General features: G+C 46.2%; 1 protein-coding gene across 1 annotated transcript; it reads right to left on the reverse strand.

Annotated features, from left to right (window-relative positions):
- Positions 1-22240: 22240 nt before the first annotated feature.
- On the reverse strand, positions 22241-480382 carry ADCY9 (adenylate cyclase 9). The gene is made up of 11 exons (XM_086941385.1): positions 480251-480382; positions 477462-479293; positions 224125-224315; positions 196146-196253; positions 139726-139946; positions 114174-114276; positions 113090-113298; positions 88616-88775; positions 81503-81651; positions 58930-58971; positions 22241-32048 (listed from the first exon to the last, which is right to left on the reverse strand). Exons 2-11 carry the CDS (start codon positions 479131-479133, stop codon positions 30875-30877), a joined length of 4029 nt encoding a protein of 1342 aa, XP_086797511.1. The 5' UTR covers positions 479134-479293; positions 480251-480382; the 3' UTR covers positions 22241-30874.
- Positions 480383-576716: the final 96334 nt, after the last annotated feature.

Raw genomic sequence — 576716 nt, forward strand, 5'->3', positions numbered from 1 at the left:
TTCGACCTTGGAAGACATTCCGAAAGAGGAGAGGGGGGGGGGGGGAAGAAAGAAAGAAAGAAAGAAAGAAAGAAAGAAAGAAAAAGAAAGAGAGAGAGAGAGAGAGATAGAGAGAGAGAGATAGATAGAGAGAGAGAGAGAGAGAGATGCTTTGCTTATTATTTTTGGCAAAAGACCAGGGAGGTTCTATGAAGCCACAAGAGAGGAGGGGCAGCAGCGTCTGTGCAGAGAGAAGCTCTGTCATGCATACTGAAATAATGGTTTCAACTTAAGGTTGCTGTGCCAGGGCTAAGATAAGGAGGCAATAAAATTAAGCGTGCATTCAGGCGCCATCATGTTAAAACAGTACAATAACTAAAGGAATTGGTAGTTGATCATTGGATTAATGTTTTCTAGTTAGCTCAATGTGCTTGTACACCAACATTTACAAAGTGGTACAGTCCAATAGTATTGGACAAGGCCTCCTTGGTATGGATTCCCTTAGCTATTTACCTCCTACAAGTCTGTCTGTACCGAACTGCCAAAAAGGGGTACATTTTGTCGACAGGAGGTCATCTGCTTGGGTTACCTGTCGAAGAGGGTAGCTCCTGGGCAAATTAAGGGTAAGCAAAATTAAGTAACACTGAATGTTTTTTGTTTGTTGTTGTGTGCTCTCTGTCTTTTTTGAGCCTGTCTAAGCGGTGTAGGAATGGCCATGAGACAATTGGTTGGGCTCGCTTTAGTCATTCATTTCACAGGATGCTGTGAATTCTTAAATAGGCAAGGCACCTCACCAGTGCACGTCTAATTGGCTATTAAGTAATACTGTTTGAACAAATTGTTAGAATTAACAAAATGAATAAATAAATACGCCATGTTACTACCCATCCTGTCTGTAAACTGATGAAATTGGAATTGGATAAGGATGAAAGGATGGATAGAATAGACTGATGGTCCCTTATTTGACCTTTAAGGGGAACTATATGTTATTGGTTTTTGTTCCAAATCCCCAGGTGGCAACACCATTATTGTAGATGTTATTACAGCACTACATAAGTCGCAGAGGCATCACGAGTCCCTCATTAGTTAGTCTATATAATCGAGCAGACAACCCTTGCTAGGTTCCTCCCCTGAATATGATATTACATGGCCCAGATTGTAAAAAGTATAATGCATATGGTTCACAATACTAGGAAAGATGCCCAATTGTCCTTAGCACACATTTTTTTGTTTCAGATCTATTTTATTTTTCAGATGTAAACACAGAAAACAGGTCCGGTTATACACAGCGTTAAGCCCACAACCCTATATAGGGCCGGACGCGTAGGTGGGTGTTTCACTGGGGACACAAAGATCCACCACAAGGAGCAAGTTTGAACACAACGTTTCGCCTACAACCCCAGAGGAGCCAGCCGCGTAACATGGTGCATAGGATAATACCATCTGGGCGTGGGATGAACCAAGACCTCTGAAAGTCCACAACTGTATCGGACAGGCAACAGGCCCAAAGACAACAGGCAGACCTAGCCAGACATTAGAACCTTAAGAGTGGAAAGGATAAGGAAAAAGATAAGACAGAACAGCAAAGATAAGAGTGGTGTGTGCGGGCGGGAGGAGAACGTATGTCGCCACATATGCAGGCAAGGATCTGTTTCAAGGGGGTGACTTTAGCAAGCAAGCAATGTGACTACGGAAGCAATCTACCAGGTTCAGGTGGAACAACAGCATCCTCAAAGAGGCGCAGAGTCCTAAGTTTGGTAGGCATGTGGCGCGCACGCGCAACTGCACAGAGATATTTAATCAGAGGTTGCCAGACAGACTTAAAACGAGTATTGCGTGCTTGCAGCCGCGCTGTGAAGAGTTCCATAGCGATGACATGCCATAAACGCACAAACCAGGCAGCGGCTGGGGGGGGGGCTCAGTTTTTTTCCAGTATAGGGCTATAAGCTGTTTAGACGCCCCTAGCATGTGAAGTGCCAGAATCCAGTCTCTCTGGGTGAGTGCCTTCAGACTAGCAGGTTTGATGCCCAATAGAATCGTGCTCGTGGCCTCAGGCAGAGGGAACCCCAATACCCCCTCTTTCCAGAACAGGGTTAACGATGAACACACCTACCAAACATGAATGAAGTCACCAGAAGCAGTCAGACACCTCCAACACAGGGGAGAAGACGCAGGAAACATCTTATGCAAATGCAGGGGTGTATAATACCATGGAGTCATAATTCTATATGCATTCTCCTGCTGCGGGATACTGCGATAGGTTTTGGGGATATCCTGCCATAGCCGGCACCACTGCGCGGGCATAATTTCCGCCATTGCCGTTTATACAGGTGGGAGGGAGTTGCAGGTGGGTGCTGCAGGATCTGACAGATCCGAGATATTAGCCACTTGGATTCATCGAAAGAACGGACCAGCCGCTCGAAGGGGTGAAGGCGCGAGTAGCCGCCTGCTGCATCTCCCTCCCCGATACCCAGTGCCACAGCTGGGCGTATTGTAATCCTGCCTCCCGTGGGACGCGAGACTCCTCTCTACATTGGGCAAAAGACTTGAGCGCACCCCCCTCATACAGGTCACAGATCACCTTGCAACCCCCTTGCGCCCAGTTAGCAAAGGTGCGCGTGCGATGGGCCGGCGGGAATAGCGGATTCCCCTCCAGAGGGGTATGCGGCGAGGGAAACGTTGTGAGAGCGCTCGGCCACCCTATCCCATATATCCAGAACCGTTCTAGTGGGCACCGCTATATATGCACTCCTAGAGCTTGCCGCCCGATGAAGCCATGTAAGATCCCAGATGGTTCGCCCAGTCACCACCCGGTCTATATGCAACCACCTCTTCTCACTCCCCGTCGTGGTCCATTCCACCACGAAATGAAGGTGCAAGGCCCAATAGTAATGCACGAGGTTGGGACAGGCCAGCCTCCCCCTACTGCGCGGTGACATAAGAAGCTTTTGAGAAAAGCGTGGCCGATTCCCACCCCATATGAAGGCCGTAAGTTCGCGTTGGAGGCCTTGTATATGATGCAACGGAATAGGTGTGGGGAGGCATTGAAAAAAGTATAACATTTTAGGGAGGATCGACATCTTATTGGCATTGATTCTGCCCACCATGACATTGTCAAGGGCTTCCACCTCCGTAGCTCCTCTAGGACTGCCTTCCGACACTCCCGCCAGTTTACTTGTGTCCATGTTTCTAGAGAGGGAGTCAACTGGAGGCCGAGGTAGCGAATGTGATTGGAGGCCCATTGATATGGCGCAAGCTTCTCCAGGAGGGGAATCTCCTCATTCGGAATGGTGAGATTAAGGGTCCAGGATTTGTCATGGTTAATCTTAAGGCCAGAGGCCCGCTAAAAAGGTTCAGTAGAGAATGTAGAGCTGGGAGGGACACTTGGGGGCGCGTTAAAGTAAGGATAACATCGTCCGCAAAGAGCACCACCTTGTTCTCACGTCCTCCAAGGGGGATACCATGTATATCTGCCGCCTGCCGGATCAACTCCGCTAGGGGCTCTACTACAAGGGTAAACAACAAGGGTGAAAGGGGACACCCCTGCCTAGTACCCCTATGGATGGAGAAGGGTGCTGTGAGCTGCCAATTTATCCTAATCCTGGCTTGCGAGGCAAGGTATGGTGCCATGACCCTAGTAACCATGTTCTGACCGAGCCTGATCTTTTGCAAAACCGCCTGAAGAAAAGCCCAGTCCACCCAGTCAAATGCCTTCTCTGCATCTAGCGACAGAAGGCAGGCTGGTATATTCCAATGGTGTGCTTTCACCACCAAGTGCACAATTCTACGCACATTATCCGCCACCTGCCGATTGCGGATGAAGCCAACTTGATCCGGCTCTACTAGTCCCAGCATGTGGGGATCCAGGCGTTTCGCAAGCACCTTAGTTTACATTTTAAGATCAGTATTTAACAGGGCTATGGGTCGGTAGGACGCACAAAGCGTGGGGTCCTTCCCCGGTTTAGGAATGAGCACTATCTCCGCCATACCCATGGCGGATGACGGCCCTTCAGTGTCAGTGAAGGAGTTGTACAGCCGCAATAGATGGGGCCTAAGTTGAGTTTGGAACATGCGGTAGAAGGACAGGGGCAGGCCGTCCGGGCCCGACGTCTTCCCAAGAGGGAGATCCCTTATGGCCACTGTTAACTCCTCCTCAGTCATAGGACCCTCCGAGGTCTTTGCAATGATGGGGGGTCTATCAGCGTCCACGTATATCGATTCAGGATGTCCGTCTCCAGATCCGGAGACGGTGTCTCCGCCTTGTATAATGCAGTATAATAGGCTTGGAATGGCTCACATTTGTCCCTCTCCGAGGTAAGACTCATCACATCCGGCAGCTGGACATTGGCTATATGGTCCTTGCACGCTTGCGCCCTTAGTCGCCTCACCAGTAGCCTCCCCACCTTATCTCCCCCCTCGAAATACCGCTGCTTCAGTGCCAACAAAGATGTTACAGCCCTGTTAGTACGTAGGAGTCTAAGCTGTCCCCGAAGGTTAGAAAGCCGCCACCTAGACGCCAGTGAGGAACGATCCTGATACCGTTTTTCGGCCTGCTTTATGTCCTTTGAGAGGCTATCTTCCAGAAGCCGAGCCTCTCACGCCCGCGCAATCGAGAGAGAGGTAATGTGGCCCGAATCGTAGCCTTGAAGGAATCCCACACCACAAGGAAGGGCGTCTCTGGGAGATCGTTATTTGCGAAGTAAGAGTCAATGGCTTTCCACGTCGGCTGAGTCTCGGAGAATACTCGGTGGCAGACGCCACCGCACATCACGGGTGGAGCAAGCGGCCGGGTCCTGCAAGAGCAGCTCAACATGGGCATGATTAGAGAGCGATATATCAGATATGGATGCCCCCAGCATGTCTCGTATCAGAGCATGGGAGATAAATAAACAGTTGATACGGGGACATGGGAGCTCCGGGGTGTGATATCTCCACGTGTCCAACAGACCCAAGTGCGTTAACTGATTGCGTAGTGCTGATGACATAGTCCCCACCTCACTAAACGAGGTTTCGTTGTGATCCATTCCATGGTCCCATACTAGATTAAAATCCCCCCCCCCCCCCAAGTATCAGTGAGGGATCTCCCTGCGGCATGTGTTCCCTGAAGAGAGTTCGGAGGTATCCGTTCTGCATCTGGTTGGGCACATATACATTACACAGTGTAAAGAGGCACCTCCCAATCCCCACACTTACTCTAAGAAAGCACCCATCTCCACTCCTAAAGGGTTTAGTTTCCCCCCGCCTGATGCCATTCCTACACAGAATCGCCACACCTGCCGTTTTGGTATCCACTGCAGCCCAAAACTGGAGTGAGTATTTAGGGTGTGCCACGCGCCGCACATCAGCTTGCAGGAGGTGAATTTCTTGGAGAAATATGATGTCAGGGCTATACTGGAGAAGATAACGCCACGTTTGCCTCAGTTTGTTGGTAGAATTTAGGCCCTTGACGTTAAGCGTCAAGACTTTCAAGGGACTAGGTAGAGTCACAGTCATGATTGAGCCCAAGCTAGGCCGCTCCACAGCCCCCCACTCCGCCTCAAGAAGAACACACAGGTGCTGAGGAGCCCATCCATCCCCACCAGCACAACGCGCCGCAGCCGCAGGATACCCCACCGACACACTCAGGAGACAAGATGAAACAGGAAAAAGAAGTCAGCAAGATGCGGAAAGACAGAGAGAGAAGAGAAAACCCCAAATGTGGTCAACAGGGCCATACAATCCTGTTCCAGGATCAGCACATCCTACACCCAAGGTTCAGATAGTCCCCGAGATGTCACTCCCACAGGAACAGCAAAAGGAGGGTAGTACCCCTTAATCAGCGCATCTAGAACAGGAGCTACGCCCCCCACCAACAGTGCAACCAGGTGGCCAACACAATGACTGGATGGGTAACTCATAAATCGCTCCCAACAGGGGGAAGAAATAGCCCCCGACGCCGAAAGTGAACATAATGCGGCTATATGAGATTCGATCAAGGGGTCTTCGGTTGCTGCGTAGGCCCAGCTGCGTCTCCCTCTAGAGACCGGATATGTTCAATAATGTCCTCCTTGGCCTGTGATGCTAATTGCTCATCAATAGGCGGGGATCTTCTGCACAGTGGACCAAGCCTGCAGAGCAGGAATCCTCGTCGCAGCCGGGGGTCGCGTGGGGCTGGTCGCGGTGAGGACGGGAGGCGGAGCAGCTGAGCCGCCTCCCTGTAGGATCGTATCACCCTGCGTTTGGACTCCCATGCAAAGATGAAAGCGAATGGGTGCCCCCATTGATAAGGAATGTTCAGGCTTCATAACTTGTCGGTGACTGGTTTAAAGGCACGCCGTCGCCACAGAGTATTGGGCGCCAAATCCTGAAAGTTTTGGATCCTGTGGCCATCATATGCGAGGTCCTGCTTGGCATGCGCCGCCTTGAGGAAGGCTTCCTTCTCCACAAAAAAGTGGACTCTGGTGAGGATGTCCGGCAGAACTCCTGGTCTCCCAGCAGGCCCCGACACCCGATGGGCCCGATCCAGGGTCAGTGGCGAGGCGTCTTCATCTCCCCAAACCTCATGCAGAAGCTGAGCCACATAGGTCAGGGCGTGATTCCCCTCCGCTCCGAGAGGAACCCCCGGATGCGGAGGTTATTGCGACAACTCCGATTCTCCAGGTCTTCTTGCTTTCATTGTAATTGGATATGCTGCTCTTCTAGGGTGGCCAGGCGCTGCCATATCTGCTCCTGGTCTTCCGTGCGGGTATCAACAGTCTTTTCTAAGCTATAGGCTCGGTCACCTAGATCCATGACTTCTTTTCTCAGCTCCTTGACGCAAGAGTGCACTTCAGTGCGCAGGGAAGCAATTTCCATTTTTAACTCCGACATGAAAGAAGTCATAAACGCTTGCGTGACGAGTCCCCCCCTCCCCCCCCCCCCCGGCAGAGGGCCTGACTCGATCGGAGCAGGTGTACTCATCTTGCCCCACATGGCTACCACGGAGTTGTCCTTAGGAATCGCCCCTGGGGCGTCCTTGCTCCCCTTAGAGCGTGTCATCATTATGCGGGAAAGTCTCCACAACGGGCCAACCGTCCGGAGCAGCAAAGGTCCACCGCAGCGGTCACAAGGTCAGGCGGCAAAAAAAAGGGCTTATGCCTTCAACCAGAGGGTCCCCGACAGGTCAAACCTTCATCAGCCGAAGGCTGCAATTGCTAAATAGAAACAGGTAGGGGACACCACCAGTCCAGCAGCCTCCAGCTTTGGAGAGGCGCAAGCGGGTATTCAGGGAGCCCTCGCTTCCCTCCGCTGGCTCAACTCCAGCTCCGGCCCCTACGCACTCAGAGGGCCTCTTTCTAGGACCGCAACAGCAGGGTATGTATCCAGCCAGGACCGAAGTTTGAGCTCACCAAGGGCCCTGCAGCGCACTTCAAGCTGAGGGGCCCTGAGAGTAAGGATCCTGCTCCCGGCTACAGCGCCCCCGCCAATGCAGTGTCCAAAGGGAAGCTATGTAGGCCCCAAATGGCAGGTGTGCAGCAAAGCAACGCGGCCAGCCCCTCTCCAAGCGCAGCAACAGTCACAGGGGGCCCCAGCTCCTCACCTACCGCACCAACCAAGGGTTATCCTTCAATCCACTCACTAGCAGTACCGCCTTGCGCATCCGCAGATAGGAGTCACCGCTGTGCAGCAACCTCAACACAGGTTGCAAAGATGGTGGGTCACCGCCCCCGCTCGGCAAGAAATGGCGGGCGCGCCTACAGGCAGCCAAGGCTCTCCAGCTCGCCTGGCACCCGCAGGCTGATCACAGGCACTCAGCTGCAATTGTTGCTCCTCCCGACCTCAGATGAGCCAGCCGCTGAAGCTAGCTTACAATTTGGCTGCTCGTGGTAGCAGCTGGGCACCCCAGCGCTCAGCCCGGCAGCACTGATCACCAGGTATGTAGACCTCAGGGGACGGCAGCCCCAGCTTCAACTGTGCAGCAGCCCCCTCACCGCAGCGCACTCCGTGCTATGGGGCTATGCAGGCAAGGATCCCGCTCCCATCTCTAGTGCCCCCTCCAAGGCAATGTCTAAAGACCCCTGTTCCTTTGAACTTTTTAACCTGAATGCTTATGTGTTGTTTTTAAAAAAAAACTTTTTTAATAAATGTTATAATATGCAATATGTATGTTTTTTAATGATTTGTCATAATTGTGTTTGATAATGTACCCTTTTGAATGATTTGATAAATATATATATATTTTTCTAAAACATTATTCTCTGATTTGTTTTTCACATTTGACGCTTTGTGTGCCTGAATGCAATTACATTTATAGTTTTTGGTGGGATAAGAAGCATAAGATTGAGCGTATATTTTGTATTCTATGTCCTGACAACCAATAGAAGTATACTACTGGTATTGCTAGGTATTGCAAAACGCATTACAGTTTATTATTCCATTTCCTACCGATTTTGCGGTAAACTTGTGGGACGCTCTCCAGTTTCCTACGCTATCTCCCCTGTCCCAAATTTGACAGTTAAGGGGGCCTCCTTTATTTCTTTAATGTCTAAAGAGGGCCTATGCAGGCCCCAGATGACAGGCCCCAGATGACAGATGGGCGGCGAAGCAGCGCAGGCAGCACAATAGTGAAGGTTCACAAAGAAGAAGCTGTATTGTGATTTTTATGACTTGTTAAATACAAGTTTGTTAAAAAGAGTAGTTTTGAAATTCCTTTTTTTAGGTTCTTCATAAGAATAATATAGGGGCGTTTCTGAAATAGAATATTCTCTTTTGATTGATTATTTGTATGTTTTGTCTAAATATTTCTGTTCTGTTCACTAACAGATGTCTGCTGCCCTACAACCATTGCCAGAGGGGCCCGGACATCAGATTCAGCCTGGGGATTCAGCGCAAGTCCAGCTTGGAGCCGAGGTGAAGGGAACCCGCACAGGTGTTTCTGGCAACTAGGACTGCAGTGAAGGTAGCCGGAAGCACTGGGTCCATGAAAGTGAATTCTTGGGAGAAAGACAGGGTCACAAATCAGGACGGAGAGCTGATTCTTCACTTTGTTCCTGTTTTTTGATGCCCAGCTGAGAGGCAAAGACCGATAACAGGAGCAAGGATGTTTTGCCTGAGGTGCCCCCCTCTAAAACAAGGGTTGCTTCAGATATACCGGGTTCTGTGCATCAGGCCCCCAAGTGAATGCAAGTCTGCACCTTTGTTTGTTGATAAAGAGGTGCCTGGGCACACTAGGTACAATCTGCGGTCCCGACGAAAGAGCAGTGCGCCAGCGGAGCAACACAGGAGTTAGGGAAGGACTTGAGTGCAGGGTACAGTTGCTGTGCCTCTCGTGCCTGTTAGTTTAGAGTGAATAATACTGGTGCACTGCCTGAGACACTGGACAGGATGATCGTTGAACGTATTTGCCCTGGAGGGTAATTGCCCTATCCTAAAAGAAAAACTTTTTCCTGAGCCTGGGCCTTGATTGTTTTACTGGGTTGCAAGTTGTGAAGCTCCACTGGGGGAGAAGTGAACACTTGATGAATGATAAGAGCCTGCCTGTGAGGCTCGAACGGACACAGGCAGAAGACTCCCCTCTGGCTGGCTGTACAGTGGCTTCAATTCCCCACATACTTTTTTTGTCAGCAATGTACCCTTTTGGTCGTCCCATTATTGAGGAGCAGCCCTTTGCGGCTCCTTGTCCTAAATCCCATGGCCCCGTTTGGTCCTCCACAAAGATTGTTTTTGATACAATATGTGTATTTGCTTTAATATTTGTATTTGGTATACGTTTTTTTCTGCAAGAAAAATATTTTGTGCACACTTTGATAAATACTACTCCGCCCGAGCATATCATTAGTACTCTAGCCCTCATAAAGAACACTAGAAGGTTTATCAAGATAATGTTTTTATTTGGACATTGCATCAGACATGTGCTTTTGGCCGTTTCCAAGCCGAATGGAATAGCCACTGAAATACATCAGAGCCCTGGAACTTGGAATTGAACTGGGTGGTTTTTGGGATTTGCTTTATGCATGGAGTTGGAAAATATTGGCAGTTCTGTTTGTGATAATAGCCATTATTTTCTCCCTTTGTGCTTCTACCTGTACTTCATGTATACCAGCTAAACAAAATGTTCAGAATGTAAATGCCTGACTAGTAACTGACCAAGCAATAAGAGAACTTGACATAGGTGATAACTTTCATGTTTCTTCTATTGCATAGCGGATATCTTCAGCTAATGCTAAAAGGCGGTCTGTGGAAATCGCAGAAATTGCTGTTCGCATAAGCTGAAGCCATTTTTGTTGTGGCATCCATTTTGTTGAGCCTTGTGATTCTGCTATCTTCACTGTTGCCTGCCTTTCTATTCTGCTCGAGTCATCAAGTGTGGTTAACTCCTTCAGTACTGAGCCAAAGCAATGTATGAGCTCAGAAAAGCTTGTAGCTGCTAGAATACACCTGTTTTAGAATGTAACGGTCAGGCTATTCCAACTGATGTAAGCAGTTTTGTCTCCACCTCCCACTTTGCCGACCAAGTGATATCTGTCTGTTCATTTTAGTTGATAGCTATTCCTGTGTATGCCTGTACCTTCTATTTGAGTGGCCATGCTTACTGTGCAACAAACTGGGTATAAAAGACCCTTGGTTTCTGCATTCCTTGTACTACCACATACAGTGCCCGGGGGTGTTATATTGATGTAGTCCCAATCATGAGTGATTAATTAACTTGTTATTTGATATTCCAGTTTCAGTGCCAATCTCTATTTTGTTGGTTTAAGGACCAGTGGACATATAAGGGTGAACCCCTGCACCGGTGGGCCCCCAAAAAGGCTCATTTCCACAGTTGGAGCAGCGACACCTCTTTGTAGGCCTCCCCAATCTTCCCTACCAAGGCTTCTCTGGAGCTTTGTATGTCTTGAAGGAGCAGTGCTGTATCTGTTGGCGGTTGCGCTGCCTCCGCCGCCTCGGCTTGTCGGGAGCACCTTGGTGTATTCATCCATCTTTCCTTGCTTGGAAGCTTCGGATCTTTATACTTAGGGGTATTCTTATAGGGTCTATGATTGCAGTTTGTTGTACTAGTTGAAAATCAATAATCGGTACCAGTTGGGGAGTCAAGTTCGCATGCACCTATAGCCATTTGGAATTCAAAGGTTTCTTCCCGTCTTCATTTTCTCTCTGCTCTTTTTAAAAATATATTTTTGTTAGTGTATACCCACTACAACAAAAAACATATCTGAACACCCTTTTGGTAACATAAAAAATGGCTTTTCCCAGTGTAGTACATGACATGTTATAGTATGTCACGTTGCTTCATGCTTACAGGGTAGGCTGAGTATCATCATCTTGCTCAACAGTCCCTACCTCCCCCGACAACAGACATGAGTCCTGATATATGTAAGACATGTAAAGTAGGAACATATGCTGATTGAAGCTTTGGTTATTGTATCTTGTTTTCTTCCAAACTGCAATAAAAAGATTTTTTTAAACAGTCCCTATCCTCTCCTAATTCTCCCTCTCCCTGTCTGTATGGTTGTGTCCATTCTAGGGTCGGTTTGCCCCAGCCCCCAATTTTCCCCCATTTTCTAGCGCACCCTCGACTTTCGTGAATTTTCCTTTTGGCCAACATGCACCAATCTATGTCCTCCTTACAAGCTTTTAGAATGGCATGCTTCTTGCACCCCAGTGTTTAGCAATGTTTCTTTTTGCTACTAATAGGTCAAGGGCCAACCACAGTTTCTGGTATCTAGGCATTTTCTCCTTTTCCCAACTATTCAACACAGTTTAAATACAATTAGTTATTTGGGATCCCATCACTAATCTCATACAATTCTCCCCCACACTCCAGTACTGTTGCACTGCAAGGCATGGCCATAGGATGTGGAACAAGCATTTACAATGCAATGGTCTCGTCTTTGTTAAAGGTAGAGCTATTGGCATTGCTCATGACATTTTTTTTGTTTTTAAAACATATAAATGACATTGTCATTTACAATGCCAATAGCTTAATCTCTCGCAAATGCGAAACCTATTGCATTTGCACCCACACACAAAGCCACACGCACACACAGAGCCAAACGCACCCACATACACAGTCCCACACGCACCCACACATAGAGCACACACACACACACACACACACACACACACACACACACACACACAGAGACACACACACACACACAAGGAGGGAACGGAGGCACTAAAAACGATCACAAGCAGGGAACGGAGGCACTAAAAACGATCACAAGCAGGGAAAAGAGGCACTAAAAACAATCACATAAAGCACATGTTACTTACCTTCGGTAACAACATATCTGTTAGTAACAGTAGTTAGTATTAGATTCCTTACCTTAGAATATCCCCAGGCGTCAGACTGGATCCGGAAAATTTTGCATAGCAGTACCCCTGCGCGTCGGTAGGCGTTGTCTGCGGCTCCGCGTCCGTCGTCGGCGCCGGGATGACGTCGGAGTACTTAGACGCCATCCTCGCACGCTGACGTCTGTTCTTATACATAGCTTTTCCACGCCAGAAACGCAGAGCCATGATAACAACCAACACTGGTGCTATGAAACTAGTGCCCTGAAAGGGGATGACCTTAACCCTACATATCGGTTCGAAGAACGGGGAGGATGGATGGGGCAGTAAGGAATCTAATACGAACTACTGTTTCTTACATCTTTACCGAAGGTAAGTAACTTGTGCATCTGAAAGAAACAGGTTAGTATTAGATTCCTTACCTTAGAATAGATACCCCAGCAATACCAACCCCGGTGGTGTGTCTGCGAACCAATGATCACACCAGAAAGTCCTGGAGAACGGAACGGCCGAAAAAGCCATCTCTCCGGACTTGGCTGTCCATGCAGTAGTGTCTTGCAAACGTGTGCAGAGAGGCCCACGTAGCTGCCTGACAGATGTCCAGCAAGGGGACTCCCTGGCCAAGGGAAGTAGTATCTGCCGTGGCGCGAGTGGAATGGGCTCTCAGCCCAACAGGAGGCTCCTTTTTAGCCAAAGAGTAGCATACCTTGATGCACAACATGACCCACCGAGAGATGGTCCGCTTGTGCACCGCCCACGTAGCCAACAAAGAGTTGGTCATCCACCCGGAACTGGCTTGTGCGATCCAAATAGAATGAGAGCGCACGTTTTGGGTCCAGACAGTGGAGCCTCTCTTCCTCTTTCGAGGGATGCGAAGGCGGAAAGAAGGTGGGCAAGGTGATGGACTACCGGATGTGGAAGGCTGTGACTACCTTGGGCAGGAAAGAGGGTCGCATCCGCAACACAACTTTGTCCGGATGGACAGAAAGGAAAGGAGGTTTAGAGGAAAGAGCCTGGAGCTCACTCACCCTCCTGGCAGAGGAGAACCAGGAATGCAGTCTTGGGAGTAAGGAGATGATGAGGAAAGTGGATCGAAAAAAGCGCACATCTGATAAGTCAGAACAAGGTTCAAGTCCCACTGAGGCATCACGAAAGAAACAGGAGGAAACATACGAGTGATGCCCTTCAAAAACCTATTTATAACTGGGGACTTGAACAAAGAGGGCTGATCAGGGAGCCTTAAGAAGGCGGAAAAAGCAGAGAGGTATCCCTTGATAGAGCCCAGAGCAGAGTCCTGCTGGGCAAGAGAGAAGAAAGAGGAGAACCTCTGAAAGAGGGGCAGAAAGGGGATCCACAGCCGTTGCTGTGCACCATGCCATAAATTTGTTCCACCTGCAGGCGTATACCGATTTTGTGGAGGGACGCCTGGCTGCCAGAATCACATTACAGACTTCAGAAGGCAAGTCAAATGGCCTCAACTGCTGCCGCTCAATCTCCATGCATGTAAGTGGAGACTGGACAGGTTCGGGTGGAGGAAGTCCCCTGCTGCTGCGACAGATGGTCCTCCTGAAGAGGCAGACGAATCGGGGGATCGACAGACATGCTGAGTAGCTCGGGATACCAGTATCTTCGTGCCCAGTTCGGCGCCATAAGGATAACTTGGGCCCGGTCGCATCTGATCTTCTTGAGCACTCTGGGCAGAAGTGGTATAGGCGTAAAGGCGTACAACAGACCGCAGCTCCACTCGCGACGAAAAGCGTCTCAGAGCGAGTGCCGCCTTGGAAATTCCAACGCGCAGAACTGATGACATTGCGCGTTCTCTTCTGTGGTGAATAGATCTAACCAAGCCTCTCCCCACTGCTGAAAGAGGCCTTGCGCCACGCCAGATTTCAGACGCCATCCGTGATCCATCATGCACCGACGGCTGAGTTCTTCCGCCCTGGCGTTCAGGGAACCTGCCAGGTGTTGAACCACCAGGGTCACGCCCTGATGTTACAGCCACTCCCAGAGGCGCAGAGCCTCCTGGCATAGGGTCCACGACCCCACCCCGCCCTGTTTGTTGCAGTACCACATGGCGGTGGTGTTGTCCGTGAACACCTGCACTTCACTCCCCCGGATAGAGGGGAGGATTGCCTTCAGTGCAAGCCGGATCGCCCGCAGCTCCAGAAGATTGATGTGAAGCCGGGATTCCGCCGGAGGCCAGAGGCCTCTGATCTCCGCCTCTCCCATGTGGCCCTCTGAGCCCTGGAGGGACGCATCCGTCACAACTACGTGGGGTAGGGAGAGGGATCTGCCGCTGACCCAATCGTGGTCCGTAAGCCACCACTGCAACTATCTTGCAGTGCCCTCCGAGATGAAGACATGGTCGGACAAGTTGCCCAGATGCTGGGCCCACTGAAACTTCAGGTCCCACTGCAGAGCCCGCATCCGCCGCCTGGCGTGATGCACCAGAAGGATGCAGGAGTCCATCAGCCCCAGAAGCCGCAGCGTCAACCTGACCGAGACTCGGGATAACGGCTGAAAGGTCGGAATCAGAGCCTGAATATCCCGAACCCGCTGTTCGGGAGGATAAACCCGAAACTGCGCCGAGTCTAGAACCGCTCCGATGAAAAGGAGCTTCTGAGAGGAACACAGGTGTGACTTCGGCACGTTGATGGAGAACCCCAGCAGGTGCAGGAGGTCAGCCGTAGTCTGGAGGTGGCTGATGACTGTCAGGGGCGAGCCCGCCTTCAACAACCAATTTCAAAAGGACAGTGGTCCAAAGCAGTTTACAAATATAGCATAATGATAATAAGACAAGCCGTGATGAGCCGCTTATATATTTATTCAAGTCCAGCCGGACATGGAATTTATTTTATAACAATAGTAAAAATGCTTAGTGCATAAGCAACATTACAAGAAATAAAGAGCACAATCCTGTGCTTAACCGTAGAACAGAAAAGGTGAAGAATAAGGGGTAGTTATGAGAAAGGAGAAATTGCAGGCAAAGGAGAAAAAGAGCAACCTGGACACTTTTAAATCAGCATTACAGGTGTTTTGCCAGAGTAGTACATACAGCAATTGGTACACATTGGTTGTACTGTATAACTACTATAAAAGGTCGACGTTTCGATCCCGCGCTCAAAGATACAGTGGGATCATCATCAGGACCTTACAAAATTACTATGCCTGGTAAAAACATTGATGCGCCTGTGGGAGAAATAACAGGGAAAGAAAGAGGTTTTCAGATTTAGAATCTGATTGGGACTATTTTTACAAGAAAAGAGTCAGCAACGCGCAACAGTTACAAGAAAACATTTCCTCGGATTCGCAGTGAGGTTGAAGTTACAGGAATACATTTCCTCGGATTCGCAGTGAGGTTGAAGTTATATGAAGAAAGTGACAAGATGAGATTTCAATTGAACATTACCTCGGAATCGCAGTGCGGTTCAGACGGTGCAAACGGGGAATCGGGTGGTAGGGTGCGGTGATTTTAAGGTGGGGAAATTGCCTGATTTGAGTTGCCGTAATTAGGTGACTAGTGGAGCGTTAAAAAGATAGTGGCGGTCCATGCGAGTCTGTGCGGTGACTCTGAGCATCGGATTGCGTTTTGAACGGAGATTAAGTGAGGGGAGTGAAGTAAAATGACATAGTGTGAAAGTGCCCATTTACCTCCTAATTAAGGGGCGGCGTGCTTATCGAAGCTTTGCTATGCCAGATGTGGTGACATCATGAGTACACTCTGTAAATTATGTGAAGAAAAATCAGAGTTGAGCTAGCGTTGTGCCGGGAGGGGCTGGGCAGTAGGAGAGATTACAAGAGATTACCTTGTTCGGAGGAGTTCCGCCCAAATTCGAAACGGAATTTCCAAGTTTAAGTTTGTCGTTAATTAATGCCGTCGTCCACGGTCGGAGACAGTAGTACTGAGGGAAAAAGAGCTAGGGGTCAGGGGTGCTACAGTACGGGTTAAGTGGTGAGAGACACGGCTGGCGTGTGTTATACATACCACGAAGGCTGCCCGGTCAGCAAATCGTGATAGGGAGCTGGCGGTCCCGGATGGAGTTTGGATCCGCTGCGGGAGGAGTTAAGAGCAGTTTAGTGGAGCTAGGCAAGTGGTAACTCAGGGAAAAGCGGCAGTGGCAGAATGAGGCTTACCGGCAGGCAGGAACCTGATCCGCCGCCTGATCCGGCGCTCATACAACAAGACCCCTTGATTCGGGGATGGCAGTGGGATCAAAGCCAGGTGGACAAAATTGCTTTATACGCGGATGACGTGCTGCTCTACTTGGCTGACCCCGAGCGCTCTGGCCCCAGGTCCCTGAGAGCACTTGCGGCCTTTGAGCGGGCCTCTGGTCTCCGCCTTAACCCGGCAAAGTCCACCCTGGTCCCCCTCCACACCTCCCGGGCCTGCTTTGACTGGCAGGCTGTGATCCCCCTTTGGAAACTGTCATTTAAGTACCCGGGTGTGTGGATAACTCTCCTGCCTGAGCTGGAGTGGACCCTCAACATCGCCCCCCTAGTCACCCGGATGAAAAATTATCTCCGTAATTGGCAGTCCCTCCCCCTTAACCCGCTGGGACGAAGTGCCCTTTTTAAAATGATGATCCTCCCACGCTTCCTCTATATCCTATAAAATACCTCGATCCCCCTCACAAGCGGCTGGTTCCGACAATTGGATAGTGTGTTGATTCGATTCTTATTGGGAAGGGGATGCTCCCGCTTATCACTCTCTCATTCCCGCATTCCACCCTTTGATGGTGGTATGGGCGTTACCAACCTTTACGCCTACTACCTGGTCACCAAACTCCTCGTGATCCATGACTGGTTTGTGGGTGGATGGTCTGAACCCGCCTACCGGGTGGAACTCACCGTTCTGGAGTGTACGCACCTGCAGGGCTTCCTATACGGCTCCCGGTGCCCCGAGACTTACCCTCCGTCACCAGGTCGGTCCTTATGGCTTGGCGCGCCGCACTTCGCCTGGTGCGCTGGGACCGGAAACTGACTAGGCAGACGCCCCTTTGGTGCGGCACCTGGTTGGGTGAGGCTGCAGCCCTGGAGGGGTTCCGTCAGTGGGATCTGGTGGGGATAACCCTAATCGGTGACATGTGGGTGGGAGACCACATACGCCCCTTCTCTGACCTACAGCAGCAACACTCACTCCTACACTCCCAGTTCTACAAATACCTACAACTCTGCCACGCCCTCCACATTCACCTCCCACCACCCACTTCCCTTCCAGAGTTTAGTCCCCTGGAGGCCCAGGTCATGATGGGGGATCTGGGGAAAGGAGGGGTCTTCTGGATATACTGTGCCCTAATTAATAATTCCCCTGCATCCCTGGACCGCCTTAGAGAGCGAAGGGAGGAATGGGTGGGCCCCTTGGACGATGTTGACTGGCGTAACGCCCTTATGGCGCCCAGAACCCTAACCACATCTTCAAAACTATGCCTAGTCCAGCTCTACTTCCTCCATATGGCCTACTTGACGCCGGTCCGTCTCTTTCATGCGGGCGCACGACCCTCCCCGGCCTGTTCCCCATGCGCTGGTACTCCGGCTGACTTCTTCCATATGGTGTGGCTTTGCCCGGCCTTGGAGTCATTCTGGAGGGGGGTGGAGGGGGAACTGACGGTGTGCTGGGCTGGGTGGTTCCACATGACCCGAGGCATTTGCTTCTTGGAGTGTTTGATGGTCTGGACGGCTCTCGGGCCGATAAGACCCTCTTGGGAACGGCGGTGGCTAAACGAGACATCGCAGCCAAATGGTCTCGGAGGGCGGCACCAACCTTGTCGAAATGGAGGAGAGGGGTGGATTGGTGTGGGACTCAGGAAGAATCCGTTTTTGAGTCACGGGGCTGCCCAGAACGTTTTAACAAGATATGGGGCAAATGGTTTGGTGTACTACCGCCGTGATGATTTTGTTAATACAAGGTGCTCGATGGGAACCAACGACTCATTCTATCCATGCTACTCTGCTTTGTGCTGTCATGGGGGGGATTCAGGGGTGTTTCAAGGGATTATGTGACTTGTTGCGAATGAATTTCTTTGCGTTCCAAACTTTAATAAAAATTGATTATCAAAAAAAGACCATCAGTGGGATATGGGTTGAATTACCCTACAATTCACGAATCTGTACTCTTTATTAAGATGAGCTACAGGAACTCAGTCAATGTTTTTTATGTCCATTGTTCAATTACACTACTGTATTTTTATATTTTTCACTATAGTTTAAGTTTATATTGATTTGAAGTTGAATGGAAACAAAATATTCTCTTTAATATGATTTGCTGATCTCTGCAGAGGTCTTAGCATTACGAATCTGAAACTTTTGGCGCAAACACTCATATCAGCCAGGAATTTAAAAGTAAACAGTTGTTAATCTTTGCTGGTATCTGTGAGTTGCCCTTGATGGAACATTGCATGGACCATGGTGGCCACTAACTATGAGGGTCCTTTCCATGATGACTAGTTTGGCTTAAATAAAAGCGACTGCTTAGTCCCATTATCAGAATAAAGAAAGGGCTACTAACTTTTTGCTTTTGAGCAATAAAATCCCAAACCTCCTGAGCAAAAGAAATCTCCAAGTGATCTTTTCAATAAAACTATTGAATTTTCAGAGCCTTTTTGAAAAGTAATTGTACATCAGACAGAAGTTCATGAGATGATTAGTTCCCTGGGTCACCAGTTGCAACTTGTGATAAGCCCTCTTTAAAACAAGCATTTACAATGCAACGGTCTCACCTTTGCAAAAATTAGAACTATTGGCATTTTAAATGACAAACTATGTATGTGTTGGTTTTGAAAACAGAGAAATAAATGGCATTGTCATTTACAATGGCAATAGCCTGATCTCTCGCAAATGCGAGACCTATTGCATTTGCACACACACACAGAGCCACACACACACACAGAGCCACACCCACACAGTCACACAGAGCCACACACACACAGAGCCACCCACACACACACACACACACACAGCCACGCACACACACACACACACACACACACACACACACACACAGAGCCACACAGCCACACACACACACAGCCACACACACACACACAGAGCAACACACACAGAGCCACAGACCATGCAGCTCTTGGTGTGTCCTATCTGCATTGGCAATTATCAACCCGCTCTCGGTATTCTTCCCCGGGTGTTGTTTACTTTGCAGCAAGTTCGGAAGTAGACGCAGGATGTGACTGTAGCCCTCATACTCCTCTTCACTTCCCTCGTACATATGTGCAGCTACATTTACCACGTCTGGAACACCCCTCTAAACCTCTCATAACACCAAAAGTCTTCCCTCATAGGCCACTGCCTACCAATCACTCCCAACGAATAAAGTGGCCTCCTACTCGTTCTACCAAAAGAGCTTTGAGGTCATGCTGGCGTATGAGGCGCTATGCAAATGCTACAATTCAATACATCATACCAAACGAGAAGGGTTACACAGAAGTAAATATAATGAAGAGGGGATGAACAGAGAAGGATAAAAGCGAGAAAGTACAAAATGGAGCGAGATAAGTTCTGTGCTGACAGGAATAGATTTTGGTTAGAGACAAAAGGAACGAATAACTCAAAAGATAAACTAAGAAAAAGGGAGAGAGACAGAAAAACGACAAAGCCAAAACCAAGTGACATGTCCGAAATTGTATCTGTCCAAGTGAGTCACCTTATGCAAAGTGAATGTATAGTCAACCATACCACAATTTTATAAACACAAAGCCACAGATTTCACCTCTAAGGACAATTTTAGATGAATAATGAGTCCACGTTCAAAGTCACAGAGATTTCTCAATATGAATAAATAAACTTCGTCCACATTCCTACAATGGAAAATTGTGTAGAATTAATCAAATATCTGAATTCAGATGTGATATCATTAGAAATATTGCAAAAGAGTCACAAAAACATTTACATCGAGCTGATAATGGAAAAAATCTTACCTGAGATAAGTCACGAAAGGATGTCTATTTTTAAAGTAGCGTCCTTTCTAGAAGACACCCTACAATAAGGGTAGAGGATATAACATTCAGTATCCTAGCAAAGGGACACATAACCAAATTGCTCATTTAGTGTCCAAAATGTTTAAAAACATGCACTATCATCACACGTAACTTGCAGAAATGACCAAGACCTTCAATAACTAAAATTGCAATTAATGGCCAGTTTATGTATATAAATCTTAAAGTCCAAAAGGGTAACAGTTATAGATGCTAGCCATTACATAGAGCCATATAATAACGTTGAAGTCTCGTAATCCCAAAGCACATGTTGCCAAATGATGACCTCTTAAAAAATGTCTTCATGCACGGGCATATATGTTGCTAGATAAATAAGCACTGCTCAATTTATCTCATCTCATCTCCTCACATGTGGCCAAACAAGTCGACCCGATAAAAATACATTCCTAGTCCTACACACCAGAACATGTACTCCATGGGTGTTGGAGAAAGACAAACAAACACCTCTAATACTTAGCGCCGGAAGCTATGTTGAAGAAGGAATAACCACCCAATAACTTTACCCGAGTGATGATCCAACCATAGTGGGGTAGTCCGATGTTAAAACCCCAAAAGTCATACCAACATAATGAAAAATCCAAAAACGCCTGGCACATCCCCGGACTATTTTGCCACCTTTAAACGCACAACAGTCTTACCTTGCTAAGATACGTCCACGAGTAATTAACAGAGAGTCCAGAGCAATAATTCAAACCCGGCGCCATCTCCAAACCTGTTCTATAATGGGAGCAGCGTTGTAATTCAAGACGTCATCGACTAATACAAACTGCAGGATAGTCTTGGCACTTAGTAATACAGTCGCCATCTTCGAGTGTATAGCAAACCAAGTGGCCAGGTCCTATAATATATCCATGGACATGCCAATCATCATAAAATGAGCAATATTCATAAACAATAAACGTGATTATCAAAGCAAAAAAATGGCGAACAAAAGGAAAGATGACAAAGAAATCCAATGAAAGACGGCCAAATGGGGTCATATATCATCACAAGATGAAAAATATACTCCACCCTTGTTTTTTCAACTATGAGCTTGTTTGGTCAGCACAAACACCTATCCCTGATATAATTAATAAACCCTAACTTCACCCATATATGTGTGGGAGCATGACTTATCGCAATGAAAAATACTACAAAACTGACCGCCATATTGAACAAGCGCTCGGGAGGACGTAAACTTTATGCTTTTAGCCCCGTCTTTTTCAGATTGACATCCCGGACTTCCTGCTGGTGTAAAAGGTTCCTCATTCTCTTTATGGGGCCATCTGGACCCATAAAGAAGATAAGAAACCTTTTACGCCAGCAGTAAGTCGGGGAAGTCAATCTGAAAATGACGGGGCTTAAAGAGAAAGAAGAACGTCACTAGGACCTCTTCTCCAATGGCTGGCCACCGTTTAGGAGGCCAGCCAATGGAGAATAGGGGCGGGGCTTAACCTCGCTAGTGATGTTCTCTCTATCTCATTAAGTCTCCCCAGCGAGACTGCGCAAGCTCAGCCATCGCAGGCTGAGACCTAAAAAAATGGGAGAAACCGGAATCAACTGATCTGGTGACTGGCGGCGGCACACTCAGGAGGTAGGAAGATTACGAAAAAAATATGGTTCGCAAGAGAAAACAATTAAGTGGAAAAAGTACAAAGATTCAGCAGAAAACCACACAAGCAAGATTCATTTGAGTTCTTTAATTTCTGTCTGACACCGTTGAAAAGAAAGAGGATTGAACTCTGGAAAGGCTGACAGGTACATAGGGGAGCAGTCCCCAAGGAATAAGCATTGCCAAGCGCCGGCCTGGGCACCCAACTGAACTTCATCGTATTGGTGTGCATAAGACCTCATGCCCATTCCTTGCTTGGTGGTTTCTCCAGCAGTCTTCAGCCTAGGCCTTGCTTGGCAGTTGCTCCATCAGTTGAGAGGAAGTACACTGGAAGGAAGGAGTTTACTACTTGCATAAGTACAATCTTGCAATTAAATCAACATCAAAACAAAAAACACAGGCACGATGGAGGTTGAGATATATTTAGATTTTATTAACTTTAAGTTTCCAATAGCAAATAAAACCTGTGCAGAGGGCATGACTCATTTAGTCACTGTAGGCAAGAATTGCCCTCTCATAAAGATGCCGTCTATTCAACATTCTTCTGGAACAAGGGAGCTGGGAATGAACAAGGAACTACTTGTAAGGAGTACAGAAGAGGGCATCAGATATGACCTAAAGTTAGAGGCCACGGAGCAGGATATAAGGTATGGGCAAAGACTGCCAATGAAGGGTAAACAACAAGCAGTATCAAGTATCGAACAAAAGCCGCAAATGAACGATATGAGAAGGCCAAAACGGTGGGTGTAATCTGGGTTTTGCAATATGGAGCACAGAAATGGAGTGGCGGGTTGATGACAAGTCATGGAAAGAGAAAATGGGATCTAGAGTAGGGACAAGATACAAAAAAAAGGCAATTGCCAAAACATGATTTTCAGTACAGGCAATGTATGTCATCAGTCTTGGATCATGTGTGGAAATGTATTGTTCACAAAGGCCTGTAAGGGATGGCAGATAAATAATACTGTACATAGTGTACTGGTTACCAGGGAGAGAAAAGATTATGCCACATGTGGATTGTGAGTCATAGAGGGCAGACTGGTAAGGCTGAAATACACAACATGAAATCAGATTTGGGTCAAGGTGATCACAGAGGCATGGAGCATGACATTATTTGCCGACTTATTTGCACACAAAGCTGACCATCAAATGCTTAACGTGCAAAAGGAGCTTGAAAACCCCTTTCAGTATAAGTTACGCTTGTAACTCTGGTACTTTTCGTCCAACGTGTCCTATTTAGTTACCAACTATTTGGCATAAGTCTACCATCTAATACCAGAAGCTTTGGCCAAGTTTAAAAACTGTAAAGGGAGGCACAATAGCTTTACCTGCCCCAACCACTGTACAACTCTGGTGTGTCTGAAACATCAATGCTGAATCATTCAGGTACATGCACAATAACAAATTGCTGCAGTTGTACAGAGGATGGTGAGTGGGTGTCAGTACAAGAGAGATCCCAAAGGAGCAAGCGGTGAGAGTTACCATAGAGGTACTGTTGAGTATAACATTCTTTGTCTTAGCACTCTTCCATTCCCAAATCTTTCAGAATAAACTACCAAGAAAAGAATGGTGGACTGTGATAACATTGGTCAGAGCATGTTGGTGCAAAAGCAATTTCACTGGTGCACAAGCTTGAAAGCATCACCAATTTAAGTTGCATTAAAACTTGTGTTAGCCTAAGTGATAGCCAGACCTCAAAGAACAGGGTTAGATCTGTGAATGATCATACAAGATGCAGTGTTCTAAGATCTTTGCAGAGCGGGTATGTCAGAAATAAGAAGCAAAGTCACTGTAATGAATTCAACAATATTCTTTGCCATGCCTTTCTCCAAAAGGCACACAAGGCTCTTTGGCTTTGTCCAGATGACTTCACTACCAACTGTATAATGACCAACTGAGACAATTATTTTTAACCTGAGCCCCCAGAGAAAGTACCTAGGAAATATTAGTGTTTTTGTAACCAACACCTTGGCCATGGGGCTCAGAAACAAAGGCACAAGGACTTGAAGCCATGCAAGTTCTGCAGACACCATGCAGCTTGAGGAGTTCAATGTAGGCCGACAGAGGTTCTCCTAAAGAGAAAATTGGTCTTTCAATTGGAAAGCATGTAGTAACATTAGCTGTATGTCAGAGACATGGAGAGAAAAGGATTGGAAGGGTTATGAGGGAACAGAACGAGGCCAACAAAAGACAAATTGTACAAGATATATCCAGGTTCCAAGACCACAGTGACAGTTCATAATTGTCAAGTGAGAAAAACTAGATGTAACATAGGAACAACCACAGCACTGCACCCATTAATAAGTTGGATAGCTAAAAAGAGGAGTACTTTTTTGTTAAGCAGAAGTTGGTTTGGCCGTAAGGCTATCACAATAACTAGAGCTATTTCTATTCACTTAGAAGGGAGTTGACCCTCCCATATCGGCTTTCTTGGCATCCATAGGATTGGTCAGTTTTGCTATAGACTGCAATGTTATCTGTCAATAAACGGAATAGTCTTCGAAAGCTCTGAAAGGAGCTTTGGCTTGTGTGGGAGAAAGAAGGGGGAAGCTGGAAGATTTGCAGTCAAGAACATGTTATAGGTTACTGTATAGCTAACTCAGTTGTCTTTGGTCTACAACAGTAATATTACGCTGTAAGAGAACAATGGCTATATGAGCTGGTAAAACACTATTGGAACACAATGCTTAACAATTGTATTTGCTATGCCCAAGTACATAAATAAAAAACAGTAAAGTTGCTTAATAAATCAATCACTTGGAAGAGAGAAGGCCAAAGTGGGATCTCTGTGATAAAACCTAATTGGAAATTCAGCACTAGGACACATACCTAGATGTATCCTTCCAAAGAGGATGGAGAGTTTCTAGTAGAGAAACCAAGATGTTTAGCTCCCCATTATGTGTAACTCACACAAGTAGCAAAAATCAGTGAACTTTACCCGTGAAAGACATCTCCTGTTTGCAGAGGATTTGGTCGACTTGCGGCAGCAGAATAAGAAAATGGTGGCCATGATAAAACACATACCACATGAATACCTACATTTCCAAAGTAATCACTTTCGAAGGTTAAATGGAGGAGCTTCCAAATTATCTTGAAATGCAGAGCACGCTTCGAAGAGTGGAATCTGTGGTCATTCACATGTACCTTGATGGTAGAAAGCAGTCATCTGAAATGTGGCCACAAAGCTTTTTAAACATTCAAGGGAAAGGCCATCTAAAACCCAGACAACTCCCTGATGCACTGCACAATTTTCCAGTAGGAGGAGCTTAGATCTCCTTGATGAAGGACCCAGTGGATATGTTCAATGCCAAACTTGACTAATGCTGCAATCCCCAGCCCCCTGTAGTCCAGGTCAGAGGTAATCAATGGTCCATGACGACAGCGATCATGGCAGGATTCAAGATAGCCACACAAAAGACTAATAATGGCTATACATGTAAATTATGTGCACAGTACGTGATATGCCTAATACCTCACATACCCGTGGTCCCCACTGACCAACTTTCAATGTTATCTACACATGATAACTGCAGGTATTAAGAATCTAAATGGCATTATTTCGTTATTCTGTGGTTATTCTCATATCTTCGAGTGTCTACAGTCACTGAGGGACTTAGTTGTACACTTCTCTTTATGGCTTCTCATGAAATCGTAATACAAGTGTAAGGGAAGCGCTGAAGGCAAAGGTAACAGCAAATTCTTACCTTCTTCTTACCAAGGAATTGCATGGGCAATCCTGAGAAATAGAACAAAACTTAAAAATACTGACTCATACCACCTTAGTCTGTCTCAGAGGTGAAACACTAAGAGAAGGACACAATACCCACCATAAAAATTTCACTACTTTCTAGAACATGAGGGTCAGAAGTGAAAAATCTGTTCTACTCACCCCATGGCTAACTTTGTTTTCTTTTTACATTTATTTGAATACTTGCGACCTTTTAAATCTGTGGCCTGGGGTCATGCTGGGGTCATGCTGCTGAGAACAAAGCTTCATATGATAATATCATAATTGACTCATCCAGGACAGCAGCTTACTGAAGATCACCCACAAGAACATAAAGTAGAAAATGAATGTGCCACTTAAAGAGTTACCTATAGGTTTGCCATGGCTAGGGTTACTAAGGCTTATGATCAACGCTAGGGCCTCCTAATGAAGTGCCCTGAACATTTCTCTAGCGTCTGAATTTGCGGTTACATACAATCTGATCAATGTAGACTGTTTGCTTTAGGCACATAAGGCACAGGTGTTTCTTTCACTCAGCCAATCGGAAAGAAGATACAGAGTGAACTATTTATTTCCATACAGTTATGCTACATCTGTATATTACAATGGTAAAGCTAATTGAATGTTGAAGTAGACACAAACTGCTTCAAGAGACTTGGTCTCCTTAAAAAAAGGTTTGTTTTCCTCAACTCTGAACATGATGAATTATGTTAGCAATACCCATGGGTGAGGGTTAACTGATTATCTCACTATCCAGGGACTGGACCGAGAACCAAGTCAGTGTTGAAGGGGTACTCAAACAATGGGAGAAAAGTAGGGGTTTCACATTACTCCCTACCAGAGATCTGGTCTGTATGGCAGTGTCCCCTTAAGTCTGCTCAGTGATCCTACCCTCTAAACACAAGATGAGACTAGAAATCTTGTGAGGAGAATGTAGGTCAAAAGGGGCCTCGATTTCAGGCATGCTGCTCTCCTGCCATCCTTATGCCAGAAGTGGAGATATGGGGGGTGGGAGGGGTATTCAAAAGGTGGTAGTGTGCACATGATTAAGTGTTCCCACATGACAAAAAAAGATATGCAAATTGAGGTCTGTTTGGGGGCACTTGGGCATGCTGGGAGTGAGGGGAATTAAGTAGGCACAATTATTTCTTTTACCTTTCTATTGAATTCGAAGTGAGAGTAGTTGCATGCATTACATGAAAAAACAGTTTTTTGTCAAATAAACTCATCCATCTACAAATCACAAGGAAAGATATTCCCTATGGCACAGAATAATTTGTCAAAGACAAAGAGCAAACAGGACGATGGGTGTCATTAACAGTCTCTGCCTAAAACAAATAAAATGTAGGAGCAGGCCTACATCCATCAGTATGGGCTACGATAGCAAAAGTTGATAATAAATACTTCATGTCTAACACCTTTCAGTAGTTGGTACAGGGATAAAAATCAGACTGAAGTTAACCCTGTCAGCCCTACAAGTTACTTGAGTATCGCAAAAAACAAACATCTTCTTACCCTTGCCTGAAACAGGATTCCAGAATTCAACTTTTGAATGATGCTGTTATTACCTTCCTCTATAATTAGCTGTAGAAGCTGGGAAACGAGTCAAACACATCCCCCTCCCTACAAGAATAAAATGCAAGAAGTCTTAAAACGATCTACAGGGCTAGGCTGAAAGTAAATCACCTTAATCACCTTAAAACAAAAGCATCAGAAGGAAAGTCATCCCTAGAGCGACTCATGAAGCAGATTTGAAGGCACTCCCTACAACAGAGAACCTGAATCCAGATTCATTGTGATAAGGAAGAGAATTTAAGAAAAAAACAAGGGTCAACAGCTGGTAACAATTTACTTGTCTGTAGAATGCTCTTAGAAGGTAAACCTGTGAGTGTTCTAAATACAATCTAGATTCCAGGTGGAAGGAGAAACCCAAAAGCAGCCTGGATGCAGCATTGAGCTTGGAGGATCAAGTGAGAAGAAAAGAGAAAGGATTGGATCAAACACCTTCAATAAAAGCTGCTCATCAGAAAATGAGGAACACAAAAGCTCCAGTCCTTCCCCTTCACTGGGAAGATGAACCTGTCCATAAAGTAAAAATTAACATAAGAAATGGATGAGTTTCAAAGTCGCACATTTAAACTGCTGTGGCCGAGTTTCTAGTTCTACCAATAATTTTAAAGATAATCCAAAGAGTTGAGAATGGAAAAGGGGTTGTGCAGGAGTGTTCCATACATTGGGCTGATCCCAAATACATGCTACTTTTATCGAATTCAAGCCTTTATTAATGACAACTGTGGGTCAATATTTTGGAATAGGATTTAGTGCATTATCATATTGACAAATCTGCCAGAGGCTCATCTAGGCCCTTGATCTCCATCCAAGAGCAGCTCTACAAAAATGTTACTAGGTAAAGGAAAGTTTGTAAAATAAAACTTTGCTATAAGTTTCTGGCAATGTCAAGCAATGTCCATGATTTTCTTAGAGAGACTGATACAAAGTTAATGGGTTTATACAACATTTGTGGTCAGCAGTATTACCAGTCTATAAAAAAAGGCATGGATGATGGCACCTGGTTTCCCTCTTTCTTCCGTCTCTTGGACTGGAGGACAAAACTGAATGGGAAGCTGAGCAAAAATTTGGAATTGCGCTTTTACATTGTTGGAGCAGCAGCCATGTAAGATTAAGAATAAAACCTCCCATAGACCCCTTATTGCATTCTTGGACCTTCTGCCCAAAGCTCACTGAGCTAAAAAAACAAGCTACATTAAAAGCATGGAAAGAGATGGCAGGAGGCTGAAGCCAATACACCACACTTGCCATCTGCTACGAATGCTTAGTGCTGCTCAACGTCTTGATTATCTGGGACAGGATGTCCAATCTTAAATGACTTGGAGCTGCAGCTCGCTTTAATCAATGGTGCACGTAGAATTGGTATGTACAAGGCCCTGCAACACATCTCTGAAGAGCCACTACTAATAATAGGGCAACAGCTCCACCCTCCAAAAGAACATATTTCCCTCCCCAGAGATCCCCGCACAATCACACTTATAGCTCTTTTACTCCATGCACATGCGCCATGCACACACCAGTGGACTTCACCGGACTCCTATTCACTTGAAATCTTCCAATTCCCAGTACAAATCATTTTGGAACCTACAGTGCTAACACAAAGTCACTTTGCATTATCCAACATCCAACAGAGAGGGAACCTCAGGCGCTCTTGGATCTCAGACCCAAATCATGTTTATCAGGCACATTTTAGAACAATGAATTGATAAACATGTTCTACAACCTTAAAACTGAGAGGATCTGAAGGATTCTATGACCCAGCACCTAACACATTCCATTCAATAGTGGAGAGTATGACAGCAATCCGTATGTCTCACTCCTAGAATGCATGTTTCATAGTGTTGGTTTTTTATTCTTGATCAATGAGCATCACAAGAGTAATAACATGCTCCCCTAATTAATGGCAGGAGTCACCGCGATCCCAAGCTCCAACTCGAAAATAGAGAATTGGTGGAATTTTGACCTGAAGCCATTTTGTACTGGAGCCTTCACCAACATAGTGTAAGTGATTAGATTCTGTTACTGGCCAGGTGAAGACAGGGAAATAAACTTCCAGACTAACGCCGGCAACTAGGCATTATCCTACCGTTTGCCCCACAAATGATCAAATATTAACACAAAGAAAGGGTGGAAACACCAGTGTGGACTAAGGAGGCCTATGGCCAAGGTGGTTATATTGTGAATGGCACACAGTAGGCACTAATACATATCATCAGCTGATAAATGGCACCCCCAGCCATAGCATGCCCAAGTAATACAATCAGTTAATATTCCATGTTGCCATCCTCCATCTGGCACCGTCTGAAAAGCCTGCATAAGAGCCTCCAAGAGAGGACACAAATGAGACTTGGATGAACCAATACAGAAACATTGGTAGTGATAGTGTGCTAATTCAAACTAATGTTGCCCATCTCTTCCAGGAACCCCAATTTAAATTTCACCAAAGGTAATACCTTAAACTCACGAAAGTAATCCCCTTTAAATTTCTGGTTGACTCACCAAAGGTCAACAGATGGGTCTTTCAAAGGCGGGCCAGTGAAATTAATTTCTATGCCTAATCTGATCTGTCTTGAGACCAGAGAGACTTTGGAATGCCTTCAACAGCAAACTGTAGGGCCTGCAAACGCAGATAGGAATAAATAACACACAGATCAAAGATCTTTCAGAAAGCGTAAAGGACAAGTGAGTGGCACTCTTTAAATACAAAGAAAACAAAAAGTACATTAGTCTTTCTCTCTTAATACATTAGTCTTTCTCTCCTAATATGTACGTCATTAGGCACATGCCTGCGTGCCTCTGTAAATATAGGATCCCTCAGCGTATGCAGGAGTGTGTCAATAAATGTGAGGATCACTACTTAATACAATATTATGCCCCCTAATAATAGCAAGGTTGCACCAACGGCCATGGCTGTAATACTATAGTAAGAAAAGTAGCAGGCTGGCAGGCAAGCACCATAGAGTGGGTCCAGGTATGCCCTATGAACTGTCAATGTAAGTGACAGGATATAGTGTTTCATGGCGAAGTGATGTATTCCAGCCTTCTGCTTTTCTTTCTATCGGCAGGAGCAAACAAGTCTGGTATGCATCTGCTATGGTGGTTCATAGACAATTGAAACAGACTTCATATACCTATTTTAGAAAAACTGCAGGTCAAATATTGTACCATGGCACAAATTATGGCATCAGCTGTCCACAAGTAGAATGCAAGAAAAATGGTCTATCATCGACCAAAGTAAAGGTCTACTCCGCCATCCATTGTCACTCAAACTTCTATACGTGGATAAATATACACAAATATGTATGTACATACACACGCGCACTCACATGGAAAATATAACAAATACAAAAATATGCATCAGCAACAAATGAAAATAAAGTATTCTGTAAGCAGTAATAAAAATCATATTGGAACGCAACCTTTTCTTCAATCAAGACAGAGACCCTGAGCCGTGATCTCAACAGTGGCTTCTGACCCATGCCACACAAGGCCGGTGGGTACATCCCAAGGCACTTTATTCCTCCTTCACCTTGAGGGGTTGCACAGGAAGGATGAGGTTGGCAAATGAGGAGTGGGTGTGAATGGGGAAATTGTAAACCACACTGTATTTCGGAGGATATCTGCAAAGCAGAACACGGAATCCAAGTTATTCCCCTCCCTATGTCCCTCCACCCAAAATAAAAGATGCCCACTGCAAAGGTCTCTTAGTGTTTCTATGGCGAGGAGAATATGTTTTAGCTGCCGTCAAAATCATAGCCTCTCTGGACAATTTAGCTTTGTCAGTTCATCTGCTTCTGCTGTCTCTTTGTCCTCTTTCCCTATGGCTTTGCTCATCCTGCCCCTATCGTTGCCCTTTGCAGGATCCCTGCGGTGCTTCTGAGGGGCAGGGGGTGTATCTCTGGCCTCTAGCGAGTCAGAGCAGTGGGAAGATTTATCAGAACTATGCACAGAAGTCACCAAACTAGCAATCTCATCTGTCGGGGACCTGCCGATGCTGCCATCCACCTGAACCCGGATGTCCGGTGAGATTGACAGCTGGTGATGGGGAACAATCCCATTGTCTGTACACTTTGGGTAGAGAAAGGTTTTCATCTGACCTTTCCCCTTGACATTGACTGTTCCCCGGTAATCAAAATCATATGCCATTTTGGAGAGAACTCTGTAGCTCTCCTCGCTCACTTGGATTCGACACTCCACCCCAGTGGTGTCCATGCGACTGGCTATGTTCACTGTGTCACCCCAAATGTCATATAGGAGTTTTGTGGTGCCAATCACTCCGGCTGTTAGAGGACCATGGTTAAAGCCAATGCGTAGTTTAAAGTTAAACCAAAGCATATTGTTGTTGAAGTCGTCAACCACTCTCATGGTCTCTTTGGCAAATTCGAACAGGGTTTGGAGGTGCCCATGAGGGTGGCTGCTCTCCTGGCACTGCGAAGGATTTAGGCCAGAGGCTGCCATGTAGGTGGCACCAATGGTCTTGATCTTCTCAATACTACTGTAGTCTGGTTTACTGAGCAGCTCATCAAAGTCTCCAATCAATTCATTCAGGACGCGGTAACACTCCTTGCCTCCCTCGTAATTCTCCTCATAGAACTCACTGAAGTTGACGATGCTAGCAAAGATGACTCCTGCATTGTCATGGTTCTTGGAGTAGCTCTGGGAGACCTTCAGCTGTTCTGCCACGTGATATGGAATGATATTTCTCAGTAACCAGTCCGCCTGGTCTCTCATGCTCTGGATTTTTGTACGGTGGAGATCCGCTTCCACATCCCCGTGGTAATGGAGTCGGTAGCTGACCTCAAATTCCCGATTCAGGAACCAGACTAATAGAAGGAGTAGGAAGAAAGCAAGGATCACCTCTGGACCAATCCGAGATGCCGGCTTATTGTAAGACGTTGAAAGAAGACACGGGGGAATCTCAGAACTGCAAGAGATAAATAAACAGCTATTACCCATGTGCCGGAGTTTCCAACTGAAAAAATACAGAACAGAACATTAGTAAGAGGTATTGAATCCCCACGAAAATTATTCTGGATTTACAAAAAGCTAATAATTTGAGATACCTCAAACCCACTGGAGAAAGGGGCTTTGTATGGAACATAAAAATATATCCAGCAATTTTTTAAGTCTTGGCGACAGATAATTGTGATACTTTCTTACAATTTGTGACATTATCCATCCTGATGTTTTGTCATAATGCAATAATACATGTGATGATTTGTCTGCACAGAGTTTCAAACATTCATCCAGAGAATCATCCATACAGCATTACAGGACATATCAAGACTTTATTTAGAGAGTACCACAAAAGGAAGGACTGTAGCCACAGGTTACTACAGTAGCCAACTTAACCACATCCATGTCCTGGAAATTTTGTTTTCAACTGTTGCCAAGATACCTCACTCAAGGTATTTGTCTTGGAATGTTATACCTTAGTTCATTTTTTTTATAGAAGATATCTTTTCATTGAGTTTCAAGAAACAACAAAAACTTGTCTACATCCTCATGCCAGAGACAAGAAAAATGTAAAACACCAATAAACAACTGATCTCATTGTATCAGCATAAATATCATAACTGCCCTAGTGACCCTCAGCACCGGAATCTATCCCGCCCCCCCCAACACCCGTAGTGCCATGATAGACGGGCATGCTGCACATAATGCTTAAGACATTTGTTTAATGCTCATGGAGTGTGATCGGTACATTTGTATGTTGGCTAGGTCTATGAATGGATAAACTGGAACTTGTGTGAAACATAATGTCAATTTTGAAAGGCACCTCATTGCAATACCTCTTGAACTTCAGGGAGGAACAGAGGAGCTGTACCAATGACCCTACCTCCCCACAGCCAAATCTGAATGTTTCTGCTTTCCGTGCATACACATGTGTAATTTGACCAGGGTTTAAAGTTAATATATAGTCATTTTGGCTAGCTCTTCTTTTCCGCTGTGGAGTGTATCCTAAGAAATATCACTCCGGATTCATTCTTTGAAATTGAACGTCCTATATCCACCACCCACTGTTACTTGTCTGAGGATTTCTCTGCTGCTTTGAATCCTACAAGAAGTCCCAGACTACTTGTTTTGTGATCCCAGTTCATCGGTAGCCGTTTTGCTAATTTTTTAAGAGTGAAACCAACATTAGGCTTGAAAGAATGGTGCCACGCCCAGTAGCATATTTAGAAATAATTGAATCTCTATGCCTTTGGTAGACCAGACTTCTTCCTAATTTTCCTCAAACAATGTAATGCCATCCATATCAAAGAGCTCCCCTGCTCTAGAGCAACTCCATATGATCTATGCCTTTTCTTGCTTGATTATAGCTTGGGTAATATCTGGATTTCCCAGCAGAGCTGCAGGTCACAACGGAAAAGTGCAGAGTCCTAATGGGGTTTCTACCCGGTGCCACATCTCTAATATGACCACTTTTAAAGTTAGGGTTACAGCGCCAAGAATGGTGACTTCTCTCCAGGCATGTCATCTTTCAGATATCACTTAGCTATTATTTGATGCATAAAGCACCACTGCTTCTGTGTTTTGGATGTCCACTCTACAATATAATGTAATTGGGCCGCCTGGCAATACCTCAAGATACTAGGCAACCCAGTACTCTGCCCTCCTAATGGAAGAATCAATATATACCTAGGAATAACCCTGGATTTCTTTCCTGCCCAGAATAAAGCTGACACTCTTTCCTTGCTCAGTTCTTAACATTGTGAATAGGGTAATGTCTAGAACAAGAAGAGGAAGCTGGTGGGTATTGTCATTTTAATTTCAGTTAGTCGCTCAAATAAGGCCAAGCCTCCCACATACTAGGATTGTAGATCCTTGCATATGGTCTGTGTAAGGGAGGTATAGTTGGCCAATATTATTTGCTCAATAGAGTGACTGTGTCCCCACGTAGATTATAACCTTAACAGTCCACTGGAACAAGGAATGCATCTGCAGGTTTAAAACCAGGTCCTGTCGCTTTGAGATGTTTAGCACCTGTGATGAACCTACGACTTCTGCCGACTAACCTTAAACCATGAAACTTTCCCACATGCCTCAATTCGTCCATCGGTTGGGATGATTGTGATCAGACACAAATACCAGAACGTTATCTGCATACATAGTTTACATGAACTATTCCATTCCTACACAGACTTTAAAAATGTTGCCTGGTCTACATGTTGAGAGATGTTTATAGCCACTTAACACTCACTCCTAGAACCTGGGCCAAAGGTTATAAATAATGACATTTTTCCCGAAATACGCACCAATTTATTCAATCGAACCCCATCTGCATGCCCAGCTAGATCAATACATCATTCTTTAATGTTCAAAGGATGTTCTTCAGTATATGCACATTTGTTTGTGTTAGTTCCACAGATTATCCCAGTGATGAAAGCAGACTGAGCTGTGTCCACAAAGCATGGAAAGAATGGCCGTCTCGCGTAAAGAGATTTGCATCCACGTTTACTGTGGAAATTAGCATATAGGAGTGTGCTGTTGGTCTGGTTTGAGAAGAACTGTGGCTAATGCTTAGAATATAGAAGGTGCTAAAGTCTCAGCACATCACCTGCCTGGCAAAGAAGGCCACCATCTTCCATGCGGCTGCACAGCAACATTTAAGAGTTGACAAAAACAAACTCCTAAAGTGGGACTTTGTGTTTGTAGAACAAAACAAAATGACCCCGACACTTTTCTTCCAGGGTGTGGCGGTCATTTTTCAATTTGTCTGTTCAAGACCGTCAGGCATTCCCTAGCAGTCTTGAATAGAAAAAAAGCCTTAAAGCCTTTCTGCTCTAAATAAGGTAGGTAGCCTGAAGTACCTGGACCAAACTCCCACCTGGTCACGGGTTTAAGGTTTCCACCAACAGAACCATGACTGTTTGCCTGACTGTAAATATAGTGAGTGGACTGCCAGTTCTAAATGAGGGCCATAATATAGTGTATTCAGCATTGCATGTGGCCTTACATGGGTTTTAATTGTTATGAGTTTTTGCCAACATTTTGTAGAAGGAGTAGTTTCTTACCTGTAACTCCAGTTCTGTAGTAGGGGTATCTCTGTTATAGTCATAATCTTGTGAATAGTCCCACCCATGTGCGTGGACCCCGGAGCAATCAAAATAGTCTCATAGACACTTAAGAGAAAATCAAAGACAAATAATGCAGCCTAAAACTACAAGGCTACATTGGCCAGCACTTCATCTTGAAGTGAAAAGGATAGCCAAATAATATTAAATTTAACACACTTTGTAAAGTTTCACACTCAGAGAAACTCCCCTTCACAAAAATCCTTTGTAATGATAGAGAGGAAGGGTTGGACAGACAAGCCCCATAGGCTGCCATTATGTGTCTGGAAAAGGGATACCATGCCTTTAAGGAACTCTCCAGAGACCCTTGGTATCCCATGATGCACAGCCAAAGGCCTTTTACTTTCAGTTCTTTTTGAAGGTGTATAAAGCCAGGCGTGTATCATACAGTACATTATCTCTTCATCCACTGGGGATGAGGGCGGGCGCTTAGGACTATAAAAGAGATATCCCTACTACAGAACTGGAGTTACAGGTAAGAAACTACTTCTTCTGTAGTAGGGGATCTTTGTGTATAGTCATAATCTTGTGAATAGAATGGCAAGCCCATCCCAACAAACCAAACCAGCGGTGGAGGAAACAGACAACATCACTACTGTGCAAACAGATTTCTCAACTAAGCCTGCCCAACCTGAGTGTCTGCTCTTGCATCAGAGTCCAGACAGTAGTGCTTAGCAAAGGTATGGACCGACTTCCAAGTGGCAGCCCTACAGATATCTGCAATGGGAACATTACGTAGCAAAGCCGTTGTAGACGCTTTGCCTCTAGTGGAATGAGCCTTAGGCTTACCCCCTAATGTTTTGTTAGCCTTTTGGTGACATAACTGGATACAGGATGCAATCCACCTATAGATGGACTGTTTTGAGGCAGCAAGACCAGTCCTGACCGATCCATAATTGACAAACAATTGGTCAGACCTATGTATGTCTTTGGTCTTATCAAAGTAGAATTTCAACACTCTTCGTACATCCAGGGAATGAAGAGACCTCTCCGCTGGAGTGGAAGGATGTTGAAAAAACGTAGGTAAAGTTATTGACTGATTAACATGGAAATCAGAAATCACTTTAGGGAGGAACTTAGGGTGAGTTCGCATCACTACCTTAGAAGCATGAAATACAGTGTAAGGTTCTTGGCAACACAAGGCCTGGATTTCACTCACCCTGCGGGCCGATGTAATAGCCACAAGGAAGGCCGCCTTCCAGGACAGATGCTGTAGAGAAGCCTTATGAATAGGTTCAAAAGGTTCCTTCATCAAGCGAGACAGCACCACATTCAGCTCCCAGGAAGGCGAAGGACACCTAACAGGGGAACACTATCTTCAATCCCTCCAAAAAATCTATAATTACAGGAATCTGGAAGAAGGGTGTTTGTGAAGGGCATTTCCTATACGCAGTTAACGCTGCAAGGTGAACCTTAATAGAATTGGAAATTAAGGCCAGATTGAGCCAAATGCAAGAGGTATGGAAGGACGACATCTTTCTTGCAGGTGGTAGGATCATAGTCCTTGGACGTGCACCAAATGCAGAACCTCTTCCACTTGTAGGCATAGGAAGTCCTTGTGGAAGGCCTCTTAGCCTCCATGAGTATTTCCATGCAATTGTCAGGCAAATTCAGGTGTCCATATTGCACTTTCTCAGAAGCCATGCTGCCAAACTCAACGATGAGAGGTTGGGGTGCACCATCTGCCTCCCGATCTTCGTGAGAAGGTCCGGCTGACACAGCAGCCGCAGGTGAGGTTGTAGAGACCGGTGGAGCAGGTCTGTGAACCACCACTGTCGAGGCCACTCCGGAGCAAAGAGGAGCATTCGCGCTCTGGACTGAGACAGTTTGATCAGTACTGCCGGAAACAGGGGAATGGGTGGAAAAGCGTACAGAAAGCTGTTCGACCAGCTGATCCATAGCGCATTCCCCAGAGTCCCCGGTTGTTAACCTCTTGGCTGCTAATGACAAGGGTAACTCGTCATGGACTTTCCATTGATTTCAATGGAAAACAAAGGGGCACTCAAATATTGCCTTAGCAGTAAAGGGGTTAAAACCTGGAGGCGAACAGATCTATTTCTGGAGTGCCCCATCTGTCGAAGATGTTTCCTAGCACCTCGTCGTTTAGAACCCACTCGTGGTTTTCTTTGACCAGCCTGCTGAGTGCGTCCGCCTGACCATTCTGCACACCCGGCAGATGGGTAGCTGTGATCGTCAGTCCTCTGGCTAGCAGCCAGTGCCAGATCGCCTGCGTTTCTTGTGACAGTGTGCGCGATCTCGAGCCCCCTTGCTTGTTGAGGTAATACATTGTGGTCGTATTGTCCGTCTGTACAAGCAAGGAGTTGGCCTGGAAGAACGGATGAAAGGCCTCCAGCGCCAAGTGAACAGCTCTGAGTTCCAGAAAATTGATGCGATACGTGGATTCCGCCAGGGACCACGTTCCTTGGATCTGTAGATGGTCCAAATGCTTTCCCCAGCCGTGGAGAGAAGCATCCGTCACGATAGCCTGAATAGGAATGTCCTTGTTGAATGGAACCCCCTTGAGGAGATTCTCTGCTGAGAACCACCATCTCAGGGACTGTTGAGCGTGTAGAGACAGGTGGATCCTGTCGTCCCAGCTCCCATTGATCCTCCAGACATTCCTTCAGTGGCCTCATGTATAGGCGGGCATGTGGCATGAGGAAGATGCAAGAGGCCATCGACCCCAGAAGAGAAGACACCGTCCTCACTGTCGTAGATGGAACGGACATGAGAGCCTGAGCCTTCCGAAGTTTCGATAAGCGTCGCTCCTCCGAAGGAGACACGCTTGCCGAGAGAGTATTGATGGAGGCTCCCACGTACTGCAGGCACTGGACAGGAGTCGGAACTGACTTTGACATGTTGATGTGCAAACCCAACTGGTTCAACAAAACGGCCATCCTGTTGAAGTGCAAATGCGCTTCATGGAAGGTGGAGGCTTTGATCAACCAGTAGTCCAGGTACGGGTAGACAAACACTTTGTTCTTTCTCAGGTGAGCTGCCACCACTGCCATGCATTTTGAAAAAGTCCTGGGTGCAGACTTCAGTCCAAACGGTAATGCGGTGTACTGATAGTAATTGGTGCTGACTAGAAAGCGAACGAACTTCCGGTGTTTCCGTGCAATAGGCACATGGAAGTACGCATCCTGCAGATCTATTGCGCAAAGCCAGTCTTCTCTTTGCAGCGGAGGATAAATCTGGTGCTAAGACAGCAGGCGAAATTTCTCCCTGCAAATCCATTTGTTTGATTGTCGCAAATCCAAAATGGGCCTGAACTGTTTTTTTTCCTTTTTGCGTACCAGAAAGAAACTTGAGTACAGACCCTTTCCCCTTTGAGACAGAGGGACGTCTTCTATCGCCCTTTTTTAGGGCTCGCTGCGAAAAGCGCACGAAAGCGTGCTCTCGCAGAGAGCACTATAGCTGTCTGCTCAGCCGACAACGAGTGGAATGTGGATACAAGACCTGGCCGCGCGCAGCGTTGTCCCATAGGATAACGTTGGTGTAACGGGGTCGGGGCGGGTGGCCGGGTCGACTGGTGGACACATGATGATGCCTCCCCTTCTACCCTACAGTCGGAGTCGCCGCAAGATACATGGACAACAAGTCACGAACAGTACGAGGAAACAACTGCAGGGCCCTTTAACGGGGCGTACTACGAAGGAGACGAGGCCACGCCTACCAATGACGTGGGCGCATCGGAATGGTTGAAAACAGGGGAAGCCCTGTATGCGGCGTGTGACGTCACCGACAGCTCGAGTGGAGGAGGCGAGGAGAACCCTACGAAGAAGAACGAAGAGGACGAAAAGGACGAAAGGACGGGCTTACCGAAGTGCGGAGGAGAGCCAGGAGGCCAACGACCCTGTGTTCCGCCGTGCCGCACTCCCGAGGGAGGAGTGTGGCTTGCTCAGGTACGGCGGCGTTGGGCGGCTTGGGTGGGGAGAAAGAGTGCTCCCAGTACTTAGTTTAAGTTCCCCGTTCGTGCCTCTCCCTGCTGTATTTCCCCATACCTATTACCCTTCTCCCTCCCTCCTACCTTCCTTCCTTCCCTTCTTCCTCACCACGCTCCTGTGCACCGAAACACTAGTCACGAGTGTGCCTGTTCAACTGCACGTACGCACCGGTGTCCCATCACCTTCACTGGGGTCCCCTGGGAAAACGCTGTATCGGATTGGTGACTAACGGCCTCCTTCTTGTCCGTTTTCTTCCCCATCTTGGCCCCACCAACGCTACGCCGGGGAAGACGGTCCCCAGAGAACAGCACGGGTACAGAACCCTGGAGAAAGACGGCCTCACCACGGATAACCGGGAATTCGCCAAAGAAAGACTCACTTACAGGACAAGACGAACTATAAAAATAAAGCCCAGTTTAATCCGATATACTGGTCAGCCTCTTCCTGTTGCGGCGCCTGTTCCACCTATAGCCAGTGTCCCCAGCCCCTCGCCCCAGGTTACAGTGGTGTCAGAAGTGGGATCCATCCCCTCCGTACCAGACCCTGCTATGGAACAAGTGGTGCAGCAGTTAATAGAGGGACAGCAAAAACTTGAATGGGCCATAGGCCAACAGATGTCGACTGCAGACGCAGACCGCGACCTGTTCAAGAATACGATCTCAGCACAAATTGAGGGCTTGCAAAAAGTAGTACAAAGCTCTAACATACCTGTACCAACGGAGAGACGGGCATTTGGACCACATCCCTCGGGGATGCAACTGCAGAAGTATGTACAAGGGGAAGATCCCGACGCTTTTCTCCTGAACTTTGAGCGTGCAGCAAGAGCGTGTGGCTGGCCAGAAGACAAATGGCCCTTCTTTCTTGCACCCTTGTTGTCTGGTGAGGCACAAGCCGCCTACCAAGTAGCAAATCATGCTGGGATAACGCCATATGTAACAATTAAAGCGGTAATCCTGGACCACTTGGGCTTAGACACAGAAGCCTACAGACTACGATTCCGGAAAGAAAAAGGGGTCGCTGGGGAACACCCAAAGACATTATTCCTACGACTGAAGATGGCAGCCGATAAATGGCTGAAACCTGAGAGTAGGAGTAAAGAGGAGATACTGACCAGCATTTATTTGGAACAGTTTATGGAGGCCTTGCCATATGGCACACAGCGCTGGCTTAGACAGCATTCAGGCCTTACTGCTGAACAGGCAATTGAGATGGCTTCCAATTACAACCGGGCAATGCCCCGTACCTTTCCTTGGGAAACAGACAAGGGACCCAAAGGATCGACCGGAACAATAAAGCAGGACAGAAAACCCAAGCAGACCCTCGAAATGATAAAACCCAGACCTATTCGCCCTGACATGTCGAACACAAGGGGTCCACAATGCTTTGAATGCGGAGAGTGGGGACACATCGCCAGAATGTGTCCACGGAAAAGACCAACCGAAGAACCCATGGAGGTTGGATACATTCCAAGAGCAGTGATGTACACCGCAGAGATGGGTCCGTCTTTTTATGTAAGGGTACAAGTGAACAGCAAGTGTGTGAAAGCCCTGTTAGATTCCGGTTGTAGACAATCTGTAATAAAGAAGCAGTTGGTCTTACCCTCCCAGCTCGGTCGTAACATGGTGGTACACATCAGATGTGTACATGGAGACGTGAAACCGTATCCTGTGGCTCACCTGACCCTTAGGCCTTTAGGGGGAGACCCTTGTGAAGTAAAGGTAGGAGTGGTGGAAACGCTACCTGAGGACCTAATCTTAGGGGTAGACAACCCTGGCTTCCTGAGTCTCTTCCGGAAAAATATAGAACAGACACCTGCAACTTACTTAACCACCGACCCCTGGGAGTTGGATCGGGGTTTTAAGTTCGCGCAGATAAACGATCCGTCCCTTCTGAATGCATGGGAGGCGGCTCATGTAGCAGAGACAACACCGTCACCAGTATATCCCAGGTTTAGAATCATCAACGACCTCTTGTACAGAGAAGGGAAGGCAGGTGACTCTCCACAATTAGTGGTTCCGCAGGACTTTAGAGACCAGATCTTGTTTTATGCCCATACACATTTAACGGCAGGGCATAGTGGGGCTGAGAAGACATTACAAAACATCACCAGACTCTTCTTCTGGCCTGGCATTTACAAAACAGCTGAAGTGTATTGCCGACAGTGCGAGGTATGCCAGAAAAAGAATATGACCAGACCTCCTGCGGTACCGCTCCAACCCTTGCCGGTCATAGGTAATCCTTTCGAGAGGGTTGGAATGGACCTGATTGGTCCCTTACCTCGCACCACCAGGGGACACACTTATGCACTAGTCATTGTGGACTACAATACTCGGTTCCCTGAGGCCTTTGCCCTCAGTGCTCCTACAACAAGAAACGTAGCAGACAAGTTAATTGAGTTGTTTTCAAGAGTAGGGTTCCCCAGGGAAATCCTAACAGACCAGGGAACCCCTTTCGTGTCCAAGCTTATGAAGGAGGTTTGTCAAACATTGGAACTACGACATATCCGTACCTCAGCGTATCACCCCCAAACGGATGGCTTGGTTGAGCGGTACAACCGCACCCTCAAGACCACATTAAAGAAAATGTTGACAGCTGAGAATAAAGACTGGGACAAGCTGTTGCCTCTAGCACTCTACGTATTAAGAGCCCAAGTACAGAGCAGCCTAGGGTACTCCCCGTTCGAACTGCTATACGGACGTCAGCCCAGATCTCTCCTAGAAATCACAAAGGAAGCATGGGAGAAAGAAGAGGCGGCCGAACAAAGGTCTCTCTTAGAGTATACCAGACAGCTGAAGTCGAGGCTGGGCAAATTGAGAGACCTGGCGTACTCCAACTTAGAGAAGTCACAGGAAAAACAGAGACACCAGTATGATAAGGGCAAGAAGTGGAGAACACTAAACCAAGGGGATTGGGCTTTGGTGCTTCTTCCGTCGTCCACTCAAAAATTCAGGAGTGAATGGAAGGGGCCCTATAAAGTAGTAGAGACCATAGGCAAAACAACCTATCGAGTACAGGTCGCCCCAGGACGACAACAAACCTTCCATATCAATATGTTAAAAAAATGGATAGGGTCCCCACCCAAATCAGCTAACTTTACATTACCATCACAAGAGGAAGGTAACACTCTGGACGAGTTGCCAGTTAACCCCGATCTGACAGAGTCTGAGAAGAAGGAACTCCGACAAAAACTACAACGGTTCTCCCCAATGTTCTCAGACGTGCCAGGATGCACACATCTTGCAGAGCATTGCATAGAGACCGAACCCGGTAAAGTGGTCAAACAAAGGGCCTACCGTATACCAGCTGCCAGGAGAGCTGACGTGAAAAGAGAAGTTAAGGACATGCTTAAGCTAGGGGTTATCCGTCCATCAAAAAGTAACTGGGCATCGCCCATAGTGATGGTCCCTAAACCGGACGGATCCACCCGGTTTTGTATGGACTTTCAGACTTTAAATGCGATTTCCTCATTCGATGCATTCCCGATACCCAGGGTAGACGAACTGATCGAGAGGATAGGAGAGGCCAAATATATTACCACCTTAGACCTGACCAAAGGCTATTGGCAGGTACCATTGCGTGAAAGAGATAGACACAAAACAGCGTTTGCCACCGATGATGGGCTGTTTGAATTCACAGTCCTACCTTTTGGGCTCCATGGAGCCCCTGCTACGTTTCAGAGACTAATGAATACGGTGTTGGCCCCTCATAACGGATATAGCTCGGTGTACTTGGATGACATCGTTATCTTTAGTAACACTTGGGTAGAACACCTAGAACATATAGTTCTCATACTACAGGCCCTACAAAAAGCTGGCCTGCACATCAATTCAAAAAAATCAAGGGCGGCTTTCCCCAAGGTGAAGTATCTGGGGTTCATGTTAGGGGAAGGGGTTATCGCTCCGCAAGAAGAGAAGATAAAAGCAATCACTAGCACCCCGTTTCCATCCACAAAGAGAGAACTTCGGGCTTTTTTAGGACTGATAGGGTATTATAGGAGGTTCATCATGAATTTTGCAGAGGTGGCCGCTCCTTTGACGGATCTCCTTAAAAACAACAACAAAAACAGTATAGGGAAATGCCCATCCCCGGAAGCCTGCAAGGCTTTCGAAGCCCTCAAAAGAGCCATAACCTCAAGCCCAGTGCTGATTCCTCCGGACTTTAGAAAACCCTTCTCTCTAGCAACAGATGCCTCAGATACCGGAATCGGAGCCGTTTTGTCCCAGGCAGGCGAGGATGGGTTGGAACACCCCATCCTCTTTATCAGTCGCATACTGCATCAAAGGGAATTTAAATACCCTACCGTAGAGAAGGAATGCTTGGCGATCCGCTGGGCTGTGGACAAGTTGAGATATTACCTTGAAGGAAAAGCGTTCACTCTATACTCAGACCATGCTCCACTGCAGTGGATGCAGAGAAATATGACTCAGAACTCCAGAGTACTCAGGTGGTTTCTGTTCCTTCAGCCTTTTGCATTCCAGATAGTGCACAGAAAGGGATCCGAGAACGGCAACGCAGATTACCTGTCGAGGGTGCCCATTCTCCCCGATCGGGAGAATCCAAGGGGGGAGGAGTGTAACGGGGTCGGGGCGGGTGGCCGGGTCGACTGGTGGACACATGATGATGCCTCCCCTTCTACCCTACAGTCGGAGTCGCCGCAAGATACATGGACAACAAGTCACGAACAGTACGAGGAAACAACTGCAGGGCCCTTTAACGGGGCGTACTACGAAGGAGACGAGGCCACGCCTACCAATGACGTGGGCGCATCGGAATGGTTGAAAACAGGGGAAGCCCTGTATGCGGCGTGTGACGTCACCGACAGCTCGAGTGGAGGAGGCGAGGAGAACCCTACGAAGAAGAACGAAGAGGACGAAAGGACGGGCTTACCGAAGTGCGGAGGAGAGCCAGGAGGCCAACGACCCTGTGTTCCGCCGTGCCGCACTCCCGAGGGAGGAGTGTGGCTTGCTCAGGTACGGCGGCGTTGGGCGGCTTGGGTGGGGAGAAAGAGTGCTCCCAGTACTTAGTTTAAGTTCCCCGTTCGTGCCTCTCCCTGCTGTATTTCCCCATACCTATTACCCTTCTCCCTCCCTCCTACCTTCCTTCCTTCCCTTCTTCCTCACCACGCTCCTGTGCACCGAAACACTAGTCACGAGTGTGCCTGTTCAACTGCACGTACGCACCGGTGTCCCATCACCTTCACTGGGGTCCCCTGGGAAAACGCTGTATCGGATTGGTGACTAACGGCCTCCTTCTTGTCCGTTTTCTTCCCCATCTTGGCCCCACCAACGCTACGCCGGGGAAGACGGTCCCCAGAGAACAGCACGGGTACAGAACCCTGGAGAAAGACGGCCTCACCACGGATAACCGGGAATTCGCCAAAGAAAGACTCACTTACAGGACAAGACGAACTATAAAAATAAAGCCCAGTTTAATCCGATATACTGGTCAGCCTCTTCCTGTTGCGGCGCCTGTTCCACCTATAGCCAGTGTCCCCAGCCCCTCGCCCCAGGTTACAGTTGGGCATGTGCGCTTTTGCATGGCAGACACAGCCGCATCGCGATGCGCGCCTCGTGGGCAGGGGGAGACTATAGAGGGGCGCGCGGCGCTGTTCACGAGGCACGCGGCGCTGATAAACAGGCTGCTGTATGTCATTCAGAACACTGGCGGAAGAGGAGGAAAATCAGTCCTCCATACTGCTACTGCCTAGCGTTATTGTCAAAATACTGTGCGTCACTTCACTACGGGTTTCCTTTTTCAAAAGACTTTAATTAACATTCCAGCTTCATTAGACGCGTATCAGCTTTAAAACCCAGCCTGCAGTGGAAGACACCATCCCCCAGTGCCCAGGGATTTCCCAGAAGCGTCACATGCGTGATGAATAGACTGACGCCCACATCGTTAGAGAATCCTTGTGGGCGGGACAGCAGGATTAGTTTTATTTTTAGCAGTTTCACATTACAGAACCATTTTGAAATAAATAAAAATAAGTGGCAAGTGGCATCTAAAACCCCCACTAACGTTTTGCCAGCAATAATAACCAAAACGCCTGACCTGTGACTTGAAAACAGCATGTTTTCCCGATACTGTATACAAATTACCAGGACTAGAACTCCGGCTACGTAAACCAGCTTCGAAGAGGCCCCGGATTAAAAATGCACGCAATTCTTTCTCCGGCCTGCAGAAACAGAGAGGATTACGTGCAGGATGCAATTCCCACCACAACCCTTTCGAAAACTACGCTGATCTTGTAACGTGATGTGGTGAGCATGATGGGAGACATGCGCCTGACATACCGATATTGCACTTAATTGTGAATATTTCAGTGACTAAAATTGCGCTATGTATACTGCACAGCTGTCACTATAAATCCCTTTTAAATTGAGTTTTAGTCGAAATTGTCGTAGTTACTCAAATGCAAGTATACATTTCTATCGATTAATCATTGTGGAGAACGTGAACAACATAAACGTTCAAATATGGCATGAGTATATGTAATAAGAAAGCTGTGTGATGGTTAGTCTGCTTTTTACTTGAAATTCACTCGTTCATCGGGCAGAGAGAGACTTAATAATAGAGATCCAGCTTCAAGCCCCGTATTTTGTAGTTGCGCACTAGGGTTGGCGCGTAGGAAACACCCTCTTCGCTTTCTCCCCGAGTTATAAACATCTACTCCTTATAATATCACACTCTATACGAAACCGATTTTTAACTGCATTAGGCGCTTCCAGGTTGTACGGCGAAGAGCTTTCTGAGTCATCGCCACCCCCTCAGTTAACTATTTGAGCTTTCAACTCGGAGTTGAGTCCAAGGAAGTTGGAGGCGATGCCATTTGTGTATCAATAGCCCTTTTTATTATCCAGAATGTCATGTGGCCGTTCATTTCAAAAGACCGCTACGTTATTTATCTTAGTGTGTTTCACCCACAGCTCTTTTTTATCACATCAGTATTGCTGGTGCCATTAGTAGAAGTTGGGTCTTCAATTGTTTAGGTCTCGACCTGTTTTCATGTTTTACCCGCACTGCCCCAAACCTGTGCCCTTCGCTGCCCCGTGCCTGCTCCTCTCAGTGCTCCATGCTTGTGTCCCTCAATGTCCAATATCTGTCCCTCACCCTCCCTAACCCCCTCACCCTTACACACCCTCACCCTCACACCCCCTCACAACCCTCTCCTCACACCCCCTCACCCTCCCTCACACACCCTCACCCTCACAACCCTCTCACCACCCTCACCCTCACACCCCTCACCCTCCCTCTCACCCTCACACACCCTCCCTCACACACCCTCCCTCACACACCCACCCTCACACACCCACCCTCACTCACCCTCACAACCCCTCACCCTCACACCCTCCCTCACCCTCACACCCTCTCACCCTCCCTCACCCTCAAACCCCCACCCTCACACCCTCTCACCCTCACACCCTCTCACCCTCACCCTCCCTCACCCTCACACACCCTCACCCTCACAACCCTCTCACCCTCACAACCCTCTCACCCTCACTCACCATCACACCCCCTTACCATCACACCCCCTCACCCTCACCCTCACGCTCACACACCCTCACATCCTCCCACCTCCTCACCCTCAACCTCACACCCCTCTCACCAGCAAATCATAACAAAACATAGCATAACAAAACAGCATAGCATAACAAAAAAAAGCATAGGATAGCAAAACATAGCATAACAAAACATAGCATAGGATAGCAAAACAAAACATAGCAAAACAAAACATAGTATAGCAAAACACCACAAAGCATAGCATAGCATAACAAAACAGAGCATAACAAAACAAACAAAGCATAACAAAAAAAGCATAGGATAGCAAAACAAAGCATAACAAAACAAAGCACAGGATAGCAAAACAAAACATAGCAAAACAAAAGATAGTATAGCAAAACACAACATAGCATAGTATAACAAAACATAGCATAACAAAACAAACAAAGCATAGCATAACAAAGCAAAACAAAACATAGCATAGTATAACAAAACATAGCATATCAAAACACAACAAAACATAGCAGAACAAAACATAGCATAAGATAACAAAACATAGCATAACAAAACATAGCATAAGATAACAAAACATAGCATAACAAAACAAAGCATAGCATAACAAAACATAGCATGACAAAACATAGCATGACAAAACATAGCATGACAAAACATAGCATGACAAAACATAGCATGACAAAACATAGCATGACAAAACATAGCATGACAAAACATAGCATGACAAAACATAGCATGACAAAACATAGCATGACAAAACATACCCAAACATAGCATAGCATAACAAAACACAACAAAACATAGCATACATAACAAAACATAGCATAGCAAAGCATAGCGAAACATAGCGCAGCATAACAAAACACAACAAAACATTGCATAGCATAACAAAACACAACATAGTATAGCATAAGCTTAGCATAGCATAACAAAACAAAGCATAGCATAACAAAAAATAGCAAAGCATAGCATAACAAAACACAAAAAACATAGCATAACAAAACAAAACATAGGATAGCAAAACAAAACATAACATAGCATAACAAAACATAGCATAACATAACAAAACATAGCATAACAAAACAACACATAGCATAACAAAACATAGCAAAACACAACAAAACATAGCATAGTTTAACAAAACAAAACATAGCAAAACAAAACATATAATAGCATAGCAAAACATAGCATACCAAACACAAAAAAGCATAGCATAGCATAAAAATATCAATGCAAAACAAAGCATAGCATAATAAAACACAACAAAACATAGCATATCATAACAAAACATAGCATAACGAAGCATAGCATAGCAAAACATGGCATAGCATAACAAAACATAGCACAACAAAACACAGCATAGCATAGCATAACAAATCAAAGCATAGGATAGCAACACAAAACATAGCATAAAGCATCACTCAGCATCACTCAGGGGCACCACAACATCACTATACGCTACCACAGCATCACTGAATGCCACAGCATCATTTGTTCGCCATCACATCACTCAGCGCCACCACATCATCAATCTGTGCAACCATTTAACAACAACTGGTTCAAATATGTTCTCTCAATGTTTCAAGCTTTATTACAAATGTAACAAAAAGATGTTAATATTTCACTTCTGTTCTTGGATTTTCGTCACAATAAAATACACTGAACATAATCTTCACAAAAGTTATTTACAAAAGTTTAAGCTATTGCCATTATAAATTACAATAACTTATTTAAGTATTCATTATTAAAAAAATGTAAAGCCATTGTTATTTGTAATATCAATACATGTAAGTCACGTAAATACAACACATATTGCATTACAAATGCTATAGGTGTCACATTTGCGAAAGTTAGAACTATTGGCTTTGTAAATGACAAAGCTATTAATTTCGCTATATTCAAAAACAAAACAAATAAAAAAATGTGTCATTTACAAAACCAATAGCTCAAACTTTCCTAATGCAAGACCTATTCCATTGCAAATGCTTGTCTTAACAGGGTATCGGCCTCCGCTTGAAGTTCGCGCAGCTGGTATTGTGAACGAACCGGTGGAATAACTGGAGGAGGGCTGACAAAACGAAGACTATATGCATTGAAAACAATATTCAGCATCTACTTGTTCGGAGTACATTTTCTCCACTCTGCCAAGTAATTTTGTATGCTTACCCTCACCGGAGCGGGTAACGGACGAGGGGGAAGTAACTCCTCAGGGCTTAGAACCGGCCCAGCCCTTATTAGCCGAGGAGGACTGCTGGCCGCCTCTGCCCCTCTGACGCTTATGGAAGGGCTGTCGCTGGTATTGCTGCTGTTGTTGCTGCAGCTGACCAGCTTGACGACCTTGCCCTCGCCTCTGGAAAGAGTACCGCCTCTGGAAAGGACGGAAGGACTTCCTCTGCTCCTTTGGTTTCTCCAAACCAACATCCTTCAGCGTCTCTACTTTAGCCTTCATGCGGGCCATTTCCTCATCCACATGCATACCGAAGAGGGTAGATCCCGAGAATGGCAAATTTGCGATCCTCTGTTGTGCCTCTAGCTTAAGAGAGGTAAGGCGTAACCATGAATGACGCCTCAAATGAATGCCATGGCTGTACCCATGAGAAGCCAGGAGATAGGCGTCCACCGCCGAGCTGATGACTTGATTGGAGATCATCATGCCCTCGTTCAGTATCTCCTGGAAGTCTTCTCGCCTATCCCTCGGGGGTAGCTCAATGAACTGTTGCAGGGACTCCCACAAGGAGCAGTCATAGCGACCCAAGAGCGCCGAGGCACTCGCCGCTTTCATAGAGGTAGCAGCCGTACTGCAGACTTTCCGTCTAGCCGAGTCCATTTGACGGCTCTCCTTGTCCGGAGGGACCGTAGATGAAGGGGCAGTCGAATCCTGCTTCTTGGCCGCTGTTACAATGACAGAATCCGGGACAGGATCTGACCTCAAGAACGCCGGATCAGAATCCGGGGGCCTGTACTTCTTTTGAAGTCGAGATGGCGCTAACTTCACGGATGCCGGCGTCAGAAACAGCTCCATGGCCGGTTCCTCTAGTCCTGGCACCAAAGGCAGCAAAGGACGAGAGAGATGTCTGCGTTACAATATTTCAAAGATCAATGTAATTCCTAACTTTGCTGCCCCCCTCAATAGCACATCCTGGAATGTCACAATGTCATCCACAGGTGACACTCTCGTAGGGGGAAAGTCAGATAAATTGGGAGAATACCTCCTGTCACTGGATGAGCCCGTATATAAGAACCGTGACCTTTCCCTCCGACGACGATGCCGTGACCTCTTCGAGGAGCTGCGCTCACTGCGAGAGCGATGCCTCCCTCTGGATCTTGACCTTGGCTTTCTGGGCCTCGCAGGAACCGCCGACCCAGGAGGCTGCGGAAGCGGAGGAGGCTGAGCCGGAACCCCAGGCTGTGGCTGTGGTAGCCGGGGAGGCGGCGGATGAGGAGGAGGTTTCGGAGGAGGAAGTGGCGGAAGAGTAGGAGGCGTAGGTGCCCTTGGCCTCGAGGGCGAATAGGTCCAGGAATAATCAGATTCCGGTGAACCAAGCACTCTCCTCTTCTTATGAGCAGGCCTCTGGGAGGATGCTCTGGAGGCAGCCTCTCTGCAGACGAGTGCTGGCGCCGCCGCGACCGGGGACTCGCAGAAGAAGACGAGACACTAACCACAGAGGCGCTAGACACCATCCTGGGCCATGACTTCCTCTTAGACGTTGATTTTTCCTTCCTCGACCTCTTAGAGTTCTCTTCCCTTGACGTCGATCTTCTAGACGTCGACGAACTCCTCGACACCGATTATCTACGCCTCGACGTCAATTTACCTTTCCTTGACGTCAATCTTCGCGTCGACGGCGAACTGCGGTGTCGCCTCGACGGCGAGCGCCTCAGTCTTCAGGACACATCACGTCGTCGATGGTGTGTCGACGCCGGTGAAGTCCTCGACATCTACCTCGTCCGAGGTCTCGACGTCCTACCCCTCGAAGTTGAGTATCATCGTCGCTTCGAACTTTCGAGCCCTGGGTCGACGGGGAACATATGGTGGTCCGGTGCTTTTTCAGGGCCTTTTCTTGACTGGGGAGCCCCCCAGAGGCCGACACACGGGCAGAGGACAATGACAGAGTCCCTCCATGCCCAGAAGTCCCACCTGTCTCTCGATATCTCCTCTGCTCCAGGCCTTGGAGACGAATCTTCTCCCTGTCACGCAGGGTCCTCCTGGAGAAAGAGTGACAGATATCACAGGAGTCAGGGACATGGGTGGAAGGGAGGCAGAGTATGCATACTCTGTGGAGGTCAGATTTAGCCTTCTTCCTACCACAGTCAGGGCACTTGTCGAATAAAGCTGGCATTTCGACAAGAAAGAGGTGGCAAAACTTGTTAAAAACACAGCAACTGGAAGAGGAAGACCCCAGACGTCGACTGAAACACTCAAAACACTGGAAAAGTGCCAAAAAATTGAAGTTATACCCAAAGGGTAGAGCACAATGCTCAAAAGGGTAGAGTTCAATGCTCCAGGGTCCTGCTAGCAGGAGCTGGAAAAAAGAACTGAAAGTAAAAGGCCGACACCTTCAAAGTGTCTTGGTTAAATGGGATGCTCTGAATTCCCCATGTTCCCGTATTTTCTGCATGACTGTTTCTAAATAAAGCACAAAAAAGCATCAGGGATAGGTGGCATTCTTGCCTGGTGCCTTTAAGGATCACTATTTTTATGGAGGGACTACTATTTACTCACACTCTGATCCACAGCGAGGTATACCTCTAAATCTTTCTCCAAAACCAGCTCTAGTTAATGTCGCCTTTACCATACCCCAATCCACCTTGTTGAATGCTTTCTCCACATTCCAAGAAAACACGGTTGCCTCTCTATGATATTTCTGGGCCGGATCTATTAAACTGAGGGCTCTTTTGGTGTTTTTAGTGGATATGGACAGGATAAACGTAGTTTGAACAGCATGGAACTTGAAAATATCTTTGTGTCTATACTGAATTAGTCTATATGACGGGCATAAAGTGAAGTCTTTATGAAGTTTTAGATTAACATGATCATTGCTTCAGCCATGGTCAGAGCACTGGGAGCGGGTCAGACCATTGAAAACCTCAGCAATGATGGGTGCTAACCGTGGGGCAAAGCATTTTTAAAAGTGTGCAGTGTAGCTGCCTGGGTGGGTGATATAACCACCTTCACTTTTTTATTAACTGTAAGTATCTCTGCTACTGGGGTAGGTTCCTGTAAGTATGCAACTTCAGAAGCCAGGAGGGTTGAGAGGGAGACCGACCGAAGGTACACAAAACTAGCCTCAAGTTGGCACAAAGGGTCATGGATTGTTGGAGGAAATTTTTGATAGATTGATCTTTATTTATTCAGCAGCCTGTCATGATTGGAATAAGTCAGAGGCACTGTTTATTTGCCAGAGGTGACGCATGTTTGGTTTGTCCGGACCAAACTTATAGCCAGTAGTGTCATGCAGGCCCTGTACCCTGTGGAGGTCCTCAGATGCTGATGCCCTCAGATGTTCGTAGTTAGGTAAAATACCTCATTTAGCCTTAGTTCAAATCGTTACATTGTTTGTAGCATGTGCAGAGGTCTCAACTAGGGCCAGCTTATCCAATCTGAAATTTTGCTGGATGAACAATGGTTTGCTGCATGAGATATTCTTGAAGCAGCAAATTATATGTTTGGTGTTATTTCGGATAATGTAGACTCTGCTTGTGCACTATTCTCTAAAATGCTGCTCCTACTATAAGCTTGTATGATGGGTTAAAAGGGCATTAAACAAATGAGTTTCCCACCAGATCCGGCACATATGGTTTAAAACAATGCTATCTTCACATTACATTCTACACCCAGGCTGGTGTGTGGAACCATAAACAGTCCGCCCTCAATCACTCCATCGATTGCACTCTTGGCAAAAGTCTCCTTTCTATTTCTGGGACCTTCATGAGGCCCAGGCCTCACCAGGTCAGGACTCGAGTCTGCTTCCAGGACACCGCATCAATCTAACACAGAGGAGTGCTGAACTGCTGTAGCTGAGTTGGAGAGATGTCCCACAGCTTCCTGGTATTCAACTTCAGGGACCTGGGTAAGCGCAAGTTCCAGGCAACGCCAGTGGGGTCTTCACTGGCCCTTCTCTACCCGTGAAGTAGGCCATGTATGCTGCCATATTAATCCTCGGACAGTGGTGAGTGTCGCGGGTTTCCTGAGGCATGGGGCCTGCATCTTTGTAATCAGAGTGGCTGTGTGAGCCATAGTTTTCACCCCTGTCCACCAGATTAGGCTGGGGATTCCAGGCCACTGTCAGAAGATCAGGGATCAGACCGCCGTTAAGTTTGGCATCTGGCCAAGCCCCGAGACTACTGCCGTTAGTGTCCCCCACAATATGTCTTCGATCACACCTCCCTTGTCATTTAAGGTTAGATATGCAGCTATTCACTCCTGAGCTTCTTAGTTGAACTATTGCATAGAAGTATGTCACTCAGGCTCTATCATCTGAGTGTGAACTCCTGTAATAGATATGGATAATGAGATGGAAATATAAAGACTTTCTAATCTACCTCTGTGTTGGAGTTCTGGGTAGCACGGCAATTGAGTATTATTAGATGATCAAGCCTTCTTTATGTACAGTATGCAGTCGAGGAGAAAGGGACATCTAAAACCTAAAGATGCTGAACGCGTCATGCACCTTCGATGTACCAGAGGCTCCGACAAGAAACACCCAGGTAAACCCTGGTCTCATCAATTTCTTGACCTCTATGGTATGCATAAAAAAGCAAATAACTTCCCCAATAATCATACCCCCTGGAGAATTTCCTTTTTAGTATCCTTAAGGAATTGTTTTCTGTCCTAAGTTGGGTTTGTAAAAATTGAACACTGATTATAAAGTCGAAGTACTGCTGTGAAAACCAGTGAAACCTATGACGACGAAAACAGTCTTTCCTCAAGAAAATTTTATTCCTGAATAAAGTAGACATCTTTTTTGTTCTCATGCAACAAAATCAGGACAACTAAGCTTTTTGCTGGAGTATTTCATGCTTGTATTAAAATGACTACTGTTTTTCTTTCTAGTGTGAGCGACACAAAAGATCTGAATGCCTATGAAAGTGAGCATAAACACAGCAGTAAGAGGACGCTTATTTGAATCCCCATTATAGCTATGTAAACTAACTCGACAAAGAAGATTTCCACAACACTATCCCCCACAAAATTAGGACCGATGCCAATCCCATTGAAAATATCCTATACCGACTTTAACATGTACAAATTAACAGACTACTCCCCCTGAAAAACTCAGGTGTTTCAAGCAGCCCTATCTCTTTTACACCAGTTTTTGGGTCTCACGGCTGCTCTGACGACCTCAGGGTGATACCTTTCTCTTCACAAACATTTCACAGATGCTGCAACACTCCGACTTTTGTTAGCTGTAACTTATTTTGCTGATTACATTCTCCCCACTTCCACTGAGACTTCACCATTTGAGATAACTTCGATACAACTCTTTGCGCACCTGTAGAGCCTTTATCTAGTCAATTTGTTCATGTTGTCCAATCCCAGGATTTTCTCTGCTTCCCATAGGTATCTTTTCTTCTCCTTCCATTGGAAGAGTATGCAGAAAGGTGCACTCAGTTATAGGGCATTTCCTTTATCTCTTCAATGTACTGTTAGCCAACGCATTGAAAAATGTACTTTGAGGCCCAAAAAAGTAAAGTTACTCTTCACCTGAGCCAGCACCACAGGATCCTCCATCTGCTTGTGGAAATGGACCTGGGTCAGTATGTTGGGGCAAGGTCTTTCTTGGCCCGCCAAGACCAACTCTGTGTGGGCAATTGAGCCTTCGGATGAGAATTCCCAGGTCTATCCTTTGATAGAGTGCAGGGTATCTGGTAGAATTACTTGAATATTTTGCCCTTCCACACCTCTTGAGAAGCCCCTTTTTAAAATATTATTTCTTTTAGAGACCTATTTTCAAGATCTTCCTGCTTGAATTGGAGTCCTTATTCTGTTTATGTAGCAAAAACATCATTCCCCACATCTGATGTTCCTCCAATCTCTTAGCAATTGTTTTCTCCATGTTCTCTGTGGGAAAGAATAGACAAGCTGGGTCTTCCATCATTTCTATAAAACATACCGTAAAATAAGTTGTGATGTTGCTCACTTTTGATTAGATTTCTCAAGGAAATGGAGATAGTCTTGATTAATGCCAACATAGGCTGGAACTGCGTCAGACTGTCTGGTAATTGGCTCTGTGTAGATGATTTATGAAGTTCCTTATACTTTTTCATTACTTTGGATAAAAGGGTGTACTTATCACATATATCCCTACTTTTTCTGCTGGATACAATTGCTGGCTGCACACTACTAGCCACATGGCTCTACCTATGAGCATGTTAATCTTGCCATCACGTTACTGCCTTTGCCAATGCAGTCGCTTTGGAGAACAATCCCAATAGGAAACAAACCTGAACAGGCCCACACCAGCTGGACCTTCTAGGTTACATGCAAGCATATTCAAGTTTGATAAGACTTCCATAACCTTCCAAATTGGGTCTCGCCTCTAGATACTCTTGTTCAATTAATCGTGCCTCCTCAATGTGGATGTAGACTCATTTGCCTTTCTTCCAGAGTGCTGCCAAGGTAACATGACCCATCCACTGCTGCCTTCAATCGCCTTTTGTGCTGTAGTTGTGGCTCCTTAGTATGTCATTTTCCCATAAGGGCTTATCTGCTTCCAAGGGTGTGAAGGCCAGAGACGCCACTTCTTCCCCCTGCAGCTTTATTCACTGTTATATGGGTGCAATAATTCTCCACTCCTCCAGCCCTTTCTCTATTCAGCCTGTGTGATTCAGGACTGATGCCAATGTCACTGCAGGAACTTTACAGGCGTACTGCTCCAGCACTGGTCAGCTCTTCCTTTTGTATTCACTGTGTGTGGTGCCCGTGCTGGGAACTGGCTATCGCAATGTGTCCTATGTGGATAGCCACACCCACTTCTCTAGAAGCCAGAATCTGAAGAGCACCACTATCTCCAGTTACTCTGGGTCGGTTGCAGTACCAGGGCACCCTCTCTGCCAGTTGTCACGTTACGTGTCGTACAGCTTGCACTCTACATCCTGGTCTTGCAGCCTAATCTCTGGCGCTGTTGGGAGTCCACACAGAAAGATGGAGTCTATCCCGTCCATACCAGTGTAGCCACTGAGATCTCCCATTCTACAGGTCAGGGTATGGGGTCATGGCCCATGATGTTAGTGGCTAAAACATAGGTTAGGTGGTAGGCCCAGACTAGTGTGCCTACTCCATCCGTAGCTAGCCATGCCTCACAATGCAGTTTTTTTTTAATGTGCCCTCAATGGTTTATGCTTGCTTTATAAACTTTTGAACTGGATGTACACTTTATATATCTCAAGTTTTGACATTGTTTCTGTAGTGGTATTTAAGAACTGCGCACCAGCACTGCCTTTCATTTTCTATCTATAGCTTCAGAGGGAAACGGGAAAACACACGGAAACACACACTCACACACACACACACACACGGAAACACACACACACACACGGAAACACACACACACACACGGAAACACACACACGGAAACACACACACGGAAACACACACACACACACACACACACACACGCAAGTTGACTGAAAGATCTACTCAGAACAAGATGCACAGAAAATAGTTTAAAGTGGAAGGGGACAAGTAGGTCATAGAGGGCGCTGGATAAGGAATTTGCCCTCACATTTCAAGTGTAGCTAAATACAAATGATTCTTTCTTTCTACCAGACTGTGAACCTGATTGCAAAGATGGCATAAAGCAGTATCTAGTGAGTTTTCAAGTAAAATGTAACTAGAGGTATATATTTGTGGGAAAGCATCTTCTTTCCCACAATTCTTCGCAGTACCTAAAGACTACCGTCTTGAAGTGCTCGGTCTCTAACTTGGCAGGCCACTGATTCTGGCAGGATTCAGTGGGTGAATTCAAAGATCACTTAGCTCCAAATCCATGACACGAGTAGATAATCTTGGTCTCAAAATTTTCAAATTCCTACTTTGAATGCACACACGCTATACAATAGATATAGTTGTGGTTTTGCAGAAGGCACAAGTAATATGAAGTCTAAAAATGGGAATGTTTTACAGCACTACAAACCAACTTAGGTGTTTTGTTCAAGATGAGAAATTAAATGCCACACATTCTCTATGCGACCTGGTGCACAGCAAATGTAACATCCGTTGGTGGAGTCTTTACAACCCTTAATGTTTTGGATTTAGGTGATGTAATTTTTGCTTTTCTTAGAGTGCCATGTGAGCCTCTGAACACCTTTGGCTGAAAAACACAATCTGATGATGGTATCCAAGTGGGGACAACGTGGGTTTAACACTGATCAGCCATTTGACTTGCCATTGTTTGACACCCACACTTTCTATTTGAAGAAAAGAACGTGCTTTTCAAGCCCTAACACTGGATATAGGAATTAAGCACAGAATGCACACACATAAGAATCATACTTCCAAACCAGATGCACACCAACAGATTTCAAGATATTACTACCTTTTTCATTGGCATCAAAGTCAAGGAGGGATGTTAACAGAAATGAAAACGTGTTTCATGATGTAGAATGCGTGTCTCTCATCAACGACAACAACTGCATCGGAAACCTCCTAATGGTTCGAACCTCCATGGCTTTAACCTGAACCTCATCAATAATAAAAATGATTGCTTCTATGAAAAAGTATGATGGTTGTTTTGCAATGGGGACTTCTCTCTTCCCAATAACCATGTCTTGAAAATAGGTGAGAGCATTACTTCCGAACACAAGATCTGCATGGATGACAAAAGTCCTTGATGATGGTTGAATAGCTGATGAAATAGGTTTCAGCATCAGATCTGAACTGTGAGCCTTTCCTTCTCTGGTTTGACTAGTAATATCCTTAACCCTCTTGATAGAACCTTTTTTCAGCTAAATCCCTATCGAGAGTGGTTTTAAGCTTCTTTGATTGTGGGGACCTTAAGGGACAAGCACCAATGCAGATTCTTTCCCATACAGAACTTTCTCTTCCAACGAATGATACTTGCGTGTGCAGCTTGCCTGGTGAAAGGCTGCTCTCTCCATGCTCTATAATACTTATTCTTGATGAAAATCCAGCCCCGAAGTCACATTTAGGAATATCATTGCCTGGATTCAGACAGTATAGAATTTAATTTGGGTCTCTTTGAGACAACTACTTTTTTGGCCAACATTTTATACTTTTCTTAAAACATACCCCCATTTTTCTCAAGTTTCTTTGAGCATCTGATACTCTATACTGCCTGGACACTGATCAGGAGTGCGGCAGGGGGCCTCAGATCTTGTCACTTCATGAACAATGTACTATAAAATGCTAACTCATTTTCACTGATTGCTTCCTCTTACATCCGCCTCTGATGCTTCTTGCATGTCAGAGCAGTTTACTGTAGCTTTCATCCACGTTTAGACTGCATCATTCATCGTTTTTGCTTTGTTTGCCCACTCTTTCTCTTTTGTAGCCCTCCCTATAAAGCTAAATCCTCCAATATTTTATGTCTCTAATGACCATTCGTCTTCAATTTAAAGTCTAAAATGTACTTATTTTCTTTATTAGCTTTTCTTGACCTGCTGTTCCTGCTCCTTATCTCTAGACTTCAGTAATGCAACAGCCTTTCTTCCAACCTTTCTTAACAATTAGCACAATTGATAATTGTACTATAAATTAGTACAAAATCATGTAAAAGATGCTTTATTACCAGTTTCTTCAAGACTTCTCTATATGTTTTTTCCTACCTCAGGATCTCTCCTCACTATGTATCTCATCTGCATCAGCTGCCACAGCTTGCCATGTGATGCCTCTTCTCTTCTGTGACTAATATTCTGTCTCATTTGATAGGTCTTTCATAGCTCTATCACCTCACCACCTCTAGAAGCTAACGTTTCATGTATTTGATATTTTTCTAGTTCACTCCCCTAGTGTTAATTGCCTCAATCTCTGAAATAAATGTGTCAAGTTCACTTTCATATCTCGCTTCCTACTTTCCCTACACTGTACTGTGGGAAGTGATAGCTCTTTTTCTTTAGACCATATTATATCCTCAGATGCTGCTGCCACCTCTAACCTCTATTGTCCTCCAACCGTGAAACCATTCGAGCATCAGTTTTGTCATTAGTTTTGCCCAGTGCACCCACCTTATTTCAGTTTTAACTTTGCCTATTATCAAGGAACATCATTTTTAAAATATTACTAGAAACCTTTTAACAGGCTTACCTAAGATTTTGTGGCGAATCCATTTCTGGAATTTTGAGTGATCTGTAACAGAAATGTAATAAAATAGGATATTAGGGGGCACTATTTGCAATCAGCTTACACAACAATCAATTCAATGGGGCTGCACTCCCTGAGTAACTCAAACAGATCAATAGTGTCTGCAAGTACAACAAAAAGCGGACAGAAGACATATTTGATGTTAGTTGTCACAGTGTAGTGGGGAGCACAAGAAGATCTATACAATGTTTCCTTAGGGGGAAACAGATGTACCAAAGCACTCAACAAATTAGTAAATCAATGGTGTTGTCACCATATACATTTTTGTCCAAAAAACCTAGTCGGAGAACAGGAGTCAAAGAATCTTTTTTTTAAAAAGCTTCTATTGCAATTTAGAAAACAGCCGACGTGTTTCGTCACACAAGTGACTTTTTCAAGGCTAAGTGGATTGATAAAGTTTTCACGTTCTTGTGGCTTAACAGGTATGAGGCAAGAAAGTATTCTTATGGGTCAGGGCCTAGACTGTATATGTCATCCGTAGGTCGTTAAAGGAGTCCAACTCTCCCACATCGTAAAAGGTTTTTCAATAGGTCAGTATTGAAAGGAACACGGACACTGAAATATGTAGAGTATTTCCAATGTAGTCAAAGTCGATTATTTATACGATCAAAGGTGTCAAAAATTATGTATAGAAGAACAGGTCTTCAACCAATCTTACAAAGACAATCAGTGCGGTCCTGAGACTATTGAGTAGAATATCTGGTTGAATTGTATGTTGAATTGAGCCGCTGAGGAGTGCCTTGTCAAGCCTCCCCTGTGCCGCGTCCTAATACCGCTCTTCTCGTAACAAAACAAAGTAGAAAAGAATGTTTCTTTAGGATTTATATCTCCCACAGAACTAGAGGATGCAATTGACTTTTCTATCCAGCATCTCTGTGGATCTTTTAACCATTGGTAGTATTTTAGCATCATTATAACCCACACTTCTAGCCATCTTATTCATGGTATCCTATCAAAGTCAACAATGGCAGTGCCACCTTAAATTCCTTTTAAGTAGAATTACAGGAAAGTGGCAATATAGCTACTGGGGATACAATGGATGAATGAATATTGAATTATAGAACGCAAACTTAGCCCCAAGGCATCAAGGCGCTACAAGGACTGACAATGAATCTATGGAAAATATTAATTCTGGATAAGACTTGTTAGTAAATATTTCTTCACTAGCAATAGAACTTCAGTATGAGAATGAATCTTGGAAGAAGGTTTTAAAACATTAAATCACTATAAGATATGATATGGCTGCAGGACTAAAAGTCATTCACTGACTCATGTCTGTAGGCTTGCTGAGTGTATGAACTGTTCTCTTTTTTTTTAGTTGACCAGCAGTGCAGCACAGACGCAGAGACCATTGTTGAGACCATCGCTGCTGTAGCTGCCTCAGATCTGCTGAAGCCATCCTTTTGAGTACTGTTCCAAAAAGCAGATGAGAGCAGGTGTACTACTGCCGATGACTACAATCCTGAGCGATAAAAAATAAGCAACAAAAATGGGACAATGCACTACACCTTTAGGGGCCACGAGGAAAGGGTTCAGACTTCAGTGGACAGCAATAGCTCAATCATTGAACAACTGTTACACACGCATAACATCTCGACCCCAAATCCCCAAGTACACACTTTAGAGTACATGGTATGTCTGCCCCCATTGGGTGTGTATGATGCTGGATTAAAAAATAATCATAGTCGCAAAAGCCTCATCAAGGAACTTCTGCCAGACCAAATTGCGGAACTAAACCAGGCTCTGCAGGACGTCTGCTTAGAAAAATCAACCAGCGAGCAGTGTCTGGTAGTTAATCAGGTGTTTGTAAAGCGCGCTACTCACCCGTGAAGGTCTCACGGCGCTTTGCGGGGTGACCAACTCCGGATCACTCGAAGAGCCAGGTCTTGAGGTACTTCCTAAACGTGTGCAGGGTAGGCGAGTGTTTGATATTCACAGGGAGATCGTTCCAGGTCTTGGCCGCAATGTAGGAGAAGGCTCTTCCGCCAGTTCTGTTTCTGCAGATGCATGGGACCTCTGCCAGGGCGAGTTCCGCAGAGCGGAGGTTCCTCTTGGGTATGTGGAAGGATAGTCTCTCATAGAGGTATTTGGGCCCAATGTTGTTGAGGGATTTGTAGGCGTGGGTGAGGAGTTTGGAGGTGACCTGCTTCTCCACAGAGAGCCGTTGGATGACTTGTAGGTGTTGGGTCATGTGTTTGTGGCGCGGAGTCCTGAGGATGAGTCTGGCTGCGGCGTTCTGGGTGGTTTGGAGTCTGTGTAGAAGGGTTCTGTTGATTCTGGCATAGAGGGCGTTGCCATAGTCGAGTCTGCTGGTAATGACTGCGTGGGGGACGGTCCTTCTGGAGCCGGGGGGATCCATTTGAAGGTCTTGCAGAGGATATGTAGGCAAATGAAACTGGTGGAGGGGACGGTGTTGATCTGACGGTTCATGGAGAGGGTGGAGTCGAGGATGATGCAGAGGTTTTGTGCGTGGTCTGTAGGAGTGGGTGGGTTGCTGAGGGCGGAGGGCCACCAGGTGTTGTCCCAGGTAGAGGTTCAGAATCAGAGAATGAGGACTTCGGTCTTCTCTGAGTTGAGCTTCAAACAGCGGTCTTTCATCCAGGTTGCACGTTCTTCATTCCTTCCTGGAAACGGAGTCTGGTGTCTTTGGCTTTGTTATGAGTGAGAGAATGAGCTGGGTGTCGTCGGCGTAGGATACAATGCTGAGCCCATGCTGTATGATGATGGCGGCGAGGGGGGCCACGTAGATGTTGGAGAGTGTGGGGCTGAGCAATGATCCTTGGGGTACTCCGCAGTTGATATCGGTGGGTTCGGAGAGGAAGGTAGGGAGTTGTGATGTGAGACAGTGTCGAAGGCTGCGGGGGGGTCTAGCAGGATGAGGGCTGGAGTGTGTTCCTTGTCGAGTAGCATGCAGATGTCGTTGGTGGAGGGCAGTCTCAGTGCTGTGGTTGATGCGGAATCAAGACTGTGAGGCGTCAAGGATGGAGTTCTCTTCGAAGAAGGCAGTCAGTTGGGCGTTTACGAGTCTCTCAGTGACTTTGATGGCGGATGTTGAAGACAGTGAATCTGTTTTTTTCACGATCTCAGCATCAAAGAATCACATTCTCAAGGGACTACTGGTATACAGACCACAAGGACCTGGGGCGCGTTTCCTTTTGTTGGGAAACCTAAACCTCCATTTTGATAAGATTACCAACATGGAGGCGCAAGAAATCCGGCAGGAACTGGCTGCACTTCGACTCACTTTGAAATCTGAGCAGCCCACCCACTGCCATGGCCATCTTCTGGACCAGATATTTGCAAACTGGGAGATGCTGCATATTGAGCCCCCTTTACCTGTGGTATGGTCCGACCACTTTTTGATCTCATTTAGGGCAGGGACACCCGCAATTCTAATCCAGGGCAAGCAGGGAACAAAGAATAGACGCAGGAAATGGGCAAACTTCTCTACAGAGGCAATAAATAAGGCCCTTAACCAGGGTGGGCCACCAGGAGGTCGGGGGATTGAGGCAGCCTGCGAGGCGCTGGACACACGCATCACGGAGGCACTGGACAGTACGGCGCCTCGGTCGAATAATGCACCGAGGGGGCAGACTAAGTCTGCCCCATGGTTTGGGATGGAACTCCGGGGCAAGAAAGCGGATTGTAAACGCCTAGAGAGGTAATGCAGGAGAGGGTTCTTCGAGGAAGTAAGGGCGGCCATTAAAAAATTATGTTGAAAGAATACCACGCCTTAATTAGGAAAACACAGAAATCCTATTACTGCAATAGGATAGAGGGAGCAGATAATTCAGCAAAGGAGTTGTTCTCCGTTTATAAAGCGATCTCCAATCTCTTCAGCATTTCGGTTCCTATGACCGGGTCAGAGAAGTCCTGCAATCGGATGGCAGAGTTTTTCTCACAAAAGGTAGAGAAGATCTACTCCTCATTTCCGGCAACAGCCAGATATGGCCATCCGGGAGGAGACATCTCTACCAATGTGGTAAGCACGGACTGCCTCAAAATCTTCACTGTTCCTTCTCAGGAGATCATTTGTACCATAGCAGGCAGTATCAATTCAGGCTCCCCGAAAGATCCTGCCTCACCTAAAACACAGAGGGAGTGTGGAGACTCTGGAGCCTTATGTTAGATACCTACTAGAGCTCTCCTTTGAGGAAGGCAGGGTTCCTAAAACTTAGAAGGAGGCTGTGGTGCTCCCCCTGGAAAAAAAAACTAATAGCAGTATGGAGCAAATGGAGAATTTGCGCCCCATTTCATTCCTGCCATACTTCGTTAAGATCGCGGAGAAGGCCTTCAATAATCAGCTGACAACCCACATTGAGGCCAATAGACTGCTCCATCCCACTCAATCGGGTTTCCGTGCACTCCACTCGACCGAGTCAGCACTGCTGTTAGCCACAGAAACTTTACGGAAACATATTGATGAAGGCCACACAGCAGCACTGATCCTGTTGGATCTCAGTGCCGCATTTGACACGGTGGCCCATCACACGCTGTTACATTGCTTGAAGAGGGGAGGAGTGGTGGATAGGGCATGGAAATGGTTGAAGTCCTTCTTGTCTGACCGTAGTTTCCAGGTGGCACAGGGCACTTTCCGATCCAACCCCATTTGCCTGAAGCAGGGGGGGCCTCAAGGGTCCAGCTTAAGCCCTACCCTCTTCAATCTATATGTGACACCAGTGGGCGAGATCATAGAAAAATTTGGGCTGGAAGTCGTGTCATATGCAGATGACACACAACTAGTGATGGCCTTGACCCAGCCGAAGGAGAAGGTAGCCGCTAATTTTAAGTCATGACTGCAGGAATTGGTGGCATGGATGGCCAACAACTGTCTTAAATTGAAAGGAAATAAGACAGAGGTCCTGAATGGCGGTAAGGCACCGTCAGTGTTGAATTCGGCATGGTGGCCTCCAGCACTGGGTCCTTTACCCAATTCCAGCAAACAAGTGAGGAACCTAGGGGTGTGGATCGATAAGATCTCATTCGAGTACCACACCAAACAAGTGGCAGGCACATACTTTGGCACGATGAGGGTCCTTAGGAAGACATTGGATTATCTGCCGGTGACAGCGAGGAAGACCATGGTCCACGCACTAATAACATCAAGGCTGGACTATGGAAACGTCCTATATTTGGGAGCCAATGCTAAATGCTTTCAGAGGCTGCAGCGCATGCAAAACGTGGTGGCCCGGTTGGTTCTGATGCTGCCCAAAAGAGCCGCCTCCAAGAGAGCACCGAGAACACTGCACTGGCTTCCAATCGGGGAATGTGTGGTATTTAAAGCACTCTGTGTTGGTCACCGTATCCTACAAAGGAAAGGACCTACTTACCTGCACAACCTGCTTACGCCATACCACCCAACCCGTCAACTGAGATCTAGCGGGACAGGAATGGTGTTGGCGCCTAAGTTCAGGAGAGTAAGAATGGGAGGACATTACTTTCGTGTCTTGGCTGCTCAGAAATGGAGCAAACTCCCTCTGGAGCTTCGGCTAGAGAAATCAGAGCTCAAATTCCGTAAAGTGCTGAAAACATTCCTGTTCCCTTAAGAGTAGGGCCAGGCTCTGCTTGGGTCGGTTCGAGTGGGCAGTATTAGCAGTTGATTGGCGGCAGTCCATAGCGCGGGGACACACTAGTACAGTGTAACCAGGAGCTTTACAAGCGTAAATAATAATGAATGAATGAATGAAGCAGGACTTGTATCGCGCAACTTAGCCCCAGAGGGCATCAAGGCGCCTAACCAAATGAACTCGTATGGTCAGAGAGCATGATTAGTGGTAGGCCTTGATGAAACACCACGTCTTTAAAGCCTTCTTGAAACGAACCATGTTGGGTTGGGATTTAATCTCAGAGGGGAGGGCATTCCATAAATTAGGGGCCACGGATGAAAAAGCTCTTCCGCCCCATCTGACCTTGTTTGTCCGAGGGACGGTAAGAAGGTTTTTGTTGGCAGATCGAAGATTTCTGCTAGGGGTGTAAGGACTCAAAAGGGAGCTTATGGCCTCAGAGCTGCTGCCGGATAGGGCACTGAAAACTAGGCATAGGATTTTAAAAGAGACTCTAGACTGGATAGGGAGCCAGTGGAGACTCTTCCTTGCAAGAGAGACAGAAGCGGTGTTAGGGACGCCCAGAACGAATCTGGCAGCCGCATTCTGAATGGTCTGGAGGCGTTGGATGAGGCCTTTATTGATGCCTGCATAAAGGGCGTTACAATAGTCCAGCCGTGATGTAACTAAGGCTACCACAGTCTGTTTGCGAGCTTGAGGAGAAAGATAGTGGGCGATTTTTCTAAGTATATTGATCACTCCCCAACAGGTGGAAACAGTTCTATTAACCTGTAGTGACATGTCTAAAGAGGTGTCAAAAATCACACCAAGATTCCGGGCGGAATTTGACGGTACAGGACAGGCTCCAAGAGAAGGAGGCCACCATTCATTGGACCAGCTGTTTTGATCCTTTCCGAAGATCAGGACCTCTGTTTTCTCTCCGTTCAGCTTCAGGGCGTTTTGAATCATCCAATCGGAGACAGCTTGCATGCAATTCCTGAAGCTGAACGCGGAGGTACTCAACGAGTGGGAGAGGGACACCATGATCTGGGTGTCATCGGCGTATGACACCACCTCCATCCCCTGAGCTCTTACTAGTCTAGCAAGTGGGGCCACATAAATGTTAAAGAGGGTCGGGCTCAGGGCCGACCCCTGTGGAACCCCACATTGCACAGGCTTAACAGGGGAGAGGAACTCTCCTAGCTTGACCCTTTGTTCTCTCTGATCGAGGAAAGAGGACAGCAAGCTCAATGCAGGACCCTCCACCCCTATCTCCCTCAGACGAGCAGTTAAAGTCGAGGGAGATAGGGTATCAAAGGCGGCAGTCAGGTCTAAAAGGACCAAGAAGGTGGTCTGGCCTTGGTCGACCTTTGATCGTATATTGTCTGTCACTACTGTAAGGGCCGACTCAGTACTGTGAAATTTTCGAAAGCCATGTTGAGACTGGCCCAGGAACCCAGAGGCATCCAGGAAAGTAGTCAGATGGTGATTGAGATGTGATTCCAACATTTTGGCTGGAGCTGGCAGTAAGGAGATCGGCCGGAAGTTCTTAAGGGTGTCCGGATCCAGGGTGGGTTTTTTAAGCAGTGGCTTGACTATGGCTTGTTTCCAGGAAGCAGGAAAAAGGCCCTGGGCCATAGCCTGATTCATTACCTCAAGAAGCGGGGGTAACAGAGTCTCCCTGCAGTCTTTCAGAACCTTCAAAGGGCAGGGGTCCATAGGAGAACCTGACTTTGTCTTGTTTAGCAGGGAGTCTAGCTGGTTGAGAGTAAGGGGCGGGAAGTTGGTAAGAATCTTAGAGGGGTCCTTGGCCCAAGACTCTTGAATAGGTTGATACGGAGAAGGGCGGGAAGACATAAGGTCTCTCTGTGCTTCCAGAGTGAGAGAGATGTCAGTGATTTTAGCCTGAAAGAAGTGAGCAATCTTGTCGCACAGCTCTTGAGAACCTATGATGGGATCCGGCGTTTGTAGCGAACACAAGGAATCTACTATCTTGAATAGTTCCCTAGGGGACGTGAGGGACGATGTAAGCCTAGAGAAGTAGTCCTGCTTTTCTATGATAACCTTGGTCTTATATTCTCCAAGTAACAACTTGTGTTTTTCTCTATCTATGGGGTTCCAGGTTTTTCTCCATTGCCTTTCCTGCCTCCTGCATCTCTGCCTCAGCAGTCTAAGATGTTCCGTGAACCAGGGAGCAGAAGGTTTCCGTCTGGCTGAATAACGTAAAGAGGCAGGGGCTAATAAATCAACTGCTCTGGAAATAGAGTTAGCAAGGTCCAGTGCAGCATTACTGGCATCCTTCGAGGGGAAAGTAGGAGCCTGCGCTATAAAGGGGGCAAGAGAGTCATTAGTAATGTCCTTATAGTTCCGCTTAAGTATTTTATTGGTAGAACTTCGTTGTTGTAGAGAAGGGGACAAGGTTTTTAGTTCTAAGGGGACCGCTAAGTGATCTGACCAGACCAGAGGAATAGGGGGGCCCACAGATAGTCTAGTATCATTGGAGAACACCCCATCAAGGATGTGGCCAGCCAGGTGGGTAGGGCTATCAACCAGCTGATACATTCCACATGCGGCCAAGGGGTCCACCAGGGAGAGGGTGTCTTTTGAGAGCAGATCATCTAGATGAAAATTGAGGTCTCCCAAAATCGTAAGATGGGGTTTGCCAAAGTAGGGTTCCAAGATTTTGAAAAGATTAGAGCTAAAGCACGATCTGGGGCCAGGTGGTCTGTAGATGAGAAGACCTGTGAAGGACACAGAGGGGGAGGAAGAGATGACGAAATGAATGGCCTGGAAGAGGTCTGAGGGCACAGAGAGAGTTTTAATACGACAGATAGACGAGACTTTGAACAGAATTGCTAGCCCACCACCCCTGCGTCCTAGTCTGTCCAGTCTCTGTAGAGCATATCCCTCAGGAATAGCTAACAAAAGCTGGGGGCCAGAAGAGTCAGACGCCCAAGTTTCGGTGATGAACACCCAGGAGGGGTTTCTATCAGAAACAAACTCATGAAAGGCGATATTATTTTTTATCAATGACCTGGCATTGATAAGGAAACCCATTTCCGAACTGTAGGCTGGCACAAAGGGGGTGCTAGCCAATGGGTGCATTGTGGGGGAATCAGGGGAACAAACCTCAGTAGTACCGGAAGAGCAACAGCATACCGGTGAGCAATAAAACGTTTCTGGGGGAAAGGAATAGTGACAGGGAAGGGAATGAGGCCTCAGAGCAAGCAGTTCCGAATGGGCATAGTAACGAGTTACCTGGCTGCCCAACGAAGTCCCATTGCAGCGTGGCCCGTCCTGCAGCCCGTCCTCAGCGCGCAGACGGGCTTGACTTAGGCGAGTCAAGCCAGTCTGTAGTAATAATTACACCTTCCTAATTTTATAAATCCGTGGAAAAAGGTCCCAAGAAATGCTCCGTATCCTACAATTTTTGTTGATCTGTTGGTGGAGGATATTGATTAACAACCCCCCCCCCCCCCCCCCAAATAGCTTCCCTTGGCAAGGAATTACACCTACCATATTAACTCTTTAAAATGTTTCCCCAAACCCCAATACTGTTTGTTTGGTATGCCCAGTATGTTTACTGAGGATATTTGGCCTCTAAAATTCATTTTCTCACCTCCCTGCATGGGTTTAGATTGGTATTGCTAAATCACCTTCCCCACTGCATGGATCCTGGTTGTGTAAGGGTGAATCAAACAAGATACTGTACAGAAAAAGATATTAAGTACATCAGAAGTATTTATATCCAACTAACTGAATAGAGGAACAAGACTGATATTAATCTTAGTCTGCCGTGGAACTACAAACATTTTTATACAGAAGATATACTGTACAAGGAATATTCTTGATCAAACAAAAAGTCCTCAGAAATCTTTCAGCTGTCTAAATATAGTTTAGTATTCCCAAATACAAAAAGTGACTGTAAACAGTAATTGTCTTTGATATTTGTTACCAGCTCATTATAGCTTCAGGACTTGGCAACCGGTAGCTTAAGTGTACCAAACTTATGGAATCTTGATTATTTATTGGTCTCCTACACAGAGGCTCTTTCTTTTTCTATAGACAGCTCTACATTGTGGAATTAGCCAACTCGTTGAACAGCAGCTTTGTTCACACTGTAAATTAGTTTTCTACAATACAAGAACGTCTTTACACTGACAGGGCTTTCACTTGCTTAGCAAAGAAAAAAGACTACATTATTGTCTAAGGGATGTGTCCCCCTGGGCTATTTATAAAATCAAGCTCAGATTGTAGCCAACTTTCACAGGAAAAACTTGAACAATATGTACTTGTTAGATTTTCTTTGTGTAGATTTTTAAAGAGGACTTTTAAAGAAGTGCTGTGTGTGATGTTCCATATTTGAAACCATTCACCTGGTTTTGGAGGAAACACAACAAAGTGTTTATAATCTCTTACGATATTAATTTGGAGAATGAGATTGGTATGAAGAAAGGTAGAAACACAATCCACTACAAGAAACCAGCCAGAACATTTATTGTTTGATTAAATACTAAGAAAACACTTTGCTTTACATCAAATCCACTTGAGTCCCCAAATTTACAGCCATCCTTAGTGATATAGCGATCAATCGCTTGCTGACATATGGCTATAGAGCCTAGAATCCTAAACAGCTGTGACACACTGTTGAAACAGCTTTTCATAGGTTTGTAAAATAAAAACTAGCTAAAAATGTACTTTATTTCTTTGAAGCATAAATGTATTATATTTTAATAACAGTAAGGTATAATACAACATGGATTACATACAGAAAGGAAAACAAAGGCTGGCTCGATTATCCAACATTGTCTACATTATATAACACGCCCAATTATGTCAAACAATATGCTTTTACTAAATTTGAAATTCCATCAATATTGTTATGATAATCTCAGGCATACTTTGTCAACCACCACTACTACTACTATATATGAACCTTTCCTATACCTGAATATGCCTCAAACAGCAACTTTGACATTATTCTAAACTGTCAAATGTCCATAACAGTTTCCTTTCACATCCATCTATAATGTAATTTGTTATAGCATTTTCCATATATTTGCTCAAGTAACCGCTGTTCAGAAAGTGCTCCCTGTAGAAAGGCCCCTATGTTGAAACAGTATATAGTAACAGCCACCGGAAAACAAACAGGTGAGTGGAAAAAAAAAACTGACTGATACTTACCATGTGCATAAAATATTGAGGCACCACAGAAAGGCATTCTGGGAAGAATTAATTATTCAAATAGCATAAAAATGCTTTGAATGCCTGAGAATGAGTTCAATAATGTGCATGACCTACTCGGTGTTCATTGCTTGTTATCTCACTAAGATGAATTTTATCTCACTAAGTTGAATGCGTGTGTGGATGGGGGGGGGGGCGGGGTAGGTGTTAACATACATTTACCATCAGCTTTAAGCAGGGGGTAAATTTTTGTAAGGACTCGTGTACGCGAGGAAGGTACAGAGAACTGGGAAGGAAGATGCCAGGCAGAAGCATTTTACATGCTCCTCCATGCCTCTGCAAAGGGTCGAGTGGGAGCCAGGGAAAGTGTCCAGGTTCAAATGCAGCCCTTTCCTAAATCTTACTATGAGATTTTCCAGCTCTATAACTGGATCCAGTGTTACGACACCTGGAAAAAAAGGGCGTGGGAACACCAGCCAACTGATGATTGTGCAGAGCGATATTTCACACCTTGTAATTGAGGCGGGCTACATGGGCTATAACATTTGATTGTTTAACTCACTGCCAAAAATATATAAAAACATTTTTCTCCACCTAGAAACTCAACAAAAAAAATGTTTACTGCCTTATCATGTCTGTCTCAAAAACATATAGTTTCATTAATTACTTAGATTTTGCCCTACAAAGAAAAAATAAACACTTAGGCTTCTTTACTGAGAAGACTGCAATGAGATCTAGAAATAATTTTAGGATGAAATATTCTTGGTGGACCTATGAAAAATGATAATGATTTGATTGCAATGTGCATCCACTTGTCAGATGTCCTGCTTCTGTACACAGAGAAAGTCCCGTCCCCCCAGCATTTTATTAGAGTGAAAATAGATCACAATAAGGTGTCAACAATTAGTTGCTTCCAATGCAGAACAGTACTCTCCGGCATTTCGGCCTAACACCCCATTTTTAGTCTTCCAACACATCTCTCTCGCCCACCATCCAACATCAGGTTGGTTTATGAGAACAGAAATTATTAGTAATATTGCTGTAAGCATGGCAAATAGGTATAGATTATGTGTTAACGAGTACTAGATCGAGGCACTTTAAATGTCATCTGGCTCCCAGACCGCAGAGTGCCAGAGAACTAGTCAGTGGACGTGTGTTGTGACTTAATAAATGTTCTCTTTTTATAAATGTTCATTTGTTTTATTATGTGCATGCGCTCATGTCCTCATGTTTGTTAGATCATAGATGATGCCTGGAATGTTGGTGTCATTGATGGTCAGTTGAGGAGCCTGGCATCAGCTGTAAAGACGTGTTGTTCTTCAATGAAGTAACTTGAATAAAGCACTCTGCTTCAACTCATCTCTGCCACGTCATTCCTACTTAACAGTTTTTGCGACGACTAGGAGTTCCTTTGTGTGCAGATTTTACAAGATTTTGTACTTTGATTCAAGTCACCTCAGACTCTTGGATTCTACTGGAATTTTGTGAGTACTGATTTGTGCTTATTCGTTTCCGGAGACCAACACATTACTAAACTATTTCGTAGCTGGGAGGTTTTTAAGTTGTATGTCAGCATTTTATTATTTTCTTACCTTCCAAACGCCAGATTTAAAACTGCTGCAGTGTTGCATTCCATAGATGTTGCCTCGTGCATGTCCAACTACACCCTACGTCACAGTCTGCATTCCTATGTTAACTTGAGACGACGCCTGACGTTGTACATCTCCAGCTACACCTATTCGAGACGACGCGTGACATCCCACGTTTTCAGCCATTTTACTCTGGGCATTCTTCAAGAGACCATGTCATCCCGCAGCGGCCATTTTGATTATCATCTTCGTTATCGGGAATTTGTTTTTTGATCATTTGCCTATTGCCTTCGGTGATAGGCACACCACAGCATCTGAACTACTGAATCTTATGATCATTTCAATTTCAACAACATCGTTTATAAGGTATTTCCTTTTATTTTCGGGGGATTCCTTGATCATCCAGCACAAGGATACACATGTTTACTTTGTCACTACACGCTGTGTTTGCTTCACCCGTTGTGTACTTTTGTGTGTCAGCCTTCGTGATAAGGACATCTTCTCAGAATTTTCAAGCTACTGTACGCCCTGCTTGCTTGTTATTCACGGTGAGAGGCAGAACATATATTTACCAGTTGGATTTCTTTTCTTTTCTTTTCTCACCATAACAAGCACACCCATGGTTGTTTTAAAGCTCCATTCCCACCATGTGTGCTGCGCAAACATTTTCCTTGACTCCACTGCAACCATTTTTATCAACAAAAGGTGAACCCCCTATCAAATGGTTAGAATGGAGAGAGTACTTTTTCAATTACATTGATACATTAGAAGATGGTGAAGATGAATTATCTCAAGTCAAGAAAAAAAAGATTTTACTTCATTCTCTTGGTCCTCAAAGATTAAAAGTATATAATGTAATGAAGAAGAAAACACGTGCTGTTGATGACACTAATGTTTTTCTTCATGTTTTAGAAGATTTAGATGTGTATTATTCTACTTCTGTTTGTATAGCCATTGATCGCCATAAAATCTTTGGTAGGACGCAAGAAAAACAAGAAACTATTGAAGAATTTGTGTCAGATCTTAAAAAACTTGCTGTGACTTGCAGATTTGACGTTTTGGAAGAACTAAGTTGCGACCAAATCATTATGTATGTCAACAATGAACATGTTCAAGAAAGCTTATGGATATATGGTGATGCACCATTATCTGATGTTGTTGCTCTTGTTAAGAAAGCTGAAGTTACAAATAAATGTGCCAAAGCCATTTCTATAACACCAAAAGAGATTGACAAAGCTATTGTCAGTAAAGTAAGCAGCAAGAGTAAAAATAAGTTTGTCAATATACCAATGGTCAACAGTAAGGATAATTTTACTAAAGAACTAAAGTGTTACAGATGTGGTAGCAAAAATCACTTGGCAAATTTTAAAAAGTGTCCAGCGAAAAAACAAGTGTCTTGCTTGTGGTTTAGTTGCTCATTTTACTAAAGCTTGTGGACAAGAGAAAAAAGAAAAAAAATGCACTTGTTACAGACGACAATGATGATTCTTGTTCTGATTCATCACATGGTGAAGATCTGTTAAGAATGTTGACTGTGGTTTAGGTGTCTCAGAGTCTGTTAACCATTTAAGCTTACAGTGCAAGTCGAAACCTGTATGTTGCATAAATCTGGGTGGTATAGATATACTCAATGTGGCAGATTCAGGATTCCCCCACACTATCATTGATAAAGATCAGTGGGATAGTAAGTTTGCAAGTGCTCTTGGACCGTCATTATCTCCTCCTGATGTAACTCCAGAAAGTTTTACAAGAGAAAATGTCCTTCACTGGTTTCAGAGAACTCAAATTTGAGTTTAAAGGGAAATCATCCTTTGGGAAGTTGTATGTTGCTCATAATGGTCCCTCAGTTTTAGGGTGGATTCATCAGAGGAACTTTAACATCATCTTGAATCCTAATGAGGTTGTACAAGTCATGTGGTTAGATCAAACTGAAGGTTATCATCAAAAATTCAATGAAGAATTTCCAGACTTTTTTTTTTTAAGTTGGCAAATTGAATGGTTATGTCGATAAAATTGTCCTTAAGGATAATGCTGAATCTATTGTTCATAAATCCAGACATATTCCTTGAGTTGTCTGGGAGAAAGTCAATAAGGAATTAAAACGGTTATTGAATGAGGGCATTATAGAGGAGTTTGAGGCTTCTGATTGGGTCGCACCTTAGGGTGTACTGCGCAAGGCCAATGGAAAAATTTGCCTTTGCATTGATTTGAGGTCTCTCAATAATATTATTGTTGTTGAGAGATTTCCCTTACCCAAAATTAATGAGTTATTATCCCTCACCAATGGTGTGAAATGGTTTTCGGTGGTAGATTTAACCTCAGCTTACCATCAAGTGTTGCTACACGAGGATAGTAAGAATCTCACTACTTTCATGATCCCCAAGTTTGTTATCGTTTTCTTCGCATGCTGTTCGGACTTGCGTCAGCGGGTGCTGTATTTTAAAAACCCATGTTCAAATTATTTAAAGACATGCCGGGAGTCCTCTTCTTCCAAGATGATATACTTATCATGGGTGAGATTAAATATGTACATGATGATAGAGTTTAAGTTTTCAAGATACTGCGTGAAAGAGGGTTAACTACAGAGTTATCCAAATGCAAATTTCGGGTTCAATCACAAGACTATTTAGGGCATGAAATTTCTGCTAATGGTATCAGACCAAAAATTAATTTAATGAATGCTATCAAGTTTGCTCCTTCTCCTTCCAACAAAGATGAATTGAGATAATTTTGGGGTCTTATTGAGTTTTACAGCAAATTTATCGATCATTTTTCAGAAGAAACATACAACATGCGTCGTGTGGTCTGATAGTTTACAGAATGACTTTAACCAAATGAAAGAAGAACTATGTAGTGTTAAAGCGCTAGCTGGTTTTGATCCCTCTTTACCTTGCATCATTACTACCGATGCCAGAAATAAAGGCCTTGGTGCTGCTTTGTCACAAAGGGAGGTTAATGGTAAGCGTATGCTTCAAGAGCACTCTCTTCGGCTGAGGAGAGATATTCTGTCATCGTAAGGGAGACTTTAGCTGTGGTTTGGGGTCTTGAACATTTCAGGAATTTTATTTGATGTTTCCATGTTGAAATTAAGTGTGACACAAGCCCTTAATCAAGATTCTCTCACCTGACCGGTTACTTAAGGCAACTCCAAGATTCGCAAGAATGTCTGTTTGCCTTCTGGATTATCGATATACTTTATGTTACATTCCTGGAGTGAAGAACCAAGTGGCTGACTGTCTTAGCAGATTACCTTTGCCTTTAGAGTCTTCAATGGATGAGTGCAATGATTTTCAAGTAGCATGGTTGGAGATGGGCTACGAAAATCCTACTTTAAACTTTCCAAGTGGAAAGATTCTGTAGCCAAAGATGACATTTTAAGCAGAGTTAAGTGTTTTGTTACTCAAGGTTGGTCTGACAAAAATTCTTGTGTAATGAGTTGAAACAATTTTGGGAAGTACGTGATGAGTTGTCCTTGGTAGATGATAATCATTTACGTAGAGGAAGGATAATTCCACTGAAGGTACTTAGAGTAAAGGTTATTCAATTGTGTCAAGAAGGACATCTAGGTATTTTCAAAACAAAAAAACATGTGAGGGATTTGTAATGGTGGCCCGGAGTAGACACAGAAGTGGAAAGAGTGATGAGAGAATGTTCCTTATGCTTGAACCCCGACAAATCTCAAAAGTTAGTCTCTCCACCTTTATGTCCTGTTCCATGTCCAGAAATGGCTTGGGAAACAGTGTAAAGAAAATTATATGGATGCATTGCATTACCCCCACTGCACTGGTTTCAGTCCTTTCACCCTTATGAGATGCCGTGTACCTTTTACAAAAGATAAGCAATTTTTTAAAAATAGATTTTATTAAAATTTTTCATAACGTGTTCATATGCCTCATACATGTAATCGTACAGTATACAGTAAACTTGCAAGACCCAGCCGACAATTGTGATCACAGCATGACGTTGCCTCGCCTCGCATTAGGTGGTCTAGCACGCCTGCCTTTTCAGCGCGAGGAGTGCGGCCTGTCCTGGATCAAGAGTCATATCTCAGCTGTCATGTGGCACAGCCCTGTGGGGCTCAATCGAATTGCTCCTCGCTTAAGCAAGCACTGTCTGCATCTATTCATCAGATAACAAAGAACACAACCCCCCCCCCCCCCAACTCGATCCCCCATCCCTGCCCCCCCCTCGGTCCCACCGCCCCCTCCCCTCAGACATGCCGCTTCCCTAACATCGCGCTTATTACTCATTATGCATTCCGCACATTCCATTCGATTCCTATGGCAGTAGCCCATGTCCCATCCGGGAGGATGGGCCCACTTTAGTGATCTCTCCACCCACCTTCTCACCCCACTGCCTGCGGCTGAGGTCTCATGTAGCATAGGGAGCGCTCATAGCTGGAAGGATCAGTCATCATCGTCAGTCGGGGTTTTAAGCAGATCTGCCATCGCCACCAAGGCTCTCGCCGTGTCCCACAATATGTCATTGTCAGTTCTCTGAACGAGTTGGAGCCGAAGGGTCCCTTCGCAGTCCGCCCACTTTATAAAGTCTCGGAGCAAGCACGCAGCACTGGGGGCCGAGACCGCCTTCCAATAGCTAGTGATTTCGCGCTTGGCTAGGACTAACCCCAAATCCAGGAACCTACTGGTGGTTTCGTTGCGGGCTGTGTGGGGGAACGAATGCAACAGGCACACCCCTGGAGTATGCTGCAGGTCCCTTTCCGTCACCTCTGTCAATTTGGCCAGTACCTCTCCCCAGTACCCCTGGAGCAATGGACAATCCCAGAACATGTGCATAAACGCTGCGCTTTCCAGTCTGCATCGCGGGCAGGCAGTGTGGGAGCCAAATAATTAATTCATTTTGTAAGGAGTGAGGTACGCCCGATGAAACACGTAGAATTGGATGAGCTGGAATCTCGCATTTCGGGAACACTTCCATGCCCGTTCCATTAGCATTTCCCAGGGTTTAGGCTCTATAGGCGATCCCAGGTCAGCCTTCCATTTAGTGCGCAATTCCTCTAGAGGAGTCCTCAAGCCCTGCGTCAGTCTTCGATACAAACACGTAACCGCCTTACAAAAGATAATCAATGTTGGTTGGTTGAAACATTCAAGGTTATCTGAATGGTCTCCCGATCAAGTAATATACAACATCAAGTTGCATCAAGAGAAGTATAAGAATTATTCTGATTTAAAACATAAGCCTAAGTAGGTGTTTCTTAAAAAAGGAGATTTGGTACGTGTCAAATTGCCTTTCAGAGTAAAAAAGGATGAAAGTAGATTGTCTAAGCTCTTGCAGCAGTTGAAATCTTTACCTATTTAGTCAAGTTGTCTGATGGAAGAGTTTGGCATCTCAGCAGATTGGTTAAATTTAATGCTGAACTTGAGAACTGGGTAAATGTTCAAAGAGATAGAAGCTTTCATTGGTTGGATTCTCAGGGAGATTTGACTTGTGTGTCTGCCGAGAGGATGTTGAAACCTCCTGGTTATCTCAAGGATTACATTACTATGCATTAGTTTCCATAGCATGCTTCTTTTAACAAATTTGAGAGGATGTTAAAATCTTCTGGTTATCTCGAGAATTACATTACTATGGATTAGTTTTCAAAATTGTTTATGCTTTAACCCCTTAACTGCTTCGAAAGTACCGTGCCATTGCGGAATGTTCTGAGCGGGCGGGGCCGCGACGGCCAACGGACGTGCGCAGCACTACAAAGGTAGTGCCCGCGACGGCCGTGGGCCGTCAAAAGCAGCCATTTGGGCCGTCAGAAGCAGCGATAAGGTTAAGGAGGAAGGTGTATTGTGTCTCTTAATAAATGTTCTCTTTTTATAAATGTTCATTTGTTTTATTGTGTGCATGCGCTCATGTCCTCGTTCATGTCCTCGTGTTTGTTAGATCATCGATGACGCCTGGAATGTTGGTGTTATCGATGGTCAGTTGAGGAGCCTGGCATCAGCTGTAAAGACGTGATGGTCTCCAATGCAGTAACTTGAATAAAGCACTCTGCTTCAACTCATCTCTGCAGCCCATTCTTACTTAACGAGTTAAGCAAATTGGCCTAAATGCAGAGTGGTAAGTTAGTTTTCACCTGCCACATTGGCGAGTAGGGAAAGACACACTAGTAAAATCTTAGCACCACTCAGATTAAGCTTGATAATATGTCCTTCTAAAGGACTCTATATTTGAAAGTATGAAGGGAAAAGTGAACTTTGTGTGCAAAAACCAAGGCTAAGACCATGACAAAATTTTTGAATGTCTCTGTGTAGTGATCAAATATGACTGCACACACTTCTCAAAAAGACACTGCCCAATTCTGCATGGAACACTATGAAGAAACCATCAAAGATTGAAGAGGTCAAATATGTTTTGGATATCTCATAAGGTATTTTAATGATGCCATCTTAGTCACAAAGTGTTGAATGCTGAGGTTGAGGGCATTGTTAAAGTTTTGAATTGTGAAGTAAAATTAAGGATTCTCATCTGAAGCATTGCTCTGGAGCCAACTACTTACAAAGAATTGGATAAGCAGAGACAGAGATAAGGGCTGGTCAACCTTCAATTGGATATTTTATTTTGGTGTTGGAATGAGCAGAATTACATTAGTGTCCTACTATAAGTATCTATTTGCTTCAAAATTACTGTTCTCAGAGGCACAGGCTTACGCACTGGCCACACAACGCCGGCTATATGATGTGGGAGATAAATCCCTAAAGTTGCTGGCCTGGCTAGAGCAGCGAGATAGGGAGCGCTCATGGGTAACGCAGGTGATGGACGAGTCTGGGTCCCCAATATCCAACAGTATGGCCATAGCGGAAGCGTTTGTGTCTCATTTTGAACAGGTGTATTCACCAGTGTGTGCTAGAACTTAGGTGGACTGTGCTGAATTCCTGCAGGATTTCCGGTTGCCGCAACTGTCCCGTGAGTGACCGCCTCGACACAGACCTCATGGTAGAGGAAATGAGTAAAGCCCTTAATTCACTACAATCCGGAAAAGCACCTGTGCCCAACGGGCTTCCGATAGAAATCTATGAGAGACGAGCAAATGTTATCATCACACCCCTTAGTCAGATGTTCCCGGAAGCTAGAGAAATGGATACTACGATAGTGGTTATTCACAAATCCGGGAAGCCACTGGACCACTGCTCCTCGTACCGCCCCATCTCGCTTATCAATGTGGAGGCCAAGGTTCTGGCCAAGGCCTTGGTGGACAGACTGCTGTCGGTCCTTCCAGACTTGGTGCATGTGGACCAATCTTGGTTCATGCCCCGTAGGAGCACCCGTCACAACCTGTGACGTCTCTACGGAGTGCTATATATGACAGAGGATGTCAGAGACAGGCAGGCGGCATTGATGTCATTGGATGCATCAATGGCATTCGATAGTATAGAATGGCCTTACTTTTTTATGGTGCTTCAGAAATTTGGCTTTGGCCCAACCTTCTGTGCATGGGTGCTTCTCCTATACGAACAACCGATGGCTCGGGTTAGAGTGAATGGGACGGTGTCCAGGGTGTTCCCCCTTAAGAGAGGTACCCAGCAGGGCTGCCCCTTGTCTCCACTCTTGTTTGCTTTGGCCTTGGAGCCACTGGCACACTGTATCAGGAAGGACGGGTCTTTTTGGGGCCTGGCTCGGACGGATGACTAGGAGGAGCGTATTTCTCTATATGCTGATATCAAACTGTACATGGCGTGGCCATACCACATCTTTTTTAACTGTTCGGCAGCTATTCCGGATACACAATCTATTGGGGTAAGTAGGTGATCTTTCCTCTGTCACGCCCCCCACCCCCACGGGTTCCTACTAGATGCCCAGCTACCATCGCTACGTAGGGCTTTAAATATTTAGGGGTTTACATAACTAGGGATGTGGGGCAGTTTTTTCATAAAAAACTTCAACCCCAGTTGGATCGCCTTGGGGCAGATGCCAGTCATTGGAGATCCTTCCCGCTTTCTCTTATGGGCAGAGCAGCACTATTTAAGATTCTCGCCCTTCCGAGGCTGCTGTATATACTACAAAATACACTGTACCCTGTCCCCCACAGAGTATTCAGACGTATCTTGCAGGCAGTGCAGGCACTGCTTTGGAATGGTGGGACCCCCAGAATAGATCTAAACAAACTTACTAGGGGGGTATATGATGGGGGCCTGGCACTCCCCGACGTGCGACTGTACTACTGGGCCTCCCAGCTTCAAGTAGTAAACGAGTGGGTGTATGCAGATAGCTCCTAACCAGCCTACAGAGTGGACAAACTGGCAATGCCTAAGGGAAACTGTGAGCACTAGCTTTATGCTCTGAGAGTAGGGAAAGAGTGGCCTGCGCATACTAGGGTGGTGGTTCAGTGTTGGAGGGAGGTGAACAGGTTCCTGAAGTGGACGGACAGATTGACTGGCAGAACCCCCTGTGGCTGGGAGATAAAATACGAGAGGTGTCACGACTGACTGGTTTTGGGGTGTGGAAATGAATCGGGTTAGATTATTTGGGTGACGTTTGGAAGGGTTCTGCTCCCCGCTCTTTTGCCTACCTCAGGAAGGCATACGACCTCCACTTGTCACAACATAACCACTACCTACGCCTTATACACGCCATTCGCTCACACACGAGCAAAGACTTCCATTCCAGAGTATTCTCCCATGGAGGATAGGCTACGGTTAGATCCCATTTTAGGGAAGCTCATGTCCACCATCTACTGAAAACTCAAACAATATGCCTGACCCACTGGTGAAACTCAGAGAGACATGGACCTGTTACTTAGGTGCCATTGAAAACAACGATTGGCAAGACGCCATACAGAGCCCGGGGGAGATAGAAATCCGTTCTAGGGTCATACTGGTCCAATTGAAAATACTTCACCGCATATACTACCCTCGCACACACCTGTACATATGGGGAGGGAGCCCATCGGCCCTTTGCGTGAGGGGTTGCCAAGGGGAGGACACCTTCTACCACATACTATGGGAGTGCCCAGCTATAGTCCCTTTTTGGACCAAAGTGGCAGACACAATGTCGGTGGTTGTGGGCACATCTGTTCCGCTGGAGCTGAGGTGGTTGTTATTGATGACAACTGGAGACACAGATTGGTCGAGGCACGAGGAACTCTGGTTGGCACTAGCAGCGGCGATAGCAAAGAGAAACATTGCCAGGGGATGGGGCTCCCAGACGCCCCCGTCATGGGAGCAGTGGAGGAGGGACCTAGATTGGTGCCAGCATGCCGAGGAAACCATATATAAGAGTAGGGGTTGTACGAAGAAATGGAGAACTATTTGGGGACCATGGCGAGTACAGGGAGGGGAGAGGATGGTTGGAAGGGTAAACATGCAACTGTTCATTCAAATTGTGTACTGCTATACTATTTCTGCTGATCACCACAATGTTATCTTCTAGTCTAATTGTTGCTCACTGATCATTGTGACGGTACTACGAGCTGTGTTAAATAAACAGAATTAAAAAAGAAATTAATGTTCTCATCGGAAGAAGAAATACTTTAAAGACTCCTACTGCTTATAGCCTAGACACCCTTTCCCTCCCCTATAAAGCCTAGTGTATTCTATTTGAGAACTTCATTGGCATTGCACTCCGAGACATGAGTTGATACTATACAACACATGCATGAATCACAAACGATATTACAGATATGTTCCTCCCACAGTTACCACACATGAATTGTGGTCCTCCTTTGTTTAAATGGAGAAGACCAAAAGACATAAGCAGGACAACGCCACAGAATGTTAAACAATCAACCACAAGTGAGCTTTAAGGATACAAAGGGAAAAATAAAAATAAATAGTTGAGTAGCAATTTGGAATAAACTACATTAAGTGAAGTGGATTGCAATTGAAACAGGATTCTCCGTAGAAAGGTATAAATAAAACACAAGAACTAAAAAAATTATACATTTTTTTAAAAAGGAACAGAAGACTCATAAAAAAAAAGACAGCATTATTTATTGTGGTATCCTGAAAAAAGCAACATTTGGGGGCTAAAAGACATCTAAATGAACTTTTAAAAATTATCATCAGGCTATGGAAGAGTTAGTGCTGCAGAACCCTGGTATTATTCCCAGAAACCCTAGAGCCGCAGTGTAAAAAATAAAGGAATTGAGAATATAGGCTAAGGGTTGTTGATTTGAGGGCCTATCTGAGTGAGAGAGTAAACAAAGACTTAAAAAACTAGTAGGCAAGTGCTGTGTTCGGTTTGACAGCTCACCTTTCGGAACACAACGGGACGTAGAGCAGGACGAGTAGCACCACTCCCACAATTGTGGCTAGAGAGGACCGCATCCAGGAGCTGAGCTGGCAGAAGTTACAGTACTGTATGATGGTGATGAGGATTGCAGAGCACAGAAACATAGCATACTATAGAGAAAGCAAAGACAGTGTTAGTCAGAAGTGGGCGGCGGGAATCCATAAGTACTGTCCTAACAGCAATTATAAGCAAGACAGTCAATACACAACATATTCTGTTGATTTTATCTCTCCATGATGGTAGATTTCATTGGCCTCTGTGATAAGAAAGGTTAAGCAGGACCTGTCTTCAAAATAAAACACTTACCTTTGTTAACAATGGTCCTTTATGAATATTATGCAATGATCCTGTTGGACGCTGAGAAAGCGTTTGACAGAGTCTCCTGGTGGTTCTGGTGGTCCGTCCACTGTTGGAAGGGGATGGCTAAGGAATTTATTCAGGCAATCCAGGCTTTATATGTGTTACCGGTGGCGGGGGTTCGTATTTTAGGTCAGGAGTCCAATGTGATAAATATCACCAGGGGCACCAAGCAGGGTTACCCCTGCTCTCCCCTTCTGTTCTCGCTGTATATCGACCCTTTTTTGCAGAAACTCGAACAATGTGTCGATATCCAGCCTATAAGAGCTAATGGTTTTGAACAGAAGACATTGGCTTATGCTGATGATGTTGCGATATTTACATCTGACATACTGTCGGCATACTCTGCAGTTATAGATCAGGCTGAGTACTATGGTTTCCATGCAGGGTACAAGTTAAATACCGATAAGACTCAGATTCTGTATTCTGGTAGGGAGTCTTTTCCGGTTCTGCCAATTATGCCAGCAGTGACTTATTTGAGGCTCAAGCTTACTGTAGAGGTGGACCAAATTCCAGACATAAATATCGGTCCTATAATTGACACAACTAATCAGAAGCTGGAAAGGTTAGACCACTTACATCTGTCACTGCATGGGTGAAGCAACGTCATCAAAATGATGGTATTGCCAAAAATATTATACCTCTTCGGGTTTAAAAAGATCGAAAGGATGTGTTCTAGATTCATGTGGAGCTATCACAGATCAAGGAGAGTGCGGCCAAGTGGCTGACCCTACCTAGAATGCGTGGGGGCTGGGCCATCCCTAACTTCTTGTTTTATTACTGGGCATGTATGCTGCAACATATGGGGATACTTCTGGGTGGAGATAGGAGCCGGTGCTCAGAGGCGTTTAGCCCAGCTATTTACGAAATTGAGCTGGGGGAGGAGGTTAAACACTGCCTGGTCAAGATCCTAGAACCTAGTTATTATAAAAAAAAAAATACAGATTCAAGACTATGCAGGCCGCTTATATGGTTTGGAGGAAGGTGCGTAACAAGTTTAAAATATACAATATCAATAGCTATACACCCTTCTCGGCTTCTGGGGTTTTACCTTCAATTTTCCAAGAACAAATCACACAAAGATGGAGCAACCTTGGGATCAGTACGGTGGGGGATCTGGGCCAGGAAAACCAATTAGCTTCCTTTTCTTTTCTGCAAGAGAAGTATGGTCTTGACAAGCGGGATTTTTTTTTAAATACTTACAGATTCGTAGTTTCTTGGATAGTAAAAAACAATGTATTGGCGGAGAATATGGGAAGATAATATTAGTTTAATTAATTTGTAGGAAATCTCGGATAAGGGGGATCCATCAGATTTTGCTGTAATCCCTCCCTGATGATTTAGCCAATCAGAACGATAAATTGGAACGGAATTTTGGGAAGACGGGAGTCACTCTAAGTAGCTAGTCAGACTTTATTATCGGGTAGTCTCCGGAGCCAACATTTTATGTCCATTTTTTATTTGTATTATACACCGGCAAAAATAGCCAAATGGTGTGGGGATCTGTTGGCGGCTCCTGTAATAGGTGGGGGACGGCATTAGCAGATACAGTGCACATGTTTTTTTCTTGCCCTAAGTTAACGTTATTTTATGAGGATTTGGAATTCTTCTTGGCCAAAGTTTTAGGGCTCCCCACATCTATTTCTCTAGACATGGTCATCATGGGTGTGGGGGCGAACAGGAGCTGGCCATGTGCGGTTACTGGGTTTGTCTTTATGGCAATGGATGTAGCTAAATTGTGCATCACTTCTAATTGGATCAGGCCTGACCCCCCCTACTTTTTGTAATTGGCACTTACGGTACTTAGCTGTATATAATCTAGAAAGTTCAGTGTATCGGTTAAAAGGAGGACTCAGACGAGAAAAGGGACAAAAATTGTGGGCGCCTATAACAGACTGGCTTCGGTAATATGGGTACTTATGGACACCAAATGTTGGAAACCCCCTGGGTGTCAATATGTAAATATGTGAATATATTATAATTCCTCTTCTTTTTGCTGATTGCTGCCGTTGGATTAGGATTATAACTTGGGGACTTTAGATAATTAAGGTGTTATCAACTGTATTTTTCTGTGATAATGTGAGGTCAGAATATTTATTTTGTGTATATATTAAGGAATCAGGCGCAACCTGCCAAAATGAGATGTAATAGTGATTTGTTAACTGTTTTTTTTGGGCATATTTAGAAAATCGGCATAATAACGTGTCAATCGGTAATATATTTTTGCTCGGTATTTCTTTTTCCTATGTGTGTAAACGACAACAACAACAATAAATAAATAACAAAATATATGAATATTATGCACCTTTTTAAACAGATTAATGTTTATTTGTGTACGTTGGAGAATAATACAGCATGATCTTAGCTAAAAGCTACAGAGCACTGTACAAGAAAAGGTTTGCCATAATAGGAGGCACGAATAGGGGAAGAGTGGTAACGAGTAGAGAAACAGAGGCTTACAAAGGGAAGAAAGGATTGAGAGAAGAGTACATTTGTGTAAAAAAGGAATGGAAAAGGGTTACAGAAGATAATCAAGGGGGTTCCTGCTGCTTGAAGTGTGGGATGGAGAGGTACAGGAGATTTAGAGAGCGTGAAATTCAAGAGTCAAGGGAAAACGTTGGCAGGCATGTAAAGGGTTAAGTAGATGTCTATTTTCAGATGGATCAGATGACTAGATGTTTTCATGAGATAAAATTATACTAGAAGGCATGATGAGGGAGGGTGATCACTGCCTAAGGCGAAGGTATGGAACTCCTTACAGGTTGGTCTAGTAATTCGCCTCTACCATGCCAACATGCTACTTGAGGAATAGGAGTAGGTCTGGGGAAAGGGCTATTGTCAGAGCAGTCCAAGCAATTAAGTGATGACATATCAAGAGAGGTCGCTAGACGATCATGATAAGGGAGTGGGATTGGTGGCGGGATCACAAGGAACCCTCTGCTAATGGATTCAGAAAGTGTTTTTACCTTCCAATAAGAAGTTATTTGAATCACGGTTTGCTGGTGAGCTGAAGTGAACTATCTTTCTAGTAGTTTGGTAACAAAGTGGTCAAAGTGCAGAGTGATTGATGCCAATTGAAGAGGAGGTCTTTAACTCTTTTGTGAAGTGGAGGAAGGACAGAACAAGGAAGATCTGGACTGGGTTAAGTTACCTATCCTTGGGGCACATAGATATAGGCTAGTGTTGCAACTCATGGTTAGTGATGCAGCTCAGTGTATCTCCCCATCAAGATCTTGATCTTAGATGCACGGTATAATGTGGTATAGAGTGCATTGCCTTTCTTATCATGCAGTAAGGCTTGAAATCATTGATAAATATAGACAGTTGCACAGCTTTAACTTAGGAATCCTTAAATATGTGACAGAGAAATCCAGGAAGGTAAATCTCAGCAAATTCCAGAAATGACAACATTGCAGGATACATCTGGCACTAGCATCATCAGTTAATTCCCATTTATAGAGATGTAGGAAGCATTCTGAAGTAATAAGATGAAGGCAAGGCTGTGAAGAATAAGGTCCAGACGAACTAAAGTATCAATTAAAACTATTAATTCTGAAGATCTTTAACCTATACTTATAATGTACACTTTTGCTCTGCCTATCATTCATCCGTGAAAGAATCTCCAAAGAATATAATTGGTTAGTTATGGGGAGGGTCACTGTGATAACACAGAAAAAGAAGATGATACTAACCAATGTGGGCTCTACCTCTGAATGTATGAAATGTGTTTGTGACCAAGCTTTTTCTTTCTTTTTTTTTTTAGATCAAGGCAGTAAAGTACAGAACATCTATACATTGATGACTAAGTGGCTGCCTTACATATCTTCTTTGAGGAGTTAACTCTCACACATTTGCTGTACAATCTCTGCCTCTAAACAAATAAGCACCTTTTCATCAATTGCCAATTTATTACACTGATAACAAAGAAACACAAACCAGATCTTGAACGCCCCCCCCCCTCAAATCACAAAGGGTAGCATTTTCATCCAGAATTTTTGTAGAACGCATGACTAAATACTGTCCTACATTCTAGACTGAGGACTCCCTTCTCCACTGTCCAATGGTAAGAAAGCACATTACTGAATTCGGATGGAAAGGTTGAAGAAAAAAGTATTTGGCAAACGCAAACAGATACAGTTCCGGAACTCCCACATTCATCTTTAAACATTTGCTCAGTGCCAATATGGGATATCTTGAATAAATCAACACAAAAGACATAACCACACATTTTTAGGGGAAGGAGTATGGGAAGGTGTGACCTGTAGATTTACAGTCATGGGAACAAAAGTTAAAAGTCACATGACCGGTGAAGTACATTTTGATGCTATTGTTGATTCACTGGTACTACATGCATTAATTATGGGTGTATCTCAATGACATTCAGTGTAATCCAAAATCACTGCATTCTTAATTCTTTAAAATATTTGACGCAATTCTTTTAGGATCCCTTCAGATCTCCCTGGTACAGTAAGTTACTATATAAATAATTGTTCCACAGAAAAACATATTTAGCAGCAATGAGTGTACTCAGTAAGGACAGATCTTGCAATACTTTTAGTCAACATCAATTGAGTTATATTTTCCAATTCTCAACATTTCCAATGTTATTCAACATAGTCTGTTATCTCTGGAAATTTTGGGGTTCACATCTTATTTTCAACAGTAGCACATCCGCTATCTGAACCTGAGCACTTAATGCATCAAATACCCATATGTGGCGGCAGAGAACCAGGCCAGACCTCGACAAAGAGGTGAATGTTCTATTCAGATATTACTGTTCTTTGGTGGATGTAATGCCCAAAATGTGCATATAAAACAATTAGAAACATACCTGAAATGACATTGGAATCCTGGGAATATATTATATATATATATATATATATATATATATATATATATATATATATATATATTCAACAAAATGCCTTTTTCTAGAAAAAGATTGTTAATTACTTACAACTCTTGATTGGACATGACTGTACCCATGATTAAAAAAAATGGATGGAATGCTTGAATTAATCTCAAACACTGGAAATTACTCAGTCCTTTGATTGTTTTCATCTGGTTCTGGTCTGGGGTTGCTTTTGTTCCTTTTTAGAAGGAACCTGGCCTGGCAGTTCAGGTTGGACTGTTCCAAATGGAGCAGGGCCAAGACTGATTTCCATGTGACTGGTTTCAGTTTGCAGTGGCATGGTGGGCAAACGAACAATCAACTGGAATGCAGCATGGGGTAATCACCAGCGGCTTATATTAATTAAAGCCCTCCACCCATCATTATACTATTATTATCTGTACTCATAAATGGTACAGCATTTCAAGACAGAAGTCCGATTACTCGTGGTCAGGAAAAACCCTGATGATCAATCCGTTCTTAAATATTTTCGAAACCAAATTGCTTTATGGATTTTAAGTCTGCATGGCAATGGGAAAAGGATGAATCAGAGCAGCTTCACCAAATATGTCCTGCAGTACCATCCAATAGAGACTGTGTGGTGTTGAATTAGTTATCTTTAGCCATCAGCAGCCATTGAAGGCTTGCAGAAGAGTAAAGCTAAAAGGAAGAGATATTACACAAATTGAAAATCTGATAATGAAATACTGGAAAATAACTCAAAATACGCCAGTCATTTAAAGATTGGGAGGGTCTAAATGTAATTATTTCTATCTCTAAAAGCAGACACCTTTTAGGAAAAAACAGTCACAGCAAGTCTGTTAGTCACAACTTGCAGAAATTTTTTATTTTTCCCCTAAAAGACAGATCCCCAGAGCAGTCATCTACCACCAGAAAAAATCCCACAAAACATAAGCTGCCCCCTTCATCAGGAGTTATCTTCCACTGCGAGGGAACACTAACGGACCTGCTCTGTTCCAGACGCTGTGGTGGACATGGCAGTCAAAGCACAAAGGATTCTGGTCTTAATGCATTTGGAGGAGTTTTTTTACCTTTCTTGCTGACACTTGACATTGGGAATTTTGACAATGGTAATAAAGATTGGCAAGGAACACAAAAGTCTAAATTCAACAAACATTTTGTGATTTGACATTACTGCCTTCTGAGTCATGAGTTTCTCTGAAGCTTCACTTTGTTTGCTTTAGTGTATTCAACAATCAAGAAGCATCTTACACACAAGATTCTTCATTCATCAACTCATACCGCAAAGTTCTTAAACGAACCATCTCGGTCTTACTAAAGCACAACCATAGTGGGAGGAGCCTCCATTAAAAGTCACTGATGTGTCATATGTTGGTAGGTGAAGAATCCTCGGTTTGCTCACTTGGTTACCTGCTCAATCTCAGAGGAATATGCAGTCAATATTACAAAAAGAAAATGTTAACATTTGCATCTCAAAGCAAGGCAAGTCTAAGAAATTATGTAAGGTGTTTCCAGCAGTTTCAAACTAAGAGCATCAAATGTGACGTTATTATAACGGTAAAGGAGAACATAAAAGCTTGACTGCTCATACAGTGGCAAAAATTGTTGCATGCGCCCTGAAACGTCCAATGTGTACAATCGGCATTGTCCAAAAAGATGGTTGGAACCTTTTTTCTTTACGTATCTGTTTGCTTTACGTCATTAAACTTTCATTGACAGAAGGAGGTGGGCAACAGAAGTACAATAGGCTCTATCCAACTATCATTTTTCACATATTTTAGAACAAGGTGAGCTGGAAAAGTGATTTAGTTGTGGCCATAGATACAAATATGGAGGCTACTCACATTAATGTTAGTTTCAAACTCGTATGTGAAGTGCGAGAAGACGGCCAAAGCTGGGAGGGATACAAGTAATGTCCCAATGAAATGTCGAGGTAACCAGCCAGAGATCACCTCAAGAAGGCGCTTTGTACAAACCATTACGTCTTCTAAGTAAAATGCCATCCTGCAATGATCACAAAAAGAAAAAGATTTGTCAAACAAAAATGTGGAAATTCTCACCATGATTTCAAGAGAAGAGATTTAAAAAATAGTTGTTCACTACTCACTAATGCCAACAACATGCACATGTCTGAGTTTAGTAAGCTGTAAAAGTTTCAGGCAGCACATTCGCCACAGTGAATGCTCGATAGGACTGACTATCTCTATACAGTCGATAAGCACTTCCCTGCGTTTAGTGCATTGGGGTTACGATTAAGGAGGGCAGGTGTCAAGATGGGGAAAACAGATACTACAAGCGCGTTTTTTTAAACAAATGATTATCAAACATAGATTCTCAATGAATTAATGCACATAAAATTAAAGCAATAAACCAACCATATCTAATATATTATCAAACAAAACGTTACATTTTGAGAGAAAGGTAATACAAAAAAGTCGCTCATGCTCTCACATGGTATGGGGAATTTCTACAAGATGTGTCAGACGAATCACCACTAGAGTTCCTAATATTAGCGGCTCCACTGCATAAGCATGTCATCTCACAAATCTATGGGGCACTCTTAAACAACAGTCTTCCATCTATTGATATATTAACGGGCAAATAGGAATGCAATTTGGGGTTTTGGCAGATGAAGACTAGGGGAGGCGTGCAGTTATGCAAGAGAGATTGCCATTAAGGCAGGGATTAGAGTGGTGCAGCTTAAAATACTACATTGAGCATACTATACTAGAACCGGGATATTATGCATGGGGAAGGCAGACAATGATAGGAGTCTGTGGGGATGTTGATGCCAGGGGATGTTATTACCAAACCCTTTGGGACTGCCCGTTGCTACGGACATTTTGGGCACAACTGGGCCAAATGGTGATAGATCGGAAATTTACCATGATGGATTTATTGGGAACGGGGTGGTGGGGGGAGGGGAAGGGGGAGGGAGGGAGGAGGCTGCCTATGTATACATCATTGTTCTGTAATGTGCCTGTCATGGTTGATAGGAAAAATATTGTATGGCTGTGGGAGGACTGGGGAGCCTCTGACCGTATCACTTTGGAAGGCGGGTGTGAACTGGTGTATGCAGGCCAAACAAACAGTGTATGCGGTCACAGATTGTCACAGAAAGTTTGATAAAATATGGGGTCAAAGGAGAGACTTCAGAAACCTGGGCTAATGTCAGGGGTTGTCATGATGTCTGCCATGCTTCAATACTCTGATTAGACCGGACATCAACGTGTGCCACTAAATTGTCAAATTGTTTTGCTCTTCTTGTGTTATTTGTATAAAATACAAATTAAACGATTAAAAACAGTTAAAAAAATAAAAAGAAAATACTAAAAGCCCATCAGGGGCAGGCAGAGGTCTCCAACGGGCTGCCCAGGTGCTACCAGTAGTTCATCAGCACCCAAGAAGGAGTTCCTTGAAGTGGTGCCCGGCACAATACTTAATTCAGTGGATCTACTGTAGCCATATTGAAGAAACGGAAAGTGCATATTTGATCGGAAACCACGTATTTTGAGAAACAAACATGTTGATATTGAAAATCAAAATGATTGAAAATGTAAAACCTATTTATGCTGTTTTAGGTCATACTTAAGGCTAGCAGTTGTTCATTTCCACAGATAAATACTGACATAAAAGCATCTATTTTTCTTTAAGTATTTTTTTTAAAAATATGGATAAATACAGAAACTAGTTTTGTTTTTATGACTCTCACTACTGTCATTCATGAGTGCTAGATCAATCGCTGGGCAGGTTGAAAGGAAGGGGAGTAAAAAATAAAAGTAAAACAATTCCCTAATGGAACTTATTCAACTGCAGCTGTACAGCTGGTTAAGATGTTCTACAAAGCAAATTGTTTCAAATGACTATATTGTTCTGTAAATGGCTACAATCAACTGCACATTCAAACAGGAGTAAACATTTGTCGGTTTAATAAATCTTGAAACATGCCCATCAGCACTTCATTTTTTCCACAAAGCACATAATAAATATGCATGAATACAGATGGAAATCTGAGCCCTAGTCATACCGAATTGTGGAGATTTGTAGCCTGTAGTATTTCCGTTGTGCCAGTAGGCGCTTATGCGAAAGTTGTTCTTTATTTAGTCATATGGAGGCATTTTATTATGACAAGGCTTTTCCTGACACTGCTGTTAGTAACTCTGCCTCATGCGTGGGGATGGGTGATGCTCTACTATAATATCAAACTTTAAATATCGCCTAGCCAATATATTGTATCCAGTATATAGACTACCACAATATGATGAAGGTACGTATAGTTTTTTAATGCTCCTAACTCCACACATATGTATCTTCAAAATATCCATATTTTCAAAATACAAAGATGTGGAGTTTAGATTAGTAAATCTTTACTTACCTATATATGTTCCTTCATGATATTGTATTAGTCAATATTCTGGCTATATTTAGGCATCACTCGGTATTGCAACATTCATCTGGTTAGCCAGTAACAGTAAATATAAATCCAGTATTTGTAAAGCGCACAGCTACCCGTAGGCCTCCCGGCGCTGGGGGCCATTGGGAAGATTAAGCGAGCTATTGTCCAGAGTCACATGGTGCCTGGCAGACCCCTGCCGCCAGAGCTGGGGATCGAAACGTGATCCCCAGCGTCCGGCGTCAGTCGCACTGGCCGCTGCGTCACACCTCTTCCCTTCAAACAGTAAACTTGCAAACTGCGGCCACTACTGTAATCTGTTGTGGTCACTACTGCAACATTTGTCAAAGTGATTAGCTCGTGACAATTTTTAGCAATTAGAAGTAGCCCCTGTTACAGAAAAGGTTGGAGACCCCCAATGTGGATGACCTCTTTCTATAGAAACGATTTGCCCGCTGTAGGTCCTATGCTGTCACCATACTGGTAGTGTTCGGCTCTCAGTATTCTGGTTGCAAGATTTGAGAAGTGTATACATTGTAAAAGTAAAAAGAAGATATTCACCCTTAACCAGTTCCTGAAATCTTGGTTCAATATAGGTATTTTCTATAATTGATGGAATCTTGCAAAAAGCAGCTAAGCTAAAGTTAAACTTCTACACACTATTCATTTTAGTTATCCAGTAGGTGTAGGGGAAACAACCAGGAAATATTAAAGTGATTTAATCTATAAATTTTTTTTTATAAACTTCCAGTCCTATCAGATGGCAAAGCAATGACATCAAGTGTCGGTAAAGAGGATGAACATACATTAAACAGGTTGCTTGAAGTTGTAGGTTTCAGATTTTTTTAATTATTTTTATTTATTTATTTATTTATTAAGGACCCTTATTGTACAGTTCCGCACTTACACAGTGTATGGCCTACAACCCCTTGGGCCCGCTTCAGCACAAACCAATTCTATTCATTGCCTTTGAATTAACACAGCCCTTCAGCCGACATCTCGGGGGTCCGGCAGCCCTGCATTTTATTTAGCATACATATCTTACACAATTACACCGAAAATCACATAGGTCCATATTTCTATTTTGATGAATTCACAAAAGTAAATAAACAAACTAACAGAATGCAAACCATAAGGCAGACACATTGGTTAGAGCACATCACCCTTCATGTCTTACTTGTAATGAGAAGTTTCTGTGGGCAGACAAAGGACATTGAGTTACCTCTATCACACCCATTGGTTGGCTTCCCCTTTCGAGTACATTCGGAGTCTAAGAGACAGGCCTCGCAACCTCTCCCCAACTGTGGAGCAAGTCTGTGGTAGCCGGCAATCACTCATGGACCGCCCACCCCACCCACTCAAGTCTCACTCTTCCTCCCACTCATCTCCCGATGATAATGATTCGTCCTCCTGCAAGGGTTCGCAGATCTCCCCCCTAAACACATTCCATGGAGTCCATATTTTGTTCCAATTGTGGGGGCAGGCCCTTGCTATGTAGACCGCCCTCTCAGTGATCATCACTCTATCCATGTTCGAACACCAGTGTGCCAGCGTGGGTGCTTCCGCCGCACCCCATCTCTGAGCTATATCTCTTTTCGCTATTATCATACCTATTGTGGCCCACGTTTGCCCAGGTCTAGTTAGGTCGATCGGTTCCCACACATTCAACAGACATTTACGTGGCTCAGGGACGAGGGACTGCCCCAGTATCTGTGAAATGGTGCGCATTATTCGTCTCCAAAATTCCACTATGTGAGGACACTCCCAAATGGTATGCAGAAATATTCCCTCCTCCCCACATCCACGCAAACAGTAGGGATGTTGAGCCCGCTGTATGGTGTGTAAATGTAATGTAAATGTAAATGTAAATGTATTTGAGCTTATATAGCGCACAGCTACCCACAAAGGGTTTCCCGGCGCTTGCTTAGGGAACACGTCCTGGTATTCCCCTGTGAGATAACCCCGGCAGGGTATCCACAAGGTGAAATCCAGGCATCCCGCCGCGAGGGGCCGTTGTGGAGATTAAGCAAGCTATTGCCCAGAGTCGCAGAGTGTGAACCCGTGAGTTGAGAAGGCACCGGAGTCGAGTCCGTGGAATTTTTTGAGCCCAAGACCCGCCGAGGCGGGGAATTGAACCCTGGCCCAGGGCCGATCTCAGCTTCCGGGTCTGCCGCCTCTAACCCCTGAGCCACACTTCTCCACTAGTGTCATTCTCGTGTAGTATACCCTCTGGAGGATTATAAGCTGCACTAGACGGAACCTAGCCGATATGCCCACCTCCTACGGCGATGCCAATGCCTCATTCCATTCGGACTTATCCATTTCCCCCACCTCCGCCACCCATTTTCCTTTGAGTGTTGATGTAGGGTCCGGTAGGTTGTTAAGCAATTTACGATAAGTGAATGATGTGGCCCGTTGTTACATGTATTCTGTGAGGAGGCGGTCTTCAAGGGGGCATGCCTCCGGGACTTCGGAATCTGGTGGTATGGCTGTAAGTAGTGCGTGTCGAATTTGCACATATCTATAGGATTCTGTCACCCCTAACTCATACTGCCGTCGCAACTGAGTGAAGGGTATCACTTTGCCTTTGTCCCAGAGATCTCCCACCGTTGATATCCCGCTGTCGTCCCATCGCGTGAAGCCCTTACACTGTCTCAGGCTCCCCAATGCCTTGGTGTCCCAAAGTGGGGTGAGCTTAGTGATTTTCCCTTTCCACCCTAGTTTACTCTGTGCTGTGTGCCACAGTGTGGTCGTCAGCCTGGTGTGTCCTGTCATCTTGTTTATGAGGCTTTTGTCGTAAAGGGGTGCTAACATACTGCTGGTACCCAATTGCATCCTGTGGGCCTTATAGGCCGGGTCGTCCTGGGGAGCGTGCAGCCATTGGTTGATGGTCCATTATAGCACCGCACCTCCGAGACGTCATCAACTGCTCCCTCAACTCCGCAACCTTCCCGGAAATCTGGAAACATGCCGAACTCAGCGCCCTCCTGAAGAAACCCACAGCTGACCCCACCGAACTCAAAAACTACCGCCCTATCTCACTCCTTCCATTCCCGGCCAAAGTCATCGAGAAAGCGGTCAACAACCAGCTCGCCGCCTTCCTCGAAACCAACAAATCCCTCGACTCCTCACAGTCCGGCTTCCGAGCCAAGCACAGCACTAAAACCGCCCTCATCGCAGCAACAGACGACATTCGAACTCTACTGGACAATGGAGACACAGTCGCCCTCATCCTCCTCGACCTCTCCGCAGCCTTTGACACAGTCTGTCATAGCACCCTTTTACAACGCCTCAGAAACGTCGGAATCCAAGGAAAAGCACTGGAATGGATCACCTCGTTCTTCACCGGAAGAACCCAGAGAGTCCGCCTTCCACCATTCAAGTCAGAGGCCACTGAAGTCATCTGCGGCGTACCAAAAGGATCTTCACTCAGCCCCACCCTCTTCAACGTATACATGAGCCCCCTCGCAGTCATCGCACGCCAACACAACCTCAACATCATCTCCTACGCCGATGACACTCAACTGATCCTATCACTCACCAGAGACCCTAACACTGCCAAAACCAACCTGCATGAAGGAATGAAAGAAGTAGCCGAATGGATGAAGCACAGCCGTCTGAAACTGAACTTAGACAAAACAGAAATCCTCATCCTAGGCACCTCCCCCTCCCCCTGGGATGACTCTTGGTGGCCAGAGGCCCTTGGAAAAGCACCCATCCCGACGGACCACGCACGCAACCTTGGCGTCATCCTGGATTCCTCACTCTCGATGAACAGACAAGTCAACGCCGTTTCTTCATCTTGCTTCAACATTCTTCGCATGCTCAAAAAAACATTTCGCTGGATCCCCACCGAAACTAGAAAAAAGGTCACCCACGCACTGGTCACGAGCCGCCTGGACTACGGAAACACCCTCTACGCCGGTACTACCGCAAAACTCCAGAAAAAACTCCAACGCATCCAGAACGCTTCAGCCAGGCTCATATTAGACATCCCGCGTAAAGAACACATCTCTGGTCACCTGAAAAACCTCCACTGGCTCCCCGTCAATAAGAGGATTACTTTCCGCCTCCTAACCCACGCACACAAAGCACTCTACGAAATCGGACCCGAATGCCTCAACACACGACTGTCCTTCTACACCCCCTCCCGCCAGCTACGATCCTCCAACCAAGCCCTTGCCACTGTACCTCGCATCAACAAAACCACCATGGGAGGTAGATCCTTCTCCTACCTGGCAGCTAAAACCTGGAACTCACTTCCCACTCACCTTCGCCTTACTCAAAACCACCTAGCATTCAGAAAGCAACTTAAAACGTGGATATTCGACAAGTAATTCCCCACCCTTCTGCAAGCGCCTTGAGACCCTCTGGGTATGTAGCGCGCTATATAAATCTATTGACTTGACTTGACATGGGTCTCAATTGGGCTGCCCAGTAGTATAACTGCAGGTTCGGCAGCGCTATCCCCCCACCGTACCAACTCCTATTCAATTTGGCCTGTGCTATGCGTGCTGGGAGATTACCCCATAGCAGGTTGGAAACCAGTGCCGATACCCGCCGAAAGTATCCGGGTGGCACTGGATACGGCGTGTTATCCAGGACATAGAGAAATCGTGGCAGCGACATCATTTTGTAGAGCGCCGCCCTGCCCAGTAGTGTCAATGGCAGAGTCGCCCAATATTTAACATCATGTTTCAGTCGCTCCAGTTTTTATCAAAGAATTCCGCTGGATCGCCCGAGACGTGTATGTCTAGGTATTTGAAGGAGGACCCCGCGATTCGTAGGGGACATCCGGCCGCAAGCACGGGGGTGGTCCTTTTAGCACATACAGTTCGGACTTTGCCCAATTTATAGTGTAGCCTGAGACCTCCCCATGTGCGTCACACAGTGCCAGAAGTTCCGGAATACTGCGGTCCGGATCCCAAGGTAGACGAGCAAGTCATCCGCGTAGAGTGAGAGCCGGTCCTCCCACCCCTTCACCCAGGTGATCCCTCTCAGCAGTGGGGTCGAGCGTATTAGTGTCGCCAGAGGTTCCAGCGCTATCGCGAAGAGTAGCGGAGACAGGGGGCATCCCTGCCTGGTGCCCCGTGCTAAGGGGAATGTAGGAGAAAGATAACCGTTCGCCACGACCTGTGCCACGGGGTTAAAATACAGTAGCCGTACCCATGCTATGAAGTTGGGACCAAACCCATTATGTGACAGGACCTCAAAGAGGTATTGCCATTCAACCAAGTCAAAGGCCATCTTTGCGTCGAGTGCCAATATGACCGCTGGGTCAGTGTGTGACGGTGCTTTGGCCAACACCCCCATGCACCAGTCTCAAATTAAGGGCCGTATTTCTTTGGGGCATAAAGCCCGACTGGTCAGGGTGTACCAGTTGTGGAAGGTGGGGGAGAAGCCTGGCGGCCAGGAGTTTCGCCAGAATTTTTATCTCCGCGTTGAGAAGGGAGATGGGGGGGTATGACTCACATTCCGCCGGTGGTTTTCCTGGCTTGGGGATTGCTACAATAGTGGCGGTCTGTTGATCTATCGGGAGTTCCGCCGTTTTCAGACTCTCAGTAAACATCGCAAATAAGGGCCTACTAAGATGGTCAGACATAAATTGGTACCATTCTATTGGGATACCATTAGGTCCTGGTGTTTTCGCTGCCTTCACCGCGTGTATGGCTTGTCTGATTTCCTCGATCGTAATATCGGCCTCCAACTCCGTAACTGCCTCCGGCGTCAGTGTCTGCGAGACGACGTGGCTGAGCGATGCTCTCGCTGCATCCGCCGACACCGTTCTATCTGGTGTGTATAACGCTTCGAAATGCTCCGCCAGGGCCCTCACTATCCCTTCTGGGCGTGTTTGCACCAATCCCTCCTTATTATATATCTGTTGTATCCCTTTAGCGCTTCCTCCTCTCTTGTCCAACCAGGCCAGCATCTTCCCTGCCTTATCCCCTATGTCATATATTCTATGCGCGTAGCAGTAATTTGCTCAGCTGCCTGATGTTGCAAGTGTTCCTTATACTGTTGCTGACGTAGTAGTAATGTGTGCAACGTTGCTGGCGCCGGGTCTACAATATGGGCCTCGTTTGCTTGTTGCACTGCTATTTCTAACTGGGACAGTTCTAGTTGCCTCTCACGCCTATATCTTGTGATAGACGCTATCGCCTGTCCCCGTAACACCGCCTTGTACGCCTCCCATACAACAGCAGAGGACTCTACTGATGCCGCATTTTCTTCAAAGTAGTGTTTTGTCGCTTTTCTAAGTGCTTTTTTAACCTTTGGGACCCTGAGATAGGATGCGTGTATGGGATAGATCCGTTTACGTGATTTCTCCTGAGTGGATAGGGTCAAAACCACAGGGGAATGGTCTGATATTCCCCGAGGTTGGATCTCAATAGTGTCTACTCGTTGTAAGCCGTTTCCCATTGTCAGAAAGTAATCAATCCTTGACAAACTGTTATGTGCCATGGAGTGATAGGTATATTGTTTTGCAGTGGGATGTGTGTGCCTCCATATGTCTACTAACCCCAGAACCTCCAAAAAGTTGTGGAAGCGAGAGTGTCCGGGGGCTGGAGTCCTGACCGAGAATCTATCTGCCAAGGTGTCTACTGTTGTGTTAAAGTCCCCTCCAATAATTATATCTCCCTCAGGTAAGGAAAGCAGAAAGTCCCACAACGCTGATAGCTTAACTGAGTGTAGTGCCGGAGGGACATACACCAATACGACATTCAGGAGCCTCCCCTCCCACTGTCCCTGTATCGCTGCAAAACAGCCCTGTTCGTCGACTTTGGTACTTAGTATTAAGAAGGGGAATGATTTCTTAACCAAAATGCCCGTTCCTCTAGAGCCTGAGGTGAAGTCTGAGTGCACCGCCATCGCGTAGCCTCTCCTATCTAGTGCTTTGGACGCCCCTCCGGTGAGGTGTGTTTCCTGCAAGAGTACCAGAGCGGGGCCCTGCCTCTTCACTGCATGCATTACTAATCCTCGCTTAATTTTGTCCCCCAGCCCTCTTACATTCCAAGTCATAATCCGAAGGGGGACTACTATTGTCCTAGGCATCTCCCCCTCAGAGGCATTGTAGTGTGTGTTGAGTAAGTTGGCAATCCTAGCCATCTAGTAGCCAAACCTGTCCCTCCGCCCGCGTGTGTCGCCCGGCCCAGAAACCTGAATTGAGTGAGTGTCGCACCATGTGTCTATTCCCTGCCTGCATAACATGAATAACAACAAAACGGCCCCCCCATACTGCCCCCCCATACCGCCCTTCTCCCTGCCTCCCTGCTTAGCGGACCTAGAACCGCCCGCCCCCCCAACTTAGCAGAGTGCTTCCCCCATCCCATTAACAGTATACTTGCTTGCTGGGGTGAAGTGTTCTCCGGAGAAGGCGTCTTCCCTGCCCTCTTCGAAGTCCCCTAGGTCAGTGTCCAGGCGTGTCTCCACCATTCTTGTTGTTATAACGTAACACCCTGGGGTGTGCCGGGAGCTCACGAGTCCTCGCCATCACCTGCTTCAAATTGGTCCTGGGTTGGCGACCGCGCCATCCCTGCCTGACTCCTGCGATCCCGCTCGGCTGTCTCCTCGTTGGCTCCGGTTACTCCTGTCGGTGCGGCGGGGCAGTCCAACTTGTCTCCAGCCCTCCAGCCAGTCGCGGGCCGCCCCAGGGGTGTCAAAGATCCACACTTTGTTATCTGCTACAACTCTCAACCCGGCCGGAAACAGCATTGAGTAAGATAGTTCCATTGCTCTCAAGTCTTTCTTGACCTCAAGGAAGGTCCTCCTCCGTCGAGCGACCTCAGCAGTGTAGTCTGGGAAAAGGGCGAGTGTGGAATTCTGGATCTGGATCGGTGGCGACACCCTCGCCGCCTGTAAGATGGCGTCTTGGTCGCGAAAGTTGAAGAGCTGCGCAAGGATCAGTCTCATGAGTGCCCCCGGTTTTGGCTTTCCACCAGGCACTCTGTGTGCCCGCTACACCGAGAAGAAGTGTGAGAGCCCCTTGGGCTGAAGTTTCGACTTGATCAGCTCTTCTACATAGAGGTCTGTAGCGCGAGTGCCCTCTAATTCTGGAACCCCATGAATCCGGACGTTGTTCCTTCTTGAGCGCCCTTCCTGATCGTCCAGCTTCTCCTTGAGCATTTTGTTTTCTGCCTCCACTCGCCCCATCGCTATTTGGAGTTCCGAGACATCCTCTACCAAGGATTTTGTGACCACCTCGACCTGCTTCACTCTCTCGCTCATCTTATGAAAATCCGCGCATAGTAAGGCGATCTCTGTAGCAGTAGACCCCACCGTTGCTTGCACCTGCGCCAGCGCTTTCATTACATCTTCGAGCGTCGCTTTCTTGGGGCCTTCTCCGTTGGGCGTTTTCCCTGTGGAAGTACGAGGCTCCGTTTGGGGAGGTTTGTTTTTGTCGTAGGCAAATTTGTCATATCTGGCTTGCGTTGAGCTGCCTTTCGTGCCTCTGCCTTCGAGTCCTGGCGCCCGTCTCCTCCCTGGCTTGTGTTAATCCGGACGCCTCGTGAACGGCGCAGTGCTGCGGGACGCCAGCGCCACAGCTCCTGCCCCTCCGTTGGTGCGTGCTGTGTCCGTGATCTTTGCCGCTTAAGAGGTCTCTATAGTCGCCCCCCGCATTTACAAAGCCGGTGGTGAACGGTATCTTCTCTCTGCTGTCGCACAACGGCTGTTGGGAGGGAACGTGGGCTCTCACACTGCGTCCGATCACTATTGGCCCTCTCCGCGCCGTAGAGGGGACTCGCACTTCACCTCTGTTGCGATCTCCTCGTATGCCAGTACGAGTCCGTCAATCAGACATCAGTCCAACTCACGCTTCACCCTGGTCTGCTTGGGTTCCTGTGTGCTAATTCCCATCAGCAGCGGGTCGAGAATATGAGTGGGGCCGGAGAGTCCAGTTCATCCCCGCAGCCCACTGCTATCGCGGCCTAGATGTGCGCTCTGCCTCTGGCCACTGGCAGCACTGTGACGCGACCCGGCAAACTCATTCAGATACAACTCAGTCTGTACTCCTTAACCGCCGGGAGCTCTCACTCACATCGTGTGCACCGTTAGTATATTTTATTCAGCCTGAGGAGGTGTGGCCGGCTTTATCCTCCGGGTCGGAGGATCTTTACTCCCTCTCCGCGCTACTGTTCTGCGCGTTGGACGGGCGCTCCCAATTTCCCCCGACCGGCGCTGTTCCGATAGTGTCGCCGCTTTGCTCTCCTCCGCTAAAGCTCTCACGGCGTTCACAATCCGATGAGGCCGCACGGGAGGGTAGGGAGTCTTTATCGTTACCTCTGCCGTTGTAGTGCGGGTGTTTTCTCTTGGCCCGGACTTCCGGCGTGTCCCACTCGCGCCTCCTCCACTTCCGCCCGGCCGTAGGGACCACCACCGCTCGGTGTTTCTCGCGACAGTTAGGCCCTCATGCGTCGGAGCTTTGTATGCTTTGTCCCGGCTTACAGGATGGACCGAATTTTCTCTGGTCGGACGCCGCTCGGACCTGGACCCAGGTTCCTCCCTTCCGAGGCTTCAGAATACCGGATAGGAATGCAGATTGTAGTGGGAAGGCCGCCTCACACCCGGAGCCTCTCGACTATGCTGCCGCCATGTTCGTTTCAGATTTTTTAAAATCATTTCTAATCTATGACTGACATCAGATCCCATCCAGATAATCAGGTAAAGACATATGAAGAATATAATCAAACAAATGTACTCCCTCACCATTCACACTGCAACTGCCACAAACGGAATATGCTACTTACCAGTATGCATCTGTTCTTGGCATGTAGGGCTGCTGACATTCATATCTGTGCATAGATCGCCGCCTAGTGTTGGGTCCGGATGATTGCACCTTGTTGTCCTGGAAGAGTCTTCGAAGTATCACGAGATAGGTGGCTCCTCCCCTGGGCTACAGTGCGCATGGGCATCCTCTCCATCCTCAGATAGTTTTTTTCCGCCATTGTGGCAGAGATGGAGTATAGTACAGTAAGAAATGTCCATGCAAAAAGAGAATGCTTCAGCTGTAACAGGCACCGGGGAGGAGGGTGGGCGATATGAATGTCAGCAGCCCTACATGCCAAGAACAGATACATACTGGTAAGTAGCATATTCCGTTCGAGGCATGTGGGCTGCTGAATTCATATCTGAACAACCAGAAGAAGTTGCCAATACTGCTGTTTGATTAGAAATGAATCTGGAAAAAATGTGCGGGTATACCATCAAACCATTTCAAGCTTCTTAATGGCTTTTATTATTTTTGAAAAATTATTAAATGCTTTTAAACAAATACATGATACAATTTTGTATCTCAATGCACAAGATATGGTGCCCAGCCTTACTGCTCAGGGCCACACCCTTTGTTGTTATACAGAATTCATATCTGTGCATAGACTGTATAGCAGTATCTCCTCTAGCGGTGGTCACCTGTGCCAGCTGCAGCAGTTTGAAAAAGAGTTTTAAGAACAGCCTTGTGAGAAGTTGGCCTGATATGTAGTGCTCACTATTCTAGTGATCACTGTGTATCATTCCAAACGACCCTTATTGATGATTGGTTGTAAGTCAACCTTATAGACCAGCTATCCTAGTAGCATGGACAAGAGCAGTCTTTAGGCTAAACTCTAGAGGGCGTGTTAAGCCAGCTGTTATACCATCACATATACCCCTTGAACACCAAGTGAAAGGACACCACACAAGTTGTTATGAAAATAAAAGGATATTTATTTATAACAAGTCTACCTTGAACTTTTTATGAGTCAGGGAGCTAAGCACACAACAAAACTCTTAAGAAAATACTTTAAGTTGCACAATTTACACAAATGCCCGAGGGGGACGAAAAACCATATACTACAAAAGTGGAATGCGAAATACTAGCAGGTAAGTAACAAGATCCAGAGGCTTTAGGATCGCTAGGACTACACTACTGAACCTTCAGGTTAGGAGCAGGAGGCCTATGGAGATCGGGTGCAGAGTGTGCACTCTCACGCGGGATGCGGGACAAAGTCTATGGATGCTAGATTTCATAAAGTTAGTGTTATCGGACGAATCCGACTAGCTAGGCTGAAAACGAAAAAGGATCTGGACACTTGGATAGTTAACCTATGTTGGAGCACCGAAATACTCAAGTTACCTAGCCCAGGGGCTGCGGCTGCATAGGGTTCAAAAGACGTCGGGAATCCTTGTTACAGTCTATGGAGCCTGACAGAAGAAGTTGCTGGCAGGCGACCAGTGATGAAGTTCGATGTGATCCAAGCCTGGATCGAAGATGGAGGCGACCTGAAAGCAGAGGGGACTCAGTTCTTAATCACTAGCCAGTGATCAGATGGGCACCTGTATGGCACCGGATGAAGTCACCTCGACCAGGTGAGTGGGCGACGCTGGGCTCTGCAGTCTCTCGGACCAGGAGGCGTTGTTGGCGACCAGGATGGAGGTGCGAGCTATCCCACGAAGGTATCTGCTGTCGGCGATGCTGGACCCAGGATTGGGACAACAACCCTTGGCAAATGCAAGCCCACGCGGTGGACTCAAGATGGCGTCTGGAGTGGACCAGGAGGGTCCGGGGAGCTCCTCTGTTGGAGGGGAGCAAGGGCCAGTCTGGAGCAACCAGACCAGCGATGGAAGTGTCGTGGTTCGTCGTCAGGAGGGCCACAAGCCAGCAGGCAAGTAGCCGGACAACGCGGTGAGCAGCAAAGAGCAGAAGGGCCCCACGCAGATCTCGTGGATGCTGGGAGGCTGGACTTCGGTGCTGGAGCTGCTCAGGGTCAGGGCTTCTCAAACCCCAAAGCACTCACTCGAGGATCCCTCCGCGGTCGTGCTGGATAAGCGTCGTGCAGTTCTGAAGATGGCCAGTCCCTCGAGGTCTCGTCACACCCACGAATCTCAGCTGGGCTGATGATGTAGGTAGAGGTCAGAGGTGCCAGGGAATCCGGGTCTCGTCGAGCTGGGCAGTCTTGATACGGAGGATGGACGTGCAGCAAACCGCATGCGCTTAGATGGTGCCCGCTGGAGCAGGGTGGCTACTCCTTAGCCACAAGGGAGAGTCTTCAGAAGGTTCAAGAGTTCTTTCGTGGAAAGTCATCAAGATTCAGAGTTATCTAATTTGGGAAGGGGGCCTGCTCCTACCTTTATTCAGAAAAAAGGGGCAGGCACGCGACTAGGTCCTGCCCATGGGTGGGACCAGGAGGGGGGTGGTTACACCCCTCTCCCTTGTCCGGACTTTCCCCAGCTCAGGAGCTGGTGTGCCCCTGGAACTGGTTCAAACCGGAAGATGCATAGTGAGCACCGGGGTGCCACTTGCAGTCACCTTCCATTCAGCCCTGCCTCCCTGGGATACACAAAGCCCTGTCTGGGATGGTGCTAGCACCGCCCCTGACAGGAAACCCTTTGTCCAAGCTCTCCTCGCTGGAAGGACTCCCAGCAGCAGGAGGTCAGACTTGTGTCTGTGGTGGCAGCATCTATTTTGTGATGCTGAGGCTCGAGTTAACTTTAACCGGGGTTCACAGTTACATACATGTCGTGTCCCTCTAGAAGGGTGGAATGCTAACCCCGTCGCCAGAATTGGCGAGGGGCTAGTATTCCAATTTGTATGACACCTTACTCGACATGTTTTGATAAAGCGATACCAAAGATGGCAAATAACCGCGAGGATTATAATGCACTTAAGAGTATATGGTACGCGTTATCATAGAACAGCTATTAGGACTTGGTTCCGCAAGCTGCAGACGGGCTCAGCTCATGCCAGAGCACCATCTCACATAATTCCAAGCACTCTGCCTTCAGGATTGTTAAGGCCTGCCATAGGAGTGACTGATAGGAATACATGTGTCCATTTTAGGGTTAGATATAGGAGTACTATATCTACAGCAAAGGGTGATTACACCACCTTGCCCCAGCTGTCGTGCAGCCAGTTGTGTCAGATTTAGATGGCCAGCCAGGGGTGGCATAATACATGCTGCAGCCCCTGGTAGGCCCTGGGTACACCTATGCCCTGGGTACAGGGACTGATAAGGTGGCCCAGTACCAATTGGTAAATGCACCTAAGGTACACGTGTCAATTTAGAGAGAGAACAGCTAGGCTGTGGGTCTGATTAGCAGCCCCACAGCCAGGGAAAGTCGTAAACCAGTGAAGCAAAAAGCAAAAAGCAAAAATCTGGGGTGATCATAGGATTGCAGACCCTACTCTCCTACAAGCCTGTCCTACAGCAGCTTGCTGTTTGGAATGTACGTCTACACAATAATGTTTTGTGAAAGTGTGTATGGTAGACCATGTGGCTGTTCTACAGATATCCTCAAGAGGAATATTCCCTAGGAAAGCCATGGATGCGCCCATTTTGCGCGTGGAGTGTGCTCTTGGGGGGACTGTTAAAGTGCGTTTAGCTTTTTGATAACATATTTGAATGCATTTAACTATCCATCTGGCTATTCCGGACTTTGATAAGGGATTTACTTTATGTTGTGGTGTGAAAGCAACAAACAACTGTTTTGTTTTTCTGAATGCCTTTGTCCTGTCAACATAATATAGCAGAGCTCTCTTTACATCTAGGGTGTGCAGTGCTCTTTCAGCTACTGATTGTGGAATTTGGAAGAACACTGGCAGTTCTATAGATTGGTTGATATGGAAATTGGATATGACTTTTGGCATAAACTTAGGGTTTGTTCTAAGTGCTACCCTGTTTACAGGTACTTGCATAAAGGGTTCTTGGATAGTTGTGTCCAGTCCTAAGGGGGACGAGACAGGGGTGCTCATTATCCCCGCTATTGTTCGCCCTGGCGATGGAGCCCCTCACGGTGCAAGCTAGGTCAGGACGAGTTTATCAGGGTCTGTGGTTGCAGGACGTACCCCATTACATATCACTGTATGCAGATGATCTGCTTCTGTTTTTGGACAACACTGAAGACTCGTTGCAGAGTGCGGTATCCGTGCTCTCGCGGTTTGGTGAACTTTTTTTGGCTTGAAAGTGAACTGGCGTAAGACATGCCTCTTCCCATTGAAACCGTGTGCACAACCGCCGCAGTTGCTTGGGGTGATGACGTGGGAACCGACCTGTCTGACATACTTGGGGGTCCGAATCTATCATGCCGCCACAGACATGCTGGAGGGGAATGTGGGGCGCTGTATCAGTGCCTTGAAGGGAAGCATAGCGTTCTGGTCCACACTCCCTCTTTTGGTTGTGGGAAGAGTAGCCCTTCTTAAAAGGGTGGCCTTACCTCGATTACTTTATTATTTCCGGACTTTGCCAGCTTGGATCCCTCCGAGCATGTTTAGAGAATTGCGTTCCATGATTATTGGCTTTCTGTGGGGGAATGGTCGACGGAGGGTAGCATTGACAACATTGATGAGGCCCAAGGCCGAGGGCGGGATGGCGGTTCCTGACTTCGAGCTTTACTACTTAGCTCCCCAGCTGCAGGTACTTGCACAAAGCGTTGCAGCGGAATTTCGGGGTCCTGAAGGATTGCGAGGTACAGGGATACAGAGGCATATCCTTTCGTACATAGTATTGCAACAAAAACTTAATTTAAAGGATTTGACGACGGAAGAGAAAACCCTTAGGCTCTGTTGGAATAGGAGTCAGTGTAAAGCTAGGGTGGCTCACCCGTATGCACCGGAAATCCCATTGGGGATGCTAACAGCACTGCCACACGGTGGAGACTGGTCCCCCCTCATGGAGTGGGAACAGTTGGGACTCCAAATGGTAGGCGATTTATATGAAGATGGGGTGCTGCTGACATTCCAGGCCCTACAGGAAAGATATGGTCTCACAGATGGTAGCTTCCTGATTCATGCAGCGGTAACAACGGCAATTCAGAAACATTGGAAGGGGGGACGTAGAACCAGTGACCACCATGGCTTGCCAGTATGTAGTAATGGCTGCGTGAACCCTTAAGGCAGTCACATGCACTCAGTCTCGGATGTTGCGCGAGGGACTCCGGCCACTAGATGACCTGAAACTGAACTGGGAGGCGACCATAGACAGACCAATACCAGACGCAGCGTGGGGCCACATTCTGGGGAGAACGTGGAAGGGGAGCAGAAATGCGCATTTCCAGCAGGTACAATTTTTTATTTTGCACCGTGCTTACCGGACCCCAGGGAAGATCCAGAAATACTTTCGGGTTCATGACGCAGCGTGTCCTAGGTGCTTAGAACAAGGCGTGGAATTGGAGCACATGCTCTGGAACTGCCCAGCTTTGGGAAGATATTGGGTGGAAGTAGGGGAGCTCCTAAATGAGGTCACAGATAGACATTTAAACTTTGACATTGCAGTGTGCCTGCTACACTGGTTCCCGCACACGACCAAAACTAAAGTAACCAGTAAATTCATTGATTTAGGCCTAATCTTAGCAAAGCGGGAAATTACTTGGCACTGGAAATCGAAAGAAGGGCCATCGAGCAAGAGGTGGAGAGCAGAGCTACATAAATGGGCTAGTAGTGAGATCTCCGTTAGGTTTCAACAGGCCAAACGAACGACCAATGAAAAAGCTCTAGAAATGGCCAAGGCTTGGGACACGGTGGTGCAGGCTCTGCTGAATTTACAGAGGGAGGGGGAAGATTAAAACGTGAGGAACATACATGTGACACTTAACAAAGCGTACTGTGTTATAAATATTCTCCTTATAGCTGGTGCTATGTTATGATATGTGTATTTTGGAATGTATCCACACCAATTGCCACATGGGGGGGGGGGGTCCTGAGGGGTTTGGTTGGGGATAAACTTGAGGATATATTTGATGGCTCTAAGTGAAGTGGATGCTATTTTTGATTTGTATGATGATTAAAAATCAATAAAATATGTTTAAAAAAAAAAGGGTTCTTGGATAGTTAGTGCTTGTAGCTCGCTAACTCTTCTAAGTGAGGTAATAGCAATAAGGAAAGCCACCTTCCATGTGAGAAATTGTAGTTCACATGAATGTAGGGGTTCAAAAGGAGGCCCCATAAGTCTGGTGAGTACAACGTTTAGATTCCAGACTGGTGAAGGTGGGTTTTTTGGAGGAATTACCCTTTTAAGGCCCTCCATGAACGCTTTGATTGCTGGTACTCTAAACAGTGAAAGGTGTTGTCTGTTTTGGAGGTATGCTGCTATAGCAGCTAAGTGTAGTCTTATAGAAGAATAAGCTAGGTTGCAACTTTGAAGGTGCAATAGGTAGCATATGATGTTTTGTATAGAAGCATCTAATGGATTGATTTGGTTATTGTTACAGTAAATAACAAATCTCTTCCATTTAGCTGCATAACATGCCCTAGTAGTTGGCCTTCTTGCCTGCTTAATGATGTTCATGCAGTCTGGAGGTAAGTTAAGGTATCCGAACTCAAAGACCTCAGGAGCCAGATCGCTAGGTTCAATTGATTGGGATCTGGGTGTTTGATTTCTCCATGGCTCTGAGTCAGAAGACTGGGTGTGAGTTTTAGTCTTTGATGAGGCACTAGGAACGTTCTAGGAACGTTGTGCACAATGGCTGCCTTGCCCATGTTGGAGCAACTAGGATCATTGTGACTGACTGTTGCCGTAGTTTGCGTGCCACCAGCGGAATCAGTGGGGCTGGGGGAAAAGCGTACGCAAATCTGCCTGACCAGTTCATCCATATCGCATTGCCCTGTGACAATGGATGTGGGAACCTGGCGGCAAAGTACTGGCATTTTGAGTTTTCTTTTGTGGCAAACAGGTCTATTTCTGTGTGCCCCCATTTTTGAAAGAATGGTTGGAGGACTTGAGGGTGAATCTCCCATTCGTGTAGCTGCTCGCTGTGTCTGCTGAGCACATCCGCTATATGATTGTCCTTCCCTGGGATGTGTTCTGCCAGGAGAAAGATGTTTTTTGGAATTTCCCACTTCCATATGCTTTGCGCTAAGTGAGACAGTTGTAGAGAGTGCGTTCCTCCCTGTTTCAGTATGTAGTACATGGCTGTCATGTTGTCCGTCCGGATCAACACAGTCTTGTTGTACAGGTGTTTCTGGAATGCCTTTAGAGCTAGAAATATTGCTAGCAACTCCAAATGGTTGATATGCAATTTTTTCTGTTGGGTTGTCCATAGCCCTTGCACTGTGTATTGGAGTACGTGGGCTCCCCAACCTAACAGTGATGCGTCCGCTGTTATCACTTTTTCTGGAACCTGCTTTTGGAACAGTCGTCCCTTGGAAAGGTTTTGTGGGTTCCACCACTGCAGAGAGTTGTATGCACGACTGTTTACCAACACTAGGTCCTTCACTAGTCCCTGAGCTTTGTTCCACTGTTTTGCAAAGCATTCCTGCAGTGGACGCATGTGAAGTCGGGCATGAGGGACAATGAAAATGCAGGAGGCCATCATGCCTATGAGCTGCATGAACCCTCGAGCTGACAGGGAGTGTTGTGGTTGGAATTTGCGAATGAGCATTTGCATACTGGCTATCCTTGCTGCGTTTGGATATGCCTTAGCCACAGAGGTATTTATGGTAGCTCCCAGATATTGTTGTATGTGGGATGGCTGTAGGTGGGATTTTGGGTAGTTTATTGAAAAGCCTAAGCTGTGTGGCAGCTAAAGTGTTTGAGACATATACCTTCTGCACTGTTCGTACGATTTTGCTTGTATCAGCCAATCGTCCAGGTATGGATACACGTGAATGTGTTGTCACCTTAGATGTGCAGCTACTGTCGCTAGGCATTTTGTGAACACTCTCGGAGCTGTGGTCACCCCAAAGGGGAGAACTTTGAATTGATGGTGCTGGTTTTGTATTGTGAACCTGAGATACTTTCTGTGAGAAGGATGTATAGGTATGTGGAAGTATGCATCCTTGAGGTCTAAGGTCGCTAGGAAGTCTCCTTGCTTTAGCAACGGGAGGATTTGCTGTAGAAAGATCATGTGGAAGTGCTCCGAAAGTATATACTGGTTTAGGGGTCTGAGGTCCAGTATTGGTCTGAGGGACCTGTCCTGCTTGGGAATGAGGACGTATAGTGAGTATACTCCTGCTCCTTGGCGCTGGAAAGGGACTAGCTCTATGGCCCCCTTTTCCAGCATGCTTTTCACCTCTTGTTGTAACAGGGCGATGTGTTCTGTGGACATTGGACGGTGTCTGGGTGGCATGTTGGGTGGAGTAGAAGTCAGTTCCAGACAGTAGCCATACTGGATAATTTGTCTTACCCACCTGTCTGTTGTAATGTTGTTCCAGACTGGTAGGAACTCTTGTATTCTTCCTCCGACCGGTGTTATGTGGTCTGGAGGTAGTGTATTGAAGTCACTGTTTTGTTTCAGTGGAAGCTCTCTTGTTATTGCCTCCACGTCCTCTACCCTTATTGCTATTTCCTCTGTAGCCATCTCGATTGGAACCTTTATTGAAGGTGGACTGGGTATTGGCTTTATATGTCGAGGCACCTTGTGACGTGTTGCCTCGTGCAGGTCCTCTGTATGACGGTCGCTGAAAGGAACTTTTATGCTGTTGGAACTGCAGTGCACCCATTGATTTTGCAGTTTGTGTCTTTTTTCATTTTATCAAGATTATTATCTACTGCTGGGCCAAAGAGGAAGTCTGGATTGACCGGCTGATTAAGAATAGTAGATTGCATCTCGCTTTTAAAGCCTGAGATGCGTAGCCATGCGTGCCGTCTTACCAAGACACAAGTATTAATAGATCTTGCTGCGGTATCTGCTGCGTCTAATGCACATTTAATGGAAGCATTTGTAATGAGCTTCCCCTCCTGAATAAGAGCATCAGCTTTTTCTTTGAATGGCTCAGGTAAATGTTGCAGTATGCTCTCAGTCTATCATAGTGTGCCCTATCATAGCGAGCTAGTAGAGCCTCTGTGTTCGCTATTCGCCATGAATTGGCTGCCTGTGCAGCTACTCTTTTTCCTGAGGCTTCAAGAATTTTGAATTCTTAATCAGGAGTTGGTGCTTCTCCAGTTGTTTGAGAGTTAGCCCTCTTTCGTGCATTAGCTACAACTAGTGAATCAAGTGGTAGTTGTATATGTATGTATGTATAAATTATTTTATAGCGCGCTCCGTTACTGGAGAGTATCCTGGCGCGGAAAAAGGAGAGGTAGACAGTCAGACATACAAGAAAAACTTAACTTACACTCTTGAACAGATGAGTTTTCAAATGCTTTTTAAAAACAGCCACTGAGGACATAGATCGTAGCTGGAGAGGGAGAGCATTCCAGGCCCGGGCCCCGATCACTGAGATCGATTGGCCACCAAGTCTTGCTCGTTTGAAGCGGGGGAGATACAATTTGTACAGGGTGGAGGATCTGAGGGGACGTGCAGGAACATAGCTGGTAAATCTCTTCCTCAGATACAGGGGGCCTTGATCATGGGAAGCACGAAACGCAAGCACCAGTGATTTGAATAGAATGCGTTGAGCAACCGGAAGCCAGTGGAGCGTGCGCATCTCAGAACGAACGCTCTTCCATCTCGGGATGTTAAACAAGAGTCGGACTGCCGCATTCTGGATGATTTGAAGGCGTTTTACCAAATAGGCCGGGATGCCACTGAACAATGCATTCGCATAATCCAGCCTAGCCAGTATAAGTGCTCTAGCAACCGTCTCCTTAGCATCCCTAGGGAGCAGAGGGAAGAATTTGCGGAGCATTTTTAGGGTAGCGAAACAGGTGCCTGTAGGTTTTTTAATGTGGACCTCAAATTTGAGATCCTCTGTGAACCAGATGCCGAGGTTTTTTGCTGGTCTCCCCATCTCTTTTGGGCAAGGAATGACCTCTAATGTATGTAGGGTCTGTAGGGGCAGGCCTATATTTCTTCTCAACCCTAGGGTTGATAACACGTGCTCTAGCCGTATCCTTAAATATATCAGTGGCGAGTTTAAGTACACCCTTCAACATAGGGAGTGTTCTAACTGTTCTATCAGAAGAGGCAAATGTATCAAATAGAAGATCCTCCTGTATTGGGTCACTATGCATATCAACATTGTGGTATAGTGCGGCCCTATCCACTAGTAGGTTAAATGCCACTGTATCATCTGTGGGTGATGGCTTAACTGGGTAGGAGGTGTCAGGGATGGGATGTGTATCATATGGGTCTTGTTGATTGTCCCATGTGTTATCTTGTGTGTCTGGGTCCTGTGGATAGTTATAATCCTGTTGAGGATCATCTTCTGCATAATCTACATTATACTCAGAGTGTGTAGGAGAGTAAGGGGCAAAAGGCGTGGTAGGCATAGTAGGAGAGACAGGTTCGAAAGGTCTAAGTGGAGAAGTGGCAGAGTCTCTATTTTTCTTTAGAGGAATTGGTGAAGAAGGTTCAGTGTCCACTGGTCTCTTCTTTTTGCGGTAAACTGTTACTTTGCCAGTCTCAGGGTCTATGTACAGTTTTGTTTGTTCCTCTTTGATAGGATCAGGGTGAAGGAGTTCTTCTTGCACTGTCCTTGGTTTTGGAGTCGAATCCTTGGGTTTTGTCTTTTTTGGATCGACTTTTGTTTTTGGATCGACAGTTTTTGTCGGTTTGATAGGCTTAGGTATCTTTTCAGCATTCTTCAGGTCGAGGCTTGTTTTCGGATCGACCAGACTTTTTGGTCGGACCGTTTTTTTCGGAGGTTCAACCTTTTTTGGTTGTTTGTCCATTGTCGAATCGATTGGTTTCTTCGGTTCAACTGGGTTTTTCGGAGCAGTTGTGCTCGGGTCGATTGGCTTTGGCGCAATCTTCTTCGGTTGGACTGCTTTCGGTTCGTCGACTTTCGGTTTCGGTTCGACCGCCTTTTTAGGTGAGACGTTCGAGTCGACACCCCTTTTAGGTGTCGACGGCCTATGGTTGAATAGGCTTACGTGGTGCGTCGAGCTTCGGCTCGGCGGCCTTTAGGTCTGCGACTTTCGGTACGATGACCTTCGGTCCGACAGCATTCGAATCGACAACCTTTGGTTTTTTGAGAACGTGAATTGGGCCTGGTGTGTCAGAAGGCTTTTTCTTGGTATTCGTAGCCGAGCTTGAATGCGGGGCTATCGAATCAGTGTCTTGATCTTGGCTAAGGCCTGTTGGCGATGCCTCGACCGGAGCCTTTGTTCTCTGTAGAGTGGGTTTCAGGGGCAGTGTACTCACAGTTCGCCCCTGCGGGATCTGTTAGTCTTCCGAATCGTCCTCGGCGGCCATGATCTCTAGATTCGAGTCTTCTACGTCGACGAGGTCTTGGTCGTCATCGAAAATGTTTTCCGGTTCTGGTGCTGGTCTCTGCATCTCTTGCCTAGCGGCCCGTCGATTCCGGATTGTCTTTTTGGAACGGAATTGGGCACAGGCCAGGCAATCTTCTTCTCTATGGTCCGGTGACAAGCACTTGTTGCATACTGGATGTCTGTCAGTATGCGGGTACTTGGAATGGCATTGTGGGCAGAATTTAAATGGACTTCGTTCCATCGACGATAGGCCCACGTGGCGTCGAAAGGCCCAACGGCGTCGACGACAGGAGAGAAATAGGAAGTTTAATCGAGGCAATAGGCACAGAGCAAAAAAAATACAGTCGAGGCCGAAGGCCTTTAAAAAAAGTTTTGTTTCGATTCCGAACTTGGAGTGTAGGAAAAACATCTGAACCCAATGGCGGAAAAAAACAATCTGAAGATGGAGAGGATGCCCATGCGCACTGTAGTCCAAGGGAGGAGCCACCTATCTCGTGATACTTCGAAGACTCTTCCAGGACAACAAGGTGCAATCATCCGGACCCAACACTAAGCGGAGATCTATGCACAGATATGAATTCAGCAGCCCACATGCCTCGAACACTGCATTTTAGTTCCATAACACTTATGACACAAAGAGGTGCTAACAGAGTAGCTGTAGTACCTGATGATGTGAACAGTGATGAAAAAACCCAGATGTTCAACTGATAGGCAAGAGGACCTGTATGCTTATTGGTGACTAGTGGTTGGCCATTTGGCCTATCTGAAGCTGGCCACTCTGAACTTCACCACAGAAAAGAACCATCTGACTTGATTTTGCTAATGAGATAAAAATCAATTTGTCCCTCCTGCTATTTTACCTGACAGAGACGATGAGTGACAACACCGACAGTAGACCAGCAAGTACGAAGACCACAATGCTGCCTAGTGATGGGGCTGACGTAGATGTGCCTTGCTTTAAGAAGCAAGTGATCGACAGGATCAAGAAGACCACAGTTGACAGCAGCACATCCAGGAGAGAACTAAAGGTGGCACTGCCAAAAGTCTTTACAGGAGCCGTCCTTATTACCTGTTTAAAAAAAATAGGAAGTTAACAGAACAACAAATAGGAATTAAAGAATTAATTTTATAATTGGTTTTTAAAAGGTTACAGCAGGGTAGGATTGTTTGGTAGACAGGTTACTGAAAAAAGAACAAAAGTTGATAGGGAGAAGCAGAAATTAATTAATGATATTTTACTGAAGTGAGTGACAGCTGCCCTCAACTAGAGTCCCGTCACTGTGGACTGCAGGCAAATGAAATAAAGATGTTAACTTGAATTCAAAAGCCATGTGTTTATCTTCTTACAGGTTCATACGACTAGGGACCAAAGACATCTAGAACAGTTGCTACTCTGATGCTCTATGACTAGTAGGGTCCCTGCTCTAACTGGGTAAAATCAATCTTGACGAGTCTCCACAACAGAAACAGTCAACCTAAAGAAAATAAGGAATCCATTGAAACTGGGATCATATGGTCATAATCGCCTCCATTTCAGATGCCAAGAGTGTACGTACATTGTTCTATCTGCAGGGTAGGTATCCTTGACCAACATGCCTTACCAGTGCTACCTCATCCACAGTGATTCTCAAGACTCTTCAAGGTGAGATGCTAATTTACCCAAATCGGCAACCACCAGGAGTGAAGTATTTGCCCTTTAAGGAAATTCAACTGCACGTTCAACCAACTTGAAGGGTTTTGGTAGTATGCTCAAAGGCAAGCAAATGAAAACATTAAAAAGGCCAGAACTAAATCATAGCCCCTTTTATTAAAGTATCATCGGGGACATATGAATAATTTCTTTCCACCTTCATAGCCAACGGACACCCTCAGACCCAACAGGTATCAGATGCATAAAGCTATTCTTAAAAGCACACCAGGTCATACATGGAAAATAAATATTACCTCTTCTTGATAGCTGGCTCTATATGCTCTCTCCAAGTCCTGATCCAGGAAGTTCAGGCTGAATCGGTTGATTGGAGGCTTGAAGAAGTAATCATTCATCAGGCTGTAGACAAAGAAGTGTACAAAAGATTAGAGAGCACCAAGAAAGGAGAAAGCACTGTGCCCGGCTCTAGTTCTCCAACTGGAAATTCAGACCTCAAAAGCTTTCACCACCCCAGGCAGCCACATATTCTTTAAAGATATACTATCTGCATTGTCCCGGAGAGACATCTGACAGGCAGTCAGTTGACTCAGACAGCTTGAGGGAGATATGCCCTATTGTAAAGAAAACAAAGGATGATCTAGAAATCTTGCTCTGAGATACCTCTATTAAAACCCGTCAGGGACGACAATTTCCTTTCCGAAACATAATCTATTGTCAGAATTCTGTCAACAGAAAACAAATAAGCAGGTTTCCTACATTCCATCTTTGTTGCACCAGTAAAATCCTCCTCATTGTGTACCTGATGAAATTTAATACATGACTAAATATCTACACCATCGAGTCAACTGACCTCCTTGGACTTGTTTCTCATCAGTAATAAACCTACTTTAAACAACTGTCTTTAAAGGGTGTCAATTCGATTTTTACTTTTCTCATAAAGTGGTGTTTGTGTTATGAGATGCTAATGCCATTTACTTAGCTCATGGATAATGGATGGTTAGGAAAAGGGCACACAGGATGCATATTGGTGGGATGTGTGTGACAATGAGCCTACAGATATTCTGATGTTTGTGTGAGAAGCCTTAGGGTAGGACGAGAAGACAGACCTAGTTGGTGAAATGTGTAAGTGGTGGCAAGAGAACACATTGCAGTACAATGGTCGTTGGCACTGTGGTGGATCTATAGGCATGAGTGTGGAAAAATGGGACCTGGGAGGGGAAAGGAGTACAGGGGAGTTGGAAAAATAGAGGGTAAGGTTTTGTGATAACCACAACATACTCCCAGTGGGTTGGCACTGCACATTAGAGTGAATATGGACAAGCAAACTTAGAATTCTAGAAAGGATTAATGCATGTGTTATGGTGTGGTATGTGAACATTACTCATGAGGCAAATGGAGTAGGCAAAAGGAACCACTGAGAACAAAATGCTGACAGCAGGATGGCCTTTGTAGGAGTAAGCTAGGATGAAGCAGCTATAACACTAGTAAAAGTAGGGAGGGTAAATGCTGCCTGTGTGTTGATCTTTGGCGGTACGGTAGATGAGAGGGTAGCGCCGCAAGATGAGGGAAAGATGGGTGGGTGTATTTAGAAGCAGGTGGTGTAAGTAACATGCATTTTGTTGCATATTTTGAGGATGAAGGGTAATTGCCAGGACGCTGTTGCTTGTGAAGAGGATTGTTTAAGCAGTCCTGATGGATACAGGGGTAGTGCATAGATGGAGAGGGCCTAGTGCCTTGTTTTTTTCATTTTTTTCTCTCCAGTCTGATAGTATCTGGGCTGAGGGTGTACTGAAAGTCAATAGAGATTGGGAGCTCGTAAAGCAGATAGACAGGGAGTTATGGCTTTGTAGACCTAGTTAAGGGTTTGCAGATGATGCAGCTGGTTTTGAAGACCACATTGGCTGTCAGGTGAGGATAGTAGTGTTCCATTATGGAAGGGGTAATGTGGTCATACTTCTACAGGCCTTGGATTGTTGATGCATGTGGAATACCCTTAAATGGGGGCAGGCCGGAGGCTATGGAGGAGAGCAATGCCACTATCCAGATGTGAGAACTGGGACTTAAACATCAGCTTTCTGAGAAGAACAGTTTAACATTCTTCAGTAGACAGAGCTGGTACCAGGCAGTCTTTGTTTTCTTGGTGGTGTGCCCTTAAGGTGAGATCGGAGTTCAAGGTGAATCCACAGTTTAGCATTTGTTGTCCTATTGTGATTGCAACTTAAAAGTACCATTTCCTTAACCCCTTCCACGCTCATGACGAGCTGGGCTCGTCATGGCGTAGCCTCCTCGCACGCGGATGACGAGCCCAGCTTGTCACGTAAAGTGCGGTTTTAAAAAACTCAGCACAGGAGCGGAATTGGTCTAGCGCGCATGCGGTTAACATCTATCAACTTATATTGGCATCAAACACGGCAAACTGTTTATTGACACTCCACGGGACTCCAATTACATCTACTAGGATGGCCAGTATAACCTCAGATATTTGCAAAGATGAAACGTACGACCTCCGCAGTGAGAGTGAGAGACTGAGAGAGAGAGGGAGAGTGAGAAAGTGAGAGTGAGAGAGAGTGAGAGAGAGTGTGTGAGAGTGTGTGAGTGAGAGAGAGAACACACTATATATATATATATATATATATATATATATATATATATATATATATATATATATATATATATATATATATATATATATATAATGAACAATTAGAACTAAGTGAACACAATGTATGTTCCAGGGAATGTTTGTTGGTTCTTCCCACTTGGGCTAATATTGCGATGCTCAAAACTGAGTGATTAAGAATAGTAACGCTATGTTTATATTGTGACTGTGTTGTAGCGTGAATGCCCACTTGGACTTATACAACAGACCGCGCTATCGACTGTGCCGTAATGAAACAATGTTGGAAAAATGGCTTGAGCATTTAATAAACGAAAGACCTTTTATCATAAATCATTAGGGTATTTGCGGATTTAACCAATGAACTTTTCGTTAAAAACAAAAAATGTATTTACGTGCATGACAATGTAGTTCTATAATCTGAAAAGGACAACGGGTCTGTTGTTTTAGTCTATACACGTGTAGTTTGAAAGTGGTGCCGATATATGTATGCTGGTAATACTGCCTCGCTATTGGTGAACAAAGCTGGGATCAGCCCAAACGCGTCCAATGGCGGCTTGGCGAAAATAAACAAGTTTAAACGCACATGGTGTCGTCTCCCTTTCGCAAAAAAAAAAATATATATATATATATATATATATATATATATATATATATATATAATTGTGTGTCTGCATATATGTGTATATGTACCAACTTAAATGGCTAACAGAGAATCAGAGTTTCCCTTTTAGGAAATGTGGAAGAGTGTGTGAGTGTTCTATTAATAATACAAGTATATACCAACACATTTTTCCCGGTGTGTAAAAACAAACAGAGCAACAAGTTACACTGTCCTACATTGCACTTTTTTTTATATGTATTGTTAAACCTGCTCTGTAGTGTCAAAGCACTACAAAAGTAAACCACATTTTAAAGTGCATGTTTTTTAATTTCCTTACAATTCGCTTTGCATCTTAAAATTGATTCATATTACAATTGCTGCATAAAGTAAGTTTTAAATATTAGCACCTTATCTTTAGGTACCAATTAGATTAAAAACTGAAGAACTGAACTAAATCTTGGCTCAGCATGAGTTAGATACAAATTTAAGCATAGAGAATTGTGCAAAATGTTTGTGCTTTTGTCTGCTTTTCTATTATGCTATTTTCTGGGTGTTTTCACAGTTTAAAAAAAGTTTTTTAACAGATTGTGCCTGGGCAAGTACTGAAGTGCCCACTAATGTTAATCAATCGTACCTAGGATGTACCCATGGGTGTCCTACATTTACCAAAACCTATACAGTCTGAGTTTGTCCGCTTGGGCGGTACAATATATTTATAATACACATAGAGTGGGATCTATATAAGACTTTGTTGTTGTAAGAACTTTGAAGGGATTGCATATGTAGTACATTTCTGAACCAACTCTTTATTCAGTATTGGGAGACCTGTGTGTTAGATACACACTGATTTGCACACCTTGACACGTTTTAATTAGTTGTTTAATGGCCACATATATAACCTAGTGGTGGTTGCTTCTAGGTAATTATAGTTAAGTATGAGTTTCCATTAAAAGAGTGTTTTTGGTTTGCTAATAACTGACCCCATTTGAAAATCTTCACAAAACTTAAAAAAAAAAAAAAGTTGTCATCTCAACTCCTTCCTGGTAGATTTTGGGGTGATCCGTCAAACGGGGCCGAGAAAAACAGGGGGGGGGGGGTCCCAAAAACACAAAATCACCATGCATTTTCCATAGACTTCTTTAAACAAGGCTACAGCAAAACCTGCTGAACACAATTACACCAAATGTTGCGGGAAGCTAGATCTTGGTCCGCAGGTTGTGCTTTTTGGGATTTGGTGTAAGTCGGTTCCGTAGTTTTTGAGAAGTTAAGGGTAAACAATAGTTGTATATTTAGGCAGTTGGTGTTCAGATATGCTGTGATTGGCCAAGGGCACTAGTCAGCAACAGCCCCACCCCACCCCCGAATACAGCTAGGAGCAGTGAGAAATAAATTGGTAATTCATTTTATTATCATTTCATTTTTCACTTTTGCTGCACTGGCAGCAAGGGGGGCAACGCTCCTCTGCCCTAGTGGGGGGCTGTCACTGGCCATTGGTCCCTCTGTCCTGTAAATGGATTAAAAATATATAAAATATATAAAAGGGGCAAAGTGAGCACACCCGACTGCAAAGGGCATGTGGGTGGGGGGGCATAGGACCCAGCCTTTGCTGGCTGGCCACAACATGGGCAGCAGTCGTTACAGTACTCTGGGACATGGTCCTAATTGAAGTGCATTGTAGTGAATGGCAGGTTTTGAAGGTCACAAAAAACAGAATGTTTTAAGATTGACAACGGATTTTATTTGCAATATAAATCATTTGCTTGTGGTACCATACTAGTTTTAGGAATTGTGTTGAGTTCTAAGGTGATTTTACCCAGTGAAAAATGCTAACCTTCTGCTGGGATTTCATAAATCATGTTTGAGAGAAAACTGTTTTCGCATGATTTTCTCGGAGGTAATGGAAGTTGCTCCAGAAGCTTAAATGAGAGCATATTTTCTATAAATTTACACTATATTGCTCAGCCATGTGAGAGTAAAGTCTGACATTCTATGGTAGGACTGGAGGCTTCGGATTATGCTTCTCTTTCTTTATCTACTGAAATACAGCAGCCAATGAAACAATATACAGAAAAATAAATTTCCCATGAGCCATTTAGCTCATCTTCCTTCTTGCTTTACCAATCATAACCCTCCAGTCCAAACACTGTCATGGAACCATAGTCCTTACTCTTTCGTTGCTGCGGACACAGCATCATAAGCATAAGTGTTTCCCTTCTAACGTTTATCCTTGTTCTAGGATTGGTGGGCCTATTGGGTGGTCCCTTACTTCTCGCCACATCCGAGTTGTCATTTACGGCATTCTACCCTCAAGGCTTTAGCTGGGATCCTGATAAAAGTCTTTACTTCGGTCAGCGTGGAGCAGCACGCTTCTCGACTTCAGAAGAGAGAGTCTTTTGAAGTGCGTGTTGTGGACACACAAGTTTTTTCCTTTGCACACTCTGTTTTCTTTCCCCCTACTCTGCCAACACAACTAAAGTGCGCCGCTGTTCTCCCTATGCCTGACGGCCGCAAAAACACACAAGGGCTCTGCCCGAAGGGTTAGGTGCCTCCCCCACTCTGATTTAGCTAGCCCTTCTGGTGTTATTGCCTTTTGCACCTATTGGGGCTGCCTCCCCATCCACGTCCATGATGAAGTTCCTCTGGGGCTATTTTTTGGTGCTCTGCATCATTATGGCACACTGCTATCAGAAGGAGGATTTCTTTTTGGAAGCTCCCTACAAGCAACGCATGGAAGAGAGACTTGTTGAGGCACTGGATGTCAATGTGCAGGACTCTGTTGATAAGGTCCTGCTTAGGACACTCTGCTCAACCTCCACTCAATTCTGACAGCAGGGAATATGGCACTGGCACAAGCACAGGGAATTCACGCCCCCCCCCCAGGTCAAATCAGCTGAGCTTGGCCAACTTCGGAATGAGGCTTTAGACAGGGTGATTAACAGCCCTACTGGACCATGGATCCGGCGTGTCTGCTGCGAAGGGCCCTTCGGGGCTTTTACAGGGGGCCGGCAAAGCCTTGGAAGATTCGGTTTCCCAGAACTCAGATACACACCACTCCCAAGTGGGACTGTGATATTTATCCAAAAGCAAGCAAGGTACCATAATATCAGTGAGTCCTGTACTGCGCCCCAGAGAAGAAAATCAGCAGTTCAATCCTGATGAGATATTACATCCACATTTAACAGAATGGGTTCCCTGAGGTGGCGGATTTTGGGCAGGCTCCTTAGAGCAAGGGGTTCGAAAGGGAAGTGCACAATACCTTGCGTTCCGAGTGACCTTGTCCTATACTACGCCCCAAGGGGTTCATCAGTACTATTTTTCTGGTGGAGAAGAAGGGGTTTTAATCTGGTACTCAATCTGCGTCAGTTCAATTCTTGGATAGTCTATTTACATTTCAAGATGGAGGCCATCCATCTCCTGTGCCATCTTCTGCAGGAAGGGGATTGGATGGTGCGTCTCCATTTAAAAGACGCATATTTGACGATCCCGATTTTTTCCCCTCATTGTAGATTTCTTCCGTATTTATTGGCGCAACCAGTGGTACGAGTTTACCGCTCTTCCCTTTGGTCTTTCCTTAGCCCCTTGGTGTTTCAACAAACATTTTGAGCCCGACTGTTCAATGCCTCCGAGAGAAAGGTGTGTGATTGGTCGTCTATCTGGATGACATCCTCATTATGGCTCAACAGTTCTCCCCCATCTCTCCTGGGTGACAACTCCTGCAGGACTTGGGGTTCCTAATCAACAGCAAGAAATCTCTCCTGACCCCATCCCAGAATCTAAAGTTCTTGGGGTTCTAAGTGGCTCAATATCTGCCCAGCTCAAACTTCCGCTTCGAAAGATGCTTTCAATAAAGAAGGTATTGAGGTGAGCTCTGGCATCTCAGACAATACCATTGAGGATTTTGGCAAAGTTGGTGGGACTTCTTGCGCCCTCCATTCAGGCCATTTATGCGGGGCCTTTCTATTACTAGGCTCTCAAATGACTCAAAATTATGCATCTCTGCAGGGAGCTGCCCTACGCGGAACACTTAGCCATGTCGGTGGAAGTCAGAATAAAGATCTCCTGGTGGCCCGCTCATATGGATGCTTGAAAAGGAAAGGCAATTTCTGCATCAGTTCCAGAAGTGATCATAGAGTTGGATGCCAGCAGATGGGGCTGAGGAGCAAATGTGGCTCAGTGGAGACTAGATGCAGACGGTCTCCAGAGGAGCTTTGGCTTCATATCAACTGTCTCGAACTCCTTGCAGGATCCTTTGCAGTAAAGTATCTCTCTCCTCACAACGCGAAATGTTGCATCCTTTTTCAGGTGCACAACATTTCAGCTGTACGAATTGCAGCGAATTGGAACTCTTGGTTCCTACGCGACTCCAGTGATTAGAGACTTCACTCTCTCACCTTCAAGGCTCTAGATCGTTTATGGGGTCCATGTGCAGTTGACCGGTTTGTGTCTCGCCTCAACTCTCGCCTTACATTTTTTAGCAGCTGGAGGACAGACGCTTTGGCAGAGAGTTTGGATGCCTTACTACAGTCTTGGTCAAGGGGCTTGATGTATGCCTTTCCCCTGTTCGCAATGATCCAGAGAGTTCTCTTCCAGATCATGTTGGAAAGCACAGTCATGGTTCCAGGTGGCCATGTGATGTCATGTGCTCAACTGGTATAGATTTGCCCCTTTCTGAACCTGCTCTTGGATCCAATGGGGCTTCCCCATCAGTTGATGGTCGATGTGAATGATTGTCTCTGATGGCATGGAGACTTTCGGGAGACAATGGCAAGTGCAGGGCATTTCAGAGCAAGCTATGTTCTATTTATCTCAATCATGGGCTCAAATTACCAACAAGAGATATTCTGCGGCATGCAAATGTTGGGTTTCTTGGTTCAGTGAATGGAGTATGGATCCCTTGGAGACCACAGTGCAAATGACAGTTAATAATTACTTGTCTCACCTGGCTGCTCAGGGTTTGGCTTACAGGACAATCAACAATTTTCATGCAGCCATTTTGGTGGGTTACCCTCATGTGGGTGGTAAGCCCATGAGGGAGAATCCTCTCACCTGTAAACTCCTTTGGGTGTTTGGATGGTTCATCCCCATGCACCAAAATACTCGGTCTTATGGGATGTGGATGTGATCCTTCGGTTCTTGCTGGCATGGCCCGCAAATGAGAATCGAGGAAGCAGATATCAGCTAAGTTGGCCTTCTTATTGTGACTGGTCTCATGAAGACAGGTATCAGATGTCAATGCCCTCGACATAACAGGTAGAATATTTACACCTGTGGGGATATCTTTCTGCATTTCTAAATGCTCCAAGACTAATTCTCGTATCAGTTATCCAGCCTTTCCCAACAATCCAAAATTGTGTGTGGTCAAATGCATTAAAGCCTATGAGGACTGTACCCGCAAATTCTGCAGGGATCAAGCGGGTCAATTGCTGATCTCTCTGCAAAAACCTTTTGGCCTGGTTTCTTCAGAGACTCTGCTTCGTTTGGTCAAGTGGCTTTTAGAGGAGGCTGGTATTCATGTGTCTAAACTTAGAGCAAAATCAGTCTGCGGTGCCATTGCTACAGAAGCCTTCACCTGGGGTCTATATTGGAGGACATTATGGAGGTTGCCGATTGATCTTCCGAGTCCCCCTTCAAAGTGGTTTATCACAAACCAATTGTTGATGTTGCATCTGTTGTAGTGGCACAGCTTTGGACAATCATAATCTGAAACCTCCAGTCCTGTAAAAGAATAAAAACAAATTCTAGCTAATCTGTCAAGAATTTTCATTTCTCTAAGGACACAGAGGCGGGGAAAAGCCCACCACAAACATCGTGATATGTATTTTGTGATTATGATATATAAATATTTTGTGTTAACCCACCCGTCGAATGCATATTTCCTGTTAGAGATGGGATGTTACGATAAAAACATTCTGTCTCGTAGGCACTGATTCCAAACCGGCATAGAAGGTGTCTTGGTTTGGCTGTCTGAATCCGTTGGCATTACAGGGTGGATCTCAGATTCCCGTTTTCCCCTGACCTACGGGTGCAGAGTGCTTGGATTGGTCATCGGATCATGATGAAACAAGTTGGCTCACGTTTGAATCTGATCATTTGGTTTATGGCTGAAGCTAATAATTTTGCAAAGAAAAAGAAAGGACTGTATTTTCATGGCATTATCTGGACTGGGGGTTTCTGATTGGAGGAACAGGATTGAAGAAAGATTAAAGGGCTCATGAGAAAGTAGTATGTTTCTGTATATTGTTTCATTGGCTGCTGTTTTTCAGTAGACAAAGAAAGTGAAGCATAATCCTCACCTCCGTGTCCTTAATAGAATTGAAAATTCTTGATACAATAGAATTTTTTGTTTTTTATTAAGAGCAACACATGTTCTTATAGCAGCAGCAGCAGCAGCCTGTCAGTTGATTCCTCTGCGTTCTACTGCAGGCTTCCAGTGTGTTCTAAAGAACAACTAGAGCTCTAACAATCTAATTTATGAAAAATGTGTGGTACTCCTGAAGCCATCTTGCTTGAATCAAATTGGTAAAACTTAAAAACATTTAATTAAGAAAGGAACACAATGAGGAGTTTTATTTTGGCATAGAAATTAGTTAGTGCTACAGAAAGCAAAATTAGGACACATTTTAAATGAGTTCTCAAATATCTTCCTCTTCGATATCATTAAAACATTCTGACATGCAGACTGAAACATTCACTTTCAACACCAGCAGCCAACTGCTAGAGTGCCAGTTAACTCCCTAGTGATCACCTGCAGCTTTATTATAGTGTTCTAATGAGCAACTAGAATGTTAACATTCTGAAATTATGCCAAAAATGTGGCACATCTGAACACCATCTTGATGGAATTGAAGTGGAAAATTCAAAGCATTTTTTACTGAGAATACCGCAGTAAATAAGTGTAGGAGAGTAGGGTCTGCAATCCTATGATCACCCAGATTTTTTGCTTTTGCTTCACTGGTTTACGACTTCTCTGGCTGTGGGCCTGCCAATCAGACCCACAGCCTTGCTGTTCTCTCACTAAATTGACATGTGTACCTTAGGTGCATTATCCAATTGGGACTGGGCCACCTTATCAGACCCTGTAACTCAGGGCATAGGTGTACCCAGGGCCTACCAGGGGCTGAAGCATGTATTATGACACCCCTGGCTGGCCATCTAAAACTGACACAACTGGCTGCACGACAGCTGGGGCAAGGTGGTGTAATCACCCTTTGCTTTAGATATAGTATACCTATATCTAACCCTAAAATGGACACACAGATTCCTATCAGTCACTCCTATGGCAGGCCTTGACAATCCTGAAGGCAGAGTGCTTGGAATCGTGTGAGATGGTGCTCTGGCATGAGCTGAGCCCATTTGCAGCTTGCGGAACCAAGTCCTAATAGCTGTTCCATGATAACGCATACCAGATACTCTTAAGTGCATTATAATCCTCGCGGTTAAATGCTATCTTTGGTATCGCTTTATCAAAACATGTCGAGTAAGGTGTCATACGAATTGGAATACTAACCCCTCGCCAATTCTGGCGACGGGGTTAGCATTCCACCCTTCTAGAGGGACACGACATGTATGTAACTGTGAACCCCGGTTAAAGTTAACTCAAGCCTCAGCATCACAAAATGGATGCTCCCACCACAGACACGAGTCTGACCCCCTGCAGCTGGGAGTCCTTCCAGCGAGGGGAGCCTGAACAAAGGGTTTCCTGTCAGGGGCGGTGCTAGCACCATCCCAGACAGGGTTTTGTGTATCCTGGGTAGGCAGGGCTTTACAGGAAGGTGACTGCAAGTGGCACCCCGGTGCTCACTACGCATCTGCCGGCTAGAACCAGTTCCAGGGGCACACCAGCCCCTGGCCTGGGGAAAGTCCGGCATGTGAGAGGGGTGTAACCACCCCCCTTCCTGGTCCCACCCCTAGGGCAGGACCTAGTCGCGTACCCACCCCTTTCTTTAGGATAAAGGCAGGAGCGGGGACCCTTCCAAATTAGATCATCTTTGAATCAAGAAACTACTTTCTACGAAAGGAACTCTCGACTTTTTCTCAAGATTTCTCCCTTGTGGCTAAGGAGTAGTCACCCTGCATCCGCAGGCACCATCCAAGAACTCTGCGGTTTGCTGCACGTCCTTCCTCCGGAATCCGACTGACCAGCTCGACGAGACCCGGCTTCCCTGGCACCTCTACCTACCTCTACAGCTAACCTGAGAACCGTAGGTGCGACGAGACCGAGGGACCGGCCATCATCAGAACTGCACGACTTCTATCCAGCACGACCGCCGAGGGATCCTCTGGTGAGTGCTTTGGGGTCCGAGAAGCCCCGACCCTGAGCAGCTCCAGCACCGAAGTCCAGCCCCCCAGCATCTCCACGATCTGCGTGGGGCCCTTCTGCTTTTTGCTGCTCACCGCGTTGTCTGGCTACTAGCCCGCTGGCTTGTGGCCTTTCCGACGACGATCAATGACGACAACACTGCTGGTCTGGTTGCCCCAGACTGGCCCTTGCTCCCTTCCAAAAGAGGAGCACCCCGGACCCTCCTGGTCCACTCCAGACGCCATTTTGAGTCCACCGCGTGGGCTTGAATTTGCCAAGACTTGTTGCCCCAATCCTGGGTCCAGCGACGTCGACAGCATCAACCATCGTGGGACAGCTCGCACCTCCATCCTGGTCGCCGACAACGCCTCCTGGTCCGTGAGACTGCAGAGCCCAGCGTCGCCCACTCACCTGGTCGAGGTGACTTCGCCCGGTGCCATCCTGGTGCCCACACAATCACTGGCTAGTGATTAAAGAACTTGGTCCCCTCTGCTTTCAGGTGTCATCCATCTTCGATCCAGGCTTGGATCCATCGAACAATCTTCACTGGTCGCCTGCCAGCAACTTCTTTCTTCAAGCTCCATAGACTGCAACGAGGATTCCCGACGTCTTTTCAGACCTATGCAGCTACAGCCCCTGGGCTAGGTAACTTCGGCATTTCGGTGCCCCAGCATAGCCTCACTATCCAAGGGTCCAGATCCTTTTAGTTTTTCAGCCTATCTAGTCTGGTTCGCCCGATAACACTAACTTTGTGAAATCTAGCTACCATAGACTTTGTCCCGCATCCCGCGTGAGAGTGCACACTCTGCACCCGAGTCCCCTAGGCCTCCTACTAGTAATCTGAAGGTTCAGTAACGTAGTCCTAGCGATTCCAAAGCCTATTAGTACAGTACTTACCTGCTAGTAATTTCGCATTCCACTTTTAGAGTATATGGTTTTTCGTGCCCCTCGGGCATTTGTGTAAATTGTGCAACTTAAAGTATTTTCGTAAGAGTTTTGTTGTGTGCTTAGTACCCTGTCCTCATAAAGAGTACAGGGCTGTTGTGATCCAAATAAATACACTGTTTATTTTCATAACACTTGTGTGGTGTCCTTTCACTTGGTGTTCAAGGGGTATATGTGATGGTATAACAGCTGGCTTAACACGCCCTCTAGAGTTTAGCCCGAAGACTGCTCGTATCCGCGCTACTAGGATAGCTGGTCTATAAGGTTGACTTACAACCAATCATCAATAAGGGTTGTTTGGACTGATACAGAGTGATCACTAGAATAGTGAGCACTGCATATTAGGCCAACTTCTCACAATAAGGACATTAGGATGCTTCATAATTAAAAGGTTTCCTAAGATGGCCACCAGAAACAAAAGAGCCCAACTGTAACACAAATGACACCTAAATGTAGCCCAAGTATAGCCCAATGAAAGAAGTGTTCAAAACGAGTATTTATCTTTTTTTTGCAGTTTTATATAGTGCAGATTTGACTTGAAGGTATTGGGACTGCTTTACATGAATTTACATTACACAGGGACACATTCATTTTGGTTTTAGTCATGGGGAGAGTACGTGATTAGCAAAGAATCACACAATGTTGTGCAGACACACGGGCACACACACACATATATCAAATTTTTTTTTTTAACAGATTTATTATGCAAGGTATCACTGATATACACAGCAGTTGGCCTACAACCCTGAGGCCGGCGGTGTATACACATAAAGCACATCACACAGCTTATTAGCCCACATCCCAGAGGCCAGGCAGCGTTATTCTTAAAGGATGCAATTCTTGACGGTATACAAAGTGTGTCTGCTGCGCTACAGTAAACCAAGACGGATCTCAAATTTTTATATAAAACAAACAAAAAGGTGTCAGCCCAATCTGCCGCCAACAGGACTCATACTACTTGCGTGTAAGCTCGACAGTCTCTGTCGTATGGAACGAAGAACCCCAGTGTGTTTAGTCATGGTCACCCCCCTAATGTACAGTTTGCCTCTCAAACTGTCTGAAAACTGTCCACTGATCCTATATTAGCAGCAAAAAACATTTCAATAGCTTCTGCCAACACCTCTTTGAAGAGCGGGTCTAACAACGAATATGGTGGGAAGCGCCATGTTTTCTTAGGGGTGGACAAGACCAGCAAGAGTGGTGAGTGATCCGACAGCGTGCGCGGCAGAGTCTGACAAGCACTAATCTGAGACAAGAGGGGCGTTGACGCAAGCCAGTAATCAATGCGTGTGCGTAGGTTATAAGCAGAATAGTGTGTGTAACCTCCATCCAGTGGGTGCAGCTCGCTCCACATATCTAAGAGGCCCTTGCTAATCATGACTCTCTCTATAGCTCTGACCGCCGTCGCCGGCCTCCTGAACGGGCCTCCCGATCTGTCCAGTTCCGGGTTCCTAACCAGGTTGAAGTCACCCCCTAAAGTATTTGTGTCACCCCGCACCCACTCACTGTGTTAGCTAACGTGGCAAAGAACTCCGGGCAGTCATAATTGGGGCCATAGACATTAACTATAAGCAAATCCATCCCTCTATCCTGGCATTTAGAGATCACAAACCATCTGCCCAAGTCCGCTTTAACTGTCTCAACGTGTATTTAGATCAGGGGTTAACCCATGTCAATACCCCTCTTGCCTGGGTTGTAAACCCTGCGGTATTGACATTTCCCACCAGGCCCCTGGAACGCATTAATGGGCTGTGCAGTGGGAGAGGCGTCTCCTGTAATAAGGCAACGTCAATCTTATGCCTAGTCCAGTTCAACACTTTACGAAGTTTACAATAGTCATTTAGGCCTCTCACATTCCACGTCAGCGCCCTGAGGGAATCCACAGGCCCCGGGGCACCAGTCCAGCTAGTCATAGCCATCACGTCTTTCTAGCTCCCCAATACATCCTGAGCCCTGTAGCTGATATTTATAGCAAGCATCAAACAACAGTTTGACTGACCTCTCAAACCTCAACAACAACATTGCCCCTTATCTGCCCTCCCCTCCCCACACCCATAGCAGAACAACCACAACACGGTTGCGCAGCATCCCCTATAGGGACCACCCACTCCTCCCCCCTCCCACCCAAACCTCAATTAACAGTGGTAGTGTTTGTCACTTGTGGGCAGAGATCGCTCTGTATACAGCTATAAGCCTCACACTGGCTGCCTCCTGCTCAACTCCCCCACACCGACTTTTAGCGTCACCACCCCTACTCTAACCTTTCACAGCAATGCGCCCAGAACACCACACCGTGACCATGCGCTCTTCCCCTGCTAGTGTCTTACATCCCAATGGGCGGTTTTTATGGCTGAGTCTGTGGCTAAAATAGGGTCCCCATGCTGTTCTTTGACACCAGTATACTAGACATGTAGAGGTTAGTCACAGCTCAGATTTATATATGGAAATCTCTATAACTTTCCGACCCCATAGAGCAAAAATGCACAATCCAAACATTTTCCCCCTTCCCCCTCCTTCCCCCTCTCAACCCCCATAATACTTAACAGCCATGTGCAACCAAGCGAGTCTCAGTCCTGTTCATCCAGCGATCCTCCCGCCGCCTCGTCCAGTAGCTGCCGTTCTGAGCTCTTTCATTGTTCCCTGGTCCAGTCCTTGAGCGCCTTCTGCAGAGCCTTCGGGTCTATGAAGATGTGAGAGCGACCTTGTTTATTTACCCTTAGCTTGGCCGGGTATAGCATTGCATAGTCCAGACCCATCTCGCGCAGCTGCTTTTTCATAGGTGCGAATTGTCGACGAGCTTCCTGTACGCTGGCGGTGAAATCCGGATAGAGCGAAATGGTCGACCCTTCATCTGTCAGCGTTTGTTTGTCCCTCAATGTGCGCAAAGCTGCGTCTCTGTCCCGGTAGTTTAACAGTTTTGTTATAATTGGACGTGGCGAGGCACCTGGCTGGGGTCGGGGCCCTAAAGTCCCATGTGCTCTCTCCACTACAAATATGCTTGAGAACACCTCAGCTCCCAGAAGTGCCACCAATAGCTTCTCTACAAAGTGTTCCATGTTGCCAGTTTGTGTCGTTTCCGGCAGGCCCGTGATGCGGAGATTACAGCGTCTCGAGCGGGCTTCCAAGTCCTCCGCTTTGCCCTGCAGGGCCCGCATAAACTTCCCCAATTGTTTATGTTATGAGTCCAGAACAACGCCCACACCAGCACAGTAGTTGCTGAACTGCGCACCACCTGAGCTTCCTTCAGCTCAGACGGCTTCATGGCAGGCCAGTGCAGGTCACAGTATGAGCCAGGCTTCAGAGTCTCGAAGATCCGGCACAAGTCAGCCGTCTCTCGCCGCACACAGGACGCAGCCCTGTCCCGCTCTCAACTACAGCGCGGGATCAGTGGCCCAGTCTTCCGCCCGCAGTGCGTCGTCTCAACTCCAGATGTAGGGGGCTTAGAGAGGTTGAGGTTGGGTCCTTATGGTGCGGTAGCGGTCAGCTTCGCAGATAACGATCCGTTAATCATTTTGAGGTGGCAGTATCACTTATCAGTGCCGAGGAGCTCGAGACTCAGGCAGCCATCTCGGTTTCGAGCAAGCTCCTCCCCCCCCCCACACACATATATCTATACATACACATATTTATACACCCGCAATCTTAATAAAAATGAAAGTAGCTATGAATTAATGGCTGGTGATTTAAAAATATTGTAAATGTAAAGACTACCGATATAATGATTGTGAAGTAATGAGTCTCCATATAACTGTTCATGTAATGTAGCATACCCCTTGACTATTCGACTGAAGCGAGCCACTGACAAACTAATTGAAAAGAACTAGAAGAGCATCATTGGGGGTAGAAAGAGAACAAATAGTATCAGGAAACTAACTGATTTGATCTGCCTGACTCATTAAAAGGTAGAAAGGTGCAATATTACTGTAGATCAATGTGATGAAGGGCAATACCCAGAAACAGGTCTCAGGTTGCTTGTTTCTGGTCCAGGGAGGACCTGGCTTGGCAGTTTGGTCTAGACTGTTCCCATGAGGCACAGGGTCAAGACTGATTTGCATATGGCTGGGTCTAAACTGGGGTGGCATGGGGAGTAAAAGAACAATGGATTTAACTCAATTGTCTTGACTGGGAGTGAGTGTATGATTAATTCAGCATTCCGTCCATCATTTGTTTGCGCAGCACTTTTCACCCTAAGTCAGATGGGTGTGCCCAGACATGGGTCCCTTGCTCCCTGTGCCACTGGATTTAAGCTAGCCTGGCTGATGAAGGGTATTACCCAGAAACCAGTCCCAGGATGCTTGTTTCCGGTCCAGGGAGGACCAGGCTAGGCAGTTCGGTCTGGACTGTCCCCATGTGACACAGGGTCGACTAATTTGCATATGGCCGAGTATAAACTGAGGTAGCATGGTGTGCAAAAGAACGATGGATTTAACCCAGATCTCTTGACTGGGGGTGAATGTATGAATAATTCACCATTCCGTCCATCATTTGTTTGCGTAGCACAGATCAATGTGAAGACAGCATTAGAGCTCAATAGAACTATTTGGGATGAATGTTAACTTCTTGAAGTGCAAATCCAGATATAGAATAAACCTAGCAACAGTATACAATAAGTTCATCTGGGTGTGTTTCCATTCACAACATCCGAGGATAGTTTTGTTCATGTTACAATATTATTTGTTTGCCTTTCTACCACTGTAACCTGGAGGGGTTCTCCAGCCTGCAGGTGTGGTGAAGGCCTCAAATAAATTTAATGTGGGGAAATAACACAGTGGCCTGCTCAGTGTAGTGTATTGTGAGTTAACAATGACAGAACAAGGGGGAGGAGCTTAGCGCGCATCCAAGATGGTCGCATGAGCACAGGGCTCCCGAGACCCTCGCGCCTCCCGCATATATCCTGTCACGGATCCTGATATAGACAACGGGTTCTTATGGATATTACCCTGCTGACACAGAAGCTCTTTTCAGAAATCGATTTGGCTGCCGGGATCCGGACTTACTCCACCTCGAACTTTTGCGGCCTACACCGATGAACAGCCCGGGATTTGGGTCCCCGAGATACCCAGGTCGCAATTGAACAACAACCGCCGGTGGAAGTCAAATGGTGCCCTTGAAGTACTTTCAGTTTCTTTTTTGGTCTTTGTCTGTCGTCACCAGCGGCCATTTGACTCTGCTGGCCCATGGTCTAACTTTAGTTGAGCGCTTGCCCTCTGCCCCTAGTCTCTAGACTTAACAAGTCAGATTTGTGAGGAGCCATTCAAACCAGGTCCCAAAGGCCCCTTCGGGGCGCGTCGCTCAATATGGCAAGCAAGCCAGACAGCGAGAAGCGGACCACCAAAGTCACGCACCGGGGGGTGCCATCCAATCCAATATTATGGACCGCTACACCCGTCCAAAAGGAACCCCCAGTGGTGTTGGTAAAGCTCTGGACGAGACCTGGGATGGCTCCTCAGCGACGGAAGAATTGACCCTACGAGACATCATGGGCGCCATTGCAAGCATGAAGACGTCTATGGGCCAGCAATACGAAACATTGCCTTCAAAGCTTGACACTGTGGCTATCAATGTCAACTTGATCAGGACTGATCTGGCGAAGACCAACGAGCGGGTCAAGTCTTTGGATATCAAGACCGCAAGTCTCACGACCGACATGTCCGATCTTCAAACAGAAGTTCGTAATCTGCGGTCCTCGAATGATTTGTTTGCCCGTCGGCTGGATGACTTCGAAAGTCGAGCTAGGCGCAACAATGTGCGTATCATCGGGGTTCCAGAGAAGTCCACTGAATTAACAACGGATCTCCTTGTTGAGGACCTGATATTGAACCATCTGGCCCCTAAGGGCCTCAGTAACTTTTTTGCAGTGGAGCGTGCTCACAGAGTTCCAGGTGGGAAACATAAACCTGGCGCCCCTCCACGGCCCATAATAGCCAGGATTTTTAACTTCAGGGACAGGGACGCTATCCTGCAGGCGTCGCGGGCCAATGGCCCCACGAAATTTGAGAATGTGTCTATTGGTTTCTACCCGGACTTCACACAGTCTGTACAAAAGCAACGGATGGGATTCATGGGGGTGAAACGGAGACTCAGAGACATGGGCTTGAAATACGCTATGCCCTTCCCTGCCCGACTACGCATTGAATACAATGAACGGGCGCTCTTCTTTGACCGGCCCGAGGTCGTCAGCGACTGGCTTGATACTCTACCAACACATCGAGACCGCTCGGAGCAATCGGGGGGCGCTGACGGTGGCCCATTGGTGCAGGAGGAGTGAGTGCGGACCGGCATGCGTGCTGTATGGACTTTGCAGCAGTGGTTTGATGACTTTTTGAGTTTGTATATATATTCGCAAATACCCAGGGGTGGTAGGGGAACCGGGACTCTTCCTCCTTCAGGGGGTATTTTCTCTTTTTGTAGATCAGTTTCATATTGGGGCGACAGGCACACTGCAAGTTGGGGTGGCTTTTTGGCCTAACGCAGGGGTGCAGGGTGGGGGGGGTGTTCAGAGAATTTCTTTGGGGGTGGTGGGGGGAACTTTGTTTTACATTTGTTTGTTTCGAGGCTACGTATTACTGCATATTTTGACTTTGGTGTCCGTTTCGTTATGGGAGGGAATCTGTCTTCATCTCTGGGATGGGGGGTAGGGGGCTGAGGGTGCTAAGTTGGAATGGTAACGGTCTGGGAGACAGGATAAAGCGGGGGATAGGATTGCAATACTTGAAACGTCTTTCCCCTGATGTAGTGTTGTTACAGGAAACACATTTGATAGGGAACACATGCCATGCAATGAATAGGCGAGGTTATCGTCTGGTAGCGCACTCGGGTTTCACTACTGGGTCGAAGGGGTCTGGCGTTCTTGTCAGGAACTTCCTCCCCCTGGAAATAGACGATACCATACTTGACGATAAGGGACAATATGCTGCTATCATGGGCAGGTGGGAGGGGACGACTATCTCCATACTCTGTGTATGTCCCGCCAGGTTTACAAACTACGATGTTTTCCGATTTGGGAGAAGTGGTGTTGGGGCTCCCCGAAGGTATTTTGGTTATGGGTGGTGATTTAAATTCTGTTGTCTGTGGTAGGGAGGACCGCAACCCCCCCAGGGATCTTGCGAGATCACAATCATGGCTGGGTACCTTCCTGGAAACACTGGGTCTGGTGGATTGTTGGAGGCTGCTGCACCCCGGACAGGCACAGTACACCTTTCACTCGGGCGCGCATGGGAGCCTTGCTAGGCTCGATTATGTCCTTGTTCCTGCGGTGCAGGCCGTCTCGGTGAGAGAAGTTAGACACCTAGCCAGGGGTATCTCGGACCACTCCCCACTTTGGCTCTCTATTGATATACAGCTGGGAGCGGAGGGTCGAGTGGCTCCGATCAATCCCTGGCACCTTCGAAATCCTAGAACCAGGGCTGCTGTGGTCAAGTCCATGGATCATTATTTCGCTGAAAATGTAGGGTCGGTGTCTTCCTCCATTTCACTATGGGAGGCTTTCAAGACGGTAATCCGTGGCCAAACTTTGTCGTTGATTGCTTGTGCAAAGAAAAGTAAGAATGAGGAGGTTGTACGACTGGAGACTGAAATCACTGACTTGGAAGAAGAGCTGCAATCTGGAGCCACACAGGATAAATTACACGCTTTATCCCTCAAACAGTGTGATTATAGAGCTCTGGTGACGGATGCGGCTAAGGCTATGAGTCGTGAGCAACAGGGGCGACTGTATGATGTCAGAGATAAAGCAGGGAAACTGATTGCCTGGTTGGATAAAAGGGAAAGACTGAATCGTGTTGTGCCTGTTAATGAGAGAGCGGATGGAGTACGAGTTGTGGATCCTGTTGAGATAGTGGAGGTTTTGCACACCATTTTCAAAAGGTGTATGCACCGTCTCAGACAGACCGGAGGAGGACTCACACTTGTTGCTCAGAGATATCGAATTGCCTAGCTTGTCTGATTCGGACAAAGAGCTTATGGAGGCGGAATTTTCCAACGATGAAATAGCGCTCTCTTTCCGCTCCATCTGCTCGGGGAAAGCTACTGGCCCGAATGGCATCCCCATCGAACTGTACAAGTTGTGTCCCGACAAAATGGCGTCGCACCTCCGTCAGATGTTTCTAGAATCGCAAGATGTCGGGTCCCTTCCCCGAGATCAGAGACTAGCGTCCATTGTTGTTATTCATAAAGAAGGGAAACCCCAGGACCTATGTGCGTCGTACAGACCGATATCGCGCTTGAATGCCGAATCTAAGATCTTAGCAAAACTCCTGGCAAACCGGCTGATAAAGGTGATCGGCGTCCTGATTCACCCGGATCAGTCCGGGTTTATTCCCCACGTAACACCACACTTAACCTGCGTCGTCTCCATGGCGTCCTGGCGAGAGCGGAGTCGTTGCGCGAGCCGGCCATCTTGGTCTCCTTGGATGCCACGATGGCCTTTGATACTGTGGAATGGCCGTATTTGTGGGCGGCCCTCGCGAAATTCGGTTTTGGCCCCGGGGTTTATCGGTTGGGTTAAACTCCTGTATGAGGAACCGCTGGCCCAGGTGGTGGTTAACGGCAGAGTCTCGGAATCCTTTGTTCTTGGGAGGGGTACGCGACAGGGGTGCCCTCTATCTCCATTGCTCTTCGCGCTTGCCTTAGAACCCCTTGCAGCTTGGCTGCGGTGGAAACCGTCGCTTAAAGGCATTAGGTTGTCCCCCAACTTCGAAGACCGCATATCGCTAAACGCAGACGACATTCTGCTATATCTCACTTCCCCTCGAAAGTCACTGGGGGTACTGTTTGACGTACTTAGTTTGTTTGGGAAGAACTCCGGACTAGTTATCAATTGGGCTAAATCTAGTACTTATTCACTCACCGGGGAAGAACCCCCTTGCCACCTGTCTGCCCTATACCGATCTCACATGCCGGTTTTAAATATCTGGGGATCTTTATATCACTAGACCCCGCGGTTCGGTATGAACGGAATCTGCTTCCCCCACTTTCCCGGCTTAAATCCGACGTGACGGCTTAGTGCGGCCTGCCGCTGTCCCCAGTCGGAAAGGCAGCTCTTTTCAAGATGATGTCCCTACCCCAATTCCTGTATGCCCTCCAAAGTACGCTTGATTTTGTACCGGCCAGTTACTTTTGCGAGATTGAGAGCTTACAGAGGAAGTTGATATGGGGCGGGCGTCCCCGTATTGCCCTAGTAAAGTTGACTTTGCCCTGGTACGATGGGGGCATCGCGCTGCCAGACATTAAACGTTACTACTGGGCATCCCAATTAAGTGCAATTAATCATGCAATGTACGGCCCCGTTTCAAATCCTGCATTCGAAATGGACAAATGGCAGCTGCTGGTAGGGAACTATAACAGGGCGCTATACTCCAAATCGACTGGAAAGAAACTGACTGGGCCCACCGGGGTCGCGGTGCGGGTGTGGCGTAGCGCAAACGCAGCTCTAGGGTCGTCGGACAGATTGACTAGAGCGTCCCCGCTTGACGCTGCGGAGAGATTGGGTAGTCTTTGGACTACGAAGGGCTTCGAGAAGTGGGATCTCATTGGTAGTAGTATTAGGATGAGGAACAGCCGCCTCAAGCTGAACTCGGACAAGACGGAAGTCCTCATCCTGGGATCATCACTCTCCGCCTGGGACGACTCCTGGTGGTCCCCGGCCCTGCGCACCGCTCCCAAACCGACGAACCATGCACGCAACCTGGGCTTCATCCTGGACTCCTCCCTGTCAATGACCAGACAAGTCAACGCCGTCTCATCCTCGTGCTACAACACCCTGCGCATGCTCCGCAAGATCTTTAGATGGATCCCCACGGAAACCAGGAAGACCGTCACCCAGGCACTCGTCACCAGCCGACTGGACTAGGGGAACACCCTCTACGCCGGAACCACAGCGAAACTTCAAAAAAGACTCCAACGCATCCAGAACGCCTCCGCCCGACTCATCCTTGACATCCCCCGACACAGCCACATCACTCGACACCTGAGAGACCTGCACTGGCTCCCCATCAGCAAGAGAATCACGTTCAGACTCCTCACCCACGCACACAAGGCTCTCCATGAGCTGGGCCCCAAGTACCTCAACGACCGCATGACCTTCTACACGCCCACCCGCCAGCTACGATCGACAGGCCACGCTCTCGCCACCGTAGCACGCATCCGCAGAGCCACCGCCGGAGGAAGATCCTTCTCCTACCTGGCAGCCAAGACGTGGAACTCCCTCCCCATCCACCTTCGGCGAACCCAAGACCATCTTGCCTTCAGGAAGCAGCTCAAGACCTGGCTGTTCGAGCAGTAACTTTCCCCTCCCCCAGCGCCTTGAGACCCTTCTGGGTGAGTAGTGCGCTATACAAATGACATGATTGATTGATTGATTGATTGATTGATTATTAGTAGGGTCGGGGATCTATGGGTCAAAAACAGGGTCAAGACTTTTGACGAGCTTAAATCGGAATATGCGCTTAGTGATGAGGAGCATTTCTGTTATATGCAGATCCGTCACGCGCTTGGTTTGGTTTTCCCGGCCGGGACCGTTATTCCGGAATCTTCTCCTCTTGAAGACAGAGTGCTTGACGGGCACGTCCCGGATAGCACCATTTCCCTAATATACAAAAAACTTATGAACGATCGATCGGATTTGCTTATACAGCTTCGGGGTGCTTGGACCGGCAATGGACTGGAGTTGGACAATGAAGATTGGCAGGCTGCAATATCTTCTCCTAAAGAGGTTGCGATTCCGGCCCGACTCGGCTAGTGCAATTAAAAATCCTACATTGTATCTATATCACAGGTCCCCGGCTGTTGCGTATGGGTTATTCTGTGGACGGGTTGTGCAAGCGCAGGTGTGGTTTGATTGCTACCTTCCTTCATATTATATGGGAGTGCCCGGATGTAGTAGTGTTTTGAAATCGTGTGAATGCTGTCATGGAAGAGGTTACGGGAGTTTCGTTGTTGCCGGAGGCCCGACGCGGTTTACTGTGTGGGAACCAAACGATTAAAATGTGGCACAGATGCAATGGGCTACCCTTGGAAATATGGTAGCTAAGAGGGACATAGCACAACTATGGGGATCCCAAAGAGCACCTACGATTTCAGCTTGGAAAGAAAACATGGATTGGTGCATGTTTAGGGAAAAAAACGTATATGTTGCACGTGGTAGACCTAAGAAGTGGGGGAGAATATGGAACCAATGCAACCTATACCGCACGGAGATCTGTACCCCTCCTCTTGTGGATGTCCCTGAAATACTTCTGTCCCCGTGACCGCACATTTCTGCTGATAATGTGATCACTCGCTCCCGGCCCCCCCTCCCAAGATCTCATCTATCTTCACTGTACATATCATTTTCCGATACGGCTTTCCCCACCTCTGGGACGGACACTCTCCGTATAGTCTGATTTGCCTCGCTAGTTTTTTCAGTTTCTTTTTATTGTTTATTTATATATATGTAAAATGTGAAACCTTGAATTTATCCTGCTTACCACCACAGGGCTTTTCAGAATAATATGCGGAATCGCTGCTGGGCCCCCGGGCTGTCGGCTGAAGAGCTGTGTAACGATGCAACTTTGTGTTTCCGTTTAGTTTTAGCAACGGCCGGCCCCTGTGGTTGTAGGCCTGGAACTGTATTGCTTTTATCGAAATAAAGGTTTTAAAAAAAAAACAAAAAAACAGCAGAACCCTTTTGGTTCCTGATGGCCTCCATAGAATTGTAACATACGCATTAGAGTGTAGTGAAGTTAATGCAGGTTTAGAATGCTGAGTTTGCGGTTACACACAAAAGAATAAAGACATGCTATACTAAGCCCCTGTGTGGCATGGTCATTAGCGAGTACCCAGAATGGGGGAGGAAGCTACACTCAACATCATATACTTCTGAAAAACAAACCGCCTTAGCTGTGATTTCTATCAGAGAATCAATTTAAATCAATGATCTTGATGTAAATTGAGTCTTTTTCCTGCAAATGGGGCCTGAGATTGTTTGTGGTTAGATCAATTGCAGACAAGACAAATATGTACTGAAGAAGGTGGACAGTCTGATGTAGGGAGGCGGCAGATGAGTAACTGGACCATAGACTTCAGGCGATGGAAGCGCATCTGAAAACTTAGGGGTTCCTCCACATCTAAATGAGACTGGGAACCAGAGGTTGAGCCAGTGGAAACCCTAGTAATATATGGCTGTCTTTTAATCCGCCATACATACTATGTCCTCCAATATGTTGTTTTGTCTAGATCATTTGCATGTTAGATATTATTTAGGAGTGATAAATCAAAAAGAAACAGTACAGAATTTGAAAACTACACAAGCTTATCAGGAATATTAAGCTATCCTTGTTCATTTCAATAGCCACTGAAGTGTTGCGAGATTCTTACATAATTCTATGTTCTGTAGAAGACACTGTATTAATATGAAAGAATGTTTCAAAGTGGAGTTGTATTTCAATATGACAAGATATTTGGATGAATTGAGACATTCATGAAAACTTACTGGGAATGTCATATATGAAAGTTTATTTATTTTACTTTCGGTTTTATGATTATTGGGGTGTTTATAATATGTTTTAAACTGGAAACAGACTATATTTAAAGTAAAACAAAAATAAAAATCGTAGTTGGGTAAGCCGTACAGGGAAGTCCCAGCTCAGATGACCTTCATAATAACATCCCAGTTATAGCTCAATTCTACGAAAAAGCTGAAAAATGCACGGAAAATACCTTTATTGGGCTAGCTCGGATTTCTAGGGCTTAGCTTTCATAACCATACAGTTAAATTCCTGAGATAGTCATATAGTAACTCTTAATGCCAAAGGAAGGTATCAATTTAGTCTTGAAAACAGGCAACCAACAATTCTATACTCACAAAACAAATACTGATTCACGGTAAGCCTTTGTAGGAAGATTTTCTTTTAGTCCAACACTGCTAACTCATTGTCAATGCTTCCTTTCAGCAACACTGATATTATTCGCACAGAATCTTATCCACCACTTTTATGATGCCTGTGAAGATTGATCTGATCTATTCTTGCAATTAAAAATGATATCTAAATCATAAGAAAGTAGGTAAATGTAAAAGAGCCTAGATGTAGACAGGTTGATGAGAAATAAATGGCTCCAAAATAGAAAATCATTTCATGGAGTGTCTGTTCAAAATAAAGCAAGACCAACTCCTGAATACTTTTGATCTTTAATGAAACTTAGTGTTTAGAACCTCATATCTGCCCTGGCACTAGGAATGCTTTAATACCCCGTTACAAAATTAAGTTCGCAACTGCCCTTTTGTACTTATCTACCCACCATTAATGACACTTGGAGGAACAAACTATAGACCCAACTATTTTGATTTAGTTCAGGGGCAGGAAAAATATTTATGCTCAGGCACTCAATTGCTTCTTCTTTTTTTACCTGTCTTCTTTAATCACGTCCACAAAGTGTGCATCTGTTTTCTCGCGGATATTTTTGAAACGCAGCGGTAGCAGTGCTGACTGGTCCATGCTAACTCCGCCCCATCTGCTTTTCTCCTGCAACATCTCATAGAGGGAGGCCTGGCTGTTAGTCAACTTCTCATCCTGTGGAGGACCCAGTAGTCCATTGTGGGCCTTTGGGTATCTGCCAACAAGTAGATGCTGTGTCATGAGGAAAGAAATGACATTGAACAGGTCACGAGGGGAAGTAAATAATACCATTAAACACGTTCTTATACTTATTTTGAACATTTGTAAAACTAGACTTAAAACCCACCTAGAGAGAACTTAAAAAATAATGACATTTCCGTTTTAAAAGTTTAACTTTGTGCAATCGAGATTCCTTCATTGAATTTACAAACAGTTCATAGTTATTTTAAAAGCATGTATGTAAACCGTGCTCTTCTATTACTAATGTAGTCTCTTCATTCTCCTCGGCCAGAAGAAAACTACTGGGACAGACCTCTTGGGGGTAGCAGCAGGGTCTTTGTGCATTTCCTGAAGCGACGTCAGGTTCAAATGCTCGTACAACAAGGACCATCAACTGCAGCTTTACTCTTACTGCAAAAGTCTGGCTATCTTTTTAGTGTCAAAATCCATAGCCAGACAAAATAAAAAATTGCTGATTCCTTAGTCAGAGGAGAGGGACTCACTCAGTTGGGTTGTCCAAGTGTGGGAGAAAAGGAAGGGAAAGAAGAAAAAAAAAGTCTAAAAGGTCCTATCATACATGACCGTAGAAATGGGGATAGTGGGGGATTTGGAGGCAGGAAGAAAACTTGATTTTCATGTGGTTTAAAAATGAAGGAAAAAGAAGTCAGAAAACCATGTTCTAAAACAGGAACTCTGAAAAGTGAATTACCAGTAACAGTTTCCAGTGAGAGTGTCTACCTTCGGTTCATATATTTATAACTGTTACTTACATTCAAAGGGAGGTGTCATACTTTTTAATAAATACTTTTTTTTCAAATTAGTTAAAAAATCATATATTTGTCAATTTATACAGCATTTGAGGTTATTAACGCCATCTTGAGCAAGGCATCCTCACCAAATGTATACGGTTATGATAGTTTACAGTGCACTGAGGAGGAGGCTAAACTTGAGGCAGTCAATAATGTAAAACGATTTTGTGCAGGATGCGTGTCGCACTATACAATACTTTTGAACAACCAAATGTAAGCAAAAGTGTTGTCAAAAAATATAACCAGCATATTTCTCCTGGCTTTTTTGGCATATCAGGTCAAGTCAGCTCTGAAGGGTTTAGTTGACTGAGAACCATGCTACACAAGTAGAATCCACGTAGAGATTGCTTCTTTGTAAACAAATTGTTCTTTACGGACAATTCAAGTTGAGCAGTTGTAACAATTTAGACTTGTGTGATGTCGTCAACAGCTCCTCAAATAAATGAGCTAGTAGTTCAAGAAACCAACTAGTGGATATAATGACCATCAGAAACGCTGCCTTACTGCAAGGAACTTAATGTCACATTTGTACATTGATTGATGCTACCGTAGGTGTAGGGAGCACCAATTTTAATTCCAAACATGGAGCCGGTCTATGAACTGAAGGAAACTTTAATTGTACATGTTCCAGAAAATCAGACAACTGAGATGTTAAACAAATGCACATATGAGATATGGAAAAACTTTAGTTCCGATTTCACCACATGCATTCCTGGCTCTCAAGCACCAAAAGCAAAACATTTTTTCTGTCTGGGAGTAGCATATTCCTGTAGAACTCTCTCTGAACTTTAAACGATTTCACATACAGACATAGGTAACATGAGAATCACATTCTGTAAGACCTCAAGAGCTAAAGGGACAAGATGAGATACACTGGGTTGTGACAGTCACAATGTTCTGTGTGACAACAGTGGCAACCAATGTACATCTGGGTTAAAGGTTGACGAAATAAACGCAAGAAAGAATACCAAGTAGGCAAGTCGCTTGCTTGTAATCCCCATTCAGCCGATGACTCCATTACCGGCTGACTCTGCATTATTTACCAACCAGGAACGCAGCTGCATGCCTGTGAAATGTGGTTCAGTTTTCTTGAGAGATGGCTGCTAGTAGGGACTTTCTTGTATTCAAAATTAAAATTTGACTTAAAACTAGAGTGTTGTTGCAAGATTAAACCCAGAGAGTAATGGGAAGCTAGAACAAGCTGCCAATTCTTCAATTAATAGTCTCTGGCTGTTTACGTGATTTTTGGCAGAAACGTGTACCATTGTTCTCAATCATATCAAACACTACAACATGTTCCTTAGTTTGTCATGGTTTATTATAACTTGAGAGAAGCATTCAAGAGACTCTTTTCACACCCACTTGGCTGCAATCAGGATGGATTCAGAAGAACGAGACAGTAACCACACTTCTGAGCACACAATGATCAGGCAATGCGTTTACGCAATACACGTCCTGCTTAAAAAGTAACGTTGACTTTGCTGTGATGCCGTTACAAATACGTCAGATATCAAATCGGCGCACGAGGGTCTCTGCTCTCTGTTGAGGATCTCTGACAATATCAAAGTACGCCACAAGGAGAAGGAAGACGAAAGGGACTACTTTCAGTAAGTGTAGAGCAAAGTATGTCAGCCTCACACTTAAATCAGTTTTAAGAGTAAGACAAATTATTGGTAAGAGACTTAAAAACGCCTGCTCTTGCATCCATAGATATTCTAAATGTTAATGGATATCGTAGGTGTCGCTAATGAATAGTCCAAAATGAAAACCCCCTACCACACTTCTGGCTGCAAATACTAGTGTAGCTCGGCAGAGTGGAAGCAGTGTTTTAGGTGTCGCAGACCTAGCGCTGGAGAGCGCATGCGCTCCTCGCTCTGCGAGGCTTATTGTCATTAGTACAGTTTTCGAAGGGGACTTTAAGCCCTGCCCATCTTTGTGATTGGGTACCATCATCCTCCATGCTAAACGCTGGCTTCTGATTGCAAAGGAGGCGTTTTAGTCCCTCCTTGTTGCCGCTCTGTCTCCTTTCGGCACCCCCCACCCGGACTGGATCTCTTACTTGCAGCGTAACATGGTGTCTTTTAAGTAGACGCTAAGCACTTTTTTCTTGTTTCTTTACATTTTCGCGGCATCCACTTCAGGGACACCACACTCTGTTTGTTTTTTACTTTAACCCTTTCACTGCGGCGGCTATTCCGCGGCAGTGCTAAGGTGGGGGGGGGGCGTGCGGCGCTCCCGCGTTGGTGACGGAACCGCTCCGTCACGCCCCTCGGGTGAGCTGTGCTTGTGACGGAACGGTTCCGTCACGGCCGCGCCCGCTCAATAGAACGCGCCGCTCAGGTGCAAAATCAGCGCCGCGCAGGCGCGGCGAGCGGGCCATGACAGAACCGTTCCGTCACCAGCACAGCCCATCCGAGGGGCGTGACGGAATGGTTCCGTCACAAGCGTGGGAGGTGTTAAAACTGAGCGCGGCGGGGATGTGGCTAAGGCGGCTGACATGGCGGACGCAGCTTAGAAGAGCTCCGGCCCGCCGGTTAATTCTTCGAGAGTTATCCTGCCACCCCCCCCTTGCCAGTGCCCATCCCGCGGCAGTGAGGGGTAGCGGAAGGTGTCCGACAGGTGTGGCGTGATTCTTGGCCGCATTGGTGCTGCAGATCGGGCGCAGTCGGCCCCGGTGGCGGAGCGGCCTGTACCGGCGGTTGGCGCCGGGACCTCGATTTTGAAGACGCCCGAGTGAACGGGCAGACGGCGGACGGTGAAGCGAAACTGCGCAGCGGCCCGGCCCCATCCGACACACTGATACCGGCGAGTGGCCGCTGGTGGAATACATCGTCGGGCCTGGCGCTGCACCTGGGGGACCGGACAGCTGCAGAGTGGCTGCGGCCGACGCGGCTTTGACCGACTGGCCGAGGGTGGCAGCGGAGACCCCGAGAGAGGCCTGGGCCCGGAGACGCGACCCCGGTGGTGAGTGTGCACTGGGGGCGCGCGGCAGCGGATGTGAGGAGTGGAGGGGAGGACGTGGAGAACCCGGCGGTCAGGTCAGACCACGGTGGGCCAAGTCCCTGAGGCGCGAGTAGCCGTCTCTGAACCGGGGTGCGCTGGTTGGCGCCCAATTTGGCGTTACAGTGGCCTGCAACTCGGCGGTTGAGTTGAGCCGCGGCGTGCCCCCCCCCTTGGGAGCCCCCTAACAGTAAAGCAGTAATCCTGGGCTTTGGTTGCACAGGGCGCCACCCACGACATCGGCCATAACTGACTGCGCGGAGGCGGCGCGGGGTCTGGTGATTGCGCTGCCGTGCCCCGACCACGAGCTGGTGGAGCTGCATGGAGGCTTGGGGTGAGCCGTATAGATCTCCGGGGCCCACAAAAACGCAGCGAAGGACGGCTGCTTGATCCGGCGCATCGTGCCGTGGATTGCCTGGCCGTTTAGGCCCGGGGACCCACCGGGGGAATAACAGGTGGGCCTGCCGGCGGGCAGCTGACGGAGGGTCCCTCAGGCCAAGACAGCGCTAATCTAGTGGGTGCGAGAAGTACTTTCCTACCAGGCTGATCCCACTGGCTGTGGACCATGACCAGAGGTGGGGGAGGCAGCGGAACCTCGAAACAAGGCACCCTCGACAAATTTACCGGTGCGGGTGGAGCGGCCGGGGCCACCGGAGACCCTCCGCCCCAGGGGCCGGACAATGCTGCGCTCCTGGCGGCGATCACCCAATCTAGAGACACTCTAGACGCCAAGATAGGGGCAGTTGCGCCAGGACCTACGAAACGCGGTAGCCCGCATCACCAAGGCTGAAACAAGGATCACCGGAGTGGAGGACGACGTGGCAATACTGAAGAAGAAAGTCGCCGCCATGGAAGGGATCCTGAAAGGCCTGGCGCTCCGGGCAGAGGATGCCGATGGGCGCGCTCGGCGCAACAAACTGCGGTTCGTTGGCTTTCCAGAGGATTGTGAAAAGGGGAACATGGAGGCCTTTCTTACTCAATGGCTGGAGGGGTGGTTGCCGCCGGAGTCCCTTTCTCGCTGCTTTGTCATAGAGCGGGCGCACAGGGCGCTTGCTCCGAAGCCGCCGGTTGGAGAGCGCCCACGGCCTGTAATTGCCAAACTGCTTAACTATCATGATCGAGACACTATCCTGAGGCAAGCTCGGTTGAAGGAACCCCTTATGTGCGACAACCATCGGATTCTTATACTCCCAGATTACACCAAGCTAGTACAGCGACAACGGCAATCCTTCACAGAGGCCAAGGCTCGCCTAAGGGGACTCAAAATCCAGTATGCCCTGCTTTACCCAGCCCGCCCGCCTGCGAGTGATTTATCAATCCCGGACCATGTTCTTCAATTCTCCGGAAGAAGTATTGCATGGACTGACGAGACGGTTCGGGTTCGGCCGCACACTCCACCGGCTCGAGATTCTGATTCTTCCTCCTCGACGGCGCTGCGGCAGACCCACCGACGCTCTCGTAGTAGGAGCAACTGGCGGTCCCGCTGAACCAAGAGGTCCCCCACCAAGAAGAGCGCTGCGGAGGAGACGGCTCCTCCGGACTCTCAGAAGGCAGATCCTTGAAAGGAGAAAGGACATGTGGTACCTAATTGCGTTGTGTTGCGGAGTGGGCTCTGCAGGCGACAGAGTGGCCCAGCCTGAGATGCCGGACGATTGCTAGAAACACCGCCAACCTGTGATACAGACTTGACTAGCAGTTATGGGATGCGGGGTGGGAAAGGGTGGGTGACGGCAAGGCGGACCATTGCCCCAGGGTAGCGGTAGTCCAGTCTTCCGCAGACGTTAATTCCCCCCTGGTGGGGCTAGTTGGGGGTTGAGGGGGTGGTTGATGGGGATCCATTGGAGTGGGTGGCCGCTGACCTCCCGTTGGGGGTTGGGGCACTCCTACACCGCAACAGATACTTCAATGTTGTTGAAGTATAGGGGAGGGGGGAGGCCAGTATTCCGGGAGTTGGGTTGGGGTTGGGGGTGGGGGGAAGGGTAAAGTTGGGGTCCACAGGGGTAGCTCGTTCACGCACGATGGTCCTCCAGGTTCGATTCATGTCCTATGGACAATTGCACTCACCCACGTCCAGGCGATTGCAGATCTCCCCGGTTGATGGCGGCTAGAGGTTCTGATTCGGAGCTCCCCAGGGCTGCGCTGCGAATAGTGAGCTACACAGTGGGTAGACGCCCAGGGCAGATACGTATTTGTTAAAGGAATGATTGGTAGAGAGCCAGTAGTCTTTGGTAGTGTGTATGCCCCCCCCGTTTCAATGGTCGTTGGTGGAAAAGTTGTTCACTGTCTGGGCTGAGATTCCAGACGCGCTGGCGGTGATTGGAGGCGATTGGAATGATGTTATGGATGGGACTGTAGATCGCTACAGGCCGAATGGTGGACAGCTGGTAGCTACCCCTACGAGATTGAATGACATGGTGAGAGGCATGGTATGGACGGATGCATGGCGCTATCAGCACACACACAGTCGGGAATATAACTATGTTTCGGCGGTTCATCAGTCCTTCTCGCGGTTAGACTACTTGTTTTTTCCATGCGCCAAGATAGGAAGAGTGGAATCAACGGCTATACTGCTGCGTGGGCTTTCTGACCACTCCCCCATTACGATAGATATCCTTCTTAACAGGAGGCGGCAGCCTTTTCGATGGCGCCTCTCTACCTGGCACCTGCAACAGGACGACTACCAGTCCCATATGCGAGAGGCCATAGCTCACTACTGGGATGAAAATGAGAGGTCGGAATCGGACGTGGTGACCCTCTGGGAGGCCATGAAGCCTACGCTTCGGGGAATAAATATAGCCTGGTGCGCGAGGGCCCGTAGGGCGCGGAGAGAGGATCTAGAGAGGGCGGCGGATAGTGTCCGCACTCTAGAGAGACAATGCACGGAGACTGGGGTGGAGGAGGACATACGACGGCTGCTGCAGGCGCAGAGGGATGCTGCTTCCCTACACCTTGAAGAGTCACGCCAAATATGGCTTGCAACGCAGAGTAGAATTTACCAATCGGGGGACAAATATAACTCAATGCTGTATAGACTGTGCCAAGGCACGTTTCAGGCTCAGACGCTGCCGGCGCTGAGAGATGAGATTGGGAATTCTTTATCCGATCCAAGGGTCATTGCCGACAGCTTTGCGCGCTATTATGCGACACAATATACCCCTAGAGATTCTCTTCCGGCGGAGACTGTAGACAAATTTCTAGTGGATCTCCCACCACAGGGGATCTCCGATGAGGAGCGTGACCGTCTGGAGACTCCACTGTCCGCGGAGGAAGTGGGAAAGGCCCTTGGAGAACTGAACGCTGGGAAGGCCCCAGGGCCCAACGGATTCCCGTGTGAGTTGTTTCGGAAATACCATCTCCAGTTAGGGACACATTACAAGAGGGCATTAGATGCTGCTAGGGAGTTGGGTCATCTGCCGCCTGATTCGAGGCATGCTGAGATCGTGGTGTTCTGCAAACCGGGGAGACCACCGGATCGCCATGAATCGTATCGCCCTATCTCACTTAATATTGAATCACTGAATATTGAGGCGAAGATACTGGCGAAGGCGCTCGCTAACCGCCTCCTCCCATTGATTACCACCCTGGTCCACCCGGACCATGTTTGCTTTATGCCACACAGGGCCACCAGACACAACATTAGGCGGGCCCAAGTGGCCTTGGAAATGATGCGAGCTACCGGCTTCCAGGCGGCGCTTTTGTTGGCCGATATTGATAGAGCCTTCGACTCGCTGAGCTGGGCTTACCTACAAGCGCTTCTACCTCGTCTAAATCTCGGACCCCACTTTCTCTCGTATATACGGCTGCTATATACTGATTTGACAGCGTCTGTGTGAGTGGCCGGTGCGATCTCGGACGCCTTCCCTATTGGGCGGGGTACCCGGCAGGGATGCCCTCTATCGCCGTACCTATTCGCTCTCGCGATGGAACCTCTCGCGGCATGGGTGCATATAGACGCGCAGATGAAGGGGTTTGAATGGGAAGCTGGGCCGTCCGATAGAATTGCGCTTTATGCAGACGACGTACTGTTTTTTCTTACAGATCTTAATAGGTCGGGCCCGAGAGTCCTTGATATCATGAGGGTGTTTGGAGAGGTTTCGGGGCTTAATCTTAACGTGAAAAAATCCATCTTGTGGACCCTGGGCAGCGGTGTGGCTCTTGGTAATTGGGCGTCCGCCCTACAGGAGGCGACAGGAGGTTTTGAGTATCTTGGGGTTTTCATAACAGACATCCCTGGAGTCTCGTGGGAGCGTAACATTGTTCCGGTCTGGGACAAGGTCCGATCGGATATGAAAACATGGTCCCGTATGCCCTTGAACTTGTATGGCCGCTCGGCCATCTTTAAGATGGTGGCCCTTCCTCGTCTGCTTTACCAGCTACAGAATCACCCCTATCCTATCTCGCCAGAGTGGTTTCGCCAAGTTAACTCGGCGCTGGGCCGCTTTCTTTGGGCGGGAGGTGCTATTCGTGTGGCCCTCCGCACCAGTTTCCTCTCTACATACTGCGGTGGCCTAGCGTCATCGGACATCCTCTCCTACTATCATGCATCCCATCTGTTGATACTTAATGAATGGTGGTATGGAGATCGGAGCAATCAGGCGTACGCCCTGGAGAGATATTTAATGGAACCGGATACTCTGCATACGTTACTGTACTCGGCGGGGAGGAGGAAGAAGCTCCCGGTGGTTACACAGGTTGTCTTCCAGGTCTAGCGTCAGGCGCTTAGTCGTATGGGATGGTGGAACAGGTTGACTGAGGAGACCCCGCTGTGGCAAAACGGTCGCCTGCCAGCCGTGGCGACTTTGCAGGGGTTTCGCGGCTGGGACGCGATAGGGATCTCGGCGCTGGGGCATGTCATGAGGGGCACGACCCTTAAATCCTTTCAGGAGCTGAGGGAGGAGTACGATATGCCACATACCCAGTTCTTCAAATACCTGCAGTTTCGACATGCTATCTCCCCTGCCTTGGAGGGATTGGACTTCCTACCGGAATTTAGTCCGCTAGAAGCCAAATTATTTATGGGAGACTGACAGAAAAGAAAATATCCCGCATTTATCAATCACTGGTTATTCATTGCTCCCCCTCCCTGGACGGCTTGCGGTCTAATTGGGAGAGAGACGTCGGAGACATTGATGAGGTGGGGTGGAGGGAGGCCCTTGAGGCCCCAATGGAGGCGGCCATAGCCGTACGACTGCACTTTATCCAATTTAAATACCTACACAGGGCTTACTACACGAGAGTGAGGCTGTGGCGAGCCGGATTGATTGCCTCCCCCGACTGTCTGAGGTGTGGCAGAGAGGTGGGCACGTTCCTTCATACAGTGTGGTCCTGTGGGCCACTGGAGAGGTATTGGGGGCGTGTATGGGACTGTTTGGACGAGGTACTGGGTTGGCAGCTCCCACGTACAGCGCAGCTGGGCCTTCTACATGTCTTGTAGCAAGTGGGTGGCAACATATATAAAATACACTTGTTACTCCTGGGTCTTACAGTGGCCAAGAGGGACGTGGCCCGCGCCTGGAAGGACCCTAGGGCTCCCCCGATAGAGGTATGGAAGCGGGGGTTGGACTATTACATGGGATTAGAACGTCCAGTGTTTGAGGCCCGTGGCTGCCCCAGAAAGCACTATAAATTTGGAAGAGGTGGGAGGAATACAGGGGGCTGTGGCTGGAGCCGCCGCCGCAGCAGGATGTAACTGGAGACCAATTGTTCTGAGAACCAGGGCGAGGGTGAGAGTGTATTACCACTATTGTATAATCTGATTAGCTCAGATCCAGGTGACCATCGTGAATAGGGCTAGGGTGGGACCCGGGAGGGGGTAGTTTTACGGGGTTGGGTGGGTAAGGTTAGTTCAATGCCAATGCTTTATCCTGCTTACTATACTGATTGCTATACTTTGCTTCTTGATTATATACTCACAGCCCCTCCGGTGTTCGGAGTACTGAGGATGTCTTGCAATTGTATCTGAAATGATAGTAAAATTTGGTTCTGAAAAAAAAAAAACTGAGCGCGGCGCCGCTTCAGGGACATCACGCTCAGTTTATTCATATCTTTCTTAACTTTCACATTTGCAATGCAATCGGTCTCGCATTTACGCGAGTTAAAGCTATTGGCATTGTAAATGACAATGACTTTTATTTATGTCTTAAAAACGAAAACAAAAATAAAAAGGCAGTTATTTGAAATGTCAATAGCTCAAACTCGCATACATGCGAGACCTATTGCATTGCAAATGCTTGTTTATTTTCTTAAAGAAAATGTCAGCTGTGTAAAAGGGAATGGAGTCCTGGAACCCTAAGCATATTAAAAAAAAGCTAACACAAGAAGAAGATGGAAAGAGTGCTGAAACTTTTCAGACACTCACCCCCAGTCACAGATCTATCTGTGTTGACTCCATCAGCATTCTTTAGCTCACTTCGCCACCTCCGTTCAGACCCAGCCATCCATATACGACACACATATTACACAGCCCTACGCATATTACACAATAATGGGCGTTTGCCCGGGTTATATAGCCCCAAAAGTATAATGACATATTAAATAATTTTACTTTTTACGTTTGTTTCATCTTTTCATTTCAACGCCATTCTCCTTGTGTTATTTTAAGAATATGATCTGTGGATACATTTAAGAACTTGCATTATTATACACATTTTGCAGACAATCGTTTAATCCATTTGTTTCAGGACTTTATTTTTCTAATTTTGTCAGTAGCTTTACCAATCATTTAATTTTGTGTAAATTAGTGCATTGGAAAACTCGTCCAAAACATTCTAAAGGAATCGCAGAACCAACGGCAGAGGGCAGAAGAGCTCCACTCCCCGAACTCACCTTCACGAATCCGCAATGTTTGCTGAGAGCGAATCATTTACATTTTTACAAATAAGTGAAACAAACGACGTCCCTTAGGCTGTAGCCTACCTCAAGCCTCCGTGTGTTAGAGCCATAGTAGTACATTACAATGCTAAACACGATAATTCGTTTACGTTAGCCGATATCTATGCACCTTATCAATAATTGCAAAAATAATAAATATATTTGCACTTTAAGTCGCGAATATTATAATAACCCTTCTAGAATAAGTGCGCAGACTTCGTGTGAATCAGTTAGAATCTGAAACAACGTACCTCTTTTGCTGTTTAGAAACAAACACGAGCAAAAACGTTTAATTAACTATTTAAATCTGAATACTTTTCATCTTGAGGGAAAAATTTCCACATTTCCTAAAAGGGAAACTCTGATTCTCTTTTAGGCATTTAAGTTGGTACATTTACACATATACAGATACACACACACATATATATATATATATATATATATATATATATATATATATATATATATATATATATACACACACACACACACACACATATAAGCTAGGAATATCAGTGTGCAAATATACATTATTCTATCAACGCCTTTGAGTGATGTTAACAGAAAGCTGGTTGTGGCTAAAAACAGTGTGCAGAAATCCCATTTTTTCTATCCCTGGTTCTCTGGCAGTAATGTGTCAACCTTGGACTCTAGCTGGTATTTTCCGTGCAGTTTAAAGCAATCTGTTTTGGAAACTGAGTTGGCATCGTTATCGCATATACAAGGAGCTTCGTAACCCCGGCAAGTCGCCACAAAAAGGTTTCCAGTTATTGGGTTTTCAATCTGCATAGGAAACAGACCCACTCAGGGTTTTTACATGTATCTGCAGAGAAAGGGCTGAGCAGAAGACTTCTCTTTCCTGCAACCTGTTCCATCGAGACATAATGAACTATCCGGGAAGGCGTCACTCTGCCATGTGAACATCTGCACCGGACACTCCCAGGATAACTCCTCTACCTCCCACAACACCTGAAGGGACGTCACTGTCTAACGACGTCATCCATTCCAACATGGCCGCTGCACCCAACAATGGGCCTTCAACACTGCAAAACGAATCGCCCTATTAAATTCAAGCACACAGTCAATCACCTGTAAGGAGCCAATGGGGACACTTATTCCACTTCATCGCGAGTGTCTTGCTTACAGACGGATCTCTTACCCCAAATGTACACAATGACAACCGGGTCTAAGGACTGGGTGTAAATATAAGACCTTGGCATTGCAAGTCCACTCCCCATGACGAGGCCTGCATTGAGGGCAACTGCCTCGATGGCACACACAGTCATAATCATGGTTGGTCCTCCCCCACCCGAGTCACTGCAGTTTTTGCAGCCTCAGTCATCAGCACCTCTTGGAGCATCCACCAGAGTAGTTGGCAGTGTTAGAGCTGGTGCTGTGTACATCTGAAAGAAACAGGTTAGTATTAGATTCCTTACCTTAGAATATCCCCAGGCGTCAGTCTGGATCTGGAAACGTTTGCACAGCAGTACCCCTGCGCGTCGGTAGGCGTCGTCTGCAGGCATCCCCTGCGGCTCCGCGTTCGTCGTTGGCGTCGTGCGCCATGATGACGTCGCTGGAGTATATAGAAGACGCCTCCGCGCGCTGACGTCAGTTCTTCTTTTTTCCGCGCCAGTTAGCGCAGATCCGAGAAGAGCAGTACTCCGGTCTTTTGACCAAAGTTTTTTGATCTTTTGATATCTTTTTACGGTGCCGGTAGGATGCCTGGTTTTAAGAACTGTGATGACTGCGACCGCACGATGTCGGTCACAGACCATCACCGACTCTGCCTCCGGTGCCTGGGCCCCGACCACGACGTGGACGCCTGTGTCGATTGCCGGGCCTTGACGATTAAAGCTAGGCGGGAGCGGTCCCGCAAGCTACTCGAGCTGCGAGTGTCGGCCCCGCATCGAGAGAGGTCCCGGTCCGGCCGGAGGTCAAGGGAGCGATCGAGGGAGCGGTCGCGGAGCCGTCACGAACGCTCCGGGAGTCGTCACCATTCCTCAGGTAGGAAACACCAGAAGTCGGGGCGTCGTCATCGTACCCCCGACTCCACCCGACGCTCGCGCGATGCGGCCAGGGGTTCGGGTGGCCCCACCCCAGCGGCTCCGCATGAGCCGCCGGCGCGGCCTGCTCCATACCCTACGGTCCCTGGGCAAGGCGCGACGCCCGAGGAGATAGAGGAGTTCCTCATGGCCATGAGGAAGCTGTCTCCTCCGACGGGGCCTACGGCGCCTTTGGGCCCTGTGCCCCCGTCCGGGGGCCCTAGCGGGTCGGGTGCTCCTGCCTCGACGCCGCCGATGGCTCCGGCACCGCAGGGGCCTTCAGGATCGACGCCGGCTGGCCAGCCGACCTCTCCGGCGCCAATTCCATCGGGGTTGCCCCCGACGCCGTCCCCACGTGGCACCGGTTCTCCGGCGCCGGCTCCGGGCGGCCCCGCCCCCATACCCTCTCCGACTCCGGTCACGGAGCTGGACCGGCGTCGCCCGACGCCGAGTCCGACGGGGCCTGTGAACCCCGAGGAGCCGGTCTACTATGTTGATCCCGAATATGATGAGGAGGTAGATTACGGAGAGGATTGGGAGGGGTCTGAGGACCCTCTGACACGGGAGTGTCAGTACAATGTGGACTGGGGAGCCGACCGGAAATCCAAGAGGTACGACCAGTATGGAAAAAAGGTCTTCTCGTCCCTGAGTCTGGGACTGCGGTCTTGCAACACCGCATGCCTCTTGGGCCGCTACACCCACTCTCTGTGGGATACGGTCGCGGACTTGCTGCCGGAATGCCCACCGGAGGTACGGGCAAAACTCGGCAAAGCTATGATTGAAGGGCGAGACGCAGCGAAATACTCCCATCAGGTGTGGTCTTGATACGACCGACTCGCTGGGCAGAGCGATGTCCACGACAGTGGCGATTCGTCGCCACGCCTGGCTGAGATCCGCCAACTTTTCGGCAGATGTCCAGAATGCCTTGATGGACATGCCGTTTGATGGCAGTCGCCTGTTTGGCGACAAAGCGGACCACGCGCTGGAGCGCTTCAAGGACTCCAGGGTCACGGCCAAGTCCTTGGGTCTCTCGACCCAGCGCCAGCAAACTGGTTCGTTTTGCTCCTTTCGTGGCCAGGGAAGGGGCGGTCCAACACGTGCTGCCAGCCACGCGCCGCAACAAAACTATCAACGCGGTGGCGGCCGTGGAAACGGCCGTGGAGGCGGTCGGGGACAACGGCGAGGTCAGACCACACCTCCCCCCGCAGCATCCGCCTCAAAGTCCTCCTAGTCCGTGCTTTCAGGCCCATGTGACGCCGGTGGGTGGCAGGGTTCGCCATCACCACTCCCACTGGCGCACCATCACCTCGGACAGGTGGGTGCTGCAGATCGTCCGAAGGGGCTACTCTCTCCCCTTCGAGACCACTCCTCCAGCCATGCCACCACAGAATCACCGTGTGTCGGGGGACCACTTGACACTTCTGCAGGAGGAAGTTACGGCCAGAAGTAGGGCATGGTTGCTATTCCCACTACTTTCTGGTACCCAAGAAGGACAAAGGGGGCCTACGTCCTATCTTGGATCTACGGTACGTCAACGGCTTCCTCCGGAAGGAGAACTTCAAGATGTTGACTTTGGCTCAGGTCTTGGCTGCTCTAGACCTGCAAGACTGGATGGTAGCGTTGGACTTGCAGGATGCGTATTTTCAGATCCCCGTCCTGCCGGCCCACCGGCGTTACCTGCGGTTCACGGTAGGCCACGAGCACTTTCAGTTTATCGTGCTCCACTTCGGCCTTACAAGCGCCCCACGGGTGTTCACAAAGGGGATGGCGGTGGTCGCAGCACGTCTGCGCAGGTTAGGGGTTTCAGTCTTCCCCTACCTAGACGACTGGTTGTTGAAGGCGGGCTCGCCCCAGACAGTCGTCCACCATCTTCAGATGACGGCAGACCTCCTGCACGAGCTGGGGTTTTCCATCAATGTGCCGAAATCACACCTGTGTCCCTCTCAAAAGCTCCTTTTCCTCGGAGCGGTTCTCGACTTGGCGCAGTTTCGGTTTTATCCTCCGGAACGGCGAGGCCAGGATATACAGGCTTTGATTCCCATCTTTCAGCCGTTATCCGGGGTTTCGGTCAGGTTGACGCTGCGGCTGCTGGGGCTGATGGCTTCATGCATCCTTCTGGTGCATCACGCCCGGTGGCGGATGCGGGCTCTGCAGTGGGACCTAAAGTTTCAGTGGGCCCAGCATCGGGGCAACCTGTCCGACCATGTCTTGATCTCAGAGGGCACTGCGAGACAACTGCAGTGGTGGCTTACGGACCGCGATTGGGTCAGAGGCAGATCCCTCTCCCTTCCCCAACCGGAGCACGTTGTTGTGACGGACGCGTCCCTCCAGGGCTGGGGAGGCCACTTGGGAGAGGCAGAGATCAGAGGCATCTGGTCTCCGGCGGAGTCCCGGCTCCATATAAACTTGTTGGAGCTACGGGCGATTCGTCTGGCACTGAAGGCATTCCTCCCCTTTGTCAGCGGGAGTGTGGTGCAGGTGTTCACGGACAACACCACCGCCATGTGGTACTGCAACAAACAGGGCGGGGTGGGGTCGTGGACCCTCTGCCAGGAGGCTCTGCGCCTCTGGCAATGGCTGGAACATCAGGGCGTGACTCTGATGGTTCAACACCTGGCAGGTTCTCTGAACGCCAGGGCGGACAAACTCAGCCGACGGTGCTCGATGGATCACGAATGGCGTCTGAACTCGGACGTGGTGCAAGGCCTCTTTCTGCAATGGGGAGAGCCTTGGTTAGATCTATTCGCCACAGAAGAGAATGCGCAATGTCATCAGTTCTGCGCGTTGGAGTTTCCAAGACGGCACTCGCACGGCGACGCCTTTCGGCGCGAGTGGAGTTGCGGTCTGTTATACGCCTTTCCGCCTATACCACTTCTGCCCAGAGTGCTGAAGAAGATCAGGCGCGACCGGGCCCAGGTCATCCTTGTGGCTCCGGACTGGGCTCGAAGGTACTGGTATCCCGAGCTACTCTGCATGTCAGTCGGTCCCCCGATCCGCCTGCCCCTTCAGGAGGACCTTCTGTCGCAGCAGCAGGGGACGGTCCTCCACCCGAACCTGTCCAGCCTCCACCTCCATGCGTGGAGATTGAGCGGCGACAGTTGAGGCCATTTGACTTGCCTCCTGAAGCCTGTAATGTGATTCTGGCAGCCAGGCGTCCCTCCACAAAGTCGGTATACGCCTGCCGGTGGAACAGATTTGTGGCATGGTGCACAGCAAAGGCTGTGGACCCTCTTTATGCCCCACTTTCCGAGGTTCTCCTCTTCTCTCTCTTGCCCAGCAGGGCTCTGCTCTGGGCACTATCAAGGGCTACCTTTCTGCCCTTTCGGCCTTTCTGAGGCTACCTGATCAACCTTCTTTGTTCAAGTCCCCTATTGTAACGAGGTTCTTGAAGGGCATCACACACATGTTTCCACCTGTTCCGTTTGTGATGCCTCAGTGGGACTTGAACCTGGTTCTAACCTTCTTGATGTGTGCTCTCTTTGAGCCACTTCATTCCTGTCCTCTCCGTCTCCTGACTTTAAAGACGGCCTTCCTGGTTGCCATCACCTCTGCCAGGAGAATGAGTGAGCTCCAGGCTCTTTCTGTCAAACCTCCTTTCATGTCCATTCATCCAGACAAGGTGGTTTTGAGAACTAGACCTTCTTTCCTGCCCAAAGTAGTCTCTGCTTTTCACATTGGGCAGTCCATCACCTTACCCTCCTTCTTCCCGCCTCCGCATCCTTCAAAGGATGAAGAGCGGCTCCATCGCTGGACCCAAAACGTGCGCTTTCATTTTATATGGATCGCACACGCCAGTTCCGGGTGGATGACCAACTGTTTGTTGGCTACGTGGGTGCAAAGAAGGGACGGACGGTGCATAAACGGACCATCTCGCGATGGGTCGTTCCGTGCATCAAAGCGTGCTACTCTTTGGCTCGGAAGAAGCCTCCTGTTGGGCTGAGGGCCCATTCCACTCGGGCCACGGCGGCTACTACTGCCCTGGGCCGGGGAGTCCCCTTGCAGGACATTTGCCAGGCGGCTACGTGGGCCTCGCTGCACACATTTGCGAGGCACTACTGCCTGGACAGTCAAGTCCGGAGGGATGGCTTCTTTGGCCGTTCTGTCCTCCAGGACTTTCTGGTGTAAGATTGTATTGGTTCGCAGACCCACCACCGGGGTTGGTATTGCTGGGGTATCTATTCTAAGGTAAGGAATCTAATACTAACCTGTTTCTTTCAGATGAACAAGTTACTTACCTTCGGTAACGATATATCTGTAAGAAACAGTAGTTAGTATTAGATTCCTTACCGCCCCACCCATCCTCCCCGTTCTGCGAACTGATACCTAGGGTTAAGGACATCCCTTTCAGGGCCCTAGTTTCCAATGGCACCAGTGTTGGTTCTTACATGGCTCTGCGTGTTCTGGCGCGGAAAAGCTGTGTACAAAGAACTGACGTCAGCGCGCGGAGGCGGCGTCTATATACTCCAGCGACGTCATCATGGCGCACGACGGCAACGACGGACGCGGAGCCGCAGGGGACGCCTGTAGACGACGCCCACCGACGCGCAGGGGTACTACTACGCAAAAGTTTCCGGATCCAGACTGACGCCTGGGGATATTCTAAGGTAAGGAATCTAATACTAACTACTGTTTCTTACAGATATATCGTTACCAAAGGTAAGTAACTTGTTCTTCTGACCCTAGCCGCTCATGTCAATCACACCCTTAAAATAGATCCCACCAACCCAGTGCCAGAGAGGAACACTCTCAGTACCTAGCCACAAAGTCAGTTTTCATGCTGGCCATGACCTCATCTTCCACAGGTGACCAATGTTCTCTTACTCCGGCACCTCTCTGAGACCTATCCGAGGTCTACAAAAAGCACAAAAGCACTTCCTTCGGAAAATGTTTGGCTTGAACCAAAGACACTACATTTGCCTTGTCTTGGACTCAATATAAATCAATGCGGACTGTTAGTCTGGTTAATGGCTTGATTTTGGATCCGCTTTCTGTGATAACTCATCCTTGTCTGATATCTCCACTTGAGGCCCAGAACGATACCTTATTAATCTACTCACAGCGTCTTCTGGTAGGGCCCACTGATGGCGCTCCAGGTGCCGTTTCGTCGGGGTGGGGGCATGCAGAGATTTCCAGCACATTGTGATAAATCTTTCTACTCTGATCAGAGCTAGGGCGGCCAATAACACGTCATGCTGATCTGCTCTACCGCTCGCCCTAGGCCTCAGCATTAAAGTTAGCAAGCATTTTTTTGTAATATACAGGTTTGGTTTGAGTTATTAATGTGGCTGCTTTTCATGATGTTGCATGTGTTAGAAATTGGCCAGACAGCAGGTCATACTCCTGCCTCACTTCCGGACAGCCCACATGTGAGTAGGAATGGTCCCGCTATCCTAGCTGGATTGTCATGGCATTGCCACATAGGTTTCCATTAGCCAGAGCCCTGACTTGGTGAAACAGCGGGTGGGACAAGAATAGACTCTCTGGAGAGGACACATCTCCCTGCTTAGTTTTTTGAAGGCACCGCTTCGCATTGTTTAGCCGCTGATGATAACAACGAGACGTCTGTAGGTAGGCAAGGGCCGCGTCCTAGAAGAAACTCAGCTACTGTCCCGCCTTTAAGGGAAGTATTTACTTAGCCTACTTCCAGATTACTACCAACTGCCAACCAAGGAACCACCCATTGTAGCTGGGTTACTAAACAGTATGTTTCCAAAGTCTGGCGCGCCAAGCCCCCGGTCTTCTGTTGGGAGGAACAGTTTGCCGGGCCACGCCTAATTGGTCCACAGATGACTTCTGACAAGACAGAGTTGAGGTCGCTGAGCGCGAGCTGCGAGGTTGTTCGGGATAGTCGCTCTATAATAGTAAAGCATACGCAGCGAGAGTATCCTCTTTGCCAGGGCTATTCGGTCCATCGGGGATGGCGGGAGCATTTTCCAAAAGCCAGATCTCTGTTTAAATTGCCTACTGCAACATCCTCTATACATGTCTGTAAGTAATTACTTGAAGGTGTGTGTAGCTAGTTCTAGGCCTGTGAATCTAGTGGGAGACACTCAAGTTACTAAAGGGAAAACTATATGGCTGACTTCTGTTCAGCTTGAGGCTCGAGCCCCTGCTGAAAGCTTCTAAATGTCACCGGCCTACCCTTCCTAAAGCTGTTGTGTTTAATAGGAGTCTGACCCATTCAAAAATCTCTGACCACCAGGAGCCTAGCTCCAATCTGCATGACACCTTAGATGCAAAGATTTTTATGAGTGATCTCCGGGGGCATCTGTCAAGCAATTATTTTGAACTTCGAAATGATCTCAAAACAAACCTCTTCTGAGAACATGTGTGTGCACTTGCTTCCCCTTACCCATGTACCCACTAGGATTTACTACTCCGTTCTTTACCCTTTTATCCTTCGGTCATGAGATCCTTCAATCTGGTTTTGCAAATTTCAAGTCACTAACAACAACCATCATGGAGTAACTCTGCATCCTCAGTGAGTTCAACTACAAAATCCTTCCTATGAACAAACCAATAGCCTAGAGGCGCAGACACTTGATGAATGAGGAGCCCAGACACCCTACTCCAAGCTCTCTTAGACCCTGAAATTCCTAACTTTACGGGTAGAGCAAAAGTTGTCCATGGCTTTTGCTCAGTACGCTTCACTCAATGAAATGCCAAATCGTCAAGAACATTTAAAAAAAATGAATGGTCCTCGGATGAACTCCGCCTCCTGACATGTAAGGAAGATCATGGGGAAGACTGGCGTGTAAGTGGTGTACTTCACAATACTCCGTTTACAACAGTGTTCTGCAGAACTGAATATTTCAAGCAAAGAACAAGACTTCCCAGGAACTCAATATCATATCCTCGGCCATCCCCCACGTGCAGTGACTACTGCCTGTGAACAATTTTTGTAAAGTCTCATGCCTATCTCAAATAGCCCCTTCCTTTCTTACCCAAGGCTCACAAGAAAGTATGTTTACTTACCTTGTACTGAACTTCCAGTCCGCAAGGTGTTGGTGCACAGGGATAGAAACCACCCCACTAACATAAGAGTAAATGCTTTTCGCACTGGCCAGTGACAGGCCTGCACCTTGATCCTCCTCAATCTATAAGTGACATCTGACCATAAATAATACTATGGGTGAAGGCAGAAAGGTCTATGAGCTCTTCGTTAGTCAACCTGTTCTGATGTTCCCCGGCAGCTGAAGTGCGGGTGGAATAAAAGCAGCTCTCTGGGTCGCATGGTGGTGAATTTGCACAGCTGAGGCATGATGTCTCCTACTGTAGGGCAATGTGGCACAAACTGCATCAGCGATAACCGCCAGCGCCAGCTAAAGGAAACCAAGGTGGCGCTGGATAACAAAGCCAGAGCTCCATCGATGCTGGGCATGATGCAGAGATGTCCTGGTGAGCAGTGAATGGTGAGGAGGAACTGAGCCACTGTGGCTAGGCCGAGCCAAATGTTACTCTGTATCATGGGTGAGGTGCGTGAAATCTCTTCTACACAACAAACATTGAAAAATATGTGAAAATAATGTTTCTATTTTAAAAAAACAAAGGGCGGAAACAGCTGCAGCATACATACAGTCAGGGCAAGGTGATGCACAGCAGCAATATGCCAGCTGCGTGGGATTGGAGCAGGTCCAGGTCACCCGCAGCAATGTGAGCAGTGTTTGGCTGCAGATCCGGCTCTGCGACCAGCTCCTGCTGTGCAATACTCAAGCCCGCGCGCAGCGTGGGTTGGCGCGGAGCCTAGCCACAGACCAGGGACTGCGGTCAGACTCCGCTGCAAATGGCCATACATCCAATTCACAATCAGCAGGGCTGGAAATGAAGAACATCATTAAAAAAACGGCGAATTCTCTGATAAAACACGATTAAAACTGAGATAGTTCTGGCTCAAACACCCAGAACCACTGAAATCCGCCAGTTATTGTTATTAATGCACACTAAACAAGGCATTACTTGAGCAGACACCAATTTGTCAACAATACAGAAACAAAGAAAAGGCTTATCAAGAGAATATGGTATGATGTTGGTAACCATAACTGGCAAATGTAAGTGGTTTTGGGTGTTTGAGCCAGAAGAGAGCGCAAGAGCGCACTAGCATACCTTTCTGATTATGGTAGTCCAGCACTTTACACCAAAGGAGAACTCAATATAGTAAAGCAGCAGATTATACCTGCATTCTAGAGTGCAAAGGCTGGAGTAGTTATGTCTAGGGTGATCCTACCCATTCAGTAGGTTATGGACAGTAGAGTGGTAAAAGCTTTTTGAAAGGCTACCAGGTTGGTGATTTCATGATTTTTCTTCCAGCATAAGCCTTAGGCTTTGTCAGTAAAATGTTGTTCCTATATTGTTGATGTTCAAGGTATGGCAGAACTTGCTTCTCATGAATCTTGATTTCAATGAAAATGAGACTACTGTAAGCAGATTGATTGCCCAAGTTGAATTGCTTCAAAGATGATACAGCTAGTTTTAAGCATGATCAATGTTTTTAGTGGGAGCCAATGGATACTCATACACAGGAGGTCTGAAGGTCGGACTTTTCTGCGCCAGTGACCAGGCAAGCAGGTCAATGGAGAATCGATCTAACAAGGGATCAGTGGGTTCTGGCATGGTTTTACGATGGTGGGCTTAAGATGGCAGCCCTGGTCACCCAGATTACATGTGGTGGACAGTCAAGTGAACATATCAAGGTCGAAGGACCTTGTCTATGTGTGTGATTTGGGCACCTACAGAGAACAGAACAAAAGACCCATCGTCACAGCTGCCACCACCCCATGACCCCACAACACTGGAGCTGTTGGCTGATCCACAACTTAGGGAGACTGGGGCTCTCATTCAGCAGACTCGCCTTAGAGATTGAGTACAGCGGTCTGCAGGTCGGTGAGGGTGCAAAGAGGAAGGCCCTCCCATCATAGTATAAACGTCTTGTGATTGGATCCGCCGCAGCATGTGATCGAGGAAGAGGCAGTGGCCAGACAGTGATGAGGGCTCAGTCCTTCCCCTCCCTTTTTTCTCCTTTCTGACGGACTACTCATGCTGCTTATATTGCTGGGGACACGTGGGTCCTAACAGCAGCCTTTTAGTGAATGGTTGAAGGGCCCACGGGGATGCATTAGCTCTTCCTGCCATCATAGCCAAAGATGAAGTCCTCCAGACACAAAGAAAGCTGGTCCGCCTGGGAGGAGGCCCACAGCAATTTGAGGACACCCTGGGGGTGGCAGGGGCCTCTAAAGTCAACAATACATGCCTGAACACTGATGCCATTTTGCAGGCCTTGCAGTCCGCTCCTCAAGCCCTCAAAATGGAGATTGAGGAAGTAGGAGCAGATATTGCCCCTCTCTGACAGGATCTATGCAACACTACCTCCCACCGGCTCACAGGAGCGGAAGACCACATTGATTCCTTAGAGGGTAAAGTTGCGGCCCTTCACCAAACAGTCCTGAAACTACAACGCTCCAATGGCAAAATGTAAGCCGCACCGACTATTTGGTGGGTTGCTCCAGAAGAAACAACTTGTGCTTCCCTGGTTTCTCAGATGGTTGTTTAGGATCCTAACCCAAGAAATTCCTGAAAACATAGCTTAAAACCTTCCTTCCTGATGACGTGATCCCTTCTCCGTGATTCCTAGTTGAACTTTCAAACCGGGCACTGATGCCAAAGCCCCCACCTGTAGCCCCGTCCCAGCACATGATTACACACCTGTTAAATTACAGGATCAGAGACCTCATCCTATACAGTGCAAAAAGGCAGGAGAGGTTAAAATATTAATCCTGCAAAATTTAGATTTTCTCAAAACATACTAGACTGGACAGAGTCAAAGGTAATCCTTTGAACAAGGAAAGCCAAAACAGTCATGTAAACACCATGGCATTAAATGGCATACCTCCAGATGATCCAGCTATAACACGGGTCATGTGACAGACCTGACGGACATACTGGACAGTATTGGGTCTCGCTACCCTGATTGGTAGCCAGGGACAAACACATACTTGATTTAATACTTCAGAAATTTTGAGGCAATCTACATGGACTTCATAGGCGTTCTCTATATATGTTTATTGTAGTTTTCCCTGTCTTTTATCCCTTTTGATCAGTATGTTGGGAGACAGATGATTCTGTGGTGAAGTATAGGATAGTGTTTTGTTGTTGTTTTTCCAGGTTTACGATTGCTGATGACATTGAGAGGAAAAATTCTAGCAAGTACACAATTCCGAGGAAAATTCACTGGCCAGTCAAAGTAATACCCTGGAATCTCAATGAGCTCCTGGGTAAAATTATAAGAGGCAGATTTGGTCTATATTAAAGGGCAGTCCCCAGGAGTTTTCCTGTTACAGGAGACTCATCTCCTGGGGACCAGATGCTACTTCCTCTGGGAATACGAATATTCAAGAGTCTCCCTTGCAGGCTTCGTCACAGGCTCCGGAGGGTGGCAATAGTACTCCATAAGTGGCTCCTGCTGTTGGCTATCAAGGTCCGCACGGAAGACATATGTCCCTTCATTGTCCTAATGGGAACACTTAAAGGCTCTCCATGAATGCCATGCAGCGTTTATAATCTTCCTCAACTGGTTTCCGGCTACTTCCGTCACTCTCACATGCACTGTTACAGACCCCCGCTGGGACTCCGGTGGTGGGAGGAGATTTTAATATATCAAATGATACAACATTAGACACAAACTCCGGTGCTATGACCACCAGATCGCAAGTGATAAAGGAGATGGGGAGTCGGTATCAATGAGAACTGCTTAGAAAGCTTGATCAGGAGTCCATTTGGACTTGGTGTCTTCCAGGAGGGCAAGACGGTCACTGCCGCCTGGATCTCCTCTAGCATCAGGGGTGCATCCAGAGTTTCCCTGTCTGCCTCTGAAAGGGAGCATAGCGGGAGGTCGTTCATAATAGAATTGAGCTGCAGTAATCTTGGTGGAGCTCATTCTCTATAAAGCTCTCTACAGTAGCCTTCAAAGAAGTCTGCAATTTTGTGGGACCTAGAGAGTAATCAGCCTTTGTTCGAGCACAATCAGGCCACTATCCTACCTCCCACTTCGTGCCAATATTAGGGATATTTACTAGCTTTATTGGTATGTTTAGAGATTAAATAATCTGTACATGGTCCAAGCGAGCTTGGTGATGCCCAGTAGTTTGTGTTGGAGGGGTATAAGCAGTTCCTCCAAACGTATCTCGTGTACTCCTGCATGTTCAAATGCAAGTGCACATTCCCGGAGGAACTTCTCCTCCATTTCACTGATCTCCCGTTCTCTATGTCACACTCTGCCTCTGACCACGGAGAGGACCTAACCCCTTATGGTTGCCTTAGACACATCCCATTGGCTCACTGGAGAGGTCAAAGACGGAGTGTTGAGATCAAAGTATTTGTCGCGGCACAAATTAAATTTGTTAAATCACTGTCTTGATGCCATCATGAATTTAATCACCAAATACCTCTAGAGCCCTCAGAGACGGCACAAAAGTGTAGTTTTACTGGTGAGTGGTCCGAGACACCTTGCAGAGAATTCGAGCTTCTGCAAGAAGGTCACTACCCTGGGGAGATAAGTGTGTATTCTATCACTTGAGCTACAAGTGCGTGGGAGAGAATAGTGGGTGAAACTTTAGTCGTGGCGGTGCCAGGCGTCAACCAGACCCATAGATGTTACCCGTTTCATCAACACTTGAGATCTGGTGGTCATAGCACCGGAGTTTGTGTCTAATGTTGTATCCCTTTAATACATTAAAATCGCCTCCCACCACCGGAGTCCCAGCGGGGGTCTGTAACAGCGCATGTGAGAGTGCCGGCAGTAGCCGGAAACCAGCATTGTAAACATAACCGATCAGTGACTGGTGGTTTAGTGACAGGCATAAACCTGCATGACACATGGAGTTGAGGTCCTTTGAGAAACTAGGGCCTCCGGGCTTTTTAGGTCGAGCCTACAGCAGTGCATGCGCCGCTTGCTCGAATTTTAGTAAAGGGCAAAAAAAGTGCTTCCTACCAGAGTTTAGCTGGCCTGAAGCTTGAGTGCACGCGCAGCCGCCATCTATCTCCTCCATCATGGGTCATTAAGTTGCTTTCCTCTCAGCCTCCGTACGATCACTTCAACTTTCACTTTCGTGGCATGGCTTTTTATGGATAGTTGAAAAGATCCGCTTGGTTTCAATCAATCAATCAATCAAGAAATTTGTAAAGCGCGCTACTCACCCGGAGGGTCTCAAGGCGCTTGGGGGAAGAGGGGTCCGCTACTGCTCGAACAGCCAGGTCTTGAGTTGCTTCCTGAAGGAGAGGTGGTCTTGGGTAAGATGGAGGTGGATGGGGAGGGAGTTCCAAGTCTTGGCTGCCAGGTAGGAGAAGGATATTCCTCCCATGGTGGCTCTTCGAATGCGTGGAACGGTGGCGAGGGCGTGGCTGGTTGATCGTAGCTGGCGGGTGGGAGTTAGAAGGTCCGGCGGTTGCTGAGGTACCTGGGGCCCAGGTCGTGGAGGGCCTTGTGTGCGTGGGTGAGGAGTCGGAACGTGATTCTCTTGCTGACGGGGAGCCAGTGCAGGTCTCTCAGGTGTCCAGAGATGTGGCTGTGTCGGGGGATGTCCAGGATGAGTCGTGCAGAGGCGTTCTGGATGCGTTTCAGTCTTTTCTGTAGTTTGGCTGTGGTTCCGGTGTAGAGGGTGTTCCCGTAGTCCAGTCGGCTGGTGACGAGTGCCTGGGTGACCGTCTTCCTGGTTTCGGTGGGGATCCAACTGGGAGATCTTTCGGAGCATGCGTAGCACGCTGCCGCAGTTCTGTAGGGGGCACTTGATAGGTATCGCCCAACTGAGATTGCTGATCACATTCTTTCATAACTTAGTGAAGAGTTCCAACTCCATACATCCCAATCCTTTAGATACCTCCAGCTGCGACACGCTTTAGATGCATACAAAACGAGCTGGGAGCGCTGCCTGAATATAGCCCTCTAGAGGTAAGGGTTTTCATGGGGCCCCCAGGTAAAAAGGGGATCTCGAGACCATATCTTTCCCTCCTGCTTAATGCCCCTGAAAATGGCAGCTCGGACACTAGACAATCCCTCCAATCTACACTTGGTTCAGTTTAATTACTTTCATAGAATCCTCTATAGCCTGAGTCATCTATGGAAGATGAGTATGACATGGAACCATGCATGCACAAGGTGCGGGCCTTCATGGGGACTTTCTATCATATGATTTGGACCTGCCCGGCCAGTCAGTGATACTAGTTAAGGGCTCATGTAGCGTAACAGACATCATCCTTATGCATACAATCCCGGATCCCAAAGTGGCTTTAATGGGGATAATGGCGAGCTGGACGGACTCCCGCGCTCAGAGGGCCTTGGCTGGAATTGGGTTCCTGATTGCGAGACATTGCGAAACATTGGTGACTGGTGAACACTCCGTCCTTACGGGAATGGTCCAGAGAAATCGAATACAGTGCCAGTGCCCAAACGACAGTCTATAAGTGGAGAGGCTGTGACCACAAATATGCAAAGATCCGGGGCCTTTGGAATACAAACCAATTAAATAATGGGGATACACAGGGACTGCATTTCTCACCTTGATTTAACATACTACCTTTCTGTGCATTGGGCACAATTAATGTACAGTTTACTACCAATATCCACTGTGTTGGATCTATGGTTTATGGTTGTATTGTAATCTGCTTTTGTTTGAAGATACAGGAGAACAGCTGGGTAACCAAAGGTTTTCTAGCTGTTTTCCTAGAAACTGGACTTTTGTAACTGGAATTAAAATGGATGACCCAGAGAGGTCAACAATGTTTTATATTTGAAGAGGTGCCATAAGTAGAAATCCGAGAGATGATCTAAAAGACATCTCATGACAAGAATGAATTTTTCATTAGGACAGTAATATCAGGATCAAAGACTATTATCGGGGTGAAAGTTGGAATACCACCTTCATATTTTTGACTCTTGAATAATAACCTGTAAACTTTACAGTTGTAATGGTAATTATTTATTAGAGTCCATTACAAGAGCAAGTGGCTGGGGTTCTTCTGCCTAGCACCGGAAAGGACATCAATCTACACTTATACTGGTCCAGCCACTGTTTTAAGGTCACATTTTCTGGTGAACCATAAGATTACACTTCCTTCTTTGTTCTCATCTGTTGTCTCACTTTGGAAAGATTCTTCCCACTTTATGGCACTTCCCTACATTTTATCTGTGCAGGACTGAACTTTTAGATTCTTCTCCATGTCGCTTAACCACTTTGATGGCGGATATCCCTCAGCACTGTACTCAAAGGTATGACTGATTCCTTAGCGGATATGTCAGTAATGCTGCAAGGTGTGCTTCCTCTGGCAAAAGGCCTCCGTGTTCATACAGTGAGAGTAAAGGTGCTATCTGTCATAAATTACATCATATAGTGAGAGTAAAGGTGCTATCTGTCAGAAATTACATCGACTTGGAAATTATCTGTTATGAAGCCATGCATACTACACCAAATGTATTGATGGTCAATTTTGTTAAGTTCTCGTAAACAGTTGTTCCTCTAGAGTAGCAGTTAATAACATTGCCTTCCCCTTTACAAAATATTACTTTTAAATCTTACCATGAGAGTGGAGGAAGCAGGGATGGGACAGCCTCTTAACTACAGACCACATAGAAGGCCTCAGGCCGACTGGTCCTAGATTTCCCTAGACTAACCCATTTCACCCCCTATTGCAGGGACTTTCACTAGCTCCCTGTACAGAAAAGATGCCCATTCAAGCTCCTGAACCATGCATACAAGGCCCTACACAACTGCGAACCTGCCTACTTGACCACCGCAAGAATCTATTAGCCTATCAGACAACTCTGCTCCACACCCCTTTCTCTAACCCTCACCCTGCATCCGAAATAGCAGAGCAGAGGTCGCTCCTTCTCCTACCTAGCAGCGAAGACATGGACAAGCTACCCTTTCATATACGGACCCCCCCCCCCACATCTCCTCCGGCGTTCAAAAAGTCGCTGAAGACATGGCTATTCGGCAAATCAACTAAACCCTGCCAGTGCCTGGATACCATCACGGGTGACCAGTATCTCTCTGCAAATCTACTGAATGACTGACTGACCAGTAAGAAAAAGTTACTCATCATAGGAACTCTTGAACTGCTAGTGTTCATCAGCCCCTTCCACTCCTCAGTTTCAATCTACATCTTTGACCTTAGGACCTAGGATTAGGAATAGATGGAGGAAAAGGGACTGAGATATGGGATGGAAGCTGCATGTGCGAGCAGAGTTTGTGGTGGCCAAGTGCCTGACACTCAAGACCATTTAGCTGTACAAAATATTTTTCAGTGCTAGCCTTGTAGCTTGGATCGTCCATTAAATAACAAGGAACGGTCCTTAGTAGTATCAAGGCTTGTTAGAATCTTGATTAGGTGCAACAGAAGGGAAGAGGCCAATTTAGTCTTTCAATTGCATATACCATGCATTTACAATGCAATGCAGACAAGGTTAGAATGTGGTCTCTCAAATCAAATCATTGCACGTAAAGGAGCATACATAAAAATGTGTAAAACAATAAAATCAAACACTTCAAATCAACTAAGTCAAGACAAACAAAGTTAAATTCTCCAACGCGTAAATATTTAAATACCGTAATGGAAGATCTTTTTGCTCGTCCTTTATGGGAAATTACTTTACCTTCAATAACTTTTTAAAAGACCATTAACGGATCAATAAGAAAAACTTCAACATTAAAAGACAAAGAGTCACTTGCCCCTAGATCACACGCCTGGATGATTATAACTGAATATAAAACGCTCAAATCACAGTCCTATTTAAAGACTGGTTGGTTGCCGCACCTAAAAAGGTTTGGAATCCTTCCAGGGCTTGCACATGCGATGCCCTGGTTGAGACAAATAAAAACTTTGTGCTGTAGACTGTGGGAACCAGGAGAGGAGAAGATCATTCATCTAATTTGCATATGCCCGGCCTTATCGGATGTAAGAAGGTGATTACTAAGGGCATCATTTAATCTGCGGGGTATTCGCTCATGCAGACAAGCTTTAATAGCATGTCTTAAAACATCAGATACATCATTGAACTGCATATTTATAAAAGTTATGAGGGCGTTGGAAATAAAAATGGATGCATGCGATGCTATCACAGACTGAGTTTCAGCAAATAATTGATCTTTCAAAAAACTGGGAACTATGATCTAGCAGTTGAAGAATAATTGTGTAGGAGTGGAATTAATTCATAGCAGTGCATTTTAGTATTTGAACATCAGGCAATTGTTTAGTTTTAAGTCCATTACCGTGCTCGGTTTCTTGACAATTGCAATGTTTATTGGTCCTTTTAATACATTTTATTCATAGTGGTTTTAGAACTTTGGCATTTTTTGTGTCCTCATATTACCAATGTTTGCAAAACCAGGCCTTAATATGCTACCTGTTCCGACCTCAGGCCCATTGCAATGTGACTCTGGCCCTGCTGACCTACCAGTTTCCTGGTTACTTGTTTCACGCAGGTGTAATCACAGGACATCTCCTTAAGTCATTGCTGTTCCGCACGTCTTTGGAAATCGTCCCATATCCTACTATGAGAGCCCCCCCCCCTTTCCCCCCTTGCGCCAGTGTCCATTTTGCAAATAGTTCTGACTGCCCAGAGTCAATCAAGGCCCTTGGGGCAGAGAGGATTTGTCCATCGCTTGCAGATCTCTCGTCTAGCTAGAAGCATCAGATAAAACAGAAGGGTCCTCCTGACTATTGATAGTGGCTGACTGGGACGGTCCTCCAACCCCATCAGTACCAATGTTGAACTCAATGTTATGTTTGTGCCAAAAATATCATTGATGACTTTCTCAACTTCCTGCCAATATGCCTGTAGTTCTGAGCAAAGAAAAAACATATGTAGGTCGTCAGCTCTTAACAATCCACATCTACGACCATCTTGGTATCAGCTCTTGCACAAACTTAGCTAACTTCTGGGGCGACCAGTACCACCTATTCATGGTGAAGGAATGATTCCGTTTAAAATTGGCGGGTTTGACCACCCTGTACAGTAATTTTAAGTTAAGAAGCCAAATTGTTTGTGGCTCTGTCATCTGGATGACTCCTTCCCATATCAAGTATGGTGCCTTCAGCTTCCTATCTTCAACTTCAAGTAGAGTTCAGTACCAATAGCCAACTTCCTTTTTTCTGAGGGCCTCATCTTCCAGTTTTGAATCAAATTCCCACATCCCGAGGGGGCGTGGCTAGCAGCCGATGATGGTGGCAGCAAACTAGAGAGGCTCCCGGAGTAAGGCGGCTTCCCGCATCAATCCGCATGCCTATCCGAGGTGCCCCGGGTCCGGTGACCGAGCGGCACTTGGAGGAGAAGTTTTGGAGCAGCGGTGCCCCGGGAACGGGTGGTAAAGACGACCTACGTTTGTGGCCTGGTGACACCAGCACAGCAGCGGCGGCTGGTTTGGATGCTGCCCGGGCGGAAGTGGAGCCTCGTCGGCGTTGTTACCCGGAAGTGCCCACGGTGAGTACGGGCCCAGCGAAAACGGCGGTGAGAATCTGAAGCCCCTCGCAGATCGTCAAATGGTTCACCATATCGCTCCATAGATAAGACAATGCTGCGGATAACGGCGCCGATAGCGGTAACTGGAGCCGGAAAATAAGAGCGTAGGCGCCGCCATTTTCTATTACATCCGCCACCGTGGGCACGAACTTTCTCGACTGCAGGGCTGGGCGGCCTGTGCCGAGGTCTCCGCAAGCTCGACAGCGGACCCTGAATATACCACCGCACTTAAAGAAGGGGTGCAAACCCGACTGTGGGGATCCGGCCCAGTAAAGCCTAACTACTGTGTGGACGGGGCGCCGCTGAATCTCGGGCGGCCCCGCCGATCATTCACTGTGACCACTCCCTTCATAAGACGCCACCACAGGCTGAGAGTACCAGTGTGAGAACATGGCGGGCAAAGGGTCCAGAAATACTTCCACCCAAGCTAAGCTTGATAAATTTGCCTATGAGAAACAATCACTCTCCCAGACGGAGCAACGTAAGTCCCTGGGCAAAGGCACGGAAGGAGAAGGTACGAACAAGGCCACTCTGGAGGATGTACTGAACGCCTTGGCCCAGGTGCAGGCGACGGTGGGGGCAACTGCAACGGAAGTAACCCTTATACGGGCGGACCTCCAGAAGATGAGCGAGAGGGTGAAGCAAGTGGAGGTGGTAGCTAAATCCCTGGTGGAGGATGTCTCAGATCTACAGGTGGAAATGGAGAAACTGCAGGCCGATAACAAGTTGCTCAAGGAAAAGCTGGATGATCATGAAGGACGCTCCCGGCGGAACAACGTTCGTATTTTGGGGGTCCCGGAATCTGAAACCATGGGTGCTATAGATCTATACGTGGAAGACTTGATCAAGAACCAGCTAGCCCCCAAGGGTCTCTCAAACTTCTTCACTGTGGAACGGGCCCACAGAGTACCTGGCGGAACACCGAAACCAGGGGCCTCACCGCGTCCGATCCTGGCGAGACTTTTTAACTTTCGAGATCACTACACCATCCTTCAGGCGGCCAGAGTGGCGCCAGCCATTCAAATCCAAAATTTGAGAATATCCTTTTTCCCCGACTACTCGGCGGAGGTAACACGACGGAGAAGGACATTTTTAGAAGTAAAAAAGATGTTGCGTGAGCAAGAATTACCCTACTCCATGTTATTCCCGGCTCGGCTACGGGTGGTCGCCGATAAGAAGGTCTGGTTTTTTTACTCTCCCGAGGCGGCAAGAGACTGGCTTGATGGCTGGCGCAATGTGGAGCGTAGGTCCAGCAGAATGAACCACGGACATCGAGACGACAGCCGGACTGGCTCACAAACTTCGGACAGAAGAGGAGCGAGCAAATCACCGACACAAGAACTATCTGAGGCTGCCGGGGGAAAATAATACGGACAACCCGTGTACAAATTGGACGCTGACTCCTTGATTGACTGTCTATGCATGCAGGTCGCGAATGGACGCCGGCCTGGGTACTCCGAAGGGAGCAGGGGAGCCGCCTGCTCGGGGAGACACACTCCCCCAACGTGCAAGTACTCTGTTTTTGGGATGGGTTAAGCGCTCTGCTCAGTTGGGGAGGCGGGCAGTTGAAGGTCCATTAAGCAGGGAGGCAGGGAGGGGATGGGTGGGGGGGGGGATGTTGGTTGTTGTTTGGAAATTCACAATGTCGGTCAGAATTTGGTGCTTGCTGTGTATGTGTTATAGCTGGAAGGATTCACCTAAAGGTCCGGTTGATCCTCCCAGATTCCTTTGTATGTGTCTACATGACTGGAAATGGCGAATGAGCAGCTACGTAACGTGGGGAGCGCTGAGTCACGGTCATATGATTCTTCCCTTAGAATACTCTCGTGGAACGTGAGGGGACTTGGGGATAAGGTGAAACGCGGCCTGGTACTAAATGCGTTGAAGAGACAAAAACCCCAACTGGCGCTGTTACAGGAGACACACTTGACGGGGGGGGCAACTAGGGCCTTAGATAGGAGGGGGTACAGGATGGTGGCACACTCAGAATTCACATCGGGCTCCCAGGGAACTGGCATTTTGATTAAAAAATCCTCACAATTTATTCCACTGAGCGCGAAAACTGATGGGCAATGGGAGGGTCGCCCCCTGACTGTGGTATCAGTGTACATCCCGCCATCCCTTCACTCAGTAATGCTTCCAGCTCTCAGTAACCTTTTATTGTCTCTCCCCGAAGGCGATGTAATTTTGGGAGGGGATTTTAATGCTACAGTGGATGCACAACTTGACAGATTCCCTACGACAGTTTCGTCCGGGGGACCCTCCCGGTTTCAACGTTTCCTGACAGCAATGAGGTTAGTAGACATCTGGCGTCACGTCCACCCCCAAGACAAGCAGTACACATTTCACTCCACGGTCCATAACAGCCTTTCCCGAATAGATTACTTTCTGGCTTTGGGTGAAGGGTTACAACACGTAGATACCGCAGACATACACCCTAGAGGCATTTCAGATCACTCTCCGATCACCCTAACAGTTTCCGCCCAGAAAAAGTCACGCAACCGTATATATCCCATTCAAGCATCGTACCTCAAAATCCCGAAAATCAGGAAAACCCTCAAGAAGGCTACAACACAATATTTCGAGGAAAACGTGGCTACCGTGGCCTCTTCCGAGGTGCTATGGGAAGCCTACAAACAGTGTTGAGGGGGCAGGCAATAAGCTCCATTGCGGCCCATAAAAAGGAACAGACAGCTGAACAGACTAAGCTTGAGTCGACACTGCGCGACTTAACAACTTTGCATGAGGCTAACCCTACGGTAGACACGGCACATACCCTTACACTCCACCAGCGACTATACACGGAACATGTTCGACATATGGTGAAGGGGCACATCACTGATACACAGAATCGGATATACGATGTGGGGGATATGGCGGGAAAGATGTTGGCCTGGCTCGACAAGAGGGGGGGGGTAGTTCCAGAGGGATCCAAGAAGTGAGGGATGGAAACGGCGCAACTCAAACAAGCCCCGAACGGATAGTGGAAGCATTGGCGACACATTTTGAGAACGTGTATACCCCCGAACGGGTGGTAACTACTGACATGGCACGGGAAGCGCTAGGTAGAATGGAAATCCCAGTATTGCAACCGGAGGCAGCAGCAGACCTGGATGTGGCCATAACTAGCGATGAAGTACAGCTGGCCATACGAGCGCTCAAACCTGGCAAAGCTCTTGGACCGAACGGCATTCCAGTGGAATGGTATCAATCCCAGAGGAGCTCAGTGCATACTTACTCAACATGTATGAGGAATGCCGAGAGAGGGGTGAGCTTCCACTCGATCAAAGAACGGCCGCTATCGTAGCGATACCTAAACCCGGGAAGCCACAAGAGGATTGCTCCTCATATCGCCCTATCTCCCTGCTAAACGCGGAAGGTAACATTTTGGCCAAGCTCCTAGCTAACTGGTTGATGGCACATCTGCCTGATCTTATCCATCCAGATCAATACGGATTTATGCCTCATAGGAACACGGCACTGAACCTTCGCAGGGTTCATGGGGTACTGGCGAGAGCGGACTTGATCCAAGACCAAGCAGTAATACTGGCCCTAGATGCGAAAATGGCTTTTGATTTAGTGGAATGGAGCTACCTCTTCGAAGTTTTGGTCTGTATGGGCTTCGGCTCGAAATTTATATCATGGATCAAACTGCTGTATACAAAACCGATGGCACATGTAGTAGCTAATGGCCACATTTCTCGAACATTTCCGTTGGGGAGAGGCAACCGACAGGGCTGCCCCCTTTCACCTCTGCTTTTCGCGCTCTCCCTGGAGCCCCTAGCTAATTTAATAAGGCAAACGCCCTTACTTAAGGGGATACAATGGAAGGAGGGTTGGGAAGACCGGCTGTCCCTCTACGCGGACGACCTGCTAGTGTACTTAACAGACCCCGAGCGTGGTGTACCGGTGCTCTTGAATCTGTGCGACCATCATGGTAAAATTTCAGGTTACACGATCAACTGGAACAAATCAGAACTGTATGTTCTGAAAGGCCAGGTCCCGGTGCTCGGCCCTGACTGCCCCCTGAGACTAGCTGGCTCCTCTTTCAAGTATTTGGGGATCCATGTCACACAGGATCCAATGGAATTCGTACAACTAAATCTGACGCCACCACTGTAACGGCTCAAGCAAGACGTCAAGTTCTGGGCGGGGTTGCCATTGACAATGCTGGGAAAAGCAGCGCTGTATAAAATGAAGTCCTTGCCCCGCTTTCTGTACATACTGGAAAACACGGCATTTCCGGTGGTGCCGGGGTACCTTAAAAAGGTGGCAGCAGTAGTTTCTGGTCAGCTGTGGAGCATTCGCCCTACGCGTATAGCGCAAGCCAAGCTACACAGGGGTTGGTATGATGGTGGAATTGTGTTGCCGAATCTTAACCTGTATTACTGGGCGGCACACCTTAAGCCCATTAACCAGTGGATACATGCCTCACAGACTGACCCGGCTTTCCGAACAGATAGGGCACAACTGGGCACCAACAACATGCTAGCCCCACTCTACGACCAACGTAAAGTACGAAAATTAACGGGACCTACTAAACTTACTGTAACGCTGTGGCATGTGGCACTAGCTGCGCTGGGCTGGAAGGGAAAAATGACCAAGCTTACCCCACTCTGGGACACCCGTGCCTTGGGAAACCTGAGATACAGCAGGGGCTTCTCTCACTGGGACACCATTGGGATATCCACAGTGGGCGACATGTGGGAACGGGGTGAGGTCATTTCATTCGACCGCCTGAGGGAATTGTATGAACTGGGGCCACACAAATCATACCGCTATGTTCAGACACGCCACCCTTTGCTTGCAGCCATCCCCTCCGGGACGGATCTACCAGAATCCTCCCCGTTGGAGGATCGTCTTGTAACTGACTTCATGATTGAACGAGCGACATCATTGACTTACCGCAAACTCCTAAATAACTTACCTGACCCGCTGGCCCCCTTGAAAGATAGATGGGAAGGGGAAGTGGACGCCCTGGATGAACACGAGTGGAATGAGGCACTAGCGTCCCCAAAAGAGATAGGCATCTCAGCCAGGCTGAGACTCGTACAGCTTAAGGTCCTACACAGAGTGTATTACACAAGAATACTATTACATCGCATCCATAAAATACAACATCCCTACTGTCTCCGTGGCTGTGGGGAGGAAGGTCCTTCTTCCATACAATCTGGGACTGCCCACGCATACAAAACTACTGGAGACAAATACTACGCACTGTGTCACAGACTCTAGAGACCTCGCTCCTTCCAGAACCGAGGCGATGTCTCCTAAATGTGTGGGAACCGACTGACCTGTCCAGATGTGGCCAACTTTGGGTTGCGTTAGGCATGATGGTGGCCAAGAGAGATATCGCTCAGCGTTGGGGGGGCGGCAGAACTACCGACGAAGTCGCAGTGGTGCATGAATATGGACAAGATAATGGAGACAGAGAGGGCGGTATACTTAAGCCGTGTGTGCCCGGGAAAGTGGAATAAGATATGGTCCCCATGGAATGTGTATCGTGGTGAAATTTGTGATCCTCTGCCAGAGGACGACCAGTTGGAGTCGGATGATGAGGGGGAGGTGGGTTGAGGGGTCGAGGGAGGATAGGGACTGCTACACAGTTCCACATGGATGTATGGGAATTAATGCCCGTCACTTTGGTTTGAATCCATGACTATAAATAGCAACACATACTGTCAGGTAGATTTTTAATACAACTAAACAGCATTACTACTTTTAGATGACCGCAATGTGATTTCCTTATTGTTATTTTTGTTATTTTCATAAAAAACAGAAAACCAAAACCGTAACTGATTTGCAACATGACGTCAATTTTGTACCTTTCACTTAACCGTATGATGCACCTTTTGCCTTTAGCAACAGGATCACAGTATGGACTTACTTTATGCATGACATCCAATGCTCATTTATTAGCGGCCGGCCCTCTGGGTTGTAGGCAAATGGCTGTGTAATTATGTGAAGGTACAATAAAGGTTTAAAAAATAAAAAAATAAAAAATTCCCACATCCCTCCGATCTCCTGTGCATTGGCTGCCAGCCAAGACAACAGCTGCAGGTACTTGACTCTAGAGAGAGAATTACCCGTCTTCACCGCTAAAACTTCTCAGGAAAACACACCCTGCGCTGTCAGGAGGTCCCCCCATACTTCAAATCCCCCGCTCTCCTCAATGGCAGACGCCCCCAGTCTTTAAGACACTCGCCGTACCTGGCAAATCCCAAATTGGGGAGAAATCCGAAAAATAGCCCATGCAATAATCTTTCTTACTACCAACCAAACTGTAAGTGCTGCCTTTAAAATCTTCAGCCCTATGTTTTCAAAGAACTTCTTCGCCCCAAACCTATACAGAAAGCCTTTAGACCCCCACTCCCGTACCATCTCTTCCAACAATCCTCCCCATATTAGAAACCCCGGTTTACCTAGAAGCACTCTACAGTTTTTAAACTGGAAAGCCGTAGAGTATAATTTTAAATCTGGAAGAGCCAGTCCCCCCTTTTCAAGCTTATGCCTCAATTGCTTCCAGGCCAGCCGGGCTCCCTTTGATGGGCAAACAAAACTAACTAGCTTGCCCTGTAACTTATCAATTACAGACTTTAGAAATGTCAGGGAAATACAATTAAAAAGGTATGCTAGTTTGGGGAGAATCACCATTTTAATTAAATCTACTCTTCTATATATAGTTAGGGGGAGATTCTTCCATCTAGCTGGTGATGCATAAACCCCCTTTACTTCCCTCTCCAAATTGTACTGAGGAAATGCCACTAATGGTTTTATTAAACTTATGCCAAGATATCAAATTTCATTTTGTGCTTCAACCCCCCCCCCGGCTTGGAACATTCTAACACATTACTCCGGACTTCGCGTTGTTCACCAGATAACCAGATAGTGCCCCGAATTCCTTCACTAAAACTTCCACCCTAGGAATAGTTAGAACCGGGTCCGAAGTATAAATTGCGAGATCATCATAAAATGCAACTTTATTTTTATAAGTACCTGAACTAAAAGGAGTGACCTGAACATCTTGCCATAGTAACTGAGATAGGACAACCCTGCTGTGTATTCCTGGTGATAGGGAAGATTCTTGTAAGGAAACCATTGAGAAGAATCCTAGTTGTAGAGTGTTAGAAAGGTTTTAATGTTGTGATAAAACAAGGGCCGAATCCAATTATTGCCAACACTTCCCATAGGTAAGCCCAGAAGACGCGGTGGAAAGCCTAAGCTGAGTCCAATGTGACCACAGCCAAGGGAGTAGAATGAGCTGTAGTAAGGTCCATACAGCCAATTTGTTGGTGAGTGAGATTCTGGATATGCCTCCCTGGGATAAATCCTTACTGATCAAGATGTATGAGCTGAGGTACCAGTTTAGCCAATTTCTCTGCCAAAATACTGACAAAGATCTTGTAGTCTGCATTAAGCAGGGATATCGGTGAATACAAATCCGCCTTCCTAAGGTCTTTAGTTAGTTTTAGGATCAGGACTATAGTAGCCTCCTTCCACGACCCAGGTACATGTGACTCCCCCTTATACACCAGATTAAACAGGGTCTCCCAGACTGGGGCTATGTCCTCTATTAGGAGTTTATAAACTTCCGAAGGGATAGCATCCAAAGATAGAACTTTGGTATGATTGTATATTTGATTGTTTAAAAAGATGGTGGTTTTATATGTAAGATTTTAATTAATCAACAATAAACGTATTACTTAATAGCCTGTCAATCTCTTTTGTAAACAAAATAACACAACAACAAAAACGTACCGTTTGTGTCCTTTTGGTGGTACATGCAAGTAGTCTATTTCTATTCTTATTCTGGGCAGTTGCTTTAATGTTTTTAACTTTGGAGGGAACCTTGAAAAGGCCTCGCCTTCGAGGAATGACATAGAATTTCCTCTTGCCACAATTGTCTAGGAGTTCAATGGTATTAATGAATGGTGCTATCTTATCCAAGAGTTACACATGTTACCATCAACCTCCAATTGATAACAAATTGTGAATTCAGCTGCATATACAATATACTGTATTCCTGCCAGCAAGGCAACTCTCACATGGAAAGGCCATCATGGCATAATTGGCAAGGCTCCCTAGATGTACAGTGAAAAGATTCCTCTATCAAGTATTTGTTCAGTTCACAGTTCATACAATAAGACACCAACTTGTTAGCAGCAGTCATTGATGCTCCGGTACACAATTTTAATTTACAGTTCCATAATGAGTTAATGAGGCAGGTGTTATATGAGAAGCTTCGTGTGTATGATATCCCCAAAATAAGTTACACAGTTTACAATTTGACTTACAGATTTGGCCAGCAAGTTTGTACCTTAAGCTACATTGATAGGAGTAGTTTCTGTCCTGTAACTCCAGTTCTGTAGTAGGGGTATCTCGGTTATAGTCATAATCTAGTGAATAGTCCCGCCCATGTGCGTGGACCCCGCAGCAATCAAAAATAATCTCTTAAAGTGTCGAAAAATTGCAGAACTGCACAGACACTTAAGAGAGAATTAAAGACAGATAATGCAGCCTATAAAACCAGGTTACACTGTCCAGTACTTCCACTAGAAATTCCACCAAAAATCCACAAACAGCAAAGCCTGTCCAGATTTCCCTTGCCTCAGCAGCAAAAACCCCTTTGGAATGACAGAGAGGAAGTCCTGGACAGACAAGCCCATTAGGCTGCCATTATGTGGCTCAGAAAAGGATACTGTGCCTTTAAGAGAACTTTCCAGAACTTCACAGTATCCCAGAATGCACTGCAGGTCCCTTTTACTTTTAGTTCTTTTTGAAGGCGTAACACGCCAGACCTGTAGCATCCCTTACATGAATATCTCTCTCAACCGGGGAGGAGGGCGGGCGCTTATGACTATAACAGAGATACCCCTACTACAGAACTGGAGTTACAGGACAGAAACTACTCCTTCTGTAGTAGGGGATCTCTGTGTGTAGTCATAATCTAGTGAATAGAATGGCAAGCCCATCCCCACACCAAAGCGGCGGTGGAGAAACGAGAAATAACACCACTATTGTGCGAACAAATTTGGCAGCGATGCCTGCCCAACTTGAGCGTCTGCCCTGGCATCAGTGTCAAGACAGTAATGCTTAGCAAAGGTATGAACCGACTTCCAAGTGGCCGCTTTGCAGATTTCTGCAGTCGGAACATTACGAAGCAAAGCAGTTGAGGCAGCCTTGCCCCTGGTGGAATGAGCCTTAGGTTTACCCCCTAAGGTCTTATTAGCCTTTTGGTAACACAGTTGTATGCAGGACACAATCCATCTAAAGATGGACTGTTTTGAGGTAGCAAGACTGGTCCCGACTGATCCATAATTGATAAACAAATGGTCTGACCTACGAATATCTTTGGTCTTATCCAGATAAAATTTCAACACCCTCCAAACATCCAGGGAATGTATAGATCTTTCCTCTGGAGATGAAGGATTCTGAAAAAACGTAGGCAAAGTTATGGTCTGGTTGACATGAAAATCAGAAATAACTTTGGGAAGAAATTTAGGGTGAGTACGCATAACAACCTTAGCAGCATGAAATACAGTATAAGGTTCTTGGCAACACAACGCCTGAATTTCACTCACCCTGCGGGCCGATGTAATGGCCACGAGGAACGCCGCCTTCTAAGACAGGTGCTGCAACGAAGCCTTATGAATAGGTTCAAAAGGCTCCTTCATCAATCTGGACAGCACCACATTCAATTCCCATAAAGGCGAAGGAAGCCGGACAGGAGGGAACACTTTCTTCAAGCCTTCCAAAAAATCTTTGATGACAGGGATCTGGAAGAAGGAAGTCTGTGAAGGGCATTTCCTGTAGGCAGTCAATGCAGCAAGATGAACCTTAATGGAATGAACATTAAGGCCAGACTGCGCCAAATGTAGAAAGTAAGGAAGGATGACGTCTTCCTTGCACGTCGTCGGGTCATAGTTCTTGGACTTGCACCAGATACAGAACCTCTTCCACTTGTAAGTATAGGAAGTCCGAGTGGAAGGTCTCTTAGCCTCCTTCAGTATGTCCATGCAATCTTCTGGTAGATTCAAATGGCCATATTGCACTATCTCAGGAGCCATGCCGCCAAAATCAAAGATGAGAGGTTGGGGTGCAACATCTGCCCCCCGAACTTCGTGAGAAGTTCCGGCCTGCACGGCAGCCGTATGTGCGGAAGAAGAGACCAGTGAAGCAGGTCCTTGAACATCCACTGCCTGGGCCATTCCGGGGCAATCAGGATCATCCGCGCCCTGGATTGGGACAGCTTGATGAGCACCGCCGGAATCAGGGGAATGGGTGGAAAAGCCTACAGAAAGCTGTTCGACCAGTTGATCCATAGCGCATTACCCAGCGTCCCATGCTGGTAGTACCTGGAGGCGAAGTCTCGGCATTTGCTGCTTTCGGCGGTGGCGAACAGATCTACGTCTGAGTCCCCCCCCTATGCGAAGACTTCTCCTAGTACTTCGTCGTTTATGACCCATTCGTGGTTTTCCTGAATCAGTCTGCTCAGTGCATCCGCCTGAACATTCTGCACGCCTGGCAGATGGGTAGCCGTTGTCGTCAGTCCTCTGGCCAGAAGCCAGTGCCAGATCGCCTGCGCCTCCTGCGACAGGGTGCGTGATCTCGAGCCCCCCTGCTTGTTGAGGTAATACATCGTGGTCGTATTGTCCGTCTGTACAAGCAGAGAGTTGGTCTGGAAGGACGGATGAAAGGCCTTCAGTGCCAAGTGAACAGCTCTGAGTTCCAGGAAATTGATGTGATACGTGGCCTCCATCGGGGACCACGTTCCTTGAATCTGTAGGCTTCCGGAATGCGCTCCCCAGCCGTGGAGAGACGCATCCGTCACGATAGTCTGCGTGGGAATGTCCTTGTGGAAGGGAACCCCTCTGAGGAGATTTTCCGCTGAACACCACCACTTCAGAGACTGAAGAGCATGCAGAGACAGTCGTATCTTGTCGTCCCAAGATCCTTTCCTCTGATCCCACTGGTCTTCCCAGCACTCCTGCAGCGGTCTCATGTGCAGCCGTGCGTGTGGCGTCAGGAAGATACAAGAGGCCATCGATCCCAGTAGAGAAGACACCGTCCTCACTGTTGTAGATGGAGTGGTCATAAGAGCCTGAGCCTTCCGAAGGAGTGATAATCGTCGCTCTTCCGAAGGAGACACGCTTGCTGACAGCGTATTGATGGAGGCTCCCAAGTACTGTATGCATTGGACCGGAGTCGGGACTGACTTGGACATGTTGATGTGCAACCTCAGCTTGTTCAAGAGAACGCACGTCTTCTGGAAGTGTGCTCGAGCTTCCGAGAAGGAGGAGGCCTTGATCAACCAATCGTCCAGGTACGGGTAGACAAACACCTTGTTCTTCCTCCGGTGTGCCGCCACCACCCCCATGCACTTCGAGAACGTTCTCGGCGCAGACTTTAGTCCGAATGGGAGTACTGTGTATTGATAATGATTGGTGCCGACTTGGAACCGCAGGAACTTCCTGTGTTTGTGTGCAATGGGCACATGGAAGTACGCATCCTGTAGGTCTATAGCACATAGCCAGTCTCCCTGTTGCAACTGTTGATAAATCGGATTCAACGACAGCATGCAAAACTTTTCCCTGCGAATCCATCTGTTTGCCTGTCGCAAGTCCAGAATGGGCCTGAACTCGTTCTTGTCCTTCTTGCGAACCAGGAAGAACCAGGAGTACAGACCTCTTCCTCTCTGAGACATAGGCACGTCTTCTATCGCCCTTTTCCTTAACAGGATATCGGCCTCCGTCTGGAGCTCGCGCAGTTGATACTGCGAGCTGACCAGTGGAATCGCTTGAGGCGGGCTGGTGAACCGAAGACTGTATCCATTGCAAACAATATTCAGCACCCACTTGTCCTGAGTAATTTTTCTCCACTCTGCCAGAAAAAATTTAACTCTTCCCCACACCGGAGCGGGTAACAGATAAAGGGGAAGTAACAGCTCATGGTCGCGACCCGGCCGGGCCCTTGTTCGCTGTAGAGGCCTGCTGTCCCCCTCTACCTTTCTGGCGCTTCTGGAAGGGTCTCCGGAACTGCTGCTGTTCCGAAGACTGCCCTCGTCCTCTTCCCTGTGCATCGAACCGTCTCTGGAACTTCGTTTCCTTGGGCTTCTCGAAGCCCACAGCCGTCAGGGTCTCTGCCTCCGCCTTCATGCGGGCCATGTCATCATCGGCATGTTTTCCGACCAAGGTTTACCCAGAAAAGGGCAGATTGGCCACCCGCTGCTGGGCCTCCGGCTTGAGTGATGTGAGCCTGAGCCAATCATGGCGCCACTGGTTGATCCCATGACAGTACCCATGGGCAGCCAAAAGAGACATCCGCAGCTGAGCTGATGACCTGGTTTGACACCAGCATCCCCTCTTTGCGGATCTCTTGGAAGTCCTCCTTCTTGTCTCGTGGCAGAAGTTCCGTGAACTGTTGCAGGGAGTCACACAGGGCACGGTCATACCGCCCTAGCAACGCCGTATCGCTGGACGCCTTCATGGCCGTGGATGCAGTCCCACAAGCCTTCCTTCCAGCCGAGTCGATCCATCGGCTTTCCTTATCGGGCGGCACGGTCGAGGACGGGGAGGTAGAATGTAACTTCCTGGCCGCCGTCACTATCACAGAGTCAGGCACCGGATCTATCCGCAGAAAGGCCAAGTCCGAATCCGGGGCCCTGTACTTCTTCAGAAGTCGGGAGGGAGCGGCCTTCACCACCGCTGGCGTGAGGAACAGCTCCTCCACAGGCTCTACCAAACCAGGCACTAGTGGCAGTAGAGGGCGAGACACATGCTTCTTGTGAAGCGTTTCAAATATCACGGACGTCGTGGGTGTTGGAGCCGTCACTGTGATTCCCAATTTTGCAGCCTCCCCTCAGGAGAGCCTCCTGGAACGTGCTGATGTCGTCCACCGGAGACAACCTTGTCCCTGGGGAGTCCGACAAGGTCGGTGAATAGGACCAGGTCCTGGAGGAGTCCGTGCGGGACCTAGATCCCCGCCTCCTATGGCGACGTCTTGATCTGGTGGAGGATCTACGTCGACTCCTCGATCTTCCTCTCCGTCCGGAGCGTGATCGCGACTTCCTTGGCCTCGGTCGATCCGCCGGTTCCACCAGAGCGGGCGACTTTGGTTTGGCCGGGGCCTTCGGCTTAGGGGTCCCCTTGGGAGGTGTCGGAAGTCTGGGCAGTGAGACCCACCTCAGAGGGACCGGAGGCGGCTTTTCTGGCAACTGGGGTCGAGGTACAGGTTGCGGAAGTGGTGGTAAAGGAGGAGGAGTAGGGGCCCTCAGAGGGAGACCCCTCGGCAATGGAGGCGGGGTGTAACCGGCCTCTGTGACGGGGTATACACCGTGGAGTACACCGAGCCCGGTGATCCGCCTTCCTTTCCAGCCTGAGACGTTGGCGAACCTCTCATGGCGTCAGACCTCCTTCCACGTCTCTTCGGCGTCGAAGAATGGCGTCCGGATGGCGAGCGTCAGTCCCTCGACGTCGAGCGTCTTTCCATCGGCGTCGAACGTCTCTCCCTCAACGGCGAGTGCCTTCGCCTCGACGGCGACCTCGTCCGCCTCGACGACGACCTCTTGCGCCTCGATGGCTACCTTCTGCGACTCAATGGCGACCTTCTGCGCCTCGACGGCGACCTTCTCCGCCTTGACCTGCGCCTCGACGGCGATCTGCGCCTCGACGGCGATCTACTCCTCGACGACGAGGCTCTCCTCGACGCCGATCTTTTCCTTTTCGCCAACGGCGAAGTCGCCTCGACGGTGAGCACCGACGCCGGGCCTTTTGACGTCGATCACTCGACGATGACTTCGACGAGGACGACAACGAAATCGTCACAGGAGACTTCAACGGCGGTCTGTTCAGTTCCTTCGACGTCGAAGACGCTTCGCCTCGCCTCAGACGACAGGGAAGGAGTAGTTTCTGTCCTGTAACTCTAGTTCTGTAGTAGGGGTATCTCTGTTATAGTCATAATCTAGTGAATAGTCCTGCCCATGTGCGTGGACCCCGGCAATCAATAATAATCTCTTAAGTTGTCAAAATAATGCAGAAACTGCAAAGACACTTAAGAGAGAATTTAAAGACAAATAATGCAGCCTATATCCACAGGCTACACTGTCCAGTACTTCAACTAGAAATTCCACCAAACAGCAACACAGCGTGCCCAGTTTGTACCATAGAGAAACTTGCCTCTACCAGTAAAAGACTATGGAATGATAGAGAGGAAGGCATGGACAGACAAGCCCCATAGGCTGCCATTATGTGGCTTAAATAGGATACTGTGCCTTTAAGAGAACTTTCCAGAACTTTCTCCCAGTATCCCAGAATGCACAGCAGGTCCCTTTTACTTTCAGTTCTTTTTGAAGGCGTCACACGCCAGACCTGTAGCATTCCTTAAATGAATAACTATCTCCACCGGGGAGGAGGGCGGGCGCTTATGACTAACAGAGATACCCCTACTACAGTACTGGAGTTACAGGACAGAAACTACTCCTTCTGTAGTAGGGGATCTCTGTGTATAGTCATAATCTAGTGAATAGAATGGCAAGCCCATCCCCACACCAAAGCGGCGGTGGAGGAAAGAAATTAACACCACTATTGTGCGAACAAATCCCGCAGCGAAGCCTGTCCAACCTGAGCATCTGCCCTGGCATCAGTGTCCAGACAGTAATGCTTAGCAAAGGTATGAACCGACTTCCAAGTGGCCGCCTTGCAGATCTCTGCAATCTGAACATTACGGAGCAAAGCTGTCGTGGCAGCTTTTCCCCTGGTGGAATGAGCCTTAGGTTTACCCCCTAAGGTCTTATTAGCTTTTTGGTAACACAACTGTATGCAGGACACAATCCACCTTGAGATGGACTGCTTGGAGGTAGCAAGACCTGTCCTGACCGATCCAGAATTGACAAATAATTGGTCTGACCTACGAATATCTTTGGTTTTATCCAGATAAAATTTCAACACCCTCCTAACATCCAGGGAATGTAGAAACCTTTCCGCTGGAGATGAAGGATTCTGAAAAAACGTAGGCAACGTTATGGTCTGGTTGACATGAAAATCAGAAATAACCTTAGGAAGAAATTTAGGGTGAGTACGCATAACAACATTAGTAGCATGAAATACAGTATAAGATTCTTGGCAACACAACGCCTGAATTTCACTCACCCTGCGGGCCGATGTAATGGCCACGAGGAACGCCGCCTTCCAGGACAGGTGCTGCAACGAAGCCTTATGAATAGGTTCAAAAGGCTCCTTCATCAATCTGGACAGCACCACATTCAATTCCCATGAAGGCGAAGGAAGCCTCACACTTTCTTCAAGCCTTCCAAAAAATCTTTGATGACAGGGATCTGGAAGAAGGAAGTCTGTGAAGGGCATTTCCTGAAGGCAGTCAATGCAGCAAGATGAACCTTAATAGAATGAACATTAAGGCCAGACTGCGCCAAATGTAGAAGGTAAGGAAGGATGACATCTTCCTTGCACGTCGTCGGGTCATAGTTCTTAGACTGGCACCAGATACAGAACTTCTTCCACTTGTAAGCATAGGAAGTCCGAGTGGAAGGTCTCTTAGACTCCTTTAGTATGTCCATGCAATCCTCGGGCAGATTTAGATGGCCATATTGCACTATCTCAGGAGCCATGCCGCCAAACTCAAAGACGAGAGGTTGGGGTGCAACATCTACCCCCCCGAACTTCGTGAGAAGGTCCGTCCTGCATGGCAGCCGAATGTGAGGAAGGAGAGACCGGTGAAGTAGGTCTGTGAACCACCACTGTCTGGGCCATTCCGGGGCAATGAGTATCATCCAAGCCCTGGACCGGGTCAGCTTGATGAGCACCGCCGGAATCAGGGGAATGGGTGGAAAAGCGTACAGAAAGCTGTTCGACCAGTTGATCCATAACGCATTCCCCAGCGTCCCCTGCTGGTAGTACCTGGTGGTGAAGTCTCGGCATTTGCTGTTTTTAGCGGTGGCGAACAGATCTACGTCTGGAGTCCCCCACCTTGCGAAGACTTCTCCTAGTACTTCGTCGTTTATGACCCATTCGTGGTTTTCCTGAATCAGTCTGCTCAGTGCGTCGGCCTGAACATTCTGCACACCTGGCAGATGGGTAGCCGTTATCGTCAGTCCTCTGGCCAGAAGCCAGTGCCAGATCGCCTGCGTCTCCTGTGACAGAGTGCGTGATTTCGGACCCCCCTGCTTGTTGACGTAATACATCGTGGTCGTATTGTCCGTCTGTACAAGCAGAGAGTTGGTCTGAAAGGACGGATGAAAGGCCTTCAGTGCCAAGTGTATAGCTCTGAGTTCCAGGAAATTGATGTGATACGTGGCCTCCATCGGGGACCACGTTCCTTGAATCTGTAGGCTTCCGGAGTGCGCTCCCCAGCCGTGGAGAGACGCATCCGTCACGATAGTCTGCGTGGGAATGTCCTTGTGGAAGGGAACCCCTCTGAGGAGATTTTCCGCTGAACACCACCAATTCAGAGACTGAAGAGCATGCAGAGACAGTCGTATCTTGTCGTCCCAAGATCCTTTCCTCTGATCCCACTGGTCTTCCAAGCACTCCTGCAGCGGTCTCATGTGCAGCCGTGCGTGTGGAGTCAGGAAGATACAAGAGGCCATCGATCCCAGTAGAGAAGACACCGTCCTCACTGTTGTAGATGGAGTGGTCAAGAGAGCCTGAGCCTTCCGAAGGAGTGATAATCGTCGCTCTTCCGAAGGAGACACGCTTGCTGACAGCGTATTGATGGAGGCTCCCAAGTACTGTATGCATTGGACCGGAGTCGGGACTGACTTGGACATGTTGATGTGCAACCCCAGCTTGTTCAAGAGAACGCACGTCTTCTGGAAGTGTGCTCGAGCTTCCGAGAAGGAGGAGGCCTAGATCAACCAATCGTCCAGGTACGGGTAGACAAACACCTTGTTCTTCCTCCGGTGTGCCGCCACCACCCCCATGCACTTCGAGAACGTTCTCGGCGCAGACTTTAGTCCGAATGGGAGAACTGTGTATTGATAATGATTGGTGCCGACTTGGAACCGCAGGAACTTCCTGTGTTTGTGTGCAATGGGCACATGGAAGTACGCATCCTGTAGGTCTATAGCACATAGCCAGTCTCCCTGTTGCAACTGAGGATAAATCTGATTCAACGACAGCATGCAAAACTTTTCCCTGCGAATCCATCTGTTTGCCTGCCGCAAGTCCAGAATGGGCCTGAACTCGTTCTTGTCCTTCTTGCGAACCAGGAAGAACCAGGAGTACAGACCTCTTCCTCTCTGAGACAGAGGCACGTCTTCTATCGCCCTTTTCCTTAACAGGATATCTGCCTCCGCCTGAAGCTCACGCAGTTGAAAGTGCGAGCTGACCGGTGGAATTGCTTGAGGCGGGCTGGTGAACCGAAGACTGTATCCATTGCAAACAATATTCATCACCCACTTGTCCTGAGTAATTTTTCTCCACTCTGCCTGAAAAAATTGAATGCTTCCCCCTACCGGAGTGGGTAACAGATCCGGGGAAAGTAAGTGCTCAGGACCTAGACCCGGCCGGGCCTTTGGTCGCTGGTGCAGACTGTTGGCCGCCTCTGCCCTTCGGGCGTTTCTGGAACGGCTCACGGAACTGTTGATGTTGCTGCGACTGTCCCGAAGCTTGGCCACGTCCTCTGCCCTGCCCACCGAACTTCCGTTGGAATGGGCGGTACGACTTCTTCGTTTCTTTGGGCTTCTCTAGACCCACAGCCGTGAGTGTTTCGGCCTCCGCCTTCATGCGGGCCATTTCGTCATCCGCATGTTTCCCAAATAGGGTTTCGCCAGAGAATGGAAGGTTGGCTACCCTTTGCTGTGCGTCTGCTTTCAGTGACGTAAGGCGGAGCCAGGCATGACGTCGCTGGTTAATCCCATGGCAAAAGCCATGTGCCGCTAAGAGGGATGAATCTGCCGCAGCGCTGATAATTTGATTCCCTACCAACATCCCTTCGTTTAGCACTTCATGGAAGTCTTCCCGCTTATCGCGAGGCAAGTGTTCCGCAAACTGCTGGGTGGTGGCATGTTGTTTGAGGGCCGCCGTCACAATCACAGAATCCGGAGGAGGTTCCACCCTTAGAAAAGCCGGGGGTTGGCCCATGCGGTGGAAGCGGTGGTAGTGGTCGTCCCGGTGGAAGCGGAGGGTTGGTGGGAGGGTCCTCCTTAGGTACAGGAGGAGGGGGCGACTTAGGCCGAGGTGGTGTATATACCACCGAGTACACCGAGCCCGGTGACTTCTTCGGGGAAGGGGACTGTGACCCAGCCCCTTCAGCAGGCGATCGCTTTCTCCTGCGCCCTCCACTAGATCCAGCCTGACTTTTGGCGCCAGAACTCCTCCAGCGTCGTTTGGGAGAGTTGGAGCGACTCCTAGACGCAGATCTCTTCCTTCTCGACGCTGAACGTCTCTTTTCCGGCGTCGAACGTTGCCTCCGCGACTCTGGCATCGAACGCCGCCTCCGCGACGTCGACCTCTTCTTCCTTGACGCCGAACGCCGCCTCCGCAACGTCGACCTCTCCTTCCTAGACGTCGAACGCCGCCTCCGCTACGTCGACCAGTCCATTTTCGACGATGAGCGTCGACTCCTCCTTCTCAAGGTCCTCGACGTCGAGGAACCCCTCGACGCCGATCTTAGTCTTCACAGCGATCGACGGTGTCGCCTCGACGGCGAGCGCCGACGCCTGTCGCTCCTTCTTCGACGTAGATAGTCTGACGCTGACACCGCGCCCTTAGACGTCGAATCCACACGCCGTCTCGACCCAGAGCCCCAGGGAGATGGGGAACACACCGTCGTCATCCCTCTCGACGTCGTCGTCGATGCAATCGACGCCGGCGGAGACCGGGACCGTTTGCTGGTCTTCCTGCCTCTGGGGAGCCCCCCAGAGGCCTCAGCAGAGGCAGAGGAAGCTTTCCCGGTCTGCCCAGACCCACCTACAGCCTGCAGTCGTCTGTCCTCTAGGCCTTGCAGCCTAATCTTCAGCCTTTCCCTCAGAGTTCTTGCAGATGTCACACTCTTCAGGGACATGTGCTTCAGGAAGGCAGATGATGCAGACCTCGTGTGGATCAGTCTTGGCCTTCTTCCTCCCACAGATAGGGCATTTGTCAAAAAGGGCAGGCATTTTAGAGCCCTAAAACACCTGAACAAACACACAGGAGAGAAGGGAAAGCACCAAGACAAAAACTGAAACACTTTAAAATCACAAAGTGCACAAAAAATCCAATAAACCCTTGAAAAAGGGGAGAGCTCAATGCCAGGGTCCTGTTAGCAGGAGCCGGAAAAAAGAACTGAAAGTAAAAGGGACCTGCTGTGCATTCTGGGATACTGGGAGAAAGTTCGGGAAAGTTCTCTTAAAGGCACAGTATTATTTAAGCCACATAATGGCAGCCTATGGGGCTTGTCTGTCCATGCCTTCCTCTCTATCATTCCAGAGTCTTTTACTGGTAGAGGCAAGTTTCTCTGTGGTAGAAAATGCGCAGGCTGTGTTGTATGTGGTGTTTGGTGGAATTTCTAGTTGAAGTACTGGACAGTGTAGCCTGTGGATATAGGCTGCATTATTTGTCTTTAAATTCTCTCTTAAGTGTCTTTGCAGTTTCTGCATGATTTGACAATTTAAGAGATTATTTATGATTGCCGGGGTCCACGTATATGGGCGGGGCTATTCACTAGATTATGACTATACACAGAGATCCCCTACTACAGAACAGACTGTAGTCATCCCTCTCGACGCCGTAGTCGGTGCAATCGACCCAGACGGAGAATGGGGACGCTTGCTGGTCTTTCTGCCCCTGGGTAGCCCCCCAGAGGCCTCAGCACGGGCAGAGGAAGCCCCTCTAGACCCACCTTGCGCCTTCAGCCTTCTTTCCTCAAGGCCTTGAAGCCTGATCTTTTTTCTGTCCTTCAGGGTCTTGCCAGAGAAACCCTGACAAATCACACACTCCGCTGGGACATGGGAAGAGGGAAGGCAGAGGATACACACCTCATGGGGATCTGATTTGGCCTTCTTCCTGGAGCACTCCGGACATTTGTCAAATAATGCAGGCATATTTGACATAATAAGGGTGCAAAAACCAAGAAGAAAAGCACCAAGTACTTTAGAAAGCACTCAACTTGAAATAAAAGTGAAAAATCACCAATAAACCCTTGAAAAGGGAGAGCTCAATGCTCCAGGGTCCTGCTTGCAGGACCCGGAAAAAAGAACTGAAAGTAAAAGAGACCTGCAGTGCATTCTGGGATACTATGAAGTCCCGGAAAGTTCTCTTAAAGGCACAGTATCCTGTTCTGAGCCACATAATGGCAGCCTAATGGGCTTGTCTGTCCAGGTCTTCCTCTCCATCATTCCAGAGGGGTTTTTGCTGCTGAGGCAAGGGAAATCTGGACAGGCTTTGCTGTTTGTGGATTTTTGGTGGAATTTCTAGTGGAAGTACTGGACAGTGTAGCCTGGTTTTATAGGCTGCATTATCGGTCTTTAATTCTGTCTTAAGTGTCTGTGCAGTTCTGCATTTTTTCGACACTTTAAGAGATTATTTTTTATTGCTCCGGGGTCCACGCACATGGGCGGGACTATTCACTAGATTAGGACTATACACAGAGATCCCCTACTACAGAACTTATTTTTCAATATAAATGCACACAGATTTCTACGACCACCTACAATTCCAAAAGACATTCTATTATCACTTTATTTGTTCATCCAAAGAACGCAACCTGTATGACAATCACAAATCTATGTTGAAAAAAAACAAAGCCATGTGCCTGGTGGTTTTAGACATTTTTTACACAGTGCAAAATGGATTACTGCCAATAAATGATTATTAAGGTCTTCTCATTAAATAGCATCATTGTCTCAGCAATTAGTTACATGAATCAAAAGTCACATCAAATACATTTTTTGACTACAGTTTAAACATCCAAGAAAGAAAGAAATGTCTCAAAAATAAGATCAATGTCCAAGTCCTAAGACGCAATATAAGCCATCTCAACAAATATCTTCAGACTGCTTTTGAAGTCTGAAGACCAATCCTTTACTCCAGCACAAATTGCCCCTTATATTTTCTTTTTATATAAGCAATACATCTCAGACTTGTATGAATGTGTCCTTAGAACTGTGCAGCACACCTCTATACAGAATCTGACTGTTGGAAGATCTTTCGTAGATCCCTTGTAAAGATTCAAGACCCACCATGGCCAGAGAAGGCTAGTATGTACCAGTTCATGCACAAAGCTTACTCTGTGTGATGTGACTATCTATATTATGATTTTTATTAGCATTTCTGCATGCTTACTGTAATTCAGGGTCGCAGTAAGGCAGATTTTAGCACAATACAAAACTCTGACGCAAGCAAGATCAAACCTATAAATTCCCTGTATGCCTTAAGGGAGCAAAGCAGTATGACGGAGGATTACAAAATCTTTCTAAAGCGGTTACAATGTTTACTCAAAAACATTGTCTAGGATTCTAGTGTTGACTTCAGTTACTTCTGCATATTGCTCATTAAGTGCTGATACTAGGTAGGCTATGTAGGCCTCCCAAGCTCGAGCATAACTACGATCTTGAAACATGGCTCAGATGTATCTGTCAATCCTGCAATGAACAGATGCTTGGGAGTGGTCTTGTAACCATCTCAGATATTTTGTGGAAGATTACGGTTTTCTTGGACAGGAAGCCATTGGAGCCAAACTTTAAAATTAAGACTTTTCTGTGCTGCAGGCTCCAACAAGGATTCAGTAATAGACTATTCCAGAACTTCTCTCTATCATTGGAATAGCAGTGTCCTGCAGTAATAATAAGTTCAGCCTCCAAGTTCTTTCACAAAGAAGCAGAAAGTGTAGAACAAGCATAGCGTTTAATCACCTATTTTTTAGGGTGACCTGGTTCCAGCACTCAAGGTTGGCTTCTAATTAGTAGCAACTCTCAAGTGCTGCTGGCAAATGACTACTTATGTCAGTGCTACAGTAAAAGCTACTTACCTTCGGTAACGCTACATCTGGTAGAGACACAGTCTAGCTGCAGATTCTTTCACTTAGAATTTTCCCCAGGCGTCAGTCTGCGCGCCATGGGGCGGTGTCGTACAGGTCCGTAATGACGTCGTCCGCGGATATAACGTCATTGGAGCCATATAAGTCTCCTCTGGAGCACGGACGTCCGTGTTCTACTGTGAAATATTTCCGCATCAGAACGCAGAGCCACTATTAAAACTGGATGTGGAAACAGTGTGCCGAAAAAGATAAAAAAATCTTTGAAGCAACAATAACATTTCCTAACAAATGGTATGAAAATACCAGACATAGGTTTCAATAATAATAAATCAAAATGTAACACAGAGCCATAAGGAACTCTGCGCCCTACTGAATAACCCATATAAAGGGGAGACCATACCCTCTAGGAACCAATCCTAAATGGTAATGAACAATATGGAAATAGTTCAACAGACCCTACAACAGCACTAAACTGTTAGTGAATTCACACCATTACATGATCTATTGACAGAATCAGTGGCAAGGTGTAATGCCACCAAGAAACTTTGCATAGAATGAAGAAATAATTAAAAACTGTTCCCTGAAGAAAGAACCCAGGGTACAAAAGAAGTACAGACATACTTTACCAGCTACCCACATTCGGAAAAGGATGGTGAACGCAACATTTTCACATAAGTAAGCAACCAGCTCAAAAAGTTTGTTTAGACCAAACCTAGATTCAGATAGAGATTACTCACATATAAGGCCAGCATTGAAAGGGTATGATCTTTACCTCAAATGACCTTTGCAGAGCAGGGAGAATGGGTTGGGCGTTAAGAAATCTGCGACTAGACCATCTCTCCACCAGATATAGCATTACCCAAGGTAAGTAACTTTTACATCTGATAGAGACATCTAGCCGCAGATTCCTTAACTTAGAATTACATACCATAGCTATACGCCACTGGAGGAGGGACTGCGAACAAATCCCACAAAAGTTCTCAAGGAGAATAGGTGGTCAACTAAAGGCTGACCCAGTACATATGGGAATAGTAAAACAAGAGCTTGGCTCATAATAGAACCTATGACTTCTGTCATGAAGCAAATAAATAAAAGTAACTGTACAGGCCGAAGGAAATTGGTTCGTTAGGAGAAAGGGTCAAAAAAGCTTTTAGAGTCTTCTGACAGACATGACCACTTTACCCCAATAGGGGGGAAAAAAGACTGAATGACCAAAAGCTTCAAATGCATGATAGAAGACCCATAATTTCTGCTGTTTCTGACAATGAGAAACAGAAAAAAAGTCTGACAATAAGAAGCAGAAAAAGAGATGTCCTACTGGAAACTCAATAGGACCGTCAAAACCCATTCCCCAAAGGAATAAGAACACCACCCCTTGCCATGATTAATATAGTGTGGACAAATTGTAACATCCACAATCATTCAAAGACACAAAATTGGCCAATGAATACTGCAAAAATGCAGAGACATATAAAACTTGCCCACTACATGATCAAACTTCGAAAGACGGAACATAACTTTGAGTCCCAGTCAGCTCAGAATACCATGGCAAGCAAAAAATATATATAAATGTAGCAAAAAGGGACGCACATAAAGTGCAATTCAAATAGAAGTACGTCCATGTCAACAACAGGTACATACAACACCCATGATGCATGACAATATGACAAGTACAGCAACACGCAGTAACATGTAAACTCCGTATATCGTCATACATAACATCTCTGAGAGATTTGGAAACATTTTCACCGCCCCAACAAAAAGGAGAGGGGGGGGGAGGGGTTGCCGCCACCACAACAGTATATGTGATTTGTCTGAAGAAAATTGCGGTCTGTCTATTGGCAAACATGAAAACACAATCATAAACCTCACAAATTGAGAAATGTGAAAGAAAAAGTACATGCCCTCCAGAATATAGGAAATGTATACTAGACAGAATTACATTTGTATACCGCCTTGGGAAGGTATTGACTGTATTGGAGTATTAAATCCATATTTATACTAGACGCTGTTGTTGACCCTAAAGGAGGAACTCAATTGTGAACTAGGGCAACGATCCGACTTGCTAAACCTCTTCAAAGCTTTGAGGCACTCAAAGAAATACTTAGGAAGCAAAACATATCACAGAGGCCACTGGTTTGGAAAAAAAACAAATGTGTGAAAATGCAACAGAACATTGTGAAAGACTATCACAAGTAGAAAATAGAGCCCTTAGCTCACAACAATAGTTCTTAGAAGAAGTATTCCAGAAAATCTATACAATAGCAAACCAATACTCCACATAGAGTAAGTCATAAACCCATAAAAAAGGGGCATGGTTTATTAAGACGAGCTCCTTATCAGATATAATGGAAAATAAATAAACCACCTACCCAGCTGCAAACACTATCCAGGAAGTAAAGACTCAAATCCGGAGAGTGAAAGTCTACTATAAGTCAGAAGTAGTGCTTACACTTCAACACTACCAATGCCATGAAAACCATAACTAAAGAGGCACAGCAATGGACATCATAAAACAAATTAAAGGTCCAATCACAAGTTGCCAGCCCTGAGGCGCTGGACTGCAGAATCAGCAGGGCTATCGAATAATTTGAGGCCATCAAATAGTAAATCCTTTAGGCTCTCCCAAACATTCTCAGTGAAACTAGAATCAAGTAGCCAAGCGTGCTCCCTTAGAGCTACAGAACTAGACATAGCCCTACCTATCCAACCTGATAGTGAACTTAAGCATTTCACGACCATCCTGTACCAGCTGAAAAAGTTCATCTCTAACTTTTTCTGGAAGGGAACGGAGTAGTCGGTCGACCGAATCCCATAGGGTAATGGAAGCCCTTCCAAACACACAGGATGTATTCAAAGACCTTAGGGCCGAAATAGTGGATGCAAACAAATTACGGCCACACGTCTCCAACCACAGAGACTCTCTGCTTGGTGGATGCGAGGGAGGAGCTTCCAAATTCAGCGAAGCCGAAGCTACCTGCACAACAAGCCCTCCGGCCTTAGGGTGCTGAGAAAGACAAGCTGGGTTATCTGGAGCCGGTCGATGATGCTGCCCAAAAGGTACGCTTAACAGAGACTCCAGACGTTGACTTGGCCCATGTCTCTAAAAGAATGTTGTATAGCGACTCTCTGGTGGCAAGGAACCCTCTGCGGATGTCACAAACATCATAGCAGGAAGCTGCACTGGGCTGTGTCCCGACATTGTAGTGATGCCAGTTACTGAGCCAGGATCCTTGATCGGCGCAGAGGACGAACCCGCTGGCGAACATCTAATCAGAGGCCCCTACACCTCTTTGGGGCCCCGAAGGTGCTCCAGGGAGAGGCATTGGCCCAAAAAATGGCTTGCAAAGCCTCGAAAAACACTTTCATTTGGGCCATAGTTGCCCCCTCACCAGGATTTGGTGGAAACCTCTGGGTCGACTCCTGCACCACCGGCTCCGGTAGGGAGCAGGATGAACTGGATCTGCGTTACTGCGCAGAAAAGAAGAAAACTGACATCCGCGCGCCAGCGGGACTTTTATGGCTCCACTGACATCTTATCAGTGGACGACGTCTTTACAGAGCCATCTAACACTGCCCGGCGCGGAGACATACTGCTGAAAAAATTTCAGGATCCAGATTGGCACCTGGGGGAAATTCTAAGTTAAGGAATCTGCAGCTAGATGTCTCTTTCAGATATAATATCATTGCTCAGCAGCCTGAGCGTGACCTCGCAGTTGTAAAGCAAACAACTGAATTATCACCAGTGCCGTAAACCATACAAGAGGACCTAAATGCAAAGGTACAAAAAGAGGAGAATGGCAAGTGCAATTGTGAAGACTTGGTCACAAACACGCTACATGACATTTAAAAAGTCTATTTATTGATGCATGCACAGACAATTGAATATGCAAATGATTCATTACAAATATGGGCAAGAGGATGTGAAGAGGGAGTAATTTAAATGAGAGGACTGACAAGGGGTTGAAAGGTGGTTATGGCAGAGAGTAAAGAGACCATGTGAAGTGAAAGTTACCTTGTTGGTGACATTCTTGTGTTCCTCCTGGCACCCATTTTGAACAGCTCCCTCTTCAACATTTATGTCACATTTTGGAGGAAATGTAATGTTGCACGAAGGACAGGTCTGCAGGGAGGAAATTCCAACATTAACAATTCGGAATGTGGGAAAATATAAGCTATTTGCATAATAACGTGTTACTGTGCTTCACCAACAATAAAAAATATATCCAGTACATATAAGCAGCTATCATATTTAATCAATAAAATAACAAACACAATTCACAACTTTAAAAACAAAGCTAACAAAGGTATTCATCTTTAAAAAAAAAGTGAACATATCAAAAACTCTTAGCTTCAAAATACCATCCTATAGCCTGATTACAAGTTGTGCGGAACCAATTAAATACCAATAGGCCTTGGTGGGATATTTGCTGTGTTCGGGATATACTTGCTAAGCTGGGATTTATCTTCACTGAAAAGAGGCACAGAATGCAGAATCTGGTTGTAAGACACTGAGCGCCACATGTACAAAGGTAAGTGTTTGCAATTACAAATAGCAAATGTTTGTGAATCGCTAATGGTAATCGCAAACACCAATGTACAAACGCGTGTTCTACCCATTTTACAATTCCTAGCGAGTCGCAAAAAGACCTACCTCATTTTGATGAGGTAGGTCTCGGTTTGTGACCCATCGGAAGTCGCAAAAATCAGAGGGATAGTGGCCATGTCTGATTGCTTTTCAATAAAGAAATCTTTTTTTTAAGCAGCTCATTTTCCTTAAAGGGACCACTGCCTGCCCTTAAAAGGAACAAGGGGTGCTGAACTGTTATCTTCTAATAAAGCAATTTTTCTTGCCATTCACACCGCTCCTACCACCACAATTGGCAATTCGACAAAGAGCCTCAGAATGCCTGCTCCGCCGTTCAACACGGTCCAACTCTGCTCGTCGCCGGTGAAAAGATGAAGACACTACGAAACCCAGGTCAGAGAAAATTGGCTTAATTAAAAGAGAAGGTAACAGGGTCGGATAGACCAGGCAATAGCCACCAACTGTCCTTCCCCCTCCTCATTCTACCCTGGAGACAGTTGTCGTGGAGGCGCATGCCCCGGGTCTTGACAGGAGAACCCAACGCGTATTAAATGTCATATTTGTACTCAGTGTATCGTATACAAAACTAAATATAATTAACTACAAGACAGCAGTACAGCCCTTATTCACATTAGTCAAGCAGGTGTCCCCAAATTGGCAAATAAATCAACATATAACCAGCATAAATTCCACTTCCAATATTATAGCAAATTCAGTTTTCAGCCCCAATGCTAACATGGCCAAATTAGTTTCAAGAGTGAGAGAGAGAGAAGGTAGTAAAAGTTGGAAGCTGAGAACACACTGAAGCTTTCCCAAGTGCTTCTCAGTATTTTAGAGTTAACCTGTGGTTCAGTCTCCTCTTCGCGGGAGGAGGACCTCCTACACCTTACACCTCGTCTAAGGTGATTGCTGCTCACCACGAACCTTAGTAGATGAGTGGGAGATACAAGGGTAAACACAGCTCAGGTGAAAACCAGGATCCACCTGAGCTCCAAAGGGGGGGGGTGACAATCACTGGTCTGGACACCCACAGGTAGGGCAGGGGAGTTTAACAGTGAATGGCTAGAGATTCTATTATCCAGGATAGGCTCTGCTATTGAGAGAGGAGTTCATTTCTTCACTCTAGTGATTAAGGGACATTCACAAAGGAAACTTCCTGAAAGGGTGGAGGACTGCTAGTTGAATCGGCTGGGTATTATGTGGGCATGAAGAAAGCCAAGACAATACCCTTAATCCTGAAGATTAGGATATGATCACTACTAGACGTCCTTCTTGACAAGAAAACTCAATGCAATATAAAGCAGTCACTGTAAGGTGGTAGTGCCGTCTATCTATTTTGAGCTAAATCTGCTAAATATGGAGGCCACAGTCAGGGAGCCATGAAAGGTCAATTGGTAAGTACTTTACCATGGTAATTTGGGATAGAAAGGAGGTAGCAGTTAGCAGTTCTCCTTTTTCGGAGCACTACAAGGACCAGAGTGATTACTCCACACAGTACCAACAGATAAAAAAGAAATTACTTTCCACTATCTCTGTCGACAAGACAAGCCCATGAGTACCCTTCATGTTCAGAATATCTTTCGGTATGGTTTTACTGTTTTGGTTCACGAGACCAGTGAAGACTTCATGTTTATAAGATTTTTTGTAATATTTAACTTTAGCTCAAAGCGGACTTGTAATAGTATAAAGAAAGAGAATTCCTTGCCCTGGAGGTTATAGCATTTTAGTCACTCAAGAAAAATTGTATATTGCAGGTTTTAAACCATTAATCATTTTGTAAATTCAAACTTGTGGTGTCATTTGTAGAGATAAAAGGAAAGGAAATTGGGATGTGGGTAAATGGGCTGGGCTACTGAGTCCCATTTATCCCTACGGTACTCAAAGATGGCCAGGCCATAAAAGGTCATATTTAGCCCTAGCTTCCTAGTGGACAGAGGAAGAAATCAAGTTGAAAAACACAATTACTACAAAATAAAAATGCTTAGGACTTGGGTCAAGCATTTTATTCCTCTCCAGAAACATCTTTCAATCTAGGAAGGAAAGCTCCAGCCGCTTCCAGATGGGTGTTTGTACGTATGTATTGGTATTTGTAGAACAGGAATCTAGGTGATGTGATTCAAGATCGCTTGCAATGAGGGGGAATATATCTGGGTGTGCCCTCAGTTGTGTAATAATGTAGCTTTCTTGAAAGAGGTGACCTTTACATCATTTCTAAATTGTAGGAAGGGTAGGGCTTTTCTGATGTTGATAGGGCTGTAGTGAAAGCATGCTTTTAATTTGGGAACTCGACTCTTGAGCAGCATGCTGCAATGTTGCAGACACGTGCCAGTTCAGCAGTTTTTTCTGGATATTCTGCAGATCACTCCTCTTTGATCTTCAAGACTGAAAACAGAAGAATGCACTTTTGCTCATATTTCGAATCCTACTTTTTCATAAGCACTATTCTTGCCATACTACCCAGACTCCTGAGTATTACCATTGTTGTCCCTTCCCCTGAACTCTTCTGTCGTCTTGGAGACCAATATAACATCATTCAGTGTTGTTTCTGTGCAACCACTGCTTTATGGCCTCTAGTTTCTCATATTGTGTGGGGAGGACACTCATTTTACCTGTTCCTTTGTATTCCCTGAAGGCTATAGCCTTCCAGCCTGGGGCCTAGGGAGGAGGCCTCAAAGCTCAGTCAGAGGCAGCCATTTTGGTAATATGCTTATTCTGCCTCATGGCTAAACAAATTTAAAAAATAAACTTTTTGGAATATGGCTTCTTGGATTTGATGTACTTCCTGTCCTGGAAAATGTATTTGTATTGTGTATATCTAGAAGGGATATAAAAAAAATTATGCTTATTGAATTGTTAAATATTTAGCTTACATATTGCTCAGATACGTTCTGATTCAGCTAGTGAATGGCTTGTGGAACCTCAATCTGGTACGAGGGTTGTTTAAAATCAATATCAAGCGAGCTGGTATAGGATGTAGACAAAATAAGACTTTGCATGAGACTGGGTGAGGGAAGTAGATGGAGTTGCAGGTTGACAGTGGGTTGGGTGTCAGTGAATAATATGGGTAAAAGGAGGATGCATGGTGAGCATGTTCGCACAACGAAAGATGGTGGAATATATAAGACCAAGAGTAAATCGCTAATGTAGAGCTGGAGGTGAACAGTCATCTTTGAAGGAACTCACAACGGCTTAGTGTAATTGAAGCAGCTTTTGAGCAGAACTTGTCTACGAGAAGTGTATAGTGTAACTCACAATCACCCTGGTCACAGTGCGTACAATGACTTCTATTGCTTTTCTTTAATTATGATGATCAGCTGAATACGCTGTACTGTTCCATTTTGCAGAGGTTGGAAAGGGTTCCTTGAAGTAGGCTGCAGATTCATTACTATGATTATTCAGAGCAGTAAGAATGAGCTGCAGTAGGATGGCACAATGCCCCTTCTCTCTAGGACAGGACTAGAAGAGATGACCCAGTCCTAACATGAAGCCGACCTGAAAAACGTAATTTAGGAATAACAGAGAATGGCTAGGAATTTGAGGCTAGATAGAATCTCTACAAGATAAGGCGTTTACCGAAGGAAAGTAACTTGTTCACCTAATAGAGACTTCTAGCTGCAGATTCCTTTTGAATAGATACTCTAGCAATACATCACCAGAGGTGGGTCTGTGGACCAATTTCAGACGAGGAAGTCCTGCAGGACCGAACAGGCAAAGCACCCGTCCCAACAGATCTGCTGTCCAGACAGTAGTGTTTTGTGAAGTTGTGCAAGGAACCAAAGGTGCTGCCTGGCATATATCCAGGACCAAAAACTACACATGCTAACGCAGTGGTGGCAGCCTTAGTTCTTTTAGAATGAGAATGCAAGCCCTCAGGGGGTTGCTTTTTGGACAATGCTTAGCTACAAGGACTGCCATCACCTTGGTAAATACCTGCAGGGTTCTGGTAAGGTCAAAAGGCAATGCAGTGCACCGAAAGTGCTCATGGCCCACTGTGAACTTCAGGGAACGCCTGTGGGTAGGCAGGACGGGAATGGAGAAATATGCGTCCTGCAAGTCCAATTCTACCGTCCAGTCTCCTGGGTCCAGGGCAGATAAGACAGGAGTGAGTGTGAGCATTTTGAATTTCTCCTTCTTGAGGAAGAAATTGAGGGGGTGCATGTCTAGGATAGGACCAAGGCCTCCGTTCTTCTTGGGCACCAGAAGTAGCGTGAATAGCAACTACGACCTACTTCTGGTGTTGGCACCCTCTCTATGGCTCTCTTGGCCAAGACAGCTGTCACCTCCTGGCGGCAAAGGGTTAGGTCATCCTCCGTCATTCTGTCATAAGCAGGTAGCATGAAGGGAAGGTTAGTCACAAACAGGAGGGGGTGGTCCGTTCGGACAATCTGCAAAACTCATTGGTCTGATGTTTTATACGAAGGGTTAGGTCATCCTCCGTCATAAGCAGGTAGCATGAAGGGAAGGTTAGTCACAAACAGGAGGGGTGGTCCGTTCGGACAATCTGCAAAACTCATTGGTCTGATGTTTTATACGAAGGGTAGGTCATCCTCCGTCATTCTGTCATAAGCAGGTAGCATGAAGGGAAGGTTAGTCACAAACAGGAGGGGGTAGTCCGTTCGGGCAATCTGCAAAACTCATCGGTCTGATGTTATATACCGCCAGTGGGGCAGGTGATGGCGGATCCTGCCCACCCCCCCCACCCACTGAATGCCCATGATGGCAAGAGGGCAGACTATAAGGGTTTGGAGGCTGCAGCTGCTGGGGGATTGGTAGACTGGCCCGACCTCTGGCTGCTTGGGGGTCTGCGAGTACAGCGTGCTTGGCAGTGCAGAGGCTGGGATGCAGGCCACGATGGCAGGGAGGTTATGGACGCAGCTGAAAGCCCCTTCTGTGGTCACGAAAGGAGCGAAAGGCAGATTGGGAGCCATTAAAGGGCATGTCCATAAGCAATGTTTGGACATCCCTTGAGAAGCCACTTGTCATCAACCAGGAGTGGCGATGTAAGAGCATTGTCGACAAAACTGCTCTGCCCGGTGAGGAGGTGGTGTCCTAACCATATCAAATCGTGAACTTAGCTGTGTTTCTCCCCTCGGCAACCGCCTGGGAGAGTACGGACGGGGCTTCCTCCGGAACTGTTGGAAGCACCTCCTCAACCGTATCCCACAGAGTACAGAAACAGTGGCCCAAAAGCCATGCTGTGTTCACGGACCGCAGTGCCAGGCTGGTGAAAGAAAACATCTTCTTATCTGAATTGCCCTAAATTGTCTAGCCTCTTGGATTCTCGATCTGGTGGTGCGATTGGGAATAAGCCTGCATTTATGTGGGAAGAGGAGGCTTGGACCACCAAGCTCTCCAGAGTAAGGTATTGTGTGAGGAAGTTGGGATACCCTGGGGTGGGGTGGTGGGCAAACATCATGTTCACAGGAGCCAGAGTTAGGCTTGGACCAAGTCCCAAGCAGAAAGTCAGTAAAAGCTTCCTTAAACGGGAGAAGCAGTTAAGAGAGGGACACCCCTGGTTGAAGCCCTTCTGTCAAGATGTTAGTCTTGGCTCCCTATCCCTCCTCCAAAGCCACGGTAGGAGTAGAAAACAGGTCAGTTTCTGGAGAGGTATCCAGTCCACTTCTGTCTGCCAAATCCTCAAACCAATCCATATTTGTATCATAAGACTGGTGTTCTCCAGGGTCCGGCGACCCCTCCCACTCCTCCCAGAGTCCTAGCCTATACGAATAGGGCCAAGGCTCTGGCCTGAAAGGCTTGGCTCCAGTAGCACTGGAGTCGGCATCAAACTACACCACTCTGGCTCCATGTAAGAGTCAGAGATCATGATGGGGACAGCACTGCCAGTGGGCACCGGGAACATCAGCGCTGGGGTCGATTGATGTGAAACAACCGGTTCTACCATGGATCCAAAGGGCACAACTGGCACTGGTGTGGATCCAGTAGGTACCACAACCAAACCTTCGGGACCAAAGCAACGCCAGAGGGAACAGGCCGCCCACATACGAGGTGCATAGCCTCATGAAACACTCTTAATTGGGCTGGGGTCACTCCACCTCCCAAAAACTTGGGAGGCACTGAGACAGCCCAGGCTCTACCACGATACCAGGCCTCAAATGTCACTGCTCCCTCATCTCGTCAGCCGACGTATGGGGATAAGTCGAAGAGCTCTTAGACTACTTCTTATGGTTAGACTTACTCGAATGGCCTGACGACTTTGAGTGCAACAAGGAACTTGGACTCCGGGACTGCTCCAGGGACCTTAGTCTTGACTGGGATCTGGATCGTCGCCATGTTGCATGTTGAGCTGCCAAGAGCTTGAGGGATCGCTTCCTCAAGGTCTTCGGGTTCATGGTGCGGCAATTGGAGCAGGCTTCAGGATCGTGGTCACGCTCGAGGCACCAAAGGCACACAGATGGGGATCTGTCACTGACATCGAGCGATGACAGGCGCTGCAAGGCTATAAGCTGGCCTTCCGAGAGGACATCACTGTCACACCAGGAGGAAAACCTCAAAAAATCCAAAAAAAAGTTTGTCAAAAAATGCCTAAGGGGTAGCTCTTCTCCGGATCTGAGCTAACTGGTGTGGAAAGAAAAAAACTACCATCAAAGTACTGGGATGGCGCCTATGTAGGCACTGCACACGTCACTCCTGATGAGGATGGCACCACGCAGAACCAAACGATTTCTTCTACTAGTGCCCAGGAGTACTACTCGAGAAAAAATGTCCAGATCCAGTCTGATGCCGAGAGATAATTCAAAAGGTAAGGAATCTGTGGCTAGAAGTCTCTAACAGATCCTCTGAATAATAGTCCGCCACCAGCTTGTTATGTCATGCCAAATGTACACAGTCTCCACATCCTGTTTCACACACTCAAGATGTTCAAGATTTTCAAATGGCTTTCATTCAACACCTGCAGAACTGTCACTTACGCCTCCATCACCAGCAAGCTGGATTACGGCACACACTCTAAGTGTGAATCAACGGGGAACTGACCAGAAGACTCCAGGCTCCACAAAATGTAGCTGCCAGACTTACACTCAGACTACCCCCCCTCCCTTGCACCCACATCACCATGCACCTCAAAGAACTCCACTAGCTCCCCATCCACAAACAAGCACTCTTCAAACTCTGCATGCACATAAACAAATCCTTGCACATCAACCACATAGTCCTCAATAATCGCATTAACATCCACATGTCTACCCCACACATCCACTTAGCCTGACTGACTCCTACACACAAACACATACCAACACAAATACCAACATATGCACAAACGGATCCAGCAGCCAGGCCTTTTCCTACCTCGCTCTCAAAGCTGCCCTGGAACAACCTAACCTTGCACATTAGAGTCAATTCCTCAGTTCCTGAATTTTGCAAGAAACTAAAGACAATGCTAAGACAGCTCAACAATCGCAAATTAAAAAAAATATATAAAAAGTGCAGGGATTAGTTTACACGTTTTAAGCCACTCTTGGAAAGGATTCTTAGTTACGCTTACTGGACTATGTCCCATTTAGAGACCTCCAACCTTTATCATCGCACTTAAAGCTCTTGTTCTAGCAAAGATGGATCTATATTTTTCCTCCTAAAAATCAGCTTACAGTGTCTAAGGAGAAGATTCTTGTCATAACTGTGGCCACTCATGGCATGTTGGTGTAAATCACTGGCTAAAGATAGTGATACATTGACAATCAAAACAGAATCTGTTCATGGGCGAACGTGACAAAAAGACAAGCTGAGCTTTGAGAACCATATATGTTACTTAAAATGAAAAGCTTGTATTTCAGGAAAAAATTGTTTCTTTTTGAGCAAATCAAAAAAGCTTTTGCTTGGAAAGATGTGTAACTATTCAAAATAAAAGCTTACATCCGATATCAAAATTCACATATTTTCAGAAACTGACAAGCTAATGTTGGGGTGCACAGGTTGGCATTTGAAGTTGCAGTGGGTAAAAAATGATGGGCTGGTATGCAGCTCTGAGAGACTGCCAGTGGCTGAGACTTTAGGAAAAATCCAGTTATTGTCTTGGTGGCTTCCTCAGTGTGATTAACAAAAACGGACTCGGCTGTTCCTGAGGAAGGAGAAGGGTACGGTCAATAAAGGGGAGAAAAAGAAAAAGAAAGGGTAGTGCTCTGTGGAGGGCTACCCTGGGTATCCAATTTGTTGGAATTAATGGCCTCACACACTCTTGCGAGTGTCATGCTTCATCATTGGCGGTTGCTCCTCGTAGGGCAGGCGGTGCAATGCCCTACGGGCTCACCTCAAAGAGGGGCTCTTTATCGGAGATCTTTTTTCCAACAGCCTGTGGGTGAAGTGCAAGTGAGGGGCCAGGGAGAGAATGGATAGTGTAGGGAGGTGATTTAAAATACAGCACGAGGTACCGGAGATCAATTTATTCTGGTGGTTCCCATGCTATATGTTAAAAACAGTGGGTAGCCTATGATCGCCAGAAATTAGGATTCCGTATCACGATCTAGGACTACAATTCGTATCGTGAGGTCGACATGTTTCTCGCTAATGCAATTATGCTGCGATTCTTCAGGACCTAATAATATACATCTATCGCAAAGGAATGACCTAGTAAAGTGTCAACCAATAATACATTTAACTTCCTGTTGTACTACCTGCATTGGACTGCTCTTGCCTAAAGGTCAAGGAGTACGGGTGTCAACAGTACCCGGTAGGTGTGGCTTCAAGGGGGAGAACCAAAAGGGGTTTAATGGTGCTCGAGGCCTTGGTCAGGGCAGCTTCGCCTACCCATCTCTACCGGGATCCTCAGTGTGATGTCATGATTGTGACGGGCATGCCTAAACGTGGATCTCGTGCTGACTGGGCCACAAGCCTCAAGCTTCATCTTACTCAACTAGGCTGAATCCAGTCTATGGTTGCGTGCGTTTCTATTGAAATGGGACATGGCCTGGCAGTTTGGGTTGGATTGCTTATATTGAAGCAAGGCCAAGCTTTACTCGCATAAGGCAGTCTTTGTCTGATGTGGAATGGTAGGAGATAAGGGAGAGAAAAAATTTGATGGACGGGATTGAGCGATTCCATGTGGCTTAAGGGTTTGCAGTTACCCCACCCTTCATGACAGCGTTTGTCTCGCATTTTGCAAAAAAATGATAGGCCATATGAAACTACAATTTTTTATTTAAATACCGGTCACATCTGTTTCTAAGTTAAACTAAAAGGTAATTGTGCTAAAAAAAGGACTGTTTGCTTTGCTGTTTTTAAAGGTTTTCTATGGAACGGTGAATCTCCCACAAACTTGGAGAGATTCAGGCTAGACAGGCCGACCACAAAAGTATTGCAACACGTCATGATGACCCTCTTCTGAAACTGGTTTTTTTTGCATGTTTCTGTGAACTAAGGTTTACTAAAAAAAAGTATAATTTGGTCCAATTTTTACAAAATAACCCAAACCCTTTGGAGGAAATCGAGTTTGTTGAATGTTGCAGTTCGGGCGAGTATTTACACCTCGTCACTTTCAAGGGCCATTATCTGTCGCTTCGGACAACCACCATTGAAAGATCAATGGACAGGACACCACTGACCACAGCCCCTCCTCTCTGGATAAAAACATGATTCTGGTACAGAGCACTCTAGGAGCTTTGGAACTTGTCAGAAATAGAAAGGAAACCGCACTTCAGGACATATTCGAATAATTAGGAGAGGGGAAAAGAGAGCTAATTTAAATATACAAAATGTATAGTATTATGCATATCAACAGATATGTGACAGCAGTAATGAATGTGATTTTGTGGCCGTTCAGTTCTAAAGCCAGTCCTTACCTTGTAAATAAATAAGTGCAGGCGCCTGAAGTTTTTCTTAAAAGTCCGAAGCTGTTGCTGACAAATGTCAGGACTGTCAAATATCACATTTGTATAGTCTTGATTCCATCTCATGCCTCTTCCTTCCACCGCCATACAATCTGTGCACCTGTATTTCAATCTTTTGGGTTCTTTTTTATACCTGCTTTCTCTATTTGTCCCTGCTGTTTTTGTCTTCTTCCTTCTTTAGTGTTTTTTACTCTCTGGGTCAAAGTCTGATGACGAAAAGTAAATGCAGGCACCCACAAATAAGTGCTGGTGGGCCCCATGTGCAACAACCGGCTCAAATTAAGCACTGGCTAAAACTAGTAATTGGCTTTTAAGGTTCTTCTAACTGCAACTCACAGTTTTTAGCATCAATGGTACTGCATGTTTTGAGATGTTCCTTTGACTCGGAGTCACAGAGATGTGTCTACAACTGTTTTCAGGTGCTGCAATAAGAGCAAAGTCTAGAATTTGCAGGTAATCCAGTTCGGCGGGAACTGACCAGCACGTGAAGTTTCGGAATTTCCGTTCCTTGCTATGGTAACCGAAGTATAAGAGGCATAGGTGTTCTGACAATATTTTCGTACCTCTTAACTCACTTTCATTTGAAGGGTCTCCCCCTCCTTGGACCCATCTTCTAATCAGAGAACTAACTTCCCACAGACTTCAATGGGATCACCAGCCCGGAAAACACACGCCAAAAACCATGTTTGCATCACCACTACTCAATAATGTAGGTAGTAAAGATATCCTAGGAGACTCTGGCTTAACGTGGCAGCCAGGCTGCTTTAAATATTTGGGCTTAGACTTTTAAAGCGATCTAATATCCACGATACGCATTAATGAGAATGTACTCCTGACTAAAATAAACAAACTTCTTGATGGCTGGTCCCCTTAATATTTATCCTGGTGGGGTAGGGCTGAGACCCTGAAGATGATGGTGACACCTCTGGTAAACTACCTGACAAGTATGCTACCAACGACCCTCTCTGACGACTTCATTCATAAAGTAGAGAAACAGTTCGGCACGTTTCTGTGGCAAGGGAAGAAACCAAGGATATCAATGAAAAAGCTACAGCTAGCTAAAGAAAAAAGGTGGGCTGGGTCTCCTAAACTTCAGACACTACCAAACAGCGTTCCTATGCAAACAAGGCGCACATTGGCTAAACAGGGAATCAGAATATATCCCACTATGGGTGGATATCGAAAAAGCCATCATGGGCACTATTCCACTCCCGGCCCTACTCACCATGGATCTTGCGTATCTACCGCATTCAAAGTATATCTTGTTAAACACAAGAAGGGCGCTCCTGAGACTAGATCAGTCGAACCACAAAGGCCTAAAGCTCAAAAAGTCCACTTCCATAGACCTATGGCATAACCCATCATTAAAAATCAATGGGGTACCTCTTCAGTGGACACACTGGTCCGCTAAAGGTATCAATATGGTAAGCGACCTCTTCGAGGGGAATGATCCTTTACCGTTGTCTTCAAACCAAGCCACACACGCCCTCGCACCAATAGACTTTTACGACTTCCTGAAACTTAAAACACTCCTGTCTGCTCGCTCCTTAACACCCTCTGTACCATGGCGTTGGAGTTCTATCCCACGTATCATTAGGGCAGGTCACTTCGTCTCGAAGGTCTACAAAATGCTCCTCCCCCTCCCCCAAAAAACACACAGACGAAATGAGATAAGATGGGAAGAAGAGCCTAATGCAACGGGTGTGATTTTTGATTGGGACATAATACATACAACTGCCTTTAGGAACAAGGTCTCTCCTATATTATCTCAAACTAAATTCATGTTAATCAACAGAACTTATTGGACACCAGAGAAGCTCTTTAGACTTCATCTAAGGGATAATCCCAAGTGCTGGAATTGTGACGCAGGAGTGGGAGACTTGGCCCACATGATATTTAATTGCCCCTCCTTGAAGAAATATTGGGATAAAATTTTTGATTGCATTGAACATATTTTCTGTATCAAACCTGTCAGGGAATTTGTCTATGCTATATTGGGTATACACGTCCCGAACTTGTCTAATGCTGTTGACCGCCAGCTCCTTGATCTACTACTCACTCTGGCATGCAAAGTAGTGTTATGCAAGTGGAAAAACGCCTCTGAAGTGACATTCAAAATGTGGCAAGAATGGTTGTCCTTTCTGAGAGGGGCCGATAATCCAGCCCTAAACTTGTCCCCAGGGCGTGTTTCTCATAACAAATTGTGGAAATCGCTTGATGCTTCCTCCTTTTCGTTTGACCCTCCGTAGGCGACACAGGCAAAAAGTAAAGCACGAATGCAGTAAACCATTGTCCCTGACGAATGCCCTATACCGTGAGTCGTTCATAGATGTTACAGAGAGGAGATCCTAGGCGGAGATATACGATGAATATGCAACTGTATATGTATATGTATTGACCATCACGTCTTACTTTCTTTTCTGTATTGTATTGGTGTGTTTTTATTATAATCAGGGTCTAGTCTTGAGTGAATTGCATTTATTGTACGTTATTGTATTTTATTGCACCTTATTGTATTGTCTTGTCTTCCTCTTATTTGTCAAATAAAAATGATTTGAATTAAAAAAAAAATAATATTACAGGAACACATATCCCTCCAAAGCCATTTACACTCACTCTCCTAGGAGTAGCTTCTCATATTGTTTCTATACACGGCCTTGTGCTTAACCTTCTGCTTTGCTATACTGCAGAATATACATAGCTGATGACATAGCGCCTCCTTCGCAACAGTATTACACAATACCAGGCCGGCCGCACTAACTTAATGCATCAGGCCTCCCTCCGCACATAGAAGGAACAAAGGGCTTTTCTACCCAGATGTGCAAATTACTCCTCAAAGGATTCTGCACTTTAAAAAAGACACAGAGGGATTATTCTAGAAATGTACGCGATTGCGCTGATACTTAATGATTCTAAGACAGATTTGTTTTTTTTTCTATTGAAAACGCAACACTTCAAATACAACTACTATAAAAAAAAATCGTTTAAATCTGCATTTTTCAGCTAACAAATGAAAATAATTTATAAAGCGCGCTCATACTCTATGGCGCCTTGGCGCTGGAAACGTCATCTGTGCATTTAGCTAACTAAACAAAAAAAAATGTTCCGAACTGTAAAATGCAGGAAAGCCCACGGAAGCGACAATTATTAAGCAAGATCCAGTCAATGGATTATCCATTTTACACATCCGATGCAACCTCTGCTCCCTGGGCAGTGCAGCTCTCCCGCTATTTAAAATAAATAAAACATTTTAAAAAAAAGTAAAATAAAAAAAAAATCTAAGACCTCTCTCACTATCACGAGACATACCACTGAGCTCAGCTGAGTCGTGGCAGCAGGCACACGTGAAGCGGCATTCCTAGGTATGCGCTAACCCGCACGTGGTGTTACCCCTCATAGCTTCCCGTGTACACAGACCGCGGCGGTCCCCGAACAGCAGCACTACTGCTGCCCTCCACGGGGAGGCGCGCATCCCCCTCCAGACTGCACACAAGCGGAAGTGCCAGGCCCCCGTGCGGGCTCCACCGGCCTCATTAGCCGCCGACGTTCACCTCACGCCGCCCCAAGCAGCCTGCGGGGATCCGGGCCCAGGGGCTCTGAATAATACATTAATGCTTTGCTAATGAATGTCAGGGCAGGGACGCGCAAGAATGCAAAGTTTCCTGCAGATCGTAATTTAGCGAGCATCTTAAAGTGCGCAGCACTGAGACCCCCTCCCTGCATTGAGGAACGTGAAAGAGCAAAACACTGCCCGGCTGGCAAAGACTTTCTGCGTTGCCACGCTTGCCCACATTTTGAAAGAGGGAGATTGTGAAAACATAATTTGAAAGAGTTATTTTATCCATCTTGCATTAAAGTGGGAACAATTTTATGTAAGAGAAAACTAAATATAGGTCAGGTATTTAAGTGGGCCGGGTCCTGCCAGTGCTCAGCACAAGCAGTTATAAGAAGCAGGTGAAAAAAAATCTTAACTCTGTAGCAGTACCACCCTCCACTGCCTGTGATGTAACTTAAGAGACTCCTCATAGTTCTCTCACAGCCTCATTTCAGAACTGAAGTAATATTATTAACAACAAAGTCGTAGTTGTTGCGTATTTAGCTTGTGCAAATAATAACCATTGACAAAGCCAACAGTCCTAGCTTGTTGTAGGTGTAATGTTACTAGTTGTATCATATATCTGGATGCAGTGACCGAAGCAGCAGATCGGGCATCACACTGTGCTCAGCATAGATTTTTCACTTAAGTGTTTTTCAGCCACACCCTTAATTACATCAGCCTCGCCCCTTTGAAAGACCCCCCATTTTTTTTAAATCCCACTTAAAGCCATATTACGTTTCTTTAGCTTTAAAACTCGGGCCTGTTGCCATATATGCTTTGGCTGCCAGCATAATGACACACAGTTAGGCTAAGGCCATTCTAGGTCCTGATGAAGGTAGGCCTGGGGAAGGTTCGTCCGGTAAAGCAAAAGGTGGTAGAGTGGTGAGTGAAATGAATATATGATTATACCACGATTTCAATTACCACGCATGGCTTTACCACGCGAATTTTACATCGCAAGTGGCTTTACCACGCTGGTATTTACAACGTAGGATTTTACTACGCGTAGAAACGTCTTACCTGCACGTCTTTCTCTACGAGCCCTTACTTCCCTCCTCCATGGAAACAAGCGTCAAAACACGTATACCAAAATAAAAAAAGGACTGCTTTTTTGACGTACACGGCACGTCTTTGGGGGAGGCTCTTTCCTTTTTCTTCTAAAATTATGTTCGTTTTTTTTTAAAGTAACCTGCTTGTTATTTTTGGGGGGGAGACCCCCCCCAGCCCCCCTCCGAGCCCGCCCCCTCTCTGCCCCCCAAGCCCACGCAGAACGACTTGAAGGAATACCACGTCTCCCCCCCAGCCCGTGGTAAAGACGTCGTGGAAGGCACCCTCGTTGTAAAGACGTTTGCGTGGTAAGTGTCACGTGGTAAACGTTAGTAGTGGTAATGCCTTCGTGGTAAATGATGTTTCCCGAGTGAAATCCACCTTTTCTTCATGGTCATTTCATATTTTTCGCTTATTGCGGGACAGTACATTTTTGCTGGCTTTAGAGCTCTGGGCATTTTACCCCTACTAACCGGTGCTAATGTGCCAGTGCTCCCCTTTACACATTGTTAAATTGCCATATTCCCAATTGGGAATATAAAACTTGCTAAAAAGTCCCTCGTACATGGTACAAAGTATTTCCAGGGCTTGGAATACCCCTGGTGGACAGCACCAACTATTGCGCTATCCACTACAGTGGCAAGTGTAACCATGGCATCAAGCCCTACCATTGTAAAAACTGTAATGAACCTTTTTAACAGGTAAAACCTTCCTTTTAAATAATGTCACCCTATATTAGCCTTATAGCCCGCAAGGCAGGTTGCATGGCATTTAAAATCAGAACATGTTAAAATGTAATGCTTACATGACCTTACAGAGACTAGCACCCAAAAGCTATTTTCACACTGACAGGACTAGCTGTCCTATGTAGAAAACCAGAGTACAGATTAAAATACTAATAATGTATCTTGCGAATGGAACCAGCAAGTAAAATAATTAGGCAACTATTTTAATAGCTATTTAAAATCCAATTCAATGGTGAGGTTGGTTTTTTAATAAATTTCAAAGAAAATTACCTCTTAGAAAGTTACCTTTCCCCTGCTCGACGTTCCTGGAGGCTAATTTGCATTGGTTCTCTGTTTCTCCGAGTCCGTAATTAGCCTTGAATAAGTGTGAGCAAATAACTAGCTGAGCGGAAGGGGTAAAGGTGAATCCTCTGAACTCCGCAGGGTGGAGTCTGTGGGCATTCCTTTTGACACTGCTGTCAAATCCTACTCAAGTGTCAGTGTCATATCACTTGACGGGTCTGTTGGGTTTACATATAACCCTTGGGCCACACTTAAAAGGGAAGACAGCAGTGTACCAAGACAATTATTGTTAATCCATGATGTGGTTGCTGACGGACTGATTTTGTCCTACCACAGTTCTGTCTTAGGGTGTATTGTGGGTACAGTGGCTGACTCAAACTGGATTTTAATGTTAGATGTAGGAGGAAATTAGGATTACCGTAGTACACTTCACACACCCACAAATATCCCCCCAAGCCCTGGTTAATTGTGGTTGATGATTTTTGCCATTTTGAAGATGCCCATAGCGGGTAGCACTGGCCCTGGGAACTTTTCCCCCTTTGGTTAAGGCCTGCCCGGGAGCCATTCCCACCCATTAGCTAGTGTCAGTCATAAATGTGGCACCTCCAGGCACCCACTACAGAACATTTTCAGAAAATGCAGAAGAACAGAAGAGGACTGGATCTGCTGCCTACGACCTGAGAGGAGCTCAGAATGTCTACACCGGCTCCTGCTCGTATTCAGTACAAAGAAGTTAACTCCAAGGTTCATAAGGCTGACACCCTGTTGAACCTACAGGAACACAACAATCTACACAAGGAATGTTTCTGGAAGTACCCAGCTGACTAGCAGAAGCGGAACCTGGCTTTTGGCCTCTGTCTGACATCCTATTAATCTTTTATGTGCCTCCCTGAGGTTCTGAGGGGTTCTAGAAGGTTAATCCAGTGGTGGACTAGGTCTTAAAGGACTAAGTCAGAAGGTAAAATCTTTGACCTGGACGAACCTGGTTGGTGTATCCGACCTGCACTCCATGACAGTCAGCCTCAAATTCCAACTAGGTCCCGGTCTACCAGGACCATTTACTATCATTAGCACTTTGTGCTTTTTGCTGCTATTTCTACCTTACACTTAAAAAATTAATTTCTCCAGTTCCCCTTCCTGGATTTTTGTCATTCTGGTGTCAATTTGTTTATTACATTTTTAATCTTTTTTTAATTCAGGTTAGGATTTTTATTGTTTTTCATTTTTACTTTATTACTATTCTGGTACTGCATAATTATTTTACACATTCCCTTAAGTTCAGTCTGTCTACTTTGGGTCATATCCATCAGGGGGTTAGGCTCCAGTTAATTTATTGACTTGGGGTTTCACCCTGACAAGGGTTGTGATAATTCCATGAGATGGGTAGTCATCCGCCTCAACTAATAGTTCAATTTCTTGAACTTCGACTTAGTGGCTTAGGTCGTGTAGTTTAATGGCTTAGGTCGTGTAGTTTAATAAGTGGATCATGTAGGGGTAGGTCAAGAATCCCTAATGGAGTCCCTACTGGCAGTTTGTGATGTGATCCATGAGGATTTAAAAGTCCTGGGGGCCCTCATGCAAGTGAGAGTATCTAGGATGGATAGGCTCACGAGGAGGTCATGTGGTGGTGTGGCAGATTTATCTTAGTAAAGTTGCCCCCAAAGAGGTAAGGTAGGAGGTGGCACTCTTAAGGATGGGGATTTGTGGTTGCTGCTTGGCCAGGACTCACTTGCGCCAGTTGAGCGGCGTGCTATCAAGGGAGGTCTTTAAGGACAGTGCAGAGCAGTTAGAGAGGCGGCAGGTGAGTCGTGTGTGCAGGGCTGAACACCAGGTGGTGTCTGTTGTGTTGCCTAATGAGCAGCCTGATCCCACCTCAGTTATCCCTCGTCATGGTGCTGGCTGACAGAAAGCGAGGCAGCAGAGGCATACAGGAGGAATGGAGAGGTCAGAAGTGAGGGTGGGAAAGCCTGGAAACGGGTCAGAGAGTGACGTGGAGAGCCTCGTTGGCCTCCAGGAGCCTTTTTGACATGCCTATTTAGGAAGTTATAGGAAGTTAAATTAAGAGGTTTGTTTGAGGGTGAGGGTGACCGGTTTACAAAAGGAGGCTTGATGAGGAAGAACACCATGGCTGTTCCCTCTTATTAAGTTTCTCAAAGGGAGAAAAGTGCAACTGATGAAATGGAGGAAGAGGGAAAATAGAGAGGTGAAAAAGCAAGCATTCCAGGAGCTACTGAAGGAGGGGAGGGTGAGACTAGTACATCGCAGGTAGGGCAACGAGTAATGTTTGAAGGAGACTGGGACAGTGGAGCAGAGACAGCTAGGAGTCCAGTGTTACTCTTGGTGGCCAGATGGGAGCGGTCTTTAGCTTATGGGGAGTGAATTGGACTGGTGTGGATGTCCGTGCGGTGCCAGGAAGCAGGAGAGTCCAGTGTGCTCTAAGAGCCCAGTCTGATGTCAGCTGGATCTAGGGTGGGCTGCTTGGTGGCAGCTACTACAAACAATGCTAAAGAGGTTTGGAGGTTGGCGTAGGGCACACCTCCCCTGAGAAGATAGGTCATATCTTTCTGTTTGTGGTGTGGAGACGGCGAAAGTATGTGTGGTGGGGACGGGATGAGATGTGCTGTAATACGGAATGAAGAGTGCTATTCTGTTGGATGACAATGAATGAGAATGAGTGGAGGAAGACGAGATCCTAGAACGGTGGTTAGATCCAGTAAAAGAATGATAGGTGAGGTTGATGGGATGAGAATTTGATGGGGGAAAATGAGGGCAAAAGGATAGTAGGAATAAGGGGTCTGGTGCTTTGCAGGGCCCAGCTGGAGGAAGGTGCTACTTGAGAGGAGCAGACATGGCTGAGGCAGAAAGGAATCTACCGGTTGCAGAGAGGAAGGCTGCAAAGAAGGCACCTAAATTGAGAACGAGTAATGGAATGGGAAGAAGTGTTGAAAGTCTGCTGGAACGGGGAGGAGGGTTCTCGGCAATATTAGAAGGGGAGGAGTGTTTTAAAGGTGGTTAGTATGTGATTTATAAGGGAGTTGGCACGGAACAGTTACTTTCAGAGGAGTTCAAAAAGAAGACAGTGGAGTAGGAACAGGGAAAGGGAAGACGGGATTAGTAAACAGAAGAGTGGGAAGCCTGTTGAGAAGGTGAAAAACATGCCATGCATGGGGATTACAAAGCCTTTTGTAGACATTTTAAGGCATTTGAAAGAGAAGTTTACTGAAGATTTTTTAACTGCTCCATACAGAGCTAGAGGTGAAGAAGGGGTCTTAGGAGGCTGAGCTGGGTTATGAGATCTAAAGAGCCGGTTCGGATTGGGAACCAAAACATTGCATTTTTAATATATGCTAGAGTTTACTGTGAAAGTTTTCTGTGAAAATCGTGACATTGTTGAAATATATTCAAGTAATGGTATGGCACTGGTACGATTTAGTGGCACAGTATAGGTTTAGTATGATGAGTTCAGGAGGAGGCTGGCTTAGGATGCAGAAGTGGATAGGGGTGAACTGGATTCTGATTCACTGTTACAATGAATGGCCACAATAAGCCGGACACCAACTACCTATACAATACAGCTAGTAGAATTCCAGTTTTGTATTGCCCCTTTCCAGTACGGTCCACCTTGGCTGGGATAACTGTGGTGTTTAGAGGGAAGCTGCTTCAAAGAGAAGTCCATTGGGTACACACACTAAGGATTTGCAATAGAGAATGCTGTAAATACAAGCATGAGTGAGTACATTACGGGGCAAGACATTCATTTACATGCTTTGCCCTGGTCAGCAGTGCAAGCCATTGAATGCAAGGTGGCACCCGGCAACGACAAGTAGGTAGAGACAGGGGTTTCCAAGGGGGGGGGGGGGGGGGGAGATTGTATTCCAATTAGTGTGGAGGATTGGTCGAGTTATTACTAGAGGGTGGAAGAAGCACAGTTGGTGTTTCAAGCTTTTTGTTTTGGTTAGTAGAAGACTGCTAAAGGAAATAGAGGAATGTAGGATAAAACCAGGATCGAGAGCTCATTTGGTGACTGGCTGATGGAGGTACTGATCGTTTCCCAATTGCGATGATTCCTAAAAAGCACCCTGGCAATTTCTGTCTCACTCAGCATGTTCATGGCCAGTGGATAAGTCAATGAATGATTTAATTTCATAGAAATTGAGCACAGCAAAGTATGCTAGAGTGAGCGATGCTGTGGCTTTAATGATGCAAACAGGGTAGAGTCTGCTGATGGCATAATGGGCCATACATCGTTTTTCCTCTTGTTACTGCTTTACCCTGAAGAATACCAGTTGGTAGATGCAGTCCCTAGAAAAGCTTTAGATGGACAAAGTCCTACCCATGAATTGTTAAATTTTCTGGTCCCTTTTTGAGAAAGGTTGCATTTTTTTGCAAATATTTTGTTTTTTTACACCTCAATTATTACAGGTCTGTGACGCATTACTTGAACACTTTCTTCTTGACTGGTCTGAAGGCTGAGTAGTATTGCGGAAGCTTTAGAGAGTTTTCAGATTTCCTGTGGGAAGTTTGGGGTTCCTTAGGCCACGGAGAAGACAGTGGTCACAACTATGATGTAAATGTTCTTAGGGCTTGAGTTGTATTTGAAAACGATGACGGAAAGTTTGGCGAAGAAGAAGATTGTGCTTGTATAGGAATTGACTGTGGACATGTTGGGATACACAAAACTTGAAGTGAGGTCTATACAGGTTTGGTTGAGTCATTTTTACTTGGCCTGCAGTGTTGAGAAGAGAAAAGGCTTTCTGCAGGAGGTTTGGTTTGGCAAGGACATATTTACCTGATCCTAGTGTGAGAAAACAGATCTGCATGTTTCAGTACGGTCTTTCCGTGTGTCACATAGAGGCTGAATGGAAGATACTGATTTTCTTCAGACGTGGTATATGCTTGTAGTTTCGGATTGTTTTGGTAAGCAAAATTAAGTGCGGAACTGTGACGGGAAACAAACAAGGTTGGCTAGGAGAGAAAGCATAGCATTTCTAGAGTTCTTTCCTTTGTTGGTTGTGCTGTTTTTTTGTGGGGAGGTTTTTTAGGAACAGGATGGTGAATTGTAATGTTCATAAGGGGAGGCAGTTGAGACGGTGTATATACTCAGTCTGCAATAAAAGTGTTTTACGGCTGTTGCATTATTTTGTACTTGGTTGTCTACAATATATTATTGTGTTCTGGTCACATGCCTTTCCAGGAATTACCAATGACATTGTGGATGCATTTAGCGCCAGGAACAGTTGCACAGAAGATGGAAAATGACAGACAGCAAGATGGCGACCGAGCAGTAAGGTCGTAAGCAGCGCTAGTGAGACTGGGTCAAGTCTCTTCTGTTTCCCAGACCCGCGGTGACATAAGACGGATTTTTCAGTGCCGCTGCCGGTGAATAAGGATAACGTAACGGATAGAAGCAAGAAGGGGAAAAGAAAAAAAAAAGTGCAATTCCCGCATGCTGCTGAAGCGAGGACTGCAGTACAGGCTCTGGGCGGTCTGTTCGAAGATAGCCGAGCGGGCGGTCAGTGATCGACTCTCTTACCTTTTGACCTGTCTGGCAGAATCGGGAATGGCCCGAAGCAGGCAGCGAGCACCGGGCCAAAAGTGGCGGCGGCTGCTGCAGTGCGCAGATTACAGTGAGAAGCCACAGCAGAACGGAGATCAGCAGAGACGCCCGCAGATTCCCGTCGGCCATCAATCATGGACCCGGTGAGAAAAGTTAAGGGGGGGGGGGGGACATTGTTAAAAATCAGGTGAACGAACAAACAGTTGTGGATTTGCTTAGGCGGGGAAAAGAGCAATCTGGACAGACTAAAACTACCCGTTGCGAGGGAGCAGTCTCAGACAGTACATCGACCCGTGGGAATAAGCAGGCTCTAGAAGTTGACCTCATGGTAGATCATGAATCACAACCAGTAAAGGAAAAGGAACTGGTCTCGGTCAGCTCAGGCACTGTATCAAGTAAGCCTGACATACCCGTAGAGCCCCCCGTATCAAGTGACAATGGTGTAATGAGGGGAATCCCCACAGGAGAACTCACTCTGGAAAAAAATAATGTAGCAGGGGTGAAAGCAGCACTGTGAATACCAGCGATATAACGACTCCGGACATGGCTGCAACTACAGAATTAGGGGCACCCCACATGCCGGCTAAGGCAATGGCCATGATAACATGCGGGCACAATTTGTCTACCAAGGGCTAACCTAGATTCGGGTAAAGATAAAGAAAACGATCCCAGTGATTGCTTCCTGTCAGTCTCTGAAGGGGCAGAATGGTCCGATGATTTGAGTTCATCCCCAGGGAATAGCGAACTGGATTCAGACCCAGAAGGGAGTGACACGAACCCCCCAAATACTACCAAGAAGTCAGACCCCCTGGCAAAACCATCAACCTGTAATAGAAAGAATTTAAAATGGGATTATTCATCAGCAACACCTCTTGCTGGTAAAACTCCATCGGATGCCCCTACCCCTACTCCTACTCCTACAACCACATTAGATGTTATACATCAGGCCATCCTCTCCCATAGGGAGGAGACGTGCCAGGATAGTAGGAAGGCACAGGCAGCAATGAGGAAGATGCAGGCGGTGGTGAGGAAGCTCTCCAAGGCCTGTACTCACATTGGTGAAAGGGTGACCAATCTGGAAGAAAGGATCGTCTCAACAGAGGCAGAGGCGTCCAATGCCTCTCAGCGAGCAGAAGCTCATAGTGCCCAAATCAGTTACATCCTGTGGAAGCTGGAGAACTTTGAAAACAGGCAGAGGAGAAACAATCTCAGAATCCTGGGTATCCAGGAAGGGATAGAAGGGCCAGATGCTAGGACTTTTATCATCAAGTTGTTTAAATCTGCCTTTCCTGAGATATCTGATTGGAACTGGGCAATCGATGTTCAAAGAGCACACAGCACCCCGTTCAAAATACGAGACACTAAAAGGGGTGATGGAAATACTCAGGCTATTTTTGTCTTCCTAGGCAACTTTCTATTGTGTCAGGCAATCGCAGAGAAGGCCAGACTAGAGTCCAAGAGGTCAAGCGGGGGGGGTCTCATTTTTTGTTCGCCCCGACTTCTGCCATGCAACGGTAGAGAGACGGTGGAGGCTAAGGCAACTAATCAGGCCCTTTCTGGAGAAGAAAGCTCAAGTGTATCTTATCAATCCAGCACAGTTAAAGGTGATACATGATGGTCGGACATAATATTTCTCTTTGGAAATCAAAGCCAAAGACTTCCTGGGAACATTATGAGTTTGTCTTCTGTTTCTTTCCCTTCAGGAGTATTCATAGGCTCAGTCTAGTTTCAAGATAAGCTGGATGTAGTATGTTAGTGCAAGGAGGGAGGGGACGGATATATGGTGGGGTGAATCTTTTTTCGATGATTATTGATTCCTATTGCACAATTGCACTTTATGTAATCTAATGATATGTGGGTTCTGGTGGGTAAAAATAACACAATATATAATTTGACCCAGTCTACCACCGCTCTATCCATCACATGCACAGACCACGGTCTGAGCGTTCTCAGAGGGTGTTGGGAGGAGGGAGAGGGGCGGTGGGGGGGAAGAGAGAGCGCAGGAGGGGAAATTCAGAAGAAAAGGAAAATATATGGTACTATGTTTTGGTTATTTTTTCTAATGCTAGATCTTTTAAGTGTGCATACTTGGTGGTGGTAAGGTGCAATCAAATCAGAAAAGGTACAATTAATAATGGCAAATCTTTATATATGTACCCTTAACGATGGGGGTTTAAACGATTGGAAAAAAAGGCAAAGATTGGAACAGTTTGTAAGGTCAACGCGGTTAGATATTTTATGCCTACAGGACACACACCTACCATGGGGAAATGATACTGGCTGAATATCTAAGGGTTCGAGATTCTGGCCTGCTCCTCTCAGACTTTGACAATTAGAGGTGTGGCAATCCTGGGCAACAATTCACTAGGAGGTATAACGCGGAACAAGGCTGACTCACTAGGAAGGTGGGCGCTGGCAGAACTTTCCTGTGGGGTCACTATTTGTGGGATTTATGGTTCCAACCAAGATGACCCCGAGGTTTTTAATACATTAGAGAGCGAACTAACCAATTGGCCTACTCCCATCGTTATGTGTGGGGATTTAAATATCTCCGCCGATTTTACCAACAAAGCTCCATATACAGGTTGAAAACGCCGGGTCTTTAAAGCTTTGAGCTCCCTGATTAGTTCACATGGATTAGTGGGAAGTATGGGGAAATAAAGTGCCTAATAATCCAGGGTTTACTTATTTTTCATGCCCCTATCAAAGGTACACAAAATTGGGCTATTTTTTAATGTCTATGTCAGAGTTGAGGAAAGTCAGCATAAGGAAATTACCCAAAGTAATCTCGGATCATAGTCCTCTTATGCTGAGTTATGATAGGGGCACAACAGTGATAAAGCAACGTTAGCGTGCACATCTCCTGTCTGCGTGTGCCACCTCCTGTCTCCCTTCAGCAGAGAAAGCGGTGACCATAGGTCTCACCAAGGTGAGTCAGTATGTGGCTGAGGGACATGTATACCAGCACTCCCTTATTCCTTTGCGATTGATTTGTCTGGTTGAAGTCCACCTTTGTGGAATTTCCTGGACAGCATTCTGCAAGGTTTTGAAATGTAGGCCAGCACCCTTCTTCGCAAAAAAAAAAAACATTGGCAAGGCCAAAAGATCTGACTAAGGGAATGCAGATTGGTAATGTGAAGCATTACAATTAAATAGCATGGGAATAAATATATATTTGTACAGAAGCAAAGAACTGTTCAATAATATTGGTAGAGGTAAAAGGTCAGGCGACAGTTGCACTGTCAGGCCAGGCCTAAACATCCATGTAGGTTGAGCACTGCCCTTTTCCCATATGTGCTGCTGTTAGAGAAAAACAGCATCAATTGTCTAGTTATCTAAGATACTTCTATAGCATTCCGGTGTCAAGTGTGTCCCTGAAAGTTCAAGCTCAGGCAGCTAGATAAATACACAAAATGATAACAGGTGCGTGGAGGGCAAGCACTTTTCTTTTTGGTGGAAGCAAACAACCTCTACCCGATCAAAACATGTACTCCCTGCTCCAAACCTGTGAGCGGAGCTAAAGTCCCTCTCTAGAGATGCTCACATAATTGTCTGGCGACAGTAGTGCTTTAAAGCCAGACCATAATGACTGGTATCCTTCTCACGTGTCCCCAGTTTTGACCAGATCTTAATGAAGCCACCTTATTTAAGATGGCGTGCTGAATCACAATTCCATATACGTGTATAGCACCCACCAGTCAGTAGGGTCTCTTGTCACTCCCTGACTTTCTCTTGAGTAATACTAATGTATTCATAGATACCTACATACAGGCTAATTGAATCAGCCCTTCTCACTCACTGGTCTGCCCAACTGTCATTCATGTTTTGATTCCACTCACCACAGCATAGGGCAATGTATCAGTCCACTTTAGACCATATAATTATCTTGCACTGTGCGTGACGGCACATTACCTTATTACATGCACATATCAACCTAAAAAGAAGTGCACTTCAGTGGCACAACACAGTGGTTCAGTGCTTCACTTTTCCAGTACATTTTTCAATCAATTCTTTATCCTTTTTTCAGTCATCCCCATCCTTGTGTGTTTAAACTATATTTTCAGGTTACAGTAGTTAAAAGCCAATAGTACCTTATCTTTGCGCAATAAAAATAGTTTGTGCATTAAGGCTAGGAAGCACACATGCTATTATATTAAAATGATACTTGATGGTTCATTTTTCTTGTAACTTAAATTTGTATTGCAAGCGTAGGCCCACCATTTTTAGAGACGGGATGTTTTATTTTATAGTTCCACCATATTTTTGGTGCTCATTTTGTAATAAAAATAAAAGAATCAAACTTTCACGCAAGCTCGACAAGGTAATACATTGTGTCCTTGCTAATGCTTGTTGGATATACCAGTTATCTTGTTTGGTAATTCGTTACAGCAGCTGGAACCGAAAGTGCTCATTGATCTACCATCCATTCTTTCTTTCTTGTATCAGGGCCAAAGAAGGATAAAACTGACTAAACTTTAATGCAACTGAAGTCCCCAGTCCTAATCCTCAGCACTCAACACTGGCAAAAAAAAACAGAACACACTTTATATGTGAGGCTTATAGCTACAAGCCATAAAGGCTGCAACAGTTGTCTCTCCAACAAAACAACAAACAAGAGTGTCCCAACACCAACAATACACCATGATGAAATGACACACCATCGAACCTATAGCCAAGCATCATGGGCATATACACTAACTCTAACCAAGCCAAAACGATGCCAATATGGTTTACACAATGCCACACACAAACAGAACACCTAAACGCCTACAACACAATCAGAAGAAATGAGGCACAGTGCCAGATGGCAAGATGTTGAAGCCCTCCAGCAATAAATGCAACCGAAACACAAGACTCTTTAGGTTGAACACACTAACCCTATCATAATTAAACATCCTAACACCACATACTCCAAAAACCAACATGGGCTATATATATGGTAACATGTTGTCATCCAACAATACTTAAAATAACTTCAAAACCTAGAGCATAATAATCTGAACTAAACAAGATACAGCACTAAACCTTCACCTCAGCATTCACAGCTCCGAACACAACACATTTGTTAGACCAAGACATTACTAAAGCAAAGTAAATGGCAACATGTAACTTTCTAACAGAACACAACATAATACTTACACTGTTCAAAAGAAAAAACGGAACCATCATAGTGCCAACTTCGTTCATGCTGAGTCGGGATGGTCGACATTATTACTAAGAGCACCGGGTACATTACACACACTGCTGCAGTTAGACCCACTTTAAAGTCCTGGACAATTGTCAACTTGAAAGTAAGCAAAACAGCGATGTGCATACGTATGGTTGAAAAGAATCACAATAAACTATGCAAAACAAAGTAACGGTACACATTGGTCGAATATCACACCCACTGAGTTCTCAACTCAGTTTGATAAACACTGCATATGGTGGCCTACCTGGGTTGCAACAGCTATCCTACCCACTGACAAATAATTAAATCACTACAAGGATCAGAGAAACTACTCATCGACTTGTGAAGGAGGAAGTATATAACAGCGACGGGTGATCACACAGTAGAGGTTAGTGAGAACAACAAACCAGAGGAAACGGCCCCTTATTGTGATCAGTAGGATCGCAATAGACAATAGGATGGCCAGCAAATAAGTGAAAATACTGTTTTTGAAATTATGATGACAAGTGAGGAGTTTTGTGAATTTTTTTAGTCATTCATTGATAGTCTATCAGTTTCAAATATTTCATAACTGCATCAATTTGCTGCCCACTCTTTGGTCTATCGCCGTTCTCACTGATCACAATAAGGGCTCTTTCCTTAGGTTTGTTGTTGTCACTTACCCGCACCTTGTGATCACATAGAACACTGTAAATAATGCAACCTGTTCGGGTGTAATTGTTAGATTAGGTATGGTTCATATACCTATAAGTGCACATAAATACGTTTTTCTTAAAACAAGTGCACACAAAAACGTCCCCATTAAATTGATGTATATATGTATGTACTAAGCAGATAGGACATTTAACTATCTATGAATTGGTTCAGTGGGTTACAACAACTACAGATACCTTGAAGGACGTTGTGGTCATTACACAAATCATTAAATCATAGCAGATGCACAGAAAACTGTCTGCACAACATTTCAGAGCTACATCGAAGCATACATTCCAGACAGCCAGCCTAAGTGCAAGGCGATACCAATGACAATATGCAAGATATAAATACCAGTTTTGTGATATAGTCTTCCTGATGGGAATCCACCAGCAGACATTACTACCGAAAAAACGTAGCCCAATGAACACTGCTCCACCCGATCTCAGTGTAGATTGTTTCTGCACAACTCACCTTGGGCTTCTCCTGGTGATTTGTTGTTTCTGCAGAGTCAGCAGTATTTTCAGGCAGCGATACCCCTTGCTCCTTTGGAGCAGGCGATGAGCTTGAGTTGTCTCCAGAGTCAAGTATGGGAAGCATAGTCTGAGAGCAGCTGCAACTGCATTCTTTTGTCCGCCGACCAGATATCAAGTAGGTCTTCAAGCCTGGCGGGAGAAGAAAAGATAATATTACTTAAAACAACATGTCGCAGATGTTTCTTCTGTCCACTGCGCTAAGGAAATCAATGCAGACAGAAAGTACAGCTTCAGACAGTAGCAAGTTATTTGGTTCACATTCATTTATATTTAGAATCCAATTTCTGATCTGCAAATGCAAGGCTTGTCAGGGCACTTGGTAGGTCTGCCATCTGAGGATGAAGAGAAACAACTGGTGGGACAAAAGATGCTACAACAGCCACGCGAAAGAAGGGACGGTACTCCCAGAATACAACCCATTGGAGGACAGGTTGCTCTTGGACCCCATGATTCAATAGGCGGTGTCAATAACGTACAAAAAACTGGTGAACAACACTCCAGATTGTTTGGGCCCCTTGCGGGAGGCCTGGGAAACAGATATGGGCCTGGCAGAGGCCCTCCAATGCCCTAGGGAAATAGCTGGCCTAGTGCGACTTCGACTGGTCCAACTCCGTATCCTCCACAGGTCATATGCCTCGAGAATGGCGCAGGTGTATAATAAGGGAGGGGGCTCCACAGATGTCTCAGGGGATGCGATGAGTAAGGTTTGTTTTTCCATAATTTGTGGTCCTGTCCCATGATTCAGAAATTTTGGAAGGGTGTTACCCGGGAATGGAAGCTGTAACGAGTGTACGAGTTCCGCTTGAGCCCAGATAGCACATTCTTGGTGTTAAGGGGGAATTCACGTGGCCAAAGTGTGGCTTGCTCTGGCAGGGGGTGTGTGGGGGTTAAGAGAAACACAGCACGAGCTTGGGGAGCACACGAACCTCCGACAGTGGCTGCCTGGCTCAGTGATATGGATTGGTGCAGCAGGGCAGAGCAGGTGGTATGTCAAAACTGGGGCTGCCCACGAAAATGGGGGAAAATATGGGAGCCCTGGACAGAATATAGAGGCATGTGATGAGACTTGTGTGGAACACCATGTGGTTATTATGGGGTGCTCAGGCACGTACTCCAATGGGCTTTGCTGGGGGCTCCACACATAATTTTTATTTCAGAAGCTGGGCTACAATGACCTGATAGTGGTCATGTCTGATAAATGCTTTTAATATATACTGTATAAGGCATATGCCTGAAGCTGGTTTTGTTTAATAAAAAGAAATTTTTTTTTTTTTTTTAAAAGATGCTACAACATTGTGAGCTCTACACATTTACTTAGGATGATGTTTAATATTAGATCATAGGTCTTCACTACTTACTGAAGTGGTAATACTGGTGCATGTGCAACGCGCTCATTTGTGAGGAGCAGGACTATTTTTTTTTAATAGTTGGAGCAAAGAGAGGGGGAAGTAGTGTAATGACATGTGGGGTACATGGATTGATTTTACTTTGGATAGTAGGTCCAGCATCTGCGTTTGAGAAATGGGTTCACATCTTTCTAGTACCTCTGAGATGGAGTGTTGTGGTATAACAATGGACCTACTTCCACATTTTCTACTATCCCAAACAGTGGTCAAATCCTCCTTCCCAGTACAAGCGCTAAATGTTTGGAAAAAACACGCAGCCCAGCCCAGCACCATGTGACTCTGGGCAATAGCTCGCTTAATCTTCCCGCAGGCCCCCAGCGCCGGGATGCCTACGGGTAGCTGTGCGCTTTACAAATACTGGATTTATTTATTTATATGCACCATTCTTGAACATCTAGTTTTACATTTAGAGCTAAAAGTTTGAAGAATGTGGAGGGACATCAAATCAAAGGAGATACACATTGGAAGACACCTCATCTATACTACTATTATAAAGAGAGAACACAAACCTTTGAGCCAGGTAAACTCGAAAAGTACACCACCAATCAAAACACCCAAGACATCTTTGAAAACCGCAGGGCAAGCAGAAGGACATAGGCTATTAAAAATAAAAAATATACGTTGTTTAAAAAATTTCGAAATAAAAATAAAGTAGTCCCTTGCAAGTAGCGCCGGCCACGACGTCTGCGTGATGACATAATTTGCGTTTGCGCTCCCTGGCAACACTCAGCAACCGAAGATCGTGACCTGCTGGGAGGACTGCCGCGGCCCTGCTTGCTGCTGGGCGAAGTGGCGGCCTGTGCGGGCAGGGCGCATGGAGTGGCGGCCTGTGCGGGCGGGGCGCCTGGAGCGGGAGCGGCGGCTGAGGTAAGGATCAGGCTCTCCGGGACACAGGCGGGAGGGGGCCGGGAGGGGGCTGGGATGGGGCGGGAGGGGGCCGGGGGCAGAAGTGCACGCAAGCCTCAAATGCTGCACCCAGCCCCTTTCTGCCCCAGGCAACGCTGGGGCGGGCTGCTAGTATACTTATAAATTTCCTCAGTCACCATTTCAACCTAGACAAGCATTAGAAATGCAATAGGTCTCGCAGCATTAGAGTTAGTGCTTTTAGAATTGTTAATGGGTTTTTTTGTAAATCTTTAGCATGAGGTTGAGGGTGAGTGAGGGTGAGTGTGAGGGTGAGTGAGGGTGAGGGTGGGTGTGAGGGTGAGTGAGATGGGTGAGTGTGAGTGAGGGTGAGTGAGGGTGAGTGAGGGTGGGTGAGGGTGAGTGAGGGTGGGTGAGTGTGAGTGGGGGTGAGTGTGGGTGAGTGTGGGTGAGGGATTGAGGGTGAGGGAGGGTGAGGGGTTGAGGGTGAGTGAGGGTGAGGGGTTGAGGGTGAGTGAGGGTGAGGGGTTGAGGGTGAGTGAGGGTGAGGGGTTGAGGGTGAGTGAGGGTGAGGGGTTGAGGGTGAGTGAGGGTGAGGGGTTGAGGGTGAGTGAGGGTGAGGGGTTGAGGGTGAGTGAGGGTGAGTGGGGGTGGGGTGAGGGTGAGTGAGGGTGAGTGTGGGTGAGTGTGGGTGAGTGTGAGGGGTTGAGGGTGAGGGGTTTAGGGTGAGGGTGAGTGAAGGTGGGTGAGGGGTTGAGGGTGATTGAGGGTGAGGGGTTGAGGGTGAGTGAGGGTGAGGGGTTGAGGGTGAGTGAAGGTGAGGGGTTGAGGGTGAGTGAAGGTGAGGGGTTGAGGGTGAGTGAGGGTGAGGGGTTGAGGGTGAGTGAGGATGAGTGAGAGTGAGGGTGAGTGAGGGGTTGAGGGTGAGGGGTTGAGGGTGAGTGAGGGTGAGGGGTTGAGGGTGAGTGAGGGTGAGGGGTTGAGGGTGAGGGAGGGTGAGGGGTTGAGGGTGAGGGAGGGTGAGGGGTTGAGGGTGAGGGGTTGAGGGTGAGTGGGGGTGAGTGAGGGTGAGGGGTTGAGGGTGAGTGAGAGTGAGAGTGAGAGTGAGGGTGAGTGAGAGTGAGGGTGAGTGAGGGTGAGTGAGGGTGAGTGAGGGTGAGTGAGAGTGAGAGTGAGGGTGAGTGAGAGTGAGGGTGAGTGAGAGTGAGGGTGAGGGTGAGGGTGAGGGTGAGTGAGGGTGAGTGAGGGTGAGTGAGGGTGAGTGAGGGTGAGTGAGGGTGAGTGAGGGTGAGTGAGGGTGAGTGAGAGTGAGGGTGAGTGAGAGTGAGGGTGAGTGAGAGTGAGTGAGAGAGTGAGAGTAATGCTTAAAAAAACAGGCTTATACCCCGGAACAAATGGGGTGCTTAGTGCGAACACTCCAGCCCTGGCCAGGTCGCTGTGACAGAGGCCCCCTGTCTACCGGTTGCACAATTGTGTATCCCTCCAGGCGCCCGAAAGAAAGAGGCAGGGTCCTGGAACACTAACTAAATCAAGTTCACAATCTCATGGTCTAGGCCCCTCTCTTAGTAGCAGGGGCGGCTTGTAAGGAGAGCCTCGCTCTGTGTGTGTGTGTGGGGAGGGGGCACGGGGGGCAGGAGCTACGTCACCCAACCAGTTAGCTTCGGCTGGGTGCTGTTAACTACACCACATCCAACAACATTCAGCTGAGAGACTCCATTATTGTGTTTCATCTCGGCTCAGTGGCTCTCGGGGTGCTGGGGGAGGGGCGCGAAGACGGGACGGAGCATCCAAATGATTAAACCAACTTGACACGGTGACAGCAAGATGCGAACACAGCCATTAGTGACAGGAGAGAGACCACTATGGTGTAGTCCTTTTTCTATTTCCGTGAAATGTCCTAGTTTTTGGCTTTAAGCAGATGAGGTGAACGAAAGGGTGTCTGGGGGTGTGATGGGGAGAGTGAGTAATCCAGAGCGAGGGAAAGAAATAGCTGAAGGAAAGAGGTGCGTGGGAACAGAATGGAGGTGTGAGTGAACACAGGTGCGCGAGGACTCTGGGGAGGGCCGTGAAGAAGGGAGAGGGAGAGAACGAAGGGCAGCCGGCTGACCGGACAGTGTGGGGTATGAGGGGGCGAGGGGGAGACGAAAGGAGAATAAGGATTATTGAAATAAACCTGAAGATGGGGGGCAGGGGAGTCGGGGGGGGGGGCATGGGGTGATGTGGAGGAGTGAAGGAGGCAGTAGCACAATAAAGGGGGGTTCAGAGAGGATTGTGAGGGGTTTCCGTCAGGGTTTGGGGGCGCCTGGAAAGGAGCAGACGGGCGAGAGGAGCGTTTATTGTAGGGCCTGAGGGGAGAAACGAAAGAAGAGGACGCAAGTAAGGAAGGATGAAGAGCGGCTTTAAAACACCTTCCATTTAAAAGACTGGGGGCAGTGTGTAGACAGCTCGGCAGAGGGGTGATAGTGAGATTGCAACAGAGCACCTCGTAGCCACTGTTCATAGACTAGACAGAGAGACTGCGGCAGGAACACATAGGAGACCTCCGTTTTCAGGGCAATAAGACTGCCAGCATCACTGCCATGGAGGGTGTGAGGCTCCAACAGAACAGACCAGACAAAAGTGCCCACCGGAAGTGCAGCGAGACTGCCCAAAAGCATGCTGCAGACATTCTACCAGTACCCAGAGATTCGGAGAGACTGACGAGCGCAACTTTCAGGGGCGGCCCACAGCGAGGACAGTGGGATTGCCTACAACAGCCCAGACAGGTAGAGTAAACGAAGCCCGAGGCTACCCAAAGGAGGTCACGGATAAGCTTGCTGCATTTCCAACAGCGCTTTGGCTTGGTTCCTCTGCGCCTTTCTACAAAAATGCGACACGGCGGGAGGGGGCGGGCAGGGGAGGGGGCGGAGAGGGGAGAGGTGCGACATGGCAGGAAGACGGAGGGAAGAGAGGGGAGGGGGGAGGAGAAATGCGACACGGCGGGAAGGGGAGGGGGCGGAACGGGGGCGGGGAGTGGAGAGAGAGAGTAGGCAAGGGTAAACAAACACGGGCGGGAGGGGGCGGGCAGGGGAGGGGGCGGAGAGGGGAGAGGTGCGACATGGCCTACTGGGAAGTACAGGTAGCAGCAGAAGCTTGAGTGGAGCTGGAGATCGAGAAAACGTAAGTCGGAGAGGTCTGCCACCACTTTCCCCGGGCGTAAATTAATTTTCAGTATTCGTTAGTCGGTATTGAGAAATAGTTACTCTGTGTTGTATCAGACTTTGTTTAAACAAAACAATTAAGAGAAGAGAACTGAACACTAATAATTGCCAGCAGAAGGGTTTGCACCAACCTTATTTTAAAGAAAAGAGATTTTCTCCTTATGTGCAGTGAGATCTTATATATAAAAGAGTCACAGGTCTAGTTAGCCGGTTACAAAGAAAGCAAGACACGTTTCTAAAGTAATCCCTTAGATGACAAAAGAGAACTATGGTAGACTCACTTTCTCTTGAGGCTGGTCGGAAGAACACACATTTTTAACTTAACCTACTGAAGAGTCTGCCATAACCAGTCCTAACCTACCTGAATGACAAATGTCCGGTTCAGATGTTGTTCCAACCTAACCTGCTGGCAAAGAGCAGAGGTGCTCACAAGTTAATTCAAGCTAACTCCTTGAAAAGGGGAAAAACAATCAAAAGCCGGGAGCCCACAAACCTTATTGGGTTGAAGACAGCAGGAGACACAGTACTCATATACACTGCAACAACCATTTGGCAGGCAGCTCTTGCAGCTGTGCAACTGCGAACTTGGCACATTGATGTTGCAGCAGCCATTTGCCAGCAGCTCTTTCCGCTCACATACGTAGCCTGATGAACATAAAACACGGTTATTTCAGTGGGCAAAAAGAGACAAGCGCTGACAAAGTTCCTTGCCGAAAACGTGCAGGCGAGGTGCGACACGGCCCGGAAGACGCAAGGAAGAGAGGGGAGGGGGAGGAGAAATGCGACACGGCGGGAGGGGGCGGGCAGGGGAGGGGAGGGGGCGGAGAGGGGAGAGGTGCGACACGGCAGGAAGACGAAAGGAAGAGAGGGGAGGGGGAGGAGAAATGCGACACGGCGGGAGGGGGCGGAGGGGTAAACAAAGACGGACGTGCACGCGCCCGTGACTTTTAAGGTCAATGCGCATGCGCATAAGCTCAATGCGCATGCGCATTGACCTTAAATTTATCGTGCACTGCAAGGAATCGCCACGATTCCTTGCAGTGTGGATAAAGAGTGGATAACTCGCAATAGTCTCGCTTTGCTCGATGCGCATGCGCATCGACAACAGGCGAGACCTAAAAAACTACTCTTATGCTACAGAATAACCAAATTAACCCAACCCCAGCCACACAAGCTAAAGCAACCTCACAAAGGTAACACATTAAAGAAAGTACAGGGATCGTAAATTATCAACAACCAGCTGCCCTAACTTGCGCCTCGCCAAAAAAAGGCACAAGACCGGGGAATAAATGTAAGGAGTGTTCACAAATGAGCGGCACTGCACTTTTCATCTCTTGTTACGAGAATTCCATTCGCTTCATCTCGAGATCCAAAGTTGCCCACAATACTAATTCAGTAAATTATTTTCTGGGTTTATGTGGTGAGAACCTAGCTCCAAAGATCTACTAGGTGCTTTACTTGGAACATTAGTATACAAAACAATGGATGCAAGTGGAAAAAGTAAATCATATAATCAATCAATGTAGAACAACTATAATCCCTTACTTGCAATGGTAATCGTTAATTTTTTGGATATGAATTAAATCAATTATCAAATTATTTGTAAAGAAATAAGGGACAAAGTGTCAGCCTCAAAGAGACATATTTACTTTATAATTCAAAGTACTCAGTGCTCCAGTGACCACACTGTGTAAAGACAAGCATAACCTATAGAAGTGGGTAAAACAATAAGGAAGTGAGCAACAGACAGAGAAACTAAACTTAATTTATAAAGAAATTGTGTATTAACGGCTGTGGTGCATATATCGCAAAAAGTCCATGCTGCAATGTCAACAATGTTTCGACCCATTATCACGGACTATAGGCACTTCATAAGGGCTGAAAATATTTGAACCAAAGGCGTAATTTGTAAAGCAAGAAGATGGAAAGTTAAATAGTCTGACATAGAACAGTCCTTGCCACCATGTAGAGGATTGACTGATTACTTAAAAGTCTTCGAAGTCACAGAGATCATACTACGCTTTAGGAGAAATTGAGGCAGAGGGCCAGTTAGCTATAACAATAGAGGTAACGTCCAACAACCGAGGTATTCAAGAGAAAGAAATGCTCTCAGTAGGGAGGTCAATCCTTAATGTGAGGCTATATATGAAAAGAGCAAAATGATTTTCTTTAAGCATGTCTAGCTGGAAAAAAAATGTCAATTAGGAATACGGTGTTCAAACATTACCTGAATCACAGTTGCCAACTCAAAATATTAGCAAAAGGGTGAGGTGTCTGGGTAATCTATACGAGGGATTGTAACATGAATTTCTGCCTATTAGGGACACAGGGAGGTGTCCAGTAGCACTAGTATAGAAACCTGTGGATTGCAGCTTACACAAGGAGGCCACAAACAAATCCTGGATCCCACAGTGTAATTTTACTAAGCTTCACACATGTGACCAGTAAGTTAGACACCTTGTTTTGCTACAGGCACATTAATCATTTAAGATATTTAAAGTTGATTAAAATCTGTGACCAGCTGTTTAAACACAAATCTCTGCAGCGCATGCATTATGCCCGAGAACTAGCTTGCCAATATTATTCTCAAAGAGTTGCTTGATACATACAAAGCTCTGGAGTAGCTCCTGATTATCACTACACCATCTTACTGGCATGATTTAGAGAACATCGGATCCTCATTTAATCGCCATTTCCAAGTAAAAATAAAAGAACTTTCACTCAAGGAGGCATGGGAGAAACATCTGCCACAGAAGGCATTTCCAAAGCTACAGCAACTTCTGCAAAAACACTGAGCAGAATAGAAGACATGGCTGCTCCGAGCACACGCTTGCACGCATGAGCAGTAACTCATTGTTATACCCCTGGAACAAACAGAAGTACATCACATAAACTTCTCCGCTTTGGCTAAAAGCCAGGCTTGTGGCACTCGGGCTGGGGGAGTGGAATTTGCGAACTCATCTCCCGGCCTGCAACTCAAGGTACAATGTGCTGCTTCTCCGGCTTAAACCAGGAAACAATCTCGCATATACTTTGCATCTGCAGTCTTTTTGCTACAGCTAAGAAAATGTATTCTTCGAAGAGAGTAGGTCTGCTTGGGAGTTCGGATCTGTTGTCAGGCTGAACCCCGAGGATACCACACTAAAGATCAACACGGTTACAGGTGTTCAGTTGTGGCGAAATCGGGACCCACAAATACTTCCTTCTCTGCAGAACCTGCAACCTAAATCAGCCCGACATATTCATCAACCCGTCAACAGTATCAAACTCTTGTTCCTAAACCTTCCACATCCACGGCAATCTGGGGCCCTTTTGTGCCGCCTTCATACTTGCAACTTTCATGTGACCTCGGCTATGCAAATGACCGTCTGTGGATGGCTCAGACTGAACACCAGCAGGAACTACGGATCAGCGGTTTTGTGTGTTCATTTCTAGAACGCATGTGGGACCTTATACTGCGAGAGCCTCCAGGAGGAACGTTGCAAAGATTGCGGCAGCACCGCTGTCATTCTAGTTACACCTTTCATGCTGGCTCTGGCCGTGAAACGGATGCCTAAGGACTGCTAAGAGCCAACATCCTTAGCAACTTGGGACCTTTTCTCCACATCTGTAAACAAGCATTAAAAATGCAATAGGTCTCGCCTTTCATTAAATTAAAGCCCTTTGCTATGCTATACAAAACCATTAGCAAAGCAAATGGCTTTAACTTAATAAAAGGCGAGACTTATAGCATTTTCAATGATTGTTCTACTTGAAACTGCATGAGAGCAAATTTACGATTCGCTGTTGTTCGATTAGCCTGTCCCTGTGGTACCGCGCTTGGAGACACTGTGTGGTGGCGGGTAATTAAATATCATAACCAATCACGGTGTAGCTTGATTATCAAGCCAAACTGTGATTGGATGTGTTTCCTTAAGGGTGACGTGACGTGATGCTTTCCCCTCACACAAGTACATTTTTGAGCAGAAACATGAGGCTGACTCTAGTGGCGTACTGGGAACAAGCTGCATATTTGGTGCCCAGAGGGACTGGAACCTAGTATGGAGTTGTCCTTGGCCTCTACGTGGTAAACTACCTCTCATATTCACTTCTGTTTATTTGTCACAACGATCACCACCTGTCCATTCAAAAATTCTTGTCTGACAACTCTCCACAGGGAGCTGCTACAGCCCCATCTTCATGTTTTGTGAACCACCTGAAGGGTCCCACTCTCTCCCTGCCTTCTCTTCACATGCGTTCCAAACGAATGGCCTCTGTACCCGAGGGCACAGTAGAAACAGACATTCACTGCAGTGTCTGGGAAGCTTTTTTAAGCACACTGTATGTTTGTTCGCTTCTAAGCGTCGATGGCTACGATGTTTGGGTTGCTTCTGTGGCATGAGACCATTTTCACTGCACAAAAATGAATGACGAATATTTCCCGCAATGTACCTTTTGAAAATCTTTTCTATGCACAGAGGAAACTGTCTGGACAATTCTCTACAAGTCCATCGTTTTCTAGAACCACAAAGTGGAGCATGCAGGAAAATAACCAGTTTTTGCAAATTATATGTTCTGTTCCATCATTTTGGTAGCTTTAAATAACAAGGTGTGCAAATCGGTAAAACAAAAAAGTCTGTAAACTTGAAGCTGTGAAAATGTCCGTACACCTTAACAAACATCTTTAAAAAGCTGTGCTCTGCCTACGTTGTGCACCCCGAGCCCCGTTGATTGCTCGTGAGTTTCACTTTCTGTATGTCCACCACCAGGAATTAAAACACACACATGCCAGTTGCAGAGAACCAAGCGTGACGCCACTTACCGCGGATATGAATGTCATGGCTGGAGGGTGGGGGCGGGGAGGCAGCGGGTGAGGGGACGGAGATAGACTGGGTATGGGCACCTGTTTCATGTCACACTTCCCTGCCACACCGAACACTGGTGTTAGGGTGGGGGAACAGGGAAGGGGAGCGCGGGACTTGAGTAGAGACTTGAAATTGTATGTATGGATGGCATGCATTCTTTACTGTGTTTGGGCTAAGCATACAAATGCCCCAGCTCGAAGTCTTGACACGAAGCTAAGGAGGGCACCAGAGTCAGGCTACTCTTCTGTCAGGAATAACATAAAGCAGAGAGGATCTTTTTGTTCAAAGGCTTATTAACTTCCACATGGATGTTCCGGTCCGCCTACTAATTAGGGTAGAGGTTCATTAAGAAATATCGCATATGGTGGGCAGGTACACACCTCTATGCGCTTTAACGCAAAACTGTCTATAACGCATGTGTGTATTTGCACCTGGAAAATTGCTGACACCCAAACTAAAAGAAGGCAGGGTCATGCACCAGGTCACAGGCTTCCCTAACACGATCCTAAATCAGGAATGTATTTAATAATAGCAAGTAAACAGTTGAGTAGCTTTGAATGGGACTATAATGCATGGCAGACAGCTGCATATCTTAATATTTCTATAGTTCCATGACGTCATTGTAGGATGCTCATGGAGAAGAGATAGATCCCATCTGATGATAATTTGTTTTCTGTATACCACCCACCTGCAACATCAGTTTCACAATTTTGTAATTGTACGGCATACACGGGCAACTATCAGTAAGTTAGCATTACTATCCGCCTCAGCAGCATGAACAACGGAGTTGGCCCTGGCTTCTTGTGAGTTGGACTAGTGACATGTTATCACAGGGTTAAGCTTATAACTCACTGAGTTATCCTAGAATGTTGCTGGACACCTATAGGAATAGTCTGCAACCTCTCATCCGTTCCTTAAAAGAGGGATGCAGGGTGGACCCAAGGTCACATTAGTGTCCTGAGAATATGAATATTTCACTGTTGCAAGCCTGGGCTATTTCCCACTGACATTAGGACAGGCATACAAGTGCAAATGTTGGTTTTGCATCGGTCAACTTGCCAGGCAGGATAATGGCAGTACAAAGTTGCACCGGCGCAATTTACATAATCTGAAAATGTCAGTGCAAAATCGCCACAACACCAGGGCAATTTATATCATCTAGAAAGGCTTTTGCACAATTACACTACTGTGATTGATGTGACACAGGGCTATTTGGTTTAATATTTAGCTGCAATAAATACACCCTGCCTTTGTACGGCCAGTTACTCCATACCCCTTCAGTGTGAGGTGAATTGGTTTTACTTCTCCCCTGTACTTAGATTGTGATTTTACGTGCATTGCACATTACAGTAGCTGTATAACATATAATGAAGGTAGATATGGGGCAGTTTTTAATGTGTTCAATATTCCAAGACTATATGTTCCCACTGCTTTATAAGCATTGCTTCATCACTAAATTCATTTCCTTTAAAATACACAATTTATCAATCTTTTTTCTCTGGAATGTTTATCCATTAAGCCTGCCCGCAACATAAAAGTCATACCCAAATTTTACGCCCAACCACTTTCAAATGTCACCAGCTGCCACTGATTTTTCTCCCATATCAACAAGTTAGCTTTGCCGCGCCCAGCACGGAAAGATACTACCTATGTGAACAGAACCAATTTGCCTTTTACAGGCTTAATCCCCAAACCTATATGGCCCACTTGGTGGTGGAACAGTTTATGGCTAACCTGACACCACTGTTAAATGTATCATGCAAAAAGCTCGTCGGCTGAGATCAGCATGGTGCATGGCACGCTGTAGGCCTGGTGCATACTCAAGTCCAGAGCAAAACTCGAACTGATGCATTCACATGCGCTTCCAATACCACACCACCAACACTTCAGTCTGACAAGTGATGATAATGTCATATCTAGCTACAGACAATAACGACTGTGAAATAGGCGGTGGCTCTATGAAGAGGAAATATTTATCTCCTCAGGCCACATTAACGGACGAGACACACACAACCCTCAAGATATGTTTTTATTCATCAAATAGCAAACTTCGCCTGATTCACTCAAGATACTTTCATAGACTCTCCTATACAGCGTTTGTGAAATAGAAATGGGGCATTAGGCAAGATTCTCATTGTGCAAGATTGCAGGCAGTGGAAGCAAGGGTTTATGCACCTGGCGTGGGGTTTCCCTGGGATGAGGGGTTTCTGAAGAGCGGTGCTGGAGTCCCTGTCAAAGATGATAGACATGCCGGGCATCCTCAAGCTTCAGATGGCACTATTGGCTTGGGTTACAACAATTGAGCCCCAACACTACTGTTAGATAAACGTCTGGTTGCGTGCCAAAGGGGAAGGGTAGTATGCCAATGCGCAAAACGTGAATGTTGGACTTGATCCACAGTAATGAACAACTAGAAACATACACATGGATGCTCCTGGAAATGACTCGCCCGAGAGACATATGGGCCCCTTTGCGCCGACTCCTCAGGACAGGGACGACAATTGTGGAAGTAACTAATCTAGGAGTTGAGTGAAATGGGATGATCTTGGACCTGAAAAATGGAAGCAATATGGTCGTCAGAACCCCCTGGATACACATTTAAAGGAAATATGTAGAAGAGCGAGAAGCCCGTGCATCCACTATGTCCATGTGCCGCTGCTGCGCAATCACTGTGGTCAAGGGTAAGCACATTTTATGTCTGCTGTGGAATAAGTAGCTGAGGAAAAAATGATAATGTCTTGTCTGACACATTTTCGCCCTTTGTCTGGTTGACCACTTAACTGTTGATTCTGTACTTTGACGAAAATGTAATAAATAAAATTAAAATATCTAATCATAAATATTTATTTTTTAAATGGGTGCAAATTTGCTTCCGTCAAATATAACTTCATTGAACCTTAACACCATTATGTTGTAGGACCGTTAGATAAAATGCAAGCTTAAAACAAACTGATTAAGGGAAAGATCAACAAAGCACGCGGGCCATGCAATAGGTTCAGAAACACATGGTGCATTTTAGATTTTGAGTGACGAGGTACTCCCCTGTTTGTGAAGATTAAAAAAAAATCCCACTGGGGTTTCGTAAACGTACATCCATATTTTGCGCTAACAACCAAACATGAACTCTCACACACGACCCGAGTCTCACAGATTTACATTAGTAACTCATTTAACCTGAGTTTTATGGACTTTTAGAAAAAACCTAAAAGTGCACAGTGCAGGAAAGAAAACAATCTTAATCACCGTACGTGATCGCATCTGTGTCTACGTCACGATAGTCTTTATGCACTATCATCAGGCTAGAAGCTATGGAAGCTAAAAAAGGCACGACATGTCCTGATTTAGTTAAAAAATACATTTGGGGGAAGTCACCTCAAACAGAGAAACCTGCTCTCATAAAAACCAACACTCAGCAAAAAAAATCCTGGTACCTCATGCGAAAAATCACCTGTTCACATCCGTTTACGGACTCTCCTCATGAGCAAGGCAGGGCAGCGTTTTATGTGTTAGTTCCCTATTAGCAGAAGTAAATCCCTGCATAAATCAGACCTCTTCAGGTGATTCCCTTCTGCCAACAATGGGGAAACAAGACGTCAGCGTTTAGTTGCATCGGCCGCGAAATGGATCCAAAAAAACCAAGCATTGGCTGCGCAGCAGTAAAGCTGCATGGCCGTGACAGGATAATTTGCACATTAAAAAAATGCCGCGAGCGTGCACTCTCCCGAACTTCCGGTCTCGGGATGTGCACGCTCACGGCAGTCGTGGGGCGGGACTTCCGACTTTGCGAGAAGCCCGCGCCCTCAGAGTGGATGGCAGCAGAAGTCAGGAGAGGCGGCTGAGGCGGTAAGTGGGGCTTGGCACCTGTGTGTGAGGTGTGTATGGTGTGTGGTGTGTGTGTGTGTGTGTGTGTGTGTGTGTGTGTGTGTGTGTGTGTGCGCGCGCTTCTGTGAGTGTGGCTGTGTGCGTGATTGTGAGAGGCTGCCGCTGTGAATGTGGAATGTGGAGCAAAAGATGTGCACGGCTGGGGGGGGCGGGGCATGATGCGCGTCCACGATGTGCAATCGGCGCGTGTGCACCTATTTACGTCCCTTGAGGAGAAACTTGGCCACAATAGGTCGAGAGCTCGACCTAAAAATGGATTGGGGGGAGGGGGATTGGGGAGGAAGGGGGGAGAGGGGAGGGCTGGGGGAGATTTGCTTAAGCCAACTAACATCAGACCAACTAACTAACCTTGCACAGGACAAAATCTTCCATTTTGCACTATGCACATTGCTGCACTTTGCTTTACGCCCTTCTCATTCACTCTGAGCTAAACATCTGTTCTAAATATTCATTTTGTAATGCACATGGCACTTTTTACCGCATGAGTAAACAGAGAGGTATGCTATGCACCTCAATGCTGCACCGGTGGTATTATATTGCAAATAATGGCAGCAACCTAGGGATAACTTGTGCTGGCTCTTATCTGCACCTTCCATGTTGGCTTGTTGATCTTTTGGGGCCATCTTCTCCAGTAGGCCCGGGCCAACTGCTCTGATTTTTTTTAAAAATCTGTTTATTAGCATAGTTTCAAGAGCAGTAACAGCATACAGTTTCATACATACAAGCTCAGTGTTAATCACGGTGGCACATGCATGCGTTTGCTCAGAGCACATATAGAAACATAGTGCATTCAATTTTCTTCTTTATGATGTCGGTGAACCAGCTTAATCTAACAAACCCCTTCTAACCCCGAACCCTCCCACCACCCCAACAAAATCCCTCCCGTCACTCTCTCGGCAGGTACATATTTGAGATATCGACATATGGGTCACCAGCAATGTTCTGATACATAGTGTATGCTCTGGTGTAACACACAGGTAAGGTGGGATAATGTGATCGTAGGGCCGGGGGCGCCCGCACCCCATTGCCATGCACCGTGGGTAGTGGCCGTGTATGGGATAGTGGCTCGGAGCATAGTACTACTCCAAGTGGCTATTCACTAGTATCTTCTTCCTCTCCGTCATTGCCAGCCTCAAAGACCCCTAAAGTGTCAAACCATTCCAGTGATATCGGAGTTTTCCGAAGGCCCCTACTCTCTTCCTTCTGTAGTGCCTCGCCCTCAGCCTTACCCCAGCGCACTACTTCCGCCCGCCACAAGTCAGGGTTGGGCGGTGTAGATGATTTCCATCTCATCGTGATGGCACGCTTCGCCAGCAACAGGGCCAGATCCGAGAAGCGTGTCGCCACGGTTCTGGTGCGTGTCGGTGGTCCCAGTCCAAGAGTGTATGTTCCAGTGTAGGTGGTCGGGGAAGGGTACCAGCCGTCTCGAGCAAGGCATGGACAGTGGTCCAGAAATACCCCAATTTAGGGCATTGCCATAGCATATGTACCAATGATGCGTCGTCTGTGTCGCATCGGGGGCAGTTACTCTTGGTTGCAGGGAACATCACATGTAGACGGTGCGGAGTCAGGTAAGCTCTATGTAGTAACATCAGTTGAATGAACTTGTATTTGGGGTTCCTAGCTACTTTCCTAGGGAATTGAAGTATGCGCTCCCACTCCTTGTCTCGCAGTGGCCTCCCAATGTCTTCTTCCCACTTCGCCCGCAGTGATGTCAGTGGAAGTGCCCTCCCTGATTTGATGCTAGTTGTGAGCCATCTGGTCAGATGGCCGCCCGTTCCCATGAGGTAGAGCATTGTGACGAGGGGGTTCATAACAGGTTCCCGCCCGTCAGGCGACCATGTGCGTGTGATGTAGTGTCGGAGTCCGGCGTGTAGAAGGAAGGAGCCGCTGGGGACGCCCTGAGTGGTTCTGAAGTCCTCGAAGGATAACAGGTGTCCCTCCGCAAACAGGTCACCTACGTGTGTCGCACCTGTGTCATGCCAGGGCTCCAGTAGGGTCGCCGTGAGTGTGCCCGAGCCTAGTGGTATGCCCAATAGTGGAACCGTGGGGGCATAGGGTGTCCCGGGGGACGTGTACTTTAACGCCTTCCGCCAATATGTGATCGCCAGTTTAAGAAGGGGCAGAGCGTTTCTAGGAAGATCCGAGCCAGGTAGGAGCAAGATGTGTACCCTCCCCTTAGCATGGTCGTCCATCGACATATTAATCTCATGAAGATTGCGGCCAGCCACCCAGTAGGCTAGCCATTGTAGTTGACATGCGTAATTATAAGCTCTGAAGTCCGGTAAGCCCATGCCTCCGGAGTCGGAGGGGAGTTGCAGTTTGGCCAGACCTATGCGTCTGCGGCCATGTCCCCACACAAGTTCGGTGAGTAGGGAGTCGAGGGTCTTAAACGTTGCTGCCGGGATCTGGAAAGGCAGATTGGTGAAGTAGTAGATAAGACGGGGGAGCATCACGATCTTGGATACTGCCACTCTACCGGGGATCGGCCAACTGCTCTGATTATCTAAAAACGAATTTTATGGGGGTTGACCAGGCCTTTCACAATAACTTTGCACAGATCATAAAACCGCTTTTGCACTCTGCACTTTTCTTGCATCCTTGTCCTTAACTCTGCTCTTTTTCATCTACTGTTAAGTATCTATTCAACAAGGGCCGCCCACTTTGCTATGCGGCTGAGTCACTGACCATAAAACTTTTGCTAGCTCTGTACAATTTTATTAGCTTAATGACCGCAATCCCCTCTGGAGTCCAGGGATTACCGCTATATTATGTGCTCTAACAGCGGTTTCAATCCGGTTTTAAACTGTTGAATACGCAACATGAGATGATCATTTGTAAAGGTTTTAATTAACTGCACAATAAATGTTTTTACTTTACACCATCTTACTAGCAGATTCATTCGACCAACAAGTTCTCTTGGCACGACAGCTTGAAAACTGTGTCCAATATAAAGGTTACCGGTTTAATGCGGTTGTCACTAGCTCAGCTTCCCAATCTTCATGGGTGAATGAAATAAACTATATTAAACATAGTAACCATGACCCTACTAACATTTCTACTATGGTTGAAGACAAAGGTATCGAGTGACTTGTAAAAATCCAGAAAAAGTGTACGCTTATGTACCTTCAAATGTAATAAGGTGCTGCAAAGTAATGTCCCTTTGATGTGGGGGGGCTTAATGCACCATAAGCTGGTTCACTTAAGGTAGCAGACGTACATATGTAGGAGCCACCTCATGATTTTTTTTCCTGTGTCTGCCATGCACACTAATGCCTTTTCCGATTCTGGTACCCGAGTTCCAAGGATCTGACATTTGTGACGAATTTTCTCTAAAAGTGCAAGCAGAAACAGATGAAGTAAGTTTCTTTGTGTCGGGGGGTTTAGATCCCAGGAGGCAGTGCTAGTTTTGGATCTCAGCGAGTTTGAATCTTTTGGTCTCCTGACAGCTCAAAATAATGAAGACCGACAATAAAACCAGATCTTGCTATTAATGTTGTTACAGTTTTTAAACTCTGACTTCTGTGTTTTTTCCTCATATGCTTTCTGATTGGGGTTTTAAAATATGAATTAGTCTCACTATGATAGCTCGTTTGTTAATTTTAATGATATCTTATGTCTTTTATGGTTTTATCGGTAAAATCAAAAAAAGAAATTTGATTTGATAATGGGTAGCTTAAAAAAATTAAACTGTTTGTCTAAATTTGATGCTGGACAGGTGAAACCATAGTCTCTCTCCTATCAAAATTCTGTTTAAACACACCTTCTGCTCCTGTTGCTTTGGTGTCAACAGGGCCACGCTGTATCCTCTCCACACAGCAGCTTGTTTCTAAAGCAGGAGCTGGCCCTATTACCAGGCCCACCCAGACATTTGCCTACGGTGGCAGGTGATAGGGGATAGCAAATTCCTTTTACCCAAGGAAAACAATTAACCGCAGTTGGATTCTTTTATTACCTCTGTGTCTGTTTGTGAAAGAACACAAAGGTGAACCGAGACTAGTATATGGCTGCAACTCAAGGCTCACTCACTCTTAACAAAATAATTACATTAAAAAATAAAAATATATAAGCTGCACATTTTACCTGAGTAACAGCGAAAAATATGTTTAAAAAGTGATAACCAAGGTATCCTGAATCTTATTTTAAAATATGTTCATTTTAGGTGAAGCTTAATTAACCCTACAACTGAGAAAGAGATTAATTTTTTCTTACAGGTGAGGCAAATGAGATGTTCATGTTCTTCCCACCGTTACATATATGGTACTTTGTATTATGTACGTTGCTTTCATACAGGCCTTAAGCAGTCTGAATGCTGCTTTTGAGCGCAGCTACTAACATAACATGATCACAAACTTTATTTACCACGCAAAACTATCAGAGTGCCCCTGCTATCAAATTGATAATTATAAGAATAATTTGATCCACACACATTAAAAGGTAAAGAATTAGTTCCACCAAGTGTTGCGATTCAAACATTCCTTTATTCTTTAAATGTTGTTCTCCTTTCTTCACAGTAGCCAATGACATTTGAAAGTGGTGAGGCATAAACTGATTTGCATACTGCACCATAGCGAGCAAGCGAGCCCGAACCCCCAAAAGGGGGGTTCGGAGGGGTTCTCGCCTCGGGAAAAGTTTGAAAAAAGAGAAGAAAAATCGTGCATTTTCAAGCAAATTTTAGACAGCAGGAACGTTAATAATGCAATTGTGAAAGTGCAGTTATTACAGTAAAAGATGCCCTATTGGTTGGTGCTAAAAATGGTAACAGCCTCGGTAACACAGCCATTGCTTCACTCATTGGGTCTGGAGCACAAACCTCTGAAGTGCTGAATGGTTTCACTTTCTGTTGTCTGCAGAGCTGTCAGCAGTCAGCAACCAATACTCGAAAATAATGCCCTGATTACTTACCAGTAATGTTCATTACTCTCAGTCCTACTGGTCCTAGTCACCGTCCTTACGCTTTGAGCAGTGCTTGAAATTTTTCTTGCCTAAACTACAACCATTCGTAGCCAATGGATATCTTTGTACTAGTTGTAAATGATACAGTCATTTAGACAGGGGCGGTTGGTGACATTTGTAGTTGGATTTAAGGGGGGGATGTACGGTACCCAGAAAGAGAGAGAGAGAGAGAGAGAGAGAGAGAGAGAGAGAGAGAGAGAGAGAGAGAGAGAGACGGATAGCTGCATAACACCACAACACAGAATTCGTGGTTCGTTGGGTATGTGTGACCCTGAGTGATGCCCTGCCTGTGTGGGAGGCTGGTTCTGGTTAATAGTCGGTGCCAGTGGTATCATGCATCTCCTATTGCAAAGAGACTCCCGGCCCTCCACTCTTGTATAAAACGCAAACTACACCTATGTGCAGAATGCGTAAACTTTCCCCGGTTAAAACCCTCCCCTGACCCGTGCCAACCAAGCACTCCATAAGTAAATGTGAAGGTGCCTATGTATATTTGACTTATAATTGTATTGTACATCTGCTTGTGATCAGTTGGAACACCCCATGGGTTAAATTAAAAAACATGAACACAATTATTTAGCAAGAAAGCATGGCTTAACACACACTCAAAAAGCTGACATGTTTAACTAACAGAGTACAAACTTGCACATACCCAAGCACACAGAGGAGCAGACAAACAAGTATCCACCCAAACAGACCCACCAACAGCAATGCACACAGGCCCCCAGTTGCTAAAAAGCGTCAATGGCTGCGGCATTCTGGGCTTAAATAGGCCAGTTTAATTAATTCACTGGCCTGTTAGTAAGGTAGGACGTCGCCTCAATGTCCCCAGGCAGTACTAGACCTCAATGATCTCAGGCAGTACTGAGATTCAACAACCAAAGCCAGACCTGGCCATTCATTGCAGGAGCCACTAAAGACCATTATGGAAAGTACAGGTAGCCAGTCACTGAACTCACCACCACCACCACACACGACAACATAGTGTAAAAAACAGCCCTGGCAAAAATTCTAACTTCAATCCTCATTTGCACTTCCTAATGTGCGCTAGATGGATCTTACTTTTTCACAATCACAGGAGCACTGAGCAGCCAGGAATCCACTCCAGAGATCATGATGCCTGGAAATGTGGATCGGATCGATCCGATCTAGATTAGTATTCTATATTTCTATCTACACACGCACCACGACGAGCAGGCCTGCCGCAAGGGACAGAGGATGGAGAAGAAGGACAGTGAGGGGCAGAGGATGGAGAAGGACAGTGAGGGTCGGAGGAGGGAGAAGAAGGGCAGAGAGGGACAGAGGATAAGGACAGTGAGGAACAGAGGAGAGAAGAAGGACAGTTAGAGACAGAGGAGAGAGAAGAAAGAAAGGGGGGGACAGAACAAGGACAGCAAGGGGAGAAGAGGGACAGTGAGGGACAGAGGATGCAGAAGAAGGACAGTAGGGGACAGACGAGAGAGAAGTAGGACAGTGAGGGACAGAGGAGTGGAGAAGGACAGTGAGTAATGAGGAGGGGTGGAGAGTGAGGAACAGAGTGAGGTAGAAGATGGACAGTGAGGGGTAGATAGAGGTGGCCCGCTCTCCTCGGAGGGGCGGCCGGGGGCCCTCTTGGGGAGCGGAGGTCCTGAACCCCGCAGTTCGCTCACGCTCCCCCCAAAAGAGGAGAGCTCCCAGAAGAAGAGGTGGCACCGCCCTGGAGGAGGCTTTGAGTCAGGTAGGGAGTCTTGTGATACGAGACCCATGTGGTAAAAATAAGGGCCTCGTGTGATGAGGGCGGGTTGACCCCAGCCCCATAGGCCGGGGTGGGGGGAGTGTTCCTTCCCATCTGGTGAAAGTCCCAGTGGTGACATGTGTGGTAGGAGCTGGCAGGGGCCCCGTGTGGTAAAGTCCAGAGTGTAGGAAGAGTAAAGCCAGTGTGTCACGGGCGCCCTGGCCGCGGCCCTCACATGGTGACAAGGCCTCGAACCTTGACCTGGCCCCAGCCCTGCCACTCTCAGACCCGGAGCCCGCGGAGACCCCCCCTGAAGGAAGCGCCACGGACGTGTCACTGCCAGAGTGGCAGAGCCTTTAGAGCTTGGCGGGTGCACCTTCACCCTGTTTGTGCGCGTCCATATCACGAGCCCTTAGACCTCATTATAACTTGCAGCCTATTACAAGCATGTAAGACTTGCAGCCCTGCAGGGAGCACTGCTGCCGGCGGAAGGAGGGGTTTTATTCCCCACTCTCTGCACTCTGGGATACATGCTTTTCGCTAAGGATTGATGCTCCGGGGGTAAAGGCCCCTGTGGCACATGTCAGTGTGGTAAGGTCACTGGCTCAAGATCCTGTATCACCAGTGGGTGTTAAACGCCTTGTGAAAAAAAGGTGCAAATGTCATGAGGTAAATGTGGTAAAATGTGGCAGCACTACACCCCCTGCTGAAAAGGATGCAAATATCAGGTGGTGCCGCCTGGCCCTGACCACGATGTCCCGACATTGACAACTCACCAACAGCACCACACAACAAGACAGGCCAGGAACGTAAAACACACACAGCCCTGGCAAAAATTCACACTTCACTTCATTCAGTCCTCGTTTGCACTTTGTTTGCAGACCAGACGACGACGTCCTAATGTGCGCTAGATCTAACTTTTTGTCTTTTTCACACAGGAGCTGAGGAGCACTGAGCACTGCACCCCAGCCAGCAGGGAATTCACATGCACCACGACGAGCAGGCCTGACCACGAGGTCCCATGGGCCGTGAACAACTCGTGACGTGACGGTGAGGCGGGAGGTCTGCTGACTGCTGCCTGCGCACGATGCGGCGAGCCTAGATTAGGAAGGAACGTCACACCAGCAGCGCGCGCGTCCTCCTGTGGCCAATCACTGCATGACTTCACATGAAGTCACACAGTGATTGGCCATATGCACTGTGGCTGAGGCAGTGTTGCACCACCCACGCACGGCATCCAATAATGGATTCCCTGCCCTTCTGCGTGGTGGACCAGCTAATCCTGGTGCTGCATGCAGCGCCAGGATTGGCTAGGGGGGCACACTGGCTACTAGCCCTTTGTAACACCGGGGGCTGCGTCCAGCTGCTGTGAGAATCAGCACCCCCCCCCCCCGGTCCCTCTCTAAGGGGAACTTTAGTGAGCCTAATAATGCGCATGCTCGGGCAAGTTACAGCTCAAAATTCCACATGCGCAATACTGCTGGTGGCCTGCTGCAGCTGAGTGTGGACTGTCACTCAAGCAGCAGCAGACCAGCCAGCGCCCCCCCCCCCCCACCTGCGCACTCAGAATTCAGCGGGTGTGTCCCGGATTCCTGGCGGGAAGCGCTGTGCTGCGCCACTTATAACTTCCAATCCAATGCAAAAATAATTTTGGGTGTGCTGCTGTGCTCTTGTCGACGGTGCGTCCATGTGGCTTAGTGGGGCAACGCCCCTACGCCCCAATGGACGCACCGAGGTTGCCAACGCTTTCGTCCTATTTAAGGACTTCTTCAGGGCTCATCAATTGTCAATTACATTGTATGCGTGTTGCTTCTTCTCAGATAAAAAACACCTTGTAATACCTTTTCTGTATCTCTACGACATTGAGATCCCCAGTGCTGAACGCCGATAGAGGGACACTTTGCCCGGAACACATCTAATGATTCACGAGTCAACAATGACCATATATTACTTAAGGAGCCATACTGTTTAATATCATCCCAACTACGGATTCTAAACAAAGAGGCACAGCCACCGAAGCTGCCACTTCTCCGAAAAGAATTACAGAAGGAAACATTAGGATAAACGTTATTCTCACTGGGGATCTCAATAGCGTAGAGATTTAGTATTTTATCTGAGAAGGAACACACATGCAATTTATTGGACAATTGATGAGCCCTGAAGAAGTCCTTAAATAGGACGAACGTGTTGGCTACTGTGAAGAAAGGAGTACAAAATGTAAAGAATAAAGTAATGTGTTACTCACAACACTTGGTGGAACTAATTCTTTACCTTTAATGTGTCCGGATCAAATTATTCTTGTAATTGTTTGCTGTGGAAAGTTTTTTCACACATTAGGAAACTATGGTGTCTCGTTTCCTTTGATCACCGCACCATATGCCAACAAAATTCCCGAAATTCAAATAAGTGTGGTATTATATCCTAGACCTCTTTTGTGAACCATTCATCAGATTGATAATGTTCCTCTTACAGCAATCTCTTCATTTATTCATTTGTGTCTCATCAGTGCCAGACATGCAGATCCATGGCCTTGAGGTGGCTGGGGAGATATGGATCCTGTAGCTGTGCAGTCTGCATGTATCTTGAAACCTGTATTATTGTTAATAGTCACAGAAAAGAGTGCAATGTCTATGTTGAACAACTTGCTCATTTCCTTGTGGCTTTTGCAGAAATGTGAAGGGCCTATTTGTCCATCTTTGCCTAGGTAAGCACAAACTCTAGAGAAGATCCTGCCAGCATTGCTTGAGCGCAGTATTTTAATGTACCCGAGTTGTGCCAGCATTAACCACAAACATGGCAGCGGAGTTGCTCAGCACAGACTGAGGCCGGCATGCCGCTCCTTCAGGAGGGCAGTCGCAGTCTGGCACGCACATTGAGGAGTCAAATTAGGGAAATGGAAAAATGTGGTGAAGTGGGGCGCAATTATTCTGCAAAGGCAAACCTCAGACAACTTCCGATTATGCTCCAGGGCTTAACCATTACCTCTTTCCCTCATTTTCTAAGTTAAGTCTCTGTTCCCTAGAATTTATAGGCATTATTAGATCAACAGCAAAACAGTAATTGATAAATTGCTTAACTCAACAAACCGCTGATAACTACTTATAATGAATTCCATCATTTTTGGCTCAATCTTCAATGCAAATCAGTCCTGCCCATGCCCCAAAAGTGATCTTCGTGAGAAGACAAGACAGACCTTGCCTTAATATTTTTTCATCTGCATCTGAAACCAATCATATGCTGATAAGTTGTTCCCCAAAAGGCACAGACTAGGAGAACCGCAAGAGTATATCCGCTATCAACTACAACACAGGAAACCCCAGACCGCTTTTGACCTTGTTGGCCTTTTCTGTGACGGGCTACTTGAATCTCAGGAGTAGTAAAAAATGTAAAAAGCATTGGCAGCGCAGTAGGTCTCACCTATGTAAAAACTATTGGCTTTGCCAATTTGTTTTAGGCATGCTGTACACCAGCGTGTCAGCTGTTCAACGTGGCAATAAAGTTTGTGGTGTAGAAGACAGTGGTGTGGAGAGTTGTGTCGTGGAGTGGAGTGGTGTGGGGGGTCATGGAGTGAATTTAAGAGGGTTGGAATAAAGTAGCATGGAACAGAGTGGCATGGCGACGAATGCCGTGTAGGGAGCAGATTGGAGTGAAAGGTCATAGAGCGAGGTAGAATGGAGTGGAGTGAAGTAGAGTTGAGTAGTGAAGTGTGTCGTAGAGTGTCAGAGTGGAGTGGTGCAGAGTGTAGTAGAGTGGAGTAACACAGAGTGGAGTAAAGTGCCATACAGGTAGTTGCATACACTGGATGAGAGCTGTAACAGAGTGGAGTAGCTCATCATAAAGTGGAGTGGCAAAGAGTGGAGTAAAGTCTCAGAGAGTGGAGTGTCATGAAGTATCTTGGAGGGAGTAGAGTGGAGCGGTGTGGAGTTGAGTGTGGTAGAGTGGAGCCGATTGTCCTAGAGTGGAGTGGCATACAGTGGAGTAGAGTACAGAATCATATCATAGAGTGGAGTGTTGTTGAGTGGAGCATAGTCAAGAAGAGTGTCGTCGGTTGGAGTGGCATAGAGTGGATCAGAGTGTTGTAGAGTAGAGTGGCATAGAGTGTTATGGAGTATCCCCAGAGAGGTGTAGAGAGGAGTAGTGTGTCAGAGTAGACTGGAGTAAAGTGGAGTAGGGGGAGTTGCATAGGGAGTTGCGTAGAGTGTTGGAGAGAGTTATAGAGTGGAATAGAGTGTTGTAGAGTGGAGCTTCATAGAGTAGAGTATGATGGGTTAGAGCAGAGTGGAGTAAAGTGGAGTTGAGTAGAGTGAAGGGAAGGGAAGTAAAGTGCCATACAGTGGAGTGGCATAGAGTGAAGTACAGTGTTGTAGAGTGGAGTGCTAGAGTTCAGCATTGTGGAGTGCAGCGTTGTGTCAGAGTGTTGCGGCATGGAGTGTTCTGTTGTTGAATGAGGGGCATGGAGAAACGTGTCATAGGGTAGAGTGAATGGAGTGGAGTGGCATGCATTAGAGTTGAGTGGCATGTCGTGGAGTGGTGTGTTGTAGAATGGGTTAAAGTGGCACAGAATTATGTAGAGTGGAGTGGCTTAGTGTGGAGTATGCATGGTGTGGTAGCACATTGCCATTTCAGATAACACATTTTCAATTAAAATGACCATAACATTTGCAGAGACACAAAGCAAAGTTTTACTGATAAAAGTATACATCATACAAACAATGTCTGGAAATGTCATCACCTAGTGTATCGATTTAAGGGTAGTAAAATATTTATTTCCACCACACTTCGGAATTACAAGAACTGTGCTTCATTTGTGATTTCCTGATTCTGATATATTATGAAATATCGGCAGAGTTCATCAACAGGCATTTACATTTTGTTGTGTTCTAGGAAAAAGCCTCACTTTCAGATCAAGATTGTCACATAAATCGTCTTACAATTAAGTCGGAGAAAGAAAAGTAAACACCAAGCTCCCTGGGAAGATAGACCTTGACATTTGAGCTGTGTCTTTGAATCTGCAGCATATGTAACAAGATAGGAACAACATTTAAAGACCTGTTTACAGAAAGAGAGCACTCATGGAAGAATATGGTTAAAAGGCTATGCTCCACAAGAGGGATGAACTGAAGTTGGGACAATCTAAAACAAATAAAGCCACCAAATAGAAAACAAGCAAATGTGAGTTCCAAAACCCAGGCAATGGTAAGGAATGAACGGAATGCTTCCCTGGGAGGATTTTCAAATATCCCCAAGATATTAGCACACCAGACAGCTACACTGTCAAGTAGGTTTTAGTAGGTTTCAACCGGAAAAAAAGGAACCACATTTGGGCATACCACTAAAGATTAAGCAGACTGAACTAGAGCGCATACATTTACTTGAACAAATGTGTGAATTAATCTGAATCACTCTTAATTACTCTAAGAACATTGCAAAGTTTAAGCACACTTCTGCCATTGAAGTTGGGAACCAACAATATGCCGATACTTTCTGGTCCCACCAACAGTTTGCTATCCTTGATTGGCCCAGCTTTCAAAGAACTAGAAATCAGGGGAGTGCCCAGAGGTACTCTCTGTACACAACTCAGTTACAAGGCAGACAGGGCCACTCGGACTACCTGTGTTCTGCAGGATTCTCTTACAGTCCAAGTGCGTTCATTCGCTTCCTGAACTTCAACAACCTCTGCTTATATATTATATAAAATATGTATGTCTTGTATTGCAAGCTCCCCAGATCCTGTCCGCAATTTCTTGCCACTAAGTTCCTTTTTCCAGCTGCTGTACAATGTAATAGTGTTCCTATAGCTCTCGGTGTTGGATTCCGGGACTGACTGTTCCAAGAGTTGGAGAGGCGGAGGTGAGCAGGGAGGATATTCTGGTCCAACTGGGGCACTGATCAATGTAACTTACAAGTTACTCGGACTACTTGAGTATACCAGTGTGAGTCGAGTTACCCATGCAACTATACGGTCAATGATTTTAAAGTATGAAATCCTCCACTTCTAGGCATACACGCACAAGGATCTACAGGTGCCAGAGAGTCCTACATTCACCCATTATGAAAGCCACATTCACTCCACAAGTCTGGTGTTGTCTAAGACAGCTGAGACGTGTGTCGCTGTGGATTAAATGCTCCATTTTCATTGGTTGGGCAAGCGGCTGGGGAGAAGGTAACTTCCTCAGTGGGTAAAGACTGAGCGTCATCAAGTGAAATGGTAGCTGGGTGCAGCACCTGATTGCAGACCCTACAGTAATCGTAGGGTGGCGCCAACTATCTATCTCTTGGTGGCCCTACTTCTAGGACACTCTCTCTTTACACTGAGGATTCATAGGAGTTATCGCCACTGGTGCTTGTTTTCCAAAGATTGTTGTATTATCGTTGGATAAATACTTTTGTTTTAACTCAACTTTAACTTTGAGGGGTTTCTTTGTACATTGCTTTTGAGGGGGTGGGGACACCTTTATTTTTCCGCTAGCATTCCATTTTAATCTAACATAATCCTTACTATTACCTCTATTTTTCTTACATTTCACAATATCTTTCTCCTTTTTTCCTTTTTTTTCACTTTAGAATACTGGGCCCATTTAATTACGTACAAAAATTTGGAGCCATCCAAGTCAGTACAGATGGCACAGTATGTAGGACTGGCAAAACCACTGGAATTATGCAGGAATAGAGACCAAATTGTGTAGCAGGAATGGACTAAATTAAACGGCATAATGCATCACATTCTGTGAAATTATTTCAGTATTCTGCCATTTTCACACATATTAGTACTCATCTGCAAAGGTTTCAACTCGGCAACACCAGTAAAACACCTGAATTGAGCAATCTGGAACTAAAAAGTGGCCTGTTAACCTTTTTAATTACAAATATTAATCAGTCTGAGCTAGACGCATTTTTTTTGTTTAAAACTGCAGCCGAAAGAGGACTACTTTGAGGTCTGATACATCCTAAATTTGCATAACACGCAGTGGGTGTAGAACCGCATAATTGCAGTCTAGCTGACCACGGATAAGCTCCCCTTAGTACCGTTTTCAAAGGAGAGGCAATACTCCTACGATGCCAGAAGCCACAAAACCGAAGAAGCCTGATACTGATAGGTCAGGCACTTCAACCAAACTAAAAGGGTTCAAAACCACCGAACTACGAGTCAATTCAACAAGCATTTACATATATTTGAATTGCACAATTATATTACGTTTCATGCAAAATTACATCACACACAACATTTTTGGGCTAACGAAGATTAAGTGAGTTGCCCAGAATCACACGATTTGCCTTCAACTGTCTAGGCCGGGATTCCCAAGTTAACAACTGAGCCACTAAACCACATCTTCTCCCCCGGCTTCACGTGGGGAAGGTCGATGTAGAGTTTCATGTAAATAGATTATTCTCAAGAGACATAGAAACCACTTGAATGTTTTTTTTTTAAGTAGCTGCCATGTTTTAGCTCCTCGCAATGACCACGCAAGAGGTTCGATTGGCAATGCCCAGATTTGGGCATTAGTGCCAGGAAGCAGCTCAGAAGAGAAGCAGTGATGAGTGCGAGGTTGAGCGACCCGTTCAGACATGAAATACAGTAACGTGTGCTTGCATTCATGCCAGCACTCAGGGCCAAGATGAGGAACAGGCAAGGGGTGTGTGCTGTGGCCGCCTTCTGCCCAGAAACTGGCTCCAGTGCCAGCCTTCAGCATAACAGTTGGAAGCCTACAGAGGCGCGTGCACTGGTGCCAGTCTTCAGCACACAAACTGGACGCATACACTGATGCTTTGTGTGTACTGTACCAGTGCCAGCCTGTAGTGTAGTGCAACAATGGGAAATTACCCTTGTTTCCAATGTCTGAGTGTTGCTGGCACACATTTTATTACATAATTACCTGCTGGCAAAGAGAAAGTATTATAGAAGGGGATACTTTCGTCCCATGAACATTTTTTTATTCAACACTTTTTTAATTCCAAAATGTACTCTTAATAAATGACCACTCAGAGGAATTAATTGGCCGAGTGCCTGGAGTTACTGTCTGCGCTGGTGAAACGAAGCAAAGGGAGCTAACTGGCAGATGTATGTTGATATATGTATTTAGTGAGCTTCTGGCACACGGCTAAACCAGAAAAGCTTCACAGCAGGATTAAAGCGCCTTACGACATCACAAACCACAGCTTATTAACTTGTCCACACTGTTGTGCTCTTTTGTTCTTTTTGTGGGCTGCGCTACGATTGTGGTGGACCGGCATAGCAACGGGGTTGAGCTGAAGAGCCTAGCTATCATTTGTTAAGCAGGTGCAGTGCCAAAGGTGTGAGAAGCTCACTTCACTTCAGTCATAGCAGCCTTAAACCAGGCTAGAGGAAGGCCCTGTGTACCTGCTCATATTGGGGTACATGCACTAGGCTGACAAGGTGGCTCCACACTAGGACACCACTTTTTTCTATCGTGGCCTTTGGCCTACTGGTTCGCTGTTGGGAGGTGCGTTGGGCCAACTGACCCAATTAAATGAACCAAGCTTACAAACTAAATAACTAACTGATGTGTTGAATCAAAACCTAGAACACGAAAAAGTGGAGTCCCAGTGACACAGAATCATCGAATCACCCAACATTACGCCCTTTTACAGCACTTGTTGAGTCAGGTGCTTTCGACCCCCTATTATCTAGAGGAATGGTCCCCCTAAAGAGCGCCACAAAAAAGTATCACAATATTTTCTCAGAATTGTGTAAAATATAACCATTACGAGACAACAACAAAAAACACTGTAGAAAATTAATCAAAGGCTCATCTAAGAAATAACAAAGACAGATATCCCTTAGCACTTTTCAATGTATTTAATACATACCCTGAAAAACACTTAAAATGAGCCAAGCAACTGAAGTGAGAACTGAGGATGGGTTATGAAGGAAAAATCAAAAACCTATGTTGTGCGCTGCCTTATTTCTCAAAAAAATCCAGTGGATATTATTAAAGGCATATTTCAGCCGAGGGAGCTTAAACATTTAAAGAGAGCAGTGGGTGATGTGGAATAACCGGGATGATGGTATAAGATGCATATTGTCCAAGAAATGATAAAAAAAAATATTGTTCATTGTTAACAGTTATTGTCATGGTAAATCGCTCTTTCTTCCCGTACTTGTATTTTGGTATAGTAATAACGCACGACCAAATAACATTAGAACCTCAAACTATAATAAAGATCTACCCGCCCCACAGGCTATTTTTTTTTTATTGGATTTTAAAACTTTAAGGCACAAGCTGTCACAACAAAGTCCATCTTTTAACACACACCCGCCAAAATATGGCCGACCCATGCGGAAACGCTAGATAAGGGACTTCGCCATTCAAGGTAAGTTACTTAGTAACGTCACGAGCACCGACGCGGCGGCAGAAGGTACATCAAGCAGCATCTTGTAAGGTTAACGGCTCTAAATGCAACTGCTGTTTTGCCGTGAATTATTACAAGGTTCACGCCGTTTCTGAATAAGCCTTGTTGCTTGTGACACGCCCAATGAACAGCACAATTGAGAACTCCCTGCCTGTACTTGTTGACAAGGGCTGGTAAAGGTGCCTCGTAAAAACTAAAACAAGGTATTCAGACTCGCCCATTTAAAATGAAAGTCGCCGCGTTTGAAGTCTCTCACACCAGCAGACTGCGGGTTATATACAGCACGCCAGTTACTCGGCACTTCAAAGTTGTTTAGAGTCCTTTATGCGCCAACACATCCTCTGCTTAATTGGTGCCAAAAAGCAAGAAAAAATAAATAAAAGGCCGGGAGCCCAATTTTTTTCTCAGGAGCCCGCTACTTGTCTTGAGTTCCATCTCACGCCTCTTTCTTCCAGCATCCTACACTTCCTCTCCCTATCGCACGATGGGTTCTTCTCTTTCAATCGCCGTTTCTCCCTTGAGTCCCTTCTCACTGGTTTCCTACCTCTCTGTTCCTTTCTCCTTTTTCTGCCTTTCTATGTCGCTCTAGGTCAGTGTCTGGTTCTAAAATAAACTCAGCGTTCCCAGAAATGCCCCAGCAACAACGGGATAATATTAAGAAGAGAACGCGTGCCATCTCCCAGAAAGTCCTGACATTTGGAGCAATGAACCCTGGACTTGCTGTACCCAAGAGTGGTTTCCTGAGAGCGGACTCCAACTTTAGAACCTCACTCAGCCTCCGAGGATGGTCCACCGTTACATGCCGGACAACTTCGGACGCAAAGACATTGAATGCACTAAAATGGCGTCGGCGATCAATCATGGACTTGGTCAGAATAGCATGCAAAGAATCTCTGTGTGTGTTTACTCTTGTGTGTGCATGTTGTGCCCATAGCAAGGGCTAGTGGCACATGCCTTTGAAAGAAAGCTATAGCTCAATGCAAACAAGAAACAAGTCCGGTCTTGCACTTGTTTACACCAGGAGAACTTTGAAGTAAAGTTTCTCTTCTCTTGTGCAGAGTACAGACTCGTCATGCTCTGATCGCCAACTCCTCCTGCCAGGTCTAAAAGTCCATGATACTGAGTTACCAAAAGACAGATCCATAGACTTCTGATGCTCGCAGTTTCAAGCAACCATAAGCAATATCTCAAATTATGTAGTACCTTAATAAAGAGAGACAATCTAAGTCACTCCGCAAAGTGCACATGGACTTTGGTGAGCTGGTGTGGCACACAGAACCTCTCATATGGATACCAAATGGCGAGAGGAAAAGCTTCGATTTACCTCTAACATTTGGTAGAAAGCGGTGAGCTCATGACACAGAGAGCCAATATTGCCCCTTGTTCAGGGTGAGAAGCTCAGAACTGTGAAACCGGTAAAGACTGTCCAATGCAAACACAGTTTACCTTACCGAGGGGTATTCAATATAGTCTAAGAGTGCTCCATCACTGACAGATTTTCAGGCTTACCACTTTCTATGGCACGGAGTTCCACTAAGATCCAGTGTATGCAGAATTGTCTTATATGGCTATACGGAAAATCAGGCGTTGATCGGGCCTGCTTGTACCTCTGTTGGATACCCCATCAATAACCTTTGAGCTTTAGCAGCTATTTTGAGTGTCTAACTGCAGTGAGAAGACTAAGCTATTCTCCCAAAAGTTTAAGAAGTTATGGAAGACTGATTTGCATTTATGAACTATGTTTATGAATAAACTAAACATATCTGCGATATTAGGAAATAATGAGCACGGACCAGTTCTACCAGAGTGATCTATTGAAGTTTAATATGGCCGGGTGACACAATAAATTTTAGAGGACAACAATAAAGGGAATTAACTTAGAATGGCCAATTAATCCCACCAGCTACAAAGGGCATTACGCTAATGAACAAGACAGGACAGGACGTATTACTAGTTTTTCTTTTTAGGGTTAGCCAAGAAACAATTTTACTCCTCTCACCAGTCTCATGTAATCAAAAGAAAATCATACATAAAAAATACACATATATATGCATACATACACTGGGAGAGGGGCTTTGGGTCAGCACTCATCCATCTATTGGCCCGATTATCTCTCATTCACATTTTCCTACAGCCCGCCTACCATACTGCATGGGACAAGGGGTCAGTTCACTTCAGCCATTGGCCCTCTTGCATGTAAATGTTTTCTTTTTTCCCTTATCACCCGTACTACTGGCTAAAAAAAAAAAAATGAGTGCACTTCAGTAGTGTCAAGGCTAGTGGGCCAATAGTTTATTTTGGCAGTTATTTTTTCTTTCCATTTTTTATCCTTTTTTATGTAACCATGTAACTATTTTTTTTTGTCATCCTTATGTTTTTTTGTTGTTGTTGCAGTTTTAGATGGTGCTACCTCGAGCCAAAGGTGTTGGGGCACTTTACATGAGCACCAGTTACATTACATAAGAACACATTATTTTTTTAGGCACAGGGAGATTAAGGGCCATATGTATCATAGTTCCGTTTTGCAAATTCCAAATAGCGAATTTTAAGGAATCGCTATTTGGAATTCGCAAAACGGTATGTATGTACAAAATCGCTTTTCTATAGCGATTCCTTACCATTCCTAATTTGCGATTAGCAAATTGCTAATCGCAAATTACCCATTCATTTCAATGGGCCAGGAGGCCCATAGGAATGAAGGGGCAATTTGCGATTAGCAATTAGCTAATCGCAAATTAGGAATTTTTTCAAGGGTGCAGAGGTGTCTCAAGAACACCCAGATGCACCCCTGAAAAAGACATTTGGGGGCATATGGCGCACATACATGTCCTAAGGGCATGTATGTGCGTCATATGGCACCTTTGGTTTGTTTGAAAAAAGCATTATTAAAAGAATTCGCAACTTACCACCAACTAGAAGTTGGTGGTAATTTGCGATTCCTTAATGGCATTTTTTTTCTTTGATACATTGCATTTAAGGAATCACAAAATTTGCGATTCCTTAAGTGCAATCGCAAAATAAGGAATAGCAATTTTTGCGATTCCTTATTTTGATGCAAATAGGTTTCATACATACCATTTAGGTATTTAGCATTCGCAAAGGCCGAAATTCGCAGAATTTCGGCCTTTGCGAATGCTAAATAGCTTGATACATATGGCCCTAAGTGATTTGTCCAGTATCGCAGTAAATTGAGCTAAGCTGAGATTCGAACTTGGTTCCTCAGTTCCAAAGTCGTCCACACCGTCACATCCTCTCCAGATATGATTAAACAGTATCTTCCATTTATATTAATTTAAAGCCAATACTACCTTTTGTTCACGACAACTGTAATGATAGTTACCTTCCATGTACATTAAAACTGAAAAGGGGTTCAAAACACTTCTTTTTTTGCACTAAACCTGCCTGCTTGGACGCACCAATTTATGTGGTGCAGGCTATCTTGAACCTTAAAATAATCCGCTTCTAGCAACACAATCGTCCCCAAATTTAGACTACTTTCTTAGTGAGGCAGACATTTTGAGAAAAGGAGTTGCGTTCTTGTAATGCCCGGCCTCCGCATCTTAAACAGATCAACAACCTCCTGGCTTTCAGGAGAGCCTTAAAAACCTGGTTATTAAACTCTGTGTGACTAACATCGAATACAATGGCCCCTAAATCTAAGCTTAGATGAGATTGCCTCGCCAGCTAGCGCCAAAACACCCCTGGGTATATGAGCGCTTTATAAGTCTATATAACATAACATGTACTGTTCTATTTAAATTCTATCCGAGGGTTCACTTTTTATAATAAAATGCTTTTGCATACGGCCGCCATATTTAGGGGGAAAACCGGTTTTCTTTTTCACTGCTTTTAATTTTTATGGCACGTACTTGCAACTGAAAATAAACAGCACTGTGCGAGGTTGGCAGACCCAGTGGCTTTGCCAGTGCTTGTTCACTTTTTGTAGGAGGATTAGCATGGTAGAGTGCCCTGATGGCGTGTGGCCAAGGAAAGCACACGCTGTTTGTTTGTTTGTTTATGTGTACCTAATGCAGATCTGAGAACACGCCGCTCCCGAGCTCTCAATACGGCAAATATTTCATGCTGACTTTTGAAAACCTCTGGAGAGGGGTGGAGTGCGAGGAAGTGTCGAGAGCCCCGCTCCCAAAATGAGGGAAAAGGTAAGTGCCACGCCACGAGCTTTGCCAAAGAAGCGGGTATTTTAAGAACAGCAAACACTGCGCTTTTCCCTCAAATCGAGCCCAGCCGTCCAAGCACAACACCGCAAGCAAAGACAAAAATACTCAGCAGAAAATGTGCCAGACTGGACTGGTTCTGGTCAGAAGTGCTGGAGGCACACGAGGATTTGGAGGATAACTTTTGAATAAAGGACTGAACCCTCGCAGGGGTAAAGATGGGAAGTAATTTAACACTGCGGTATGATGTCACGTATAGATGGTCTCGCACGTGCTCAATTGAGGCTTTGTTTTAAGGCGGTGGTATTAGATGCAATACCCCTTTATTAGCATTACTCTAAGGGCTTTTCGTTAGAAATTTCTGTGGTTGTAGAACAAAAGGGAAAGGCAAAAAAACAGGAAAGTCAAAGGGAAGCAGATGTTTCGAACTAGAGTGAATATGTGGTTTCAGTACTCTACCGATGCTTCAATATATGGCGTCATCGCTGAACAGGTGCCACAGTGTTTTGGGTCAATTCTTCACAGATGCCTCACTACTCCGTGCCAGCACTCTACAGACGGTTCGACATTTTGTGCAAGTGCTTCATAAATGCTTTCATATTTTTCATCAGTACTTCAGAGATGCCTTAGTTTTTTGGTCAGTACTCCACAGATGCATCAATATGTTATTTCAGTACCCCACAGATGCATCAATATGTTATTTCAGTACCCCACAGAAGCTTCAATATGTTATGTCGGTACTCCACAGAAGCTTCAATATGTTATGTCGGTACTCCACAGAAGCTTCAACATGTTATATCGGCACTCCACAGATGCATCAATAGGTTATGTCAGTACCCCACAGAAGCTTCAATATGTTATGTCGGCACTCCACAGAAGCTTCAATATGTTTTGTCGGTACTCCACAGATGCATCATTCTGTTATGTCGGTACCCCACTGAAGCTTCAATGTGTTATGCCGGTACTCCACAGAAGCTTCAATATGTTATGTCAGTACCCCACAGAAGCGTCAATATGTTTAGGTCAGTACCCCACAGAGGCTTCAATATGTTTATGTTAGTACTCCACAGACGCTTCAATATGTTATATCTGCACTCCACAGATGCATCATTATGTTATATTGGTCCTCCACAGATGCATCATTATGTTATGTTGGCACTCCACAGAGGCTTCAATATGTTATGTTGGTACCCAATAGATGCATTAATATGTTATTTCGATACTCCACAGAGGCTTCAATATGTTATGTTGGTACCCAATAGATGCATTAATATGTTATTTCGATACTCCACAGAAGCTTCTATATGTTATGTCGGTACCTCACAGAATCTTCAATATGTTATGTCGGTACTCCACAGAAGAAGCTTCAATGTGTTTTGTTGGTACTCAACAGATGCATCAATAGGGTATGTCGGTAATCCACATATGCATCAATAGGTTATGTTGGTACTCCACAGAAGCTTCAATATAATATGTCGGTATCCCACTGAAACTTTAATATGTTATGTCGGTACTCCACAGAAGCTTCAATATGTTATGTCAGCACTCCTTCATCCCTGAATGAACCTGCATTGGTAGCCGCTCCAACTTTACAAGACTTCCATGATGGAATATTTCAATATGAACAGCATTCCAAGCTGGCTGGAAGGTTTATCAGCTCCAACATGGCTGGCTTCCGGTGTAACATCAATCTGCATAAAAGAGAATCAAAGTGCCATGTTTACATCAATGAGCCTAAGAGGACACTCTTACCTTGAGGCAAGATATGTGATGTGCTCGGTCACTTCCTAAGGCAGAGCCAACTTCCTTGATAAATCGCCATCTTACTCCTCAGACTTTGTGGGTTTCACATTGCCTTAGTAGCATACACAACAAGAGCTTCTGGCAGACTGTTGACTGCAGGATCCAAACTTCACCACGAGAATGACGATTGTAGTCAAATGCAGAAAAATATCTGTTGTAAACAATGTCTGAATTTCTTCTGATTTGTTGACAAAGGGATCTGGATCTGAGGAGTAATAATGTTCAAACACCCATTACACCCCTCTATCCCCTACACTCCTGGATCAATTTACCTTCACAGTTTGGAGAGTTTTAAAAACAGTTGAGGCTCCCAATTCTGGGCATGGGCCTATCTGAAAATACACTATCTCTGCAGATTAATCCTTCCAAGGTGTACAATGTCACCAGAGGGCATTAAGATTCTGAAGCATAGGTTTATACGAAGAATCAGGCCTAGATTTACCCAAAAATATGCAACTCTGAAAATCTGCACCGTTGTGCTTTTCCGATGATAAAATACCATAGAGCTCTCGTAACGTTAAGCTTGATTTAGCAGTGAGCCAGGGTATGATAGTCCAGATTGAACACCCTCTAGCATTACATATGTACCTGAGGGAAACCCTTGAATACAAGGATTACTCACACAACCATCCAAGGGTGACTAGCATAAAATGTGTAACTTTGGTTATACTATGCATGGGAAAATGATAGGATGTCACACACTCCTACTCACGTCCAATGTTTATTTCGGTTTCTTATTGGGTTGTAGGATTCCAAACAAAGCCAGGTCGCGTAACCTCGCATGACTTCTTTTGATGTGGCTTTCCGTGTAATCCTTTGAGTTTTTATACTGTTCCCGCCCCCTTAGGCCTTCTTTGGACAATTTTAATCAAGGACAAAAAAAATCAAGGACCCCCTGAAGATACTAGGCGTCCCTAGGACAGGGAAACAGTATACATCTACCAAATCTAGCCACTTGTGGTTTTTACCACATGAATATTATTTTTTTCTTAGATCATGTTTAATTATTTGTCTCATAATTGAATGTAAAGTGATTATGTTACTAAATGTGTTGGTATATTGTTTGTGATGTTATTTATGTTTCATTATGGCTGCTTATGTCAGAATTTTTAAAAATGTGTATGAATAAAATGAACTTTAACTGAATTATGGTAGTACACTGAGCCTGTGTTGATATCATTCAGAATGTATAGAACTTGATTTTCGCTTGGCCTTTAGTTGCCTAGGAATGTTATTTCAATAAGAAATAAATGCTATTTAGCGCAGTGCTCATGTAACTTTAGACGCAAAAACAAATTTTGCACCTTAAAGTTGACCGGCACTTGTTTTTGAGCCGCTTTGCATCACGTTGCATTACACAACAACTAATGTTTGGGACTTTATCATACTACACCAGATTTGTACATGGCCAGACAAACATTATCAAGTGGAACCTGCTATTTGTAGCAATTTTCTAAATAATGGTTCCTACTATTATTAATAGTTGAAAAACACTAAGAGACTCCTAGGTTTATAACTTTGCAGTGCTTGATTTGACGTGGTGGCTGTAGGTGGGGCCCACTGGCACTCATTTTTGGGGTCTGGGATTACATCAGCAGATTATGACCCACAGCAAGAGAGAGGAAGGCAAAAAAGTATTGATAATGCATAGGTTTCGCCTATGTGATGAATAAAGAGCTGTTTTCCTCAATCAACGTCTGGGAGAAGGAAAGAGATCCGTGACAAATAACACAGGAGTGGAGTGGATGTGGTGCAGCGGCCAGAGCTACTGACTCGAGAGCTGGGGATCCAGGTTGGAGCCTCCGCAGTGCAACATCCTGTGATTTTATGCAAATCACTTAATCTCTCAGGTGATAAATTGTTAAATAAACATGCTGCAAGAGTAAGAGGCAAAACTTTATGATAAAATACTTTCACAAAGCAGATGTTAACAGTATTCTGGCTATGGGAAACAGATAAGAGAAGCAGCCTGGGAACAAGCATTGGTAAATGCAGGAAAATACGCAACAGCTAAGAGAAATGAAGGAAAAGTAAGTAGCACACAAAGGAACCATTGAGAAGCAAGTAAAGAGAGGAGACGGGATGCAAGTACCTTTTAAGTTTATATTAAAAAAAATAGATTTTTCAAGCACAGATCAAGCGCTGTGCAGGCGAAACCTAAAAAATGGGAAGGAGAAGGGAGAAACATGAATGAAGAAGGAGCTGCAAGATGGAGATAAAGGGTGGGGGAGTGGAGGATGAAAGATCCATGAGGTGGAACCAAAACTAAACAGCTTTTGTGTTTCGCAATACTGATCTTTGGCGTCACTGACTGTGGGCTTCTGTGAAAAAACTATGGGCTCTGGCACTTATTCTATTAAGCCCGGTGTCTGAGTGCACCCAAGCTTCTCTCTGCCAAGTGATGAGTTACAAGATTTGTAAATTGTGCAATTCCTGGATGTGCCATGTCAGTTGTGTTATACAACCCAAGGCAGTTGTGAGCATGTGTGGGAGTGGCGTGGAGTCTTGGCAACATTCAACAAGGACGAATGTGACAGTAATTCTGCTTTGATTTACTTAATTGGTAACAGAGAATCTGAATTTTAAAGAATCTTGTGGTGGTGTTTACCTTTATCATGCAGGTTACTGAACTGGTTTTATGTAGCTAGCTTGGTAGGCTACTTCTTTTGTCTCCGAGATCATTGTGTATTTCCTAAAGGTCATAAATTACAATCCTTGTAGTATAGCACCGTAAGTTATGAACTAGCATCAAAAAGCTGCATGCAAACTGCGAAGCATAGGGTACAACCTTATTGTTTTTTCTCAGTCTTTAGTTATTTTTAGGTTTTTAAACAGCGCTCTTAAAGTTTATCACGTAACAGTATGGATAGCACATGCCTCCTGCACCTTGTAACCAACACTGCATTATATAACCTTAAACGCTTTTATGATTCACTGTCTCAGTATAATATCAGTGTGTTGTAAGCAATCCAACATATTACCGGTACAGATAAATCGGACATTCTCATGCATGTATATCTCTTACATGTGGGGATTAGAAAAGTAAAGTCAAACGTAAGCCTCCAAATCACAGTTTGACTCTTCAGCCCCTATGAAGGGACAACAAACTGAGTGCCTTTGTTTCCTTCCATGGCATGGTGTGAGGTGCCATCCATTCCCAGCCATGATGAGACTACAACAGAAAGAGAGCTGATGGTCTCCAAGTGAGGCACTGTGCTGTCCCCAGCTGGAAGTGAAAATGAGAAACCTCTCACCACCTGTAGGTTGCTCCTCTGACTACAAAGCGGACAGAGTCTGCACTGGCCTGATCTACCGGCTTTCGGCTACAAGCAGTACTGAATAAACACAAACATCTTTATTCCAAACCAGAGCAACTTAATAAATGAAGGAACATGGGGAGAGCAGGTGAAATCCCTTGGCTTGGCCTTCGGTATTATCACAGTATTCTTGTGGTCGTACACCGTGGTGACCGGCATTTTTCGACGCAGTTCAATAGCGTGGCTCTATAGTCTATATATCTGCTAGTTGAACACTTCCTTCATCAGCACACCTTTGAGTTGTCAAGCACCGTGATTTGAGGCCTCATCTTTTGCTCTAAATATTTTGCGTCTTACCAGCAGGGCCGGCCTGTAGCATGGGCGACAAGGCACCACTGTTCTGAGGAGTGCACGGAGCAGTGTACATTAAGGTTATGCCAACAGCAGCGTCCTTCTCATCTAGCTCCAGCCTTGTCCTTGCCCAGGACTATTCGTTTCTGTCTGATCTGCCAGCTTAAAGTGGTTTTAGTCCTTTATCATACGGCGGGTGATGTTTTTAACACAGCATTAGCCCCCCCCCCCCCCCCCCCCATCCTCTGCCTGAGGCAGGTAACCCGTAGGTGACGTAGATGAGCTACTGGAGGTCCGGGGATGTTTGTTTTCAGGGGTCAGTCCCTGCTCATACAAGAGCTAACCAGTGGACACAAAAGGGACCCCCAGCTTCCTCATTTAGTTCACTACCACCAGTAAGAGCCGAATGTATTTCTCCTGAAGCCGAGGGTGCTTCCTTAGCAAAGGCCAGCTCTACCTCCTCTTGTCAAATTTGAATGATAAAGTCGACGCTTCAATCCGTGTGATTTCCATTGCAGGGTTTGCGCCCTCAGAGACTATGGCTCCCCACTGCAAGAGTACATTGGATTTTTGCCGGATACTAAAATTCCACTGGCACTGGTTTTTCACCTGAACACTTTGCTAGTTCAAAACAGTGTCCGGGTTGAAAATAGTGAAATTGATGCAAGAAATATCATTGAAACACAGATTCCTGCATATTATTCCCCATGAACTTTATTTAATGTTAATTCCCTTGCTGCTCCTGTTCCCCTTCTTCTGATACTGGGGGATCATTAGTTGCGGGGGTACAGGAGAAGGAATGCGGGCCAAACTCCAGCCAAATGTAATGGCCTCTAAGTATTACTAACACTTGTGTTTATTGATACCACTTCTCAGTATTCCAGAAAGACTCTGCCTTGCATTCCTAATGATCAGCTACAGTACACCAAAATTACAGAGTGAAAGTGATCAAAGTGTATTGACTAAATTTTCATTCAACAAAAATACATGGTAGCCATATTGGCACCCAAAAGTCCTTATGCAAATCTGGTGCACTCAAAGAACAAATGAGGCTGAATATCTTATTGAGCCCCTGTCACCCACCAAAGACAGCCCCAGGTCTAAAATACAGAAAAAACGGCCAACATCAAGTTCCAAAAATGCCTTCAACTAAACCTAAACAAACTTCGCTCTGGGGGTCATGCAAATCTGTGGTCTCATTTTGTACTGATCTAAGTAATGGTCTATTCAATTCAGTACTTATCGACTGGACTAATTTTTAGGTCAAGCCTGGGCAAAGCATGTGATGCTCTGCGAGGCATACTGTATTCTGGTATGGAATAGAAGCTCTGCCCATTTCCCTGTTACTGTCCTTTTGAAATCGTTGCTTTTGATAGATAAATAGGCTTAACAGTGCCTCCTTGGTACCGCCTTGTCTGCATTTGTAACCTCCCAAAAGGACTGGACCTTTTACTTGTGTTACACGGTCTGCTTTATCTAGTCTGTGAGCACTATTTTCTTTAATGATCTTCCACTATTCCACCCATGAAGTGCTTTCCTACAAGGCAGCCCACCGCCCGCTTTTATATTTTTAATTGTAATGGAGGCGGGTCCGCTATAACTAGAAAGGCTGGGCTTATTTAATTTAGAGGTGCAGACCGCTTTAACTATAGCAGAAGCGCTTCTTTATTTATTTAATTATCCAGCGCGGTCCGCTTTCACTTTAGCAGCTGCGCTACAGAACCTTTGTATATTTATTTTTGGGAGAAATCGCCCCATAACGCGCTTTTACTTTATTGTTGACTTCGCTCCTTTCTTTAGACGCCTTTCACTGTTACCCGAATAAAGCGAGCAGCGTCTAAAGTAAAGGATGCGCCCACCATTAAAGTGGCCTCGCAATTGTGAGAGTTTGAGCTATTGGCATTATAAATAACAATGCCTTTTATATGTGTGTTGGTTTTAAAAACACACATATAAATGGCAGTCATTTACAATGCCAATAGCTTAAACTCTCGCAAATGCGAGACCTACTGCTGAAAATGCTTGTTTCAACCTGCAATTCAGTACAAGAGTAGATGATCCTGCGGTATTCTACCTTCTACAAACCTATTTCTTGAAAAGCCAGAGTAGTCAGCATATTAAAAGCTAATATTTATTATGCATCATCAAATAACTAAAGAAAATTAAACGGATTGAGGATTACAAGGCTCGACTCAAATGGTAAAAAAATATCAGAAGTTGGTATAACTAGTAACATTTTTCACTCATCGCTCCTAATTCCCTACTAACTTTATAAAAAGCCATCCCAAGAGGAACCACTATAAAATTCTTCCATAACCTTCCTTTGGTGACATCCCACAGGCCTACCCGACCTTAACAGAAGCCAAACAATGCAGAGTACCCAGAAAAAGAAAAACAGGGAGATCTTCATATAATAGATCGTTTTCGGGATTTCAACCTTGCTCCTGCTCTTGCCAATGGAAGGGAAAACATTTTTAACAGCCCTTTCCCAATAAACGCTGCCATAGCCTCCTCTGTATTTTACAATGTGCTTTCCATCCTAAATTCAGGAAGAAAGTCGAGCTGAGGTATTTATACTACATTGCAGGAGTATATCCAGCAGCTCTTTACACATTATCCACTTGCGCCTACCACCAACCTACCAATTGGAAAAAAAGTCAATCTTATTTTGGAACACATTTACGCTTACTTTATTAGTTAGAACAAAGGAATCAAGTGAACTTAGCTTGTGTTGATAAGACCAGCAAATCGATTACAATAGGGTTGTCCACATACATTAATACAGATATCTCTGGAGTATCTAGTTTTCGATGGAAGGAGTGAACTGTGGATAGAGCCACAAAAAAGTGGGAAAACAAGGGAAGTCAGAGGGCACCCCACTCGTGGCCACTGGCCTCGTTAATCTACTTGAGGTTGCCGTGTAGACTTCCAAGCTGGAAGCACACCCATTTTCTTCACATAATGTTAGCAACAGCTGCAATAAATGACTTGTTCAGCCATAGCCTTTGTCGACTGACGCGATCAAAGGCATTTGAGAAATGGATGTACGCTAAGATTAAGTACCCTTTAATTTTTAATCTTAACATGCTTCTTTATAAGAACACAAAGAGCTATAAATAACTGTCTGCCTCAGAGCAAAATTGCCTAAGTGCTTTTGTTATTTTAGTACCATTTCATTTTGCTCCACACACACTTCCAAATCTTCAAATATATACATGCCAAAAAACCTTACATGCAACATCTAATAATGATAGGAGAGGAAAACTAGAGTGCCCCTTTTCTGTACATCGGAGACATGAGACTTCCCCCGAGACAAGCATTTGCAATGCAATAGGTCTCGCATTAGGAAAGTTTGAGCTATTGGTATTGTAAATGACAATTTTTTTTATTTATATTTTGTTTTTGAAAATAACTAAATTAATAGCTTTGTCATTTACAATGCCAATAGTTATAACTTTCGCAAATGTGACACCTATAGCATTTGTAATGCAATATATGTTGTATTTACGTGACTTACATGTATTGATATTACAAAAAACAATGGCTTTTAATTTTTTTAATAGTTAATAATTAAATAAAAGTTATTGTAATTTATAATGGCAATAGCTTAAAGTTTTGTAAATAACTTTTGTGAAGATTATGTTCAGTGTATTTTATTGTGACGAAATTCCAAGCACAGAAGTGAAATTTTAACATGTTTTGTTACATTTGTAATAAAGCTTCAAACATTGAGAGAGCATATTTGAACCAGGTGTTGTTGAATGGTCGCAGAGATTGATGATGTGGTGGCGCTGAGTGATGTTGTGATGGCAAACGAGTGATGCTGTGGCGTTCAGTGATGCTGTGGTAGCACATAGTGATTTTGTGAGGGTGAGGGGGGGTGAGGGGGAGTGAGGGGGTGTGAAGGTGAGAGGGGGTGAGGGTGTGTGTGAGGGTGAGGGGGTGTGAGGGTGAGGGGGTGAGAGGGTGAGGGGGCGTGAGGTTGAGGTAGGGGGTGTGAGGGTGAGTGAGGGGGTGAGGGTGTGTGAGGGGGTTTGAGGGTGAGGGGGTGTGAGGGTGAGGGGGTGTGAGGGTGAGGGGGTGTGAGGGTGAGGGGGTGTGAGGGTGAGGGGGTGTGAGGGTGAGGGGGTGTGAGGGTGAGGGGGTGTGAGGGTGAGTGAGGGTGTGTGAGGGTGTGTGAGGGTGTGGGGGCGGTGAGGGTGTGTGAGGGTGTGGGGGCGGTGAGGGTGTGGGGGCGGTGAGGGTGTGTGAGGGTGTGGGGGCGGTGAGGGTGTGTGAGGGTGAGGTTGTGTGAGGGTGAGGGGGTGTGAGGGTGAGGGGGTGTGAGGGTGAGAGGGGGTGAGGGTGTGTGAGGGTGAGGGGGTGAGAGGGGATGAGGGTGTGTGAGGGCGAGGGGGGGTGAGGGTGAGTGAGGGTGTGTGAGGGTGAGGGTGTGTGAGGGTGAGGATGTGTGAGGGTGAGGGTGTGTGGGGGTGAGGGTGTGTGGGGGTGAGGGGGTGTGAGGGTGAGGGGGAGTGAGGGGGTGTGAAGGTGAGAGGGGGTGAGGGTGTGTGTGAGGGTGAGGGGGTGTGAGGGTGAGGGGGTGAGAGGGGGTGTGAGGGTGAGGGGGTGAGAGGGTGAGGGGGTGTGAGGTTGAGGTAGGGGGTGTGAGGGTGAGAGGGGGTGAGGGTGTGTGAGGGGGTGTGAGGGTGAGGGGGTGTGAGGGTGAGGGGGTGTGAGGGTGAGGGGGTGTGAGGGTGAGGGGGTGTGAGGGTGAGTGAGGGGTGTGAGGGTGAGGGTGTGTGAGGGTGTGGGGGCGGTGAGGGTGTGTGAGGGTGAGGTTGTGTGAGGGTGAGGGGGTGTGAGGGTGAGGGGGTGTGAGGGTGAGAGGGGGTGAGGGTGGGTGAGGGGGTGAGGGTGGGTGAGGGGGTGAGAGGGGGTGAGGGTGTGTGAGGGTGAGGGGGGTGAGGGTGAGTGAGGGTGTGTGAGGGTGAGGGTGTGTGAGGGTGAGGATGTGTGAGGGTGAGGGTGTGTGGGGGTGAGGGTATGTGGGGGTGAGGGTATGTGGGGGTGAGGGTATTTGGGGGTGAGGGGGTGTGGGGGTGAGGGGGTGTGAGGGTGAGGGGGTGTGAGGGGGGTGTGAGTGTGAGAGTGTGGGTGAGGGGTGCAAGGGTGTGAGGGGGAGGGTGTGGGGTTGTGAGGGTATGGGGTGGTGAGGGTGTGGAGTTGTGAGGGTGAGAGGGTGAGGGGGGTGACGGGGGTGAGGGTGAGTGAGGATGCGGGTGTGTGAGGGTGAGGGTGTGTGAGGGTGAGGTGGGTGCGGGTGTGTGAGGGTGAGAGGGTGTGTGAGGATGTGTGTGAGGGTGAGAGGGTGTGTGCGGATGTGTGTGAGGGTGAGGGGGTGAGGGGGTGAGGGTGTGTGAGGGTGAGAGGGTGAGAAGGTGAGTGAGGGTTTGTGAGGGTGAGGGTGTGTGAGGGTGAGGGTGTGTGAGGGTGGGTGAGGGTGTGTGAGGGTGAGGGCGTGTGAGGGGGTGTGAGGGTGAGGGGGTGTGAGGGTGAGGGGGTGTGAGAGTGAGGGGGTGTGAGAGTGAGGGTGTGTGAGGGTGTTGTGAGGGTAAGGGTGTGTGAGGGTAAGGGTGTGTGAGGGTAAGGGTGTGTGAGGGTAAGGGGGTGTGAGGGTAAGGGGGTGTGAGGGTGGGTGGGTAAGGGTGGGTGAGAGGGAGGGTGAGGATGAGAGGGTGTGTGAGGGTGAAAGGGTGTGTGAGGGTGAAAGGGTGTGTGAGGGTGAAAGGGTGTGTGAGGGTGGGTGGGTGTGAGGGTGAGGGGGTGTGAGAGTGAGGGGGTGTGAGAGTGAGGGTGTGTGAGGGTGTTGTGAGGGTAAGGGTGTGTGAGGGTAAGGGTGTGTGAGGGTAAGGGTGTGTGAGGGTAAGGGGGTGTGAGGGTAAGGGGGTGTGAGGGTGGGTGGGTAAGGGTGGGTGAGAGGGAGGGTGAGGATGAGAGGGTGTGTGAGGGTGAAAGGGTGTGTGAGGGTGAAAGGGTGTGTGAGGGTGAAAGGGTGTGTGAGGGTGGGTGGGTGAGAGGGAGGGTGAGTGTGTGAGTGAGAGTGAGGGGGTGTGAGGGTGAGGGGATGTGAGGGTGAGGGGATGTGAGGGTGAGGGGATGTGAGGGTGAGGGGGTGGCGAGGGAGGAATGGACAGCAACATCCAATCTATATTTACTGAAAGGTCTTCCCATACACTGTTACCTATTTGAAGATCCTTAACCCACTCACAAATTGCAATTTCTGGCATTGCTCTGAAAGCAGGCTTAATAAGGTATGTAGAACCAGAGCGGTAGACACACATCGCTCCACGATAGGGTAACTTGCCTTGAAGCAGAATTAATAAAATTAAGCCATGAATATTTTATATGCTAAAACAAATTAGCTACGTTATCTGCATCAACATTAGTTGAGAGGCCAAAGAACAGTGTAAGAAAAATAGGCCCCAGAGGTTTTATTTGTGTGACTTCACTGCATAACAAGATAAGACCCCTGTTATAACCTATTTTAAGGCACTGTGGGAGGAAGCGGGCCGTATATATAATTATACTTCAAAACTAATACAGATTATGTAAAAAGCGTTTTCATATGAAGAGTTATGAATAGTAAAAAAAAAGTATAACTGCGTGAGTTAATGGATGCCCAAAGCTTCAGCAATTTAATTAGCAGGCTTGAAATCCAAAAATAAATCCACGGGCTGCTTCATAGTTCAATAAGAGCACAGACCCTGCCCTTGTAGTGATAGGGAGGGTGCCGCCGCGCTGCCCGCGGCGACCCGGAAGCTCTTGGCCGGCCGGCCAATCCGCTCGCGGCCGACCGGAAGTCCCGCCTCCCGAGGTCCGTGAACAGGCATGCCAGCGCATGGAGCGCCCTGCCGGTCCGGGGTAGCCCGGGTCCCCAGGAGGGGGCCAGGGAGAAGGAGGAGTGTGGCGCCTGTTGCGGGGCTCCTCTGACCTGAGGGAGCCCCGATTCAGAAGAGGAGACGAGACGTGCCGCGCCGTGAGGAGCGGAGCTCGAGAGGAGCCCCGCCGGAGGAGCGCAGTCGGTGAGTGGGGCCCCGGACTGATGTGAAGTGCGTGCGTGCCTGTGTGTATGCCTGGGGGGGGCAGGGGGGGGGGGGTGGGAGTGTGTGCGCGCGTGTGTGCGTGTGTGCGCGAGGGAATGTGTGTGCGCATGCGTGACTGTGTGATTGAGAGAGAATGCGAGGTAGGGGATAGTGTGCCTGTATGTGTGCCTGTATGTGTGTCGTATGCCTGCGTGTGCATGCGCGCACCTGTGTGTGTGTGTGTGTGTGTGTGTGTGTGTGTGCGTGCGTGCATGCAGAGGAGTGGGGGCTGCCTGTGTCTGTGTGTGAGCAAGGGCTTTGCACCGCGCATGTGCAGCTATCAGACGCTCGCTCCCGAGGTGAAATCTGACCTCGTCAAAGCGCGCGTCTGGTAGCTGTCCACATTCCTAAATACGGGCCACAATAGGTCTGAAGCAGACACCTTCAATGCTCACGCATTGAGGGTAGGTCTGCTCGACCTAATAAAAAAAAAAAAAGAGTAGCACCTCTTAATTTAATATAATTTTCAAAGGGACTCCTCAAAATAGTTGCACTTTAGTGGATTTCCGCATTCAGTATTTCCACAAGGACAGCACCAGGTCCCTGAGCCCTTGAAGATTTAGCCTTTTTAATCAATTCATGAAAAATGTTAAGGAATCCTCTGAATTAGTCATCAAATGGCACTGCAGAAAGCGAAAATTGTGACGGATGTCAAAGTCCTCATGCAGTAAGGACACATTTATGGAAGAGGGAGGGCACTCCCAGGTAATAATGAACCTGGTGGAGTAGGGCGCAATTCCACCCCAGTCGTTAACGACCTGTGAATGCCCTCCTCTGTGGATAATATTGCTTAGGTAATACCCCTTTGAATTACTGTAATAAAAAATTAAAACATGGGGGGGGGGGGGGGACTTCCTAATTTCAACATATGGTTCACAGCTGCGGAAACTAGATAGGTATAGGAGTAACAATGCCCAATCAGATTCTGGAACAATGTATGTTTTTAGAGGCGTCCTCTGGACTATGGAATCCACTAATGAAGTGTCAACAACTCTATCTCTAAGGAAACAATTAAATACCACTTTATTGTTTAGCAATTAACGTTTATACAGTTTTCTTGTAATGCTTAGCAGTGTTCAAGGATGCCAGACACCAGGCTGCCTTCTGAGGCCTTCCCTGCAAGGCTAAGATAAATAGATTCCTGATGACTGACCAATAGGAAATGGGGGAAATAAAAGGATATGACATCCGGCACATACACAAACAAGCAAAGCGAAGCACAGGAAGACAAACTCAAGTAAAGCAACTGCTTTAATTCTGTTCAAATATTACTATATCGACTCAAACAAAGGATAGGGAATGCAAACATGCCAACAGTTGGGAAAAGGGAGATGGTGAGAAAATAAATAAGGGAAATGTATTTTACATTTGACTAACATTGAAAGAGAGGGTATTTTAAAGCGGAAGACAGCTGAAATAAAACCAGGGTGTTAAAAGTCGTGAGTCTCCTGCCACAATCGGATCTGTTGGTATGTATGAAAATGTGTTTCACTGAACTTTATACACCAAAAATAAAGCAAGCATTGGCAAAACTAATAGGTCTTGCATTTGCAAGATCTATTGGCCTTCTCAATGTTTTTTAGCCATGTTGCACAGCGGCCTGGCTTCTGTGCAGTATGGCTTACAGTAAAGAACAAAAATTTAAAAACACACACAAAAAAACAAACCAATGATGCAGTCAACCTCTGCATTAAGCCTTCTGTACAAAGTGAAGACTGTGTGTACTAGGGTTTGGTGAGATACTGGCCGTATTTAGGTTCAAGGGCAACAGGTTTTCATGTGTATTTTGTCTTTGAGAAAAGTAGGTCCAACCTCCTGCAGCACAAACCCTTTGGCTGCCAGATTGCAGGACCACATTATGGATCAGGGAAGGGCTCTGTCTGCAGTTAAGGTAATATTTTTGCCCATGTGTTAACACCTTAGATGCGGCGCAAATATCCCTCCCCAGTGCTGCGCTGTCCATTCGAACTAGTGCTCAATGGACGTGCGCAGCACTGGGAAGGTAGTGCTGCCGTCGGCCAACGCCCCGACGCAGCACTTAAGAGGTTAGTGCTGTTCAAACTTGTATTTATGGTTCATTAACCCCTTCGATGCTGATGACGAGCTCAGCTTGTCATCAGCCACGGGTGACGTGTGCGGATGACGAGCTGAGCTCGTCATGTATCACGGTAATTAGAAAAATGCCGCACAGCGCAAAAATCACCGCAGCAGCGATGCGGTTAATTGAAAGCCTTTATTATTAGGGTGAGCGCTCTAAGTAAAAGTTGTAAGCTCCAACTGCACTATTGACAGTGGTTCTAGTATGAAAATGTGTACACACGTTTTCAAAGTTTAGCAATGCGAGGCTATGTATAATGCTCCCAGAATGTTCTCTGATTTGATGCAAATATTTGCAAAAGCTTGAAAGCAATATTGATGCTTCTTTGCTTTCAAAATAAAATTTTAATAAAAAATGAAAACAGGAAAATAAACATTTTGCTAAACTACTGTAAAATATCAGGTACCATTTCTTTGCAGCATCACTTAGTAACGTGTTGATGCATGCTAGTATTCCCCAAAAATATCCATAATGGAAAATCAGTGTAACCAGTTTCAATAAGATTATGGTAAACAAAAATAAACAAGCATTGGTAGTCAGCTTTTTAGTTTTGTCAACGTGTCACTTTTTTGGCATGGTTTTTGTAAAACCTTATTGGTGTGGGTGCTGCCGGGCCCTCACCATTATAACAAACATTGGCAAAAGCAAAAAAAAATGTGCATGTGTAGATTTGCTCATGCAAAAATCGTCACTTTCCCATCCAACTACTTTTTTCCCCAACTCTGGAAGGTTTACATATGCCATTGTCACAAGTAAATTTCCAACATTTCTCAGTATGGGAAAAGATTAGAAAAAAGTCGTTTAAAACCCTTAAAACATGCAAGTTGGTAGGTTTGCACATACTCAAAAGGGCATTCTAACCCTGGAACTGTTGCTTACCACTACCTTCAGCCCTAGTATGTAGATCTGTGGAAACGTGGCAACATAAGGGGATTGCAAGCATTCAAACACTACTATGGTATGAGCCCTGGCATAATCAGAGAGGCTATATCAGAGCTCCTATATAATTAGATTGCTGCCTTACTTTGTTGCTGCACTACATGGCACCAAAGCGGCAAGTGGATTTTGTTTCAGGACAAATAGATTTATTAAGCTACCTGCCCCATGGACAAGTAGACATTTTATTAAATTCCACACCCCTGATAAGTAATAGGCTTTGTAAGGGGACTGGCCGGTATGCATACACCTCTTAAAAGGATAACGGGGTGCGCTGTACGGAGTGTAGAAGGACTAGCCTCTCCGAACTGACCACTGCCCAGAGGGATGGGAGTGCGCTGTACATTGTTGGGAGGAACTGGCCTCTCCGCATAGACCATTTGCACTCTAGAGTGCACCCATGTGCACTCTAAAGTGTGGGGAGGGAAAGACCTCTCCACAGACCACTTCCCAGAGCAACAGATGTGTGCTGTAACGTGTGCCAAGGGACTGGCCTCTCCACATAAACCACTCTTCAAAGACAAACATGCATTGTAAGTAGTGGGGAGGGACTGACCTCTCCGCACAGACCACTTCCCATCGTGACGGGTACACGCTTTAGGGTGTGGGGAGGGACTAGCCTCTCCACACAGACCGCTCTTGAGCAACAGGTGTGTTCTGTATGGAGCGGGAAGGAACTCCACATAGAACAATTCCTAGGGTGAGAAGCATGTGCAGTTTGATGTAGGAAGGAGTGGCCTTTCCACACAACGGATGGCGTTGTAGGGTGTAGGGAGGGACTGGCTTCTCCGCACAGACCACTCTCCAGAGAGACAAACGTGGACTGTAGAACGGATCGGCCTCCACACACACACCATTTCCCATTATGACAGGCGTGCGATGTAGGGAGGGACTTGCCTCTCCCCACTGACCATGCACCAGAACCAGAACAACAGGTGGTGCGCTGTAAGGCATTGGGGGGGGGGGGGGGGGCACATTGACTGACAGCATTTTTCATTAATAGATCTGCCTAAAAGAAAAGTTCACTTCAATGCCCGAGCAGGTGGGCAAATCTCTGCATTCATTTCATGTGGTTTTTTTTTTATCTATCTTTGCAATGAGTCAATTTTACTTTTTTTGGGGCAAGTATATGCAGGTAGTTTTACTTCGTATTATTTTTGAACTTCTAAAGCCTACTGCATAGGTTTGAAGAAAAAAAAAGTTTGGCAAATGTCAGACCTACTGGCTTTGCCAATGGTTATAAGAAAAGTGCTTGTCTGAGGAACCTCATTGCCACACACAAATACCTCTGCAATGGGCAGGCTTGAGAGGTCTGGCATTATACCAATTTCGAGGGATGCGTTGGTACAGAAGCACAGAAAGGCATAGTCTTTGCTGCAGAACCAGACAAGGAATTTGACCAAAAACCCAAGCCACTTGCAAAATATTTTCCTCTGTGTGTGCCATCTGTTTGCATTAGACAGTACAAAGCTCCGACGTGCACACAGTAAACACTGTTCCCCTTCTTGCCAGGAGTTATGTCTGCTGCTGGCGTCCATGATGCTGCTGGAGGAAATACAGTTGCTATTTATGGTTTTACCAGCTGCGGTTACAAGACTATGTTAAACTCAAAATGCCATCCCCTTGCCAAACAAGGTGCAAGCGGCAAACAATGTGCCTTACATGCTTGACAGCTGGCAGGACAGCTCTGTGGGATGAACCAGTCGCTGCTGAAACATGCCACGGGTTCGAATCACGCCTAGACTGGTTGGTACAGGGGGTATCACAAAACGGGTATTAATATCACCTAGCATGTTCCTGGCTCATAAACGGCAGAAATGCAATATCAGGCATATATCTATTTACACGTTATTACGCGTATTTTTTGGCAGAACAAGGGTAGGTGCATGAAAATCGAAAGCCCTAGGACCATTCAGTGACTTCTAAAGTGTGCCCCTATCGAGGAAGTACTCCTCTGTGTCACAGATATACCCAAGCGCAGCGTAAAGACCAGTGGAAAACTGGGGCGGCCCCAACAATCCATACGTCTTATATAGGGGACACTGCAAACATACACTCTCCCAACCATGCATTGAAGCCAGGTACAAGGGCGGCAGTCTGCTTTGGGAATACTTTAGTGTTTTTGCAAGTTTCTATGTGCTAAATACAAACATGGATTACTCATACAGAACTCTAACAAGAGCAACGGGTGCAAACGTTTCAGCCATTGGCAATCGTCCTGAGATGCATTCCAGTTCACCACTTTATACCCACTGCGCCACCCCAGACACGGATCAACCACACGCAATCAGTCTTGGTTCTGCTCCAATAGGAAAAGTCCAGCCCGCACTGCCAGCTCACAACCCCTATGAATGAGAACAGCGGATCTACTTCATATCACTAAGTCCACTCCCACACTGTGTGAAATTCAAGGTCATAGTTATGTCCCACCCACCCACATTCATTTATTTAAAAAAAAAAAAATGAATTTAAGTTAAGTGCGGACTGGCAGCAAATCTCAGGTGCAATTCCTAAGTCCAGGAAGAAGGCTGTTGCACACGTTACTACTTGTGTAACGATATATCTGTATGAGACATTAGTTAGTGATAGATTCCTTACCTTAGAATATCCTCAGGCGTCAGACTGGATCCGGAAATTTTTGCGTAGCAATACCCCTGCGCGTCGGTAGGTGTCAACCGCGGCTCCGCGTCAGTCGGCGTCGTTAGCGCCGGAATGACGTCATCGGAGTACTTAGACACCACCCATGCGCGCTGACGTCAGTTCTGATACACAGCTTTTCCGCGCCAGATACGCAGAGCCATGATAGAACCAACACTGGTGCCATGAAACTAGGGCCCTGAAAGGGGTTGACCTTAACCCTAGATATCGGTTCGCAGAACGGGGAGGATGGGTGGGTCGGTAAGGAATCTATCACTAACTAATGTCTCTTACCGATATATCATTACACAAGTAGTAACTTGTGCATCTGAAAGAGACACGTTAGTGATAGATTCCTTACCTTAGAATAGATACCCCAGCAATACCAACCCCGGTGGTGGGTCTGCGAACCAATAATCACACCAGAAAGTCCTGGAGGACTGAACGGCCAAAGAAGCCATCCCTCCGGACTTGGCTGTCCAGGCAGTAGTGTCTTGCAAACGTGTGCAGTGTGGCCCCCGTAGCTGCCTGGCAAATGTCCTGCAAGGGCACTTCTCGGCCCAGGGCAGTTGAAGTCGCCGTGGCCCGAGTAGAATGAGCCCGCAATCCAACAGGGGGATCCTTTTTGGCCAAGGAGTAACATGCCTGGATACATAAGATGATCCACCGCGAGATGGTCTGCTTGTGCACCGCCTTTCCCTTCTTAGCGCCCACTTAACCAAGAGTTGGTTATCCACCCGAAACTGGCGTGTGCGATCCAGATAATAAGAGAGCGCACGTTTTAGGTCCAGACGGTGGAGCCTCTTTACCTCTTTCGAGGGATGCGGAGGTGGAAAGAAGGTGGGCAAGGTAATGGACTGCCCGATGTGGAAGATCGTGACAACCTTGGGCAGGAAAGAGGGTCTCGTCCGCAACACAACCTTTTCCGGATGGACAGAGGGGAAAGGAGGTGTAGAAGAAAGAGCCTGGAGCTCACTCACTCTCCTGGCAGAGGTGATGGCCACCAGGAAAGCAGTCTTCAAAGTAAGAAGACGGAGGGGACAGTTATGGAGCGGCTCAAAGGGAGCACACATAAGATAAGTAAGTGCAAGATTCAAGTCCCACTGGGGCATCACGAAGGGAACAGGAGGGAACATGTGGGTGATGCCCTTCAAAAACCTATTTACAATGGGGGACTTGAGCAAGGAAGGCTGATCAGGTAGCCGTAAGAAGGCGGAAAGGGCAGAAAGGTACCCCTTGAGAGTGCCCAGAGCAGAGCCCTGCTGGGCAAGAGAAAGAAGAAAGAGGAGAACCTCAGAAAGGGGTGCAGAGAGTGGGTCCACAGCCTTTGCTGTGCACCATGCCACAAATCTGTTCCACCTGCAGGCGTATACCGACTTTGTGGAGGGACGCCTGGCTGCCAGAATGACATCACAGACTTCGGGAGGCAAGTCAAATGGCCTCAACTGCCGCCGCTCAATCGCCAAGCTTGTAGGTGGAGACTGGACAGGTTCGGGTGCAGAACCGTCACCTGCTGCTGCGACAGAAGGTCCTTCCGAAGAGGCAGACGAATCGGGGGATCGACTGACATGCTGAGTAGCTCGGGATACCGGTATCTTCGTGCCCAGTCCAGAGCCACAAGAATAACCTGGGCCCGGTCGCGCCTGATCTTCTTCAGCATTCTGGGCAGAAGTGGTATAGGCGGAAAGGCATACAATAGACCGCAACTCCACTCGCGACGAAAAGCGTCTCCGAGCGAGTGCCGCCTTCGGAAATTCCAACGCGCAGAACTGATGACATTGCGCGTTCTCTTCAGTGGCGAATAGATCTAACCAAGGCTCTCCCCACTGCAGAAAGAGACCTTGCGCCACATCCGAGTTCAGACGCCATTCGTGATCCATCATGCACCGTTGGTTGAGTTTGTCCGCCCTGGCATTCAGAGAACCTGCCAGATGTTGAACCACCAGGTTCACGCCCTGATGTTCCAGCCACTGCCAGAGGCGCAGAGCCTCCTGGCATAGGGTCTACGACCCCACCCGCCCTGTTTGTTGCAGTACCACATGGCGGTGGTGTTGTCCGTGAACACCTACACTACACTCCCCTGGACAGAGGGGAGGAATGCCTTCAGTGCCAGTCGGATCGCCCACAGCTCCAAAAGGTTGATATGGAGCCGGGACTCCGCCGGAGACTAGAGGCCTCTGATCTCCGCCTCTCCCATGTGGCCTCCCCAGCCCTGGAGGGACGAGTCCGTCACAACCACGTGCTCCGGGTGGGGTAGGGAGAGGGATCTGCCACTGACCCAATCGCGGTCCGTGAGCCACCACTGCAACTGTCTTGCAGTGCCCTCCGAGATCAAGACATGATCGGACAAGTTGCCCCGATGCTGGGCCCACTGAAACTTCAGGTCCCACTGCAGAGCCCGCATCACCCACCGGGCATGATGCACCAGAAGGATGCAGGAGGCCATCAGCCCCAAAAGCCGCAGCGTCAACCTGACCGAGACTCGGGATAAAGGCTGAAAGTTTGGAATCAGAGCCTGAATATCCCGAACCCGCTGTTCGGGAGGATAAACCGAAAACTGCGCCGAGTCTAGAACTGCTCCGATGAAGAGGAGCTTCTGAGAGGGACACAGGTGCGACTTTGGCACGTTGATGGAGAACCCCAGCAAGTGCAGGAGGCCGGCCGTAGTCTGGAGGTGGCGGACGTCAGTCTGGGGCGAGCCCGCCTTCAACAACCAGTCGTCGAGGTAGGGGGAAGACTGACACCCCTAACCTGCGCAGATAAGCTGCGACCACCGCCATCACCTTTGTGAACACCCGTGGGGCGCTGGGAAGGCCGAAGGGGAGCACGGTAAACTGAAAGTGCTCGTGGCCTACCGTGAACCGCAGGTAACGCCGGTGGGCCGGCAGGACGGGGATGTGAAAATAAGCGTCGTGCAAGTCCAACGCTACCAGCCAGTCTCCAGGGTCCAGGGCAGCTAAGACCTGAGCCAAAGTCAGCATCTTGAACTTCTCCTTCCGGAGGAAGCCGTTGACGTTCCGTAGGTCCAAGATAGGGCGTAGGCCCCCTTTGCCCTTCTTGGGTACCAGAAAGTAGTGAGAGTAACAACCACACCCTACTTCTGGCCCAGGAACGAGCTCGATGGCCCCCCTTGGCCAAGAGGGCCGTGACTTCCTCTTGCAGAAGTTGCAAGTGATCCCCCGATACGCGGTGGAATTGCGGTGGCATGGCTGGAGGGGTCGCCTCGAAGGGGAGGGAGTAGCCCCTTCGGACGATCTGCAGCACCCACCTGTCCAATGTGACATTGCGCCTGTGGAAGAGGTGATGGCGAACCCTGCCTCCCACTGGCATCACATGGGCCTGAAAACTCAGACTAGGAAGGTTTTGAGGCAGGTGCTGCGGAGAGAGGTGTGGACTGGCCTCGCCTTGGTCCCTGACCGCCGCCACAGCGGTTTCCATGGCCGCCACCGCGCTGTTGAACATTCTGCGGTGCGTGGCTGGCAGCACGTGTGGGGGCGCCCCTTCCGTGGCCACGAAAGGAGCGAAAGGCACTCGATTGCTGGCGTGTGGCCGAGAGGCCCAAGGACTTGGCCGTAGCCCTGGAGTCCTTAAAAACACTCAAGCGCATGGTCTGGCTTGTCGCCCAAGAGGCGACGGCCATCGAACAGCATGTCCAGAAGTGGGGCCTGGACATCGGCCAAAAAGTTGGCGGACCTCAACCAGGCGTGGCGTCGAACCACCACTGTCGTTGCCATCGCCCTGCCCAGTGAGTCCGTGGTATCCAGCCCACACCAGATGGAATATCGCGCTGCATCTCGACCCTCCACAAGGGTTTGGGCGAGTTTAGCCCGGACCTCCTCCGGACATTGTGGCAGCACGTCCGCGTCCCACAGGGTGTGGGTGTAGCGGCCCAAGAGACAAGCGGCATTGAAAAACCGCAGCCCCAAACTCTGGGACGAGAACACTTTCTTCCCGAATTGTTCATATCTCTTGGATTCCCGATCGGGCGGAGCCGTCAGGAATGCGGTCTGGGAAGTGGAGGCCTGGATAGCCAGGCTCTCGGGGGTGGATTGGGTGGACAAAAAGCCAGGGTCGCCCGGGGCCGGGCAGTAGCGTCTGGCCACGTTCCTATCCACAGGCGGACCTGTGGCGGGCTTGGACCAAGTGCCCACAAGAATGTCACACAAGGCCTCATTGATCGGCAGCAGGGGCTCACTGGAGCTTGTCTGCGGTTCGAGGACCTCAGTGAGGAGGCTAGTCCTCACGGCCGCAACGGGGAGCTCAAGGTTTAAGGCCTTGGCCGCCCTCGTCAACACTACACTGTAAGTAGACCCCTCCTCCGAAGCCACGGTGGGAGGGTAGACAAATCCAGTGTCCGGCGAAGTGTCAATACCACTGGCCTCCCCAAGCTCATATGTCCAGTCCTCTTGAGACTGGCACTCCAATGCCAGAGGGTCTTCAGACACCTCCCAGTCACCCTCGTCACCCGTCTCCTGTAAAACAGGGGCAACAGACGGGGCCTCCTCATGGAAATAAAAATCTCCAAAGGCCGTCGGTAGTAGCCCCAAGCGGGCGCCGTTCCGGCGCCAGAGTGGGACCGAGGGGAAGATTGGGGACGGCGTCCACAGCGGGCGCCGGGGGCGACACCCGCGGGGCCGACGCCGGTGAGGTTGTGAGGTCGACCGGCAACGACCGGGATCCGGAAGCGGATCCGGTGAGGTCCTGCAGCGCCGGGATTGAAGTCGCCGGCGGCGCCGGGGCCGAAGCACCCAACGGCGTCGGGGCCGAAGCACCCGACCCGCTAGGGCCTCCAGCCGGGACCGTTGGGCCCGGAGGCGCCACGGAACCCAGCTGAGGAGGGAGGGACCTCATGGCCATGAGGTACCGCTTGATCTCCTCCGGCGACGCGCCGTGCCCAGGGACCCGAAGGTGTGGGGCAGGCGGCGACGCTTACGACTCCGTTGGAGCCGCGTGGGTGGTGTCACCCGAACCCCCGGCCGCAACGTGCGAGCGTCGGGGTGGGTCGGAGGAACGATGACGTCTCTCCGACCTCTCATGCCTCTTACCTGAGGACTTGGATCCTGACGACCGGTGTCCACTCCCGGAGCTGCGATGACTCCGACCCCGCGACCGGTCCCTCGACCTCCCGTGGGACCGGGACCTGGAACGGCGCGGGGCCGACTGCCGCAGCTCTAGTCGCTTGTGGGACCGCTCCCGCCTAGCTTAAGACGTCAGGGCCCAGCAGTCGGAGCAGGTGCGGTTGTCGTGGTCGAGGCCTAAACACTTCAGGCACCGGCGATGGGGGTCGGGAACCGACATCAGTCGGTCGCACTTCGAGCAGGGTTTGAACCCGGGCATCCCTACTGCCACCGATAGAATCGAAGACTCGAGTAAAAAATTATCAAAAAGATCAAAAAGTTTAGTCAAAAAATGACTAGGGGTAGAGCTTCTCCGGATCTGCGCTAGCTGGCGCGGAAAAAAGAAGAACTGACGTCAGCGTGCATGGGCGGCGTCTAAGTACTCCGGCGACGACGGGTGCGGAGCCGCGGACGACGCCTACCGACGCGCAGGGGTATTGCTACGCAAAAATTTCCGGATCCAGTCTGACGCCTGGGGATATTCTAAGGTAAGGAATCTATCACTAACTTGTCTCTTTCAGATTTCAGCCTCACAACCAAGGGCATACATACTGTGTTACCTACTGTCTTGTAGCGAACATATATTTAGGTCTGTGCCGTCTACATCAATGGCTTATTAAGATTGGTCTCATTCTCTAAATCCAGTTTGGAGCAGAAGAACTGTGGTTAAAATATGTAAGCTTTTTTCTTTTTAAAAACTCATTTTGCGCTTCATAAACTAGAAATGACCATGAAACCTTTAAACTCCTTGAAACATTACTGCCATGCTACTTTAAGACAGTTCACCTCACCTCATGCTATAAAAAAAATCCGGATTATACATTTGCTCCTTTTGCTTGTTAACAATCACCTTTTACCTCCTCGGTTACTGTTTAACTGAGATAGGATCATTCACCTCCGCCTTGGGTCTTCCGTCTCATGACATCATTAGGGCGTATGTGGACGTTTGTCATGGGCACAAGAAACCTATCTCCACTACTTAAACAAAAGACAACATATGTCTCAAGTGATTTCTCAATGTTTGCCCTGAAGGCACTTCACTCATTTAAAAAAAAAGTACCCGCAATAGCAGACTGTACATTATAAATGGGCCAGTGTTGCAGAAGAAACCGCCCCATTACATGGACGCTTCCTTGGCAAACTTGTATTCCACCATAAAGAGCCTGGACTAACGCCGTTCTTGAGTTATCTTCGCTGGATGACGTGTTGCCACGGTCTGTGCTTTACATGAGACTTTGTTCTAGAACTAGTGCTTTGAAACTTTGACGATGAAGCTAAAATGTTTGCTAAGTGGAAGATAAACATTTATTTTCTGTCCAACAACAAGGGAGCTCCCCAACTATTCTGATTGGCTCATTTAACCGTACATTATATAGTTCCATTGCATAATGTAATTCACTTGCGCCTGAAGGCATTGGTGCTTTACATCAGAGGTTCTTAACCTGGAATCTGAGGATCACGGGGGAAGTTGCGAAGCCTGCTTAGGTGGTCAGCGACTGCTTGGGAAACTAAATATTAACAGATTAATAACATCTATATAAATAAGGAAGAAAATGTACAACTAGGCTTTTCTAAAAAGTTCTATAAATATGAAGGAATATGAAACAGGAGACTGAATATTAAGTTAGTTAAAATGCTGATTGTTATCTTATATTTGTTCGTGAATTAAATTTGTTTTAATAATTTGTGTATTTGTTTGATTAGTGCTTGTTTCTGTAGTTTTATGTATTTTGCAGTTCCAAGTTCGCGCTATATAAAACTTTATAAATAAATCATCCAAAAATGCATATGGCGGGGTCCTCTGGTTCCAGTAATGACTCAGCAGGAGCACCTGGATTCCAATTATGATTCCTGGGAAGAGTGGGAGTCCCCGAGTTCCAGTAATGATTAAGTGAGGGTGCACAGAAGTGAAAAGTTTAAGAACCACTGCTCTACGTGACAACCATAAAACCAATATTGCACATCCTGCCAGTAGTATTCGAGATGGATTCAAGCCTTAGCTTGACAAGTGATTGAATTTGACCTTTAGGCACAGATTTAAACTGAAGATATATTGTGGCTTTTAGAACCAGCTTTCCAGTGCAAAGTAATTGTTACATGCAACCTGTAAGACAGTTAAAAGCATTTTTCTCATGCCAATTTTACTGTACAACGGGATTTAACTCGAATTTGATTTGAAGTTTGCAGTGCACTAATAAATATCCAAATGCGAGTTTATTAGTACAGTTGCTTCAAACAATGAGTTATTGGGCCACATTTGTTTTCACTGCCATGGCATAGAATAAAATATTACGAATCTGGTTGCTTTACTGATTAAAAAGCAGTGGTTGACAATCTACATTTCGCGGGAACGATGTCATGCTCATGAACTGTTCCTTATTTCTCAGAAATTCTCTAATTGCCTTGAAATATGAAATGTGTCCAACTGGGCTTGCTTCTATCTGATTTACTTCACTCCAGCTACTCTCTAACCGTGACAGTACATTTTCGACAATGACGTCACCAAACCCTCTTCCAAGCCTTACTCTTATCCACTGTTTAATCAGAATCAACATGTGGAAGGTAAAAAAAAAAGGCCTGAATATTGTAACTGCCAAAAGAGCACATTTTCATCTGTACTTGTAGGTCATTGCATCAAAAATCTTTGACAGAATGTGCTTTAAAAAAATGGCGCGTTTCCTAAAATCCTACATAATGAACTACATATTTAAATATTTCCTCTTCATTTAAAAAAAAAATATATATATATATATATATATATATATATATATATATATATATATATATATATATATATATATATATATATATATAGATTTTTTCCACACAATTGAGATACACAATAATGGCAGAGAAGAAGAACACAAAGCAGCATCCCCACCATACATGAATCTTACGACATACATCAGCTGCCTGTCCAAAACATGTCTATACAGACTGGCAACCCATCCACCCAACCACACCCACCATCTCCCCAACCCATTTGAACCCCTATAGGCATGTCCTCAGAGTGAGGGCGGGGGCTCTGACGCAACCCCCTGGATGGCTGTCCCTGCGAATGAGTTCAGGAGGACGAGTAGCCAAGAAATCCATCCCTCGGTCTCTTGCCATATAGGGCACAAAAGCCTTCCACACTGTATGAAATGGTGTCTGTGAATAATGAATAATAGACAAACTTCTCCACAGCACAAATGGACCACATGAATATGCAGGACTTCGGGTTGCTTCCATACCTCAGCTAAAGGAAATCGAACAACCAGAAGCGGAGAAATTAGTGTACACAGAGGGGTTCCTAATGGAAAAATAGAATCATCTCCTAGACCACCCAACAATAGGACTAGCGTTTGCCCATACTCTGGCAAATGTGTGTCAAATCTCCCCTCAGTGTCTCTGAATATGAGGGCAGGTCCACCACATATGTATAAAGGTACCTCTCTCCCCACCACCCTTCCAGCAGATCTCCGAACGCCCCATGATAGCATGAAGCCGGGTGGGAGAGAGGAACCACTGGGTCAGGAGTTTAAAGGCATTCTCCTTGCAAGCCACATTAATAAAGGACTTTGCTGCTCGACTTCAAATGTTGACCTACAGTTCGCCTGAAAGGTCTATTGATAAATCACACTCCCACACTTGTGCTTATGAGGCACATTTAGTTCCAACAAATAGTGTTGGAGCCAAGAAATGCCTTTATGTAAAATTGTATTAGCAAATAAGCATTCCAATTGTGTCTAATCCCACCCAGAAAAAAGGGAAGCCTCCTGGGAACCCACCCAATGTATTAGTTCCTCTTCATTTTTTTCGACAGAAGTAAATATTATATTTTAAGCTGCCCAGCGACCCTGCAGTCCTTTCTCAAGGGTAGTGTGGAACGTTAAACTGGTATGGTCACTGTACTAACCAAGCGCATTCCAATTCCGGCAGCTGCTGGAGAGCAGGCACTGGCACCACCACATATGCTCTTGCCAAGATCAGAAGTGATTTGTCCTGAAATTGAAGCACAGTAGCTCAGGTAGGCCCTGGGAACCAAGGCATTCATGAATTGCTCAGGCGGCGGGCTGTACCAAGTGCGACTGCCGCACAAGTTCACATGGTAAGCATCCAGGCTATGACATATCATCATATATGTTGTTGGTGATGGACTGCGAGAAGTAGCACACCTCCAAACTATCCTAATGGTCCGGTCTTCACAATAGGGATTTTAGTTGTTGCGGTGGCAGGCTCTTACCCAATTAAAATTGTCCCTAAACATTGCTAGGATAGATTCCAGGAGTCCAGAACAGGGTCCATTGGATTACCTTTTGAACTTGCATTTAGTAAAATATGTCTCTGAAGTTGTTTGGCGCCATCCAATCTTCAAAGGAATGGATTGTGCAGTGTGCTATACAGGATAAGGAGGGAAACAGAGCTCCAAAGACTGAGCCTTGAGGAGTCAGTCGTACAAGCAATAGAACAGCAGCTTGACTGATCACCTTCTATCATGGGTATCTACAACCAAAACTCGCTTCCACAATACCGCTGGCTCAGCCATCACTTAAATGGGGATTAGACACCGGTAGCAGCAGTCTGCGGCATTGCTAACTCATGCCCTTTAGAAATGCCTCCAAACATGATGCATCCTAAACACGCAAGATATCCTCTCTGGTTTATTGTCAACAAGTAGTGCGAATCCTACAGGTTCAGAGCACAAAGTCAATCTCCATCAAAGGACTTTTTAAGTCTTGCCCCACCCTTAATTTCCCTGTTCTCAGGGCTAGTTCTAACCCAGCCCCCAGCTGGGGTGCTAAGCCCAGCTAGGCTGTGGGCTGAATTTTCGTCTTAAAGACTTATCTGTTTAAACCACCAAGGGACACCTCTGAAACCTACAAGATATGTTGACCTTCTTGGCGACATCACGCCCTCATCGCTTCACAGGAGAAATAGCCCTGGCATCATGGCGGCAATTCTATTCCATGTCTGACCAGCAGAGGACAGGTTTCCTTAGGGGCACATGCTACTGCCATGGGGCCTTCTTTGTTTTCTAATAATAATAATAAAAAGAAACCAGCGTGTTCTACCTTGAGTCTCAATGTCCTCTGTGAAGAGACAAACCAGAGCAGTAAATGATACAGAAAAGCACAATGTACTGTGGAAACCGGTGGGGAGCCCAGAGGAGCGAAAAGTGCCATCTTTGCCTGTCCTTGATATGGGAGCAGTGTTCATTCGTGAGCCCTCTTATGAAAAGCGCCGCAGAGCCAAAGAGAAGGGGCTGTAACCAGGAGCTGCAAGAGAGCGTTGTAAAAGCCATTGAGGAGTCCCCGCTGTAATCAGCAAGACACAGTGATCAGGCAGACACTCCATAAGCTTTCGTGGAAAAACGAAATCCCTGGGATCAGGGCTCCTCGTAAACTTTCCACTCGAGGCCCGTCCTCCGCTACCGTTTCCGAAGGAAGCGCTGGAAATGCCACGTCAGAGGCCGGGCTGCAGTGTGTCTGCTGGTAACAAAGCCCCACCGAAGTCAACGCATTTCAAAACATCATTCAAAGGGGGGCTACAGAAAAGTAACAGGAGGAGTCTTTGTCGTGGTCCTTCAGCAGAAAATAAAAGGGTGTGTGATTCTAGTCACCAATGGGTGGGCTCCCAATCTCGCCTGGGAGGACACCATAGAGTACTCCGGGGCTTTAAGTGGGCCGGGTCCTGCCGGTGCGCAGCAAGGGCAGTTCTTAAAAGCAGGTGCCGAGACAGGTCCCTATCGGGCTCTCCATTTTCCTCCTCACTCTCGGAATAGAGAAACAAAATCTTAACTCTACAGCAGGTCACAGTTTTTGGTGTAGTTTTATTTTTTACAGTTCTATATTGCAACACTCAGTGTTTTTTTACATGAGCACCAACAAGGACATATTCATGTATTTTTTGGTAGGCACGGGCGATTAAGTGATTTGTCCAGAAGCACAGGATGTTGAGCCGATGCTGAGACTCCAACCTGCTTCCTCAGCTCCAAAGTTAGCAGCTCTGGCCATTACGCCACAACCTCTCGCGCAAGAACTAAAGCAATTTCAATAATATATACAACGAAGCAAAAAGTTGTATATACGCATTAAGTATATTTATCTTGTGCACGTAACAACCTTTGACAAAGCCAAAAGTCCTGGCTTGTAGGTGTAAAGTTACTTCTTGTATTATATATGTGGAGGCAAAAGCAGAAGCAGCAATATACCAGCCGTGCGGCACATTATGCTGAGGACAGATTTGTAGCATAAATGTTTAAACCACGCCCTTAATTATATCGGCCATGCCCCTTTCAGAGACCCCGCATTTTTTTCAGACCACTTGAAAGCCCTGGAGCACTCCCTTAGTGGTTTAACACTGCCTCCAATGAGCGAGGCCTCTGTCTCTCCTGGGTGGGCTCCACAGAACACCCCCTCGGTGGTTTAACACCGCCTCCAACGAGCGACGCCTCTGTCTCTCCGGGGTGGGCTCTACAGAACACCCCCTCGGTGGTTTAACACCGCCTCCAATGAGCGAGGCCTCTGTCTCTCTGGGGTGGGCTCTCCAGAACACCCCTTCGGTGGTTTAACACCGCCTCCAATGAGCGAGGCCTCTGTCTCTCCTGGGTGGGCTCCACAGAACACCCCCTCGGTGGTTTAACACCGCCTCCAATGAGCGAGGCCTCTGTCTCTCCTGGGTGGGCTCCACAGAACACCCCCTCGGTGGTTTAACACCGGCTCCAATGAGCGAGGCCTCTGTCTCTCCTGGGTGGGCTCCACAGAACACCCCCTCGGTGGTTTAACACCGCCTCCAATGAGCGAGGCCTCTGTCTCTCCTGGGTGGGCTCCACAGAACACCCCCTCGGTGGTTTAACACCGCCTCCAACGAGCGACGCCTCTGTCTCTCCGGGGTGAGCTCTACAGAACACCCCCTCGGTGGTTTAACACCGCCTCCAATGAGCGAGGCCTCTGTCTCTCTGGGGTGGGCTCTCCAGAACACCCCTTCGGTGGTTTAACACCGCCTCCAATGAGCGAGGCCTCTGTCTCTCCGGGGTGGGCTCTACAGAAGAACCCCTCGGTAGTTTAACACCGCCTCCAATGAGCGACGCCTCGGTCTCTCTGGGGTGGGTTCCACAGAACACCCCCTCGGTGGTTTAACACCGCCTCCAATGAGCGAGGCCTCTGTCTCTCCTGGGTGGGCTCTACAGAAGAACCCCTCGGTGGTTTAACACCGCCTCCAATGAGCGAGACCTCTGTCTCTCCTGGGTGGGCTCCACAGAACACCCCCTCGGTGGTTTAACACCGCCTCCAATGAGCGAGGCCTCGGTCTCTCCTGGGTGGGCTCCACAGAACAGAACACCCTGTTGTGGTAGTTTAACACAGCCTTCAATGAGCGAGGCCTCTGCCTTTCCTGAGTGGGCTCCACAGAACACCCCGTCGGACGTTTAACACAACCTTCAATGTGTGACGCCTCTGTCTTTCCTGGGTGGGCTCCACAGAACACCCCCTCGGTGGTTTAACATGGCCTCCAATGAACGAGGCCTCTGTCTCTCCTGGGATGACTCCACAAAACAGAACACCCCGTCGGACGTTTAACACAACCTTCAATGAGCGAGGCCTCTGTCTCTCCTGGGTGGACTCCTCAGAACACCCCCTCGGTGGTTTAACACCGCCTCCAATGAGCGACGCCTCTATCTTTCCTGGGTGGACTTCTCAGAACACCCTGTCGGACGTTTAACACAGCCTTCAATGAGAGAGGCCTCTGTCTCTCCTGGGTGGACTCCTCAGAACACCCTGTCGGACGTTTAACACAGCCTTCAATGAGCGAGGCCTCTGTCTCTCCTGGGTGGGCTCCACAGAAGACCCCCTCTGTGGTTTAACATGGCCTCCAATGAGCGAGGCCTCTGTCTCTCTGGGGTGGGCTCTCCAGAACACCCCTTCGGTGGTTTAACACCGCCTCCAATGAGCGAGGCCTCTGTCTCTCCAGGGTGGGCTTTACAGAACACCCCCTCGGTGGTTTAACATCGCCTCCAATGAGCGAGGCCTCTGTCTCTCCTGGGTGGGCTCCACAGAAGACCCCCTCGGTGGTTTAACATGGCCTCCAATGAGCGAGGCCTCTGTCTCTCCTGGGTGGGCTCTATAGAACCCCCCCTCCGTGGCTTAACACCGCCTCCAATGAGCGAGGCCTCTGTCTCTCCGGGGTGGGCTCTACAGAAGAACCCCTCGGTGGTTTAACATCGCCTCCAATGAGCGAGGGCTCCGTCTCTCCGGGGTGGGCTCTACAGAACACCCAGTTGGACGTTTAACACCACCTCCAATGGGCGAGGCCTCTGTCCCTCCTGGGTGGACGGCATAGAGTATTCCTTGGTGGTTTAACATCAGCTCCAGTTCATGAAATGGAAAGGTGAAGTGCAGGTACTGTTGTACCAGAGTATCTGCTGGTTTCTGAGAAGTGCTGGTACTCTACAATTAAAAGAACCGGACCCAAATCAGCGCACTTTATGACATTACCAGGGGCATAAATCGCTGTGCAAATAACGTACTCGGACCACCCAGAAAACATGTTGTATGCTGTGGTGGGTGAAGGCAAAATGTGAAGGACACTTGAAAAGATCAAGGACAGAAGAAGACTGATCCACAACACCTTCAGGTATACATAGATGTATTTTTATTATCTTTTGGGAAAACATGACACGGTTGTGACAGCTAAAGCTGTACCTAGGTCTAATCTAAAAATGAATAAAGTCTCCTTGCAAAGCTAGCTAGGGAAAGCCCCGGTTCAATGAACGGCAGCAAATCTACCAACCTTTAGCTACCCCGGAATGCTACTTAGCCAACCTTCCTTGAGTAAACTACTCGGAGTAATTAAGGAAATTAGTTGCCTAGATGGTACTTACTACTGTACAAATCGTGATCTGATTTAATTTTATTTTCATAATTACAGCATGCAAAATTATATTTTCTCTCTGCTGCCCCCCACCCCCCCACCTAACGGGAATTATGACTGGCAAAAACTTAACAAGCTTTTACAATGCAATGGTTTCGCCTTTGGAAAAGTTAGAGCTATTGGCATTGTAAATGACAACATTTGTATTTATGTGTTGGTTTTGAAAACAGATAAATAAATGGCATTGTCATTTACATTGCCATTAGCTTAGTCTCTCGCAAATGTGAGACCTAGTGTACCCTACGGATGAGCTCAGCAGACCGCAATTACTACCACACACACACACCCAGAGCCACACACACATACTCAGAGCCAGCCACACACACCCAGAGCCAGCCACACATACCCAGAGCAAGCCACACATACCCAGAGCTACACACACACACCCAGAACCACACACACACACCCAGAGCCATACACACACACACACTCACCCACCCAGAGCCACACACACACACACCCAGAGCCACACACACACACAGAGCCACACACACACACAGAGCCACACACACACACAGAGCCACACACACCCAGAGACTGCCATAGTGTACGAGCAATTAAGCCTGCAGAACGCAATGTGGTCTGCCTGTATCTTGCTGCCTATATCTTGTCTGACTTTTTTTTAAACCTTCACATATTTTGTGTGCTATGAAAATTGAGAATTTAGCTGAGCAATTAGCATTTCGGTCACTTTAAGGTGGCAACGAGAAATGGGCCCATCTCACAGAGTGATAATAGGAGCTAATAAAGGAACAGAGAGGAAATGTTGGTTAACAAACACAAGGTCGCCATCTCTGCTCATGTCACCAAAATACATGTTTTTAGGTCTGGGCTTATCCGGAAACAAGTGATCAGGTGTTGAAATCTAATAGACTTAGACTATGATGAGCTCAACTCCCACAAGACTGAGGTTGTCAAATTACTTGTAAGGGCTGAGAACGCGGAGTCCAAACCAAATGGACCAATGTGTCCACCCTGTCTGTGCCTCTTTGGGTAGTTCATTCTACCTAAAGTTAAGGGCTGTTACCCTTAACACTCTCGGGCTAAAACCACGCTGCATGTTTGGTATACAGCTTCCCAAAGCGTCAGCATAACTTCACCCGAGAGCCTCGACCAGCCACCAAATAGTGCACAGGGGCGATTTAAGAATATCCGGAGTCCAAGAAAAGATAGGTCCATATGGCAGCGCTTGATTTATTTTGTAAAGCGCTTAAATGCGTAGTTATGTGAATATGTTATCCCCTCTGTAGAACTTAATGACTTACCGAATTCAGGAAATCTCGATATGCAACACTGGCGCCCCGAGACCTAGAGTGGCAGAGAGCTCTCTGCTGAAACATCCGGTGCCAAACTACAGCGCTTAAGCAGAAATAAAACAGACGCTCACCAGAGCGCGCGCACGGAGTCAGGCATCCCACACATATAAACACAACCTCCCCCATCACACTGCTGGGCCCGAGTGAAGCCATCTCTACACACACCCCTCACGCTTTACCAATGCTTGTTGGTTCCTCTCTCTTACCTTCTCGTGCTCTGCTCACCCAGGAACCGCCGAAGCCAGCCAGGAAGGCGCTGTCACTTCTTGGAGATAATTTCCCTGACGGCCGAGAACACGTGCGTCTTCAAAGGTTTCTCTTGGAAGACAAGGGCGTCAGCATGAAGGAAAGACACGGCGTGAGACGAGAGGGTGCAGCGGGGATAGACGGTCCCTGCCGAACCACTCCTTACACTGCACCGGTCCCGGTGAGGTAATGGTACAGAACATTGCCATGCAGCCCATTACGCCTCTATGCCCCCTGCCCATCCCCAGTCACTCTATACTTACCTCTGTGCCCTGATACCGCGGAGGCCAATGTGATCGCCAAAAAGACCAATAAAAGCGGGAGATACAGCAAGGGGGACGGGAGCCGCGTCCCAGAGAGGTGAGGCTCCCATGGCCGAGGCAGGATCTGGGCCTCAATGAGTGGAAGCCCTACAGAACGAGAGCCTCGGAAACACGAGTCACTGTGATTACAGAGTGAACAAATTACAAAAGCAGACGTTGAGTTACATGAGGAAAAAGTGACAACTGTGAGCAAAAAAAATACACGAGGTGCAAAAGGTACATTACATATACGAGCTCGAAAGTTTCAAGACGGAGCTTTGCAAGTAAGCTACTGCCAGGCCGCCATCTTCGGCGGAATGACAAAAACACAACTTTGCTGGAAAAAAAAAAAGCAACTGCCCACCGCCGCAATGACGTCCACAAAGGGGCGGAGAGGGAAAAAAAAAAACGCCGGAATGCCCACAAATCGCCTTGGACAATGACGGACGCCTCTCTTTTCCAATGGCTAGCCTCCATTTATGGAGCTAGCCAATGGAAGAGAGAGGCGGGACAAAGCCACAAAAGATTTCGCCTGCGCGAACGCTGCTGTGCAGCAGACGCCAGGCGAAACCTAAAAACGTACCAGAATTATATTTCTAACTACACAACACAAACAAAAATGGAAAATTGAGCTTTTACATGCTTGCTGGCAATTTTGCACCCATAAAGTGCGTATGTATGAGAGGTAATTTTGCATGGAGTTTACCTTTTGACTTTAATGCTGTGAAAGGGTTGAGGGGTTGGTGAAGTAAGTAGTGCGATTATGCACTCCTCCGCGGAATACATTATTCATTTTTCAAGAAACTTGATAAATGGAGGTGTTCAACATTCTCCAGCAAAACAAACAAGCTTTTTTAATAGATATTGTTTCCTTCAATATGGAATTCAGAACGAAGCTGAGACAAAGTCTTGTCCTGGCACACCGACGTACCGCGCCACTGCAACGGGGAACAAGAGGCGGTCACAGGCATCGTAGTCCAATTTCTTCTTTAATATTGAGTATTTCCATAGAATTAAACGGACTCGCACAAGCAAGCACTTAGGGTGCAGGCAGGGTCTTTGCTTGCATTTTGGGGCACATTTACCCATGTGTATAGTGAAACCCAATGCACTCACTGCCACTGGGCCTCTGAAATAATGGTACGCTAGTTGCCACTGCTAAACCACTGTGAACTATACATTGATCCGGTCTGTAGAAGCTGCAATAGTCTAAAGTTTCAGTTGAAAACAGTCATTATGCACGTTTCTACTTTAGGTCCAGTTAAATGCAGGCAACTAAAAGTCACAAGATGGAATCGTCATCTTTCAGATCATATCGCACGCTATTTCATAGAGGCCCCCAGTCTCAAATGTTGGGGAGAGAGACCATTGTTGTCCATATTCTGGTGCCCATATAAAGAGTGCGAGATTACAATGAGCCTGTCAGAACCACATGTACATTTTTTTAACCAATTACTGACCCCTGCTGGGTGGAAATGTTCATTGCAACACACCACAGGCTGTTTCATGCACATTCGTAATGAGACCAAGGTGTTCGGGCCTATAACTCTGGTACTGTATTTTCTTGTATTGCTACATTTGTGTAGCAGTTCAACCACTATGGGCGACACTAAAGCGCTTGTCTACATAAGTAGCATGCTACATCGTGTAGGACAGAGGTCTTCAAACTGGGGAGCACGCCCCCCATGGGTGTGTTCCCAGGGCGGCGCAAAAGGGTCTACAATTATATTTAAATGAAGATAGCCTGGAACTGCGAGAGGCGAGTTTCTATGCTGCCTTCTCTTACATGCAGCAGGTAAAGGCCCAAAAAAAAGGTGTGAGGACAGTACTAATGAGTTGCACAGTGCAGGGTCATGAGTATGAAGACTGAGTCAAAGACATGCCTAAAAGGAAGAACACTTTTGTCATTTTATGGGATTTTTTAAATATTCAGGTAACTGCATATAAAACCATTCACACACCTCAAATAAAAAACAAATGAGAGTTAAACTAATCAAAGGAAAATATGCTCTTTTACCTTATGAAACCTCATTTGTGTCTAATGTGATCACTGCAGATGTCTTCATGTCTGAACAGAGTCACAGAATTAAATCCGGATTGGTGCAGTGAGGAATAGTAACTTGTTTGTAGTGCTGTGAGGCCCAGCCTGTGATAGAAAGCACTGTGAATGTCATTACTTTATCATTACTTTAAAAGTGTATTACACTGTATAAAACAGTTTGGTGCAAAACATTGTTTAAGATAAAACAAGTGCTTTAAAAATCTACATTTTAGTGATAAGCATTCAGACTATATCTAGTGTAAATATTTTTATATGTGTCCATTAAAAGGGTGCACTCATTTTAATGGACACTAATATAACCTCTAAAACAAAAATATTTGTTGCCATGAAGCGGAGTGACTCCATTAATTAAAACCTACAATGGCTCCAAAGCAGCCTTTATGTTTGGTGATTTAACCATTGCAGACATTTACATTTCTTTCAGGTAGCGGGTGCTTTGGGGAGAAGGCATGTTTCTTCTTTAGTTCTCTACTATCTGTTTCAGAGCACATGAGCCCCCAAAACCCCCTGTGAGTGGGCACTGGACCCCTGTTATGGAAGTCTTACTTTGAAAAAAAGCATGGTGTGCATTTTGCTTGCTAGCATTAGGGCGCAGGTCACCACTGTAGCGCACGGAAGAGGGCCCGAGCAACTAGGGAGGAGGGCAGGCTAAATGTGTGTTTTGTTGTTATTTTTTTCACAGAGTGGCAGAAAGCCTGCTTTGGGCATCTGGCCTAGAAGTAACGGCCCTGCTAAGTTGGTAGAGTAGACAGCCTACTTTGCAGAGCTGTAGGGATCAGTGGTGCTGCAGCTGGATTAGAGTCCCAGGGCATACTTCCTGTGCCAGTGTTTTTGAGCCTTGGAGCAATGGACAAAGGGAGGGGAGAAATGAAGCAGAGAAGACACCTTGATTTGGGTATCAGACAGATGATAGGGAGAGGGATGATAAGAGATGTAGGGAAAGGAATGGTGTGAGATGGGAGCCCATGTTGTTAGCAAACATCAGAGTCGACAGCAAGAAAGAAGCTATGATTATTGATACAGGTGCAGTGTCACTTTTGTCCAGGGGCCCACTGCCTCACAATTATGAATGCTTTACAATAAAAGTGGGCATGGGGGCTATTTGTCCTTGCTAGCATAAGGCAGATGGTGCCCTTGGTGCAAAAAAGGCGGGCAGCATGCACTAGCTCATTTTCTTTCAGAAAGAGACTGGGCTTGTTTTGAGATTGAAGTGATGGTTAGACATGGTGGGGAAGGAGTGAAAGAAGAGGAGATATCCTGCTTTTCAGTGCTACAGCCATCATTAGTGCAGCAGGTGGAGTGCATTGGGGCCCACAGCACCCCAATTATGAGCAATAGTATTTTGGTCAATCTGTTCTTGTTTGATGCTATTGCTTTTTTATAAGTCCAACATGTAGTGTAGATTACGAGCTATAGAAAAGCACTCCTGAAATGATGTCATGATCCCACCTCCCCTTTGATCATCCCTCCCCCTCCACAAATCCTTGCCCCTATAGTTTTGGAGGGGGCCCAGCTTCAAAACATTTTTATTAGGGGGGCCCAGAGCAAAATAGTTTGAAGACATCTGGTGTAGAGTGTGGTTGGAAGGATGATGTTTCGTTTTTGATCCTGCGTGGAAAGTGTATCCATGCCATGAGTGAGGACCACTGAGGTGTGGCTATCATGTTATGGGATACGGCCCTTATCAGTGTGATGGATGAAGAAGTGCGAGAGACTGGCACACAGTTATGGTTTTCAGTAAGCGGACACCTTTGAGCAGCTCTGCAGGTCCCTTTATTGCATTTCTTATGTTTAAACTCCACTTAGCTGGTTACTGCCATGGGTTGTCCATTCCAAGACATTCTGTTTAAAGTGTATGGTCCTCAGCAGGCATAGATTACAGGGAGAAATGATAAGTGGTCTTTAACAATCAGTGATGCCCACAGCACAGATCTTTAATGCTATAATATGACCTGAGAAAGCAGACTTCATAAGGCTTCGGCTATCTGACGATATATGAAAGGAAACATCATCTGACAAGGGAAACAACACTAACAGTACTATAAGATATCATGTAGATATTAAGATCTGTAGCTCAACCATTGAAAACACCATGGAGCTACCTGTACTATGTACAAACTAAGGCTTGTGAAGGGTGGCCAAGGAAAGCCACCTGTCCCTCCAATTAGTTAGAGCAGGTACCTCTAATGAGACAGCTTGATAAAATAAGATTAATTATTCTAATATAATTTGTGATCGTACACAACCTTTGAGAGAAGTGGGGTGGGAATATCAGTCCTGATTTGCACTGAACAGTCATGACTGAATGCCTTTCTTACAAAGCTTCCCACCTTCCCAGATGGGCTCAATGGTGTTCTCACACCTCCCTTACAGCCTATGAACATCTAAAAAAAAAGGTAAGGGCCACTACTGCATTTTGCAACACAGTGTTCATAAAAACTGGCTAAAAGCAATAGATTTTTAAGAGTTTTCGCATTCGGTTTGAACATACAGGGCCAGCTTTAGTGCTGGTGGCGCCTGGTGTGAGAATCATTTTTGGAGGCCCAATGCCCCATGACCGCCTCCTCAGATTCTCTCACTACCACCAGTCAAAAGTGCCCCTCATCTCGTCAATCATAAGTAAAGATGAAGTAAAAATATCCAGGGTGGACGAAGACTAAAAATAGGATGTATACATACATAGAGTGCATACCTCTTCAATGCCTTCTGTTCAAACTTCTGTGGTAGCTTTTGTTCTAGAAACCCAACAATGGCTGATAATTGCCCGCGTCAGAGATTAAGTGAGTGCTGACAGAAGTCTCACGTTGCCATTAGCTATTAAGCTAGTACCTGACATACAATGCACAAGCCTGCGCCAGAGGAAGGTTTTTGTGGTAACTAGAACGCACAAGCTGATGCTTTGGTTCCGGGTTGGTCCTGCACTCAGCCATTAGGTGTGAGTAGAAATAGCTTAGCAAGGCATTTAATTATGGTTATAACCGTTTTAAAGCCATCTTTCTGGTGGAAGGGAAGTTAACAGAACATGTAGAAAGGACGACTGTTGCGGCTTAAGAGTCAATGTTGGCACTGTTCACCTGAGGACTGGGAACTTGTATTTCACAGATATCAGGGTATAAACACAAGCAAAGTGTAGCAGGGTGATCCAGATCACCTTTTTACAGTCCATGGTTAAGTGGGACAGGGCCTGACCCGTGTAATTAATTTACACACAAAAAGAGTAAATGCAGGGGCCCAAAGGCTTTCTCATGTGGCCGCCACCTCTGCCTAACGCTGGGTACCAAAACACCAAAGATGCCTAAACAGGACATCGACTTGATGCCTCTTTCTTCCACCACCATGTACTTTCTTTCTCTCACTCTTGCACGTTGTTTTCCATCTCTGTTTTATCTCATGTCACTTTTCTATCTTTCTCTTCGCCCTTTTGTTGCTTTTCTCTCTTGCTCGCCGTTGAAGTCTGATTTTTTTTGTTTAAATCTTTATTGTTTAACATTTTTTTTGCACGTTTTAAGCATACAGTCAAAGCAGTGCTCATCCATCAACAAAGAAAGAAACGGGATTGCCAACAGCATAATGTGCAGTACCCGACAGCAAAAGGAGAGACAGATGAGTAGATCACAGCGAGCACAAGAAGTCGTGGGCTCTGAGTTGAAGTCTGATGATGAAAAATAAGCTGCAGTCCCTAAAAATAACAAGCATTTACAATGCAACGGTCTCACCTTTGAAAAAGTTAGAGCTATTGGCATTGTAAATGACAACATTTTTATTTATGTGTTGGTTTTGAAAACAGATAAATAAATGGCACTGTCATTTACAATGCCAATAGCTTAATCTCTCGCAAATGCCTCACACAAACACAAAAACCCACACAGAGTCCCACACACATACATACCTACAGAGCCACACCCAGTGCCACACACACACAGAGCCACACATACAAAGAGCCACGTACACAGACACACACACAGCCTCCCCCCCCTCCCCCCGTCGGGACGCACCCTCCAGGGCCAACATGGACGGGAAGTCTTTGCAGTTGGAGATGCCGGTGGAGTCGGTGATGTAGGTCTTCCACAAGTTGGACCAGAAGGTGGCCGTGGTGATGACCGTGCCGTCGATGCTCGACACCTTCCAGTAGTTGGTGGGCATTGTGGAGCAGACCAGCATCCAGCCCGACAGGGCCAGCAGGAAGGCCACGATCTCCCCCGCCGTGCTGGCCATGGTCACCGGCGAGGGTCACAGGGCACAGGTGTCAGAGCTGAGGGGCAGAGGGGTGAGAGCTGAGGGCACAGGGGTAAGAGCTGAGAGCACAGGAGTCAGAAGCGAGGGCCTAGGAAGAGCTGAGGGCACAGGGCAGGGTAAGAGCTGAAGGCAGAAAGGTAAGAGCTGAGGGCACAGGGGTAAGAGCTGAGGGCACAGGAGTCAGAAGCGAGGGCCTAGGAAGAGCGGAGGGCCCAGGGCAGGGTAAGAGCTGAGGGCCCAGGGCAGGGTAAGAGCTGAGGGCCCAGGGCAGAGTAAGAGCTGAGGGCACAGGGCAGGGTAAGAGCTGAGGGCACAGGGCAGGGTAAGAGCTGAGGGCACAGGGCAGGGTAAGAGCTGAGAGCAGAAAGGTAAGAGCTGAGGGCACAGGGGTAAGAGCTGAGGGCACAGGGGTAAGAACTGAGGGCACAGGGGTAAGAACTGAGGGCACAGGGGTAAGAACTGAGGGCACAGGGGTAAGAGCTGAGGGCACAGGTAAGAGCTGAGGGCACAGGTAAGAGCTGAGGGCACAGGTAAGAGCTGAGGGCACAGGAGTAAGAGTTGCGGGCACAAGGGTAAGAGCTGAGGGCACAAGGGTAAGAGCTGAGGGCACAGGGGTGAGAGCTGAGGGCACAAGAGTCAATGAGGGCACAGGTAAGGGCAGAGGGCAGCGTGGTGAGGGCCGGAGGCCTGAGTTGAGGTCAGAGGGCACAGGTGCCAGAAGTGAGGGCCTAGGAAGAGCTGAGGGCAGAAGGGTAAGAGCTGAGGGCAGAAGGGTAAGAGCTGAGGGCAGAGGGGTAAGAGCTGAGAGTACAGGGGTAAGAAGTGAGTGAGGGCTCGGGGTGAGATCAGATGGCAGAGGATTCAGAGCGGAGGGCACCTGCGAGGGCAGAGAGCAACGCGGCTAGCAACTTTAAGGAATGCCTGGAACGTTGGAGTCCCGCTCGGGGGACTCTGAATCAGAAACTGCCCAAGAGCCTCTCACGGGCTCTAAAACAATAATGCCCCAGGATGCTGTGGCGGAACGATGGAGCGGCCCTCACCCCTCCGGGCCCGCTCTAGAACCACTGCTGAGCCCCCCCAGACGCCCACACTCACCGGGCTGCTTTGGCGGGGGCTCCTAGTCGTTCCCGCACTGCTCCTCGAGGCGGCGGCTCCTTTCACTGGCTGCGGGGCTCTCCCTTTACTCTGGTAGCCTTGCGGCTCTCGCGGTTGGACTTCTATATCTCCTCTCACTCCCCGGGGCTCTCCCACGCTCTTGGGAGCCCTAGGGGGGAGGGGGTGGGGGGGGGTGCTTGCGGCGGCAGTATATCTCTGGACACGGCAGCTTCCAGAGGAGGCGAGTGGGCTCCCGGCCTCTTCCTGTGGTCCCGCAGTCCCGCCCTCGGCCTGCCTGACTTCCGGTTCGGGCGCCGGGGACAATCTTGGGCAAACGAGGGGTAGGCACCCTCTCTAATTTAAATATAAAGCGAGGTGGGCACTTACTCGGCAATAAAAAAAGAAATCGCCGCAAGGTCCCTGGCGGGGTGGGCACTCGCCAGGGATTCCAAACTTGACAATTAGCGAGGAAAATACCGGGTGGGCACCGGCTACGAACAGAAAGCGCTCCCATGGCGCTGAAGACAAGTACAGCGCTTCCAGGCGCTTTAGAGAAGAAATAAAGCTCTCCCAGCGCTAAAGGCACAATAAAGCGCTTCCGCGACCCGCCCGCCCCAGCTCCATGAAAAAATGGCGGCCGCAAACATCCTGAACAAAAAAAAAAGGAAACACCCACAATTGGCCACCTCTTCATGACGAGACAAAGGGGGCAGGGCTTAAAAACACACAAACGCCCACGAATCTGCTCCAAGAATGAGTGACATTATTCTCTTACAATGGCTAGCCTCCATTTATGGTGCTATCAATGGAAGATTCAGGCGGGTTCAACCCCAGTAACTAAAAAACAAAATTTCTCGAGCTGCGCAACACTGCTGCGCAGTGTACGCCAGTCAAGACCTAAAAATGAGTGCCAGTGCCAACCAAATGCAGCCGGTGGCACAAATTGAAGCCTTGGTTTCCCCATCTTAGGTGCAGTAAGGCTGTCAAATGAGCATAACACCAGTATATTGTGTAAGTAAGACACGCACCACTCACAATCAATGCAATATAAAAGCAAAAATAAGGTAACAGTAAACAAAAATAAAACAAAGTCTAAATTCACCTCCAGTGATACCATCTAATACCGCTCTAGATTCCTGAAGAAAGACTAGATATTTCTAGGTATATATTGCGCACATGAAAGAAAAAAAGACGGTGATCAATTTGGATATGCAACACCAACAATTCACTGATGAGAAAGAAACAAAAACATTTAATGCAAATATATTTTCAGGAAGATTGAAGTGGTCAATTCAGGAAAACTAGGCTATACAAAGGAAGATTAGATTAATGCTACTTGAACAACTCCTAGCTAACACAGCTGAATAACTGCCCACATTGAAACATATCATGAGCAGGGGCTCATCATTCAATGTGCATAAAAGAGATCTTCTTATGCAGAGTCTGTTTCATGACTATTAAAAGAATGGCTGAATCGCACATGAGCTGACCAGGAGAAATAGACTACAGCGCACAATATCTACTCCGTGCCAGAGTAGGACAACAACATTACAGCATACAGGTATTTTCTGATAAACTCATCACAAGAACAATGTGCCCTCACAAGAAAAATTAAATAGCCCAACTGATGTGTTATAAACAATATATTTATTATGATCTGTAAAATAAGACCTAATTCCACAGATATACCATATATTGGAAAATGAGATATAATGACAGAATATTACATCATCCTAGTAAAAGAACATTATAACTCAAAGGATACACCAAGAAAGGGGATATATATATATATATATATATATATATATATATATACACACACACACACACACACACACACACACACAATACCCAAGACTCAATCATTAATCAGAAAAATGCTACATCACACAGTGGATTCCTACTTGAAAAATAAAAGCCAATTACACAGCTGGAGTATACTGTGTCCCCGCATTCCCTGTATGTCTGGATAATGGATCCCTGACAAGACCTACCTTCTATTGCTGTAACCTAAGGGTCTATTCTGGAATAAAGAACTGGTCTCTTATTTATGTGACCATTGACTCTTGTATGTAGACTCTATCCTCCAACATTTTGGCGAAGAGTTATTAAAGACCTACATGAAAACGCATAAAGACTCTGGTGGCAGTTGGGAGCCATTCCCAGCAGAGAAGGAGGATTGCTGTGAGAAAGTATATGGCCCTGTGATCATGGATGGTTAGTCAGTGGTCGCCCATTCCCATATCCAAGGTCAAGTGGTGTCAGCACTTGCTGCAGGGCAGGAGGAGCCCAGTGAAGACTGGGAGCAAGGGCTGGCAACTACATGAATTTTTTTTTAACTAAGTGAAGCCACCAGAGAACAGATTATTTGCTGAGCTATAGGATGTGTTTGAAATGATTCGAAATGTTACAACGGTTGTGTTCTAGGAAAACTGAATAGGACCCAAGAAAGTGCTGTTTACCTGATATATGGAAGAGTGGATAAGACAAGGGGAAGGACTTTGGTGGACAATGCCTACTGTACTCATGTTTGGGTATCAAATGACGTGTGACGGGCTGGAGCTGGAGGAATTCAGTCAGTCAGCGTTCTCTTTTTAGGGCTAACTCAGGAGCCAGTAGTGTTCCTGTCAGAGCTGGATATGGCACAGAGGACATTGCACATTACCCAAGAGAGGGACATCATTGTCTTCTGGAGCAGCGTGCTATCCACCAATAGGTGCTTCAACACCTCATCAGGGGTAGCAAGCACTATATAAATAAGAACCCTTCCCTCTTCCATCCTTCCACTATCATTTTCAATCCATATAACAGACTAACATATCCACCACCCAAATTTCATATTTCCCCCAGACTATTTTCACAACTAATGCTTTTTGGTTCTGGAGTACCGGGCTGATCGCCTAGAAGCGCTTCGACGCCTCAGAGCTGGCAAACACTATATAAATGCAAACCTTTTCCCTTCTCTATCCCTCCACTATCCTTCTGAATCCAAATTAAAGACTAACATATCCACAGCTCAAATGAATTTCATATTTCACTATACTGATTTCACCACTAATCCTTCATGGGTTCCAGAGTAGAGTGCTACTCGGGGTAAAAGCGCTTCAACACCTCGTCAGGGGTAGTAAATACTATTAAATGCTATTACAATACAATACATCAACATGAAGCTCAGCTTGGCCTCTGAGACCACTGATTGTAAAGCGCTCACCACAGGTGTCATGGCTCTCACAGAGCAAGCAGCAAGGACGTCGTCAGAAAACATAACTACGTATTTCTGTTGTCTTAAATATTAATGCGTCCTTGCAAATGTATATCACAACATGCCTTGATGTATCACATGATCTTATTTGGATATCTGTTTTATGGTAACCTCAAGTGTTCATCAGCCTTAACATATATGCTCCGTTTAAATATTCTCATACACCTAGAAGCAATTTTATTTGTGGTAGTACATGTGTAGATTTTCCCATCTCATAGTAAAGAGTAGCTACACTTTCAGTGTTGGCAAACAATCTTAATTTTAGGAATATAGTGAATTCTGCAGGTCGTTAAGTTATCTTCATCTTCATTTCAAGGACTTCTCTCCCTGAGAAGATCCTCCCTCCTCTCCTGCTCCTAAGATAGTTTAATTGAAGTAACAGTTTGTCACATATCCATGATTCATAGGCTTGTATACAAGGAAAAGTGTATAAGACTTGTCCAGAATTGAATGCATTTTAGCATTACATGCTCCAACTGGCTTTTTGAACGAGAACTTTGTTTAGCTGAAATACAAATTGTCGCTTGATTATTTGATGCAACACTTTTTTGCATTAAACGCATGATAGACTTTTAGAGCTTCTGATTTGTTGTGTTTTATGTTATTAGATTGTGCATTGGCTGTGATAATGACTCCACAAATAGAAGACAGGAGACTACTTGAGTTGGACTCCACATGATGACATAATTTGCCACTGGTAAAAGAAAAGTTTCTCTGGAGGGACTAGAATGGAGCACGGCCCAGCACTGTACCTGGTAAATTGGCTTAACAGGTGAATACACTCCCTCCCTGGACCAGAAACAAGCACAGAATGCATTCCCACCCCTCCAGTCACAAGATCAGTTTGACAAAATATAAATGAAGGCATCCAACAGGTTTACAGTTTCCTTCCCTTCTTCCTCAGGGTGAGCTACTGGTACAAAGCCAGTAGACCCCTTTCCTTGCTAATCGCGTGTGCTTTGTAGGACCCAGAAAATCTGAACATAGCCAGCTCCCACTAAAAGGGACTCCTGCCCATTTTATGTTTCACTAGTATGGTAAAGGCACATCCAAATATTTAAAAGAGTGGGTGACACCTTAGGGGCAGAGTAAGGTTTCTGCTCCAATTACTTGTGCTTCAATAACTCAACCTCCACCATGTTACCCCAGATCACTGAGCCACGAAAAAGGAGAAAGAGAGCAAGGAGGGAGAAACACCTGCTCGATATGTTCCCCATGCCGCCCGAAGCAGCTGCTGATGCACCTGAAAACAGAGAGGTGACTGCAGGACCACTGGCAACAAGGAGGAAATGCCCATGCAAGTTATACAATACGACCGAGTGACAGAGTGCCCGTTAGAAGCACAAACTATGCACATCCAAGCTGAGGAGCATCACCTTTAAGGCTCTTCATGGCAGCAGTCCAGTATTTATATCCTCCCGGATTCAGCGGTATGTTACTATCCAGTACCTTAGATCTTCCCATCCGAATCCATTGGTCATCCAGTCCTCATAACGGAAGAAATACAGGGGACTAAGATTTGCGGTCCAGGCTCCCCAATTCTTGAGTTCTCTCACTTTGGAGATTTGTTCTTTGACCTCTATTGCTCTGTTAAACCTGGCACCTTGGCGAGGGTCTCCCTTCCATTTTTGCTGTTGCCTCATGTGTTTTTGCTGGTGTTAGATGCTTTAGGCACTGTGCCACTGCTGTCCAGTGCCACAGTGCAAGTGCTCCCTATTGTAAATTGATGTATGAATTAGTGCTTCCATGATTGGCAGATTTGTTTTACTGGTCAGACCCTAGTACTGTCCACTGAGTGTGCCCAGGGCTTGTAAACCAAATGCTGCTAGTGGGCTTGCAGCACAGGTTGTGCCACCCACAGAAGCAGCCTGTAAAAGTGTGTCTCAGGTCTGCCATTGCAGAGCCTGTGTGCAGTCTGGTACTGCCATGCTGACTGGGCAAGTGCACCCACTTGCCAGCCCCTCAACCTTCCCTTTTCTTCATATCAGATACCCCTATGGTAGGCCCAAGGACAGGGCACATTGTAAGTATAAGGTAGAACATGTCCTGGTGTGTGTGGCATGCCCTTATAGTGAATTACACTTGTTTTCGTTTTTCACTATTGCAAGGCTACCTGTTCTCCATAGGCCAGAATGGACAGTTAGATTATTACATCTTATAATCCTAACTGACTCAGGGAACATGGTAGAAATTCGAGTTTAGTATGCCTGAACTCAGAATGATAAAATACATATTTTAGTGAAGTTGGTTTTAACATTCTGTGTTTGAAAATACCACTTTTAGAAAGTAGGTATTTTCTTGTCTAACTATCCAAGCCTGCCTCTGTTAGGTTGTGAATTCCTTGTCTGGAGTTTGAATGACAGTGCTGGGGGTTCCAGGAGACCGGGTGAGTCAGCCCAGTGGTGAATAGAGAAATCTGCATCTAGATCGGAGGGAGGAGTTGCACCTGGGACCTGAATAGGGCTGTGCCTTTCCTCCACAATGCTGGCTCCACCTCCTGTGGTGCATCTGATGTCTCTGCCCTGCACTGTGAACGGAGAGGAGTCACGTCAACAGAGTGATCCAGGGCTGTGCCTTCCCTCCACAATGCTGGATCCACCTCCTGTGGTGCATCTGATGTCTCTGCCCTGCACAGTGAAAGGAAGGAAGGAGTCATGTCAACAAAGTGCTCCAGGACTGACCAGAACTGGTTTGGACTAGGCGAAGGCCCCTCTGCCCTCAGAGGACAAAAGATTTTGGGGTATAAGTATTGGGATACCAACACAAGGGGAGCTAAGAGGGAAACAGAAGGTACAAAGGGGATCGCCCTCCACTCTAATCACTCAAATCACAAAAAAGATCCCTGTACCAAGGTATTCTATTTACTCAACATGAGAGTGCACTAGCTCTGGACCTATTATTACAATGTGCCAGAAACAACCCCCTTTCTCTTTACAGTGAGGTGTGTTTTCTCTAATGTTTTGCTGTCCATACACAAGGCAATGCTTGTATCTTGGAAATTTAAAATTACAAGGTGGCAATCAAATCAAAGTGTCCAATGAACTGCCTTCAATCAAACAGTCCATCATTCCACACTCAAACTGTTGAAAGAATGAAAAAATGTGTGGTGGAGAGGAAGGCACCTCACAGGTGAACAACCCTCGGGGAACTTGGCAGATGTTCTTACCAATTCTATGCCCCTTTCTCATCATCGGTTGCCATTCCAATCCAGAAAGAAATGTGTACAAAACACAGAAAATGTACAACACAAAAGCAAAAATGCGTGTAAAGAGGTGCTAGACAGAAAGCTTACAACAATAGCCAACTAGTGTGACCAACATAAACGAGTGACATAAAATCATCAGACACACTCATTATATGGTTCCTGGGACGAGTTGAAGTCCAGGTTACGAAGTTGTACGATTGACATACCAATCGACACTAAAACAAAGTGGATGGTGGCCTGATCAACTGGTATGAGAAGACAGGGCCGAATCAGGTGTCCAGAAAGAGGTGTCCACAATCGGTGCAGTGACCGAGTGTTAATACCCTGATGAATCTGCCAAAAGCATTGGGGCAGTGAAACATGTCGGTATCAGGTATTGGTACGCATTATTAAGCTACCAGCTGTTTTAATTCACCAGTACACACTAATACGAACAATAAAGATATATAATGAGTGTGTCTGATGATGTTATGTCACTCGTTTATGTTGGTCACACTAGTTGGCTATTGTTGTAAGCTTTCTGTCTAGCACCTCTTTACACGCATTTTTGCTTTTGTGTTGTACATTTTCTGTGTTTTGTACACTCATTTCTTTCTGGATTGGAATGGCAACCGATGATGAGAAAGGGGCATAGAATTGGTAAGAACATCTGCCAAGTTCCCCGAGGGTTGTTCGCCCGTGAGGTGCCTTCCTCTCCACCACACATTTTTTCATTCTTTCACCTGTTTGAGTTTGGAATGATGGACTGTTTGATTGAGGGCAGTTCATTGGACACTGAGTTGATTGCCACCCTGTAATTTTAAATTTCCAAGATACAAGCATTGCCTTGTGTATGGACAGCAAAACATTAGAGAAAACACACCTCACTGTAAAGAGAAAGGGGGTTGTTTCTAGCACATTGTAATAATAGGTCCAGAGCTAGTGCACTCTCATGTTGAGTAAATAGAATACCTGTCCTTGGTACAGGGATCTTTTTTGTGATTTGATTGTATAAGTATTGGGACCCTGATCCCAAGAAATCAGATCACTTTTGGACAACAAGAAGAAACCTTTGCTGAGGAGCGGAACCAAAAGAAACTGAGGAAAGACTATCCCTAAGCTGAAGTGCTGCTTGGGGGTTTGGCCTGCAGTGGTTGCCTGACTGCCAAAGAAAGGAAAGAGGAACTTTGTGTACTTTTCATCAACTTGTAAGGATCTCCAAGGGCTTGGAACAGAGCTTGCCTCCTGCTGAAGTCTCAGGGACAACAAACTTCACCCACCAACTCCTGAAGTTGTGCTGAACTTGTTGAGGACTTGCTTGTTGCAAGGAGGTGGAAGCGCAACTCAAGAACAGGAAGCATGTTGCCGAACTGCGGCTGCACAAAACAAAGCGCCGGAGAAGAGGATCGACGTCACAGCAGACGCCGCCGCATCTCCGAGAAGCAAGTTGCATGTCCTGGTGCGGCTCATCGCCAGAGAAGAGGATTGACATCGCAACAGATGCCGACGCATCACCGGGAAGAGTGTCACATGGCCTGTCGCAGCTCGCATCGTTGTGGAAGCAGCTCGCATCGCCAGGAGGGAGGATCAACGTCACAGCAGACGCCACCACATCACTGGGAAGCATGTCGCAGGGCCTGTCGCGGCTTGCATCGTGTAAAGCATCTCGCATCGCCAAAGAAGAGGATAGACGTCGCAGCAGACGCCGCCGCATCACCGGGAATCATGTTGCTTCATGGAGAAAGCGCCATCTTTATTTTTTTGCACATGATCTTCAACGCATCACCGTCCTTGTGTGTAAGGGACTACCGCATCACCTTTCCTGCAACACTTTTGTTGCCCTGCGTGTTGCATCTTAAGGTACATTGACTCAAAGTGACGCATTTTAAGCTCTAAAGAGAACTAAGCTAATTCTACCATTTTAAGTACAGTATTGTGGATTTTTGTAGTTTATGGTCTTGTATTAAGTCTATATAAAAAATACTTATTTTTCATATAAAACTTGTGTGGTGTCCATCTGTAGTGTTGTCACTTGGATTACTGTATGTGTTCACAAAGGCTTTACACACTGCCTCCGAGATAAGCCTGTCTGCTTGTGCCAAGCTACCAAGGGGGTGAGCAGGGGTTATTTTAGGAGTGTACCCCTTACCCTGACTAGAGGCAAGGGTCCCTATTTGTCACAAGTACCTACCTGTGCCAACTAGAGACCCCCAAATCTAACATGCTCCATTTAGGCAACAGTTAAAGACCTGGCTGTTCCGACAAGCATATGGCTAAATCTCCTTTGCAGCAGCTTCTACTGGAACTCAGCGCCATGAAACCACTTGGTGTACGTGCGCTATATAAGAACCTTTAACATAGCATAACATAACATAGAAGAGTGTGACCAGCTAGAAAGGAGGTCAGTTCCACTACCATGGATCGGTCCAGTGTACATGTACTATCTGTTCCAGGGTGTAGAGACCCCCAAGAAAGCAGCCCCACCATTACCCAAGAAAGTTTGAGAAAAACCACAGAATGGCTGTCTAGAAGATGTTTTCTGTCTTCCCATAAAGTCATGTTGACAAAGAGGATCCTTACTCTTCTTCTCTTCTTCCTTGATAAACTACCAGGCAGACAGGGGCAGAATTATGGTCCATGTTCCTTGGACCTTCCTCCGATTTGATGAGCATTAAGAAACAATTCCCCAACATTAGAGAAAACCCTACTAAATTCTGAGAGGAGCTGCAGATTGAATTTGAAGCATACAGATCAAATTGGGTGGATGTGAAGTAATGTTTGCATGAGTATTTTGTCTTCTGGCAGTGACAGTATACTTGCCAATTACAACATTGGTGATCAAGGTACTCCTTGCACAGAAAGACTCTTCTGTAGTGTCTTTTCATTTAGTATTAGGACCTTAGCTTTCTTGGGTAGTGTGGTGTGCTCGCTGCGAGCTACTAATATAATCAGTGCTGTAATAATGACCATATCAGACAAGATAACATCAGTGGCCACCATACGTAAGATTACCAGCAATAATCACCTTGGTGTATCAGACAGGCTTGCCAGCAGTATTGTAAACAAGCATTGGCATAGCCAATAGGTCTCGCCTTTGGGACCTTGTAAGTGTTTAATCACAGCTTTTGGATTTGCCAATGTCTTTAGGCAGTGGTTCCCAAACTTTTTCGACACGTGGCTCCCTTGACCCATTGGCCATTGCCTGTGACTCCCCACTGTTACTTTTTTTAGAGGGTGGTGTGGATGTAAACACGGCCTCTGGAGTAGCTCAGCCTCTGGAGTATTTACTTCATCAGCTTCATCCCAATTATTTTCAGGGAGATAAAGGCATTATAATCATATACGAAGGGTGTTTCGTATTACTAAGGTGGCACCTCTAATAAAATATTTTTAGTTGCACTTCTTTGCTCATGCCTTTTTTAGAGTACCCTCTCAAACTTTTTTTATCCCACTTACAGTGCTAGATAGCACTCCTATGCATTTAGGGCCCATTGCCACAGTATTTCTGTGCTTGAAGAATATTTGCATGCACTTCCATTTCTACCCATGTCTTACATGCCAACACACCTGTCTCAGCAGGGTGAATCACATACAGCTCTAGTTTAGCTGTCTCCTCCCTAAAACTGCCTCCAAATCAATGCAAATAAGATAAATGTGTCCGATTTTTTTGTTGGCATTATGCTGTATATTTGGTGTTTTTCCTTCACTGTGCTCAAGGAGAGAGCAAGCCTGTCTGGAAATGTATGTGTACTGAAAGAAATGTGTAAGGGAAGTACCTATGATTTAAGTACAAATGTCAATACTTAATAACACTTAGTGTGTTTAACAGACAGAACCAACTGTACTTTCTGGATAACTTGCATTGGTGTAAAAAGCATTTAGGAAAAAATGAAACTATCTAATGAGTCCAACAAAATAAATCAGGCATCTTTCGCTTATTTGGGGAGTGTTGGAACGTGGGGATACAGTGAAATACAGAGGTCATCTCCCTCGACATGCCATCAATAAAGCACTATGTTTTCAGCTTTAGGCATGTCACTAACAAATCATCGACATCATGCGTTTAAGTATAATTAGTTTAACTGAAGCCAACAGACCCTTCAACATTAAATGCATTAAAGTGCTTGGTGTGTGGCTCCCGTGGCTAGGTTTGACGGCTCCCCAGGGAGCCACGGCGCACAGTTTGGGAACCACTGTCTTTAGGGTAGGTTGTAGAGCAGTGTGGCTGCTGTGCAGCACGTAGAAAAGTTTTAATAAAGTGTTAAGCATTTTTGTTACCCTATGTATAACCAAGAAATCATCATGTACAACTGAACAACCCTATTAAAAAATAATTAACATAAAAATGTTAGTGTTTTTTTGTCCTTGCAATGCTAGCAGCTCTTTCTGTCTGTTCTAATGCTGGTTAGTTATAGCTTTTATTGTTATGGGGTAGGGGACATAAACAACGAAAGGGTGGAGGGGGGGAATAGTACCTAAATTACAACACGAGCAGTGGACGGACACTAGGGGAATATCAATGCCGGATTCCAAGGGCAGACTGAGGTGGTGCCGAGTGATGCTGAGGTGGTGCTTAGCTGGTGCTGAGGTGATGCTCAGGTTATGCTAAGGGATCTCCTGTGTACGCAGAAGATACCCTAAGAAGAGGAGGAGAGAAGTGGGTTTGAGGGACAGTAATATTGAAAAGGCACATGAAAGAAACTGTGCTTGAAGACCTGAACTGAAATAATAAGGGAGTGGCAGGAAGAGTGTGTGAGAGTATGAGAGAAAGAGCAAGAGAGAGAGAAAGAGCAAGAGAGAGAGAGAGAGAGAGAGAGAGCGAGGGAGAGAGAGAGAGCGCGAGGGAGAGAGAGAGCGAGAGAGCGAGCGAGCGCGAGAGCGAGAGCGAGAGCGAGAGCGAGAGCGAGAGCGAGAGCGAGAGCGAGAGAGAGAGAGAGAGAGAGAGAGAGAGAGCGAGAGCGAGAGCGAGAGAGCGAGAGAGCGAGAGAGCGAGAGAGCGAGAGAGCGAGAGCGAGAGCGAGAGAGAGAGAGAGAGAGAGAGAGAGGGACAAGTAGGAAGTGCACCCAGTGGGTGGGGAGATGCAAGAGGTGGACTTTTGTACAGCGCAAAGTGGTAGAGAATGTATGAGCCGGCAGTATAGAGAAGAGACAGAGTGTGAGGGAGGGATAAGAAGGGCTAGTGGAATTGCAAGATGTGAGGGGGGTAGTGTCCGTAAGAAGGAGATATAAGAAGGGAGGTGGGCGAAAGCTTGGCTGAGATTCGCTGAGGTTCAACATACCCCATCTGTAAACATCTCTTTAGAAAAACAAAATCTCTCACATGGAAAGGGAGAATGGCATGGTTAAGGGAAACAATGTAGCTAGCTTTAAAAATGATTGGAGAATATTTCAAACCCACTAACTTGAAAACAGTCACATACGGAACATAATCTTCCTTTCATGCTTCTGCAAGCAGGCCTCTGCCAAAGTGATAATCTGTGTCCCATGCAGCAGAGAGTGAAGAGAATCCACAGATAGTGACTGCAGTCTGTGTGCGAGTCACAAAACACTCCCTGTTTACTATCACCCAACATCTCTGGTGGTGGCGAAGAGCACAGTAGTGCTCAAGGTTTACGGTGGTGGAGGGGTAAAGGCATCTAGGATAGCTGCGACTACAGACCTCCCATGATTTGCAGCACTCTTCATACTACTGAAATTTGCTGGTCTCTGGGCCGAGCCGAAATTTGACCTCTTGCGCAAAATCATCACCAATTCAGAATATACCCTGCTGACCACTGCCCAAACTACGACCACCGACCAGAGCACCTAGAAGCTGTTCTGTTCATGAGTGTGGAAAGCTCTTGTTAAAAAATATATAAGCGAAATACTTCAGATTAAATATTATATACAGTGAAGAGATGGGATGCAATATATAGAACAGAAATGCAAACTACTCTGAATACTTGGATACACCAGAGCAATTGCATGAGAAATGGCCTTTTTAGCTTCTCCCACTTAATATTTGTTTACATGTAACATGCAAACATTACAGGACTGTCACAACTAAATGAAAACTAAGTGCTGGACAAATCACCATCCTCCTATGTAAAACCATTAAGACGGTACAAAAATGTTGGCCACCTAGCAACTAACGGCAACTTAAAAGAATAGCAACACAGAATGTTAACGTTGCCAGAGGTAAATACTTTCATCGTGCTTGTAGGATACACAAAAAATGTGCGCCTTTACTTCCACTATCTAACTTTCAAACTAAGCGTCAAAAAACTATAAACGCTATAAACTAGCAAACTTCAAGAACAATTTTAAGTATAACAATGATAATAAAGCATTATTGTGTTGAATTGGGTGCAGAATCTAAATACTAACAGACTCCACTAGAGCAATGGGTGCGGAGAGGAACAGCGGGTCACACTCACCACCCTCGTTTTTGCCCCAGGCAGCCATGAGCGCTCAAGGTCAGCTGGAGAACACCTGGCAGCGTGAGTCCAGTGAGCCCAAGTCCCCTTCAACAACATCAGCTCAGTACTGGGCCCTGGACAAGAGACAAGTGCTCGAGAGGGTGGGGCAGGGGGCCGGAAATTACAACGTACTTGTCACACAGTTACAGGCCTGATGGCTCTTAGTCAATAGCAGCTGAACTGATGCAGCTGCGAGATAGAGATCAGTGGAGCGGGTCTCCAACGAGAACAACATAGCTAATACGGACCATCAAGGTGTTAGCGCAGCCTCTGAACAAGCAAAGTCACAAAGGGAAGAGTCAGGAAAGATACCAATTCCACCAATGTAAGAAACTAGTGTTTCCTTGTTTGAAAGGAGCGCAATCCGCCATGAGAATTAGCCCAGCACAAGCCAACTATACCAAAGTAAACTGAAAAAAAGCCCAAGTTGTCAAAAATCAAACAAGTAACGTGGCGGGAGGAGTGAGGGACAGGAGCACCAGTCAAAAGGTGAGTGGAAGGGCCTAGAATGCCTCATAAGCTCCACGGCAGAACAAGACAAGAGAAGCACGTTGATGTCGAGCAGCTGGCAAGCCACAAAATAAAAAAGCATCTCGTTAACAAGATCTTCGCAAAGCGAATGTGATCGTAAAAATAGGGGCAGAAGCCATCAATGGTTGAACTCCCTTCCGTTGCCTTAAACTGTAAATATAAGACAAGAGAAGCATGTTGTTGTCGAGCAGCTTGCAAGCCACCAAAAAAAAAAAAAGAGTGCGCACAGATTATCATAAATAACAGTAAGATTAAGAGCACATGTAAATGGGCCAGTCCTCATGGGGGCTCACAAAAGTAATAAGGAAGGAATAGTAAGCATATTCACCAAACAAAAGCCAGAATTTACAAAGGACAGTAAGAGGAACCAATCAAAAAGATGGGCAGTGCTTTAAGTCCATATTGCAAATACAGCCATGTCTCGAAGAGACAGCACACATGCACAGCGCTGCCTAAGCGAGATTTAAAAAGGCATGGTCTGTTTTGAAAACCCCTATTTAGGTAATACATGCCAGGCACAGCACAGTGCCCCTGGCAAAAAACTCATAATAAGAGTAATAAATCTACCCAAATATTTATCACTCAAAAATTGGCTTTAGATATATTTTGGAAATTCAGCCATCTTTCTCTAAACATCAGATTATGATTTTTGAAAATAAACACATGTATCTTGAATAGACAATGTTGGCATACATATATTAATTTAAACAAGTAAAAGTTTCAAATTTAGTAGGATGGGATGTACACAGGAGAGCTACTAGCAGGTAGTTGGACAGCTACCAGTAGCTCACAAGATACACGTCTTGAGAAGCCCGTTTTAGGTGTTGGCTATTCTTATTTAACTCGGTGAAAATGAAGTGAATTTTAAACAAATGAAACCTCTAAAAAGGCAAAAAATATGAAGAAAATGGTGTTACACCAGCAACCAAAAATGCCTTCTTGGCAACACTGAAAAACACAATGGTTTGAAAAGAAAAGTGTAGAGAAAAATTAAACTAAATAAATACTCATCAATTCTATAAAGCAGTGGTTCCTAACTGTATGATTTCTGAGCACCCCTATTTAATCATTACTGGAACTCGAGGACTCCCATTGAGTCATTTCTGGAGCCAGGGACCCCGGCCTAACCAACTTCCATGATTTAAACTACAAAACAATACACAAACATACAGAAACAAGCATTCATCAAACAAGGTAACTAATTATGAAATATTTGAATTCACAAATACAGTAAAAAAAAAGAACTTTTAGTTTTAATGGGAAGGTTAGAGTTAGTCTAAATTCAATTAAGGGCACTCATTGCCCATTTTATATTCGGTTTGATGCACTTGCACTGCTCCCATGAATCAAACGGAGGGTACAAATTACGTTTTTTAACCCTCATTTTCATATTCCTTCATATTTATAGAACGTTTTAGAATTTTTAATTTCACACGTTGCATCTTTATTTATATACAATTTATTAATCTGTAAATATTATTTAATTTTTCTAAGCAGTCACGGAGACCCTGGGCAGGTGTCGTGGACGCCCAGAGGTAATCAGTCCACAGGTTATGAACAAGTGCTTTAAAGGCTAAGGCAGCATTTAGAAAGACAGAAGTCGTTTGTGATTGTCATTTATCAGCAAGAAAACAAATGAAAACTGAGACAGTGCGACTAGTTGAAAGTGTGATTTCAAAATGTCACAGTTACATCCCAATGGTTGAACAGGACTACTAAACTCAATGGCCCATATTTATCTTGCTGTGCTGCGTGATTGGGAAGGAATGCCTGCATTTAACTCTATACGTGCATGGTGCAAGGGTGCCTGTGCTGTTGGCGGATTTATTTTTGTGCAGGAAGGGGTATAAAGAATCCTCAGAGGCATTTTCCTCTTGTAAGTGTGCTGCATAGAAACAACAAGGAGAAATAAAGATATTTCTCCTCGTTGCACCTCTGGTAGTCCTGGGAATGTGTCAGAATTGTACGCCTTCCCACCAATGTGGTACATCTGGGAATGTTTTCGAATCCATGGGTGGATGTGTGGGAACACCCACGCTCCACCCATGGCACTCCTCCTTGCCGCAAGGTAACTCAAGACAGTGATTAGTGTAGTCTTGCGTTACTCTAGATTTATCAAGCCCCTCAGGGTCACGCAAGGCGGCCTTGCGTGGCTTGATAAATCTCATTTAGGTTTTGTGTTGCCCTTGCGTCCCCTTGCATGGCGCCAGGCCAACGCAAAACCTTGATCAATATGGGCCAAACACTTTTTAGAAAGAGTTCTTGGGTCCCCACGTAATTTCAAGGAATACCTCGTACAAGTTTCTGAACAAGTATGCAATAATGGAAAAACAAAAATGATTTTCGTGTACTCCTACTAACATACTGAAGAGTCAACACACTACACTATTTAGACCAAAAGAGATCAAGGACCATCTCAATTCTTTACACATAACAAAAAGATACCACGATAAGCAATAAACACTCAAATCTGAATTCATTTACCACTGCGAATCTGGGCCTACATGAAAACAATCGCTTCTCTGCCAGGCATTCTAGGTGAACTGCACAAACCAGAGGTCAGTTCGGAACAGTATATCTTGCGCTACAATATCCGTTAGCACATCTCGACAATAATACCTGAAAGGAATGTTCAATCTAGCGGCGCAAAAGCGCAAAATCCATACCTTTAGGGGAGAAAAGAACGCAAGTGAGTATTATATAGAGTAAGAATGTGAAGTGAGGGCATTTGAGAGGGCTTTTCCCTGGCTCTTGGGGCAGTCCGTTGTTGGTGGGCAGAATCAATAGCGGGTGTTGTTGATCTTGGGTGTCCCTGCCCCAGGCACTATACTACTCCTAAACATTAACAACAGGGTCAATGTACTAATTACGGGTCGCACAAATCTGGTCGGAACTTGCAACCAGTATTTTGTGACCAGTAAAAATGTATTAAACGGACCAATGCCTCAATAGGTTAGTTTGTTAAATTCCTATTCAGTGGGGGGGTCACAATCAGATCTACCTCAAGAATATTAACGAGGTAGCTCGCAAACTGTGACTCACTCCAATTGGTCGCTATGATGGGATTGCCAGCTTGATACAAACAGCAGACCCCCATGTCTGTGAACGCCTTTCAATCAAGTAATTTTTCTTTCATGCAGCACTTTTTCCTTAAAGGAAACAGTGCTGCATTTAAAACGAAACCTATTCTCTTGTGAAAAGCTTGTTGAGAGTTGGAGGAGGTCCGTTAGATCACTGTCTACTCACCAACAAGCTGTTTTACATTCACAAAGAGGAAGCGTGACTTCACCATCTTTTTGCAAATGCACTGCCACCCAGTAGCGTAACAAAGGCCCCGACAGACTCTGCAGTGCAGGGGGGGGCCTGGAACTCCAGTGGACCCCCTCAGCTAAGCACCCTGTCCTGAGAGCTCCAGAGTGAGTCCGGGGGGCCCTCCATGTACTTTGCTGGGGGCCCCCTTCAGCTTCCGCTACACCACTGCTGACACCCCAACATGGGAGTCGGTCATACTGCGACTGGATTTGGGTGGAAAAAATTTATACAACTCATAGCAAATTGCAAAGAAAGCGGCACCTCCAACAAATCCCTTCCAACATTCCGCATGAAGTGGCACAGCCATGTTAGGAGTCCTCTTTGCTATTAAAGCCCTTTTCGGGGTCAGTACATGTATACCACATGTACTGACCCCGAAAAGGGCTTTAATAGCAAAACAGTTTTTGCAGTCACAAACAGTGATTCGAATTGATTGAAACAGTAAAATAATTTACTACATGTGGTCCAAAGTCTACCACTTTTGTGCACTTGGTTCTCCATAGAGAATGGGTCAAGCACTGATGGCTTACTCAAAGAGGTGTCCATTTGAAACACAGATACAGTATCACACCCAAATCCTACAAAACACGCTTCAGCGTATAGACTGTGTTAGGTGCCTAATGAATTAAATTCTGCTCGCAATCCATGTGGTGTTTTCTGAAAACCAACCGAGCTGCGATCTGACCTTAGTTTGCACTGCAACTTATTTAGTGAGCAGTTGCAGTACACAATGCGCATTTGCAGGAAGATGCAAAAATCTCCTTCCTCCTTAATTTGTATGAAGCAGAAACCCTTTTGTGATGGCTGCCAAATGGAGATATGGAGGCTTACGAGGGGCACCAGACATCCCTTCACGAATTTGCACTGCCAGATTGTTCACTATTTGCTTTACATCATCCCCTGTATCCTTAAAGGGACAGGGGCTACTACTTTAAAAGTTGGCATTGAGGGAATATCACTGTGGGGAGCGTTCAGCGGTCCCCTGGCCGACATTCTTCTTGCCCTGATGGCATCCACCATTCAGAAGATGGAAGCCATCCCTAAAATGTAGACGCTTTTGTATTATATTGATTGTAAATTAATTCATACCATCCCCTTTGGGGATTTCTTTACTAATGAGTGGATAATGAACGCAACTGTGGTCGCAAACCATTGATTCACTGAATACTGAAACACAAACTAAAGTGGGACGCCCTTAACAAATCTCATTGCTTTGGAAGGTGGCCAGGATCGCAAAAAGGCACTTTAGGAGTTGGAAACACTTTTTCTGACTCAATGCATCTTTAGTACCCTGGTACACACTGTTCTGAGATTGCCAAGCCTGCGACTTTGATCTCCACAGACTTTACAGCTGCAAAACAGTTTCATAAATCAGTCCCTAGACTTTTAGAAAACAGCACTTTAATGGCACATACATATATATGGCAGTTAGAATAATGACAAACGACAAAACCAATCATAGATTCCAGCCCTTTCAGGGGCTTAGTGATAACCCAAACACGTTCTAGCACTTACACAGTAGAACCTACAACTCAAATACAGCTACAGACAGTGTTATCCTATGAGGACAAGTACACAAGTTCGTCACTACTCTTGGTAAGCTTTGGTCTCGGTCCTCTTACTGTGGCTTTATTTGCAGTCTTTTGTCAATGGATTTTAACGTGCCAGATAAAACATCTGGTGCAAGTGTGCGATAATAAGTGTGCCCTTGTCCTATATTCTCAGCAGGACCAGTAAGGAATTTAACTTACTATGTCTCTGCAGCAGAAAAACTGCCAAGAGTTTCAAAGTAAAAAAATATTTAATACATCCAAAAACCCAATGATAATTTTAGGGGGTCAGATGAGTACAAAAAACATGAAGTTCCAGTTGATATTTAACATTAATCCCATTTTTAGTAAAACTCTGACTGGACACAATTGAAGTGTCACCAGTGCTGCTTTACCTGATTTCCAAAGTCACAATGGGCTAACTACAGGTGCCGGGAATGTGCTAGCACCCCCAGGAGGTCTGGTGGGAGTTCCAGACTCCTAAACCACCGGACATGTTTGAAATTGTAGGTTGGCAGGGCATCTACCTGACCTGCGACACTCACTTGTCACTCCTGAGACATACTTACTCTAGGGAGTGCTTGTTTGCCATGCAAGCCAGAGTGCCATGTGTTGATCATGATTGGCACTTAGACACCCCTCAGAGGCTGTGCAATAAGTGTGGGTTCAGAGCCAAGGGGGACTCTGAGGCTTCTTGCGAGACGCCCTGCTCCACTACTATTAATAGCTACAGCCTTAACTGTAGGTCTCTTGTGAAACATCAAGCAGAAATATTTGACTTCCTTTAGGACTCTACACGGATATACTTTTCCTAACAGAAACATGGTTAACTAACGATTCCGTAGCCATCCCTGCCCTAGCCCTCCCTAAGGGCTATTCGATGCTCACACAGAATAGACCTTGTGGTAGGGGAGGTGGGTTAGCAGTGATAATCAAATCTGGTCTTGCCTGCACAGAACAGCCAAAGAAGCCGTCCCTTTGGACTGAACTGTCAAGGCAACAGTGCTTGGTAAACGTGTGCAGCGAGGCCCACGTAGCTGCCTGACAAATGTCCTGCAAGGAACTGTCTCGTTCCAAGATAGTAGTGGCTGCAGTTGCCCTGGTGGAATGGTCACGCAGTCCCACAGGAGGCATCTTCTTGGCCAAGGAGTAACATGCACTGCTGCACAGAACGTGATGCACAGAACGACCCGCTGGCAGATGGTCCGTTTGTGCACAGCCCGACCTTGTTTGGCGCCCACGTAGCCAACAAAGAGCTGATCACCCACTCAGAACTGTCACGTACGCTGTAGATAGAATGCTAGCGCACGTTTCGGGTCCAGACGATGGAGCCTCTCCTCTTCCCTGGAAGGATGCGGAGTCGGAAAGAAGGTGGGCAAAGTGATGCTGGCAGAGGTGATAGCTACCAGGAAAGCCGTTTTCAAGGTGAGAAGACGTAAAGGACAGTTATAAAGGGGCTCAAAAAGAGCACACATCAGAAAAGTCAAGACAAGATTCAAGTCCCACTGAGGCATTATGAAGGGAACAGGTGGGAACGCATGCGTAATGCCTTTAAGGAAATGGTTAACAACCGGGGACTTAAAAAGAGAAGGCTGATATGGAAGCCGTAGAAAGGCGGAGATGCTGGGCCAAAGAGAGAAGTAACATAAGAACCTCAGAAAGAGGGGCAGAAAGGGGATCCACAGCCTTTGCTGTGCACCATGCCACAAATGTGTTCCACCTGCAGGCGTATACCGTTTTGGTGGAGGAACGTCTGGCTGCCAGAATGACATCACAGATTTCGGGAGGAAGCTCGAAAGGTGTCAACTGTTGCCGCTCAATTTCCATGCATGGAGGTGGAGGCTGGACAGGTTCGGGTGGAGGACCGTGCCCTGCTGCTGCAACAGAAGATCCTCCCGAAGAGGCAGACGGATCGGGGATTGACGCTCATACTGATTAGCTCGGGATCCCATACTCTTTGAGCCCAGTCGGAAGCCACAAGAATTACTTGGGCCCTGTCGCGCCTGATCTTCTTCAGCACTCTGGGCAGAAGTGGTATAGGCAGAAAAGCGTACAATAGACCGCAGCTCCACTCGCGATGAAAAGCGTCTCCGAGCGAATGCCGCCTTGGAAATTTCAAGGCGCAGAAGTGACGACACTGCGCGTTCTTAGGTGGCAAATAGATCTAACCAAGGCTCTCCCCACTGCAGAAAGATACCTTGCGCCACATCAGAGTTCAGACGCCATTCGTGATCCACCATGCACCGGCGGCAGAGTTCGTCCGCCCTTAGGTTCAGAGAACCTGCCAGGTGTTGAACCACCAAGGTAATGACTTGATGTTCAAGCCATGTCCAGAGGCGCAGAGCCTCCTGACATAATGTCCACTACCCCACCCCGCCCTGTTTGTTGCAATACCACATGGCGGTGGTGTTGTCCGTGAACACCTGCACTACACTTTCCCGGACAGAAGGAAGGAATGCCTAGAGTGCAAGCCGGATCGCCCGCAGCTCCAGAAGGTTGATATGGAGCCGGGACTCCGCCGGAGACCATAGGCCTCTGATCTCCGCCTCTCCCATGTGGCCTCCCCATCCCAGGAGGGACGCATCCGTCACCACTGTGTGCTCAGGTTGGAAAGGGAGATGGATCGGACACTGACCATATCGCTATCCATGACCCACCGACTGCAACTGTTGTGCAGCGCCCTCCGAGATCTGGACGTGATCGGACAGGTTGCCCTGATGCTGTGCCCACTGGAACTTCAGGTCCCACTGGAACTTCAGGTCCCACTGCAGAGCCCGCATAAGCCATCTGGCATGCATCACCAACAGGATGCAAGAGGCCATCAGGCCCAGAAGCCGGAGGGTCATCCTGACACCCGGGATAGAGGCTGAAAGAGCAGAATCATAGCCTGAATATCCCGGACTCGCTGCTCGGGAGGATAAACCCGAAACCACTTTGAATCCAGAACCGCTCCGATGAAAGGGAGCTTCTGAGAGGGACTCAGGTGCGACTTCGGCACATTGATTGAGAACCCCAGCAAATGCAGGAGGTTGGTCGTAGTCTGGAGGTGGGTGACTGCCTGGGGCGAGCCCGCCTTTAACAGCCGGTCATCGAGGTAGGCGGAAGACTCACACCCCTGACCTGCGCAGATGAACTTCGACCACCGCCATCACCTTCGTGAACACTCGAGGGGCTCTGGTAAGGCAGAAGGGGAGCACGGCAAACTGAAAATGCTCCCGGCCCACCGTGAACCGCAGGTAGCGCCGATGGGCTGGCAGGATGGGAATGTGAAAATAAGCGTCCTGCAAGTCCAACGCTACCATCCAGTCTCCAGGGTCCAGGGCAGCCGGGACCTGAACCAGAGTCAGCATCTTGAACTTCTCCTTCCGAAGGAAGCGATTGACGTCCCGGAGGTCCAAGATAGGGTGCAGGCCCCCCTTGTCCTTCTTGGGGACGAGAAAGTAGTGGGAATAACAACCACTCCCTACTTCCTGACCGGGAGCGCACTCAATGGCCCCCTTGGCTAAGAGGGCCGTGACTTCCTGATGGAGAAGGGCCAAATGATCCCCGTACATGCGGTGGTACCGTGGTGGCATGGCTGGATGGGAGGACAGAAAGGGGAGCGAGTAATCTTGGCAGATTATCTGCAGCACCCACTTGTCCGATGCAATTTCGCGCCAGTGGTGGAGGTAGTGACAGACCCTGCCACCCACCGGCGTGGGGTGCTCCCTGAAGCTCGGATTAGGAAGGCTTAGAGGCAGAAGCAGCGGGGGTAGAGGTGGACTGACCCGCGTGCTGGTTACCAGACCTGCCCCTGCAGAATCCACGGCCACGCTGAGGCTGGTTCTGCACAGGCTTGTTGGAGGAGCATGTTTGGGTACCCTTGCCTGGCCACGAAAGGAATGAAATCCAGGCGTGGCAAGGTTCTTTGTGGAAAGACCCAAAGACTTGGCCGTGGCCCGAGCGTCTTTAAAGCGCTCCAGGGCATTGTCGGCCTTATCGCCAAAAAGGCGGGAGCCATCAAAGGGCATGTCCATGAGCGAGCCCTGGACATCGGGTGAGAACCCAGTGGAACACAACCAGGCCTGGCGCCGCAACGCCACAGTTGTGGAAATCGCCCTTCCCAACGAATCAGCGGTGTCCAAACCACACTTGATGGCAAACTTCGCCGCATCCTTGCCTTCGCTTGGGAAAGGACAGCCTGAACCTCCTCAGAACACTGAGGCAAGACTTCGGCTACCGAATCCCACACCGTGTGGGAGTAACGGCCCAATAAGCAGGCGGTGTTAACCGACCGCAACCCCAAGCTGGCTGAGGAGAACAACCTCTTGCCAAATTGGTCTAGCCTTTTCGGCAGAGCCATGGGGAAGGCACTCTGCGATGTCGAGGCCTGAATGACCAGGCTCTCATGCTTGGGGTGAGTCGTCAAGAAGGCAGGCTCACCAGGCGCTGGGCGGTGACGCCTAGCGACGCTTTTATCCACTGGTGCCCCCGAGGCCGGTCGCAACCAAGTGCCCAAGAGGACTTCAGTGAGGGCCTCATTGAAAGGGAGCAGCAGCTGCGACAACGCAGACACTGTCTGGAGCACCTACGTAAGGAGGTTGGTCTTAAGGGCCACCGTAGAGAGGTCGAGACGGAGAGCCTCCGCAGCCTGACGTAGCACCACGGTGTAGGAAGCGCCCTCCTCCATAGTAGGTGGAGGAGAGGCAAACCCCGGGTCAGAAGACACATCACGCTCGCCCGCATCTTGAAGGTCGTCCACCCAATCCTGTTCGGAGTCACACGCAAGGGGTCCTCGGAGCCATCCCAGTCCTCGTCTGGCTCTGGAGTAGAGGGAGCCGGCTGAAGCGGCGTCGGGAACGGTGCAGAAAACGCCGCCGGCGGGGCCGAGCAGGTGCCGTATCCCAATGCAGATCCCAGGCCGGTACAAAATGGTCCGAGAACCAAGGCTGGGGTGGGATAAACGGCGCCTGCAGCGAAGTCAGAGGTGGCACCGGGGCCGGAGCCAGCGGCGCTGCACCTTGTGGAGCCGGGGTCGGAGCCCACGGCGCAGGATCTTGTGGCGCAAGGGCTGGCGCCGGTGCCACCGGGCCAACAGGATCTGGACACGGGACAGCGGGGTCCGAAGGAGCGCCGGCGGGAGCCCGGGGCCTAAAGAGGCAGTCCATGGCAGCAAGAAACTCTTGCATCTGTTCGGGAGTCGCCAACGGACCCGGATGTAGCGGGTAGGCCGCGGGACTCCCCGGCTCCAGAGGAACCGCAGGGGCAGAGCCCCTGTCCCCCTCCGGGGAGAGACACACTTCTTTGACTTCTTTTTATGGTGTCGCTTGCCGGAATCTGAAGGCGAAGACTTAGATCTTGAGGTGCGACGGCTCCGGTCCCGCGATTGGCCCCTAGACCCGGAGCGGCGGTGAGAGGAGTGCTGGACCTCCAGCAACTTCCGGTGCCGCTCCTGCAAGGCCTTCAGGCCATGGCTCGACAGTCCCGATAGTCATGGTCGGTCTCCAGGCAGTAGAGGCACACATCGTGGGGGTCCGCCACCGACATGTTACGGTGACACGACCCACAAGACTTAAAGCCAGGCATCCCTACGTGCCCCAGGAGCCAGAGGAAGAGACAAAAGTCTCAAAAAGTAGTCAAAAAACAACTGAGGTACGTGCTGAATCCGGATCTGCACTTTCGGCGTGGAAAAAGAAAGAACTGACGTCAGCGCTCATGGGTGGCGCCTAAGTAGTCTCCGTGACGTCATCTCGGCACATACGACGTCAGCGACGGACACGGAGCCGCATGACACCACCTACTGACGCGCAAGGGTACTGCTAAGCAAAACTTTCCGGATCCAGTTTGACGCCTGGGGATATTCTAAGGTAAGGAATCTATCACTAACGTGTCTCTTTCCGATCTTAACTTACATCTGGAACGGCCGGACCCCCAGGAGATTAGCAACTTTCTGGGAGACAAGGAAGCATGTCAATTAACTTAACTTGTGGAAGGTTCATCACATCGTGAAACCCATCTTGGGGTTTTTTGATGCTTCCACCCGTCAGGTGATCATTCGGTGGTGCTGTCATGTCTCGATTATTGCAAAGGACTGTTACTCGGTGTAAAGAAAATGGTCACGAAGAGACTTCAAAGGGCACAGAATGCAGCTGCCTGCTTTCCATTTGCCCTCCCTAAGTACTGCCATACATCCTATCTCCTACACCGTCTACACTGGCTGCCTACCGAACAGAGATTCCAGTTCAAAACTCTCTGTACCACCCATAAGATCTTACATGGTTTGGCCCCCCAGATACTGCAGGAGCTCTGTACACGATATGTTCCAACACAAGCATTGCGATCAGCAGACCTGCATCTGGCTTGCACTACTAGGGTACTCAGGAGTAGAGCGGGAGGGAGTTCTTTTAGGTCCTTTGCCCCAGCCCTTTAGAACTCGATTCCTCTTTCGGCATGCAGCACACACGATCACTGAGCATTTAGAAAACACATCTAAACCTGGTTGTTTTCATCCATCTAGTGCAGGATATGTATGCTTGCTGCGTCCGTGTTCCCTGGTCTCCCACCCGCTAGCGCTGTGACGCCCCGTTGTTGGGGTAGCTATGCGCCATATAAGTACAGCTAACATAACATAACTTGAAGTATAACTTGGATTTATTCATTCTTTGGGCCAGTTACACTTTAAACCCGAGACAGCTCCAGAACCATACAACAGGGAGTTTGAAGATTTCAGGAAGCAAGCAGACTAGTCTAAGACAGAAGGGGGAAGTAAAAAATTACTTATATCCACTTCTTGCGTAAAGGGAGTATTACAAGCTCCCACGAAGGGCCGGACTGGGAACATCAACCAGCCCTGGCTCATTGCTGCTTGACAGGCCATGGCAGCGGGGATGTGGGGTGCTAGCAAGAAGCACCACTCCCACTTTTGTTACAGGGGGCTGGATATTGCAGCACTACTGCAATACCGGCCTCCGGGGACCAAATCGCCCACACGGGCAGAAAACCGGCCTCTCACCCCTCCGACCCACCAGGGAAACACCCGGTGCCCGCTACGGCCAGTCCAGCCCTGCTCCCACAAGGTAAGGGGCGCAACAAGACCGGCTAGGGAGATGGATGTATGACACACTCGAAGTACAGGTATGTCTAACGCAAGATGGGCAGAGAATATGCACAGAGCGTAGACAAGTAAGACACATAGAACAGGAGTAAACTTATCTAAGCGATCTGAAGCACATCAGTCCAGGCAGTCAAACCAGTTAGTCTTTGCTAATGGGGTCAGGGTCTGTGCTAAATACATTAAACTTGCAGCATGAAACAAAACTGGAGGAACAACTGGGCCAGTCACTGGAGCTTCTCCAACTACTGGGAAGTCAGAATGGTGTTACCTGGCTACAGAAAATAACCAATTTTTGGTGCATCAGTACGTATACAGCATTTAGTCTTTTGCATGTTTTGAAGCCTTGGGCAGATTTGAATCAAAGAGCATCCACAACCTCCCTCATAAAAGTACAGTTAAAAAAGACTCTAAAGCTCCATCAAATCTCCCTTGCTACCAAGCACAAGTCTACCACGAGTCTGCTGAGGGGCTGCTGAGGGGCTGGGTGTCACTCTCTACTAGGAGTATACCACATTTTTGGTCTTAAAAAGCACATATTGCCATAGAAGTCCCTAGTACACATTTGAACCATACATTTCATGCAGATGTGCCCCTTGAAAAAGGGCAGAATGAAGTCACAGTGACATTCCCGAATTGCTGCAGTTGGCTGACCCTTTGCTCCATGCTATATGGTGTAGTGGGTGGTTGAAAAAAAGTGAATGACACAATTGTAGACCAATGGAGAAAGAGGGTTGGTTGAAAGCCCTTATAAGCAAATATATTATACATACAATTTTAATGAAACCAAAAGTTCTTGGAAAATATCAGATCTAAAATGGATTACGGTACTATAAACATTGGGCAATGAAAAAATGGTTTCTCGGAGAACTGAAAGAAAGAAAGAGGCTACTCAATATATACCAGGATCAGCTAACAATAAATTGAGAGGTCTGATTTACCAATGCATATTTTTTTAAGTCTAAATTAAAAGTGCATAACAGAAGGCATTTCATATAACAAAGAAGGAGGAATCTTTACATTGAATTTCAATACCAAGATTTCCGAGAATTCCATTGAAAAACAATGAAGGCAAACATAATATTAGAAATCCAGATGTATGATGAATCAAAAAGTCTTCGGACCCTTTCTTACAAGCAAGATGCAATGAATGTGTATTGTCCAGTGAAAGCCATTTCCTTTTGCCTGTTTTTTGTAAATTTATAAGGCCGAAGGTAAATATCTCATGAGATGGGCTCTCTGCGAAAAGGCAAGGTTGACATGTTCACAGTGCTTCAAAAATGCATTAATAATGAAGCAAGCGTTTCTTTACTGGGATCAAGCCTCCAAGGACAGGCCATGCTTGGTTATCATCAGTGGTGCGAGTATATCAACCGGCAGATGTCACAAACCGCAGGACTGTGCCACACGCAGCCTTCAGAGGTCCGAGTCCACCTGGCAAATTCAATCAGTAACGCAGAACCACAGACTAAGCTGGGCAGGACCAGTCCGTTGACTACTAAATGTTTCTACTGTTTATAATTATAACTATTTTTATTATTATTGCTTTTTTCTTTTAGATTAATGAGGGCCCTGCAGCTTCTTCAGCCATAAAGTTTTGCAAAAACCTTGATAAAATTCTTTCAATACTTAATTTGCATTCTCTTGTGGCAAATTAGATATTTCTGCACTATATGATGGCCCGCTACACTTACACATTTTCTGAGCAGGGAGATTGAGCTCAGTTGAGCAGAACACCGTCTGAAAGGCGGGAAGGGGTGCAGTGTAGTCCATGAAGAACCATCCTTTTCACTGTCCGCATCATTGACTTCAGAGAGAGGCTAAATGGTGAAGAAAGTTGATGATTGGAAGAGATGGGAAATTAAGTATAAGATAAATGTGATAATTTAGGAAGGTTTCTGCAGTTGATGGGTAAAGTCACTCATTTTTTATTAATAGTATGCTTTTCCTCCGTGACAAAGCAGAGATGAAAAGAACTTTCAAGAGTGAGATCAAGAGACAGTGGGGGCAGGACAGAGAGGGAGTAAGAAAGAGAAATGAGGTTGACTCAAGAGTAAGATGCCTTGCTGTGCCGGAAGCGAGCACCATAGGAAACGAGCATTTGAAATGCAATAGGTCTTGCATTTACGAGAGTTTGAGCTAATGGCATTGTAAATGACAATAGCTTAAACTCTCCCAAATGCGACACCTATTGCATTGCAAATACTTTTTTTGTAAAAGCGCCCCATGCTACTCTTTCACGTTAATGGAGGACGCACCCCTTTCTTTAAATGAGCCGCATGTAAAGAAAGTTCCGCAGCTGACAAATAAGTGAAAAAGCAGAATGGGGCACTATTACAAAAAAAAAGCATTTTGTTTGGCAAGCATTTCATGAGCAGCCTGACGTTAAAAAAAAAACCACAAAGGACACTAGTACAGTGCACCAGAGGGACCTTTATTTAGCTACCCAGTGTCAGCCAATGGTTGACAACACACTGGGAGGTAGTGCGAGTGTTGGCCGCTGGCCAACACCCGTATTTAAAAGGTTAACCAGACAAAAAACAAAAAATATAGAAAAGAACTGTACGATGATCAATGAAATCAATGTTCCAGTACAGGAGCTTAAGAAGGTTCTAAGAGTATCAAATAGGTGAGTTGTGCAGGCAAGTGAAACGATGCAGATTGTTTCTAGCCTCCTCATTCACCATCTCATAATCAGTCATTTTTAGGTCTCGCCTGTCAATGCGCTTGCGAGAATATAGGGGCTTAACCAGAGTTTAACCAAAAGGGCGATTTCATGCAGTGCCCGTGAAAAGCGCGTGCACGCATCAAAGTCACCAGCCTCCCTCCCACAAGCTTCCCCCAGTGTGCGCTCTGCCTCAGACATTTCTCCTCCCCTAATTATTCACGGCCGGCCGGCCGGCTGTACTTTCACTTTCACGGCCGCGTCTCGCGTTTCTCCTCCCCCCTCCCAGTGTACTTTTTTATTTTTTTTATTTGTTGCCCCTTCAGTATGATCAACATGGTGTTTAATCACGTACAAGAGATGTGTCTTTGTCTATTCATTTATCTGTTTGCTTGCGACAACAACAATCAGCCTTACTTTGCTTGGCTCTAGGATCGTGTTTCATTTTAACAAGTGTTTGTATCGATTCAATCCAATCAGCCTTACTTTGCTAGGATCTAGGATCGTGTTTCATTTTAACGAGTGTTTGTATCGATTCAAATGGGATTCAACCCAGATACACTTTGTACACCGCAGGAGAGGGGTTTAATGAGAAGTACCGTATTGGATTATTGCATAATCGGATTTATCGAGTTAGCAACTGTTGTTCCATGTTTTAGAAGAGTTGTCAGTAGGTATATTGAGTGCTGATAGGTTCATTGACACATAATAAGATTTGAAGCATTTACATGTTGCACTATTTGGCATTTCACCATTACAATATGGCAGCCACAGTGAGTCCTCTTTCTATTCCTATGTATCTGAGAGCTCATTAGGCGTGGACTGCAATGAATGCGTCTGTAACTCAGTTCGCATCGTGGCGTGTTTACTGGACAGATTTTCCTCTCGGCAGGTGAGCGGTTTATCCAGCGAGTAGATTTTCATCTTGGTGAGTACAGCCTGTTACACTCGCTCTCATACTATTTGTACATGGTTGCTAGTCGGTAACAGCTTCCTTTAAATGCCGGCACATGTTGTTTATTTTAGGCGGCACATGGATCTCCACGTTGGCGTCCTGACAGTTTGAACTTTTACAATTCCCCAACACAAACAGGTATTTTAAATAACCTTGCACGCTGACACTCTTCGAGTACTACTCAGTGTAGATTTTAGAGTTATAGGTTATGCACACTCGTTTTTTATAGAACACGACAACGTTTTTGTTGGGCTGCTTATGAAAACCTGACCATCTGAGTAAGTAGCTTGTTTGTGCCTTTCTGCCCTCTGCATCACCACATCATCACTCAGCGCTACCCCAGCATCACTCACCACATTATCATTCAGCACCACCACAGCACCACTTGGCACCACCACATTATCACTCAGCACCACCAAATTATCACTCAGCACCACCACATTATCCCTCAGCACCACCCCATCACCACTCAGCACCACCACAGCACCACTCAGCACCACCCCAGCACCACCCCAGCACCACCTCAGCACCACCTCAGCACCACCCCAGCCTCACTCAGCACCACCCCAGCCTCACTCAGCACCACCCCAGCCTCACTCAGCACCACCCCAGCCTCACTCAGCACCACCCCAGCCTCACTCAGCACCACCCCAGCATCACTCAGCACCACCCCAGCATCATTCAGCACCACCCCAGCATCATTCAGCACCACCCCAGCATCATTCAGCACCATCCCAGCATCACTCGGCACCACCACAGCACCACTCGGCACCACCACAACATCACTCGGCACCACCACAGCATCACTCGGCACCACCACAGCATCACTCAGCGCCACCACAGCATCACTCAGCGCCACCCCAGCATCAATCTGCGCAACCATTAAACAACAACTGGTTCAAATATGTTCTCTCAATTGTTCAAGCTTTATTACAAATGTCACAATTTTTTTTTAATATTTCACTTCTGTTCTTGGATTTTAGTCACAATAAAATACACTGAACATAATCTTAACAAAAGTTTAAGGTATTGCCATTATAAATTACAATCACTTTTATTTAAGTATTAATTATTTAAAAAAATTAAAAGCCATTGTCATTTGTAATATCAATACATCTAAGTCACGTAAATACAACATATGTTGTCACATTTGCGAAAGTTCTAACTATTGGCATTGTAAATGACAAAGCTGTTAATTTAGCTATTTTCAAAACCAACACATAAATAAAAAAATTGTCATTTACAAGACAAATAGCTCAAACTTTCCTAATGCAAGACCTATTGCATTTACAATGCTTGTTTCTTTTACATTTCTATTAACGAAAGTATAATCATTCGATTAAAATAGCTCGTGGCCTTGCTAGATATCGAAGCAAAGGCATTCGCTAGAGTGCTGCTGAAGGAATTAGAAAGCTGGGCGGAGGAGCACAACATCTTGCCTTTCTTTCAAACTGGATTCCGACCACAATGTTCCACAGTAGACAACATCATAGCCCTGGGATACCTGTCCAAACATGCGACTCAGCCCGCTCAACCGCCCTTGTTTTGCTACTTTGTGGACTATAGCACAGGATTTGACCGCGTAGACCGTGGCATACTATGGAGTAAACTCACCAACTGGGGCATTCCCGAAAAGTTGCTTAAGGCAATAAGGTCTCTACAAGAAGGGACCTGGGTAAGGATTAAGACCAGCCAATCATCAATGACCAATAAGGTCCCAACAAATAACGGCCTCAAACAGGGGTGTGTTCTTGCACCACTTTTGTTTAACATCTACACATCCGATTTAGGCCAAGCATTGGAGGGGGCAAACTTAGTCATTCCAAAGCTGGGGAACAAGCGGCTCCAAATACTTCAATATGCCGACGACCTTGTAATTTTGGACCACACCAGGATAGGCCTACAGAAAGCCCTAGATGCGCTAAACAGGTTTAATCAAAATAACAACTTGGGGTCAACCAGGAGAAGACTAAGATTCTCATCATTGGGAAGTATCCTCGAAAGCACATAGCCCAATGGCGCCTGGGTGATCAGCAAATTAGAACTTGCAAAAACTATAATTACCTGGGCCTCAGGCTAACGGAGGGGGCTAAGACAACAGCTCATCTGAAGCATTTAAGAAGCAAAGGGGCAAGAATCATCCGCAGTCTGGGAAACCTCAATCGAAAATTACATTGCCCATCCACGGACCCCATCTTGAAAGTTTTAAAAGCAAAAATATTGCCCTCAGTTAATTATGGCCATTTAATTTTCCCAGGAGCCCTTACCAACTTCTATATGAGTTTTCAAATTGCTGCATACAAGAAAGTGCTGGGCATCCCACGACAGGCCAGGAGAGCTAGAGTAAGGCTGGAGCTGGGACTTTCCCAACCCGACATCTCTTGCCTGGGAGACACAATAAAATATTACACTAGCACCCTGCGTGCACCAGCAATGGCTTTGAAAGCGCAAATTAAAACAATCTTCGAAGAAAGCGGATCGCCATGGCAAGCGCAACTGGCAGTAGCCAATCAATTGCTGGAAATAGAGGTGCAAAACCTGGCCAACACGAACATCTCAACTGCAGTATGGAAAAGAGCAGTAAACCGACAGGTAAAGCAAATATCATTTGCAAGAGACATCGCTAGTCTGCATTATCACCCAAATCTCTCCGCACTGGATGCCTCTAATAAAGTGGGTAAAGCACAGCCCTACTTTGAACTAGCTCTTTCCGTTCCAACTCGAAAAAAGATCACTCACATGAGGCTCCTGGCACTACCTATAGTGGAGTTCAACCCAAGCTGGGCCCCACCGGACAAATCAGTAGCATGCAGACTCTGTGACTACCACCAGGAATCCTGGTATCACTTGTGTTGCTGCCCAAAGTTAGCCAGAGAGAGACAACGTTTGGTAATTCCAATTTGCAGAGCTCAGGGCCGCAATCGATGCTGCGAAATTTTGGACTTGTGTTTTACGTCTACAGCAAGTCAAACAGTAGCACGGCTGGGGAAATTTACAGACCTAATTCGTGCGGGACTGTCCACAAACGCAGAGCTGCAAAAAGGAAACTGTAGGTCCGGATGGAGGAGAGAGGCGGACACACCCCCAATTTAAAAACATTTAATGCACATTGTTTTTAAACTGCATAGTCAGAACATGACACTTTATGAAGGTTTTACGTTTAATTGACTGGAGGTAAAAGCCCAGGGAATAAAACTTCTGTTTCTTTTTTAGATAACTATTTTTATACAGTTAGTATATTGTAATGATTTTAAATAATTGAAACAATAAAAGCTTTTTCACTTTTCACTTTCATTGCAGGAAGTCATCATCAGGCAGGAGGGGACCTGGTAACCCATTGGCTAGCAGTCACTGTATCACCGAGGGCAGGTCGTGGGCATAAATTGGCACCCTTTGTACACTGACCTCAGATCACATCTGCATTGATGACAGAACTGAAGGAAGTGCTGCCTTGCTATTCCCTGGACGCAGCAAAGAGAAGCTGTACCAAAGATTGGACTTCATCTGCTGATTCTTGGCTAATGAGAGAGAGAACTGGAGGACTGGGACTGTGGTGTCCTGCTCGAGGAAAGTCATCCTGAGCCCCAAACCGAACAGGTAAACTACAAGAGTCAGTTGAATCGCTTCCTGTTACAGCTTCAGGGCCACAAATGCTGAAGAAGCCACTTCGGTGGGTTAGATACAATCGCTTAATCGCTTTTGACCGCTGAAGCACAGCCTGGAAGACAGAGTTCAGACACTCAAATGTAGCACCCAAGTCTGTTGGACCAGAGTTGTCAGACTGCAGCTTGGTCGCCCAAGATGGACACTAGCCTCATTTAAAGGGAACCACTGGTTTTGCTGTGACCACAGATCAGCAGACCACTAGCAACTGTTTTTGTCTTGACTTCAAGGGACATCGACCTCTGTGGTCCCAGGAAGACACCCGTCAACCGAATCAGCATTTACAGCATCCTGTACCCCTTACATTGATGAAAAGCAGCGAGACTCAAGACTTTCGTTGCAGCTTGGTGCAAACCACCTTTAATTCACTCTAAGATTAGTGATCAAAATAACGAGGCAGGCGCTGGGAGTTGGAAGGTGAAGAACAAGCTTATTGCTCTAGAGGAGAGTACATCACTTCGGACACCAGGGCTATCGTCAGGAGGTACTCAAACTGCAGCTCCGTGGCATGGCCTTTTATACTATTTTCTGTCTGTTTATTACATGGTAAAACATTCCTGACATCACTTTATTGCATATTCAAACATCCTTGGAATCCTCACCTTAAGCTAGTTCCCACAGACCTTGCTGCAATCGTCCCCCACCCAGATGTAACAGATGATCGCTATCTCGCAGCTGGACATTCCAACAGGATCTAAAAGTACGTGGGATCGGTCAGATCTAAGGGTTTGGGTTATTGATCAAGTCAGGCTCCTTTGTTGGTGAAACAAGCCCTGCCATGTGTAGGCAATAAACAATGTCCACAGGGGTTGGTTAGTGCCTGGGACCGGACTGAGTGGCCAGGTGCAGGGAAGGAGGTTATAAAAGGGGGCTTGCCTGTGCATAGAGGATGAAAGGACAAGTGGGTTTGGCGCGGGAAGTGACTCCGGGGCACTGTCATGCTGTTATGACCCCAGTATGTGTGCTTGGCTTAATCAGAGCGTGGGAGATGATGGTGGGGTCAGGGTGACACACAGGTGTATGAAATGGCCGTGATGTCCAAAATGGTTGCCGCTTACGCGCACGCAAAGGCCTATATTACACAAGATGGCGCCGGTAATGTTCATATTTATCGTCTTCTATTCAACAACATCAGCACCACTGCATTGATGTGTTTGGCAGTTCACCCATAGACTATCTTACAAAAAGAAGAGTCAAGGGGATAAGCCTTCTCTGAGTCCCCTACCAAAACTGCAAATTCACTCAGGAGAGAAGGACTGAAAATAACAAAAATGCTACCCACCGAGGAAGGGGAAGGGAATTCGTCTGTTGTCAGACCTTCCAATAGGACAACGCCAAAATTAAATACAAGAGGCAAAAGGGGAAGGAAAAGACATATATTTTCTTAATACTGCCCTCACACACTTTACAGTGTCATGCTTCATCATAGGGTGGCATCAAAAGTCCAGGCGCAGAACACCACACTGGACGGAGCGCAGTTTTTTATGAAGAAGAGTGGTGAGGGAAGTAAGTGAGAAAGGAAAAAAGAAATAATACAGAGGAAAGATTATTTTCTCAACAAGGGATCGAGAGGTGCAGATACTTGTGGTTAAACTATCCAAGGGGATAACTACAATTTAATTACAACAAAAGGTATCCAGGAGTCACAACCATGTTTTGCTCTTAGACTGACCGCCACACGACAAACAAATTAAATTGTGAATTGAAAACAGTTGTTCAAACACTCATACATATAACATGCAATCAGGGTTAGGAATTTTTCCCATCAGTTGTCGCTCTGTACCACCACTGTTACATCATTTGGGTTCTCCTTACCCAGGAGTTAGTATACAGACAGTCACATTAGTTGGAAGATAGAGTCTGTGTGAGTAAGGAGACTGACGTTAATTTTTTACTGAGTGGTGTCAGTATGGTGCTGGTGTGATATTTACAACTGAAAAAAAGTTGTAAATATCACACCAGCACCATACTGACACCACTCAGTAAAAAATTAACGTCATGATTGGTCAGATCTGATTGCATGTTATATGTACGAGTGTTTGAACAACTGTTTTTAATTCAAAATTTAATTTGTTTGTCGTGTGGCGGTCAGTCTAAGAGCAAAACATGGTTGTGACTCCTGGATACCTTTTGTTGTAATTAGTTCTGTTTCTGGGGGCATGTATCCAGTACAGAGTCATTGAACTAGCCCTTAGACCCTCATTTATATAGTGTGTGTTTGATAACTACAATTTGCCTTTATTCATGTGTCCCATTCATAGGGTTAAAACATTAGAATTGGGATATTTAGGGGAGGTAAATGCCCTATAACACCACTGCAGGAACCAACATGTTTCAGCCAGTGCTTCGTGCCCATCCAGGTCATAATGGCCTACGTCACGGTATGGATCCTTTAGGAGTTCAAAAGCACTTCTCTGAACCCGAAACCCTAGTGGAAATGTGGTCCTGTAGTCACACGTACTCCAAAGAACCACCGATGTCCATTTACGCACACCAGTCCACCGAAGAGGTGCTTTTGAACTCGTAAAAAGGATTCCTCTCTGCAATTATTGGAGAGTGGGTAACTGGAGAATTTCCATCTTTTAATTGATGTAAACACCCGAGTGGAGGTGAAGACCAAAAAGACAATGGATCCATACCCTGAAAAAGGCTATTGTGACCCGGATGGGCACATGCCACTGGCGAAACATGTTGGTTCCTGCAGCGGGGATATAGGGGCCTTTACCTCCCCTAAATATCCCTATTCTAATGTTTTAACCCTATCAAGCCACCAATTTCAAACCCCTTCACTTTTACAGAACGTTTTAAAAATGTCAGTTTTCCTTTTTGCTTCTTTATTTATATACACTGTATTAATCTATTAAAGTTATTCAATTTTCCAAGCAGTCATGAGGCTCCTCAAACTGTTCTCCCCAGAACACAGTTTAGTAACGGCTGCACTAGGATGCTGAAGGTTCAAGAACCTGAATGGGACTTGGGCACTGGACCGTAAAATTAGGCCACACAGCAACATTTTTTGTGTCTTCTGAATTTCAGACTTGGGGAAAATGTATTTTAGTAAAGTTGCGCACACCCTATAGCACATAGAAGTACTGCAAGTATGTTAACTTTAACAAATGCACCTTTTTGTGTGAATCTTAACCCCTTCCATGCTGATGACGAACCCCAGCCCTCATGCACTACGGTGCTCGTGTGCTGATGACGGCTGGGGTTCGTCACGGCCCTCCCCTGTTCGTGTTGTTTACAGCACACTAGGGGAATCGCGGCCGCATGGAAGGGGTTAAAAGAAGCGGAGCTTGGTCTATGTGCAATAAAACCTTAACTCCGTACTTCTGAAATACTGCAGCCAGTGGTCTGCAAAAATAATCAAAAAGGGAGAGCATAGAAAACGTTGATGCACTCTCCATAGTAGAGGAGTTGATGTGGACTCGTAAGGTGCCAGGGCTGTCAACTGGGTCGAAGAATACAAATAAAGTCAATGATCCAGTTTGTCATTTTACTCAAAATGCATGACGAAAGTAACTGTGGAGAAAGAGTGTATTGTCAACAGTATTGAAGATATCATCAGCACCGGACATATATTGTAAGATAGTCTATCTGTGAGAGAACCAAAGGTTCTGTGCTTACTCTTTGGCAAAATTCCATTTAAAAGAAATCCGGCATGTAAAACCAGTCTACAAGTTGCATGGCAGTAACTGTGTGGTCTAGATGTTGCACTGGCTATGGCTATAGGATCACAGACATGGCTCTGAAATTTGCAAGATTTGCAAGGCCTAAGCGAAAATGTCTTCTCTAGCAGCACTGCCACATACTTTACAAATTATGGTATACAATGCCTTACGTTAGCAGGCATTTAACAAGTGCCACAAATTAGGGCAACAACGTCTTTATGTTCCGCAATAAACTTTCCCGGTCTTGGAATAGGAGATGATCCAGTACTTTTACTTAAAGAGTCTTTAGATAACCTGAATTAGAGAGGTGATCAAAAGATGTGAAAGTTGATCATGTTTTTTGATCAGAGTTACTTAAGATCCGCTGAAGAATTGATCCGTTGCACAGCAATTTCTTCTTCAGTAGGCACTGCACAGAAGCACTTCCCGGCATAAATTCTTCAGGAATCAATATTACAAGCAGACATAAAGCAGTAATTGTTGTCCTAAGTACACATTATTCAATAATCCTTGTGCCATGTCTGTCAATTTACAAAACAGTTACAGCGCCCAGAGGCCAAATTGCGGACCTAACTTACAAAGCTTTTTTGTCTTGTGTATACTTTGCACACAGTAAAATAAAAAACAAGTATTGGCAAAGCCAACAGGCCAGGGCTATTTAAGATGAATTTGGTCTTTGTTGCACTGGCTGTGGGTTGGAACAAAGAAAGGCTGTAGTAAGAAGAGGACAACTGTAGCCTCAAGCTGCAGACGAAGAGAACAAGCCTGGCCTTGATTCCACAAGTTAAAATCTACAGGCTTAAAATGAGTCATATTTGCTTAAGACGAAAGAACTGCCACCCAGTTTGTGCAACTTTGAAGTCAGAAATCGTCACCAAAAACAAATCAAAATGGGTTTGTCCTACATCCCAAATAAGAACATGCATGTGATGCATGCCAATTTGATGAATTTACAGGGAAGACCATATGATTACTGGTTCATAAAGCATCATCGCTAAGGGGGACTCCGGTGTGTCCTGGGCATTACAGAAAGGTCAATAAGGGCCCTCTTCGCGTTTATCCAGAATGGACGTTTTCATTGAAATAAGGCGGACAGATGCCGCCAACAAGACGTTGTAAAACTTTATTTCCCTGAGATTGTAAAACTTTATTTCCCTGAGAGTTTGGCCAGATACGAAACAGAGGTCGATCTTATCTGATAAATGTTCTTGTTGTGTTTTATTTAGTCTCTTTTACTAGATGCTAGAACATAATCTTTCCACTTTTAAAGACACAGAGAAAAGTGCATATTTGCTATCTGCATTCTTACCTAGTGCAATAGTGACACCTCCTATTTGGAACACAATGTAGGTGGTATGAAACTCTCTAGAAGAAGCCAATGTTAAACTACATTTGACAGTCGATTTTCCAGCAATGATAATATTTACGTATTTCATGATTAGACTAGGAAACGCTGCCTTTTTAGTTTTAAATCTTATTTTTGTTCTGCTGCCAGAGGCCGCTTAAATTGCTAGATAAGATGGTCAACTGGACATGGACCATCGTAGAGAACAAAATGTTAATCTTTAATTGTGTGGAATGTGGTCTGATGCTATCTGAAACAGACTCGCCAGCATTCTCAAGCCAAAATGCATTTATGTAAAACTCGCCCTGGGAGTTTTTCTTTGGCCATGGTCTTTCCACAAATGTATAGGAATAACAGGCTTGCTGAGACTCCCAGTCCCATGGAAGTAGAAACATAATGTTTTAGGGTCTTCTATTTTCAGTCAAATTCTAACCCTAAAACAAAGAAAAAAGTCAAAGGTAATAACTATTTAAAATTAACAGATTTTGCCTAATACAAAAATTAAACCACCCAATGAATAAATTTAGGGTTGGAGGTGCAAACCTCCTAAATGATTTTCATGGTAAAAAGGAAATTATTTGGAGATTTTGGATTTAGTGCATCCCTCCAAGTAGAAATTGACATTAAAGACAGCTTTAAGTGTTAGAGATTGTAATTAAATATCAATATGTTGAAGAAACCATTTGCAATTCCTCAAAAACATGACGGAATTCCAAAAAGGAGTTGGAGCTCCAGCATGTGGGCATCTTATTTAAAATGTTCCCTTTGTATGCCTGTAGTATCACCAAATGGCATCTCGTGGGTATGCATGAACCTAAAGACCGGACTTAGAAGAAACTGTACTGGGAAGCGCATTCTGTTCCCTTCATATTTACAAGCAGTCCTAGGGCGGCCGAGTTTCTTTCACAACCATAATAAAAGGAGGGGAGGGAGGACTTACTTAGGGTGGCTGACCTAAATCTTATCTACAAAAAAAATGTGTTAAATCCTAGCTCAGGCCCAGTGGGTATCCAAGCACAGAAGGGATATGGGGGGGGGAGAGACTTCAGTGAGCTCTAACTCCACAGCTTCGAAAGAGATGGAACTCCGGAAGATTTCAAACCGTCGAAAAGAAGTGATTTCAGAGCCCAATTTAAGCCATTGCAAAAGAATGATGTAGTTTGCTTTCGGATCTAAGTGGACATGAAGAACTCCTCCAAGTCAACTAAATGTGGTGTGGGTGGGGTGAATCTCTGACTGACATCATCACAGTCTGTGATATGTTGGATTTGTAGAAACTACACTGATAAAATTGTAGGACAGAAATGGATTCAATAAACCGCTAAAGCAGAGATGTAAGAGCTGTTACTGGAACCTTATCAGAAAAAGCAAAAGAATGCAAATTAGTCAGATGTTTAAATGATGGTTTTATCAGGGTGGGTTTGACTCGGGATTGACGGAGTAGGTCATGGATGATACCCTTTTGTACTCAGGATGCCAACAGCAGGAGAGGGAGGCTGAAGCGATACACTGTTATATTTATCATTAGGACCAGCCTCCTGGATACTTTGCCTAATATTCTCATTTGAGATGGACTGTACATAAAAATAAGTGTGAAGCTTTTGGGTTTGTAAGTGGCTTGAAGAGCAGGGCAGTTAACTGAGGGAACAGATGTCTTGACTGTAGAAATTAGAAAGTCATGTGTTTCGATGCAATGTTCCGCCAATGGAGTGATTATGGGATCATGGTACAGCGAAGCTCTCAAGTAAAAGGCCTTTTTAAAGAAGCCTCTGGTTTAACAGAAGACGAGCCACGTTTGGAGGACAGGAAGGAGAGATTGGCTGCTTTGAAGCTGAGATATAAGTAGTTTGAGCTGCTAGGAAAGCTGCTCTATTTTCCAGATGTTTCGATGTCCAAATTTTTTCTCAGAGGTTCTAAAAATGTCTTTGAGCTAGAGTAGATAATTTAAAAACAGCTTTCGCCTCTAGTGTTGCATATGCAGGTTTGATTTTTAGATGCAATTGTACCACTTTTCACTTAGCTAAAGGATGAATTTTGAATAAATAGTAATTATGCAACCTTGCATGAAAAAGGCTGCTTTGAAGATGCCCATGCTGGCGGAGATTAGCTATGAAAGAACAACTCTGAAAGAGACAGGAGAAAACAGTATGAGCTGGTGGGGTTTTATTGTGAAAATGGTCTATTTTTGGTTTCAAATATGTCCACAAGAAGGAAAGTCTTATAATCAAAATGGGTACTTAGTGAGAGGGAGAGGAGGGGCGAGGCAATATGTCACCCATTATAAAAGCTCTGCAGAACAAGCACTGGCAAAGCGACAAATAGTTCATGCCATTATAATGCAAGTGCAGCGTTGTTGGCTTTGCCAATGTTTGGAAAGTATTGTTTAAAAAAAGTCAAAGAAAAAAAACAATTCAAAATACAGGAGGAAAAGCGAACATAATTTATAGCATCTCTAAACTGTACTTTATGGTATCTCTAAACTGTACATTCGCTTCAATGTTTTCAATCTTTATAAATGGAATAGTTTATTTTTCAAGTGCTTTTTACTCATGATCTTTGAACTGAATTTAAATAGAATAAGGAAGAGCCAGAATGTATAAGGAAACACTTGCCCATGCTTAAATTACATTACACAGGATTCAGCCATTTGCTCCTCTGTGGTAGCCTAGGGAGCACATTTATCAGTCTACAGGAGAAATGTAAGCAGATGCTAAGTACACCTTCTTCCTCAGACACCAGCTGGGTGAGTGCAGCTGATGGTCCTTCTCCCAGTGCTATAAAAGCCTTTGAATGGCAAAGTGTGTGCTTTCATACAATAAGTTGAATGCAGGAGATAAAGCAGAAGCAATCCTTGCAGTTTGTTTTCAGCCTTATCCCAGTAAAACTAGCCCTTTTACAGAAAAGCTGGGACAAGTGGGAAGTAACACAGCGTGGGGCTGTTATTTGAGGGGGCAAGTAGCACAGGTGAGAGCGATAGAAAACACATACAATCTCCTAGGGTGCTGGATCAAAACAAAAAAATTCGTTAGTTAAATGTGAGCAGTGGAAGGCTATAGGTCAGCAAAATCAAAAGGATCAAAAAGGAGCTATGCGCCAAGGGATGTATAAATGCAAGAAGAGGAAGGCAAGCCATCACATAAGAAGTAAGCAAATAAGAGTGAGAATAGGTCAGCCAATGTTGAGCAATTGAAAGGCTGTAAACCATTGTAATTTCACAATAGTTCTTTCACAAGCAGACAGCTTGCACTGTCTGGTATGTTCAAGCTTAAAACGGTAGAATAACATCATCGTTATTAGCAGATGCAGATTCTACATGAAAGGAAATAATTGTAGATAAACATGCGCAAATGCTGACTTACTGAGTTCGGACATAACAATAAGTCATACCCAACGCACTTGTTGGTATTCTCGACCCTTTGCAGTTAACACACAAAAAAATAACAACTACGTCAATAAAATCAAAGGGACATATAATGCATGTATTCATTAATCATTAATTTTAAGTTTATCTGCTGTTGTGGTACTATGTAGTGATTTATTTAAGGTCAGACCACAAGTCCGGGTTAAAACGGTGTTAGTGTCCAGTAAATGTTAAAGGAAACGTCCAGGTTACTAGTGTTAGTTAAACGTTTTTTTTCCATTTAATTTCATGTATTTTTTATAATTTTAATTTCCCATATTCAAGCAAAATGTTAATTAAGTAATTTCTATTCGTTATTACAACATAGTTATAGCCTAGACCTCAAGGGCTATGCATTTGTACAGGAGCAAGTTCCAGCTCTTAAGCAAACCTGTGATTTATAAAACAAAAATGAGTAGAAGTGTCCAATGCAACATTTGCCACAAGACTCCAAATACCTACAAGTCCAAATAGGTACCAAAGCTGCCATGTCAGTCTTATGAACCACATAAATACCCACCCACCCTCATTCATTCATTTTTTTTTTATTATCAACTCTAATGGTGCCCTGCAGAGCGCATCTAAACTCTGTCTAGACTAATCTAACACATTTACTCATCTTGTTCTTCAGGTCTAATTTGACACCGGAGCGGTCAACCACACCCATTGCTCACAATATACATAGAGCAGGCTTTGGGTATGCCCTCTTCAAACATGATCTTTCTTCAACTAGCTTCTTTCTGGCACTGGCTTGTGTCTTGGTCAGTTATGTATTGGCCCAGTCCCTTGGAGTATATACATCTCACCTACTGGTAATGGCTGGCAGATTGCACCCTTCCACTTCCACTTGAGTGCTTGCACTAAACTGCATGTGGGACTACTACACAACTATTGCACTCTCAGACCGCTGCGGTTAACTCCCTGTTGAGTATCTCCATCTAAAGTGCTAATCTTGCATGTGTCAGCATATTAAGCCCAGACCAACTGGCTATGCCAACCCTTTGCCAACTTTGTAATGCGATGGAAAGGGTGATGGGTTAGGGAGTTCAAATGCTGACCAAGTAGAGGCCTTGATGTACACTGTGTTGTGTTCACTATCCAGGCAACGGAAGCATCCATCGACTGCCCTAAATACCAGTCCCAGCTTATCATAGTGGTCGAACCGGTTCCGCACACAACAAACAAACTCCTCCATGTACAAGATCTTTAGATAGGGCGTGAGAGGACTACACTCCAGACAAACCCCTGAAGGCAGCTGGAACAAATCTTATCTGGTCAATCAAGTGTTTAATTGCGCTGTTCCAGTCTGGGACTCTGAGTAATGAAATTCCAGGTTAGTACCTGTAACATTAATAGAAGCTGAACCTACCCTTCCGACACAGAGACTACGGACTGTGCGGTTAAGCTAGTGCACAATTAGTCAATTAATAGTGCAGGGCTCAACTTTTTCTCCGAAGCCCGCCGTCCACACTGTCGAATATCACTGCTTCTCAATACCAAAGCTGCCTAGGCTTAATTCCTCCTCATGCCTCTTTCTTCCACCACCCTACACTTCCTGTCTCTATCTCACTCTTTCCGGTTATTTGCCCTCCCTGTCCCCTTGTTCTTCCTTTCTCACTGCTTTCCAATTTTTTTCCTACTTTCCTCCTTTTTTTGTTCCTTTACCGCCTTTCTCTGTCTGATGTTGAACTATACGTCCTAGTCCCCAAAAGCAGTGAGTGCCGTCGTCCACCAACTGTATCCACTGGCAACAAATGAAGGATTGGTGGTTGTAGTGTGGCATACTCAATTCCACATGGTCTAGGAGTTTCCTCACCAACCAGAGTCTGAGTCAATGACCGATCTTGTATTTTGGGTACTGCATTCTGGTCCTCAAAATGTATGTGTATGTTCATTTATTGAATGAGGTCAATGATTGTCTTGAGATTCTGTTGACAAGTGGACCACGGGAGGTCGTGTTGGTGGGCAGGTGGCAAACATTTCTTCTTTTAACTGACACTATATGGTATGTGTCGAAACAGCTTTATCATTTGCTGGAAAAGCTCTTAGGACTGGTAGATGCCAATTGCTAGGTAGTTTGCCTATACGTGTTGTTGGCTACACGACATGTCTGACCTATGTTGGAAGTGGAAGTCATAGTATAACTGAAGTGCTCTATTGGATTTGTGATGTGGATGTTTGTTGTTGGAACTGGTTTATTATCAGACTTCAGCAACATGTTTGGCGCAGTAAAAATGTAAAATAAAGTACATACATAAAAATATATGTTGTGCTGAATATATGCTAGATCATTGCCTAATACACACAGTAGCATTAACACGAGTAATGTCTTTCTCTATGGCATGCCTGTTGGCTTGTATATCTGGGAATTATGTGATCTTGTTTCAATATAAGCGAGTTTTTCTGTCAAAGGTGCTCTGATTTCATTTGTGTGTGGTATATCCATGTGGCTAAGGCTGGTGGGAGTGCTGGGTTGGAGGTAAGTTAGGTTTCTCTTTAATATGTACAGCTGTGGTCCATGTGGCAAGTCCTGATGACTAATGATGCTGGGCTCAAGGTGACCATCCACTATATGATGTATACATACTATGTTAGATGCATACAAGATGAGCTGCCAACAGTGCATCGCCTTCTGCTGTTTTATGCCACCATAAAAACAGTTCAGAAGAGGTACTGATGCTGAACGGTTGCTTTTTTTCCACGCTGTCGTGAATTTGCAAGGATAGAGTGTGGAATAACCAGCAGTCACTGCTTTAGCCCACTTTACATTCTCAGATTTCCCCCTTTTCTGAACGGATTTTTCCGCGCAACATCTTTCTAGTAATATCTGGAGGGGTATGCTTGGACAAATGCCACAGGCCTGACTGCTAGATTTGCCCATCTCGGAATCAGGAATAAACACCAGAATGAACCTGTTACCAGAAAGGAACAACAGGACCAAGGTGGAATGATATTGTGCTGTGGACCTGGGATGTAACGAAGTTCGGTCACATCACTCCATTTCAGAGAGAGACTGATTAAATAACTGCAGAAAATGTGCATATTCCAAAACTGTTTTTAGTTTTCTGACTCCTACACAAGTATTCCTCCAGTACAGACCAATGTACAGCATACAACTCTACCTGTTGCATGTACCCAAACGTTTACTTGCTATCCAGTCTGAGGTACTCCTTTTATTCCCTGGAGCTGTCCCAAACTATAATTTGTGCCCCAATGATCTAATCTAAACAAGCATTTACAATGCAATGGTCTCGGCATTATTAAAGGTAGAGCTATTGGCATTGCTCATGACATTTTTTCTTTTTTTTTTAAAACATAAATAAATGGTATTGTCATTTACAATGGCAATAGGTGAGCATTAGAGAGAAGTAGAGAGTATTCGCGGACACACACACACACACACACACACACACACACACACACACACACACACACACCCGCACACACACCCGCACACACACACACAGCCGCGCACACACACACAGACAGAGCCACGCAAACACACACACAGACAGAGCCACACACAGACAGAGCCACGCACACACAGAGCCACGCACACACAGAGCCACGCACACACAGAGCCACGCACACACAGAGCCACGCACACACAGAGCCACGCACACACAGAGCCACACACACAGACACAGAGCTACGCACACAGACACAGAGCTACGCACACAGACACAGAGCTACGCACACAGACACAGAGCTACGCACACAGACACAGAGCTACGCACGCACACAGACACAGAGCTACGCACACACACAGACAGAGCTACGCACACACACAGACAGAGCTACGCACACACACAGACAGAGCTACGCACACACACAGACACAGAGCTACCCACACACACAGACAGAGCCACGCACACACACAGACCGAGCCACGCACACACAGGCACAGAAAAACCGGGATGGCAAGCAGGAAACAGAGGCACAGAAAACACCAGACACCGAGAGGGAAGACACAAGCTTACACCACCCCCGCAAGCGCTGACTCATAACGGTGACGCCAAACCCGCGCCCCTGTACTCACGATCGTGACGCTGGCCTTGCGCAGGTCGCGGTTCTCTTCCTGCAGGGCTTTGCACTTGAGCTTGTAGGTTTCTAGCTCGATCTTGAGGACCTTGTTCTCCTGCTGCAGAGACGCCAGCCGGTTGCTGAGCTCCTCTAGGCGGAAAGGCGAGATGACAATGCCGGACTTGCTAGAGGAGGAGGAGGATGAGCTCTGCATGGTGGTGGAGCGCGCACAATAGGACTGGATAGCTTATAACGGAATCTCATCTACTGCCTTTCATTATATTGTTCGTAGAATTTTTGAGACTGGATATATTTAGACTTTCAAAAGTGTGATGTAACGGGGGCGTGGCCAGCAGCCGGAGAAGATGGCCGAACACTAGCGCGACTCCGTCCTCCCCCGCCACTCTCCCTTAACTATCCTGCATTAATCTGCCGACATCTGACACACATCGGAAGGCAGATATATTAGGTGCAGTACAACATTGATACGAGCAATCGCTGATGATCGCCGGTGACCGTCTTTGCAGCAGAGATCCTGTGATGTTTTGAGGCCTGCGGTGTGGTGCAGACGCAAACCTGGCTCAGCGCCAACGGACTCGGGCACACTGCGGTGGTGCACACAATGACATTGTGGCGAGCGGTGGCTCCGGCCCACCGCCGTATTGACGATCGGGCCAGACATTGGGACCAGCTGACCCTTGGTCAGTTATCTGCAGATCACACATCTTGGTGTAGTTGTTCGGCTTCTATGCTGCATCAAGTCGACCACAGTGGCCATGCAACATTAGTCCTTCCTCACCGTCTGTCACTGCAATCTGCACATAAGCACACCATAACTCCATCAAGCCACAATCACATACCTAAAGTCTTCCATAAGTCCTATTTGGATCTGCGTCTCAAGAGGCCACCTCAGCATCCTCCAAATCTACGAACCTGAGCTCCCTCCACACTCCCATATCTGCAGCCCCCAGACCTGTCCTTGCCAACCATGTTAAAACCCATGAATCTTTCCTACAGCAGCTCCCAAAACTGAGCATGTAGATTCCCTTCCCTATGTCACCTCCATATCTTCTCTTAGACCTGCACTACCGCCTCCCCAGTATAGGTAACCCAAGAGCTGCATCTACACTCCGTTGCCATATCCACACCCCTAGATGTCTCCTTGCATATCTGCACCAAATCCACTCCTAATCTTCATCGTGTTTGCATCCCTTAGCTGCCGCCTGCACTTTTCATAACTCCCTACATCCTTCCTCCATTTCTGTACTGGATGTACTCTCGAACCTCCTACATATCTTCACCCTGGAGCTCCCTCCTGCACCTTCCATATCCGCATTGCTAGATTGCAACATCCCCTCCCGTGCACCTGAATCCAGTCTCCTGCCTTCTCTATATCTCCACATGGAGAACCGTCTCCTCGACCCTCTACATTTGCACCCCCTGGATCCCTCTTTCCTACGACCCTCCATATTCACTCTCTTGCCTTTCTCCAAATATGCCACCCCCTGTACCAATCAGATCTGCATTCCAAGAACCCCCTCCCTATTCTTTTCAATATCTGCACCTCAATCACTCGCTGACCTAGATATGTGCATCGTAGAGCTTTATACTGCACCCTACACATCTGCTTGCCAAGAGCCCCCTTCATATCTGCATCCCCGAACCCCTCCTGCAGTCATATCTGCATCACCAAGGATCCTCCCATATGCTTCTTGCTTCATTCATGACTGCTAGTCCTCTCCCCTCCATAGCCACACCCCAAAACATCCTAATGCCGCCTGCATATCTTTAACTTACATGTATGTACCCTTCAATATCTGCACTCCGTGGTTCCTCTTCTTCTGCACACTCATAGAGCCCTCCCCTCTTCAATACCTGCATCCTCTAACCTCTACCATTCCATATATACACATGGTGCCCTCCACCTGTTCAGATCTGCAAAAATGTGATTCCTATACACTTCCATATCTGCCTACCAAACAACCAACCTTTCCATGCCAGCAAACTGGACTCCCACTCCAGAACCCTCTCCCACCTTTCTATATGTACACTCCAAGAGTCCCTCCTTGAAAGCTTGCAATACGCCTTTTAGGAATATTATTTCCAGTGCTTTAAATGAAATGAAATGAAATGAAAATGAGATTTGAAAGGTGAGGTGTCTAGACGCTGAAATGGGATGAAACGTTTATGTGCTGGGGACCTTCTAAAAAGGGGCTTGGCCAAAGAAGTGTACTTTTTCAAGAGGCCTGGCCTATTTAATTAAGGGTGTGCCATAAAGTATAAACTACTATCATGTACTTTGCAGAGCGTGCCATCTGACCAGTATCTGGGTGCCTCTGAGTTTTCTGGTATTTTGCATCCAGGCATATAACACAACAATGGGCAAAAGTCTAAACCACCACACCTATTGACTCTGACAGTCTTTGTTAGCAGTATCACATATATGAGTAAGAAAAAGAATGTTGTTGTGAATAATTAAAGCTGAAAATGTTTCCACTCTGAAATATAAGATACTGCGAATTCAACATTACTAAGGTCAGCAAAGTGGTAGAGTCTGGCCTATTTCGCATTGTAAAATTATAGAGCATAACCAGTGGTTATGGAACCCTAGTAGAATTAATTATTGGTGCCTTGATGGGGTAAGAACAGAGAATTTTTGCTAGTGTTGGTTCTGATTTGGACTCGAGGTAGACTGGACCTCCAATGGAAGAAAGTGCTTTGCTTGCAGTGTTGGTTCGAAGGGAAGCTGAAGCACTAGATTTGCAGGTGTCAACTATAAATATAAAACCAAATGTATTGACTGAGCCAAGATCTGGCTTCATCTGAGTGGTTAATCTTAATTAATGAAACCCTAAATGATGCCCTTCAGGCTACAAGGTTTATGCCATGCTCATGATCCACCAGTTAATCGACGTATAGCTATGAGGAGGGCCACTGGAATTATGCAATTTTGCAGCCGTTTCGATTTTCGTATAATTATAGATTTGCTTCATGTCTCACAGATGCGGCATAATCTGCAGATTTTAACAGACAAATGTTGTTTCTAGCTTAAGTGGTTGAAAAGTTACCAAGAACGCAGTGACCCATGTTGCTGTCCAGTGGAAAGCCCTTTGCAAAGGTCGACTGGTCACCTTTCTGTTGCTTATTGCTATATTGGAGTGTTAAACTGGTGCTAATAAGGTGCCACTAATTCCAATACAGTATTAATACGTTCAAAAAGACCAAATAACAAAGTAATACTATTACAAAATGTACTGATTTAGGCCTCATAATGTGCCTGTTTGTGCCACATAATTCGGCTTCCCTTTCTGCATAATTTTGCCCTCCGGTACCGCATGATTCCAAAGTCCGTGGCTGAGACATGGATTGGTCTACACCGCAGTAATCCGAACTTCCTAATTGGACAACTGATACAGACAATATGATTGTACATAACAAGCAGGTATAATCCCATTTCCTTTCTGACCAACACTCTTGATAAGGACTCACAAAGAATTTATACATTTGGAAAAAGAATGTTTTTTTGACCAGTCTAAAGCTTAGATCCACTAATGCAGTTTGCCTTATGGGCGGTTATACCCATGCTCTGTGGGGACCTTGGATCGTCACTAGCCCAAACAATGCATTATAGCTAGGATGCAGCCAAGTATACACTCAGAGCTGTCTTGGATATTACAGATTGCATCCACAGAACTGTTGGCACCAGCTTCCTACTCTGAACGCAAGCCTGTATGTGATGAACTAGGTTTTCTGGAGACATGCAAGTATCTTTAATGGACATGCCCCTCGATGTCTCCGAGCTGTTTGGGGGTAAAAGGCTGATTCAATGCTACAGAGATTTAAGGGTTGTCACATCGCAGCAAATATTTGAGGCAGTTGACACCAGCCAAGCAATTTCGCAATCAATATAGAAATTTCAAAGGCTAGTTTACAGAGAACGACCGCCCTTCCAACCTCTCCCACAAAAACCAACCCAGCCCTTGCAAGGCTGTGGATGTGGCACTGGTAGAAACCGTTCATACCAGCAGGGACAGCCATTGCCATATCTGGCAGGCTACTGAATCTTGGAGGCCAATACATACATACATACATACATACATACATTGTCACCGTGCCCATAGCGACTGGATGCTGGGCAGTACAGTGGGTCGATCAGCCCGCTAGTTTCAGCTATTGGGGAGAGAGAGGAGATCAGCATTTTACCGCAGAATTGCTATTTTTGGATTGAAATCGCCACACACACAGCTGGGACTGTGAGTAGCAAATAATCTCCTGGCGCAAGTCGGGCTGTTTCAGAAGCCTAAGGGCAGGGCAGGTCACTGTACCAACACTTACCGATGTGTTCCTCTAAGTTCAAGCGTGTCGGCTTGCCACGATTGGGGTGAAATAATCGTGGATGGTATGTTTTAATGAATGACCAAACATTCATGCAGGGCTAAGCGAACACGCACTGAGACGCCAGCCCAGTACTCTCTCCCACTATCCTTCGGCGACTCTGGAGGGGGCTTCAACCTCCATCGCGAGCCACTGAGCTCTGATTAGCATCACAGGCACATCTTACCCTCCCCTCCCGGCAGGCTCTTACCCGACGGACCCCTCAAGTATCGCTACATCAGGAGAGAGGCCACCTACTCCCTCAGGGAGCGGGACACGCAGTTGTTTACTTAAGTTCTGGTGAGTGGTACAGCGGTACCCTCTAGTGATAAAAGTTGGAATAGCGTCATACTGGAGAAACGCTCGTCCTCCCGTGCAAAGCAAAAACACAAGTTGGGTATTAAATGGGAGAGCAAGTATTACGTACTTACAAATAACTTCTAAAGCATTTTAAACAAAGACAGCGGCGGCGGAGCACATGGCACTTGGCCCAGGGATGCCTTGATGAATGCAGGCGTGCGAAGAGGTAGGAGTTACAATGCAACGCAATACGCCGCTTCCGAGGTCAGGTCTATTATGTCGTCATATCTTCCTGGCAGCACTCACCTCCTCTCAGACTTAATCACAGGAAGGTCCACGTATTTACTGAGCAAGTCAAATTGGGCACTCGTCTGAGTCAAAATCATTCAACAACAACAACAAAAATGGCGGCCACAAAGCTACGAAATTTTCGGAATCGGGTGCGTGTTTTTAGCTGAGTGACGGATGACGTCACAGGGCTAAAGAACGCAAAAAAACACGCCCCCGAATCCGAAAAATACGGGGCTTAAGGGGAGTGACGCCCCTCTCCTCCAATGGCTGGCCAGCATTTACGAGGCCAGCCAATGGAGAAAAGGGGCGGGTTTCAAGCCCCTAACTCTAAAACATTAATTCTTCGGGACTCCGCCCCTCACTGCTTCGCTGTGAGAGCTACGGTCCCTCGACCTAAAAAGAAACCCACTTCTCCAGCTGCAGGAAGAGACATTCCAGGTCCTCAGCCCTCCCAAAATGAGCTGTCACATGCAATACTCAAAGCTTTGTACATGATGTGCATGTTTGACCTGTCCCAGTGCTTGGTCATGATGCAGCCATTTCCTAGAGTGAAGTGCTGTTTTGGTCTCATTTTAAACAAGCATTGACAAAGCCAATTGGTTATGCCTATGCGAAATCTATTGGCGCAGACCCTATGATATTGGCTAATTATCGCCCAATCTCACTACTACCTGCCTTTTCCAAAATCTTAGAGACGCACATCCATAAGGCACTCTCAACCTATGTAGAAAACAATAATCTCCTGCACTCGTCCCAATCTGGGTTTAGGAGTGGTTTTTCTACTGAGACGGCCCTGCTCGGGGTCACAGAAAAGATCAGGGAGCTTATGGATGACGGCCAAACAGTAGCACTGGTCTTGTTGGATCTCAGTGCGGCTTTCGACACCATTTCTCACTCCATACTGCTAGACAGGCTGGGGGAGAATGGTGTCGAAGGCAAAGCTCTGGAATGGATTAGATCCTACTTATCCCTCCGCACTTTCCAGATCTCCTCTTCGGAGGCATGCTCTGAGGTATTCCACTCTCCTCACGGTGTGCCACAAGGATCAATTCTGAGCCCTCTGTTCTTTAATTTGTACCTACGACCACTGGCCAATCTTGCAGAAAATTTTGGGCTGAGTTTAATGACTTATGCAGATGACTCACAAGTCCTATTCTCACTTTCCAAATCTGACGTGTCTACCCCATCTGCATTAAAAGTAGGCCTCCAAGAAATCTTTTGTTGGATGTCTGACAACCAACTCAAACTAAATGGAGATAAAACAGAGGTTCTACTGTTAGGGAATAATAAAGATCTCTGGAATGATTCCCATTGGCCACCATCATTAGGTAAACTTCCATCTCCAGCCTCTCAGGTTAGAAACCTTGGGGTCATCATTGATGACAGTCTATCCATGTCCCAGCAAGCTAACAAAGTGGCAGGTATATGCTTTACCATTCTCAAATGGTTATGCAAAATCATCTGGATGTTGCCACCTACTACCCAGAAAACCGTGGTCAACGCCTTAGTGACATCTCGGCTTGATTACGGTAACATCTTATACCTGGGCTCAAATAAGGCAGTGATAAAGCGTCTGCAACTAGTGCAGAACGCTGCGGCTAGACTGCTCTGCAAAATCCCTAGATCGGCTAGGATTACCAAACATCTCAGGGATCTGCATTGGCTTAAGGTTGAAAACCGTATTCGTTTCAAAGCCCTGAGCTACCTATTTAAAATCAAAGCTGGCACTGCCCCCAAATATCTACAGGCCCTTGCTAAACCCTACCTCCCAAATCGCAATCTGCGCTCAGGCACAGCGGCGAACTTTGTGGTACCTAGGTTTAAACGAGCCAGAATAGGCGGGAGATCTTTCTCCTACCTGGGACCAATGCTGTGGAACTCACTGCCTATCCACATACGCAAGGAGGAAAGCTATGTGAATTTTAGAAAGAGCATAAAAACTTGGCTGTTCAATAAATAATTGCTTTGTCTGTTCTCTCCCCAGTGATATTGTGTGCTTTGCGGTTCTGGCGCCGGGAAACCCTTTGTGGGTAGCTGCGCGCCTTACAAATGCTATAAAATAATAAATAATAATAATTTGTGTTTTTTTACATTTCCTTGCAGTGCGTGGGATAGGCCTGGGCGCATGACAGAATATGTGAAATAGCACAAGATTGCTGGAAGTCTGACTGCAATTATGTGTGTTTGGAAGTGCATACCTGAAGATGCAACTGTGTGAGCATTTGTGCCTGAGTGTGAGTGGCAGTGTTTGGTCTTTCGGTGAGTGCACGACTCTGCGTGCAAGGGAGTGCTATAAACAGTGTATTCCCGCGCAGAATAATGCGCAGGGATGAGGTAACCTTCGACATGTGAGCAACATATAAATATTAAAAAATAGCAGAGGTGTTTGTGGGGTAAAGCAAGATGGGGTGTGAGGGTGGGGAACGCTTCGCGAGGGGTGGGGATTGCATGAAACAACAGCAATCTTGAGAGAGGAAGAAGAAAGACTGAAAATAGCGCAGGAGTTTGGGAGGGGACTGCAAAAACATGCCCTTAATAAGAGTCATATCTAAAAGTAACAAAAGCGTGCCTGGGGCCACTGGAAGGACATTTGCCACTGGAAATAGTACTTGGTCCAGGCTCCGCAGTAGGTCAAAGAAGACTCAATGCCCTAGAGGATGACGGAGGTGAGGAAAATATGCTGCCCAAAAGGAAGCAAGGAAACAAGAGTGACGTGAAAGCCACATGGAAGCCAGCCAATGGTAAGTAATGGAAGGGCTCCAAGTCCCTCTTTAGGTTTTTTTTTATTTTTTTTAAATACAAGATATTCTTCAAGCGATGTGCAGGCGAAACCTAAAAAGCAAAAGTAGTGCAGGAAGCTTCTGGTAATGTCATATTTAAGGTATGGGCCCCGATTTAAGATATATTCTGCCCTGACTAGAGAGCAATGCCCACCTAGCAGGGATCTTTATGCCATGAGTGCATCCATTGGTGCAGCAGATGCAGTTCAGGCAGAGCAATTTGCTGAGGGTGCAATGTTTTTCAGATTTGCAAATAAATCGCCCTAATTCCGGGAGCTTTCTAGCTCTGTGCCAGGGTTATTGGCTGTACTTCCTACACAGGCCCTGGGTGCCTTGCATGGCAGACGTGGGCAGGTAATCCAGTTTCGGTAACCCTGACCTCAACAGGGTGGAGATGAGGATCACTGCGATCTAATATCCTAGAAGTGGGTGAGCCACTAGGACAAGGGTTTCTTCTGACTGGGACTGCAGAGGCTGTGCTGATGGAAACCCTGTATGTCCACCACCTCTAAATGAGGCAGGAGAACAGAGTTTGCAGATGGGGTAGCTGCCTTTTTTCTTGGTAATGCACTAAATCCATTAATCTCTAAATGAGACCTGCTGTCAGTCCTGAAGAGAAACACAGCCAATGTCCCACTAAGAGTATTGTAACCCTTCAGAAAAACACCAATATTGTCCTAGTTTCGAAAGGCAGTTCTGCACAAGAGTGTTACCCTAGTAAAAGTAAAGCTGCTCCGCTAGTACAGTGCCACCAACAATAAATCATGATCAGGAGCGATCCGCCTTCTCCACCCCGGATGGCCACTACCACTTCAAAGTGATGCCCTTCGGAATGAAAAACGCCCCCGCCACCTTCCAGAGGCTCGTAAACAAAGTATTGGCGGGGCTGGAGGAGTTCAGCGCTGCCTATCTGGACGATATTGCCGAGTACAGCCGCCAATGGGCAGAACACCTCCAACACCTCCGGGAGGTCCTTACCGCCCTCCGACGGGCAGGACTAACAATCAAGGCCAGCAAGTGCCAAATCGGCCAAGGGTCCGTGACCTACCTGGGGCACCAGGTGGGAAGTGGCCAGGTGGCCCCTCTCCAACTCAAGATCGCTGCCATTCAGGCTTGGGAGCCCCCGGTAACCCAAACAGAGGTCCGCGCCTTCCTGGGGCTCACCGGATACTACTGGCGCTTCGTAAAAGACTATGGCAGCATTGTGGGGCCCCTCACAGAACTCACGTCCAAAAAGAACCCCCCGAAAGTTCACTGGACTCCTGAGTGTCAGGCCGCCTTTGAGAACCTCAAATCCGCCATGTGCACCGCCCCCGTGCTCCAAGCCCCCGACTACAGCCGGGAATTTATAGTACAAACAGATGCCTCCGATCACGGCGTGGGGGCCGTCCTCTCCCAAATCAACACAGAAGGAGTTGACCAACCAGTGGCCTTCATCAGCTGACGCCTGCTGGCCCGAGAACAACGATGGAGCACCATAGAGCGAGAGGCCTTCGCCGTGGTGTGGGCCCTCAAGAAGCTCCGGCCTTATCTCTTCGGTACCCACTTCCGAGTACAAACAGACCACCGTCCTCTGCAATGGCTGATGCAGATGCGGGGAGAGAACCCGAAGCTGTTGCGTTGGTCCATCTCCCTGCAAGGGATGGACTTCACTGTGGAGCATCGCCCAGGCCAAGATCACGCCAACGCAGACGGCCTGTCCCGCTTCTTCCGCCTCGGCGAGGAGATTACCCAAGAGGATGGGTGACTCTCCCTGCTTTCAGCTGGGGGGGACGCATGTTGGACAGGCCTCGTGGCAGGCCCGACCCCTCCCCGCATGGCGGGTCGTGGACTACTGCTACCCCTGTTCCCCGGACAAGAACCACACCTGCAACCCGCCGGGTCAACCCCCAGCTCTTCCCCGACGGAACCCCGGCTCATAACCATAACATTCTCGGCTGGCCCAGGGTCCCTTCCCGAACCACCGGCCCCGGCCCAGCCGCCATCTTGGACCCGCCACAACCAGGCCTTGTGGCCGCGGGTCGACCTCAGCCTCAGGCCCAGCCAAGCCCCGACATCGAGGCACCACCATCCACCCAGGGGGTAAAGAGACCACTTGGCGAGTCAATGGAAGAAGGAGTGTCGATGGCTCCCCTCCGCCAGGTTTCGATCGCCCCCAGCCTCCCTGGGCGCTGGCTCCACCCCCCTGCTGGGTGTCTGGACTCCCTCATCCCGAACCCCCCCGAGCCCCAAGTGCGAGGGTCCGGACATCAAAGGGCGCCAGACCTATAACTGGGGTAGCTCCAGAGCAGGAAGGCAGTTGTATCCTGGAGTCGAGAGACACCGAGACAAACTCATCCTTGGAGGCCTGCTGGCGCTGCCGCGGCTCATCCTCTTCGTGAACCATCTTGGAAGGCCTGCTGGCGCTGCCGCGGCTCATCCTCTTCGTGAACCATCTTTGAAGGCCTGCTGGCGCTGCCGCGGCTCATCCTCTTCGTGAACCATCTTGAAGGCCTGCTGGCGCTGCCGCGGCTCATCCTCTTCGTGAACCATCTTTGAAGGCCTGCTGGCGCTGCCGCGGCTCATCCTCTTCGTGAACCATCTTGAAGGCCTGCTGGCGCTGCCGCGGCTCATCCTCTTCGTGAACCATCTTGAAGGCCTGCTGGCGCTGCCGCGGCTCATCCTCTTCGTGAACCATCTTGAAGGCCTGCTGGCGCTGCCGCGGCCCATCCTCGTGAACCATCTCCATAGGCCTGCTGGCGCTTCCGCGGCCCCTACTTGCGAACCCTCCAGCTCGAGGATTGAGAGCTACACACCCGCTATCCCTGTACCGGACCGGTACTGAGACTGTCCCGCTACCCCCTTTCCCAAGAGACTAAAATTGACGGGATCATTGTATCCTGGTCCTGCTGTATCGTCAAGTTAACCTGCCTAAGAATACCGATAAAAGTGTACAGAACTTATCTTTGTGTGGCGTCCATCTGTGGGGGGGTAGTTGCTCGTCCGTACGATTGAAGGAGAGGGCCCTCGCTAGGAGGCCTCTCCCCCTTGCTCGACCGACCCTCCGGGGTCCCGTCTAACAGAAGGCAACATAGGGAGGTGTGTGCGCACCCTTAAGGGGAGCATGGCATTTTGGAGTACACTTCCGTTGTCGGTAATGGAAAGGATAGCTTTGTTGAAAATGGTGGCACTTCCGCGGTTGCTGTATTTTTTTAGGACCTTGCCCATATGGGTACCATGCTCCGTGTTTTCTCAATTGAAATCGATGGTCGTGGGGTTCCTTTGGGGGTCTGGGAAGCGCAGAGAGGCTCAAACGACGCTGATGAGCCCTAAAGCGGAGGGCGGGCTGGCGGTCCCTGCCCTGGAACTGTATTACCTAGCGGCGCAGTTGCAGGTTCTTACACAGGCGATGGCCATGGAGTTTCGGGGCCCTGAGGCTTTGAGATGCAGTGGAATCCTGAGACATGTCCTAGCTTTTGTAGTATTGCAGCAGCGACTGGTCCCTAGGGATCTCTCCTTGGAGGAGAAGACCCTGAGGCTGTACTGGAATAGGAGTCAGTGAAGAGCGGGTGTGCTCCACCCTTATGCGCCTATGATACCACTGGGAATGCTGACTGCTTTACCCCATGGAGGAGACTGGTCTTCATTGTGGGAGTGGGAGCAAGCAGGGATCTACTTGTTAGGGGACCTATATGAGGATGGGGTGTTGCTGCCGTATCAGGTATTACAGGAAAGATATGATCTCCCTAGGGGAGGTTTCTTGATACATGCTGCCCTGGTACGTGCCATTCAGAAGCATTGGAAGGGGGGTTTGGCAGAACCTAAAACTACAATAGCGAGGCAATATGTGGTGATGGCGGCGCGGCAAGAGCATGGGAGGGGCTGGTTCAAACAGTACTAACCCAAGTGTCTGGGGAAGTTCCAGAATAGAGTGAAAGAGTCAAGCAGGATGCTGTACCACCCGGTAGGAGCCTCCTGGTTCTCAATCTCCAAGTACCCTATTTATTGTATTGAATCTGACACACAGAACACACCGGTGGCGGGGGGGGGGGGTCAGGGAGAGGATGTTATTATTGGTATGTATGTTAATTGGGAATTCTATACATGCAATGTGAACTGATTGCCATGAGTTTGAGAATTGATGACTTTATGTATCTATACTCCTGAGAGGTTCCACGAACACGGTAATGGTGGAGGTGTAGTGAGATGATGGCACGAAAGGGGCCTAATTGATCACTGTAACGCTGGGATGGGTGGGCAGTCACTACCTCTGTTGGTATTATTTGAATGTCTGGCAAAAAAAATCAATAAAGTATGTTTTCAAAAAAAATAACCCCTAACCCAAAACTCGAAGATGTCTCAGGCACCTCATTTCTCGCACAAATCCCGATAAACAATGCGCTCGGGCGGGTCTTGTATTCAGAAAAGTAGGTTTAGGTTTCAGGTCCTGGAAGAAAGCCTGGCTGAGCGGCAAAACTTCACGAGAATCGGCAGCCTGAGCTCTGCGGCAAGACAGGCGCAGACGGAGAAAAAAAAACCCCGATACTTTTCAACTGCCGCCATACGAAGCGAAAACATTTTACACAGCATTAGCATCTGCTGCAAAAACAAGGGCGCCGAACCAGCCGTGGGAGAGTTGGCAAACGGGCAGAAAATATTTTCTTTGGAAGGCGAGCACAGTGAAAGACGCGCAAAAAATAGCCACTCACGTACAAAAGTGCCAGAAATGATTCAATGTCTAGTAAAAACAGACTGCCTGCAGTTGGGCACTATCTTAGTTGAACGTCTTCCATACACGGCCGGATAATGAAACTAAGAGGTTAACGTGGGACGGGATATAAATGTAAAAGTGCTCATTTTCTCCTGACTGGGCAGTTTCCACACCAATCGGCCTCCAAGTTCAAGCCTTCTTCGGGAGCCGTAATGTCATAAAGATCGGAAGGGCCCCTGTTACAACTGGTAAGCATTTAAAACAAGCACTGGCAAAGATCTGCCCCATGGGAAAGCTGGTGTAATGTTTTTTTCCCTACTTTATATTGCAAGCATATGCCATAAAAATAAAACAATTAAACATGTTGCCGCCTAAATGTGACAATTCTATGCTTGTATTATTATTATTTTTTAATTAACCACTGCATCTAATTGTAATATTACTGTGTGGGTGCCTCCTAGCAGGTAGGTGTACTCAGTATATGTACAGCAGCCCTTTTTAGTTTTAAAACATATAGGAAAATACGATTCTTAGGCAAATAAAAAGGTACAACCGGCATTCAACAAAATTAACCTAAAGGCAATTTAAACGCATAAAGATTCCGGAAAAAACGAAAAAGGACAACCAAAGGAAAAACAAAAAGTATCCTGTTTGCAAGCATTGGCCCAACAGTCCTAGTACTGAAGTGCTCAGGCAGAAAAATTGGGTCTCTCATAGTGCAATGGAGGCAACGTCTGAAGTGGGCCCTACCACTGCCCCATACCGCATGCTGTGATGGACACTAGCCAATGTGGATGACAGATGAACAGCTCAATGGATGTAGAGGGATGAAAAAAAGTTAGTTTATGTATGCATGTGTATATATTTTTTATTTTTTTTAATAAAATTAGATCACCTTCACAATTACATTTTTTGAACTTTTTTAAAAAGTAAATTTTTTGAATTTTTTTAAAAGCAACGTATTCTAGTGTAATTTTTCAGATGACTTAGCGAAATGGGTGATGCCTTTCAGAAATAACAGATAAGGTTTCATGGTGGTGGGAAGCCGGCCATTTGAGGGCAGGTGGGCTAGAAAGAGGCTAGCTGGAAAACACTATGAATAAATGCTTTTTAAAGCCATCCTTAAATGGCCAGTATAACTGAGAAGCTAAAGACGTCTAATACGTGGAAGGGAATCTTTATATGATAAACCCCCACCACAGCCTACAAGCTAATAGTGTGAAGGGTAGATGAGACTGTCATACAGCTAGATGTGCTTCCCTTATCCATCACTGGAACGCCTAGTATGAATGAATGAATGAAAATGTATAATTCGCAAACTTATGCCAGGAGGCGTCTTGGTGCTAAAACGGGACAAGGAAGCATAGTTCTAATCTCCTATTTCTGTACAAAGAGCCAGGTTTTTAGGGACTTTCTAAAAACAGACCGAGAGGAAGCTGTTTTAAGTTCCAACGGCATGCTATTCCAGAGTAGGGCTGTGGACCTGCAGAAGCTCCTGCACCCCAGGTAACGTACAGAACCGTACTTCTCCGAGTAGGAGAGAAAAAGGGAGCTGGAAAATGAGGATGGCATCATACGGGCAACTGGGGTTGCACTTCAGAACTGTTCATATCATGGTAATTTGGTTTCTGACATGACAACAGTGCTGTAAAATACCTGCGTATTGTGGATTCCAGCAGGATGATGGTGCTGTACAAACAGGGACAATGGGCATGTTTGCGTTACAATGGTGAGCTGTGTACACACAAAAATGTGGGTTCTGTCATGTTCATGGTTCAGTGCATAATGAGCCAATGTGTGTTTCGACAGGCCAGTGGTGCTTTGCATAAATAACGATTATGGCTTGATTGTTGTGCTTTACATACTTTCACATTCTGTCTTCTGTAAAGGCATGCAGTTTATTTACATGGGCACAGGGGACATAGCCAATGTTTGCCTTTCATCCTGGGGCTGTACAGACACAGGAATTGTGGCATTAAACAGCAACCTGGTTAAAACCACAAATGTCTGAGGCCTGAGCCTACATACTAGGTAGCTTGCAACAGTGCCAGAACCCTGAACAGGACCCCGACACCCTGAATACGAATGGTCTCCAGTCACAATGAGCAGCGGTTTCTTTTTTGAGCATCAGTACCCACACATGGAGGCTGCCATTCAGAGGACTACTCAGGTATTTGAGCAGCACACCCGGTAGGCTGGCATGCCTGTCATTTCACGCAGCAAAACATGTTATGGGTATGTAACGCAAGCAACCATTGATGGGCAATAATAAACCCAGACACATAATTTAAAACTGGTGGCATTCCTCTCAGTGGAGAAATCTGAATGGCTATTTATATGGTAAACATCGTGAGATAGGCACAGCAGCCCATGGCACAGATATTTGCCTGTTTTGTATTGAGCTTTTTTAATGTGCCTTACACTTTTTTTCTGGTTTTAAGTAATAGTGTACCGATGGCAGACCCTGAGGTATTGCAATATTTTAAAGCCCCCTTCAGTACTGCCTGTGAATTCTATTCTTCAGCTTCTCAGCCAATGTGTCTAAAATCGTGTTCTAACCTATACCATTTGAACCTATTTAAAAAAAAAATCGTCTTTCACAGTGAGGCTCCCAATCAACCCATTGTTGAGAGAAAAAGCTTACTTGACACGAACACTTGCACAGTGCAATGTGGACATGGTTTGAAAATGTTTCGAACCGCTTTTTTAGGTTTCGCCTTGCCGAAAGCTGCGCAAGCAGACTTTTGCGCAAGGCAAAAACTTTTGTTTACTAGTATGGACAAAAGTCCCGCCTCTCTGTTCCATTGGCTAGCTCCATAAACGGAGGCTAGCCATTGGAAGAGAGAGGCGTCCGTCTTTCAGCGAGGCGATTGGTGGGCGTTCCCGGCGATTTTCCTCATCCTGCCCCTTTGACAACGTCATTGCAGCGGTGGGCGTTCACTTTTTTTTTTTTGGCCGCCTTTTATTTTGTCATTTGCCCCGACCTCTGGTGAGTGCTTGCTGCTGTCCTGCCTTCCTCCGCCCCCCCTCCCGCTGTCCGTGTGCCCGCCCGCCCCCCTCCCGCTGTCCGTGCCTTTCCCGCCCCCCTCCCGCTGTCCGTGCCTTTCCTGCCCCCCTCCCGCTGTCCGTGCCTTTCCTGCTGACTGCTAGGAGAGCCCTGCTGCTGCTGTGCCTGGCTTGTGCCGCCGATCCGATTCGAGGTAAGAGCCAGCCTTTTGTTGTGGGCTAACATGTGGCCGGATCGCAGTACATCTGGGAGCCAGATGCAAGTGCCTGCTGGATTCTGTAAGACATAGAAGAAAGACCGATATAGGGACAGGGGCGCGGGCTATTCCTGGGCGGAATCCTGGAGCTGATGCAATTCGTTTTAATGTTCTTGTTCTCAGAGCAGCCTGCAATGAAGGGCTTTTGCTGCGTCCTGGGCTCGCGGGGGGCACTGGGATAACCATCGGATGCTGCCCGCATCCCTGGTGCCGCCTTTTCACCTTTATTACATGTAGTAGCAGCAGCATTCACCCTTCTTATATATGGACCTCAACTCTACTAAACTGTTTCACGTCGCTTGAGGCACAGTGACACTCATGTTATCGACTTCAGGAAGATAAGAGGTCGAGTCAGTCTTGTCGGCGTTTGGAGATTTGATCATAAAACCAGATCCCTGATGAATGACACAACCCACCAGACTATCTTGCTGGCTTGAAAATGGACACAGGCTCTCTAGGCCACCTGTGGAGACACCATGCGCAGAGGCTCTCTAGGCCACCCGTGGCGACACCTTGCGCAGACCCCACATTCTACACTTTGTGGCAAACATGACATTAAAGTCGTTGTCCGTCGCCTAAGGACTGGTAGAGGACTGCTGCCCGAGGAGGGACATACCACTCATATGTACGAAACATACCTTTCCACGGCACCCCTACCTCCTTAACTGCATCACCCCTAAACTGCAGAGCAGAACCGTCCCGAACCGCTTACATCAAACGCCACCCTCACATCGCACATCCTCCCATCACACGTCCCCCTCCCCTACGAGGCCCCCGCACCTCACCCAGCCATGTGAGCGGACCAGCCTCTGGGCGAGGAGTGGACATGAGGTGGCCAGTTCTGAGGCCCTGATGGACGTGCCCAAGCTTACTACAGATATGATTTCTCATGCGATAAACATGTGACTGGTGACTCTCTCCAGCTGTGTCCGTGTCACTGTCATTACATATTTACTACTGTTATTCGGCTTCAAGTTTTGTTTTATGCTCTCCTTTCCCCAACTCCTCGTTTTTTCCACCCTTATTTCCCAATGTAATATGTAACATTATAAACAGCTTTAGTTCTTTCAACATAGTTCAGTCGTCTTGTAGATTTCTTTATGCATCTGTTGTCTTTGTAACTCATTTTTATGAGACTGTATTCTTAATAAAGCAGCTTAGACCCTTCTTTTATGTCTAATGTATGTGAGTCGCTTCTCCAGCTTACGAATGTCATATCCATTCAACCCTCTGCATGTGTTCTCGTCAGTGCTTTACAACATACAGCGTGGATTCTTCCGTATACATTTCCGTATTTTCCGCACAGAGAGCCTGAAAATCTATAGCATAAACAAACATCCATGGTGACGTATGGGCTGTCTACATGCACCCACAAGCTTTCTACAGAGTTGAACTTCACCAGTTGAAGTCAAAAATCTTTTTTTTCTGATTTACCCCAGAGCTTTATTCTTGTGGAAACGAGCCTTTCAGACCTGAACACATGAAAACATACAACCCCCACCCCACCTTTTCACCCCACACTCTGCCTCCTCACACCCACTCTGCCACCTCACCCCCACTCTGCCACCTCACCCCACACAGTACAAAGTATAAGTAGAGGTATAATACTGCAATAAATGGAGGACACTCAAACACAAGAACACACTGGGAAGGCAGTGATAGCTCCCCCCCCCCAACATCGGTAAAACGGGCACTGTAGGGATGCAGACACCCTCACAGCTCCGAACCCTTTTATCAGGGCTGTCTCCCACAGAATCAAGGTACCAGCAAGTACATACCCACTGCTGCTTCAGGGGTTGGAAAACACAGTTACTGCCTCGCCTCGATCAGATGTAACAACTACTTTACTAATGCAAAGAGCCAGCCTATAGGCAGTGTGAGTTCACCCTGCTACTGCACACGTTTAACCCCAGGAATCCTGGTGATGGGTAAAAACCAGTGTGTGAAAAAAAAAAGAATAAACGCCGAGGCGTAATACATATCAGCAGCTGCACCTGAGTGTAATATAATGTTTATTTACATTGTTGGCGATCGGGGCGGAGCACCATGACCCACTTGTGGCTTCACATTCGCAAGATATGGCCTCTCCTCACACTCAACAATGATAATAGAGCATTACAATCTGCGGACAGTGTATGCATCTTGTCCCTTGTCATTGGGTGCAAAGTTAGAACTCCTTAGACTGACGTGGTTCTGTGAGACCTTTTCTCAGGCCCCAGAATCAGCCAGATGTTACTGCCCTTTACCAGCAAGCTGCTGTCTGAAGACATTATGTGGTTATCCCCGGGGCCACTGTGATGCTTGACTACAACCTGGACGTTTTCTCATCAGTGCCGGGTAGAACGTTAGGCCCCCCACCCCCCGTCTTACATTATCCTAATGTTGATTAAAATGGTTAGTTTTGGTTATAATGTATTCTCATTAGCCAACCACTGTGGTACGTTTTAAATCCTGAAAAATACTGGCAATAAGCATGAATGACGTGATTACTACACCTTATAATCCCCATTGTGTTATGTAGCATTTTCTATAGACTGATTTACACACTTTTGGTTCATTGTCTCTGTATAACATCTGATGTAAAGTGCTCCGACTCCCTGCACTGGTATGACTAGCGCTATAAAAAAATATATATAAGTATATGCTACTTACTCTTAGGCCAGGAGTTGGTAACTGCACTGTTGTCCTAGGTGTGCATAGCTTCATAGACTCCCTGCACTGGTATGACTAGCGCTATAAATAAATATATATATAAGTATATGCTACTTACTCTTAGGCCAGGAGTTGGTAACTGCACTGTTGTCCTAGGTGTGCATAGCTTCATATTTTTCTCTGTCCCTGCTCAGTGTGCAGTGTGGCGCCAGGGGCGATTGGCTCTCCTTCTACACCCTACAGTGTTCCCCCTGGGCTGTGTATACGCATTTTGCTGTTAGTGCATGTGTTGGGTGGTTGCACAATAGTGTAGAGATTAAATTATTGGCATTGTAAATGACAATGCCATTTATTTATCTGTTTTCAAAACCAACACATAAATACAAATTTTGTCATTTACAATGCCAATAGCTCAAACTTTTCAAAAGGCAAAACCATTGCATTGTAAATGCTTGTTTTACTATGCAGTTCGGCTCAGCATCACGGTGGAAGGTAAAGCCTGAGGTGCTACCATGTGAAGTCTTTTCACAGCACATATGAACTAAAGTTGGGATCTAAGGGATTTGGTACAAGAATAATAACACCTATTCAGGCGATGTATGTTGAGGCACACGCTAAAATCCAATTAATGGGGGGAAGAGTCAGGCAGAATTAAGATCACGCGGGGGACGAGACAGGGGTGCCCATGCTCCCCTATATTATTTGCACTTTACATGGACCCTTTGATCAGATCTATGTTGGCGGATCAGGCACTAAAACCAATAGTGACCTGGGGCTATAGCACAAAAGTCCTAGCATATGCAGACGACATTGCAGTTGTTACACCAGACCCGCAAAGTGCGATAGATAAGATTGAAAGGCTTGCAGCAGAATTTGGCAAAGAATCAGGCTATAGTCTAAACACTGACAAGACACTCATTGTTTGTACTAGGAACACGCAATTCCAGGATCCACGTAGGACAGATGCCGCCACATATTTAGGAATAGCCATAACCCCGGAGGTTGGCTCGCCTTGGGAAATAAATTCGGCACCTCTCTTTAAAAAAATGGAGGGGGACCTCAAGAAACTGGATAATTTACATCTATCCATTATTGGTAGAGCAAATGTCATTAAAATGACGATGTTCCCCAAGGTTTTCTATTTATATCGATGCATACCCATGGAACCAGAGAACTCAATACTTAAAAAGGTAGAGGGGATGTTTTCCCAATTTATATGGGGCTACAAGAAAATCAGGAGATCACTAAAATGTATGACGTTACCTTAACATCGGGGGGGGGGGTGTTACTCCCAAAGCTTTTATATTATTTCTGGGCGGTAACGTTGCAACACATGACCATTTTATTTAGGCCTCAAAACTGGAATTCGGTTGGGGAAGTGGAGGTAGACAAGGAGATTCCACCATCTATCTATGCGCTAGCAGTTGGTAAACTTGCTCCAGGGTTAGTGTTAAGGCAGCTGGAAGGCAGCTACTATAAGAAAACATGGTTTAAGATTATAAGAGCTGACGGGAATATATGGCGAAAGTTTAGCCAAAATATGGATATATCTAGAATTCAAAGATATACATTGTTATGGCGCTCTTCAGCCTTCCCGGCTCTATTCTGTGATAATACAAGCAACATTTGGGAAAAGGAAGGAATTAAACAGATTGGAGATATTGGCGATCAGAATGGGGTTGTTTCGTTTGAGGAACTTCAGTTACGGTATGGGCTAAACACGAGCACTTTCTTTAAATATAAACAAGCGAGGGAATTGATAAATAAGCTGGTTTTACAATTCACTAACCTGGCTCGTATCCTGTTATTAGAACTTTTAACGAAAAAGCAGTGTTGGGTCAAGGATCTGTACACAATATTGTTGCAGGCTACTCCGGATGACATCTGTAAAGTAGAAAGTGCCTGGGCTGTTAAACTGGACAACCCGGACATAGCTATCTGTAGGACACTAGAGCTCTCGAAGGAAACCTTTTTTATGTAAAAAATCTGAAAGCACAAACCTTTAAAACAGTGTTCAGACTATATTTTACCCCAGCTAAACTCTGGGCATGGGGGAAACGGGATAATGATGAATGCCCAAGGTGTCGCCAGGGCCCAGCCGATATAATTCATATGTTTGCAGATTGTGGCAAGTTGTTGGGTCTAAAGGTGGGCATTGAACAGTTTTTATGTCAAATTCTGGGGCGGGCAGTATTGTTCACATCCACCATGCTGATATTTGGGTTTGATGAAAGATCACAGTTCGAGCCTTCTCAAGGATATTTTTGCTTTATGGTGACTGCTGTCTATCGTATTTTGATTGCTACTAGCTGGAAGGATGTAGATCCACCAACATGTCAGGCATGGTATGCTAGATTTTATCATATATTTAATTTAGAGATTGCGTTGTATAAATGTAAAGGGCGGAAAGGGTGCGCAAGGGGCAGACTGATATGGGGTTTATTGATGGAAGCATTGGGGAAGAGCTGAAGAACGTCTGGATAATCAGCAACCAGTATGTTTATGTTTTTGTTTACCAATAACATTCTTTCATTGTCTGGGCCTCCTGCTTGGCAGATCTTGTTGTCTTTATCTTTGTTTCTTCTCTCTACCTGGGTTTTTTTGTTTTTTCTCTTTTTTTCCTTTCTTTTTTTGGCAAATGCCTGAATTTGTAACCACTGGTATGATGTACATAATATGTAACTATGTATTTATTTTGTTTCCTGGAAATAAAAAAAATTAAAAAAAGGAACTAAAGTTGGGAATACACTGCAGGGGGCGCTGCTGCACCCCTGTACATATGTCTACAGGGTGGGTGCAAGCAGGGTTCACAATCAGATTTAAAACTGCAAATGCACCACCACCCCTTCAAATAATGTCCCACCACCACTGCACACCTGCATTTCCATGAACGTTATTTTTTAGCGAGCACCACTAGAGAGGGGCTTTGGCCCCACATACACGTTGGAAGTCCGGAGTACATGTTTTGATTGGGCAGAAGTTGAGTGCTTCACACAAAAAGTGCTTTCCCTCTACCAGCTGTGATCATTTATTTATTTTATTTCTTCAGCTGGCTGAGCTTGAACTTTCAGGGGCACACACACGAGATAGTAATGCTGTGAAAGGGTCTTAAATAACTAGATAATTTATGGTGTTTGTCTTTCTCTGGCAGCAGCACAGATGGAAGAAGGGTGGACATTAACCTACATGGATTTAACAGTGCAACTGTCACCTGAGCTTTTAATCTACACCTATATTATTCTAAAATTCTGTTTACACTCAAATACATACGCTATTTACTTGTAATGCCTCACATTACCATACAACATTCCTTTAAAGCCAGACCTATTGGCAGTGCCAATGCTTGTTGTAGTTTTGATCAAGAGAATCTTCTACCCAGGGATACTTTCTCACTAGATTATAGTTCATGCTAGAAGGCACCAGAAGGAGTTTTGGGGAGTGGTGCTGCCCTAAAAGCAGGGACGGACTGGCCGTAGCGGGCACCGGGCGTTTTCCGCTGGGCAGGAAGAGTGGGGGCCGTTTTTGTTACTGAGAGACGGTTTTGCTGCAATATCAGCCCCCTGTAACAAAAGCGGCAGATGTGCAAAGGAGGGCCGGAGGTTCTACAGTAGAACCCTCTGACCTCCACACGGCAGGGAAGGGGGTCGAGCGGAGTTGCCAGGGCTGGTTTCCCTTCCCAGTCCAGCCGTGCATAGAAGCTGCAGAAAATTTAAAATTAACATATTCCCACATGCTTACATCAGATACCAACCAAAAGACTACTGAAACACACAACTAGCAACTCACATCACAACACATCCCATTCCCTCAAACATGGTCCCTGGAACAAGGTCACAACTGATGAGGGAAAAAGTCTGCAGGAAGCATCCTACAGAAGCCGTGTGCGCCTATAGAGGACGAGAGAGGTAGCTATCCCCACCACCCACAGTACAGGAAACTGACTGACACATGACTGCTCTTCCTGAGGAGCCAAGGGCACCTAGAGATGAACACATCACCACGAACACTGACCTAAGGTAAAGCCCACTCGCGACGACAACACTGTGGAAATACTCAGGACATCATTCAGAAGGCCACTGAGTGCACGTGGTTCTGTCACTGGTCTCCTGGCTACTGGCGTTGACTCACCTCCCTGAGTGCCCCAGCCAACTCTCACTGGAATTACAAACGGGACTAGTGCAACATTTAGCTCAACCCTATTGATAAAAATTAGTAAGTTAAAGTATCTGTTGCAGTGGTACAAGGATTGAGACCTTATCTAGAAACCGCTACGAGATCAGAAAAAGATATCCTTCTTATGTAATCTGTAATGTAATAGAGAGACATATTCTGCAGATTTGGATATCCTACACTTTTAAGTTCTTCTGAAATATAATCATTAAACCCTACACCCTACCCTCGTCTCAACTTCTAGATTTTAACTGGAATTAAAACTGCTAATTTTTCCAAACCCATTAGTCACAGGAAGCGATTGGTCCCTTTTAAATATCCTGGTTTTATTTTCAATTTATAATTTGACATTTAACTTGTTTTAACATTTAAAAAAATAACAAAAGAGAATTTTAGCATCAAGATGGTTACATCCATGCGGAATAGGAGGCGGACGGCAGTGGTGGGAACGAGCAACAGCTTCCCCATTGGAGGCCTGTCATATAAATTAAAAGGAAACACACAAACCTCATTCTCTCAGCTTTGGGTTCTCACTAAGAAAGCCATGCTATATTAAGGATGTCTGTGGGAACTCAGCTGGCCATGGAAAACATCCTACAGCCCGGAGCCCAGGGGATAAACCCTGATGCGGAGAGAGTCCCAGACGGGCCCTGACGCTCACCAGCCTCATCCCAGCCCACAGGGACAAGAAGGCTTTATTCATTCCCTACACCTTCATCAGGGTTGATTTGGAGTTCGTTTTTATTCGAAAAACCTTCAGCTTTCTGGAGGAAATGATAAATACGGTTTGGGATCTACCAGCTAAACTTACTTCACAAAACTAAACTTTAAAGTGGAGGAATTTGGAATTAAGCATTGTCAAAGCCGACAGGTCGAGCCTTTGGGATCAACTGGATTTGCCCATGCATGTTGTCATTGCTGCATGGAATCAAAATTATGCTGTACAGCACGACCAAAAATACAAAAAAGGTGCTCCTAAAAATGACAAGAGACACCACTTTTTTTTTTTATTTACCCATTCAAGATGAATCAGTAATTGAAAAATTGAAAAAGTAATGAAAAAGCACTTTTTTTGTAATGACACTGGTGCCGGCTGCAATTTGCTGCCTGGTCCCCCACCCATAACCCCCCAAGAAATTAAAAACTATAAAAATGTCAGTGGCAATAGAGGAGCAGGTGGACGGAAGCCACGGGGAGTGGGGGTTATGGGGTGGAAAAAAGCAGCACGTGAGGGAGAGCGGTTGTACGACGGTACAATGCAGGTAAAGACATTAAATGCCTTTACCATGCATTTTTTGCCGCGCATGTTTATACCTCTAACATGCTTTTACAACGCATGCCATTACCATGCATTGTTTTTATATATAAAAACAATGTATTTGGGGGGTCGCACCCCCAACTTACCTTAAATCCGTGTTAAAGGTATGCACATGGTAAAAATAAGCGTGATAAAAATGCGTGATAAAAGGCACAACGAGGTAAAAACCTTGGCGTAAAGGCTGTTTGCCGGGAGAGCAGCACTGTGTGCGTGGGGGAGAAACACGCGAGGAAGACAGCAACATGGAGCATAGTTGGGTGTTTGGCAGGGAGGCAGACACATGAGAGAGTGAGCTAGTAAACACATACTTTCATGGAGGGCTTACGCTGAAAAAGAAAAAAAGTAGTTCCCCAAAAGTGAGCAGTGGAAGAGAGACTGCAAAGACGCAAAGCTCCTGGAGAGGGACAAACACAAGATGGACGAGCTGGGCAAGGAACACCATTGCGTAAGAAGCAAGCAAATGACTTGGAGAGTAAACCAAACCAAGGGCAAGCAATGCGTATGCTGTTATTCGTAAGCCCCCATTCGGTGTTTTGCAACCAGACAGCTTGTTACCAGCAACAAGGCAGATTCGGCACTGTGTGACAGGCAAAAGACTGATTGTGTTGTGTAATAAGTTGTGACTCTCTATAAAGGGAAAGAGCAATCTGTTGACAAACTTTTCCGTGATTTTAGAGAAAAAAGGTAGTAGTGAAATTGGAAGGAAATTCTCCAGCTTAGCAGGATCCAGCAGCATTTCTTCGAATAGTGGGACTACCACAGCATGCTTTCAACACCCAGGAACAGGGATCCATAAAATCAATTCACCTACTACAGGTAGAATTTTCTCCACCCTTCTTTCCAGAATGGATGAAGGCCGGGTCCAGCGTTGACCCCGATTTCACTGGAGCACAAAGCGGGGGCAGCTCCTCAAGCTCAAAAGGCCTGAAATTCAATAGCTTAGAGCTATCCTCTGGACATCTGAACTAGGAGCTCAAGCAGAGGACATCTCTAACTTTTGTCAGGAAAAGACATGTATATTTTAGCCACTTTATCAATAAAGAATTGGGTAAGACATTGCACCCCTCTTCAGAGGGTGCAATTGATGCTGAGACTAGAGATCGAGGTAAAGTTACTTCACTACTGCAAAGATTTCAAGCGACGAACCTTGGGCTGATTGAATTTTATTTATGTAAAATCTGTGGCAAGCTTTCTTGATATGACTGAGATAAATATTTTGTGCAGCCACATAGTCCCTCTAACAGGAAGCCTCACACACTCTACACCACCAGTGCTCGAGACGCTTGCATTTCCTTTTTAGAACCGGCAAATCCTCATTGAATCAGTTGGCTGACAAACTACGAAAGGTCTGGTTCTCTACTGGTGCTATGTTGTCTAGCACTCCGTTTAGCCAACTGCCCACTTGTGTATCAGCTCTGTCTGCATGGCTGTCCAAAGTGGGCCAACTAGTGCCCAGTGCATCCCAGAATTTAGGGGCAGTGACTTTTGCCCATCTCCTCATCAGTGTAGTCAAGGTTGAGGCAAAACTAGTAGGCACCTTCTCGAAAGGAAAGGAAAAAGAAATGGCCATATGATCAGACAAAATTATAGGTGGTCAGTGACTAAACCAGCCAGGTTAGAAAAGACAGGGTCAAGAATATGGCTCAATCAATGTGTGGGGAAAGTCACACACTGGAACAACTGTATCCCCTCCAGATCTGGAATCACTGAAGTTGCTGCCGAACAGGTGCTATCATCAAGATGCAGATTGAGGTCTCTCACGACTGTAAAGTTTGAATTCCGCAGAACCAAGGGAGACACCACATCTGCTAATCGTGAAACAAACTTAGAGGCAGGACTTGGTGGACAATATATGAAAGTTGCCTGATCTTGTGCATTTGTTAGTCAATGCCATCAAGAAGAGAGCCGCTTCACTGCCTTCAATGCACAGTTCGGACAGGGTATACTGTATTGCTTTCTTGAAAATTATTGCGATACCCCCTCCTCTCTGTACTATCCAGTCTCACAATGGCACAACCTGCAAGCGGATCGTAAACACACACTTTGTACGAATAGTCTTTGCTTATGAAAGGCAAGTCTGGGAGTAAAAGAGGCACAGTTACTGCTAGCCTTGGTTCTCGTAAACAAAGACTGCAAGTAAAAATTGTGTGTTTACGATCCGCTTACAGGTTTTCAAAACACATAAATAAAAGGCATTGTCATTTACAATGCCAAGAATTTAAACTCTCGCAAATGCGAGACCTAGTGCATTGCAAATGCTTGTTACTTTTTGACCTCGGTCTATTCCATTTGTCTATCTATACCCCCTCCTTCATCTACCCTGGACTCATTCTCTCTCCCTAGGATTTCTGTGGTCCTGGTAAGACATATTTTAACTGTTGTGTGCCCATGTTAAAGGGTGATATAATATTATTATTTGCCATCACAGAGGAATGAATTATCAGGAAATGGGCAATAAAATTCAAATTTGCTCCATACAGAGACCCCCAAAATATGTCTTGCCAGGGGACCCCAAAGACTTTTAAATTGCACTGGCTGCAATACCAAAAAGGTGAAAAGCCTAATCAGTTACGAGAGTGAATGATAGGGCCAGCGACGTAAACACCAGCACTGTCTTCCTAGATGAGGTAAAACATTACGTTTCTGAATGCTGCTAAAACTGCACCCAGTTACTGTGCAGGGTGGTCACCTCACTCCACGTCATCAGGGTCACCATTTACAGTCCATTAGGTTTTTCCCAACAAATACTTGCATGTCTAGTAAATTGAAGATACGCAAACCAAGACTACAACACCCAGAATGCATTAGGTAGTCACAAAAAGCCCACAAATTGAAACATTGTTTATGGCATGGAGATGGCCACCGTACTGCTGTAGGTGGTGGAGAGGATATGGAATTGCTTGCAATGAAAGAACTATGCAATTTATGCAGACAATCTTATCTGAGACAGTCAATGACAACCACACACTAATGTCCACACATGACAATCCAGTCAATGTGGCATTCCAATGCCGGTCATCTAGTATTCCAAGGTCAGCTATCGCTCTAGGGTAACAATACAGTATAATGCACCACTTACTAGAAGGTCGTTCACTCTCTTGATATCATTGGACTGATGACCGATCCCTGAAATACCAAACAAAACAAGCAGTGGCAAAGCCGACAGCTCTGGCCTTGACAAGACAGTGCAATGGTTACTTTAAAAAAATTGTTTTCGAAAGCAATGTCACACATGCCACCAAGATATCTATTTTGTAAAGCTAAGGAGTTAGGCCCTGGGACATGGAGAGGGCTGGACCTTATTTATCAAAAAAATACAAAATGTGCCCACACCCATCTTGCTTACACACATACAACTTCAAGATCAAACCAAAAAACCTTTTTAGTTTGTCTGGGTACTTTCATTTATACCATTTAACTTTTACTTCTTTTTTTGTACATTCTTTTTAACTCATTTGTGTATGAAAAAGGAACAATTAATCATTCAACACTATTCACACTTATATACAACAACCTTTACAAACAGAGATAAATAATAAACATCATTACTAATAACAGAATAAATAAAAAACATACATCCTAAATACAATACTTAATACAAACAAACAGTATATATTTGTACATTAGCAGTCTAATGAATAGATGAAATATTCATAGATGATTTGAGACAAAGTCAAATAAGGAGACAACTACACCAAACGGTGACCAATTGTAAAACTAGCAGTCGCTAGTTTACACCATAAATGATCTTACTCGCTCCTTCAAATATGCAGACACGTTTCGAATCCAGTGAAACTTGTTCCTGGATTCTCATCAGGGCTCTGTCACTTTATCTGCGTGAATAAGGCCAACTATGCCTTCTTAGTGTTCGGGTGAGACTGTCTTGGTTTTTCTTAATAATCAATTGGGTTGTTATTTCCTCTATTTGCTAAATCAATGTCTAAACTTGAGGAGGATGGCGGGGCCAAATCTTTGTTTCCACTCGTAGTCTTACTAGTCTTGCACGGTGCCGCCTTATTTCTTTTAGAAACACTCTCTGTTCTTTACACAGCTTTTTGTATCTCAAGCTGATAGTGGTGCTCGACCGATTCCCCCATCTAGAAGCTAATTCCTGCCGATTTCAACTGTTTCCTCTCTCTCTTTAATCGCCACCCGCCTCGCCGACGATTCCACAACAGCCAAGATATCAAAGCATATGCTTGGAATAAACATATTAACTTATTAAAAAAGAAAAGAAAATGTACCACTCATATTATTTTAATTGAACAATACATGTACTTTCTAGCATTCTGGAGTACTAAGAACAGTTAAGGAAAGTTGACCTGTCTGGTAACTAAAGACTTCTTGAGGACATTCTGAAAGGTTTCCTGCATGCCGTCTATTACCTACCATTTGCTTTGCAACTCACATTTGCTTACTTTCTATTTACTGGTTTGATTTGTTTTAGGCTGTCCAGCATATATGTGCCCTTTCCGTGGAGCTTACTCAGTTTATCATCTCTCCGACTTGCCTCTTGCTTTCTTCTGTGAGTGTTTGCTTTCTGTAAACAGGCCTTTCAATTTTGTTCTTATCACATTTGCTATGCATTCAAACACAGAGTGGGCATGGTGCTTACTTTTCTTTCTCTGATTTCAAAGTGAGAGGATTTGTGTGACAATCTCGGGGTGTGAAAGAAAAGCCTTTTTTAGAGCACACAACAAAACGTAAATGTCTGTAAATGAACTGTGCAAACATTTCAGAATATATCATAATTAGGAAAGCACAAATGAAGCACTTTTTTTGTAGTTCTGAATGTGGTGGAAAGAAATCTTTTATTATGATCAAAACAAATCAATACACTAGGTGATGTCATTTTCACACATTATCGCATTTGTGCTGTATAGGTTCATCAGTAAAACTGTATGTATGTGCAAATGTAATGGTCATTTCTATTGAAAATATGTTTGCTGTACTGACAGTGCGCTACCACACAATGCATACTCCACTCAACGACACAACTTGGCGACACTGGACACCATTTTACTCCACACTACAGCACTTTAGTGTACTCTATGCTGTTCCACTCAATGTTACTCCAATCTATGACACTATACTCCACTCTACACCACACTAAGCCACTCCAGGTCAATTGAGGAACTTAACTCTAGGCTACCTCTACTCCACTCCACACTACGCATCTTCCTTCTACAGTACTTTACGGCACATTACTCAACTCTAGACTACAGCCCTTTACTCCACTTTCAACCTCTCCACTCTATGCCCCTCTGTTAAATGCCACTCTATGCCTGTCCAATCTATGCCCCTCCATGACAGGACAAAACACAACACTTTACTTCACTCTATTCTACTCTTTGCCACTTCATTCTAGGCCACTCTACGACACCCCACACTACTCCTCTATGGCACTACTCTACTCGACACCCCACTCGTCTACGGCTCTACTCTACTCGACACCCCACACCACTCCTCTACGGCTCTGCTCTACTCTACTCTACACCCCACACCACTCCCCTACGGCTCTGCTCTGCTCTACTCGACACCCCACACCTCTCCTCTACGGCTCTGCTCTGCTCTACTCGACACCCCACACCACTCATCTATGGCTCTGCTCTGCTCTTCTCTACGGCACTCTACTCTACGGCACTCCACACCACTCCTCTACTCTACCACAATCCACACCACTCCTCTACTCTACAACACTCGACATAACTCTACTCTACAACACTCGACACCACTCTACTCTACGACACTCCACATCACTCCTCTACGACACTCCACACCACTCTACTCTACGACACTCCACACCACTCTACTCTACGACACTCCACACCACTCTACGACACTCCACACCACTCTACTCTACGACACTCCACACCACTCTACTCTACGACACTCCACACCACTCTACTCTACGACACTCCACACCACTCCACTCCACTCTACTCTACGACACTCCACACCACTCTACGACACTCCACACCACTCTACTCTACAAAACTCCACACCACTCTACTCTACGAAACTCCACACCACTCTACAGTACGAAACTCCACACCACTCTACAGTACGAAACTCCACTCCACACAGACTCTACTCTACGACACTCCACAACACTAACGTTTAGCCATGCTGGTGTACAGCTTGGCTAAATCACACTAACAAAGCTAATAGGTTTTGCCTAGGGCGAGATCTATTGGCTTTAGCAATGCTTATTCAGTTTTAATGCACATCACAGGAAAAACAGGATTCTTATCGATCACTACTCTCTTTGAATTACTGCAACCTAAAGACAACGTTTAACACGTAATAATGCCCAAAACAAAACGTAAACAAGAATAAAGAATGGTCAGAAAAAAAGCAATGGCAAAATAAAGTATTGGCCTATCAGCCCTCCAATTAAAGGGCACTTCTTTTAAGGGATATGGTACATGTGATCAGGTATGCATGTAATGTTAGAATGCATGATTTATCAGTGTGCATAAGTAATTATACTAATAATGATTTAAATACCACTTAATAATGTATTTTATTTAGTATGTTTATAGCGCTCCTCATCCCAGTGCAGGGTGTCAGAGCGCTTTCCATCACGCAGAGACTCTGAGGGTTATGAGGTGTAGGAATCAAATATTGTCTATACTTTAAACGGTTGGGAGGAATATAAAATCAGGATATAAAACATAACACAGTGACTGGGGTTGTCTCTACGTAGAAGACTGAATTTATTTAATAGTTCATAATGTAAAATACAGACAAGTAAACCGAAGGACTTCGGTGCTGCAGGATTGGAAACCACTGAGGCAGAGTTTTATCAGAGTAGCACAGACCGAGAGCAGTTCCTTGCCAGGCCCCTCTAGGTTGGTTATCTTCAGGCTGCAGGAAGACTGCGCCAATTCCTACTCAGTGGCTAAAATCCAGCTGCAGTCATCTGATAGGGTGTTCCCTCTGTCCTTCATTTTTGATTCCTGAAGGCCCGGAGACAGTTTTTGTTCACTAGGTGCTTCCTAGTGTTTGAAGTGATCTTTCAGCAGGATCTCCACTTGTAGCAAGTCAAGCAGTTTCTTACTGGTCTTTTTTAGGTTTCCCCTGCACAGTGCTTGTCGTTCCTTCAAATAACTATATTTGATTCATTAGAATCGTAGAAGTTTACACAATAAAACATCTAAGAACATTTACAGAGTTCACACATATTTCCTTCCATAGATCTTAATAAACCAGCAAAATTAATCAATTTTAAAATCATCATAGCCATCCCCACCTTAATTTGTACAGTTGACTAAAAGGAAAACTCTTAGTAAAAAAAAGAATAAAATTGGATTCCTTTTCACACTTCATAAAGTTTCCCGATTATAAGTGCAGTTCTAATAAAACTAACTACTGCACTAGAGATTACAGCTGTAGATAATGACCTTAAATAGGCATAGCCCTTTTGATAAGAGCAGGGCCTAATAACGTTCAATATAGGTTTGACAAAATGTACTCTAGGGTATTTATACAGGGAACAGAACAACATAAAAAGTGTACTCCGTTTGGCCAGATTATTACAAGGACAGGGGGGGGCTAGTCTCTCACACCAGCCAGCCTGTTTAGGATAGGCCACTAAAAAATGCAGTGTACCCAATCGCTGTACTTGTCACAGCATTGTAATCAATATAAAATCTTAAAAGGGGCTTACATCCCCCTCCCTTACTTTTCATATGTGGCAAGCACACAAACATACGAAAAGTAAGGGCAGAGATTGAGTTCATCTGCTTTTTTCAACCTTCTTTTTTTGTTTGTGAGCACGTGTTTGGTGGCTGCATATGAGTTGTGCTTCTTACGAAATTACATTTCTTTTTAGGTTTCGCTGGGGGGCGGAGCCGTTAGGCTCCTCCTCCAGAGAAATCTGTAGTTTCTAGTATGGGTGACTTGAACACGCCCCTCTGCTTCATTGGCTAGCTCCATAAATGGAGGCTAGCCATTGGAACAGAGAGGCGTCCGTCAATGCCGGACCAGACACGGGGGCGTTCCCGAGATTCTTTGGCTTTTGCCGACGTCACGCGACGCCGGGAACGCCCCCGAGTCTGTTCCGGCATTGCCGGCACCTCCCTTCTGGAAGTGCCGCCTCTCCGTCCTCAGGGCCGCGCTGCTACTGGCTGCCCTCAGCAGCGCGACCCGGAAGTGCCCGCGGCTCGCCTGGTTGAAGGCGGGTCCTCGGGACCGGAGTGCGAGGGAGCCTTGGAGGCTCCAGAAGAAGACCGCCGTCGCAGCCTCCGTCCCCGCCGCCAGCCTGAGAAGAGAGAAGCCGGCACCAGTCCTGCGCGAGATACCGCAACAAAAGGTTAGCTCAAAAAAAGCAGTCAGATCCGAGGCGCCCCTCTCGAGGCCGCTAGCTTCATCGGAGAAAGGAAAACGTGAGAAAAACGAAAAAGAGAAATTAAGGCTGGCATCCCTCGCGTTTAAAAAACAAGAGCGGACCGAGAATAGGCAGACTGCCGCTGCCAGGTCACTCCAACGCGCAATCAACAGGTATTTTTAGAAGAGGGTAAATGTCAAGGATTTAAAATGTTAATGCTCATGCAAGTCTGACAGGAGGCCACAGCTGACACCCGCGGGTAACCTCGACATGCGGTGAGGGCAAACAACAGGTGGTGCCCTGATAAGACAGCATCACACGGGGCACCGCACTAATGACTGAGGCCGCGTCACCACATGAACCTCCAGGAAGCCTGCGCACGCGGGGAGCCCGAGCGTTGGGGGAATTAAATATTCATTTCGTTTTGTTTGACAAAATGTTATTATGGAGCGCAGAAATCTGACCCGATCCAATGCCATCCATCCTTGTACAACTAGGAAAAGCAGGATTCGTTCTTTGAACGCATTCCAGTTTCTCTTCGAGCTACATAAGCACAAAGGTATTGTACGGGCATTACAAAAAAAGTATTCAGTTATAGGAAGTCTGCACTTAAAATGCAGTGTAAGCAGGCTCTCTAACCTTACAGGATTAACCTGTGTCATGGGCTGGCAGGAATCCCTAACCCCGTGGCACTGTGAATCACGGTGAGCCCCCGTGCACTGCCCATGCCCCGCTGGGGTGGCGAACCGTTCCCTATTTTTTGTCCAGCCATGTGGGTGGTCTGTCCCGTCGTCCACGCTCTGCTAGCGAAGGACCCCAAATGTCACGCATTTTTGCCGGTCACAGCTATCTGCCTAAAGAAACCTCAAGCCACCGGGCAGGGGGTCCGTATCCCACTATGTCAGCATCTATGAAGGGTGAAAGAGGTGACGGTCTGTGACTTTGCGTGGGAAGGAGGGGTGTGGGTGAGGGGGGGGCAGGGGGAACAGGGGGGCAGCAGTAGCAGAGGAGGATTCCCACAATGCAGCTTTAATGACACGTCATCTTTAGAGATACTAATAAGGTTGCTTACCTACAGCTGCCATTCCCTAAATGGGCGAATGAAAACCATGCTCGGGGCAGTCCTGGGAATATACCCTTTATGTTTATTTCTCCCTGTAGGCCTCTTTTAAAGTGCACACATATAGGCAGATAAGGGGACAGAAGCCCTGTCTGCCTACCATCCCCCGACGTAATTTTTAATTCAGATTAATTTTTTTTACCACAAATCTGCTAACAGCTAAATTGATTCTAAATACACGCAATCTTAGAGAAAAACTGGGGACAGAGGAATAAATCCAAAAGTTGATTTCTCAAGACCACATAATTTAGCCGACTAGGGAGTCTGGGACTGAAAACTATATCCCTAATTCCACAGTTTGACTACTAGCCCACTAGACTACAGCCGGCGCAGCAGTGATTCTGATCATGGAAAGGCCAAGGGACTACCTTCACTGGGAAACGTCAATGTATTGTGGGCCCTAACCAGATTTAATCTTCAGAGCTTATTTCCAGCATATTTAGGTAAAGCCAGGATTAGATGTTAAATGTTAAATCAACTACAGTTGTCTTCCCACCCCAGTCAGTTGCACACCTTGCTCACTTAAGACTTGAGCCGTGGCAGGTGAGCAGGATGGCATGTTTGCTTGGCATATTCTCAGCTGTACTTGGTTTTTGGGAAGTGCCTTATTTGTAGGCTTAGTTATAACTTTACACGTTTGCTTTACCGCCGGATTGGCTGAAATGTCCTCTAAACAAGTATATATTTTAGTAGTAGATGGCATTAACAGATCTGCAGGACGATTTAATAGCATTTGCTCCAGTTTTAGCAATAGTGCCTGTTTGGGGCTGAGCACAAATTGCCTTCTCCTGTACTGTGAACACGTACATGCCCCCAGGGGGTATCTGGTGCTAAGGGCATGCTCAAAAAGACAAGCAAACAAGCGAGCTCAAATAATCCACACATGCACTGTGCATTCATTGATTTATTTCTTATTTTGTATCTCGATGGCATAAGGAATCAGATCACGTGTTATGATATAGGCAGACAATTTCTGCTAGTGGTGGGCATGATTTGCTCCATTTGCAAAAGCCATTTGCACCACATTGGTGTTTGCTGCTCTTGTGGTTCCGAACGTGTTTGTACAAATGGCTGGAAGTTAAACTACATATATTCTGCATCACCTCTTTGTCTGTTTACCCTTCCCGTGCGCACACTGCCTGCCCTTGTGTCTTTAAGGTTGTTAAGCATTGCGCCCTAATCTTGTGGAGTTGCCCGGATCTTCTACCTACATATAAAACATGAGGGTCACAATATCCTGAGGTCACCATGTGCTTTTAGTGTTGAGTTATGCTGAATAAGGCGAGGCTGAGGGAGTCCTCTTGATAATCCATCCTTTACTCTGCTCTGCAGTATATTGTGGAGGGGTGCACACTACTACCCCTCCACACTCCCCCCCCCCCCATCTCCACTCTGCCTAAGATCTTGCCTTAAGTGGAAGATTTTTTCTAAACAAACGAAATTTTAATTTGAATAATGTCAAGCAGAGGCAAACGATTCAAGGGTAACATTATGCTGGAGATGCGCCGCAGTTATTCCAGACCGGATCACTCTTGCTGGGCGACTATAATGTCAAGGATTTCTGTAGCATGGCGGGCTCCCATCATGCCAAGGGGTGTCTGGCATCATTTCGATCATCATCACGATCAAAGCAAGTCAAGGCCAATATTATGCCTGGGATTCACTACATGTTTTCCAGCTCCTTTCACACAGAAACTCATACTCGCACACACAAACCCATGCTTCACACGCACATACATGACAACTCATACATGCACACTTACACACATACACACAATGTCATGCGCCCTGCTCCGCCTTCTTAACCTGAAGGTGTGGTGGTGGTGCTATTTGAGAACTGCATGGTATGTGGTCCAGTCAGGGTAGGCGGAAGTAGGGGGTGTGTGTCCTCACTGATCAGCAGATCCTAGTTCTATGTGCCCCCCAATCTTGTGGGAGGGGGAGGGATGTCAGGAGCATGGGGGGCATGGGATAAGGTGTCTGGTAGCATAGTAGTGGCCAAGTCAAGAGATGAGCGAGAGAAGCTCTGAACAGGAAACAAGTTATGGAGAGTGGAGGAAGAACATAGAAAGAAACAGTGAGTGGGAACCAGACAAAGGAAAACATAGGGAGCAGAGGAGGCTGGGGAGGGACAAAGCTCCTGATTTACAGTTTGTATGACGGGTACTTCGGCACAATTATTGCAGATTTTAGGAATGATTTAGGATGTTATGCACATGTAATTAGGTCAGGGCTGGCTTTAGGGAGGTGCTACCAGTGGGGTTGCACTTGGTGCTGACCTTGAAGGGTGGGGGGGGGGCTGTGTGGGCTGTGAGCTGTGTGGGCTGTGAGCTGTGTGGGCTGTGAGCTGTGAGCTGTGTGGGCTGTGAGCTGTGTGGGCTGTGAGCTGTGTGCTGTGTGGGCTGTGAGCTGTGTGGGCTGTGAGCTGTGTGAGCTGTGTGAGCTGTGTGAGCTGTGTGAGCTGTGTGAGCTGTGTGAGCTGTGTGAGCTGTGAGCTGTGTGGGCTGTGAGCTGTGTGGGCTGTGAGGGCTGTGTGGGATGTGAGGGCTGTGAGAGCTGTGAGGGCTGTCAGGGCTGTGAGAGCTGTCAGGGCTGTGAGAGCTGTGAGAGCTGTGAGAGCTGTGTGGGCTGTGAGGGCTGTGTGGGCTGTGAGGGCTGTGTGGGCTGTGAGAGCTGTGTGGGCTGTGAGAGCTGTTGGCAATGTAAATAACAATGCCATTTATTTATAAGTAAAAAAAACAAAAATGTTGTGAGCAATGCCAATAGCTCTAAATTTTCCAAAGGCGAAACCATTGCATTGTAAATGCTTGTTAACTTTCTTTCCGCACTCCTTATAAGTGCCTGTGGCCCCATCGTGGCCCCATCGTCTTCCTACACCAAATCGCTGTGGTTTTGAAAGCACTATCCCTGCCCTCTTCGGCTCCCTCGTGCTGCTTTTGCCAAGCCCACAAGAACCCTCTACACCACTTGTTGATTTACAGTGCGGAGACAGATCTGGGCAGCCTATGCCTGCATGTCTGGTAAAGGACGGGGAGGCGCTCCTGCTGCAAACAGAGGGTACCCCCCTCCAACATGGCTGGATGTACGCAGCCTCGTCATGGGCATTAGCTGCCATCAAGCACCCAGTAAACAAACACTTCCCTCCCGAGATGTTCTTAACCGCTTAACTGCGGTGGCAATTCCGCCGCGGTGCGGAGATTTGATTGAGTTGGCGGGGCCGCGTCGGCCAACAGACGTGCGCAGCACTACAGAGGTAGACAGGCGCATTGAAAGGGTTAAGACTAGACATAAATATGGTAGCTTTCATTTATTGCATCTTTACAATGATGTCCATCAAATTGCCACTTGACAGGTAAGCAGTCTTGGGACCTATTTTAGTTGCCCACAGGCTGTCTGTTTCCAGGGCGTTATTCACTATGTTAATTACTTTGAAGCCGGGGAACAGGGTTTGAGTTTTGTTTTATTTGGGGGGGGGGGGTAGACTTGCTACTCTGTTCATTGGTTTTGTTGTCCTCTTCCATTGCCATGGTAAGGGATTGAACCAAGTTGTTTTGAGCAATTTTCCATCAAGCTTAATGTTTGCCTTTCTAAAATCACATGATTTTACTCTGCCATGTAGATGCCAGTGCAGCTTCTATTAAATTATGAGATAAACATCAGTCCCAGTCATTCCCCAGTTTAGGCTGATTTCTGAAATATCAGCGGCTCATCAGATAATCTGCAGACTTCCTTTTTTTGCAGCAAGCCATGATATGTTTCTAATGTGTTTAAAGCCTTACATATCGTGATTTCTCTACAATAAAGATTCTCATCTGCCTTCTGAAACAGCAGTAGTATATTTTTGAGTTTACCAAAGAGGAATCGGGAGGTCAAGAGCGCTACGAGTCCCCTTATTAATGGTGGATAAAGTGCTTTAGAACTTGGCTACAAGCTTTGTTCCACTTTTTGGCGAGCACTCAGACTACATGCCTCTGCAGTCCCTTTCCTTCAAACCAGCTTTGCTCCTGCTCTTCGTGGTGTCAGACTCCTCCTCTCTGTGGTGTCAGCCTCCTGCTGTGGCCACCTCCCACTGACTGTTGTTTCACCAACCACCTTAACCCCCTCCCCCGACCTCCTCCCTCTCTCTCTCCGAGGTGTTTCCTACCCTACCCTGATAACCTGGCAGGGCAGTACATGCAGTCTAAGGCCACACATGTCTGATGGCATTCTCAGTAGGTATATAATGAGTACTCCTGGGGGAGGCAACCTTAGGATGTCCACACCAGGGCAGATTCGGGCAAATGTTGAATTCCAGGCGCTTGTGGATTTCCAAGTGGTTAATATTGCGCGGGTGCAGGGTTATAGGAACCATTTGTTTTTTTCTAGTCAACTGCATTCGGACACTGTGGTCCTGCAGATTAGACCTGTTTTTTATTGCTTGTCACAAGAGAGTTGGGCCTCTAGTGGTTGTGGGATATAATGCCATATAAAGCGGAGGCAGTTAAGAGGCACTAAGGGTCTTATGTGAAGCAGGCAGGGAAGACTTAATTCAACCGGGCATACATTTGTAGGCCTGGGTCGGTATGGAGCAGCCAAAATGCGGTGCGGCCAGTAGGGTTGCGGTGTCCGTCATGGCGTGCTCGCTGCCGCAACAAAAAGATTACAAGGTGCTTGTTGTCAAAGGGAGGAAAGCATACAGACGCAAATGGGCATGGCTGAAGCGGAGGTTTTACATTACTCAGAGCTTGAGGAGCTAGCTTTGACTGGGAGAGGAGGCAGGAGACGCACATGTACATGCGCGTCAGGAAGCAAGCACGCGGCCTGCGAAAGGCAGGTCACAGGGGATTCCTTGGTGTGGAGTGGTAACATTGCGCTTTTTCAGCACCGCCTGTGAGACGTGCGGTGTGCAGAACAATCCAGCAGACTGCTTGCACGTGCTATTTACCGCAAGCACTCAGGTTAGGAATGTGCCTATTTTTAAAAGATTACTGCTGCATAGTGATGCACAAGAGGAAGATGGGGCTAATTCCGAACGAGCGCTACCAGCAGTTACTTGCACTTCATAGGGAGATGCTGTGCTAAAAACATTTCAGGCAAATATGTTGTAACGTGAATAGTGGGTGGCAGGTAGTAATGAGGGCATCGAGATTGTGAAAGGGAATATTCCTAACAGGCAGGATGAGAGTTTTGTTTTGGGTCGCAAGGAGACAGACAGTGAGTTTTTAGGTCTCGCGTGGCGTTGCAGCGCAAAGCACTGCTCACCTCTTCGAGATTTATTGTGAACGAGGAGTTTCAGTAGAGGGCTTGAAGCCCCACCCCTCATTTCCATTCGCTGGCGTCCCCATTTATGCTTAACGGTGGCCTGCCATTGGAAATTAGGGTTTTTTTGTTCACCACCTTTCACCTGAGCCACACTTTCTCGCCTGCTTTGCGGCCGTCGCCAAGCACTTTCTTATTTTTATGGGGCCATGTCTTTCTAATTAGAAACACATGGCCCCATAAAGACAAGAGATCAATGCTTGTTTTTCGCTCCCGCAGAACTAGTGAATATGGCAGCCCAGTGCTTTGACGCCAGCTCCTAACCTCCCTCCTCAAGCCCTCTGCTGCCTCCACCTCCTACAGACACATGTGAGGCTCCAGCACGGAGGCTCTGAGGACCCGCCTGCTCAGAACACAGGACCCATTATCTCCTCTTCCTGGTGATGCTGATGATGATGGGGAAGAGACAGGGTGGTGTGTGTGGAGGGGAGCCACCTTCGCGAGATGAAGCATCGAGAGCATGGGAACTCTAGGGCCAGAAGGGTGAAGTTGCACGCAACAGTCCGTGCCAAGGCCGGTAAGGAGCGGAACCCTCTACACCGAGAACGGAGCCCCAGCCATTTCAGCACCAGGGTGGTTCGGGAGGAGAATATATTACCTTCTGCTGCCTCCTTGCCTTTGCCTTTCAATAGCTCTGCCTGCGGATGGGTATGTCGGCCCATCTATGTGTTATCCCCGTCCCCAATTGTTCTTTCATCTGATGGTGAAAAATCTATAATCTACAGTTGTGGGGTTTTTTTTTTTTTTGCTTCACTCTTTTTGCAAAAAGCTTGCCTCTGACCCGCTGGTGCGCACGCGCGGCGCTGGCCAGGAGTGGGTGAAGGGCAGCGGAATTTCAGCCTTCCGAGAGTTAACAAACCAAGCCATTAGAATGCGGATGGCAGAGGGGGTGTGTGCTGGGGAAAGGTCGGTGCACTCGCCTCATGGGCTGGGTCTAATCAGAGCTGCTTTCATTCGCACCCTCCTGGCGCCCCCCAAGCAGATGGGGCTCGGTGCAGCTGCTGGCTTGTTTGGTTTAAGGATGCGGCTGCTGCGTCGTTGCTGGTTGGATTGGAAACCGGCTCGTGCCTATTCAGGTCCAATCCTTTAGCAGCCGCTTTGGTAAATTCCTTGCCACTTGATATGGTAATACTCCGCCGTGAAGGCTGCATTCCTTCTCCCTGCTTGTGGCTGCCGAGCTGCCGCTGTTCACTAGTTGCAGATAAACTGCTTGCCTCGTCTGCATCATTAGAGCAGGGGGCAGTGTTTGAGCCACCTGGGAGAAAAGTTTGTTTGAGCGTGTCAGTTGCACACACCTGTAGTTGAAGCACATATACTGCTTTTGAATTACAATTTGATTAGCATCTCACAGTGGCTAAATTATATTCTTGTCGTTTGAATCAGATGTTCTTTGCAAAGTTCTATTTTTTGGGGCTGATAAAAAGAACAATAGTTTGGAACCCACCAGTGCAAGCTGGGAGTGCAGGCATTGAGAACTACAATTAAAAAACACAGTGTAATACTTCGGGTAACAAAGGTTCCTGAAGGGCAAGCCTTGGAGCAGGGCGTCCAAGCTCCCAGATCCATGTGTGAATACCTCACCCCCTCTGGAATTCTTTGCATTCACCATACATACATGCGAACGGACCCTGCTCTGGCGACAGGCTGCCAATTGTGTAAGCCAAGAATGGTAACATTTTAGCTGTCACCTGCCTAAAACGACCTCTGCTTAAATACACGTCACTGGAGAAAATACATTCTCCTCATTGTTTTCCAAAATTTACAACTTTCCAGTTTTAAAATGTTGGAATATATGATTCAAGTATCTATAGTCCATTTTTACCAATTATAAAACCAGGACTAAAAGTCCCAGAATGCTGAGAAAAATTTGACTGGAATTCTGGGAGGCTTGAGAGCTCTCAGTGATCGTTGTCTTGGTGATGTACACAGAAGGGGGAAATACCTTGTCGGCAAAAACAAGCAGAGACCAAACAAGAGATTAAAAAAGGGGGTTGCTAAAATGGTTCACAAAAGTCATAACCTTCAGGCGGGGGACTCGATACTGGAGCCACTGGATAGAAGGCGGGGTGTTAAGAGGCCATAAGAAAAAGGTGGTCGAAGGCAAGCATCTCCAGAATTGGCAAGCAGATTAGACACAGGTGAGACTCAATGGTGGTGTAGCTGGGAGGGTAGTAATGTAAAAGGACAGCACAAAAAAGTACATACGGAAACAGGGCCAATTGCAGTGGATAAAGGTGTGGGTGCAGATTCTACTAATGACGAGGCAGAGAAAACAGGCAGGAAAGATACGGGGGCTGGAGCAGGAGAGGACGCCAAGGTAAAGGGTAACACTCATGACACATCTAAGTTGATAGTAGACAAAAAAGAGCAATCAAAAGAAGATGGGTTAAAGAGTAAAACATAAGGTTTGAAACAACTAACTTATATGGGGTAATCTATGCCGCTGGGGTCGCATTTGAGCAATGCGAGAAAAGAGGATATTTGGAGGGGTGAATTTGTCGATGTATACAAACTATTACATCGAGAAATACAACCTAAGGAGGGTTCTAGAGAAGAGGCTTGGGAACTAGCAAAAAGACCTAGAGTGCCCACCACAACAGACATCGCCATTTCTAATATTTGCCAGTGTCTACTGTGAAAAATTTCCTGAGAGGGCAGTGTCCATATTTACGTATATACATACCATTCATAAGGCCCTCACGAAGTTTGGGTGTTTTGCATGGTTGCACTTCGATGAGGAGTTTTGGGCTCGTATGGCACCTATACCTTGGGTGGGGGTGGGGCGGAGTGGACAAAGAACTATGGGTGCAATGGCTGTATCCATAAAGACGGTACCAGACAATGCACATGGCAAGTGGTTTAGCTGTTCCAAACCGGCCTTTTCTTGGGAGACCCACCCCGGGTGAGGTGGCGGGGAGGCGGGGGTAGAGAATGGGGTAGAGGCCAAAGTCCCAATTCAGGTGCCTGCTGGACTTTCGACAGGGGTTCTTGCCCGCGAAGCCCTTGCAAGTACAAGCAAGAGTGTTCTAAGTGCGGGGGTAAGCATGCAGTCCTCCAGTGTTTTGGGGAACAGGCAAGTTGCTGGAGTAGCAGGCAAGTAAGAGGCAGGGGGTATCCTTTCAACCTGGTTACAAAGGCTTTTTACTCCAATTCATGTGGAATCTGAGATACTGGTTAACATATTACCCTGTAAGAGATGAGGCAACATGGTTACAATGGGGGTTCAAACCGGGTTTCAGACTTGGGTATCAGGGCCCTAGGACACGTAGGTTTGCAGAAAATTCAAAATCAGCCAAGGAACACCATCATATTGCAAGACAAAAACTGGAAAAGGCATATGATTTATCACCTTTCATGTCTGTATGTCAGTGAACGATTATATATCAAGAGAGGATGCTGCAGTGCAGTTTGCTTTTGTGGACATAGCTTTTGCCTTAGTTAGATCAGTGGGCCCAGGAGCTGAGTTAGCAAAATGTGACAAAGTCAGCCTTTTGTCAGCTTCCAGTTCATCCTATAGGCTTTTCTTTGTTAGGTATTCAATTTGAAAATCCGTTGTATTTTAATAAAGTGTTACCGATGAGTTGTGCCATCTCATGCAGTTTGAGTCATTTAGTACCTTTTCGCAGTGGTGCTTGGTTTACAGAACTGGTTATGAATTGAATACCGATTTATTTGGATTATTTTTTGCTTTCAGGTGCAGGAAGGAACTGTGAGGTAGTGTTAAGGCAGTTTCAGGATATGGGAGATGAGTTGGGTGTAAATTTGGCTCCCCAAAAAATGGAAGGTCCTGGTATATGTTTAGCATTTGTGAGCATTGAATTGAACACAATTAAAATGAAGGTGAGGCTGCCTGAATTGAAGGTTAAAGAAATTACTATGTTACTTGACGAAGCAATGATGGCACCTAAGCTACAACTGAAGTTCTGTTTGTTAGGTCATCTGAATGTTGCTTGACGAATTGTAAGAGCAGGCAGGACTTTTTTGTTCGCGGCTAGGTTTTGCTTTGTCAAGAGCTAAATTACCACATCACAAGATCAGTATTTCAGCAGCGATGCGGGCGGATTTTGAAGTTTGGTTAATATTATTGAAAGGTTTCAATGGCATCACCATGTGGTCTTTGGATTTTGTTTTGAAGGTCTCTACATACTCAAACACAGCTGACTACATTGGTTTTGGTTTATTCTGAGAAGGCAGACGGTGTGTCGAGAAATGTCCGGCCAAGTGGGTAAGAGAGAGGAGCAGCATTGCCTCCTGCCCTTTGTTTGTGGCTTTGTCGGGTCAGAGATTGGTAAACAAAATCATTACTTTAATATAGACAATAAAACATTTATTGATCTTACCAATGGGCAGAAAGTTAAAGACAAACAACTGTGAAGCTTTAGATTCAGGCAAGGTCGTTTAATGTTGAATACCGTTTTTAGACGCATTGTCTTGTTCACAGTGACAGAGATTCCTTGGTTTGTAGCCCAGATCAGGTGTGCAGAAAACACAGGTGCCAGAATAGGTATGGAAGCTAGCGTACTGAGAATGCTTGAACTGGTTGTAAAATCTCTGACAGTGAGTATTATAACCTCCTACAAGAGAATATGGGCAGATTTTCTGAGGATGGGTGCATCTCGTAGGAGTCAAGACGAGCAAGGTTTATGGTTGCACAGAAATGATGTAATATCAGTAGGAATATATCAGATACAATAAATGCTGGTAAGTTAGCTGCTTTGAGTTTTTATGACAAGTTTCTCTGGGACTATGAGCCCTCAGCCAGCGAGATGGGCAGGAGAATGTTGCAGGGTTGGGCAAAAGGCAATTAGAGAGGACATTTTATTAGGGATTCAATTTCTATGAAATTGTTGTGGAGTATGGTTAGGGATCTTTCTTCCATATGTTTCTTTTCATTTGAACAGTTGTTATTCAGGTTATGCATGTCTTGGTTGTTTTTCGGTGCATTTAGAATATCTGAACTGCTAGGGAAAGACCATTCAGGGGGGTTTAGAGTAGAAAATAGAACAGTGACAGGCGAAGCAATACAGATCTTTCTGGAGCGATCTAAAACCGACCAAAGCGGTGAGGGGGCAAATGTACTACTAAAGAAAATCAAAGGAATTGTTTGTCCAGTGGCTACATGGCAAGATTTCAAAGCAGCGGGTTGGGCTGCATCAGGTTTGCTCTTTGCTCACCAAGATGGATTGCGGCTGCTTGCGTCACAGGTAATGGGAGTAATGAGAAAGGTTTACGTCATACTGGTGAATACCAGTTTCATTTTGGAACATTCTTTTACAATTGGTGCAGCTTCTGAAGCAGCAATGTTGGGTTCTCTCTCAATTAACCACTTGGATGCTAGGCGTTTTCCCGCTGTGTGCTGGAAAATGCCATTTTAGTGGCACCATGACGAGCTCAGCTCGTCATCAGCACACGACCCCCGTGGGTGATGACGAGCTGAGCTCGTCATCAGCATCGAAGGGGTTAAGTGAAAAGATTGGGTCGTTGGTCTTCTGATTGTTGTCTTTTGTACATTAGAGAGCTTGACGATGCTTAGCCTGTAAGTGGTTGTTAACTCTTATTTCTCATTTCAGGTTGTATGGCAGGACCGGCATTGGCTTTCTATTCCATTTAGAAAGCCGGACACTCTTTCATTAAGTGGGCCACAGAGCAAGCTGAAAAACGTCCTTTTGGAAAGAATCTGGGCTTTCGAAGTGATGAAATCAAGAGTGATTAGTTGGGGGGGGGCATGAAATGGGGTCAACTTCTACCTTGCTTATCTATTTTGGTGTCTGTTAGAGAGTGTGCCCTGATGTTTAACTTTTACATTTAGGTGAAAACGACTTGGTGCAGTTGTCAAGTTTAGGTGTGATTAAAGAGATGAAAAAAGATCTTGATATTGTTGGGAAGTCTTGGTCTGGGAAAAAACTCCTTTAGACAACTTTGGTACCCTGAAAAGTTTGGAGAGGTGCTGTTAAAATTTACAGCAGTAGAAAGAGCAATTCGCAAAGTCAACCGGGAAATACAACGTTTTTATAGAAGTAGGGGTATAGGTTAGTTGGAACGCTCTGTCATTAAAAAAGATTTTCAGTTTTTCAGACCGATGGAGCTCACCTCTCATTTGTGAGTAATGATTTGTATCTACTTGAAATTTGGGAAAAATTAGCCTTGACTTTGGCCCTTCAAAAAGGTGGTGGTAACACTTTTTAGGCTGTTAAGGCGACAAACATGTGTTTTCTAGCTCTGTATGATTTTTTGGTTTTAGCTGTTTTGTCGACAGACATTGTTCAAGAGATGAGGAGTATTGTTTTTTTTAGTAAAAACATTGGCAGGGTTTTTTTCCTGGTGGCTGAAATTGAGGAGCTCGCAACACGCCGGAAGGATCGGGGGCATTGCAGACTAGGCTTTGGCAGAGGGAACACCGGGGAGCGATGGTTAAGTCACGTGTGAAGCTCAGTGGATGAAAGAAAGGGGATGGTGAAGACTGAAAGTTGCAAGAATGGTTTGGGGGGAGGTTTAAGAGTGGGGTGATTTAGGATTTGTTTATTGTATTAGTGAGGCGATGAATTCTAAACTATGAAATGTTAATGAGTTTTAGAACTGTCATAATAAAGCAGCCTTTTACTCTCACTGGGCCTGGTTTATTTCGGCCGATGAGTATTGAATGATCTGCTCCTTATGATTGCTTCAAGGTAATTACTAAGCGTGCCTGCTTGGTGTACATGGTGCTCAGCCCTACTGCCGTCTTGAAAGCTTACAATAGTTTTGCAAGTAGAACACATTTCCATTGTGTACTTTTCCTTGCATTTCAGAATATTTTCTTGTTTGTTCCCCTTCTCCTCCCTTCTTATTCTCCATTGGTGGATGACTGCACCAAAGTATCTTAAAAACTCAGAAATTGTCCAGGGTTTTTTTTCAGCGAGGAGTTGCTAGTTTCTGTGGAGGGACGACACCTCTTCTTGAGTGCCTTCTATCAGTTTATATTTTTCCTGCTTTTGAGTGTACTGAGATTATACGCCAGAGGAGAGGGGCATTGCCACGTTGTTCTCAGTGTTTTGCAAATATGTTGAAATGTTGACGACCTCCTCCTTTGGACTGTGCAGTATATTCTGATAACTTTACTATTAAAGCTCTAACATGTGAAATCCATTGCTGGGGTGCTTTTTTCTTTAGTCACCAGTGGATGCCGGTTGGTGAATTGTACGTTTTCTCCCACATATATTCAATGATGCAAATTTTTGCAGGGCGCCCATTCCTCTGCAGTATGGACAATTAACATCTCATCTTCTGAAGCTCGTGTTGCGTTGCTATCTTGTAATCTTTAGCCATAGAGAGGCGACCGAGTGCTTAATTTGATCAGGCGGTTTCCGGTGCTCAGCAACGGCACCTAATCAACACCGGCATTTTTCATGAGCACCAATTAGGACAAATTCATTTACGGGGAGATTGAGTGATTTGCCCAGAGTAACAAGATGGTGAGCAGATGCAGAGACTCGAACCTGGTTCCCCAGCTCCGAAGTCAACAACTCTGGCCATTGCGCCACATCCTCTACTAACTTTCGTAGTTGGTTCTGTTTTAGGCGGTGTTAACAGGAGAAATGGACTAATGCAAGCTGCCTCCTGATGAGAGCCCCAGCATTCACTCCCGGTTGTTGCAGTTTTCTCCCAGGGACCTTACTGTAGCTTGTGTTGTCCCCATTAGCACCTCTGCTTTGTTACAGCTCAGGTGATTTATCTACCACATCACTTCAGAGGCTACGTGCTCTGTTCAGTGTTGCCCATTTTACCTCAGATATTCACCACTGGGTGCCACTTGGACCCCGTTCGACCAGATGCAGGGTGCTGGAACTGGGAATCAAGAGATATTTAGCGCCCTTTTAAGTTTGGAAACACAGGGACTGGGTACGCCAACCTTACTACTTTTATCATAGAACTATGTTTAGTTAGCCTGACAAAGGTGTTGTTGAGAGAACGTTTGTACGGCATTGGCAGAAAATTACTATACTTATATAGTACCAGCTTCCATTTTGTTTGGTATATAGTCACGGATACCCAACTCACTAGTACTCATTTTATCGACATCAGAAGTATGAAAGACTGAATTTGGAACCTGTTATTTTTTACGATATATGTATTAGACTACTAAGCTATTTCACTGGAATCAAAGCTGAGACTTCCCCTCTGCTTTACAAATGTGCTTCATAGAAGAATGCTAGTGTTGGTGGGCACGGATTAAGATTTCTATTCTGTAGCATTAAAAGATATTTCTAGCACACTGAAGAAACAATACTCGATTCAAGGGCTTTCCTTTTTTTTAAAAAAAACACAATCTAGAACTTAGGTCAAATTGCTTGGGAATGCATTGTCTAGTTTCGAGCGCACATCAAATCAGTCCAGGGCTGTAGCTAACAATAGTGCGGCAAGTGCAGTGGCACCAGGGCCCAGGGTCCTCTGGGGCCTTCTGGGTCAGTGCTATGGCTATTTTTAACTCCAAACCATGGAATAATATGCTTGTATTTCTTACTAGCATTATGGCCCATGGCACCCTTGCTCGCCATTGAATCACTGGTACACCTAACTTTCAGATTTTATAGTTCGAGGATGAATATAGATCCTGATCTTCATTTTTGACTATTCACATAGTACAAGCCCTCCTGAAGCGTGTTGTGCAGCTTACCCCCCTCCTCCTACTGTCCATTGTTGGTGCTCCCTCCCTTTGTCCCCTAGGGATGGAGGAGTGTGGCCTAACGGTCAGAGCTGCTAGCTTCGGCACTGGGGATCCAGGTTCAAGCCTCGGCTCAACAACCTGTGATTCTGGACAAATCACTTAATCTCCCCGTACCTATAGAAAGCGCCTGGATACCCTAATGGGTGATATGCTGCGCTATTCAATTCTGCATTTCATTTCATTGTTGCTCCCCGCAGCTCACTCCTGTTTGTTTCCCACCCCCTCCCGCTGTCTTCTTCTTGCTGCTCCCTACCTACTCTCCCGCATATCCCTAGTGTGGCTTGTTTTATTTAGCATCGCTATTTGTTTCTGTCCATGTTTTTTTAAATGTTGCACAGCAACGTGGGCTGCTGTGTAACATGGCTTTAAATAAACAAAAATACACTATGTTGCGGTCATCGCTGGCATTGGTAGATCACTTTGTTTTTATTTACTTTAAGCCATGTTGCACAGCAGCCCACGTGGCTGTGCAACCTTTCTAAAAAATAAAAAATAAATTAAAAAAACAGACAACGGCAATAGCTCTTGCATAGGCGCAACCTATTTGCTTTGCCAAAGCTTGTTTTGCTCTGGATTGGCTCGATTTTGAAGTTTGGTACATTTTTAAAGAAGTGCAAGAAGCCAAATGAGTCATTCCTGTGGTAGGGCATGCAGTGGACATTCGTGCTCTGCACGGGAAGTAGCAAACTGTCTGAGAACAATCTACGAGCCATGCACAGGAGGTGTTATTTTATTCTCTAGGTAAGGCATTTGGACTGCTATATTTTGCTAGGACAGGCACCATCTATCCAGTGGTCTTCAACAACATCCATGTATTCACTCTCTAGGGAAGCCACTCAAACCTAAAGGTATCATAATCCTACTGTTCTTATGTAATATATACAATATAATTAGATAGATCTTTTGGATCAAGTGCCCACAGAGCTTGCGCTGCTGACAATTAACATCATAGCAATGCAATGGCAATATGTTAAAAGGACGAAAGCATAATAAAGTAGAGTAGGATAAAGGCTAAAAATAGGGACCCCACAACTCATTTTTAGGTCGAGCCTAGCGCAGCACGCATACGTAGCTCTATGGGGGGCTTCCTGTGAGCATTCCAAATTTCTCTGTGTGGGTCGGACTCCTCTCACACCCTGAATTGGCCTTTGCATGGGTCTTTCAATAATGAAAGCACGCAAATGGCCAAAGGCAGGTGCATGTCCCACCTCTCCACAAAGGTTCACTCCCACGGCGTTTTGCTCTCGGGAGCAAGCAGCGGCGCGCAGGCTGGCAGCTGCATTCCTCCCTCGGCGTGGATCAGGTTACTAGTTAAACACAGCGCAGTAGCTTTCACTTTAGCGACCAAGCTTGTTTTGTTTGTGATGTCTTGTTCGCACTACCAAAAACACATACTCAATGCAAAGTATTACGTTCTGTATAGAAGTGCCGATTGTTATTTATGCTTTTATTTTTACGGAGCCAGTAGGTACGTTTGTTTTCACTTTACAGAATGTATTAATATACAAATGACAATCAACTATTTCCCTAATGGAATGCTGGTGATCTACCAGTGGTCAGAGGCTGGTTTCTGCTGATTGTGCAGTCAAGTGGTTTCTCTTCGTCAAATGACAACAGTCTTGTCTCAGTAGCACCTGCAATGAAATAAAGCCTCTGTCAGTGAGATCCCCGTCTCTTGCTGAACACCTCACTTATGCGAAGCTCCATTTTCAGACCTCTTAATCACTGAAAGGAAGTTCTCGTTTGCAAAGCTCTGAAGTTTTACATTGTTGAATGACCGTGTTGTGAGCCGAAAGAGGTCTGAACGGGTTCAGTGTTGTTTCACTGTTACCTATGATGCTACTTACAAAACACCTCTCAGCTCCATTTACTGCTGCAGTAAACTTGTGGGTAAGGTTTACTGGGACACATCGTGTTAATGTATCCATTTGTTTGATATCTAAGTAGCTGGTTTATGTGTTTTATTTGCTAAGTAATTGCAATGGGCTGTTGTACATCTTGGTGCATCTGCTTTTGTGAGTTTTTTTTTTACCTTGGACAATGGAAAATTGTGCCCACACAACATACAGGTGTTGGCTTCCGTCACATATTTTGTGCCTCTTTCCCAGATGAGTGCAGTCGGGGCAGTGCGTTTTGTAATGGGGAAGTGTGTGTTCTGCATGACTCAGAGGCAAGTGGCCTTCTGCCTTATCGTGGCCCGGGAGCCTCGCAGATCCTGGAGTAAAGGTGCTTAGGGAGTGCGCCGGGATTCGCATGCTCTTGCTGTATAAATGCACTTCGGGTGCACAGCCAGACGCTAGCAGATAGTGAGGTTTATTTTCATCCTGTGTGTTGGAAAGGAAGACAAACGAGTGACCACTAAGATTGCAGTTTTACCGGTTTGCCTATTGCACTGCATTGTACCTCTGTTAGCAGACACTGATCAGGTGACAAGGTATCTAGAGTGAAAAGTAAGCCTCATTCTAGCGGGCCTGTTCATTAAACACAGTCAACAGCAAACCTTAAAATATTGCCAATACCTCTCACTAAACACTTATAACGTACCAAAGGCGAGAACTATTGGCTATGCCAATTCTTGTTAACATATGGTGTGGGACTGTTCAGTGATCGCAAGGTATTTGGGCAGGGCCACCGAGGTCCCGGGGGGTAGGGGGGAGAAGGCCCCTTGACACCTCCCTCTTACCTATTCTTTTGAGAGTCCTAGAGGGGGATGTGATAAAGGAGGGGATAGGCCCATGGTGGGGATCAGAGTGATATTGGCGAAGAGGCATTGCTAAAAGATGGGAGTTGCCTTCTCCGCACCAGATAGAATCGTGGAGACAATTGTTGGACTGGTGCGCAACGCAGGAGAAGGCCCTACATCAGGCCAGGGGTTGCAACAAAAAACACACAGCAATGTATGGGGTAGATGGCTGGAGTATTGCAGGCTACCATAATGTATATGTACAGGTGGACTGTGGAGATGTACTTCATATGCCCCTTGAGTTAATGTATTGCTGTGCCAGGGTCAAGTTGTTTGTTGTTATACACTTCAAAATTAATAAAATTCTATTTAAATTTTTTTAAAACGGGGGTTAGATTTGGGGTTACATTTACGGAGAGAGAATGCTGAAGAAACCCATAGACGAGATGTAAACATTCAATGTGGCCCCTAGGGAGGTCAAATAGGAAGTGGTTAGGCCTCTTCCCATCACTGCAGGTGACAGGCCAATTGCTATGTACATCAAGGAAATGTGAAAGGTGAGTGGTGTGTCGAAGGGCTGGTGAATCAAGCACACAGCTCTCCCAAAAGCTTTTTATTGTGACCCTGCGTTGTGCACCAATGAAAACTATCCACTTTTTTATATGTTTGTCTGCCACTTTTCTTAGTGTGTCATGTCCGACTTACCCAGCAGCAGTGGAAAAGGGGGCCTGAGCGGGTTACAAATGAAGCAAGAGGACAGCATTTAATGAGTGGTTTGATTCAATACAACCATTATGGAAGGCACTAGTTTCAATAGAAGTCGAGCAGATCAACTCACATATGAAAATGTTCCAATTTGTCATGGAGTTTAGGATATAGATGTTTAGAATGTTAGTAATGCATGTGACTTAATATCAGACCACCAGAATTTCCTTTTAGGGGAGTAAACAAAAATGTAATCTTCATTGCATCAAAGAATAACAAGCATTTACAATGTAACGGTCTCGCCTTTGCAAAAGTTAGAGCTATTGGCATTGTAAATGACAAATTTTCTATTTATGTGTTGGTTTTGAAAACAGATAAATAAATGGCATTGTCATTTACAATGCCAATAGCTTAATCTCTCGCAAATGCGAGACCTATTGCATTTGCACCCACACACACACACAGTCACCCACACACACACCGAGCCACACACACACACACATTGATGTGGTGGATGTGGTGGAGAATGTGGTCGGTGTGGATGTGGTGGGTGGTGGATGTGTTGGTGGTGGATGTGTTGGCGGTGGATGTGTTGGCGGTGGATGTGGAGGCGGTGGATGTGGAGGCGGTGTACGTGGTGGTGGTGGACCGTTCTATCCAATGCTACTAGTAGAACATTAATGGCCTCTGCTAAGAAGCCCAAACTCAACCCAGTGATGATGATGCGGTTCAATCAGTCGTCCTGGACTGAATGAAGCCGGTGTAATTCAAAGCATACCTCTGCTCCGCTGCCTGCGTCATCTCTCATATGAGTTCTCACTTGAGGGACTGCTGGTGTCCCTGGAATTAAAGAACAGTCTTGATTTTTTTTAAATACACACACACGCACGCACACCTGCCCTAGCGTCCCAATGCGATTAAAAACAGTGTGCATGCTATGCTCACTTACATCTTTTATTGTATTGCAGCTTAGGTGGCACAGTGCTTGCAAGCAGAGCTAACTGTACGAACTTTCATGCAGCATGCAACAGGTACAGTGAGGAAAGCCCATTGTCTTGGTAAGGAGTGGAGCAGTCCGCTCCAACCAGTCGCTAAAAGTGGAGATCTACAAATCACTACTTTGAATCCTAAAGAAGCAACCCGACCATTATGGACGGTAATAAGAGTATCCTTAGATAAGGCAAAGACTGCACATTAAAGCCAGTAGTCCCTGCAGCCCCGTGCCTATGGACTAAGGTAATGTGAAGCCCAATTTCGAGCTGTCACTACTTTTAGCGCCATGTCTGCCAGTCAACGCTCCGTTTAGGAAAAGATGGCTCTAACCCCAGAAGCCTTCATCTCTGGCCATGGGTGACGGCCAGGAAGTACGAGGGCAGCAGTCGGCACGAAGCAGGGCTGCTGCAGGCTGACACACGGCAGCAGCACACAAGAAAGCTCGCCGCTGCTGCTGAACTGCACGCTTCACAGCACGTGGGTTTCGGGGCTTCTCAGCTGCGCAGGCTGGCAGGGGTCATTCTTGGTCACAAGTTTCCTGCTGCGCAGGTTTTTCTACCAACAAGCGTCCTTACGGAGATGTCATGTTTGGCCGCCGTCCACATGGCCGATGGAGGGGGCAGAGAGGCCCAGATCCAGGCGGGAGGAGTACCGCCCTCCATTTAGAGAAGCGCCTCAGCGGAGCCTCCATCTTGCACAATGCCCAGGGCAGCTGTTTTCACTGCCAGATGCTGGTCACAGGACGCGCAGCTAGCGGACGCCGCTCCGGCCCCAGCGCCTGCTGTGCCATCTTAAACCAGCACCGAGAGCGGCATGCAGTAAACACTTCCAGCCAAGGCTCCAACTCTGGCGGCAAACGAGCTGCGACGAACAGAGCCCGCCCCAGACCTCGCACCTATGCCCAGGCCAGCGCCGGACAATATCCGATGCTCTTACCTAGCTATTTCTCCCTTTGATGGCAATGCCCATAGGTACAGACTCCGTGGTAAAATGGCTTACGGTCAGCACGGGCATCTACCACGCTACACGCCACGAAGAGATTGGGTGTGCAATGAATGCCAACAAGAAGACATCAACTGCAAAGGACAATGCATGGACTGAATGAAGCACCTAGCTAAATTCACAAACAAGCGCTCGCCATGTCTGTAAGCCCAGTCCTTTTGCGATTGGGGGGGCGTGTTTTTTTTTCTTTCTCCCCTCTTCTCCATTGGTTGGAATGTAAACAACGGGCGTGTTTAGGACTTGCTGTTACATTTCAGCCAATGGAGAAGAATGAGAAAGAAACGAAAAAACACGCTCCTCAATCCGAAAAAGACGGGGCTTAGATAGAAAAAAATGACATCACTGAAACCTCTTCTCCAACGGCTGGCCGCCGCTTAGAATGCCAACGAATGGAGAAGAGGGGCGGGGTTTACCCTCGCTACTAAGAAACACAAAATCTCGCCAGCGAGACTGCGCATGTGCGCAGCCTACGCTAACCGAGACCTAAAAAGATATATGGAGCCTGTGCAGGTTTCTTTACTGAAAACTAAGGCCTTCAACAGTGACCAGGAGGCAGATCTCCACTATTGAAGGGTACAGTAGAAAAGGATGCCAACAGGATATCAATACTTCTACTCCAAAACCTAGATCAAGAAAGATTCAATGGAGACCTAACTCAGCTCTTGGAGTGCTGCATGTCTAAGAAGTCAATACGGACAGCGGAAGGGATATTTAAATATGATTTTTGATCACAATCATGATGGGCTTTCAAATATGAGGGTGGGAAGAATAGAGAGCAAGAAACAATGACTCTGGAGCCTACTTGTTTCTCTATGCAATCGAGGGGTGGACACATAATAGACAAATAAATGGTGGAACTTGTATACATGAAGGTGGTGTTTAACTTTCCATTGAAATGTACATGACTATCCACAGTGAAAGGATCAGAGATTGTATATACACCATACACATATCATTACATGGTGTGTAGCGTATTCTCTGACTGGGTCAGACAAGTCACAGAAAGATTCATGAAGCAAGCAGACCTGGCTTGACAGTAGAACCTAGATTTGGACTGTTTGATAACAGCAGAAGAGATAGAAAATCACTATGAGGGCATGGGAAGAAATTGTGCCTTTCACTCTTAAGTTTGACACAATTTTAAAATCACAATATTTCAACGAACAAAAAGCACAGACTACCAGACAAAGGAAACAGTACATGATGGCAGCTTAGTGAAAATCTGCAAAGAAAAGAACAGCACAATTTCGATCCTCTAACACCTTGCAATTACCTGTGACTATTTTAGTGGGACTTAATATCCCTTACCAAACTAGAAATATTTTGATTTAGATGAATACATCATTCTTGTCTAAAACGGGGGAAATGTTACAAAATAAATAAGAAACTAGACTGTATAACTATATTAACAAAGCTCATTCTCCCTACAATCCTCACATGTTAACACCCACATGGTTCAGATTGTCTATCACTGTTTATTATTAATGCTTTAAAGTTTAATCACACATTTCCCGAACATAACTGAACAGTATAATACTAGGTATTTCTTGAGAGCCAGGACGTTTGTACCTCCAATTTCTTCTGACTTGACAGTAGCCAGAATTGTCTTAAATGCACTTATATAATTCCAAGATATTAAAACAGCATTCCTGAAAACTACTAATTATCTGGCCATGTTTACAATACATCAGAATGTCATAACTTTATCCCTCAGCATGCCTCTTCTTGCAGCTAGCTATGAATCATAAAAATGAGAAGGCTTCTAAAATGAGGAAAAGGGAAGCCGAAACAGAGCCCACCCCAGTCTTATGTAACTTTCAATCTGTATTTAACTGGGACTTGAGCCTTAAGTTTTAGTTTAACTCTAGCAGCTTTGCATTGAACTGCTATTGACCTGATGAGCTGAGAAGAAACCTAATTTTCCCCCAAAGTAAGCATAACAAAATTCCAGTTTAGCAATGTTCAACATTTTTCCCTCATCAAGTAGCATCACAGCATGAAAAACTTCCCCACAATAGCACAGTCGTAATAAATATGAAGGTTCAACAGATCATTGACACTCAGGAATGAAACCTGCTTGGCCTCAGAGAAATGTGGGATGGGTTGCAAGATCTTCCTCAAAATCTAGTTTTAAGAATTTAACAGTGTGATAGGCTGTAATACCTACAGAACTAGATGCTTTTATTGGGCCTTATAAAAATTGTTAATACTCCTTAAAAAAAAAATATATATATAGTCTAGTAAACTTCCATGTAAACTTAATGAATAATAATAATTACTTCAGGAGACGATTAAAAACAGACTCTCTTATACATGGTATGGATTGTATTTATAAGAAGTTAGATAACTAAAATTTTACAAAAACGTGTTCCTTCTAGGGCAATACTACAAACTACCACAAACCCCTAGAAGAAAGCTTTGAAGGCATTCCATACCGTAAAGATGCTAGCACACCACTCTTTACATACACAATTGTGTAGTATATTCTTCTTCCAATTCTCTAAAGGTCTTGGTGAAAAGAAAGGAAACCTTCATCCAATGGGTAATCCTATCTAGATGATTAGTCTCTTCTAGTACAACATGTAATAAAATAATGACAAGATACCATGATATTAACTGTGATAACTTAAAATTTTGGCATTCATCCGAACATTTTCACTGTGGCATTTTGAAACTAGGAAGAAGTCTAGTCTTGACCTGCTTTTACATTTTTGCTAAAACAAAATGGATTAAGCAACAATGAGATTCTGATTGAGTTACATATCCATTCAATTCAAGAATTTGCTCAGGTCCCTGAAACACCAAAGAGGTTGCAGCTTACTATTCTGATTCCAGTCCCATGCAGTCTTATGGTCATAATTTGTCAACCTGCCTACATAGGGAAGTTAAGTCAGCGAAAGCTAGATTTAACTACCACTAAACTCAAAGGCAAGCCACTGTAATACAGAGTCCATTTTCGAGTTGCAGCTATCATCCAGCAACACATGTTCACGCCTTGCTACTTTCATCCCAGCATCCATTCCAAATCTAATTCCCTGTCCCCCGTTTTCTGGCATCATTTAATACATTTATTCAGTGCTGCTTAGTGAATCACCTAAATCAATCGTGTCAAATTCAATTCAAGACATTTGTAAGGCACACAGCTACCTCTGTAGAGGTGTGCCGGTACTAGTGTTCAGTCCAAAAGAGACGAGGAGAAGTGAACAAATTACTTGGCTATAAGATCCTTATCAAACAGGAATGTTTTGAAATTACTTCTAAAATCGGATTCAGAAGGGTTGCAGCTGAGACTGAGCGGCAGAGAGTCAAATATAGGAAGCCCTCTCTTCTCACCCCAAAAGTCTTCGTCTCAAACAAAAAAATTAAGTGGTGGGGGTCATTTAATGATTTCCACAAGACTTTAAAAGTATTACTTTCAAATCAAGAAATAAGCAGAATTGTTACACCCTTTTTAGACACTAAAGAGCTTAGGAAACCTTTTCTATTCTCCAAGTTAGTATTTTTAACGTTAAACAGGGTGCAGAGATAATGTTAGTAAATTGCTGCGGTAGGTGGGGTGCAGAAGGATTCAAGAGTGAGTATCAGTGACTATCATAAGACTGCTTCTTTGTCGTCTGAAAATGTTACATCAACACAGCAAATGTAATAGCAATAATGTTGCATTAACAAGAAACAGGGGCCAGGTACAATGTTAGTGTTTCCTTGCCCACGTTCTATTGATCAAGAGGGTGGTATGTATCCTTCGGAGTAGCCTCACATCACGATTCAACTGTACTGTATGAATAAGAGACCATAAAAATATGTACAAAATTGTACAAGTGAAAGGCCACATTTGGGCTTAACCTGTTTTGTCGAAACTGTATACATCACAATTAAATATTTTAAAACAATGACATCTTCAATTTGTTGTGACCTACAAGCAGAAAATATTTATGTCCTTTTTTAGGGATAAAGTGCTAACCACAGCAGAGTGTGTAATTTTCAACTGATGAATGTACCTTAAATTCAAAATATGACAAGAATCAAACAAATAAATGAATGACAAGGTTTTTTTTGCAGATGAGACAGAAAAACAATCATAATACAAGCATTTGTTTTTTTGTTGTTGAAATCGTTTAACCTGTGATTCAGCAGGTTTGTAAAGATGGAAAAAGTATTATTTGTTTAGTGTTTGACAAGAGATAACATTGAAAAAAATATTAACTATTTAGTTGCATTACTTTTGTTTTCCAATTGTTTAAATGACACCAAAAAGTCAACATCTTAACTGCTAATATGTATGCTGGATCACCAGGTCAGCTGTGGCTGTTGACAAAGGTTTCTTGTGAGAAAAAAAATTAACTAGAAAAGAATATTTTTCCAAAACGATTTGTTAATATATAATATTTAGAGGGGATTAGTGTTCATATTACTCTAGGCCACAGCTCTGGTGGTTGTAATCAAATATATTTATAGTTTCTTAGCCTTGGGCCTACCGTTTGCCTAGTTGCAAAGCTGAAGACAGCTCCTGTGTCTGAGTTAAGTGCAGCTGTTTAAGTGGCAAGAAAAGGGCATATTTCAAGTATATGTTCATCCATTGTTTTTCATCACATCACCTTCGTTTTCAAGATCTTGAAGCAAGTAGCAAGTTATGTTGATATATTCAGAATAGTCAACAAATCCAAAATACCCTTTCCTACATAATGCCATTTAGTTAAAGACTCTGAAGCCTGTTCGTAGTTCTAGTAATCAGGTCTGAACCATCTCTATAAAAATATAGCTCCGAGTCTTAGATATGGAGTTAGGGGAAATTATCCGGATTCTCTAATTTATTGAAATATAGGGTCAACAGGAAAGCAGTCAGTATTGCCTTAACACTATTCGGAAAAATATAAGAGCTTTCTCGCATAATTATCTATCACCTTGGCATATGCTTTAGTGTGCATACACAGGATAAAAGTACATAAAATAGCATCCATGTCCTTACTTCTCAGGGAGGGGTGAGGGGCCCTTTGCAGTGATTGAAAGCTGAATTTAGGACAATTAAGCCACCATGGAGTCAAGTGTTGTCAGCAGCCCCTTAGATTGTGCATGAAGCCATACTGCTAATGCGGTAAGATGCCTCTCTTACGGGCCCAAGTATGTAGGTGACATATCAGAATTCTCCTCCCTACAATCTTTATTGCTGAATCAATCATAAAGAACGATCAGTAACAGCGCAGTTCCAATCCATCTTCCTTCCTGAAAAGAGGAATTATGATTGGAGAAGAGCAATATTATAGAGAATGGTGCAAACGTATGATGTTCAGAACTCTGGTTGCAAGACATTCCTAAAAGTCAATTTTGTATTTGAATAAATGTATTGGGACTCGGTTGTTACTTGGGATCCTGGGGGCAACATTAATTTAGGTTCTTTTTCTCTCATTTACAGTAATATTTGAAGTAAGTCCTGATTGACACAGGCTACCATATCTACAGAACTCTTCTATTTCTCTGAACTCAACAACTCCGTACCACCAGCAAGAGCCACCACTGCTTGAGGCTATCCCCCGCAATGCAGCTCCTAGCCAACTATTAGGTGAGTTCTCACACTCTCCCGGGAGTTTGCTCTCTATTTCCAATTTCTGCGCTGTCAGCATTGTAAATACTATATCTATGTTCTTTTAAAGGCGCTCTGGATGCCTCGGATTCATTTCCCCATACTACTTAAGGGTCACACACTGGGATTTTCTTCTGCTTTCCTTGATGCCCCTAGTTTCCTTCTCTCATACTTTGAATGCACCTTACCACAACGTGTGGCTCGTTTTACTTGTTGCCCCAGGCATGTTTACTCCCAAATTACTTGAGATTTACTTGAGATTAGCTCCTATACAGGGTCATATGTGCTCTTCCCTGATTCTTATGCATATACTGGGTGTTGATGCCCCGTCCTGATGATGACCTCACATTGCCAGGGTTCGAAACGCTGCCGACAGTAGACCAAGATTGACTCCTCATACACTGCTAAAAAGAAAATTTGAAGAAGTCATATGCTTGTTTATGTATTTAGCACGTTTTTTCACCTTTCTATCACCTATCACTGCACCTCTCTTCACTTAACAGTGAACATTGGATCTTTCTTCAACTAAAAATGCATGCAAATTATTCAGGTATGCAATGAATAAATACATTGCTATGCAAGAAAGTATCGACTACCTCCCTTCTTCTTCCTTGCCTAGTGCTATTATTGTTATATCTGTATTGACTGAGGCATATTGTTCTTTTATTGGGATTGATGCCCCAGTGAACCATTGTTTTTCTTTATATACAGCATTACCCCAGGTTGTCTAATAATTTGGGATTACCCTTGTTCTAAAATACTTGACTATGTTTTAAATGCTTGATCACTTCATCAGGAGTAAACACTAATTAGCTGTCGACTGAAGATTAGAATTCTGTAGGAGGCCCTAGAACGTCAACAGGGATACTATGATAATTTACAAGATGGTCCACCCACCTATTAGGGAATATGTAGGTGACAAGGGAATGGTTCGATTAGATTTTCATCAGATTGTTCAAAACGTAGAGCAATGCCACGATCTACAGGCGTCCTCGATTTGCTCCCTAGCTGTCTGCTCTAGAGCTGGGACCCTTTGTAACCATTTTCAGATTTAATTGTATTGTGAGCTATCAATTGTATTGCATGATTTAATTTTAAGTGACTACAGCTAATTTAATTTCATTTCAGAAATCTTTATTTCGGCCAATGTGACCATAAAAGTATATGTACTACAGCTAATGCTTACTTACTTGCCTTTCTACATATTCAATTCAATTAATATACTAATGGTTGCTAGGTGCCTAAATTGTTTTAAAGCAAAATCCTGTCCGGCCACAACTGAAAGCTGAAGGCCATAAAGAATGTAAAAGTGAACAACAATTACATGAAATATGTAGTGATAACAAAACAAAAGACCCCGACACTGACCTACATCTGAAAACCCTCCCTGACGAGAACACATCTCCAGCCTGATAACGGTATGCAAATTACATAGAACACCCTTTGAACTTCCCTTTAACCTGAGCCACTGCATGACTGTTCGGCCCAATTTCAAGCTCAGAGCCAGATGCTTCCTACCATCTAAAAATCTCCCAAGGGTGGTCTATGCAATAGTACTATCACAAGCAGGATAAGAGCCTTAGAAGGTCTTGCCAATGCAATTCGAGAAGCCCTGAAGAAGGAGCCGCGAGTAGTGCCAAGGCATTCGCCATTCCAAACTTTGCTTTGCTATTACCCACCCAGTGCTAGGACCTCTGCCCTGCCTGCAAACTGTAGCCATAATGAAAAACAACAACATTTATCATTTGCCTCACATGTTTTTATTTATTTAGTGTTATTGTAAAGTACTAAAAGAAGTTCAATCCAGAGGACTAGCTGATGGTGTTTTTCTCAGATACAGTTCAGACCAGGCATTCTAGATGACTAGGATAATACATGGTTTTTCTGGGAACACTCTCGGAGATATCAGAACATGGCAGGATCCCGTTCGTTGGCACAATGATGTAGGCTGATGCACAATGGTACACTTACAGTCTGCAGCCTATTCAAAAGGGGAGCACAAAGAAGATGGATAAAATGAATCTGAATCATCATGACGGGAACATGATGCACAGAATGTCAAGTATTTGTTTCACATAGCATATAGTAGACCTTAGAAGAGCAACAGAGAGGTTTACATGGTTGCAAACACTACTTTCACTGACAAAGTAGAAAAATCAACATCAGTAGATACAGCAGCAATGACAAAGCGATACATAGAGTTAAAAGATAGCGTATTGAATACAGGAGAATAAAAGTCTACATAGCAAGTCAGTGAGAGAATCTCATTGTCCACAGACCTCATCAGTCAATAAGCAGATGGAGGCTTTAGGACACTAGTGGCTACGCCAGTTAAAAAGAGCACATATCTTAGCTCGCGTAATTACAATTTAGTCACCTTCCCCTTGGTCAGGAGTGTTGCAAAAGTCCACATTTGGAAGAGTATACTTAGATCAGGGTCTTATGGAACATTGAAATCTTAAATCACTCTAACCGTCACCTTTTATACATGCTGATGCATTAAAATTCAGTTCAGATTAAGAAGATGGAAAGGCAGGAGGAAGATGAAGCTTAGTTATTTTCAGCTCCACACCCATGTTCACCACCTCGGAGTTCCAACGTGAACATCCTATGTACAGTGAAAGGAACAATAATCACTTGCACTACAAATCCCAGAAAACACTGGGTCTCTCACTGTGAACATAAAAAGGAAGCACTAATTTCGGTTTTCTATTTGAAGAGGAACGTTGACAAAGGAGGGCACCAAGCTGCTTTCAAAGTATAGAGAAGAAGAAATGAGCTTCGTCTTATGCTCAGATTACCACATCTTTCCTTAAGTACAAACTCGTTTTCAATATTTGCTGGGGTATTATGACAAGCAACGTGAACACCAAGCCAATAGGGATTTATTTATTAAAAAAATTAAAGAAACACTTGAAACCTTGAAATTCAAATTCTAAGGTGCCACCTAAAGTATATTCGGCACACTCGCCTAAAGCGACTGCAAAATTAATTGAGCCTAAATGTCAAAGCGCTGAATTGTGGTACTAAGCTTCCATAATTAGCCTAGAAGTGGCAATGTCAAATTCCTCCCTAAAACACTCAAATGCCTGCTAACTTTTACTGAAGTAGTTTAAGATGAAAGCAAAGGCGATGAACTCCAATACATTAATTAGCTTTTCACAAACCTCTTCTTCAGGTGACATGCACATACAACTCGTCAGGGTAAAGTAGCTGAATTTGGAGAGCATGTTTTCACAAAGAACGAAAATCACACTGTGCATTCTGATCTGACCAACAAAAGTGTGGAGACAAGAAAGGAACTATCAGTGCCAGATACACACTGCCCGAAGCCCAGAAATCTTATAAGCACCTTGTAATTATAACTGTACTGTCAAACTATTTACATATACTGATAAGGAGGGGACTAGCAGTTGACCATACAATGAACTTGAGATACCTTAGACCGGCTGAAACTCAATATCAGAAGGCAGAAGTCCGAGCAATACAAGCATGTAGGAGGCAGTTTCACCAGGACCCTGTGTGTGAGCTATGGAATCCTTTATGGTGAGTGGGACTGAGGAGCAGACAGTTCACTTTGGAATACTCTCCTTCAGAACCAATGCGAAGGGACATCAGAAGAGTGAGAGAGCAAATGGAGACCCTGAGAGTTGGAGAAAGATGGGGCGAGGCAAAGAGAGCGGTGAAGTAGAGGGAAAGGTGAGGTAGAAAAGGAGGTGAGAGAAACTGATGAGGCTGGGAGTGTGTGAGGCTTAGAAAGTGAAGAGAGGCTGAGAGGTAATGAGGGAGGTGAACTAGGGACAAGGTGAGTTAGAGAGTGGTGAGGTAGAGAAAGGGGGCGAGGAGGTACAGAATGTTGTAGAGGAGAGAGAGGAGGTAGAGCGAGAAATGTAGAGCGGTCGTGTAGAGAGAAGCAGGAGGCAAAGGGATGGACGGAAGGAAGAAGAGTGGCAGATACAGAGGGCTGGTGTGTGCAGAGAGCGTAGCAGTAGTGTGGCCAGAGAGAGACTGGGGAAACAGAGTGAAGAAGATGATGTTGAGAGACAGGCAAGAGAGGGAGAGAAGTGATATAAGAAGAGGAAAGCAAAAGAAAATAACTGTAGAGGAACAGGAGAGGCTGAGAGAGATTGGCTGCCCAGAGACTGGATCGGAAGGGAAACAAGAAGATAAAGTAGTGAAGGGGAGCTCATTTGAAATTTGTAAGAGTTACACACTTGGAAGCCTCCAAAGCATACATCTTGCATTTGATGTGATATTTGGATTGACAAGTTGAACATGAAACCAATCATATATAGATCTGCAAATACCTATAACTAAATATAGCACCTTGCTGAAGCCGCATCAAAGCATCTTTAAATGGATTATAAAATCTACTTGGATCTGAAAATAGGCAGGATTCCTTTTATTAATGGTGATCCTAGTAATTTACTTGCTTTCTATCCTACTGAATGAACGGAAATTGCCTTCAGCCTCAACTCAGGACAGAAAAATAAGTTCCAAAAATAATTAATGATAATTTAAAAAAAAACCTTCTAATGTTTTGCTGGTGCCTTACCGCGAGCACCTCTTCATTGGACCACGCCTTCTCTCTCTTTCTCTAATTACCGATTCTACCACCCTACACTGCCGATCTGATTATTTCCCTCTTGTACGTTCATGTTGCTTCAATTTTATCCCTTTTCACGGAGTTCTTATGATTTACTTCTCTCTTCTTTTGCCTTTTCCGGTTTGACTTTTGATGGCTAAAAATAAAGTCCTGGTTCTCAAAAATATGTTCCAGAGGCTACCAAGTGCAAATACCTGCACAAATTAAGCTCCGAGTGGGTTTCATTACAGTTACCTATCAGTTGATAGCTATTAATTTTACAGGTGCCTAAAATTGCCTGAGAGCACTATTTGAAAGATTGCAGAACATGGCTGGTGAGCCCAATGTTCTTTGGTTGGGGCTCCTCTTTTGTATCCAGGGTAGGTTTATTGCTGTAAATTTCTCATTCTTCGCCTCGCCGCATAAATGAAAGCATGAGTCTTTGACACCAACAGATAGATATCACAGCACATATGGAAAACTATTGAAGTCTCTCTTGTGGTGCCAACACATTTCTGGAGGGGTGGGAAGGGGAGGGGACACATCTAATGAGGGACCTATCAGTGAATTGTAATTTTTAGAAAGAGAGTAACTGGGCTGTGTTTGACTTGCTGAGAGATCAATGATTGTAGATTGTTGCTCATCAGATAAGGACTGAGCTGAGTATCAGTTGGAGCCCGGGGCCTCTATGTGTGGCCACTCGATCAAGGATTGTATAAAGCTATATTCCTTCCAATAAAAGACGGGAGGCTAGGACATATAACTGATATTAATGCACATTCTGCTGATCCCCTAAGGTGGACATCAGATTTTGACGAAACTTCTAAAAGTGCTTATCTTGAAGACTATGCTCCTCCCATATCTCAACTACATTGCCTCCAGAATATAGGCCAAAGTGATTATGCAAAGCATTACACAGAGACAATGTTAACATCATTCCACCAGTTATTCACATAATTGCATATCTTCTTCCAAGTGAGAGTAAAACTCTATCTAAGTCAATAGGATTTCACTTAGTCCGTTATCTAATTCTTTACTCCTCCGAATTTTTACAGAAGTGAGGTAACATATTGCACCTGGTTAGTTTACGGATTTATTGGAGTACTACTGCTTACAACTATGCTGCAACTGTCACGGAGTACATATATGAAATGAGGTACAGACAATTCTATGACCCTTGGTCCTGGTGCACATCAACAGTAGCAAGAAATCTTTGGAACAATTGTATAGACCCTCTGTACTTGTGTGAGGAGTATTTATGAATTTTGCTCTAGTTTTATTATGTGATCCTGGTATGTACCATGTTCTTTTGTAAAGTGCCCTGGGCCATATACTCCCTATAATAAATCTCTCAATAAATAAATGGAGATTGATACAGTTCTTAATGGTCTGCAATGGGTTTGATACCCCTGATCTTGGTTAAATTATAAAGCTTCTGAAACCAATACTGTTGCACCAAAGAGTAATCATTTTTTAATTTCTTAAGTAGTTCTGGCAAAATTTCCGAGATGCTTGTGAAGAGGAGGATGAAGGTAAAGTCAAGTCAAGAGCCTGGCCTTCTTTAATGATTTGCAAAATCCACTGACCGTGACGAAGTTCAAATTGTAGGAAATGAAGAGAGCCACCTGGCCCTTAAATGTGTATGTACACTCTTTGATGACAAGAAGAGTACTGTGTACCCTTAAAAAGGATGAGGGTCGCACCTGCGTATTTTCAGGGCAGGGTTTGTCTCAAATCCTCAATTCCTTGGGGAAGCAGGCATTTTCCTTTTGATTTGAAGCACAGCTGGCTCCGTAAGCATGGAAAGGCTGAGAGGCTAAGAGGAGATTTGTTTTGAAGCAGTTAAGGTGATGGCACTCAAAGATGTAGATGTGGCCATAAATGTGCTACAGTTTTCCAGCACTTCATTAGTGGATGATGGAGCAAGGACTTTCCATTTAAGGTAGATCCTTTATACCGATTTAGATGTGGTTGTGCAGGTAAATTGTGCTCAATCATATTTACACATGCATTCAGAACTATTCTGTATTCTGCCTGCAGCAGAAGCAGAAAGTCAGATTAAGAAATACCTCTGCTGCTTCTAGAGGAAGGATTTCAGCATCCTTATTAGGATATCCAACTTTTGAAGACTGTAGCAGATCATCATCGCAAGCACATTAAATTGCAACGAGCAAAGGGGAGCATTTTGGCACGATTTTGTATCTTGTCCTTCTAAAGCCTTGATATCCTTGTTAAATATAAAAAGATGACAAACAGAGCCTTTTCCTGGTCACATTCCTCGACTTCGTACAACTGACTGGGTAAGAGGAAATTTGTCTGGGTAATGACAGTAGCAACAGTTTCATAATTGTAAATTCAACACCAGTGCTTCCTAAACTTTTCAGAACTACGGCCCAATTTTTAGAGCAACAAACAGTCGTAGACCACCTAGCTTTTATGGACATGAGGTTGGTGATTTTTTGATGTAATAACAAACATTTTGCAACCACTACAGCCTTGACTACGCCCTACAATATCAGAACGTGGCCAAGGTATTGTTCAGCTCATAAAAGCTTTAGATGGTGAACTGCACTGGAAACTGGGACACTTTTCAGAGTGAGGTGCTGGCCTGTGACATCCGTTCATAAAAATCACAACACTAACGATATCAGTGATTTTTAGCACAATTGAGAAAAACCTTGTGCAGCAGGGTGTGGCGTAAGGCCCTAAACATTAATCAATCTCACAGAGATTAACGAATGCCCAGCTTGGAAGTCGGGTCTCACTTTAGAAGCGTCTCAGGGACCCGCATCACATTCACAATAGATTTCTGTTTTCTTCAATAACTGGAAACCCCGCCACACCGGAGCTTAATATTGCAGCAGACCATTTATTTTGGCAGAAAACCAGATTTGCTTCGACCATTCTGGGTTTTGGAAGAGACCGGGGAGGATCAAAACGCATCAGGTTTTCCACCTAAATACATTATTTGCATCCCTGAAGGATAAAAGTGCCACTATCTTTGTCTGTATTCAAATGATCACTGCAGCAGAGTCTCATAAAATTAACTATATCAAAGAATATCTGATTCATCTAGTGTCCAGAGCACTCCCAGGGGCACAACCTACAAATGTAGGCACTGCAGTGAATAGTAGTAAAATATCATAGGTCTCACCTCAAAAAAACAACTTCTTATCCTATTCAGGCCTGGATATAGTAACTTATACCATTTTCACATTTTAGAGGATGGGACTGAATAACGTTTCCCGCCTTGCTTTGAATGCTCTGGGATATAATCTACACGAAAAATATACAACTAAAAATATGAACTGCAAATTCTGAACCTGTAAGATGTGGGGAGGAAGCAAAAAGGAAGATGTTACGTATTTTCTGTGAGCTTACCCGTGTCCTGGTAAAATACCTAAAGATATACACCTGTGCCCACAAGATAACTATAAAAACATAAAGCATATCTAAAACACACAGGGAGGCGGTGGCGAAAATCAATAGTCCCTATACTCAAGGGCCTAGTGAAGGTTATCTGCAATTGTAGGGGCTAGCGATAAAGAAATCCATTAATCACTGGCCTGATAAGCTACAAGCCCAACCATAGGCGCAAACAGCGGCACTTAGTATAAGAATGACTACACCTACCAGTAAACAGCTAGACACACTAACTCTGTTCACTTTAAAAAAAGGACGGGTATTGTGCGGTTAAATGATCATGCTTTGCATATTTAAGTTTTTTTTGTGTTTTTCTTTTTGTTTTTAAAGGAAAACACTGAATACATCGATTTACACGTGAACAGTGAACTTGCTACATTAAAGAAATTAAGACCGCAAAATATGCTTTAAATCGGAAGGTACGGTCTGGTGCCGAGTACCAACACTTCTTTAATTTGAAGGGTACAGTATCAATACATCCCGTTAGCAGAGAGTCTTGCTCTTAGACATCAGCTAATTCATTGCCCTTATTTGCTTGCAGAAATATATGCCAAACACTGCACCAATGATTAAGGACCAGAGACATCTTAAAGATTTTGGAGGCCCCGGTTTGGAGCAGTTTTTAATTTTTGATTCAGGTTCAGGGCTTTCGTGCCCTATTTCGCCAGGTGACTGGCAGTGCACATGCACACTGGTCCAAATTCTAAATGTTTTTCAGAGATCGTGATGTGTGTTTTCAATAATGATACACAGCAGCAGCAGCTCACTAATATTACTGCAAATAATCTCTTTGGGGTCCTCCCATTTCTCATCTGTGAGGACCTCGTGTGATCTAAAAGAAACTATTTTTTATGGATTTTGCATGAATCATTCCCTGCAAAATGTGTGTAATAGACTCTCATACGTATCCTACATTAAAAATATGTTAAAGGAAAACTGCATTTAAAAGAAACAGTTTTTGAATTATTCAAGGTCATCAGGGCAAGACTCTCTGCAGAACTAAACTAGCTTTATCAGGGCCACCCCTGAAAGCCTGGGGCCCTGGGCCAGAGCCCACTTCACCCATGGCTTAACGTCTCTGTTAAGGACAGGGAAACCAGAGTGAACACCACAAATGCTCCGGTCATGGCAGACTCTGGTTATTCTGGCACAAATCATAGAAGGTCCAATGTAACCTTGGAACCAGAAGCATGTTGGGGGTTCCCGTTTCTTGGACTTAAAACCGTTCATTTTCTCTGCACCATTTTTGGTGACACCTTGAATTGGCTTCCCCTGAGTGCCTACCTGATAACCCATGACTGCTGCATGTTCTGTTTTTATAACCATAGTGATAAATACCACTTTAGCATTCAAAAGAGATTACAAGGAGCGATATGAGGCGCCCTTGACCCCCCGGAAGTGGACGTGGCCACGAGAGGTTGCCAGCCGGTCTTCTGAACAGCACGGTGCAGGGCGGCACCCGTGAGCTGCGCCTCGGCTGGAGGAGAGACGGCCAAAGACTGCAGAACCAGGCCAGGGCTCTGTGCAGGCCCGGCCCGTGGGTGAGATTGCAGTGAGTGGCGGTGGAGCCTCGGTGACGCGGCTGGCCTACTGGGATGCAGGAGTGCCCAGGGATCGCCCACTACACCGGGTGGCAGGGGCTGAGGCTGAAACGCTGGTGTGAACACCCCCACCCCCCTACGGCCACCCCAAGCTGATCCTACAGGGACATGGGCAGAACCTGCACCACCCTGACCCCCATTTGTCCAAACCCAAACAAAGATGGACCACTTTACTAAGTCGGATCGAGACACGGATGGCGGGCCCACAACTGCTACTGGGACCCCCGAGGGAGATCGCTCCACCATCCTGCAGGCGATATGCACGTCACAGGCCTCGGTGGAAAGCAGGATCGGAGAAGTGAGGGCGGACGTGGCCCTAATTCGGCAGGACCTCCGTAATGCCACGGCGCGTATCACGGAGACGGAGTCTCGTATCTCCATGGTGGAGGACGATGTGGGCGCTCTCAAATCCCAGGTTGCCCGCCTTCAGACACAGACCTCTGAGTTACACCGCAGGGACGAAGATGCTGAAAATAGAGCACGAAGGAACAACCTGCGCCTCCTGGGTTTTCCGTAAGAAGTGGAGAAAGGTCGCGCCAATACCTTCAATGAGGACTGGGTCCACTCCTGGATGCCCAAAGATGAACTCTCCCCCTGGTTCGCGGTGGAGCGGGCCCACCATTCTCTCGCTCCCAACCCCCCTCCTAGAGCTCCCATCCGTCCCATCATCCTTCGAATCTTCAACTTCCGGGACAGGGATGCAATTCTGGGGGCAGCCAGGGACCTGGGTCCATTGCACTTCCAGAACTCCAAAATCTTGATCTTTCCCAATTACTCCAGAGAGGTGCAAACTCAGCGCCGGTCCTACGACGAGGTCAAGCAAAAACTCAGGGCTATGGGGCTCCGTTATGGTCTCCTCTGCCCAGCTCGACTTAAGGTGATCTTCCAGGACAAGACATTCTTCTTCGACACCCCCCAGGCGGCATGGGCATGGCTCACGGAGGAGCGGCCCCTCCTGCCTGGTGCGGCCCCCTTCCCCGCCCGAAGATCACCGACTCAGCCAAGCCAGGATGTGCCCAAGGCCCAGCAGCGCCGAACCGGATCTCGAAGACGGGGCAACCACCGAGGAGGGAGCTCCCACTCACCGGAGACGCAGTCCCAGCGCTCCCCAACTCAGACCCCAAACCAGAGAGCCTCTTCCCCCACCGTGGCCTCTTCTTTGATCGATATGGATAGCATCCCCGGGCTGGATGTCACTCGCCGAAGAGCCAGGTCAGACTCTGACCTGTCTGGGAGCCTTGTGATCCGTGGCTCTGGTGGGGAGGAGAGGGTGTGACTAGCACTGCAGACTATGTAACTCACATTTCACCATTCAAAACTCTCAACAACGGGACTGCGCCTGACCTCCTGAGCGGGGACCTACCTGGCTCCACTGGGTGGCCCGATCGGGGATTTGCCTTTCCATCGCAGTCCCGACCCCGACTCATCCTATTAATCTTACGTTAACCACTTCTTGTTTTTTTCAGCTGTTGGCATTCATCCGTATACATGGAGGGGGGTCCAATTCAGGCACGCTCTTGATTGTTTGTTGCTAACCGTTTTAGATTAGCGAATCACCTCTTTGTGGGGCAGTTAGTGGTTGGGGTTTTTTGGGGGCGACAGATGCTTCCACTTCAGAAGTGTAGGGTGAGGGGAGTTGGGGGGCAAGGGTGGAGGGGGGGGGGACCGTTGACTCCCAACAGTTTGTTATTTTTAGACGCATACGGGCCGCTGTCCGTTCTCACTGGCAGCCGTGATCCCCTAGTTGTCTTTGCGGTTGACAAGCAGATCACCGCTATTCATGCTTCTGTCCCTAGGCCCTGGGCCCGGGTGGGTGCTTCCCCCTGGGCTGAAACTGCCCCATGTCTACATCCGTGCCTCCACACATCATTCCTCTAGATGACCTACACCCTTAATAGGCCTATCCACATCCTCAGTTAGTCAAGGGGGGGATTCCCAGGGGTCAACTAGTCAACCGATAACTACTGGCCTTTCTTATTGGGGAAGAAAAGGTCACAAAATACTGAAAATGATTTAAAGAATAAAGAATGGGTTTCCACAGAGAAATAAAATCGTTAACAGTCTATTTTTATTAAAAATACAATCAAGAAAGCAATAAAAAAACAGAGCAACTTCATACAATTTTTGAAATACAGTTTAAAATCCAAGTAGAAAATACCTTGGAGGGATAAAAATTAAATACTACACAATATTACACATACACATTGGTATTCAACAAACACAATCTTACGATACGTACTCAATGGAGACATCACTAAAACATGTTGACAATGAATTAACAACAAACTACAAATCATCACATAAAACCCCTAGTATCAATGTGGCTCACAAGATATCTTTGCCACTGCTCATGACTAGATCCAAAGGCCTGACTACAATTTAGTAACTATAAAGCTTTAGTGGAAAAATACAGTGCCCATCTAAAGTTTTACCCGGCCCTGATTGGATTCTTTTGAACCAAAAACAGTGCGTCGACGCGTTTCGGTGCTGTACAACTGATTCTGTGGCACCTTCCTCAGGACTTCTTTTTCTGGGGTTTCAAGGAACGGATGGTTGCACCATATCCTTAAAGTCACGTGGTAGATGTACCAAGATGGAATCTACTTGCTATCGCACTTTATTTCAGCAAGGCTTGTTCCCGAAGCTTTCTCTCTCCTGAACTAGGAGCTCCTTGTCTTGGGGTTTCTTTCTTTAAAGTTCTCAGGGATATTTCCGATTTTCCGTGTATCTTATGTAGTTTAAAACTTTCTTTGAACGGGCATACAGTGTCACTGGTCTATTCCAGAACTGGATATGTTCAGGATTGAGCTGTAGTCGCGCTTCTGCCTCGTTCTTCCACTCGTTCATTTTTAGACGCATACGGGCCGCTGTCCGTTCTCACTGGCAGCCGTGATCCCCTAGTTGTCTTTGCGGTTGACAAGCAGATCACCGCTATTCATGCTTCTGTCCCTAGGCCCTGGGCCCGGGTGGGTGCTTCCCCCTGGGCTGAAACTGCCCCATGTCTACATCCGTGCCTCCACACATCATTTCTCTAGATGACCTACACCCTCAATAGGCCTATCCACATCCTCTCCTGGAACGTCAATGGCCTCCTTGATCGAATCAAGCGCCAGGCCATCCTCCGTGCTGCCCACCGCCATACGCCAGATATCCTGTTCCTCCAAGAGACGCACCTCCTGGGTACACAATGCAACTTCGTAGCCCACTATAGATTTGACAGGGTCTGGCATTCTGGTTTTGTACGAGGTTCCCGAGGGGAGGCTATTTTACTCAGAAAGGGGCTTCCCTTTACCCTGGCTACAACCTAGACTGATGCACAGGGCCGATATGTGGCCGTCTCTGGATCGATTGAGGGGTGCCCTCTGATCCTCCTATGCACTTACATTCCCCCTGCACTTGTGCCCTCCACCCTTCGACGCCTCACACTGGCATTCTCCTCCTTTCCACAGGGCCTCACGGTAGTCGGGGCGGGGGGGCGGGGGGGGAGGGGGGGGGGCCCTCTCGCCTCCGCTAGGTCCCTCTCCAGTTGGTCTTCGGCCCTGGGCCTTTGTGATGTATGGAGGGTCTGGAACCCTCGCAAAGAACAATATACCCACACATTGGCGGCCCATCATACTCACTCCTGTGTTGACCTCCTCCTGATGCCTGCCACGGCCTGCCAACTGGTATCTGGGGCCGCAATATTGCCCAGGGGGATCTCGGATCACTTCCCTATCTCCCTTCGTCTTGGGACCCCCTCTGTGGGTCCACGGGCGACTTGGCGGTTGAACGCCTGGTTCCTGCAGGACTGCACGCTAGTGGAATCACACGGGAAGGAACTACGTCAATAGTATTCCACTATTGCGGGCTCGGGTCCCTCACCGGGGACGCTGTGGGAGGCCGGCAAGGCTGTTGTCCGAGGGGTGGCCAGGGGACTGGTCCACGCGAAACGGGTGAAGCAAACAGCCCAACTTGTACAGCTGGAATCTCAGACAGCGCAGCTGAAAAGAACCCAGCTAACCAACGGTCGCGGAGACTCCTCTCGGCATTTGGCAGTGGTCTGTGAGGAGATTTGCCGGATCTTATTGGAATCCGCTAAAATGCTCTGGCGTTCATCAGTGGCACGTATTTATGGGTGGGGTGATAAAAATGGCAAGCTCCTCCACAATCTAGTGTCCTATCCCAGGGTCAACCGCGTTATTCCCGAAATCCGTTTGGGTACCGGAGACCACCAGGTGACGTCTTCAGCCATAGCACAAACTTTCTCTGATTACTACGCTGCCTTATATGCCGCTCGCCCTCCTGGTGCTCCACTGACGGACCTGCTGGAGAGGAACGGTACTCAGCTGCTGTGTCTCCCCGGGAGACCGCAGCGGCTCTGAACCACGCCTTCACCCCGGAGGAAATTCACAACGCAATTTCACTATTACACCCCGGTAAAACGCCTGGTCCGGATGGCTACCCCCAGGAGTACTACGCGACCTTTCGCGAGATCCTGGTTCCCCATTTAGTGGAGCTATTCAACCATGTGGCGGAGGCAGGATCCTTCCCTCCTGAATCGGACGTGGCCGGTATAGTGGTCATTCCAAAAACGCAGCCGCCCCCCCCCCCTGGACTGTGCGGACTACCGCCCGATCTCGCTGATTAAAACGGAGCTAAAGATCTTCGCTACTGTGATAGCCCAGAGACTCCGACCCCTTCTGCAGGACTTGGTCCATCCCGATCAACGCGGGTTCATGCCTGCCAGGGGAACTCGTCACTGCATTCGTCGCCTCCACCTGGCTTTGGCACACCGTAGTCGCCTAACCCCGTATCTGGCGTTACTTTTCATCGACTTTGAAAAGGCCTTTGATACGGTGGACTAGAGGTACCTTGAAGATGTGCTGGAGAGGATGGGCTTTGGCCTCCCCTTCTGCCACCTGGTCAGGGTCCTTTATACTAACCCCAGAGCACGTGTTCTATTAACGGCAAGCTTTCCGAGACATTCCCAATCCGGAAGGGCACGCTTCAGAGGTGCCCGCTCTCACCACTCTTGTTCGCGCTGGTGATGGAGCCCCTGGAGGCGCTCATCCGGCAGGACCCACTTATCCGGGGTTGGGCCTGGGATTTGAGTCAGGTTGATAAGATAGCCCTTTACACGGTCGACGTCCTGCTTTATCTGGCTGACCCGGACAATTCTGGCCCCAGATGCCTGGAGGTCCTCTCCACTTTCGAGCAGGTCTCTCGACTCAGACTCAACCCGGCAAAATCAACGCTGGTCCCTTTACATCCCTCTCGGGCTTGCTGACTGGCAGACGAATATCCCCCTTCGGAGGTAATCTTTCAAATATCTAGGCGTCTGGATTACCCTTCTGCCAGAGCTCGAATGGGCTTTGAATGGCGCGCCTTTGGTCGCCAGGATGAAGTCAGACCTCAAGAAATGGCAGCCCCTCCCCCTTAACCCCCTGGGCAGAAGTGCGATCTTTAAAATGATGATCCTTGCCCGCTATCTTTACATCTTGCAAAACATCAATATCCACCTCCCGGGGAGTTGGTTCCGGGAACTAGACTGCATTCTTACCCAGTTTCTATGGGGAGGAGGGAGACCGGGTTTATCCCTAGCGCACTGTCGTATCCCCCTCTTCGATGGAGGCATGGGAGTGACTGATCTCCACCTCTACTTCTTGGCCACGAGGCTTATTGTGATCCACGATTGGTTTGCGGGCGGCTGGTCCGATCCAGCATACCAAGTGGAGCTCAACACAACGGACTTCACGCAGATCCAGGCGTTCTTATACGGCAGCCCGGTGCTCGTGGCCTGGCGCACATCCCTATGCCATGTGCGGTGGGACCGGAAGCTCACTCGACAAACACCACTCTGGTATGGGGCCTGGCTACAGGAGGTGGACTGGCGAGACGCCCTTAGGGCACCCAAAACCCTGACCACATCCTCCAAGTTGCGCCTGGTCCAACTTTACTATCTTCATGCAGTCTACCTCACTCCGGTGCGCCTGTTCCGGGCCCATTTGAGACCTTCCCCAGCATGCACGCGCTGAGATTCTGTTCCATCCGATTTCTATCACATGGTATGGCAATGTCCGGCTTTAGCGCCGCTCTGGAGAGGGGTAGAACTCGAACTCACGCAGGCCCTAGGATGGGAGGTTCCCCATGATCCGAGGCGCTTCCTGCTGGGGGTGTTCGACGGCCTGGATGGCTCTAGGGCAGATAAGAGCTTTATGGGGACGGCCGTGGCGGAGGCAAAAAGAGATATAGCTGTGCTTTGGTCCCAGGCCAAGGAGCCAGCTGTACAGAAATGGAAGAGAGGAGTGGATTGGTGTGGAATGCAGGAAGAGTCTCTCTTCCAAGCACGGGGCTGCCCTGATTTATTTGGTAAAGTGTGGGGTAAATGGTTTAATCTGCTACCAATGTGATGATCTGCCTAATTTTGCTTATCTGCACTAATTACCTGAACTGCCGTATCCAGCCCAGCTGGGCCGCCCATGCCCTGTTGACTGTGTATAATGCCATGTTTCTTCCAATGATAAATGATCTGCTGCCAAAGAATTTACGTGTGTTTGAAAAATCTAGGAGAAGACCTTTATAATTTTTTGTAAATGGGTGTAAATTTTAGAATAAGACCATTTCCCTGTCCTAGCTCTAGTTTTTCATGATGTATCATTATTGGCGTTTTGCTCTTCTTTTTCTCCATCTAAATTATCTCTAATGAATTAGTGTTGATTTCATCTCTTTGCTATTACATCATGTTTTCCACTTGTGTTGATGTAATAGTCTGTGCTTTGTCACATTTTTGTGATATGTTTTAGTATCCAGCTTTTTGAGTAGTTTAATACGGAGGTTTGCACATATAGTCTCGGATCACGTGTATACAACATATGGTCCAATTTAAGGGATCATTGAATGATGGTTCACGTGATCTTAGAGAGCGTAGACACGCAGTCATCCCCATTTTGGTGCATGTATATATATATTTTGCATACAAGGGGTTCCGTTGTCATTTTTCCCTCATTTTTTTCATATTTTGTTTATGATCACACATTTCTCTCTCTTGCACTTTTTTTGCACTTTAGCACCGGTATTGTATATATCATTATTTGAGGTAACAAAGAGTTTTTTCACAAGAGAGGCGCCAGAGGGGTATATGTTGATTCATAACAGGTGAATATCTTTTAGCCATTTATGCCATCGCCATCTAATAGAAGATGAAACCCATTTCTAAATGTGTATTTTCAGGACTTTTTCATACTAGCATATTTGCACAGTGATTGTTGCACTAGTATTATGATCCATCTTAGCGTATTTGACAACTGTATTTTGCAATAGGCATCAGGATTTTTCCTGAATAATGGGTCGCATATAGAACACGGGTCTCAGTGTTCTTCGCGTATTTGTACAGCGATTGTTGCACTGGCACTTTGATCCATCTTAGCGCATTTTGCACAACTATGCTATACTTTGCACTACAAGGCAGGATTTTCCTTGGATAAATAATTGCACATACAACTTGGCTCTGGGCATTTCCATAAATGTAGCGTCTTCTATACATTAAATTGCATCTATTTATATATGTTATTTATGCATTTTAAAATAGTATATTTTTATACATATAAAATAATGTTTTTTGTTGCATTTGTTGTATATTTAAAGGTTTTATATCTAGGCACTTTGCACTTTATATAGATATGTCATTAGACATTGCATTGTATAATACATTGTGACGCATTTGCATTAGTGCATTTTATACCATCAATTGTACATTCATTTCTCTGTCAAGAACGAGATTTTTTAGGCAATTTATATATTGCATAGCTGTGCGAATTTATATGGAATCTTAATGCATTGCAATATGGCCTTTTTCTGTTAAAACACATGACAAAAAAAAGAAGTCTGTTTTCCTATAGTATGTTTTCAATGTCCATGACATAATGGACGTACCTGGTTGGCGCCAAATGGGTGTTTAAATTGAATGTCTATGCTTCCCCTTTGGTGAGTGAACAAGGACACAGCCCCGTGTCCAAAACGAGTCTTGAGGCATGCACCGTTCCAGCACAGAAAAATAAATAAAATTGAAATCTGGCACCAGCATACTTTGTGTCCGTGATCCTGTTTGAGCGAGGAGGCACTAGGGAAACGTGGGGTGAATATATTTTAGTGTTTGGGGTGGATTGGGTGGTAGGGTGTTTTTATTGTTGGAGTACAGATATAGGGTGGTAAAGGTATTTTTATGGTTATGGGGTGGGTAGTGGTATGGATCTTTTAAGGGTTTGGGGGGGTAACAGCGTTCTTGTGGTTTGGGATGGGTAGAGGGATAGGGTGGTAAAGGTGTGTTATGGTTTAACGGTGGAAAGAGGTTTAGGGTAGTAAGTGTGTTTTGGGGGTTTAGGGGCGAGTAGGAGCAAACAGTGGGAAGGGTGTTTTTAGGGTGAATACGGGAATATGGTGGTATGGTTACAAAAAAAGTGTGGGTTTTGAGGGTCTCCCCCATCCCATAGAAAATATTTATTTTTACAAGAATTGTAAATAATGTGGGGGTTTGGGGGTCCCCCCCAGCAATTAAGAAAATATTTAAATGGACAATATTTTTTTTTTAATGGGGGACTCCCCAAAGTAAAAAAAATACTTTGAGATGTATATATACACACACACATATATACACACAAAAATATACATACATATATGTTTATATACATATATATGTTTATACACAATACATATATGTTTATACACATACATATATGTTTATACACATACATATATGTTTATACACATACATATATGTTTATACACACACACACATACTTCTATACACACATATACATATAATTTAAAAAGTAAGGGTTTCACTTACTTTATACACACTAACCTTGCACTGTAAAGGCATTTGTGGTAAAGGTATATGCCTGGTAAAGGCACAGCGTGCTAAAGCCATGCGTTGTAAACACATGCATTGCAATGTTATACAACCATTTTGTGAAGTTTCCCTACACTTTTAACCCCTTGCGTGCGGGGCGTATTCCCCGCCTGTGCTGACCCCGCCTTGCGCGGGCGGAGTCATTACGGAACGGTTCCGTCATCAGCACAGCTCAACCGATGCTGATGACGGAACCGTTCTGTCATCAGCATGGAAGGGGTTAATATCAATTATGGCAATGTATGTGATGATATCAGGGTCAAGGATCAAGTGAGGTTGCTTGCTGTAAAGTCACTGAGATCAAAGGGTGTGTGATGTCACTTCTGCTATAATTTGGTGAATTGATATCCATGGAACACTACCCTGTAGAAGACAGAGGGCGATAAAGTTGGGAGATGTTGAGCTCTGAGTGCTGTATGTGAATTTACAGAGGCATTTGTATTAGCCCAATTAAGATTAGTTACCCAGTCCTAGGGGAAGTCATATCCCAAAGCCTTCTCCAGAGGACTGAATAGGTAGTGAAAACAGGTGGGGACAGTACAGTCCATTCCACATCTGGTACGCCGGTCCTCGCCTGAGGGTGGCCAAACTGGTCCTGTATTTGACATTCATACAGCTCTTTGGAGTAGATCAGAGGCCAACAGAAACCTCATTTACAGGTTGGTGCGCCGGTAAAAAACGTAAAAGGTGGAAATAATATTGTCACCCACTTTTAGGATAGGATACAAGTAGAGCAGTAATTGGATCACTTTTGGGTTTCCCTTATGTTACTTAAGGAACGATCTCCCAACAACTTTCACCTGACTTCAAAACTAAGCATAAAACAGCAAAAGTGTCACTAACACTTGCACAGAAGAGATACAAAAATAACTCGCATGCATTATCTTCCTATTTAAGCACTAATCAGTTAAAAAAGGCACAGAAAGTCTGAATTTCTTAGATTGCAAGTGTGCACCACGGAGTTTTACAACCACATTTGCCATTCTATGAAAAAATACCAGTGTAAGATTGGCTGGCACGAATTAAAGTTTCATTTTGGAGAGCTTGTTCGAGCTCTAAAGCATATCTTATGAGTAAAAGTCGATTGCTGTCAAAATGTAAACCCTCATTGAGAGTATCATTAGAACAAGAAATGTGAAATTACCACAAGTAGCAGCACATTCTACAAGGACCAAATCCTCCCAGTCAAGCCTGGAGAGGAAGGGTCCTACCGGTAATGTGTATAGGACGTAGCTTCAACTGTAGCTTGAATATGAAATGGAATAGGTAAAGAGTAAGCGAGGGAACTTTTTCTATCTTACCTTTTCCAACCTCTCATCCACTCACCAACATACAAAGAAATAATCCCATTAACAGTCTTTCATTATCCCCATGCTAATGGACAAGTAATACAAATGGAACAACTATCACAGTGCATGAAAGACTCGAAAATAAATTCCCTTTTGATTTACAGTGGACACTATAAGTAAATATTCCTAAAATTCAAGATTTTTACACCTTGCTGTGATAAGGAAATTCCTAGAAAATAAACTGGCATCGCAGCTTCCAATTAAGGTGAGAAAATATTACACTGGGAAGCAGAAAATCTATGGGCTTCAGCGGAAGTCCCAGAGGAATTCCTGGCAGAAGTGAATTTTCATGAAGTCAACAAAGAGTCTATTCAGAGCTCATGCCCTGGGGAAGGAAATCAATTAGCTCCTTATAAAGAGCCCCAGATGCCTATTTTTCCCATGCTCGATCACACTGTCTCTCTTCTCCTCTACGAATCCTATCACAGTTCCTCACAAGAACCCTAGCTACATAAGTTTTAAGAATATAGGTTTTATAAAATGTTTGGGACACTTCTCCTTTATAGAATGCCACATCACATTTTTTTTCTTGCCTTTATTTCTCACAATCACCAACAGGCATTCCAGAATGTTCATTTTTACCTCTAGCGTTAGCCAAGACCTTTGATTTTTTGTAAAATTATATAAGTAAAATACTTTGATATATTGACCCTCCTCTTCCATTGGTCTGTTGTTGTGTCATTCACATTTTTCTTCCAACCACCACAGCATTACAGCACAAGGCAACAGATTAACCAACTTCCGCCACTGGCTGACTTCAAACATTTTGATGTTTTACAAGGAACACATCCACACACACACACAAAGTGGTTCCCTTCAGTGCCAGAGACAACTATCTTTTTTTAATAGAGGCAAGGGGCTGGCCACTATAACATTTTATAAAACAATGGGCAATCAAGACCAGCACTAACATTGCCAAAGGGCTGCCACTCAATGCCAGACGGTCTGGCTTTGTCAATGCTTTATTTTGATGAGGTCAGCTTGGGATTTGAGATATATTTTGGAGTCCATCACTGGATGGCCCTTTTAGAAGACTACGTCTTATAACTAAAAATGAAGATTTAAATGTGATGCAAAGCTTATACTTTGCGTACATTAACAACCTGTCACTGTTTTAAGAGCCACTGCAGATGAACTGCATATAGACAGACACCTTCACCTAAACTCTTGGACTCTTCACCATTAACCCCACAAAGTCACCCTTTTTGCAAGTTTGTGTTCAGACCTTACATAAAGCCAAAGGGAAAGCATAATTACATACACAATATATTTATAGAATCCACTGTGGTCCTAGTACCCCCTAGAGGAACCAACAAGAGAAATATCTAAGAACACAGAAACATACAGCTTGATTCATCAAGCCGAAATTGGCTCGCAAAGGGCCAGATTCTGAGAATCTGGCCCTTTGCGAGCACTATTTTTGCATTTGGGATTCATCATCCCAAATGCAAAAAACGGTAATAGCGATTTCGCTATTTTGCGAGGAATTACATTTAAGGAATCTCTATTTCAGATTCCTTAAATGCAATTCATCATCCATTTAAAAATTGCGAATTCGCAATTTCGGCCCGCTATTTACCGCGAGGTCAAACCTCGTGGTAAATAGCGAAAACTTAGAAAAATGCTTTTAAAAACATTTTTCTAAGTTGCATGTTGCACACACACATGTACTTTGGACATGTGTGTGCGCAACACCTGTTTCATTTCGCATTTAAGGGGTGCTACAGGGTGTCCTTTGGACACCCTTGGCACCCTTTAAATCGCTATCTTATTTGTGATTAGCTAATTGCTAATCGCAAATAAGGAATATTCCTTATTTGCGATTAGCAATTTGCTAATCGCAAATAAGGATTGTGTAGGAATCGCAATTTTGCGATTCCTACATGAATCCCGTTTTGCGAGTCTAATAGCGATTCCTTATGAATCGCTATTATAGACTCGCAAAACGGGTCTATGATGAATCAGGCTGTAAGTGCTTTGATGGAAAGAATAATGCACTAAACATACATTTTTTTTAAATTAACCCAAATCGGCAACACATGTATGATTACAGAAAATAATTGGTACAGAATGGTTAAAAACGGTATGTTGTTGATTAGAAAGATTTAGAAATTGATAATCCAAGATGACACAAAGGAAAGTCCTGATTGAATATTACTTGTAACATCAATGAATAACATGATCAACATTAAATTATATTTTTATAGAACGTACATTTCGACCAGATGTATGGCAAATTATACTTTCTAAGGAGCAATACATTGTGAAATGTTATAAATCCTACAAGCTTATGTTCTCCGGATGAAAAAGAGAAAACATGTGGGTTCAAGATAAGGTATGGGTCCAGGCCACTGGGTCACCTATCTCTGACTTTATATAGGTGAGGCTGGCAGGGTCCATTTGAGGATGCTGCTTTTACAAGCCAATCAACCACGACTGACCCATCAACTGCTGAGTGGAATTTTTAAGCGAAGGTCCTTTGCTAACTAAAGCCACACCCATCACAGAACCACCAGGTGCCTAGGTTAGAATAACTTGAAAGGCAATATTCACACCTCTCTCTACAAAATCTGAACTAAGTGTGCTGCTAAATTCTGACATTACATCCACTGCAATGGACAAAGCAGAAAATTAACTGTGGTGCTTTATGCTTGAATTGGAATTTATAATTGTTTTCAGACTTTATCAATAGTATTTAATTATCTTCCCCTTCCTGTCCCACTGGTATCTTGTGGTGTGTTGGAATTGTTCATTGTTACAATTGGCTTGGATTCTAAACTGTACTAAATTGAAAATGTGCCAAATCGCAAATCATTAGTTCTTGCAACGGTCTTTCATTTAGAACAGTATTAAACTGAAATCTGGCAATTCACAAAACATTAAATCTTACAACCTTACTGAATTTACACTGTACTACACTGAAAATCTTACAACTTGCTAATCATTTTTACAATTTTCTTTAACTCAGAAAACACTTGAAAGTATAAATCGGGTGACTGACAAATCATTATTACATTTGTCTTTGATTCAGAAGGGGAAAGAAGTGAATCTACCTGAAAAAATAATTTAGATGGAATGATTTTCATAGGAATCAAACACAAGCAAATCTAGGCTCCTTAAATGATGTGACATTTAATTAGGTCTCACCTGTTGTCGAAAAACCTATTGTTTATAATACCAATACTCAGAATGGGCGTCGCAGGTCTCACAAAATCGACTCACCCACTCACTATGGTAAGCTACTTTTAGGGACTACTGGCCTGGTTGGCGAGACTGACAAAGAACTGGTACCTTTTTGTAATTAAGAAAGTGAAACAACAATAAAGATACCTTTAAATCTTGTTACACTTGCTGTGTTCAAAGACAGAGGTCAGATGTCCGTGTATGTCTGGTTACAGAATGTTCTTTATTTTATCCTGGAGATCACGTTTACAAAATCCTCTACCTTTGCAGTCCGAGAAAGAAAAGTAAATGGAACTGTCTGACAATCATGCTGTGTGCAATGAAAGGCCATAGGAAGCCAGATTTGGTCTGAAAAAACACTGAAATACCTTTTACATGAACTAGACAAGTATTTCGAAATATATTTCAGTAGTTGGGAAAGTACTTCTTTAATAATGATGTGTGACGGAAACACATTTTCTAGGATCAGAACACTTTACTTGGTGATGTACAAATGATAAATATTTGCTGAACCCCAATTTCCCCATTATCGTTCGTATGCTATATAGTTTATCAGTAAAACTGCATGTCAGTGGGAAAGTTTGTGGTCATATCAATGGAAATGTGCGGTCTTTAAATGACAGTGTATAATGCGTTTGTAATGCATCTATTAAAAGCGAGACTTTTGAAACATGAACGCAGAAACAATCCTGCCCCGATGACAATGCTACTGATAAACCAAGAGGCACGTGAGGGAGGGGTTCATGTTTACCTTGTGGGCTAGACTTTGTTACATGTGGTGCAAAAGTTTAGTCTGTTAAATCAAACATAAGAGTTTTTGTACAGCAGACATGCTGAACTCACATATCTGAAGATGCTATCGTATTAAATCATAAATAAAAAGTAGACTCAAAATTAAATATTTGCTTAGGATTACACAATTTTGAACCAGTTTATAGGTCGAGTGCATTACAATTAGGGAGTTATTCAAGTCACTAGATCTGCAGTTCTAGTAGATTTTTATGATTTTTTTAGGCCTGCATTGGGTTAAACCCTTGCTTATTAAGTGCTTGCTTATCAATTGGCTTTCTTGTCAATCCAATTTTCTTCCTTCTTACTGGGTGGCTTTTTTCCCGCTTTTGGAGTTTGCCTCACTCCTGGAGCATATTTGTTTAAGAGTGCTTCTGACTGGATCCGTTGTATCCTTCTAAATCGTACAATCCAGTAACGACTTTTTTTCCTTTCAGTATTGATTGAAGTGCATGTTTTTTTACTTTTGCTAACGTGTTTTTTTAAAAACTTTTTTGCACCTATCTTTCATTTGCATGTTGTTTCCCCTTCTGCCTCCATTGCTCTCCACCCCTCCAAGCTCTTGTGATGCTTTTTTGCCCCCACAAGTTCCTCCACTGTTCTCCCCCCCCACTCTTCGGCTCCTTTTCGCCCCACCCATTGTTCCTGTTTCTCTCCCACCCTTCTATTGCTTTCGATTCCCAAACAGCCTTGCCTCGGCTTTCCTGCACCTTCCTACACTTTATATTTCTTTCAATTTTGTTTGTCTTTTTCTGCGGGCGCCCACGGCTGCACAACGCTACCTGGACACTTGCTTCTTTCCCCCACATGCATCAATCTAGGATTTTGCATTTCCTAAATAGCGAAAATTAAGGAATCGCTATTTAGGAAATGCAAAATGCTATGCATCATTTTTTTCGGTATTTCTTTGTGATTCGGTAAAAATCGCATTTTTTTTTACCGAATCCCAAAGAAATACCGAATTCTTAAGTTAATTTTCGCAATTTCCATTGATTCCTATGGGCCAAAAGGCCCATAGGAGTCAATGCAAATTGCGAGTGGCACTTAGAAAATTTCATGGGTGCAGGGGAGGGTCCAAAGGACCCCCCATGCACCCCTGAAATGTATTTTTCGCATCATGTTGCACACACACATGTCCTAAGGACATGTGTGTCCGTAACATGAATGTTGAAAAAAAAACATTTAAAGCATTTTAAACACTTTTTCCAAATTTACCGAGTGGTTCAACCACTCGGTAAATTTGGAACCCTAAGTGCGAATTTTCACTTGTCAAAGTGATGATGCATTGCTTTTAAGAAGTCGCACATCTGCGACTTCTTAAAAGCACCCGCAATTTTAGAACTCGCAACAATGTTGCAAATTCTAAAATGGCTTCATGCATCCCTAAAAGCACTTTTGCATTCGCAAACGGCCGATTTTAAGGAATCGCACCGTTTGCGAATGAAAAAGTGCTTGATGCATGTGGGGGCTTATTTTTGTGCTTTTGCGCTTACGTTTTTCTGTAATTTCATTTATGAATTAAGAATGGCCGCTGGCTATCTTAGAACATTAAATGAGCTTACCAAATTAAAAAAAAATGGCTGAAGGTGTATTAAGACACGTGTGCATGTGTTAGGATATCACGATACGTGCACAAGTACTGCAAAGCGTTCTCGTTTAAAATCTGGTGTAAAAATGGCTGCACTTGTGCGGGGCTTGCATTATAATGCACCAGTGGCCCTCAGGGAAGAGGGTTCTCATATAAAAGACAAAACTTTGCAAGGTGGATGCCCGTGCGTAGTGCGTCCGCCTGCAAACACATTGCCAGACATTTTGACATTTTATTATTACAAACAGGTACTGGCAAAACCAATCAGTTACCCTTTGCTTTTTAAATGTGAGAGCAATATACATTGTCAAAACCTTGTTTGTACTGTGTCATTGTAGGACAAGGTCATGACCTCGAAAGCTCTTTCTTACTTCTTGAGAAGTCCGACCAGATCTATTGCAGTAAGAAAATGATCTTTGCTGAATGAAACATCTGAAGTGTGGAGACTGCTAAAAATACATCCGATTAAACTCTGTTCAATTGTCATCCCATCCTAACTTCTGCCAAACCCAACCATGTACAAAAACGCTAGTATCAAAATCAGTAAACTAAAGGCGGCAGAGCACGAGTTTTTGGAAAGAGGCAGAATTTAAGTTTACACCAGAAAAAACATAGAAAGGCCTCGGAGAGCGAGTCGTAAAATATTTCAGCACTGCTGGAGTTACTTCCTGAACGTGGGCCCTCCCTATGAGGAGTACATGGAAACCAAATACAGAGGTCATTGGTTTACAAGAACCCAAGCAATAAACAGATCATAAAATCACAAACTGGTTGTCCCGGATACCTCGGTAGCAAAAGCGACGGAAGGGAAGGACTCTCCAAGGAGCACGTGTAACACTGCTTGAAACCACCTGAAACCAGAAATTCAGCAAGCACCCTTCCATCGATTCCCAACTACCTAGTTTTGTGCACAGCACGTGAACACGTAATATTAAGAACTGGTTTTATGCAGCGCTTCGTGCTGCACTTCTGTTTCTTAGCAATGTGAATACCAAGGGTTAGTATCTGATTTAAATGTGCTCAAAAAAACGGTCCATCAAATGACTTAAGTCTTAAATGACATCGCCAGGATCTGAACTCTTGACCTGTCGATCATGGCTTGCTTCACAAACCAGCGTTCCGCTCACTTAATTAACCACATCGCTCTTTACCCCCACCTCCCTCCTACATTTTACAGAAAACATGGTGCAATGAACCTCGGTAAAGTAATTCCTCAAAGAGCACGCTTAACACACGTGAAAATACTCTGCCTGTTAAAATCACTGTACTTCAATCGTCCACGCCCATGATCGGTAGAATTACAATAATTTAATCCAATTTAGTTTTGGATGAAGTTCCAATTATGGTAAAAAGTATAAAAACTATTATTAGTTACTCAGTTTATGATGTAGAGACAGATTTTTCGAAGCTAACACTTCCTTTCCTCAGAAAGTCACATTTTAATAACTGGCCGCTTTCCATCAAATCGGTGAAAGTGGACCCTTCATGTCCTTGTTCCTCAACTCAGCCACTTTAAAGAGACACCCACGTTTTCATGTGTAGGGAAAGTACCGACAGACTCTTTCATTGGCTGCATGTGTGACCTCATCTGGTCCAATGGTGACGGCAGGGTCGCGCTGGCCAGATTACACCTCCTGGTCGATCAAGGAGGGATAAGAGCACCCAACGTTGAGTGTTATTTCTCACTAGCCCAGCTCCAATGGATGCTCTGTTAATTTAAGGCCTTTCATTCAAGGAACCCTGAACAGTCGGCCATCCTATGAGCCTGGGAAAAGGGTATAATTCAGTGCTTCAGAGGGTTAAGGTTAGCCATGGCTCCCCACTGATTGTTATATGTAGAGCGGTGCTGCTTCTCCTACAGCCTGACGATTACTAAGCATATGACTTCCTTGGCCTCCACCATTACCAGGGTTTTTTGAGAAGAGGAACTTATATCAATAGGAAGGCCTGGTATTGAGACCAAAAGTGACCTTTCCAGGACATCCAGTTGACTGATGCCTTTCCACTCACAGGGAATCAGTTTACGTTGCAGTGGGACAAATTACTCACACATGGCCTATTACTCCATATCCTCAGGTCCAAATGGGCAGTAAGTGACACAGAACCTGCGACACACTCCCTTATGCAAACCTTAAGCACAATTGGAACTGGGAGGAGATGCGTCGGATGGCTATACAAAGTCCATCTGAGTCATACACGCTCACCTCACTGCAACACTTACGAGACATATGGGAAGCAGAAATTGGGAGGTCGGTCCATGACACAGAATGGGCCAGAGTGCTTAAGTATCTGCATACAGTGTTATGTAATGCTAAGTTTAAATTAACACAAGTCTGTATACTACACAAAGCATATCTCTCCCAGTGCTTAATTGAAGCCGGTGGTTTCCAGTGCTCAGCATGGCACTTAATCATTTACACCAAAGCCTTTCATGAGCGCCAGTTTAGGACACAGTCACTGATGGTGAAATTAAGTGATCTGCCCAGAATCACAGGCTGTTGAGCCAACACAGAGACTCAAACCTGGTTCCTTAGCTCCAAAGTCGCCAGCTCTGGTCTTTAGGACACATCCTCTCCCCACTTTCATGGTTAGTTGTTGGTGGTTCTGTTCCAGGCAGTGCTAACAGGATGAAAAGGCAGGTGCAATCTGCCTCCTAACAAGACCCCCAGCACTATTTCTTTTTTTACAAATTAACCACTGATCTCTCCCTTGAAAAATAAATAGACTCTTGGCTAGTGTTAGCGCTCTTGCCTACGATGCGCTGATCAGCACCATACGATATGGTACTTACCGTACCGTACAACATTTTGGACAGAAGTCACAAAATTATCAGCAGAGAGCACAGGACTGGCTGGTCCGAGTCTTGGAATGCTTGTATCTTTGAGCTGTTTAAGAGGCCAAAGAATCGCCAAGTGGCAACTCGGTTCCTGAATTTGGACTTCTTAACAGTTAAAGGAGCAATTACCTCAAGGTGGAAAGTCACACTCCTGTCCTCTGTAATGGCCCGGCGTAAGACTGCTATGAAACGGGCTCAGGCGGAGAGCAAGGCTTTGAACAGAGAACAGGCCAAAAGTCTCTGGAAACACCCAATAGCCTAACAGTGGGCTGGCATTTGGATGAGTCTAGGAAGGCACATAGAAACGTTATCCTGCTCCATAAGCACCATCTACTAATGCTTTCACTGATCTCTATCGTAGACACCTAGACCAGAATTCTTTCACAAACTCGAGAGGTTCTCTGTATCCTAGCAACAAATTCACTGTTTTCGTTCCTCGCAGTGAGATTCAACACACCCGATTCCCCTCGCCCGTCAACCCATCATACATCATCTCCTTCGACACAGAGTCAGGTCTCCATTGTCCTCATTTACCCCAGATCTCCTGTCTCAACTTACATCATACACATTGTTTATCTAGTGGCGACTCACATCAGACAAGAAACAACATATTCGACAGACTGCTCTAAATCCCATCCTAGTTCACTCTTTTTATCTGTTCTGCTTCCCCTGCAGGGATTTGTTGAAAGAGCTCCATTATATGTTATTTATAACTTAACTAATGCCCTGTGAATCGCTGCTGGTTAGATCAAGTGAGCAGTATCTCTGTGATGCTGACCACAACACCACCATCCCGTACCTACTGGGCCAATGTGGTGATTCAAATGACGTGAAGGTCTGTAGACTCTTCATAACCCTTCGCTCATTCGGTCACGCCTACCAGACAGCATTTAGCGGTCTGTAGACGAAAGTCTATTATCCCACCCTCATCTCTTCAGTTGCTTTACCTCAATCTGTATTTTTTGTTTTAAAATGTTTGTATCCCAAAAGGTGTCACTTTTGCTCAGGCTTTTCCGTTGTTCCCTTGGCTAGCCATTGCTGTTACCACACTCCCCGCCTGCTCCCCCAAACTCGCTCCACCACTGCTCACCATGACCGGTCCTTAAGCATTATTTTTAATTTACTATTTTTGAAGAGCCCAGCAGCTGCCATGCTGTTCCCTTTAAATTCGTATTTTTTATTTACTGCACCACGCGGTATCCTCCATCTTGGAATAGTAAATCAATTTTTTTTTTTAAATCAAGATACATCCAGGTTATTGTGCTATTTATTTCATGTTCTAGCGGTGCTGCACAGCATCGGCAAAAAAAATATATTACCAAAGCCAATAGGTAACAAAGGAGAGACTTACTGTCTTTCCCAATTATGGTTTTTATACAGCAGTCTAAGCACCTTTGCCAGCACACTCTCCATCTCTATCAAACTCGATAAAAGTGGAGACAACCACCTTCCTCTAAAAAGCATTCCGTATCAAACTATTCAAGAGCTTAGTCTTTGAATATTCACTTCTGCTTCGACTGTGCTGTGTTTGAACTAAGGTAGTTCCTCCAACATAGACCTGGTCGTCACTACCAGTGCAATCAACTACTACACTGTGCAAGCAGTTGCTTCAGGTTTCTACTCCACTCCCAATATTTCGCCAGACCTTTAATTTCTTCTCGGCAGATTTTACTGCTACCTCAATTAGCTGGTTTTCTCTTCCAGGTCATCATGCAAAGAAGATTTAGGAGGTGGAGAAACCTTTGGTGGCTAGCCTAAAAGCCTGAGCTCTCACAGGGTAAATCATCACCACGTTCTCCCTACCTCACGCCAAAGACTTAAGATTTCCTTCTTCTCTATATGACGTCAAGGTGTGGTTCCTACTTTTGTAGGGGCAGTTTATCCTTCAGGCTAAGGATGCACTGTAGCCTTGTAGCTCAGCACACTGTCACTCAGTGGCACCCCCTTATTGATGGAACACAAGGTAGCTCTACAAGAAAAGTGCAAATTAGGTATAGGCCTCCAGACAGTAAAAAATGCAGCTGTCATCAGACTGTCCGCCACAGGAACAACATTGTCTCTTTCAACATGATCTCACTGCCATCACCTCCCCATTTGCCAGAAAAGTTAATCTGTGGCACCAGAGATTTCCTCCACTGTTGCGCGTCTTACTCCTTTGATAGGCTCTCCATCACGATTGGTTCCCCCACCAGGCCCCAGTACAAGTTAAGGAGAAGGCCGCCAGCGGGGCTGACACCCCCTACTCTGTTTCTATGTGAGGAGTAAAGTGCTCATGAGATGTAGCCTAGGAAAGGCGTAGGGAACACCTGTCATGCTCCCCACAATAATACGGGCTCTACTTGCAGCATCAGGAAGGGCACTGCTGAAGCGCTACACACAGACCACTATGGGTCCCTAGCATCTGGGAGCATGCAACCCAGCAATGACTCCAGCACGCTTTGTGTACCGACTTCGGCATCAGTAGAACTGATTCATGAAGAAGTCGGAATAAATCGTATCTGTTACCTAGCTGCATTACGTCCCCTGCTGTTGTGGCGCTCAATCTGGGCTAAAACTGAAACATTATTTACCCAGGAGATAATCCTTGATTGCCTCAGGTTGGACCACTCCCCACGTATTAAGTGTTTCAAGTATATACATCACTGGTTCCATCTTTTATTCCAAATTGATATACTCCTCGACCCTAAAGCTGCTGTTTCCATTCCCAAAAAAGACATAAAAAACAGGTTTCTGAGCTACAAGGAGTGTCATAACAGGGTGTCTGGAAGTCTACAATCTGTGATGTTTTATCGGGACTGTAACTTAAATCCCGGTTTCCAACATTACCTTTCTGGTGTTACACGCAACTCCCATCGGTTTGTTCTAACGCTGTTAAGGTTGGGAATCGTACATCACCTTGTTGCATTCCCCATAATGAAAGCCAGATCTGATACTGCATGTCCTTGCGATAATATTTCACGCCAGAGCAGTTGTCACTTTTTATTATTTTGTAAATTTTATCATTCTTACAGGGTATTATATTTAAAACCCATCTTTTTAAAAAATAATGTTCGTTCTACGAAGAACGCTTTACAACTTTTATGTTCCCTAAAGGATCTGGATATCTGCTTTTTCGTAGCATCAAACATACTAAAATGCACAGCTGCCAGGAAAGCCATAGTCCTCTGATAGATTTGAGCGAGTTTTGTTATTAATCATGGCTTCCTGTCTGTGGATTGATTCGTATATTTGTATGCACCTGAAATGAACTTTGTCTATACTAAGATACAGACTGGGCATCATCCAAATCTTAACTTTTTTTAACGGTCAGTGTGAGTTTTTATAAATATCACGTTTAATTTGGTCTTTTAGATTTATCATTCTGATGAAATTTTAGGAATTAATGTAATATATGTATTTGTTTGTTCTGCTTGTATGGTTTGTTTTTCAAATCGAATAAAAGCCTTTGAACTGAACTGACTCCAGCACCCAATCAGGAGCCTCACACAGTGATGTCAGTTTGAGTTCTAGTTGGCACCAGTCACCCCAAACGCAATTTCAAAAGCAGCATACCATTAAGCAATTACTCACCCTATTATGTGTAAAAAGCACTCTATCCAGTTAGATCATTATTTCACCAAGCCGCAGTCAAGCGTAGACATGTTGCTTACCAAGAGAAAGTGTTTCTTCTCTTGTCAGACACTTCTGAATAGCCGATTTGTATTCGCAGTTCAGGGTAGGCTGCACTGAATCTCTAAGGTAAAACCTCAACCGGAAGTTTCAAGACACAGGCTTCCCAGTTTGTCCGCTCCCTGGTAAGATTTGGATAAGTTTGCGTTTCTCCCTCATTTATCGCACATACAGAGTCATATTATTTTAGTATTTTTGTCTGCGTCCGCACAGTTAAATAATCAGGACATTTTGAACTACATAAGCATACTTATTGTATTACTTTATTTTTTGATCGTGATGTTATCAGGCCGGGAGGCCACATCTCCAACCTTCTTACAAGGTCTGTCTAGCTTGGCAGGCCCAACCCCATGTACGAACCTGCCAGCCCTGTGGCTTGGCCAAGGGTGTGCCAACACGAAGCCTGCATGGTTTGTCTAAACACGTTTGGAGCAAACGCCTAGGTTTAAAAAGACTTGTTTACTTGTCCTCCCGACTCGCCTCATTCATCTCATCTCGTTTCTTGAGTTTTCCCTCTCTTTTGCTTGCTCTTGGAATCCCAACTATTTCTTCCTTGGCTGCCCGGCGGCGCCTTATTTACATACGAGTTATAAATATGATATCAGTGACGTCGTGTGAAGTTATTTATTCACATCGCACAACAAAATTTGGAAAGTTAAGCGTCCTAGGCATAAATCAGAGGCCCTGACTGTTGGCAGCCGGCTGTTCTTTCCCAAAAACGGCACAGGAAAGGAAGAGGTTGAAGAAAAATCTGGAGAAGCCCTAGTGCAAAAAATATGGAATTACTTATACTAATGCTTAGGAGCCTACCAAATTTAAATTTACATTGTTCCAACACAAAAAAAATTAAGTACTATTTTGGATGTAAATCAGGATATGTATGTTTGACTTCGAAAATAATTCTGACATTTCCTCTTGACTGAATGACTAAAGTGTCAGTAAATCATGTCTTTGTCCCATTTCCCTCTGCTCTGCGTTTCACTCTTTTTTATGACTGGCCCATACTCGAGACAGCTCTGTCTCACCATCCTCACACCCGACCAGTATTTTGGTTTCTCTCCAAGTTTTGCGTTATGACCTACACCTAAAACCAATCTGGACTATTGGCTTTGTCTGTGCTAGTTAACCGTTTAAGATAAATGAGTAAAAAACATAATTTTGATGCAAATATTGAAAATATTTCAACTCTAAAATTGTAAGACTGAATTAGACATTACTGAGGGTCTGATTAGGAGTCTGGCGGTCCATGGACCACCAGACACGCGGTGGTGTGGTGGTGGCGGTCCAACCACCGCTGCACCAGCAGTCCAACTGCCGTACTGGACATTTGGTGGTCGGACAGCCATTTGACCACCGTAACAGCTAGGAAACCACGGTCCCTGCTGGTGGCGCCGCGGTCAGGGGCTCAGAATATACTGGTGGTGCTGCTGCAGCACCTCCATGCATATTTTGAGATCCCCGATGAACAGCCTTACATGGCGGTCAGCACCGGCATGTAAAAGCTGGCTGTAGGGAAACAAAGGGGGCATTAAAGGGACTCCCTTGCCCCATGAAGGTAGGTGCATGCAGGTGGCCACATGTTGTGCGCCAGTGTGTGCCAGTTCCAGCACAGCATCCATGCCGTGCTGGAATGCACAGTGGCGGTCCCATGACGGGCAGTATTAAAGGCTCACTGAGCCTTTTTTACTGCACCACCATGGGACTGCCATGCAGCTGCACTCCGCCAGACAACTTGTATCATAATCTGGCAAGGGGGCAGTGTGGCGTTTTTGGCCGAACGCGGGACGGTGGTGAACCGTCCCGCTCTCACCAAGCTCCTAATGAGGTTCTGAGTCCTGTGGAAGGGACAGTTGTCTTTAGAGTGTCTAAATCACTCCCGTTATGTTCACTCTATGTTAGACACATATGCCCTTTTTCTCTCCATATCTCCTCCTTCAGCATATTTTACACCTAATCTCTTTTCACTTCAGCAACATCTTTTCATTGTCTCATGAACGCACTTCCTCACATCGCCTTCATTACGCCATCCGCAAACACACTACAAATCCCTTCGCCTTTAAGCACTGCATTTTCTTTTATTTTTGCCTTGTCAATATTTTGAACACTATGTACCTTCTTCACACACATTTTCAGCGAATCACAACTGCAACTTTATTTCATAACTACTGTTCTGAGCTCAAAGCAGAGAGGTCAAGGACTCGGGGACTGTGTAGTCTGAACACCTTTTTGACCCACTGACTAGCACCTAGAGAACCTCGCACTGCCTTCAGCCTCAACTCCAGAGTGCTCAATCGCGGCCAGCTCTAAACATCTGGAGGCGACTCAGTTCAAAGTATGCCCTAAACAATTGTAATATGCTCAACTAAAAAAGTCCAGAAACTCAACATCCCAGAAATAGCGCATACTCTTAGGGAAGGCAAGATTAAATAATATTGTGAACTACAAAATGGAACTAAATCGCTGGCACGGATTACCATTAACGTTTTTTTAAATTCATTGTACAAAACTTGATTAGTGTTTTTGCCACTAAGGGTAAGGATAAGAATATAGGGCACGATAGGGACTCGTTTCAATGGCTGTTAATTACTAATGGGTCTAAATAATCGAACAAATGGACACATATAAAGTGTTAGAATACACTGGGACATCGAAGCATAGGCTCAGCTCGTGAAGCAGACCTCACACTCCATTGCCCTAGAGAGAATGTGGCAGGTACCTCTTGGGTTAGGAAAGCAGATGGGGGTCAGCTCAGGTGATGCGACACCGCAACACTCATAGTTACGAAGGCACAAGTTAAGCTTTTCTCCAATTCCTGCAGGTTTAAAAAAAAAAATTAGGATGTAACACAATCGATAGTGAGATCAGACACACAAAATAACTTCGTTTCGCACGTGTCAGAAAAACAACAACTGCACTACTAATGTGGACTGTGTACGTTTACTTCGCGATAGCACAAGCTTTATTCCAAGTTCTTCCTAACAACAGGGCTCAGCTTAATAAACATGTATAGGGTTCAAATTGGGCCTAGCTTTAGGCCGTCCAGTCTGTGACTCCTAGTACTGGTACTGGAGTCAGGTACCCAACAATCAGGGCTTTCTCAACTACTTAAACAGGTCCTTTAGGACACCCAGTCACAGTTCAAAGTGAAAGGCAACACATGCTGTATGTTTGGGCATGTTGCAGCATGGATAAGGTCTAAGGCCGGAAGCTCTGACACTACATAGAGATTAAACAAGCATTTGCAATGCAATAGGTCTCGCATAACTGATAGTTTGAGGTATTGGCATTGCAAATAATAATGCAATGCCAATAGCTAATACTTTCAGTAACGAGAGACCTAGTGCATTGCAAATGCTTGCATAGTGAGCCAGGAACCAGCATTGTAGTTCTCTGTGCAGTACCGCAAGCTGCTCCTAGAGGTCCCTAGTGAGCAAGGCACCAGCACTGCATGTCTAGGTGCAGTACGGCAAGCTGTTCCTAGAAGTCCCTAGTGAGCAGTATTGAGAAGTTGCTGTAGCTACATTACAAAGTAGCATTAGTAGAATTATGTAATTCGTAATTTCACTTTAAGGCTTTAATAAGTGGAACAGGAGTTTCGGGTTGTGCCTAGACAGATTTTGTTTAAATCATTTCACCACCCTCCGAGCGACTCATGCCAATCTTCACCTAAGGAAAGACTGAAACGGAGATGTCAATAACACATAGATAAAGCCTCTAACATTTTTAAACGAGACCGGTTTCATTGGAAAGAAGCGGCTGCGATTGTCCCGGCTGTTTTAAAAGTGAAAGCACGCATGGTGCGAAGAAAAGCATGTTGTGCCTGCAGCAGGAGAAAGGCATAAAATAAAAAAGTGCTTCCCGACTAAAGAAGATGTACCATGTAACAACAAAAGCTAAAGGGACAGTCCTCACGGGAGGTTAGAAATAAATGCAAGGCGGTACCAAGGAGGGACTAGCAAACCCATTTACGAATCAGAAGCCAGCCTTTACAAAGGACAATGACTCAAGCCAATAATAAATATGGGTGGAGAAGGGGAGGGGCTTCCAGTGCATACTCCAATACAGCATGCCTCGCAGAGCGAGCAGGACATACGCGCTGCCGCTAGGCTTGACCTAAAATGCTACTCGCACACTAATGGGGATACCTTCTATTGAGTTCCAGGGGATTAGGACTCCTGAGCACAAACCCTTGTGTACAAACATAGGGTAAGAATTGCTGGTATGGGACTTAAGGCGAGCATAACCCTTAGCTACATCCCACCCACTGTAATCTACGAGCCTATCACTCTGGGTACAGCCCTCAATCAGCGAAGAGACTGTCAAGGGCCCCAGTCACTAGGAGGCAGAACCCAGAGTTCAAGCAGTAGGTGAAGCACGTAGTGCTCCTCCTGGAGCAGTACGTTTGCCAGGTCCACAAGAATGAATCCTCCATCACCACATGCGCTAGGTTCAAACCACCAAACTTCATACAGCCAAACAGAAGCCATCAGGTTCATGGCACATCCTGCAGCCGGTGGAAGGGAGGAACGTGCATGTAGGACTAGAGACAAGTCCAAGAGAAACAGGTGTTGCGGTCAGAGATATTTCTTGCCCTTTCAACACAAAAACATCCAAACTTGCTGTTTTGCTTCAATACAAAAAGGTCAAGACCCTAACCACTTCCAGTAAAGCAATGTCAGAGAAATCCGTTTAATTCCCACTCATGAGGTATGTATGCAAATCTCTGCAACAGCATTGGAAGCTTTGGCAAAATGGAGAGCAATATTTCCATGTCCTGGTTGAGAGTACGGTTCCAGAACTCAGTGCATTAGTAAATAATTATTTTCGCAAAAGGTTGGCTGTAATATACTGAAAAATATATCTACTATGGTCAGGAGTTTCCTGGCCGTAGAAGGACTTGTGCAACAAACATAAGCCTTTGAGTTGATTCTAGATGGTTTGCATTACACAAAACTATTTAGGACACAAAATTTAGTATGTATGGTTTACTTTCACGTTTCTTCAGTTTGCAAAACAATCACATTGCTAACACGTGTTTCACTCATCACTCAACTGGACTTCTTCAAGGCTGGCAAATACAGAAGAGGCTATCTATGTTTTCATGGAACAGGCCTTCTTGTTGTGCAAACAGTATATATTGCAAAAGCTTTCCCAGGCTCGTTTTAACAGGTCAGTATTTAGAATTGCCAATCCATGTTCTAGGATAGTATAAAGATTTACTATTGCCAGCCCACAGGTTATGGCAGTGCATACAACTTCCCTATGGCACTTCCCATTCTTGGACTACACATTTAGTATGACTGCAGACAACCCCTGTAACCAGTGCTCATTCTGCAACAGCAGTAATAAGGGCCAGTACCTGTTTTCCTTTGACACATGATCCAGCGTGTAAAAGTATGTATGCACAACCTGTGATTCCTATACATATTCGCATGGGCATAAACGTTCATGCATAAACCCCCCTACATGCCAGCGGCAAGACACGATAGGAGCACATTTCAGAACCCTACTACAGCACCAGACATACCTCACAAAGGCAACAATATAAACTAACACTCTACCAACTATCTGTAACAAACGTGGCTGATACATACCTAAAAGTCCAAAAAGGGGCACTTGTGCCTCGTGAAGGGTACGAGGTACTATAACAATGCTACAATCCATAACAATACCCAGGGTGTTACTGTGCATAAAGCACTATGAAGTTGACAAATACATTCTGCAACACTGCATAACGTTCTGCTATTTTGAATTTGAACTTTTATAGATCATATTGTGCCATTAGTATGGCATCATATTTGAATTTATGGTAGTCCAAAAAACAAAGTCCACTTTGCATGAATGTATAATGCTATTATGGACAGCACATGCATAGCGCTATATAGATGATCATTTGATTATGGTTATAGAATATAATGTTACTATGGCCAGTCTTCAGTCCCCACAAAATGTTTTATTGTTTTTCATGACGACTTGTATGTACGTATGTATGTATAGGCATTTCTATAGTGCAAGCCTCACCACAAGGCAGCGGACCACTGTAGATGGCCAAAGACCAGCATCAAATCAACAAGTAATAGAGGAAGCTGGGTTGTGGGTGGTTAATGTTTTGGAATGTAGTGTTCTATAAAGAGATGCGTCTTCAACTCTTTCCTAAATTGGAGCAGTGTTGGGGTGGTCCTGTTGGATATGGGGATGTTGTTCTAGATCCTGGGTTTTCATTTGGAGAAGGCCTACCGCCTTGTTTTTACTTTTGACAGATCTTAGTCTAAAGGTGTTCTGGTCGTGGGTGTGCCATGAACCACCAGAGACAGTGAGCTTCTCTGTAGGATAAGCAGGTGGTGCTGGTCGTGATGGTTTTGTAAATGATACTGCTGGTTTTGAAGATAGTGTGGGCCAGCAAAGGAAGCCAATTAGTTCCATCAGGATGGGGATGATGCTATAATTTTTCCTCCGACCTTGGATGAGACATGCTCTAGCGTGTAGGATGCTCCTAAAAGGTGTCCGTGTAGAGTCTGGAAGGCCGTTGATCAGAAGTTACCACCATTCCAGAGGGGAGCGTACAGGGGTTTGAACAGCAGTTCTGAGGTCACTTTATTGCAAGTTTTTCTTTTTTTTTTTTTAAACACACGCATGTACAGAAGTCTGTTGAAATTACAATCTCCCTGAATCTAAAACCTGGGAATTGGCACAATGAATAGTAGGAGTAATTCATAATTTTTTGGGGAAAAAGCAGTGATTCTCATCAAACCCAATTCAGTGAATGTGCACACAGAACTTAACATTTCTAATAGAAATTTAAAATGTAACTGAACTCAATACTTTGAACAGAGGTCCGTTCTTCGAACCGAACAGAGAAGGTATACTAACAAAAGTTGAAATGTTTAAACTTTTAGGAACATGAAACTGAAATATTTTAATCCCAGCTGCAAAATATATCAACAATACGAGAAGATGGTTGGACATAAAGAACTTAAGCGTGGCAGTTCATTTACTCAAGCGCAGAGTGATACTGCAAATAAAACATTCATCAAATGGATGTCTCTGCAAAGTGAGCAGCGATATTTTAGCACAAACTGTTTCACAAACTGCAGCATTAACTTAGTAAATATACCAAATACTGAGCACTCAAACCAACAGAGAAGGGCAGTTCTCCATAGTAACGGATAAGCAAACAACACAAGAATGAAGTCGGGAGAAAACGGAATACAAACTAAATATACAATAGCTTCCAGATGAGCACCAACATGAAACCATCAAAGGCAGGCTTGGATTTACTAAGGTACACTTACCGTATTACAGAGGCGCATTTGTGGCACTGTAGTTAGGACCAACAACTCACTTGAAACAAATTTCCATTTTGGACCCCAATCAAATGCTATTTACTTTCTTCTGCCCTTGGTTAATGATTCTCATTTATCAAACAGGTCATAAATTATAAGAGAGGTCCTAAAATCGGCGTTTTTTTCAAAATAGCAAGAAAATCACCCTAGGCAAATTCCTTCCAAAAGAAGTAAAAACCTTCTGCAGGAAAACACACTGTATTTGGCAAGCACGGAGTGTGCAGATCTATTCTGGGCATTTTGTTGGGGATTTCCATTCAGGCATTTTTGAGTTAACCAAAAAATCAATACAAAATGCAAAAACCATTGCAAACGTGCCTGCACGGGATATATCCATGTATGTATGTGAACAAAAAATAAGTACTTGCAAGCAAATGAAGATGTTTAGATTGCACAGGGGCAAAGCAAGTGCGCTCTGAGATAGCATCAGGTTATGAACATTTAGGGGTCCAAAAGAACATTTTAAATGACCATAATTGGAATGGGCAAAGCCATCCTAATTTTATAACTTTGCACATCATCTCATTAGATGTTCGTAAACCGTATGTACCGGTCACTGCCCTGCACACAAGGCACAATGAACCTATGACACATGGAGCCTTACCAGGTGTTCTACAAATGCATAGAGTTGATGCTAGAAATGTGCACAACATGTAATATACTATTCCTGAACATGTTATAATAAAGTTCACTATGTTACACACAAAGCTGAACACACTCGCATGGAAGCACATACCGTATGCCATTTCTCTAGATTGAGCCAGTCACGGGCGAAGCCCAATCCTTGCTGAGGATACTAAGACATGCTACATGGAATATGCTGTCTGCTCGTGTAATAAAACACACAACATTGTGCATGTTCAGGGAGAGGATGGTCTATGTCGCCAGGGGGTGTCCCGCGAAGTGGGGGAACGTTTGGGGAGCCTGGAACAGTTATCGTGGGGATATATGTGTTCCACCACTTGTTAGAGACGATGCGGCAGCGCATGAGTCCCTGTAATCCCTAAAATGCCATCCTGTATGTATAATCTTGTAGTACGGAAATGTATATATGACATTGTGGAAGCAGTAAATGTCACCTGATGCCTTTTCTTTTTGGTTTGTCAATAAAAAGATTTTTTTTAAAACAAAAAACACACAACATTATCCGAAAGGCATAATGCCCCTACATAGAGCCACAAGCAAGCTACTAAAGACCTACAAAGACACGCTAAGTTGGCATACACAATAATCAGACTCAAGATATTTTTCTCATCGGCACACAGACCAAGCACCTCAGAAATCCGTGGAGATACAAGGGAATTATTTCCAACACCATACACCCACACAAGTGAATAATTTCCTAATAACTCTTACACCATACACCCACAGGGAAGAAGTTATTTTGTTACAAAATGAACATCACAATAAAACACTCAAATGCACTTTGTGTCAGCTGATCAAACATCTCTGATGTAGAGAGTCCAGAAAATCCTACTAGGCAACACCATACTTTTCAACAATGTTCACAAACATCAAGAATCACCCATAAAATAGTTAAAAAATGCAATTTATCAAAAATGACAAAATTGACTCTGAATTTCAACAGACACAAATCAATTAAATGTTTGAGAACATTACATACAGCAAAGAAAAACATCTACCTCACTATTTGGCGTTGTAACAGCTGGAAATGTATAAAAACACATCATTTACTTAAAAAACAGGGTATAGAAAGTTAGATGATGATGGACTACATATATGGAACATATTACAAAGCAGAGAAATATGGCAAATTCATCAGTTACGGTTCTACAGTCACCTAATTTACCACCCGTCACATGCACTTCACATGCAACATTTTCACATGTACAAGGCCACATTATGCATTACATAGGATCAGTTATTACATCAACTATGATCACACCTGGATGGAATCACGTTTTTAAATGACAAAAAGTGCATTACCGCCACAAGATAACCACTGTTGTTGCATGCCATGACCGATAAGGAAAATATATTAATAATAATGAATCTGACCATAACAAAAAACTCACTAATTAGGTCTTTAAACGCTTTCACAAAACAATATGTTACAATAAGACTCTAAACAATTGTGCAATTAATATGAAAATCCAGTCATCTTCCAGCTATTTTGTCATGCAATAAAACAAAGCGTAACACACTCATTCCATCCGTCACTGACATCTCATTTCCATCTTCCACACATGATGGGCTTGGCTGGGTGTTAAGCTACTGCAGTACCTAAATTGATGAATATGCAGCCTGTTTAGTTTTTGTTCTCTCTTCTGTATTTATACCCTCTCCATTGTTTACACGCTGCATATCCTGGGCACACCCCCACTACAGTTCAGGATACTGGGAGCCACTACATCGCAGACACTACGTCAGGAGCCAGTAGATCGTATGTACGTTTTAATGACATTCCATTCGAGTCATTACATCGCAGGACTCATTACTTCACATGTGAATATTTGTAATTATTAATACAACTTAGATCAGTTAATCTAAACTGAGAATGATTACACAAATACAGAGACATACGTACGTGTGTGTGTATATATATATAGTCACTGAAAAAACCATAGGTTTCACACCAGTTATAGTTAGCTGGAAATTTTACTGACATAAAACCATTGAAATTCCACGTTATAGTTAGTTGGACTCACTATAACTTGCGCGTGTAATGCACTGCTGATGACGTCACATATTACATCACTCATGACATGGTCAGTGACATCACTCATGACATCACTGATGACACCATCTTTGTGACAGAGTGACAGACCTCCTTTCAGTGTAATGTAACCCTTAAAACATATATATATATATATATATATATATATATATATATATATATTCAAAACACTTGTTTGGCGTTTGCTCGAGCCTCCCTCAGCAGCGGGCTTCCCGGCGGGATCGCCACTCCCCAAATATCCACACACTCACCCGTGAGCAAGAGGCGCAAGCTTCGAAACGCGTAGGATTTGTCCATGTGCCAATAAATATATAGCACTTGAACGAACATTTGGGCCCCGGCTCTGGTGTGTTGCTGATTGATGAGCTCTAACGACCAGGAGTGTGTGGATATATAGATATATATATATATATATATATACACACACACATATACACACATATACATCATATACATATATATATAAAATCAAAATGGTTATTCCTTTCAACTGGTCACATCCTATGCTGTACAATGATGTAATTGCAGGTGTGAACCGTATGGAGCACCTCCATTTGTCACAATGCTATGGATTTTAAAAAATAGTGGGTGTGATAGTTTAGTGGACGCATGAGTTTACTGGGGGATCTGTGTTTGACCCAAAGATCACAGATTGTCCTACCCTGCTTCCATCCTTCTAAAGCCGTGAAAATTAATACCACTGAATTGGCTAACAATAAATATAACTTTACACTTGTTGAAAGGTTAATGGAATAGCGACACAGCCGAAATGCACTCAGTGTTCAGACCTTGTCCCGAAATACCCAAAGAGGGACTGACGAGCGTCTTAAAATATGCCAGAGAAAGATAATTTTGCTTGACATGTTGGACAGCGTTCCTTCGCCTGGAAGAAATACGTAAATGGGTTTTTAGGGAATAAAACTTCCCTTAATAAAGGGGAACTGAAAGTCAATGCACTTAGAAGCATCTAGGCACCGCCACTAAAAACTCACTGTTCTCAGATTATGTCTTTCATATATATGTTTCGGCATGATAACACTATGGCGCAACTTGGTGAAAACTACAAGAGTGGGATTTTTCCAAAGAAATGGACTGCACAGAAAGAAGCAGCTGGATGCATATGCCCTTGCTTTGCCAAAAGGGTGCTTCTAAGCATCCATTTGGGGCAGTGTTGGTTCTTTGATCCTCATTATACAACAATATCTTGGGTTGTTACCTTGGAATGGTAGCTGCTCCATTGTCTATCAGCAAATTCCCCTGATGATTTGATGACTTCAGGGTACAGAACACTCAAAGCACCACATTTAGGGGGCAATTACAAAATCAATGTGTCCTGCAATTACTTGGGGGGGAGGGGAAACAGGATTTCGACTGCTAAATCCACACTTGCTAGGTGCATTCACAAATGTCAGTCCCGGGGATAGGGAAAAACAATGCAGACGTCAGATTACTTTGTACTTTACCATATGGTTAAACCCGATTCCGGGAACTTTTCTACTGATATTTACCTTGCGGTGTGAGCAGGTGGTAAATGGGAGCAGGCCAAATGTTGGGGTAGGTTTTCCTGTGTTCAATGGAAGCAGTGGAGAAGGAAGGGGTCTTTCGTGAAGGTTGGGCTGTACCCAAGCTCACAGTCCCTGCCCAGTGTTCCAGCAGGCAGTAATTTCAGAACACCGGGTCACTTCAAATCTGTAGGACAACAAAAGCCCGGGAATACCACTCCTGTCTACTCTTAAGCTGCCCACTAGTATGGTGTAATGGCAGAGTTTTTGGCTTTATTTAGCAGTGATATAGATCATTAATCTTGCTCGCATCTAGTATAGGTATTCTTAGCCTGTGTTGGCCCTTTTAAGCCCTTTTTCCAGACCTAGAAGAGGATGGCTGCTTAATATGCCTTTATTCTTGACTTTAACCTGTCTATTGCCTATTGGCTTTGACATATTAGACACATTGGTATGGTTTATGTAGGTATTCTGACAGAGCTAAGGAGCATTTCACCCCTTTCAGGCCTAGAGCTAGAGGGACTCCATCTTGATGAAGCTGAGAGGCTTTTCAGGGCAAAGGCAAAGTTTATAGTTAAGGCTGTTGTTCGCTTAGAGAGAACCGGTTCAGGCTGGCCCTTATCGAAGGAATGTATTTTTCCCCACTCCGAAGACACAACTTCAGGCTGGCCAGCTGGGAACGTGTCCTTGGTACGGGGAGGTACAAGAATTTGGTGGGCGGCAGGTTACTGGCCGTAACTTTCCATGAAAGGACAAGCTTCCATATTAGCGAGCTACAGGAGAGGAGGAGTGTTCATTCCAGCTTGTGTGCAGTTCAGTTCAGTTTGGAGTGCAGTGCAGCGTGGTGCTCAGAACAGCTTGGAGCACAGAACAGCTTGCAGAGAGAGAGAGGATGTCTGCTGGAGCTGCAGAATAGAGTGCAGTTCTTAAATGGAGAAAGAAGGCAGACGATTGCTGAAGATGAGGAGAGAGAAAGCAGTGCAGAGAGCATCAAAGAAGGCTGTCAGCTGGAGCAATTGGACCAGAGGCGTGGTGATGTGGTGAAGGAGGGAGAGACAGAGAGAGCCCTAATCCCACCAGAGGCAGAGAGAGAGCCCTAATCCCACCAGAGGCAGAGAGAAATCTTCCTTCTAATAGGTGAGGTAGTCTGAACCAATCACACTTACATCTTAATCTTATCTTTATTCCCTAGGCTTTTGCATAGCTAATCTTTTCCCTTTCAGCGGAGTGTTCCTGTTATGTTTAATCTTTTCTCTTTCAGCGGAGTGTTCTACCTATAGTCTTTGTCAGATCTGTGTATGTATCTATGTTATTGTGATTAAAGAGACCCCCAGTTTATTAATGAACTGCCATGCGCTTCATATTTTTGGTCAATATAGGTAAATGTAGCTCCTAGGTAGTTACTAGGCACGTGAATGGATGAGTAATCCCAATCAGGTAAGTGGTGATCACATAAATAGGGAGTGAGTGGACCTATGATGCCAAGAATAGGGGACGCATGATATTAATTGGCTAACTCCTAATATTGTAGTAGCAGACCCTTAGTGAAGAGACTTCCCACTATATATATATATATATGTGTGTTCATAGGAATGTGGTCGTCGTTGATATGCGGCGTTAATGAGAGCACTGGGGGGGATTACCAGTGTGTATACCCACTGGATTGTGGCTTGAATAAATGAGAGCACTAGGTGGTCGAACTAGTGTGTAGTTTCGCAGGATTGCGAACACTTGTGGAAAAGGGAGCATTGGGTTCTGCAGGCCCGTGTGTAGTCGCACCGGATTGTGCGCAATATCTGCCCTAGGGTAGATCGGTCTGGGTCTGAGTGGCCGCGAGACCAACTGATGTGAATAAGTGTGGTGTAGGGTATGGATATCCCTAGTAATCAGTGAGTATTCTTAGTATCCCTATAGATTTAGTGGTGTTTTTAATAATATGAGCTTGTATATTGCGAGTTCCCCATCCTCAGGTAGGTACCAGGTGCCTGGATAGGTGGTCCTGAGGAGGGAAGGTGAGTACGTTCTGGCTGGGTTGGAGGGGCCCCTGGGGGCTGATCCCACCTACTCAGAAAATCCAGCCATTACATATGGATGCTGGACTAAAAGGTAGCAGAACAGGGTGTGGATATGGGCCTCTGGGAAGGATACTAGATTTGCAGGTTGTTTTACACATTTTGCACTGAAGAGAAGATAAAAGGTAAGTGAATATTTCTTCGAAATGTCATGCACTTCGCGTTAAATCTGGACACATTCTCAGGTATTTGTCCAGAGGTGTTCATGCCAGTGGTAGGCCTCGCCATTTCCCCACTGGGCACTACATTTGATTCCACGGCTCCTGGGCCTATGCCCCCTCGTATACTCTTGACGGTTCCTTTTCTACCTCCTTTTACAGCTTGTCCTCATAACGTGGTCTCCTCCATCTCCCGAAACACTCTTTTTACTAAGTGACTGCTCCTTTACTCTGTGCCTTCTTCCTGTCTCAGTTCTTCGCGCTCCATGATTCACATTTCACTTTGCTCCAACTTTTCCTTCACGGTTCCTGAGCCCACAACCCTTGTCCCAATTTCCAATAGCATACCAACCTCCTTCTCCAGCTTCCTAATACTGCATCTTTCTCTCTATGCCCACCCTTTCGCTCGCTCCCTCTCAGACTATCTTTCTTCTCCTCACAACTAGGCACCGGGTGCAGGCTTGTGCTCCACTCTTTTTCCCTCCGTTGCCACCCACAGTGTCAGGATACACTCACTCCACTCAGGGAGGCCATAGAGAGGAAGCCTAACAACCACATGGAGCTCTGGGAAAAGCAGCCATTACTCAGCACACCTGGCCAGGTCTACTCAGTACCGACTTTTAATGTGTTACTGCATATATGAGGAAAACCTACATTGTACATGTTACTACAATATTACTCGCTACTCTAATGAAAGGTATCTCAGTTAGGAGTTTGAGCATTTTAGGCCAGATAACATGGTGGCTCACGTTTTCTTGCACACAATGTTGCTTTTTGCACTGATTGACCAATGTTATTTGTGCATGAATTTCAACTTTATACCAAGCTCATATTTCTGCTCTGAACTCGTATTTACTCTTTACAATGCAATGCGCTTGGTACCCCTGCAGAAGAGTTAGAACAGCATAAAAAATATAAATTGCTACTTTGATCAAAAAGTATTGTACTTTGGGTAATGACATTTTGGAACCACTGACAGTCTCAACAGTGAACAAAAGTCCTGACGTAAATTAGGCGATTTCATTGCACAGTTTGCAGCTGGTAGGGCACTGGAGTGCTTTTAGTAGTCCGGAGAGGATTTTCCCTACTGTTTCACGGTCTCCATTACAGACCAACTAAGTTTGTCAAGATGTGCTACCTATGATCAGTGGTAGTTTCCTATTTTAGTTGAATTTATCTTCAATCAGTTGTGGGGAATATTCTTGGTTGGTGATTGGTGAAAGCAGAGGGCTATACCGAATTGCATACTCGTCTACTAAGGTTCTGGGCCTGCCTGTTTTCCAGCAGAAGTGTATGTGTAAAAGACAACTGGGTCATTAATTGTTATAAAGGTGCCTCGAAGATCAATTAAAGGTATCTTGGGCTGCAGAATGTATAGGACTGGATAGGAGGCCTTGCTTCACTCTGTTGTAGGCAGTGATTGATGGTTCCTGGTTGAGAAAGCTGTTGTGAGCACACTGAATGGGGCAGGCAGAATCCAATTACTATGTTTTTTAAATGATTAAAATAACAGGAGAAACTTTTTAGCACATAAATGCTGTCTGAATAAAATGTTTGCATTGGGATTCTTTTAAACAGGCCTAATTTACACCCAAGGGCCTTGTGTTTGTAGTATGTCTGCACTGCACACCATTCAGAACAGGTCACAGCCGTGACATCTGTAAGCTGCAAGAAATAAATAAGGGCAAGTTTTTTTATTTGCTGCCCGGGACTATGGAAACACGGACCACCCTCGTGGTGCAGTGTATCTCCCTGCTCTACCTGCCCCAAACTTCTTGGTGGACACCTTCTGGTGTGGCACAACTATCTCACACTGTGCCCGGTTCCCCTAAGGATAATACTCATGCCATCAAAATGCAAATATGCTTGAGACGTATCACCTACAATCGGAAGCAGTTTTGTGACAGCTTACTATTTCTAAGTCCAGAAACATTATATGAGTTTTGGCAAAGCCAATAGGCTTGGCAGTGGCTACCAGCCCTTTGGCTTTGCCAATGCTTGATTTGTCATCGCTTTTGTAACGTTTTATAGATGTGCTCCTTGTGAATGACACAACTACAGATCAATGAGTGAAGAGGGCTAGCTGAAACTGTAATCATCTTTTTTGATATATATATTAACAATGCAGCAGATCAGGCGTGCAACGCACATAGGGCTCAAAGGGCTTCAGCCCCCGCCCCATCGTGTGTGTCAGCCAGGGCTGAGACATCTTCTTGGACACACACACACAGACAGTTTTTGAGTACTTCACAGGTCTTTAAAAGACCATTTACTTGTTAAAGAGGCTTTGTTGTTTTTTCACCCCTTCTTAGAGCCCCTGCATCTCAACTCTACATATTGCTGGAAGAATTTGCCCCCCACTCCCGAAATTTGGTTCCAATCTAGTTGCGCCTATGCAGCAGATACAGAGATGTTTTTAAAAACCTGCAAGACTTACTTTCTCCAGGCCGATGAAATGAAAGCAAAGGTTTAAAATCGTGGCACACAAAATAGATGCCATTTCGTACAGCGAAGTGTATTCGTATATGCAAAGCCATCAAAACTCATTTATTTCCTTTGAAATAACCTTCTTCTGTTTCTCTTTCTCCCTGAATTCTGTTCTGTTTCTTGTTCAGGATTAGCGCCGAGACGCCCCTTCGCTGGGGCAGCTGTGCGTTTTACAAGACAATATAACATAACATAACATATACTAGAATCTGGAAGCAAGGCCGTTGTATCACAGAAAAAGTATTACTGTTGAGGCACTTGGGCATTGCTTTCGCTAGTGTGTGCGTCATACCTTAATAACATACCGTGGCCCGCTTGGGCCCAGTGCTCAAGTCCACGGGTTGTCAGTGTTTTCAAATGTATTCTGCAGACGCACCCGGCTAATCTAGGCCGTGCTCTTGACACAGCTCTCAAGGACACCGGCCGAGATGGAGCTCAGCAGCCTGAGGGTTGTAGCTATGGCAAAAGGCATTTTTTTCAGCGTGCTTTTGCAACTAATCTGCATAGGGGAAAAAAGAGCTCATAGTTCACTGTGAAGAAACGCAAGCGAATGCCTTGCTCCTCCTAAGAAATTCTGCATGTCTATTAGAGAGCCCACGTGCGCAGAAAGTGCTGCAAATATCCGGAAAATACATTTGTCCCCTGTATGGTTTGTTTTAGGGAAGGAGGAGAGGTGGCAATGGGCTACAGTGTTGTGCATCCATAGCGTCTGCAAAGAGGCGGTGCATGCTTGCGGCATCAACTACTGTAAGCCTTGCTCTGCCAAAAGGAATATTAATGACCTCTGTACCCATCTACTGCGTCCTTCGTGCCACCTCAATTGGGACCCACCCATATGTAAACCAATCTTGACCTGCTCCAACAGGAACGGCCCAGTCCGAACGGCCAGGATTGATCCTCCCTGAACTGGAACACAAGCAACCCAGGATCGGTTTCACCCAGATTGGGCCTCTTCAGTCGGGTGTAGCTCGGTTCCAGTGGCACAGTGATAAGTGGGCACATGTTTGGGCAAACTATGCTACACACCCCTGAGGAGACCCAATCAGAGCGAACCTGGTCTGGATTTGCTGGTGTTCCAGTTTAGGAAGGACCTGGCAGTTTCGAGTTGGACTCTTTCTATTGGAGCAGGGTCAAGTCGGATTTGCATATGGCTGACTCTAAACCAGGGGTCTTCAAACTGTGGTGCTGGTCGCCCAAGTGGGGGCCTCACTTGATTCCAGGGAGTGGCAGGCTCCGGCCAAAAGTAGTATTATGCTAATAACAGTGCTTTGTATTAAGCAGAAAAAAATGAGCTGCAGCAAGGCTCTGTAATGGGTCCTCACTAACCTCTTTTCTCATGTATATCCTACCTGACAGTAGGAGTCTGAAGGGAAGGGACTCCTAATAGTATTCAAAACTCCCACCCCCAATTCTAATAATTACACTGTGGATAATGTTACACTTTAGTAAGGCCTGCCTGACCAGAATAGTTTCTTTGCCAATAATGTATTTGATTGCATTTTTAAAACAGTAACAGGACTTCACTGCAATGTTTAAATAAATCTAGACATATAAAAAAATTACCAATTTAAATAGCAAAAGTTAGATTATTTTTTTAGAGGGGCCCGGGGATTTTTATTTCCGCTAGGGGGGCGGCACAGCATACCAGCACTGCTCTAAATGAGGTGGCAAAGTGGACAAAAGAATGATGTAGTGGAATGCAACCTGAGTGATTGTCAGCTGCTAGATAAAATGAAGAAATTTTCATTTCAAATCTTTATTTCGACCATGCGGTCATAAAAGAAACATGTACAATACATTCGCATAAATTGTGACACAATCATAAACCATCAAAGCGTAATTTTAAAATCAAAGCCAGACAATACAGGTGACTGTTTAAAAAAAAAAAAAAAAGGATGTAGCAATTCTGCACTCTTACCCAACAGATTTTAAAAGACGACTACGCGTGTGCCACACATTCATAAAAAATTTGGAGAGTGCAAATACAATAGGGCCGGAGGCATCACTTTTCAAGATCCTATACATTGGTCCATATTCTCTTCCACCCAGATTTTTAATCAAAGGCAGTAGCCAGTATCTTCTTGCTGCCCTGTATGCTGGGCAAAAGAAGATCACGTGCAAGTCGTTCTCCTCTTTGTCGGCACAAACAGGACAGAATTTGGTGGACGGGGTTTTAGACCATGTGCTGCAAAAGGACCGTAGTGGGAGTGTGCTGTATCTCCACTGGAGGAATAGCTTCCTGGAGAATATGGGGAAAACAGGGTCCAAAGTTTTCTCGAATGCATACAGATCCTTGGTTTGCAAGAATGTAGAGGATAGGGACCCCTCCGTCTGGGTAGCTATAATCCTTACCCTTTTATGCTCGTGGTACAGCTTCGCCAATTGTGTCTTGGAAATTCTTGGTGCTGTATGTGCTGGTTCAGTCCACAGTTCGGGGAGCCCCATATCAATGCAAACTGACTGAATGTTTTGGACCCAGGGGATACTGAGCACCTTTGGATGTTTCAATAGTTCGACTAGTTCCGCCCTGTAGTCGGCGAGATTATCGCTGCTCCATAGCCTGCGCCAGAAGGCAATGGGTCTTAAGCTTATCTCGTCGGCAAGGGGTCGTATCCCTAAGTCAAGCCTCAGGGGGAGAAGGGGTGTACTGGGAGGAAGTGCGGTAATTTGCCTTAAAAACCTATTTTCTGTATGTGACAAATTCCGGCATTGGATGTGCCCCCACAATTCAGCCCCGTATAGAATAGCTCCCCTAGCCTGTGCTTTGTATATCTGGATTAGGGCCCCCAGAGGGCGGTAGGTTGCACCAGTCATCATTCGGGAGATTCCCCCAGTAGTTTGAACTAGCTTAAGGTTTGCCCTGATTTGATGGCTCTCCCAGGTCATGTTTTCAGATAGTGTCACCCCGAGGTATTCGAACGTGTCAACTCGTTCCAGTCTAGCTTGACCTAGAAGGGGGTTTGGGCGCTGCTTGGTTTTTGGGTTCAATACCATGTATTTCGTTTTTGAGGCATTGATTTCCAACCCTCTATCCTGGCAGAAGGTCACAAATGCGTCCAGTATCTTTTGAATGCCCATGGGTGTTTTGGATACCAATAGTGTATCGTCCGCAAACATTATTGCGGGTACACTATTGCCATTCAGCTTGGGGGCATCTGTGTGGTCGGTGGCATTTAGATGATAAAATGAAGAAATATTCCCATCACCTTTTGTGTATTTTATATTTACAACTATAGCAAGGTCTCCAGTAGACATCCCCCATCTAAATTCTAGGATGGTCCCAGTTCTATAAATTATGTGCACAATGATGAGCACCTGTTCATATACATGGGTGATGGTATTACTGGTCATGTAGGCTTACTAGAGAGATGTAGAAAGGTGGCCCAGCTTGTATGTTTCACAGTGATATTATCATACGAGTGTTTATCAAATCATGCCCCAAACCCAGTAGACAGACTGGCACAAAACTTGTCAAAACAAAGACCAGCGCCGTCTGAGATTTTCTTGTTACGTACTACAAATCCATTTATCAGTTCCTAAATCATTCCCAAAACAAAACACCAAACACTATGTTGACAGTTTGGCTTGAATCCAAAAATAAATCTGAACTTAGTGCCTGACATTATGGAAAGAGCCAACACACAACATAACAGAGGTGCCCTCCAGAACTAGACACAACATTCCAGATAAGGTCATAAGAACTGGACACAATAAACATGGGAGGGTCCAATAAAGGTAGGAGCAAATCCTCGAAAATTGAGCAGAATATACCCAATTCACACAGATTTTAGAGTCGGTGTGACTTACTCCTGATTTTCCAGAATTCCAGACATGGAGTGTACTAAGTGGCCCTGGAGGATGCTTTAATTTGGGTTAAGGGGCAATGTTATTACTTTGGGATTTTCAACTAGGTTGAAAGAAGAATTGAAGGTAGTTAAATGCAGGCTTTAAAGCTTTACCTTACTTATTTTTCCTTAAAGTGCATGATGAAAAACATTATCACTGTTTATTGAATTCTTTAGAACCTCTATAAAGCGATACAAGTTTGATAATCGTTACGTAACAAAATAGTTGATTTTTATTAGAAAAACATGTCCCTTTTTATTGGACATGTACAACTTCACACTACCAGCCCTAACGTTCCAGGAATGTAAACACTTTATTTTGTAAGATTTTGTATTAAACATAAATAAAACCTCAAAGAGCAAACCATTCATTCAACTCTAATTCTGAAAAACCAAACCAATATCTACACAGAAGTAACTAAAGAAAAGCCTTACTCCACTTGCCACAGCATTATACGTTTATCACGGCACCTTGCAGGGAGCGAGGACACCGTTTAGACTCCATGTCGACACTATAGCAACCCTCGATTGATTTTTACCCATGAAGAGATGACATTGCCACAATTCATACTTTATCTAGACTCCTTAGGATCTCGTCCAAACCTTAGCTTGCAAGAGCCCACATAACACAAAGAAGGAAGGACAACATTGCTATTTTAAAGTTGGGGGCAAAGTCAGTGTACGTTGCAAGCTCGACCCTGTTGAAATACCCAAGAGTAGGACTCAAAGAACACAGAAAATATTAGGAAACAATCGACAAATAGTGCAGTGCTTCTCTTGTGGTTGACATGGTTATTTGGCATTTGGAGAGCACACATTTTAACCATGGGTATGGGGGTCACAGTATACCAGGTTCAAGTCAACAAATCTCAGCCATCGGTGGATATGATCTTCATTCCATTGCTGGTAATTTATGAAGTAGTCTGAATCAAGCACATTGGTAGTAAACCAGCAAGAATTGCTTTAGGGTTCTGAAATGGAGCTATCAACTTGCCCATCCATTCTCTTTATGCTGCACAGAATCGGTTATGTGTGCACCTAAGTTAGACTAAGGGTGCTGAAATACCTCAATAAACTCAAGTTTGGACTAAGTTTACACGCCATATTACACCAGCATCTTATATTGTATTTTAGCAAATCTTTTTTTTTTTTTTTTTTTATAAGCTTTATTCGACATTTGTCATAAAAGCATTCACCTAGCCCTATACAATAAATACTACTATTAAAAAAGACTTTCTAAAAATACATTAAACAGTTAAATGTCGGATAATACATAATAAAAATTCATACATTTAGAATACATTATTACACTTAAAAAAGTACATTCCAAGGATTTAAAAATGAGAACCATGATCTCTGTCGCAAGTACAATTTTGAGGATTTTAGCAAATCAACCCCAAGGGGCCTGTTGTGAATGTTCCATCTGAGGGTTGCCCCTGCGGAGTGAACTCTCACATACTTGTGGTATTCACAAACTCTTGGCAGCACCAACTTCACCCTAGATATGGTGGAAAGTTTAACTGCTGTCAATGGTAGGAATAAATCCCCACCTCCATACCCGTTACGTTTATGCATATAAAAATAGTTTTGTATATGAGAACCTTACAATTCACCACAGAGTTCAGAACTGTAACTTTTGCACAAAATGTAGGTATGTAGAAGATATTTCTATAATGCGAACCAAGCCAAAAGGCAGCAGAACCCAGTAGAGGGCCAAAGAAAAGCCTAAAGTCAAAAGTGATAGTGGAGGTAGTGGTGTTGTGAACTGTTAATGCACGGTGAAGTGTTCAATTGCTCCTTCTCTGCGGCATGACAACAGGAGGGTTGGATTTCCCGGCAGTGTCATGTTATAGGAAATAGGAACCACACCTCAAGGTGGTCTTACTGTAATAGGCAATATTTTTACCCAGACCCATTGTTTCTTAGAACTGTGGAAAGGTGTCCATTGGCACTGGAAGTTTATAACAGAACATTTACAACTGAAATTAAATATATACTCTTTCACCACTTCTTGATTAAACTGCGATTGCCTCCAAAAATTAAAACGAACATTCTACATAGGTGCCAAGAGGTCTAGTCTCAGGTGTGATGTCTTCAGCCACTCATGGCTTTCTGGTGTTGTATTCTGGAACTCCGTTTTTTTTCAGTTCAACATTGTAAATAGGGACTAAAAATCCCAACATGCATAGCGTTTTTGGCATGAAAACCAGTACTTCCTGAACGAAGTAATAACATAAGTTCACTTGGGTGCTATTTTTAAAATGTTCCAAAGCAAAGTAGTCTATTTTGAATACTGTTACCAGTTTTGCATTCAAAGACAACTGTAAACACCGTTCACATGTTCCAATGGAAGTGCACAATTTAATTTAAATCATACAATTGTGCAAGGATAAGGCATTTGATAGGACTTCACTATACTGAAAATGTCTGCCTGGGTCGGACTCGCTTGTAGGGCAGTACCCAGATAGGCAGGTCTGACAGACCAGTGTGGGGGCGTTTTTATGGCTGTGGGCCCGTATTATGATCTGCTGAGCTGTTTTTTTACTGTTTGTTTACCCAATATTAAAACAGATATTGTCTGCTGCAAGCTCAAATCCTTGCAGTCTTCCATAGCTGGCAAAATATTTATACATTGTGTCTTTACATATTCAAAACTCCGCCAATTTGCATACATGGGCCACTTTTTTTAGCTAATTCACAAATGGGGTACACTTATTTTGGTACCTGGGCCTACTTTATGTCCCAGTTTGACCCTGGCTGGACTGAAATCTAATCTTAAGATGTATTAATTTGCATATATTTCACAAGTTTGAATTCTGCTGCACTCGCAGTTCTACCAGCATTTTTCCCAATTTATATGCAGAACTGGTTAATGTGACCTAGGCCCCACCAAATTTTTCATAAACCGGGCTTCCATAAACAGATGATCATTTTTAAATCGCCTCCAGATACCGCATAAAAAAGAGCAGAGAACCTGAAAAGGGCTGCTTTTCTTTTTTCTGCATTTACAGTTTGTGTACGTCATGGACCAATATGTTATTGGACGATATTTACCCTAGCTCCCCAAAATATGCTACTTCTGAGGGGTTCCATTGAACGAGCAGGCAATTTAAACAAGCCTGAAAGGCTGCGGCACGGATGTACTATTTGTATTGTCACCGCAGCATATTTTCTTTGTAAATACTCATTTGTAGAGTCGCGTTTCCTCGGTTGAATACGGTAAAAAGTGGCCGCCGCTCCAGGACGATCCCCGAGTCGTATCTAAACACTCCAAGTGTTCTCTTCCTGTTGATTGGCTGGCAGGATATTACTCATCGCGCTATAGATACTTCAGCAGGCGCTGAGGGTCATCCTGCAGATTCTTCCATGTTAGACCGGCTTTCCCTCACCAGGAGCCGGACGAGTGCTCCAGGGCTGTGGGCCACAGAGAGTCCACACACAAAACGCTGCTCTCCCAAATGCCCTCCCCGACCGACCCAATGCTGGAAATTTGGCTTGGTTCGGCCCCAAAGTACTGTTTCATTAAGTGCTTAATTTGTGTTAAAAAAAAGGGGGCCCAAAGTTTCTCCTCTGGAGCCGGCTACTGAATGCAGGCTTTGCCGAATCCCAAGGCAGATATTGATTCTACCTCATGCCTCTTTCTTCCATCTCCCTACACGTCCTGTCTCTTTGCTTTCAGTGTTACTGGCTGGGTCATTCTAGAACAGGAAAACACAAAAATAATTATACAGAACTAGGAGGGGTGGGGGGGGGGGCTTTGCTGAATCCCAAGGCAGATATTGATTCTACCTCATGCCTCTTTCTTCCATCTCCCTACACGTCCTGTCTCTTTGCTTTCAGTGTTACTGGCTGGGTCATTCTAGAACAGGAAAACACAAAAATAATTATACAGAACTAGGAGGGGGGGGGGGGGCTTTGCTGAATCCCAAGGCAGATATTGATTCTACCTCATGCCTCTTTCTTCCATCTCCCTACACGTCCTGTCTCTTTGATTTCAGTGTTACTGGCTGGGTCATTCTAGAACAGGAAAACACAAAAATAATGATACAGAACTAAGGGGGGGGGGGGGGGGGGTTCAAGGCACTGGGCTTCCGTTCCAAATACAGAATTCCCTCGTGCTAAGTTCATACTTGGTGTGGAGAAGGTAGGGGACGGTGTAAGTAAGAGATTAGAAGGGAGTGGAAAGCAGGAGGGCACCTACCGTAGATGAGCTAAAGAATTAAGATGCACCACTTAACCTTGGTCCACTTCACTTTTCTCCTAGATGGTACAATCTCCTGCCAGAGCAAAAACACCCAACTCATGAACACAAGGTTCACAGACAGGAGGTCCAGCTGACTCGTGTAGGTGCCGTCCTTCCTACCACTGCTGTTTGTTTACTCCTGAAGACCACAAATGCCCTTTCGAGGGCCCTGCGGAGGACTGGCAACCACAGCAAAGTGACCTACAGATGCTCGCTCCACCAGTCTAGTAATAGTAGACTAATGATTTTCTTTTAACAATATTTGTTTGTTGGTGATGTCTGCTGGTGGCCCCCGTTGCCTGAAGAGATTGGCCAGCCAGGGAATTCGAATAGAAACAGAAACATGAAGTTTACACAAAAACAGCAGGAACGGGGGCGTGGCTTGGCGGGCGAAGATGGCGGTCGCAGCCTTGTAGAGCTCCCGCCGGCCCGGACTGAATCCGATCATTTATCCTGACCCCCGAGCCCACTGTTGGTGCCCAGTGCCTGTACTCGATCCGGTGAAGCTTCAAGTCTGCATTGGTGTATAGATCCTGTGATTCCTCCCTTCCTGTGATCGAGGGGAGTCGGCGGCAGAGTGCGGCCTGGTGGCCGGCCGGAACCGGGGTCCTCGAGTTTCGCGACGCCTGGTGGCAGCTGTGACCTGGCGGGTGCGGGTGGCATCCGCCACGCCGTCCTGGGCTTATCTCTCAGCCGGCGATCGCCTGGAGTTTGAGGCGGAACCAGCGACTCCTACCCATCGGTTCTTTCCCTGCACGACCGGCGAGTGGTGGCGGCGTGGCCGGGCCCTGCGACAGTCTGGTGGCGGGGGCGACCGGGGCTGGACTGGTGGTCGGCTGGCCCCCCTGATCCGCCTCCCCTGGCTAGGCCCACTGGATACGGCGACCCATGGACCGCGGACCCGCTGATTCCTCCTGACATATCCTGGACGGCTGCCCGTGGGGACGAGTGTGGGTGCGGCCTGTCCTGCTGGGGTGACGCCGGGGCCTCGATTTTCGCGACATCCGATCGCAGCGTCCCTCCCCGGGGCCTCATCTGGGCAGCCCCGTTCCAGTTTTTGCGACAGTGCCCGAGAGTGGTGTGGGCCCTGCCCGGCGCTTGCCATGACCAGGGACAGAGGAGGTGGCCCGCCCAAACATGGACCCATAGATAAATTCACAGGGCCGAGTGGTGGCGCTGGGGCGACCGGTGGCAGCGGCGGCCCCGGGCCAGACAACGCAGCTATCCTAGCGGCCATAACCCAGTCTCGGGACATGCTCGATGCCAAGATAGGCGCGGTCGGGGCGGATGTCACGCTCCTACGCCAGGACCTTCGCAATGCAGTGGAGCGGATTGCTGGGGTCGAAACCCGTGTCACGGAGACTGAGGCGGACATTAGTGGCCTAAAGAAGCGCCTTGCGGAGGTGGAAAGCGTCCAGAAGACACTGGCGGCCCGAGTGGAGGATGCAGAAGGGCGCGCGCGGCGCAACAACCTCCGCTTCATTGGTTTTCCGGAGCGGTGCGAGAAGGACAGCATGGAGAGGTTCCTGACCGGGTGGCTGGAGAGCTGGCTCCCTGAAGGGGCGTTATCTAGGTGTTTCGTGATCGAGAGGGCCCACAGGGCCCTGACCCAGCGGCCGCCGGAGGGTGAGCGCCCGCGGCCGGTTATAGCCCGCCTGCTGAACTATCATGACCGGGATGTTATCCTGCGGGAGGCGAGGAACAAGGGCTCCCTCGCCTTTGAGAATCATACCATTATGATTTTCCCGGACTACACAAAAATGGTGCAACAACAGCGGCACTCCTTCATGGACGCTAAGGCCAAGCTCCGGGGCCTCAAGCTCCAGTATTCGCTCCTGTATCCAGCTCGCTTGCGGGTCGTATACCAGTCTCGTACCCACTTCTTTGACTCGCCAGAGGAGGTGTTTCGCTGGACGGATGAGGCAGTGCGACTACGTCCCCACGCCCAACCGGGACTGGACCCGGGCAGGTCTCCAGGTTCGTCGCCGGAGCGGACACAACGCCAGCCCAAGAAGGGCCGACATCGGAGGTCTCGCTCCAAGAAAAGATCGGCTTCCGCCTGTGCGTCGCAATCAGGTGGCACCAGGGACTCTGAACACTCCGATGCGGGCAGCTGAACACTGTTGGGCCTCCATACATTCTGTCGGCGGCATATGGACTTGCTCTGCCTTGGCTGGTGAGACTGTTTTACTTTGTCCTTGATGTGCCAGCCGGCTCCCATGTGGAGACTCCAGCTATAGACATGGGGACACTGTGTGGCTCGGAGGGTACATTATACGGGCCTCAGACCCTCACGGATGTGAGTGTTGTTGGGGGGGTGGTGTGTGTGCGTCTTGGTGGGGTTTTGGGGATCCATTGGTATGGCGGGCCCTGAGTCCTCTGTTTTGGGCTCGGGTCTCTCCATGCCGCGACAGGTACTTCACTGTTTTCTGAGGTATTGGGGTGGGGGGAGTGGGGTACGGGGGGGTGTTTTGGTGTTGCACTTGTTGTTGGGGGGGCTCTGGGCTGGAACGGGGGAGTTGTGGTTGCGGGCTGGGGGGGTGGGTCCACACGTGTCGGGGGCTGTGCTTTTTGTCGTTTTGCGGGTGGCACCTGGGTGGGAGGGTGGGCCAGATCTTGAACTGTGTGTCGATAATGGCTAGTGCTGCGAGTGTGACTCCTTCGAAGACCCTGCGGGTGGTAACGTGGAATGTGCGGGGTGTCCTGGATAAGATTAAGCGGGGGGCTGTGCTGCGGTGGGGGAAAAGGGAGATGGTGGATGTTCTTTTGCTTCAGGAAACGCACATGCTGGGATCCAAAGCCCTTAGCCTCCAGAGGTTCGGCTACCACCAGGTCTATCATGCTGGCTTTACGAGGGGCTCGAGGGGGGTGGCCATACTGATTCATCGTAGGGTGGCCTATGTCCACGAGAAGCAATGGATTGACCCCCAGGGCAGATTTGTTTTTGTTAAAGGCCTACTGGGTTCCGAGCCGGTGGTTTTTGGTAGTGTCTATGCCCCTCCCCCCCTGCAATGGGCACTGTCTGAACGGCTGTTTGCGTTGTGGGACGAAATCCCCGAGGTCCTGACTGTGGTGGGGGGTGATTGGAATGAAGTCATGGATGTGGGCTTGGACCGCCAGCGGCGAGCGTGTGTGGTACCTAACCCCCCCCCCGCGGCTGCCCCCACCCGGTTGAGTGCAACGGCGCGCAGTATGGGCTGGGTCGATGTGTGGCGGCATTTTCATCCCGCAGTACAGGCCTTCACGTATGTATCGGCGGTGCATGGGTCATTCTCGAGGCTTGATTACTTGTTTGTACCCGGGGCCTGCCTGAGCCGTGTTAGGGACGCCTCGATACTCCCCAGGGGCCTTTCGGATCATTCCCCTGTCCTGGCCACTCTGACCCTCCCCGTTAAACGGCAACCTTTTCGCTGGCGTATGTCCGCCTGGCAGTTGCAGCGGCCGGACTATGTGGCGCACCTACGGGAGGCGATCGACCACTTTTGGCGCGAGAACTTGGTGGGGGGAGCCGACGCTGTTGTAGTGTGGGAGGCGCTGAAGCCCACGATCCGGGGCATTGACATAACTTGGTGTGCGGCCGCTCGGCGGAAGCACCGGGAGGCCATTGTGGCTGCCGCGGCCCGCGTGGAGGAGTTGGAGCAGCGTGGTCGACTTGGAGGTGAGGAGGGCGTGGTGCGCCAGCTCCTGCAGGCCCAGCAGACTTACTCCTCGGTCCTCCATGAGGAGGCCCGGCAGGCGTGGCTCGCCACGCGCAGTAGGGTATATCAGTGGGGCGATAAGTCCTGCACCATGTTGCATAGACTTTGCCAGGCGACCTTCCAGCCCCTGGAGCTACCCGGTCTCACGGCGGGGGATGGCTCCGTCATGACCGACCCGGACCAATTGGCGGCCAGCTTTGCCCGCTACTACGAGGCACAATATGCCCCTCGCGATCCGCTGAGGGAGAGCGGGATTGCCCCGTACTTGGATGCTTTACTCCCGCAGGCAGTCCCGGAGGAGACTAGAACGGCCCTAGAGGTCCCACTTACGTCCGAGGAGCTAGGGGAGGCCCTTGGCCAACTGAACACTGGGAAGGCGCCCGGCCCTAGTGGCTACCCTGCCGAATTTTATAAAAAATTCCACGTCCAGCTGGGACCCCACTTTCGTAATGCGCTAGAGGCAGCGCGGTCTAGGGGCGAGCTGCCACCTGACTGGCGCCATGCTGAGATTGTGGTCTTTTTGAAGCCTGGTAGGGCGCCTGACCGTCATGATTCATACAGGCCTATCTCCCTCCTCAACATCGAGGCCAAGATCTTGGCGAAAGCCCTGGCGAACCGCCTTCTGCCCCTTATAGCCGACCTGGTCCACCCCGACCAGGCCGGGTTCATGCCGCACAGAGCCACCCGACACAATATCCGGCGGGCGCAGGCAGCGATCGACGCCATGAGTGCTAGGGATGAACAGGCCGCACTTCTCCTTGCGGACATGGACCGGGCCTTTGATTCGGTGAGCTGGGCGTATCTCTTCACCTTATTGGCCCGCCTAAACCTCGGGCCGGTCTTTCTGTCCTATATCCGCCTCCTGTATACCAATGTCACGGCGTCGGTCCGGGTGGCAGGCGCGGTCTCAGGACGCTTCCCAATCGGCCGCGGTACGCGCCAGGGTTGCCCGTTGTCCCCATACCTATTTGCCCTGGCCATGGAGCCCCTCGCGGCGCGGGTGCGGCTAGATGCCCAGCTGCGTGGCTTTGTCTGGAACGATACTCTTACAGATAGAATTGCACTCTACGCGGACGATGTCCTCCTGTTCCTTACGGATCTGCGGCGCTCTGGCCCTCGAATCCTGGAGATCATGCGGGGGTTTGGCGAAGTCTCCGGGCTTACCCTTAACCTATCTAAGTCGACCCTGTGGGTTCTGCATGGCGGAGCGGTGGCCGACGATTGGGCTGCTGATCTACGAGTGGCGACGGACGGCCTGAAATACTTGGGTGTTTTCCTCTCGACTTCGCGGGCCGTGGCCTGGACGCGTAGTGTCCTACCGGTGTGGGAACGGGTCCAGACGGATGTCAAAACGTGGTCCAAGATGCCGCTTACGATCTTTGGGAGGTCGGCCATCTTTAAGATGGTGGCGCTGCCGAGACTGCTGTACCAACTCCAAAATTTCCCGCACCCTATCGGCATGGAGTGGTTTCGCCAGGTGAACTCTGTGCTGGGCCGCTTCCTGTGGGAGGGCGGAGCAGCCAGGGTGGCCCTCAAGACATGTTTTCTATCCACCTACTGTGGTGGCTTGGCCACGTCTGATCTCCTCTCCTACTACCAAGCATCGCATCTGCTTGTTCTTAACGATTGGTGGTATGGGGATAGGAGTGATCCGGCATATGCCCTGGAAAGGCATCTTATGGGTGACCATACGCTCCACACAGTTCTATACTCGGCGCGTATACGCCGTGGGTTGCCATCGGTGACAAGGGTGGTCTTTGCAGTGTGGCGGCAGTCCTTGCGCCGCATGGGCTGGTGGGGCAAGTTGACGGCGGAAACGCCGCTGTGGCACAACGGTCTGCTTCCAGAGCTGGCGACTCTGGCTGGGTTCGAGGGTTGGGAGACTATTGGGATTACTCAACTGGGTCACGTCGTGTCCGGCGCAACCCTCAAGTCCTTTGCAGACCTCCGAGTGGAATTCCAAATGCCTCAGTCCCAGTTTTTCCGTTACCTACAGCTGCGACATGCCCTCGCCCCAAGCATTGCCGGCCTTGACTCCCTTCCGGAGTTTAGCCCAATTGAGGCGAAAGTCTTTATGGGCGACCTGGGAGACAAGAAGGTTTCCAGGATCTACCAGACTCTGGTTATTCACTGCTCGTCTACTCTCAGCTCCCTCCGGGAAGCCTGGGAAGTGGACGTGGGCACCCTGGACGAGGACGACTGGAGAGAGGCCCTGGAGTCTCCCCGTGGCACCGCTATCGCGGTTCGGCTCCGTCTCATACAATTCAAGTATCTACATCGTGCCTATTACACACGTGAACGACTGTGGAGGGCTGGTTTGATTGAGTCATCGGAGTGCCTGCGATGTGGGGAAGTGCCTGGCACCTTGTTGCACACAGTATGGTCATGTGGTCGCCTGGCTGGCTTCTGGAGGGGTGTATGGAATTGCCTGGCTGAGGTCCTGGGCTGGGATCTTCCCCGTACCCACCGGCTGGGCCTGCTGCACGTCATGGACGGGGTTGGGGGCAACATCTATAAACGTCACCTATTGCTTCTGGGCCTGGTGGTGGCTAAGCGCGACTTGGCTCGGGCCTGGAAATCTGTGAGGGCCCCCCCCCTGTCGGCATGGAAGGCGGGACTGGACTATTTTATGGGTCTTGAGAAACCAATTTTTGAGGCGCGGGGCTGCCCGCGCAAGCACTTCAAGATCTGGAAGCGGTGGGCTGACTATCGTGGCCTATCCTTGGAACCCCCAGCGGAACCGGAGGAGGACATTTGATCAAAGCGCTGTCTCTGGCCCTAAAGGCACATCCCAGGTTGCTTCATGCCTGCTTCTCTTATATGAACCATCTCTGTGTTGCCTCTGTACATGTGTGGAAAGGGGGGGGGGGATAGTGGGTACGGGTGGGGGTGTAGTTGGGGTTGGGATGGGTAGTTGGGATTTTAAAGCTGAGCTTCATTGATACTTGCTTAGTATTTCTTGTGTATGTGATCCATACATTGATCTTGATGTGGTGACCTTGGTGTGGGAAGGTGGCTCATGCTTGTCATTCTTTTGCTCAATAAACTTGGTTGTGAAAAAAAAAAAACAGCAGGAACCATCTCCCAAGCACTAGAAGGATCTGACACACAGACACGACAAAAACACACTCAACCACTGTGACTCTGGTCAGTGAACACCCCTACTGCCATGAGCACTACAAAGCCGCACTATGCAAATGCTGTTACTGTCAATTAAGAGACGCAAACACAGAGGTCCAAGTTACATTTCAGTAGCTCTCTGCAGTAAAATATAACGGAGATGACTATTGGGCTGCTTAATGTTTTGGATACTATAATGGCCTCATAACATTCCTTTAAAATAGCACTTTCTAGAACAAATAATGGAAATTATTATATTACATTGATCAACACATTTATTATGCTATACGTGTGTAACCTCTCTGTCTTGTGCAAGAGTACTGCCCTTTCAAAGCTTAATATATATATATATATATATATATATATATATATATATATATATATAGAGAGAGAGAGAGAGAGATACAGAGAGAGATACGAAAAAAAAAAAAAAAAAAAAAAAAAAAAAAAAAGAAGAAGAAGGAGCGAGAGGGAGAGAGAACTTTTCATACCCCATTTGAGGGCAAAAGCGCCATACCAAGAAAGCACATGGCCGCCATACTTATTTCCCGATATTTTGAAAGCTGCAAGTCAGAGAGACTTTCATTCCTCTCCCAATATAGGCATCAATTGTGTTTTGTAGATTTGCTACAGATCCTTGCAAAGAGGCCGCACACATAGTGCCTCGGATGTTTAGGAACACCCTTTGCAGGTGCTTATTTATCACAGTCCTCAGAGTGACTGACGCGCTCATTACAGCACTTCCAGGTGCTTAAAAGATGGATGTGGGGGCGACGTGCACAGAGGACGTCGTGCAAGACGTGCATTGGGTGCTCACAACAGCATTTTCTGTAAACACTGGACGAACAAGGGCGCATCTAACCAACACACACTTTTTCTGCCATTTTTGGGAGGTGGGGAGAATTTTCCATGTACAATATAATCGGATTCACCTCGATGGTTGAGGATATGAAGAACACCAAAACGTGTGTTGTCTTCATCCTGTCACAAGGCTCGCAAGGTGAGGAACAGAAACATGTAAAAAAAAAAATTTAAAAAAATCGCTGAGAGAGTTGAATAAACGGATAAAGTGTTGTACTGCACGCATTCCCATACAAGACCAATGGGAAATTGGAACTGAATGAGATTGGTAAAAAGTTCTTACTATAGAGTTGATCAACCAGAGGGGCGTGGCGGCTAAAACCAATGCCTTCAAAAATGCGTAAAGAGTCTCTGTGAGATGGTTTCTGGGTGCAATCGTGCCTTTTCCGTGCAGGTGTTTGGAGGTTGCGGGCACTGACATTTATTTTACGTCATTAGACTAGGACTCAGAGAAAGAAAGATAGAGCAAGAGAGGGAAGAAAGGAAACCCCTGACAAAACGAAAAAAAAAGATGGGATAAAACAAAAAAAGAACATAAAGAGTCATATAAAGAGACATGACTGGTAGGGTGGTAAAATAAAGGGGCATGAGGTGGAATCAAAATTAGGCAGCATGGTTGTAGGAGGGTGGAATCAAAATTAGGCAGCATGGTTGTAGGAGGGTGGATACCTGACTATGGTTACCCCGGATTTTTTGCTTTGTGTTTAGCTGGTTTTCGACTTAGTTGGCCTGGGATCCTGCTAATCAGGGTCCCAGGCTATCTGCTCTCTCTGTAAAATGGACTCCATGCACCCTAGGTGCATAACCAAATTGGTACTGGACACCTTGTCAGCCCCTGTACAGTGCACTATAGGTGCCCAGGGCATAGGTGCATCCAAGGCCTACCAGGGGCTGTAGCATATCTTTTGCCACCCCTGGCTGGTACATAAATCGACACAACTGGCTGATCACTCAGCTGGGGCAAGGTGGTGTAATCACCCCTTGCTTAGATATAGTATACCTATATCTAAACCTATATCTGGACACATATATACCTATAAGTCACTCCTATGGCAGGCCTTAACAATCATGGAGGCAGAGTGCTTGGTTTTATGTGAGATGGTGCTCTAGCATGAGCTGAGCCTGTCTGCAGCTGTCAGAACCAACTCCCTTAGCTGTTCCGGGATATTGCCATACCATATACTCTTAAGTGCATTATAATCCTCACGGTTATGTGCTAACTTTGGTTTGGCTTTATCAAAACATGTCATGTTTGGTGTCATATGTTTTGGAATACTACCCCCTCGCCAGTCCTGGCGACAGGGGTAGCATTCCACCCTTCTAGAGGGAGAAGACATGTTACTTTACTAAAACGCGGTTAATCCTAACCAGAGCCTCAGCATCACAAAATGGATGCTGCTGCCACAGACACGAGTCTGACCTCCTACTGCTGACCGAAACTTGGCAGGGGAGGCCTGGACAAAGGGTTTCCTGTCGCAGGGAGGTGCTACACCTCCCCAGACAGGAGATCGTGGATTGTAGCAGGGAGGTTTGAAAGAAACTAGACACTGCCTGGGGAGCACAAGGCTTCCCCTTGCACAATCCAGCCATACCGGTTCTGGGGCACACTAACCCCAGTCCTCGCGCAAAACTGGACAAAGGGAAAGGGGTGTAACGACCCCCTTCCCTGGTCCCACCAATAGGAGGGACCTAGCAGGTAATCCAGCCCACAGATTTGGAATAAAGGTGGGAGCAGTGCCAGCACACATCAGATTATCCTGACTGAAACTTTGATACAGAACTCTGGACCCTTCGACATCCCACTCGATGTGGAAGACCGAAGAATCCCCCTTATGGTCAAGGAGTGGCCACCCTGTGCAAACAGGTACCATCCAGCGCCTCACCGTTTGCTTTGTTGCAGTTCCCGCGGAACTCTAGCGACAGATCGACAAGACCCAGCGTTCCTGCCTTCCAACAGTCCGATCCACAGTCCCAGCACATCTGAGACCCGTGGAGGCGACCTGAAGCGTTGGGCCGGCCATCTTGGAAAAACTACGAAGTGCTGACCGTGCAGCTCCCGAGGCTCCCTCGACGCAGTGCATTGGGGTTTGAGAAGCCCCAGCCCGAGCAGCTTTTGCACCAAAGCTCACCCTTCCACACACACCGAGTGCTGCGTGGGGCGCTTCTGCATCTTTCTGCTCGACGCGTTGGTGCGGTCGCTTGCCCGTTGGCTAGTGGCCCCAGTACCGACGAACCTTTGAATTTACTCTACTAGTCTGGTTGCTCCAGACTGGCCCTCGCTCCGCTGAAAAGGAGCACCCGCTCTGACCTTGCTGGTCCAACTAAGAAGCGAGCTTCGAATCCTGCGTGGGTTGCCTTTGCCAAGGCTTGTTAGCTCCAATCCGGAAGCCGACACCGCCGACAGCCAGAGCCTTCGTGGGACAGCTCGTGATCCACTCCTGGACATCCTCGGTGCCCCAGAGTCCACGTGGCAGCGGAGACAAGCTTCACGACAACCACCTGATTGCGCCCGACATTGCCTGGTTCCTTCCTGGTTCCAACCTGGTCTCTGCTGAGTGACCCAGACTCTGTCCCCTCTGCTTTCAGGTACTCTACATCTTCGATCCACCCTTGGATCCAACCGGACACTTCTCTTCTGAACGCCTGCAGCATCTTCATCTCCAGGCACCATCAGACTGCGTGACGAAACCCGACACTTTGGCACCTATGCACTCGCTTCTTGTGGGCGAGGTAACTCGTGAACGCCGGTGCTCCTGAATTGGTATACACCTCTAGTGTCTAAGTCTAAAGTTTGGTAATTCTAGTCCAGTCGGAAGACTCCTAAAACTGGAACTCGATAACTTTTACGCACCATTGACTTTGCATTGGTGCATGCGTGTGCTTTTAGCGCTGCACCAGAGTCCCGCAGGCTTTTCCTGACTTCACCACTGCTAGTCCCGAATAGCCCCAGCGATTCCCAAGGCCTCAGGCCTTACCACTGTTCGATTAGTGATACTTATACCACTATTTTAGTATATGGTTTGAGTGGCCCCTGGCCTCATCCATAATTGTGCAACTTTCATGTTTTACTGTGCTTAACAGTTCTCTAGCACGAGCATCCTTTTAAGAGTCACGACCAGAAGAACAATCCCCGCTGCCAGGAACTCCAAGTGAAGACTGTGAATCTAAAATGGGTTCCACCTTAACGAAAGTGTACCTCCATAGGAGCAACATAAATGGGCATGAGGTAATGCGTATGCTTCAAAACAATATCAGCTGCAGCAGAGTGAGTTTATCTTGGCTCCGCAGGCCAGAAGTAGAATGATGTATCCAGGGAGGTTTGGCTATTCTCAACATGTCAGATATAGTTTACGGTACCAGCTTGGAGAACGCACCGTACAAGGCCTGCTAGCCACACATATTAACAACTCACTGGGAAACCCAGTAAGGACCGAGTCTACAACAAGGCTAAACAAAACACACCAAGCCGGGTTTTATTAAGGAAGGTACCTGCTTATGTCCTCCACAGTGTCAGAGCTTCAAATAGGTACACCCTACCTGGACCCGCGTTCCTGCAGTTTAAGGGATATGTACTGAGCATGCTCAGAGAGGCTCCAGCTCCTTGGGGCAGAAAGGTATCAGTGATTTGACTGAAGGAACAGCTCCATTTACATTATTTTCAATTTAGAGCACTGTACAGTTGTGAGTATTATCCAGTAGACTGAATTCCCATTGCTCCTGAATTTCATGTGTATCTCAGTGTACAAATCGGTTCAAAGACACAAAAAGATTTTTTATTGTTGAAAACTAGCCCCATATTACAAGGGTCAACCTGAACCACAACGTCTCTGCCTACTGGGACTTGCAGGCCTATATGTAGAGTAGAAAAATTAAAGCTACAAGCCCGAGCAAGCTTAGAGCTAAAAAGTCAGGGAGACCGCAAGGTGGTCCCGATGACAAACAGCTATTTGGCAACCACTGCCATCAAGGACCATACAAATCATGTTTTTTAGATGGTTAGTTACCTGAAATGATCCTTTCTACTGGTAAACACAAAACTCCCTTTACATGTGCAGAGCATGATGGATTCACCAATTTTATTCCATCCAGCTAATCAACTAAACATAACTGCAGTGAAGTGCTGCAAACCACGGGAGAAGTTTAATATGGCCTCTGCCAACAAAATGAATATTGGCATAGCCGACTTCACCTCAGCTGTTAGATAATTATCTGATATGCCTCAGTGCAACCTACTGTTCAGAAGAGCAAACAGTGAAGTTCTTTCGGTCCAAAAGCCCAGAAAAACTATGCAGGCGCACCCAAGTGAAACACGCTTTAAAGCTCTCCAAACGTTTACTCGTTTTGTGTGCACTGTGGACAAATATTGGTAAGTGACGGCGGGTCAAACGATCAGTTCCATTTATTAGGATCTGGCATGCAGGAAGCAAGCCGTATTAAGTTATCATGGATCAGGATGCAAGGCATCTGCGATTTTACCTGTGCCAGGAGAAATTGTAAAGAATTCACTGCGCTTCCAAAGAACTTTAAAGTTTTACACAATAACAAAATACAAATTTGCCAATAAACCTTCTTTACACCACTGCAATAGTTTGTAGCCCTGGTGACACCACATCCAACAAAATTCAAATCAGCATGTCAACTAAGCATCTGTTGCTTAGTTATTGAACAGAAATTCTGGTGGATCAGTTGCAGGTTTCGGCTACAACAGAGTGGGTTGGGTGCCTATGCCAGTTCTAAGAAGAAGGGGTAAGCGACACTTAACACTGCTAAGAACATTGACGAAGCGGCCCGCCACATTTGTTCCCATTACTAAAAAATAAAATGGGGGAGGGGAGGTGTGATCAGCTGCAAGCCGTTGCTCCATCTTGGTTGTCAACAGACTAGAAAGCCAAACCCTTGCATCTATCTATGACTACAGTTCATGTTGCACAATAAATTCTTTGTAGATGATCCAGACTCCAATTTAGACCCAACCACAAGCAGACACGCCTGTATCTAAAACCATAAACCGGCTTCAGGATGAGAGCATGCTTTTAGTTAAATGAGAAGAGTGACAAAATAACCTGCCTATGTACAGAACACTTGACACAATTCAGCTGGAAAAGCTGCAGGTAAGTACATAGAAACCAAAGGCACGTTGACAGGAAGCAACTGCAGAGATTCAACTGGAATCAATATGCCAGTTGTCGAACTATATTTGCCTCCAATGTCTTAACCTTTTTAATCAAGGCAGAAAAACAGGTGGGTTCATCATGCAGGTGAACCCATACAGGAATTCAAAACTTTTTGTGGATGTCATTAATTTTAAAGGAACAATTTGCATTGAAATATAACTGTCTTTTAGTGTATCCCTTTTTGCAGAACTTGGGCTGGCAAAGAAAAACTTGGTGCACACCCAAAACGCATTTCAGATTTTACAAAAACTAAATTCAATTCTCTATGTAAATGAAGAGGAATAAGAGGTGCGAAGCATCATATGCATGGAACCATACATCCAAAACGCATATTTTGATTGATGAAAACCCATAAATGAATGGAAATTGCGCCCACAAGCAAGCAAGAACTTTGATACTATTGGTAAAACCCACTCCACAGCTACTGGTATGATGACTTTAACTTAATCCTACTTGTATAAATACCACCCAGTACACTAGTGTCCCCATTTGGCAGGTTGGAGAGTCTTCAGAATAGACCAACACTGGTTAATAGCTTGTAGGGACCTCAATCAACGCAGCACCTCGTAAATACGGGTTGGATGCCTGGACTGTGAACACTATCATCTGCCCATCCATAAAGTGTACCTTATGGCATGCTATACAGAGTCTGCAGCAGAACTACAAAATAATTATCTATATTTCTGAAAAGATAAAATCTAGTACCTGCACTGCTACTCACATTATCACCAGACCATACATCTTTCCAATTCTGCTTTTCTTTACACATCATTTTGTATACATCAAAAGGGATTAACTACATGTCAGCCTTATAGAATACTTCCACAATCTCCGTAACATGGGTGAGCATTTTTTTTATCCATCTGGTGCATCTGCCAAATTTTACACGCCACATAGGACGGCAATCCACACCAACAATTTATAAAGTAATTGCAAATATAATTGAACACAGTGGCTCACTGAAGCACAGCTGAAAGGTGACATTCCACATCTTATGCAACATGTTTGGCCAGCCACGGCTCTATAATCAGGGATTTGTATACTGACATTTTTTAGCCCCAGAATACCACGCTGGCTAAAAGGCCAGGACTGACCGAAGGGGGTCACAAACGGCATATGAGGCCACTTGTCAGGCCATGTTGAAGGAGACTACACATGTCTGCATTAGCAATAGAACTAAGTGTTAAGAGTCCGATCTATTCTTCGTTGTTCAATCTTTTCCAGATTATGCTTCCTTTGGAGTACAGTTTGAGTGCAAAGGAATGCTCTCTCACATAAGTCTCTGCAGCAGCCTGTCCAAGAGCTGGGTCTCAACCAACTCCTTTAACAGATCCTTCTTATAGTTTTGCCTTCTCATTATGCTCACACAAGGATGTTTTGTTCTGCTTTTGCAAATTCAGATAAATCACGTCTAAAATAGAGGATGAAAGAGCTTTTTCAGGATTTGTGAGACACAGTAGATCTGGCAGAAGAAGTGTTATTTAGTTTTCGTTTCATTCATTAATGGTGTACAACACGATCAATTTGTATGAGTGGGTCAATTAGATGAAAAGGTACAGGCCGTGTTCTCGCGCCCTACACTTGGCCATCACAGGGTGGGATCATCAATCTACTTCGGCAGGACCTTGGCAACTGGTCAAAAATGTGCAGCATCAATTTCAATTAGAGCTAGTCACATTGGCTGTTGGAAAAACACGTATACAAACTAGAGACATAGAATATCAGTTTAAAGTGAGTTGCCACAGTTACTTAGACATTTGGATCACCCAAGCACAGGCTAACCAGGCCAGACAGCCCAATCCGCTGCTAGCGCCTTCCTCACATCACCCCAAGGGAATGCAAGGAATTCGAACACAAGACTTTAAAAATAAACCTCGGGTTTGAGGCAGACAGCTGTGAAGAACGGATTTTACTAATGTATTTTGCTTTTTAGGGGCGGTTATGCTGCCCGTTGCCCTCCACAGGAAGCCTGTGAGCTGCTCTCCCTTTCTCTACCCCTGTGGGCCTTCATTGTTCCTGCCTCGTGTCAATGTGTATGAAACCTCTTGCTAACTTATGCAGTTGTCAATGGTGGTGGGCATGAAAATACGACTTTTCTCCTCGTCGCCAATTCTGTAAGAACTATTTCCACTCTGGATATAGGTATAAGTTCATCTATTAACAGCCCCATACACCATGATGGGTAAAGTCCTCAAGGTATATCCACCTTGCTCCAGAGCTGCGTGCTTCAACTGAAGCTCAGCATTCTAATACATCACCGAATGCACGACCCCCCACATTCTACACTAGGTAATGGAGAGAGCCCATTACCACACTGCTTCTGTAGGAAGAAGCGGAGCAGACGTCACTTACCTTACATATGGGAATTTCTACTGGATATAAAAGTAAGCAGCCGTGCCCAATGGAAATTGTCAAAGGACTACTAGATTATCTACTGGCATAGAAAGAGAAAACAGACTCAAAAGCCAGAACTCTTTAAAAACTCATGATGATTCTGAAGCACTCAAGCACCCCGAGATTGGTCCTATAAAATATCTTTTCCCCAGCGGTCTTGGAAAGGGTTAAAACAGGGGGATGTGTCTGAGGCGAGCCAGGTAAGGGGGGTGGGGGAGAAGCTAGTTGTAATCAGGGAAAGACAGGAAGATAGAAGGAAATGATGCATGGCTACAGATGCAACTGGCCTAGGCGTACGAACCGGAGGGGGTATGGGGGATATATCAAACCTCCCTTTCCCCAGATTTTGAAGTGGGAGGAAACCAGAGGACAATATCTCCCATCGCCAGATTTTTGAAGTAGAAATTGGAGACTAAACAGTGGCAGACAAAACAAGTCTCCTTGAAACACCGAAATCTAGAAGCAAACTCTGTGGGGCTCTTTGTTCTCTTTGCTTTCTTAATTATTTGTCATCACCGTGGCATTGAGCCTCTCCTAAAAGGGTTCCCTTTGTCGTGCCAGGCGAGCCAGCAGAGTAAAGGAAGGCAGGAGATGCTATTTGATATTAATGTTACTACTGGTTCAGCTGACTTAAGAGGAAAAAAAACACTTTTAGGAGCTACAAAACACCACAGTCACCAGAGTTAAATAATTAGTAAGAACAAAGGGTTCATGTGCCTACTCAGCGTTTGCTTCTCGGGTCACGTCTCTTCAAGGACATGCTTTCGAAGTGGAACAAGATTTCAGTCAGGGATGTCCTGTCACTGTGTTTGAGCATCAGTGTCCAAACAGAAAAGTACACCCTTAAATCTTATAAGTACGCTCAAGTATATACATGTGGCAGTCTCAGTTTGATTTAAGGTGTGATAAGTGTATTTAATAAACTTCATATACTAACAATTATTGAATAACAATAATTTAACACAGAGCGCTTACATTTGGATTTAAACACAAGAATGGAACCCAACAGTCCATATGAAATGTGCAACTAGGAATCCCAGTCTCATAATCCAGCTTCACCACTTGACCCAATTGTGTGATCCACGCACCATTGCTACATTTTACTATGTATCATTTCTCTTATTAACCAACCGGTATGAAAACACATTGAATTAATTAAGTAAAGGATCTGAGCTCTACAAAATACACACTTCGTATTCAGCTAATGTAAAGTAATTTTACTCGACATTTAGTAGCAATGTATATACAATGAAAACATGACAAACTGGCATGTTTTGAGTAATTTGTGGCAACATTGACAGAGCACAGGAGTATTCTTTAATTTTTCATGTTTAAAAAAGTTCATTTAATAAAGGACACTGAAAACAATTACAGAATCGTAAGGATTTAATTAAGACACGGAGAAACGTTGGAAACTATTTTATTTTAAAGTCATTATCATATTTTGTCAAGTCATTTGTTGGCAGATTTGCATTTTTGGGTGGCTTGGATTGGGCGTTGACTCTTAGAGCCAAGTGGACACCTGACTCGGCTCTCCTCAAGACTGACAGTGTCCTCCCCTCCGAAAAGTTAGTGTTTCCTACACCCTTGGTTGTAGGTGTAGGTGATATATGGAAGATACCTCCGGTTGGTGCGGAGGCTGAATACTGTGAGGGGCATCCCAAGCATTGGGCTAGGGAACTAAAAATGGCAAACATGCAACACTGAGGTGTCCTATATTATCGCAGGAATTCAAGTGACAATGCAAGTGTAATGACGCTACTAGTTAATATGTAAGAGCTTAAATGAACCTAACCAATGAGAAAAGGCTGTGCTACATGTCTACAACATTGTAACACAATTGGGCAGGTGTCTCCCTCTAAGTGCTACAGTGGGGAGCACTGTCTCTAAGGCTGGCTAAGGCTTTTTTCACCCACTAATCACAATAAGGTGGCACTGCTTTCGAGGCCTAAGTTTCACATCTGGAAAGACCACAAAGACATTTCGATGATCAATATGAATTTGGGCTAAGAGCTCTAGATAGAATGGTAAGTGGTTGAGTTTGGGAATGTGTCAGAACTGAAGCCATCTCTTAACATGGAGGTCCCCTGGTTTCTCATCATACCAGACAGTACTGAAGACTTAGGAGACACTGTCATAATCAAGCTGACACATTGAAACTCATTACATGAAATTGCATATTGAGTGTCTGATGAACTAAGCTTCAAGGAATCACACATAAAAGTCAAAGCCTGTGTTTTCTACAGTTAACAGCAAATGTTCCAATGGCACCACCTCAATTCCTTACCAGTGAAACTACGCCTATTTGATGAACTAGCACATTTGACCAAGATCCCATGGAAACTGTGTTGGAAGTCTTCAATCATCAATACTTATAAAACATAATGCCACAAGATTTTATTAGCATGGTGACAATCCTCAATTTACAGTGCTCACCTTCTTATAAGCCTAAGATTACTAGTGTCAAGGAATAAGTACAATCAATAAGAAATATACATTTCCTACCTTTCAGCTGGTCTGCAACTACCATCTGACCAACTCGCTCAACCACCAAGCTATCCTCCATTATGTAGCGATCATCCAAATATTTTGCGGTGGCTTCAGAAATATGGACTTTGCCAGCCACTCCAAGCTGCTCCATGAGGTTGGCCAAATTCACATCATTCGACCACACATCAAATTTGAACCTCCTCATTCCCAAGATACCACAGAGCACCGTGCCAGTGTGAACACCCACTCGCATGTTCACCATCTCCTTCTTCTCCTGGCAGAACTGCTCAATGGCTTCAATCATTCCAAGGCCCATTTCAATGCAGCAGTAGGCATGGTCCTCTCTGGGTTCTGGACACCCAGCTACGCAATAGTAGCAGTCCCCCAGTGTGCTGATTTTCTCACACTTGGTGTCCTCACACAAACGATCAAAGCGCCCAAACAGGTCATTTAGCAGCCCCACTAGGGCATGAGCGGACTTGTTGGCACTCATCTTTGTAAAGCCAACAATGTCTGCAAACAAAATGCTAACTTGCTCAATTCGTTGCATTTTGAAGGGGCGGAAAATGATTGGGGTTTTCTGTATCGAAGATTTTTTCTTCCGGTTCTTTGGGCTGGAAGTGGAGTGGCGTTTCACAGAGTTTTCGCTCTCATCATCACCCTGCTTCATTAGGTCGTCTGCAATGATCCGGGGCATGACTGAGTGGATCATCCGCTCTTTGAGTGCCTTCTCCACCTCCAGATCTTTCCCATGCATGATCGACTGTCCCACTTTCAGGAAGGTGCTCCTGGAGCGGACCTCAGACATGATGAACAAGTGTATTCCGATGGCGTGGATGCAGATATGCAGCAAGGCCTTACTCAGTAACTCTGAGTGAACGACCCTGGTGGCCATTGGCATAAAGCAGTCCTCATCTCGAAACTGATAGCCAAACGTTTCAAAAAGCACAGAGTAGACTATTCCCAGAAAAAGACTTAAATATAAGGGCAAGTGCATCACAGAGTAAAGAAGAAGCAGCACTTCCACACACATAGAAAAACTCCCAACTTGGGAAAGGCAGGTGGCATTAGATACGGTAGTGTAGTTATAGAGATCACCAATCATGGAGCGACGTGTTAAAACTTGGAACTGGGTGGCCAATGTCACCATAAAAACCATGACTGTGATAAACAGCGAAACCCATGTATAGTGGCGGGCATACATTTTGGTGAAGGTGAAAGCAAAAATGGCAACGCATATAAGAAGGAAGCACAGTGCTGGCACCAAGTGGGCTATCGAGTTTGGCCTCAAGTGCACCATGAAGTAAATACTCCAAACCAAACAGGCGACAATGATGTAAAAGACAGCGTAACGGAACCGCCTCTGGGTCTGCAAGAAACACCTCTCCATGCAAGCCTCCTCCAGGTTGTTGGAGTCAAACTTGGGATTCCACCAATTGGAGCTGGCTCTTTCGAAGAGCTGAGGCAATTTCTTCTTCTTGCGCAGTCCAGAGGTGCCCCCTCGCTTCACTCCGGACTCCCCAGAGCTACAACTCGAAGAGATGCTGTACTTGCAGTGCTTGGGGATGGAAGAAGGAGGGGGCCTGCTGTTGATCTTTACTGTTACACTGTGGCTGTCCCCCGATGCATCGCAGCTGACCTCTGTGTTGTGCTGCAGGAGCTGCTGGTTTGCTGGGGACGAGGCCATGTTGTCGTCGAGTAAGGCCTCTGGAGTTTGGTCCTGACCTTCCTTCCGGCCACCTCACTGTGGTTCCGCCCACCCCCCACTTCCAGCCTGCTTCCCTGCGCTTTCAGTTGCTTCCATGGACCACTGCGTGTCTGGAAAGGCTGTCCTTGAAGGTTTCATCCTGCCCTCGCAAGAAAAGGAGAAGAAAAAAAACATGAGACTTGGATACGGGATGCAGTATTTTCTGCAGCAAAAAGGGAGTTCTGTTGCTTAAAGCATGTGTCAAATGCCTGCCTTCTGCCCGCCCCCATTCCTCCAGCACAGGGAATATTCCTGAACTGAAGAGAAGCTGGCTCTGAATAATGATCGCTCCAACTTCATCTCCGCTGCAGAGCGTGCCACCATATCTCATATTGTAGGGGTGCAGACGAGTAGGGTGGGGGTCGGACCAATGCAATTCAATATCTCCCCCTTCTCATCTGGACATATGAAGCGGTTAAGGGGGCAGGGGCTGGATCCAAATCGGAAACTGGCAACGCACAGAGACGAGCACCCAGAAGCACACCGATCCCACATTATTCCCTTCATTGTGTACGCAGGAACAAGCGCACATATCCTTTCCTCTTTGGGGTGACTCGGGAGGCCCTGGTCACCCACAACAGTAAGGGCAGTAAAGTGCTATATTAATGCAATTACAAGGGAATACATTGTGAGGGTGCCAGACAACAGTGCCTTTTTATAATACATTAAATATTCCCTTGTCGATAATGGCTGTAATATCAGGACGCACAAAAAACGCAGATAAAAGGGGGTGCACGGAAAAAGGCAATATAACAACTGATCACAGCGGACCCGAAGAGCACATACGGGGGAGCCCAATGGTTGACGACGTTAGAAGGGGCAGTGGAGTAAAGGCAGGACAGAGAGGCATTAGGAGAGAGGTTAAAAGGGAGCCGGAGGGAGAGAGGCTGGGGCGGGTATCCAGAGGAGTCAGAGCGTGACAGAATAACAGGCGACCGACACAAACTACGGTTGGGGCAGCAGAGACAGGGGAGGAGAGGGGGTGGGCAGGAGAGACCGGAGTGGGCGCATAGACATATTCCAATGCTTGCGAGAGGCTCCCGAGCGCGACCCTTACCTCCCTCCTACCGGCAGAAGATCCTCCAAAGCCTCCGCTCCGCTCCCGACTGTCACCAACTTCAATTCGCTCAGGCACCGGGAGATAATGGGGACGCCGCTGGTCTCACGGTGATTGACAGGGCGAGGGGCGGCACCCGGAGGGTCGCTGCGGCGCTGCTTCCCAGCGAATCCTGCCATTGGCTAGAAAAAAAATGACCCGCCCCGAAAACGATAGCCCACCCATCCCCGAAGAAAGCGCCCCTGCCGATGGGTCGGAAGACCACCCTGCTGCTCCGGAAGGCGTCGCCAGCCGCTCGCGAGCCGGGCCGCCTCCGGACCCTGGGCCGAGCCCCCCGTACGTGCGTGCAGACGGCACGGTCCACTCAGGGCGTGCGTGCGCTGCCGGACGCCGGGGCACTAGTGCTCTGGCACCGGAGGCAGCGACACCTGCTGGTGAGAGGCGGCGGCCCGGGAGCAGCCTGCGGTGAGGCTGAGGGGGGAAGAGGCACTCGGTAGCGGGGCGGGGCGGGGCGGGCGGTAACGGCCTGTCACCTGTCAGAAGACAACGGTGACCGGGCACTGAAGCGAATACTGCATCGGTCTCGGGGCTACTCTGTCATTATGCCGACAGGTCGGTGTCATTTTTAGGATATGGTAAACAGGGGCGCAACTAGACCAGAACTTCACGGGTGGGGGAGTATGAGACTAACTCTTCCAGCCAGTGCCGGTCCCAGCGCTGGTGGTTACAGACACGTATATCTTTCCACATCCACCAACTCAAATTCCAGCCTTAGGGTCTCGAATTATATGAAGGCCTAGTCTCGCCAGACATCCCCCAAGTGATCAATTCCTATTAGTTCCCAGCTTGAGAATCCCTTCAGTCCACCCACCTTGTGTACCTGGTCACTATCCCATAACGGTGTTATGTTGGTTAGTTATATAATAGAATGGTTCACGCACTCCAATCTGGTCACCAAATGTGGTAACCTTATTCAATATGTATTGATTTTAGAGCGTGCAGCAGGGTGTTGCTTTCTGATCCATAAGCATGTGCGAAGTATAAAAAATTTAGTTTTCCCCTCCTGGGGAAAACGTTCCCTGAATGCACTGCAAAGATTCCCAAAGAAAAATATTCAGATTAAATCCCAATTCAAAAAGTTAGTCGATTTTCAATTGTTCAGGTAGTCTTTTATTAATTCATAACTTTCATTGTTGAATTTCCCTGAACAATCATGACATTACATCATTTCATATTGAATTTGATCAGTGGCTCTATTCATTGAGCAATAGCTATAGCGGATGACTAGAACGCGAGGAGATTCCTTTGGATTTGATAAATTGTTATCCCCTGATGAAGGGCAATCCCAGCCCGAAATGCATTGGGATTATCCATACTACAAGCATGAATTGCTCAATGAATAGAGCCACCGATTAAATTCAATATGGAATGATGTAATGTCATGATTGATCAGGGAAATTCAACGTGGAAAGTCATGAATTAATAAAAGGCAACCTGAACAATTGTGAAGCGACTAACTTTTTGAATTGGAATTTATTCAGAATATTTCCCTTTGGGAATCTTTGCAGCACATTCAGGAGACGTTTCCCCAGGAGCGGAACGCTACATTTTTTATGTTGGTTAGTTTATCATTCCAGCCCAAAAAACTTTGTGGCCTCCCTCCAAATTCTAACCACCTTCTGGGTGTGTGGGGCAGCCCTCACACTCTCCTCCTCCGGTAGACAATTGCATTGTGGCCTCTGCGACCCGTAACCTCCTTGTCACTCTATTTAAGGCCGCTCTTGGCGGTCTTCAAGACCCAATCATTGACCACAAGCACTGTCCATCAAACATTCTTAATTGGTTTTAAATATTCCTAGCTTCCCTTACAGCATTATGTTATTATACTTTATTTTTCCAAGTCATGCAGTGCTCCCTACATACCTGCACCAAACCTATAAGTCCTTAGTATGGAGTCACAGTGGGCAGCATGCGACATAACATCTGTATTCTTCCTCTCCTTTCTCTAGGTAGAGGACCGTTATACCCTTTAATCTCCACGCCATCTCTATTGAGGTGCTGCTTACTTCTATTGCTCGCAACCTCTTACTTGGCAAATGGCAACATTTATCTGAACACAATGCTTTAATCTGAAGCATCAGAAATATTAATACATGTTGCAATCATAATCACAGTAGTGTAGTAAACTGGAACTTTAGCAATGTTATTCTGAAGGAAAACAGTTTTACCTCATAGCTGTGGTCAACATTTTATTTTACATTTTTAGATTGTATTTGTATTTGGTGCCTCTAATAAACAACAGCAAAATATTCTATAGCCACTAGGATTCAACCACTGACATCCCCTTATAAATTATATCTGTTTATATTACATTTCTCACAAAATGGACTATTGGTTTGTCTTCCTAACTTCAAGGGCCATTATGGCGTTTATTTCAAGGGGCAAGCAATTACATAGGTTTTCATTAGATAAGCCTAGAATAACATCACTGCACAGACCTCACTGTTTTGGATGTTTTGGCTATTTACAGCTTTTGTAATTCACCTTTTATGCCGCCATACGTCGGACGAGATTTCAATATCCTTTATTAACAGTTGGGGGAACTAATCCACCCCATCTTTGTGTTATATGATGTTATGCTACAGCTAAAGCAAGAACTACAAACATTTATGCATATCTTGTAATTATTAGGGCATCCATACTGCCAAAATGTATCAATCTTGGGGACATTTTGGTCTTGGACGATTCATATTCCAAATTAATTCGGAAAAATTCCTAACATTGCATCCACCCCACCTATCCTGTATCATTGAGCATAATATTTCCTATTTTGTGAAGACTTGCAGACTACTAATCTTTCTATAACTCAAAGACGACTATTAATAATGGTACCAGCCCATAGGCGAGTTCACCTGAAAATGTTAACTTTGGACCCAATTTCACTATTTGCAGTCACCGACATAGTAGGAAACAGCAGATAAATTGGGACCCCTCTACCACATAAGTGGTGAAGATACCACCATGTTCCCCTTCTTATATCTATCTATTCTTTGAGAGGGTTCTATTTGCCACCCAAATTCCCATTCATTACCACTAGGTACGCCACAGAGTAATTACAAATGTTGGGTAGGGGGGCGGAGACATTTTAAGGCATGGGCAAAGTGGGCTCAGGCCCAGGGCCCCAGCCTTTCAGGTGGCCCCCTGATAGATCCAGATCTGTTCTGCAGAGAAGTTTTCACTGATGACTTTAAACAATTCTTAAACAGATTGTATTAAATACGTTTTCCTTTGATTTTATTATGTAGGTGATGTGTGAGAATATATTACAGACATTTTGCAGAGAACGTGTTTGTTTCATGCAACATCCATGAAAAAGGTTGTTTTAGATAAAAACAGGACCTCCCATATGAGAAATGGGAGGGCGTCTCAGAGATTATTTACAGTGATACTAGTGATCTGCTGCTGTGTTACCATATTGAAGATACACATCACTATCCCTGAATATTACATGTAAACACAATAAGAATTTGGACATGTGTGCCTGTGCACTGTCAGTGACCCGGCCGAAGAGGGCATGAAAGAGCAGAAACTGGATCAGAAATTCAAATCTGTTCCGAATAGGGGCCCCCAAAATACATTTGGTCCAGGGCCCCCAAAATCCTTAAGCTGGCCCTGTAGGGCGATACCTTTGTCGTATACCCCCCTGTGCAAAGTGTCTATTGATATTCTAGGCGCAGCTTTTCCCTTATTCTAGGCTTAGCTCTTCCTCTTAAATCCCACTTAGAACAGAATAAGTTTTTTTCACTGACCCAGGATGATGCATTGTGAACCTTGTATAATAATCTGGGTAGCTTGATCATTTAGAAAAGCACTGCTCCACATAGCAGCCATCACAGGAGTTTTCTTCAGTGGCCTGCCTCCACTCGGAATGGTTCCACCAGAACTGCCAACCTTTGTCAACATTAAACTCTGCAGAAATGGAAAATGTCCATTCAGCCTGAACAATGTGGAGCAGAAGGCATTTGACAATGTGGCAAACACGCAAAAAAATAAAATAGTATTCTGCAGACTCTACACACATTAAGCAAGAGCTTGTGTTAAATAAACACACTCATTCTAAGGCCTCCTTTGCAGGTCTAATGGAAACGTTTGCTAAGTAAATACACCCAAACGTAAAAACACAAACCATGCTGATAGATGTCAAGCCCTTACATATATTAACATCATCAAAAAGCATATAGGAGTTTGCTGCACATCACACCCGACTCCTTGTGTGTTAAATTGTCAAATCACCTGACAACTAGAAAGCTAAAGAGGGAACTAACATTTCACAAATGAACTCTCTAATGTAACGTGTCGATCGTCAAGATATAACTTTGTAAAAAATGGCATAAATTAAGCTAAAAACAGTTAACGATTTCATTGCGTAAAAATAGGCAGACGAGCAGGATGTGGCCTAATAGCTAGAGTGGTCCACCTCGAAGTTGGGGAACCGGGCTTGAGTCTCGGAAGGGACAATAACATCCTGTGAATCTGGTCAAATCACCTGGGGCCAGATGTAGGTAAATATCATTTACCGATTCTAAAATACCGAATTTTACTGATTTGGTATTTTAGAATCGGTAAATGATATGTAGCTAATGATTTGGTAAATTTTACCGAATCGGTAAAATTCGGTAAATACCGATTCGGTATTTACCGATTCAGTATTTCCCATTCATTCCTATGGGCCTCCAGGCCCATAGGAATGAATGAGAATTACCGATTCGGTAAATACCGAATCGGTAAAAGGGGGTAGACTTACAAGGGTGGCAGGGTGTCACATTGACACCCTGTTGCACCCCTGTATAGTGCATGGGTGCACATGTGGCACACATACATGCCCTAAGGGCATGTATGTCTGCCACATGGCACAGTTGAAAAAAGCACAAAATTGCTTTTTTTAGGGTTTTCGATATTTACCACCAACTTGTAGTTGGTGGTAAATAACGAATCCTTACAATGAAAAGCACTCACTTGAGTGCTTCCTACATTAAGGATTCGGTAATTTACCGAATCTGTATTTAAAAATGCGGCAATTTACCGATTCCTTAAATTACCGACTCGGTAAATTACCGAATCCTTAAATTAGTCCCCTACATCTGAAAAGCCTAATACCGGTCAGTAACGGCTGAAATTCGGTAATTTTGGCCGTTACCGACCGGTATTAGGCTTCCTACATCTGGGGCTAGATGTAGGTAATTCCCATTTACAGACTCTTAAATACCGAATTTTACCGATTCTGTATTAAAGAGTCTGTAAATGGGAAGGGGACAGATTTAGGTAATTTTAAAATCTGAATTACCGAATCTGTAAAAATCGGTATTTACCGAATCTGTAAATACAGAATCGGTATTTCCCATTGATTCCTATGGGCTTTGAAGCCCATAGGAATCAATGGGAAATACCGATTCTGTATTTACAGTATCGGTAAATACCGAATCCTGCAAGGGTGCAGGGGGTGTCACTTTGACACCCTCTAGCACCCCAAGTACAGGCTTGTGTGCAATGTGGCACACATACATGCCCTAGGGGCATGTCTGTGTGTCACATTGCACAGGTGTGCATGCACAGATGTGCATGCACACCTGAATTCGGTATTTTACCACACAATAGGATTGAGTGGTAAAATACCGACTCTTAAGGGCCTGTGGCACTGTAAACTGTGCCACCTACATTTGTAATTACAGAATCGGTATATTTACCGATTCGGTAATTTACCGATTCGGTAATTTTACCGATTCGGTAAATATACCGATTCTGTATTTTTTAAGCCCCCTACATCTGAAAACCCTAATACAGATCGGAAACGGCCGAAATCGGCCGTTTCCGACCGGGATTAGGGCTCCTACATCTGGCCCCAGGCCCTTAATGTCCTAATGCCTCACACCATTTTTTTACCCGTCTGTAACCTAGGGGAGAGGATGTAGTCTTATGGCTAGAGTGGTCGACGTCGAAGCTGGGGAACCAGGTTCGAGTGTCGGCAACAGCACTCGACATCCTGTGATTCTGGGCAAATCACTTAATCTCCCCATGCCTAACAAAACAAGCATTTGCAATGCAGTAGGTCTCGCATTAGGAAAGTTTGATCTATTGGTATTGTAAATTACAAATTTTGTATTTATGTGTTGGTTTTGAAAATAGCGAAATTAATAGCTTTGTCATTTACAATGCCAATAGTTACAACTTTCGCAAATGTGACACCTATAGCATTTGTAATGCAATATGTGTTGTATTTACGTGACTTAGATGTACTGCTATAACACATAACAATGGCTTTTAATTTTTTTTAATAATTAATACTTAAATAAAAATTATTGTAATTTATAATAGCAATAGCTTAAACTTTTGTAAATAACTTTTGTGAAGATTATGTTCAGTGTATTTTATTGTGACAAAAGTCCAAGAACAGAAGTGAAATATTAACATCTTTTTGTGACATCTGTAATAAAGCTTGAAACATTGAGAGAACATATTTGAACCAGTTGTTGTTGAATGGTTGCACAGATTGATGCTGTGGTGGCGCTGAGTGATGTTGTGGTGGCGACGAGTGATGCTGTGGCGTTCAGTGATGCTGTGGTAGCGCATAGTGATGTTGCGGTGCCCCTGAGTGATGCTGTGGTGGTGCTGAGTGATGCTGTGGTGATGCAATAGATAGAGTGAGGGCGATAGATAGATAGAGTGAGGGCGATAGATAGATAGAGTGAGGGCGATAGATAGAGGAAGGGCGATAGATAGATAGATTGAGGGCGATAGATAGAGTGAGGATGATAGATAGACAGATAGATAGAGTGAGGGCGATCGATAGACAGATAGGTAGATAGATAGTGAGTGCGATAGATAGAGTGAGGACAATAGATAGAGTGAGGACAATAGATAGAGTGAGGGCAATAGATAGAGTGAGGGCAATAGATAGAGTGAGGGCAATAGATAGAGTGAGGGCAATAGATAGAGTGAGGGCGATAGATAGAGTGAGGGCGATAGATAGAGTGAGGGCGATAGATAGAGTGAGGGCGATAGATAGAGTGAGGGCGATAGATAGAGTGAGGGCAATAGATAGATAGAGTGAGGGCAATAGATAGATAGAGTGAGGGTGAGAGATAGATAGATTGTTAGAGTGAGGTACGATTGATAGAGTGAGGGATGATAGCTAGAGTGAGGGAGATAGATAGATTGATAGAGTGAGGGGCGATAGAGTGAGGGCGATGGATAGATAGATGGATGGATAGATAGATGGATAGATAGATGGATAGGTGGATGGATAGATAGATAAATGGATAGGTAGATAGATAGATGGATGGATGGATGGATGGATGGATAGATGGATGTATAGGTGGATAGATAGATAGATGGATAGATAGATAGATGGATAGATAGATAGATAGATGGATAGATAGATAGTGTGAGGGTGATAGTTAGAGAGAGGGCGATAGAGTGAGGCCAATAGATAGATAGATAGAGTGAGGGCAATAGATAGATAGATAGATAGAGTGAGGGCAATAGATAGAGGGCGATAAATAGAAAGATAGAGTGAGGGCGATAGATAGATAGAGAGATAAAGTGAGGGCGATAGATAGATGGTTGTGGTTGTGGTTGTGTGTGTGTTTGTGGTTGTGTGCAGCCGCGGTGCGTCCGTAGGGGCGTAGCCCCACCAGCCAACATGGACCCGCATCGCGGCAGCCGGCCGTAATCCTATCCTAGTATCTTCTAAATAAAATCCGCCGGCGGCAATTGCGCAGGGGGGGTGGCCTGCTGCAGCTTGAGTGACAGTCCACACTCAGGCTGCAGCAGACCGTAGTGCACAGTGACAGTCCCACTGGGGAACTTACAGTGCGCATGCTTGGGAAAGTTGGCAACTTTCTCAAGCATGCGCACTGTAAGTTCCCCAGCGGGACCCAGGGGTGCTTGTTTGCTGCCACAGCCCGGGTTTCCAAAGGGCGACAGGGCGAGCAGCAAATGTGACCCCCTAGCCAATCGCACCAGGATTGGCTGGTCCACCGCGCAGCATCCATCATTGGATGCCGCGCGTGGTGGGACATCCTGTCAAGGAAGGGCTCTGCCTCTGTCGCGGTCGGCGTCTCTTTTGTGTGCCCCAGTCCAGAAGTGTGGTATAAACAGGTAAGTTGTTCTGTTCAGAGATTATATTAGCTGGCTGTGCTGTAATTTTACGGTGTTTTGGATTAGAGCATTCGTGTAGGAGGGAGCTCGGGGGCAGGAAGGGAGCTGGTGCGGGCGGGCGGGCGTGGAGGGATGAAAGCTGCTCACGGCTGGGGCTTGAGGGTCAAACAGTGGTGGGGGTCAGAGGGCAACAATCATGCCCCTTGATGTGGTGTTATCTTTCAACCACAGTTGTGCTCAGCTTAAAGATCACTGGCCCCTGCTACTTCAGCCACAATGTGCAGCACTGCTTCTGCAAAGCAACAACAGGCAGAGTAAAGTTCCTTACCAGGAGTGACCTGGCATAACATTTACAAATTTAGGCTGCTGTGATTTGGGGGTTCACCATATGATTTGGCTCCACTGACCCTGCTGCTCTCCTGCTGCGGAACACAAGTATAAGATCTTGTGATAAAGCTTTGCGAGAAGTCTGATGCAGGTGTTAATCTGCACAGTCACTCACCATTTCAATCATCCACTCACCTCATTCATCCACCCAGTTACTGATTCATCAACTATGTATGAACCCTTCCATTTATCCACTCAAGCATCTACTAAGCCATCCATCAGCCCATTCACCCATCCTTCGATCCACTAATCCACCTATCAGCTTATTCGCCTATCGAATCACTCACTCGTGTACCCACTCATCCATCTACGCATAAACCCATTCACAAAACCAATATAATCACCCATCCACTGAAATGCATTTACTCGCTATTTCACCCATCAATCCCCCCCCCCCCCCCCCCCCGATCCGCCTCTTCCCCGCCGATGTGGAGTGTGTGCTAATGTCACACTGGAATAGGATTGGTGCAGACAGCCTGATAAGTGAATCAATACCAGCACATATGAGTTTCACTTTGAGCAAAGGGTCACTCAGTGCCACTGAATGGTTGTTATAAGGTTAGCAGATTGTAGACTAGAGCTGTGCAGAAATGTTTTGTGGTAACAGTTATGTGATGAAGTGGATTGGTAAGGAATACGGCAATACTGTGTGAATGGATTACACCTAATATTTTTTGTAGCTTTAAAAAAAAGATCTAAAGCTTGTGGAGAGCTGGCAGGGGTGGTGTCATCAGTGAGAAGTATGAGCTGCGCCAGACCATGAAGTTCAAGAGGAGGGTATTGACATCAAGCCCAAGTGCTAGTAGAGAGGGTTTAGCAGCGTTTCACTGGAGGATGGAACATGGGAAAGGGTGTAGGGTTGTCTGAGGACATAAAGGCGACTGAGGGTGTTGGGACATTGAGTCACAGGTTCTACTAGAGATACTACTTCAAAGATAAGGTAAAGGAGTTTCAAGCGTGCCCTGTGTCTCTCGCAGAGCGCTGGCCGCGTCTCCTTCACCATATGTCTGTCCTCTAACAGCTCAGGGTGTCTCTTTCTAGAACAGTCCTTGGTGTCAATTCTTCTTCTAACTTAGCACTAGGCGTGTCTGTCTCTTAGCCCCGCGTGACACTTTGACCCAAGCAGAGGTGTGTGTCTTAATCCCTCCTGCAGACCCCCTATGTGTCTCTATCGGCTCTCTGTCTCTTTCTGTCTAATAGACCTTATCTTTTGTGAACCCTCCGGGAATGTATGTTTCTCTCGGATTGCCCTCCGTGCTGTCTCGCGACAGGGAGGGGAGTGGTGGGGGTGAAGGCCGAAATGGGGGGGGTTTGACAGTCCTCGCTCAGGGGGGCTGAGGAGTTCTCTCAATCTGTTTTGTTTGACTGACCTCTGGGGTGTCCCAATCCCTCTGCCAGACCTCTGGGGTGTTTATGCGCATGGGGGAGTGTGACGCAGTGGTAGACGGTGCACAGGGCATGGGTGCCATAGAGTGCAAGAGGGCAGAGTCCATCATAGCTCAGTGAAAGTGAGAAAAGTCGCAGAGTGGGCGTTTTGTTTTGTTCTGCTTTAGAATATTCTGTAGAACCTTGTTGTTTAAATATGTAGAACCTTGCATGGTCATTCTGTGGTTATACTGAATAAGCATAACTGCACTTTCACAATTGCTTTATTAACATTCCTGCTTTCTCAAATTTGCTTGAAAATGCACGATTTTTCTTCTTTTTTTCAAAATTTTCTTGGGGGGGATAATCCCCCCCCCAAACCCCCCTTTTGGGGTTCGGGCGCGCTCGCAGCGCTCGCTCGCTACGGTGCTGTATGCAAATCATTTTGCGCCCCACCGCTTGAAATGTCACGCACAGCCCCGGGTTGTGTGTGGTTGTGGTTGTGTGAGTGGGATTGTGTATGTTGTGTTTGGGGTTGTGTTTAGGGTTGTGTTTGGGGTTGTGTGTGGTTGAGTGTGGTTGTGTGTGGTTGCACCCTTGATGTGCCACTAGTCCTGGGGGGCCACCCTTGCTGGTGTCAATATGGGGCTGGCATTTAAAATAATCATGGTGGGGGGCGTATAAAGTCTGCTGAAAGTGTGTGGGTCCAGCCAAGGCCTCTGTTGTCTCAAACCCTTTAACACACAGAGGATCTCCGGTTTAACACACCGCATGCTTTATTAAAAACCATGCTGCGGTTTGCAGTGAATTATTTATTCGCTCCTAATGAGAGGAAGATATTTTTCAGGGCCCCCTGAGGGGAAGATGGCGGCCGAGCAGTTAGAAACTATTCTTATCTGCTCAGAAGAATGACATGGCGCTGGTGACACTGGGACGATTAATAATTCAGACTTTTGAAATATGTTGCCTGGTCGGGTCGGCATTTGGAAATGTATGCAGCGGCGCGGCAGTATATGGGATCCGCGAAAACAACCGCTCAGCTCCCAGTGCTGTGTGGGGCTGAATGTTTGGGCGAATGTGGGGCGTGCAAAGGGTTAATGGTGTGAGCGGGCGGGTGGTCCCCCTCGCCTCAGGCCTGGGGGATTGGGAGGGGGGCAGCAGATTCAGTGACCTAAGAAGGTCCCGACTCGCTAGAGGTAGGCACCGGTTTTACATTTCTGCGTGTCCATATGGTAACTTCAGGAACATGCGGAAGCAGTCATATTTATTGAAGTAGACTTGAATGTGTCAGTTACAACGAATATGTAGGGTAGCGCTGGTGATTTAGACCACTGTACTAATATACTTTAGGTGCAAAGGTCAGATTTTATTTATTGACAACTGTGTCAGAAACTTTTTACTTCCCTCGGGGATCAAGTACTTTACATGTGGAGGCAACTCTCCTGAAAGCCAGGGGTATCTGCAATCTCACATGCATCTCACTGCAGAAGTGTAACCCCTTGCATCCTGATTTTTTTAAGCATCTTAATAAAAGTAATGTACATGAAAATATGCCATGGCATAAACCAGGTAATAAGCGGGGGGGGGCTTGTGTGAGTCATGCCATCACTCCATTCAACAGTAGTAATATTTGGTACAGTCTGATCGGAGGGGTGTACCGACACCAACGTCTATCCGCGGTGTGAACGCGAGTCTTGTTCCTGGAGCAGAAACATGGAAATATCTGTTGTGTCCCCCCTCCTTCTAACATGTGACCTTCCTCACAAAATGGGGTTTCAGCTGACTGCGCCTCGATGCCATGAACGTTATGCTGCCAAGAAACCCAAACTAACGTCCGGCGATTGCAGCCGTTAGCAGGGGAGGGGCGAGTGTGAGGGAAAGAGGAGCAGGGGAGACGGGAAGAGGGTGAGCATGGAAGCGAGAGTGTGAGAGGCGATGCCCTGCAGGGGCGGCTCGGAGGCCCGTTGGAGACAGGGGCCCTCACTCTGGTGGGGGTGGGGCTAGGCCCTTTCTACAAGCCAATACTCGGGTAAACACGAAGGGAGACACTCGCAAGTGGCAGGTCTCTGCGAGGACTGACGTGTGCGCACAGGACACACGGCCAGTGCAGGAGGGGTCTCGGGACAGCAGTGACACACAGGCCACAGAAGGTGGCCCCTGCACACCGAGGGCAGCAGAGACACATGCCGGGGGGGGGGGGGTAACAGATGGCATGGCGTGAACGGCCCGTAAGATTCTAAATGGCGCTAGATAAACACCGAAATATTGGAGTTAAGCACGCACTACCTCAAAAAAGGGTGATTGGGGGGGTATTATTTAAAGGGTCCGCTTGCAACAAAATTTAAATAATTAAAACAGAAATAAACTGAAGGGAGAAGAGGGTAATAGAAACAAATCCTAACAATACAAAATAAAAGAAAGTTATATGACAAAACAGCCAACAGGCAGATTTTATTTTTAGAGTAGATAAGGAGACAGCATTGTATGGTGGGGGCGGGGGAGCGGCTTGTTAGCAGATTCCTTTGAAGTCTGATGCCGAGGCTCAGACAAATGGTGGTGTGCGAGCGGCTTCCTTTGAAGTCAGATACCGAGGCATTGTGTTGGATGTGGCTGGCGATGATCTGCACGCGCTTGCCTCACATGAACTGTACGCGATCCGCAGCTAGGTAGACTTTTCGGTCTGCTTACTATAATCTCGCTTATCAATCGCTACGGGATAGAATAGGCGAGACCTAAAAACATGAATGTGTCATCATGTAACGAAACTAGTGCTATGTAAAGCGCTCTGATACCCAATATATTTGGGTCTAGTTGGCGCCATATAAAACGGGAAAAAAAACGCAACTGGTGCTCATGTAAAGCGCTCTAATACCTTTGGTTCTACTTTGCACTATGCAGACCCCCCCCTCCCAAAAAAAATAACCAAGTGAAACTGCTCTTGCTAAAACAAAGATAACAGAGAGTGCCTCTATCCGCAGTCTTTGCTCTAGGTAGGTGACAGCCATCAGTGAATTTGACACATACTTTTACCTCTGTGCAGTAGTGGCTGGTAATTATGCCAGGGAGGCGGGTTGGGGCCAAACACACAAATACACACTCACTAACAAATATACATGCATTTATATACATGTATACATATAGGCATTCGCACCAAACATACAAAAAAAACGTACAATGTACCTTCACTGTAGAGAGGGAAGCCTCGGAGGTCCCAGGAGGATTGAGACAGCTGCCTTTCCTCTTTGGCTAACCTAAGGTCAGCCAATGAGCAGTCCCTCACTTGTCACAGAGTGGGATAGGGTCTATGAGGCTGCTGAAACCCATCCCACTCTGTGAGGAGGTGCCACTGATTGACAATCGGCCCTGGGCACTTCAGGGCTTAAAACTGAAACGCCCAAGTCTGAAACAAGGAGGTCACGCCCACAGGGCTGTGAAATCCTCAGCATGGCAAAGTTCAGCTCAGGCAGCCAGGAGCCAGCAAATTCAGCGCATATCTAGCTCCTGGCTGCCTGACCTGAACAAGAAGAATGTCTGTCAGGCAGACTTTGTCCAGCCTGACAGACATTCTTCTTGCTGGGAAAAAGGTGGGAGGCGTGGCCCCTCAGCCTATATGGACCGGCCGCTGCTGCCTCTGTGGGTGAACGTGAAAAGTGCCAAGAAAATGCCCTGTTCGTGGCACAGCAAATCTGCAGACCCATCAGTCACAGTAGTTCAGCACTGTTGAGTGCAGGAATCAAACCTGCAGAAGAAATGGAGATGCAGTTTATTCAGCGTTATGATCTGTAGAATTGTCAATGTCACCGGTTTCTCTGCACAGCTGATGATGTACCGAGGAGCGTTGGGCGCATAGTCATGGACCAGAAGCGGACAGATTGACCCCTTTCTGTGCACGCTGAAGAGCCACCTACAAGTTAAATCCTTGATCTGTTCCTTGATCAGGTTCAAGAAAAAAGTTAAAGTTAAAAATAAATACAATTGGCATTAGCGAGCAAAGTTCAACCTTTACATGCTTTTCTGAAGCCTCTTCGAATGAAGAGCAAGTGACGCAAAATCACTCCCATGATAAAATGTTAAGACACATTCAGGCATAATCCCAGAAAAGCAGCAGCATAAACCATGGAAAGAAACGATTTCTCCCTGGTGAGACTTTCCAGGGCCTAAGGTTTGGAGAAGGCAAGGGATAAAGAGAGAGAAAGGGCTGACCTTCACCTTCATTCTTCCAGAGCCCTGGCACTTCCACACCAAACCAACCTACACCTTGGGCACAAGAAATGGTTTAGAAAATCCTGCAAGTGAATGGAAAGACTGCAGTCAGTGAAGTAACTTTGAAACTAAAATCCTTGGCACAGATTCCTAAAGCCCACCACTTGACACGAAACGACATTCTAGAGGTTGTGGTTATATACACATACTAAAAATATCTGTATTGCCGCTCAACCAGCTTTTGACATTGTGCATAGCAAGTCCTTAATCATTTAGCTTCAAATGTCCCTCTCTGTCTTATGACCTGTTGTTATTATGCTGTTGTGTTGCTTGGTCATGCAGTACCCCTGCATACCTGCTATAAACCAGGCTGTCCTCAGTTTGGTGGCCCAGTAGGCAGCGTGTAGCCTTCCCTAATTAGGAGGCCATTTAACCTTATTTTCCCGCCAAACCTCTCTATGTAGTCAGTGCGGTCACTCGGGAAAAAATAGGAACAAATAGCCGGGTGTAGAGGAACACAATTGGTACTATAATGGAAATAAAGGGGTTCCCCTGCTCATAACTGGAGTTCCTAGGGCAAGGATAAAAATAAATTAAAAGAAAATCCTTGACAACTGTTTATTCACAGGACAGAACTGAAAGCACCTACAAGCATAGAAAGAGAAACATAAATCTTTATACAAAAATTATAAATATTTATTATTCAAAGTTATTATGTTCACCATATTTTTTTATATATAGAAATATAAATAGTTCCATCAATAAATTCATAGAGACAAGTTATCCACCATGTTAACCTCTACTCATATGTACCCATGCATAGACATGCATCATGCACGCAACAGACAAAAATGTATAGAGATAAATTATTCCACTTTGATTAGCATTTGTATCTATTTATATTGAATGGAGCATGTTATTTGCCAAAACAACAGCTATGATGTAAAAGAAATATGGCTATAGTCGATATTCTCATATTTTCTACATGCGTTTCAGCGAACAGCCTTTTTTAGGAAGCCACTCTATATATGTTTCAAAATGCAGTATCTGTAAAAACATATGAACTTGGCTCTGAGGTAGTTGGTAGCTGTGGGATGAATAATCCCTGGTCAAGGCACCAGCGTGTCATCATGTGGTATGCAACATGTAGATAATGAGGAAAAACTATTAAAGATGATGTATATGAAAATCTCAGTTTACAACTATTCAAAGTCACTGGGTGTGGCTCTCAGGGGGAAGATCCCAATGTGCCTGGAATGGCTAGTGCAAAGTGTGGAATATTTCTTATTCTGCATGCAATTTCAATTATCAAGGAAGAAACGAGTCCTGCAGTCGGCATAGAGATGCTCAAGTGCCCAGAATGGCCAATTCTGGCATATCTTCGTAAAGAGTTGCGAGGACGGAGCTGGCGTGGAAGCACGGAACACAATGGGGCCATTTCACAAAGGCATTTATGAGTACCTGAAGAAGTTGTCCTGTACTACTACTTAACATAGTCCTCAACATTTTCCACAAGATCAAACCCCACCTATCTGAATTTCTGGGCCATGGTTGGCTTTTTGAACTTTTCTCACATTGATGGCGGAAGCACAATGATCATTTGCCAACCCGTCACTATCCTAAAGCATTTGAAAGCAGTTTTCCACGCAACCACTGACAGAGTTACAATTCAGGAAACTTTCAATAATAAATCCCCACCCTAAGCGATGAATATTGTCTTTATGTAAATCTTATCCATTTGAAGGTCTTCTATAAAGCATTTAATGCCACCACACCAGGCGGGTTGGTGACAAACTTTGTTATGGCCTGCTGCCGAATCACCTGGAACTTAGCCGAAGAGCAACTCAAAGTTCAAAAATGAAAATAAGATATGAACAGTCATTTCCAATGGGATTTTTTACCACTATCCCACCCTCAAGTTAGTCATTGAGAGAGATGTCAAACTTCTTGCCCATTCATTCTGCAATTCAGGAAGGAGTTGGAAACCTGTCTATTTAGACAGTCTCTCCCTTTGCTCTTTCTGAATCTATGTAGCAGACAAACATGCCATGTGGATCTTAATGCTTAAAAAATCCCCTCTCTCCCCTGCCCCAAAGTGCATTGTAAATGTATGCTTGTCTGTACTATGTACGGATCAGCTCTCCTTAAGCTCCTCTCTCTAACTGCCCACCTAAGTAAAGACATCTGTTTTGTTAGTTCCCTAAAAAACATAAATAGAGCAGCTTTTGAGTCAGCTCAATTCAGTAATAGGGTTGTAGGGACAAAACTCTGTAATGTATTGTACGTTTTATGGTATAAAGGGCATATGGTTTATATTAATTAAAAGTCCTGCGATAATCTATTTAGCTGACAGTGCTGAATTTCTAATTGCATCCTTTCACTCACTATAGCCATAACTTTCTACTTTTTTTCTGATAGTTCGTGTGGGGTAGGTTTGTGCACTGACTGCCGAGTTCACAAACCAGGATGCTTGTTTTCCAGTCCAGGGAGAACCTGGACTGGCAGTTCGGGCTGGACTGTTCCCATGGGGAACAGGGTCAATACTGATTTGCATATGGCTGGGTTTAAACTGGAATAGCATGGGAAGCAAATAAACGATGAATTTAGGCCCAGATCTTTGTACTGGGGTGAATGTTTGACATTGCTCGACATTCTGTCCATCAATTGTTCTTTTTGCATTTGTCACCCCAAGCGGTCCTAGAATGCTTGTTTCCAGTCCAGGGAGGACCTGGCCTCACAGTTCGGGCCGGACTGTTCCCATTGGGATGTTCCCATTGGGCGCAGGGTCAGGACTGATTTGCATATGGCTGGGTTTAAACTAGAATGGAATATATGACATTGCTCAACATTCTGTCCATCAATTGTTCTTTTTGCATTTGAGTTCATAAGGTCCATCAAAAATAAAAGACTGCTGTTGCGAACCACTGCACCAATATTACTAGGCTACAGGTGATGTTCACTATTACTTTGGCACAGGTTAGAGCTCTGGCCCGTGTGTAGGTTACACATTTCGATCCTTTTTCTTTGTTTTAAAAATATTTCCCATTTGTTGCTTTTTGTGAAAGTCCTACAGAGTTGCACCGTCCGCAGAGGGCTAATATATTCATACACTCCTGCATGGAATTGTGCAAAACCTTAAGACCTCGATTGGAAAAATAAAGGTTTAGGCTACATCATAAAGAGTAAATTTGGTGCTGTTTGTTAGTTATGTAACAGAACTTACATGCCCCTGGCAACATAAGATTTTGCTCATCTGTTCAAATGGTGAATAAAATTCGTACAAAATGAATCAACCGATAGGCAAAAGCAAATGACCTGGTTAATAGCGCCTCATGTATATAATAGAGTGATGGTGTTGAGAAAGAAACCAGGGTTTGGCTGTCTGCCAGTCAGAAGCAGTTCTGAAACTGATAATCTTCTGATGTAAGTGCACTAGGAAGATATGTGGTGCAATTTACATCATTGCTTGATAAGTTTCCTGCCATTGAAGGAGACCGCTAGACCTTTGCTTGTTATATCTGAATCGAAAGACTGTAAAGCTCCCAATATGAAATTTCCTCTCAAATTCTACTCAGTAAAATAAACACAGAAACACAGAGCTGTCCTTCGGGGTCAGATGTCATTTAGACTCAATTATGAGACGCCGCCTGTTTCCTGGTGACAGTTACATTTTGGTTTTACTTCGCATTGGTTTTCACTCTCTGTGAAGCGCTGGAGACCTTGGAGACAACAGAATTACAGCCTGATTCATGAAAACCGAATTCTGCAAATTATAAATTGCGATTGACAGCGAATCGCAATTTAGAATTCGCAGAACGGCATTCATCAAAATCTGCGATAAAATAAAGCGATTTGCAAGCGGTCGCAAAATGCGATAGCGATTTTTCAAAATCGCAGAAAAATCGCAATTTCCGTCTAAATCCGTATAGGAATTGCAATCTCGCAATTTGCAAGATCGCTAAATGCGATCTCGCAAATAGCGAGATCGCAAAAACGGGAAGTTGCATTTCGAGCACAGTGATGACATCACAACCAGGAAGCAGGCAGTTCCCACCCCCATTCAGAACAGTGAGGCAGAGATCGAAGCTGCATCACACAGAGCACCTTCGAGAACACCTCCAGACTTTGAAAACTTTCACTTTTGAGACTGCAGCAATGGCAGAGGATGCAGCACCAGGGCCCAGTGACACCGGGCGCAAGCGCAAGCTGAAATTTTCCGAGCAGGAGTTGGAGCACCTAATAGATGGAGTGTGTGAAAACCACACAAAACTATTTGGAAAGGACTCCAGGAGGGTGCCAGAGGCGGAGAAGTGCCGACTGTGGCTGGGGATAGGCATCAGAGTCAACGCTGTGGGCGTGACACACAGGTCGATAGACGACCTGAAAAAGAGGTGGTACGACCTCCGAGGTCGTGCCAAGGAGAGGGTGGCAGAGAGGCTGGGCGAGAGCCAGGCTACTGGAGATGGAGATCCAACAGTCCCTCCCAACACCCCCATGAAGGACCGTGTGGAGGACACACTTCAGCGAGAGGCGTGTATAGGGATCATCCCTCTGGACTCATCCCGGCCCTCCCAAGACAGCCAAGGTAAGTGGCATGCGACTGCGACCCTGTCTTCTAACAATGGCCATGACCCTATAGCCTCCCATAATCAACCCCAGTCATGCAACCCATGCACATTAGGATATGCCCAAAAGCATTGTGGGACATGTAGTCTGCCCACAATGTACAAAAAGTCCAATGCAGCCAGACATGTCCCAAAGTACGCAATGCCACAGCCAGTCAGGGAATGTCTGCCAGCATGCATGTACCAACTGCACATGTGAAAGATACATGCAATTAATCTAGGTACACTTTCCCTCACAGGTGGCGCTGACAACAACAGCAGCGACAGCGATAGGCTGCTGATAGACGAGGCACCAGAGGATGCAGAGGAGGTGCTAACAGCCACACATCCAGCTCCATCAGGCGCTGCTCCATTGCCTGCTGCTAGAGCACCACCATCTGCGCCAGCTCCATCAGGCGCTGCTCCAATCCCTGCTGCTAGACCACCACCATCAGTGCCAGCCCCATCAGGCGCTGCTCCAATCCCTGCTGGTAGACCACCACCATCAGCGCCAGCCCCATCAGGCGCTGCTCCAATCCCTGCTGCTAGACCACCACCATCAGCGCCAGCCCCATCAGGCACTGCACCATTGGCAACCGCAACACCACCACCAGCGGCACCCTCAACATCTGGTGCTGCTAGAGCGGCGACAGTGCGCACAACAACTGTGGCCAGCCAGCATAGCAGGCATGGCAGGGAGCGCCAGCACAGCACAGCACGCAGTGCAGGAGGGGGATGGCTGTGCGTGTGCCAGGGCTCAGCATAGACTGCCGGATGCTGCGCTTCCATCAATTGCAGGCACGACGCCAAGGGGCAATCCAACTCCAGCTCCACAACATTGGCAGAAATGTAGCAAATATGTCGGATAGGATAGAGCGGATGACAACTGCCATGGAGGCTAACACTGCGGCCATCATCTCGCAGCGCAACATCGCCCGCCGCCGCAAACCGCCAACTACTTACGCGCCTACCTGCCTACACGCGCTCGAACTACGTAATTGGTAATGCCACCTCCCAGCTGTCACGTCGGTCCCTGGCTATGCAGCAGCAGATGGTGCAATGCTGCGAGGATGTGGCGCGTGTACTGGAGCAGGTCACCAGTGCCGTACTGGCACTACATCCAACTGGCCCAGCCAATGGTGCTGGGGACGACACTAGTGAGGGGACCTCCAGTGTCAGCAGCCTGTCTGCCTCACAGGTCGGTTTCCTACGCCGCAGCAGCAGGCCCACTGCGGGTTCACGTGCCGTTCCTGAGGATGAGCCTGAGAGGCGATTGGGTGCCGCGCGCCGGAGGCGCACTTGACTTTACTGTCCATTGGCAGGGACATGCTGATGATAGAAGCATGTCCTGTGTATGATTTAGAGCAGTATGGCGCAATACTAGTCACATGTGAATAATTGCAAAATGTCATTATTATTGTACCTTCAACAATAATATTTATTCTAGCATCGTACATCGGCCTCCTGTCATTATTTCCATTGGCATGCATTTGTGATTTGTTGGGTGAGGGGAGTGGGTGCACTAGAAACTGTTCCTTGTGATGTGGTTGCGGCGTCTGTGTCCTTCAGCTGGATTCTCCCCGCGTGCATGACGCACATGTGCAGGTGGCCGGTCGTCCCCTTCCGACTCACTGCCAGAGATCTCTGCAGGTATCCGGCGCTTGGTAGCAATGTTGTGCAGTATAGCACACACAGCCACAATGCGGCAGCACACATCAGGACTGTAGTACATGGCCCCACCAGTCTTGTGCAGTATGCGGAATCTGCTCTTCAGTAGCCCAAATGTCCTCTCTATGCAATTCCTTGTGCGTATGTGTGCTACATTGTAACGCCGTTGCTGTGGTGTCGCAGGGTTGAGGTATGGGGTGAGGAGGTTTTCACAGAGGGCGTAGCCACTGTCACCTGAATGAGAGGAGCAGAGGGTCAGTGCCTGTGCAGCGCAGCTACTTCATCACAGTGTTACATTGTGGGCCAAGTGTACTTACCAAGTAGGTGTCCTTCACCAAAGTCTCCCTTGGCCAGTCGTGTGTGGAGGCCGCAGTGCCGGAATATGAAGGAGTCATGTGTGCTCCCCGGGTACTGTGCCACTATGTCCGTGATATATGTCTTAGCATTGCACACCATCTGGATGTTGAGGGAGTGGTAGGACTTGCGGTTGCGGTACATGTACTCCGTTTCAGCTGGTGGGCAGATGTGGATGTGGGTACAGTCAATGCATCCTATCACATGTGGGAATTGCGCAACATTGTAGAATTGATGCTTGGTCTCATCCAACTCCTGTTGGCTGGTGGTAAATTTGATGTGGTGGTGTAGCTGGGTCAGCATTGCATCTAGGAAACTACTTAGACAGCGGGACATGGTGGGCTGGGATATCCCACCAGCAGCGGCAACTATCCCCTGGAAGCTCCCGGAGGCCAGAAGGACATGTGTGGGCACGGCATTGGTCCGCCTTGTTGGGTGCTGCATGAGGGGGTCAAGGTCCTGAATTAGCTGGATGATCATTGGCCCATTCAGGCGGTACTTTGCGTATATTTGCTCTCTGGTTTGACCCAGCAGGGTGACCCACTGGCGGAATATCCTCTCCTGGATCCTACGTCTCATCCGTGCTGCTCGCTGTAGCCTTCGCCGCCTGACCACCATGTAGAGTCCTGGCATTGTGAGACTCCTAATGCTGCTGCTACGTCTCCTTAAGTGTGTTTGGCAGGGCCAGCACCTGTTACTGATTGGGAAACGGTTTTTCTAATCTTTTTTTCCTTGGCTTTGATGGTTACCACCTGCTTTGGGTTGTCCTTAAATTGCGCCTCGCAAAAAGCGATTTACGGGTTTTTTGCAAATTGCGATTTTTCTTGAATAGCGATTGCAATTGTATTGCAATTTCGCTATTTTATTCGCAGAATCCGTGGTTTCTCGCAATTTCCGATTCGCTATTGGGCTACTGCCGGGATTCTGCGAATCATTTTGCGATTTCACTATTCTGTGTTTGCGAATTCGCTTTTTTCATCAAGAATACAGTTTTTGACAATTATGCTCGCAATAGCTTTTTCGCAGCTATTGCGATCGCAATTTAGCTTCATAAATCTGGCAGATAATCCATTGGGGGCAAAGTCCAGAGTGGAACATTTCCCTTGGCCCAAGAACTGCACCACAAAGCACAGTGTCACAAATGAAGTGATGGGGAGGCACACACACATGTAAACCAAGGGTACAGCTGACATCAAAGTGAAGTGTTTTGCATGTCAGTAGTCAACATGTAAGGGGTGTACCATACACAAATAGAGGGAGTGCAGACTCACAATGGCTAGGCATAAGAAGCACACATAGGGGATGGCATTTCACCACACACACTATGCCATACAGGAGGATAAAAGGCACCATGTGCCTGCAATGCATGAGAAACACAACCACAATGGCAGTGTGGAGCAGCAGGGCAGCAAAGTCTACACAAACAGACTCAAGACACATGGATGATCAAACAAACACAACACTGATGGGCAAGTCACACACTCTGCACACTCACAAGTGACTAAAACAACTAGTAGGAGTCAGACAGAACAGCACGGACACACCAACACACTGCACAGTGCACAACAGACAACTCACACATGTGCATACAGCCACATCCACAGGGCTGAACAATCCAAACAACAGGCACACAACTCCTGGGTGACAAATGTGTGTCTTTGACGATCCAGGGGCACACACACATCCACACTCCCTACAAAGTCAAACCCTTCACACTGCACACCTCTTGACTACCCAAGAGCACACATCTCATGTAGGCCATGGGACCAGGATAAAGGGCCATTACAAGATGACCATACAGATACACAGCTGGGCACACATAAAGGAATAACACACATACATGATGACCTTGCCCAGCCTGCATGCAAGCCTGTGCACAGTATCACACCCTGTGCTGGCAGTGTCCCCCAACCTGACATATGAACAAAGTAGTCGCCGCCCTGTGGCGGCCAGAAAAGGGTGCCTGGCGGATGCGGCTCCCATTAATTTAATGGGGACAGAGTGTCTAGTGGTCTTTAGCGTCCCTTCTCAGGATTCTCCAAGCAAAATAGCTGCTAAGATCAAATCTGGCTCCCCTAAAGATCCTGCACTGCCTAAAGTATTGAGAGGTAGCATGGAGATCTTAGACCCTTATATTAGACACCTGTTAGAGCTATCTTTTAGCTCAGGAAAGGTGCCGAAAACTTGGAAGGAGGCAGTGGTGCTCCCTTTGAAAAAAAGCCTAATGTCAGCATGGAGCAATTAAACAACTTGCGCCCCATTTGCTCCTACCTTACTTTGATAAGATCGCGGAGCAGGTTGATAATAATCAGCTGACTGCCAATATTGACACTCACAAGTTGCTCCATCCTACCCAATTGGGCTTCCAATTTTTTTTTTTTCAATTTATAAGCTTTATTCGACAATTTGTCATAAAAGCATTCACCTAACCCTATACAATAAATACTACTTATAAAAATACTTCTAAAAATACATATTAAACATTTGATGTCGAATAAGGCATAATAAAAAGTCGTAAAATTACAGACACAATAATACAATTTAAGAGACACATTTCATAGGTTAAAAACAAGCAGATTGTCGCAATAAAACAGTTTACAATTTATAGATATACATACTTCCATTATACCACAGTAGCCAATAATGATCGGGTGCGAATTAACCACGACCATGCCAGGTACTTTGCTACGCCAACCACATACAATGTTGTACAATCAGATTCGAGTATCCTGAGGGCTTCAGCTTGGCTACGGGTTCCCAACTTTAGGCATAGTGGTTTTAACCACTTGCGTCTGGGGGCCAGATACAAAGGGCAACAAAACAAAAAATGAGAGATGTGCTCAATTTCCTCTTTGCAATGGTGACAATGTTCATCCCATGTCTGGGACCAGTGCTTCTTAAATGCATTTAAAGGTAAAGTGCCAATGCGAAATTGAAAATAAAGTTTTCTATCGTACGGTTTTTCGATTAAGTCCCAAAAACATTCGTACGATGGATACACTTTTAAGTTTAAGAAGCGAGAAGTTAGATTTGCGCTTGTACTGTCCCTGAATATTGCAAAATATATCATCTCCCAATAAAGCTCTTTTAGCTTTTCCTTAGAGGGGAAGCAGGTTAGATCTTTGTTGTCCCATAGGTGGTCCAATTTCAGCTCTGTAAGCAAACCCCGCAACTCCCTTAGCCATGGGATAGTGTGGAAGCGATCGAATTTAATGACATCCATCAAAGCTGCTGCATAATGTGCTAGCTCTGGGGTTACCATAATTCGCCTCCAATACAGGAGTGGCCGAAGCCTCGCTATATCCACCACGGATTTTCTGCCCAGGTCTAGTTTTAGCGGGATTATTGGGGTACTTTGTGGGACCATTGTGACCCCTCTTAGGAACCTGTTTTCTGCTCGGCCCAAATTGGACAAATTCGAAAAACCCCATAATTCAGAGCCATATAAGCAAGCCCCCAGGACTTTCATAGAATAAATTTCCATGACACAATTCAGAGGCTTTGTCAAAGAGGTACGGTGTCTTATTGAAATAGCACCTGATAGCTGTCTAAATTTTAGAAGGGCTGTAGTTATATGGTGATTCCAGCTCATGTTTTCTTGTAGGGTGATACCTAGGTATGAGAAAGAGTCCACTCTTTCTAGGGGTGTTCCTTTGTATTTTATTACACCCTTAAAGGAGGACTGTTGATTAAGGCACATGAATTTCGTTTTGGTGGTATTTAATTCTAGGCCCTTCTCATCACAAAATGTACCAAAGGCATCAACTACTTTTTGTAACCCACTGGGGGTGCGGGAAAGTAATAATGTATCGTCCGCGAACATGAGGACTGGAACACGGGAGCTGGCTATTACGGGGGCGTCACTAGCAATCTTCTCTAGATGTTCAACAATACCATTTATATAAATGGAGAAGAGGGTTGGCGCTAGGACACACCCTTGTCGCACCCCACGTTCAACCGGAAAGGAGTCAGTTACCTCTCCTTGCTTGCCCCATCGTATCTTTGCAAAATTGTTTTCATGTAGGCGAACAAGGAGTGTAAGCAACTCCTGTTTTATTCCTGCATCCGCTAAGGTCTGCCAAAGTTTTTCCCTGGGGACTAGGTCAAAAGCAGCTTTTAAATCTACAAAAACTGCATACAGTGTACCCTTCTTCAAGGAGACATTTCTCCAGTAAATCGTTAAGAAATGGAGAACTTGGTCGATGCTACTGGTTAGGGGCCTAAACCCAGCTTGGTAATGTGACAGGATGTTATTTGCATCGATCCATTCCTGCAGTTTATTTTGAACTAGTCTACCCATTAACTTCTGGGCTGTGTCTATTAGACTAATGGGTCTATAGTTTTTCGCCAGGGAACGGTCACCTTTTTTGTATATAGGAATTATTTCTGCTCCCTTCCAAGAAGCCGGCACTTCCCCTCCCATAGCCACTGCATTTGCCAACATTGTAAAGTAGGTACACCAGGACTTCCGGTCAGACAGAAAAATGTCGGCCGGAATACCATCCATACCTGGAGCTTTCCCCCCTGCTATGCAGTCTAACACAGCACTCACATCCCTCTCAGTAAATAGTGGTGCTTTGTAATAAACTTGTGGAGGAAGGCTAACATTGTTAAACATAGGATTACGGGCATACTGTGGTTGGAAGTAATCTATCCAACTGTTTTTTGCGACATTATTAACAGGCTGGGATGCTATGCCACCCTTTGCCCATTTAACTGAGGCCCAGAAGCGCTTTGAATCCTTGGAGGCACAAAACTCCTTGAGTTCTTGCCAACAATCCTCGTCCCATCGCTTTTTAGCCATTTTTAGAGTCTGTCTATACTGGTTTCTCGCCAGTCTTACTGCTTCAGGTCTTCCTAGTCTTATTTCCTTTCCAAGTTTGTCTCGAGCTGCCCTGCAACTCTTATCATACCATCCCCTTAATTCTTGAGGTTTCTTCAATTTACCTGTGGAGGTTTTTTTCCGAAAAAAACTTTGGATTTTATTAAAAAGTATCACATGGGCAGCCATCATGTAGTCGATAAAATTTGTCTGGCCAAAATGAGACTTAATCTTAGCGACTTCACCCACTACTACTTCCTTTAAGGCCTCTAATTTGGCGAGATCTTCTAGGAGCATGTTCCACTTCAAGTAACGGGAGTTATTTGAACAGACTAGGTCCTGTGTGACCATCTGGTCCTCTCTAGGGTACTCAAATATGTCATGAAGAGTATGTAGAGTCAGGCACAGTGGATTGTGGTCACTTTCAATCCTGGCCTTCACTTCCATATCTTCTAGTTTATCCCAGAGCCTTACATCTAGAAGTATATAATCTATCCTGCTTACCGATCTACCATTGTCGAAGGTATTTTCCCCCCTAGAATCTGACACTGTCCGGCCATTCACTGCTCTGAGTCCTCTTGAGAGACAGAAGCTTTTAAGTTGTATTGCTACCGTACTCCAAATCTTGACTATAGGGATATCTAATTGGGGTATACCCCACTTGGTATCCTCGTCTTCGGCCAGGACTCTATCCTCCTCGCCCAAGGGCTCGAAGGTGGTATTAAAATCCCCGCCTATTATTATATAAGAGGGGTCTGGTAGCTGTTCAATATTCATCTCAAGGCACGATAAGGTCTCTGATGGTTTGCCCCTGGCTACTCCCCTTGCATACAAATTAAACAGGGCTAGTTGGTGACCATTTTGCCAGGTAAAATCAAGAGCCAAAATATCGTTAGAGGATATAGACCTTTGCTTTACCGAGCAGTTCAGAGTTTGGCGTACCCATATTAACAGCCCCCCCGAGGGACGTCCCACTCTATTACTAATTGCCGGGACAAAGAAATTTAAATACCCTTGCCTAAAGATTGGTACAGTAGACCAAGTTTCTTGGAACATGATGATATCGTGCTGATTAATAAAATCAGCCCAATCGGGAATATTTAACTTATTAGCTATTCCAGCTATGTTCCATGAAATAATTGCCAATTTTGGTTTAGTCTGCTGAAAGAACGTCTGGACAGTGTCGGGGATGATTAATGATTCTGCAGGATCTACTTCTAGTATTACATTTTTGTTCAATCCCGTTAACAGCTCAACTTCTTCCAATGGTTTTCCCTGTTCCCCCTGGGCTCTATTTTGATCTTCCGGGCCGGAGGTGCAAGTTTCCTCTGGGGCTGATAAAAATTCTTCTAACATCAGGGACCTATCACGGCCTTGATCCGACCACAAGTTCAGGGTAACAGGAGAAACATATGTGAGTCAATCACACTCATTCAAATCCGTTAACACAGAATATTGATTATCCAAAGTTAGCCCCCACTCACAAGCTGGATTGGATCTAGCCCTTCTATTTCCCACTACAGTCCATTTAGTTCTTAATATACTGGGTTTTGCTACTAGACCCCTTCTACTGTAGAAGAAATCCAGTGTCAGTGGAACTATTTCAGCTGTCCTACGCTGTGGAGGAAGAATGTTCCGTAGGACATCGGGCAGGACATCTGGGCCCTTAAAGTTCAGAACCACACAATCCCCTTGGAATTTCTTTGGTTTAGTACCTATCCACCTGACTCTTCTTGCTGTGAGCAGATCGTCTGCTAATTTTTCCTTGCCCCAGGGGGATATATGCATGTTACTACTCAACCACTGTAGGGCCTTGTTTCTTAAGGAATCAGGTGACTCGATCTGACCAGTTTTCAGCAGGGGTGTGTTAGCTAGTACTAAAATGAGGGGCGAGGCTTCGACAATCAATTCAACTGGGGCAGATTCTGGATTTGGTGTCTCAATACTGCCATTGCCCATTAGTTGCGCTGCCTCAGAGGGTGGATTCATATCAAATGCAGTGTCATTCCTAAGACTAGCGTGTTGAACCTGGTCTGAAGAGGCTTGTAAACCAGCATTCATAGTTGCCCCTGATGACAATTTCCCCACAGTCTCCATTTGGTCAATTTTTAGAGCAACTAGGTTTGGTAATTCACCCACCCCCTCGTTGGTTTTTCTTAGGAGAGACTCTAACTTGTTGACCTTGGTAACTAATTGGTCAACCTTCGATATGAGGGGTTTCATTAAGCCTAACAGTTTGGACTCTAATGTGCCCATTAGCTTAATTAGAAGTGCGTCCTCCCCTTCTTCATTTTCGTAAACCTCCTCCCTTATCTCATCCTCTTTCTTTCTTTTTGCTCGTCTGGGTGGGGTTGCAGGTTTGTTTTTAGATGAACGTAAGCCACCTCTTCTTGGTTGTGCCTTAGTTATCCCTTTTTTTGCTCTTGGAGCGGGGACAGGTGTTAGGATGGTGTTAGATTCTATGACTTCCTCCTCAATTGTCACAGATTTATCTTGATCATCTAAGTTGATAAGGTCTGCAAAGGGATCAGATTGATGGTCCATAGAAGTCAATGAACCATTGGTTTCTAGGTGCTCAATTACGACTTCACTATGGTCAGAAACAATGAGATCATCAGTTATAGGCTGGGATACCCCTGGTTGGTGGATTTGGGCACAAGGCGGCGAGTCCCCCATACCCAGGGAGGTCCTCCGGTTATTATTAATCTTAGTCACTACCTGTACTAAGTAGTTATGCATAGTATTAGCCGGGGTAACAGGCGTTTTTTGTTTAGACATAGTGAACAACCGACGTTTTACAACAGCACGGCCCTTACACTAATTAACTTACAATAGGCCAGCCACACGGTAGATGTACAATTGCTTTACCTTGCCACTAGACAGTTTTTAGAAGGTGGAAGTAAGAGGGTAGGTCCAGTCCAGTCTCTTTCGGTCTCGAACGGGCTAAAACGGGCCCGCCCTTGGCCCGGGCTTCGCCCGGCGTCCCGCTCGCGTCCCGCGACGCGGGGTCTCTCCCTCCTTTCTAGGGCTCTGGCGCCCTCTGACCCGCGACGTCCCGCGTCACTGCACACGCGCCGCCGCGAGGCCTGCCGGGATTTGTGGTCTCCCGGAGCGGCGGCGCGGAGTCCGGTGCCCTGGGACTCTTGGCGGTGGCGGCGTCGGTGTTTGCGCTCCTTCGCGCCTGCTGGGCTCTCAATGACTCTCAAGGCGGTGGCGGCAAGGTCCAGGTAAGTTCAAAAGGCTCCCCCCGCTTGCCGGGTCTCTCCCTCCTTTCTAGGGCTCTGGCGCCCTCTGACCCGCGACGTCCCGCGTCACTGCACACGCGCCGCCGCGAGGCCTGCCGGGATTTGTGGTCTCCCGGAGCGGCGGCGCGGAGTCCGGTGCCCTGGGACTCTTGGCGGTGGCGGCGTCGGTGTTTGCGCTCCTTCGCGCCTGCTGGGCTCTCAATGACTCTCAAGGCGGTGGCGGCAAGGTCCAGGTAAGTTCAAAAGGCTCCCCCCGCTTGCCGGGTCTCTCCCTCCTTTCTAGGGCTCTGGCGCCCTCTGACCCGCGACGTCCCGCGTCACTGCACACGCGCCGCCGCGAGGCCTGCCGGGATTTGTGGTCTCCCGGAGCGGCGGCGCGGAGTCCGGTGCCCTGGGACTCTTGGCGGTGGCGGCGTCGGTGTTTGCGCTCCTTCGCGCCTGCTGGGCTCTCAATGACTCTCAAGGCGGTGGCGGCAAGGTCCAGGTAAGTTCAAAAGGCTCCCCCCGCTTGCCGGGTCTCTCCCTCCTTTCTAGGGCTCTGGCGCCCTCTGACCCGCGACGTCCCGCGTCACTGCACACGCGCCGCCGCGAGGCCTGCCGGGATTTGTGGTCTCCCGGAGCGGCGGCGCGGAGTCCGGTGCCCTGGGACTCTTGGCGGTGGCGGCGTCGGTGTTTGCGCTCCTTCGCGCCTGCTGGGCTCTCAATGACTCTCAAGGCGGTGGCGGCAAGGTCCAGGTAAGTTCAAAAGGCTCCCCCCGCTTGCCGGGTCTCTCCCTCCTTTCTAGGGCTCTGGCGCCCTCTGACCCGCGACGTCCCGCGTCACTGCACACGCGCCGCCGCGAGGCCTGCCGGGATTTGTGGTCTCCCGGAGCGGCGGCGCGGAGTCCGGTGCCCTGGGACTCTTGGCGGTGGCGGCGTCGGTGTTTGCGCTCCTTCGCGCCTGCTGGGCTCTCAATGACTCTCAAGGCGGTGGCGGCAAGGTCCAGGTAAGTTCAAAAGGCTCCCCCCGCTTGCCGGGTCTCTCCCTCCTTTCTAGGGCTCTGGCGCCCTCTGACCCGCGACGTCCCGCGTCACTGCACACGCGCCGCCGCGAGGCCTGCCGGGATTTGTGGTCTCCCGGAGCGGCGGCGCGGAGTCCGGTGCCCTGGGACTCTTGGCGGTGGCGGCGTCGGTGTTTGCGCTCCTTCGCGCCTGCTGGGCTCTCAATGACTCTCAAGGCGGTGGCGGCAAGGTCCAGGTAAGTTCAAAAGGCTCCCCATGCGCTCCATTCGATGGAGTCAGCTCTGCTCTTGTGAACAGAGACCTTACGGAAATATGTGGATGAGGGACAGACGGTGGCATTAATTCTACTGGATTTAAGTGCCACATTTGACACTGTAGCGCACCATACGTTGCTGCGTTGTCTAAAAAGGGGAGGAGTGGCTGGTAAAGCGTGGGAATGGCTGGAGTCCTTTCTGTAAAACCACAGTTTTCAAGTGGCTCAGGGACCTTATCGGTCCAAAGACATCAGCCTGAAACAGGGGGTGCCTCAAGGGTCCAGTCTAAGCCCAACTCTCTTTAATCTTTATGTAGTGCCAGTGGCGGAGATCTCGGAAAAATGTGGGGTGGAAGTCGTGTCCTATGCAGACGACACTCAACTGGTTGTGGCTTTGACACAGCCAGATGAGAAGGCAGCCAGTAATTTTACTATATGTCTGCAAGAACTGGCGGTCTGGATGGCCAATAATTGCCTCAAACTAAATGGAATTAAAACCGAGGTGTTGATTGTCGGTAAGGCTCAGTCGGTGTGGACATCGGCTTGGTGGCCTCAGACGTTGGGCCCTCTACCCTCACCTAGTGAATAAGTCAGGAATTTGGGGGTATGGCTTGATACTAAGATCTCGTTTGAGCACCACACAAGACAAGTTGCAGGCACTTGCTTTGGCATCCTGAGGGGTCTCAGGAAGACATTGGACCTATTACCAACTACAGCCAGGAAAACCATGGTCCATGCCTTAGTAAATTCAAGTCTGGACTATGGGAATGTCCTCTATCTGGGAGCGAATACTAAGTGTTGTAGGAAGGCGGATACCTGACTATGGTTACTCCAGATTTTTTGCCTAGTGTTTAGCTGGTTTTCGACTTAGTTGGCCTGGGATCCTGCTAATCAGGGCCCCAGGCATTCTGCTCTCTTTAAAATGGACTCCATGTACCCTAGGTACATCTCCAATTGGATATTGGGTCACCTTATCAGCCCCTGTACAGTGTACTATAGGTACCCAGGGCATATGTGCATCCCAGGCCTACCAGGGGCTGCAGCATATCTTTTGCCACCCCTGGCTGGCCATCCAAAATACACAACTGGCTGATCACTCAGCTGGGGCAAGGTGGTGTAATCACCCCTTGCTTAGATATAGTATACCTATGTCTAAACCTATATCTGGACACATATACACATATAAGTCACTCCTATGGCAGGCCTTAACAATCCTGGAGGCAGAGTGCTGGGTTTTATGTGAGATGGTGCTCTAGCATGAGCTGAGCCTGTCTGCAGCTTTCGGAACCATGTCCTTATAGCTGTTCTAGGATATTGCCATACCATATACTCTTAAGTGCATTATGAACCTCGCAGTTAAATGCAAACTATGGGTTGGCTTTATCAAAACATGTCATGTAAGGTGTCATACGCTTTGGAATACTACCCCCTCACCAGTCCTGGCGACGGGGGTAGCATTCCACCCTTCTAGAGGGAGAAGACATGTTACTTTCCTTAAACGCGGTTAAATCTAACCAGAGCCTCAGCATCACAAAATGGATGCTGCTGCCACAGACACAAGTCTGGTCTCCTGCTGCTGACCAGAACTCCGGCAGGGGAGGCCTGGACAAAAGGTTTCCTGTCACAGGTAGGTGTTACACCACCCCAGACAGGAGATAGTGGATTGGGGCAGGGAGGGCTGAATGAAACTAGAAACTGCCTGGGGCGCACAAGGTGTCCCAGGCAAAGCCGATTTCAAACCGGTGCTGGGGCACTCCAGCCCCAGCTCTGGCGCGAAACTGGACAAAGGAAAAGGGGTGTAACCACCCCCTTCCTGGGTCCCACCCATAGGAGGGACCTAGCAGGAGATCCAGCCCCTTGATTTGGAATAAAGGTAGGAGCTGTGCCCATAGACATTAGATCATCCTGACTGAAACTTTGAAACAAAACTCTGGACCCTTTGACATCCTACTTGACGTAGAAGACTGAAGAATCTCCCTTGTGGTCAAGGAGTGGCCACCCTGTGCAAGCAGGCACCATCAGCGCTCAAAGATTTTCTTTGCCGTTGCTCCTGCCGGAGCTCGAACAACAGAGACCAACAAGACCTGGACACCCAGACTTCCAACAGCCCGATCCACAGTCCTATCAAAGCTGAGACGCGTGGAGGCGACGTGAGACGTGGGACCGGCCATCTTGGAAAGCCAGCGAAGTGCTTCCTTTGCAGCTCCCGAAGCACCCTCGAAGCTGTGCAATGTGGATTGAGAAGCCCCAGCCCCGAGCAGCCTGTGCACCGAAGATCGCCTCTCCACATTCACCGAGTGTTGCGTAGGGCCCTTTTGCACTTTTCCTGCTCGACGCGATTCCAGTCACTTGCCCGTTGGCTAGTGGCCTCTGTGTCGACGAACCTTCGACTTTACACTGCTGGTCTGGTTGCTCCAGACTGGCCCTAGCTCCCCTGAAAAGGAGCCACCGATCTGACCTTGCTGGTCCGATCCAGAAGCCATCTTCGATTCCTGCGTGGGTTGCATTTGCCAAGGCCTGTCGACTCCGATTCGAGAACCGACATCGCCGACAGCGAGAGCCTTCGTGGGACAGCCCATGTTCAACTCCTGGTCGTCATCGATACTTCCTGGTCCACGTGGCAGCGGAGACAAACTACTTGACATCACCTGATCGCAACCCGACATCGCCTGGTTTCTTCCTGGTTCCATCCTGGTCACTGGCTAGTGAACTAGACTCTCTCCCCTCTGCTTTCAGGTACTCTACATCTTCGATCCACCCTTGGATCCAACCGGACTCTTCTCTCCTGGTCGTCTGCAGCATCTTTTCCTCTAGGCTCCACAGAACTCCACAAAGAAACCCGACGCACTTTGACACCTATGCACCCGCTTCCTGTGGGTGAGGTAACGAGGGTACTCCGGTGCCCCTGTGGTGATTTACATCCCTAGTGTCCTAGTTTCAAGTGGCTAAGTTCTAGTCCAGTATGAAGACTCCCCAACCTATAACTTTCTAATTTTTACACACCATTGACTTGTATGGTAAACGCGGTTGCCTATAGACACTGCACCCGCATCCTAACCTTCATTAGTCCAGTGTAGCCCCAACTATTCCCAAGGCCCTAAGCCTTACCATTGTTCGTGACGTGGTACTTATACCATTTTTTTAATATATGGTTTGATGGGCCACCCCGCCTATCCATAGCTGTGCAACTTTTGTATGTTATATGAAGTTCTTTGTTTAACGCTTGTGCTTCTGTGCTCATAAAGAGTATAGGGGATTATTCTAGTAATAAATACATATATTTTATAATATATAACTTGTGTGGTGTCCTTTCATTTGATGTTAAAAGGATTGCATATGGTAAAACAGCTGGATTCACATGCCCTCATGAGTTTAGCCTAAGACTGCTTTTGTCCATGCTACCATTAGGATAGATGGTCTATAAGGTTGACTTTGGACTGGGGCAAGGTGCTCACTAGAATAGTGATCATCACATACCAGGCCAACTTCTCACAAGTGTATTCAGAGGTTGCAGCGTATACAGAATGCAGCGGCACGCTTGGTTTTGATGCTGCCTAAGAGAGCCTCTTCTAAGAAGGCGCTGGAAACTTTACACTGGTTACCGATTAGGGAACCGGTGCTGTTTAAAGCCCTATGTGTTAGTCATCGAATTACACAGGGAAAAGGGCCTATTTATTTCCACAACCTGCTAACCTTATACATTCCAACCCGGCAACAGAGATCTAGCGGGATGGGGCAGGTTAAGGTTAATATCAGAAGAGCGAGGAAGGGAGGGCTCTCCTTTTTGCTTTCTGGCAGCACACCATTGGAACAGACTCCCTTCGAGGCTCTGGCTGGAGACTTCAGAGATGGCGTTCCGCAAAGAGCTGAAAACGTATCTTTTTCCTACAGTGTAGGCCTGTGTGGTGTAGCTGGGGTGGGGGTGAAATATTGGCACTGAGGAGTTCTTTCTAGGCCGTATCGCAGCACGGGGACACACGAGCCTAGTATAACCAGGCGCTCTATAAACTCAGTTATTATTATTATTATTATTATTATTAATAGCTAACCACGAAAAATAGAACTGCATCACAGGTAAAAATCACACCACAGATAACACAAGTATCAGTGTCAACCCTGTGAAAAAATGTGATGCGGGCAAAGAGCTTGGCAATGTCGAAGTGCTACATAGAGCAATGGTCACAGTCAACCAAATGCGCACACCAAAATAACTTTATTCAGCAAGGACACTGACAAAACAGACAACAGGAGTAACTGTCTTTATTCACATATTGCACAGATGTGACAGTAAAACAACAGTAGAGAAGAGCAAGGCACAAAATGTTGAGCATATGCAAGAGAATCTGCACAGGTAAACTCTTAACAGGAAGGCCAGTGGCAAGTTCAGGGTGCACAGCATGTACATGAGAGGCTACACAGGCTAGAGTCCAACACAGCTGAGCAACAGGGCCAGGGTCCAGGGCAGGGTGCACAGCAACACATGAGAGGCTGCACAGGGTAGAATCCAACACAGCAGAGCAACAGGGCCAGTGTCCAGGGCAGGGTGCACAGCAAGTATATGAGAGGCTGCACAGGGTAGAGTCCAACACAGCAGAGCAACAGGGCCAGTGTCCAGGGCAGGGTGCACAGCAAGTGCATGAGAGGCTGTACAGGGTAGAGTCCAACAAAACAGAGCAACAGGGCCAGTGTCCAGGGCAGGGTGCACAGCAAGTACATGAGAGGCTGCACAAGCTAGAGTCCAACACAGCAGAGCAACAGGGCCAGTGGCCAGGGCAGGGTGCAGAGTGAGTACATGAGAAGCTGCACAGGCACGGGCAGAACAGCAGTGAATGACAAGGCCATTGGGCATGGCAAAGTGCAGAGCGAGTACATGAGAATCTGCACAGGCAAGGGCAGTACAGGAAGGCCCGTGTGCATGGCAAAGTGCAGAGCGAGTACATGAGAATCTGCACAGGCAAGAGCAGAACAGCAGTGAATGACAAGGCCATTGGGCATGGCAAAGTGCAGAGCGAGTACATGAGAATCTGCAGAGGCAAGGGCAGTACAGGAAGGCCAGTGGGTATGGCAAAGTGCAGAGCCAGTACATGAGAATCTCCACAGGCAAGGGCAGAACAGCAGTGAATGACAAGGCCATTGGGCATGGCAAAGTGCAGAGCGAGTACATGAGAAGCTGCACAGGGAGTGTGTTTGACTGTACCCTTCCATGGGCAGAAACACACTCAGGAGATAAACAATGGGCAGGACTGGCCCACCTGTATGAGAGACAGGTGTGTGAGGGGGACTACCACTCACACTTGGCTGTCAGGCAGACTTGGAGATGGCTGTGTGTCGGGACAGCAGGACCACTTGACTGGGGAGAGAGATGCCCAGGTGATGTAGGGCTATCAGTGGCTTGGCAAGCTGGAAGGCTGTTTGGACCAGGTGGTGTAGTGGCACGTGGAGGTGGAGTCATGCAAACCTGTGACACCGTGGGGGTGAGAGAGGTTTGAGGGGTGCCTTTCCACTTCTTGGGAATTGGAAATGGCTTCCCTGTACTGGGGTTAATGGGAACTGGTGATGACACAACAGGCACACACACCAACAGAGCCGCATCAGGTGCAGACACTGGCACTCTCTCTGGTGACGTGCTGGATCCTGCGGAATGCTTTGTCGGGCTACACCTCTGGCCCTCCTTCCCCTGTTTGCCAGGTGTACCCCCAACAGTGCCCTCCATCCCCTGTTTGGCAGGTATACCCCCTACAGTGCCCTCCTTCCCCTGCTTCACTGGGCTTGGAAATGGAGTCGATGTGGTGGGGGAATGTGGCTCTGAGCCCTTCCTATGTGTACCGTTCCCATACAACACCTCCTCAGTGGGCACAGACACTGCACATCTAGCTTTGCATGAAGTTTTAGGGACAGGATAGTCCTTCGCTGGGGATGCCTCTGAGGCATTTGAGCCTGATGTCTGCTTCTTTGCTTTTTCAGCCTTGCTCTTCCCTGACGGGCTCTTGTCTTTGCATTCTGGGGTGGCTTTGCTCTTCTGTGAGGATTCTGTCTGCGAGCGGGACCGCTTTGGGTTGTTTCTGCTGGGTGCTTCTTGTGCTGTATTGTGACTGTGACACATGTGAACCGTGGTCACTATCATCAGATGTGGCCACTAACAGGGGGGTGGATAAAGGCCCTAGAGCAGGAATGGGAGTATGTGCCTGTTGAAGGGCAGACGTCATTGTGGATGACAAAGCCTGGACAGTACGGTGCAGCCCACCCAAGTCAGAGTGTATGCCCTCCATGTTGGCAACATCTGGCCTAATTTTTTGTCATGGTCACTGAAGGCATTGAGCAGGGCTGTCTGGCCACACGAAGCTGGTGCAGGAGCTCAACAGACTCAGCACTGAGGGCAGCAGGGGGGACAGGTGCAGGCTCAGCAGTGCCAGGTGTGAATGTAACTCGTCCCCTCTTACTGACACGGACACGGGCAGCACCAGAGGAAGTGGATGGGAGGGTTGGCACTGGCCTCTGTGTGGTAGAAGATTATTTAGAGTCCCCATTCCCTGTACCTGTCAACATGGATGCATCCCCGCTGGCATCAGATGATGTGGTACTTTGGGTCTCAGGCAGGGATTCCTCCTGCATACTCCGGTCCCCCTCTGAGGAGCTGGTGACCTCTGTGTCACTGGGCTCCTGTGCAGCTGTAGTGCTAGTCTGGCCACCACTGGTGTCTGGCTCCTGTTCCTCTGTGACCACTGGCAAATCTGCATGAGAGAGAGATGCATGGCCAGGTTAGTGTCATCAACAGGACAAAGCAATGCAATCAATGCTGTACAAAAGTTGCCCAAATCTACCTGTTGCACACCACACTCTGCAATCATATTGCGGCAACTCACTACATAGACCACAACAGTGCATGTAACCCTGATTATCTGCCATTACTGAACCATGTGAAGGCCACACAGCACAACAGCCTGCCCGTGGATGAAGTCTACCAGACACACAACTTGCTCTACCCACATCTAGGGACATGATGTGGGCACACCACTCATTGCCACTGACAGACCTTGAGGGAACAGGAGGGGACAACACAGACACCTATAACAACATGACAGTCCACAATGGAAAATAGCCCATGCCAAACACCATGTTGTTCTCTAGGGCACATTGTTGTCAGATGTGTAGGCCTCAACATTCATGGTGCATGCAATGTACGCATAGATGTAGTCACACTCAGATTGTGAACACTGCTGTTCACTCCCAAATAGATTTCCCAGGCTATCCCAATGCTGAATAAGCATGAAGATCAGAACACATAAGGCTATGGGAATGCACAGCAGGGAGGATTACCTTTGTAAGGACAGTTTGGGCTAATGCATGACACTGGCACCCATCCAGCAGCCACTTACGTGAAACAGCACTGCACCACCCCACAAACATCACATAGGCCACCGCTGCCACAGGCCCTGTACACATGCATCCGCTCCCAGCCAAAGTCACCCTCCCCAAATACTCACCCCTGCCTTGCTGGAGATGCTCCTTCAGATGTGCATCCAGCTCAGGATGAGTCACTGCCAAGATGCGGGCCATCAGTGGTGTCATGCTGCGCCGTGCCAAACGTCCAGTATGTGGAAGCAGCCCCAAGGTAATCTCTGCCACGTTCTTTGTCAGCCGGCTGATGTCGTCTCACCTCTTGTGGCAGTGGGTGCGTCGTCGATTAGATACCCCCAGAGCTCGCACCTTTGCTGCAATGGCCCTCCACACGGCCTTACGCTGGTGTACCTTGAGCTGCAGGCATGGGAGACAAGAGGGGGAAATGATCAGTGACACAGTGTCATGTACCAACATCTATCAGTACAGTAGCAAGACACAGACTCAGGCAGCAGTCCCGGGAGGCAGCAGCAGATGAGGGTCTCAGGCAGCAGGCTCTGGAGGCAGCAGCAGATGAGGGTCTCAGGCAGCAGGCTCAGGAGGCAGCAGAAGGTGAGGGTCTCAGGCAGCAGTCCCTGGAGGCAGCAGCAGATAAGGGTCTCAGGCAGCAGGCTCTGGAGGCAGCAGCATATGAGGGTCTTGGGCAGCAGGCTCTGGAGGCAGCAGCAGAAGAGGGTCTCAGGCAGCAAGCTCTGTGAGCAGTGGAAATGTGAGGCTGACTCCCATACATATATAGCCCCCTGGGGTCGTTTCAAAGGTGCCAAGCTGCAACAATTGGTTCCAGGTCTACCTCATTCAAAAGCATCCAATGACCGCCTCCACAGTGGCGGAGCACGCCTACCGCGACTTTCAAAATTGCATCTTGCCACCGCAACCATCGTTCCCATTGGCTGTAGTCAATGCTCCATGGCGGTGATGCACCGCTGTGGCTAGGCGGTAGCTACCGCTATTTGGGTGGCAGAGCATGCCAACCGCCATCTTCCCATGTCCCATGTCTCTTGGCTATCACTACCGCACTTGTGTGAATGGGGGATGCTGGTGACAAACTGCTGTGGCCAGGCGGTAGCTACCGCGATTTGGGTGGCAGAGCATGTCAACCGCCATTTGGGCATGTCTCCATGCCAATATGACTACCGCACCTGTGTCGGGGGGGGGGGGGGTGCTGGTGACTCACCGCCGGGGTCAGGCGGTAGCTACTGCAATTTGGGTGGCGGAGCATGCCCACCACCATTTGGGCATGTGTTCATGCCAATGACTACCACACCTGTGTCGGGGGGTTGCAGGCGACACACCGCCGGGGCCGGGCGGTAGCTACTGCAATTTGGGTGGCAGAGCATGCCCACCGCCATTTGGATATGTCTCCATGCCAATGACTACCGCACCTGTGTCAGGGGAGCGCTGGTGACACACCGCCGCGGCCAGGCTGTAGCTTCCGCGATTTGGGGCACATGCAATGGCAATGTCTATCGGAAACACTTCGACAGTACACAGTGGCCACATGCTGAAGGCCACGTCATCGTGCACACAATGCCAATGTCCCACTGACTCCACAGGTGCTTACATGTGCCATGGATGTGTATGTGTGACGTACATTGGTCTGTAGTCCGCACCACGTCACAAATGCATTCAATGTTTTTTGAGGCAGGACAGTGTGGTAGTGGACTCAACAATGTGTACACATATGGATGTATTGTTGGGCAGGGATGACCTCGGCAAGGCTTGTCTCACTGCATGAGGTTGTTACTTACTTATGCTTTTCTGTCTGCTCATACACGCAATTGTCAGTTCACCGCCAACTGTGATCATTGTATTGTGGATGTGTGCCAAGTCTGAATCATGCATTGAGGTGTGACAGGTGCAGCAGATGAGTATGAGACAGTTGTGTTGATTTGTTTCACAATGGCTGAATGCCACGCTCCCTGGAGTGTACATGTGAAATGTGGGCATGAAAATATGTGCATTCACATTGACCTATGTGGTGTTTGAGGCACTTGTGCATTGTAAATAGAGAGGTGTGCCCTCTGTGTGGCTCAAACGTCCCTCCATGTAACCTGGTGTGTCACACATTCCTCAAGTCAGTCTTTGTTTTTTATGTTTCATCCTGAACGGGATATGGTGTGGCCATCTCATGATGGATGTCTTTGACATGTGTCCACTTTCATCTCAACTAGGAGGAGGCCTAATTTGATACGTCACTTGACACTGCTGGAGGTCATGGAGGATGTGGCGATCATTCGCAAATTCTGTTTCGATAGAGCCATCCTGCAGACCCTTTGTTTTTGTTTTTTTAAATATATCTTTTATTGATTTCACAGGATAAAAGACAACTGTATTGTAACATCTTGCATTTGTTTACATCTCGAGGATGTCTGTCATAGTTGCGGGACGTATCACAATTTGCAGTAGTACAGCGCTGCATATAGCATAACAATGATGCAATACAATTGTTCCAGCCGAGTCAGTGTAGTAATCAAGAAAAAAATGACATCAATAAGTAAACAACAGGGAATAGTAACAAAACCTATAGGAGACTTAAGGGGGGGGGGTGGTCATCTAATGTGAGGGTGTGGTGGGTGGTTCGGATCAAGTATCTATCAGTGCATTTCGGGTTCATGGTCGCCATTTGGTGGTGAGTGCGGGGTATCTCTAGGCGTCGGGAAGGGGCGAGGGCCGGTGGCAGGAGGTGTGTTGTGTGCGCGGGGAGTCAGGTATGTCATCACCGTGGCGAGCCCGGTGGGGCTTCGTCGGTAGGTGCAACAGTATCGTCTTGTGGACGATGAAATGAGCCCAGCATCTCGTCCCACAATGTCGCGATCGGGAACTTCCGTAGTCCCGCGGTTTCCTCATTGTGTAGGGTGATGCTCTCTGCCTTCGCCCAATTATCCAGGGAGGTGCGCCAGTGTTCAGCTAGGGGTGGGGTGGGTCGTTTCCAGTGTTTCGTGATCAGCCGCTTGGCCGTAAGGAGGCCAAGGTCCCAGAAACGAGAGGGGACTCTATTGTGTTTGGTCCGCTTGTAGACACCCAGTATGCATGCCTCCCAAGTGTGTGGTACCTTCATGGCGGTGCAGCGCTCCAATGCCGGCAGCACTGTCTGCCAATATGTCTGAAGTTGTGGGCATCGCCACAGCTTGTGCAGTAGGTCTGCGCCCTCCAATGTGCAACGCGGGCAGCTAGCTGTGGCGTCCGGGAAGTACCGGTTAATTTTGTCAGGCGAGAAGTACGCGCGGTGTAAGATGTAGAACTGGATTAGCTTAAAGCGCGCATTTCGTGGGATGTTCCTGGGGCCGACAATATCATTGCCCACTCTCCATCTGTCCAGTCCCTCCCCCTGTCACCCGCCCATTTGGTTCGCAGCGGCTGCAGCGTGTATTGCGTATGTGTCAGCAGTGCTTGGGTCAGCCAGTGCACCACATGTGTACCGTTCCCCATGACGTGTAAGTGCTGTATCAGCTGATGTGTGGGTGATTCCTCCGCGATGTTCCCCCATCGCCGCGTGTACGCCCGGACAATGGAGGCATGTTATAAGAACTGCCCCGCCGGAAGACCAGTGTCATCGGCCAGTGTCTCGAAAGGTATCAGGGCGCCATCGGCATATAGGTCTGCCATGGTGTCCACTCCTGTGCGTGTCCAGTGTGTTAGAGCTGCTTCCGTGACGACAGATGAGGCTATGGGGGTGCTGCAGACCCTTTGTGATCTGTTTGAGCCCTACCTGCAGCCTCGCCGCACATACCCAACAGCTTTCACCCCAACTTACAAAGTGATGGCAGCCCTCCATTTTTTGCCACTGGATAGTTCCAGGAGACCGTGGCCGGCGCTGCAGGGATGTCTCAACCCATGTTCACCATGGTGCTGCGGGATGTTCTGTCCGCTATGATGATCTACAAGGACATATACATTTCCCCAGGGGTGCAGAATTGGCAGGTGTGAAGGGAGACTTCTAGCCCCTTGGGCACATCACCCATGTTGTTGGGGCCATAGATTGCACACATGCTGGTCTTGTGCCACCACAGGCAAGTGGTACAAAGGGAAGGGGTCCCAGACAAAGAACAAGTATTTCAAATGTGATACAATTATTTCAAGAAACAAAATTACTAAATGCAGAGTTTAATTCAAATTTGCATATATTACCTTGCATTGGTTAAAACACATCACAATGTTTCAACAAGCTTTTTGTATATGTGCCCACATACACAACGGGGAGAGGGAGTGAAGTGAGGGAAAGTGTCAAGGATAAAGTAGGATGGGGGGATAGTCTGAATCACTCAGTGACATGTATTGTTCACAATTCAAAGGCTAAGTACATGTGGTTCCTTGAGCCAAGGGCCACAGCATAAGGCTCATAAAGAGTCCTGACCAATCTAATGTAGACAACCTAACTCGCCTTCAGCCGCTAAAGTCTAGGTTGGGGTAGGAGTTGGTGATAGTTGTCTGGTCTACGTTTCGACCCAAGATCCGTGTAGGATGATGGTCCTTACAAAGCGGGTCTTCTTCAGGACAAAATAGTTGTGGGTGGGCGGGCAACCTCCTAAAAATCTTGGGTCGAAACGTAGACCACACAACTATCACCAACTCCTACCCCAAGCTAGACTTTAGCGGCTGAAGGCGAGTTAGGTTGTCTACATTAGTTCGGTCAGGACTCTTTATGAGCCTTATGCTGTGGCCCTTGGCTCAAGGAACCACATGTACTTAGCCTTTGAATTGTGAACAATACATGTCACTGAGTGATTCAGACTATCCCCCCATCCTACTTTATCCTTGACACTTTCCCTCACTTCACTCCCTCTCCCCGTTGTGTATGTGGGCACATATACAAAAAGCTTGTTGAAACTTTGTGATGTGTTTTAACCAATGCAAGGTAATAAATGCAAATTTGAATTAAACTCTTTTGCATTTAGTAATTTTGTTTCTTGAAATAATTGTATCACATTTGAAATACTTGTTCTTTGTCTGGGACCCCTTCCCTTTGTACCACATAATTACCCAGGTCCTTCCGACTTTAGTGGGTTTAACCCTGTTTCGTGTACCACAGGCAAGTGAGCACATTTTTAGAAATAGAAATATTATCACTCGATCAATGTGCAGGTGGTGTGCCTGGCAGATATGGCCATCTCGCATGTGAGTGCTAGATACCCCGGCTCTGTCCATGACTCATACATCCTGAAGAACAGCATTGTGGCCCGGCTGATGGCTAATCTGCTTCCCGAGCATGCTTGGATTGTGGGTGAGTATACCTGGTCGAATGGCGTGCTGGGTGTGTGACCTGCTGCCCTCTGCCTGTGCAACATTGCAATGTGTGTTTGTCATTCCTAGGTGACTCCTCATATCCCAGCCGTCCATGGCTGCTGATCCCACTGCATAATCCAGGACCCTGGCTGACATCAGATACAATGTGTCCCAAGGCAGAACATGTCGTGTGGTTGAGCATACTTTTGGCCTGCTCAAGTCACGTTTCCGCTGCCTTGACAAAACTGGAGGTGCACTGTCATACTCGCCTGGGAAGGTGTGTAAGATTGTAGTGGCATGCTGCATGCTCCATAACCTGGCCATTCTCAAGGATATTCCCCTTCTCCTGGATGATGATGAGGACCCATGGACCCCGCCTACAAAATAACCTGAGTCCAGTGATGAGGACAGTGGAGAGGAGGAAGGAGGTGACATGCGTCAACAGCTCATCACCCGCTACTTAACTTGAAGGTTGGTGACAAAGTACAACATGTACATTGTTTGGTGTGATTGCTGTTGTCGTGAAGGGCTAGGTGCGAATGGTACAGCCAGCCAGATGTAAAGTAACCTGTGTGTGGATATGTGACAGTGACATGTTATCTGTGAACGTATACAGGACGTGTTTGTTGACATTTGTTGCCCAATGTGTTGTCTGCATGTTGGCTTATGTAGATGGTTTGTGTAGTGTAATGTCTGTGATGCCACACTCACACCAGTGAATGTTGTTCTGTTGTGTTTCCATAGGTGCCTCAAAATTATCCATTCCTACATACAGTACATCTTTCTGATACATTAAGGACATTTTGAAGACTGTACATCTTGCACTAAAGACAAAGCTGACACAATGAAAGTGTGTAAGGTATTTTATTTTCAATGCTGACATGTGATCGGGGCGGGCAGATTTACATTAAAGTGGTGATGGAGCAGTGAGTTGACAGTCATGGTAAATGAGATGAATGAGTAGACACCACATTGATGTGGTGACCCAGTCCAACAGACAGGTGCCATTCATAAGGCAGTGTGGGGAAGGACAGTCCAAACAGTCAATGCAGTGGGGAAGAGGGTTGCCATCAGGGCTGGCTCTGTGACTGGCGTTTGGCTGGTGCCTTGCCTCCAGAGACTCCCAGGCTCTTCTTTGGACGGCACCTTGGTTGCTTCGCTGGGGTGGGCCCTGCTGTGGTGCAAGCAGCGTCTGAGGACTCACCCCTCTCTGTGGCCGCAGGGGAGGATGGTGAACTGTCATCCTGCAGCACAACAGAGGGGGGTGGAGGTGTTGGTTGGGACACAGGCCTGTCCCCCAGTAACGCCACTTGCTGGCCCATGAGGTCCACCATTTGTCCAATTTGGGTGTCGATGGACCTCATCAGCAGGATGAGCTTGCGTAAAAGTTCGTCAGACCGGCCACTTTGTCGCTGGACCTGATTGTAGGCCCCAATGACTCTGGTGAAGTTGTCCAGGGATGGGGTCCCAACCTCCTGATGTCTGGGGGTGACCCTGGCCCTCCCACCTGCACTGCTGCCACGGACCTGTTGCCTCAACACTGTGGGTTCACGTACACTATCCCTGCCGTCCACAGTTGTTGGTGTGGGCTGGTCATCCCCTGGGACAGGGAGGGTGTTGCAGGTGGTACTGGTGGTGGTGGCAGTGGACGCACAGGCCGTAACAGCAGGGCTCTGCTGTGCAGTTGTTGTTGAAGCAGATGTCGTGGTGGGTAGGATGGGATCCTGGGAACTGGTGCTCCCTGCACACCAGATGGGCCGGCCTCAAGGTCATCGTCCTGAGAATCCTGGGAGTCTACATCCGAGAGCCCATGTACCATGGGTGGAGACTGGCTCTGCTGGTTGTTGATGTTGTCCTCAGCAGTGAGTGCTTGGTCACCTGTGGATTATAGGGGGAATGATCAGTGTTGTGCACTCTGCAAGAATTCTGTTAGCTGTGTGTCATCCAGTGTCTGTACTCTACACAATTGACTGATCTTCACATCTTTTTCTATGTGCAATACTGTGATCATAAAATGATGCCGAGGTACATACATTACTCGTACATGTTGTCAGGTATCAATGCATAGCATGCAAATTGTGCTGTGATCATGTTCACAGGGACCAGTTGCCATGTATGGACCAGCCCAAATGAGTTTCATGGTTCTCTCATTGTTGATTCGTATGACCTGGCTGATGTCACATCTGACTGTATGTCAAAAGAAAGTTCCCTTTGCGCAACTTAATTTAAAGACAACAATTCTTACAGACAACTGAACAAATATCTTTCAGACATAAAGACCTGTCGTTTGGAGCAATGCACTAAATAACAAAACAATTCTATATAAACACATAAATTCAGTTTGCACAGTTTATTCATATAATAAAAACAGTTAAAACTTTAGTGCATTGCTCCAAATGACAGGTCTTTATGTCTGAAAGATATTTGTTCAGTTGTCTGTAAGAATTGTTGTCTTTAAATTAAGGTACCCAAAGGGAACTTTCTTTTGACATACAGTCAGTTCTGGTACCCTATCCCTTTGGTTTTGGGTCCCTCTCTCTTTTATTAGAGGAGATGTCACATCTGGCCATGGAGTGGCCATTGTATTGTACTGCATGACTTTGTCCTGTAATGTACATATTTGGATTTATAAGCCCACACATGCTTTCTGTAATTGTGAATGGTCCATGCTTATTGAGCCACATGGCTATGCACTCATCAGTGTGCGCTGTGCATGGTTGTGCCCGGTCTTCCTTGTGCATGTCCATTGGTGTGTGACTCTTTCGTAGCTGTGACAGTTCCCTTCGCTTACCTCTGTGCACACTGTGCGGGTCAATCGGGGTCGGTGTGCACATTTGTGCATGGAGAGGGCTGGTGTTGCCATATGGCACCATTTCATTGGTAACAGATGTGTGGGTGCACGTACATGCTACCTACCTGTTAGGTGAAGGTGAACAATTAAATGGCTGCCACATGCGGGTGGGAGGGAGCGCTCCATCCTGCTGGGGTGTGGGACAGGGGGCATGATGGGAGTAGTAATGCAGGCCTCCCTCCCCCAAACAGGGGGGAGTGGTCCATCCTGCTGGGGTGTGGGACAGGGGGCATGGTGGGAGTAGTAGTGCAGGCCTCCCACCCCCAAACAGGCCTCCCAGGGAAAATGCCTGCCTACCTGTGAGTTTGTGGTGATACAATGGCTTCCAACTAGTCCTGGGTTGGGGGTGCTCCATCCTGCTGGGGTGTTAGACAGGGGGCATGGTGGGAGTAGTAGTGCAGGCTTTCCACCCAATAGGTCTCCAGGGGAAGATGCCTGCCTACCTGTGAGTTTGTTTGTGGTGATACAATTGCTTCCTACTGCTTCTGGGTGGTGTGAGAGGAGGGCTCCATCATGGAAGGCTGTGGGACAGGGGGCATGGTGGGAGAAGTGGTACAGGCCTCCCTCCCCCAAACATGAGTAGTGGTACAAGCCTCCCTCCCCAAACAGGCCTCCCAGGGAAAATGGCCGCCTACCTATGAGTTTGTTTGTGGTGATACAATGGCTTCCAACTGCTCCTGGGTGGGGGAATGCTCCATCCTGCTGGGGTGTGGGTCAAGTGGCATGGTGGGAGTGGTGCAGGCCTCCCTCCCCCAAACAGGCCTTCCAAGCAAGATGGGTACCTACCTGTTAGGTGAAGGTGAACAACGCAATGGCTTCCAAGTGCTTCTGGGTGGGAGGGAGTGTTCCATCCTGCTGGGGTGTGGGACAGGGGGCATGGTGGGAGTAGTGGCGCAGGCATCCCTCCCCCAAACAGGCCTCCCAGGGAAGATGGCAGCCTACCTGTGAGTTTGTTTGTGGTGATACAATGGCTTCCAACTTCTCCTGGGTGGGGGAGTGCTTCATCCTGCTGGGGTGTGGGACAGGGGACATGGTGGGAGTAGTGGTACAGGCCTACCTCCCCCACACAGACCTCCCAGGCAAGATGGCTACCTACCTGTTAAGTGACGGTGAACAATTCAATGGCTGCAACCTGCTTCTGGGTTGGTGTGGAGTACTACATCCTGCTTAGGGGTGGGACAGGGAGCATGGTGGGAGTAGTGGTACAGGTCTCCCTCCCCCACACAGACCTCCCAGGCAAGATGGCTACCTACCTGTTGGGTGAGGGTGAACAATACAATGGCTGTAAACTGCTTCTGGGTTGGTGTGGTGTGCTACATCCTGCTTTTGGGTGGGACAGGGAGCATGGTGGGAGTAGTAGTGCAGGCCTCCCACCCACAAAAACTTTGCCTGTGAAGATGGCTACCTACCTGTAAGTTTGTTTGGTGTACTGCAATGGCTTCCAAGTGCTTCTGGTTGAGGGAGTGATCCATCCTGCTGGGGTGTGGGACAGGGGGCATGGTGGAAGTAGTGGTACAGGCCTCCCTCCCCCAAACAGGCCTCCCAGGCAAGATGGCTACCTATCTGTTCGGTAAAGGTGTACACTACAATGGCTTCCAAGTGCTTCTGCAAGAGGGAGTGATCCATACTGCTGGGGTGTGGGACAGGGGGTATGGAGGGAGTAGTGTTACAGGCCTCCCTCCTCCAAAATATGTCTCCCAGGCAAGATGACTACCTACCTGTTAGGTGAAGGTGTACAATACAATGATCTTTGGGTTGTGCAAGTAAGTACATATCAGTGTGTTGGTTAACATTTGTTTGTACTTACCAGCCTCCACTCCCCCGGATACTCCTGTGAGACTCTCAGGATGCAGTTTGGCAAGCACCTTCTACTCCCATGGTGTGAATGGTTTTGGTGTAATGGGAGGGCCACCGCCAGTCCTGTCAGCCAGCTTTGACAACCCTCCTGAGATCATACCACCTCTTCATGATCTCCTTCTTGGATTGTGGGGTGTTCCCTACTGCATTGACCCTTTGGACTATCCTTTACCACATTTGGGTCCTTGTGGCTAATGGTGTCTGTTGGAACAGGCTACCAAACAGTTGTGATTCCACTCTGACTATCTCATTTACCATGACTGTCAACTCACTCTCTGAGAATTTGGGCATTTTCTGTGATGCCATGGTGCGTAGTGTGAAAAGTGTTTGTGGGTGCAAGGGTGTGGGTGGTGGGTGTGTGTTTGTGTGTGAGGTGTGTTATATGCTGGGCCATTGTTGGTGCTGGTGTGATGGTGATGGTGGTGGTGGTAGTGAGTGTGCTGTGTTCTCTTGCCTCTCCTGTCAGGTCTGGTGTATGCCCTTCTCTTCTGGAGTGTTGCAAAGGATTATCGTCCGTGAAGGGGCTGGTTTTATACTCAGCTATGTGGGTGTGTCCAAATTGGGTTTTGCTGTCAGGTGCATTGTGGGAGTTGTCCTGGAAGTTGTATGTTTCTTGATTTGTGCAATGTTTGCCATTGTTGTGGTGTTTTTGCATCGTCCGCCATGTTTTGTATGGATTGTTCGCTGCGGTGGCTATGCTGCAGCTCTTTCGCTGGCTCTCCCATTCACACCAGTGTGCGACCGCGGTGGTCGGAAACAGCGGATCGTACCGCAGGACCATCGGGGATATCCTAATTTCCCGTGCAGTGTCTCCGCTATGCTTGCGGCGGGTTGTAGCTTTTCCGCTGCGTTTCCAACCGCCGCGGTCGTTTTTTGATCGCCACCACCCGCGCCAAGCGTTTTTTATTTGCCTGCTACCGCTGCGGTCGGTCTTTTTTGGCGGTTGATCCTAATTTGACCGCTGGTTTCTCCACAGTCCCGGCGGACGGTTGTTATCCGCGTCCATGGCAGTCGGGGTGGTTTTCCACCCGACATCCTAATGGACCCCTTAAAGTCAGAAATGAATGTCTTAAAATTATTGTCTGCAACTATTTACAGAACACTTCAGCATGCAGCAACATGGTCAGCAGGCATATCTTGTTCTCTCTTGTAGTAGAAATGCTTACATGTAAAATTCTTCCAATTTTGTTTTATTTTCTAAGTTTTCGGACAAAAAGTAAACACAAGTAATTCATCTCACTTTACACTGAGACCCACAATAGAAACAACTAGTTGCATTTCATGGACATTTATGACTGCTGTCATCCTATCACTCCCACTCATCTTCATCACCAGATTCCTCATACTTGGGTCTTACCAGCAGACCTTTGAATGACATAATGCAGTAGACAATACTAATACTTCCAGTGTGCTTTAGGTAGGACCATTGCTTAGCTCTCTGTTCATTCTCATTTGCTAGTTTTTTAATTTGATGGCTTTCCTTCCTTTTCTTGTATTTGTCTTACTCATGGAGTGTAGCTTATTTACCATTCTTTTTTTTCTGATGCTCTTGTTTAGGAAACAAGCACGCATTCCTGTTGTGTATTCCTACATAATGTCGATATTTGATCTATGCTCTTCTTTTCTGCATTGTGTACCCCTTCATAGTCTGCTACATACCTGTTTATGGTACTACTCTCCTTGATTCATTTGTTTGGGATTTTTGCGATTATTTGTCTGGTACTTATGTGAGTATTCCTGTTGTGTAATCTTTCCCTGTTGGCGATATTGGATTCATGTCCTTCCTTCCTTCCTTTGTAAAGCGCTCTGATATCCTTCGGAATCTTGTTTGCGCTATATAAAACTTTATAAATAAATTATTTTGATTGAATAGATTGTATTCTTGAAGTATTTACATTCAGTAACCAACCTTTTTATTTTGCTTTCAGCACTTGTTTGTAATGCATGTGTTTTCCTATTCTTCCCTCCATATGCTTGTTCCCACTTACAACCCCGCTCACATGCTCTGTGTGTTTCTCCCCCAAGCTTGTTCGTTGCTTAGCCCACCCATCTGTGTCCCGCTACTGTTGCCCTTCATTATTACTCCTCGCAACTCAGCAGCTTTCAATAGCATCTGCACCCCCATGCTCCTTCGTTGTTTCCCCGCCCACTACCTGTTCAGTTTTTTTTCTGTAGGGTCTGGCAGCTGCAATTTGTTACTAAGGACACTCTTTCTTGATAATGCACTTTTAATTTTTTTTATTTTCTGTCCCAAAACTGGGCATCTGCCATCTTTGAACAGTGAATTATAAGTATAAACAAGCACGTGCCATGCAATAGGTCTCGCATTTGGGATAGTTTAAGCTATTGGCATTGTAAATGACAATGCCTTTTATTTATCTGTTTTGAAAACCAATACATAAATAAAAGGCATTGTCATTTACAATGCGAATAGCTCAAACTCTCGCAAATGCGAGTCCTATTACATTGCAAATGCTTGTTAATAAGTATTTATGTTTTCTGGATGTTTGTGGATCTTGCTGCCTCACGAAAAGCACACTGAAAGGGAGAGGGAAATGGTGCAGTGGGGGAGGGCTGAGTGTTAAAGGGCAGTGCTTCGCTGTGCAAGCGGCACAGGCAAACGACAAAATCGATGAGCCGTGTCTTAAGAAAGGGGTGCAGCCGCCTTTAAAGTGAAAGCGCACCATGCTGCGCTTTCACTTTAAAAAAAGGCATTTGTTTCTGAACTTCACAAATAAATGTTTTTTTGTTGTAAAAGTACCCTATGCCCTGCTTCCCCTTTAATCGCGGTCGCGCCCCCTTTCTTTAGACGTGGCTCACTGTATTGAGCGTGACAACAAGCTGAATACAGTGATCAGTGCATAAAGAAAGGTCTGAGGAAATAAAAGGTGTGCAGCCACTATAGAAACAAGCATTTACAATGAAATTGGTCTCGGCATTGTTAAAGTTAGAGCCATTGGCATTGCTCATGACATTATTTTTATTTATGTTTTGTTTTGAAAACATAAATAAATGACTGTCATTTACAATGCCAATAGAGACCTATTGCATTTACACCCACACAGAGCCACCCACACAAAGCCACCCAAACACACATACAGAGCCGCCCACACAGTCATTCACATAGAGCCACCCACACGCAGCCACCTACACAGAGCCACACACACGCACCCACACACACAGAGCCACCCACACAGAGCCACCCACGCACAGACAGACAGAGCCACCCATGCACACACAGACAAACAGAGCCACCCACAGACAGACAGAGCCACCCACACACACACACAGAAAGAGCCACCCATGCACACACAGACAGAGCCACCCACGCACACACAGACAGACAGAGCCACCCACGCACAGACAGAGGCGCCCACGCACACACAGACAGACCGAGCCACCCACGCACACACAGACCGAGCCACCCACGCACACACAGACAGACAGAGCCACCCACGCGCATACACAGACAGACAGAGCCACCCGCACACACACAGACAGACAGACAGACAGACAGAGCCACCCATGCACACACAGACAAACAGAGCCACCCACGCACACACAGAGCCACCCATGCACACACAGACAGAGCCACCCACGCACACACAGACAGACAGAGCCACCCACGCACACACAGACAGACAGAGCCACCCACGCACACACACAGACAGAGCCACCCACGCACAGACAGAGGCGCCCACGCACACACAGACAGACCGAGCCACCCACGCACACACAGACAGACAGAGCCACCCACGCGCATACACAGACAGACAGAGCCACCCGCACACAGACAGACAGACAGACAGACAGACAGAGCCACCCATGCACACACAGTGCTAGGACACCGTTAGCACTTGCACGGTTATAGCACTTTTTTGCTAAGGTGGGCGGGGTGGGCCAACAAGTACAGCAGATGAAAGGCAGAAGGGAGTAAGCAACATGACGGATGGCAGATGGGTGAAGGCAATATCAAGTAAAGCAGGAAGAGGGCAGAAGTGATGGGAATAGCATCACAACACAGGAGGAGAGTGGAACAAGGCAATAAAGCTAAGGGGATGGCTGGGGTACTGATGGGAACTGCCAATTTAGCAGCTCGCTCTTGCAGGAGAAAAGGATTTAGATGGAATGTGACCCTTTAACTGTTCAGATTCCAGGGAGACAGCTCCTGCCAGCAAACAAGAAAAAAAAAACAACAGACTCAATACCTTCCCTGGATGTTTTCTAAACTCCCCTCTCTCTTATTTTTCACAAATATTGTCATACACGTTACACACATGAATTGTATAAGCAGATCAACCAACGGTCCCACCTGCCAGCCACTGCAAAAGAAACAGGAGATAGGTAAATAAATAAAAGCTGAAAGGTCCTACATTGTTAACGGTTTCAGCAGTTTCCAAATAACCGTGTTCACCTAACACCCCCGCCCCGCGCCCATTGCTCACTTCGGTGCACGGACTGGGAAGAAAATGCCCTTTTATTTGCCACGTATAGCATTCCTTTGAGTCAGAAGGCGACCTGTGGCCATTAAAGCGTTAATCCTACATACGTGCCTCTTGAACAGCTCCGGCAGGCAGATGATAACAACTGTTGTAGTGATGTCAGTAGGTAACACCGAGTGCTGGACTTGGCTTGTGCACTGGCTCTAAGAGCAAGCTAGACCCTTGGCTCTGGTTCCCTCTGTACATTTGTTGACACGCCCACCTCTAGAAGGAGCCATGGGGTGGGTTTCACTTCATACTGCCATCTCAGCTGTTCGGTCCATTTGGTTGGTGTACTGAATTATGCAGATCGATGGTCCCCACGTTCTTGAATCCCATAAAACATGCAACCAGTTAAACCTGCCCCAAAAGCTCTCGACAGGCAATTTAAATCTCGTTATTGAACCCGCAGGAGATGCTACGTCACCTCTGGTTAACCCCACACCGTCACATCTGCTGTGGGCCACACTCGCCTGCTTTAGTGCCACTGAGTTCTCGCGAGTCGCTAGCTTGGTCTTTATGTTACAGAACTAATCCAGAGCCGCACAGCCATTAGCTTGCTAATGTCTAAGGTCTCCTACAAACTGCTGCTAATTTATCAAGAAAAGGCAGTTGAGAGCCCTGTGGATGCGCGCTGTGTTGTCGCCGGCGGCCGCTTCATCCCAGATATGTGACTATCATTTTTTGTTTTGCTGCACCCAATGCCCGTTAAGCCTCTGAATTAGTATGTCGAGGCTAATCTATACCCCATACCCATGGCAATGGGGATCCTGTGTGGCTTTGGAGGGACAGAGCGCTCTGCCTGCTCTCTCACTGCACATCTCCGTGGGAGACACATCCATGCGCAAGGACTGGACTCCCTGTGAGGGCAGGCGGTGAGGGAAAGCTGCAAGAGAAGAGTGAAATGCAGAAATGCTTCCAATAGACAACCAGCAACAGGAAGGAGGGGGCTGCTCAAGGTTAGGGCGACCAGAAACAGAGCATGTCAGCAAAGCAAAGCTTTTAGCAGCGCCGCGCGCTGGTATGCAGACTCCTCCTGCATTCCAGCAGGCGCACGTCGCGATCCGGGCTGCATTACCACTGTGGAGACAAGACCTGACCGCGCGCACAACGTTATCCTATGGGGAAACGCTGCGCGCGGCCAGGTCTTGTCTCACTTCGGTGTTCTCAGACTGCTGAGACGCCGACAATAGTTCTCTGGCGAGAACGCGCTTTTCAGCGCGTTATAGCCGAGACCAAAAAAGCATGCAGGGCTGCAAAAAAAAGAAAATAAATTAACGTGCATGAAAAGGTGCAAGTTGGCCACCATTGGTGATAGAAATCTAAAAGTGGGTGTCATGTTGAAACCTAAAGCGCTGCACCTGGAGGCAAAGTGGGCACCATTGTAGCAAAAAATGTCGTCCTGCAATAGGAGAAATTCATTAAAAAAAATAGTGCTCACAGATTGTAAATAAAACATCGATGTAACAACACAAGTAAATGGGCCGGTACTCAATGCAGGTTACAAATGTAGAAAAGGCGGTACTAAGGAGGGACTACTAAACCTACTCAGTAATCAAAATCAACCATTTAAAAAGGACAATAACAGGAGTGATTGAAAAGATGGGTGGAAAATGGGCGCAGCTTCAAGTCCATACCTGAATACAGCATGCCTCACAGAGCAGAGCATGCGCTGTGCAGGCTAGACCTAAAAAATGGTTGCCACAGCGTAGACACGTGCATGTGTGGTGACGTGTGTGTATACATCATCATGCTGCAGCCGGCCCCCCTACTTCCGGGGACTCCCTCTGGTGAACTTACATATGGGCAGACACCGGGTGTGGATGTGGGAGGAGGCCAGCATCACAACACTCAATGATCTCTTCTCAGAGGCCACACTCAAGTCCTCCCACTGACTGCACCGGGGAGCACTTCTGACTTATGGAGCATTCAGGGTGGCACTGCAGCAATACTGGGGCGTCCGAGGTTTGGAACAAGCCTAGAACCTGCTACTCCACACATTGTACTCGGTAGGGCATAGCAGATGCCTAGTGACATGGATATATCGATCCTTAACAGGAGACCCACTTGCCACACTGGCACACCTGAAGGCTGGATGGGAAGACTCCCTGGGACAACCATTCCCTGGGGCTCAGAGTGCCTAACAACCCTAGAATACCCCAGCAAGATTCCCCGCAATGCTCGATTCTAGTACATGTAATCCTGCTTCCTACATAGTACCTACAAACCCCCCGACACCTACAGCACCTTTATCCCTTGGTCGCTGATGAATGCTCCCGCTGCTAGACAGTTTTGGTGGATATAATACATATGGTTGGGACTTGTGGACCCTGGAGGCCCTGTTGGACGCATTCTGCTGAACAATTCCCAGGCAACGGGCTGGGAGCGGCTTGACACAGCACGCCAGTGCCTACTGCACCAGCTGTCTGCCACAAAACTGGGAAAGCCAGGACTCGCTTCACTGATCTAGCGCTACTCCTGAGCAAATGCCAGTGCCAATGAAGTGGATATCTGCAGCACCCTCCTTGCTCTCTCATTGATGAACATAGGTCATTAGATGGGCGCACTCCAATGAAAGGAGATGTGAGGTCTGTGGAAATACTCCCAGCTAATTGCAGAGACACCATCCTACAGGACTTCACATCACCGACCAGGGATGACACTGGATGCGATAGCTCCCTCCGCACAAACCCCACCCAATCCCTCCTACCCCTTCTACTCTACCTCCCAGTGCGCCTGTCCTGCTCCCAGGCTGATCCATACCACCGCCCGCCCCCACCACCCCATAGGACATGGCCACAGAATTAGACTACACCCTAGGCTAAAAATTTGATTGGTGGGTCTCCTGGGTGTGGGAGATGATGGGTCTTAGTTTCTTCTTTGTTTTTGTTTCTTCTATCTATCCCACAGTTATAGGGATCGATTGTACGTTCTAACCCATAAAAAGACATTACAATGTAGGCACTCCCTTATCTGGACCATCGGCACTGAATCCTTTTAAGCTCGACATCGTCTCTGTACATGTGTTGATACAAAATTGTTGAATGTAAACCTACTCTGGCATATGATTTGTAATAAAGTGCTGCACTTTGTTCCCGTCAATAAAAAACAGTTACAAAAATGCTACAGGCGGCCATACAGTATTAAAAATGGCTGCTGCAGGATCATGACCCATCCATGCGTATTCTTGGTGATACATGGGCTTGCATAATTCATAGATTTTGGGCTGACCATTTCTGTGGTTTTTGTTTTAGTTGATAAACCTTATTTCTGTTTCTTGCTGATGCGGATAATCATCTCCAACAAACATTGGTAAAGCCAACAGATCAGCTATTTCATTTCAAAGGCACAACCTATCGCTTTGATAAGGCTTTTTAACACTGAGAACCCCTAAGAACACAATTTTCATGAAATATAATGTCTAACATGTAATTCACGCAGAAAATATATTTATATTGGCCTTTGTTTCTGCATTCAGGATTTTGCTTACTGGACAGTGTAGAAAAAATATGTTGTACGGAATAAAAATAGAAACTGAAAGCAACGGATACCACAAAGCCCAATTATCAGTTTCAGGATGCAGCTGGACTATGCTAGATTTTTTTTTTAACAGCAGTCCATCATTTGTTTAAAAAAAAAAGACGCACGATCACACACATACCAGCAACTGGATTCAGTAGATAATATTTGGAAAAGTTAAACTTTAATATGAACCACGCCTTTTCCAATAGAATAGCAACATATGAGTACAGGCCTGTGGTTGTTTGACAACCCGAATAACTGATCATTATTGATTTGCTCAGCTATGTTAGCAGGCATGAACTTCGGAAGGGAGTGTGCTATATTGTACCTATGGATTTAGTAGATGTTAATTTGCTGTACATTAGCTTAATTGAACCGACATTAAATGCACCTTTTCTCACCATATCCCCAAACCTAAGCATGTTCCTTATTCCATTGATCCATATATGAACTCCCTTCTCCAACTTAGCAAAATGTGAATATTAGGATAACCTTATCAGCTTGCCTGAAGGACTTAAAATTCTTACCCTAGTTTGATCGGCTCTCCATATAAACCAAAGTTTGGCTCTACTTTCCTAAATCCTGAAACTGTATGACCCATGCCGTCTAGGCCTGTAACATGTGAGATCTGCCTCTAACCAAAGAGATCATTATAAAGTATGTTCCTGAACAAACTCCAAACCATCCTAAATACTTCAGCAAGACTCATCCTCAACCTAAAGCCAGAGGCTGCACTTCTCTTCCATTTTTCCCATAACATGGCGTGACGTCTCACATCACATCAGAGCATCCTCATTAATTGTCGAGTTCTGCAAGAAGCTGAAGAACTGGCTCTTTGAATAAACTCACCTTGTGTGGGGTCCACTCACCTTAGTTGAAGAAGAGTAGGAAGCAACCTCAGAGTCTCCACAGAAGGATGTTGTGGACTATGTGATTGGCCTCAGCAAGATGATGGAGCAACACAATCAAATATTCTTTATTCCGTTTTTACACCCATAAAATATTTGTACAAATACGTGTTAAAACAATCATCAAAACAGCAATAAATATCAAATACATAGACTAAATTGCATATTGCCACAAGCATCTGGCCCATTAAACCAGTCTGTACAAATATTTAAGTGTCATTTTAAAATCATCAAAAAGGCAGAGATAGTCATAAAAACATAATCATATATGGCAACTAGCCGTGCTTGTTTAAAAATTACCTATATGGCCCACAAAATGTAATTTGATTTAAAATGTATCGAGTGGATATATGCAGCCACATCCTGAACAAGTTATCTCTGACCACTGAAAGTCTTTATGTGCAATTCAAATCTCATTCACAAAATAAGAAATGATGAGAGAAGAAAGTGCAAGCATACACCCTAATGATGCAATCGTGGAGCCGTGATCACAGAATTACATAGTACCATAAGCTGTGCTATTTGTATTTGACCAGTTTAAGCTACCCTTTGGTGCATGAGTCAAATCTCAGTCACATGAAATAGTATAATAAAGTCTGAGCGTGCGTCTTAAGAAGAGATGAAATCTTGATGACACAGTCATATGGTAGCATACTAGCACGTACTATGCATCTACATCTTACCAATCTAAGGAGCCTATGTATGCCATTCAGCGTCATTCACAGTTAAAGCAGTTGTCACAACTTTATCAGATAACATTACAAATGGTATCAGTTCAGTTTATGCCTTTGTCTTTTTTCTCTCAAAACACTACGGTATGCCTTACAAAGATCATTTCCCCACTTGATTACTTAAACACACTGTTGCAGAAAAGAATTTGTGTATCATTAAGCATAAATATGTTTTCCTGTTTTAGGGTAAACCTATAATAACTGATAAAACCCCATTGTAAGGGAAATGGCCCTCACTAGTGTAAACACATAAACACTGATAAACACTTGCATAACCGAAAACTTAAAACCATGCGAAGAAATGAAAAGAAGAGGGAAAGTCTAATTTTTATTTCTTCTTGAGGGGACAATACAATGTAACTTTGTTATACAAAGTAGTATAAAGAAATACTGGGTTAGCATTATTCTGCTTGAGTTTTGTTGTTTAGGGATGTCACAGAAATATGTTTTTTTCCTCCTTTTGCTTTTTTCAGTTTTGTGGTCTTTGGTCCAAAGATGCAGGGTTTAGAAGTAAGTTTTGAGTCCTATTTAATTATTTTATAAACAGACAATCTGGAAATATCAAAATCATAGTTGATATTTTGGCTACGTTCAATTATTTCACTGATCAGTAAAATTACTTGTTTCATAAGAACCTTTCCCAATATGTACCATTACATTACCCACGGACAGAGAATGGTTGAAACCCATTGATACATCAGCCCCCTTTTCTAGTGAGTCAGTATTGATAATAGGTGAATTGCCAAACACCCCAGGCTTTAAACAAGTAGTGCAAGGAGTAGTGACAGGTATATTGTGAAAAGAGTGTTGTCACCCAGCATCTGGGATAGTGGTGAAAACATGACACCAGACGTATTGAAAACGTGGAACGCAGTGTCACTTAAAATGCTGCTGCAAAAAGTTCTTACCAAGTTCCACAAAGATTAGAGTGATATTGTGTGTAATTGCAGTGATTCAGCTACGTATATGAAAAAGTTTTGTGATGACCTGTAAAAATTGATCGGTATCAATAGGAGACTAGCTCTACAATGGATTAATCTGACACGGTTATGGTAGATTAATATTAGTTATGTAGCGACTCAGTATTTTGCCGGGTGGCAATGGCACCTCTTGGGTGTCTTTTGAAAGCCCTCACCCACCAACCTAGTTGGTGGCATGCTTCATCATCGGGCCCACCCAGTGACACCTAGCGTGTCCCGGGTGTGCTTCGACGCCTGATTACAGCGGAGCAGGTATGTCACTGTGTGTGCGGTGTGAGGTGCTAAGATAAGTGAAGTTAAAACGGCTTGGCAGGTGGTCCCTGGGGTGAGGATATTTTATTAAAAGGGCCTCTGCCAGCGGTTAAAAATAAGGCTGTGGGACGTTAGAGGCGGGTTACGACCTCCTACGTCCTTGAGTAGTCAACATGTTTCAGCCAGTGCCTTATGTTAATCTGGCTTTCATCAGGACAATAAATATGTGTGGGTTAAAATTAGGGGTTGTGTAGTGTAGTCTATGTGTCTACACGCCCTAAAGTGTATCTAGCTGTGAGATGGGGGATTCCCTTCTCAAGATCACGCTTTCAATGCTTGTTGGTAGCTCCAAGGTTATTGAAGTGGCAGGGTGAAGCCAGGATTTCTGGCCAGCACCAGCGTGGGACCTGTTGTGCCTCCTTCGCAGAACCGGTTCTGTAGACACATAGACTACACTACACAACCCCTAATTTTAACCCACACATATTTATTGTCCTGATGAAAGCCAGATTAACATAAGGCACTGGCTGAAACATGTTGACTACTCAAGGACGTAGGAGGTCGTAACCCGCCTCTAACGTCCCACAGCCTTATTTTTAACCGCTGGCAGAGGCCCTTTTAATAAAATATCCTCACCCCAGGGACCACCTGCCAAGCCGTTTTAACTTCACTTATCTTAGCACCTCACACCGCACACACAGTGACATACCTGCTCCGCTGTAATCAGGCGTCGAAGCACACCCGGGACACGCTAGGTGTCACTGGGTGGGCCCGATGATGAAGCATGCCACCAACTAGGTTGGTGGGTGAGGGCTTTCAAAAGACACCCAAGAGGTGCCATTGCCACCCGGCAAAATACTGAGTCGCTACATAACTAATATTAATCTACCATAACCGTGTCAGATTAATCCATTGTAGAGCTAGTCTCCTATTGATACCGATACATATAAACCGGGGATCTGGACTAGCTTTCTGGTCCTCTCTCTCCCTCTTGATTCTCGCCTGTAAAAATTGATACCTGAGCTGAAGTGCTTCCCTGTAAGAAATCCTTGCCACTTGCTAGATAGTATGCTGAAAGCATCTTTACAATCTTCAGAGTTAATTAAGAATGCTATTGATTTTGTAGTCCATTCGGGTGCACTGTTCAATATGCATGGGAACTAAAACACAAATATTTCTCATTTTGTGCTTTGTGTGGGGTCAAAGAAAAAGTCATTTTACCGTTGGCTCTAATTCCTAGAGGTCGTGAGCGCTATATTATCCATGTGACAACTGTTTGCAGAATATTTTCTTAGTGATGATGCCAAGGGCAAGAAATGTGAGAATCTTTGGTAGCCTATTGATAGTGATGTGATCAAAAGTACACTCTCCAGGATTCTTACAGGAAAACATGATAATGTGCTTCTTCATTTTTGACCGCTTTAATAACTCTGAGTGCATATGTGCCCAATTCAAAGCATATGTTGCAGAACCTGTCACAGAAAATCAAAATCTTCAGGTGCACCAGTAGTGGCATGGAAATCTATGTCGGTGGCCAAAGTTAGTAAATTGTGTACTGGCTGTTTTGGCGTTGCCCGTCTCAAGTGCCCATCTTGAGAGGGCCTTTTCACAGATAAAAATGTACATGGGAAGGAACGAGCGAGTGCGCAAAGACTCACTGAAGAAGCATTGTATGGTGTTCTACAAGAAGGTTGATTTGTAAAAATGCATTTGGATCTCATATACAGTGCACGTACACTGTCTCTATACCATTCACTATCAGTGCAGAAAGCAAGCCATAATAAAAGCAAAAAGTTCCATAAACACTGGAAAAACACTGTTCCTGTTGTTTTTAATGGCACAAACGTGTAACCACTGACAACCACTGTTTGTTATGGTATTGAAATCACTGGAAAACACTGAACAATCCCACCAGAATTTACCAAAAATCGAAACTGCAAACAGGAAAGCTTGAGCATATATATTTTCAGTTTGGAGGAGCTGGAGATAATACAAGACCGGCCTACATTGTCTGATATTCAGAACCCTTAATACCAGGATTATGAATTCCTTCCACAGTTCAGTATATAATCAGCAAAAAAAAAAAGAAATGTAGCATGGTCTGGGAAGAATGCAAGGGCTTGGATCAAGAAGGGAATCACTGTAAACATTACTAGGGTAGGAAACCAAGAAAAGAGCGATGCTGAACCTGAACCTTGTAACTTAGTACCTTTTCGTGGAACATAAAGAAAATAGAAGGTATGGTTCCACTCATTCAGTGGTGACTAGGGGAAAATATTCAGCCACTCTCTTCTTCCCTACCTCTTTGTGTACCCAATGCTCCTTGAATATCGTTAAACGATCCTTCTTCAACTGATGTTTAGAAACCCAGCAATGAGCTGCAGGTTTAGGAAGCAGTTGACTTCCCTAGAAGTTCAAGCTGCTTCTAGACATAGCTGAACCATGGAATTTTATGCATATGATCAAGACACAAGCACTCTTGAATAATTGCTCGATTGAATATAGGTTCATCCTTTGACCAAATAGACTGCCAGAACATGATAGGTGCGATTTGGATGCGATCTTCTAAGGCAACCCGTCCTAGTTCCATGTGACATAATATTATCTGGAAACTGGAAGGGACCGCCAAGAGTCTCCTCAGAAAAAACTTTCTGCTATCTTCCGTGATGATACATTAGCAAAACCCCAAACTCCTGCCCTGTGCATGATAGCAGAACAACAGCGCACAGCATAGATGTTGACTAGAGCATCAAGTGGTTTTGAGCCTAATTTTCTTGCAAATCTGAAGAGTGCCTCAATGGTTTGATCAAAACGCCACTTCCTAACCTCAGTACGATGGCTCCAGGAACCTTATTGATCGAATGGGTTGCCTAAATAGGAGCAAGTCGAAACATGCAATGGAGCAATACATGAGTCAGGCAAAGCAAAACCTTCAGGCCATTCAAGCGCTGATGGAGTGGTAAACCAGAAAGCTATGTTGACTTCTAATGCCTATATGTCCCAGAGCTTTGGAGAACTAATGGTGTGGGCCACACAAGGTAGTGCATGGGATTTCTGATGTTCATTACTTGGTGGACACAGGTGCCACAAAGGAACCTTAGAGGGTGGTCCATGTGAACAGGCTGAAGATTTACCGCCGGAGAGATTACATAGTGAATATCATGGCTATGGCATAGAAAGTAGAGGAAGACAATTAGCCTCTTCCTGTCTTGCTGCATTGTGACATGAAGGTTGGCACTGTGAAAGGGTTCAGTTAGCCCCTGAATTAATTCCTGAGCAGCGCAGGGAATGCAAACAGGTGTTGGGACGGTTTGCCAACCTCTACTTGCTGACTCCAGGTTTGACACATGTCTGTGTACATGACATAGACATGGATGACAGCCTGCTTACAGAATGTCTGACAAGGTTTAGGAATGTTTTAAGGCAGAAGCTTCTAAAATGATGAACCTGGGTATCATTAAGAGATCTCATTGGCCTAGTCCTATGGATCTAGCTCCAAAGGAAGGATCTACTGACTTGCAGTTCTGTGTGAACTACCGAGCCCTCAATGAGGTAACCAAAACTGATGCTCATCCAATTCCAGAGCTGAAGAGCTGGTGGGTGGATTAGGTGCTGCAAAATACTTGAGCTTTTTGGATCTGATCAGTGGAGATTAGTAGATTGCTTTGGCATCAAATGCCAAGGAGAAGACTGCATTTTCTACTCCAGAGGAGCTGTATCAGTTTAAGGTGCTACCCTTCGGGTTGTAGAATGCTCTTGCCACTTTTTTGCGCCTGGTGAATAATGTTCTTGCAGGGCTGGGAGAGTATTTTGTGGGCTACCTGAATGGCATTGCAGTGTTTAGCAATTCATGGCAGGACCACCTGAGATACCTAGGACAGGTATTGGCTAGGATACAGGAGGCGAAACTGACCATCACGGCAACTAAGTGTCGGATGGTGCAGTCCTCTGTAGTCTGCATTGGTCGTGAGGTGGGGAATGGGAAGATTGCCCTGCTGCCGTAGCCAATGTTCAGTGGTGAGCTATGACCCCATAAGCCAGGAGAGACGGCCGGGAGAAGATTGCCATATTTTAAGGGCTTTAGCCCTTGTGCAGTGGTGAGCCGCAACCACGTATGCCATAAGGGGCCACTGGTGAGGACTTCAGTTGTGCAGAATGGGTCTAAGCCCATGTACAGAAAGTTACAGTGACCCTGTTTGCCAGAGGGGTTACTGGGAGCAACAAGATAAGAACCTGATTGTCACCCTACCCCCGCCGGAGAAGTGAAGCTGGTGTGGGAGCACCTTGACACTTTCATCAAGGCGAGGTACTTGCTTCAGGATTGTCGCATCACCTCACCACCCACCATGAGACAGATCAGAAACTTACCCCCCAAAGAGAAGCATCAAAAAACCTCTGGTTGTCTCTGTGGTGTGACCGCATGTGAGGAATTAAGTGCCCATTAAGTGCAGACTGCCTGGGCCACGTGCAGTGAACTCATCTGATTTATCTCCTACCAATCCAGGTGCCCACTGACAAGACCCACTCAGGAACTCTGGACGCTCCAAGCCTGCAGGTGCGAGTAAGACTGATTTCTGGTCAGTTGGCGCCAGAGCCCGGTGACTTGTGGACCTCTAAAAGGGGGTCTGACACCCATACACCCTGGACGTTTATTCTTTGCTTTCCCCCTTGTCCCGTTGAACGAAAGGTGATGGTCCTACTAACCCTAAATAGGGTGGGAAGACCGTAATTTGTGGCGACCAGGGCACTCCTTAGCATTTGTGACAGATTATCCTGCCCTCCAAGCTATAAATCATCCGTTTAGTCTTGTTACCAGGATTTTCACCAATACTTTCATGTCATAATTGAGGAGGGAGATCAGTCCATAGTTGGGGCAGAGTAAAATGTGTTTCCCAGGTTTCAGAATTAGAGGTATGTATGGTTTGTTGAATTCTGAGTGAATGTGTTATTTTGAATGGCTTCCTGAAAGATTTTCCTCAGAGGCAGAGCAACCACAGCTGATGTTCATTTAAAGAACTCTATTGGAAATCCATCTTCCCCTGCTGCTTTCCAAATGGACATTGACTGGGAGGCTTCCTCCAACTTCTATGTTGGAGATTTCTTGGCCCCGTTCTTCTCTTAGGTCTTGATGCAACTTAGGTATGCATATTTTAGCCTTATTTCTTTGAACTGATTACGGCGAACACAAGGAGATGATGGACGGAGCACTGAAACTTTTCAGACACTCACCCCCAGTCACAGATCTGGGTTGAATCCATCATCGTTCTTTAGCTCACTTCACCACCCCTGTTCAGACCCAGCCATATGCAACTCAGTCTTGACCATGTGCCTCATGGGAACAGTCCAGCCCGAACTTCCAAGCCTGGTCTTCCCTGGACTGGAAACAAGCATCCTGGGACCGGTTTTGGGGTAGCACCCCTCATCAGCCAGGCTAGCTTGAATCCAGTGGGAAAGTGAGCAAGGGACCCTCGTCAGGGCATACCCTGCCAATTTATGGTGAATAAAGCAAACACAAGGACATGATGGATGGAGCGCTGAAACTTTTCAGACATTTACCCCCAGTGACAGATCTGGGTTGAATCTATCATCGTTCTGTAACTCACTTCACTACCTCAGTTCGACCTAGCGATATGCAAATCAGTCTTGACCCTGTGCCTCATGGGAACAGTCCAGCCCGAACTGCCAAGCCAGGTCTTCCCTGGACCAGAAACAAGCATCCTGGGACCGGTTTCAGGGTAGCACCCCTCATCAACCAGGCTAGCTTGATCCAGTGGGAAAGTAAGCAAGGGACCCACTTCTGGGCATACCCTGTCAACTTAGAGCGAACAAAGCAAACACAAGGAGATAAGTAAATTATAGATCGTGAGGGCATGTTTGTGACTGTTCAGGAGGTACTGGCAGACTTCAACATCAGCTTCCTTAATATACACACACACACCATTATAGATTCTAGTCTGTTCCAATGAACCTTTGTGGCTTATGCACCGCATTTGTGGGATCATATTTTGTTTCGGCTGAGGAACAGTGAAACAGAAAGACAAACATTGAAATGCTGAAGTAGAAGGTCTATCCTGCCTTTATTGGCACTGTCCTGCTCCACTGTCTTCAATGGAACTCTTACCATTCCCAAATACTAGTGGCCAATGCCTTGCATTTGCCTTCCATCCCGGGTTCAACAATCACTTTTCTGCAGAAGCCTGGCAAGACTTAAGACTCCTGCTCAACCTGTGGACCACTTCTTTTTAATGAATTGTCACATTAAAATACTGACTTGAGTGATTGCAAATAGGTTATTTTCTTTCATTTGTATTACTAATATACAAGCCACCCATGCCAAGGTATAAAATGGTATTAAGCAGGTAAATTCAAATCAGACCTAGACCTATTCATATTTAGGTTTTATAATTAGAAAGATCCATGTAGATGGTGTATTCACTTTCCATCACATAATGCCATAATTAGTATGTATGCAGATGGCATTATATTGTATTGAAATTCAGAGATTAACTTATGCCTTGAAATTTATGACAAAATCAATTTTGAAACATTTTGGAGTATAAGCATTATATGAGCTAATATATAATATAACCCACAAATTTACTGATTAGAAAAATCAGCAGAAGGTGGGATTTGCTGGTACTATGAAAATGTTAGATATCTGCGTGCATTTTTCAGCAGATGCTAATGCTACGTTATGATCCAACTATGGGGTTATGGTCAGGGCTTTAAATGGAAAAAAATAAATGCAGGCACTCACCAAAAGGAGCGGTGGACTGGAGGGTGGAGTGTGGGGCAGGCATAAAGGTGGAGCACGGGGAGCATAGATTTTTGACGTTTCCATGCTTTATGTACAAGAAATCTGCATGCATCGTAAGAACGCCAGAAGTATCTGTCCAATAGTTATGACACTAATAACTATTTATACAGCTTTTACTAATAATAAGTGTTTATGACTACCCAGAATAACCCTCTTTTATAGGAACCTCAAAATAACAAAAGATTGAGGAAAAAACATGAATGTTCCCAATGTATGTCTTGTCTTTTGCATGGAGCTCCTTGATACATGGTCATCATTCACTAAGCTCTATGACAAGGAATTTAATTTGTGACCTGCAGGTAATGCAAGGATCTCTGCAACAAAAGCTGCAACCAACTGAGCTATCTACATAAAAGTAATTATTTTGCAAGCAGTGCTTTCTAACAAGCACATTGACGCTCAAGGCAATTTTATGGATAGTTGAGTCTTGATTAGAGCGGGCTCTGATATGTCCAACAAGTGCGTTAACCACCTCCTTCATATGTGAACTTCAGGCATCAGAAGAGCTCCTTGTTTGTAGGAGGAATACCCTGCCAGGGTGAATCTTATCCGCCATCTAAACAAATGGCAAGAGATAAAAGGATTCGCTGCTAGCCAAGTTGAATGAATAGAGCCTATGCCAGAAGCAGTGCCCTGAATGGAATGCTGATGTGACAGGGATTCTGCTCAGGAACAAAACTATGCTTGGGACTAAAGAACATCAGCATGTGAGGTCTCAGTCACCATATCACATCAGTACCTATGGGGCTGCGTCCAACTAGCTGTAGTGCCTCACTTGCCCTCCTAACCTTCCCAGAGAAACAAGTGATTTGGCACCCCAGAACACAACCCTCTCAATCCTCTCAGGGATCACGGTAGTAGATCAATCCCGTTTTGTTCTCTCACTTGCATTTGTCTACAATAAATAGAAAAAAGACAAGTAGGAAGCTTACAATATTTATTAACTATTGTGCTCTAGTATGAAATATCTGCGCCAAAACTAGAAAACAAATACAGGTCAGTAATGTCATTAGCATGATTAGCAGACTATGGGCCCGATGTAGGTAATTCCTATTTACCTACTCTTAGATACCGAATCATACCGATTCGGTATTTAAGAGTAGGTAAATAGGAAGGGGGCAGATGTAGGTAATTCTTATTTTAGAATTACCGAATCTGTAAGATTCGGTATTTACCGATTCGGTAAATACCGAATCGGTATTTCCTATTGATTCCTATGGGCCTTGAAGCCCATAGGAATCAATGGGAAATACCGTAAATACCAAATCCTGCAAGGGTGAACGGGGTGTTACTTTGTATTTTGTATTTGTATGTGGATTTATTAAGCGCGATTGATGCCCGGGGGCGTCCAAGCGCTGAGGGACCGACAGATGTATAGGCAGAGGCGGGGGTAGTTACCAGAATTATTGTGGGGAGTTGAAAAGGAGAGTCTTGAGCTGTTTCCGGAATGAGGTAAGATTGGAATTGGCTCTCAGCTGTAGGGGAAGGGCGTTCCATAGCTTGGAAGCGTTATGGGTGAAGGTCCTACCGCCTGCTCTGGCTCTTTTTATTCTGGGTTCGGTGGCCAAAAAAGTCTGGTTTGACCGTAGGTTTCTGCTTGGATGGTAGTGAGAGATTAGGTCGCGGGTGATGATTGGGCCTTTGTCCCAGAAAGCCAAGTGGGCAATACACAAGGATTTGAAGTGGATTCTTTGGCGGACTGGCAGCCAGTGTAGACTGGTCAGACTAGCTCTGACGGATTGTCGGCGTGGGAGCTGGAGCAGTGTCCGAGCTGCACAGTTCTGCACTGTTTGAAGTCTCCGCAATGTGTAGTCTGGTGCAGCGAGGTATAGGACGTTATTGAAGTCCAGGCGGGACTGGATCAGACCCTGAATGGCCACTTGTTTTGCCTCCATAGATAAAAGATGAAGAATTTTTTTGAGCATTTTAAGAAGGCCAAAACAGGTGGCAGACAGTTTGGTGGCTTGTGTGTCGAATGACAGGGATTTATCGAGCCACACCCCAAGACTCTTGATGTTGTCCTTGGGTGTTGGGGGGGTGCCCAGACAGGGTGGCCACAGGGAATTGGCCACCCTAGGATTCGCAGGACCTAGAAGCATCAGCTCCGTCTTGTCCCCATTTAGCTTGAGTGATGAGGAAGACATCCAGCTTTTTACTTCCTCAAGGCATTTACAGAGTCCCCCGCTCATGGGGATGTTGGCCTCATGTGCCAGTGAGACCACCAGCTGGGTGTCGTCCGCATAGGAGATGATCTTAACTCCATACGGACGAACAACCTCAGCCAGTGGCCTCATATAAATGTCAAATAGCGCCGGGCTTAAAGCGGAGCCTTGTGGGACTCCGCACCTTAAAGGTCTGCTGGTAGATACTGATTCACCGTCCAAAACCTGAAAGGATCTGTCTTTCAGGAAGGACTCGAACCATAGCTAAGCCTGGTGCTTGACGCCTACATTAGACAGACGGTTAAGCAGGATGTCGTGGCTGACCGTGTCAAAGGCCGCGCTGAGGTCAAGGAGGATCACTGCCACTGATCCTCCTTGGTCCAAGATTTTTCTGGATTCTTCGGTGACCTTGAGGAGGGCGGTCTCGGTTTCGTGCTTGGGTCGGAAGCCTGTCTGGGTGGGGTCTAGCAGTTGGTTGGTTTCTAGGAAGGTGACCAGAAGGCTGTTGATGTATTTCTCCAACACCTTGCTCAGCCAGGGAAGCAGGGAGATTGGCCGATAGTTGCTGAAGTCTAATGGGTCCAAACTGGGTTTCTTCAGCAGTGCTTTAACCATGGCCCTTTTCCATCCAGGCGGGACCGTGCCGGAGGAGATAGAGACATTCAGGAGGTCCATTATGATGGGCAGGGTGACCTGAGATGCCGACATTATAATGTCTGGTGGGGCTGGGTCGTTGGGGGAGCCAGATTCGACTTTCCGGGCTACAGTTTCCAGAGATGCCAGATCTAGAAGGGGGAGGTGAGCTAGTGTAGTGGGGGTCTGTGGGGTAGGGTTTGCCAAGACTGAGTTAGTCGAGGCTGGGGCGGAGGTGGCCAGGGGGGGAAAGGAGGCGTAGATTTTGTCAATTTTTTGATGGAAAAATGCTGCCACATTGTTGCAGTGCTCTGTGGATGTGGTAACAGGTAAGCTGGGTGGTAGCTTGGTGAGATTTTTTACTATTAGGAAAATCTCCCTAGGTTTTGATTTGGCTGACATGATTTTGTTAGAAAAATATGCCGCTTGAGTGGCTTTGATTTCTTCTTTGTACTCTTTAAGTAGCGTTCGATATTGGTTTTTTTCTATTGGAGAGAAGTCCAGACGCCATTTCCTTTCAGCTTTCTTGCATAGGCGTTTCTTTGCCCTAAGGGCCTCTGAGTACCATGGTGCCGATTTATGGGAACGTTTTAGAGTGGTTTTTCTTTTGGGGAGAGTGTTGTCAAGGGATTGGGTGATCCAGTCTTCATAGGTCTGGTTAGCTAGGCATGGATCCTTGTTATGGAGAGGAGGGTTGCTAGCGAGTTTGCTCATCCATTTGTCGACTGGAAGGCGGGACCAGGCTCTGGCTATTCGTACTGTGGGTTTAGTGGTTGGGGGTTTGAGTGTGTTCCAGGTGAAGGGGACTAGTAAATGGTCAGTCCATGGAAGGGGGATTGGTGGGCTAGATGTAAGATCTGCACAATTGCTGAACACAGGGTCCAGCAAATGGCCTTTGACGTGAGTGGGGGACCTAACGATTTGAGTTAGCTGCAGCGCTGCTAGGTCATTTATCATCATGGTAGCTATGTGATCGGTTGTGGAGTCAAAGTGGCAGTTAAGATCCCCTAACAGGGTGAAGTTCGAGGAAGTGCTGACACGTTCCACCACAATCGAGGCGAGAAGGTTGTGGAATTGTTTGGGAGGGCCTGGAGGGCGGTAAATTAGAGTACCTGTGAAGCAGGTGTTAGGGGAGAGTTTGAGGCAGAAGGCTAGGCTCTCGCAGTCAGGTATGGTCTCCGGAATAACTCGACAGAGGAATTGGTCTTTGTAAATAACAGCTAGACCTCCTCCTCTGCCCTCAGGGCGGTCCAGCCGAGTGATTTGGAAGCCGGGAGGGAGAGCTGTGATTACCGCGGGGTCCGAATCTGTGGCCAGCCATGTTTCTGTTAGGAAAACAATGTCTGGCATACGTTCTTCCAGCAATAATGCAAACTCTGCCCTGTGTTTGGGCAGGGATCTGCAGTTGAGCAAGAACATGCGGTACTCATGTGAATGGTCTGGCGCCGGCTTAGGTTTCAGGGTTGATTGGCAGGAGGGCCAGGTATGTGGGATGTTTTCTGCATGAAACTGGGACTGAAGGCAGTCCCTGCCGGTGGGTCTTAATCCCATGAGAGTTTCCGAGCTGTAATGTCTGAGTTTTGTAGCCGGGGATGTAGGGGGGGTAGCCCTAGGCCCGGTCTCGGCACGGACGAGCACAGACGAGCTTGCCTTATGCGCGCCTTCGTCGCGCATTCGTCGCGCCCGCTGCGCTCGTCCGCTGCGCTTCCGGTACATGCACATGTTTTGAAGGGAGGTAATAGGTGGAGGCGTGGCCTCTAGTGGGCGTGTCCCAATCAGGGCGAGGGGAGATAATTAGGCAGGAAATGCGGCGATTTCGCCCTTACCAGCGCTCGTTTTCAGCGTGGAAAGGTGCCTGCACACAAAGGATGTGTCCCAGGAGGGGTGAGTGAGTTAAAATTCAAGTGCCAAAAAATACAGTATTTAAGTTTTAAAAACAGTGAATAATTCAATCTCCTTCTACTCCCGGCTGCGCCTCAGAAGGGTCCAAGTTATCTGACTCGCTTGTAGTTCAGCACGTTTTTTATAGCTAGGACTAAGGGGGCGTGGCCTCTAGTGGGCTTGTCCCAATCAGGGCGAGGGGAGATAGTTAGGCAGGAAATGCAGCAATTTCGCCCTTACCAGCGCTCGTTTTCAGCGTGGAAAGGTGCCTGCACACAAAGGATGTGTCCCAGGAGAGGTGAGTGAGTTAAAATTCAAGTGCCAAAAATACAGTATTTAAGTTTTAAAAACAGTGAATAATTCAATCTCCTTCTACTCCCGGCTGCGCCTCAGGAGGGTCCAAGTTATCTGACTCGCTTGTAGTTCAGCGCGTTTTTTATAGCTAGGACTAAGGGGGCGTGGCCTCTAGTGGGCGTGTCCCAATCAGGGCGAGGGGAGATAATTAGGCAGGAAATGCAGCGATTTTGCCCTTACCAGCGCTCGTTTTCAGCGTGGAAAGGTGCCTGCACACAAAGGATGTGTCCCAGGAGGGGTGAGTGAGTTAAAATTCAAGTGCCAAAAAATACAGTATTTAAGTTTTAAAAACAGTGAATAATTCAATCTCCTTCTACTCGCGGCTGCGCCTCAGGAGGGTCCAAGATATACTTTGACACCCTGTAGCACCCCAATTCCAGGCTTGTGTGCCATGTGGCACACATACATGCCCTAAGGGCATGTCTGTGTGTCACATGGCACAGGTGTACATGCACAGATGTGCATGTACACCTGAATTCGGTATTTTACCACCCAATTGTATTGGTGATAAAATACCAAATTCTGAAGGCCTGTAGCACTGTAAACAGTGCTACCTACATCTGGGATTTACAGAATCGGTAAAATTACCGATTCGGTATTTTACAGAATCTGTAAATTTGCCGATTCTGTAAAATAATGGCTCCTACATCTCAATCACCAAATACCGGTCGGTAACGGCCGAATTCGCCTGTTACCGACCAGTATTTGGTGACCTACGTCGGGCCCTATATGCAATAAAAGCCCTGTCATATTAGCTGACAGATTTGCCTAAGCCCACCCTCACTATAGAAGCTAGTTGTTTATAGATTATAGATCTCTGGGCTTAGTAGAGAACTCCATACCTTACCATACATAGATAGCTGCTCTACAACTCAGGTGATGCAGCACTCTCATCCCAGGATATTTGTTCTGCCTGTCAGTCTCCACTCTCTGTGTGTTCTCCAAACGACATGTCCCAGGTTATATGGAAAAACATGAGTGTTTAAAAAGAGCAGCTGGGATTCGCTATTATGTCTAGGTGCTAGTGTCCAACCACAGAGAATAACAAGGAGCAATGTCGTTTGACCTTGCCTATGCTGTTCTGTCTAAATCCCAGGAAAGAACAAAATGCAAAAATATGTGCTAACTATATGTAAAAATACAAAATAGCATAAAAACAAGCATAATATTTGGTACAGTGTGCCAAGCAAAAGTGGCCTATAATGTGCAAATTTAGACTAACACAGGGAAAACGACAATCGGCTATATAGGAAACACTCCCCCCCTTTGGTCAGGGCAATAGCACATCAAATAACTTAATAGTGTGAAAGTGATAAAAAGATAAGCAAACTCAGAGCATGTTTACTGAGCATGTTCGTAAGATAGGTTAGAGATATATAAAAAACGAATATGTCAATTTAGAAATATAATCAAATGATGGTGCTTTGGAGGTATCAAGATGTCACTTGCAAATTCAAAGCCCAGGAACTCCAGAAAATAGTCCATTTCTGCAGAAGATGATTGATCGACAGCCCAGGTCACAATTTCCTGAGAACAGACATGATCCTCAGTCTCAGCTGATGCTGAGATAGCTACTGGGTAACCTGCATTTGTGCTAGTAGAGCCAGTATTTGGTAATTTGATTTGTACATTTACAAAGAGCACAACTGCCCATGGGCAGCTAGGCGCTAGTAACATGTGATTTCGTATGGTTCCAATAAATGTGACTGCGAAGTTAGTTGCTAAAGAGCCAGGTGTTTAATGCCTTCCTGAAGGCTAGCAGAGTTGGGCTGTTCTTTATGTCAAATGGAAGCATGTTCCAGGTTTTAACCATACTTACCAGGATACTTCTTTCACCCCAGCTCCCTTTTTTAAACCTGGGTGTTTGTAAGAGTTTGCAGTGAGCGGATCTTAAGTTTCTGGATGGTAGATACCACTTCAAATGATTCTTCAGGTAGTTGGGACCAAAACCATGCAGTGCCTTAAACGCTAGGCACTGGGATTTGAACTTGATCCTCTTGTCCACTGGTAGCCAGTAGACGGTTCTCAATTTGTGAAAAACTGGCTGAAATTTCAGAATATCCAGCAACAGTCTAGCTGCTGCATTCTGAAGTCACTGCAATTTTTGAAGATGTTGTCCTTGGATGGCTACATAAAATGCATTACCATAGTTCTGGACAAGGCCAATACTCTCGCCAGAAGTTTTAACCCCTAGGGCGCTGGTGACGGAACCGCTCCATCACCAGCCTCAGTCGCGCTGTGCTAGTGACGGAGCGGTTCCGTCACGGCCCGCTCGGCACGCCTGCGCGGCGCGTTCTATTGAGCGGGCGGGGCCGTGACAGAACCGCTCCGTCACAAGCACAGCGCGCCCGAGGCTCGTGACGGAGCGGTTCTGTCACGAGTACGGGAGCACGGCGTGCCCCCCCCTTCCCTACTAGCGCTGTGGCGGAATAGCCGCCGCAGCAAAGGAGTTAATGTGTCCGAAGGACTAAAGGGGCAAACTTTCCTTATCATCTTTAAAATAAAGTAGATTGATGAGGTGAGGGCACTAATCTGGTTTTTAAAAGTAAGCTTATCATCAAAGATAAAGCCTAGATTTGTTGCCTTGTGCACAGGGGCCGGAGGGTCTCCCAGACTGGATGGCCACCACCTTTGTGACCAAAAAGAGCTATCTGAGCCCAACAAGAGAACATCAGTCTTTTCACCATTCAATTTCAGGCAGTTGGAGCACATCCATTGGTTGACCTGGGTCATACAGTGATTAAAGCAGCCAGCTGTCTCTTCTATGTTGCTTGAAACAGATACTACTAGCTGAGTATCATCAGTGTCGGATACAACTGAGAAGCCAAACTGCCTGATGAGTTTGGCCAGCGGGGAAACATATAGATTAAACAGCGTGGGGCTTAAACTCAAGCCCTGCGGTACCCTGCAAGGGAGAGAAAACTGTTCATAAGAGATGGGTCCAACCTCTACATATTGCGCCCTATCAGAGCTGAAGGATGTCAACAGCTTAAGGTCAGTGCCTCTGATTACTAATCTTGAGATCCTGGTGATTAGGGTTACATGGCTCACCGCGTTGAAGGCCGCCGATAGATCTAATAGGATCAGTGCGGCCTTTCCCCCAGCGTCCAGGATGGATCTCAATTCTTCTGCTGCCATAACCTGCCCTGTCTCCGTGCTATGTCCCTCCCGGTACCCATATTGAGAAGGGTCCAAACTTTCTGTGGAGGAGATAAATGTTGTAAGTTGTATGTTAAGTATCTTCTCCAGCAACTTGGCTGGGAAGGGTATTCTCGAGATGGGCCTATAGCTACTGGGGTTGGCTGTGTCTAGGTCAGGTTTCTTCAGAAGTGGAAGAATTGAGGTTATTTTCCAGGCATCAGGAAAGATCTGGAGCTGATGATTTCGTAAAAAACGACCCCCTTGTGCACACATCTCCTCTGGAAGGAGTGGCTCATACCTCGCTTTGTAGAGAGGCTACAAACCCAAGCGACAACTCTGGAAATGAGCCACTAAAAGACTCATCAGCAGTACCATGTTCATGGCAGTACACGTCTGCAAAGCCAAGCAAATATGTAGTGACCATTCGAAGGGGCAACAGAGGCAGTGGAACACGGGTTGCACGCAGGTAAACCAGGCAGGTTGTGATGTTAGTGACCAATGAAGGTCTAGTTCTTGAAGCAACATGATTCCAAAGTATTGATACATACACTCACAACAGTGCTAGAGTGGTGGTAGTTCCAGGGGGTTTGCAAATGGAACATCCATTGCAGAGAAGCAAAGATAGGATCAAAATACCGCGAATGAGGAATAACAGTAGCGGGAATCCTCAAAACACACTATAAAAAAGGAAATGAATGAAAGCTGGTAAAACTCTGAAGTTTGGAATGACAACAAAAAAACAGGACTAGGGAGTGAAGAGGTAGTGCCCCTCACGGGCACTGGGGTGGATACGTCCTCCTCAACTAGGTTAATTCAAAATAAAATGATCCACCTCAAAAAGGTTCAAAGGAAAATGTTCCCAAACTTGATAGGGCATACACAGTGTTTGCTTAAATACCCCTCGCACGCCACAAAGACCCTTGTTGTCATGCTTCATCATAGGGGTCTTCCCGCCTCGCTGAGGGATGGAGCGTGCTCGACTAGCGACTACACTGGAGCACTGTTATTGTAGTGCCATATGTGATGTATGGGTAGTGAGAGAAAGGGTCAGGGGTGGATGAGGTGAGTGGGTTAAAAGGTACTTGGCCTTATAGACTTAAAGAATTTAATAGGTCATAGGCTGGTACTGTTAAAATGGTAATTCGGAGATATCACGCGTTTTAATGTGCGGATACTCCTGGTCAAGCCAACATGTTTCGAAGCATAAAGGGTTCTTCATCAGGACTAAAGATGATCCTTTCAGTGCTCAAGCTACTGGAATTCAGATAACGCCATGGTATGTGCCCATTTTTAAGGGTTTGTATCTCCAGCTAATTTGCATGATAGATCTAAGTTGACTGTGCCCATGATACAATGTTGTTTTGTCACTTTGTATAATATCAATAACAGACAACACAATTATATTAAAATTAAAAATACAAGAAGACAGTGTATTTTGGAGGAGACCCGAGGAGCGTACCTGGAGCGCACCTGCACAGGAGACATCGCTGGTTGCTGGGGGGGTCATGCCGTGAGTTCACTCCCGCCGCCGGTGCTAACACCCAACCCGGCCGCTGTGGGGAGGAACTACGGCTCCCAGCGACCCCTGCGCCACATTACCGACGCCCACTTCCTGACCAGCGCGCCCCGAGGCGCATAAACACTCGAGGCTCCCACTGAGGAGCGGGGGCATTTTGGAGGAGACCCGAGGAGCGTACCTGGAGCGCACCTGCACAGGAAACATCGCTGGTTGCTGGGGGGGTCACGCCATGAGTTCACTCCCGCCGCCGGTGCTAACACCCAACCCGGCCGCTGTGGGGAGGAACTACGGCTCCCAGCGACCCCTGCGCCACATTACCGACGCCCACTTCCTGACCAGCGCGCCCGAGGCGCATAAACACTCGAGGCTTCCTCCGCGTCGCGGACGCACGCGGACGGCGCCGGGCGGAGCCCGGGCAGAGGGCGGGCCGTCTGTGGCCGTCCGGGGATGACAGGGGACGGGACGGGCCAACCCCCTAATATCCATAAGCGCCATGGGAAAAAGGTATGTGCTTTTGATGATATTGGGACTAAAGCTGAACATCCTAGGAAATCTGAGTCGATAATTTCTTATCTAACATCTGCCGTGGGGGTCCTATCAAAAGAGATCGCTAATGCCGAAAAAGAACTTGGCATAAACCCCACAGAACCAACTGACTCCATACAAAGGTCACCAATAGGTAATAACCGGCCGATTCCTCTAGAGCGCAACGTTGTTATAGTGACCCGGGGTTCGCTTCCCACCCAGATAACTCCCCCCATCACTCAGGACATTCCCCCAGAGACTGCAACCACATCGGATGTTGTTACACATAAGCCTCCTCCGAAACCTAGGCGAAAAAGTACCATTATGATGGGCAGAAGAAAGCCAATTAAGACTAAGACAGTGGGAATAGAACCTGCCCTTAAGGACTTAATCGGAAATATGGTGGAAGATCTTTTTGCCTCGCATTTGGAACCAGCCCTGGTGTCTATAGCAAAGGACATTGTTGATACCTTAAATACATGTGTGTCTGGGCTTTCGAAAAAATGTGAAAAAATTGATGAAATGCTCAAACAACATAGGGGGACATTGGAGGGGGTTACTCAGCCGACAGTACCGGTTACTAGCCAAATAACTGTTAATACACAGAGAACAAGTGATGGCGAAGGGGGTCTGCATAGGCAGATAGGGATATCTCAAGGGAAGGAAGTGGTGGGGAACCCCTTGCCCAGTTCAAATATGGGACTTAGGCAACCACGAGTAAGGGTCGACAAAATTGGAGGGGACGCAATTTGGAACTGCCTCCAGAGGCGGCACCATTGGTAGCTGTTTTCACTCCTATTAGAGGTGACATCACTGAAACTACGGCTGAGCTAATGACTAAAGCTAGACAATGGTGCCATCAGTTTAGCTCGGGTGGTGAGGAAGTCGCCTATGCACTTACGACGGCAAGGAGGGTTCATTGGGTGGGGCACCGTCCAAAAAGTATTTCTGGAGACTGTGTAGTGGTTAACTTCAGTAATAGGCACACTGCTCGCAAGCTATTTTGGGATGGTTCTAATATCAATAACAAGGGGATTCGACCTCTCCCACTAGGGTTTTTGTATCCCCCACCCGGAGCATACAATAGCCGTCAACAACTGAACAAGCCACACACACGATACACCCCATGTCCCACCCAAATACCTTTAATATCTTATCAGACAAGGATGCGCGGCCAGGGAAGTTTAACAAATGCACATCCAAGGGGTGAAGGGACGATTGCCCCTATAAGACAAACAGCAATGCTCATACAACCCGCAGTACCCCATCAAACAATGCCAATCGGCCAGGAGAGTTTCACACACGTGCAGGGAAGGGGAGGAGAGACTACTACTCCATTAGGATCATCAGTCTCACTCATACAATCATATCCCCATGTACTTCTTCCTTATAGGGATGAGATAGAGCTATATAATCCTTTCTCACCCCTATCGCAGATGGACCAAAATGACTGACTGGGAGGTGAATTAGGGGACCCTGGAAGTGGGATCATTGATGCAACCGATCTAACTGTTAAATTATATAACCAGGCTGACACATGTAAAATGATTAGTTGGAATGTCGCTGGAATTAGAGCAAAAAGCACAGATCCGATTTGGCTAACATTTTTGAAACAGTATGATATCCTGGCTTTCCAGGAAACATGGGATGTAGATTCTGGCTTTATATTAGACGGCTACCACAGCTTCTCTATCCCCGCGGTCCGGGGTTTAGCGGGAAGACCTAAGGGGGGTTTACTTTTTCTGATTTCCCTAGATTTGACAGGTAAATTTAAAAATCTCAAAGGGGACTCAGATAACTTCCTCATAATTGATTGGTTATCTTCTAATAAATTTGTATAACGTCGTAGGAAATTCCCCGCAAGAGGATCATTTTAGTGTATTAGATCATTATTTGTCAGTATATAAGTCTAAAAACTCGGTTGATTTTGAGATAATTTTTATGGGGGATTTTAACTTACACCCCTGCCAATGGGACTGCTATGGTGAGGATATAATGGGACTAACAAATGGGAGACTTCCCCATTTTGAACACACCAAAATGGGGGGCGCCTTAGAGGAACTATTATCTAAGCTAAATCTAACCGAACCAGACAAGGAAGAGGGAGGAGAGCAAGTTCCCACTTTTACGGGACGAGGTGTGGAGTCTGTGATCGACTATATTTTTGTTTCCCCACGTATCAAGACAAACACCTGGTCGTATAAGGTTGTGACATCGACTTTTAGCGACCATAATCCGCTTGCATTAGAAATTAAATTGAGGTGCAAGGGTGCTACTATCGACTTAGGCAGGGTTGCCTTAACGCCCCTGTCCACGAAAGATCAAGGAAGACGTATAAAGTGGGAAGCGGTAGTCCCAGTAGCCTTTTTTGAGAACTTAGCGACCCAGGACGAGAATGCTGCGGGGTCAGAAATCCTATCCTCCTTTTCAGTAATTTGTAATCAAATAGCTGTAAATTTACACAAGGAGAGTAGGTCCAATAACAATAAGGCATTTGGGTGGTTTGACTCGACCTGTTCAAAAGCACATGGGGCTCTCCTAAAAACCCTTAAATGCACTCCAAGGGACAGAGCTCTTGTCTCCTCCCTTCGCAAGGAATATAAACTGGCAATATCCATACGGAAAAATAATATTAAAGAAGAGGCATGGGATAACCTGCAGTCGACAGATGTATTGAAAGACAGCAGGAAGTTCTGGGCCACTATAAATCAGTCCTACTTTTCGGAAAGGGCCAACCCAGACACAGACTGCGTGATTACTGATGATGCCTGGCTTAATCACTTTAAGAACATCTATAGCGAAAGGGATCATCAGGAACCACACCTTAGCGATTCTACCCGAGACCTTAAACACAGCCGGTGAAGTTTAGAATAGCGGACGTAGAAAAGGCCATACGGTAAACGTTGAAACATAAGGCTCCAGGCCCAGACGGGGTGCCCGCGGATCTCTATATTTTATATCCCACTTTTTGGGCAAAAATTTTAACTAACGTTTTTAATGCAGCATCTACTATGGGTTTCCCCCCCTCTTGGGCTTCTTCAATAATAGTGCCCATATTCAAAAAAGGGAGGAGAGAGGACCCCGCCTGTTATAGACCAATCTCCATTTTGGACTCAGCGGTTAAGATCATGGGCAGAGTCATCTTGCAGAAATTGGGGGATTGGTTGTCTGACAGGGGGTTGCTCTCGAATCTACAGTATGGATTTAGACAACACAGAAGCACCATGGATCAATGCCTGAACCAACATCTTTTAATTAATAAATATACTGTGGCAAAAGATGGTTTCTTATACCTCGGGTTCATGGACCTTTCGTCAGCTTTTGACTTGGTGAATCGTTCCAAACTGTGGAATATCCTACTGGAATTGGGAATTGAAGCACCCTTAGTTTACTTTCTAAGTGATCTCCATCAGAACCTAACAGCAGCAGTGAGGGTCACGCAGGGGGGAAGGTGTACCAGTCCTTTTAACACTAGGCGGGGTGTCAGACAAGGCTGCATTCTGGCACCCCTGTTATTTACAATATACATTAACGGCCTTGAAAATTCTTTGACTGGGGTTGGGGCAGATATTCCGCGTGCAGGGGGATCGGGTATCCCGGTCCTCCTGTACGCGGACGATGCCGTTTTAATGCTCGGACAGGGGTGGGTCTCCAGAGGCTGCTGGATAACTTTGGCACCTTTATGGAGTCACTAGACCTAAAAGTTAACAGCAGCAAATCCCATGTAATGATTGTGGGACGTAGAAGGAAGACCAGCAAAGTCCCCACATTCAGATGCCTGGGTAACCATCTCTCAAGGGTACCTGCTTTTAATTATTTAGGTGTCCTTTTCGATGAAAAAGGTAATTGGCTCCCCCAAGAGAAAATGAAAAGCAACGCTGTTTTAAGATCTACATCAGCCCTTCTCAATTTTGCTAAAAAACTGGGAGCCAGACCCATGGAAGCAATGCTAAAAATATATAAATCTAAATGCTGCGCTATTGCATCATATGGGGCATCTATCTGGGGTTATGCCTCTGTTAGCAAAATCCAGCTTGTGGAAAACAGATTCCTTAGATCCCTGTTATCTGTCCCGCAGTCAACCCCAACTTTCTCAATACATACAGAGCTAGGCTTAGGTTACATTACAGATCACCTAAAGACTGTGCCCCTGATCTGTTGGGCATCAACGTGGCTCAACGAGGAAATCACACTCAATCATTTGATCCTAAAAGACTGTCTGGCACTGGAAAAGGCAGAGGGAATCCCCTGGCTGGCATACGTTAGAGCGGCGTGTGCCAGACTGGGTCGACCCGAACTATACACAGCTCCAGAGAGCATTAAGAAGGAGGACATGGCTTGGATCAAACAAAACTTTAGAACCTTGTTGGAGTTTGATAGAGAGGAAGAGGAGCTAAAAAAAAAGGGTGTAAGAAGTATTTACCTTCTGCAGACATCCCCCACATTAGATCCTTACTTAAGGATTGTCACAAAACCTTTCCACCGTTTCTTGCGGACAAGATTTAGGTTTAATTTAATACATTTTTCTTTGGGTTCTTTTGAGCATTGGGCTAAACCGGAAGATTCTGCACCATGCTCCTGTGACAACTTCTCCTCCCAAGATACACTCCATCTAATTATGTTCTGTGACAAGTACTCTGTGCCCCGCAAAAAATTTCTATTGCCCATACTAAGGAAAGCTGGATTCTTGCAAGTGAGACCAGCCCTCATACACTTGCAGCTACTGAGCAGTGTGCACACCATTTTTAGTGTAGCTAGCTTCTTGGTGGCAGCAGTGAGGATTAACAAAAGTTTTGGGAATACCTGTCTACTTCAAGATGTAGCAGAATGAGAAGGGGGTAGTCATTTTCATTAAACAGATAAATAGAGGTGATATAAGAGTTTATACTTGAACAAATTACGATTTGTAACTAAGAGTGTATTTGAATTTTGTATTTGTTTGCATAATATTATATTTGCACAGAGCTTTTGCTGTGCTACAAAATTTGCCATTTGCACTACAAAATTTGCTATTTGCACATATTTGTATATATTATGCACAAATCATGAACTGTATATATCTTGCATATGTCATAATAGCTGCTAAAAATTAGTATCCCTATCCGTTTGTGTATAGCTTTTAAAACTTTTTAACTTGTATGTATGTTGTCTTTGATGCTGCTTTTATGATTTTAATTAATCGAAATAAAGACTTTTGACTATGACTATAATACTATTATCAACAACAGCAAGCACTTTATCCTAATTATCCTGATCAATTTGCCTTAAACGTACGGGAGCTTCCATTTGGGACAATTTCCACATTTCATTATGAGTACCATAAAGAAATCTTTTAGAATGTGGAAATTTAGGGCCTAACAAAAAATCTGATCAGTCGATGTTTGCGGACAGGAGAGAAAGATGTTGCTTCACTGCAGACAGTGTGGTATGTTCCAACCATTGTTGACACAATGTCCCCATTGAATAGTTGGTAATAATACCTGAATGTTGTGAGTGTGAATATCGGGGGATGTGTCAGCTTGATTTAAACCTGGGTGTGGAACTAAGAATATGAAAATGACAACCATTTGTGTCTACTGGCCACAATAACCACCAGTATGAACCTGAAAGTGTGGAATTAAATGTGCTATTCTGCACTATGAGTTGTTCTTCAGTATAATTTGTCAATCTTTGCCAATTATCAAAGCGGGCAATGGAGGGAATATCCGGGGCATTCATTTCTTCAATTTTTGCCAGAGCCAGATATGTAATCTGCTGTATGGTGTCATTAAAAGAAATGATTAGAATTAAACATGCTTGAAACAAAGTTTCTGTCCCCTGAACTTGCCAAGGTTTGGCTCCCTAAATCGATTTCAGTTCAATAGTGTCCCTCCAATAATCATAGCCTTAAAGGACTAACTGTGTGACAAATGAAGCTGTATATATTAGCTTAGTCTGTGTAAGCATATACTTTTTTGGGTGGGGTAGGGACTAATTTGGAATAATATGACGTAGGATTTGAAGTGTCATATCCTGAAAAATACGTGAATTTGTCCTTCTACATTTTGGAACTCCCTTGTGGGAGAGTTGCACAATGTTCCCATTGTGTATAATTCAAAAGTGTATGTTAAATACTAGCCCTGTGTAGGAAATGATGGGTGTAAAGGTGATAAAATAACATATCCGCATAAGTAGCAGAATTAAGGTACAGGTCCTCTGATTCAAAAACAATATAATATTCCCACTTAGAGAGCATAGAATTTACTATTTCAACATCCCAATCATCTGAACGTAACCCAGTCATATTATATCACCCATAGAAACTTTAAACACAAATGGTATCTGCAGGATCTCCGTAGGACCAAATATGTCAAAGGGAATTTTATTCCAAAGAATTCCATCAGTTACTGGGAATGCTGAAATGTTTACGAGGGACAAGTCTCTTTTCAGTTTATGGGAAGAAGAATGGGGAGGCCAATACCCCGTTGAACAGTTCTGTAGCAGAACGTTCTGGGAGGTAGTGGCCATTAATCAATAGGAAATAAAGCTGCCACAAATCCAATCCACCGGAAAAGAAAAACCAAGGAAAGTGTGAACCAAACATATATCCAAGGCGAGACTAGATAAGTGGGTTTCAATTTGAAAAGAAAATACATCTATGCTGAAGAATTGTTTAAACAGAAGAACTGTTGGAGGAAAGCACTTAGTTGACTTCTGTAACAGGACTAAAAAAATCCAAAAGAGATGGACCCATCGACGGTGGATCAGTATAAACGAAGTCTGCTGAAAAAGATGCAGTAGTAAGAATAGTACTCACTTCGGTTGTGTTGCTGGTTGTGGACTCATTCTCCCCCCACAGCTTTGGCTGTGCTCACTAGCTGCAGAGGAATGTCCTGTGTAGTAGCATGGACACCCTGTGGCCTACTATTTAGAATTGACCGCATGATGTAGTTTGACATGTTCAATGGAGACACACCATTTGCATTTATGACCAGGAAGCAGTGGGGATGTCAAGGACATGGACCAGTCCTCTGTATGATCAGCCAAATTCCTTTTTAATCTCCACCTTTTCTTGAAAGAGATACACAATTTTCATAATCCATCTGGAAAGTTCGGGTTTCATGTTGGCACTGGAAGAGGAAGACGTGTTTTAAGTGTTCACTTGAGTGGGTGCCATAGAACGTTTGTAAATTCTGTAAGACAGCACAACAAGTATTTACGTAAAGGTCGGTGCAGCCACCTCAATATCTGGGCCGTCAAGGTCTGGAACATACATTTTGATGCCGAAAGTACTTTGTATGGGATCTGTCAAGCCAAAGATCTTTTAAGGAGGTTATTTAGAGCCCTTTGAACCCTGTAGAGGTGATGGATCCAACTACGCCCAGTACCTAATGCTTTAGCTGTTAATCGACTGCTTTAAGTCACAGTTCATTCTTTTCACAACAGAATTGCCCTCAGGCCTATATGGAGAAGAATAATGCACCTGTACACCCAGGGATGCCATAGAATCCCAATATGCTTTTGATATGAACGCAGGGCCCTGGTCCGAGTGGAATGCACTGCATGCATGTGTCCCGACAAAGACTTGCTAGTCTTTATTAAATTCAAGCGTCAGCCAAATGCTGTGGCCAAACCCAGAGGAATCTAGAGCAAGAATCAACAGCTGCCAAAATACATTTGAGCATAGTGTCCAAAATCAGTGGACCACAGTGATCCAAATAAATGCAGCCGAAAGGCTTGTTGGAGATCAATAGGTGTGTCAGCGGTGGATGAGCCACGGTGGAAGCTTTAATTTGTTGTGAAATGTTACAACATAGGATATATTTTTTTGCCTGTTTATATAAGCCTTGCCACCAATACCTTTGCTATATCAGCAACATTGTGGCTGCCAAACAAGCATGTGCTGAAGCAACACCTTTGTGTGCATTTACTACTAAAGCAAGTCTGTGGTCTTAGTTACAAATCAATCACCAACCCCTGGAATTGTTACAACAGGGATGTTTTGTTCATTCAAGTTATAATAATGTTTCGAAGGAAAGCCCTTAGGTAAAGGTGTGACGTCTTTATTTGCATTAATGGCAGCCAAAATATCACTATATATTCTTGTTTTAGAACGAGTAATTGCAGCAACTGTAGCTACTGCAGATTTGGCTGCTTCATCAGCCAAGGTATTCCCTACAGTGTGTGCTTCCACATGCTGATGACTCAACGTATACGTTACATGAGTCTGTGGCAACCTGTCTTTGAGGTGTGCCACCATAACCCAAATCGTCATGCATGCATGATTGTGTTACCTTTAGAATCTTTAAATGCATTTTGTTGCCCATAACGTAGATTATCATTAACCCCTCCATGCGTCGGACTGCCCCCGGCCGTCTGACGTCACCGTGGGCGTCGGACGACCGTGGGCGCCCAACCGTGCATGCGCCATTTGTTTTCAGACCGTGGCAGACATTCTGCTGCGGTCTGAAAAAAAATGACGAAGGTGTTAAAGGACTGTACACAGTAATACGAATCACACACTATAAGTGTGGGGAATTCTAGATCCGTATGTTCAAGTACAAGAAGCAAAGCCTTCAGTTCAGCCAACTGCGCAGTGCAGTCACCCAATGACTGCGTGCGAGTTGTCTGAGGTTAGAATTCACCGTCCAACATAACACCAACAACAGTAGTGCATGCCGCTGAATACTGCTGCTTAGAATCTGTAGGAGGTTGAGCTGTACCATCAATGTAAATAATATATTTATACTGACCCAAGGCAAAAAAGAAGAGGGCATCGGATAATCATGCTCATACTGTACAAATTCTAGTGTCTGTAAAGAGGGGTTGAAGACAAAGTTTACATCAACAGCTGTAAAGGATGTCGCCACTGTAGCCATCTAGGATGGAGGGCTTTAGCGTTTGGATCACTAGCTTTCATGACAGCCTCTAAGGCAGACACAGAAGTAACGACAATAATGCGTTTCTCTTGAGCAAGTGGCTGTTATTTAAAGAAAGCCATCTGCACTGCAGTCAGGATTTTCTCAGTGGACGCAAACCACATTTTCGCTTTGGAATATAAATGCGATTTATAAACAATAGGCACTGTTTCACCTTCATTAAAAGTGATGTAAGTAAATCCAATTACACCCGGCCACATTCGAATGACCAGGTTTGTGTTATTGACACATGTATGCAAATAGCTTGTTCCAAGCAAGTCAAATTGTAATGATCTGAGTGTACCTGATTGTTCGGATGTCCAATGTGTAGCAAAAAAAATCAGGGCATATTAATTAATAAAGTAGTTTAATGCGTTGTACATATTAAGGTATGTGCAAAATTCAGCAATCTAAGCAGTGACTGCAATTTTTTCATCATTTGTAAGTTCATATTCTAGAAAAAGGACACTCAAAAAAGCTATATTAGATTGCTTTAAGTTGAACTTATAGTCTTGTTCAGCAAATCCCAGTATTATGCGATATACCTTAGCCAGGTGGGGCTTCAATTTGTTGTCCGTTAAGTAGATATCATCTACATAGGAGAGTTAATCTGGGTCAATATCTTGAAGAATTAACATAATGCAGGCACCAAATAGACCCGGGCTATATTATGACCCATTGAGAGTCGCCATATCACATTTGAAAACCAAGTGAGCTAAAAACTGTGCAATCTCGGCTTTCAGGAGTTAGATTGTGGCTAAAAAACACATTGTAATGTCCAAGGTGTTTTTGTATTTTTTTACTGACAACATTGTTAATTAGTGCCGTACTATGTGTGTTTTGTATTGCAAATGTGTGTATGACTGATTAAATGTCTCAGACGATGTGATATAAATGATCAGGATTTAAAACAGGAAAAAGAGGATTATTCATCTGAGAGACACAGGGTTCATAACTAAGTATGGGCGAATTTTGCGAATCTCGCGTTCGCGAATTTTGCGGATTTGCGAACTCGCAATCCGCAAAATCCGCGAACTCCCGTGAATTTGCGGATTTTTTTATGTTTGCACGGGTTTCTGCAAGTTCGCGAGGGTTTTGTACAATTTCGCAAATTGCGAAATTGTACAAAACGCGTGCGAACTTGCAGAAACCCGTGCGAACACAATGTGCCCAGTAGGGTATGTGCCTCGTCTTGTGTGAATAAAAGGTCAGAGAAAGATCAGTTCAGCAGATGAAGAGAAAGAAGCTCCTGGTCACAGGAACAGCACGGGTATTGCGCTCGTGAAAGTCAAGGATGCAAAGCCTATCCAGCATCACAGCTGATTTTCCACAGTAGATTTGGGAAGAAGGCACACCTGTCCAGCCTCGACGACGCTCACGATTGTTTTTGGGCTAATGAATGAGTCACTGAATTTGAGCATCAACTAGTTCGAGCGACCATGTGTGTGTTACTATGCAATCGCCCCGAAGGGCGCAGGGGTCCCTTGAGTGAGCTGCAGACCTGTGCCCAGCCATGCAACTATTTTACATGGCGCCAGCAAGCTGCCAGCGCCGTTGTAAAATAGTTACAAAGTTAGCCTGCACAGTAAGCACTTAGATAAAATAAAGCAGCACCTGCTTCGTTTTATCTAGTGGTTCCTGTGCAAGCTAACTTTGTAACTATTTTACAACGGCGCTGGCAGCTTGCTGGCGCCATTGTAAAATAGTTGCATGAGTGGGGGTTCAACTTTTGAACCCGTTACGTTCGCGGATTTTTTTTTGCGGATTTTGCGGGAAATCCGCAAAATTCGCGGATTGCGGATTTCCCAAAAATCCGCAAAATCCGCGAGCGTAACGGATTTCCCGCTCACACTTATTCATAACCCTCTGGTACTCCAATGGGGAAAGTATTTCTTTAACAGGTGCTTTAACATCTCATTTAATGGTATATTGCGGTTGCACTAGCGGGCTGGACCATAAGGGTATAACATAAGGAGAAATCTAGTGCCAGCCGACATGATTCCAATAGAGTGCAGGGGCCAGTGAAAGAGCCAACTCTGCTGCATAACCTTGTTTGACTTGTTCATGGACAAGAGCAGAAAAAGGAGGAAGTTTAACATCCTCTCCTTGGGGGAAGGTGCGTACAAACAGTGGGAGCCAATCGATCTCTGCCAACAGGGTGTCATAGGAAAAAGTCACATTTTCTCAGACTATTGCTTCAATGGTGTGTTGTACGTCACCTTTTATTTGAATATCTAAATGATACAATCTATCTGGAGGGGCTATGCGTCTATCCACACTCTCAAATGTAACAAACGTATCAGTTGCTCTCACTACCAGAAACTGCAGGAGCCTCCGGTGCACTATGGTGACTTCTGCCGAGCCATTGAGGAGAGTCACGTCCCAACTCCTGTTCAGGAGGAGGGTTCTCAGTGTCAGTGGCATAGTTAACAGTTAAAGCCGCAACTTTATTTTACTGAAACAGGGCTCTGTATTGAGGAAGTTTATCCTCCTTCTTTATCTTCATGTCAGACAAGTGTTGTTTCTCCCTTTTCAGTTTCACATACTCTTCTTGTCGGCTTTCATATCGCCCTCCTCTGTCGTACTGCTGGTAAGATGATTCCTGAAAAGAAAGAGGAGAACATGTATCAGGAACCTGATACTAGTCTGGATTTTGATTTTAGTGCGATCTCTAATATCGTACCACCTCTCAGGGGACTCCAGGGCGGAGAACCTCAGCGAGATTTACCTTTCTGTTGTTGTTTAGATGTATCCCATAGTGTTTAACAAACTTATGGCCAGCTTGGCTTCCTTGTCTGTACTAGGTTTGCCCAGAGGGGGTTAAGTAGGTCTGGTTTCCAAGTTATTGCGTCCTAGGGATGTGTACACATCAGCAATAATATAAGCAACTTGCGTTCACGGTCGGCCGGTGCAACCGCCGCGAGCCGCTTGCCTATAGCCAGAGATCCTGCTTCGCCTTTAACATTAGACAGAATCATTGCAGACACTAGGGGAAAATTCCCCATTAGTTTCATCCTCAAATCCAGAGCAGCAGCTACCCCATGTTCGTTCTGTATCCGTTTGAGTGCGTCTGGTAAGAAGGGCATAAAGGGAGTGGTGTGGAAGACATTATAGACAGCCACAAAAACTGCATCCCAGGTGTTAAATTCTCCAGTACTAGGAACCATTCTATTGGGTAAGCACATAGTTAAAATTGTGTGCTTGTCTTAAGGTCCCGTAAAGGGAAACCGATTCAATTTGATCCGTTTTTTGAGGCGATCTAAACAGAATTTCCTCACAGTTAGTGGGTCTTTTGCCTATAACTAAATGAACAATTCCAGGACTTATGGTAGGTGCTGCAGACAACTAACTTGCCCTTGCAGGCCAATCCTAGCAGGCCCTGCCAACAAGGTGCACAAAACAAGTTGAGTCAGGTGTCTGTATACCAGTGTATAAAGCTTGTGATTGTACAACATTTTGATTAGCCATATCGGGGTAGGGTGTATATCCAGCCAAGTCGCTCTCTCATTACTAAGGGGACCCAAGCGTACAGGTGTAGCTATGTCGGGAATGGTGCCAAAGAACCAATTTTGGTGTTCCCAGTAGGGTAGAGGAATCTCAATAAGCGCATATGGTCTATATTGATTAGGCGCTGCAGGTGTAATGTATATATGGAATGTATTAGTATTTCCATCCACAGCTGGAAATGTGACCCAGGAATAAATAACTTTAAATCAGTATGCTGCATTTACTTCTACTACAAAGATAACATTATGTCTCTGGTAAAAGGTGCAAGGGTATTGTAGATATGCATAAGCACTTGTGCAGGGATTCTGCTCAGGTACAGAAATATGCTTTGGACCATAGAACATCAGCATGTAGGGACTGAGTCACCATACCACATCAGTACCTACGTGCCCAAATCCGAATAGCTTATAGTGCCTTACTTGCCCTCCTAACCGTCCCAGAGAGACAAGTGATTTGGCTCCCCAGAACACAAGACTCTCGAACCTCTTAGAAATCACAGTAGCAGGTTATTCCCTTTCATTCTCTCACTTGTTCTTGACTGCAATAAACAGAAAAGAGATAAGAAGGAAACGTACAATATTTATCAACGATCGTGCTCTAATGTGCAATAGCTGCACCACAATTAGAAAACAAATATAGGCCAGTAATGTCATTAGCATGATTAGCAGACTACATACAATGAATAGCCCTCTCATATTACCTGACATGTCTGCCTAAACCCACCCTCGGTGCAGAAGTTAGATGATTATAGATTATAATTAATAGATCTCTGGATTTAGTGGCAAACCCACTACCGGAGTATACATAGATAGTTACTCTACATGTCAGCTACCACAGTCCTCTTGTCCCAGGACCTTTGTTCATCCTGCCAGTCTCCGCTCTCTGTGTGTTTTCAAAACAACATGTCCTGGGTATATGACAAAACATGTGTGTTCAAAAACAGCAGCTGGGTTTCTCTATTATGTCTGGGTGCTCGTGTCCTGCCACAGAGAACACCAAGGACCAATGTTGTTTGACCTTGCCTAGGCTGTTCCGTCTAAATCCCAGGAAAAAGACAAAATACAAAAACATGTGCTAACTATATGTGAAAATAGAGCATGGCACAAAAACAAGTGTAGTGTAATATTTGGTACCATGTGCCAAGCAAAAGTGGCCTACAAAGTGCATAATTAGGCTGACATAGCGAAAATTACAATGGGCTATATAGGAAACACACAACATTTATTCACTATAAAAAAGCCAAAACTATGGTCGTTGTTATTTGGTTATATGGATGGTGTGAGTACACCCAAATATATGGACAGGGTCTTGGTAGCTCCCAACTGGTTCCTTATTTTGTGATATGCATGTTTAATTTTTGCCATCAACGCTTTGCATGTTGGATTTTTTTTACCCTTACTTATAGTCACAAAAGGGAACAACAAGTCCCAGAATGCAAAAGCATTGCCAGCTAAAATCCAGAAAATGTAGGACATTTCATGGAGCCTCCTGCCATGTTTGGGTTATGCCCGTTTTCCCATACAGAACAAGCAGTTTAAATGCACTCTGTAAAAAGTAAAAAAAAAAATGATGTTGCCTTTTATTTCTTTTTTTGTTTGAGGGTAATCATAAAATTGGTGCAGAGGGCAGGGACTTACATTCAAGTAGGAACGTTTCATTTAAATTGCCGATGAGCTAAGATTTTCAGTCATTTACACAACGAGCATGCTAAAAAGCTGTGTTGCCCTGAAGAATGTGCCCCACACCACCGTCCATCAGTTTTACAGTCAACTCTCAACTGCCACTGACTGTGTAAGATCGAAGGGGAAAACAAACACCCTAACACCACACCCCTGCTGGAATACTTGCAGAATAGCAAACTCAAGGAGATGATGGACGGAGCGCTGACATTTTTCAGACACTCACCCCCAGTCACAGATCTGGATTGAACCCATCATCATTCTTTAGCTCACTTCGCCACCTCAGTTCAGACCCAGCTATTTGCAAATCAGTCTTGACCCTGTGCCTCATGGGAACAGTCCAGCCCGAACTGCCATGCCAGGTCTTCCCTGAACCGGAAACAAGCATCCTGGGACCGGTTTCTGGGTAACACCCTTTATCTGAAAGGCTAGCTTGAATCCAGTGGCAAAGTGAGGAAGGGACCCACGTCTGGGCATACCCTGCCAACTTAGGGCAAACAAACCAAATACAAGGAGATGATGGACAGAGCGCTGAAACTTTTCAGACACTCACCCCCAGTCACAGATCGGGTTCTGCATTCTGTCCATCAAATGTTCTTTTAAGACTTGCAGAATAGCACAGCAAGATTGCGGTGTCCTGGTGACAAGAGCGGCTGTTCTGGCGCACTTGTGCAAGCTCAGTCCAGGATTGCACAATGAATCAGTATGGGTCGTGTGAAAAGTGCTGCCTAGGCACGAGAAAGTGAGAGGAGCACTACCGTTGTCTACCAATACTTTCCTTGTCTGAGGAGAAGTTCCAGTACTCAAGTGGAGAATTATGTATAAAAAAATGCTGGTACTCGTTACTGGTGAGTACCGGCTCATTTAAAGCAGTCGGTACAGTGAACTGGGCTACCTTTATCTTTAATAGAAGGATATAATTTTTTAGAATAGTAGTGCTCCGTACATATTGTACCATTTTTTTTACATTTCCATCACTATCACTAAAATATATTTTTCCAGATAAACAGCTTCACTCTTCCAAATTGTTTTTGGGGTGTGTTAAGGCAGCAAGCACATAATATAAAATAATGTTGACTTCGATGAGTCAGTTCTATGAAAGGGCAGTGGAGCTGCGCATGTGCTCTATGAATCATAGTGGTTTTGCATTGCACAAGAGCATCCTCACATTTCTCACATGGTTTGTCCCTGACTGAGCCCAGTCTCTCTGATTCACTGGCTACTTCTGGCAAGGACTTTAATTTATTCTGGGCTGATGATGTGGCTCAGAAAAATTTGCATGTTTGTCTGGGCCAAAGAAACCCCATTATCCACTGATTCCTATGGTTGACATTCCAGGTCGCACCATACCATTTGAGAATGGTTTCTGTGTTACATGTTACCAAAGCAGAGACAAAATATATTTCTTCTAGAACAGCGATCGTATTGTGCGTGAAATTATCAAAGATCAAGGTTCCTAAAACTTTATTATTTCAGACTTAGTAATGTTATCTAGGACTTTACTCACTGTACGATGCATCAAAATCATTCAACAGATCAAGGAAGTCCTGTATAAGCTATTGAATTTTAAATGCCCATTACAATTATGTCAATGCTATCCATGGTCATCTTGTTGCTGTGCTAGGTGAGAAGTCCTAGTGGCTGATTTTTTCCATCTGGCTTGGACTTGCCAGACTGTTATTATTATTATTATTACATACGTTTTATAGAGTGCCTAACTACCAAACAATGGCGTCCTGGCACAAAGATTGTCTGAATGTCTAATTGAGGTAGACGTGGACAATCCTAGTTAAACAAAAGGCATTTAAGCAGAAATAACTGTATTATTTCTGTGGTAAGTCTTTAGAGGTTTCCTAAACCCAGATACTGGCTTATGGTCTAGAAATGAATGGGACAAATATTCAGAGGCCTGGACGATGCTTAGGAGAAGGACCATCGTCCTTGCAAGGGTTTCCTAATTTCAGGGAGTTTCAAGAGGGGACTATTAGAAGATAGCAAACTGTGGCCAGGCACCTAAACATTGATTATTGTTGTACTTTGTACATGAAGACACTGGCAGCCAGGATGTAAGTTCTGAAAGTTTTCTTTATCAATCCATGTCTATAACATCAAACAGGGATCATCCAAGTACACCTCTTAATCCCATGTCCACTTACCCTGAGCACTTTTCTCTGAAAAACGGGAGCTATTAACCCTGCAACAGCGGACTTGAGCTCTGCTACAGGAAGGGAATCCACCGCCGCCATCGCGGCTCTGGGACACACCCACTTTTGAGGCCACGCCCACTCATCACCTCGCCCTTTAAAGGCGCTGATCTGCTAGCGCGCCAAACACGAAACTGACCGACTCCTGAGGCGGATGCCGGGAGAGATTGCTCGAACTTTTAAAAATTGAATTGTTTGTATTTCTGTGCTTTTAATCCCATGTCCACTTACCCTGAGCACTTTTCTCTGAAAAACGGGAGCTATTAACCCTGCCACAGCGGACTTGAGCGCTGCTACAGGGAGGGATTCCACCGCCGCCATCGCGGCTCTGGGATACGCCCACTTTTGAGGCCACGCCCACTCATCACCTCGCCCTTTAAAAGCGCTGATCTGCTAGTGCGCCAAACACGAAACTGACCGACTCCTGAGGCGGAAGCCGGGAGAGATTGCTCGAACTTTTAAAAATTGAATTGTTTGTATTTCTGTGCTTTTAATCCCATGTCCACTTACCCTGAGCACTTTTCTCTGAAAAACGGGAGCTATTAACCCTGCCACAGCGGACTTGAGCGCTGCTACAGGGAGGGATTCCACTGCCGCCATCGCGGCTCTGGGACGCGCCCACTTTTGAGGCCACGCCCACTCATTGCCACCTACAAATGTGCTTCTTACGTAAGCGCAGCAGACGAGCGCAGCGGGCGCGCCTAAGGCAAGCCCGCCTGCGCCCGTCCGCGATCGTACGCGGTCCAGGGCCATACCCCATGCCCCTCGGGAGGGCCACATACGGTGGAGCAAGCAGGAACTACTGACCTTCCGCAGCAACATTGCAGAGTCTTGTAAGCATAACTTGTGAGTGGAGGACAACATAGGCTGCGAATACTGTCACTTCTCCTATGATCCTGGTAGGAATATGGCCACTACGGACCATATCTTGTACTGCGGCCTGCTTAATGTACGCTCGCTACGGAAACACAAATTAGATTTATATGATCTACTCACTGAGGAACAGTGGGATCCTGTGTTTCTAACTGAGACATGGCTAGATGAAGGATCTACCCCTGATGCCCAAGAGGCACTTCCAGAGGGCTACATAATGCATAGACAGGATAGATCCACAGGCAGAGGAGGGGGTATTGCAATTGTAGTCCAGGAAAGTCTACGATGCCAACTAGACTATTCTCCCATCCTGGACAGCAAGGCAGGGAGCTTCACTATTAAAGTGAATAACGGCTACACGCTGAAGGGCATGTTAATCTATAGACCCCCAGGCCCTATAGCCAGGTTTGAGGAGAGTCTGGTTGAGGGCATTATGGAGACCGCGTTATGTAAAGACAAATTCCTGGTACTTGGAGATCTTAATTTACACCTGAACAACCCCTCAGACAACGTTAGCAAGAATTTCTGTCAGGCATTAGGAGCCCTCCAGTTGAATCAAATTGTAAGTGGTCCCACTCATCAGTTTGGACACTTGCTTGATCCTATATTCGTTAATTGGGGGGAAGTAGAAGCCAAGATCCCTATCCCTATCCCCTGGTCGGATCATCACCTAGTACCTTTCTCTATACGAATTCCTGGGGCAAGATCTCCGCAGCCAGCAACATTGTACCACCTTAGGCGGAGATGGGCCACCTTCTCCCAGTCTAAATTCTGCACGGCGCTGACTAAAGGGGGGAGCCCTGGGGGAAAGATGCAGACACCGCCAACACCAATCTATGTAAGCGCATCAATGAGGCGCTAGATTGCACAGCTCCACTTTCAAGAGCCAAATCGGGTGGCCGTATTCAAAAAACTGCCCCATGGTTCAGTGATGAACTACGAGTCATGAAAGTAAACTGAAGCGAGTCGAAAGACAATGGCGTGGGCATCTTTCCAAAGAAACTAGAGACGCCTACGATTGAGAGGCGAACTTATCATGGGCTAATTAGGAAGTCCAAAGCAGCATATTACACGACCAGAATTAGCGAAGCTGGTAACTCAATGAAGGAGCTTTTCTCGCTCTACAAAACTCTCTCGAGTGGAAAACCAGCCACTGCCCCAGATGACTGCTCGGCCGAATCCTGCGACAGGATCGCAGATTTCTTCGCTGAAAAGATATCCAAAATTTATTCGGCATTTCCGATTCAACCCATTAATGGGACAGAATTTGTGGAAAGCCCTAGGGAATGGGGGGATAGACATAGATTGACCAACTTTGTCACCCCGCCTCCAGAAGATCTCCTAAAAATTTGCAGATCTGTGAAGTCGGGATCTCCGCGGGACCCTACTACACCAAAACGTCTAGCGGATAGCCTAGAGGTACTGGAACCTTATATTAGGCATCTATTAGACGTGTCTTTCAGCACTAAGACCGTGCTCAAAGACTGGAAAAATGCGGTGGTCCTACCCCTTAGGAAGAAACTTAACATCAGCTTTGATAAATTAGAGAACCTCCGGCCTATTTCCCTTTTGCCCTACCTGGCCAAAGTGGCTGAAAAAACGGTCAATTTGCAATTGATGGATTTCGTGGAAAAGCCTGCCTTACTACACGATACCCAGTTTGGCTTCCGTCCCCGCCATTTAACGGAATCTGCGCTCCTGATGGCGGTGGAGACCCTACGTCAGGGGGTGGATGAGGGTCATACTATGGCCCTCATCCTATTGGATCTGAGTGCAGCATTCGACACTGTAGCTCATACCACCTTGCTACAGTGTCTGAACAGTGAAAGAATATCTGGAGCTGCACTCAAATGGATCCAATCCTTCCTGACGGGGAGAAGCTTCCAGGTCCGCCAGGGTGATTACTACTCCAGGGACATATGATTGGGCCAAGGCGTTCCCCAGGGATCGTCCCTGAGCCCCACCCTATTTAATCTTTATGTCTCTCCAGTGGCTCCGATTGCTGTGGGCCATGGGCTGCAAATTGTGTCCTACGCCGATGACACGCAGTTGGTTATCTCCCTTTCACGTGCGCTTGCCTTGCCTTGCTATGGACAGTTTCAGGGCTTGAATGCAAGACCTTGCAACCTGGATGTCCACTAACTGCCTTAAATTAAGAGGCAACAAGACTGAGGTGCTCGTGGTGGGGGGGAACCCATCTGTTTGGTCGTCGGCGTGGTGGCCCCCATGCTTAGGTGAGGTTCCAACACCCTGTCAGGAAGTCAGAAACCTTGGTGTCTGGCTTGATGCTGACCTGTCTTTTGGACCCCAGATAGACCGGGTGGCGGGTGTTTGTTTTAGCGTTCTGAAAAGCCTACGGAAGGTCCTAGATCTCCTTCCTACATCTGTCCATAGAACGCTGGTACATGCCCTCGTCACATCACGTCTAGACTACTGCAATCTGTTGGATCTGGGAGCAACCTGTAAAGCAATAAATCGCCTTCAGGTGTTACAGAATGCGGCAGCCCGCCTCATTTTAAAATTTCCCAAAAGATCGGCCTCCAAAGCTGCCCTTCAGACCCTCCACTGGTTGCCAGTAAGGAGCAGAGTCGAATTCAAAGCCCTCTGTACTTGTCATCGTATCCTTGCTGGGAAGGCGCCAGCACCACTCCAGAACCTAGTCACCAGGTATGCACCATCACGCGCCCTGCGCTCCTCACACGGAGGCCTATTAAAGGTCCCTAGGGTAAGGAGGGCCCGCATGGGAGGAAGCTACTTGGTGGCGAAGAGCTGGAATGCTCTACCTCTTAACCTCCACCTGGAACCATCTGAATCCAGCTTTTGGAAGAAGCTAAAAACATATCTATTTTCACGATAATCGGGCTCACTCCACACTTCTGTTTCTGAGTTTTTCGGTTTCAGCGCGGGGACACGCCATCTGAGCGTAATCAAGCGCTTTATAAAATTCCCTTATTATTATTATTATTATTAATCCAGCTCTAGTAACCCCTATGCCAGCCCCACCAGGAGAAGCCTGCCTAGCTGCTCAGCCCATCTCCAACTGTCACCCACTCATCCACACAGTCACCCAGGCATTCCATTCATCACAGGCACACCAACATTCCGTCACCATCTCTCACTCTGGCTGAGCAGCTAGGAAGACCTAGGCTGATTCACATAGGAATTTAAATCTTAGGATATAACAATTCTATTTTCCTGCAAGGTTAAGGCGTGGTTCATAGATAACTTCATGGCAAATAGAGAGAGCTTTACGTTTAATCTAATAAACAATTGGCCATTTAAACATTTTGGTCAAAGATATCTGTTATGGTGAGCAAGATGGCTGCCAATGGGACACATCTCTCCCCAACAGTGGAAATACTATTGTGCACTAAGGTCATTCCAAATATTGCTGACGATTTGTGATTTTTATTGTTCTGATCTTTTATGTCACAAAGGTGTTGAATACTGCAGTGAAACATAGAATATGTATTGTGAATTAATACCAGGGACTTTTATGTGATCAATTAGGCCCTCCGTTGTTAGATCCAGGTGACGACACAAGCAAAACTCTGAGGTGTGCTCCTCTAACATTATGCAAACTCAGTGCTTAATTTGCAAAAAAACTATTGCCAAGATGCTTTTCAGGTTATAACTGCAGCGCACACTACCCATTACCTCTCCCAGCGCTGCCAATGAGAGTACTTACACAACTATTAACCATCACACACCTACAAGTGTGACAGTTTTGACTATTCCAGGCCCCCCAAAGAAATAAGAATGGCTTGGGCAGCAGATATTAGTCATTATTAATGTATATTGTACTAATAAACGAGTTAAGAGTTACTTGAAATAACTATAACCGTCGAGTTTCTGTGCTTTTTAGTTTAAAACATAACGTTTAAACTGTCATTTTCACCTAACTTGAACTTCTCTTTAACCTTTTTTTCAGTAAATTTCTGAGGTTTTTTTTTTTTTTAAAGCAAAATGAGATATTATTACCATACTTAAATATAATGTCACTTTAATCTT

Source organism: Lissotriton vulgaris, chromosome 10 (assembly GCF_964263255.1).
Source record: "Lissotriton vulgaris chromosome 10, aLisVul1.2, whole genome shotgun sequence".
Classification (NCBI taxonomy): Eukaryota; Metazoa; Chordata; class Amphibia; order Caudata; family Salamandridae; genus Lissotriton; species Lissotriton vulgaris.

Coding starts and splice junctions, on each gene's coding strand:
- ADCY9 (XM_086941385.1), bottom strand. CDS start 479,133: ATGGCCTCGTCCCCAGCAAACCAGCAGCTCCTGCAGCACAACACAGAG. Junction 196,254..224,124: donor ATCACCAGGAGAAGCCCAAG/GTGAGTTGTGCA, acceptor TCCTCCCTGCAG/ACCTGTCCTTCGTGCAACAT. Junction 58,972..81,502: donor GTCCCGTTGTGTTCCGAAAG/GTGAGCTGTCAA, acceptor TTTCTGTTACAG/ATCACTCAAAATTCCAGAAA.